Below are 544,448 nucleotides of genomic sequence, written 5' to 3' on the forward strand. Positions count from 1 at the left end.
GATAAGGCGTGTCCATTTTCTTTAAAGATGTCTGTTTGAACTACTCAAAAGGCACACCATACAGATGCTACATGTGGTTATTATAACCATATGCCCATTTTGTGATGGAATAGTAATATCACAAGCTACCTATATACAGTACATTTGTTGTCTGTTCTAAAATTGAGCGTTATATGTATGTAGAAAAACATACAGTAGCTGAAATAAGGTCTTTGTGCAGAATGAAACAGAAGTACTCCCATATCGGAGATTTGTTGAAAGGTTATTGCTTGATAAATCCTAGCAAGTATTCTGTTTCCATGACAATTTTTCCACTGGCGGTCACTGTTCAATAGAGGTCTATGGGTATCATTTCATTAAACATAAACGTACAGCCCATTTATATTAAATACAAAGTGAACTCATCACCCACTATAGCATAGATCAGTCACAGAAACCCAGTGCTTATTTACATCTTATTCCTGTCACAGTACCTTAAGGAAACTGATTCAGAGCTGTTTTTGTTCTTTAAAAATATTATAATCATAATTAATGTAGTATCAGTCTACTCGGGAACCCCCGGCAGGCGCTACTTCCTGTGGGCTCTGTCCCTTTCCTTTTGTAATAACTGCTCCTAGACGTCTGGGGAAAGATGCTGGGGTTGGACTAGTTAAGCCCAAACATGCCCTCCATCGCAAGGTTACCACTTACTTAGCCCTTTTTTCCCTTGATTTGCTCGTCATACCCCAGGCCAACACTGGACATAATACACAATCTAATTCTTACTTCAATCTTTTCAAATAACTGTTCGAAAAAACACACTGTATATGGTTTTATTCTGTATATATGTATTTCTCATTCTTTTATTCATCATTTTCTGTCACATCAATAAATGTAGCTGGATGTAGAAAACTTTTAGGTAAATTTACGTTTTCAACTGAAGTCTAGATAAGAGGTGGGCTCATGATTTGTGTTTAGGATCCATCATTTGGTAGGCATGCAAAATATTCCGATTTAAACTACTTTATTTGCATTGTCACTTGTAGTCCAAGAAACTATTTTGTCAACGGACTGTTCAATATGCTAAATTTATTTGGAGCCACCTAATTTGGGGTCCTAGAACAACAGCACATTGATACCTGGACAACAGTTAAAAAAAAGGTTTGGAAGCTATTTAATTTTTAAAACAGAATAAATAAAATTGTATCATCTCTCATCCAAGTGCATTCAAAATGAGGAGTGGGCTGCATACACTTCAGCTGCCAGCACTCGCTGCAGCTGAGCCCTCCATGGACAGGAACATTTATAAATGGGTTTCATTTGTTTATCTGGGTCCTGACCAGCATTGTTCTACAACATTACAGCTTGACAATGCCATGTATTTTTTATCACAATTATTTGGCTCTGTGAATAAATATCAGCCGTATGATTAATTATGAGATTTAGCTTCCAGTGAATGATACTTGTTCCAAATGTGGGGTATTATAACCCTGTGGAAGTGGGAGTTATGACAGCCCTTCCTCTGGGTCTATCGCTATGAATAGGGTGACATTTCATTCATATTAAAACAGAGTTTGCATCAGATAAATTGTAGTAGCCCGGATGTGTGTAACCTTTTAACTAGAAGCTGGAGATCCTAAGAAGGTCTTTAAACTACCAAGCTCAGAGACATCCTATGCCAGCATGGGGATGTAAGAGTTAATCCAGTTTAGCATAGACAAAGTGTGAATCTGTATGATCCGCTGTGGCTGAGTATTAAAAGATATGGATCCATGAGTCAATGATGTTATGCACCTCGCAAGACACCAGCAGGATGTTGGTCCAAGGGAAAAAAATAAAAAATCGAATTTTAGAGCCTGGAAGGAATTACCATTTCATCTCTGTACTTGCATTACAAATAGATTTATTGAGATTATTGGGCTTTGCTTCCTGTAATTCAACAGTTTTTTTGTTTGTTTGTTTGTTTGAGTTAACAAAATAAACTGTCAGTCACCGCTAACATGTCACATATACTCAGTCTGTTCATAAAAAGATATTTTTTCACCAAGACAATAATAAAAAACAAACAAATAACTCTAAATTACAAACCGTTCTAAAATTTGTCATAAGCACATACATTGTTCACATCTTTTAGTTGCTGATGGGATTTCCACTACATTCTAATTATTTCTGGTATAAAAGACTTATGACGATGACTCTTTATAAATTCACCAGCCTTGTAGCTCTCTGTTTAGTAAGAATAGCAGTTTACATAAGAATAGAGTTTGGTTTACTTTACAACAGTCTAAAGCTGGCCACACATCTAAAGATTATCTGTCCAACCAGCCAACTAGTTGATTGGATTGAAAATCTGGTAAGGAATACAATCAGCAATTTGCTCCCAAACGCCGGAAAATGGACAAAAACTGTTGTTTGAACAAATAGTTTAGATCAAACATTTAACAAACTTGTCTGACGATCATTTTCATCTTTTTTCTGGCATTTAGGAGCAAATCGCTGATCAGCAGTTACTCCCATACGTTACCAGATTTTCATTCCAACCAATCAACTAGTTGGCTGGTTGGATGTAAGTTGGTCTAGTGTGTGGCCAGCTTTAGGCCGGTATCCTATTAGCCACAGTAAATTACCGCTGGTAATTACTGTACCTCGCCCCGGGCTATCCAATTAGCACCGATGCTGGCACTTATCAGGGATTTTGAAGAAATCTTTTCCCCGTGAACGAGGCAGTGAAAATACATGGGATCCGCGAATAGTCACAGACCTATGTGTTTTCGTGAGAAAAACAAAGTTTTCAGATGTAAAAAAATCACAGTTTTTTGCTTTTGAAAATGTATCTGCTAATGCGATACCGGGCCTATGTGATACAGATTACTCTAAATGTTTACCGTCAAACCTAATCAATGTAGAGTTTTGCTTGCAAGCATTGGTATTTCAGTTCACTCCAGAATGATTCTCTGGAGGTATATCCCCGTTCGTCAATTCTCAACAGGGGAAATAAAATGTGGATAACAAAGCCTACCAAGCCTAGTCAAGACGACTGGCACAGTTTCTGAAGTATAGGGCATCTGGGTTGAAAACTCACTTACATCAAAGCGGGCAGACCACTGGTAATGGTTACCCATCACTTTCCATTATCATATTGCTGTGCTACTTTAGTGTTAGAATGTAGTTAGGGTATTTTGTAGTACTTGTTTGCTTATGGTCATGTGACCTAAGGTTCTCAACGCCAGGGTTCAAGTACCCCAACAGGTCAAGTGTCCTGGATTTCTTTAATCGTGCACAGGTGAGTTAATCTATTTTGCTGTGTCAGTAATTGTCCCACCTGTTTCAACAGACAGAATGCCTCAAAACATGACCTATTGGGGATACTTGAAAGTTGAGATTGAGAACCACTGGTCTACATCATAATTGTACTCAAATTTAAAAATCAAATAAATGTGTTCTTTACATAAAATAATTAAAAAAAAGACATAAAATTATGTGGCTGTAAGGGGTTGCACTAAATCTAGTATGTTGAATACAGTTATCAAAGTTATTGTATTCTATATGCTAAAAAATTCATGTGTAACAGTCAAGAACTAATTAAAATATGCAATATTTTAAAGAACTAAAAACAGAAAAATAAAAAAGTACACCCTATAGGTTAAGCTACTGTATGTGGATGCAAAATTACAAGCTAGCATTTAAATCATTGAAGGTTATTGATTCTGTGTCATGAATGTGATACCTTTAATACTTTTAAATAAAGAATTTATAAAAAATAAATAAATAAATATCTGAAATTATAAAAAAACATAGACAAGTTCTGAATGTACAGAAAATTTATTTATTTCACAGATCGGGGCAGTCTGCACAAACACTACACCCACCACATGAAATACAGGGGACCTCGGCAGTTGGGGAATAAACAGGGTAGATGATAAACTGCTTAATCCACCAGCAGAGTGCTGTTCACAGCTGGATACTGCTCAAAGAACGCCTGCAAAAGAACAAGCAATGGAGTAAGGAGCAGAGTACTTCAATCTGTTAAAGCAGAAAACATTATAACCTAGAACACAGGCCAAACGGATACAATGGTATCACACACAGTTTTCCTGACTGTCTATGGAGAAATATTAGAGCCACTGAGCAGATCAGTGACCTACGTAAGAAGTGTGCTCATAATGAATGTTACAGTAATGACACATTGCTGTTTATATAAGGATATCGTTTTCATGAGCTTGAACAATGATGAATGGCTTGCATAGCTTTAATCTGCGAGAAGGACACTGGGATGCTAGAAAGCGTGGAGCAGAAAGTCGGGCTGCAGCAGTACAAACCATCACTGCCACTAGTAAGATGCACTTTACATTGGAAAATCAGAAAGGCATATACTGTAAACTGAATCAGCAGAGGTATACAACCTGTTGCTCTCCAGCTGTTCTGGAACTACAAGTCCCAGCATACCCAGCTAGCCTGAAGCTACCTTAGCCTGGTGTATACTAATGGGCATATTTTCTACATTTATATCACTCTGGGAACTTGTTTGCTTGGAAAGAGCTGAGAAAGCTGCGCTTGGATGTTGGAGAAAGCACAGAGAGTGGCAAACACCAGAGAAGCTTATACCCAAGAGACAGAGGAGTGGGGGTGGGCTCAGGTATCCATGGTTACCATTATATCATCTCATAGGCTAATACATGCTATTGCTCATTAGAGATGTCCTGGTTTTGCCATAGCAACCACTAGACTAACCTACTGATGTCTGCTGCTGCCATGGCAACTACCCATTGACTTCAAGGCCAGTGTAGGTTGCCATGGCAGCAGCCAATGAGAGAAGAGCACACACACAATTAGAAGCCCATACACATGACCCAATTGAATCACACATGTGACATGATGCTTCAATACACAATGATATGAATGTACACAAACAAGCCGATATATAGGATATAAAACACTATACATAGGACACTAAACCCCCAAACATGCACTAACCATTGGACATGATCAGAGTGCAATTCTATTACACTCTACACAGGCATAGGACACTACACACCTCAACATGCCCCGATAAGTGGATATGATCAGAATACAATTCTATTTTTATGCTCAGATTTTATATTTCAACAAACACGAACATACACATCATGCAGAATAGAATAAATACAGAACAGAAGTGGTATTATGCAGATATCCACATACAGTATAGTAAAATAGAATGGATACTGCACATTCAAGACACATTACCATACCTCCCAACTATCCCGCATTTAGCGGGACAGTCCCGTTTTTCTGGGACTGTCTCGCCCGCGGGCCGCAGTGTCCCGCGGTGGGGGGGAAGCATACACACTGCTCTGCTATGCAGAGCAGCGTGTATACTGAGGTAGAATAGACGCTGTGCGCATGCGCACAGCATCTATTGAGAGTACGGGGGGAAGCCCGGGGGCTGCCCAGCATCTCGGAGATGCTGGGCACGCCCCACCATTAGTGATGTAAACAGGGGGCGTGTCATCTGACTACGCCCCACTTTCCGATTAGGCCACGCCCCCTTTTCGGGCGCGCGCAGGTCCCAACTCACCCCCCAGCAAATGTCGGGAGGTATGCATTACACATATATTGTGATTCTAATCAAAGATTGAGGTGAAAATATTTTATTCCCAGCCCTATGGGTTTGGATTGCTGAGTTTTGGGAGGGAATTCAATTAGGTGCGAATTTTGGTCCTCACATTTCTTTTAAAGAGTAGTTCCGCCTGTTTTTGTTTGCACCACCCTGAGCAGGTGAAAAGGTAGGGAAAATCTTTAATTAAGGGTAAAAATGTCGGTACTTGCTTCAGCACACCCTCCTAATATGACTAATGTCATTTTTGGGGAGAAGATAAAATGGCGTCAAATTACCCCAAAATAAGCTTTTTATCTAAATAATGAACCCTAAATTTAATGAAAGTATTTTTTTCAATGAAAATGTATTGCTTTTTATCATTTATTTTTACATTCGCCTCAATTTAACCCAAAAGCATTTTTTTTTTCTTCTTTTGTTTGTATTTTCCGTTTAATTCCTTTGTAGTTAACTGAAACTCTATATTTTTGTATATTCTATTTTTTTTTTTTTCTATTAAAAATGCAGAAATCAGTCATTTGACACCTTTTAAAAGCGTACAGTACTTTCTTTGCGTCCACTTACAGTCTTCTATATGATTCTGCTAAGGAAGTTGTCACTTTTTGGGGTACAGGAAGGTCTACCCACAGTTTATGCTATTTTCCCTGTTCGCTCTTTGGACAAAATTCCCACACTCTCGCTGCTGGTAGTGCGAGTTGGCATTTCTAATTGAATTGGGTGTATCTTGGGTGCGCGCATGAAGGCGAAGTGTGCTAGTATCGCCTTTTGAAAACTCGCACCTAATTGAATTCCCCATTATGGTTTAAAAAAAACAGGATATCAAGCTGTATATCCTTTTTTTTGTACCAGTTCCGCTCAGCATCCTATGATAAACATATGGGTTTCGCATTATTTCCTATAGTATGAATGCTTAAATAAAAAACTGTAGTGACTCAAACACAGGTTCTAGAGTGCCCTCTAGTGGCTACGTTGCCTACATACAAACTACACAAGTAGAGCATTACCTGGAAGAGATTGCATGCCTGTAGGACACCGGATGTGCAGCACATCTCTCTCACCGAGTGCATTGCCAGCTGCGGGGAACCCAAGTCCAGTACCCGCAGGCCTAGGTTACTGGAGAGGATTGGCCCAATGGTTGTGCCACATGGCACATCATTACGCACCATGAATTCCTGATGTTTAAGAGATATTTTTCAGTAGTAGCAGAATGTGGTTCAAAGATTTTGGATACAGTATATACAGTAGACTCAAACAAATAATCAAATCAGACTTTGCAGTGTAGTGACACTTTAAAGTTAATGGGATACCAGTAAATTATAGCTAAAACACGGTACACGATGTGCCAAAAAATCTGAAAGTATTTTCACAGACTGAAAGAAGTTCCTAACACACACCAAACCTGATAGTACCTGCAATGGGATCCCCACACGACCGGCTATCTCCCTCACCACAGCCTCAGTCACCGCGGTGGTGGCATAGCGCTGGTTGCTGTTTACTTTGATGACAGGTCCCTGATGAAGACAAATTCAAGTGAGTGTAATTAGTACACAGTGCCCAGTCAGTTTGCAGGGTGCACAAAGCTAAGGCATTAAAGGAGCCATAAAACTGATGGGAGGAGCCACAAAACTAAAGCTTCTTACTGGTAGAGAAAAAAGCAGCTAAATATAGGCTCACCTTGTGGAAGAGAGGCCTGTGGTTCTCCTCATGTTTATCCCTGTAACACAAATACCGAAACTGAACACCATATACACACTTAACATTGTAATGTCCTACATATAATTCACTATTCACTATAGTTGTAAGAATAAGGGGGCACCATGAAAACATCCTCTGCTCTGGATGGAGAACTAAGGATGTTCTGGATGGGGTACAGTTAGTAAAGTCACCATTTCACATCGTATATTAAAGACTATTACTAAGCTGAATATTATACATGAAGTTAATGCCATGCTCTCCTTCATTCATCTGTTACATAGTGCCAAGCTGTCTGGTAGTTGGCGTCCGTAACCAGCAGAGAGTGACTAAGCAAAGCTACTAAATGCACTGTGTGGACTGGTGGAGTCATACACAGGGGCAGAGCCGGTAAGGTCACAGCAACTACACTGACTGCAGTCTCAGCTTTGTACCTTCAATACTGTGGTAATACTTTAACACAGTGGAATTTCAGGTTATTTTACCTTTATGGCTCATTTGAAATTTTACATTTCAGGGTTTAGTGGTCTACATGGCATTCTCACCCCATACACTTTCATTGGTGTTACAAATCAGTCACCCTAATACTGCATAAATTACGCAAGCGATGTTTGTGTAGATACATGTGTTTTGTTTGCACCTATCAGCGATTTTACATTTTTATTTTAATGTAGGGGGGGGCAACATAAAATCGTTCCAGTGCCCGTCCCCCTCTTTCTTTCCCCTCCTCCTTCCCTCTCCCCTGCCTCCCTCCCTCCCTAGGGATAGCCATCGGTGTGGTTACCATCAATGACAAAATAGCAAGTGGCCATCAATGGTAACCAACTATGCAATGGATGACCATCGATGGTTTCACCAACCGATGGTCATCCCTGTTCTTTGACTGACTGGCCCGTGGGCCAATCAGAACCGGCGGTTGGGGCTTCGCAGGTGTCAGGGGGCGAAGCTATGCTCTGTGTCTCGACACCTTGTAAAAAGACACACACACAAAAAAAAAAAACATTTGGTTATGCTGTTCCATAACAATCTAGTTCTTCCCCATCGATGGTAAAAACATTTGACATCGGCCATACACCATCGATGATTTTGAATAGTCGATGATCAATGGCCATCCTCATCCCTCCCACTTACCTGACTGAGTGTCGCGGACGGTCAGTGGCTGTGCTTTATAGCAATAGGCTGTACAGCCCCTGCACCGCACAGAGGGCCTGATTCAGAGCCGCTCGTAAGCGGCCGCTCGTTCGCTCTGAGCGATGTTCGCACAACTGCGCATGCGTATGGGTCGTAATGCGCATGCGCAAACCAGTCATTGCGGTCGGAAATCGTGCGCTCGTAAAACAGCGAGGGGCTGCTAATTTGATTGACAGAATGTACCATTTGTGGGTGGTAACAGCAAGGTGCTTGAAAACGGGGGAGTGGAGATCCGAATGCAGGCGTGCCAAACGGTCAAAAGGGCGTTTAATGGGAGTGCATAATTAGTAAAGGAGCGTCATCGACCACGTCACTTGGTTGTCTTTTAGCCTGAACTGCTCACAGTGATAGCGGTAAGAAAATCCTAACACAACCACTGCGAGCAGTTCAGATGCCTTTCGATGTTCCCGATTAATCTAATAAATACAGAAGATGACGTGTGATGCGAACGGCAAAGGGGCGTCTTTACAAAATAGCGAGCGCATTTTTCGAGCGCTCGCTCAGACATAGAGGCGTCAACACACCGCAAAGAGTGAGCGCTCAATTTTAATATCAGGCCCCTTTTTTAGAACGACTGTCCGCAAATAGCATCCGGCTCTGAATCAGGCCCAGAGGAGGAGATGTAACGTGTTTTAACATAAAGACTGCACATTACACCTCCTCCTCCATGTGGTGCAGGGGCTGTGCAGCTTATTGTTATAAAGCACAGCCCCTGACCATCCGCCCCCCCCCCTCCCCCAAAGTTATGAATCATTTCTGCTGGTGATAAATCACTGGTGTAACACATACCTAGCCATTACTACTAACTACATCCATTATGGCACAACTGTCCATTTAATCACACATTGTTATTAATCAGACATATTGGGGGCATTCAATTGTTTTGTTGCAATTCAATTGTTCTGGGCACCCATTAATTATCGCGGTCATCTTGTCCTATTAGACCGGGTTTAGCCGTGTAAAATGGCTAAACCAGACTTGCACTGGCGGCTATTGCGCCCAAACGGAGCAACAATTGAATTGCTCCGTCGGGCGCCCAAAACAAATAGCTGCCCAAAAAAATAATGAATCAGGAGCTTTGATTTTAAATATTGCTCAGTAGGTCTATGGTTTATATTTAGTCTTATATAGTATGAGAACTACACATATATGAGGCTTCTGCATTTCCTACTGTTCCCCTGAATGCATACAAATATACAGTATATAGTGGTCCTAGTTCTATCTGAACACTGACTTGCCATATCTAAACATGCCACATCCTACAATGGCGTACAGTTATCAGATGAAAGTTTGCTATGGTGTTCGTGTCTTAAGAGAAATGAATTGCTGTAACACCCCCTCCCTCTTTCTCCCATAGGCAGATTTGCTGCTGTCAGTTTCATATATAAACTTTTCTTCTGCTTCTGTTTGTCAGCACACAGGGAACCAAACCAATATTCATTCATTCACAAGGAAACGGTGACATCACTGACGTCAGAGAATGTCGTTTAGCAGCTCACTTATGCCTCAGAGGCATCACTCTTTCCTAGCAAACGGATCGGCTGCTTTCTCATAAATATGATGGCCTACAAGTGTAGGTGACAGACACACATCATACACCAAGCGAATCTAGTCACGCTGCAGCTCTTACATGTAGTTAGGGTGCACAGCGTGAGCCATATCCGCACTGATCATAAAAGATTTTGGCACAGATTCCTCGAAGGAGGTCAGGTTCTGGGGATTGCTAGAAATACGACGCAGGATCAGCTCCGTAAGTAGTGACCCTGCTCCATGAGCGCTATCCGATCCCACCTAATAAAAGAAACACAATACATTTCAATAAAATGTTCTTTGAATATTGCTGTGCAGACCACTAGCAATCCTCATATGATCAGATGGGATATGCTGCAGTAGACACACATGACAATGATGTGGTCAGCCAGTCTGGCTCTGATCAGATGCAGACACTTATTAGGCGATGACCACATCTGTGTGTACATAGTCACTGAGTGATCTGGTGTTTTGCACTAATATCTTAATGACCAGAAGGGAATTATGACTTTCCAGAAGCGCTCAATGCCAATATGATTTATAGGCTTTTCCAGAGCAGTGTAACCTTTTCTAAAAGGTTTTTTGTCACAAGTGCTCAGTGTTAAGCATTGTATTACTGTACACGCAGATCATTTATAGAGGGTGACTGTAATTGGAGGTCACATACTTTCTTTAGAGTCACTTCAGCTGTTCCTGTATGTATGCTCTCCCCCTCTGCACCTGTTCCTGAACATCCCCGTGTGGTGTATATAGCAGCTATGTGTGTCTAGTGTCACTTTGGATCGGTTGTCGCTGCCTCATCCCCATAGGCAGACGTAAATCACCCTCCCCCCCCTGCCAAAGTATTTCTCACCTCCTCGTTGTCATACAGAGTGATCATCCTGACATTGGGGTCATTGGTGAGAGAGTTTGGTGACTCACAGGAGCCAAGGAGAGCCTGAGATGGGAGGCACAAGAAAGAGATTGTGTAGGTGACATAGGCAGAAAGGCCAGCTAAAGAAAGGCAGTGATATGAAGTGACATACTCCCCGCAAAGCAATTAGGAGCAATTGCTCCAGAAAAGCCACATTTACAACATAGCTGAAGGGTGATATTATCAAAATATGTTTTTCCAATATGGTGCATAAGAATTAATTTGTATAGTACAGTCATAGTTAATAACTAGTTTAATATATTGTTAATGAAGGGCAATACCTTTGGTGGTAACAGTGACAACACGTGCCAACAGTGGCGTAACTATGGTATTTGGAGCCCAGGGCAAGGTGAAAACCGGAGCCCCCCTCATGTGCGCGCGCCACAAAGTGGGCGTAGTCAACTGCCACAAGAGGCGTGACCACTGAAAAAAAAGAAGGCGTGTCAACATGACACCACGTTTTCTCATCACCCTGGGAACCTTCATATCCATTCCATATGCACCTTAATGACCACCGTAGTAGTGCCCCTCTTGCAATGCTCACTGTAGTAGTGCTCCTTATGCAATGTCTCCAGAAGCAGTGCTCCATGTAGCAGTGCCCTGTATACAGTGCACCCTTATACAGTGCCCCCAGTAGTGGTCCCCCCTATGCAGTGCCCCCGGTGGTGCCCTTTATACAGTGCCCCTTATACAGTTCCCTCCTATGCAGTGCCCCCAGTAGTGGTCCCCCCTATGCAGTGCCCCCAGTAGTGATACAGTGCCGCTATACAGTGTCCCCGGCCAGTAGTGCCCTTTACATATATATAGCACAACAAACATACACACACAAAACACTTACCTGAATCCCACATCCTGCCGCTGTCCTCCTGCTCGGTACAATGAGAGAGACATCATGACGTCTCTCCCATCGCTCACTGCAGGAGCCAGAAGGCCGAGCTCATGAGTGAGCTCCAGCCCGGCTTCGGCAGTGGACGCAGCAGCCAATGAGTCCGTCTAACTCTCATTGGCTACTGAAACATACACAACGCCACCGGGTAGTACGAGTGTACTACCCAGCGCTGACGGCGGTGTGTGTGTTATTGTGTACTGTTGCTGCAAGTGTACGAGCAGTTGGCTGATCACCCATACACACAGCACGATGGACAGATATATCTGCAATCGGCTGTGCAGCACAGTCGACGCGATATGTCTGAATAACGTCGTTCACAGACATATCGCTGGCACACACTGGCTGACTGCACACAATATATTGGTCAATCAATTAGTGTGTACCCAGCAGAGCCACTGGCGTGTTCTTTGCAATAAATAGGCTCATGGTCTACTTAAAAGTATACTATTTGCATTACAGATGAGTACCATGTGCTAAAGGGTGGTGGTACACTGGAAAATAAAATATCAAATTCTACAGGGATGTATTTGGCATCCCGACTGTCAGAAGCCCGACAGACTGCGGAGGTACAAGTAAGTTTTAGGGTCAGGGGGGAGACTTAGGGTTGGGGTTAGGCACTAGGGGGAGGGTTAGGGTGTGGGAGGAGAGGGCCAGGGTAAGGATCACAATAGTTACACAAATCGGTCGGGATTCTGTAGGGTGCCGCTGTCTGCATCCCGACTGTCAGGATCCCGTACCCAACCCATTCTACACAGTGCAACCGGAAACGGCAGCTCTACCACCTTCATGCAACATAATTACAGTATGATGACTAAAGGCCTGATTCAGAGATGGACGCAATGCTGATGGTTACGCAGTTGAGCGATTATCGGGGGTCTGCGCATCCGTCTGAGTTGCACTGCACATATGTCTAGTTTCATTACCGTTGTCGCTCGCAGGGAGAATTTATTCACAAAGGGATTGACAGTCAGGGTCCATTAGTGGGCGGCGACTGAAATGCAGGCGTGTCATGACCATCTTGGGGGTGTGTCACCACCAGCATCTGCGATCCCGTACGTAGTGATAATGACTCCAGTTCAGGTGGCCATTCTAAATTAAATTATCGAGTTCTTCAGAACTCCGATAATCATTGACCAATGCTGCGCCTTTGCGCACAGTTGCCTGGATTTGCAAAGCTGCCGGCTGTGGCATTTGCATATTTTCGCACAGACGCTGCATACAAATACACAGCAACGGCATTAGGGTCCATCTCTAATTCACCCCGTAAGTCAACACATGAATAAATAGTTAATTTTGTGCATCACACAGAAGTGTTCGTCATGGTTTTGTCATAGGAACAGATTTTACATTTATACGTATAAGATGTAGATCTCTGTCCCTCTTAAACAGCCTCTACTTTACCCCGTACTAAATTGGTACGGATAGCTAGTTTATAAAGCTCATTAGAGATTGACAGCACTGAGCCGGTCAATGACACCATGACACAAGTAGATACACAATGCAGAGAATCCCATGAGTATTTAGTATAGTATGTACATAGCATATGATTTTCAATATTAATTCAGATATTCTCCATTGAAGCAGAGAGACCTACAGTTCTGTAAAATAATTACACATATAGAGAACAATGATAAAGATACAAATAATCATTATCTCATACATTTCCAGGGACAACTCTGATTGAGATTTTACAATTGCACAACTATCAGAACAGTTGAATCATCATTTTCATTTCTACTTCCACATTGCTATAGACTGCATTTGTCATATACACTTTTGTAGGTCCTCGATATATATATTTTTTATGCTGGTTTGACTATTTTTGTCATCAATCTATTAATTCCTTCATGTCATTTGCGTCATTAAATGTGAATTATTTGTATCTTTATCATTGTTCACTATATGTGTCATTTTTTTTTACAAATCATTAGCATTTGTATTTCTCTTTGTTCTTTTAAGTTTTTGGGGTCTGCCTACTCCCCAAGTGGTGAGCTGCATACTGATTTCTATCTTTTAGTTCTCTCTGGAGCGCCCGATTCTGTGTTTGTCTTTATTCAGACCTACAGTTCTGCCCAGTAATACAATGGAGTATAAATGCGTAGATGTATCCAGTCACTATTAAAAAACAAACAAAAATTGTGCTATTTTTAGAATGATTCCTTTCCCAGTGCACTAAGATCATTACACGTCGGATAACTGAAAGCAGATAAACTGTGCGTCATCCCTTGGGAAATGTTGCTCTATGATAGATGATACAAATATCTGTTTTATTCATCTATCTGCCATCATCAATCCCATCTCTTCACCTTCCAGCAATCCCAAGAGAGATCATGTGTTCCAGTTCTACGGTCACACAACCCCGCTCCTAGCGCCTGGATCTAAGTTATATCATTACCAAGGCAATAAGTAAAGGACATGTAACAGATACCCACCTGGAGGGCACAATAACAGCTGTGCAAATTATCCAGACGTGGTCCAAAGATGAACTCCTCATAGGCGCCTCCTAAAGTCTGATAGAGAAAGGTGGCATTTAGCACAGATGTTTCCTGATTAAGTCAGTGTCTCAGGTGAAGTCACATGTAGCACAGTATGGGGTCTATTTACTAAGCCTTGGATGGAGATAAAGTACCAGCCAATCAGCTCCTGTCATTTTTCAAACAGCCTGTGACATGTCAGTTAGGAGCCGATTGGGTGGTACTTAGGAGCTCATTCAGACCTGATCGCAAGTTGTGGCGGCTCGCTGGCAAAAAGGGGCCGGATATTTAAATGAAGTGCTCGCACTGCGTCGCATAAGGACGCCCACTATGTTTTAGCAAGCTACGGCAAAGTGCGCTCGCAAGTGTATAAAGACGCTCCCTTGCCACTCGCAACACACGTCATCTCCGGGAAATGTAGGATTAACCGGGATCATCGTGTGCCATCGGAGCTGCTTGCAGCCCTTGAGGTTGCCTTTCTCTGCCGCAAGCACAGCGGGCTGAAATACAATGACGCTACTTTGCTAATTATGCATGCCCTTTAAACTGCATTTTGGTGGCCTGACACACCTGCGTTCGCACATCCACTCCCCTGTTCACAAGCACCTTCCCCTGTTACCACCCACAAATGGCACTGTCACTCAAAGTAGCGACCTGATAGTGGCTTACGAGTAACCAAAAACAGATTGCAAAGACTGGCTTGCGCACGCACACTGCGAATTATACGCATGCGCAGACGGGCGAAAATCACTCAGAGCGAGCGCAATTTAGCGACCGGGTCTGAATCAGGTCCTTAATCTCTGTTCACTTTATCTCCATCCAAGGCTTAGTAAATAGTCCCCTACATGACTCAGGTTCAGTGTCTGTAGAACAATGTCCAAGTGATTCATGTATCATTAAGTGTGTAAACGCAAAATGTACATCCGTGTAGTATGACTTGACATCGATTTAACAAAGAGTGTCATTGTTAGACATTGTGACTTAGCACTGGTTGCACGTCTATAAAGCACAGACTTATCATGTCATGCATTAGCATCTACTGTAGGTGTAGCCTTATATATCTCCTCCCATTATCTCTGTATATCCTTCATAGATCATGATATTCATACTAGCATTTTGTACCCGTCATTCACCAGCTCGCAAGCAGGTACAATGCATTTACAGAAATGTTCATTGTTATTGAATAATAAGTTATGGGAGCTTTCGCCTTGTCTGTATAGAATTGTTTTAAACAAACTTTCAGTGTATGATATATTTTTATGGAAAAGTAACCTTGTGCGAATGTACCACAAAGAATGCAGTGCGTGTTCCTGGTAACACTGGTGGTGGGGAGAAGGCAATGGCAGCACCAGAGGTAGGTGGGCGGGTGTGCTAGATATGGGGAGCTTCAGTGAGAAGCACAGGGGAAGTGTGCATCAATTCAGCTCTCATTGTGCACATTGAGAGGCTGTGAGAGGGGGGGGGGGGGTAAGGGGTCGGGCCGCCCTCTATGTCACCCATTCTGGGGGTTGGCCTCCCTCATCTCTAGTTTGTAACTGCTAAACTGACATTAGGCTGCTTAGAAACTTCTCAAATTACATATGAGAGTGTGGAATTGATATTACAACATAAATCTGCAGATTGGTCAAAAGGTTAAAATAAGATTGTTGTGCAATTATGATAGTGTCAGTGCTGCGCCAAGGTGTAGCTGTTATCAGTTACTTGCTGAATCAAACAAAGACATCATGTTAAAAAGTATTTTCTTTGCTGTTAATGTGTCTTCCAGCGTTCAATGTGGATTTTCCCTGCAGAAAACAATTTACTCTGACATGATGTCTATGATGCAGTTAGTAAGTAACTAAATGTAGCAAAACTTGTACTACGGAGCGTCACACACATCTCAAGATGCTTACTTCTCCCATCAGTAGCATGACACCATGATAAACATGGCTGGTGTTAGCAAAGTTGTGAGTCTATCATTCTCAGCATGACCTATAACCCTTCAGCTGACAGGGCATGCTGGGATTTTTAGTTCCATAGGAGAAAGACTGCCACTGTTATCTCTATGGCTGTTTCAGAGGGTATGAGGGAGAGAAAAAAATCTCTGCTAACATCTGGAACATATGAAATCTGGGATTTTAGAATCAAGTCTAAATATGAAAGTTAGATTTACTAAGCACAGGTCTTACATGTCCATCATTTCTGTGTATTCCACACCTATGTGTCCTCTCAACGGTGAAATACAATGATAAATGTACTAAGGCATGAACGCCAATTGTATTCAGAGTATTTAGGAAGTATAGTGCTACTGCCTTGGGTAACAGTGGAAGGGCTCCATTATATATGTAGCCACTGGTTATAGTAATGTGTAGGCGACCAAATCACAATGTTTCTGACATTATAAATTATTCTAAGCTCCTTTGTTTTTTCAAGTAATTCCTATTTTGTGTAACTTTTACAGAAAACCTTTTAAAAATACACTGAATTGGCAAAGTTGCAGATATTTACAATAGACTGCAAAACATAGAAATAAGAAAAAGTAGGTCTGGCTGTAGTACAATGTTATCCTATCATGGTATGTACAAGCATGTAGGCGTGATCACACCTTACATCGGCTTGTGTGTATCATGGTATGTACAAGTGTGTAGGCGTGATCACACCTTACATCGGCTTGTGTGTATCATGGTATGTACAAGTGTGTAGGCCTGATCACACCTTACATCGGCTTGTGTGTATCATGGTATGTACAAGCGTGTAGGCTTGATCACACCTTACATCGGCTTGTGTGTATCATGGTATGTACAAGTGTGTAGGCCTGATCACACCTTACATCGGCTTGTGTGTATCATGGTATGTACAAGCGTGTAGGCTTGATCACACCTTACATCGGCTTGTGTGTATCATGGTATGTACAAGCGTGTAGGCCTGATCACACCTTACATCGGCTTGTGTGTATCATGGTATGTACAAGTGTGTAGGCCTGATCACACCTTACATCGGCTTGTGTGTATCATGGTATGTACAAGCGTGTAGGCGTGATCACACCTTACATCGGCTTGTGTGTATCATGGTATGTACAAGTGTGTAGGCGTGATCACACCTTACATGGGTTTGTGTGTATCATGGTATGTACAAGCGTGTAGGCGTGATCAAACCTTACATGTGCTTGTGTGTATCATGGTATGTACAAGCGTGTAGGCGTGATCAAACCTTACATGGGCTTGTGTGTATCATGGTATGTACAAGCGTGTAGGCGTGATCAAACCTTACATGGGCTTGTGTGTATCATGGTATGTACAAGCGTGTAGGCGTGATCACACCTTACATTGGCTTGTGTGTATCATGGTATGTACAAGTGTGTAGGCGTGATCAAACCTTACATGGGCTTGTGTGTATCATGGTATGTACAAGCGTGTAGGCGTGATCACACCTTACATCGGCTTGTGTGTAAGTCTGACCCAGCGATTGACAGGAGTGTGGTACATGGTAATATTGTAACTTTAGGTTGTACGGTAGTGTAGTACATGGTTTGACGCATGTGTACATATAACATTGTAACGCAAGGTTGTGTCTCAGTGCAGTACATGGTAACAGTGTCACTTTAGGTTGTAAGGTAGTGTAGTACATGTACGTTGAACACTGTAACGGGTCAGGTTGTGTAGTACAGTGCTGGACACAGTGTGAAGTATTATTGTGAGGTGACATACCGCTGGCTGGGTGTCGGTCAGGCAGAGCTCCATCTCCAGTATTTGATCAGGTTTGATGCCAAGCCTGTCACAGAGTAAGCTGACCAGCAGAGGGTGATGTCTCTCAGTCTGGTGGGAGAAAGTACGGTGTAACTCATATATGGTGGATATAATATACAAACTCACAGTCCCCTATGCCTACCCAGTATTATAACAGAAACAAAAAATACTCTATACCAACTTCTCTTTTACTGTGCCCCAAACATTTAAATGCCAGACAGCCTCACCTGGTTCTGGCTCCCTGCAGAAGAATGACAAGATGATCCCGAATCCATGGACTCTTTTTCTAAACCTTCTTGTATTGAAGAAGCAAGTATAGGAACACTGTAGTCATAAATAGAGTGAGGTGAGAGAATCTTAGACCTATATTACAGGAGATAAACAAAACCAGTGGCGTCTGCACATTTTCCACACACACTCACAGGTGCTGCTCCGAATTGGGCCCAAAGCTCTCGTTCACATTTCTCTGCAGGTGGATTGCCAGGTGGGGAATTCGTAGTATTGGGCGTTCCACGTACACCAGGCGATGCTGCAAACGGTGCCCCTCCTAACAGGGAGAACCAGCAGGCAATGGATTATTAGTTATACACTATTAACCATTATCTCTTATTTATACAGTGCTAACGTATTGCGCAGAGCTGTACATTGAGGGAACATGAGTTATATAAATAACATACAATGGCCTGAAACAGAAGATACAGATGACCCTGCCCAAATCTTACAAGTATGTGGAAAAAATGACACATAAGGTTGAGGATAACAATTGTACTTTCTGGTGGGACAAGTGTATGTCCGCTGTATTACAAAAGTATTATAAGTCAACAGTATTATAATATCATGAACAATAAATATAGAAATGTTTTGTATCCGGTCACCTACTCACAGTGGATTCAACCAGTGAAAATCAGTGGTGTCACAGAGTCTCCATGTTGATAGCCATGAATGGGCTACACCTATATCCATGTGAATGCAGGCTAACAATCACTAATGTCATCACTAAACTACAAATAAAATAGCAACATTATAGCAAAGTGCCAGGTACTTAATTTCTCAGACAGGTCACGAGTATCTAGTGCATTTATAGGCTGATTTATAATTACAGGTCACACTTATTTTTCTTCAGAGTGGTACATCCCATTCATATTGCTTATCTCTTGTTACCTACAGATTATCATTGTTGCACTGCGCTGTGTGGTGTATATCAGGCTCGACTACAGCTGGGAGAACTAGAAGGAACAGTTATGAGGCAGAGAGGATGTATTTAAGATGTGTGTTGGATCTGAATGGTATACGTTACAGGTCTCAAGACTAATATACTTATGTATCAAAGTTTCATCACCTTAACAATCACTCTGCCAGCCACAGTCAGGTCTCGGTCAAACCAGGTGCTCCAGATTCCTCCACCATAGCACTCAACCCCAACCTGCAAGTAGCCGGCCTGACCACGGCGAGACCTGCGTTTTACCTACAGTAACAAGACACACAAACAAAAAATAACACATGCTGAAAAGGACACAGACGGGCAATCATAATGGTAACTAAATAAGAGGACAATCTCTTACCCTCAAACAAGGGCTGTCTGTATGGGCTCCAATAATTGTAAATCCATTCCCTTGATGGTAATGGCCTCCCACAGCGAACGCCACCAAGGTAGAGTAATTCCGGGTCACAAAGTACTGCACAGAGATCAGAATAAATAAATACGTCTCACTAAATGATGCTGCTTGTATCAAGCAGTGAGTGGGTTCAGTACCTTGTGGTTAGGTTTGATGTCCCAGTGGTCGGATTCCTTCAGCTCCTGGAATCCCGCTTGTAGGAGACGACTCTTACACTCCTCAACCACTTGGGGAGACACAAAAAACAAAGGGGGTGATTCAGCATCGGGCGGAATTGCAAAGCAGCTCGCAGGCAGCTTTAAAACTCCGTCCTTGCAAATACAGGAGATGTATGACACCCCCTGCTCCATTTGCGATCCCAGCACTGCAACCAAGGATCACCATCGTATCGGTGGCCGATGGTCGCGATGTGAACTGCGCCGGACCGCCGGCCAGCTGAGTAAGCCTCAGCTTACTAAGGCTGGCCGGCTTGCGAGGCCAAGAAACAGCGCCCATCGACGCTAACCCTGACTTGCCACTCCCGGAACACAGGGTGGACACGCCCCCGTTTCCGGGGACGCCGGCCACCCCCGCCCCCTTCCTTAAATGCCTCTGCCTGTCAATCATGCAGAGGCATCGAAGAGGCTGCAAGCGATTATTCACAGAATGGGTCTAGCACACGCGCAGATTCACGGTAATCGGAAATCTGCGTTCTAATGCTGGATTAGTCCCAAAAAACGCTACACATTTTACTGTCTGAACTCATACAACTCACTAGTTATAAACTGAAATATCAGTTTTCACCACGACTGCAGCAACAACACATATTAAGAAGGGGGTGCTGATCCTTAACTAAATGTACACCAGATACAAGGTGCTTAAAACAAATCCTATATGTACTAAACCTTGGAGATAAAATACCAATCAATCAGCCCCTTTCACTTACCAGGCTGTGTTTGAAAAATTACAGTTAGGAGCCGATTGATTGGCAATTTATCGCTCTCCACTTTCTCTCTCTCCAAGGGGTATATTTACTAAAGTGCGGGTATTTAGAAGTGGACATGTTACCAATAGCAACCAATCAGATTCTACTTATTTATCTGGTACCTTCTAGAAGATAATAGCTATAATCTGATTGGTTGCTATGGGCAACAACTCTAAAAGCCCGCACTTCACTAAATATACCCCTAGGCTTAGTACATCTACCCTCCAGAATTTAAATCAGAGAACATGTTTTGCAAAGTGATTTGGAAAGACAAATTTACATTTGGCGCACAAGGTCTATTCTTTAGATGCGAGTTTCCTTTCATTGACTTTATTCGTAATATTCATATATCTATTCCTTATCACATAAGCAGTTAAAATGATGCCAATCCAAATATTTTGTAAATTCTGACACTGAAAGACTAGAAAATAATGCATACTGTAAGTTCAAGTAACCAAGTTCCTCCTTATCACTCAGTTGTGCAATTAATATGGTACAGAGTTCATTACACATATGAATGAGGCCAAAGAACAGTCTGAATCTCATCTGTAAGATGCAGAGAACATCTGATAGGAGAGGAGGTAGGTGTAAACAATATACAAAGACATCCTATGAACCTGGATGGTAATTAAAAACAGCTTAGAAATTACCTTATTCTCAGTTTGCTGTATAATACATAGCCATGCATAAGTCAGGGGAAACTTTGTACCAGAAGCCTGGCAGCTATGGACATTGGGCCTTTCAGAGCCGAACGCTCTGACCAGAGCGCTCGCTCTGAATCAGGGCCCTCCTCCATGAAAATGGAGCGGCCTCCTGACCGCTCGCATAGCTGTGGGTGACCACCCACAGCATATGCGAGCGTCCATGATGATGGTCGCGATGGTCTTGTCCATCGCGACCATCGGGATTGCGACGGGAGACCCTGCGGTAGGGTCTCGCTGACGCAAGCCCTGGAGTGATTTTGGCTCTATCAGAGCCAAAATCACTCCCACTGACATCACTAGTGATGTCAGTGGGGCCGGCTTCAGACGGTAGGCGTTCACATGGGAACGCCTCCGCCTGGCAGGCACGCCCCCGGCACGCCCACCAAAGGGGGCATGCTGTCAATCAACATCGACAGCACGCCCCCTTTGGTGCGAGACCCGGAGCGATGGAGAGCCCATCGCTCGCCGGGTCTCGCGCATGCGCATGACGGAGCTCCCTCCGTCGTGCGCATGTGCAGTGGGGGAACATCGACCCGCTTGCGAGCGCCCTGCGCTCGCGAGTGGGTCTGAATGACCCCCATAGACACCCCCCAGAATCCAATGTCACCAAGTGACCATCAGGTGATGGGGTCTATTTACTAAGCCTTGTATGGAGATAAAGTCGACTGAGATAAGGTACCAACCAACCAGCTCCTGGCATTTTTCAAACACAGCCTGTGACATGGCAGTTAGGAGCTGATTGGCTGGTACTTTATCTCCATCCAAGGCTTAGTAAATAGACCCCATAATATGCAAAATCACTGGGAATGGCAATCAGTGTGCTTATAGCATCTGTATCCAGCAATAGATTTATTACATACCTCTCAACATGACCCATGTATGTTATTAGTCACTTACACAATAATTACAGCAGATGTTATGAACAGAGGTGAACAAGGATTTTTTTTATTTTTATATAAAAGTGATGCACATATTACCATGGTATGGAGAGACGCCACGATTCAGGAACTTCAAAAACTCCCTGGCGGCTGCCTGAGCAGCTTCTCGTGTTCCCTTCATGGCTGCAACCTGCAAGAGAAGTAACTGTATACTGTATTATACTGTACATACACCACACCCCTCAGCTTCTGTTCTAGCAGCTGGCACAAGTTCTGCATAATGACTCATAACAAGGAATCTATATCACAGCAGGGTGGAGTTTACATTAAATATTAGTGCAGGGTTGACTTTACATGATATAACAACTTTTGATGCTAGTTATTTTAACAGATTTGTATCATCAGATGTGAAAATTCTAAAACAATCAGATTGCCCCAACACCTAAAATTATCCAGAGAATGTCACAATTACCCAATATGAGACTTCGCCCATAATACAAATCATTCAAACATGAAAATTAACATAAATAATAGACATACTGGGGGAGAGGGAATCTAGATAATCTTTTACTAGACATTTCAGTTTGTGCCCACTCCTTAGTACAGCACCCAGTGAACAGTTCATAATGCAATGCATGAATTATTCTTGTGTTCTTAGAGCATGCACATGGGAGTATAATTAATGTCTTATTCTATATTTGGGAAATCTGCATACATGCATAGTAAAACGAGCAATTGCAGTAGCAACTATTAGCTATACAAGCGTGCAGCATGTGTATTTCATATAAGAGCTATGTGGCTTCTCTGCTGATTGCTGCTGTGCAGCACTGTACAGAAAGTATGCTAGCGATACATTGTCAGGCTATATACTGTATACGATATAAGCACTGTCACTGATACTCTAACACGCCTCCCTAGTCACAGGTAAGCAGCACTCACCTGCATAGTGTAAGCAAGGGATCTGTGCTGCTGACACTGACTGTATCTGTCTGCCTAGTATTATGTGACCGGCAGGAGGGTCTGCATAGTGCACAGGACACGCTTCCTTCCTATACGGATATCGGAACAATATTCCTCCAGAGTCTAAAATTCTACACAAACTGATGATATCTCTCTTGTGAGAGACATCTGGAGGACTGGAGGATACATTACATTACAAAATAAAACTGAAAGGAAAAGTAGTCTCAGCCACTGACAGCCAGAAATCAGGTGGTGCTCAGGTACTGTAAGAATTGTTATACTCCTACTTGGCTTGAAACAAATGAAATATTGATAGCATTTATTACACCCAAGTGATGCTACTATATGTATATAACTCCTCTACTGCAACTAATATGTTGTTCAGAGTTTCCCATCTCCAGTGCTCAGGGACCCATAACAGTGCATGTTTTCCAGATCTCCTAGTTGGAAGGGATGGGATGGCTATCGGAAGCCCGGCATCGAATGGTTGCAACGCTCCCGACATCAATTCATACGATGCGAGCTAGCCATCGCACCGCAACATTGTGATAGCGATGGTTATACTTTTCAAGCGAAAAGGGGACGTAGGCTGCATGAAAGGGGGCAGCTCCCATGTCCACGTCAAAGTGGGGGGCTTCCCCACCACTCTCCAAGATGCTGTGCTTCGCCCAGGCTCCCTTACACAAAGTATTATTCTCCTGTGCTCCTCTACCCACAGCCATCCATCGGATGGGCACCGGAAAACTGCATCCGATGGCTGGCAACCATCTGGTATTCGATGGAAAATGTATTTCAATCGAATCAGAATCATCGATGGTTGCTAACTATCGGCTTCCGATGTCCATTACTAGTTGGTGCACAGGTGTTGTTGTTACTGGCAGACACATTTTAAAATATCTACAGGTGGTAATAAATCCAAACACCTGCACTGTTAGGGGTCACTGAGGACTGGAGTTGGTTAAAGGGGCACATCCACTAGCAGACTGTGAAACGACAGCACGATTACGACATTGTAATCGTGCAGTCGTTTCACAGTCTGTGCTGTGCCTACGATCCTTCGTTCAGTGTAGGCGAATCAATCATCTGGGAACATGGGCAATCTGTCGTTATCGGCAGATTGACTAGCATATTCGGGCGATGATTGATGTCAGAAACGACCACCGGGAGCGCGCATCGCTGGTCGTTTCCGACATTAATGTGCACGATTAGTGCCTGATTACTGAGCGATTGCACGATTACGATGTCATAATTGTGCAATCGCTCAGTAATGTCGCGTACTGGATACGCGGCATAACACTGAGGGGCCAATTCATAATACGATAAATGGCCCGATAAACATGCGGAACTGCTATTTAGGTTACCAGGGTATCCGATAGGACCCCCTGTTATTAAGCGAACTACGAAAACTGGAGTTTGTTCCCGAAAACAAGAGCCATCTTCAGATGTGGCTTGTTCTTGGATCCCCGCTCCTATGGTAAGGCTGCGAAAAGGGATCCAAGCGGGTCTCTCCACTGCCTCCTCACTACCTCTCCGGCGGCTGTGTGCCTACGCAACCCATACAGGTACTTTCCTTGGCATTCAACCATTACTCAGGAGGACATTTAGACATTTCTAATATGGCTCAATATAATGAGAACTGATTATCGGTGTGCACGGTCATAAATATATATATATATATATATATATTATATTTTACATGCATATGATTGCTTGTTCTTTTAATATGAGAATATGATTAATATGTTCTTAATAAAAACTATTAATAGTGTACCAAATGTCAGTGAACCTGATTATATTCCCCTTTTCTATTTGAGCTGCCTTTGTACATACATATTTATTTTGAGTCATTGGGATTCACCAGAGCCGTAACTAGACTTTTTGTGCCCTGTGCCAGAAAGAGCATTGGCGCCCCTCTCATTTTTCAAAGGGACATAATGCACCCAAAAAAGGGCCATGGCTTCATGGGGAAGGGCCAGGGTAGAGATAGGAGAGGCCAGGAGATGCTGGGGATGAAATAAGAGGAAGCTACAAGCAAGAATAATAGTAAACAGAATTTGACAGGCTCAAACAGCGCCCCCTGATCTGTGGTGCCCTGTGCGATGGCACCGGCCGCACTACCCTAGCTACGGCCCTGGGACTCACTATCCCAATCAGCTCCTTTGAATTGGGGATTATTACCTCTCTTAAGCGGCTGGGTTATTGTTATAATTATTTGGTATGCAGGCTGATGCGTTTTTAAGCTCAAAGGTTATGGTACTACTCGTTGACTTTGAATGTCCTTATAATTAACAGTGTGTATGCATAGGCTTAACATACTATCCTTTTAAACCAGGACACTCATGAATTACACAGGTTCTGTGGCTGGCTAACTTCAAGCTTGGATTTCACCTGGTTTTAGTGTGCCACAGAACCTGTGTAATCCATGAGTGTCCCGGTTTAAAGGGATGATATGGTAAGCCTATGTTTTATGCATGCATACCTCCCCAACATGACCCATTCCAGCAGGGACAAAAATGCTCTGTTCCTGGACTTCCTTCTTAATTTATGATTGCCGTCACTTGTTTTGAACTATTAATTGATAAGAAAGGTGTTTTACCACAGGTGATGGCAATCATTCAATATGAGGGAAGTCCTGGAGCAGAGCATTATGTCCTCCTGAAATGGGTCATGTTGGGAGGTATGTGTATGTGTTGACTAGAAATGAAATAAAATATAAAGTTCTTGCTTTCAATAATATTGCATGAGCAAGAGAGTAAGGCTGGGTACATATGTAAATATTTTCTGTCCAACCATCCAACTAGTTGATTGATTGGAATGAAAATCTAATAACATATGGGAATAAATGATGATCAGCAATTTGCTCCTAAATGCCAGAAAACAGATGAAAATGGGCGTCGCAAAAGTTTGTTAAATGTTTGATCTAAACAATTTGTTCAAACAACAGTTTTTGTCCATTTTCCGGCGTTTGGGAGCAAATTGCTGATTGTCATTTGCTTGCATACCTTACCAGATTTTCACTCCAACCAATCAACTAGTTGGATGGTTGGACAGAAAATCTTTACGTGTGTATGCACCTTCAGGGGCATTTAGCATTATATCATACCTACCAACATGACCCATTCCAGGAGGGACAAAATGCTCTGTCCCTGGACTTCCCACCTAATTTAATATTGCTGTCACCTGTGTTGAAACACCTTTCTGATCAATTAACTAGTTCAACATCAGTGACGGCATTTTGTACCTCCTGGAATGGGTCATGTTGGGAGCTAAGTTGTATCATTGTAAATCGACATATAACATTTACACCAACATTAAATATAAATATTTGGCTTATTACAGCATATACTTGAATATGATCAATATTTTATTATACAAACAAGATATAAATTAAACCTTGTTGTTAATGGCATATGCACACCTGTGAGTTTTCCCATTGTCTGTCTTACATTGCTGTTATTAAATGCATTTACACACGTGACACATTGATTATTAACATTTTTTCTTTTATTTTTCTTTGCAGGTTTTATGTGTTTACCAGGCAGAAAGAATACATGTAAATGGTTTATAATTGGCCAGTGTTTCTTAAGATAGATAATCATGTTACATTGTATGTCTGTCACTGTGTCAACCAGATTTATACTAATTATTTCCTTAGTTATTGTTAAAACATCATTGGTGAATTTCTGCAGTGATCAGTAAAAGGAACGGTGACAGCGGCGTCCTAGTGCCCACTTACTCGTCCAGCTCCATGCCAATCAAACATACCCCACCCCTGATTCTGCCGAAATAAGCTCTAGAATCTTCTGCCTTTCCTCGGTTGACCCATCATATGTCACTGCTACAGCTCCCGCCCAGCGTTGGTAAATGGTTGATGTACATAATTTAATATCTGCATCCTCCAGCCCAGTGCGCCATAACTTACATAACACATCGCGCCTGCCACAGTGATTCCTTATTCTGCTTCATACTGACCTAGATATGCCGGAGAGTGACGTGCAGCTTGGACACTGAGTCTCAGTCTAGCTAGCTATACTTCCATCCACATATTCCTGTGCCATGCCTCAAATACTACCGCTAGCGGGCATCTTGGGTTATAAACTGTCTCACCTAAAAAATCATGTAATTGCAATTAAAATGTTTACATTCCGTGATCCCTATGACATTTCGTACTTAATCAAAAAAAATTGCATTATGTCTGCTGCGGTTACAATTCAACAGTACAACTACAATCAATGGTAGATCTATCCACGCTGTGATGAAAGTCTACAGGCTTTATTGCTGAATGACTTAAATGAGACAGTTAGATGCAACCGTCCTTTATCTACTACTGTTGGATGTGATGTTGTCTCTAGCAATTAAATATAGCACAGGTTAATGACTACGCTGATCGACAGAGTATTTCCAATTCAAACTTCATATATAAGTTCCACCTTACAATATATAATACAAGAACAGATCTACCGACGGTGGTTTATAAGTTATTAGAGGGGATGACTGCACACAATAGTGTAGCTAAAGGTGAAGGTCAATAGAGAGGTACCTTTACCTGTAAATCCGTATAGCCGCCCTCCTCCCATGCTCTCTTGCCCAGGCGAAGCATTTTAAGGTTCCCCGCAGCCGACATCTCCACTCTGTGCTGACTTTCTCACAGGCTGCGCAGTGTGTGTGCTTGGGTATGTGCGTGTCACTGTGTGTGTGTGCATGCATGCATGTGTAAATGTGTGCTCCACACAGAGGCGGGGGATGTACACAGAGAGAAAGGGGGGCTCGCAAGGATTAGTGAGGTGCGGCCAGAGACAAACGAGAACAAGCTGAGGCAAGCAATACCGGACAAACTGTTAACCTAATCATATGTATACAGAGAGGCACCCAATGTAAGTATGTGTAGGGTAACAGGAGCCACTAAACCCACTTGTCACAGCTCAGCAGCTTCATGAATTGGATAAATCCTGTGCAGTATAGGGAAAGTGAGATGGATACCCTATACAATCGAAGACAGATCTAATGTATGTACACAAGCCTTCCCATCATACATTATATCATTTAAGAATTTGCACGCTTCATGGGTTCGCTGGATAATTACATGTAGGTAACATGTGACATGATATTTTTTCTGAACATATGAACACAAACTATAATGTGGAATGTACACAATGTTGTGCTGGGTCAGTCAAGAGATATGTGTTCAAATGAGACACGTGTGGTTAAAAAAAAAACACTACCAAAGTATTATATAAGTAATCCCTATATACAATGCTCAGGGCCATAGATGTGAAACTTTGTAAGTGGCTTGAAGAGGGGATGTCCGTTCCAAACCGATAGCTGTGTACAGTATTCTGATTTTTTTCTGTGACGATAAAGCCGTTTTGGACTGTTAAAAAAAAGTGAATAAAAAGTGATTTAATCTATAGCTGTCTGTATGACAAATTATTTCAAGATTTCAAGGCACCAAGGCCCACTACTCTGGAAGCTTGCAAATTAGGGATCAATAAGGCGTGTAATATTTGCCAGGTCTTGGAAAGCATTGGCAAGCCTATTTAACCAGGATCATAGGGTAAATGTAATTTAAAAAAGTGCTGTAGCCTTAGAATGAAGGATTTTTCAAAGTTCATGCATGCCCATGTATGAAAATGGTAGACCCGATGTCCATCTTCTTGTAATCCTTTTCCGATCTTTTGGAAGAAAGTCTCCAGTATACAGATATGTCCTCTTGCATGTTTGCTGCGTGCGTGGCAAATCGCAGCACGTATGGCGCGAGGTGTGCACCTGCGAGCAGATTTGAGGACTGCTCTCGCACCCGCGACTCCATAGGACTGCATGGTGCAATCGCAGTGCGCACCATAGCGTACCGTAGCATATACTGCTGCGGGTAATCGCATGGCCTGATGCATGCCCACGCTTGGATGTAAGAGGACACATCTGTAGTACAGAAGCACTTTCACACGTGGCTGCCATATGTAACCATCCCCAGATAGCGGTGCGAGAATACCCTATACTTGATTTCATGTACAAATTGGTGAGCAGACAGCAATCCAATTTGGTCCTTATACTTAGTCTACACTATATTATATCTAGCTTTTCTCCTGACGCCATCATGAACTTTTGAGTCCTATGTAAACTACTAATGTCTACGAGGTTGGTGAAGTGCTGGAACTATCCATTTCTATATCACAATTTCATTGGAACTTATTTGGTCTAGTTCCTGAGTTCCTAGCTGCAGGCTCCACTTGTCTGGCAGACCTAATTCCGTAGTGCTGGCCATTTTCTATTGTTTACAGACCAGGACCGGCCAATGACTTCAAGATTCTTAACAGTCACTGATCTGATGTGTCCCTTTACTATCCTTGTGTGGTGGTGCAGCAGAGCTAAAGACATCATCAATCTTGAGATACCTTCGTAGGGTGGGAACTCCAGCGTGGAGGGGCTACCTGCCATTATGGACTAAGGTATGTCTTACTGTCTAAAGAAGAGTGTGGGCGGAGGGGGGCTAGCACCACTTGCTAGTTCCGTCACTGCTATTTCTTCTTCCCCCATAGGGAACACAGGCTTTACGCTGGGTATAGGTTGGTGGAAAGGAGTCTGGGCACCACAAAGTTAACTTTCTTAGACACAGCCCAGGCTCCCCCTTCCCCCTTTATCCCGCCCCCAGCCATAGGTCACTTCAGTTTTTTCGATGGTGCCTAAGTCAGGCACACAGTGTACAGTAAGCTGTGCTTACAACTTTCCCTATTTTTTTTTTTTTTTTAGTATGCAGCGCTAGGCATCCGCAAGGATGCCCACGTTGCTGCTCCATCTCCCCAGCCTGGCGACTGGTCTAGTGTCCTCGGCCGGAAGCTCCAGTCCCGGTGGGAGCTCCAAGGTGAAGCAGGGGGCAAGGTTGAATGCGGGTCCCTGTTTACAGGAAGCCGCATGATCACTTATCATCGCCGGTGCGGGCAAGGGGGACCTAGGTTGTGTTAGAGACTGTGGGCCTGATTCAGAGAGATTTATTTTTTTTTCTCCTACCCGCTCGCTAAGCTGTGGGTGCCCACCCACAGCTTGTGCGAGCGAGCGGGCTGGAGCTGGTCGCAATTATCACGACCATCGGGCTTGCGAGGAGACCCTGTGGTAGGGTCTCAGCTCTCGCAAGCCCGAGTGGACTCCCTGCTCTAATAGAGCAGGAAGTCCACTACTGACATCACGAGTGATTTCATTAGGGCCGCCCACAAACACCAGGCATTCCTAAGGGAATGCCTGCGTTTGCCTAACCAACCCCCTCCCCGCCTACAAAACGGGGCAAGCTGTCAATCAACATCGTCAGCCACCCCGTCTTGTAGCGAGCCCCGGAGCGACTGAAATTCAGTTGCTCGCTGGGGCTCGTGCATGCGCACACCGGAGGCGGCGCATGCGCAGGGGGCAAACATCGACCTGCTTGCGAGTGCTGTGCGCTTGCGAACGGGTCTGAATCAGCCCCTGTGTTTGTTGTGGACCCGGGGTGGTAACAGGAGTAGACACCGGAACAGGTTTAAACTGAAAGTGGGTTGTTTAATGTGAATGTTGGTAAACATGAACAATAAAATAAACTAAAGTCCAGTAATAAACAAACTAATATATGTGGCAGGAGGGAACAGTAGTGAGTGGGAATAAACAAAAGTCCAGATCAGTGACAGAGATGAATGAGATGAATCCAAGACTGTAAAGTGAAGTGGATATCCTGGTATGCTGAATAGTGGCTGAGAGAAATATCCGGAAATGCTGTGATGATGGCTGAAAGGGAAATCCGGTAATGCTGTGATGATGGCTGCGCAGGAATGGGTTAACTGAGGAGCCAAGTTCAGGCAGGAGTGGGCCTAGTGGAAGGTACAGGGCTGATCCCAGCGGAGTGTGAGGCAAGGCAGAGCGGTGCAGGCTATGCAGGGAGCTGGAGGCTGACAAGGAGATAGGGCAAGCACCGGAGGACAAGTCTAAGGTTCAGGAGCGCAGAGAACTCTCTCTCACAGCTGACACTGTGAACACGTTGCACTGGCAACTACAGGGCGCTTCAAACACCCTTAAGTACCCAGTAATGGAACGTGATAGGCCAGAGAGAGCTGGTGACCCACAGACGATTGGCCTGCTATGTCATGGCTAAAGACAACATGGTGGCACCCAGACAGCCGTGACGCGCCTAGACCCACTAGACTTACCCTTGCCAGGATTGCCCAACGCTGGCAGACCTCTGTGTATACGCAATGCCAGTCTCCACACACCAGCTCCCCCGCCAGAAGGACCGCGCTGGTAAGGAGCGCAAACCTCCATACCGCGAAACCCTGGTCGTGACAGGTTATTTCCACATCCCCTCTAGACCACCAGGACAGCGGGGCACTAAGGCATCCATTGCCCTGGGGTCCATGAATGTAGGGGGAAGTAGGCTCTCCCCGCTGGCTCCTCCTCCGCCCTTGACGGTTTTCCTCTTAAGAGGAAGTCTGGTCTAGGGTTACTCCTCTTCCTCTCTCCCCTCCTCACAGATGCTGGGAAGCCATTTTTTCAGTGTCTGCAGTTCAGCTGGTCTTTGTAGAGTGCAGGCTCCAGGTCTCTCTACATTCCTCACCCTCAGTGGTCAGATTATACATATTGCTCCTGTCTCCCCTGTTGGGGCTGGTTTGCTGAGTGTTTATTGCCTTATTTTGCATTTAATGTTCTGTATGTTTGACTGTTAATGTATTTTGCAAAGTCAGTGTCTGTATAGCCCCACTTATTTGTATATTTCTGGTTCATTTACATTCTCTGCTCTAACGTATTTTGCACATCTCAGTTGTTGCTCTGGTGTGTGGGTCTGTACTATGCCTTCCAGGGGTAAAGCTTCCAGGGAGGGGGTTGCTTCTAAGCTGAGTATTTGTAAGGCTTGTGTTGCTGTGGTCTCTCTACAGGTTCCGGACCATGATGGTCTCTGTGTTTGCTGTTTTACTACTTCACAGCAGGGGGCCCTCTCAGCTGCAACTGCCAGCCAGGAACTTGCTTGGATTTCCTCACTATCCCCAGTTAATGCTACAAGTAGTAGATAGACTCTCAGCTCCTGTGGTTGCGCCCTCTGTGGCTGGCCCTTCAGGTTTGGCCCAAGGTTCTAATGTGATGCCATCCCCATTGCTGCCTGTCGCTATGGAACCTCCTTGGATGCAGTACTTTATGCAGTCAGTTCAGTCCTTTAAACAGATGCTGGACAGGGAGCGTGCTACTAGGCATTGGCCTGCTAAGAGGGACAGCTTTACACCATTGTCCGATTCTTAATCTGACTCTTATGTTCCCTCCGATCAGGAGGAAGATCTATCGGTGGTTTCTCATGGGGAATCTTCGTCTATTCCAGAGAATTCCCAGCCTCAGGCAGATGTAGTTTCCTTGATTAAGGCAGTTAAATCTGTTTTACTAATCAAGGATGTGGAGCCGGCCTCTGTATCCAATGCTCCAGTGTTTAAACGGCAAAAGAAGGCAGTGTCAGAATTTCCTACTTCAGAGCAGCTTGCGGATCTTTTGGTGGAAGCTTGGTCTCACCCTAATAAGCGTTTCCCAGTTTAGAAGCGCATTACTACCTTTTATCCTCTGCTGGCTGCTGATCGGGCTAGATGGGACTCTCCTCCCCGGTTGATGCACATGTTGCCCATTTGGTTCAGAGTACCACTCTTCCTCTTCCGAATACGGTATCACTTAAGGATCCGATGGATAAGAAGTTAGAGAATTATCTGTTTACTACAGTGCGGGTGCTGTAGCTTGCCCAGCCCTTGCTTCTGCCTGGGTTGCTAAGGCTATTGGTCGCTGGGTTGAGACCCTGGCGGATGGTCTTACTTCAGGTGCTCACAGGAATGATCTTTTGTCTCTCGTGGAGCATGTCCGGGAGGCGACATATTTTAGGGAGGCTGCCATAGACACTGGTATACTAACTTCCAAGGTGTCGGTCTCTTCAGTGTCCACTAGGAGAGCTCTTTGGCAGGCGGATTCTGAGTCTAAGAAGGCCCTTGAGGCTCTCCCATTTTCTGGGGATGTTCTCTTTGGTCTGGAATTGGACAAAATAGCGGCTACAGTGGCAGCATTTAAGACACCCTTTCTGCCTTCTGGGGCAGCTCCTAGGTTGCAATCTTCTAATTTTCTGTCCTTTCATCCGCAGGGTAAGGCCAAGGGGTGGTAGGTTTCTAAGTCCCAGGGTTCCTCTGTCAGGGGTTCTAAACCAGCAGGTAAACAGCCCTGGGCCTCCAGACGCTCCGCTGCTAAGCAAGCCAACAAGCCATGATGGTGCAGGCCTCCACCTGGGGGACCCCAGGGTAGGAGGCCGGCTCCTTTTTTTTTCCAACATTTGGAGGGCTACCATGGAGTAGTCTTCCAGGGGTACGCATTGACCCTTTGGGAGCATTCTCATGCCTGGTTTTTCTCCATGGATCTTCCTTGGGATTGGGAGAAGGCAGGAGCTTTCAGGGAGTCCAATAGCTCTCTTCTGGCCTCCAGGGTCATTGTTTCAGTTCCCACGTTTCAGCGGGGCTCGAGCTTCTATTCCAATCTGTTTTGGTCTGGAAGCCAAACATGTCATTCCGACCAATTCTCAACCTGAAGTCTCTCAACAGGTACTTGAGGATTCCCAAGTTCCGAATGGAATCGCTCCGCTCCGTTATTCTAGCCTTGCAGCTTGAGAACTTCATGGCTTCCCTGGACATCCAGGATGCCTATTTGCATGTTTCCATCCATCCCGGTCATCATTGATTCCTCAGGTTTGCGATCCAGGAGAATCATTTCCAGTTTCGGGCTTTGCCATTTGGACTTTCCACGGCTCCTTGTGTGTTCACGAAGGTCATGATGGTCATCTTCGGAGCAGGGGAATCCAAATATTTCCATATCTGGACGACTTGCTTCTCCTGGCCCAGTCCCTGGAGATTTTCAGGGAGCATGTCTTGGTCACAGTGGCTCTTCTCCAGGATCACAGATGGGTAATCAACTGGAAGAAATCCTCTCTGACTTCCTCTCAAGAGATGGTGCATTTGGGGGCGTTGCTGAACTCCAGGATTCAGCAGGTGATCCTCCTGGCGAACAAGGTTCTGGACTTGCAATCCAGGATTTATTTGTTTCTACAGCACCAATGGGTGTCAATTCATTCTTGCAATTCATTCATTCTAGTCTCCACCTTCGACATAGTGGAGTATGTCCAAATTCATTCCCAGCCTCTACTGTTGGAGATTCTAGCCCGGTGGAACAAATTCCATCTTCAGCTCAAGTCCCAGATGATTATTCTTTCTCAGGAAGTTCATCATTCCCTGTTGTGGTGGCTCCAGGAGTCCCTTCTGCCCAGGGGACGTCCCTTTTGGGTTCAGGACTGGGTCCTCCTCAACACCAACGTAAGTCTTCAGGGGCTAGGGGTAGTTTCCTGTCAGCAGACCTTTCAGGGTCTGTGGCCGGATTTGGAGAGTCAGTTGCTGATACACAGTCTGCTACTCCAAGTCGTGTACTGAGCTGTTTGTCGGGCCTTGCCTTTCTTCGGGGTCGCCCAGTGCAAGTACAGTCCGACAATGTGACGGCTGTGGTCTACATAAATCATCAGGGAGGCACTCGCAGTGTGACGACATGAGGGAAGTCACTGGTATTCTCTAGTGGGCAGAGAGGCATCTTCCATCCCTGTTGGCAGTTTACATTCCGGGAGTGCAAAATTAGGAAGCAGACTTCCTAAATCATCAGGACATTCATTCGGGCGAGTGGGCTCTTCATCCAGATATCTTTCAACTCCTGGTTCTTCGCTGGGGTTTGCCAGACATCAACATGATGGCGGCCTGGCACAATCACCAAGTGCCGAGGTACTGCTCTCGCACGTGAGATCCGGAGGACTTTCTGGTGGACACTTTGGTGGTCCAGTGCAAATTGAAGTTGGAGGGCAGCAAGGTGATCCTAGTGGCTCCCAATTGGCCACAAATGGCATGGTACGCAGGCCTTCAAGGCCTCTCTGTCGACGTCTTCCACTGTGGCCAGATCTTCTGTCTCAGGGCCCATGCTTTCATCCACATCTGGCTTGTCTGGCTTTGACTGGGTAGCTCTTGAGACCTCCATATTAAGAGCTAAAGGATTCTCCAGGTCAGTCATTAACACAATGCTTAATGCCCGTAAGCCCTCTTCGGCTAAAGTTTACCATCGAGTTTGGAGGACTTACTTTGACTGGTGTTCAACTAGAAATCTTAACCCCAGGTCATATCGACTATCTCGAATTCTTTCTTTTTTGCAGACAGGGCTGGATTTGGGCCTTCGCCTTGCTTCACTGAAAGTGCAGGTTTCAGCTCTTTCAGACACAGATTGCGTTGTTGCCTGATGTTCGGACCTTTCTTCAGGGGGTCCTCCATGTACAACCCTCGTTTGTACCGCCAGTTGCTCCTTGGAATTTGTCTCTGGTTCTTAGGGCCCTGCAGGCTTCGCCTTTCGAGCCCTTGGATACTGTGGACATTTCTTGGCTTCCCTGGAAGACTGTCTTCCTCCTGGCCATAGCTTCTGCCTGACGGGTGTCGGACTTGAGCACTTTATCCTTTCGCTCTCCGTTTCCAATCTTTCACCAGGATAGAGCTGTCCTTTGAACATGATTAGGTTACTTTCCTAAGGTTGTTTCCAGGTTTCACATCAATCAAGAGATTGTGGTTCCTGCATTCCAGGTTCCGGATTCTTCTCCGGAGGAGGCCTCTCTGGATGTCGTGCAGGCCCTCTGGATTTATGTAGATAGAACAAAGGATCTGCGTAGGACAAATACTTTTTGTCCTGTATGACTTTCACAAACGGGGTTGGCCAGCGACTAAGCAGACGCTGGCCAGATGGATCAGTTTGACTATTCACCACGCTTATGCTGTGGCGGATCTTCCTGCACCGTCCGTGGTGAGTGCTCATTCAACCCGGTCGGTGGGAACTTCGTGGGCAATATGACGTGGTGGTTCTGCGGAGCAGCTGTGTAGGGTGGCCAAATGGTCTTCTGCCAATATGTTCCTGTTCTATTCCTTTGATACCTTCGCCAAACCTGATGCGGCTTTTGGGCGAAGGGTTCTCAGCGCAGCCCAGGAGCACCCCCTCCCTTAGGGAATTAGCTTTAGGATGTCCCAGCATAAAGCCTGTGTCCCCTATGAAGGAAGAAAAGGAGAATTATGATTCCATAGGGGACAAAGCACCCTGACACACCTGGCTTGTGGAGCTTGCTCTACTTTCGGTTCTCCTGTTCACATGTCTTGTGTGCTTGGACCCGAGTGCGTGCCAGTCTTTCTTCTTCTCATTCTTGCTCCTTGTCTAAGGCTTGTTAGCTTAGCTGAAGTGGTCTATGGCTGGGGATGGTATATAGGGGGATTGTGGAGTTTGGGCTGTGTCTAACAAAGCTGTTAACTTAACTGAGGTAGCCTATGGCTGGGGGCGGGATTTAGGGGGAAGGGGGAACCTGGGCTGTGTTTAACAAAGTTAACTGTGTGGTGCCCAGACTACTTTCCACCAACCTATACCCACCGTAAAGCCTGTGTCGCCTATGGAATCGAAGAAAAGGATTTAACAGGTAAGCACATAAATCTCCTTTTTCCCATCACTGAGGCTGTGTTTTGGGTTACAAAACCATTGACCTATTGGAGTGTCACATTTTTTGTGGTCCACAATGCAGTGACGGAAATTTTTTCTTTTTTTTCTTAGTTTCACCAATGCAGTCTTCCATGTGGGCATTTAATTATATATGCTACAAGGATGATGCAGTTAGACCTGGTAGAAAAGTTTTACACTTGCATGGAATTATCTATTGGTTTGTTGTCATCACATGGGATGTGTGGCCAGGTCTTATATTGTTTGAGTCCACGAAAATGAGTTCTAGTTGAACTAGGATAGGAAAACAACTACCAGAAGTCGGAGGGGGGTTTGGCTTGGAGCGGCTATGTGTAGGAGCTAATTTACCTGCTCCCGCTGATAATCCTGCTAACCATGCTGAAGTGTGGTTCCCCAGGCTTCATTCTTCCTAGCCTGATGGATGAAGGTCCTCTGCTCCTCTTGGACCTAGAAATAGATGGCGACCTGGCCAGACTAATATTTTGTAGCCTCTTATTGTGTCTAGTTGCTCTGAATTTGTATGTCCGCCTTTTTTTTTGTATGCTATATTACATATTTACTCTTTGCTATATGGTTAAATGCAGGCCTGTAATATATTAATAATTTTCTTACGGATTGTACTCCATTTTCAAATGCTGGGGTTAATGTAGCCTAGCTTTTGGTCATTTAGTTTATTGCCCTGTCATTTATGTTATTATCCTTTATTTGGGTATGGGAGGTTTAGGGTTTTAGGTAGTTTAGAGTATTAGTGGTGGGTTGGGGATTAAGGGATCCAAGTATACCTAGGTTGGGGTTAGGTTTTACAGGGTGGGGAGGTTTGCTTTAGGATATGAGGGGTGGATTGTACTTTAAACAAAAAATATGGTGGTTGCTCATATCAGCTTAATGACATAGCACAGGTGCTTGTAAAGGGCAGGGTTTACACTGAACACAGAAAAAAGGGATTTGCCCTCCAGCACACTGTAGCAAAATCAACAAAAAATACTTAAATCCTACATGATAATAGAGATTCAGAGGTATTAGTTACATACATTTGCAAATATATGAATAAGCGCCAGGCCAATCGTCAGGGCTCCTCTATACTGGCGTCCCTAACATTAAAGGATTCACGTCCGAGAAGCAAGGTGCCCCAAAAAAACTCCAACCAAGGACCATCCCCAGGGCATCACACGAAAAGGGGAGAAAAGGTGATAGTGAAGTGTAAAGGATAGATGTGTAAGAATAAATCAGTAAGTGTTAATGAAATGTGAAGGAATTAAAACAACATAAGTAATAAACAAACTATTAGAAGAGTGATAAAAATATTCTATGTGAATTAAGTGGTGATGCCTTGAAAAAGGTCCAGCCAGAACAACTCCGGGGGCCCTACTCCCAAACACTCTGGGTCATATAATTACAAATTGATGTACTGCATTATTCTGGCGGATAAAATTTTTATTGATTTATTTCATTTACTATTTCCTGCTATGTGATCATTTATGAGGGTTATTTAGTGTTGAGATATTTTGTTGTCCATTCTTGATATGTTTTATCTACAATCCGCTTTCAATTAGCTTTATGCAGTGTGGGCCCAAACGGCACCTTTGGGTACGCATTAGAATATCTGTATTGGTCGTGAGTATATCTTTGTGACATACGTATGATATATGCTTTACTTTGTTGATGTTACTGTCAGTATGGTCATTATATTTTTTAAGTCATACTTTATATCTGCCAACACTACTGTATTGTACTTTAGAAAGAAAACTACTGCCCAGAAGTTTCTTTAGATTTGTTGGTTGTCTGTAAGTCAGGAGGGGAGGGTCTGGGAATATTGGAGCTCATTCAGACCCGCTCACAAATTACGGTCGCTCGCTGGCAAAAAGGGGCCAGTTATTTAAATGAAGTGTTCGCACTGCGTTGCGTAAGGATGCCCACTATGTTTTAGCGAGCTACGGCAAAGTGCGCTCGCAAGTGTATGAAGACGCCCCCTTGTCACTCGCAACACACATCATCTCCGGGAAATGAAGGATTAATCGGGACCATCGTGAGCCATCAGAGCAGCTCGCAGCCCTTGGAGTTGCCTTAACCTGCCGCAAGCACAGCGATCAGTGCTGGCTGAAATACATGCAGATGACGTGTACAATGACGCTACTTTGCTAATTATGCACGCCCTTCAAACAGCATTTTGGAGGCCTGACACGCCTGCGTTCGCACATCCACTCCCCCAGTCACAAGCACCTTCTCCTGTTACCACCCACAAACGGCACTATCTGTCACTCAAAGCAGCGACCTGATAATGGCTTACGTGCAACCAAAATCAGATCACAGCAAATGGCTTGCGCATGCGTGCTGCAAATTATACGCATGCGCAGATGGCCAAAAATCGCTCAGAGCAAGCGATCGGGCCTTAGCGAGCGGGTCTGAATCAGGTCCATTGTCCTAACAAAGTGTAGTCAGAAGCTCCCTTTTATCTTTCTCAGAATTGATTATTATTACTATTATTATTGTCCTTTATTTATATGGTGCCACAAGGAGTGTGCAGCACCTTATAATGTACAAAAACACAAACAGTATGAACAGCTAACACAGGAACAAACGTGACCTATTACATAGAGCATTGCAGAACATGGACATTTGTTTAAAAACATTGCTGCACCAGCAGTCATAAAACTCAAATGAGCAGCAGGACGGCAGAACCCAAAGGTTGGGTGCTGTTGTATGCAGTGTGGAGGATATGGTGGTAGAAGCAAGTGATGGAAAAGCAAATAAGGAAAGAGGGCCCTGTTCGTGAGAGCTTACAGTCTAAATGAGGGGGCAGACAGACATGGGTGACACCGAGTGTAGAGAAAGTGAGCGAGGAGTATAGAGCAGTGGGTTAGAATGCTAGCTGGCAGGCTTTGAGGAAGAAATGGGTCTTGAGAGCCCGTTTGAAATTTTGTAGAGAGATGGAGAGTCTGATAGGGAGAGGGAGAGAGTTCCAGAGGATCTCCAGTTGTGGATAATATGTGACAAGTAGCTTGGTTAGTTTCTTATTTGGACACAAATGAAGCTCAAATCCCATCTAACTAAAATAGTTAATCTTTTAAGAACATATTTTTTTCAAATGAATAATGGCTTTAAAGCACTGAGAAGCACTGCAATGACACAATACATATTACCACAAAATGTAAAGGAAAGCAATAGAGTAGTGCATACTGGCAGTCTAAAGGGACGTAAGAGTTAAAAGCTATCACTAGAAATACAGCAGTTTGCACTAATAGGACAATCACATCATACAGTAGCTGTAAAAGGTGCACTGTATTAGGCAATCTTCCGCACAAGTCGTGAGTATCTTATACTGTAGTTGCCATGTTATTTATGGGTTGGGTATGAAATCGCAGCAGTTGGGAAGCCTGCTGTCAAAATGCCGACAGCGGCATCCCGATGCTGGGAATCCCTAACCCTCCCCCTATGGTGCTTAAACCTAACCCTCCAACTAAGGATACTGCCTTTGAACCTCTATATACCACTGCCTATACCTTCTAATATCCTTCCTATAAACCTCTAAGGATGAGGCTAATTTGCGTACGCAGTCATACAGTAAATAAAGACTCCAGACCTAGAACATGTGGTTCCAAAGCACAAAGTATTATTCAAGTAAAAGTACAGCAGTTACACGCTATGATCCTCATATAATCTTAGCGCAAAGAGATTATACAGACCCAGGGCCATCTCTTCCATTGGGCTTGTTGGGCAGTTGCCCAAGGGCCCGAAAGCATGCAGGGGCCCGCCAACCCACCCCACTGCAGCTGCGGACAGTTGGTAAATTTGTGATATTTTTATAAGCCAGCCGCCGGTGCACTGTATTCTTATCTAACCTTCCCCACCCCTTCCCCCCACCCTTCCCCTTGGTGACGAGTACTCACCTCAGTCCCAGTTTCACTTCATCCGCCGGCTTCAGACCAGTCTCTCTGCATGTGTGGGAAGTCTGAAGGGCATGCAGGAGGGTTTAATTTTTTTTACCATTTACATTTGTTTCCCGTATATTGGTGGGTAGGGGCCCCAGTGCATTGCTTTGCCCAGGGCCCACACTGCTGTTAAGACAACCCTGTACAGACCCAAGTACAATTATACATACGCAGCGCTCTCTGGTCCAGATGTTAGGCATCAGCAAGAAACCCTTTGTCAATCAGCATTCAGCACAAAGACTAGGAACCCATGGTCAGAGCACACATATTTATACCCCCCAGAAATAAACAACACAATAGAGAAGTTTGTTGCTAATACCATTACAGGTTGATTCAAATAGACACAACCCAGCCTCTAACAACTGGGGGTCTCTGGTTTCCTGCCTCATGCAACATCCAGACAGTTGTTCATATAATGTACATTTTGTTGCTTGAAGTCTCTGCGGTCCATAAGTTGAGAATGCATGATGCGATCTCCACACCAATGGTACCGGAATACTGTTGAAAGAGTACGCATCAGTACAATACCAATCACAGCTTACTTATCATGTATAAAACCTTAGTTACCAAATAATCTTTATTTCACAGAATCACATATAAGATCGTGATGCGCTCAGAGATCTTCCTAATAACTTATATGCGTATTAGTATTATAGTTATAAATTTGTATGTATAAGTCCAGAAAATCAATCTGTAGGTAGGGCGTTCTTAATAAGGAATAACTGCACAGTCCAAGATAATCCTATTCCTGTCCGGGCGTGATCCACTGCTTATGTCCCAAAGTCCAAATACTCATAAGAGGAAAAACAAATACAGTTTTGTATACAGTCCCAAAATTAGTAACTAATGATGTCTGTAGGAAGGGTGTTCTGATAACAGTGCTATGCCTCTTCTTCCTCCTCTCCACCTCAAATATAATACATATGCACGGTATCAGGAACTTGGGAACACAATAATGCAGTATAGGTAAGCAAAGTATGTACTCACCAAATCCGTGATTAATTCCTGCTGGTTCCCATGGTTCCAATGCTGATGCTGGTGATGGCCGCTCTCCCCCTGTATTGTGTACTGCTCTGTGCTCTCAGCCTCCCATACACGTGACACAGGGAGCAGCCAGGCCCGGGAAGCGCACACTGCACAGCTCAGGGAGGCAGCGCTTCTCAGGCCCAGCCTCTGAGCACAGTGCTGCTACTGCCGGGAGCCTATCACAGGAAGCGGAGGAGTTATGGGAAGGAGAGAACAGACCACCAGTAACTGCCTGCGCTGGTGAGTGAAAGCCTGGGCGGGCGCGGCGGGGAGGCCTGGCAGTGCCAGTGAGCCTGAGGTGATGTGCGCGTGAGGTGACTGAATGACAATGGCGGCAAAATGTGAAGGAAAGTATTTTTAATTTGAACTGACTCAAATAATACGGCCATCACCAGCATCAGCATTGGAACCATGGGAACCAGCAGGAATTAATCACGGATTTGGTGAGTACATACTTTGCTTACCTATACTGCATTATTGTGTTCCCAAGTTCCTGATACCGTGCATATGTATTATATTTGAGGTGGAGAGGAGGAAGAAGAGGCATAGCACTGTTATCAGAACACCCTTCCTAAAGACATCATTAGTTACTAATTTTGGGACTGTATACAAAACTGTATTTGTTTTTCCTCTTATGAGTATTTGGACTTTGGGACATAAGCAGTGGATCACTCCCGGTCAGGGATAGGATTATCTTGGACTGTGCAGTTATTCCTTATTAAGAACGCCCTACCTACAGATTGATTTTCTGGACTTATACATACAAATTTATAACTATAATACTAATACGCATATAAGTTATTAGGAAGATCTCTGAGTGCATCACGAACGTATATGTGATTTATGTTCTTTAGGAGATTGGGGTATCTCTTTGAAGTGATAGCAGCTGGAGAGATTCTAGTCCCAAGATCTAGAGCGCTGTAATCTCTATTTGTGATATATTATTTCACAGAATGAACAAACTTAAATCTTATACTTTAAAGCTTATTAAACCTTTTATGTGAATATGTAATGTGTAAGTATGCGGGGTGTGATGTAAAGACGCTAGTTAACTTGGGGCAGATGCGTGCGCATGAAGCTAATAAACAGCGTTTTCATACAGGATCTTATGCATTCGCTAATATACGATTAGTTAACAGCGCAATTGTGCGTATTAATGTGTATGAAAAATGGTGCACTTAAATCTCACTTAAACGAAGTGAACACCTAGCAGTGTGGAATGCTGAGCCTTATAGTTCTACACGCCCCCCTCTCTCAGCAGCCCCCACCCTTCCCAGGCTCAAAAGTAGAGTCCTTTGTTCTCCCACGTTCTTGTGTAAATGCAAATTAGCACAGCTACAAGACCCAAATCTCAGATAACACTTTTGACTTTGAAGGTATTTTATTGTAGGAAGCTTGCTAATGTAAGGTGCTACAAATGACCCTCTTGCTGTATTCGAGCAGGGCCACCTGGAGTGAGAGCAGACGTTATGTCCAGGAAGCTTGTCTACACAGGCTAGTTGTCACGTGGCCATTTGCTCTGTTTAGCTAATGCAATCCAATTTTGACATACTGTACAGCCATTTCTGAAATATATCCTTTAGGGGAATTATAATAATATACACTTTATCCAGAGCACCCAAACTACGTAAAGTCATGAAATGGGCTTTTGATGAATCGCCATAACTTATGGCGATGGTCACAGATGCAATCGCATGATGCTAATAGTAATATTGCCACATGTACTAAAGTGTGAGCTTATCTAAAATGGCGCTTAGGCGGCCATTCGCAAACTGGCGTCTTGCGCTCTCATTTCCAAGATGGCGTCTTGCGGCCAGTCGCAAGATGGTGTTGCTGCGATTCAATTTTAAACTGATCTTGCCTCAGCCAATAATCCAGCTTCGACAGTCCACCCTTTGATAGTGAACAACATGCTATCACAATCTGATTTTAAAATATAATTCAGGCTTATTTTTATATACTATTTAGTGTTATTATGGGATGGCACAAGGTGGTTCTTAATCCATCAATAATGTGTCTCTGAGTGGGGTCATAAAACTACTATTATACGCACACCGTGGATCTTGGAAGATCATGTGAAAGGTGTGGGGATATACCAGTCCTATAAAGGCAGTCTTGAAGGGGAATTGAGACTTTACATTATCTGAGGTGTTTTTAAAAATAACATTTCAATAATACATTCTATGCATGTCTAAATATAATACATTAAATTATGGTATTTCCTAGTTCAGGGTTGTAATGCAGTTCTGTATTTACCTCGTTATTCATACTGACCACCATCATAATTTTGTTCTTTCGTTTTACTCTATTTTTACATTTTCCACACTTCAACACAATAGGAACACACTGGACACATATGCCAATTATTATGATGACAATCAGTATAAGGATTAAGAATTTGCCTATACTGGCGATCATTTCCTGGACCCATTCCCCTAGACCTGAGAACCATTTCACTGGGTTCAGCCATGAAACCCATCCTTCTATCTTCTCCCTTACTTCAGCCACTGAAGTGTTATGGTTCTTACAAAACTCCCATTTTAGCTGCAGAATTTCATCCATCTTCCGGTCTATCACCTCCTTGGGGTCGCTGGTATCATTGGTGACATAGGTGCAACATTTTACTCCAAATTGGGTGGCCAATGTTACGCCATACCCTCCAGTAACAGCAGTTAAATAATTTAACACTAGCCTGTGTTGCACCAGTTCTTTCTTGTACGCTTGCAATTCTCTCCCTGTATACCTGAATGTGTCATCGTACATCTCGGTGATATTATCTATCAATTTAGCAAGTTCCTGAATATATCTAAAGTTTAATGTACCCCGAGTGATCCTGGTGGGATACAATGCGACTAAAACTTGAAAGTCAATTGTCTCACTAATTAACTGAGTGGCTTTGTTCACGTCACCAGGTATCATATTTCGTTTGCCTCTGTGTTCATATTGTGTGTGAAGATATGGTGACGGTGTGTTTTTATGTATACCAAGCATTTCAACATGTGTGAGGGTCATAACTTTTGGGACTACTCTTCCCAGGTAACACAAACCTTCGGAACTCGGGGAGAGCCACTTATACGCTTTTCTTCCACATATAAAATATACATTATCAGGGAGAACATAAGGAATGGTATGCATCATTATCATTAAGCACATTTCCCTTGCAAACAATCCTATTTCTGGGTCTTCCATCTGGTACATGCAAGTTTCTGGCTGTATTATTTTAGCACAATAACCATCTGGCACCTTACCAATAATTTCTTTGGTGAAACTCAATGTATACCGATACCTAAAATGTTTCCCACTAGATTTAATTGAGCGTAACAGATCATGGTTTATGCACTCATTATCAGCTCTTTGAGAGAAGGTCATCGTCTGATTATTCCCCGTCACTTCCCAACTCCCAGGTTAATTGGAGTTGGTTACGTTTAAACACAAAAGTGATCTATCTACTTGGAATTGATATAGTTTGAAATGAGGTGGTTTGGATGTGAGAAATTTTCAATCCAATATCATCCCTTTTTATAATTCCAAAATTTCAGTGATATTCAGTGGAAATGGCACCAACCCTACATTATGCTGTCCCTGTGGCACATGTGAACACACCCAGCAATCAGTTTGATTTAACACTTTGCCTACCATGCTATGATAATCCTCTAAAGGATACCCACCCCAGTACGGGTTATATTTAGGTTGGCACCGTTGGATACAGTTCTCATCAACTAGGGACCCACAAAGCTCACAAATACAGGAATCTTCAGACGATAAACCTCCACACCATCCCCGAGTATCCGGAATGACAGCTCTCTTAACAATAACAGTACTAAGATTGGTCAGACATTCCCCTGATTGGCATTGCACTCCTCCTGACTCCACTCCATCAGCACTGCCATCAGCTCCCATTTCCTCAATCGGTCTCCCATCACAGAAACTGGATATTCCCGAACCGACCAGGATAGTGATCACTCTAAAAGAGAATATGAAAATGAACACAGCAGGCCTGTCCATTGTCACAACAAGACCTGCAAATTTCTCTTAGTTCAGGTATCTCACTACGACCTTTTCAATCCTCCCGGAACAAGCTCGCGAGCGACAGGTCCACGCTATCAGCCTTGTCTCCGACTTGTTTCTCCACCGGTTGATTGACCTTTTTGCAGTGAGTGGAATGGACCCAGGTATCTCTCTCAGCCACCTTCAAAGATGTAGTACTTGTCAGCAGCACCTGGTACGGACCTTCCCACCGATCAGTCAAACAACCTGAACGCAAGAAATTTCTGATCATAACATATTCTCCTGGTTCAACATCATGACAGTTAGTGTCAGGCATATCATGGGACAACAATTTCAGTTTCTGCTGCTGTTGCTTTAACTGCTTACTCATTGATATAAGATACTTTACAGTTACCTCGTTGTTACCCTTCAAGTCTTCCTGTGGACTTATAATCAAATGAGGTTGTCTACCGAACAATATTTCAAATGGGGACAGATTTAGAGGGTGTCTCGGAGTGGTCCTTATGCTATGTAGGACCAAAGGTAACGCTTCAGGCCATCCTAGTCCAGTTTCTGCCATGATTTTACTTAACTTATTTTTAATAGTCCCGTTCATCCTCTCTAACTTGGCACTGGCTTGCGGTCGGTAGGGGGTGTGAAGTCGGCTATTAATACCCATCAGCTTACACATATTTTGAAAAACATCACCTGTGAAATGAGTACCCCTGTGACTCTCAATGATTTTAGGGATACCGTACCTGCATACAAATTCCTGAACTATTTTCTTGGCAGTAAACGCAGCAGTATTAGTGGCCGCTGGGTAGGCCTCAACCCAATTAGAAAATACATCAGTGCACACTAATACATACTTAAGATTCCTGCAGGGTGGTAATTGGATTAAATCAATTTGTATCACCTGGAAAGGTCCATCAGTCGGTGGAATGTGGGACGGTTCGGTAGAGATCGCTTTCCCTATGTTCTTCCTCAAGCAGGTCAGAGAGGACATTGCTATCTTTTCTGCTTGTGAAGAAAAACCTGGTGCGCACCAGTATGCTCTCACCAACTTGCACATACCTTGTTTTCCCAGATGAGTCAGACCGTGTGCTGCCTCAGCCAGGCTGGGGTAATATGCCTTGGGGGCTACTGGTTTACCTTGTCCGTCCCTCCAGAACCCAGAGGACTCCTGCCCACATCCCTTGGACTTCCAAATGGACTTTTCCTGAATTGAACACAAATTTTGCATCTCAATTAATTTCAGCATATCAGTTGTTTGGAAAGACATAATTTTTTCAGTGGGAGAAAACATTTTTAACCCTGCTGCCCATTTTGCAGCTTCATCGGCTGTTGTTGCCCAGTGACACCGGATCATCCTCACATGTATGGGCTTTACATTTAATTACTGCCACCGCTTTGGGCAGTTGGATTGCTTCTAAAAGATGTTTTATGAGTCGGGAATGTGCAACTGGTGTGCCTGCTGCTGTCATAAAATTTCTCAGACGCCATAGAGCCCCAAAATAGTGCACGACCCCGAACGCATACCTCGAGTCAGCGTAAATGTTAGCAGATTTGCTTGCTGCCAGTTCACACGCTCTAGTTAGTGCTACTAACTCTGCCACCTGGGCTGAGTGAAGAGGACCAAGAGGTTTAGCTTCTATGATGTCTGTGTCATTTACAACAGCATAACCTGTACATAATTCACCTGTGTCTGTTTGCCTATGACAACTCCCATCCGTATAAAAAGTCACATCCACATTCTCTAAAGGTGTGTCGTGTAAGTCAGGTCTAGCAGTAAAGGTCTGATTCATACATTCCATACAATCGTGCGTATCATTATGTCCACTGAACTCACCTCCCGCCAGCAACTCGCCTCCTTCCACCCTTTGTACATCATGTTGTACATATGGTAAATACATTGCTGGATTCAGCGTGCTGCAACATTTAACAGTGATGTTTGCGGGAGCGATTAGAGCTAGTTCCCATTTGGTAAACCTAGCCAAAGAGACGTGTCTGGTTTGAGCTGAGCTCAACAGAGCAGATACAGCATGGGGAGTGTAGACAATCATATCATGACCCATTACTACGTTCTCACTTTTACTCACCAATAAAGCGGTAGCTGCTACACTTCTCAAACAAGTGGGGAGTGATCTTGCCACAGTGTCCAAGTGGGCACGGTAGTATGCTACGGGCCTACTGGCATCACCATGTTTTTGTGTAAGGACACCTGCAGCACAACCATTGGCTTCCATACAATACAAATCAAAAGGTTTTTCATAATCAGGTATTCCCAATGCAGGATCTTTTGTCAGACTATCCTTAAGATTAAGAAAAGCCTGCTCTGTTTCCTCTGTGTGTATGACACGATCAGGCTTTGAGGAAGAGACTAATTCCTATAAAGGCAAGGCCAAAATAGAAAAACCTGGGATCCACATTCTACAGTACCCACACATTCCCAAGAAGGTACGAATTTGCTGTTGATTCTGCGGCAGTGTCATGTTCTGTATGGCCTGGATTCTATCATTTGTAAGATGTCGTAACCCCTGGGTTAGGCAGTGTCCCAAATATTTTACTCTGGATTGGCACGGCTGTAGTTTGTCCTTATGCGAGAGATGAAGCAACAAAAGTTTAGTATCATTCAAATATGACATAAATGAGTCAGAACATAGCAATAAATCATCCACATATTGAATTAGAACAGATCCATTGGCAGGTTGAAAAGATTGTAAACAGTCATGCAATGCCTGGGAGAAGATACTGGGGCTGTCTATGAAACCTTGGGGTAACCGTGTCCATGTGTATTGTACACCTCTGTATGTAAATGCGAATAGATACTGACAGGGTGGAGAGGCACAGAGAAGAAAGCAGAACAGAGGTCAATGACAGTGAAATGGGTTGCATTTGGTGGGATCTGCATCAGGATGACAGCTGGATTTGGCACTACAGGGAATTGGCTCTCTACTACCTTATTAACACCTCTAAGGTCTTGGACCAGCTTATAACCCCTCTCACCACTCTTCTTCACCGGGAAGATGGGACTGTTGGCTACACTAGCTGTACGAACTAAAATTCCCTGTTGCAATAATCGCTCAATTATTGGAAAAACCCTTAATTCTACCTCCTGTTTTAGTGGGTACTGGGGAATTTTTGGAGCTTGCCTACCGCTTTTTAAATTTACCATTACAGGGCTTACGTTTGCATTAATCCATTGTCCTGTCCATCCTTAGTCCAAAGGGAATCTGGAATTTGGGACAACATTTCATCTACCTGAGATGGATTTTCATTTAAACTTGTAGAGTGATACATTATCCTTTGGGGAGTGTCCAACATATCCCGCACCTCGTGTGCAACTCTCTCTGGGATATCTAAAAATACACCATCAGGGGTGCAATATATAACACATCCCATCTTACATAACAAGTCTCTACCCAGCAGGTTAGTAGGAGTCACAGCAGCCAAAAGGAAAGAATGCCTGGTATGCAACGGCCCAATAGTAACCTCTGTGGACTTTGTTATAGGATAATGTTCCACTTTACCTGTTACACCCATTGTTGGTACTGTCTCGTTGGTCACCTGTAAATTAATGGGAGATTTTATCACTGACCTGGTCGCCCCTGTGTCTACAAGAAAAGGATATTCAGTACCAGCTACATCAACCATCATGACCGGTTCTTCCCTAGTACTTCCCATTAATCTGACTATCTGTAGACTACAGGTATGACCTGACCCCTAGCGTTGGCTACCATTCTCCAATAAAGCATTTACGGACACAATTGGAGCTGGTGCCTGCTGAACATTTGCTGGTCTCTGTGATATCCCTTATGGGGATGTCCAGGTCTTCCCTGATTTGGGGTTCCTACTCTTTTTACTGTACAGTTTCTACTTAAGTGTCCTGCTTGTTTACAATTAAAACATGTTCGTGGATCGGGTGAAGACACGTGTTGTTGTGAGGTTTGAGCAGAGGGTAAAGGTGGTGGATATGGGTAAGGATAGGGAGGGTAAGGGTATTGTGGGGGATATAAGGTTTGTGAGTAGTATGGGACCTGTGGTTGTATAGGGTTTGTGGAATAGAGCTGTGTTTGTTGTTGCGTGGGGTTAGTGAGGGCATATAACTGTTCAGGTGTAAGTGTGTGTGCAGATGCGAGTGTGTCTGTTGGCTGTGATGTTACCGTCATTCCCTCCAGAGCTTGTATACTGACAGCCATTAGTTTTTCGCTCTGGGTCTCTCTTCTTTGAGATGTTTTTATCATGTTCTATGGCACATTCTATGAGGGTATCTATTGTGACTCCCCTCCAGGCAGGTTGTGAGGTCTGAACCCGAGTCTTTAAATTCTCTTTCAGACCGTCCATGAGTACCGTGACTATCATTCCCCTGTGGTGAGTGCTATCTTTAACATCTTCTAACCCAGTGTACTGGGTGATAGCCTGCAGAGCCCGGTCGCAATAATCTTCTGCAGATTCACTCTCCTTTCGCTTAATGGTGAAAATTTTGTTCCAGTTAACTACTACCGGAAAATATATACCCAATTGAGTTACAATGCGGGAAATGTTACCTTGGTTTACTTGGTCTGTTAAGGGAACGTCACCATCCAATACACAATCCGTGATAAATTTTGTCACGTCGGTATTGCGTGGTAGACAGGCCCTTAACACCACACGCCAATCTTTATTAGTTGGCTCATGAGAACTACCCAAATTTCTCAAAAATCTTTGACATTTGGCTAGTTCCTTTTTGGGATCGGGGAAATCATTTATGATGGAATTTAGTTCTGCTCTTGTCCAGGGACAATACATTACTACTTCCCTCGTGGGCACTACACCGTTCACATCTGCATTTCCATTCGGAATGGTTATTGTCCGAATGGGATGCAGACCGGCAGCGCTGCTACCTTTGACCTTGTTACCTGGCTGTGGGTTTAATCTGTTGCTGCTACGTATGGTATTAACAATTTCCTCTATGGGTGCAGAGGGTGTTAGCACTTCCCTGATGGAGATGACGGCACCACTTGTGATTGTTGTGATGCAGCATCTATCATCTGTACAGCATGAGAAATGGCAGACATTACAATAGGCTCATCATCCACATCATGAACATTTTCTTTATAGTTGCTTAAGAGAGGGTACAAATTGCTTGTTACATTTTTATTGGTATTTTTGGTAACTGTACTTGCACCTCCAACCACATAAGGTGGGGGTGGTGAGCGTGAACTGCTGGCAATACTCTCCACAACGCTACCTTGCTGCACGTGCGTGCCATTTTGCAGCTTGCCCGTATTGCAATTCAGCGTCGCGGATGTATTCTCTGGCAATGCGCTCGCAACGCTAGTTTGCATTGCTTGAAAATTTTTTAAGCCACGCATCCCCTTCATGCTGCCACAACTTTAAACATTCATAATATTTGAAATTTTTCTCTCTGAAGCGCATCAGACTGATGTGATCCCGGACATTATCTAGTACATTTTTATCAAAACTACCAATTCTGGGAAATGGTCTAACACTCTTCATCGTCATTTTAAACCATACATCACAATACCTTATAGCATAAGTACCGTACTTAGTATGCATAATACGACGGGCCGATCCAAACGGCGCTTCCATTAGCAGCACATCATTGTCTAACATCTCTATTGTTTGCATGGCCCCCATTCTGAGACAACTCCTATGCTTTTCAATAAAGATTTAAACTGGTGAAAGACAATCAAGATACTTTCACTTACCTGTGGACGATTTAAATGGCAGCGCCCACACACCTGGATAAGATTTGAAAAAGGCAACTTCCACACCCGGATAAGATTCAGTAAGGCAACTTCCACACCTATGGAAGTTTAAGTCGGCTACTTCCACGCACCTCTCTACAACAAAGACAACATGTACACCTGCTACTGTGTATAGAACGGTAAGCTGCTTACAGAGCGACTAGCACTTAGCCCTTAAAGGTCATACGGTACCTCTAACTGTAGGGAACAAGTTACCCCTACCAACAGATACTCACTGTTACACACTTTTTCCTGCACAGAAAAATACACGTTAACCCAGTGCTCAAAGTGGTAATTTAGAGGTATGGAGATTGAATCCCCCCCTTATGGGCCCCTGCTTCCATATCACCCCATTGTACTTCTATCCCCCCACACACCCCCTCACCCTTCTCCCTGCCTGCTCCCCTCTCTCACACCTTGCTTTTACTGATTCCCTTTCTTTTTCACCCCCTACAATAGTTAGCCTGCCTCCCTCTGTCCGCCCCTCTCTCTAGTCCCTCTCTCACACCCTCCCCTCTCTCTAATTCCCTCTTACCTGCACTGCTGGAGTGGAGCCACCAGGATCCTCTGGTCTTCTTCACTGCAGTTTACCTGGCGCCGCTATGAGCCAATGAGAAGCTGCCATTTGGCAGCTTCTCATTGGCTGGCGGCTGCGAGCCTTGCGATTGGCTGGCGGCCACGAGTCCCGCAATTGGCTGGCGGCTGCGAGCCTCGGGATTGGCTGACAGCCGCACAGTGCGTGGTGCTTACAGTGCAGCCGGGACCAGGTACTTTGTCCCGGCTACATGTCAGCGCCTCCGCTGCCGCGATTGAGATGTGTCCCCTGCGGGACACATCTCTACACATTGCTGCCACTGTTTCAGCGCTGGGATCCCATACTGGAGGCCAGCGCTGGTGCATTCTCTAAAATGAAGTGGGGCCGGGAAGTGGCGGTATGTCATACCGCCGTATACCGCCCCACTTCAACCACTGCGTTAACCCAGATATTGATAACAACTGAGAAATGTAAACCTCAACGGCTTTATTTAAACACGTGGCAGCACAACCGGAAGTACGTATACACTATTGTGCGACCAGTCACATACACAATAATGCGACTACCACACAACCGTATGACAACTTTTTAGCTGCGTACACAAAAGTGCGTCTTTACTGTGCGCAAAACTGCGACTCAGCCGCGTGCTCAATACTGCGGCACCCCTTTAAACGTTAGGTTCTATCAACAAAGGAAAACAAACTTTTTCCTCTCTTGTCCCTGGATTCTAGTCAACTTCCTTGGCTCACACGAAAACGGATAGCGATCTTTCAGCACAAATCGGTTGCAGGTAAACCCTGCATGTGGCCACTCCACCCTTTGCTGAGATATCGATAACCGTATGTGCCGTGTGAGTAGGTAAGTGACTTCACTATGAGCCCCCAACTAAGGATACTGCCTTTGAACCTCTATATACCCCTGCCTATACCTTCTAATATCCTTCCTATAAACCTCTAAGGATGATGCTAATTTGCGTACGCAGTCATATAGTAAATAAAGACTCCAGACCTAGAACATGTGGTTCCAAAGCACAAAGTATTATTCAAGTAAAAGTACAGCAGTTACATGCTATGATCCTCATATAATCTTAGCGCAAAGAGATTATACAGACCCAAGTACAATTATACCTACGCAGCGCTCTCTGGTCCAGATGTTAGGCATCAGCAAGAAACCCCTCGTCAATCAGCATTCAGCACAAAGACTAGGAACCCATGGTCAGAGCACACATATTTATACCCCCCAGAAATAAACAACACAATAGAGAAATTTGTTGCTAATACCATTGGTCCTAAAGAAGAGGGCATATGTTACAAGGCATTTAACAGGTTGATTCAAATAGACACAACCCAGCCTCTAACAACTGGGGGTCTCTGGTTTCCTGCCTCATGCAACATCCTGACAGTTGTTCATATAATGTACATGTTGTTGCTTGAAGTCTCTGCGGTCCATAAGTTGAGAATGCATGATGCGATCTCCACTCTGATGGTACCGGAATACTGTTGAAAGAGTACGCATCAGTACAATACCAATCACGGCTTACTTATCATGTATAAAACCTTAGTTACCAAATAATCTTTATTTCACAGAATGAACAAACTTAAATCTTATACTTTAAAGCTTATTAAACCTTTTATGTGAATATGTAATGTGTAAGTATGCGGGGTGTGATGTAAAGACGCTAGTTAACTTGGGGCAGATGCATGCGCATGAAGCTAATAAACAGCGTTTTCATACAGGATCTTATGCATTCGCTAATATGCGATTAGTTAACAGCGCAATTGTACGTATTAATGTGTATGAGAAATGGTGCACTTACATCTCACTTAAACTAAGTGAACACCTAGCAGTGTGGAATGCTGAGCCTTATAGTTCCACACGCCCCCCTCTCTCAGCAGCCCCCACCCTTCCCAGGCTCAAAAGTAGAGTCCTTTGTTCTCAGAGGTTCTTGTGTAAATGCAAATTAGCACAGCTACAAGACTCAAACCTCAGATAACACTCTTGACTTTGAAGGTATTTTATTGTAGGAATCCTGCTAATGTAAGGTGCTACAAACGACCCTCTTGCTGTATTCGAGCAGGGCCACCTGGAGTGAGAGCAGACGTTATGTCCAGGAAGCTTGTCTACACAGGCTAGTTGTCACATGGCCATTTTCTCTGTTTAGCTAATGCAATCCAATTTTGACATACTGTACAGCCATTTCTGAAATATATCTTTTAGGGTAATTATAATAATATACACTTTATCCAGAGCACCCAAACTACGTAAAGTCATGAAATGGGCTTTTGATGAATCGCCGTAACTTATGGCGATGGTCACAGATGCAATCGCATGATGCTAATAGTAATATCGCCAAATGTACTAAAGTGTGATTCAATTTTAAACTGATCTTGCCTCAGCCAATAATCCAGCTTCGACACCCCTTAGTGCCTAACCCCCCCAGTGGTGCCTAACCCTAACACCCCCCCCCGAAGCCTAACTATGACCCCCCCTCCCTCCTCCGTGGTGCCTAAAGCTAACCCTAAGCTGCTAACAGTTGAGGGCACCCTGGCTTACCTTTGATCGAAATGCCGTCTTATGGGTTTCCAGCGTCGGTCTGTGAACTGACACCGGGATTTAGCTGCCTATGTTAAATCCCGGGTCAGGATTCCAGGTAGTGAGCTCTAGGAGCGGGCTAACAGGGCTGTCGCCCGGAGCGCCGACTCCTAGAGGGCACCGCTAAGCCCCCACCCCATCTAGCCGCCGCAGGGAAGCTCGATTTGCAGCCGGCTCCTTCTCCCCTCCTGAGCCCCGGCTTCCGGCTACTACAGAGAGCACTATGGGAGAAAAGTCATGACTCTCATAGATCCAAGGAGCTGTCAGACTGGACAGCAGTAGACGCAGGAGCGGGGCTTAAGGTAAGTATTGTGTTTGTATTTTTAATTGTATTTTTTTTTTTTAGAAACACCAGCACTGGTGATATCACTATTGGGGGTATTAAACGTGGATGGTAGGGAATGACGTAACTGATGACGTCGGGGTCAATCTACGGAAGGGGATCTAGCTGTAACCGTGTATGTGGTCATACACATACACCGCTAATGTAAGTATCTGGTTGGGTCACTCGGTTTGTTATTTTGCCAAGTACGGAGATGCTACGGAGAGCGGCGCCAAGATGTAGGTGTGTATGGGATCTTTATTCCAGGTACTTCCACTGGATTCTACGGGAGAAGCGGACTTGAACATCTTGCAGCAGGTAAGTATGTGTGAGTGAAGTAGATGAATGTAATAAAGTTGTACGGTGTGTGTGTACTGTGATTTTTAACTATTTATTTTAAGTAGGGGTGTGGGTGCCTGCCACCTGCTGGCACTTGTAGTTCCACAAGTGCCAAAGGGCAGGCATGCTGGCATGCTGGCACCTGTAGTTCCACTATATAATTCAATAGTTTTTAACTATTTCCACCATTATTACCCCCCGTACCCACCGCTCCATGGGTGCGGGGAAGAGCCGCAGGCTTCAGCCTAACCCTGGGGTTTCGGGAGAGGGGTGACCCCTTCTTCGGGAGTCCCCACCTTCCCAGAGATCCCCGGCTTGGGTTGATCGGCTTGGGGTGTGAATGCTTTGGCTGGGGAGATCCGGTAATAGGGTCTCCTGGCGGTGGTTTTAAATATAGGGGGATCCCAATGCATTTTTTGTCCACCCAATATTTAAAACCAAGGCTGGCCCTGCAGCCAGGTGCTGGTTCCTAAATTATGGGGGAATCCTACACATTTTGTTCCCCGTAATTTTAGGAACTAAGCCTGATTCAGAGCCGGACGCAATTAGCGTTCGCTCGTCCAGAAAATAGGGGTGGCTATTCAAATCAACCGTTCGCTCTTTGCGGTCTGTTCACGCCTCTAGGTCTGAACAAGCGAACCAAACTTGCGGTCGTTTTTTGAAAAAATACGCCCCCTGGCCGCTCGCAACCTACGTCATGTCCGCTATTTATTAGATTAATCGAGTACATCGACCAGGGTATGAACTGTTCGCTATTCTTGGGGTTGGTTTTTCCTACCACAATTTTGCGAGCAGTTCGGACTATAAAATAACCCAGTGATGTGGTCAATGACGCTGCTGTTTTAATTATACACACCCATAAAACACCCGTTTTGACCTTTAAGCACGCCTGCGTTCGGATCTCCACTCCCCGTTTTCAAGCACCTTCCCCCGTTACCACCCACATACGCCTACTCCTGTCACTCAAATTATCAGACATTCGCTATTTTGCGAGCACATGAATTTCGACCGCACTGACTGGTTCGCGCATGCGTATAACGATCCGTTTGCATGCGCAGTTGGGCAAACATCGCTCGGAGCGAACGAGCGGCCGCTTACGAGCGGCTCTGAATCAGGCCCTGAGCAGTCCAGGGCTGGTTATGTCTACTGGGAGAAAGGGGGGAACCTATGTAATTTGTTTTATACATTTAACCCGCTTTTTACAGGTACAACACACAAGCAGCCTTCACATATATCACTGTTATGTGCAGGCTGCTTGTTCGGGAGAGTTTGGCAGAGAGAAAACACTGCAATCTCGGGTGAGTAATCTCATCTAAACTTGCTACTAGGGGGAAAAATCTCGATCTGCTTCACCATCGGCCAACTCACTCTCAGCTAAACTCACTTCTTAGTAAATTTGAAGCTTTAAAAACTGGAAAATCACCCCAGTTTCGGCAATGCAAAGAGAGTTTAAATAAAAACAAAGTCGATCAGACTTGAATCTTAGTAAATTTACTCTCTGGTATAAGAAATGTCTTGCAAATGTTTTGGGTGTTCCTGGGCGGTGACTGGGATGTGACAGAGATGGGCCATATTCATATTGGAGGCAATACTGCACCTACCATAGGGCTAGTGCAAGTTTTGATGGTGCGACCGGTGATTGCATCCAAAAACGCTAAAATTGGGTATCTCAGTCCTAGCACATGCCGACGCGACTATGGCAAAAGACACTGAAACAGCGTGTGAATCAGGTCCTTCGTGTTATCTTATCACAAGGGGGCATCGGTCAAAGTTGCCATCCTGGGCCGGCTCCAGGGGTCAGAGCACCCTGTGCCGGCCCATCTTACGGCACCCTATCACCGAATTTGGGGGCGTGGCCTAATTACCATAGGCCACACACCCCTATGTGATGTTATTTGGATGCGTGCCACTTCGGCCCACGGATGGAGCAAATCGGGATGCTGGGGAAGGGTGCTGCCCTCTAGGGGTGGCGCCCTTGTGCGACCGCACTGGTCGAACACCCCTAGAGCCGGCCCTGTTGCCATCTATAGTGCAGATTGTAATATCAGTGATTTGCCAATGCACTGCATGTGGTTCAAAGCTTTAGTAGTGGTGCGCTCATGGCAAAGGCTGATATTGAATCTGCTTTATTGTCTGCTCCCACTTCACCGTGATTCTTTTCGCTACAAACTGGACGGTAGTTTTTACATTGACTGCTGCCTGTGAGTGAGCTGTGACATCTCTTGTGCATTCTTTCCTTTTTACAGTGGTGTGTGCAGGGTGACATGCGGCACCCCGATATCGCCCGTTACTTGGACGATTTCTTGATTGTTGGATCGATGTAGGAGTGTTTGCAGTTATGTGCTTCCCTCCCTTCTGGTGCTGTTCCCCACACTGTGAGTGCCCATAGCTGCTAACAAGACTGGGGGACCTACGTCCTGTCTGTTGTATTTGGGCATAGAGATCAATGTGGTGGATGGCTGTTGTTTACTGAGGGACAAGGTCTTGTGATTAGTGGACCTGATTTCTCAATGTCACAGAAAGCGACAGTTGCTGTTACGGCGGCTTAATATTGCACTTCATATCATCACTTTGGGCGGTGTTTTGTGCCTGGAAACTGGTGGGGGGCCACTGTTGGTCTTTCAGTTCCATGTCATAGGGTTCTATTGTCTAGAAAGCTGTTTATCAACCTAGCTGTATGGCTGGCCTTACTGAAGGATTTCTGGCTTCCCACTTCCTGGCTCTCTTTGTGAGATGCCGCAGTTTACGGTTGAGTCAGGGGTGCTGGGTTTCGAGGCTTTCTTTGACTAGGCATGTTGTGTCGAGCTCTGGCCACTAGAGTGTTGAAAAAGGGGTGTCTTATGTCCATCTTGTTCCTGTTGAGTTGTAGAACTGTGCTCCTCTCAGTTTCATGACAAAATAATTTGAAAGACTTTAACAATCAATAGTCAATGGGCCTGATTCAGTAAGGTTCACTATTGCGTGCGCAGCTGGGAATTCACACGGAACGCAGCTGCGAAAGTATGCTGTCGCCTGCCATAGCTCAGCCGGCATAGAGAAGCCCACTGCTGCTTTCTCACATCCGTACTACCTCGCACTCCTGCATATACATCAGTAGCATTGACCACATCAGCCCATCACGCAACATTTACACCAGGTCTAACCAGCCACAGAAACTGCAAATATTGTCGCTCGCACTGAGTACTCAAGCTGTGTATGCAATCGCAGTGGCTAATTTATGCACGCCTATGAAACTGCGTTCAAACGGACAGGCACTCCTGCGTTTTTCAAACCACACCCCCATCACCACCCTCAAACACTCACCATGTCACTCACTCTGCAATAGATTCCTCAGTGCATCATTGATCGCAGCGCACACACATTTTGTTGCATGTGCAGTGGATAACAATCGCTCGATTTGTGTACGTAATTGCAATTACGTACGTTGCTAAAACAGGCCCAATGTCCTTTATGACATTGCTGCTGCTGGTCCAGCTAGTCCTTTGTTGTCGGGAGGAAAATATTGGTTTCTGGGTTTGATATGTTCACAAGGGTGGACAGTGGCATTGCTCTCTTAATTTTAATGGTCTCACTTTTATGCACGGACACCTGTAGCTAGTTCAAGTGGCTAACTTTGCTATTCTCATGACTGACAGATAGCCATGCTGGTATAGAAGGATTGGTGCTGAAGTTATTGACTCCTTTGAACTTATGGTCTTACTGGACCATGTGGCTTGATTGGGAAAAATTCCTTCCAAGTCCAGGCTGCGCAGGTATCTCCTCACAGTAATGTCTGATAAATTTCAGCGTTTTATTGCTCTTTCATCAAGAACAGCACTACATAAAGAAATACAAAAGAAACCACCATTAAATAGTCCCTTCACTATACTTGCTGAACGCCTCTTCCCAGCTGCCATTCCAGTGGGACGTCGCGAGGGGAGTAACGCCGGCAATGTGCACCCTGTTGTAATGTATTGCTATTCCTGATGAAGGCACAATTAAGCATTGAAACTGTACATGCTGTTGTGAGCTCTATTTCATTATCCGAAGTGCCACCATTCTCGTGTGTCTGTGTTGTGTGTATAAATATATATATATATATATATATGTATACACTAGCTGAAGTACCCGGCGTTGCCTGGGTTTAAATCTTGAAGTTATTAAGTTTTATTATGTGATGTAGTCCAAATCCATCCAGTGGAAAGCCCAGAACAGGCTCCCTGGGTCAAAGTTCTGCCCCGCACACTCTGCCATTATGTCCGACTGGGTTACCTACCACTTCATTAGGCATCACAGACCAATTGCCAACCCTGTGAAGTTTTATCCAAACCATCCAGTGGAAGGCCCTTTACAGGCTCCCCAAGTAAAAGTTCTGCCCAGCGTTCACCAGCGGGAGGTCCGACCGGGACCCCAACCCCGTAGTATGTCTTCTCGGAACTAATATTACAGCTCTGTGAAGGTTTTGTCCAAATCCATTTACTGGAAGGCTCAGAACAGACTCCCCGAATCCAAAAAGGCTCCTTGGGTCAAAGTTCTGCCCGGTGTACTCCGACGTGAGGTTTGACCAGGACCCCGACCAATTCATTTGGCATCCAGACCAATTACCACCCCTCTGTGAAGATTTCATCCAAATTAATCTAGTGGAAGGCCAGAACAGCCACCCTTGGTCAAAGTTTTGCCCAGTGTCCCCGGGTCAAAGTTCTGCCCAGCGTACACATACGGGAGGTCCAACCAGGACCCTAACCCCTGTCCAACTGGACCTCCTCACGTTGGTTTCATCCAAATCGGTGCAGAGGTGTCCGAATGCATAACCGGACAGACAAACAAATAAACAGACCAATGAATTTTATATATAAGATTTGTCGCTTTGTTGCATTGTCATGATGTCGCTATGTGGTCTACTAGCTTACTTTTTTATACTAAATAACTATGTAAGATTTTCACCTGCAGCATTTATTTCTTTAATTGACTTTGCTTATAACCCCATTCCATTGATCCTGAAGAGGACCCCACTGTTTGTTAACATGCATGCAAACAGTGCCATAAATACCGTGGGTGTAAGGGATGCGGCAAGTATGCAGCCCGAGTTGGCTCTGTGGCCTGCCACTTTTCCTGCACCCAGTCACACACACAAGGTGGGCCGGTCCAGTCAGGGCAAGGCAATCAGAGCTTGCGGACCCGCAGCCAATCTGCAGTGGCAGTTCCTGATTGCCTGCCGATCTGCTAGCTCCGACTGGCTCGCGACCAGCACCAGATTCAAATTGCGCTGGTGCTGTCTGTCCTTGTCTGCTGCTGCCTGTCAGTGCACCATCTGTAATTAGGTGGTGGCCTGGCACCAAATCCACTCCTGCTGGCTGCTGATGGCACACAGGGGGAGACGAGAGTCTGCTGGAGGGACATGGGGAGGTGAATTGCTGGGGGAGGCATAATGTGTAAGGTGCACTACAAATGTGTGGAATAATGTGTTAGGGCACTGCTACTATGTGGCATAATCTGTAAAGGGCATTATTGTGTGGTATAATGTGTAAGGGGCATTACTGTGTAGTGTAAGGAGCATTTCTGTATGGCATAATGTATATCGGGCACTAATACTGTGTGACATATTGTGTATAAGGGGTACTACTGTGTGGCATAACATGAATATTCACTGTGGAGGCAAATGTATGTGTGTGTTTTTACCTCTAGGGGGGACCTTTTTAAGATCTTGCTATGTGGCCCACAAAGTTTTAGTTACAGTCTTGCATGCAAACACAGAGGCTCTGCATTTAATATGAACTTGCATGAGTCATCAAGTTTGCTCAGACTGTGAGTTTAAAAGGATACTTTTGCAGCTTTTTCACAGGTTTTTGGCAGACTGACAATTTCCATTGGAGCCAGCCCTGAAAACTGCATCATTTAAGAGTGCCCCCATTTTTAGGAATTGTGTGACAGTGTGTGGCCCTGATGATGTTCAAATCTAGGCAAAAACCTAATCCTGGTCAAACTCTACCACCCTGCCAAATTTGGTGGAATTAGGTCCAAAACTCTGGCCGTCCATAAAGGACAAGCAGACGGACAGACAGACACGCTTTCTTGCTTATTTTTATTTTTATATATATATATATATAATTATATATATAAAAAAAATATTATTAATATATATATAAATATATATATATATATATATATATATATATATACACAGAAATTCCAGGTGGCACTCAGGCGATCAAAGTGAGTAATGACATGGAACCTCCGCAAGTCTGAGTCCATTTCAATTCTCAAATAAGAATTTTTAAATAGGACAATAATAATAAACAAAGTAACTTGCCTATATACCCTTCACCAACACCCGTAATGTGCAGTCCAGCCTCCATGTATATATGTGATGACGTGAATTATGCCATCACAGCCCTGTCTCGCCTACTGCACAGAGGAAGTGGACTGGATTCGAGAAAGTGGTCTTCTCACCCTGGAGTCTGGGAGAACTCATTCTCAACATTCCAAGAGATTAGACTAGTATGTTCTTAGTGCACAAACACCCCTCTGTGAAGATTTCATCCAAATTAATCTAGTGGAATGTACATCTTAATGTACATTAAGATGACAAAGTGACCTTATTTAGATGTGTACATGCACTAACAATTTGATTCTGTAACTTTAATTACCTCTCTCTGAGGCATTTGCCTACATAGTAGAAACGTTAGTAGAGGCCTAGCTACACACTGCTCTAATTGGTCACAACATTTGGCTGGAGCTTGACAGGGTGAGGAGTAGGGTGGGAACATTGACACCATTGGATTTCCTAGCATTGGACTCTGGACAGGAGAGAAGCTACAAGAGCTTTTTAAACCTCCTGTTATCATTGAAGTCCCCTTTTTTACACAGAAGAATCAGCACAGATGGTGTAATGGTTAGCATTACTGCCTCACAGCACTGAGGTCATGGGTTCAATACCCACTACGGCCCTGACAGTGGAGATTGTATATTCTCCCCATGCTTGTGTGGATTTTCCCCCACATCCAAAAATATACTGCTAGATTAATTAGCTACTGATAAAAAGGGAATATAGATTGTAAGCTCCACTGGGGCAGGTTCCGATGTGAATATATATGTGTGCAATATATAAATAACTGGTAATAATAATAGTCTTGTTTTTCGTGGTCTACCTCCAAATTCTAACTTTCTCATAACTTCAAAGCCTTCTGCTGCTCCGCTCTGTCTAACCATATTAGCCAAATCTAAAGCCTAGCTGGCCATGCATGTCCTCTGCCCTGACCAAGATTCTCTAACACATCCTGTGCCTAGGAGCTTGGGATCACCATGAACAAGGTGATCCCAAGACTTTCTGCTTCAAATTGTCAACATATAGAAGTTTTAAATAGCCCCAAAATTTGTTAGAGAGATCTTCACCTAGAACATCCGCCTTTCTATAAAGAAGCAGACTCGCTAGTCGTCACTTCCATCACATTTTAAGCAGGAAGCCCATATAGGGAACAAAAAAACTAAGTGGAAACAGAGAACTTGTAGTTAAGCACAACAGTCAAACAGCATGGTATAAAAACATAACCGATGGGAGAGGGCTATCAATCAAGGTCGGAAAAACAACAGGAAAAGGTAGTCAAGAAACACAAGCAGAAAATATACCCAGGTCATGGCATGTAATAGCTTATCACAGGTTCTGAGGCATCAGGTGAGGATTGCCAAAATGTGCTGGGGAAAATCCCCAAAACATAGGGCTATTCCCGGAAGTCCGAAACAACTACGGCAGCCACAAAAGTTTCCACGTAAACCAGCTACATCAAATCCCTCATGTTAATCAGTTCTTGAATCATACATATCTGACAGCTCAAACCCCAGCACCTTGTTCTTAATTCAGCTGTGTCTGATGGAGATACACATGGAGAGAGAAAATATCTTTCTGTTTTGTTCCTATACTTAATATATTGTATTTGTATGTGTCTAGATCTGAGTGGCTCTAGATGGCTGACACAGAAGGCTGCATTCATATAATCTAATTTCTATAGCTCCTATTCTGTGAACACATAAACCTTGTGCTCTTAGAATAGGTAGAATAATGGACTCTAGAGATCTGACACATCTGCTTCAGGCCACACAGCAGATTGCTGAGCCTTCAGATGAACTTAAGTCCGCTTGGATGCAGATCGGCAGAGAATTATCCCGTTGTGCCCAGGGCACCCGCCTCATCTGCCCTCCCAGGTGCAATGCATTGTGATTATTGAGCTTACGCCTTGTTAGCTGCTTGGAACGGGGAACGCAGATCCTCCCTCCCCACTAACCATCACACACCCTAATCCCCCAACATTCTTCTGTTTTTTTTTCCTTTTCCCACAATGTACAGCCCTGACATTTTCAGTTACAATAATAGCAAAATGAAAAAATAAAAAATAAATCAAAATATGGGAACACAGAGTATTATGTAAATGTAATTTAAACTGAACATAATAAGCTTGTTGTATTATATCTGGAGAAAGGGTCTTAGGCCCTGATTCAGAGCCGGACGCAAGTGGCTGCTCGTTCGCTCCGAGCGATTTTTGCCCAACTGCGCATGCATACGGATCGTTATACGCATGCGCGAACCACTCAGTGCGGCCGAAATTCATGTGCTCGCAAAATAGCGAATGCCTGATAATTTGAGTGACAGAAAGAGGCGTATGTGGGTGGTAACAGGGGAAGGTGCTTCAAAACGGGGAGTGGAGATCCGATCGCAGGCGTGCTTAAAGGTCAAAACGGGCGTTTTATGGGTGTACATATTTAAAACAGCAGCGTCACTGCCCACGTAACTGGGTTCTTTTATAGCCAGAACTGCTCGCAAAATTGTGGTAGCAAAAACCGACCACAAGAATAGCGAGCAGTTCATACCCTGGTCGATGTACTCGATTAATCTAATAAATAGCGGACATGACGTAGGATGCGAGCGGCCAGGGGGCGTATTTTTCCAAAAAACGAACGCAAGTTTTGTTCGCTCGTTCAGACCTAGAGGCGTGAACAGACCGCAAACAGCGAACGGTTCATTTGAATAGCCACCCCTTGTTTTAGAACGAACGACCGCAAATAGCGAGTGGCTCTGAATGAGGGCCTTAGTAAGCAACCCACTGAGATCCCACTGTCCTCTAATTTCCAAACATGGGAGCGGAAGTCGTGGCTATGAAAAATATGGTCAGTGATTAGTCACACGCTAAAGGCCCCCATACATAGTGCGAGGTTTTTTTCACGATTTGCCTGTTTTCAATCGATTGGAACGACCTATCGTGTAAAAAATGCCGTTTGTGGGGATGATCATGATGTCGATGTGCGCCCCCACCGTCGTACATTGTCATCGCTGATCAATTGAACCTGCAGGAAGATTTCAACCTATTGAACACGATTGGAGACACATTGTACCATGTGTGTGCATGATGAAGGATGCGATGTACGATGGTAGATTTGTTGACAATCTCCCTGGCCACTCCACTCCTCCATTTTGAGCCAGACGACGTGGAGAGAGCAGCAGCAGCAGTGTGGATCGTATGGGGAGATTTGCCTATTATTTTGTAGTGAGTATATAAATATGCCTGTCAGTGGCGTAACTAGGGTCTGCGGAGCCCAGGGCAAGTTTCAGATCGGCGCCCCCTCCCCCTCACATAGCAGAAATATATCTTGCGCGCCAAAGGTGCGCGTCAAAAATATGGGCGTGGTCACCTACCAGAAGGGGCGTGCCAACATGACACAACACCCATATTTTGGCACATTCCTTTACATTCCATATGCACCTTACCTCTGCGGTGGTTTCTCACAACGTGGAACCTCTGAAGAAATGTATCCTCCCTGGGATGATGGCGTCTTCAGTCGGTATTCACTATTCATGTAGGTCACATCGTCCGGAAGATGCCTGTTCGTGTGGGAATAATAACAAAGTCATCATCATACAACAGCGGTTCAACCAGCCTCGTGCCTCCTGTGTAACTTTCTTTCCCCTGCGTCTCTCAGCCACACCATCATCCCACTGCATCATCCGTCAGCCACACCATAGCCTCCCCCCTGTGTCGTCTCACAGCACACCATCACCGCCACCCTGTGTCAACTCTCAGCACACCATCATCTCCCCCCTGCCTCATCTCTCAACATACCGTCACCTCCCCCCCTGCGTCGTCTCTCAATCAGGCGATCAGCTCCCTCCCTGCGTCGTCTCTCAGTCAGGCGATCAGCTCCCCCCTGCGTCGTCTCTCAATCAGGCGATCAGCTCCCTCCATGCGACGTCTCTCAGTCAGGCAATCAGCTCCCTCCCTGCGTCGTCTCTCAATCAGGCGATCTGCTCCCTCCCTGCGTCGTCTCTCAGTCAGGCGATCAGCTCCCTCCCTGCGTCGTCTCTCAGTCACACCACCATCTTCCCCCCGCGTTCTCTCTCAGCACAGACACACTGACACAGATATATATACACACACACAGACACATGTATACACACACACATATATATATATATATATATATACATATACACACACACTGACATATATTCACAATGACACATATACACACACACACTGACATATACACATACAGTACATACTGACACATAAACACACACTCAGGGCCGTAAGGAGGGTGGTGCGGCTGGTGCCTCCGCACAGGGCGGAATCCTCTAGCGGCATCGGCCACGAACTGCCCGACTCCGGAGAGGTCTGCAGAAAGTGACCTGCAGTGCTGCGCGGCGCACACCAGCGAAGATCCCCGCCCTCCACCCACCTCCGAGAGGAAAAGGTAAGCGCTCAGGGGGAGGAGGGGGGTGGGGGTGAGCGAGAGGGGCGGAAGTGCAGCACAGGGCACACTGCCGTCCTGCTACGGCGCTGCACACACTGACATATACACATACACACACTGACATATATTCACACTGCCACATATACACACACACTGACACATATACACACACACACTGACATATACACATACAGTACATACTGACACATATACACACACTGACACATATATACACACACACTGACATATACACATACATACACACTGACATATACACATACAGTACATACTGACACATATACACACACTGACATATACACATACACACACAGACACAGATACGCACACAGACGCATACAGACTAGGGGTGAGCGGGTTCGGATTTCTGAAATCCGAACCCCCCCGAGCCCCCCCGATCAGAGTCCGATCCGAGTCAGGCTCGACTTTTCCCGCCTGACTCGGATTCTGAAATCGAGGCAAAACGTCATCTTCCCGCCTTCCGAGTCTCGCGGGTTTTGGATCCTATATAAGGTACCCACGTCGGCGCCATTTTCTCACTCGGCTGTGGACAGTGAAGAGGGAGGGTGGGAGTTAGGGCTGTGTAGTGTAGTGTAGTGTAGTGCTGCTGTTGTCCACTACTTCAAAGTCCATAGGGGCTGGCTGTGTTGTGCTGTGCTGCTGTTGTTAATAGGGGCTGTGTCCACTACTTCAAAGTCCATAGGGGCTGGCTGGACTGTGTTGTGCAGTCAGTTCTCCATAGGGGCTGTGTCCACTCCAAAGTCCTGTGCAGTGTCCCAGTCCTAAAGAGGTGCTGTAGTGTTGTCCAGGGGGTGCTCTGTCCATCAGGGGTGCTCCCCCCAAGTGCTAAAAATATAATATATTTTCTGTGTTTGTGAATTGTGTGCGCAGTAGCCGCACGTGCATCAACAAAGTAGTGCCAAGCGTGCGCCTGTGTCATAAGTAAAGGGCCGGCTGGCTTGACCGTTAAAGGGTGCTGTAACCCCCGAAAGTACACTCCAGTCCAAACCAAAAAAAAATTATTTTCTGTGTTTGTGAATTGTGTGCGCAGTAGCCGCACGTGCATCAACAAAGTAGTGCCAAGCGTGCGCCTGTGTCATAAGTAAAGGGCCGGCTGGCTTGACCGTTAAGGGTGCTGTAACCCCCGAAAGTACACTCCAGTCCAAACCAAAAAAAAAAATATTTTCTGTGTTTGTGAATTGTGTGCGCAGTAGCCGCACGTGCATCAACAAAGTAGTGCCAAGCGTGCGCCTGTGTCATAAGTAAAGGGCCGGCTGGCTTGACCGTTAAGGGTGCTGTAACCCCCGAAAGTACACTCCAGTCCAAACCAAAAAAAAAATTATTTTCTGTGTTTGTGAATTGTGTGCGCAGTAGCCGCACGTGCATCAACAAAGTAGTGCCAAGCGTGCGCCTGTGTCATAAGTAAAGGGCCGGCTGGCTTGACCGTTAAGGGTGCTGTAACCCCCGAAAGTACACTCCAGTCCAAACCAAAAAAAAATATATTTTCTGTGTTTGTGAATTGTGTGCGCAGTAGCCGCACGTGCATCAACAAAGTAGTGCCAAGCGTGCGCCTGTGTCATAAGTAAAGGGCCGGCTGGCTTGACCGTTAAGGGTGCTGTAACCCCCGAAAGTACACTCCAGTCCAAACCAAAAAAAAAATTATTTTCTGTGTTTGTGAATTGTGTGCGCAGTAGCCGCACGTGCATCAACAAAGTAGTGCCAAGCGTGCGCCTGTGTCATAAGTAAAGGGCCGGCTGGCTTGACCGTTAAGGGTGCTGTAACCCCCGAAAGTACACTCCAGTCCAAACCAAAAAAAAAATTATTTTCTGTGTTTGTGAATTGTGTGCGCAGTAGCCGCACGTGCATCAACAAAGTAGTGCCAAGTGTGCGCCTGTGTCATAAGTAAAGGGCCGGCTGGCTTGACCGTTAAAGGGTGCTGTAACCCCCGAAAGTACACTCCAGTCCAAACCAAAAAAAAAATTATTTTCTGTGTTTGTGAATTGTGTGCGCAGTAGCCGCACGTGCATCAACAAAGTAGTGCCAAGCGTGCGCCTGTGTCATAAGTAAAGGGCCGGCTGGCTTGACTGTTAAAGGGTTCTGTAACCCCCAAAGTACACTCCAAACCAAAAAAATATATATTTTCTGTGTTTGTGACTTGTGTGCACTGTGGCTGCACGTGCATCAACAAAGGAGCAGCGCCAAGCGTGCGCCTGTGTCCCATAAGTAAAGAGCCGGCTGGCTCATTTCTTAAAGGGTGGTGTAACCCACAAAGTGCACTACTCTCCAGCAAAAATAAAAAAATATTTTCTGTGTTTGTGTGCGCTTTAGCCGCACGTATATATATCAATATAACATAAATGGAGGACCAAACTTTCTCTGATAAAAATAAAATAGGGAAAGATCAAGAACCACTTCCTACTAGTGCTGTTGCTGCTGCTGGGAGTTGTTCATCATCCCAGAGAGGAAGTAGGAACATCACTACTTTTACTAAACAATTGACCCTCCAACAGTCCCTAGCGATGAGGATGAAGTACGACAGCAGTCATCCTGAAGCAAAACGTATAACTGAGGCCTTGACTGCTATGTTGGTGTTAGACGTGCGTCCGGTATCCGACATTAGTGCAGTGGGATTTAGACAATTGATGGAGGTAGTGTGTCCTCGGTTCCAAATCCCGTCTAGATTCCACCTGCATCCTCAAAGCAGCAGCGACAAGCGTGCGTCTGTCTGTTAAAGGGTGGTGACACCCTCAAAGTGTGCTACACAAACAATTAAAATATTGTTCTTTTTTTTTCTGTCTTTGTGAAATGTGTGGGCTGTAGCCGCACCTGCATCCTTAAAGCAGCAGCGACAAGCGTGCGTCTGTCTGTTAAAGGGTGGTGACACCCTCAAAGTGTGCTACACAAACAATTAAAATATTGTTCTTTTTTTTCTGTCTTTGTGAATTGTGTGGGCTGTAGCCGCACTTGCATCCTCAAAGCAGCAGCGACAAGCGTGCGTCTGTCTGTTAAAGGGTGGTGTAACTCTCAAAGTGCTCCAAAAAAATCAAAAAATTTTTTTTAATGTGTTTGTGACTTGTGTGCGATGTAGCCACACTTGCATCCTCAAAGCAGCAGCGACAAGCGTGCGTCTGTCTGTTAAAGGGTGGTGACACCCTCAAAGTGTGCTACACAAACAATAAAAATATTCTTCTTCTTTTTTCTGTCTTTGTGAATTGTGTGGGCTGTAGCCGCACCTGCATCCTTAAAGCAGCAGCGACAAGCGTGCGTCTGTCTGTTAAAGGGTGGTGTAACTCACGAAGTGCTCCAAAAAATAAAAAACTATTTTTTTAATGTGTTTGTGACTTGTGTGCGATGTAGCCGCACTTGCATCCTCAAAGCAGCAGCGACAAGCGTGCGTCTGTCTGTTAAAGGGTGGTGACACCCTCAAAGTGTGCTACACAAACAATAAAAATATTCTTCTTTTTTCTGTCTTTGTGAATTGTGTGGGCTGTAGCCGCACCTGCATCCTTAAAGCAGCAGCGACAAGCGTGCGTCTGTCTGTTAAAGGGTGGTGACACCCTCAAAGTGTGCTACACAAACAATTAAAATATTGTTCTTTTTTTTTCGGTCTTTGTGAAATGTGTGGGCTGTAGCCGCACCTGCATCCTTAAAGCAGCAGCGACAAGCGTGCGTCTGTCTGTTAAAGGGTGGTGACACCCTCAAAGTGTGCTACACAAAGAATAAAAATATTCTTCTTTTTTCTGTCTTTGTGAATTGTGTGGGCTGTAGCCGCACTTGCATCCTCAAAGCAGCAGCGACAAGCGTGCGTCTGTCTGTTAGAGGGTGGTGTAACCCTCAAAGTGTGCTCCACAAACAATAAAAATATTCTTTTTTTTTTTTCTGTCTTTGTGAATTGTGTGGGCTGTAGCCGCACTTGAATCCTCAAAGCAGCAGCGACAAGCGTGCGTCTGTCTGTTAAAGGATTACATCGGTGACAGCATCCAAGTAGGCATGTCAGACAGTCCGTACCTGTACTGGCAGGAAAAAGAAGCAATTTGGAGGTCCCTGTACAAACTGGCTCTATTTTACCTGAGTTGCCCCCCCTCCAGTGTGTACTCCGAAAGAGTGTTTAGTGCAGCCGGGAACCTTGTTAGCGAAAGGCGTAGGAGGTTGCTTCCACAAAATGTGGAGAAGATGATGTTCATAAAATGAATGATCAACTCTTCCAGGGAGACCAGCCTCCAGAACGTACAGAGGGACCTGTGGTTCCAGCAGGGACGAATTAATACTCTGTGAGGATGAGGATGTACATAACACTGAAGAGGGTGAGGAATCTGTGGATGAGGAGGATGAGGACGACTTCTTGCCTCCGTAGAGCCAGTTTGTGCAGGGACAGATTAATTGCCAGCTTGTTTTGTGGGGGCCCAAACGAACCAATCATTTCAGCCACAGTTGTGTGGCAGACCCTGGCGCTGAAATGATTGGTTTGTTAAAGTGTGCATGTCCTGTTTATACAACATAAGGGTGGGTGGGAGGGCCCAAGGACAATTCCATCTTGCACCTCTTTTTTTTCTTTGCATTATGTACAGTTTGGGGCCTAGTTTTTCAATGCCATCCTGTCTGCCACTGCAGTTTCACGCCTAGATGGGTCACGTGTTTGTGCCGCCCACTCGTGTCGCTTAGCATAGTCATCCAGCTACCTCGGTGCAACCTTTTGGACATAAAAACACTATTGTGAGGTGTGAGGTATTCAGAATAGACTGGAAATGAGTGGAAATTAAGGTTATTGAGGTTAATAATAGCATAGGAGCAGAAAAACCTACAAATTCTGTGATTTTAGCTGTTTTTATGCTTTTTTTCAAAAAAATACAGATCCAAAACACAAAACCCAGAACCCAAAACACGGAAGGGTGGTTTTGGCAAAACCAATCCAGATCCAAAACACGAAGAAAGATCCAGATCCAAAACCAAAACACAAAACACGAAAAGTGGCCGGTGCACACCCCTAATACAGACACACACAGACACAAACACACACTGACACAGATACACACTAACACAGATATACACACGCTGACACAGATACACACACACTGACACAGATACACACACACGGTGACACAATTACACCCACGCTGACACAGATACACACACACTGACACAGATACATACATGCTGACACAGATACACACATGCTGACACCGATACACACGCTGACACGTATATACACACATGCTGACACAGATACACACATGCTGACACAGATGCACACATGCTGACACCGATACACACGTATATACACACATGCTGACACAGATACACACATGCTGACACAGATACACACATGCTGACACATATATACACACATGCTGACACATATACATACATGCTGACACAGATACACACATGCTGACACAGATACATACATGCTGACACCGATACACACGCTGACACGTATATACACACATGCTGACACAGATACACACATGCTGACACAGATACATGCTGACACCTATATACACACATGCTGACACATACATGCTGACACATGCTGATGCATGCACACACATGCTGACACAGATACATACATGCTGATAGTAACACAGATACACACATGCTGACACAGATACATACATGCTGACACATGCACACACATGCTGACAGATACACACATGCTGACACAGATACATACATGCTGACAGTAACACAGATACACACATGCTGACACATGCCCACGCATGCTGACACAGATACACACATGCTGACAGTAACACAGATACACACATGCTGACACAGATACACACATGCTGACACAGATACACACATGCTGACACATGCACACACATGCTGACACAGATACATACATGCTGACAGTAACACAGATACACACATGCTGACACAGATACACACATGCTGACACATGCACACACATACTGACACAGATACATACATGCTGACAGTAACACAGATACACATATGCTGACACAGATACACACATGCTGACACAGATACATACATGCTGACACAGATACATACATGCTGACACAGATACACACATGCTGACACACATACACACATACACATGCTGAAACAGATACACACGCTGACACATATATACACACGCTGATGCATATACACACATGCTGCTCCCCCATCCCCCCCCCCAATACTTACCAGTGGTGAAGCTGCAGAGCGCTGGGGAAGGAGAACTTTCACTATCCGTGTCCCCCGGCGCCGGCAGCAGCTCTCAGCCTCTCAGGATCAGCAGCATGCTGCAGAATGCCAGAAGGACTGCCTTGGAGGCGCTGCGCGTCTATGCTCCCCCTACAGTCAGCACCAGCAGCTTTCTGCTGTAGTCACTCACTATACACTGTACTGTGTACAGTAGTAAATTTCGTCGGGTGAAGCGGGGGGGGAGTGGAGAGCGGGCGGTGCGGGTAACAATGCCCTGGATGGCGCCCCCCTCTGCTGGGCCTGCCACGTCGCCCAGGGCACAAGCCCCGCTCGACCCCCCCTAGATACGCCACTGATGCCTGTATTCCATGTATTCCACTGCACCACCAATGTTTATTAACCCCAGCTTTGACAATGTACCCACTGCCCCATTAATGTTTATTAACCCTTGTCCCCGCAAATGTACCCACTGGCCCACCAATGTTTATTAACCCCAGCTCCGCCAATGTGCCCACTGCACTACCAATGTAGTCACTGCCCCACCAATGCTTATTAACACTTGTCCCGCAAAAAGTACCCACTGCCCCACCAATGTTTATTTACCCGTGTACCACCAAGCTAGTTTTTCCAAATATTATTTTATTAAAAAGACCAGTCAATGGTAATGATCATTTTTCTATGAAAAAATCAATGACAAATTTAAAACACAAAATAGTAAATGTTATTGTAACTAAAAAACATAATAAACATAAACAATTTAAAAAATTCTAACTGGTAAAACATTCAAACAGGAAAAACAGTATAAACAGTATAAAATAAAACATTCAAATAATTTGAGTATTAAAGCAGTTGCTTTTCTGTTTTCCTATCCTACAGAGATGACTAGTGCGAGAGAGAGGCAATTCGTTACTGGCTTTCTGGAGCTGTACAGAAGCCATGAATGTCTTTGGAAAATAAAAACAAAAGATTACAGCAACAAACAGAAAAAAGCTGCATCCATGACGACCTAGTGAGGTACAGCTTGCCCTATCACAATGAGGCGTGTCCAAAATGGGTAAAGGCCTGAATCCAAAACCTGAGGACTGTCTACCTAAAAGAGCACAAGAAACAATTGGACTTGCGGACTTCAGGAGCAGGGGCAGAAGATGTCTACACAAGTAGATTATGGTACTTTGACCTGCTTTGATTCATTCATGAACAGGAACCACAGAGAGCTTCACAAACTCTAATGGTGGAGAATGTGTCAGGAGAGCAGGAAGAGACACACAGGAAGCAGATCAACCGTCCTCTTTGGATGTGGTAAGTACAGACACAGTGCATACACACCATGCCAAATGTTTCCAAAATTGTTCAAATCTGTTCAATGGGGACAGTAATCCTGCCATGGCACTGCCCCCACTCCATTAAAATAGATCAGGTATTGCTCCCTGACCTCTTTTTCCCATGCAGTCCCCGTTGACTCCACATTACAGGTGTTGACACAGAGGGCATTTGGACTGTCTCCTCTGGCTGGTCTGGGTCGTCTGGCATTGCTGTGCCTGATGTCCTTTGTTGGGTGGTTGTTTTGCACCATAAAAAGTTGTGCAGGACACAGAATGCCAAGACGACCCAGTCATTTTTTTCCAGGCACAAGTTGATGGCTGTGTGGAATATGCGGAAGTGGTTGCTTAAAATATCAAAGGCGTTCAACACGATCCGCCGTGCCCTGGATAGCCGGTAATTATAGATCATCTTCTCTTTGGTCAGGCCCCTTTGCGCATACAGATTCAAGTGTTCGTGTAGTGCAAATGCCTCATCAGCCACAAATACAAAGTTAAGGCCGTGCTTTGTTTCCGCTGTTGTTGGCAATATCAGGCTATTGGAGGAAAGCTTTTTATAGAAGCGGGTGTTTTTAAAGGACCCACCATCTGAAGCATGCCCATTTTTCCCAATATCCACAAAGATAAACTCATAGTCGGCGTTGTCACGGCTGCCGACACTTGAGACTCCTGGAAGGAGTCAGGCCTACTGGGCACTATAAACTGAGGTGGCTTTAGGAATGACCTTTTCATGAAATCTCAGTAACACGGAATAAAGTAAAAATAATTTATTCACAGGCAAAATATATAGCAAAGTTTCACATAAAGTCTTAACAACACAGAAGTTCAGATATGCAGTAATCAATATAGGAGTAAACCCCTATATGTAAATAAAGTCTCTAATACTAATGTGGTATGGAACCCCGAGTCCAATATGAGGCTTAGACCTCAGGATGGTATAATGGACCTTACTAGGGTTGAGCCCTGTAGTGTGATGAAAATCCAGAACAGGGTTGAGCCCTGCAATGTAGTGAAGATCCGGAACAGGGTTGAGCCCTGAGACATGGTGAAAATACAGGACAAGGTTGAGCCCTGAGACGTGGTGAAAATCCGTGACAGGGTTGAGCCCTGTGATGTACTAAAAGTCGAAGCAGGGTTGAGCCTTGTGATGCAATGAAGATCTGTGACAGAGTTGAGCCCTGCAATGCAGTGAAGATCCGGAGCAGGGTTGAGCCCTGTGATATAGTGAAGATCCAGAGCAGGGTTGAGCCCTGTGGTGTAGAGAAGATCCGGGACAGGGTTGAGCCCTGCGATGCGGTGAAGGTCCGGAGCAGAGTTGAGCCCTGCAGCGTGTCGAGGATCCGGAGCGGGGTTGAGCCCCGCGATGTAGTGAGGATCCGGAGCAGGGTTGAGCCCTGCTGCGTGACGGGGATCCGGAGCGGGGTTGAGCCCCGCGATGCACGAAGGGTCCGGCGACGATAACTGTAACGGTGCAGTTGACAACTGAAGTAAAGGTAAGTTCATTGTCCACGGAAGTAGAAGACAACAGGCAAAGTAAATAATTCAGCAGGGGATGCAACCACAACAATGGAGCAGAATAACAATACTTAGGCAATGGCAATGCTGAGCTCTGTAGTGCGGCTGGTAACCAGTATCAGAAGTTTAACCGGAACACAGGTAGGAATATAGCAAAGTCCACAGCAAAACACAGGCACAGCTGAGATCTGGTAGGAGTCCAAGAAAGACCTGAAAGTAACGTTGCAAGACACTGAGACACAGTTAGTAACAGGCTTTATACTAGAGGTCTGAGATCCATAAGAAGTTCAGAACATGTGACCCATATGGAATCAGGTTTGAAATAATAAGCAATCAGAAATCCCACAACCTGACAACACCTTTGAGACAGATGATCATTTTAACTCTCTATCCCCTGTATGTGGAGAACGCCAGCAACCAGGATAGCTCCTCCAACGACCACAATGGAACTTTGGCAAATGTAGTTTATCTTTACGTACTGAAATAGTCACAGTCCTGACAGGCGTTCACCACTGCCATGAGTACAACTTTAAAAAACCCCTTGTACTGAGATAATATCTATATTCCAAAAATATTATGAACAGCTATATACTGCTATTCCTGAATTCCCTGAACTACATGATGACTTACTAGAGGAAGCAAGGCTACCTGTGCTCTCTTCTTCCCAAAGAGAAGAACTAACCCAAGAAATAACTGAGGAAGAGGTTTCAACAGTTATCACTAATCTTAAAAATAACAAAACACCTGGCCCGGATGGGTTCTCAGGAGAATATTATAAAATGTTACGCCCACAACTAACTCCATTTCTGACACAACTTTTCCAAAAGATACTATCTGGCCATATCCAATACCCGAATTTCAATAAGGCACATACTATTGCTTTACCTAAACCCTCCCGTGATCCAGAATTGGTCACCTCCTATAGACCAATAACACTTCTCAATCAAGATTTTAAAATTTTGACGAAAATAATGGCAAATCGCCTTCAGCTTCTTTTACCCCAAATTCTCACTAATCACCAACTCGGATTTACTCGAGGTAGATTTTCTGTTAAAGGAATTAGAAGAGCTTTGGCAGCTATAATATCGCATTCTGAGGTAGGAGATTCCCCCCCGGCCATGCTTTTAAGTTTGGACGCGGAGAAAGCGTTCGACTCTGTCTCCTGGACTCATCTGTTCAAAATATTTGAGAAGAGAGATTTTGGACTCCCATTCTCCAATTTTGTTGGATTTTTATATAAATCTCCACCAACTACTCTTAATGTTAATGGAGTGAGTGGTTCCCCGATAATTATGACTAGAGGTACCAGACAAGGCTGCCCAATGTCGCCGTTACTCTTTAATATAGCCTTAGACCCACTATTGCGATTATTACAATCTTGGACTGAGTTTCAAGGAATTAAGATAGGTACCCAAGAACTGAAGCTCCAGGCATTTGCAGATGATCTACTTTTATATATATCAAATCCAGAGTTCACCTTACCTAAAATTTTAGACAAAATGGCACTTTATGCTAAAATATCAGGTTTTAAAATTAACCCTGATAAATCAGAGGCATTATATTTAGGCCGCAAAGTGAAACCGGTTTGGGGAGACTCTTACCCTATTATTTGGGTTAAAAGATCCCTAAAATACATAGGAATTGAATTACCTAGATATATTGAAGATTTATATGACCTTAATATGAGACCCCTAATTGATAAAGTGATTGGAGAATTATCTAGATGGAAACATCTCTTATTATCTTACCTTGGTAGAATTCATCTGCTGAAGATGATTTCTTTCCCTAAATTATTATTTCCTTTACAAATGTTACCTATTTTATTGACTGTGACAGATGAGAAGTTAATATATAAAAGTTTCAGAACATTTATATGGAAGTCCAGTCGCCCCCGCATAGGACTATTGAAGCTTCAACAATCCAGAAATAATGGGGGAGTAAACTTACCCAACCTTAAACTCTATAGCCATGCTGGGATTTGGAGATATATCAGAGATTGGCTACATAAAACGGATCATTATACGGATTCGGCTTTAGACCAATCCTTTATTCCTCAATGCCATTTAATAGCGCTCTTACATCTTCATAAAGAGGAATTACCAGATGAAGTTAATCGTAATCCCCTTTTAATTTCAGCTTGGCGAGTATGGCAGTTTACACGAAAACAGAGAAATCTCAATAGTCATTATTCTTTGTTTCTCCCGTTATTACTTAATCCCGAATTTCAAGATGGTGCTGCTGCGGTGCCTTTTGTATCTTGGGAACGGGGGGGGATCCAATTCGGTAATCAGAGTGTTATCACCTTTAGATTGGTCTAATTCGCTAGACCTTCTATTAACCCGTCCTATGGGGGGAGGAGGGACGATATCCCTACATTATAAAATTCTTCATCCTCCAATGGACCATGAAAAAATAACCACAGGTCTCTCTTCTTGGTCAAAAATATTTCCTCATTTATCTATGGCTAAAATATTGAATTCACTCTCCTATTCTCAATCTATACTCTCAGCAAGTATTTACAGGGAGATGTTTTATAATATTTACCACAATGGATATATTTCCCCTCATCGTAGGTTTGTGATGGGAGCATCTGACACTAGCAATTGCCCTAAATGTGGGGCTGAGGAGGCAAATTTTGTTCACTGTATGTGGGAATGTCCATTAATACGACAATTTTGGGCATCAATTAATAGATATGCCTCTTCTTGCCTAGTTAATTATTTACCCCTATCGGCGGAATGGGCAATACTAGGCATTTTACCATCTAATGTTCAAGCTCCATCTGAAAGTAAGAAATTGTTGATGATAATCTCTGCAGTGGCCTGTAAAAGTATTCTCCAGATGTGGATTAATCCATTACCTCCATCGATTTCACTATTTAAAGATAAACTATTTCATGTTTTTCGGATGGATTGGTTAGAATCCACCCTACAAAAAGAGGTCAAAACAACTTCCTTTTTCCAATTATGGGAGGGATTTATTGACTCGTTATCTACATCTATTAAACAGCAAGTCTTTCATTGTTTTAGATATACCTCATGGTATGAGACTCGTATATTGCTTAATGACCCTTCAATTGTTTTTAACACTCCGGGTTGATATCAGATATTTGATTCTATTTGGATGGGGAGGGGGGGGCCCAACGGGTCACGCCCAGTGAAGTGAAGTGAAGAAAAATCTATGTATACAAATTATATTATTGTATGCTTGAATGTATGTTATATATACTTTCGGTTTAAAATATGTTATGTTGTTTTTCTATGCTCTGATGAATAAAGAAAATTAAAAAAAAAAAACCCTTGTAGTAATAATAAAAGGATCCGCTATTGGCAGGTGGGGTTATGCGGATATGCTTCCCATCGATTGCTCCCCCGCAGTTTGGTAAATTCCACCTCCGATCAAATTCCTCACCAATGGTTTACCACTCCTCTACCATTGACGGGAACTAAAATTAAAAAAAGAAAAAGATATATATTAAAACATGATATTTACACTTTTTTATTCTCTACATCAACAGTCTGTAACACCTGACCAGGACCTGAGCTATAGCCGCCAAATGTTGGCTAGAAGTGAAAGCGAGGCCTAATGTAGTCAGCCTCCTTCCCAAAGAAGATGCTATTGACGCAAGACCCAGTCACAGCCATCGAGACTATTGCATCAAGTCGAGCAGGCCCTCCAAAAATCCCCGGACTTGTTCGATAATCTGGGCACACATATTGCCAGTAGTTTACAGGCTATGGATCCGAATCAGCAGATACACGCTGAGTGGATCATATATGACACTGTCATAAGGGGAAAATATAAAAACTTGCCTGCACCACACGGATTACCGACGAGCCTCTTCCCCAGCCAACAGTGCAGTCAGTTCTGAGGATTGTGTCCTCCACATCACAATCCAACCTGCCACCCAGCTACTAGCCCACAACACTGATGGGACCAACCCCATCCACCCTATACCCCCTCCCACTTACCCTACTCCCCAAACCACTTACCCCTCCACATCCTCAGAGGCTCTCTACAGAGCCTTGCTGGAGGTGGACGAGGAGCCACCTCAATTTTTAAATTTTAAATTTTTTTTTATTGGTTATATTTGCTCCTAAAAATATCAGCAAGTTTTATGTCTCCCAATAGCTACTCTATGGTAAACGGTGGTGAGGATGCAGATTGGACACGGTCACTAAACACATGGCGTAAGGACAGATTGTTGGATGCCGGGGCCACAATCTGTACTTGCGCCATGTGTTTCTTGGCCTATTCAATCCGCCGTCTGAACCCCCGTATACCATAGAGCAGCATAGCTATTGGGATAGATAAAACTTGTTGATAATGCACTTTTTATATTACCATTATAAGCCATTTTGGCTAATAACACATTAAAATGCAGCCATGTTGGTAGCTTTTCATTTCAAATATGCAGCCATAAAGGTTGCCGCATTACTTATATACAGCCATGTTGGCTGTTTTGTTTCTACATTTTGGTAAAAAAAAACAAAAAACAATTTATTTCACCAGAAAAACATATGTAGTGTTTCTACTCACCTTAAAGTAGTGGTACTTCAGGACATTTACAATGGCTTTGCAGGTGTCCGGGATGATGTGCCCCAAAGCCTGAGGGGAAATGAGGGTCCCAAACTTCAGGTCTTCAAAGGACCTTCCTGTTGCCAGGTACCTCGGGGTAGCAATGAGCCCTCCTGAGAGGGATGGCCCTCCTCATATTCGTATCCTGCATCAAGTTATAGGGGTCACCAGATGCAGCAACTCCTGGAAGGTTGCATCATCCATGCACAGGTAGTTGCGGTAATCGTCCGGATTGTTCTCCCTAATCTCCATCAGCAGCGGCATGTGGGAGTGAGTCTCCCTCCTCATCAGCCATTCCTTCATCCAGCAGGACCTCATCCTCTTTCTTTCCGCAGCTCCATCACCTTACAGCTTCAGATAGCCATAGTCTAGCAAAAGCTTATAGCGATAGGAATCCACCACCACAGAATTGTCACAAGCCGCCGCGCTGCCAATGCTGTGCGGGGTGAACGCTGGACAAGCGTTCGCTGAAGTCTTCCTCCTGTTTGGATCTGTGGTTAGCAGCATATTGTTGCAGCTCAAGTCTTGGTTGCTGCTGAGCCTCTGCACTAATTACTGCCTGTCTGTGTGCACTATCAGGTGCACACTGATTGATTCTCCTGTCTGAACACAGCCCAGGTGCTCAATAATCTGTCATTAGGGAAACTTGCTCTGGTTGGACCCTGTTTCTGTTAAATTCCAGCCAGCCCTTCACTCCTTGCCGGTGATAGAGTTACTCATGTTTCCGGTTGTGTCAGTCTCCTGTTCTACAGTCGAGTTCCAGAGTCCAGTCTGTTGTGTTATTTCTCTGTAATTATCTCCATCCAGGTGGCACGCTTTGCATTTCATCTGCTGTGTGCTGCTTGTGTCATTGAGGCAGCATGGTGTGCACCCCAGCCATAGCCGCGTCTGTCATCTCAGAGGTCACGAGTGCACTTCCATCCCAGGTGCAGGTCAGCGTCAGGCAGCTTGAGTCAACCGGGTGACACTGATCACATCCCTGCATCCCTACTGCGCAATTCAGCGCATCTACGCCAATGTCAACCCAGCGGCACTGGTAGCAACTCGGTGTTCAAAGTGTGGAATCCGGCGCACCGATGCCAGTGTCAATCCAGCGGCGCTGGAAGCAACTCAGCGTCCAAAGTGCATCACCCTGCGCAACACTGCCAGTGTCAACCTGGTGACACTGGTAAATCTTGTCAAGTCAGTGTGCACACTCCGTTGGAAACTAACCAGTCCTCAAGGCTGCTTCACCAGCCCAAAGGCTGCATCTCACCTTTGGCCCCCAGGCCACAACTAGCCAAGGCCAATCAGCCCTCAAGGCTGCTTCACCAGCCCAAAGGCTGCATCTCATCTTTGGCCCCCAGACCATGAGTAGCCAAGGCATTGCAGTCCTCAAAGCTGCTACACAGCCCAAAAGGCTGCATCTCATCCTCGGCCCTAAGGCCTAGCAAGCCAAGGCATTCCAGCCCTCCGGGCTGCTACACAGCTCAAAGGCTGCATCTAAAACTTACCCCACAGGCCACCACTAGTCCAGGTGAATCAGCCCTCAACGCCATCACCAGACTCTATCCTGATTTATTACCCTCACTTTCCTAACAAGAATAGAATGTACAGCCATGGTCAAAAGTTTTGAGAATGACCAGTATTGGATTTCACAAAGTTTGCTGCTTCAGTGTTTTTAGACCTTTTTGCCAGATGTTACTATGGTATACTGAAGTAAACTTACAAGCATTTCATTAGTGTCAAAGGCTTTTATTGACCATTACATTAAGTTTATGCAAAGAGTCAATATTTGCAGTGTTGACCCTTCTTTTTCAAGACCTCTGCAATTTGCCCTGGCATGCTGTCAATCAACTTCTGGGCCACATACTGACTGATGGCCGCCCATTCTTGCCTAATTAATGCTTGGCATTTGTCAGAATTTGTGGGTTTTTGTTGTCGAAGCCGGAAGGTTGGCTAAGACAGAATCTGTTAAAATCAAAATCTGCACAACGCCATTTTGCGAATGGCTACTCAGCACCATTTTGCAAATCCTACACAGTATACGGCGCTATGTTATTATTTAGCGTTGTGCGTATCCTACGCAATAGAACACTGTCCTTACAAAAACAATACGTACATTTATTTATACACATATATCAGTGATTACAGACAAAGTCTTGTGGACATGTTTGTGACAAATAATTAAGAATAGACAAAGATACTGTGAGTGTTTACTTCGCATATAGAAACAGTATGTCTGTGGCAATTGAAGTATAACACAGACACTGATATGCTCAGAGAGAGTGGATTTAGAAACAATTGTCAGACATTTAGCTATCGTTAGAAATTGTAGGCCTTGTGTCCCATGCTGATGTAGTTAAGAGGGACTGACAACTGTATTCTGAACAAACATAGGAAAGCCTTTTGTTAAAATTATCAGACTGTTTTCCAAAGCTTGCTCCATCTATGAACAGGACAAACTCCATTGTCTGTCATTATTTTAGTTCAGACAGAAGTAATATTACTGTTTGAAGTTATGTATATATATATATACACCTGCATATATATATACACTTATAAGATCACATGGGTATCCACAGTGCATGCACGCATATATATATATTATATATACAGTTCCAATTATAAATAGAAACACACACAGCGCATGTTTTGCGCTGTAACACAAACCCTGCACACAGCGCACCTTTTACGCTGCATGTAGACACACAACGCATACTTACATATAATCATAAATATACAGGCACTCATAAAAGGTTCCTGCACATAATGGTTTATATTATAGTTATTAATTATGATGTAAAATGTATGTATTTGATATTAATGGTATACAACATGATAGACATGGCATGTTTGGTACTAAACTGACACACTATTTATTTACAGATATCTGAATCTATCAGCGAGGGAGTCGCATCTTTGGTTCGATGGTTATGGAATATAGGAAATTATTGGTTAGAATGTATACACTGTAACATAGTGTCTCTATCTAGTTTAAATCATTTAAATAAAGACAATGTAATCTGGAGAATTGGGACATACCCCTAGACAATTGTCCTATGAAATACAGCGTACTACAAAGACCAAGAGCAAGAACCAATGGAATTATGTTTGTCTGTCTACATTGTTGTTATCATGATCTATTAGGGTATATAGCCTGTGTCCCGGTCCCAGTTAGTAGGCATTCTTCTTGGATGACCGCAGGCTTCTGGATTGATGACTGTAACTGGGACCAGTGTGCATGCGTATGTATCGACTGTACCTTATGTATTTAATAATCCTTTGCGCTCATTGTTTAGATCAAAGCGCGTATTACTCTTTTATTGTAATAATAACTTTTTGTGCTTTGGAACCACACCCAAAGTCTGGAAAGCAATTATTTCTTGTGCAACTTGCAACGCTAAATAGCGATATTTGGGTATAAAGGTTATTAGGTATTCATATTGTTTATCCACCCGCTGTCAGGTTACGGTCTAGGATAGTCCGTTACTAACCTTTGCACCGGCTTCCCCTGATCTCCCGTGGGGTCAGACGTCGGGTGCAGCAGAGGATACGCGCTGAGTATTCTACCTAGTGCCATGTGAACTGCCTTGGACTGTGCCGTACCTGGTTTCTGCGGTTGCCGTCATGGTTGCGGCCATGACAGTTTGCATCACCTGACTCCATACCCAATGGTAGCATGACGGTGGTCAGCTGATGCTGTCCACCAATGATCTACTACTGCAGGGGATAAAGCCTGACTGCAGACCACAGGAAGTTGCCTGAGCAATGTTGTCGTTTTCCAGTGTCTACTGAATATCTCGTTCCAGGTCCTACCTCGTGTTTTCCTGTGCTTACCAGTGCCAACTATTGTGCAGAAGTGCATCCACACATCTCGCCTGTCTGCGGATCATTTGCCACCTCGTTGCGCAAAAGTGCTTCCTCAACATCTCGCCTGTCTGTGGATCATTTGCCACTTCGTTGTGCAGAAGTGCGTCCACTATATCTCGCCTGTCTGCGGATCACTTGCCACTTCGTTGTACAGTAGTGCATCCACTATACCTCGCCTGTCTGCGGATCATTTGCCCCCTTGTTGAGCAGAAGTGTGTCCTAGACATCTCACCTGTGTTCAGAGCAATCCTCAGTTCTGCTGTCACTACAGCGTCCAACCTCAGTACTGCTGTCACCACAGCATCCACTCTCAGTACTTCTGTCACTACAGCATCCAGCCACGGTACCACTGTCACTACAGTGTCCAACCATAGTACCACTGTCACTACAGTGTCCAGCCTCAGTTCTGCTGTCACTACAGCATCCAACCTCAGTACCACTGTCACCACAGCATCCACTCTCAGTACTGCTGTCACTACAGATCCAGCCACAGTACCGCTGTCACTACAGCGTCCAGTCTCAGTACCGCTGTCACTACAGCATCCAGCCTCAGTATCACTGTCACTACAGCATCCAATCCTCAGTGCCATTGTACTTCTTAGAAGCTCTGGTGCATATATTGGAAGCTATACAAGGGTATAGCATAATCCTTGTAGAAGTACCCTCGAGGGCCATGGTAGCAAAGCTCTCTATTCCCGTGAGTACCAGTTACCTGACCAAAGGACCGCAACCTTGCAGCTGGGTGCAGCTAAACCCATATCCCGCTTGGAGGGGTCACTGAAGAACACCCCGGCTGGTTAGACTCCGCACCTTTGGTCAGGTCTTGCCAACGACTGGTACTCATGGATGAGGAGACCTTGTGTACCGGCCCCACGTCTCTGACTTCCTCTTTTAGCCCCATACCTCAGATTGCACCCCTCAGCAGGGGTTTCAATACAGCCAGTCGTGACACCCGCCTCTTGAGGATTGACCACAAGTTCTCACTGGGATTAAGGTCTGGGGAGTTTCCTGGCCATGGACCCAAAATTTCAATATTTTGTTCCCTGAGCCACTTCATTATCACTTTTACCTTATGGCAAGGTGATCCATCATGCTGGAAAAGGCATTGTTCTTCACCAAACTGTTCTTGGATGGTTGGGAGAAGTTGCTCTTGGAGAATGTTTTGGTACCATTCTTTATTCATGGCTGTGTTCTTAGATAAAATTGTGAGTGAGCCCACTCCCTTGGCTGAGAAGCAATCCCACACATCAATGATCTCAGCATGCTTTACTGTTGGCATGACACAGGACAAAGACATTTGGAGGATGGCCTGGTATCAAGAAGGGCAGCAAATAAGCCACTTCTCTCCAGGAAAAACATCAGGGATAGACTGATATTTTGCAAAAGGTACAGGGATTGGACTGCTGAGGACTGGGGTAAAGTTATTTTCTCTGATGAATCCCCTTTCAGATTGTTTGGGGCATCTGGAAAAATGCTTGTCTGGAGAAGGAAAGGTGAGCGCTACCATCAGTTCTGTGTCATGCCAACAGTAAGGCATCCTGAGACCATTCATATGTCGGGTCTCTTCTCAGCCAAGGGAGTGGGCTCACTCACAATTTTGCCTAAGAATACAGCCATGAATAATGAATGATACCAATACATACTCCAAGAGCAACCATCTTCCAACCATCCAAGAATAGTTTGGTGACGAACAATGCCTTTCCCAGCATGATGGAGCACCTTGCCATAAGGCAAAAGTTATAACTAAGTTGCTCGGGAACAGGGGCATTTTAAGAGAGGAGGGGGCCCGTGTGCACTCCTCATGCAGGGCCCCCTCCTTTCTCTCTGGTGGCTGGCAGTCGACTGATGCGGCTGGCCAGCTACCGGAGCATTAGTAGACTCCGGGCACTAGAGTGTGCCCAGAATCTACTGTGCATGCGCAGAACACCGGAAAATGGCCGTGGCGGCCATTTTTCCAGTGTTCTGAGCAGCAGTGACACCCGACGCGGGACCTCGGACAGGTAAGTTTAAAAAAAATATGGGTGCCCATGTGCCCCGCACACACTGCACCCATTATAGATACGCCACTGCTCGGGAAACAAAACATCGAAATTTTGGTGCCAGGAAACTCCCCATTGAGAACTTGTGGTCAATCCTCAAGAGGCGGGTGGACAAACAAAAACCCACAAATTCTGACAAACTCCAAGCATTGATTAGGTAAGAAAGGACAGCCATCAGTCAGTATGTGGCCCAGAAGTTGATTGACAGCATGCCAGGGCGAATTGCAGAGGTCTTGAAAAAGAAGGGTCAACACTGCAAATATTGACTCTTTGCATACGCTTAATGTAATTGTCAATAAAAGCCTTTTACACTTATGAAATGCTTGTAATTTTACTTCAGTATACCATAGTAATGTCATGATCCGAATTTCGCGGCATGGAGGTTTGTGGTCCTTACCGGTGAGGGCGCTGTGGCACAGTCCTTCTGGCGGGGGAGCTGGCGTGTGGAGACTGGCATTGCATGAAGCAGAGGTCTGCCAGCGTTGGGCCATCCTGGCAGGGGTAAGTCTAGTGGCGTCTCCGCGTCACGGCTGTCTGGGCACCACCATGTTGTCTTTGGCCATGTGACATAGCAGGTCAATCGTCTGTGGGACACCTGCTCTCTCTCTGGCCTATCATGCTCTGTTACTGGGTACATAAGGGTGTTTGGAGCTCCGTGTAGTTGCCAGTGCAACGTGTTCACAGCGTCAGCTGTGAGAGAGAGTTCTCTGTGCTCCTGAACCTTACAGCTGTGCTCCAGTGCTTGCCCTAGCTCCTTGTTAGCCTCCGGCTCCCTGCATAGCCTACACGGCTCTGCCTTGCACTCCACTGGGATCAGCCTGCACCTTCCACCAGGCCCACTCCTGCCTGAACCTGTCTCCTCAGTTAACCCATTCCTGCGCAGCCCCCATCACAGCATTACCGGATTCCCCTTTCAGCCATCATCACAGCATTACCGGATTCCCCTTTCAGCCATCATCACAGCATTACCGGATTCTCCTTTCAGCCATCATCACAGCATTGCCGGATTTCCCTTTCAGCCACTATTCAGCATACCAGGATATCCACTTCACTTTTACAGTCTATCTGGATTCACCTCATTCATCTCTGTCATTGATCTGGACATTTGTTTATTCTCACTCACTACAGTTCCCTCCTGCCCATAGTTGCCTACCTTTTATAATCTCTTCCCGGGAGAAGCCCGGGTAAGAGAAGCAGCAGGGGGCCGATGGGGGCAGGGCCTAATGAGTCGCGTCATTAAGCACCGCCCCTCGCGGCAAAACTGCCACGATTGGGTAAAATTTACATAGGGGGCGGAGACCCGCGATTGCAGTGGGTATTCTCCTCATTCTGCCCACTTCACTAGGAAGTGGGCAGAATGCGGGAGAAATGCCTACCCTTCCGGGGGTGCGGGGGGGTTACCCGAAAAATCGGGAGCCTCCCGCGAAAACCGGGAGGGTAGGCATGTATGCTCCTGCCACATATGTTAGTTTGTTTATTACTGGACTTTAGTTTATCTTATTGTTCATGTCTACCAACATTCATATTAAACAACCCACCTTTCAGTTTAAACCTGTTCCGGTGTTTACTCCTGTTACCACCTGGGTCCACAACAAACACAGGGCCTGATTCAGACCCGCTCGCTAGCGCTGTGCGCTCGCAAGTGGCCCGATGGTTTGCGAACGCGCATGCGCACACTTCGTTCTGCGCGTGCACAAACTACTCTGTGCGATCACAGGCCGCTCGCCCAGCAAAGACAGCCCAGTGAATTGAGTGACAGGAAAGGCCGTTTGTGGGTTGTAACAGGGGCAGCACACTAATGGGGTGTGAAGGTGCAAACGCAGGCGTGCCTGGGTGTTTCAACGCCATTTTTAAGGTGTGCATAATTAACAGGCAGCGTCATAGTACACTTCACATGCCTGTTTTTTACACTGAAGTCCTCGCAGTGCTTGCGGAAGGGTAAGGCAGCCACAAGCGCTGCGTTAGCTTCCGATGGTGCTCGATGTAATAATGTTTTAATACACTTCCTGGAGATGGCGTGCGCTAGTGGGCGTCTTTACATACGCTAATGGGTGTCTGCATACACAGAGCGATCGCTCGCACAGCCAAAGTGGGTGTGCTTATGCCTTGGCGAGCGACCGCTTCCCATGTTGTCACTTTGAAAAATTTGCATATGCTGGATGCGAGCGGGTCTGAATCAGGTCCACAGTCTCTAACAAGTAACATCTGACTAAAAGGTCTAAAAACACTGAGACAGCAACCTTTGTGAAAACCAATACTTGTGTCTTATCAAAACTTTTGGCCATGGCTGTAGTATAGAATACACTGTTAAAGGCAAGCCAAAAAGAAAGCAGAGCACAATGGCAATGTACAGCGCTCAGCAGGTATAAACCAAGCCTCACTAATCACAGAGCAAATGGCGGCTGCCTTTTATACCCCCTAGTTAAGCCCTCCCATTATTAAAATTCCAGCAGATGAGGTTGTTTGCTGCAAACGATATGTCATTTTCGATCTGCAATCGTTTACGACCCACCTATATCATTTGGTCGTTTGTACAATCGTTCCGTGTATGGGCACAATATCGTATGACCGGGAGGGTTCAGGAATTCGAGAGAAATTGCAAACGAGATTGGGTCGTAAGCAAATCGCAACGTGCATGGGCGCCTTAAGGCTTTTTTTAGTTAGCATACAGTAGGTATGCAAAAGAGTAGGTGTGTCTGGTTTTAGTTTTTCAAACATATCCTTTCAAGGGATACATTCATACATATATTCATGGGACAGCATAATGTACTAGGTCATCATACCTAGCAATGATCACATTCTCGACAGTTACACCTCACGCCACACACACATACACACACACACACACACCAACTTTTATACTTTCCGGAGTAGAGACGCTGCAGATCACTGTGGAGGGCATGACAGAGATTCATCTAATCACCCCCCCATATCCTGTCCATTTCACTAGGAGTTGGGCAAGCTGCCGAACAGTGACTTACTCTTCCGTAGTGGGACTAGCCAAAATTACCCAACATTTCTGGAGTTCCCTGTGTTGAAAGAGGAGTGCGCTAGCCTGCGCAGACTCCAGTACTACTGTTCTCTAGGGAGACTTCATGCTCTACCTAAGATGGCCGTTGTGATCTCTCATGAGCCATGAGCATGTGCAGGAGCCATCTTGTCTGTACCTTGTAGAGTGACATGGTGGGAAACCGAAGTCTCCTAGATCCGGTTAATACCTGCATATAAAGCTGTTCCAGATTCCTACACTACAACCCAGTTGCAGCATTCACTCACCGACTGGTGAGCTGTACAGAACCCTACTCTGCTCAAGCTCTGTTCCGTTACCTGTGTACATGTAACAGTGAGTAGACTGTACTTGCTATTCTTCAATAATCCAACACCACTGGTTAAGTAACAGGGCTGTTCATAGTTTGAGCCATCCGCTGCTGTGTGCGTATATAACTCAGCAATATTAACACCTGCACACACATCATTTGCAACACCCAGGAGAGTAGGCAAGTATGACACACACACTTGTAAGCTTTCTGTCATACGTGCCGACTATCTGGCTGCCCCTTCCGGGAGGGAGCAGCCAGATCGGCATTACTGGGGGGCGTGGTCAGCAAACGGGGCGGGGCCGGCCAGATGACACATTTTGTGGGCGGAGCCACGCGAGCACGTCATTTTGGCCCCACCCCCGCTATACACTGTCGATATTACAGTCAGTGTGATGCAGGGGGCGGTGCCAAAATGACGCAAATCACGTCACCACCCCCCTTTGCTGCCAGGTTTTTACAAACAATTGGGGTGGGACAGGAGGGGTCGGCGGCAGCCGGGAGACTTGCCTGCCTTCTCAGGAGGTCGGGAGCGGCACCCGATTTTCGGGAGGCTCCCGACCAAATCGGGAGGGTAGGTAAGTATGCTTTCTGTTGTGCATATACTGGACCACCAACAACTGCAAGCTGCCCCTCTAACCCCAAACACCTACCTGTCTATGTGGATTTTCATTTGATTCACCATCGTCATCCACTTCCTCATCCCAATCACCTATTGCATAGTGATTGGGATGCTGGTTTATACCACTACAGCAGTCACATGACTACATTGCCAATTGCTTGGTTGAAAATGTTCTTATTGGTTCCTGTGAGTTTAAAAGACGGGTAGTCTTCTTGTTGCCAGTGATAGTTTCTGCTACAGTTGTGAATACCTGAGCCCTGGGATCCAGCTCTGAATACTGTATTACTTGATATGACCTTGGCTTTCCTTAATTGACTACAATTTTGCCTGCCTTGACCTATGTAAATGTTTATGGATTACTCACTCTAAAACTGGATTTAGGACTATAGGACTTTTGCGGTTTTGTCAGGTCCGTTACTTCCACTAATTGATATACTCTGCAATAATTATATCATTTGATTTCCAACTACAGAACCTCTCGAGGACATTTTGAGGTCATAATATGATATGATTACATGCAAGGTGCATACACCTTCTGGTTAGTTTATATACTGTATGTTTGGTGGCAGAACCACTTGACGATGGTTCTGATGATTAAGAGAATCTGCAATACTGTAGGATCTTACCTTTGCCATAACTAGGGGTGTGTGAGCGGTGCCGCCGCAGAGGACCCTGTGGGCGGCACTGTCACAGCCCCATGACAGTCTGCAGCCAGTAGCGCTACTGCAGAGCCACCCAGGGCATCCATGGGACGCTCCGGACAGGCACCCTGCAGTGTGTGGAGCTGTCCTGAGGCTCTTGGCAGTGCTCTACTTATCAGACCCGGTGGTTCCGCCCCGTTAGGAGTCACATCATGATGTCACAGATGTAGGGGGCAGGGCTGGCACAGGGTGGCATAGAGCCCTGTTATGGCACTGCATATTACTGGCCTGAATTGCACTATTGGAGGTACATCATTTGGTTCTGTTCTTGTGCTATCTATTTATATTAATATTACATTATGTATTATATTGCTTAGTACAGTGGTTCCCAAACTGTGTGCCGTGCCACCCTGGAGTACCTCGGGACACTTGCAGGGGTGCCTCAGGTTATTGGACCAGCACCAAATAAATTTATTTATAGTCAATGTAATGTAAATATGTGGACAAAGAGAAGTGCAAACCTGTCCCCCACCATATAACTGAACCTAAGGATGACAGGTAAGCACAACATACGGGAAGCAGTCGGGAAGCCGGCGGTCGCAATGCTTATTCCCGGCAAGGTACAACTGACAGGCATCGAAATCTCGACGCCTGTCATTAAACCTACGTCGGGAGCCCGACACCCGGCTTACCGATCGAAGGGTGCCGAGCACGGACAGCCGTGGGGGGGCGGGTTAGGTTAGGGGCTCCCAGGGGGGACCTAGGGTTAGGCACCCCCGGGAGGTTAGGGTTAGGCTAGGGGAAGGGTGGGTTAGGGTTAAGCACCCCCTGGGAGGATTAGGTTTAGGCAGCGAGGAAGGGGGGGTTAGGTTTAGGCACTTAGAGGGGGGGTAAGGGTTAGGCACTTGGGGGGGAAGTTAGGGTTAGGCACCCCTAAAGGAGGGTTAGGGGGTAGAATTAGGTTGGTTTATACTTACCTTAAGGACGATCAGGATTTCCTCCTCTGTCGGGCTGCCGCTGTCGGGATTATACTGATTCCCAATATACATTTCTTTACTACTATACTAATAAAAAAATTCTGAATTGCTCAATAAAAATGTATGGATTAGGGGTGCCATGAAAACAATGCTGATACTCTAGGGTGCCGTGGTTCAAAAAACTTTGGGAACCACTGGCTTAGTATATATTATTAGATGTTGTTAATGCCCTGTTTATCAATAATACCCATCTGTGATAAAACCATTATTAGCCAAACTGCATCTGAGTACTGGTAAGTATTAACAGCTTTAAAGAAAGCATCCGCTTTAGGTGAAACACTGGGTTCGCTAATGGTTTAACACAAGCATATAGTATTATTCATAGCAGTATGTTTATTAATGTCACGTAGGATCTCTATTAAATGTGGCAGTTATGTTAATGTTGAGGCTGGTTTGTCAGAAAATTAATTTTAAAAATATAATTTCGGGTCTGTTTGGATGGAAGTAAGGAAACACAATTAATAAATGTGGATGGCATAGATTTAATGTTCGGGTGGTTAGGGCCCGGGGTAAAGAAGCTTAGGGCTTCCCGGAGGGTTGCATGTGAAAATTTAAAACGGCATCTGTAGTCAGTGTACAGCACGCAGGGCATTACATTGACTGCGGGTGTATTTTTAAATCATCACCTGCAACCTGCCGGGAAGTAGTGGCTTACAAAAGAAACGGCTTTGTAAATAAAGCCCCTAGAGTGTACACTCCTTATTCAGCTTTCCCGGAGGTGATTAGTATTTATCTATTTTCCAAACAGGACTCCAAAATGCAAACAAGCAGCAACAGAGCGCAACAGCATCAGGGAATGAAAGCTGCAAGAATAGGTAATAGAGAGCAGTACAGTCTGACAACTGTCCTCATTCTGGCGGAACAATTTTGAGAGAATCTGCCAATCCATTAATAACCAGCTTTGTTAGACATAAATACAGTCACCAAACTATTTTTTATTTGATAAACACTAAGGGCCCTATTTACTACAATCCGCATTAAAATGCAGATTGTAATGTGATATTACCAACTGAATTCAGCCAATATCACAGGGATTTATTAAAAATCCCTTGCAGGAACAGAGCTTGCGATAAAGCTATGTCCCTGCGATTCCCCTCCGCAGCCTTATCACTGTATATTTCTGAAAAAATACAGTGACGAGGTGTCGTGCCTGCGCCGACCCGGCCGCCGCTACAACCCCCGCGATCACGCCCCCCTTGCAAATAGATACCCCCCCTTAACCTTAATTTCACTTACCTCCGGTGATCGGTGCTCCGGTGATGTCCTCAGTGGCCTTGGTCAGCTGGTCTCTGGGTCACAGTGCAGGATGGGAGACCAGCTGACCGGAACCACGGAGGACATCACTGGAGCACTGATCTCCGGCTCTGGATTCAGGTAAAAAATTTTTCTTACTATTTTTTTTTTAGCAGTGATCAGCTTGTGGTTTAGACCACACAGCTGATCACAGGGGCTGGCTCCGGGCTCTGCTCTGCCTGTTAGAGCAGAGCAGGAGTCCGTTAACCAGGGGGAGACCCTGGATAACGCCACCTCCTGGTGGCGTTATTATCACAGGGCTTCCCCCAGTATTTTTTCACAATTTATTTTTAGTGAATCTCAGGCAGATCGCATTTCCCATTACAGTTATGGGAAATGCGATCTGCTTACTAAAAATATGTGATAATTAGGGCTTGGAGTACAATTTTACAACACGATCTGTACTGATCGTGTTGTATCGTGTGCGAGTTCAATTGTATTTTCTCCTTCTAAATACACTCAGCTAAGCACTGCACAGATGCATGTGATTGTGCAATGCTTTTGTGTGTATTGAAAAAACAGGAGTTAAAAATCTGACTAAAAAAATAGCGTGGGGTTCCCCCTCAAAAGCATAACCAGCCCTAGACCTCTGAGCCTGTTCTGGTGCTGGAAATTCGGGGGGAAAAGTACCAGCTTAAAAACTTTAGGATAAATCTGAAAGAAAGTCCTGTCATCATCGAAAACGTATTTTGCTATCTAATTAGACTTGTCAATCTGGCTCTGGTCCTAAAGTCAGACAGAAAGTGATCCTTTGAATTCATGTGTGACGGGACAAACATTGTTTGGTTAATTAGAAGAATTAACGTGAGGTGCACATTATATGCAACAAAGCTTAGTGCATGAAAGAATAGATAATCAGAATGTTATCCATCTCTCAGCAATTGACTAGGCGTCATAATAGATGACAAGGATGTTGCAATGGTGATGCTGCAAAATCTTACGCAATAGTATGACTTCTTGGTAGTAGCATTAGAGGATAGTGGCAGTGTTTACGGCTAAGGCATATTATGTTGACATTCATTAGGTCGACATGAGAATGTTCATAGGGGCATATACAATTGGGAGCAAGGTTTTCGCTGCAACAAAATAAGGTGGACCTCGTGCCCAATTCTGGAATACCGCGGGTGTGCGCTCTCCCTATACCCGCGGTATTCAATTTAAAAAAAATGCACGCAGGGCTTTCAGCACTCAAAACCCCCCCCAAAAAAAACTTATCGGTAGTAGGTTTCTCTGCACTGGGGAGGGGGCTGCTGGGAAGCCAGGGAGCTGCTGGGAGATGTAGTTCTCCCTGCAGCTGCCTTCGGGGGTGCTCAAACACACACTGGGGTCACACAGACACTCACATACACACACACAATCACTTACACACACTCACATATACTCACACATTACTACACACACTCAAAAAACATACTTACATACACTGACACAACATACCCACACCGCTGCTGCAGGAGACCATGTCCAGAAGAAGACACCACTTCGGAAGGTATTTACTGACTAACTAAGCTAATTGGAAACATTCAATTGCTTAGTCAGTAGGAGGGGTGCCGCCGGGGTCCCAGAGCATTTCCTGACAATTTTTCCTAAAAATATGGATTCTAGAAAAAATAGATTGTGTTCTGGAGGTGCTCAAAGAAAACCTCTCGGCGCATAAGAAATCAAAAACCTGCACCTAATTGAATAGCAAAACTCCCGCACCTGCAGGAAAAACCCCGCAGGTGCAGGATTATTGCTGTTCTCGCACCTAAATGAATATGCCCCATAATGTTCATGTTGACATTAAACACGTCGACATTCAGCATGTCGACACTTATGTAATGTCAACATTGTTGAAATGTCGACAATGTATTTTTGTGTAATTCTCTCCTTTAACCTGGGTAGACACTGACCTATATTGCATGTTCCATTAAGCGGCCGATATATCTTTAGTGCAACAGTGGGTGTGTACACACGGCTTATGTGATTGGCCCATGTCTAGCTCAGGCCAAAAGTTGCCTTTGGCGCCCCCCCCCCCCCCCCACGCCGACTCCAATACTAATTTATTTGATGTGCTGTAATAAGTATTGGCCAGTGGGTGGTGATATTGTACACAATTAAAAGGTTTTTGCTGTAGTAGAAGCATATTCTGGCAATTTAGCTTAATATGCTGTACAAGAGTAGCAGGAGGCACATCCAGAATGTAAAGATTTTTTTCAGATGTTTTATTTCAGAATAAAAAAAAAAAACGTTTAACATAATAAGCTTGCACGAACACTTAGGAGGAAAAAAAGTGGCAGCATATTATTATCCTTTATTTATAGGACACCGCAAAAAGAGTCCACAGTACCTTTCAGAGCACATTTACAGATTAAGGGGTCTATTTACTAAACCTTGGATGGAGATAAAGTGAACGAAGATAAAGTTCCAGCCAATCAGCTCCTAACTGACATTTTTCAAATACAGCCTGTGACATGGCAGTTAGGAGCTGATTGGCTGGTACTTTATCTCTATTCACTTTATCTCTATCCAAGGCTTAGTAAATCGACCCCATAGTGCAAAAATAGGATATAAAGTGCATATGATCCACAGAAGCTAGATAAGTAACAAACAATTGTGCTTATGCAGACATAACAATAAAGTCAAGGCTGAAACCTGTACCCTAGTTGGTGGGTTTAGCAGACAGGTCTGACCCATGGCAATCATTGGGGGGAGATGGTGACAAAAGGGGTGGAAGCAGGACTATAACTAGGGTAGTGCAACCAGGGCCATGGCACAGGGCACCGCTGCGCAGGGGGCGCTGTTCGGGCCTGTCAGTTTTCTGTTTATTATCATTCTCACTTGTAGCTTCAACTAATTTTATCCCTAGTATCTTCTGGCCTCTCCTATCTCTTCCCTGGCCCTTCCCCATGAGGCCAATGGCCCTTTTTCGGGTGTGTTATATTCCTATTTAAAAAATAGGGGGGGCGCCAATGCTCTTTCTTACACAGGGCACCAAAAAGTCTAGTTACAGCTCAGGGTGGATGAATACACAAGAGAAGAGAGACAGTGCATTTAATATGCACAGAGGTGATTGAACACCGGGACCTGGGAGTGATCTGATACAACCAGGAAAGGGTTACATGTAATTGATCTGAATTTGTGGGTGGGGTTAGGGGTTTAGCTTTAGTGTATTGGGGGTGAAGTTGAGGAGCCATTTCAGTACTGCTCCTTGGCAGACATTTTAGGCAGCCTTCCTGAATTCGTTCCCGCCCTTCCTCCCTCCCTTTATTGTGGTGTCAGCTCTCTAGTGGCAGGAAAGAATGGTTACAGTCGCCATCTGCCTTTGCAGCTTGAGGTGCTCTCCCTTTCAATACATGACTAAGGCTGCGGTGACCATTCCGCCAGTCACTGCACCTTTACTAATCGTGTATGTACTAACATAGACAATTAGTATCGCAAAGGACAGCTCTTGCGGTAAGAGCTGCCCTTTACGAAGCAGCCGACGCCGGGTGAGGGGGTCTCCGTGGGACCCCGCCCCTTCCGAGCCCCGGGAGCTTCCTGCTGGTGACCTGTGCAGGAAGCCATGGGATCCTCCTACCTGCACCCGGAAGATTAGGAGGAGGAGGTGGAGGACCCAGCAGGAGCAGGCGACGGCAACCATGAAGAGCAGGTGAGTGGGGTCCAGTGCTGGGCGTCTGCGGGGCGGCGAGGCGTCAGGTGCGGTAAGAAGCCCATAGGCTTTTATAGGGTGATAAATCTGTTATTAAGCTATCCACATAAGACTCCATCTTGTCACAAGATGGTGTGTGTCTTTAAATATTCATAGCTTTAAATGTGTAACATTACAAAGAATGATTTCTGCAGAGCTTTCAGCTGAAGAACCTTGACTTCAGCAGATGTGTTCTACTTCTAAGATAAGCATGATTAGAATGTGTATTCTATATTCCTATGTGTGCTTACCTCCTTTATCCCCCCTAACAGTTCTCTCCCTCATGTATAAGATAATAATGTAATGTGAATATTCTGATATGTTGCAATTGTATGAACGCTGTGCTTTATATTATTGTCTACACGCAAATATAGTAAGAGCAATCTTTGAACACACGACTGATGGATGTGTCTTGATTTGCCTCTCCTGATATCTCAGTAATGCAGGGGTCTGACATATACTAATGAACTTAGGCTGGTGAGTAATGACAATAGATTGGTTCTGATCTATCAAGGGTAACGCCAGGTTTTTCTGGCGTTACCCTCTGCACTGATAAAAGGGTCGGCCGGGGCTTAGTACATATGGAAATGCGGTAAAAACCCCGAAAATTGGGTTTTTACTGCATTTTTCCTTTAGTACATCCCGTCCTTAGGATGATTTTATCCTACTGGGGTCAGCGGCACCATCGATCTCGGTGGGCCTCACGTTGTGTTATTGGGCGGAAGGTGGATAAATTAGGCAGAATAATGGGCTGGCGGATCGCCTCCCATTTGGAAGAGTGGTGTGAGTATGCAGTTGGTGATATTGCATTGTGCGGCCATTCTTTCTGTGCCACCATACTGTATCTGTCTCTTTGTCTTTCTCTTGTTAGTTCAATTAAAAGTTAAAGTAGTTTATTAGCTTACATTTAAATAAATTTAAATAAAGCTGACCTTCCCTTACCCTTATGCAAGTCTCCGTGTAGTTATTTCAAGGTATTATATTGCTGGTTTACCCTGTACTTTCAGGAAAGAAAAGGGCACACATAAGGTGATGGGAAGTTTAAAGGGCTCTGCCTGTGAAAGCTTACAATCTATATAGGGGGAATGCCCTTATCCTGGGCCAGTAATTGAGAGGGTTCTCTCAGCAGCAGTTGGCAGACACCTTACGTAGGAGGTGCATAAAAACAGGGTAATGCAGGAAAGGACACAGCACTATAGTAACATACTACCGACACTTGTGAATGAGTGATCTAGATCAGGGGTTCTCACCTCCAGTCCTCAAGTACCATCAACAGGTCATGTTTTGTTGATTTCTTTAATAATGCCCAGATGAGTCAATCTATTTTTCTGTGTCAGTAATTACCACACCTGCTTCCACATCTGTAATCCTCAAAACTTGAGGGTTGAGAAATGTATCTACCTATCTACCTATCTATCTATCTATCTATCTATCTATCTATCTATCTATCTATCTATCATTATTTTGGACCCGTCATTCGTCGGGATGGTAGTTATTGTGTAGAGATTTTTTTTCCCTTCCCCTTCTCTCTCCCCGTTCCTCCTGTCTCTCTCTTTCCTTCTCCCACATGTTCTTTTCCCTATTCTCCCCTCTGATGTTCTTCCCCTTATGCTGACAGCTCTGCTCACAGGGTTATCTGTCCCTCCCGTGCAGTAAGGGTGCAAGGGTTGACTGGTTTCTGACCTTCTTCCACCAGAAACATAATTTCATCCAGGTCTTTTCCAGGAAACGTCTTATCTCCGGACTGGGCAGGATCATAGCTGTGAACCTGAATATCTTCCCTAAATTACTTTTCCAGACTTATCCTGTGGCAGTCCCTCTTTCCCTATTAAATAACATTCAAAAGCCCTCACCTGCTTTATTAGGAATAACAGTCTGTCTGTCAATATACTAAAGAAGCCTATTTAGATGAGCAGTAGTCTTCCTAATAAGAAATCATATATTTCTAGAAGAGGGAGTGCTCTTCCTAATATGAAATCATACTATTTAGTCTTTGGACATCATCTTGGTTAGATAGTGAATCTCATTTTTTTATAATGCCCTGATCTGAGTCCTCTATGGGGCCTACCTAAAAACTAAAGGCCTTCCATGACTCCACTACTCTCAAATTTGCAACAACAACTTTATGACCTATATTCACTTAAATGTAAGCTCGCCACTTTGGTCTTTTTCCCCAGACTCCCATCTGGGGCAATCCTGTATATCATCCGGCAGCTATGGCCTTGGTTCCTAAATCGGATCCAGGCTGGTCTCAAATTCACAGTAGATTTCTGTAGTCGCAATTGGTGGATACCCTGGGCCTAGCCAGAACTTCAGTAAAAGTTCCTCAACCAGGTAGTCAGTCTATTTGAGGTCTTTCATTAGTCCACCTCCTGCACTCCTTACCCTCGACCCAGACTCACCGTAGTTTTACCACATTTGAGAGTCTCTGTAGAAATCTCTGTAGAATTCACCCCACAGATAGAGGTATTATCTATCAAATTTATGGTATTTTACTTGAAAAGATTTTACCACTGCAAAGCCACCATGGTCAATATCTGGTGGCCTTGCCCTATGATAACTCCCTTTTGGGATATTGTGCACAGGCTCTTGAACAGCCTCTGATACCCCAGTGGTGAGAGACTCTTGGGTATTCTGCCTATGCTAAACCCCCCACCACCATCATCACCACATCCCAGACCTCAATAAATTCTCTAGCAAAGAAGCTTTACATTTTCTCGCAACAGCAAAATGCCTGGAAGAGCGTGTCCCCACGCTCCTTCTCTGCACTTAACAGCCAAATTTGGCTCTTATCACCTCCATGATAGAGGACATGCAGTTAATCAAGTTTGGAATTCCTGGCTCTTCAGAGAGGACAGATCTTTATCCTACTCCTTCTCTGTTAATTCGTTAATTCTTGATTCTGCTCTATGACCCATGCATGGCGAGAAGAATACCTATAATGGGGCTGCACCATACCTCTTTAAGATATTCAACACTTAGGTATACCTAGCTGTTTTCATCCCTATAGATCAGAGGTGGCCAAAGCGCCGAGACACTCGACCAGTCGATCGCGTTGGCCCGTCCAGCAGAAGTTAGCTGAAACCAATAAGAATCAGTGTGATTCTTATTGGCTGCGTGCCAAAATCACAGGTGGGCAGCTGAAGCCGCGGCTGCCATGTTTACATGTGGTCCATCAGAAGCCAATAAGAATCAAGACGATTCATATTGGCTAGCTCAGCTGCACCAAGCTGAAGCCGCGGCTGCCATGTTTACATGTGGTCCATCAGAAGCCAATAAGAATCAGGATGATTCATATTGGCTAGCTCAGCTGCACCAAGCTGAAGCCGCGGCTGTTTCTGATGGCTGTCACTGAAACAGCAATAGCCAATAAGAATCGGGCTGATTCTATTTGGCTGAAGCTGTCACATGTAACAGCCTCCATTGCGCCGGTGCCAGAGGTGGGTAAAGGGGGACACTGGGGCAGGACCAGCTCGAAGGCGCCAAACACATAAGGGGAATCAGTGTGGCACACTGGACCGATCAAGACTGGCGGTTCTGCACTGAGGCTGCTGCTGGACTGCTGGTGTCATCCATAGCTGAGGGCAGAACGAGACTTGGAGCCGCTCTCTCTCAGACAGGTCAGTCTTCTATGGGGGGCTGGGGCAATTTAATGTTTGTTTTATTTTTTTTATGTCAGGGGAAATGTTTTGCTTTGGGTTTTTTTCCCGTGGGGGGGCATTGTGTTTGGGTTTTTTGCTGTGAGGGCCAATGTGTGTGTGTTTTTATTTTTCTTCCTGTGGGGGCCAATATGTTTAATTTTTTATTGTGGGGACCAATGTGTGATTTGGGTGGGACAGTCTCCACGCCCTTGCTGCGGGGTGACGGACCATTTTGGGTCGCACGTGCAAATGTAGATACTTGGAAGATTTTTAGATTTGAAGGTAGATGACAGAGTGGAAAACTCTGGCCACCCATGATGCTATAGATGATCCCTACACTATTCCCTTATCATTCTACTTCTGTACACACTATACACACACACAAAAATAAAGAATGAAAAAGATAAAAGTAGCTGGGTCTTCATTAGGAGGCCTGGCGGTTGGGAGCATATTTAAGGTAGACTTGGGCACAGTTCCTATCAGTCCTGGATTACAGGCAAATGAAAGAACTTCTTATTGGTTTGCAGTGACACACTCCTCCATGGCTGCTTGTGCAGCACTGCATTTCATGGCTCTGTGCATGCAGCTTAGGGTGGAGGGGGTCCATATGATCACACCCAGTGGGCTGTGCATATCCTGATTTGCCCACACCATAAGGGATGTGGCCTGATCAAAAGTGGGCATTGCCATTCCAGGAATATGAGTGTAGTTTGGAAAGAATCTGGATGGTTTGGGCGAAGAATGTTTTGTGACTTCATCAAACAGACTTGTCTATTAATTGGCTGTGAGTGATCACATGATCTCAATGTCACAGGAACTTCAACTTACACCAACAGCTAATTTAATAATACATTTTAATATATGTCATTCCCAGTTCATATTAACTCTCAATAATGATATTAATACTGTACATTTACATTCAATTTAGCTTCTACTCAAGCTGTACTATTGAAGTTACATTTTTCAAAACTCAACAGGTCAACTTTAAGAATAAAATTTATTTTCTCTTAAAGATATGATATTTCCACTGGAAACCATAGGCAGTGACAAGTGACCGTGGACCCCCCTCCCCCCGCATCAAAGTCACATAAGGCATGTGTCATGTATACATGTACATAAATAATCATGCCAGATATCACTGCATTTCCTCAAATCCTTTCCAGAACTACTCAGTGACTGTTCATCATTATATCACTACATTTGCCAAGCAATATGCTTAGTCAGGTAAGTCATGTAACACTATTTTGTGTTATTATGGGGTCTTCTCAACTAATAAAATAAAATATATGAAATTCAATAGTGGTATCTGACTCTCTGAACTTGGATATCCCACATCCTATCTGAAAAGCAGACACATAACCTGTTGGTTTCAGCCAGCTAGAATGTTCCTGACACTCTTCCCCTGTTTGTTTGTTAGACGTTGCTGGGTTTGGGATGATGACTTCTGGGAACAGAGCCAGCCTGGTACATGGAGCAGAGAGGTATCTGGAATAAATGTCTGTATATGGAGAGAGAAGAAAGGAAAATGCAAGCGTGGACGATAGAAACACTGCTTATAGTGAGGAAAGGCAGATAAAAGTGAGGAGGATAAAAAAGATCAAACACGAGTTTAAGTACCAGGAGCTCTGACAAAGAATAAAAGGAAGACACAAGTGTTTTGTCACTTCAACAAAAAGTTTTACATTTATGGTGAAATTCATAGTGATCATGTTCTATGTTATTTGTGTAGAAGCAGTATAAATAATCTCTATCCATTCTAAAACACCTCATTACTGAATCAGAAAATGGCCAGACAACAGTGTTTTTATTTTATTTCTTTCATTACTAGGTATGGGATAGGCACTAGTGTAGATGTCAAAATACATAAAAATAAAAATAATAAAATAATGAATACATACTTTTTATTGATTTTTGTGCAAATAGAGGGTTGGGGCCATGGAGTAAAAATGAGAGAGAGGGGAAGGGTCAGGGTGCAGCATTATACATGCAGTCAGAACTATACAGTCAATTCCAAGTAATCTCAAACCTCCATCCACCATCCCCTAGTGCAGTTTCCCTAACTCCGCCATTACAGTCCAGGTTTTAAGGATATCCATGCTTGACTCCAGATGGTTAAATCAAAGTGGCTGAGGCACTAATTAAGTCACCTGTGCTCAAGCATGGATATCATTAAAACCTGTACTGCAATGGCGGAGTTTGGGAACCTGTGTCCTTGTGTTTGCGAAACAACTGCAGTTAGGTCCAAACAGGAGCAGGACACCCTTTACTTCTTTATGAGTGGAACTATGATGGGGATAGTGGTGGTGCTCTCCATAGCTATTATAATTTGTTCTGCCTACTCTCCACCCTTGACAATCACCACTTTATTCTAGAAGTGTGCAGAGGTGACCAATTCTTCAGCTGCGCACTGTGCAAAAGTGTAAACCTCCCCCAGCTTTGACACACTCCTTCTATTCATTAAACTTCTCAGAACTTCTTCTAAAGTACTGCTGGTTTTATACCACTTTATAGAATGAGTGCGCAACCTCGCCACTGTCTTTATTTCTCTGCTGCTAGAAGGAACACCTCTACAAATATGTCAAGCTTTTATCTCATTACCATAATTTTGCTCTGCAAATTGATAACATGTATTACTATGAAAACTAGGCCTAAGGTGCGCCCACTCCATACTTTGCAGGGAGCGCAGAAGCTCTGTGGGGCACTTAAAATGTAATTTTGTGTTTCAGAAATTAAGGACCTGTGTTCAGGATATAGTTTAGGCTGCAGGGGAGGGTGGTTAAGTTTAGGCACTAAAGGGGAGGGTTAGGTTTAGGCACTAAGGGGGAGGGTTAAGTTCATACTTACTGACAAACTGGCTGCCTCTTCCGGGAGGAGGCAGCCAGCTCGGCACTGCAGTGGGGGGGAAAGGGGGCGTGATCCGTCTTGGGGGCGGAACAGGGGGGCGTGGCCATGTCTTCGTGTCCCCGCCCCACAGCGCATATATTATCGGCGTTGTGTAGCTGGGGGAGGGGCCACGATGACGCGATTCAGCGCGAATCGCGTCATCAGCTCCTCCGACGCCGCAGGGGAGGAGCGGACGCAAGTGGGGGGGTGCAGGCGGGCTGCGCCGGCCAGGAGACTTGCCCCCTCTTCCGGGGGGTCGGGACCGACACCCGATTTTCGGGAGGCTCCCGACCATTTCGGGAGGGTAGGCAGGTATGGTTAAGTTTAGGCACTAAGGGGGAGGGTTAAGTTTAGGCACTAAATGGGGATGGTTAAGTTTAGGCGCTAAGGGGGAGGGTTAGGTTTAGGCACTAAGGGGGAGGGTTAAGTTTAGGCACTAAGGGGGAGGGTTAGGTTTAGGCACTAAGGGGGAGGGTTAAGTTTAGGCAATAAGGGGGAGGGTTAGGTTTAGGCAATAAGGGGGAGGGTTAGGTTTAGGCACTAAGGGGGAGGGTTAAGTTTAGGCACTAAATGGGAATGGTTAAGTTTAGGCGCTAAGGGGGAGGGTTAGGTTTAGGCACTAAGGGGGAGGGTTAAGTTTAGGCACTAAGGGGGAGGTTTAGGTTTAGGCACTAAGGGGGAGGGTTAAGTTTAGGCACTAAGGGGGAGGGTTAGGTTTAGGCACTAAGGGTGAGGGTTAGGTTAGCCACTAAGGGGGAGGGTTAGGTTTAGGCACTAAGGGGGAGGGTTAGGTTTAGGCACTAAGGGGAGGGTTAGGTTTAGGCACTAGTGGAGGGAGGGCTAGGGGTAGGAGAGTATACTTACCTCCGTCTGTCGGGATTGTGACCCTGTTGGGATGCCGGCATCGGGATTCTGACCGCCAGGATCCTGAGCGCCGGCATACCGTACCCAACCCCTGTGTTCTACTATTGTCAAGGTGTGCTACTATAAATGTTGTTATTCCTTCAAGGACCAAAGAAGCTGCCTACAGAAGTTCACTGAAATTTGGGGCCTTAGCAGAAAAAAAACACATATCACCTTCAAATCTGAAGTGCATAAATCACAGTGCAAATTCTCCTTTGCGACATCACACATCTGTATTTGCATAATTGCTCCTCATTTTACATCAGGCATATTTATGTGTGAGCCCAAACGGTGTCTACGGAAATGCAAGGGTTTGAGCAGACTTAGGGCGGGATGTACTAAGGTTGCGGTGTACATTCCGCCATTTACTGCAACCTTACTAATCACATATGTGATTAGTATCGCAAAGGACAGCTCTTGCGATAAGAGCTGCCCTTTGCGAAGCAGCCGACTCCAGGTGAGGGGGTCTCCGTGGGTCTCTGCCCCCTCCGAGCCCTGGGAACTTCCTGCTAGTGACCTGTGCAGGAAGTCCCGGGCTCCTCCTCCTCCTCCTCCCTGCACCCAGAAGATTAGGAGGAGAAGGAGGCAGAGAACCCAAGAGGAGCACGGGCCGGCGACCAGGAGACTAAGGGGGCCAGTGCTGGGTGTCTGCGGGGCGGCGAGGCAGCGGCGAAGCGTCGTGTGGGGGATGTGGTAAGAAGCCCATAGGCTTTTATAGGGTAACGCCAGGTTTTTCTGTACCTCTGCACCAATAATAGGGCGGCCGGGGCTTAGTACATCCGAAAATGCTGTAAAAACCCCGAAAACAGGGTTTTAACCGCATATTTCCTGTAGTACATCCCGGCCTCAGGGCCTGGCTTAGAGATGCACATAATGTGGATGCTGCACGCAAACAGCCCATGTTTTCAGTCTGCGCTTGAGTCGCACTGCTCATGCATCCTGACGGAAGAAGCAGATCGAAATTGCACACAGAGTGATGCAATTTCAGGGAGGTAACGGGGGTGGCTAGCCAGATGGGCCACCAGCAAAAGAAGCTGCTGCCTGCACTTTTGCACCCATAGGCCCTGAGTCTAAGGACCTCATTCAGAGCCGCGCGCAAAATGCGATCGCTCGCTCTGAATGAGAGCGCCGCTTCACTGTAAAGAGCCGGCCTCCTGGCCGTTCGCTAAGTTGTGGGTGACCACCCACAGCTTTAGTGAGCGGCCAGGTTGATGGTCATGATGGTCAATACCATCGCGACCATCGGTGCTTACGATGAGACCCTTGTGGTAGGGTCTCGTCTGCAGCAAGCCCCAGTGAGCTTTCGGCTCTAATAGAGCCGGAAGCTCACCACTGACATGATGAGTGATGTCAGTGGGGCCGCCTCCAAACGGCAGGCGTTCCTTCGGGAATGCCTCCGTTTAGCCAGCCACCCCCACCCCCACCGCGCCTACAAAGCGGGGCGAGCTGTCGATCACCATCGACAGCCTCCCCTTTTGTAGTGAGCCCCGGAGTTAGAGAATTTTTTTCTCGCTCCGGGGCTTGCGCAGTGTGGCCGCTGCGCATGCGCAGGGCCTCAACATCGACCTGCTTGCAAGCGGGTCTGAATGAGACCCTATGTCGCACGCAAAAGCGTTTACAGCAGAGTCTATTGGCAGTCTCCTGTCTGCGTGTTTATGCAAAGGGCCTATTCACTCCTTGTGTACATCCGTGCTGCCGACTGTGCAAGGAGTGAGACGCCCACCTTTAGCACCCGTGCACGCTGTAATACCGATCGGTGCGTCTAGTGGCGGAACTCCCGGAGACAATGGAGTCATTTGCCGCCGGGCGTCAGCCCTGAAAGGGGCACCTGGCTCCACTGTCCCCGGGAGCTGCATGGAGGAGCGCCGCTGATCCACCTCCATTAGCGTAACTACGGAGGGTGCACCCTCCATTTGCCGGGCGCCCGCTGAGTGTGTTACCAGCAGGCGCTCGGCTCCTATCCTCCTGGCGGTAGTCCGAGGACAGAGCTCCCTCCGTCTTCCGGGTCCCGCAGTGTCCGAGGAGCGGACGCCGGGGACGGAGCTCAGGAGTGAGCTCCGTCTTCCAGGTCCCGCAGTGCACTATGGGAGTGACGTAATGACGTCACTCCCATAGTGCCGAGGAGCAGACACCAGGGATGGACGGCAGCAGCAATGGACCGGGGATAAAGGTAAGTGTTAGTTTGTTTTTTGTGTGTGTGTGTGCGCGCGGTGGGGGTCATCACTACTGGGGGCAACTACAGGGGCCTACTACTGGGGGCAACTACAGGGGCTCACTACTGGGGGCAACTACAGGGGCCTGCTACTGGGGGCAACTACAGGGGCTCACTACAGGGGCCTGCTACTGGGGGCTACTACAGGGGCCTACTACTGGGGGCAACTACAGGGGCTCACTACTGGGGGCAACTACAGGGGCCTGCTACTTGGGGCAACTACAGGGGCTCACTACTGGGGGTAACTACAGGGGCCTCACTACTGGGGGTAACTACAGGGGACTCACTACTGGGGGCAACTACAGGGGAAACTACAGGGTGCTCACTACTGGGGCAACTACAGGGGCCTCACTACTGGGGGTAACTACAGGGGCCTCACTACTGGGGGTAACTACAGGGGCCTCACTACTGGGGGTAACTACAGGGGCCTCACTACTGGGGGCAACTACAGGGTGCTCACTACTGGGGCAACTACAGGGGCCTCATTACTGGGGGCAACTACAGGGGCCTCACTACTGGGGGCAACTACAGGGGGCTCACTACTGGGGGCAACTACAAGGAGCCTCACTACTGGGGGCAACTACCGGGGGCTCACTACTGGATGTACTGCATAGGCGGACCATTACTGGGGAACACTACATAGGCGGACCACTACTGGGGGCATTATATAAAAGGAACTGCATAAGGGGGGCGGCGGCAGCTGGGACTGGCATAGGGGCTGGGGGGTGGTACATTTTAGTTTGGGGGGGGCACCAACATTTATCTTGCCTCCGGGCACCTGGGATGAAGTTACGCCACTGGGTGCGTCCTTATATGCCATCATCGGTCGCACCATCAAAGCTTACCCCTGCCCTATGGCAGATAAAGTTTGTCCGTCTGACCATGGTGTCCTGTGTGAGCGGTCAAGCATCTGGGAACGCAGCCGCTTGCATTGGCACTTCTGCGTCACTCCCAAAACACACTCACTGAATGCCCCATTTCTGCGTGCACTACTAGCCACCTCCCAGTCTCCGCCCATCAATGTTCCACCACATTTCTGATACCATTTGAATCGATGGCGACAGCACCTTTGTGCGCACACTCTGGGGGTCATTCAGACCCGCTCGCGAGCGCAGGACGCTCGCAAGCTGGTCAATGTTGCCCCACTGCGCATGCGCACGACGGAGGGAGCTCCGTCGTGCGTATGCACGAGACCCGGATAGCGACGGGCTCTCCGTCGCTCCGGGTCTCGCGCCAAAGGGGGCGTGCTGTCGATGTTGATTGACAGCACGCCCCCTTTGGTGGGCGTGCTGGGGCGTGGCTGCCAGACGGAGGCGTTCCCATGGGAACGCCTACCGTCTGAAGCCGGCCCCACTGACATCAGTAGTGATGTCAGTGGGAGTGATTTTGGCTCTGATAGAGCCAAAATCACTCCAGGGCTTGCGGCAGCGAGACCCTACCGCAGGGTCTCCGTCGCAAGCCTGATGGTCGCGATGGTCTTGACCATCGTGACCATCATCAAGGACGCTCGCATAAGCTGTGGGTGGTCACCCACAGCTATGCGAGCGTCCATAAGGACGCTCCATTTTCATGGAGGAGGGCCCTGATTCAGAGCGAGCGCTCTGGTCAGAGCGTTCGGCTCTGAATCAGGCCCTCTGTGTAACGTATGCACCGTATGAGTGTTCTGAAATGTTAGTGCATGCGCAGTTGCAAAAATTAGCTCTAACGACATGAACACCGGCATTACCTGCAGATTGTGGGCCTGATTAAGCAAGGATCACAACTGCGAATGCAATAGCGATTACGCACGCAGTCTCACTGCGATGATATGCTAACCCACTGTGATCGCTATGCCATCGCAGCACAACATAAGGATGCCCACTTTACCTTACACACTTCTGTAATACTTTGCAAAACTGCAAAACCATCAGTAACATCGAGTACCATCGCAGCCTCACTCACTTGCACAAGCTCTGACCTTACTAAGGAATTGCTAACCTCATCGCACGCAGTAAGTACACAAGCTGCGTAGGGCATCGCAGTGGATAATTTATGCACGCCACTGCAATGGCATTCAAATGCACTGGTACGCCTGCGTTTTGCCAACCACCCCCCCCCATCGCCACCCCCTAATGGTACTTCCTGTCAATCACTCTGCGATGGGTCTGAGTAGTCACTGCGATCGCAGTGGAGTGTTCACGCATGCGCATTGCGATGCATACGCAGATCGCGACAATCGGCCAATTGCGTGCGGAGTCACAGTTGCAATCTTTGCTGATTCAGGCCCAGTGTATGGCTCAGAATCAGGCCCATAGTGTGTAGCTGGGAGGAGCACATATTGGGGAGGCAGGAGGACTGAAGCACATTATCTAACTACCCTGGTATGCTCAGGCCTTGTAAATAAATGTAAAATATATTGTCTGTTCTGTATATCTATATCCTCACGTCTGGAAACCAAGCAGACGATTACCGTTGGTAAATTCCTTCCCATTTAAAGACATATTGCCATCTGTGTCTATCATGATAGCCTATGAAATGCCGAGTGAGAGTGTATATAGATTTCATACCACAGGGATGTGCATAATGCTCAGGTAGAGTATCTGTATGTGATGCAATTAGGGATAGATGGTAGATGGTGACAGACTGGGATATTAGCTTAGATATGTAATACTTCACAAGCATACATAAATACTGTATATCATGCACAATATGGGTAGCCCTTCCATTGTTTCAAATTACATAATTACTGCACTTCTCAGGACTGCTACACCTCGCATGCATGTGGTCTTATATAAAACAGATGTAACACTTGTATATACATATATGTGAAGGCTTCCTCAGCTGTGGCTATCATAGAGAGAAGACTCTGGGGGTCAATCAGACCCAGGCGCAAGCACCGCTGTGCTCGCAACTGGGTCGATTGGGTAGCCCTGCGCACGCGCAGCGGCCGCACTGCGCGTGCGCAAGCCCCAGAGCGAGAAACTCTCTTGCTCTGAAGCTCGCTACAAAAGGTGCGGCTGTCGATGTTGATCGACAGCTCGCCCCTTTTTGTAGGCGGGCCGGGGGGTGGTTTCCAAAACAGTGATGTCAGTGGGGAGCTTCCTGCATCAGAGCAGAAAGCTCCCTAGGGCTTGCGAGTGCCCAGACCCAACCTTAGGGTCTGGTCGCAAGCTCCGATGGTCGCGATGGTGATCACCATCGCGAGCATCACCCTGGTCGCTAGCTAAGCAGTGGGTGGTAACCCACAACTATGCTTGCGACCAGGAGACCGCACCAAAAAAACAAGAAGCGCCCGCCCTCATTCAGAGAGAGCGATCGCTTCTTGCGACCGCCTCTGAATGAGGTCCTCTGATCACGGGAAAGTCATCTCTTAATGCAACAGTCTTCCAGCCTGCAAACCTATCATAAGGACTCGGCAGGGAGACTTTTATGTGCAAAAGCTGATAATAGCAGAGGCCAGTTGCTGGCAGCAAGGTAGCTAAAAAGGGACATATGATTTCCTATCAAGTATAGAATATTTTTAGATTTGTTTTAAATAGCTCTTTAACTTGCTTAGTATATTATTAAAGTTGGAGACTACGTATCAAGCCTTTTTTTTTTTTTTTACAGAAAATGATGCAGTAACTGCAGTTTCTGCATATTTTTTTATGTATCGATCCTATGCACTAATAGTACAATGCAGGAGATTTCACAGAATTAGCACTTCAGATCGCAGTGCCCATTATTATCAATGGGGACTACGATCTGACCTCTATGTACTAAACTCCAAAAAGATAAGCTTTTCGGAGTTTAGCAGCAGTAGTGTACACGCCCCTTAGAAAGTGTACCTCTGCTCCAGCCCTCACCAAGTGTGCCTCTGCCCTAGCCCCAGACCAATTGTCCTCCCCAAGTGTGCCTCTGCCCCAGCCCTCATCAAGTGTGCCTCTGCCCCAGCCCTCCCAAAGTATACATCTGCTCCAGCCCTCAAGTGTGCCTCTGCCCCAGCCCTCCCCAAGTGTGCCTCTGCCCCAGCCCTCCCCAAGTGTGCCTCTGCTCCAGCCCTCTCCAAGTGTGCCTCTGCCCCAGCCCTCCCCAAATGTGCCTCTGCCCCAGCCCTCCCCAAGTGTGCCTCTGCCCCAGCCCTCCCCAAGTGTGCCTCTGCTCCAGCCCTCCCCAAGTATACATCTGCTCCAGCCCTCATCAAGTGTGCCTCTGACCCAGCCCTCCCAAAGTATACATCTGCTCCAACCCTCACCAAGTGTGCCTCTGCCCCAGCCCTCCCCAAGTGTGCCTCTGCCCCAGCCCTCCCCAAGTGTGCCTCTGCCCCAGCCCTCCCCAAGTGTGCCTCTGCTCCAGCCCTCTCCAAGTGTACCTCTGCCCCAGCCCTCCCCAAGTGTGCCTCTGCCCCAGCCCTCCCCAAGTGTGCCTCTGCTCCAGCCCTCCCCAAGTGTGCCTCTGCCCCAGCCCTCCCCAAGTGTGCCTCTTCCCCAGCCCTCCCCAAGTGTGCCTCTGCTCCAGCCCTCCCCAAGTGTGCCTCTGATCCAGCCCTCCCCAAGTATACATCTGCTCCAGCCCTCATCAAGTATGCCTCTGCCCCAGCCCTCCCAAAGTATACATCTGCCCCAGCCCTCCCCAAGTGTGCCTCTGCTCCAGCCCTCTCCAAGTGTACCTCTGCCCCAGCCCTCACCAAGTGTGCCTCTGCTCCAGCCCTCCCCAAGTATACATCTGCCCCAGCCCTCCCCAAGTGTACTTATGCCCCAGCCCTCCCCAAGTGTGCCTCTGCTCCAGCCCTCTCCAAGTGCGCCTCTGCTCCAGCCCTCCCCAAGTGTGCCTCTGCTCCAGCCCTCATCAAGTGTGCCTCTGCCCCAGCCCTCAACAAGTGTGCCTCTGCTCCAGCCCTCCCTAAGTGTGCCTCTGCTCCAGCCCTCCCCAAGTATACATCTGCTCCAGGCCTCATCAAGTGTGCCTCTGCCCCAGCCCTCCCCAAGTATACATCTGCTCCAGCCCTCATCAAGTGCGCCTCTGCCCTAGCCCTCCCCAAGTGTGCCTCTGCTCCAGCCCTCATCAAGTGTGCCTCTGCTCCAGCCCTCCCCAAGTGTGCCTCTGCTCCAGCCCTCCCCAAGTATACATCTGCTCCAGCCCTCATCAAGTGTGCCTCTGCCCCAGCCCTCCCAAAGTATACATCTGCCCCAGCCCTCATCAAGTGTGCCTCTGCCCCAGCCCTCCCCAAGTATACATCTGCTCCAGCCCTCATCAAGTGTGCCTCTGCCCCAGCCCTCCCCAAGTATATATCTGCTCCAGCCCTCCCCAAGTGTGCCTCTGCCCCAGCCCTCCCCAAGTGTGCCTCTGCCCCAGCCCTCCCAAAGTGTACCTCTGCCCCAGCCCTCCACAAGTGTGCCTCTGCTCCAGCCCTCTCCAAGTGTGCCTCTGCTCCAGCCCTCTCCAAGTGTGCCTCTGCTCCAGCCCTCCCCAAGTGTGCCTCTGCCCCAGCCCTCCCCAAGTGTACCTCTGCCCCAGCCCTCACCAAGTGTGCCTCTACTCCAGCCCTCCCCAAGTGTGCCTCTGCTACAGCCCTCATCAAGTGTGCCTCTGCCCCAGCCCTCATCACGTGTGCCTCTGCCCCAGCCCTCCCCAAGTATACATCTGTTCCAGCCCTCCCCAAGTGTGCCTCTGCTCCAGCCCTCCCCAAGTATACATCTGCTCCAGCCCTCAAGTGTGCCTCTGCCCCAGCCCTCCCCAAGTTTACATCTGCTCCAGCCCTCCCCAAGTATACATCTGCTCCAGCCCTCATCAAGTGTGCCTCTGCTCCAGCCCTCCCCAAGTGTGCCTCTGCTCCAGCCCTCCCCAAGTATACATCTGCCCCAGCCCTCCCAAAGTATACATCTGCTCCAGCCCTCATCAAGTGTGCCTTTGCCCCAGCCCTCCCCAAGTGTGCCTCTGTTCCAGCCCTCCCAAAGTATACATCTGCTCCAGCCCTCATCAAGTGTGCCTATGCCCGAGCCCTTTAAAGATTTGTCTATAACCCTGCTATGAGGGGCATGTCATTACGTGTTCTTGATCTAGGTGCCAGGGCTTTGATACACTTCTGCCCATTTCATCTGTACTGGGCCCCTCATCCGTTTCCTCTGTACTTAGACCCACAATTTCTGATGGCAGCCCTGCATTGGGGTCTTTAAAACTTTGACTGTAAGGGGGCTTTGAGGCCAGAGATTCGGAAAAACTGACCTACAGACACAGGCTTCCTTTCTCCATACAGAATCACATGGAGCACTTGATACTTGGCCACGACACTCCCATAACGTGGGATCACTTTGCCACCTCCAAGTTCCTGCCCTGAAATGCCCTAATTTACAGAAAGACAGATCTTATCAAGTTCTGTCTGCACACATGCGCTGTATGCAAGAACTCACCCTTTGCTGTGCGACTAAGATTCAGCCTCACTATTCACTATTGCAGTGATTCCTATCTGTGAACAAAAAATAAACTATATACCAAATAATGTCTAAATAAATACAGTAAGAGTCGCCAATCTCATGTTTTACTACCAGTTTCTGTCTCTGTATACATTTTACTGGTACATTTGATATGAGGATGGGAAAATTGCTTCAGCAACAAAACCAGTAAGGAACAGGCAGTCTGCCACTTTAATAGTAGACAAGAGGACCTGTCATAAAAAAATGACACTGTAATCCTGTGACAAGCATAGTATCATATTTTAAAAGATGCAGTTTGGATGGGAGGCACAATGTATTAAATATTTTTGCTGAATACTTTCAAATAACCTTCAACTTTAATGGGAGAGATGGTGATTGCATTGGTAATGTAGCTTTTTAGGGCAGCCTGTAACATGCAGTGCATGGACATTTCTTGGTAAAAGAATTAATGACTGATGGATTTTAGGGTAATTATTTTAAAACCAGAAAAAAACCTCTTCTGCCAACCAGGGCACTAGAATGTTCACAGGGCTAGACCAACCTTTAGCCAATCAGAGCAGATCAACTTTTAGCCAGTAAAAGAAATAGAACATTCACAACATACTGCATTAACGATGAAGGTTGTTCATAAAACTTGTTTTAAAAGTCTTTAGATGAGTGAAAATGATCAGATCTTGTAGTTCATTCCTCTGTCTCTTTCTTGATGTCATCACTGGCTGGGAGCTGCTTGTAGATAACAGCTCTGTACATTTAGGGCCTGATTCAGACCCGGTCGCAAGCGCTGAGCGCTCGCAACCGGGTCGATGATGTTCCACAGTGCATAAGCACGACGGAGCCGGCTCGTTGTGAGCATGCGCGAGACCCGGCTAGCAACGGGCAATCCGTCGCTCCGGGTCTCTCACTAAAGAGGGGAAGCTGTCGATGTTGAGTGACAGCTCGCCTCCTTTGCTGGGCGGGCCGTGGGGGTGGCTGCCCAAACTGAGGCGTTCCCGAGGGAACGCTTGCCGTTTGGGGGCGGCCCCACTGACATCACGAGTGATGTCAACGGAGAGATTCCGGCTCTGTTAGAGCGAAATCTCTCTGGGGCTTGCGATGAACGAGACCCTACCACAAGGGTCTCGTCGCAAGCCCGATGGTCGCGATAGTCTTGACCATCGCGACCATCATCATGGCCGCTCGCTATAGCTGTGGGTGGTCACCCACAGCTATGCGAGCGGCCAAGAGGCCGCTCCAAAAAGAAAAAAGCCTGGCCCTGATTCAGAGCGAGCGGCTCTGAATCAGGCGCTTAATTTGGTCAGATTTACCCCAGTGAGTCTCTGGTACATTGGGCCAAGTATGTGGACTAAGGGCCTGATTCAGATACGCTCGCAAGCGCACAGCGCTCCAAAGCGGGTCGATGGTCCTCGGCTGCGCATGCACCGCCTCAGGCGTGCGCGAGACCCGTACTGTGACGGATGCTCTGTCGCAACGGGTCTTGCTACAAGATGGGGTGACTGTCGATGTTGATTGACAGCTCACCCCGTTTTGTAGGCGGGGAGGGGATTGCACAAACGCAGGTGTTCCCTTAGGAACGCCTGACGCTTGTGGGCGGCCCTACTGACATCACTCGTGATGTCAGTAGTGGACTTCCTGCTCTATAAGAGCAGGAAGTCCACTCGGGCTTGCGAGTGCTGAGACCCTACCACAAAGTCTCCACGCAAGCCCGATGGTTGCGATAATCACAACCATCACCAGGCCACCCGCAAAAGCTGTGGGTGGTCATTAACAGCTTAGCGAGTGGCCTGGTGGCCGGAAAAAATAAATAAAAAACCCGCCCTGATTCAGAGCGAACGCCTCTGAATCAGGCCCTAAAAGTACTGCAGCTCGTGGATGCAATGATTGGCTATTCAGAAAATTCCATATCCTGACTGATCCTGTTACAGAGCAGAGGGCATTGATCCAACTCCCACTTGTTCCTCAGATACAACTCTGCATTTTGTTTACATTTCGCCACTTCTGTTAAACACATATCAGTTGATATATGTTAGGCATACTTACCTACTTTTTCCATCTCCTCTCTGGAAGAAGTCTAGAGGAGATGCAGCTTGCTACTTAGGGGGGGGTCTAGGCTCTAATGTCATTATGCCCCCGATGTGGCAAAATGGCGCAATTTGCGGTTCCTAGGAGAGGGGCAGGGCTAAATTAGTTTTTTTGCATCATTTCAGATTTTTATCTCACCAATTCACTAGGAAGTGGGCAGGATGCAGGAGATCTGCCCACTCTTCTGGGGGTGCAGGGAGCTACCCGAAAAATCGGGAGCCTCCTGCAACTTCTGGGAGAGTAGGCAAGTATGATGTTACGTGATAAAGAAAATAACTCGATTTAAATGTATTCTGCAAAGTAATAAGCACATTTCAGCCTCTCTAGCTCCTAAATCTGGATTTTATGGGGCGATTCAATTGTTTTGTGGGCAGCAATAATTAATGGTCGCCCAGTGTTGCAATTCAATTGTTCTGGGCACCCATTAATTATCGTAGTCATCGCACCCTATGAGACTGGGTTTAGCTGTGTAAAATGGTTTAAATCTTGTCTACAGTCCTAGTTAGGGTGCTCAAACTACTGTTTGGGCTCCCTAACCATGGGTTTGTCCCACATTTATGCTTGTATCCTCCTGAGGGAGCAACCAGAAATTCTGGCGTTAGGCAGCAATCATGCCCAAACAAAGCAACGATTGAATTGCTCTGTCGGGCGCCCAAAACAAATAGCTGCCTTGTAAACAATTTAATCGCCCCCCCTAAGTAAGCACCATTATCAGTACATAACTGTGATTTTCAAAGACTAAACTGATATTCGGGCCTGATTCAGCTTTGGGAATAGAGTAAGAAATAGCAACTACAGAATCCTCATCAAACTCTTCACCTTCACATACAAAGCCCTTTTTAACTCCACTGCTCCCTACATCTCCAACCTCATCTCCTCACATACTCTCTCCCGCCCACTCCGGTCTGCCAATGACTCTTACCTCTCCTCCACTCTGGTTACTTCATCTCATGCTCGTATCCAAGACTTTGCTCGTGCAGCCCCCCTTCACTGGAATGAGCTCTCTCGCTTGATCAGGCTCTCCCCGACCTTGCAGAGCTTCAAAAGTGCACTGAAAACCCACCTGTTCATCAAAGCATACCCTTCCACCACATAACCGTGTCTGTCACACCAGGTTGCTCTCCCTCCTGCCTCAGCCATCTCCAACTTGCCTACTTCCCGCACTCAGGTCCCCCTCTACACACTCATACCTCATGTCATCTGTCTCCCCTCTCCCCTAGATTGTAAGCTTCTAGGAGCAGGGTCCTCCTCCCTACTGTCTCATAGCCCTTTTCTCAAGCACTTCATTGACAGCCTTCACCTTCCCAGCTGTATTGTGTATGGAGAATTGTGTTGCTATTTGTTACTTGTTGTTCTGTTTATATTTTGGTTACTGTATTGTAAAGTAATGTTCAGTGTACCCTGTACTGTATGTACAGCGCTGCGGACCACTTGTGGCGCCCTGTATATAAATTGTAATAATAATAATACTGTGCATCTTTGTAAAACCATGTTGCACAGATGTAAATTGTGTCCAGCCTGTAATCTCAATTGCAGTGTAAAAATAAAGCTGTTCAGCATTTGTGGGCTACATGCAAACAAAGTACGTATTTCCACCCCTTGTATTGCAACATGGTTTGTCCAGGTGCAGTTACCTGCCAACTCTTCCTGATTATCAGGGAGACTCCCTGAAATAGTAGCAATCTCCCTGAAGTGCCTTGGAGAGAGGGAACCCTTTATTGGGGGGGGTCCCCACTTCCCCAGGGATCCCCGGCATTGGCTGACTAGCATTCAGGCGTAATGCTTTGGCCGGGGGACCCGGTGAAAAGGTTACCCTGGCTGTGGCATTATGCCCCTGCTAGAAAGAGTCCGATACTGGTTATGGTATATTCAGGGTACCCCTACTGAGCCCGGTGTTGGTTGTGCTAGGGGACCCCTACATCTTTTGTCCCTTGTATTTTGACAACCAGGACTGGCTCTGAAAAGTCCTAGGCTGGTTGTGCTTTAGGAGGAGGGGGGAGGGAGACATCATCTTTTTTATTTACACTTGACATGCATTATTTTTTTTTAACACAGATGCATGCACGGATCTCAATGATCTGTGCATGCATCTGTGTCTCATAGTACAGCCCTTTGTTTAAATTTGAGCACACATCTTTAAGATGGTTGTGAGGTGTTTTGGTTAGCAAACGATATAATATGCACGATCTAATGATTTGGAAATCGTTAACGATGCACAATATATCCTTAGTTAGATTGTAGTTTTATGCACCATATCGTATGTCCAGGAGTGCCGGGAAGTTCAAGGGAAATCACTGACGACATTGCATTGTTTGTGAGTCGTCTAGCGTGTAGGAACCTTAACTGCTTTGGGGCTTGTTTACATTTGGATGTAAAACAAGTTTATGACACGCCTCTCAGATGGAGCAGTACACGCCCACTTTACCGCTGCGCTCATAGATGCTGCTCTCACAATCTCCCTGAAATGCTTTTTTAAAAGTACGCAGTTACTTGCTCTATCTTACAAATCTCAATCAGGCCCTTAGCAGTGGAGGTTGCCATCCTGAGTCCATCAGGCACCACGGGTGGCCAGCGGACCACACACACTGCTTTCACTGAAAAGTCGCATAACTCGAGCTGAGGTGATCCCAAGGTCGCAACCGATAATCATCACTAGTCGCTATAGATCATTTGCAATTTTTTTCTTTATTACTAAGTAGCCTTACATGCTGGGGATGCCAACTCTAGTAAAAATTCTGTATGGGGAGAGGAGGGGGGGGGGGGGAATAGTGCTGTGGAGTAAGCATGCTCCAGATGCCATGCTACAATTCTGTGTATTGTATAACCCTGCATGTATTCTTAAATGTTGCCAGACATGAAGGAGACAGGTCGTACCTGGTGACCACAGCTGGGTAAAGGCTGGTGGAGGTTCCAGGTACAGCTCAGGTGACGTGAATCACCATAAGGCCAGGATGGTTTAAAAGGATGTCATTTGGTCAGTGCCAAGCCGACTGCAGGGAAGGTGTAGAGCGGCATGCTTTGGTCGCAAGTGGACCAGTAAGCCTCTATGGACTTTGCTACTTTGTGCTACTGCCAAACGGAGGAAGACAATGGGCTTAGTGGCTACGAAGTGGGTAAAGGAGTGAAGAGTGTTCCTCAGCAGTGGGGATTGTGTATCGGTAATGTAGAGGAGTAAATGTAATTTTCAATGTGCTGACCCCACTGGTATTGACAGATTTATTTTCTGCTGTTTCATGTTGTGATTTATCCAAAAAAGGGGGAGCGTTTCACACCTGCCTGCCTGGGCAATTTAATTTGCCCCTGTCATAATATCAGGAAGGGAATGGATGCACCTACAGGCATACCAGCTCGCTGGCAGAGTAAAGAGTGCTACACATTACCCTTTTAACATCACAGTCTTTTACTGCACTAGCATTGGTTTAAAATATTCCCCAATATCTTAGGCTCTTCTGGTTTACAAAAATTCAGAGTGAAAAAAATCCTACAAATGAAATTTCATCCTGAAAACTTGTATCTGATGCAGTTTGTCGCTTGGTCAGTAAAGATTCACTTAGAAAAATAACAAAACAAAATACAAAGTGGCTGTGTATGTGACTTTTTTATCCTTGGGCATACTGTAAACATTTCTATACGTTCCCTCTGATAGACAGGACCAGTGTGACAGCCACTTAGTGCAGTTATTTTTTGCCTCAATGACATTTAATGACTGAAAGGTAATAGTGAAAGGTTGTGACCACTGTTACTCTTTCTTCCCAGCTCGGTGGTCCCCAGCCTACCAGTGATGTAGCCAGATATAGCCGATTTCAGCACTTCTACCATATTGGGAAATCTGATCCTCTTCCTCCATCTCCTCTGTGTCTCCAGCTGACTCTTGTCAGAAGAATGAGGTTAAGGAACCTTACAGCCCTGACTGGAAGATAAACATACTGTAATTTATTAAAACGGCAAGGTCCAGCCGTCTCCTGTTCTACTTAAACAAAGGGAATCAGAGATGTTTAACCAGTTCATCGCTGGAAGACTTTAAAGCAAGAATAAACTGTAGTAAACCTAATTTTCAGTCCAGCAGTAGGAACTAGATGAAAGCTGTACCCTTTACTCTACTCCCACACAGCTCACGTACTGTACTGTTGCCTGGAAGAGCAACTGATAGGGTCCTATTCTGGTAACAAACTATAAATATAGAGACAAGAAGGGGATATTTGGATTCTTTACTACTGTGGGAATGCCTGAGTGTAGGGTGGTCAGGTGACATTGAGGAAGCTCTATGAAAATGTGCATTGAGTCAGACAGTCTGGATATACTTAGGTATAATCCATGGTAACAGGGGTAAATATATATTTTCCTCAATGATTCAGCACCACTGGTCTCTTAAATGAAGAATATTACACACAGATAAAAAATCATTGGTGCATTAATTTATTACAAGTGTTAGGGCCTGATTCAGAGCTGTACACTATTAACACCACAGCTACGATCCCGTGATCACGTACACAGCTGCTCTGCGAAAATATGCAGATTCAGACGCCTGAGCACTGCCATTCAGACGCCTGCGCACTGCCAGACGCCAGCACAGTGCCATTCAGACGCCTGAGCACTGCCATTCACACGCCTGCGCACTGCCAGACGCCAGCACAGTGTCATTCAGACGCCTGAGCACAGTGCCATTCAGACGCCAGCACAGTGCCATTCAGACGCATGAGCAGTGCCATTCAGACGCATGAGCAGTGCCATTCAGGTGTGTGAGCAGTGCCATTCAGATGCATGAGCAGTGCCATTCAGATGTGTGAGCAGTGCCATTCAGATGGGTGAGCAGTGGGATTCAGACACCTGAGCAGTGCCATTCAGACGGGTGCACAGTGCCATTCAGAGGGGTGTGCAGTACTATTCAGACGCGTGCGCAGTGCTATTCAGACGCCTGCGCAATGCCATTTAGATGTGTGCAGTGTGATTCAGAAACCTGCGCAGTGCGATTCAGACACATGTGCAGTGCCAAAATTTTTTATTTGATTTGCATAAACATTGGCATAGCCTATAACTCTGAATCAGGCCCTTAGTTTGAATCATTAAACTAGTAATGCCTTTATCCAGAGATTGGCCTATAATATATTACTGCGTACAAACTGGCAATGACTTCCACTGTGGCTATAGGGCCCGATTCAGAGATATACACAATGGCGATATTTGAGTTCAGCATTGTGTACATCAGTTGAGAGATTATCAGTAAACTGTGCATGCGTCAAGGTACATTACTGTAGTCACTCACAGCAACTTTTTATTTGCAGCGTGATTGGCAGTCAGGGAATGTTTGGGGGAGGTAACAGGGAGTGGCAGCAAAGATGGTAGTAGTGTTGTGACCGTTTCAGAGTGTGTCACAGCCTATGTCTGCGATCCCTTATGCAATGAAAATGGCTCTGGTGTCTCAATACAAATCCCGGCAGTTGCGACATTCGCATATTTTTTCGCACACACAGACGCAGCAGCAGTAATATTTTTTTTTATATGGCACCTACATACCCCACCAGGCTTTGTAATTGGAACAAACACAGTAATAAAACGCAACAGAAAGAAAAGAGGGTTCCGCTCACCAAATAGCAATCTATTGTACATTGCGTATGTCTTATCATTTTCATATTCACTTTTAGAATCGTATTCAGTTATGGGCATGTTTGCATTACTTGGAATCTCAATAAGACCGTGCGATTAGTGTAGTTTAAAGTACAAATTATTTGTAAAACTCTATTTTTCTTTATTATTATGCTATGAAATACTTATGCTGAAAGTTGTTTTTTTTTTCTCTCAAGCTCCTTCAACTTTAAATGCATGGCCTCTTGTTCTCTTACACCAATGTTCGCTCCTCTTCCAAACCTTGGGCCTGATTCACAGCCCGGCCGCTGCATCTTTGTCCTCAGCCGCTGTGCTTCAATATGCAAAAGCTGCAAATGGTGTCTTATGGAATAATAAGCCCACTGCCGGCCTCTCTGATCCGATGCTGCATCCGGAGAGGCAGCCATCAGATCAACTGCGTGAACATCGGTGATCTGATCAGCCCTCTGGTTACTCAGGATGGCTGTGTATTTGACGCTGCGGGAGCTAGTGATGCTGCGTCCAAGGACACAGCCACTGACCTCAGCCGACATGCCCCCGTTTTCTGGGGCTGGCTGTCTCCGCCCACAAACGACCAAAGCATGTCAATCATGCTGCGGGGGGCACTGCGACCATCGTCAAGATGTACACACGCGCAATACAGATCTTGCGCATATGCAGATGGACAAACATCAGAGTTATACTTAAACCTGCAGGCATATGTACAGCAATGATTTAGGCCCTTTGTGCTGCTCCTCATTGCATTTAAAAAGTGTGATATTACTTACCATGATGTTCCCACTGAAAGCACAACTCCGCAATAAGCTAAAATGTGATTTAACTAAAGACTAATTAAGAAGGGAGAGAAGCTTAAAAATGTTACAATAACCACAGAAAAATGCATTTAAATTAACAATATTAGTAATTTTATTTGTATTATTCAAAAATAAAATAGGTGATACTGTAATAGTGGCCCAACCCTTACAATCCAAAATAAAATATACAGCTAAGTGTTACATGACTTCTAAATAAAGGCTTCAGGTTTTATTTGGGAACAGAACCTCAGGGCAGACCCCTAACATGCTTATGTGCCCTTTGTGAAATTCCAAAAGTCATCGCATTCTTAGATCCTTCTCTGACAAATGAAGGTTAACAGTTGTAATAAATGATTGCATATATTAACTCAATCTCGATCTAACTAGTGTATGAATATCTGAAAAATATGCATACAGTAGCAAGAACATAGTTTTCAGGAGTTTACATTTGATTATGCAGCATGTCCTACAGGGTTAAGTAAAACTGAAAGTAGTTTTTGACTTGACAAACTTTCTTCCATTTGCCTGTCAACAATTTCCATCCCTCTGATTCTCTTCCCGTCCTGTTGAGACATTGCAGCTGTTCATCCGACAACTGCACATGATCCATACTAAAGTGTGAGTGGGGTGTGTGGGATGGAGGGGGCTGGAGGGGGTGTCATAAGAGGTGGATGATTCAGAAAGAGGTGGGACCTGATCAGGGACATAAAATAGACAAGTACGAGCACTGGGTCTTGTCAATTCATACCAAGTTCAGGATCTTCATCCATTCAGAGCCAAAAGTCCAGGCTCTCTGCATCAAACCCAGCAGCAATCATGAGCCAGTCATACTCATCCAGCCAACGCGTGTCTTCTTACCGCCGTACCTTTGGCGGTGCATCTCCATCATATACTAGACCTTCTTTTGGGTCTAAAGCAGGTTCTGCAAGCTCACTGAGCTCCAGAGTATACCAGGTTTCCCGTGCCTCAGCAGCCCCAAGTCTATCCAGTTTCAGAGCATCACGGATCGCCCCAGTAAGAGGGAGCTACTCTACAGATGTTCTTGACTTTAGCCTAGCAGATGCAATGAACCAGGAGTTCCTTCAGACTAGAACCAATGAGAAAGTTGAGCTACAGGAGCTGAACGACAGATTTGCCAATTACATTGAGAAAGTACGCTACTTGGAGCAGCAAAATGGTATCCTGGTCGCTGAAGTCAACAGACTGAAAGGCAAGGAGCCAACAAGAATCAGTGAGCTGTACGAGGAAGAGATGAGGGAGCTGAGGCACCAAGTGGACGTCATTACTAATCAAAGGTCCCGGGTGGAAGTGGAAAGAGATAACCTGGCAGATGACCTGCAGAAATTGAAACAAAGGTGAGTAAAGTACTGCATGAAATCAAAGTACATGTAGGCATTTTAAAAACGATGTAAGTTGAGAGGTGAGGGGAACATAAGGAGCAAGACAAAAGATTCAGGAAAATAGGTTAGAGGTAGGAGCGATGACAGAAGGAAAGTTAAAATGAAAGTGTGAGAATAAAGTGGAAAATAAGTCACAAATATCTCAGCAAGTGTTCAACTTCTGCTTTGTGTTAGGAAAATGAGGAGTTAATCCTAGCTCATCATTGTTCTTACATGTGTTATTTCATCTGTTATAGTCCAGCCTGGTACTGTATCTGTACCAGTACGTCTCTGTACTCCCCCCCTCCACTATACGTGTGTGTGTGTGTGTGTGTGTATATATATATATATATATATATATATATATATAATACATTTGTGAAAATCCCATTTTGTGGAGTTTACAGTATATGATAAGGGCTGGGATAAACACGGTCATCTTGCTCGGTAACGTGGCTGTGTACATGCACAGCCTCAGGTTGTGTATATGCACTGTGAGTGCCGGATGAGGTGGAGAGTCGCAGTATGGACCCTCTTGCCAAAGGAAGAAGCTGAAGATGGCGGTCCCACAGTCAAGCTCTGAAAAACTTACATTTTTCAGAAATTGATTAATAACTGCATTGTCCTCATACATTGTATGGGGACTGTGGTGTTCTCCGTTACTAGGGACATATATGAAATATCTCTTGAATTAGAGACTTAATAAATAGCCTGAATTTATTGTTTGTGCATCTGGAAAACCTCACTAGTGAATACATCTTTGTGACTGACCTGTGACTTTGAGTGAAGAGATATTGGGCCTGATTTGGATGTGGACGCAATGCCAATGTTTGCGCAGTTGAGCATTTTTTTATTTACTGCACATGCATTTGAGTCGCACTGCGCATGCGCCAAGTTACGTTACCCGTGGCTGTCGTAGTGTGGACTTGGTACATGGACGCAGTGTGACTGGCAGACAGGGAGTGCTTGTGGAAGGTAACGGGGGGACTGATGGGGGTGGGCGACTCAAAAGCCGGCGTGTCACCATCATTTTGGGGAGGTGTCTGTGCCTGCTAACTCCTACGCAGTGGTTTTGGTTCCAGCGGCTTATTTTCGTCAGACATTCTGAGCGGCCATAAGAAATCCTGTCAGCAACGACAGTTGCATATTTACGCTTAACTGCTGCGCACGGGATGGTAGCTGCCCATGCATTAATGTCCACCTCTGTAATCAGGCAGATTGGCACCAAGATCACATACTGTTCTTCTGTATAACTGTATATTGTTTCTGCATTAACAGTTTTTTTCAGTCAAATCCTGAGGCTAATGAATCAGTAACACGAGGAATATTGTTATCCCTTTGCATCCTTGTGGTCCCTACAATCCCTAACCATCACAATAACTTTATATTTATTCCATAGATATTTACATTATTTTCTGGCAATACTCCCTTACAAACATTAGCTTGCAGTTCTGTGGTAGCACGTTGGGAATGTGATTAGCCGAGATCTATGGGATAAAACAGTTTCACTAAGTCTCCAATCTGCCCATCATCTGACTGGGCCATGGAGGGGCACAGATGCATTATTTTCTCTTCTGAAATTACATCTCAACAGCAAATTAACACAAAAAATGTTTTACTAACCCAGACACAAATGTCACAGGCTCAGGCCAATGAAATCACAAACATAAGATTGATTTAGACAATTAATTGGCAGCAAATAGAGGTGTTTGCCTATAGATCAGCCTCGTAAGACAGTGAGAAAATAAAAAGGAGAACTCTTATGTGAGAAAATAAGGGCAGCAGGATTCTTGCATTGCTCTGTACACTTCAGTGAGTGACACAGGATTTATCTGTGTTGGTAACTCCAATCTTTTCCTGTGTTCACAGATAAGAATCACCTATTTCTGTACTGCGGTAACTGACGGCCACCTGTGTGTGCAGTAAGTGATGGTCAGGCATTTCTGCATATACAGTGGTGAGTGATGGTCACCCATTCCTGTATGTGTTGTGGTGAGTGACTGTCACTTATTCCTATATATTCTAAATCGGGGTGAGTGACTGTAACCCCTTTCTTGTTTATAATGTAGTGAGTGACTGCCACCCATATATGTTGTGGTGGGTGACTATCACTTAGTTCTATATCCAGTATACTGTGGTGAGTGACTGTAACCCATTCCTGTAAATACTGTTGTGATTGGCTTTCACTCATTTCTGTATATACTGCGGTGAGTGGCTGTCATTCATAAATGTGTATACCATGATGGGTGACTGTCATCCATTCCTGTACATACTATGGTGAGTGACTGTATAATTCATTCCTATACATCAAAGTAAACAATTTATATATAAATAGTGAGCACTAAAAAAAGATGAATAAAAATCTATTCTTACAGTGAGTTGTAACTTTACACAATCAGGTCTAGCTGCCCTCACAAAACAATGTGGATCTGGATTCTCCACTAAACATATACAACTACATAGAAAGAAAAAATGGGAGCGTTCCTGACACAGGGCCTGATTCAGAGTTGGGAATAGAGAGAGATATCTCTCTCAACTGTGAACCTGAACAAACCATATTGCAATACAAGGGGTGTATATACATACATGTTTTTACATGTGGGGTAAATACTGGCTGATTTTGCATGTAGCCCACAAATACTGCACAGCTTTATTATTACACTGCACTTTAGATGTCAGTTTGGAAACACTCCTCCCAAATCGAAATCTCTCTGCACATTTTAAATCTGCCCCCCTGCAGTGCAGTATGGTTTCACCAAGATGATCAGTTGAGAGAGATCTCTCACTCTATTCCCAACTCTTTCAATCGAATCAGTACAAATGAAAATAATTTTTTAGTCAGCAAGCTGCCCGTTGATTAGCAGCAAAGCACAGGTTAATAGTCAGCAGGGTATTGGCTAGTGTGATTATAAAGCATAGGCAAGCAGGCGGTTATTAGTATGCAGCTGGTATTTGTTAATGATGGTAATGAGTCTTTGCTCCCGATAGTATATTGCTGTCCACAATAAATTGACAGGGTATATGTAAAACAATCTCTACCTCTACCCTGTCCCCAGGGGAGGTTAATAGTACCTGAATTTGCTCTCAGTTCCCGCTACACATTGTGCGCTGGCCCGTGGCAGTTGATGGTTCTTACCCGGTGGTGAATCCGGCCGAGTCCCAGTGCAAAAGGACCTCTGCTCCTGAGCCACGGCTCCCGAATCCCCGATGTCAGCGGGATAGCCAGGGCACGCTGCTGATCTTGGGTTGACTGCTTCCGGTGTCGGAACTTCTGGCTTCCGGAATGTGCGTTCCAACTGCTGTCAAAGCGAATGAGTTCTGACACGTTTCTCCGCCCTAATGGGAGGCGGTTTCATCCGAGGGATGCCTCTGATGAATCCGCCTCTCATTAGGGCGGAGAAACGCGTCAGTACAATTCGCCACCGGATGAGGACCATCAACTGCCACGGGCCAGTGCACAATGTGTAGCGGGAACTAAGAGCAAATTCAGGTACTATATAAATGAGTTAGCTCTAAAGCATGAGCTTCCGTGTGACAGTACAATGTTATTATAAAGTGCAAATGCTGTTTCAAATGTAGGCCCTCATTCAGAGGCGCTCGCAAGAAGCGAGTGCTCGTTCTGAATGAGGGCGGCCGCTTGTAATTTTAAGTGCAGCCTCCTGGTCGCTAGCTAAGCTGTGGGTTACCACCCAGTTTTAGCGACCGACCAGGTTGATGGTCGCGATGGTCAAGACCATCGCGACCATCGGGGCTTGCGACGAGACCCTAAGGTTGGGTCTCGGCAACCGCAAACCCCCAGCAGGAAGCTCCCCACTGACATCATTGCTGATGTCAGTGTGGCCGCCCACAAAACGGCAGGCGTTCCTTAAGGAACGCCTACATTTGTGAAACCACCCCTCCGCCACGCCTACAAAACGGGCCAAGCTGTCGATCAACATCGACAGCCGGCCCTTTTGTAGTGAGCTCCGGAGCGAGAGAATTTCACTCTCGCTCCAGGGCTTGCGCACACGCAGTGTGGCTGCTGCGCGTGCGCAGGGCCTAAACAGCGACCCGGTTGCGAGCGCCCAGCGCTTGCGACCGGGTCTGAATGAGGGCCGTAATCCCTGCAGGGTTCTGCAAACATATAACAACAGCAAGTAAAAGAAGGGGAAAGTGCCTGTGCTAATAGTGTTGAATGTTCACACATATCTACTGAGAGTAGATAGTCAATTCGCGTTTACACAGTGTAGCAGTATGCTGTCAACACAGAGCTACACCTAAACGGGTATGCTTAAAGGTATGCACGCATAAATACAAACTTGGTGTCGGGGTGACCCGTGCTGCGCAGCCACCCGTCCTACCGATGCGCATTTCGCCGGGGCAAGTAATCAAATTGTTTCATGTGCAATATTGAATATAAAAACTGGGTACATCGCATGTGATGCTATTGAAGCTTGAGATATGGGATTGATGTCACATAATATTTTGCCTTATGACCATTGCTTAGGAGGTACTTATGCCGCATACCGCTAAGCATTTCTTTTTTTTTCGAATTTACGTTATCAAAAAACCTTTGATGTTTTGGTATGTTTAGTGGATGTCATAAGGAAGCTATTTTAAGTTAATGATATTTAAGGTTATGTTAAATGATTTTCATTTTTCAATTACAAGAGTGCTCACAACAGAGTTCTTTCTTCTCTTTGCTTATTCTCAGCAGTGATTCACACTCTAGTGAGCACCACCACTACCTAAGTATATTCTTTTCTAGGTAAAAATAATGTCATAGGAATAGTGGTTATTGACTAACTGATACTGTACTAGATTTATATGCCTTGTCTATGTGACGATTTTCCCATTCCCCTTCCACTGTTATTATCCATTAATTGTCACATCTGTCTGTACATACTTTGGTGAGTACATGTCACCAATTCCTGTACATTCTTGGATGAGTGACTGTCACCCATTGCCGTATATACTGTGGTACGAGACTATGGGCTCTGATCCTGAGTCGGATGCAAATCACCAGGATTGTAACAGCGTGCAGAGAAGCTGAAAGTGGGCGTATCAGGTCTTATACATTCAGCTGCAAGCTAGTTCACAAGAAGAAAGCTGAAACGATATTATTGCTCCTGCGATTCCACCAACAGACGCAATAGTGTATGCAGCAGTGTTCATCTCTGATCAGGCCCATAACCCATACCTGTACATACAGTGGTGAATGACTGTAGGCCATACCTGTACATACAGTGGCGAGTGACTGTTGGCCATACCTGTACATACAGTGGCGAGTGACTGTTGGCCATACCTGTACATACAGTGGTGAGTGACTGTTGGCCATACCTGTACATGCAGTAGTGAGTGACTGTTGGCCATATCTGTACATGCAGTAGTGAGTGACTGTTGGCCATACCTGTACATGCAGTGGTGAGTGAATGTTGGCCATACCTGTACATGCAGTGGTGAGAGACTGTTGGCCATACCTGTACATGCAGTGGTGAGTGACTGTTGGCGATGTCCAAAAAAATTGACAGTTCAGTGAAGAACAGTATTAATTTTTATTACTACTAGTATTGTGACATCTTCATTACACATTATATATAGGAGTCTATAGATGGAGATAAAGTGAATGGAGATAGAATCCCAACCAATCAGCTCTTAACTGCCATGTCACAGGGTGTGTTTGAAAAATGACAGTTAGGAGCCGATTGGTTGGGACTTTATCTCAGTTCACTTTATCTCCATCCAATGCTTAGTAAATAGACCCCATAGTCACAGTACCCCCCTGAGACATATCAGTGTGACTAGAATGCTCTTTTCATGCAGTACGCTAGCGACCTCCTATATGGGCATATTTATTAATTATTGGGTTTTAGACTCGATAATCATAATTTTTTTATAATGTTTATAGTGGCAATAAGAAACAAAGGTTCGCTGGAATGTATTAAAAATCACATGCAGGGACCGGGGCTCTAAAAGGAGCCAGTCCCTCCACTGTGTAAAAGTGAAGTGATTACTTGGCTTGCTGCTTTTGGGGTAAGCAGCGCTAATGCACATGCGTGGTCATCAGAACATTGCAAGGGATGAAACTTCTCCCAGTAACTATTGCGTAATGTAGCCCCAGGAGTGGGAGAGGAGGGGGCCTGTGTGCAAACTACTTCCTGCAGGCCCCCTCCTCTCTGTGGTGCAGTAGGCTTTGTGCCAAAGGCTAATGCACATGCACAAGTCTCTAGTAACATGGTGCTCCATGGTCCTGAAGACACTTCTACTGCACATGCGCTATGCCATTTTCCCGGCGATTTGTGCTGCTACTGCAGTGCCCATGTGGGACTCCGGAGAGGTAAGTATTAAACATGGGTACAGGGTGTGCGGTGTGGGCCCCTCAGGGGCCCATGGGCACCACACACCCTGCACTTATTATAGATACGCCAATGTGTAGATCATAGACTGTAATGGCTAACGCCTTTGCATTCTGGAGCTTGGTAATTCTCACAAATAGCAGCCCTCATACAGACCTGTGGGGGCTGTTTGTGTGATGGAAAACTTTGGACCACAGCAGTTATCTCAGATGTATGCTGTGGTTCCCCAATAGATACATCCAGGGGATACTTGAAATTTGCAGATATCACCTGAAAACTCGTATCCCGATGGTTACTGCCGAAAGCCACAGAACAACTTTAGACAATATTAGTGGGTGTGTCTGGGTGGTAACAGGGTAGTGGCTAGTCAGACGCGGGCGCGTCATGGGTGTTCAGCGGTCAGTTGCACTATTTTGGTGGCCATGTTCAGACAGAGATTCTGCACCTCCATAGGGCTGGTGCAATGTTAGATGGTGCGTCTTAATCAGCACAGCAGCGTCTCTGTACGAATCTCATCGGCTGCAGCATTAATAGCTGCAGTGGCGGCTGTATTAGCATGCACCCCTAAATCATGCCCAGAACCTCATTTAGAGTAAGGAGCAAATGCAGAAAGAGGGCACAAATTTGTACCTGGACAAGCCATGTTATACAGATGCACTTTTTTATTTTGCATACCAGTGAAAATGCTGCCTGCTTTTGTATGAACATGGCCATGCCAACTGTAATACATCAATAAATATTAAACTTGCCCCCCCTGCAGCAGTACATGGATCTTCCAAGGTAAAAATTTGCACCCGCTTGCAAGATTTAATACAAACTCTAAATGAGACCTTTGTTGTTGAACTACACATACCATAATGCCAACACATGCAGATAACTAGGCATAATGGGAGATGTAGTTCAACAGCCAGATGGCCATTATTATCCATATGATTCTGAACATACTCTGTGTGACGTGATCACAATAATGAACCATATATGTATAATGTACATTTACTGTAAAATACTGTATGTACACTGTAGCACAAATGTCACTATTACAATTACTATGTAACATAATGCAATCTCATGTCAGAGGCAGCGACAGCTGCACATTTCTAGGTAACTGGTAACTATTTATATTTCATCTCTCACGAGGAATCTGAATGTCACATATACCATACACAGTGACTGTCTTAGAGAAAGGGCAGAAACACACACATAGAGATATATATATATATATATATATATATATATATATATCTCTGTCTTGTGACATTTAGTAACGTATTATGTATTGCCGTCTTTAAAAAATAGAAGACTGTCACTCTCATGTTCTAACAATGAAATGAGAAAAGTATCTCATTTGTGGGCATATTTATTACACCCACATTTTTAATGCAGGGGTGATAACTAGTTTTTGCCCAAATTCGCAATGTGAAAATACTTTCATGCGGATTTACTGTTTCTCTTGCCAGGAGACTAGCTTTTGATAAGTGTCACCGGCGAAGAGCTGGAAGCAGTGTGATAGCATAATGCTATCAAACTGCTACCTGGTTTAGGTCCCTGGCAGCCAATACACATAAGTGTCTGTCAGCTGGCGCATGCACCACCAGGGGGCGACGTTGAGGCCTTCTCACAAAATAGGCTACTATAGGGTAATGCCATCTGGGGGCTGCATTTGCAGATGAAAATGGAGGGACCACAAAATATATAGGATATGTCTGCTGTGATCCCTCCGTAGTACATATGGGGGACACTTAATATTTGCGGGTCCCCCAAAATACAGCTGTTTCTGGGAAATATCCTGCAAATATTTACTGATAAACATGCCCCTTAGAATTTCAGACCCAATAAAAAAAAAGTAAACTGCACATTACAGTAACAACAAATAACACAACTAGCAACACCGCTATGGAAGCAAGTGGTAAAGGGGAAAGTACACCTGTACCCATTAGTGTGGGCACAAATAACAGGTTTAGAGCTGCTAAAGGTGGGAAGAGAGCGAGGCAATGGTGCATGGGGACAGTGAGCCCAAGGAGGTGATGTGTGTAGCTGGTGTGCAAGAGCAGTAGGTAGTGAGAACAGGAGGGAGGAGGACCCTGCTCATAGGAGCTTACAATCTAAAGAGCGGGGTGGAGACAAACGGAAGACACAGGGAGCGGGCCAGTGTAAGTGGAGCTGAGGGCAGGAGTGAGATTGGGAGAGATGGAGGAGTCAGGAGGGTGAGGTAGGCTATGTGTTGACAAGTTTAAGTGGTGGACGGATATGCTTGTATGAGCAGCTGGGCTTTCAGCGGAAATAATAAATTAAATACCGCCCAAATGTATCAATATATACCCTCAGGTACAGAGGCTCCAAAAAGGAGCCAGTCCCTGCGATGTGTTTGCGGTGATTTAATCAACGGTCTCTTCATTCATTTCTCTGTATGCGTAGTCTACTGACCACACACGGAGAAACCCTCTCCTGGTAATTTTTGTAACATGTAGCCCATAGACTATTATAGGATAACACTATCTGGAGATGGTGTTACTTATTGGGGCCAAACTCTGGAATGCTTGGTAAATCTGACAGCTTCCTTCACAGCCCGAATATACATCTATGGGGGTTTCAGTTGTTGTTGGAGATGCGAGTTTTCTATGGGGGCTAGGCAGTGACAGCTCCAGAGGTGGGGCTGCAGCGCAGTTCAAAATTCAAATAGGGAAGCCACACTAACTGCCACCCCAAACGCTGCCAAACATCATCGTCTGGGACTCACTGGCAGTTAGTGTGGCTCCCCTATTTGAATTTTGGACTGTGCTGCAGCTCCACTTTTGAAGCCGCCACTGGGGCTAGGGCTGCGTTTGGAAATGGAGGGACTGCAGCAGGTATTGGAGATCGTTTCTGGGGTCCCTCCATGGTATATTCAGGGGAGACTTAAAGTTTGTGAGTATCCCCGTTTTTCAGGGAATATCCAACAATTATGATTTGATAAATAGGCCCTTTAATATTTAAGTAGTTTTAGCAAGAAATTAGAAGGGTCCAGGTATGCAGTTTGTTAATATGCAGTTATGTAACACTCTGCTATGCTAGGACAAATCCTATTCCAGTACATGACAGCTTTAATAAACATAGAACAGACCATGAATGCAGATCATTGCATTTTTGAGCCATACTAAATCAGTTAAAGCTGCCTGAGTATTGTTACTGTCATCGTGATAAATTGGTTGACCATATTTTAGACAAGCTAGGTGTTAGTATGTACCTGCAGCGAATGAACAGAACGTGACCTTACATATTGATAAGCTACTAGAACAGAACACCAACATTTTTTATCTAAAAAAGCAGCTTTTAATCTTTTCAATTCCTGCCCTATATAGATTCTGTGTTCCTATATCATACATGTCAGAGGAACTTGGAATCTCCATCAATTATAATTCAGAGTGGTACGCTATGCCGATGTTCACGCAATTCAGCAATCTTTTTGCTACTGTGCGAAAGGCAGAGGAAAGGCTCACTGTGCACCCGTGAGCTGTAGTTTTTCACGCCATGTCTGTGCAATGCCTCCATGATTGCAGACCACTGCTATCCATGGGCATGGAGCAGACCACTGAATAGACCACTGGTATCCATGGGCATTACTGGGTGGAGTCGGGGAGGTGGCCGAAAGTGGTCGCAAAAGAAGACCGTACCTTGGGCGTGCTATGGGAGTTCCAGGGGTGTGTCTGTGCTTGCTGCTGCTTTCCCAATCGCGGAACCACAGTCTCAGAGGCCATTTTTGGAGAGGAAGTTTACCCGGAATTTGCACATCCCTGAGGACACTCCAGGATCGATGTGCGGTCGATGCTGCGTCAATGGTGGTGTGTCCCCTCCTGGAGGATCTGCACACAACACAGATAGGAGGAGAAGTGGGTGTAGCAACATTTGCTCAGTCTGTGGCACACTACATCAGACGGGGAGTCTGTTAGCAGGAATTAGCATATTTTCGCACATAAACTGCGAGCACGAGTGCATCTGCGAAAGCTGTAGCGTACTGTTCATCTCTGAATCAGGCCCATAGATGGCCATATTTTAAACTCTACACTTTACTTATAAAATGTTGCCTATTTGAAGCTCTGACATTATTAGAAGAAGGGTAAACGGTGACTCCTGTCTTATGTCACTAAATGAGCACATTTTAAGTAAAGCCATGAAACACAGTCCATTTACCAAGAGACGTTTGCTGACATCCCTTCCTTGGAGGAATATTACAAATTGCTGGGGCGGCAAATATATATATATTTTTTTCACATATACATTCTTAATATAGGAGAGAGACAAGGACAATCAAATAGCCCTGAAATTAGCACCAAGTGTACGAAGTAACTATAAGTACGCCCCCTCCTCCACAGCGTGACTAAGAGTAAGTCAGTCACTGGCTTCTTCTTTATTGAGGCAGCTGGGATGAGCTGACACAGGACAGTCTGTTGAAAGACCATGTGGGTTGGGCCAATTTGTACCCATCATATAGGCAATCTCAGCACTAAATAGCACAGGTCTCTCTGTGTAGTGTAACGACATTGAGGAAGAACAGAGTCCACAGACAGTGGAAATATCCCTGCGTGTGCTCCCTATATGGCGAGCTGGGGGATATTTTCTCATAAGGAGTAATAAGTATTCTCTGGGATGAGCTCATGCCCATTCCTAAAATAAGGGGGAGATGCTGCAATTACCATAATAGGACAGCAGCAGCGGATATCTCTCGGAGGATTGTCCCTGTCTGCTTTCATCATAGAAATAGCCATCTCCTTGTGTCTCTGACCCATCTTGCATATTAATAGCTGCAGCATTCTCTCATTTAAAGGCACACGTCCTTCATAATGTACAAAGCACATGAGCAGATAATGGCATTTGTGCACAAGGTCAGTATTGTAAAAATAACTTGTGTATAGTACAGGAAGAACCCAATTATCATCCAGCTGTACATGTGACCCGGAGCCCAGTAAAATCCGAGGAGTTGTACCGCACAGCACTGGGAACAGTTTTGCTCTGTCTCTTGGTAGATATTTATTTGCACAATTTATCGGCCATTACAATACATTTATTAGGAAATGAAATATGATTGATGAATTAATAACATTTAAGGGGAAGACTTTGGGAGTTTTAATGACATTTAGGATTCTAGTATAATTCGATGGAGGGGAGGAACTGCGCTTCGTTGGTGCTTTGTCACTATTTTGGGACAGCTGGTGGTGACAAAGTGCTGTGCTTTACTTTCCTGTGCGGTGCTAGCGTTCACTCTCACCTGTTTATTTAGTTGGTAGTCCCGGTCACATGTGTGGTGACCCCATTTATCAAGGATCGCTTTTGCAATACGATCAGGGCATGCCAGTAACGCCCCTGATCACATTGCAAAATGCGATCCTATCTGCTGGATGTATTATCCGGGACATGCAGGGAGACGGGCTCCGAAAGGAGCCCATCCCTGTGATGTCTCCGGAGGGCAGTCGGGGCTGCTGCGCATGCGCAGTCCCGCGGACTGCACATGAGCGGCTCTCATTGCCGACGGAGGGTTCCGTGAGTTCCCTCCGCTGTCTAATTATGCGGTAAGTTGCCATAGACTACAGCGGCTAACACTATCTTCAGATGGCGTTAGCTGCTGGGGCCAATATCGGGAATGCTTCACATTCCGGATATTGGTACATTTGGAAGCATCGCATCCCCCATAGAAACCTATGGGGGAGGCGTCTGCTAGCGGCAATGGAGGGACCGATACCTGCTGCGGTCCCTCCTTCATACATCCGGGGGATAATTAGTATTTGAGGTAAACCCCCGAAAAGTTTTTTTCGGAGAATTGGTGAGGTAGTGTCCTCACTGGTCGGCAGTTGCTTTCGTGGTATCAGAGTCTGGTTATGCTGGGATCCCCAGTGTGCCTCTCTCTGTACTCATGCTCCAGTCAGTGTTTCCAGTAACCTGGCTCCGACTCCAGTCACATGTGTGATTAACGGGCGAACGGTGAATGGTTCAGTGTCTGGTCACCGTATAGATTTTCTTTCTCGGCATATGGTGCGTCTTCCAATGCTTTTCATTGTGCCCGTCTGTATTTCTGTCATTAATTTTATTATTAGAATTGAAAGCCCATATCTGGGCTTTCAGTTCCACTGCCAATGTGCAAGCTGGCTCTTGCATGCGCAAATCTACAGAGACTGTCCTGGCAATGTGGTAAGTTAATTTAATACATAGGACCAGTATAACTGAGCATCTCTGCCACTGTGCTATTTACTTGATACATTGCATTGATAACAAAGAAAACCCCTTTTTGTTGCTTATTAATAAACAGGAGCCTTTGTCCTGATGCTCTTCCTCTTCGATTTCTGCAGATATTTTTTTGTTGTATATTAAAGCTTCCTGGACATCATCAGCAGCATTACTATATCCTTTCTCATTTATCATATATGTTCTGTCAACTGATTTGTGTGTCTCTCAGGTTGCAGGAGGAGATCCAGCTTAAAGAGGATGCTGAGAATAATCTGTCAGCCTTCAGAGCGGTAAGATTTCTGGTGTTTAAAACCCCTCTATGTGTGAACCTGCTATGTACAACATGTCTTAAACCATGATCTTCTCCCAACATTGTCATGATTACTTCCAGTTTAACCAAGCCTCCATAAACCCCTATAAAGCCCATCAGTTATATGATCTCATACAGCATCTCCTCACCTTTCTACCCATTTAGGATGTTGATTCCGCAACTCTGGCCCGTATTGATCTGGAGAGGCGTATTGAGTCCCTGCATGAGGAGATTGCATTCCTAAAAAAGATTCACGAGGAGGTAAGTGTGGGCACCAAATCATGCAATGACCTGCAAAACACACGGGTTGAGCTAAATCATCGTGGTTTGCTTAGATCACCTCTAGATGAATGACAGAAAATGTAACCAATTATCAATGAAGGCCCAGGGGTCACCAGTTATTGAGATGATACTTCTTGTGTATCCATAGGAAATTCGGGAACTTCAGTCACAGCTTCAAGAGCAGCAGGTCCAGGTAGAACTGGATGTTTCCAAACCAGACTTAACTGCAGCCCTCAGAGACATCCGTGCTCAATATGAGAACATTGCTGCCAAGAATGTATCAGAAGCTGAGGAATGGTACAAGTCCAAGGTATGGTTGAACATGACTTCTTTTACCCATTAGAAGCACTGTCTACATATACCATGTTACATTTCCTGAGATCTCCATTACTCCTTTATAAATGTTTTATCCTTTCAAATAATGTGTCTTCCCCAGCATCTGTGTGATACATTCTGGTCACTGTAATGCTGGGTACACACTTCTAGATATATCGTTCAATGGAACGACAAAACGATATATCGGTAGTGGATATTGGTAGCGCTCTGGCGGATGTGTACACCCGATATGTCTGTGAACAACGTCCTTCGCAGACATATCAGATCGGCCCTGCATCACATCCGATGCCGATATATCATGCAGATATATCGGCCCATCTGCATGGGTGTATGGGTGACCCGCCAACCACCCATAAACTGTCCGCAGGCCAATTTAAATGCCTGCCCAGTTGTGATGTCTAGCACGACATATTGAGCGGTTGATTGATAAGTGTGTATAACTTACCTAATCGGGTGCTGGATTGGCCGCAATGCCTTAAAATGGTATGCACACATTAACTCTCGCTGTATCTCACAATGAAAATGTTAAATATTTGTTCAGGTGTCTGACCTCAACCAAGCTGCACAGAAGAACACTGATTCTCTGCGCCAGACCAAGCAGGAGTTGATGGAATACCGCCACCAAATTCAATCCTACACCTGCGAGATTGACGCTCTCAAGGGAACAGTAAGTATTAGACCAGATGCCAGTGCTGAACATGTTCTAAAATGGAAAGACCATAGCAGAAAGTTATTATAACAATGAGGTTTCACTCAGCGCATGTCATGTGATTTGGGGTCATATAACCCATACAAAGCAAATCGCGCCAACTCACCCATGACTGTTATAACCATGGAGTTGCAGTATTATTTTGTTCATGTACAGAAATCTGTTTTTCTTATGCTCCAGTTCTCTAATGGCAATAGAAGCAAAGAAAATATGTATAGAGTACAGGCACATCTTTATTATCACATGTGCTTGTTTAGTCAGTTACCCAACTCTCACTAAGGGTCTCATTTATCAACGAGTGTTATCATTTACAATGAGTGTGATAAAACTTGTTGCGTATGATAAATGGCGCTCCAGCCAACCAGCGCCTGTCATTTTTTAAACAGATGACAGTTAGGAGCGAAGTTTTATCACACTCGTTGACTCATTTATAACACTTGTTGATAAATAAGGCCCTAAATATATAAAGCTGCCTGTAACATGAAGGTTGATATGAATATAGCAGCTTACTCCTAATGTCATTTTGTAAAATAATTCTTTAATACCAACATACGGAAAAAGGTGGGTGATAGTTAGTTTCTCACAATCCCCATATTGTGCAACTCATCTACACAAAAGATTTTTCTTGTTGGAACAGTTCAGCTATAGCGCTCCTGTAATTATTACTGGAACATAGGGGGAGATATATCAAAGCTTGGAGAGGGATAAAGTACCAACCAATCAGCTCCGAACTCCTAATCAGCCTGTAAAATGACAGTTAAAAGCTGATTGGTTGATACTTTCTCTCTCTCCAAGCTTCAATAAATTTCGTCCATAGTTTGTTCAGGAGCTGCAAGTATTCTTAACAAAAAAAACAAACAAACAAACAAACAAACAAACAAAAAACACTCCAATGTAATTGTGTCTGCGATATTTGGAAATGGTTGGGAACATTTCCTGTTGTTCTAGAACACTGGCTGACAGTCTCTTACCTGTTTAGAATGATTCCCTGATGCGCCAGATGCGGGACCTGGAGGAAAGGTACAATGGAGAGGCGGCTGGCTACCAGGACTCCATTGGCCGGCTAGAGGAAGAAATCCGTAACCTGAAGGATGAGATGGCGAGACACCTTCGCGAGTATCAGGACCTGCTGAATGTCAAGATGGCATTGGATGTTGAGATTGCCACTTACCGTAAACTGCTGGAAGGAGAGGAGAGTAGGTGAGGGAGTCAGATTTAGTTAAATTCAAAACCACAGCAGTATAATGTGTCCTTATAAATACCAGATATTGAAGAATAGAACTCAATATATGAATCAAAGATTCAAAACAGATTTTTAATATGGCTTGGACCTCAGAAGCCAAAGTATATAATGTATGGAGAAAGACCTACATATATACATACATACTATGGCTCGCTAATGAATTGGACAATAGTTTCATGATTTACTGTACATTCAACATTGCTGTTAACTTATACACTTTAAATTGCTATTATTTTATAGTACCGTGTTTCCCCGATAATAAGACCTACCCTTACTTTTGGAAAACTGTCCAAAATAAGCCCTACCCCGAAAATAAGACCTAACAAAATCCCCATTTTGTCCGGTTACTGCCTGTGCTACACTAAAATGCCCCCAGCTCCGCCCCACGCATGAAATGGATGCCGCTGCTAAAGATTTAACAGTGGCATCCAATCACAGCTTGCAGCGTCTCACTCTCTCACAGTGAGCGCGCGGCAGCTGGCATGCATGGCAGCGTCATTTACATCAGCGCCGCGGAGGAGAGGAGAGAAAAAAAAATAAAGGTAAGTAAAGAATTGTATAGATTTATTATTGAAATTGCTGTCAATGTTCATTAAAATAAGCCCTACCCCGAAAATAAGCCCTATGGAGTTTTTTGGACCAAAAAAAAAAGACAGTGTCTTATTATCGGGGAAACACGGTATACATAAAACACATTAATGGATGGCAGTTAGACTGGTCTCACTCTACTGGATCATAGATTTAATATAATATCTCACACATTTTGCACTGTATATGATTTGATATTTGCATAATAAATGTAGGGACAGTACCGTTAATATAATCATGTGTTGCTGCGGTCCATTAAAAGGGGACATTTTCTATAGCTAAGATAGACAGTTAATCTTTTACAGGATAGCTCTATACAATTAGTAATGTAATTAAACTATGGGAAACAATTTTGTGTTCTAGGATCACCCTTCCCATCCAGTCATATTCTTCAGTGAGCTTTAGAGGTAAGTCTGCAAAATGATTGAAATAAATATAATAAACAAACTGATATAGCCTAGAGGCATCAATAGTCGTAATGAGAAAACACAGACCCATTTTTGTGCTTTATATTGAACCTAAAGGGATGATCAAGAAGCTGTCCTACTGTATATTATATATTTATAGTTAATGGCAGGAGGAATGCCAGCAGTGGCAAGGTAAGGGATTTTGTGTAACACGAATGGAGAAAAAGGATGTAGGGAGAGGGGAAGAGAATATTTGATTGCAGCATATTAATAGCCCACTTCAATAGTGATTTACATGGAATGAGATACACAGATGAGTAGCAAGACCCTGCTGGTCTGTACCAGTAAGAATAGCCACAGTATAGTAGCATCACAGTGGTGTTACTGGGGGTCACAGTATGTGTTTATGGTCACTACATGTGTTTACGGTCTATGTATGTTGCCCACAGAGACCAGCCCAGAACAGAGATCTGAAGTTCATACCAAGAAAACAGTTATGATCAAAACTATTGAGACCCGAGATGGAGAGGTGAGACCTGTTGTCAACAGACAGTAATTCAGTTACATACCTGTTATCGCCAGACTCATCACATCACTACAATACTGTACCTCTTCATATACTGTAGTATGTGGCTGTAAAACTGCCCCCATCATACATTGTCATTACAAAACCAGCCTCCTCATACACTGTTGGCCTACAAATCTGCCCCTATGTGTTTTCATAATGGCACCTCATCATATGGTGGCCTAATTTTCAAAGTGCACTGGATGCGCACCGCTTAATGCCTTGGCTTTATACTGATGCACCTTGACGATCCTCTCAGCACAGTTGAAAGAAAGTGTCTACTGCCCGCACTCAGGAGACATCACAGTAACCCAGAAGTAACCTAGGTTTGCAGGGATCACCCTCGACCCTCCTATCACTTTATAACCGAACCCTTCCCATTTTTCTCCTAAAATTATCACTTTAGCCCCATTTATGGCCTAAAGTAATCATACATCTAATGGGAGGCATCTGCTGCTGTCAGTTACACTTTGGCACAGAAGGGCCTTTATAGGTGATCTTTGCCCAATATGAAAGAAAGCTCATTGTGCGCTTAGTAAATGAGGTTTCTTAAATTAGAGTGACAGGCAGTTGTAGAGCAATAGAGGTTGCACCAGAGCCCAGGCTCTCTGTGGGCCTGTGTGACCTCCCTCCAATATGATAAACCGGCACAGGACTTTTTAGCCAATTCCCTCTATTTGCAAATGCGGAAGAACCAGAACAAGTATAGGAGGTTATCTAGCAGGATCTTACAAATATCTATTGCCCTGGCTGTGCTGGTACTTCTGGTACCTAGGAGACTTTCGCTGTATCACTAGCTTTAGGGAAACTATACAAATCTGGCTGGTGCCATAACTGTTTAGCTGAAAGATAAAGATATAATATTAAGGGGCATATTGGTAAAACCAATTTTGCCAGAAAACCATGCAAGGTGTAAGTATAACCTGGATGTATTACAGGGTTTCTGCAGCAGATATTGGAGATATCTGCTGAAGTTCGGCTGCTTACGATTGCAATAGCAGCCGCTATAAGTATCTATGGGGGCTGCTATATTTTGAGATTTACTGGAGCTTGGCATAGGATCTAAAAACTGACAATAAATGGGTCCCTAACTGCTCCTTCAGTCGTAGGCTTCTGACCATCTCATGTCCAGCCATGAGACATATGCTTCATTTGAACCTTCTGTTGAGTCATTCACGGCGGCTGTTACATGTTGTCATAATGCTTTTTATAGGGATTGCTGAACACACACTGACACACAAGCAGAGAACGCAATCAAACACAACACCCTCTCGGAGGGAGGGGATCCAGCAGCTGTTGCAGGGGGGGTTTCTAAAAGTAAAGACACAACAGCTGCTCTCTAGTAATAGATGGACAGTTACAGGAGATCAATAAATTACTGTATGTGAGTCATGCCATCACCTCAATCAGAATAGTTACTGGGGACAGAGGAAGGGGGACTGGCAGAGGTGACCAAGGCTTAGCCAAGTACATTAAAGGTGTTTTCACATAACTGCAACATAATTAGATGTAAATGCATCACCAAATACATCTATTAGGGGGCATATCTCCATATTTTTTGCAGGTACTGGTGTAAAGATTTGCGGTGATGATGACTATCAAAAGCCCTAGCTAGCCGCTTCTGATTGGCTGATTGTGTATTGACCCCTCCAGCTCGTATGCGTGCAAACATATGTGCACAGGTAGTTCATATACACCCACCTGTAAATGAGCCCCTGTACAGTATCTGGAATATTGAAATCGATTTTGAGTCAGACACAGCTCCAGTGGTGGAAAATACTGGCGCTTATCAGCAGACTGTGCATGCGCTGGCAAAAGCAACTGTAGGCTACGCATGTGCCGCACCATGCATAAGCACCTTGTGGGAGAACACAAGACTGGCCAGTACATTCTGGTCCTGGCCAGATCTGTCCGTCCGGGAAATGGACATTTTTGGGCGGCGGCAAATGGGCAGCTACCTTGCAAATGCACAGAAAAAAAACCAGCCTGGAGGGCTTTCTGTGCTATTGTGAGGCGTGCGTACGGAGGAGGGACTCCTGTTTCCGATGGATCACTTGCACCCAGCTTGTGATAGGTGTAAGTGAGGAAAGTAATGATGACTGTAGCAGCTGCATACGGGAAACCAGTGGATGATGTGACTATATGCATGTAGATGGGCGGATACACACATTAGCATGTAGCTGAGTAGTTCTGGCTTCCGTGGCTCTGTGTACTTGGGGACATTTTGCGTCCGACTCAGAATGAGGCCGCTAATTTGTACAACTGTTTTTATAGTAGTTTCGCATATATTTTTCATCACTTTTCACGTTCACTTCAATGCCCTTCACCTATTGATATATGTTAGGGTGGTAAATGGGGGACAAGTGAGAGAATTACTTCCAATCTCACATTCTCATTGGTCATCTATTTCCATGCCTGATTATTCATGTCACCTCTGTATCACACACACATAAATTCTCATTGCCTCAGCAGAACTGAGCACCCTCCCGTTCCTCTGGGACCCTGGTAAGTTACACTTTCTATACTGGTGCTCTGGTCCATTTAATGGCCACACTACTCTATGATTCTCACAGACTTCACCTTATCATCGCAGACCTTCCACCCTACTCCCAATGTCATGTGCTCATTGTCTCCTTCATGCTATTTTCCTGATTTCACAGTAATCCCACAGAACTCTCCTCCACACCTCCATCCCTAACCCTCTGCCTGTTTCCTGCATCCTGTGGTCTAATCTGTTCACATTTCCATTTATCGCTTGATATATGCACAGACTCTAACACCACCACTGCCTCTCACTGCCATCTCTTTCCCTTATAAGAAGAGCGGGCAGTTCAAGGTAAGGACCTATAAACAATTCCTCTGTCACTCCCCTATTAACTCATCTGTTGCTCCTACATCACTTATTGCTTAGTCATCTCCTAGTCCCTGTTTAAAATGAATACCCGTTAGAATACAATAGAAAATAACTTTCTTTCAATAAACTCTTTTACGTCCGTGGTACACAAAAAAAGGGATAATCAAACATAGCTGACCCATTCCTTTCTGTAGCCAAATGCAGAAACAATTATATAAAAAGAACAAAATATAGTAATCCTGGAAAATGGAACTAGGAAAATAAAGATACAGATTTCTTGTGGTAAAAGATATGGCTACTGGGAAATAAATGGGGTTACAAGCTATAGTAGCTAGAATTTTATGAAGGAGATAGATGCACACCCTTAATGGAAACTAGGATCATACTTGGAAATAACCTAATTAAACTCATTGGTAGCAGACTTTAAATGAGTGTTTAAAACATGCAAAACTGCCCCTGCAATCACTTTACTTCTTCCTAGGAACACCCATGCGCCCGTTGCAGAGAACCCTACAATACACTATGGGATGTCCTGCAGCCCTATGGAAAAGGATTGCAAGATTCCTCTCTGGCATGGCTGCCCTATTGGGCTGCAGGATGCCATCTGAAGATAGCATCCGCAAAAATTATTAGGATGGCTGCTGTGGAAGCCGGCGGACGGAAGGCTCTCCTGCTTTCCTAATTGATAAAGTCTTGGAATACTTAGTTCTGCGCTTAAACATGCAATAACCATAGTTTCTCCATATTTTAAGGGCAGGATTGATTGATTAATAAATAGGTCCCTTAATCTCATGCAAAACAATCAACCCATGAACAAAACACCAAACCCTAAATGCTTTAATTATAAGGGTGACTGCCCATCTCTTTATAGGAGTATGAGGAGCGCTGGGTATAGGAGCATGTGCCCAGAAGTCTCTTTTGTAACAGTGATACTAAATATGAAGAACCTGCAATCCCTGACCTAAGCCCACATATCTCCTAACAGTGTCCCTTTTCATTACTTGCCCATCGCACATCCACAAATAAATACATGTTTACATGTATACTGACAAGACAGTGGTAGCTAAAGCGGGGTTTAGACATAAGTGGGCAATATAGTGTAGTGGAGCCAGTCAGTCAAACCTACCGTAGGTGTCACCTGGAGCTGTTAAGGTACCAGAGAAAATAGATATAATAGATAGAAATTGATATAGGTGCATCAGGGTTTTGTCACGGGCAGGTTTTCGATGATGATGGGACAGTTATCAGACCTTTGATAGCACCATAATAAAAAGTGTGACAACCAGTTCCACCGGGACGTGACAAAGCATGTGGGGTGTGACCATGCTCAGTTGCAAATACTGGAGCTTTCATTACCTGCTGCAGGTGGCATGGTCACATTGTTTTGAGAGTGTGGTTACCCCTCATGCAAGGCCCAGGATCATTGGCAGGTGGATTACCCGCTGGTCAGATAAGGTCCCCATGCTTCAGTATCCCACATACCAAAAATCCTCAACCTGAACTTGGTGGAGTCGCTGTTTATGGTTTTTGCTGTAGTGAGGCAAATCCATTCCAAACTTAAAATATCAGCACCAGTAAAGCTATGTTCAAATGCCAGAGGGAGAGTTGGGACTTGTAATTCCACAACAGCTGGAGAGCCACATGTTGCCTAAAGCTAGGTGTGAACAGATTACATTTTCCTGTCCTTTACTATCTTCCTTGCTTGGTCGCAGACCTCTCAATTATCCAGTAACCCTCTTGCAACCTTTACATGTCCATTTTTGTTCACAGGTCGTCAGTGAGGCATCCCAGCAACACCAAGAGGTCCTGTGAGTGGGCACATGAAGATACACATCCCAGAAATGTATAATGACCACAGTGCACAGCCTGAGCGCAACTCTGCTGGACAAATGGCATCTCATGCTGTACCCTGACCACACAACTCTCTCACCCCTGTCACTGCTACTCCCCAAAATATGGACTGTTAGGGTGCCCCCTGCTGGGGGGGAAATAATGTCTTGAAGAATCCTCCTGGAGGTTTCTCATCAGTATAAGGCAGAATGCAATGAAACAAGAAATAAAGTATCCAACACTTTCACAAACTATTGCATTCCCATTCGTGTTATAGTGAACACACACAGCATTCAACACATGCTTCTCTACACACGTGTGCTAATTCCATTACAAACCACTCTAGTTACTATGTAACTCACCATTCCCTATTTTTATAGGAGTATGACCTTGCATCAAACTAATTTCTTAACAATTGTCTAATCAACTTCCCAGCACTCCTAATGAGTTGTTACCTGGTCCATAGCAAGTTAGACTAATGAAAGCAAATGACAGATTGGTTTTTATTCATCTGTGCCATGTAATTTCATTCATCTTGCAGGTTAAAAAGTCCTAGCAGTGAGTAATAACATGATCATTTAAACAAATTTAAATTTTATATAAGGAAATCTTAGATTGCAAGTTATTTTCCTTCTATGTTCAAGTACTTCTTGTGTATCAAAGCTATAGCATAAAGAAACCTGTACAGAATAATGTACTGTATATTATACAAAGGATTATGGCTCCGCCTTGTGGCAGATAATATTTCCTGCACACTGCTGTAGTCTAATGGTGCGTACACACTGGGCGATTAAAGTGGACGACTGAACGATAACGATATCGTTATCGTTCAGTCGTCCACTTTATCGTCCATTTTTAACACAAAAAAGATGACCGATGACGACGACGCGCGTTCCCGCGGGTCGTTCGTCATCCTCGTTCATCGGGCTGACATGCAGGCCAACCTGACGACCTCGTCAGGTTGCTGCATGTCAGGGAATGGGTGAGAGAGCCCGGCGCTGAACGATATCGCTAATGATATCGTTCAGCGGCTGTGCTCAATGTCATGAACGACATTGAGCACAGCCTGCCGGGGACACACTAGACGATATCGCTCAGGGAGCATATCGTCTAGTGTGTATGCACCTTAAGAATAAGGAAGCAAATGACTTCACATTTTCTACCAGCTTCATGGAAAAGTGGAAATGGTGGCCCCCATTTATCATCGAGTGATATTCTTGTCATCACTCGTTATTAATCTTAAATGGTGTTCAAACCAATCGTCTCCTGTCATTTTTCAAACACATGACAGGAATTGATTGGTTTGAGCACAATTTAAGAATAGTAAGGAGTGATAACAAGAATATCACTCGATGATAAATCTGACCTGGTGTATATGGAGTTTCATGATGTAAATGCTAATTAATTCAACCACCAGAAAGGTCCACAGAGCTATAGTGATTCATTCTCACTCTGAGACATATCTGTGGAAATTTTTAAATGTGGAAATAATTAATGTTTGCAAGACTTCTGAAATTAACATTTCTGAAAACACATTACAACATAGGTACTGTATAATACTCAATGTACTGTAATCCGCTGATTTCTAGAGTACCCACTCAATAAGATGGACTGGAAAATGAATGTTGACTAGTACTTTTAGTATAATATATAATTATGAATGAAACAGATAATGAACGTTCATAGGTATGGATAAAGTGGCTGTAAGTAGCACAGGCATGACGGTCATGCTCAGAATAGTGATTTTGTATAGAAATGGCTGCTGAACGTGGTCTGAGCGTAAGCAGGGTATATTTCCAGGACTTATTTGCTGCTGGAAGTAGCGAGTAATCAGGACCAGCTCTTTGAACAGACATGAGCAATCTTTGGCTCACCAGCAGTCATGGGACTACAAGTCCCAGCATACCCTGCCAGAGAGCGGGACGTAGTTCTTCAACAGCTGGCGATACATAAGTTTGCCTATCTCTGTAACCCGCAATATTAACAGAAGGTTTTTGTTAAGTGATTTCCTCCCCTTGTTGGAATTACAACGTATCATATCAAATACATATTAAATTTAATAATATATTTAAAGCAGAGACATAAACAAATCTTACTATTTATCGCATACACATCACGTCAATACAAGTGAGGATACATAGCCAAAATGTACATCAATAAATGTATCAAGGTACATATGTTTGAATCTGCTTGTTTTATTTCAAATGAAATAATAACATTACACATTACAGAAACAGAGCTATATTTATTAAGCGGTTTTGCCTGCAGGATTTAAAACATCAACAACAATAATAATTGCAATAGTTTTGCATTCAATATTACCATTGTTTTAAATGAAAAATGTGAAACTCCTTGCCAGTAAATATTGCCCACAGTGTTTATTTAATGGGCAGCATCAATTTTCCATCTATACAAGTTAATGGTATCATTATATTTTTCATGGGGTCTGTGACGTACAACATATTTTAAGAGCATCAGATTGTGTGTAGCCCAAAGCGTAATGTGACCTATGTGGCTGACTAGCTGGAGAAAAGACATCTAAACACAGACTAACCTGCTGCATAGGCCGTTACTGTCATTGATGGGATAGATTTGCAGTCATAAAGGTTACATGCGGCCACTGGGCCAACTGTTGCCGGCACCATGTATCACATAGACTAAAATCAAGGATCATACCAAGAAAGGGTAGGGGTGTCCCTAATATAAACAGGTATACTAATGTAGAAATATCACATGGTCAAATACAGGATTATCATGCCCATCACTGCACACTCCATTTTTTTAAGTTCCATAATATTTTGGTACTGCCTGTAACCAATCATGGTCCCTTCCTTTACCACAAGGTCACCAGTATTACTTTTCTCTGGTACTAACTGGTGGTGATGCCAGATATCATTAGCTGCACACAGAAGTGAGGTGTTTGCTATTCCAATATACTACTCAGTAAGTTGACAAATATTAATAATATTAATACATTACATTACAATAGTATAAGAAAAAATAGCATAATTAAAGTAAACGTATTTTATTATTAACTTTATAATCAATCATTGAATATTTTTGAAATATATTGCTAAGTATATACATTCTATCATCATATAAAAAAATAAATTATATATATATATATATATGTATATATATATAAAGGGCTGCACGCCGGACCATTTTTGCTAGATTTGGTTCTGATTCGTCGTCCAGCTTTGGATTTGCCAAACCTGCCATGACTGGTTTTGGATTTAGATATTTTTACAAAAGTTGACAAAAAAAGCTAAAATCACATAATTTTGGCTTTTTTTTTTTTTAGCTCCTAGAGTATTATTAACCCCAATAACATTCATTTCCAGTCACTTACATTCAATTTAGACCACCTCACAGCTCACAATATTGTTTTCCCCATTATTGGCCAAAGGCTGCAGAGAGCAATTTCCCTTGAACACTCCCCGGCAGCTCCCTGGCACAATGTGCAGCAAAGCTGCACGATGTGTCACAAGATCCATCGTGCACGATCTAAAGATATGCCGATCTTGCAGGATAGCAGACAGATGCTTGCACTGATGGGATCAGTGAGTCTAGTCTGTGCTGCTGTGTTTAAAAAATGAAAACCTGTGTAAGAAAAAAACCCAAAATGGTGTGACCCCCTCCCCCAAAAGAGCAACCAGCCCTGGGCTTTAGTGACCCAGTACTGATTGTGCAAAATACGGGGGACAAACGACGTAGGGGTCCCCCGTACTTAAGCACAACTAGCACCGGGCTAGTCAGAACCAGCCCTGGTTGCCAAAATACGGGGGACAAACGACATAGGGGTCCCCTGTACTTTGCACAAGTAGGTCATATCAAATACATATTAAATTCAATAATTTAAGGCAGAAACATAAACAAATCTTACTATTTATCGCACACACATCACGTCAATACAAGTGAGGATACATAGCCAAAATGTACATCAATAAATGTATCAAGGTACATATGTTTGAATCTGCTTGTTTTATTTCAAATGAAATAATAACATTACACATTACAGAAACAGAGCTATATTTATTAAGCGGTTTTGCCTGCAGGATTTAAAACATCAACAACAATAATAAATGCAATAGTTTTGCATTCAATATTATCATTGTTTTAAATAAAAAATTTGAAAACTACCTGCTAGTACTGGTTGTGCAAAATACGGGGGACAAACGACGTAGGGGGTCCTCCGTACTTAAGCACAACTAGCACCGGGCTAGTCAGAACCAGCCCTGGTTGCCAAAATACGGGGGGCAAACGACGTAAGGGGTCCCCCGTGGTTTGAGCAACCAGTACTGGGCTCTGATCTGGTCCTGGAAATACAGGGGGAGAAAATGCGTAGGGTCCCCCTGTGTTATCCAGAACCAGCACCAGACTTTTTCTAGCGGGGGACTAATGCCACAGCCAGGGGAGCCCTTTCACCGGGCCCCCCAGCCGAAGCATTAACCCTGACTGCTAGTCAGCCCAGGCCAGGGATCCCTGGGGAGCTGGGGACCACCCCAATAAAGAGGTCCCCCACTCCAGGGCACCCCTGGCCTATGCCGATAGCTCGGGGCTATCCCGGCCACCAGTGGGCGGTGGGTGGCGGGTTGATAGTGTAAGTGCAGTATAAAAAAAGAAGAGTATAAACATTATCTTTGCAGTAGAACTGCAGGTCCTAGCAAGCCTCCCCTGCATGCTGGTACTTGGAAAACCACAAGTACCAGCATGCGGGGCATTAAGGGCCCACTGGCACCTGTAGTTCATATGTAAAGAAATGTTTGAACAAACACAATACACCTTCACCGTGATAGTAAAGTTTTAAGGGGGAGGGGCCATTCAACGGCTCGGGTGGACTCGGATTCTACAGAATCCGAACTGCTCACCCCTAGTATGTGTATATGTATATATATAAATAATCCTCACTCACCAGGTAAAGAGGCATAGAAAGGTTTAATTACCATTAAAACGACAAGGTGCATAAGTACAGTTGATGTTTCGATCCCATTTAGGGATCTTTATCAAGACATAGCAGCAGTTCCCAAGTGCACTTGGCTGTCTTGCAATTGTGAACTGCTGATATGTCTTGATAAAGATCCTTAAATGGGATTGAAACGTCGACTGAACTTATACACCTTGTTGTTTTAATGGTAATTAAACCTTTCTATGCCTCTTTACCTGGTGAGTGACGATTATTTTTTCTATGCATTGTGGACAATTTTTGGTCTATAAAATGAGCACCCCGCCTTCATCCCCTTGTGCATTGGAGTGTGGACACTTTGGAATATTATATATTATATATATATATATAGCAACAAAATTTGGAACTCCCAAATAATAGAAATATCCACCTGTGTGCCTCTGCTATATTATACACAGATTCACCTTACTAGTACTATGACTAGAAAGTAGCACGGCACTACCAGGATTTTGTCAATAAACTTGTTTATATAAATGTTATACTTATGTTTCTTCAGGGTCCATAGACCTCTACAGGGAGACAATGAGATGTAAGTGGTACATGGAGGACCGGACACCAACAGCAAAGTTTATTCCTGTCCCAGGATGTTCCGGACATTCCACCTATACCCCGTCCACAGCCTGAGGGCAACTCAGTTTCGTTGGTGTCCGGCAGGAGCTGGACCACCGTTAGAACAGTGGGGCTGCTATTAAGCAGCCCAAGCTTTATTTTTATGATTTTATTTTTATATTAATTTTTACTTAGGCTAGCAGCACTAGACAGTCCTCTGGACGTCTGCACTGCTGCTCCATCACCCCTCTGCGGCGCCGCAACACCAGCCCTTGGCTAGGTACTCAGGCCTGGGCTACTAGATGTCCACCTACAGTACCAAATCTGAAGACAAGCCCTCAGCCTGATGGGGCGGGCCTCTCCCTTGGGGCTCCCAGGATGGTAGGCTGACTTCTTCAGTTCTGTCATCAGACCACCTCAGATGCCTGGGTAAGAGAAGTGGTCTCTCATGGATACAGCAGTTCTTTTGCACAGGACCTCCATCGGACCCAAGCAAAGCCCCGCTCCTCCAGAAGGCCATTCAGTCCTTACTATTCTCGGGGGTAATAATTCCGGTCCCCTCATCACAGAGAGGGAAGGGCTATCATTCTACCCCTTTCTTAGTTCAAAAGCCCAACGGGTCTCATCGGCCTATCCTCAACCTCAAGTCTCTGAACAAATTTATCAGGGTGCCCAGGTTTTGTATGGAGACCCTATTGTCCTGGCTATGGAGCCTGGGGACTTTATGGCATCTCTGGACATTCAGGACGCTTACCTACATGTACCTATAGCGCCTTCTCATCAGCAGTATCTCCAGTTTGCTGTATTACAGCAACATTACCAAATTCAAGCACTGCCTTGTGAGTTTCTACAGCTCCTCGGGACTTTACCAAGATCATGGCAGTTATGGCGGCCTATCTATGTCGTTAGGGGGATCAGACTACTCCCATACTTGGGAAATCTCTTGCTCTTAGCAAGCTCCCCAGAAATTCTTCACCACCATCTACAAGTAACCATTGCCTTTCTACAAATGCACGGTTGGCTGATAAACTGATAAAAGTCTTCCCTTACCCCTTCTCGAAGAATAGTACATCTGGGAGCCTTCATGGACTCTCAGGCACAGAGAATCTTCCTGACAGCAGACAAAATCTCTGCATTACAGCACCGAATGCACAGATTACTCCACAGTCGCCGAGTGTCAATTCACTCTGCAATGCAGACCTTGGGATCCATGGTGTCCACCTTCGACATGGTGTAGTTCGCTCAATTTCACTCTAGGCCCCTACAACACCTGATCCTCTCCAGGTAGAATGTGCTGCCTCATCAGATCCCAGACAATGGGCCCATCTCTGGAGGTTTGTCTGTCCCTATCCTGGTGGCTACAGATGTCCCACCTAACCAAGGGTCATCCCTTTTGGATCCTCCTCTGGCCACTCCTCACAATGGACGCAAGCCTCCGCGGGTGGGGTGCAGTGACCGGCCAGCACTCCTTCTAGGGGAGCTGGACTCCAGCCGAGATGGCCTTACCAATAAATGTACTGGAACTCCGAGCCACTTACAAAGCCCTCACTCTGGCTCAGGATATTCTTCAGGGCAAGCCTGTACAAGTACAGTCCAACAACGCCACGGCAGTGGCCTACCTCAGTCACCAAGGAGGCACTCAAAAGTCGGTGAACAATGGCCTAGGTGTTCCGCATTCTCACATGGGCCGAATGCCATCTCCCAGCCATCTCTGCAGTGTTCATCCAGAGGATTCTCAATTGGGAGGCGGATTTCCACAGCCATCACAACAAGCATGCAGGGGAGTGGTCCCTCATTCCAGAAGTTATTCAGGAATGAGGGACAAATGGGGTCTACTGGACGTGGACCGCATGGCCTCACGACACAACCACAAGCTTCCAGTGTACGGGGCCAGGACAAGGGACCCCAACGCAGCCTTCATGGACGCATTATCTGTGAAGTGGACCTTCCATTTGGCATGCCTCTTTCCTCCGGTCTCCCTTCTGCCTCGAGTTCATCGGAAGTTCAAGCAGGAAGCTACTAGAAACTATGACCATCAGGATTTTAGGATTTCTAGAATCCTAGCTTTTCTGCAAGTTGGATTGGATCTTGGACTCTGCCTAGCCATTCTGAAGGTGCACGTCTCTGCTCTGTCCATCTGATTCCAGCACAGAATTGCTCCTCTAACGGATGTTCACACCTTCCTGCAAGGTGTTTTATGTAGAAAACCTCCCTTTGTCCCTCCTGTGGCTCCGTGGGATTTGTCAGTGGTTTTCCAAGCACTTCAGGAACCTCCATTCGAACCCCTGGATTCAGTAGATGTCAAATGGCTCACTGCGAAGACACGGTTTATTCTGGCTATAGCATCTGCCCGTAGGGTATCGGATTTAGGGGCGCTTTCCTGTCGCTCCCCATTTCCAATCTTTTATCCGGACAGGGCTTGCTTCCTTCCCAAGGTGGTCTCTCATTTCCACCTCAATGAGGAAATTGTGGTTCCGGCCTTTCAATCACCAGACCTCTCGGCAGGTGAGGCCTCTTTGGATGTGGTCCATGCTCTGAAGATCTACGTGGACCGTACTAGTTCCATCAGGAAATCTTATTCCCTCTTCATCCTATATGGATTCCATAAGAAGGGATGGCCAGCTAACAAACAGAATCTGGCCAGATGGCTTTGCATGACTATCTCACAGGCTTACACACAGACTGGACTTCCTGTGTTGGCTACATTCTCTGCTAATTCTACTCACTCTGTGGGTCCCTCATGGGCAGCCCTCTGTGGTGCTGGAAAAAAAACTACAAAGATATAGTAGGAAAGGGCGCTGTGAAGAGTGATTTCCCTAGCAGCTGCAATAAGGAGGTAGTCAGCCGCCGGATAGATAATAAAAAAAGGAAAATGATGCAGCGCTAATAAATAAATGAAAATATTTAATACTAACCAATGTAACAGTAAAAGCAATTATGACAAATATAAAAAACTTAAAAAAGAAAGGATTCACAAAAGAATAACATATCTAATGACATAAAGGTTTTAGGCTTTAAAAAAATCATGCATGATAAATGAACCCTGTAGGCACTTGATTGCTGCAGCAATAGTTCGAAAAATGGACATAGATAAAAATATCCTAAAAAGCACTGGAGTGAAGATTGTAGATCCAATATTAGGAAAATGTGTTACCAGCTTGAGTTCACATACGTAAGGATCCTGTAATTAGCGATGGCATCACGCCGGCGAACTTTCCAACGCAAGGATGTACCTCTGAACTGTAAATGCTGAAGCTGGAGAAAAAGTCCCAAGTCCAAATAGGTGCTCCAATGCAGATTCTGGTAAAAGTCCAAAAGATTAGTGCCATAAACCAGGGATAACCACCAATGCGTTTCGCTACCAACAGGTAGCTTTTTTAAGGTGAAAAAGCTACCTGTTGGTAGCGAAACGCATTGGTGGTTATCCCTGGTTTATGGCACTAATCTTTTGGACTTTTACAAGAATCTGCATTGAGGCACCTATTTGGACTTGGGACTTTTTCTCCAGCTTCAGCATTTACAGTTCAGAGGTACATCCTTGCGTTGGAAAGTTCGCCGGCGTGATGCCATCGCTAATTACAGGATCCTTACGTATGTGAACTCAAGCTGGTAACACATTTTCCTAATATTGGATCTACAATCTTCACTCCAGTGCTTTTTAGGATATTTTTATCTATGTCCATTTTTCGAACTATTGCTGCAGCAATCAAGTGCCTACAGGGTTCATTTATCATGCATGATTTTTTTAAAGCCTAAAACCTTTATGTCATTAGATATATGTTATTCTTTTGTGAATCCTTTCTTTTTTAAGTTTTTTATATTTATGTCATAATTGCTTTTACTGTTACATTGGTTAGTATTAAATATTTTCATTTATTTATTAGCCCTCTGTGGTGCGTCTACCAAACAACTATGCAAGGCAGCCATGTGGTCTTCTGCCCACACCTTTCTTAGGTTATATGCCTTTGATACATTTGCCTCTCAGGATGCTTACTTCAGGCGCCAGGTTCTCCTCTCATTTCAGGAGCGTCCCCGCCCTTGAACAACTGCTTTGGAATATCCCCATTGTCTTCCTGTGGAGCCCTATGGACCCTGGAGAATAGGAGAGTTATGGTAAAACTTACCCTTGTTAACTCTTTGTTCGTCCATAGCATCCACAGGGCACCTGCCCTGATGCACCTGACTATGGGTTTAGTCTCTTGGTCTCTGTGTGAGAGTGTTATTATTCTCTGTACCAGTCTTCCTTCTCTCCTATCCTGCTCCTGCCTTGGGCTTGTTAACAGAACTGAGTTCCCCTCAGGCTGTGGGCAGAGTATAGGGGGGAAGGACTGGAACATCCTGGGACAGGAAAAAGCTTTGATGTTGGTGTCCAGTCCTCCAAGTACCACCTACACCCCATTGTCTCCCTGTGAACTCTATGGACTTCGAAGAAAGATAACTCTCCTTATATACATAACTACACACATACACTCTACCTATTTGTCAATGTCAGCTATTGGATAAAGGGGACACACCTTATAGATTTTGGGGTTTATTTACAACAGTGGATTTGCCATGGGATTCCCATGCAGGTCACTGGTCTCGGGGGCTATGTCTGACAACCACCCTCACACCTCGTCTTCACCCTGCAGAATTGGGACCATGGTCACACAGGGACAACCTTTAGAGGACGTGTTTCAGAAATAATGAAAATCATTAAAATTTTACCATATTATCCCATTACTTCTGTCAACTCTAAATGCTGGTTATATGTGCTGGACTCGGCTTCCAAGAATAATGTAATTACTGAAGCAACATGTGATTTCCTAATCAACCATAAACTCAAATACATGTATTTAATTTTTTTTAACAAAATTCATAAAATTGCTAATAACATAGCAAGAAGACCTATAGTTTCTGGAATCTATTGTTTACTATATCAATCTGGGCAATTTATAGACAAGTTTTAGCAACCAATGGTATTAAACATTACCTATAGCCTAGTGATCACCAGGCAATAGGGTAGATTTACTAAAGTGTGGGTTTTTAGAAGTGGAAATGTTGCCCATAGCAACCAGAAGATAAAAGTTAGAATCTGATTGGTTGCTATGGGCAACATCTCCACTTCTAAAAACCCACACTTTAGTAAATATACCCCTATGTTTGAATCACATTAAAACCAGTAATAGTTCCAGGAAGTTTATAATTTACCATTCATATCCCCTTCTATGAAAAGCTACATACAGATTTGTCCTCATACATTCTTGCTGCAGTCATGCCAAACAGCCCCTCTTGGCGTGGCAGGTCCCATCCAACTCTGCTAGTGTCATGTGTGGCCTTTTTGCCTGAAAATGCATCTTAGTCACAATGCGATGCTACTAGGACGCACCAGGAGATTGCACTGATTCATTTAATATGCAATTAGCTTTTAAAAGTCAATATTTAAAAATATAGTTTGAGTGGAGCGGTCGGACGGCGGCAAGTGCCGAATGCATGGAGTGATTGGCGGTGGTGGGTGCAGGAGCGGGGCTTCAGGTAAGTAGTGTTTGTGTGTCTGTCTGTCTTTATGTGTAAGAGGCACATCTACTGTGGGCATTGTATAGGGGGCACTTCCGGCCTCACAAACAGTATCGAAGGGAGAAAGAAGGAATGTTACCGCTGCCAGAAGACCAAAGGTGAGCATAGGGACTGTTAGCTAGTCACCTCCAGTGTCTTCATAACATCGTACAAACGGCACCGCAACATAGTTATCACCCAGAACCCCGCTGCCCGGCTCCCGCACCTACTCCTCAAAAGACCTTTAACATATTTGTGCAATATATTTATACTCAAACCTTGCACTTATTGTCACCTTTCCTTAGTGTCTCAGCATTGTCTTTATTCATTAATTTTTATTTGTTTTATCTTTTATTATTTCTCTTACCAGTTACTTATTTAATTATTCATTTATTCTATTATTTTTACTCTCACTTATTTATCACTATTTTCTTAAATTTTTTACTACACATTTCATAAGTGCTCCTTTATGGTTCACATTATAGGGGGCACTACTGCAAGGGGCACTATTACTGTAAGAAATGCATAGGGGGCACTACTACTGCAGGGAATGTATAGGGGGCACTACTAGTGTAGGCAATGTATAGGGGGCACTGCTACTGCAGGGAATGTATAGGGGCACTACTGCAAGGGGCACTATTACTGTAAGAAATGTATAGGGGGCGCTACTACTGCGGGGAATGTATAGGGGCATGCCTCCAAATAACGTCACATAGGGGGCGTGGCTTATGGTAATTTAGCTGCCCCAAATTTTGGGCGCATAATAAGGGCCGGCACAGGGTGCTCCAACCCCTGGAGCCGGCCCTGAGTGTTTGCTATACTGGTGAAGAGATATGTGGCAACACTGGTATTTCTGTAAATGCTAATCCTGAAGTTAGTTACTATTGGAAACAAATGCACTTGAATAGCAGTATTTCAAGAGGAAGTTTAAAAGACTCAATAATAATATACATTTTTGTACACATACTTTAGTACATTTACTACTAATATATATAAAATAATTACATTAGACAATGAAAATGCACATGTTCCTTTCCATCATAATGGATGTCCCACTCAGTCACCAAACCAATCGTTGTTTTTTTTTGGACAAAGAACAAGTGGACAAAAATGTAGATAAATATATCATTAAACCATCAGGAGGGGTATTCAATATGAAACATTAACCTTCGCCAGCGAGGTTTTCGCCGCACATCGGAGGCTTTGCCAGCGAAAGTATCGCGCGCGCTCCCGCTTATCCCCGTATTCAATTTGAAATCGTCGAAAACGGGACCCGGCGATACTTGGATCAGCAAAAAAATGAACTGTATAAGGTGGCGCTATTGAGACACACAATGATATAGAGATTAAATATCCCTTTTTAATTACCATATAACAATCATAATAAAATACATTTCCTAAAAAATTATACATGTACATAAAAAGTAACAATACAAATAGGAAGATAAAAAAAACTCAATGAACGTGAGAATTATCAGCTTAATTTTGAAGAAATTATTTCACAGAAATCTAGATAATGATATTGGGTTAGAGTCTGCTGCAGTTAAGTGAATTTAGAGCATTAACTCTAACAATACCACAATGTGCTGTATATATAGTAGCAAATATCTTTGATGGTGTTTAAGGCTCTTCCAAATGCATAATAATAGTTCCAATAAGTAAATTGTATAGATGATAAGATAAGATTATCTATCCAATTTACTTATTAGAACTAATGGCTAGATCATAATACAATGGAATCGGGTAATAAAAGATGAGCATGAAACATTTTATTGTAACATTTTGCCAATTTGTAAGTGCAATGATATATTTGGCCATGGACTCTGAAGCATAATGGACCGTTTCCAGGGGGTATTGCAAGCTGAGCCCCTATAGATGCAAATGATAATGCACTGTTACTCCGCCTCACCGTCTCCCAGCCTCCCTCCAACAAGCGACTGCCGGCAGCTCTCATGGAAAGCAGAGAAAAACAAGAGATATGGTAAGAACTTACCTTTGTTATCTCTGTTTCTACGAAGTCCATAGGGTCCGCAGGGTGACCTTGGGGTATAGCTGGATCCTCGGGCACCACGGAGTTAAAGCTTTCAGCTGCTCCCAGGATGCACTTGAGGTGCCTGTGGCTCGGGGTCGGGGTATAGGGGAGCTATACCCCGACCCCGAGCCACAGGCACCTCAGTTGGTAAGCAGCCCAGGCCGGAGGAGGAGACGATACAGAGAGAAGGAAGACTGGAACACACAAGAACCATACTCACAGAAATGGGAGACGGAAATGGGAGACGGAAAACCGGTGACCAGTCACAGAGTCCATATGAAGCCAGGTGCGTCAGGGCGGGTGCCCTGTGGACCCTATGGACTTCGTAGAAACAGAGATAACAAAGGTAAGTTCTTACCATATCTCTTGTTTTCTACTTCAGGGTCCATATGGGTCCACAGGGTGACCTTGGGGATGTCCCAAAGCAGTCCAACTAAGGGCGGGGACGCTCCTGTGCTGATAGGAGAACCCGGCACCCAAAGGATGCATCCTGAGAGGCAAAGGTGTCAAACACATAGAACCTCAAAAAGGTCTGAATGGAAGACCAGGTGGCCGCCTTACAGAGCTGAACAGCAGAGGCGCCACGGCTAGCAGCCCAAGAAGGGCCCACAGACCGAGTGGAATGAGCCTTAACAGAGGCTGGAACAGGTAAACCCTCCTACATATAAGCCTCAATAATAACAGAACGAAGCCAACGGGCTAGAGTCTGTTTGTTGGCAGGCCAACCCCTCTTGTGAAAACCAAAGAGGATAAACAAAGAATCCGACTTCCTCACAGAACTAGTCCGGTCCACATAAACCTGGAGTGCACGGACAACGTCTAAGGAAGCCTCCCCAGCCGAAAGATCAGGCGACTGAAAGGCTGGTACAACAATTTCCTGATTAATGTGAAACCTGGAAACCACCTTAGGCAGGAACTCAGGACGAGTGCGAAGCACCGCTCTGTCCTGATGAAAAATCAGAAAAGGGGGACGACAAGAAAGCGCGCCCAAATCTGAAACCCTCCTGGCAGAAGCAATTGCCAAGAGGAAAACAGTTTTAAAAGTTAGCCACTTGAGCTCCACTGACTCCAAGGGCTCAAAAGGCGGACCCTGTAAGGCCCGAAGAACCACCGCCAAATCCCACGGGGCCACAGGTGGCACAAAGGGAGGCTGGATTCTCAAAACTCCCTGGAAAAAGGTGTGTACGTCCGGCATAGCAGCGATCCTGCACTGGAACCACACCGACAGAGCAGACACGTGCACCTTCAGCGAAGAAAGACCTAATCCTAAGTCCAAACCCGACTGAAGGAAAGCCAGAATACGCGAAACCCCGAACACCTGGGGATCATAGTTTCTGGCCTCGCACCACTGAAAGTGTGCCACACTCTGTGATAGATCCTCGCGGAAGCAGGCTTGCGCGCCCACAGCATGGTGGTAATAACGGAGCTAGAAAAGCCCCGAGACCTCAGGACGGCTGTCTCAAGAGCCACGCCGTCAAAGATAGTCGACCCAGATCCGGGTGAAGACAGGGCCCCTGAGACAACAGGTCCCGCCGTTGAGGTAGGAGGTACGGAGCGTCGATGGACAGGCTCCGCAGATCGGAGTACCACGGCCTTCTGGGCCACGCTGGGGCCACCAGGATCAGTGTGCCTCCGTCCTGTTTGAACTTGCGCAGGACCCGAGGTAGCAGAGACATCGGAGGGAACAAGTAAGCCAGTTGAAACAGTCATTTCACCGACAGCGCGTCTATCAGACTTGCGCCTGCGTCCCTTGTCCTTGACCCGTACACAGGCAGCTTGTGATTGTGACGGGACGCCATCAGGTCCAGCTCTGGCAGCCCCCACTTGTCCACGAGTAGTTGGAATACCTCTGGATGAAGCGACCATTCCCCGGGATGCACGTCGTAACGGCTGAGGAAGTCTGCCTCCCAATTGAGGACTCCTGGGATGAAAACTGCCGAGAGAGCTGGAAGATAGCGCTCCGCCCAAGCCAGGACGCGGGACACCTCCGACATCGCAGCTCGACTGCGAGTCCCTCCCTGGTGATTGATGTACGCCACCGTGGTGGCGTTGTCTGACTGCACCTGAAAGGCCCTTCCGTGAAGAGCGGTGCCGGACAACTGCAGGGCTCTGTATACTGCCCGCAGTTCCAGGATGTTGATGGGAAGAAGCGCTTCCTCCGTTGACCAACGACCCTGAAGTGACAAGGAGCCTGTCACCGCCCCCCAACCCCGGAGACTGGCATCTGTCGTGAGCAGAACCCATTCCGGGATCCAAAAGGGGCGCCCCTCTAGGAGATGAGCCGTCTGCAGCCACCAGGTTAGGGACAGACGCACCTCCGAGGACAACACCAGCATCTGAGAGCGGATCCTGTGTGGCAATCCGTTCCATTCCGAAAGAATCAGCCCCTGCAGGGGCCTGGAATGGAACTGGGCAAACTCCACCATGTCGAATGCCGACACCATGGACCCCAAAACTCTCATCGCTGAGTGCACCGACACTCTGCCACTGCTCAGACAACTGTGAATCCACAGCTGTAAGGAGGAGACCTTCTCTGGAGTCAGAAAAATCCGTTGCTGACGAGAGTCCAGCAGGGCCCCCAAATGAACCATCCGCTGTGATGGGATGAGGGAGGACTTCTTCCAGTTGATCAACCAGCCGTGCGCCTGTAGACAAGCGACCGTCAGGTGGAGATGCTGGATCAGTACCTCCGGGGAGCTTGCCAGCAAGAGGAGGTCGTCTAGATACGGTAGCAACCGTATTCCCTGGCTCCAAAGATGAGCCGCCATGACCGCCATCACCTTGGTAAATACCCTCGGTGCCGTGGAGAGACCAAAGGGTAGAGCCCTGAATTGGTAGTGGTTGTGGAGAATAGCAAACCGCAGAAACCGTTGGTGCGATGTTGCTATAGGCACATGGAGGTAGGTGTCCTGGATATCCAGGGAGACCATATAGTCCCCCAGTTCCATCGCCAGAATGATGGAACGCAAAGTTTCCATCCTGAATTTGGGAACCCTGAGAAACCTGTTCAGGGACTTCAAATTGAGGATGGGGCGATGAGAGCCATTGGGTTTCTGCACCAGAAACAGCGTAGAGTAATACCCCATCCCACGTTGAGACTGTTGCACGGGTATAATGACCCCCGCCGTCAGCAAGGCCTCTATGGCTTCCTGAACCTGCAAGGCCTTGGTTTTGTCCTGAGAAGGACTTGTGCAAAAAAACTGGCCAGGCGGCCTGTGCCGAAAAGACAGGGCGTACCCCTGGGAGACCACTTCTCGCACCCAGGCATCCGTGGTGGTATTGTGCCAGCACTGGGCGAATTGAAGAAGTCGGCCTCCCACTCTGGGGTCCCCCAGAGGGAGGCCCGTCCCATCACACAGAAGGCTTATCTTCTTGCTTGGAAGAAGGGCGCCTAGCACTCCAGGCTTGCTTCTTTGACTTTGAGGCGGTCTTGGGTGCAGACTGCCTCGGGAAGGACTGACCCTTTGCCTTGCCCTGAACCCGAAAGGAACGAAAGGCCGAGCTCCGGACCTTAGCAGGTGTAGTAGCTGAAGGGAGGAAGGCTGACTTGGATTTTGCCAGGGTATCTACTATTTTGTCCAGGTCCAGATCAAATAGTAATTCTCCATTAAAATGTAAGGCCTCCAAGCCTTTCTTTGAATCCGCGTCTGCTCTCCAAGACCGCAACCACAAGGATCTACGAGCAGACACTGCTGCCGCCGAAACCCTAGAGGTCAACAGGCTAGCATCCAACGATGCTTCTCCAATGTAGGAGGCGGCATCTCTCATCTGTCCTAACAACGCCCTCTGGACGTCCGGAGCTTCATCCGTAAACGTGTCCTCCAAGGCGTTTGCCCACCCCTCAATGGCCTTGGCCACCCAGGAGATGGCCATGGACGGCCGGGCTACAGCCCCTGAGAGAGAATAAATAGACTTTAGACAAGTCTCCACCTTCCTGTCCGTAGGATCCTTCAGCGAGGATATAGACGGCAATGGCAAAGTAGCACTCCTGATGAGGCGTGTTACATGGGAATCGACTGCAGGCGGAGTTTCCCATTTCTTACAATGCGCTTCCGGGAATGGATAATTGGACGCCAAGCGTTTCTGTGGCAGGAAACGCTTACTGGGTGTCTGCCAGGCCACCGCCATGTGATCAGTCAACTGATCAGACAAGGGGAACGCTGCAGAAGTAACCTTAGCTTTTTTAAAACTAGGATACCTCGACTTGGGAGCGGGTGCCTCATCCTCAATCAGAAGAATGTCCCGCACCGCCTTAACCAGAGCCCGCACATTGATGGAAGACTTAGTGTCTACCTCCTGGACTGAGGCATCTGAGGCTGAGTCATCCTGCACCTCACCATCATCCGAGGACCCCTCAGAATCCGAAAGATGCGCAGCCTGCGCCATGACTTAGCGTTTAGACGCCCTGGAGGGCACGTCACTGCGCAACATCGACTGAAAAGCCGAAGATGCTGCCGCCAAATCTTGGACAGTGTGGGAAAGCGCATCCACCCAGGGTGGAGGAGCTGCCACAGGACCCTGAAACGGCACCACAGCCTGCTGTGCCACAGGGGTGGACTGAATATACATTGGCAACCCCGTATAGGGACCAACAGGCTGAGACCCCGGGGGAGTCTGCAATAATTGTGGGACACCCGGGGAATGGGGGATGGCAGGCAGAGGCAACGCCCTAGTAGGGGCGGCGGTCGGGACCGACAGACGGTCCGCGATGGACACCAGCACCTGGGAAAACATCGCCCATGGTGGCTCCTGCGACATGGGAGGTTTAGACATACCAGGGAGCGCCTGGCACCGTCCGCACAGGCCGTCCTGTGACAAATCTTCCCTATCCACTCCTGCAGAACGCCTGCAGAGAACAATACCGGAGCCCCGAAGTGCTCAATCTCCTCCTCAGACATGACTTAGGAAGAAAACGTGCGCACTCACCAGTGTGCTGAACAACAGCCCACAATATGGTACTGTGTAGCACACAACTGTATGTGACGGACCTCACAAATACGTGATCTATATAGGTGAGGTCAGTAGAAACACCCTTCCCCCGCACACCTGTAGGGCTTGTAGGAGAAGGAAAGGGATAGGTATAAGCTGACAGTAAGTAGAAAAAAGACACAGACAGGCAGCACTAGCTAAAGTCACATACCATGCAGAGAAGATATACTCACTGCACCTTTCCACTACAATCAACCTCCCAGATTCAGTGTCTGGGAGGGCTATAGTGCTGTGTACACTGTCCTTTTGCAGGGGAGAGGTACACAGGGGGACCGGTCCGCGTGCTCCCTGAGTGTATCTGCGCTGCCAGTAAGAAAATGGCCGCTGGAGACCTCAGAGGAGGAGTGGCCCGAGTAACTGCAGCTCAGCAACGCCAGACTCCGTGCTGAAAGGCGCGCTGAGCTGAGGGGAGGAGCCGCTAGACAGGGAAGGCTTCCTCCCCTGGCTAGCAAATTTAACCCCCGGGTTGCCGGCATCCCGCTTGCCGCATAATTTACCCTGGTGGTCTAGTGGTCTGGCGGGGTATGCCTCCGCTGGAGGGGGGGCCCGCCGCCACCGCTAGCACCCCCGGTCTGTCCCCTAGACCGGGGGCATGGGACTGCATTTACAAGGAATCCGCGCACCGCCGCTAATCAGCGGTGCGCGGCTTACCTTAATCTCCCCGGCGTCTTCCGGCAGCAGTCCCGGGGGAAGCCAGAGTCCGGCTAGTACAGACTCTGGCTTCCCCCGCCGCGATCCCCAGTTCAGTGCTGGCGTCGCGGCGCCAGCAGGGAGAAGGAGCGGCAGCGTGGGCGTCTGTACAGACAGCCCAGCGCTGCCGCTCTGGAGAAAAAACTCTAGTCAAAAAAATAAATAAATTTAACTAAGTTAAAAAAGCTTTAGGGGGCTGCTCCTGCAGCCCCCCCCCGCAGGGTGACCCGACTCCGGCCGGGCACCATCTTAAACTGAGGTGCCTGTGGCTCGGGGGCGGGGTATAGGGGAGGTTGGACCCAAGTGCATCCTGGGAGCAGCTGAAAGCTTTAACTCCGTGGTGCCCGAGGATCCAGCTATACCCCAAGGTCACCCTGTGGACCCCTATGGACCCTGAAGTAGAAAGAGGTGTTGCTTTCGAGGCGCAAACCCGATGCTGATTGGCTGGGAGTTGCGAGCCTGCAATTGACGTGTTGGAGAAAGTAGGTGAGGGATGAGCACCCCCTACAGCAGCAGCATCACGTGTTGTGCCACCCGCACACCCTCCCTCATTATGTAATAGCTACGTCACACAGCCGGACGGCCAATCAGGAGCCGAACTGGGCAGATCGTAAACAGTGACGTGTGATGTCACACACCATGCGTGCTTTGATAGAGGACACACGCCTAATGGCAGCATCTAGATGCACTTCATAGCAGGGGTCAGGGAGTGGTCAGGGCACATGCTGCACTGCTGACTCTGATGGCCGGGACATGCGGGGGTGAGGATGAACAGGCAGACAGGAGAAGTGTACAGCAGCGTGAGGTCTTGGGCCGGGAAGGTTGGGATCTGTCTGTGATGGGGGCTGGCTGAGGGCGGTGATGAGGGCTGGCTGAGGAAGGTGAAGTTGGCTGTGGACTGAGGTAGGTGATGTGGGCTGAGGAAGGTGATGCGGGCTGAGGTAGGTGATAGGGCCAAGGTAGGTGATGAGGGCTGAGGAAGGTGTTGAGGGCTGAGGAAGGTCATGGGGGCTGGCTGAGGAAGGTCATGGGGGATGGCTGAGGAAGGTCATGGGGGCTGGCTGAGGAAAGGTCATGGGGGCTGGCTGAGGAAGGTGATAGGGGCTGGCTGAAGGTGATGGGGCTGTGGGATGACTGAGGTAGGTGATGTGGTCTGAGGAAGGTGATGAGAGGCTGATGGGGATGATGAGTTGGTGAGGGAGGTTTAGTAATGAGGATGGTGATGAGGGGCTGATGGTGGGAGTGGAACCAAGTTCCAACCCACTGGTCTGGACTCTCTGGGGGGAGATACTCACTGGTCTGGACTTTTAGAAGTGACTGGAGGCTGGTCTCCTGCAATTAGCTCTGCAGCTATCTGTGACGGCCCAGCAGGTGAGGCCACTCAGTCTTCTGTAGGGGGCTGGGGGGAATTAATGTTTGTTTTTATTTATTTTCTGGCTGTAGGGGCAATGAATCAGTGGGTGTGATTTTATTTCCTGTGGGAGCAATCATTAAATCATTGGAGGTGGGCGTCACTCCCTTAGTTTGCCAGGGGCGCTCGGACCCATAGATATACACCCCTGCATAGAACTGACATGGTCATAGTTGTATCACATTTTCTTGATGACAGTACCGTTAAGGAGTCAATCTTGCATTAGATTTACAAATGACAGCACAAACAAAACAGATTAGGTGGTTGAGTTTCTTTGAAGCAGTTAGTGCTGTTTAAATATTTTATCGAGCACTGATTGGAGCTTTAGAACACATTGCTGAGAAAAACAGGGATGTAAATGGTAAATGGTGATATCCAATAATTGGCTATCACAAATTGATTGTATTTGTTAAGACATGATGTCATATAGTTTGATTATATGCCTGTAAATTGGTTTTTGTCAACAATATAGATCACTCTGTAATAATCTCAATTTATATGCTGGATGGGACATTAGATATAAGTCCTGAAAGTTCCTATTTCTTTCAGTAATTGGGTAGCTACGAAATTAGCACATCAATCCTCAAATTCTTGGTGTAAAGTACTAACTATCCTGAATAAATACAATCACATCCAGACAAGACTGCTCAATGGGGACAAACAAACACAATTCCCAGCTAAATTAACTCTAATGCAATAAGATGTAGGGAAATAATGAAACATACCTCTTTGTCTTTATAACAGGCAGGTGCTCTGATGTGAAATCAAACTGAGCAAAAAACATATAACTGGATCAATAGGAATGGTGACTACCCAGCAGAGAGATTATTCAATGGGTCTGAACTGTAACTGGTGAACAAGCTCTCTGCTTCACGGGTGAAACGTGCGTCCACAGCACTCCCTTCACTGTCTGGAGAGTCATTCTGGATTGTCTATGCCACAGGTTCTCAAACTTGGTCCTCAGGATCCAAACAGTGCATATTTTGCAGGTCTCCTCACAGACTCACAAGTGAAATAATTAGCTCCACCAGTGGAACTTTTAAAATGTGTTGCTGAGTAATGACTACACCTGTGCACCTGCTGGGTGACCTGGAAAACGTGAACTGTGTGGGGTCCAGAGGATCGAGTTTTAGAACCTCTGGTCTATGACATAGACAAGTATCCTCATTAAATAATCTCTCTGAGTCGCTTTACCAAATGAGTATTAACTATCATGTTTAATTGTATTACATGTCTTTGTGAAATCACTTGTTAAAATGCAGTCTCATTTTTACAACAGCTATCACCCAGATTGTTTTTGACATCTGTCTCACTAATACTGAGATTTCACTGTGTTTTATTATTCACCCAGCCAAATGTTATCCAGAGAATTTACTCTGCTTATTACATGTATGATGAAATGTGAGTATACAAGTGTAGTACTGTTGCTAATCCAGGGGAGCCACACCAACATGAGTGATAGTTAACACCTAGAAGGCTCATATTTTTCACATATAAGTTGAGCCTATCCTATCCATTTATCTCATCATTCATTATTTCTACTGTCCTGTGCAAGGTAAATTAGTTTCACTTTTGCATGTAAATGGTAAAACCAAAGGGTTATTTGTAAAAATTAAAGTACCTAGTTTTCCTGCTCTTCTTTCCATTAATTTCTTAAGTTGTAGACAAGAAACTTAAGGGGGCGTGGCCTGGAAAGCAGCCGGAGCGGACATCTTTAGTATAGGCTCTGGCATCTTCACCCCTAAGAGGTCTACTTTCTGACCCCAGATACCACAGCATACCAAGCCGCCCTTGCTGTGACCCTATGCCGACGAGGAGACGCGATCCCGGAGCTGGGAGGTGCGTGCTAGCTGGCCCCGCGAACTGTGGCCTAGTCCCTGCTCACAAGTCGGGGACTCAATTTATTGTAGCTCCTACCCGCCTTGCCCCATTTAGCGGAGCCGGATATTCCACTCCACCTCCACACTAATCTTACCTGTGGCTGCCGCTTGACCCCTCACCACGCCGCTCACTGCCTGCTGTGGCCGGCTTTCACTTGCGGGGGCGGACGCCGCCGCTCCCTTCTGGCGGTGCATCGCTACCCTGACCTCCCGCCCTCCACACTTCTCTGGACAAGAGAGTCAGCGGGTGACACCCAGGCAGTGCTGACTCCTTGGACACCTGTGTGTGGACCTGTACGCAATCTGGTGACCTGTATTTCCTCTGCAGACAAACTGACTGGACACACAGTGAGTGACCCTGCCTCCAGCACCACATATTTAACCCTGTACTGGCCAGGACACAGCAACCTTTACTGGGTTCCACTCCTCACTGTATATACACACTTTTACCTAGTCTGCTGGTCTCTCTATTACTCTCCCAAGTGCCTATATTCATATGTATAGCAATTATTACTAACTAGCCTTCTGTATCTAGCCTAGGCTATTGAGTTACAAGGCTTCTACTTCCATCTCTGTGGATCTGACTCCCTCTGGTGGTGGAGAGGAATAACCTCACTATGTAAACTACTAATTCATAACGTCTGCTCCATGCTTGCTATGTGACCACATGCTCAGGGGAATGTAACCCTTTCCGTCCACTCATTCATGATGATATATTAAAAAGTGTAACATCCGTTTCTGTCTCTTCCTAATGGGAAAACTAAAAAAAAGATAAAAAGAAAAAGGACCCCAGAACGCCAGGCCCTAATCCATCCCAAACAAATCTCCGTTCATATCTTTCTATTTCTCAGTCGGCTGATTCTTCTACACTGACTTTGGATTCGATCCCATCAACTCCGATTAACATGGCTCAATCACCCTTGCTCAGTGACTTTCAAGTTCAGATGTCACAACTATGGAGCGAAATAACAGAAGTCTTGACTCATGTCCACTCACTCCCCTCTAAACAGGACATCCAGGATCTAGAGTCCAGAATCCAAGACTCGATTCAATCCCAGATTTCTATAGTGCAGGAAGATGTCAAACAGCTGGGATCCCGAGTAGTAGTGGTCCTCGAGGATGAAAAGGATGCAGTAAACGACCAATTGTCCCACCTACACACCTTGGTCTCTCAGCAGTCCTCTAGCATGCAGATCCTCCAGTCTAAACTCGACGACCTTGATAACAGAGGGCGTAGAAACAATATACGAGTCAGAGGTCTTCCTCAGGATGTCCCACCTTCTGGCCTGCTCGACACCTTGAACAAAATCTTTGGAGTTACTCGAACTTGACCCCAGTGAACCCATCCAGTTTGACCGGGCACATAGGGCACTGCGACCTAGGGGCCTGGCGTCTGAATACCCGAGAAATGTTATATGTAGACTTCGTTATTTTTCGCAAAAAGAGGATATTCTTTGCAAAGTCCGTACCCTAGAGGGAGTTGAGTTTAACGGAACGAATCTGCAAATATTTCCAGACCTCTCCTGGCGTACCCTTCAACAACGACTGGTGAAGCCCTTGACAGAATCTCTTTGCAAACATGATCTCAAATACAGATGGGGTTTTCCTTTTTCTCTCCAAGTATCTCATGCTGGCAAGCTTACATCTCTGCAAACACCATTAGATCTACCGGATGTTTGTTCATTTTTGGGCCTAGATCCTGTTGCTCTCCCGGATTGGCAGGCCTTTCTGTCACCATCTCCGACCACTCAAGGTAGGCCCAAAAGAGATCAATGGCATACGATACAGAAACAGAATAAACCAAAACGGAATGAATCTACCACTGACACTGATCCCACCTGAAGCTAGATTATCATATTACTCAGCTCTACTTATTTACTACTGTATTTCTAATGTTGAAATTACTTTTATACGTATATACGAATATCATAGTTGAGGTTTGTTTATATCCAAGACGGTCTATTTGTGTATTCGAGCTTCGCTGTTTCTTTTCTCTTCCCCTGGAAGAAGTTTGGAATTAGTTATTCCTTATATTTTCCCTTTTATTGGAAAATATTGTTAGATGTGTTAAATTTGTAAATAAACCTTTTAATACATTCCTGCCTATAAACCTCTAAGATTCACCTGCCTAGAACCTGTAAGACAAAACCTGCCTATAAACCTCTAAGATTCACCTGCCTAGAACCTCTAAGACAAAACCTGCCTATAAACCTCTAAACACAACGCTAATTGCGTACGCAGTATGACCGCAAATAAAGACAGGAGTGGAATCTGTGGTTCCAACGCACAAGTATTATTCAGGTAAAAGTACAGTCAGTTACACGCAATCTATACATACATAATTTAGGCGTAAAAGGAAATAATACAGACCAAGTACGGTTATACATACGCTGCGCCTCTGGACCAAGAGATAGACTTCTCACTAGATATCCTCAGTTCACCCAAAATTCAGCATGAACTGGCAAACCAGTGTTTGGACACATGTATTTATTCCCCCCAGACTGAAACAGGACAAAGGGAGAACTTCCTGCTGATCTCATTGGTTCCCAGAGGAGGAGCATATGTAACGACACATTTAACAGGTTGTTTCAAATAGACTTTCCCTGCCTCTAACAGCCGGGGTCTTTCTGGTAACGCCTCCTGTAACATTCCATCAACTAAAACATTTTGTTGCTTGTAAGTTCTGCGATCCGTAACTTGAGTTTGCATGATGCGATCTCTCCACCGATAACACCGGGATTCTGTAAAAAGCGTACGCATCAGAACGAGACCAAACATACCTTGCTCATCATGTATAATACCTTAGATATCAAAAACCTCTATTTCTTAGCATTTAAACTAACTTAACCAACTTGAATCATACAACTTGATGCTAATGGAACTTTATGTGCGAATATGTAGTGTGTGGGTATTCGGGGTTTGGTAAGGACGCTAGTTATTAATGGGTGAGATTTAAGTGCATAATCTCTCATACACGAAGTGAACATCCAGCAGTGTGGATGGCTGAGAGTTGTAATTCTACATGCCCTCTGTCAGCAGGCCCCCACCTGCTGTGTTCAAAGGAAAACAAAACCTCTTTTGTTCTCACAGACTCTTGTGTGAAGTGCAAATGTATTATCACCCCAAACTTTTTGGGATTTGGAGCCATCTTGTCTAGGATTCAGGCAAATCCAATTGTGTAGATATTATATTACAATTGCCACAACTATACTTTATCTGCATCCAGGGATTCCCAATTTGTATGTAAAAATACCCATTGTCTCTTCTTATTTACTTCTACTCAGACAGCTGGTTTTTCCCGTTGCCCTTGGTAGGTAAACAAAAACATTGCCATCTGTTCTTAGCTCCTGGGTTATAACTTGAATTAAATGGTGTCTTGCGATCTCATTTCCAACATGGAGTCTTGCGGCCATTCGCAAGATGGCATCGCTGCGATTAAATTTTAAACTGAACTTGTCTCATTCAATTATTCAGCTTCGACAGTTGTTTCTATCTTCATATAATGTCGGAGTGTTATATATTTTTTTTAGTATTTCTATTTTAATGTATACTTTTTTCCCCCCCTCTTTTTCAAATAGGATGTTAGGGTTACTACCCCCCTGTGTGCCCCTTGCCTCTAATTTTTTCCAGAGACATGGGAGCCCTGGTGGCACTCTCTTTGTCCGGTAGCGGTTTTCTTGTGCTCTATATTACCACATTATTGTTTATGTATTTGATTGATTTATACTACTGCTATTATATGTCCCCCTTCTCTCCTCTTGTTCTATTTCCTCTTTTTTTCATTTCTTTTTTTTATTTTCTCTTTTTTTCTGCTATTAATGTTTCTGCTGCTTCAATCTAAGTGCCTTCTGATACACAATTTATGTTCTAGTCCTCATTCCCCATGGCTGCTCCGTTTCGTATAGTATCTATTAACGCGAGAGGATTGAACGTCCCCGAGAAACGAGCCCAAGCCCTTCGATCCTTCCACTCTGAAGGTGCAGACGTGGTGCTTGTACAGGAGACCCACTTTCATCACTCTTCTACTCCTATAAAGCGAAGTAATCACTGGTACCCTACTCCATTTTATTCAAATTTTTCCTAGTCTAAATCTAAAGGTGTTGCCATTTTGTTTGCTAGACATTTGCCAATTATGAACCCGGAAGTACACTACCTGGAGGAGGGGAGGGGTTTATTGGTTTAATGTACCATTTTCAACCACCTTTTTACTTTTGTCAATATTTACACCCCTAATCATGGTCAACCTTCCTTCCTCGAGAGGCTTCTGGACAGGGTGGATGATCTTCAGCAGGGAACTTTGATAGTTTTCGCCAATTTTTACTGGGCCCTTGATCCCTCTCAAGATACTTCATCCGGTTCCTCCTCCGTCCCATATTGATCGCTGAGAAAGGTAAGACGCTTATTACACGCTCACCAGCTGTCTGATATCTGGAGGCTGCATCACCCCTCTGACTGGGACTACTCCCATTACTCTAGCTGCCACCAATCCTACTCTAGCATTGACTATATAGTTATTAGCCACCGCCATCTCCATCTGGTCCAGGCTACTTCGATTGGTGTTACTACATGGTCAGATCACGCCCCTATTAGTGTTGACCTTTCTCTCGTTTCCTCTAGTCCTACTTTTAGGTCGTGGCGTTTTAATGTATCACTGCTGACTATTGTAGAGCACAGCTTTTAGAGGCATTAGACGTCTATATTGAGTGTAATGATAATTCTGATACCTCTAATCTTACCATATGGGAGGCGCATAAATGTGTCTTGAGGGGAAAATGATTGGGCTCTTTTCTAAAGAAACAACGTCACGGCCAAATAGACTCCCTTTTGCAAAAAATTTATCAGTTGGAATCTGCTCATAAATCTTCCCTATTGACTGATGTTTTTATAGAACTAACTCAAACTCGCTCTGCTTTAAATAAACTTTTATTGGAGAAAGTTAGATACTCTTTCTGGAAGTGTAGGAGCCGCTATTTCCACTGGTGTAATAAAACTGGGAATATGTTGGCGCATGCTCTTAGGACCCAAAGAATGCGTTCGTTTGTCTCTTCTGTCAAAGACGTCGGAGGCCAGACCCTTCATGATACCGAATCAATAGCGGGAGCCTTTTGTTCATACTACTCCTCACTTTATAATTTACCAGCCTCTGTGGCATTCCCCAATACCGACGAGAAGCGCCGAGCTATCGAAACTTATCTTTCCAAAGTAGGTTTTCCTAAACTTGATGTTCTGGTCAGAGATGAGTTAGAGACACCCTTTACCCTACTTGAACTGGAGGAAGTTATCAAGACCACCCCTTCTGGTAAGATCCCTGGCCGTGATGGCTTTACTATAAATTACTACAAAGCCTTCCGAGACAAACTAGCCCCCCTGCTCCTAAAAGCTTTTAACAATATTTCAGATGATTCACCCTTTTCTAAGCAATCTATGGAGGCCCACTGTCACAATCCTGGCTAGTTTTTACCTTTTGTGACTTACCTCTGCCAGCTGCTCCATGGATCTGTGTTTGTAATTCTCCTGGGACATCTGCTCTGGCTGAATCATGCTGGCTATTACATCTCTGTGTGTGCAGAGCTCTCACCTCCCCACACTGATTAATCACCTGGACCCTGCTCTGTCTGTGAGCATTGCTAGTCTTAATTGGAATCACAGGTGTGGTCCTGATTCTCAAGGGCTGCAGAGATGATTACTCCCTCTGCATGTTGTGCCTTGCTCCACTCAGAATGCCACTGCCAGACCACCTGTCTGTATCCACCAATCGCTGCCAGACTCTAGGTAGATAGATCCTCCTCTAATAGCACTCAGTGCTTGAACATCTTGTTATGTTCCGTGGTGTACTGCTTGTGCTATAGCTGTACCTCTGTGTGCCAGTATGTCCCAGGCTGCTGCTGGTTCCTAGACCAGTGCTATCCGTAAGCCTGCTGCGTTCAACTATCCACGCTACCAGCCTCTCACCTACGGCTCCCAGGCCGCTCCAAGTAGCTTCCACGCTACCAGCTTCTCCACACGGCTCCCAGACCGCATCAAGCAACTTCCACGCTACCATCTCTCACCCACGGCTCCCAGGCCGCACCAAGTAGATATCCACGCTACCAGCCTCTCACCTACGACTCCCAGGCCGCTCAAAGTAGCTTCCACGCTACCAGCTTCTCCACACGGCTCCCAGGCCGCACCAAGTAGCTTCCACGCTACCAGCGTCTACCCACGGCTATCCAGCCGCTCCACGTAGCCACCCAGCTACCAGCGTCTACCCACGGCTATCAGCCGCTCCACGTAGCCACCCAGCTACCAGCGTCTACCCATGGCTATCCAGCCGCTCCACGTAGCCACCCAGCTACCAGCGTCTACCCACGGCTATCCAGCCGCTCCACGTAGCCACCCAGCTACCAGCATCTACCCACGGCTACCCAGCCGCTCCACGAAGCCACCCAGCTACCAGCGTCTACCCACGGCTATCCAGCCGCTCCACGAAGCCACCCAGCAACCAGCGTCTACCCACGGCTATCCAGCCGCTCCACGTAGCTACCCAGCTACCAGCGTCTACCCACGGCTATCCAGCCGCTCCACGTAGCCACCCAGCTACCAGCGTCTACCCACGGCTAACCGGCCGCTCCACGTAGCCACCGAGATACCAGCGTCCACCCACGGCTATCCTGCCGCTCCACGTAGCTACCCAGATACCAGCATCTACCCACGGCTACCCAGCTGCTCCACGTAGCCACCCAGCTACCAACGTCTACCCATGGCTTCCCAAGCCACAACAAGTAGCTTCCACGCTACCATCTGTCTGCAAGCCCATCTACTAGTAACCCAACCAGCTCAGTCAGCCTTCCTGCTGGTCCCAGTCCGGTTCCTTCAAGTCCACTCACCTCACAGCTCATTAGCTGCACCAAGTAGCTTCCGTGCTACCATCCATCTGCAAGCTCATCTACTGGTACCGCGACCAGCTCAGTCAGCCTACCTGCCGGTCCCAGTCCGGTCCCTCCAAGTTCCTTCTGGTCTCATTCCAACGTCTCCAGTTCCAGTCACTCATCACCAAAGGCAGTTCTCACTGCTACCCACTTCTTATAATAAAAGAGCTATTCATGTTAACCATGGTTCCAGTCCAGCCGGCCTCCAGTGATTCCAGTTCATCACCTGATACAGGTAACTCACTAGCACCAACTGTGACACCCATATCACAGTAATTCCTAAAGATGGTAAGGACCCCTCTCTTTGCCCCAGCTACCGACCACTTTCCCTTCTTAATGTTGATGTCAAACTATTCGCAAAGCTTCTCGCAAATAGACTAAAACATTCCCTACCTTCTCTCATTCATAGTGATCAGGTGGGGTTTGTACCGGGACGTGAAGCCAGAGATAATACCTCCAAACTTATAGCTCTTATCCACCATATATCCTCGACGGACACCCCGGCATTTCTGCCAAATACCGACGCTGAAAAGGCATTCGATCGCGTTGATTGGGATTTTATGACAGGGGTTCTGAGGCAATTGGGATTAGGTCCTGTTTGTCTACAACATATCCTTGCATTATATAGGTCTCCATCTGCAAGAATCAGAATTAACGGCTCCCTTTCAAATTCTTTTCCCATTGTCTCCCCTGATTTTTGTGCTTTCTATGGAAGCTCTGACATGATCTATATGCTCAAATTTAGATATATCAGGTTTCAGAGTAGGCAGAGAGGAATATAAGTTGGCTCTATTTGCCGACGATTTATTGGCCACAATTACGAACCCTATAGTTTCACTCCCAAATTTATTAGAAGAGTTTAAGATCTTTGGAGACCTTTCTAATTTTAAAATTAACTATTCGAAATCTGTTGCTTTAAATATCACTGCCCCTTCCCAGATGGTAGCTGGTCTCAAATCTTCATTCCTCTTTGCCTGGCATACAACCTAAGTGCTCTTCTGCAACACTTCTTCAATGTCGGGAAAAAAAACACCTGCTGTGGCTATTTAAATCCCCGACTTTCATTTGCAGGCTAAAACGGGGGTACCCATAGTGATCCCCCATGTTTTTACAACTTTAGGGGGGTCCTACAATTTTTTCCTGGAAAATTTCGTTTTTTTACGCAAATCCAACTTCGCACTTTCCCGTTTTCGTAGATTTGATATTGAATACGGGGATAAAGCGGGCTTGCGCCCGATACTTTATCCCAGAAAAATCTGAAAACTTAAACAGCGAAGTTTACGTTTCATATTAAATACCCCTCTAGGTGTGTTAAAGATGAATTTTTTACCTAGGATCCTATACCTCCTGCAAACTCTCCCGATCAATTTATCACCTAAGTGGATACTAGATGTCCAAACTTTAATTAGAGATTTCATTTGGAAGGGATGTATACCCCGTTTGAAATCAGACCTGATGTCCCGTCACAAGGATAGAGGCGGCATTTGCCTTCCAAATATTAAAAGATACCATCAAGCATGCCTCCTACACTGCGTTTTAGACTGGACTAGATCTGACTCCCCTAAACAATGGATACGTATAGAACAAGCACTTGAGATCCCCCTGTCGATAGCTCCGTGGCTTCCTGCTCTCCCCAATATCACGCACCCCACTATTGGTCCTACGTTCTCCTGTTGGAAGACCATGAGGAGCTCCCCTTCGATATCTGCACCTAACTCCCCTCTAACACCGTTCCTCTATAATGATAGTTTCCCTACGGGGATGGACCATATTGCCTTCCATTCTTGGATGAGGGTAGGCCTCTTTAGGGTCGGACAATTGTTTAGAGATGGTAATGTACTATCTTTTGCAGAGATATGTGAGCGATGAAAGCTGCAGGCAAATGAATATTGGCACTATTTTCAGGTCTGCCACTTTTTACAGTCCTTGGGAACACCTCAGACTCTGAATAGGGTTTATACTCCCTTTGAGCGACTATGCGCAGGTCCCACGCCACCCACCCATACTATTTCATTACTTTATAGCTCTCTTTCCTCAGATTCTGGCATCTCCCTCCCCAGCTTCACTGACAAATGGAATCGTGACCTTGGTTCCAGTCTAGACGAAACTCAATGGAGAAAAATATTTGCACTAGCACATGCTTGCTCCAAGAGTACCTCCGTTGGGGAGACTCAGTACAAACTCATTTTGAGATTGTACAGATGCCCAGATACCCTTTCTAAAATGGGGATTGGTGTACCCAATATAAGTTGGTGCTGCTCGAACACCCCGGGTAACCTTTTCCATATCTGGTGGCAATGCCCACTTCTTCGGCCCTTTTGGTCAGAAGTGATTCGCCTTTCAGGTTTAATCCTTGGTGAACCGGTTCCTACAGATCCCGTTTTGGTTATTCCATCTGTCGTCCGGGACCCTCTCGAGGTACAAGAGGTCTTTATGTCACTCGAATAACGCAGCGAAGGCTATTATTCCGGTGAGCTGGCGTTCCTCCTCTCCTCCCACGGTTGCTGATTGGTTCACGAGATTGGACTTATATATGGAAATGGATGATTTGATAACCTCCGCTGATGGCGATTGCATATCCTTTAGGGATACTTGGTCCTGCTGGATGGACTTTAAGGACTCTGTGTCCTATAGAACCATTCTCTCTAGCCGACCTACACCTGTGTAAGTTTTATCTACCTCCTGCCTAGGCCTTCTGTGACCTAGCGGAGCAAATATACACTTTTAAAAATTGTAGCAGCCTCGTTTTTTGATTTATACTCAAATCATGCAGCAACTCTCTCTCTTTTCTCTCTTTCTTATATTCCTCCCTTTTTTCTCTCTTTGGATGCTTTTGTATCTTCCCCTCCCCCCTTTTACCTATTTGTTTTGTCTTTCCCCTAAATATTATAGTCTCTAATCAATGTTTTAATATTTAATATCTATATTTTCGATTACAGAGGTTCTTTTTCTTTTATTATGATCAGGAATCTTGTTTTTTCTAGGATTTGATCAAAATTTTATTTTGCAAGTTCATTCCAGATTATTAATTTGGAAATTGTCTTTTCCTTTGTTTGTACTGACTTATGTCTGTATTGACTTGTTGTTATTTAATAAAACAATTTGCTATAAAGAAACTTACTCATATTTTTCAGTATAGAAATGTTTTGTTTTCAAAAACAAACCAATGGTTTCCCTTTGTATATATGCCATAGAGAGTACAAAAACTGTCAGGGGCTATATGAATTAAATATCATGAAGACATAATTTCTGGACATGTGGCAAAATAACCAAGTTTTGGAATAAATATCAATAAGGTATTTTCTTTATATTTGACAAAATACCCTGTAGCTTGTCTCTGTCATAAGCTGGGTACACACCTAACAGATATATCTGCAGATGATGGTTGTTCATACATACTGAACAACCATCATCTGTCTTCTGGTCGCGGGTCCCACTGGCTGGGGCACCTGTCTACCCAGCATTAGTTTCTCAGATTGGACCCAGCATTAGTGTGTACCCAGCATTAGTTTCTCAGATTGGAATCTGGGCCCTCGAAGAAGAGAAATTGTTCCAATTCTGACATTTATTCTCACTGTAGCATAGAAGGTGATTTAAAAAACTGGACAAAAAGGTCCTCTCCCACCTTGGCATAAGTGAAAAATATGCTTCTTCGCACTCTGGGCCTGATTCAGAGCCGGACGCTCTTTCAGAGCGCTCGCTCTGAATCAGTGCCCGCCTATTGTATTTTTAAATGCTGTGGGTGACCACCCACAGCTAGTGCGAGCGGCCAGGATGATGGTCGCCATGGTCAAGACCACAGCTATGCGAGTGGTCACCCACAGCTATGCGAGCGGCCAGGAGGCCGCACAAAACAAAAAAAACCGCCCTGATTCAGAGCGTCCGTCTCTGAATCAGACCCAGAGGTCCCAAGTGGAGGCACAGAACATATACAGTCAAAGAGCCATAAAAATGTACATTTAAGACAAAATACCCAAAGATGTGTACACATTATGCGATATGTCGATCAAACAGCAGACGAACAACATATTGCATAGTGCATCTGTGTGTGTACAGAAGATATGTATGTGAACAATGTTGTTCACAGATATATCGCATCGGCCCTGCAGCACAGCCGATGCTGATATATCTTGCAGATATATCAGTACATATAGCTGTCTGTACGGCTCACAGCTGGCCATATGCTGGCCCAGGAACCACCGACAATGCTGTCACTACCGTTTCCTCTGGTCAGACATGTCAGGTGGCGTATTGGTAATGCAAATATCGTTTGTGCATACCACTTACCAAACTGTTGGATCGGTCAGTCCTTCGGGCAGTTGGCCAATCTATCGCTCAGGTGTGTAACCAGCATTAGAATTGGTGATAAACAATCCAAACAGCAAAGAAACTGTAATTAACTCATGCCAACTAAACCATTGGATTATAGGTGAAATATAGAACCAAAAAACAACCTGGCGCCTAGTCTGACAAACACCTGTATTTAATTAATCCAATTATTGCTGCAACTAAAGGCCCCCATACATCAGCAATTGATTGCAGCGATTCTGCAATCGATTGTGTATCAAAATCTTTCCCTTTTTCAAACGATTGTGGCAATTCTGCAATCGATTGAAAAAGGTAAAGTCCTCTAGTGACCTCTGAGTCATTGTGATTATACTCACTGGGAGCCTCGTGAAGGAGATATTAATCCTTTCTGTTCTCAGCATGCAGCGTGGAGCCATACACTTGTGGGAGTTTGTAACGCGTTTCCCCGCCTCTCTTTGAGTCTCAGCGGCTTCCTCAGACAGACTCAAAGAGAGGCGGGGAAACACTTAAACTCCCACAAGGCTCCACGCTGAATGCAGCAAAGGAATACTCAGCTGAAAGTGCGCTGCTGCTGAGAACAGAAAGGATTAATAATATCTCCTTCACAAGGCTCCCAGTGAGTATAATCACAAAGATTGAGTGACTCAAAGGTCACTAGAGGACTGAGCTAGATATTACATTAAAAGTGTATGCTGACGAATTGGACTATTGGCAATATACCACTGGTGTAATACTATCAGCACACCAAATAGAAGGAGCTGACTGCTATCTAAGTTATTTAAACATAAATTGCCAGTGAAAACACTGATGATACAATCCTATGTGTGGCTCTCCGCTTAATAAGTGGGTTACAGGGGAGTTTTAAAATCCTGAAAACATCTAGCAGCTTAAAAATATGAGATATGGTAAGAACTTACCCTTGTTATCTCTATTTCTACGAAGTCCATAGGGTTCCACAGGATACCTTGGGGTATAGGTGTGACGTCAGTCGCAGGGCACCAAAGAGTTAAGCTTTCAGCCTCCCAGGATGCACTAGGTCCCCCTCCTATACCCCGCCCCCGGGCCAAGGCACCTCAGTTAGTTACCAAGCCATAGGCCGGAGGAGGAGAAGGAAGAGAGAGAACAAAGATCTGGACACATACAAGAATCACATTCTCACCAGAGGGAGACGGAAAACCGGTGACCAGAGCAAAGCCCATCTGCAGCACAGGTGCGACAGGGCGGGAGTCCTGTGGAACCCTATGGACTTCGTAGAAATAGAGATAACAAGGGTAAGTTCTTACCATATCTCATATTTTCTACTTCAGGGTCCATAGGGTATCCACAGGATACCTTGGGGATGTCCCAAAGCAGTATCCTTTAAGGGTGGGGACGCTCCTGTGCAGAAAGGAGAATCCGCCGCCCGAAGGAAGCATCTTGAGAGGCGAAGGTGTCAAACCTGTAATACCTCACGAAGGTATGGACAGAAGACCACGTAGCAGCCTTGCAGATCTGAACTGCCGAGGCACCACGTCGAGCTGCCCACGAAGGACCCACAGACCTAGAGGAATGAGCCTTCAGAGAAGGAGGGACCGGTAGGCCTTCATGAAGATAAGCTTCAGAAATAGCCATACGGATCCAGGCTGCCAAAGTTTGCTTTGAAGCAGGCCAACCCTTTTTACGGAAGCCAAAGAGGACAAACAAAGCGTCCGACTTCCTAAACGAAGAAGTGCGGTCAACATAAGTCCTTAAGGCCCGCACAACATCCAAAGAGGCCTCACCCACGGAAAGACCCGGTGAGTTAAAAGCCGGAACAACTATTTCCTCGTTAATATGAAACTGGGAAACAACTTTGGGAAGAAACTCGGGCCGAGTGCGGAGCACTGCCCTGTTCCCATAAAAAACCAAGAAAGGGGGTCTACAAGAAAGAGCCCCTAACTCAGAAACACGTCTGGCCGAAGCAATGGCCAGAAGGAAAACAGTCTTAGCTGTTAGCCATTTAAGATCCACTGAGCCCAGTGGTTCAAACGGCGGTCCTTGGAGAGCTCTCAGGACCACAGCCAAATCCCAAGGCGCCACAGGTGGAACAAAGGGCGGCTGAATGCGGAGAACACCCTGCATAAAGGTGCGCACATCCGGGATTGTAGCAATCCTACGGTGAAACCAGACAGATAGGGCCGAAACCTGTACCTTCAAAGAAGCAAGGCGAAGCCCATGATCTAGTCCCACTTGCAGGAAGGCGAGAATCCGAGACAGACGAAACTCCCGCGGTGCATAACCTCTCGGTCGACACCACTGGAAGAACGTATGCCACACGCGATGGTATATCCTCGCGGAAGACGGTTTCCGAGCTCGCAACATGGTACGCACCACAGAGCTGGAAAACCCCCGGGACCTCAGCATGGCCGTCTCAACAGCCACGCCGTCAAAGACAGCCGAGTCAGGTCCGGGTGAAGGCAAGGACCCTGAGACAGAAGGTCCGGTCGTAGCGGCAACCGCAGAGGAATGTCCACGGACAGACCCTGAAGGTCTGAGAACCAGTGCCGTCTGGGCCACGCGGGAGCTATCAACAGGAGCGTCCCTCCTTCCTGTTTGAATTTCCGGATTACCCGTGGAAGAAGGGAGACCGGAGGGAACAGGTATGCGAACCGGAACGTCCACCGGACGGACAGAGCATCCACCAGAGACGCCCCTTCGTCTCTTGTGCGAGACCCGTACACCGGCAACTTGTTGTTGTGCCGGGACGCCATGAGGTCGATTTCTGGAAGACCCCACCTGTCCACCAGTAGTTGAAAAACGTCCGGGTGCAGGGACCATTCCCCCGGATGAACGTCCTGGCGACTTAGAAAGTCCGCCTCCCAATTGAGCACTCCCGGGATGAAGACCGCTGATATGGCCGGAAGATTGCGCTCCGCCCAAACCAGGATCCGAGAGACCTCTACGAGAGCCGCCCGACTGCGAGTTCCTCCTTGCCTGTTTATGTAGGCCACGGTGGTAGCGTTGTCCGACTGGACCTGCACCGGGCGACCCTGGAGAAACCGCTGTGCCTGCTGGAGAGCATTGAAGACCGCACGGAGTTCCAAGATATTTATTGGAAGCTCCGCTTCTGTCGGCGTCCACCTGCCCTGGAACAAGTGTGGACCCGAAACTGCTCCCCAGCCCCGAAGACTGGCGTCCGTTGTCAACAGGACCCAATTTGGAACCCAGAACGGACGTCCCTTGTTGAGGTGGGTCGTCTGTAACCACCACGTAAGGGACAGGCGAACCTCCTGGGTGAGCACAATCGTCTGGGACTTCAGAGACTGAGTCAGCCCGTTCCACTTGGACAGGATCAGGTGCTGCAGAGGTCTGGAGTGAAACTGGGCGTATTCCACCATGTCGAACACCGACACCATGGAGCCCAGTAACCTCATCGCCGAGTGTAAGGACACCCGGCGGCTGTGCAGACAACTGCGCACCCTTGACTGTAAAGCAGAGATCTTGTCCTCCGTCACGAAGATCCTTTGCTGTCCAGAGTCCAATAAGGCTCCAAGATGCAGAATCCTCCGAGACGGGATTAGAGTGGACTTCTGCCAGTTGATTAGCCAGCCGTGCCGTTGCAGCAGTGCAATGGTCAGGTCCAAGTGGCGTAACAGGAGCTCTGGAGATCCTGCCACCAATAACAGGTCGTCCAAATACGGCAACATGCGGACTCCCTGCAGCCGCAGAGAAGCCGCCATGACCGCCATCACCTTGGTGAAAACACGTGGTGCTGTTGCCAGGCCAAAAGGTAACGCCCGAAACTGGAAGTGGTCGCTGCTGATTGCGAACCTGAGGAACTGTTGATGGCGCCAAAGAATAGGGACATGCAGGTAAGCGTCCTGTATGTCCAATGACACCAAGTAGTCCCCAGGTTCCAGCGCCAGAATGATGGACCGTAGGGTCTCCATCCGAAACTTCGGGACCCGCAAAGACTTGTTGAGTGCTTTGAGGTTGAGAATCGGACGATATGACCCATTGGGTTTCTGTACCAAAAATAGATTTGAATAGAAACCCTGGCCCCACTGGGAGAATGGAACCGCCACTATAACTCCAGCCTGGAGCATAGTGTGCAATACCTTCCGCAGCTCCGTAGCCTTGTTCCAGTCTGATGGGAGACCCGTGGTGAAGAAGCGAGCCGGGGGTCTGTGCCGGAAGGAGAGGGCGTATCCGTGAGAAACCACCTCCAGAACCCAAGTGTCTGTCGTAGTGGTCGACCAACACTGGGCGAACTGTAGCAGGCGGCCTCCCACCCTGGGATCCCCCAAAGGGAGGCCCGGACCGTCAGGCCGCAGGCTTGTCATCTGGCTTGGGGGCCGGACGTCTGGTACTCCATGCCTGCTTCCGGGGCTTGACCGATTTCTTAGGGCCAGCCTGTCGAGGAAACGACTGTGGTTTGGGCCTGCCCTGGGCCCTAGATGACCGAAAGGACGATGGTCCCGAACCAGAAGGAGCAGCGGCCGACGGGAGACAGGCAGATTTGGCTGCCGCCAGCGTGGCCACAATCTTATCCAGATCCGGACCGAAGAGAACTTCTCCGGTAAACGACAACGCTTCCAGACCTTTCTTGGAATCTGCGTCCGCCTTCCAGGATCGCAGCCACAAGGTGCGACGAGCAGCTACCGCTGCTGAAGAAATTCTAGACACCAGAGTACTAATGTCTAGAGCCGCCTCGTTGATGTAGGTGGCCGAATCACGGAGATTGCCAATCAACTCCGCCTGATCGGCCGGACAGTCGGATTCAAAAGAAGCCTCTAATGAATCCGCCCAGCGCTCCATCGCTCTGGCAACCCAGTAAATGGCCATAGCCGGCCGTGCTGCCCCCCCTGCAAGGGAATAAGCGGACTTCAGGCAGATTTCTACCTTGCGGTCCGTAGCATCCTTAAGGGAGGACATGGATGGCATCGGCAATGTGGCACTACGGACAAGACTGGTCACGTGAGAATCCACCTGTGGAGGGGATTCCCACTTCGCAAAATAATTATCCGCGAACGGATAAGCCACCGCCAGGCGTCTCTGCGGCTGGTATCTTTTGCCAGGTTGTTTCCACGCCTCCTCTAAATGGTCCACCAACTGACCCGAAAGAGGAAAGACTGTGGCATCGCCCTTCACATCTTTGAAAAAGGCATACTTAGATTTAGCCGCTGGGGGAACTTCGTCCTCAATCACCAAGGCTGTGCGGACCGCCCGAATAAGTCCAGGAATATATACTTTGGACTTAGCATCAGCGTCCTTAGTATGGAGAGGTTCCTGATCGTAAGGATCTAGAATCTCCCCATCATCAGACGTCCCTTCGTCATCTTCATAAGGAGCGGACAGAGACGCCACCGGCCTTTTATGAGACCGCATCACAGACTCCCCTTGCAACACATCCGACAAGTGCTGTACAGAACTCGTCAGGGAGTTAACCCACGCTGGCTCCTGAGAACCCGGGAGCGGGGAAATAGGGAGACTGTGGGGTACCACCAATTGTCGTGGGAACCCCTGCATGGGTGACGACACCACAGACTGCTGGGACAAACCCATCGGAGTAAACGCGGGCTGCGGAGCTAACTGGCCCACTAAAGCTGTTAATGCCTGAGCGAAACAAGCCCAGGGCGGCTCCTGTACCGGTGCTGTAACCGTAATAGGCCGCGCCATGGACAAACACTGCCGGCAAAGGCCCTCCGCGCTACCCTCCCCCTCCGCTAACGGTACTTTGCACGTGGTACACTGTAGCCGGAGGGGAAAATCACTTTCAGACATGATGGCACCACGTATGTGACCTCTCTCACCAATTAAGTATTAAATAGGCGAGAGACCACCCTGCAGCACCGCACCGCAAGGGCTTTAGCAGAAAGAACAGGGACAGTAATAAAGCTGACAGTTTAGAGAAGAAAAGTTACAGGCAGCAGCGCTAGCACAGTCACATACAATGCAGAGAAATAACAATTCCTGCACTAACAGCGCTGATCACTCAACTACACAGACACAGGGCCTGGTAGGACACAGCGCTGCATACACAGACCTGACCACAGCGGAGGAGAGGTATGCGGGGGGACCCAGACCACGATGCTTCCGTCCAGCGCTTCCAGCAGCGTTCACCATGCGTTCTGGAGAAGATGGCCGCCGAGGAGCAGAGGAGGCTGGCCTGGGGGAGGAGCGCTGCCACAGGACCAGTCGGCAGCATGCAGAGAGGGCTGTGTGCAGCGGGGGAGGCGCCGGCTGTGAGACAGGGAAGGCGCGCTCCCCTGGCATGCATTTAACCCCTGGGACGCCGCAGCGCTACCGCTCTGCTGCGGTCCGCTGTCCCAGGGGGTAGTGGAAGCGCAGGTTGGTCGCCTGGCTCCACGCTGCAGCCAGTCCCCAGGGAGCCCCCTGCCTGGGGACTTAGGACCATGTGATCAGCGGGGACCCACCGCGGGACCCCGCTGCTTACCTCTGTCCCCCTTGAATCCGGCCATGGTCCGGAGCATCTGGGGTCACCGCTAGCTGTGACCCCAGACGCCCACCAGCATCCCCGGATCAGTACCGGCGTTCTGGTACCGGCGGGGTGTAGGGAAGACAGCATGGACGTCAGGACTGACTGTCCATGCTGTACATCCAGTTGTGCAGCCACAGCTGCATGAAGAATAAGCTTCAGGGGCTCTTCTAGCCCCCACTCCAACAGGTGCATCCGACTCCGGCCGGGCACCAAACTAAACTGAGGTGCCTTGGCCCGGGGGCGGGGTATAGGAGGGGGACCTAGTGCATCCTGGGAGGCTGAAAGCTTAACTCTTTGGTGCCCTGCGACTGACGTCACACCTATACCCCAAGGTATCCTGTGGATACCCTATGGACCCTGAAGTAGAAAGATACTGTTTATATGTTTTTTTATACTGAAGTAATAAATAAGTTACATCCATTCGAAGGAAAAACTATCCACAACAACTAGTCACCAGACTAATGGAGAAGTGACTGTGGTTCTCTTCAGTCAAATAAGGAAACATATTAATTGGCAATTTAAACCTGTATGTAGGTAGGCTGTTTCAGCGGGGCGCCGCTTCCTGCCCTATTTCTGAGAGGGCAGAAAGCACCCAGCCCTCCAGCGCGGCGCCACGCTGAGACAGCCTGCGGGTTCTGTCTCCATCCGTGGGTCGCAGTGTCCCGCGGGTGGTCAAAACGGCGGCGTTCACCGCCGGTGAATGGATGCCAGGTGCATGCGCCCGGCATCCATTCACAGTGACGGCAGCGCTTGGGGGCTGCCCGGCATGTCCATAAGTGCCGGGCACGCCCCCAGGATTGACGAAAAGGCAGAAAGACATGCCCCTTTTCTTTGGCCACGCCCTTTTTGGCACGCGCAGAAGTGCCCTATCTCTAGGTCCAGCGCCCTGCTTGCTTTTCATTGTTTTGCATAAGAAGTGTGGAGCGGTTATATAACAATTTTGCAGTTATTATATTGATGGTGTGGTTATAAGAACTAGTAGCAGTTCAAATATATTACCAACTAGATTGAGCCATCACTGTATGTATGTGAGCTGTATTTGAAATTTTTAGGGGTATATCCCAATATATTGTCTATTTTGGAGAATCTATGACCATTTTTATTTTGTAATCTTATTAAACATCTTAGAATTATCTGAACCAAATGTGAGATTATAGGTGAAGTTGCAGTGGAATAGGGACAATTTAGTTATAAAGAAGATTCACACTATATAAAGGGTAGGGATTGAGTCACCTATCCACAAATGGGCAATTGCTGCATTAGCTGCAATAAGGCTATGGCCAAGGCCATATCTATAATATGATGGAACACTGGGCAGATAGTGATTTAGAAATGCAATTTTCAGGGTAAGGTCAAGAGAAAGATGCAAAACCTTAAATATAATCTCTGTCATGGCTTTCCAAAAGGGGATGAAGGCAGGGCAGTTCCAGAATACGTCACAAACATCACCCACCTGACCAGTGCCAGACTGGCCGTCTGGAAAATGCCAGAAGGACCAATGGGCTGGCTCAAAGCAAGTGGCTGCCGCAACACAGGGTGGAAGTCAGCTGCCCAACTCAGAAGGTGTAAGCGTCCTCCACTCCTCTGCTGGAGTTCATGGTATGAGCTATGGGGGAGGGAAGGGGTGGCGGCAGTGATGGGCCGGTGCACATGATGGGCCGGTCCAGTCTTAAATCCTTGCCAAGCAGCACCAGCTCCCGGACGAGCAGACTCTGCTCAGCCGATATACTAAGAGATGGGGGCTTGCCGCGAGGCCAAGCCCCTGTGACTTGCAGCATGACCTGTGAAACTTAACCATGCCCTTTCCCCAGTCCATCCCTGCACCTGACCACAAGCTCTCCAACACAGCCATGACTGTGCTGCTCTTTGGAGAGCAGAATGGGGGCATCTGAAGTGCAGAGGGCCTCAAATGGGGGTGACTTGGCCCCTTACTTCCATGACTTGAAGTGACTTGTAATGACCACACCTTCTGGACCCTTTGTAGTTCTGCACTTTCTTACTGTACTTACAATGGGAAGCATTCAGGTGTAAGGGGCAGAAAGTCTAAGATACACTGAAATCTAGATAAGGTATTTGGATATACGCCACTGTCTTGGTAGTAATGGCACAAAGTGGCTAGCGTTAACATACAGCTGGACATCGGGCTTCCCATAACAAATTTAAACATACGATGGCTACAAGCCATCGCAGCGAAACCATCAAATGGTATAACCATCGATGGTTATACTGTGATCATGTGCACATTAGGATCTGTCACCCATTGGATGGGCATCAGATGGTTGGAGAATATCGGTAAATTGTTAAGAGGCACATAGCCAGCAAAAAAAACAAAACAGTTATTCTCTGGAAGTAGAGCTTTCATCCTGTAATAAATATGGTTCTAAGGGGGTCATTCAGACCCGCTCGCGAGCAAAGTTCGCTCGCAAGCGGGTCGATGTGAGAATGCGCACGACGGAGGGAGCTCCGTCGTGCACATGCGCGAGACCCGGCGAGCGACGAGAAATACGTCGCTCGGGGTCTCACACCAAAAGGGGCGTGCTGTCGACGGTGACTGACAGCACGACCCCTTTGGTGGGCGTGCCGGCCAGACGGAGGCGTACCCATGGGAACGCCTACTGTCTGAGTCCGGCCCCACTGACATCAGTAATGATAGAGCCAAAATCACTCCAGGGCTTGCGGCAGCGAGACCCTGCCGCAAGGGTCTCGTCGCAAGCCCGATGGTCTTGACCATCATCATGGACGCTCGCATAAGCTGTGGGTGGTAACCCACAGCTATGCGAGCGTCCATAAGGCCGCTCCACATTTAAATAGGACGGCCCTGATTCAGAGCGAGCGTTCTGCTCTGAATCAGGGCCTAAGTCTAGAGGAGAGGCTATTTCTTCATTCTGCTGCATTTGTAATGCAATGAGCATATGCTATGAATAAGATGTTTCATGATCTTGGTATACACAAGAGGGTGCTGTGTATCTATTCAAGGCCTGAATTGACAGAGCTGAAATCTGAGAGGAAAATATTCTATAAGCTCATACTGCAGAGTAAGAGGTATCATCATCACATAACCTGCCAAATTTATTACCATGGAAAAAGGGGCTGTACATGATAGTCTGAGGAGGGAGATATCTTGTCAGTTACTACAAAGCAAAACTCAGCTCTTGACTGGTTTCCAACTTCACATACTGGATATTGATTAAATAATCTGCTGGAAAGGTCATGAGTTTTGCAGATTCAATTGCTCTTTTTGGAGAGCCTTAATATCTTTAAAGCAGATTGAGAACGGTAGACATGAAATCCTGCACCACATGGAGGAGGAGGTGTAATGTGCGGTGTTTTAACTTAAAGACCGTACATTATACCTCCTCCTCCATGCAGTGCAGGGGTTGTGCAGCCTACTACTATAAAGCTGCACAGCCCTGATAGTCTACTGCACCTTTGAAATGTTTTGGGGGGGGAAGCCGCCCTCGTTTCCCTCGTTCCGACGCCCATGGAGATCACAGAATTCTGGGAGGGTTGGCAAGGAAGAATTTTACATACATTAATGAACAGTATGTAGTATCAGGAAGGAAACCGAAGTGGTAAAAAGACACTAATCCACATAAACCTTGTGTGCAACCAATAATAAATGCATGCATTGCAGGATTAATACCTTGGATGGGAAGCTATTAACAATTAACAATTGAAAGGCACAAAATATGTCCTATTTATCTATTTATGAGTATAATACGAGAACCCACCAAGGCTGGATCAGAGCTGGTACAAAGCAAATGGTTTGCAGAAGAAAATGGATGTGCGCTCTTCTGCAAAACCTACAACAATGTGAGCTGTCCGCTTTCAATATCTCATTTCAATGCACAAAATAAGATCTTTTTTGTACTGTTCTGCAAAACTAGACGTGCCTAATCCACACTTAGGGAGATGGACAGAGAGAGGGCTTTCCTCCCTATCAGATGGTGCAAACTTTTGCTCCTTCACAAACCTTAGCTAAAAAAGACTGGGTAATAAAACACTGAAAGGTAATCTCAATCTTGTAATCGATTGGGAAATAGAAGTTTCAAACATGAGATTAAATGCTAAATATTGCATATTGGTCCAGCCAGATTGCAAGGACAATAAGTCCTTCGGATGTGTTTCAGAGATGTACATTAATGCATCCATAGTTGCAAATTTGTATGCAACTCCTGTGCGAAAATATGCAAATGTATCTTGTCTTTTTTTTTTTTTTTTCCTTTACAGTAGAGATGCCCCGAACTTCTGGGGTCACAGACACAGCTCGGATCTCCCCGCCTGCCCCGGGTCCCTATACAAGGCAAAACAAGACCCCGCTGTCGGATCTCATTGAAATTGATGGACTGACTGCTGATTAGCTGAGAGAGCCATCAGTCAGGGCTCTCAGCCAATCAGCACTTCCCCATAGACGTACGCAAGATGGCGACCCCCACCGCACTGAGGACACCGTCGTCCGCACTTGCTGACAGAGCCGGCACCCCACCCCTGCCGACTCTGCTGGCACTCCCACACTGTGGACAACGCTGGCACCCCTGCACTGAGGGCACAGCTGGCAGCCCTGCACTGAGGATACCCGTCAGCACCCCCGCACTGACAGCACAGTAAGTGCACTATTTATGTATCCAACCCACACTATCTGTCACTCGCACTGTATCTGACCTGCACTGTATGCAATTCACACTGTATCTGACCTGCACTGTATGCAACTCACACTGTATCTGACCTGCACTGTATCCTGCACTGTATCCAACCTACACTGTATCTGACCTGCACTGTATTCAACCCACTGTATCCTGCACTGTATCCAACCTGCAATGTAAACTACGCTGTATCCGACCAGCGCTGTAACCGACTCGCACTGTATACAACCAACACTGTATGCCGCACTGTATCCGACTCACACTATATCCCGCACTGTAACAGACCTGCACTGTAACAAATATCTGAGGAGTTAACACACTCAGAGGCAATTTTAGCAAAGCTTGGAGAGAGATAAAGTACCAACCAATCAGCTCCTTTTGTAACTGTCATTTTTCAAACACAGCCTGTAAAGTGACAGAAGCTGACTGGCTAGTACCTTAACTCTCTAAAAACTTTGATAAATCTCCCCCATACTCTGCTCTGTAAGAAACTATTTGAAAGGAAAAATACATCTAAGTTTTTCCTATAAATATCCAGTAAAACTGAACAATCTTTGCTCAAAATTTTTTTATTTATCGAATGTGTATATTAATAAGAGTGTGAGCTGACATTTCAACCACTGTGATAACACTGTTTGTAGAAAATCATTTTGAGCAAAGAATCTTTTGGGAACAGCGAACTGGTGTTTATAAAATAAGTTTGGTGTATGACGTATATAATGTCATAATATTGTAAAGTATATTTGAAAGTCAGCAAATTAGGCCTCTTTTTAAATAATAAAAGCTAAGTTTAATCAAACAACTGTTAGAATAAAATTAATACTTTACTATCCCACATTTTAGCTGTAAACTACTAAACCAATTTTAAAACAAAATTATAGGGATTTGAAAGTAACTTTCCCAATGTGAGATATACATTTTTTAATGAAGATTTGCATTTTAACTATAAAATGCAGAGGAAAAAAAGCATATCATGGTATATGGGTGTAGTAAGTGTTTACAACTTAGAAAGCCTTAATAAATGAAACTTCTGTAGCCACTGACAGGTTCTTTGTGCCAATAAATAGTTTGCTATGCGGGGCTACCAGCTGAACAGCTGCAACAGCTAAGAACACAGAGGAGAGGACGTACGCACTATTTTTAAATAATTATACATATGGCAAAATATATATATATATATATATATATACACACATGCATACATACTGTATATACACACATGCATACATATACATACTCACAAAACATGAAACAAGTTAATAAAAAAAAGTGAAATATATATTAAAATTTTGGGGTATCATTCAGCCCTTTTGTCTTTGTTCACATATTTCAAAACCTTCAAGTGCCTCTCTTATGTTTCCCATGTAGTTGGCTGCTCTCTGCGTGGACTGCACCCAGGCAGCTGTCCTTGTCTGAGTGCCACTATTCAGCCAAATATATACTTCTAAATTTGTACATTTTTGAACTGAACATATAGATAAAACTTAAATTAGGGCTTATGATAGAATCCGTTGTTGACATGAAGTGTTGTTCAAGAGCTTGAAGGCCTATCAATTATGAATGGCCCATAACCAACCTTAGAAGGACACACATTAGCTGGCTTATAGAGGGGCGGGAATGGGATAGATTTAGGGATAATTTGGCTAAGGCTTCCGATTTGTCCAGAAGCAAAGAAATTCTTTTACACTTTCTATAGGTGTCACTGGGTACCATCTCTCCTTCCTCGCTCTACCCCAACTCCTCTAATTTGTGATGAAGGGTGGGGGGGAGGCTTAGGGCTCCCGGGGGGGACTTAGGGTTAGGCACCCCCCCAGGAGGTTAGGGTTAGGCTAGGGGGAGGGAGGGTTAGGGCTAGGCACCCCCCCAGTGGACTTAGGTTTAGGCGGCGGGGAAGGAGGGGTTAGGTTTAGGCACTTAGAGGGGGGATTAGGGTTGGGCAATGGGGGGAAGGTTAGGGTTAGGCACCCCTAAGGAGGGTTAGGTGGGGGAGGTTAGTAAATACTTACCTAGGGACGATCAGGATTTTCACCCATGTCGGGCAGCCGCTGTCGGGGTTCCAACCGCCGGACGTAAATCATACAGATTCAGTTAGAAGGGTGTTCTGTTGCACATTTGGCAAACATTCTCTAAACTGGGCCCATATTGGGCCAAAATATAGTACATGCTTTCAGTATTCCAATAAGAAATATTCAAATTCCCATCTCACCACTTTACTCCCTCCTCCCCAGGACCCTCCCAGAGTCATGCCTAGACATTTGCAAAAAATAGTCAAGCATATCCTTAAAGCAGGCAAACAGCACCCTCTTGGGATCCTACAGACCTGCTCACATGCACTGACATCATTAATAGTGTTTGCACTTCATATCGAAAGCAAAGATCACAGCTTTATTACATAACTCCCCCAACTCTTTTTGGAAAACGTGATCTTCTTGATCTGAACATTTTAGGCCAAACCCTCCTTGAATTTGATATTGCGCTCTGCCTGCTCCATATTATTAGCGATTCTCCTTCCCCCTATCCCCCTTCCTCACACTCAATTTGTCTCTATAGATGATTCATTTCCTTCATTTTCTCTTTTACTTGACTTCTATTATAACTGGCACTGAACTTTTCTCCAATATTATTGAGCTAGATTTGGTTACTGTAGTTTATGCTGACTGTGCCCCCTCTCATTCATCTCCCCATTCCTTACCCTCCCTCCTTCGTATTGTCACACCCCTTATTTACCTTATCATGCCCTGAAGTTACCTCTAAATCTGCATTGTGTTTTGTTGCACTAAAACCATAAACTTGGGTTATGGCTCATACTCGCAGGTATTGATAAACAGCTTTTGTTCAAAGCACAGACTAAATTTTGTACTTGTCCTCACATTAACAGAGAGCATTTGAAGAGGCTCCCTGCTCTGTCATGTACTACTGTATGTATATATTTTTATCCACATGGAATACTGTTGTATTTTACAAAGTGGTGAATGTTACAGGGCCATTTGCTCAATATTTTCGCATTAGTGCCTCATTCATTTGCTTTTTTTGCAGTGACTGTCTATGAAATATAGTATGTATGTAATGTATCCAAACTAATGCTCAAACCAGTGGAAATAGAACAAACAATGGTAATAATCAATGAGGAGAAAATTATATTCCAGCTAGAGGCCAGTGACTGCTGTACCTGCTAGTATCTCTATTTGGTGTATAACAATGACCTAATTACTAACAGTGGCCAGGAACACAAAGTGGCTTAGCAGGGAGCGCAGTCACGCCCCAAGATGACATGGCGCAAATCAGTCGGGAAGCCGGCGGTCGGCATTTCGACCGTCGGCTTCCTGACAGCATCCACCAGTATGAATGACCGCCGGCCCTATGGCCAGTGGTTCAAATCCCGACGCTGGCAGACCGACAGCAGTGAAAATCCCAACAGGGGATTTTGCTAAGTATAACTAACCCTACCCTCCCCCCTAACCCTCCCTTAGGGGTGCCTAACCCTAACCTCCCCCCCTAGTCCCTAACCCCCCTTGTCCCCCCAACCTCCTCCCCGGGGGTGCCTAACCCCTCTCCCCCTAGCCTAACCCTAACCCTCTCGGGGTGGGGGGGGGGGTGCCTAACCCTGAACCCTCCCCCCGGGAGCCCCTAACCTAACCTCCCCCCCTGCGGCTGTCCGTGCCCGCTGCGCGGCTTACTTTCGTTCGGTATGCCGGGCATCGGGCTCCCGGCGTACGTATAATGACAGGCGTCAGGATATCACCGCCTGACTTTGGCCCCCTGCCAGGATTTGACAGCCGGGAAGTCGTCGGTCGGCATTTCGGCCGTCTGCTTCCTGACTGCATCCCGAATGGGGGGCTCCTGACCACACCCTCAGTTGTTTGATCACATACATACCTGAAAGCTCAGTGGTGTCAGATGACGTTACAAGTGTGAGCCTGTGTCAAGCCCAACAAACATGGATGAAAATATTGGGTAAAATGCTTAAGTGTTGTCACACAAACCCACGCAATAAAACTTGCTTAAATGGTCGTATGGTTGCATATTAATGGTAAGTCTACCAAAGTAGGCAAAATAATGTTGAGCTTAGAGGGTAGTCGGTCATTTAAGAAACAAGGACAGATGAGCATTCACTGACATAGATAGAACAGAGGAATGATGCATCAAGAGTACTTGTTAGGCTCATAGACTTCCTGCCTCCCTGTATTTGTCCAACCTTAGAGCCTGATTCATAGATGGACAGAATTGCAGAGCTGCACACAAGCGGCTGTGCCATTCCGCCCATCTCAATTGCAAATGCAGCAGGAGGTGCCTTTAGGAAACATACACCTCCTTGCTGCATCTGCATGATCCCAGCACTGCGACCAAGGTCGCAGCCTGGGATCGTCATCGGAACAATCAGTCGCGACTATTGTTCCTTTGGCTAGGCTGTGGTAGCTGAAGCTTAACGCAGCCCGACAGGGGCCTGGCGCTTTGCGAGGCCGGGAAGTCTGTGTCCATTGATGCAGACCCTGGCCTCAGCACTCCCATAAAATGACACGCCCGTTTCCTGGAACACAGGCCTTCCCTGCCCCTCCCCAAAAAGCTTCTACCTGTCAATCAGGCAGAGGATTGGGGAAACTCTGTGTGGTATCGCAGGACCCATTCTGCACATGCGCAGAACGGGTCCTGCACAAGCGCAAACTACTTACCATCGGAGATGTGCGCTAACCATCAGGTTAGCGTAATCTCGGAGTCAGGCCCTTAGTAAGTGCAATAGGTAACTTAAATGGTGCATGAATCGGACCATCTGTGCATATTAGTTATACTCTTGCATCTGATATCCCTAATATGTAAGTGTTGTACCTTACACAAATACCATCTTTGTAGGTTTTATCATTTGTAACAGGACAGTACAATTTCAGATGTGTTCACATATACTTATCCTCAAATCGCACCAAAATGCCTAGTTTAATGCACTGTGGACTTTGTGACTAAGCCGCATCAAACCACTAATCCTAAGAACCAAATACACTTTAACGTACTAAGATTAAGAATTGAGGAAAAAGTACACAGTCTAGGGCAGGGGTCTTCAAACTTGGCCCTCCAGATGCTGTGGAACTACACATCCCAGCATGCACTGCACATAGTTTAAGCATGCAGTGCATGCTGGGATGTGTAGTTCCACAGCAGCTGGAGGGCCAAGTTTGAAGACCCCTGGTCTAGGGTAAAAAGGTTAAAGACAGGTCTGATATGAGTGGCCTGCGCTATGCTTATACTTAATCTGCGACTTTATACAAATTCCTGAACTACAAAAATACTAATCCTAACTACTTTAGTACACTACTAGGTAGGAAAGATGCAAAACTGAGGAGAAAGCATGCAGTCTGTGTAAAAATGCAGAAGTCAGGTCCGATAGTATCATTATGCTTTATCTGAGACTTTATACCAATTTCTTTGCAACAATTAAAAATACAAAATCCTAAGTACCCAGTACACTATAAGCCCACTAGGGGCTGTATTAAATTAGCGGGGAAATCAACAGGCGAAAACGGGAGGGGCGAAAAGAAATTGGTGAAAAGTTTTCACCATCTCAGACCAGGTGAAAAAAAAAGCAAAATCCCTATTTTTGACTAAAAATGTGGGGATTTCTTTCAGAACCCTTTGGACATCCCCTCCCCCCACCACCCCCTAATGATAAATGAACTTAAACATTTTTAAAAGTTGTGCAATTTGTCGAAAAACAGCAGGTCAAATTTTTGGTGAAAAAAACAAAACATTGCAAATGGGTTTAAGGTACTGGGTCCTGGTATTTCGGGGGACAATATTAAAAACCGTAAAAAAAGCACCTGCTGGAACCACGTGCAAGGTTTAAAAACTTGACGCATCCATATTATGGATGCGTCAAGTGTTTTAAACATTGCACGTGGTTTCAGCAGGCACTTCACTTACGGTTTTTAAAAGTGCGCTCTTACGACACGAAAATATACTTGCACCCATTTTAGCGTACCCTGAATTTACGTAGAACAGTAATTTCCTGGAAAAAAAATAGTTCTCTATAATTTTTTCATATAAGCAAACTACCGCAAAACAACGCAATTCAAATAGCCTAAATACTTTTATTACGGCCTATAATACACCTCTAAATACACTACTAAATTATTTTCTGATGTACCTCAGCCATTTTTTTGAGGTGCAGACGCAATTTCCTGCTTGTCCTGACTTTTTCGCCTGTTTCTTTTTATCGAAAACCGTCCGTTTTCGCCGCTAATTGAATACGGCCCTAAGATGCAAAATTTAGGAAAAAAGTAGCAAAATTGAAGTAAAAGTGCACAGCACAGTAATCGCGCAAGGAGCATTCTGTCATATGGTGCAAAAAGGATAGGTGTGTATGAGGACACCTCTGTACTCCGATAGAGAGGGGCAATTGCACTAAGGGGTTTATATAAACTATATATATATATATATATATATATATATATATATTATATATAATGCAAATGCAGCATTTTATATTATATTATATATGTGTGTATCTATTTATATATATATATATATATATATATATAAATAAACACACATATATATATATATATATATATATATATATACACATATATATATATATATATATATATATATACATATACACACACACTTATCTTTGGTTAGCAGTTCATTTAATTCAAGACGAGTTTAATAATATCAAATGTCATTATTTCAGTGTAATGTTGCCTTCTTTCAGACACCTGCCCTCTGTGTGTGTGAACCCCAGTCCCACTTATCTGAATATGGCAAGTTCCTGGCTAGTTTCTATTCTTTGCACAAGGAGATGAGAGGGCTGGGGGTGGACAGCGGACAGAGGAGGGAGGAAGATGAAGAGTGGGGGATGAAAAGCTGCAGCCAATTTATGTCACATATCATGAGAGGAGGCAGCTGTCAGTGCCACTTTTGGAATGGTTGAGAGGAGGGGGGTGGCAGAAGAGGTGGGGGCTAATTTCAGTATTCAGCAGGTCTGCAGGGTCTCTTTTGCAGAACACAGGCTGTAGAGAAGAGGGAGAAGAAGAGGGGGCTCAGACCTAGGGATATAGGCAAGGTCCTCTACCATCACAGGACCGGCCTAGAAGTACTGTAGTACACAGAGCCAGGAAAGCTGCTGTCTTCAAGAGTTTCAAGCCAATGAATTGGGCTATCCAACTGCAAGAGATTTACTGTATTTCTTAGGTAAAAGCTGCATTGTTACCTCTACCACCCTGGGGCTGGTGCCCCCTCCTCATATTCTCTCTCTCTCTTATGTTGCAGCCCCATCTATTTTGCCCAACTTTTTTGTCCCTCCTTATAAAGTTAAAGCCCATTGGAAGATGGCCAACTACAGTTGAGGGCACATTAGATTCCAGCAACAATTCTGAACTTAAGGCTTTGGAATTTGTTACGTGCTTATTTTCCCTACACTGTACAGCCATTGCCTGGAGTAAAATCTTGTATCCATATTTGCCATGCACCGTGCCCAAGTCAGGATGAACCTAAACAAGAGTGATCAGGAGACTTCTGTCACACATGCTCCTTCTGCTCGGACGTTTGGCAAGACATTGGCTTCTCCACCAAGTCCCAGTGTGACCCCCAAACACCAAAAATTGATGCCTGAGCAAGAACCATCCCAGCATTGTCCTCCTCAGTTTGTCCACAAGCTTAAAAATGCTGCCATAGGCACAGGTTGTGACATCCGTCTAAAGGTGGCAGTATTAGGAAACCCTGTGCCAAGTCTAAGATGGTACAAAAATCAGGAGCCTCTTCACCCTGGTACAGAAGAAAACGGGACCCTGTGCATAAGGGACAGCAAGATGGAGGATGCCGGAATCTACTCCTGTGTCGCGCAGAATGCTTTGGGAGAGGCCACCACAAGTGCGGTACTTGCCATCATTGATTTAGAAGGTAATGATGATTGCTATGCACCTAATACTTCTTTATTGTATCATTCACTTTTACAAATGCAGCAATGACTAACTGAATATATTTAGTATTTCTCTTATGTCTAAAATATGGTAATAAAATAAAGGTAAGTTGTGTGAGGATGGGATGACACAACAAACACTTGATGCTGTGCACACTGCTTTGTGGCACTTAAGATTTATAACTTCTATTCTATATACTTCATATGCACATAGCAGAAGTTGCACGTACCAAGGGAACTGCTCAAAATTAATCTTAGAATCTTTAAAGTCTCTTAGACTGCTCGGAATCCCTTTTAAGCGCCTTCCTTTTTAATTAACGTAACAATATTATTTGATGACCTTTAAAAATAAACAACCTTGCTTCCTATCTTTGAATACAGTTTCATACTTGAAGGGGCACAGGGCAGGTTTGCAGTGATAGAAGTTGGGATCCTAAAATTAACTCAAGTAACACTGGGCCTGTTTCTGGGCAATACAATGTTGTTTAATAGGCTACTGAAACCAGATCCTAAACTTTTGAAATTGCACTAATGATCCAATAATACTATATCACTATACGATTTTGGTGTTTCGTTTAATTATAGCTGAAACATTTTGTTGTGCAAAACTATTATTTTAAGGTGAAAATTACAAACTGAACTTATCTCCTGTAAAATACAGCACAAGACAGTGATGGGCAACAGTCAGAACTACTGTACAATGTACATGCTGTGTTGTCAGGTTTGTTTGTTAGAGCTTGCAACAGTTGTTAAAATTCATGCTGATATGTTATTACAGATAGGTGTCTAATGCTTTGAATACATGTAGAGTATAGTTTTAATTTATACCTGAAATTAAGAGTAATGAATGGCCCATATGAAGGTCAAAGGCCGCAGGGGCGGCCCATGAAGTGATTGGTTTGCCTATCGCTGGAATAAGTAGAGAGATACTTACTGGAATAGCTGTCATTTTATAAATAACAACAAGCAGCATGGTTGCAGCAAACCAACCAGTGGATGCAGCCATATTGTGTGCTAAGCATATATTCCGGAAATAGCACCCTATGAATCTACTAGGATGAATGACATACCTTAGACACTAAGGGCCTGATTCAGACAGCCGCTCGCAAGTGGGTCGGTTATGGACTGAGCATGCGCACGACGGAGGGAGCTCCGTCGTGCGCATGCGCCAGACGGGTCGAGCGAAGGAAAGTCCTTCGCTCGTTGTGTCCGATCAAAAGGGGGCGTGCTGTCAATGTTGATTGACAGCACGCCCCCTTTGGTGGGCGTGCCTCCCTGACGGGGGCGTTCCCACGGGAACGCCTCCCGTCAGAAGCCGGCCCACTGACATCACTAGTGATGTCAGTGGGAGTGATTTTGGCTCTGATAGAGCCAAAATCACTCCGGAGCTTGCGGTTGAAAACCTCAACCGCAGGCTCCGGCTCGCAAATTCGATGGTCGCGATGGTCTCGACCATCACAATGCACGCTCGTATAGCCTGTGGGTGGTGACCCACAGCTATACGAGCGTCCAGGAGGACGCTCCATGAAAATGGAGCCCGGCCCTCATTCAGAGCGTGCGCTCTGCTCAGAGCGTACGGCTCTGAATGAGGGCCTAAATTCCAAATACTCCTGATTCTGTGACATTACTTGTTCATAGACAACTGATAGGCTGATGTGCAAGTATTCAAAATGGCTGCCTCCTCTGTGTAGGAGACGGGTGCACTTTAATGTAATTGAGCCTAATTGATTTTTCTATCCAGTTTCACTGTGTTTGCAAATTGTTACATGACATTATAGTAAAGGACTGCAACTTGTGGAATTCACTGCTAAGGGGAGTGCTGACGAGTAGAACAGATACCACGAGTAACTTAGGGCTGGATTCAATTAAATATGAGGAGATAACTAAGCTTAATTATTTATTGATTGTTTGTCTCTAACAAATAATAGTATCATTTTTAGTTACCACTGAGGGTCTGATGTAGAATTGGTCGTGTGTATTTTTTGTGTGTAAAATATGCATTAGTGTTCTAGGCATGCGCACAAAAAGTCTCACACTTCCGTTGATAGTCTTATAATAATTAGAGAGACAGAACGGGAAAGGAAGGTGGTGTGTAAGCACAGGCCGAGTACAGTAATGGTTTGTTCACATAAAAGTGACAGGTATATCTGGATATATGCATATGCGCCTGTCAGGAGCAGTATCTCTAGCACGTGCTGGACTCTTGGTGCAAAATACATACTGATGACAAATGGCAGCCGCTTCTGATTGTGTCTGGACTCCTCCCACTGTGTATAAATCACTGGTGTGGCTGCTATATTATATGACTTGTATTTCTTATGTAATATTTGCATTAGCACTGTGGCAGCTAAGAATATTCCTATTTGATATGTAAAAGGAAAGACTACGGATATTTGTATTTAATCAGTACTTTTATTTTGTATTTGATTATGTCTGACATTTATTAAAAACAGGGTCTAGACACTGTACTATGTTGTGTATTTAATTTCAGTATTATATTGTGTACAAACTGAGTAAAGGAACTATTACCACTGTCAAGTGACGCTTCTGTTACTCCTGGCGTGAACAAAGAGCATATGCTACTATTTTTTCCAGGCGTAAACCTGGTGCATAGTCTAGTAGTTGAGTTCGATGCATTTTAAGATTTGTCCATGTCCGCATACACACATAGGGACTGATACAGAGATGTACACTAATCACACAGATGCTGCGTCTTTGTATGCAGCGGCTGTGTGATAATGTGGTAGGAGGCGTCTTGTGTTAATAGACGCCTCCTGCTGGCTTCTCTGATACGTTGCTACACCTAAGCCTGCCAGTCAGGTTAGTGCAAGCGATCTCGCAAAACGAGATCTGCACAGTGTTGCCTACCCTCCAAATTCGTCCGGGAGCCTCCCGATAAATGGGTGCAGCTCCCGGCCCCCAGAAAGGCAGGCAAGCCTCCCGACTGCCGCCGATCCCCCCACCCTCTCCCCCCCACACAAATACCTGTTAAACCCCCGCAGCTTGGTGGGTTAGCGACATGATTCACGCTGGATGGCATCATTTTGGTCCCGCTCCCTGCTTCACAATACCTGTTTTATCGGCACTGTGTAGCAGGGGCGGGTCCAAAATTATGCGATCGCGTGGCCCCGCCCCCGTCATGCCCGCAAATTACATCTGCCTGCCCGCCCATGCCCCCTTTTGCCAGCCACGCCCCTTGCCATGCCTATCTGGCTGCTCCCTCCCGGAAGGAGCAGCCAGGTAGTTGGCAAGTATGGATCTGCACATGTGTAGTGCGACATCTGCACATGCACAGATCTCACACCATCTGAGATGTATGTAAAACATAGGGTTTGCATACATCTATGAATTATGACCATAATTGGGTCATTTTACACCTGCACTTTTGACTTAAAATACAATTTTTCTTATAAATCTAGTGGAAAGCCCTGAAGAACTCAGTTTTGCTTATGAAAGGAGAAGGAGAGCTAATTGTTTATTTGTGTGAATGTGTCTATACATGTTTCTCCTGCAAAATCTTTTGTCCAAAATTATAAAAGTATGTGCGAATATAAGTAACCTCAAGGGCCCCATACATGGTGCGATATAGCAGCCAATCCTAAGGATTGGTACGATATCGCTGCTATAGTGTACAGTGGGCCTGATTCAGACCCGCTCGCGAGCGCTGAGCGCTCGCAAGCGGGTCGATGTTGGCCCAGTGCGCATGCGCACGACAGAGCTGGCTCCGTCGTGCGTATACGCGAGACCCGGATAGCGACGGGTAAACCGTCGCTCCGGGTCTCGTACCAAAGGGGGCGTGCTGTCGATGTTGAGTGACAGCACGCCCTTTGGTGGGCGTGCCGGGGGCATGGCTGCCCAGATGGAGGCGTTCCCATGGGAACGCCTACCGTCTGGGGCCGGCCTCACTGACATCACAAGTGATGTCAGTGGGAGTGCTTTCGGCTCTGTTTGAGCCAAAAGCACTCTAGGGCTTGCAGCTACGAGACCCTACCACAAGGGTCTCGTCGCAAGCCATCTTCCTGGCCGCTCGCTATAGCGGTCACCCACAGCTATACGAGCGGCCAGGAGGCCGCTGTAAAAATCAAGAAGGTCGGCCCTGTCAGAGCGTCTGGCTCTGAATCAGGGCCAGTGTGTGGGATGATATCGGCCAGTGCGCGCTCCTGTGGGGTCGTACATCGCACCTCCAGATCTTACTGCAGGTTCACTTGATCTGGGGATGCGATGTACGATCCCATGGAGCAGTATGCGGGTGGGGGAGAGGGGTGCCAGCATATCGGGTGGTCGGCCACCCAATCGCTCCGTGTGTGGGGACCGCCCGATATGCAAGTCGCATCGCAAGGTGTATATCACACAGTGTATGGGGGTCTTCAGGGCCTATTTATCAAGTAAGTGGTAAATAGCCCCCAAAAACACAGTTTACTGCTGCAACATGCAGTGCTAAGCAACTACATTTTTTGGGGTTCAAATGCAAAGGGGCTTAAATAGACTTCCCTACCCCATATTCTAAGATGTAACCAAGAAGAAAGGTTATTTGGAGAACAGTCATTATATATTTTTTGTTTCTTTTATACTGAATGCTATTGATTTAATATTAGTAGCACCCACTGTTCAATACAGCAAAAGAGTATACATTACAAGTTTACAATGAAAGATTTACAAACGCTTACATTTTACACATGAAAGTTTTGTTTTTTGTACATAAATGTATGTCTGTGTGCAAAAATGTATAAATATTCATAATATGGGATTACTGCAGGTGTTGTGTTGTAAACCAAGAATGAAATGATAAATGAGTGACTGACGGTCTCATTGTCATATAATGAATACAATAATCCCGGCATTTGTCTCAGGTAATAATGTAAAGTTTGGATATTTTGATGTCAGATGAACCCTAGATCTGTGACATCACTGTAGAGTAATTCCTTGTGTTCCCAGCCTGCGTGCGCCATTGTAATGTGTGTTTACCCTTGCAGTGTAATTCCTGTGTCACAGGAACAGCTCCCCGTCCAGCAGTGTTCGCTCAGTTAATTAATTTAAACCCAGCAGAGACATACTCATGTAGAACTTGGTTTGCCTGTGGTTTGAACTAGAAAATTTCAGTCATTGTATACTCACAACTGTATTTTAAATTTTTAGTTGTCACATATATTGCAGATTATTTGCATACCTCGTAATACTGTACAGAAAAATATGGCATATATACTGTAGTTATAGAAATATACACTATATAGTACCCACGACTGTAAGCACAGCGTACTCAGAAATGTGTTTATTTGACCACACTGCTACGCTTGATGCTACCACTAACCTATTTCTGAAAAGAGATGATTGCAAAGCATTTTCTTGACCTGGCTTGAACATGTGTGGCTAAAATTGATAACAGAGGGCCTCAAACGCTAAAGCTGGGAATACACAGGGCCTGATTCAGATCTGTGCACAAAATGCCATTGCAGCTGCGATCTCTCATGGATCGCAATAATGAAAATATTGTTCCCACTAGGCAGTTTCAGCAGGGCATCACGCCCAGCCTGATTTGAAGTAGCTAAAATGTACCCTACATATATGGCGGCACTCCGCTGAAACAGCCATCCCCACCCGCGGGGGAGGGGGGACGTTCCAGTGAAACAGTGACCGGCGAGTGAATAGATGCTGTGCGCGTCTATTCACACTGCAGGGAGAGTTTGGGGGCAGCCCAGCATCTCTGAGTGCTGGGCACACCCCCTAGAGTGATGAAGGGGGGTGCATCTTAAGGACACAGACCCTTTTCTGGTGACCATGCCCCTTTTACAGTGCACACTCTACCCCCCCTTGAATTAACACTAGAAAATTTGTTAATGTCTCCAAAGCTTACCATAGGGACGCCCACTGCTGCCTTCACATATCCGTCCAATGGCGTGCAACAATGTGACCATTGGGAGCATCGACGTAGATCTGGCAGCCACGCAGCTTCTGAGTTAGTCAGACCTGCCTCAAACACTGCGGCTCTCCTGACATGCACAGTGCAGTCATGCTGTGAGGGAGATTGCAATGGGTAATTTATGCTCGCCCATGAAACTGTCCTGACACACCTGTTATCACAGCCAAGCGCTAACTACCTGTCGCTCACTTTGCAAGTGAATTCTCTGTGCAAGTGTAATCGCAAATAAATCGCCGCACATGCGCACTGGCTAACAATTGCTCAATCTGTTTAGACATCAGCATTTGCGTACGGATCTGAATCAGGTCCAGTATACAATGTATCGTACGATATATCATTCCGTCACGGATTGGAATGATATATCGCACACATTATATAGTACAGTATGTACGCCCAATCTGTCATCCACAACGGTTGTTCATCGCATTGTCCTATCTGCTGTTCTGCACATGAGATGGAACGATGCAATGAATGACGCTGTGTTGCTACATGCAGTGTACACATTACATCACATTACAACGCATTGTCGTACACTGGTTCGTGCAGTGTGTAAAGCGCGCTGAGTCGCACCATCGTATGGTGTGTACCCAGCTTAATGGTTGAATCCGAACTTCAAACTCATTAGATAAAAAAAAATTATAGAAATACGTATGATTAAAAAATGAAAATATTTAAAAGATACAAATTTTAATGGTGATCTCGAGCACAAACTTGGACTACAAATTTCAAACCACAAAACCAAATTGTTGTCTACTGAGGGTATTTCATGACCAGCAAGTCTGTGAAATTCAATCAATTTAACCTCGACTGAAACTTTCGCTCATCTTTATCTTCACGAATATCACTTATATACATCAAAATGCGCTGCTAACAGTATGGTGTACAAATTCATGGAAAGATGGATTTAAAATCATTGATATAAAAAAAGAATCTATTTTAAACAGCAATTATAAGAGCATAAAAGTAAACTCTAAATTTGCTGTCATGTTATGAAGACGCAGTCAATTTTAGGTACACTGCAAATTTGTTAAGCATCGTTGACAAAGGGAACCAAATTGTTTTTTAACACTAAAATATATTCGGTTAACCAGTAAAGGGAATAATTTTAATGAATATTTTGTAATGTATAATAAGTAGGTTCTTATGCTTGGTTGCCTTAAGTGTAACACTCATCAGATCACCCCAGTAGTTTGGCAGCTGCCAGATGGTACTTACTATTAATTGACCACCCTGACGCAGTGGGACAACACTCCTAGAACAGAACGTTTAGTACATAGAACGTTGCTCCCCTACTCTTACCCTCTAACTTAACAGCAGTCTAGTATGGAGCTGGTTTGCTGTAGTTAGAGGTCAAAAAGGCCAGGCACATAGCCAATGCATGACTTCTCTGGCAGATTTCGTGTCTGGTGGCTTGGACAACAGGCTGAGATCTTTATTTAGATATAGTGTGTTTGCTCTCCGAGGAGGTACACTTGCATTCCTCTGCTTAAACATGAAGTATGTAACCATTAGCTGCTCATTTACAACCTCTTACTACCTCCCTGACTCATAGTTTAATTTGCTCATAATTTGTAGACCTGTTTCATGGTTTTGTCATCATTTATTTGTAAGATGTCACAAAACTCTGCAGCAACAGTCTAGTTACGCATTCGCGTCTCCATAGGATTGAATGGGAGACGCGCTCCCACGATCGGGGATCGGCCATAGCATACCGTGGTGTGTAGTACGATACGTGAGCACGTTTGTGGCACGATCAGCCACAATGAACTTGGGCGCATCTGTAGAAAAAGCACAAACAAGGTTAATTAAAGAGGTGCAGACGTGAGACAGAGCTAACTGGAAGGCTATGATTGTAAGAGCTTACAATCTAGTGGGAAAGGGCAATGCTGGCATAATAGGAGTAGTGGGACTATTTCAAGATGTAGTTGTCTTATTGTCTTTTCAAAGTCAGATGCCTTGACGGGGAGTAATTACATCACTGTTGTGACTATCTCCAGGTTATGTTGTCGTCTGTACTGCATTAAGTATACATACAGTAGTTTAGTAGATACTGCCCATGTGCAGCATGTCCCTGGACTCTGCAATATAAATACTGTGTCCATCTTTATGAAAATTATTGTGTAAATCAAGTGAGCAGCAAATCTGAAATGTTATGAAAGAGAGAGACTAAAAATAAACCTGACTCATACGTGTGACACGACTGAAGACTGTGGAGATCGGGTGAACCAGAGGGCAGGAAGAATGATGGTCACAGAGATGAAATACAGTAGAACAAGTAGAATCCACAGTAATGATACTGCAGGCTGAGCTTAATCCCATTAGCTATTGCAGGATTTAACCATCTTAATCGATTATTGGTTCCATAAACAATGTTACAAGGCTTATCAATATATGATAATACATTCAGATGAATGACTGGCTGTTTTGTTTGTCAAGTGAAATGATCCCTTTCAGATTAATGACCTAAACGCATGTATGCAGAATACAAATTTATTGTTAATAAGCCAGCAACTGTCAATTCGGGCCAGCATAGTGGCACGGTGGTTAATATTGGTTCCTCATGTCTCTGGGAACATGGACTCAATTCCAATCAGGGCACTAAATAGGATTAAATATTCTCTGTAAAGGGCTGTGTAGTATTTAGGGACTATGTGGTATCTCTAGTAAATAATATTAGATTACCATTAACGAAGGATGTATTGAGGACACTGGGGGTGATTCAGCTTCGGACGGAATTGTGAAGTAGAACATAGGCAGCTTTGCAATTCCGTCCTTGTTGATATGCAATTGCAGCAGTAAGTGTATGATACCCACTGCTGCATTTGTGATCCCAGCACTACAACCGAGGTGACCGGGGCAGCCGCCCCCGCACCGCTCCTTAAATGCCTCTGCCTGTCAGTCAGGCGGAGGCATCAAAGGGGCTGCGTGCGATTACGCGGGACCCATTTTGTACACTTGCAAAATGGGTCCTGCGCACATGCTTATTCCCAATAATCGGGCATCTGCATTCTGTATTGCACTTGCATGCAATGCTGAATCAGCCCAACTGTTAGGTATATTACTCTGTTACCATGCTGAGCCTGGCAGCAGAGGGGGCCCATCACAAGAAAAGGCCCCATCAGTGTCCATTATCTAGCACAGTGGTTCTTAACCTGGGTTCATCGAACCCCAGGGGTTCGGAGAGACAGTTTCAGAGGTTCAGAGGAGGTATGTGTCCATTCCGTTCGCCAGGGTTGCCAGGTGCATGAATATACTTTTGGCATTCACACAATACTTTTATGGCCTTTTTGTTTTGTTGGTTTTGTTCTTTGAACACAGTGATTTTATGTGCAACTGATGCATGGTTCACTTTGTGCACTAATAAAATATATATCTCTATGTTTTGAATTTGAAAACATTTTTATTTTTTAATTTTTTTCAACTATGAAGGATTTGGTGAATGCACGTATGAAACGTGCGGGGTTCAGTACTTCCAACAAGGTTAAGAACCACTGACCTAGCAGGTCTTGTGTAGCTGCCTTTCATGCTCCATGAGGGCACTGTACCCTCTCTGAGGCATCCACCGGGAGCAGGAGGCTTAATAAACTTGTTACAGTTTGATGACAAATAGAGCAGGAGTTTTAATTACCTAGAACACCATGCGTGCAAGCCGGCATTCCAGGTCTTTTCTCACTGAGGTGGCAGTGCAGAGGGGCACATTAAGTCGCAGAGCACACCCAGCAAGCAAAGGGAGGGGGAGAGGAGTGTAAAATTTAAACCTTGTAGAACTCTTCAAAATGTTGCTATAGGGCCACCAAAGTTCAAGTTAAACTCCTGGTTGGCAACTACCAAATACTATATAAGGGACAGTGCATTTATGTATTTTTATGCCTCAAACATATTGTGATGCAGGAATATTGTGCAGGATGTAACCTTTACACATCATAAAGGAAGTTTATCTATATAATAAGCGAGAAATCGTGTCTGACGCTCCTCCAAATTTGACCAGGATAAGGTTGTCAAGCCTGGGAGCTTGTTGGTTTCAACTGCAAGAACGAAGACCGGAGGGCTAAGGGCAGTGGGTGACAAGAAACGGGAGGTCAATATATATACGTCCTCTATATATATATATATATCTCTCCCAGGTGTTGGCAAGATCTACCCAAGGCGCGGAGTCTAGTCCACCTGATGGTATTCACCAGTGAACCCTCCAAGCGGGATATGGGTTTTGCTGCACCAAGTGAACAGGTCGCGGCCCCTGTGGCAGGTACCTGGAGAAAACACAGAGATAGATATGGGAGGACTATATAAGCACTTGATATGAGATGCTGAATAGCGATGGTTATCAGCACTTGATATGAGACGCTGCATAGCAAAGTAACTGGGAATCCAGACACTGACTGATGGAAGAACAGCTGTGGTGGTCCAATCACGGAACAGCGAAGCAACTAGGAATCCAGACGCTAAGCAGAGAAAGAACACAAGGGTTAGCAACTTCATGGAGAACAATGGAGGATAGTGTTGAGCCTAGGACGCAGTCTCAGCAAATGAACACTGGAGAAGCACAGGAAACTTCCTGTTCCAAAGACTAAGCTTAAATACCCTTAGGTAGCTGGTCATTGGCCGAATGAAGCAGCTGACCGACTGCAGGCTACCAGTGGAGGATACTAGTCAGATGACTTGAACCAACATGGCGGCGCCCATGTCCACGATGATGGAACCAAGACGCACACATGAGGATTCTAGCAAACCCCGGGGAGAATACTCAGCCGCAACCGCTCCTAGGCCTAGTATCCACATGCCTCGGAGCATGAAGACGTCGGTGTAGTGGTGAGTAGCGGCTGATCCCAGGCCGCTTCTTAACAAAGGTTTTTGCCTAGGTTTGAAATTTGTCATGGCCACACACTGTCACACAATCCCTAAAAGTAGAGACACTCTTAAATTACACAGGTTCTCGGGCTGGCTCAAGTGTAAATTGGCAGTCACCCAAAAAACCTGTGTGAAAGCTATAAAAGTACCCTTTTAACCTCAGTCTGAGCAAGCGTCAAACTTTATGACTCATGCAAGTTCATATTAAATCCAGAGTTAGTCCTTTTTAAAGTGACCATATATATTAGTCAGCCCTCTGTGTTTGCATGCAAGGGCGTAACTACAACATTGGGGGCCACATAGCAAGATCTTCAAAGCCCCTCCCAGAGGTAAAAACACATACATTTGCCCCCACACAGAGCCCATTCAGGTTAAGTCACACAGTAGTATCCCTTATACCACCCAGTAGTAGTGCCCCTTACACTACACAGTAATGCCCCTTACACATTATACCACAGTAATGCCCTTTACAGAATATGCCAAATAGTAGTAGAGCCCCATATAACACATTATTCCACACAACAGTAGCGCCCCTTACACATTATGACACACAGTTCTGCCCCTTACACATTATGCCCCCCCAGCAACTTACCTCCCCATCTCCCTGCAGCAGCTTCTCGTCTCCCCTTGTGTGTCATCAGCAGCCAGCAAGTGTGGATTTGAGGACGGGCCTTCAGCTAATTACAGCTGGCGCACCGACAGGCCGCAGCAGACATGGACAGATAGCACCGGCACTATATGGCGCCGGTCGCAAGCCATTTGGAGCTCGCGGACCGGCAGCCAATCAGAAGCCGTCACTGCTGATTGGCTGCCGGTCTGCGAGCTCTGATTTCCTTGTGACCGACGGCACTGTCTCTCCATGTGTGCCTGCCAGTGCGCCCACTGTAATCAGCTGGTGAGCCAGCACCAAATCAACACCGCTGCCACCCGGGCCCCCCTCGGCAGCCCTGACTGGACCGGTCCACCTTGTGTGCGTGGATGGGTGCAGGGGGAGTGGTGGGCCATAGAGGCAGCTTGGGCACCATAGCAGCAGCACCCCTTGCACCCATGGTAGTTACGCCTCTGTTTGCATGCATGTTAGCAAACAGTGAGACCCTTTTCAGGATCAATGGAATGGGGTTATAGGCAAGGACAATGTAAGCAAATATAGGCTGCAGGTGTACTTCAGGGTCCAGTCTTCAACCCAGGCAAGCTAGTATTAAAAAAGTGGAACAGTAGAGATACTATAAGGACATGGTCTGGATCCTATTTTCCTATGAAAGGCTCATAGTAATAACTATTATTTTTGTGCTGCTGCTAAATATTTTCAAGCAATTTTAGCAACTGTTTTCCCAGCTTTGTAAAGCATATTTTGAACAGAAGGATAAACCCTCACAGCATGCCAGAGTATGAGGCTGCCTCATATGTTTCTCACCGGGGAGGTTGAGGATTGGCCCGGGAGTGATGAAAGTAAATTGAAATCAATAACATTGTATAAACAGTATACATTACTGCAAAGCTGGAATTTCTCAGCTGTCAGAACCTCAAACAGCTTAAATTAGGATAAAATTATAGATATGTCCAAGAAAAAAACAGTGTCATCTCGTTTTGCTCTTATCCTCTCAAATTACCTACAGATTAGACAGAAATGAGAATGTCCAGGCATGAAAGTAATATTTGATGTTCTATGTCTGTGTATTTTGTGAAGGCTGGCAGCCTGTTTATGCTTGTTGCAGGGATTCTCCCAGCTTTAGACTTTAAGCCCAGATATCCACATCTCCTAGTAAACATCCTTCTGCCCCTTCTAGGAGAAGACTTGTTTGGCTGGGATGCAATGTAGGAGGACATAAATACAGGAAACCTTAGATGTTGTGTACTCCAACCCATTGCATATTTTCCATTTTGTTCACTAGTACAGTTCTAGTACTGTTGGATGCCTTAGAGGTGTACCTAACATGCAGTATGTATTTTATTTTTATTCCACCTTATATCCATTTTTATCTCCTTATTTTATTTAGCAATCACTGTTTAATTCCATCCTGCACAATCCTTCTACCATGCAACTAAAATCATTTACTTCTATTTGCGGGATTTCCTCAGTTCTTTATAAAAGGGGAATAAGACGTGTATGGGAGAGCTATATCACCACGTTATCTAGTGCTGTTAGAGCTCAACTTCATGATTCATTATCCAATACTGTTTGGTATATGAAACTCATAGTAGAGGGTGATCCACCCATTGTCCTCTAATCTTTCAGCTATTGCTATGGGGTCGGGGGAGAGAGGGCGAGCACAATTTTTTTTCTCTTTATTTGTTTTGATCAGTTCATCTGATTATATATTGGGACGATGGTGTTATTTGATTGTTATGCTCACTCCATGCTATAAGATTACCCTTATCTATTGGACTAATTTGTTTCTCAATATTCATATTATAATGTAAAGTGGTATAGTTGACGACCCTATGCTAATATTTTTTTTTTTGTTTTTCTTGCTTTGTTTTTTTTATTTGTTTTTTGGATTACATGTTACACTTCTATTCTTAATGTTATATGCAATTTGATATTATGATTGTTATATCTTGCTGTGTCATTCATTGCTTCAAAAATAAAGATATTACAAAAAAAAAAAAAAAGGGGAATAAGACCATGAAGTATTGTCTATCACTAACCTGCCATATAGGATGGGGATGTGTCACCACGTGGCGCAGCAGCCATTTTCCCGGTGATTTCCCTAATGCGCATACACAAAATGCCGGGAAAAAGGCTGCAGTGAGAAAGAGAGGGTGGAATAGGCATAGATAAATAAATATATGCCAATGTCAAGCATTACAGCTAATAGGTAATTAGAGACTAAACTATATATTTTTGTGATCAACAGAAAAAAACAAAGGTATATACCTATTATAGTTTTCAATTCAGACATCTGATTAGGTTACAGGTCCAACATAATACAGTTTATTATCACTATTACTTCCTGCACCTTCTAACAATTGAAACACATTGTTAGAACTCTACTATATTTATCTTGTTTCCATTGTTAGCCAAACCAGTAATATGTGTCCTATGTACAATAGATAAGGTAGGAAAAGATTTGCAATCTCTTCCTACTCTGCAATACAGATGTGTACACATATACCTATCCTCAAATCGCGCCAAATAGCTCCATTTAGCGCGCCATGGACTTTGGTACTTAGCAATGCCAAAACCTTAATCCCAAGTATCTAGTACACTATAAGCAACAGACGCAAAATTAAGGAAAAGATGCGCAGTACAGAAATTGCACCAGAAAATTTGTGCCATATGCAAAAGGGCACATCTGCGTGCGGAGGAATGCGAATCTTCTGTGCCATAATGCATTATTTAATAAATAGGCCCCTTAGAGGTCTGAATGGGAACATAACAATTGTCTCCATATACAAAACACTTGTGACATCCTTGGCCTGCTTCTGAGTTGGACACAAGTGGAAATGTGGATCTTGAGGATATCTGTATACTGCACAAATGCAATAGGAAGAAATTGCAGAATGAGCATGTGCCGGACCAAGCTGTCGAAGCTGGATTATTGGCTGAGACAAGATCAGTTTAAATTTGAATTGCAGCGACGACAACTTGCGACTGGCCGCAAGACACCATCTTGGAAATGAGATCGCAAGACGCCATTTTGCGAATGGCCGCCCAAGCGCCATTTTAGATAAACTCACATTTAAGTACATATGGCGATATTACTATTAGCACCATGCGATTGCATCTTTCACCATTTCTCATATACACATTAATACGCACAATTGCGCTGCTAACTAGTCGCATATTAGCGAATGCATAAGATCCTATATGAAAACGCTGTTTAGTAGCTAAATGCGCACACACCTGTCCCAAGTTAACTAGCGTCCTTATTTCAAACCCCGCATACTCACACATTACATATCCACATACAAGGTTCAATAAGCTTTAAAGTACAAGATTTAAGTTTGTTCATTTAGTATAAATACTGTAAAATAAAGATTATTTGGTAACTAAGGTTTTATACATGCTAAGTAAGCCGTGTTTGGTTTTGTACTGATGCGTACTCTTTCAACAGAATTCCGGTATTACCGGTGTGGAGATCGCAACATGCATTCTCAACTTATGGACCGCAGAGACTTCAAGCAACAAAATGTATATTATATGAACAACTGTTAGGATGTTGCATGAGGCGGGAAACAAGAGACCCCCAGTTGTCGGAGGCTGGGTGGGGTCTATTTGAATCAGCCTGTTAAATGCTCTGTAACAGATGCATCCCCCTTGGGAACCAATGGCATCAGCAACAAACTTCTCTATTGTGTTGTTTATTTCTGAGGGGTATAAATATGTGTGCTCCTACACTGGGTTTTTAGTCTTCGTGCTGAATGCTGATTGACTAGGGGTTTCTTGCTGATGCCTAACATCTGGTCCGGAAGCGCTGCGTATGTATACTGTACTTGGGTCTGTATATTTACTTTGCGCCTAATTGTGTCTGGATCAATAGCGTGTAACTGACTGTACTTTTACTTGAATAATACTTGTGCTTTGGAACCACAGATTCCAGGTCTGAAGTCTTTATTTACTGTATGACTGCGTACGCAAATTAGCGTCATCCTTAGAAGGTATAGGCAGGATATTAGAAGGTATAGGCAGGTTTGTATAGAGGTTCTAAGGCAGTATCCTTAAAGCACAGACAGAGACTGAAATGGGCATTTCTGGTCGGCGACCAAGCGATTGCACAGAACTGTTCTGTCTTATGGGCATGTCATAAGATAAAGCTGGGAGTTGCCCAGAAAAACGCGTTAGAGTGGAGCACCTTTTTTCTGTTGGAACACTTTGTGACCTGAACCAGACTCCTTGCTTCATCTCGAAAGTGGGTATCGGTCGGACTGTACGTACTCCATTCTCTAAGAAATTCCTCTCTTTCACCACTCCAAGGGACCCACTAGAGCGAGGTGTTGTGTTCCGCTCATCCACTAGGACCCTCATCATCGTGAGTTGGCATGAGAATGTACTATTAAATTGGACCTACCACCAAGCCTATACAAACCTGTTGTCCATTAATAAGGAGTCACATAGGAACAGGACATTTATAATATCATCGAGTCTATTGAACAGTATTATTCAGAATTGAGGTGCACAATGTCGAGTGTTTGTTAAATTACCATATATGTGTCAAGATTCCATATAGCTGATTTTGCATTTTACTTATTAATAAATTGCTTCAGATTTTTTACCATACACTTCATCTGCTTGTGTTTTGAAAATCGAATACCCTCATATTTAGTGCTGTCATTCTTTTGCCAATCGTATCATAAGAGTGTTGGCCAACTTCCATGCTCATTTGCAGCGTGTAGACGGAGATGGGATGCCTTTTTCGGACAGATCTTTTGCAACCAGCATGGGAGACAGGAATACAGTGCCTGGACAGCCTTCCACATGCAGACACATGGATACTCAATATACACAGGCAGATCCTCACATTAGTACAAAGTAGCAAGTAGGCTGCTGCGGCTGTCCGGAAAAGCGCCAATGGGTGCATCCGACATTGGGGTATATTTACTAGAAGTGGAGATGTTGCCCAAAACAACCAATCAGGTTCTAGCTATTATCTTCCAGAAGGTGCTAGATCAGAGGCTCCCAAACTTGGTTCTCAAGGCACCCTAGCAGCCAATGTTTTAAGGATATTCATAATTGACCATAGGTGACTTAATTAGCACCAAAGTCAATTTGATTTAACCACCTGTGCTCAACCATGGATATCCTTAAAACCTGGACTGTTGGGATGCCTTGAGCACTGAGCTTGGGAACCTCTGTGCTTGATAAATTATAAGTAGAATCTGATTGGTTGTTAAGGGTAATACTGTAGCTCCACTTCTATAAAAACCCGCACTTTAGTAAATATACCCTTTAGAATCAGGGCTATGTTGTTAAATGAAGGCACCAGCTACATGCTCACTGTGCTGTATGTATGGTATGTAGAGTGTGGCCTTTTTCCTGAACTAGTGGCAGACGTGCTTCTCTCTTTCTGTGTAGCACACACATGTACCTAGATTTAGTTCAATGTACAGCTGCCTCCATAATTAGCAAAGAGGGTCACAGAAAACCTTACCAATGAGCTACCCGATACACTACAGATATTAGGAAGAGATGCATCTAGTAATGTCAATATATATTTACAGGGAAAATAATATACTGGAAGACCACCCAATAGACCTGCAGCTCCAGATGATTGAGTCCTAATTTATTGCCTTTATATTTATAGGACGGCATAGAAGCCTATCCCCCTCCCCCTATTGTTTTCTCAGTGATAGCACATAACTATCTATGCCAGCCTGTGTAGGGGTTTTGCGGGTGTGATGAATGTGACTGCACATAAGGCATTTGCTTGTGGTACAGTATGTTGATGAGCATATGATTAGGTAATAGTGGACCATGAGACCTGACCCTAAAGGTAAGGATGCTTTCTGGAAGAATTTGACATGTTAGCTATATTGATATGATCTGCTTAGGTCACTTATAATCAGTGACGGCTCCAGGGGTGGGCCTGCAGCACAATCCAAAATTCAAATAGGGGAATCGCACCAACTGCCAGTGAGTACCAGCCATCTGTGTTTGGCAGTGTATGAAATGGCAGTTGGTGTGGCTCCCCTATTTGAAATTTGGACTGTACTGCAGCCCCACCTCTGGAGCCGCCACTGCTTATAATAGGGGAAAAATGTCTATCAGGATTGTAACCTAACTCACCCTCCAAATCCTAATCACGTGTGTGTGTGTGTAGTGCATGAATGGCTGTGTGTTTATGTAGAGACTTAAGGGATGGTGTGTGATTGTCACTGCATGTACATTATGGTGCTGAAGATGAGATGGCCGCATGTGCTCACCTCTCAACAGCTACAGTGGGACAGGTTGCATGTCGGTTGCATGTCCGTGGCTTAATGAGGGCTATTTTGTATGCTGCACTATACACTATAAAAGCTCCCAACTCCAATCTTCCAAAATATACAGTAGACTGTGATGAAAAAGTGGGATGGGCATATGCATTAAAAAATAAGACACTAAGGGGTAAATTTACTTAGATTCGAGTTTGGTCGAGTTTTTTAGTTTTTAAACTCAATTTGCTTCACCAAAACTTGGGTGAGTTTTCCTTTATCAAACTCGCAAATTTACTAAGAAGTGAGTTTAGCTGAAAGTGAGTTTTTCGATGGTGAAGCAGATCGAGTTTTGGCTTCCAAATTGCGAGTTTAGAAGAGAGTTTAGAGGTGAGTTTAAGGAGAATTTAGGTGAGAGATTACTCATCCGAGATTGCAGTGTTTCTTCCCTCTTCCAAGCTCACCCGAGCATATATCAGTGAGATATGTGTAAGCTGCTTGTGTGTTGAGACCTGTAAAAAACAGGTTAGATAATTAAAAAAAAAAAAAAATGACATAAGGTCCCCCCCCTAAAGCTTAACCAGCCCTGGACTTGCGAGTCTGTCCTGGTACCTAAAATGACGGGGAACAAAACGAGTAGGTTTCCACCGTAAATTAGGTACCGGCACTAGGCTGCAGGGCCAGTCCTGGTATTAATTATAGGGGTCAAAAATTTGCGTAGGGGTACCCCTAAAATTGAAACCAGCACTGGACCCTTTCTAGCGGGGGGAGTTGGGGACCCCTCCAATAAAGGGGACCCCTCTCCAGGGCACCCCTGGCCTAGGCTAATAGCACGGGGCTATCCCCGCCACCCCTGGGCGGTGGGTGGCGGGTTGATAGTGTAGGTGTAGTGTGTAAAAATTTAATTAACAACATTGTCTTTACAGTAGAACTGCAGGTCCCAGCAAGCCTCGCCGCAAGTACCAGCATGCTGGGCATTAAGGGGCCACTGGTACCTGTAGTTCACCTGTAACAAAATGTGTAAAAAAAAAAAAACAAGACACACACACCGTGAAAATAAAGTTTTATTACATATATACACACACACACACACACACACCTGCTCCCAGATGTTCACGTCCCCTTCTCAACGTAAAGTAGCCAATGGTTGTACCTGAAAAAAAGATCCAATACTCACCATTTGTCCCACGATGTTCTCCGCAGTATTCCAAAGAAGGCCTCGGACACACTGTAAGACGCTACAGCATATTGTTACAGTATCGCTAATGACAGCTCCGGCCTTGAGATATCATTAGTGCTGGAGCGCCAGCCAATCAGCGGCGCTCCAACAGCTTAGCGAGCGGCCTGGAGGCCGGGGTAAAAAAAAAAAACGGCCCGCCCTGATTCAGAGCGAGTGCTCGCAAATAGCGAGCGCCTCTGAATCAGGGCCTTTATCCCCTTGATCTACTGTAGATTACCCAGAACTGAATGCCTGCATTTCCCTACCTTCCTATCAACCCCTTATATACCAGAAGACAACAAATTTCCTTCTTATTCCAGTATAAATTAGCCAAATTATATAGAAATTAAAAACTCTCTCTCTGCTGCTTATACGATTACACATCCTACCATATCCCCATTGGTACTGTGGCTCTCAAATCAATCCTCAAGGCGACTGAAACAGATCAGGACATCAGAGCACACTTTCTAAGAGACAAAGAAACCTTTGGATGCAGTTATTTTTATTGATTGGTAGACGTTTCATCAGACATCCCAGCCTATTCCCGGACAATAAACCATTGTAAATATATATAATGTGTCAGTATGAGTTTAATCATGCAGAGACACAGGATCAATGAAACAAACACTGTGCGTGTCAACCCAGACTGGATGATGTTACTGAGAGAGAGGTCTAACCTTAATTATCACCATAGAGGTTGCCAATGTTCTAATTACAACACATGCAGGAGTTGAAATAGTTAGGTGCATATTTTGCAATGGAGCAAACAGTTTTGGACAGCAAGGGAGCAAAATTGGCCTACTCTAGTATATATAGGAAGGGACCTGATGCTGAGTTGGACGCATGATGGTTGTCATTTACAATCCAAAAGCCCATCCAAAAAATGTGTATTTACGCTCTTATGCCAAGTCGCATACATTGCAAGATGCATTGTTTTGCGGCAGTGCGAAGTACAAATGTGCGGATTTTATGCTACTTAAACTGATGTATGTCCAACTCACTTAATGTTCAGATCCATTGTTATACTACATGTTTGAGTTGGCCTAGGTCACCCCTGCTAACATCTCTAAATCAATCCTATAATGACCTAACTGACTGACCTGTGCGCATCACAACAAAATACCAAACAACACAGAAGGGTCTATTTATAAATGGCATAAAGCCCTAAATCCTGCAATAACTGGACGTTTCACTAGATTTAGGGCTTTTGCCTATTAATCAAATAGCGATAGCGTTCATCAGGGCGGCATTCTGAGATGAAGAGCATAGGGAAGCTTATTTATCATGGACAGCTTCAATACAAATATTGCTGCTGTCCTCCAATTCTATTATATGTTAAAAAAAAAAAAAAATTCTATCTGGAACTGGGAGCCCAATTGCACTATGTGATTAGCCATCTCTGACATACGCTCCCTGAAACCTAACTGGCCTGGCAAGCGTTAAGGTTACCACTGCTGGCAGGTGTCTTCAGTGTCTCTGGACACTGAATAAATAGACCTCTGAGACATGCAAAGTATTGAGATAATAAGCCTATCCATTTTTTATGGTCTGCAAATTGGGACTGTACCACCATCCTTGTGACATGTTCCAGATAATGTTTAACGTCAATGTATTATAATTGATATTTTATGTTTTGTGACCAATTGCTGAATATGTGAGGAAGGACGATATTACAGAAAGCTTATTTGCAACATATATTTGTCACATTCGTTTGGTAATATATATTGCTGCTCTTTATTTTTTAGCAGATGTTTTACAATTGTTCAGTACTGTATGTTTAAACAGCTTCACTTGATTTAGTGTTTAGCCGATAATTGCAGATGGATACAAGGAAATATCTCCCTGTAGAGATGGAAAAGTGAATAAGCCCCAGTTAGACTAGTTTCACACACAACAGGTTTGTCCGGACTGAAAAAAAAAAAAACGTAAAGTTTTTTTCTTGTGAATCAGTCACCTTCACAAGCAACAGTTTTGTGCCGTGTGTAATGTTACTGCTGTGTGTGTGAATCTCTATTCAATCTGTAAAACCGAAGACTGTGGACGGTAGCTGTCCTAGTCATTGGTTATCATGGCTGTAACCCGGCAACCGTGCTGTGTTCGTGCAGTCTCAAAGCCCTAATGTATTTGTAACTTCCACTGAAATGAAACAACGGAATAAAAAGTCAGTTTTGTTGCCGGACAGACAAATGCATCATGGGTGAAATTGCCCTAAGACACAGTATGCGTCCCCTCCGTTCTTGCTCTCTTTATTTTCTTCTCTGGAATGTGTCAGTCCCTCAGATTTTACAGGGCAACAAGGTTTTATATTACCGATAACCAACACTCCTGTATCTAAATATAGTCCATGTCCACAGAACTGACTTTTCTGGGGAAGTGTCTTCAAGAGCCTCAGCAGAAGTTTTACATCCCATCCCTACTTATGTGCCCTGCACTTTATCCTCAACCAGACGTCCACCTAATACAGATATACTGAAGTCCCCTCTTATGCGACCTGCATTTTATACTCACCCAGACCTCCACCTAATAGAGATACTGAACCCCCCCTCTTATGCACCCTGCACTTAATACTCACCGAGATCTCACCCTAATACAGATATAAGAAAGCCCCCTCTAATGCGCCCTGCACTTTACCCTCACCCAGACCTCTACCTAATACAGATATACTGAAGCCCCCTCTAATGCATCGTGCACTTTACCCTCACCCAGACCTCTACCTAATACAGATATACTGAAGCCCCCTCTTATGCACCCTGCACTTCATCCTCACCCAGACCTCCACTTATTACAGATATACTGAAACCCCCTCTTATTTGTCCTGCATTTTATCCTCATCCAAACCTCCACCTAATACAGATATACTGACACCCCCTCTTATGCGCCCTGCACTTCATCCTCACCCAGAGCTCTACCTAATACAGATATACTGAAGCCCCCTCTTATGTGCCCTGCATTTTATCCTCACCCATACGTCCACCTGATAAAGATATACTGAAATCCCCTCTTATGCGTCCTGCACTTTATCCTCACCTAGACCTTCACCTATTACAGATATACTGAAACCCCCTCTTATGCGCCCTGCACTTTATCCTCACCCAGACGTCCACCTAATACAGATATACTGAAGCCCCCTCTTATGTGCCCTGCATTTTAACCTCCACCAGACCTCCACCTAATACAGATATACTGAAATCCCCTCTTATGCGCCCTGCACTTTATCCTCACCCAGACCTTCACCTAATACATATATGCTGAAATACCCTTATGATCCCTGCACTTTATCCTCACCCATACCTCCACCTAATACAGATATACTGACACCCCCTCTTATGCGCCCTGCACTTTATCCTCACCCATACTTCCACCTAATACAGATATACTGAAATCCCCTCTTATGCGCCCTGCACTTTATCCTCACCCAGACCTCCACCTAATACAAATATGCTGAAATACCCTTATGCACCCTGCACTTTATCCTCACCAAGATGTACACCTAATACAGATATACTGAAGCTCCCTCTTATGTGCCCTGCACTTTATCCTCACCCAGACGTCCACTTAATACTGATATACTGACACCCCCTCTTATTTGTCCTGCACTTTATCCTCACCCAGACGTCCACCTAATACAGATATACTGAAACCCCCTCTAATGCACCCTGCACTTTATCCTCACCCAGACCTCCACCTTATACATATATGCTGAAATCCCCGTATGCACCCTGCACTTTATCCTCACCAAGATGTACACCTAATACAGATATACTGAAACCACCTCTAATGCACCCTGCACTTTATCCTCACCCAGACCTCCACCTTATACATATATGCTGAAATCCCCGTATGCACCCTGCACTTTATCCTCACCAAGATGTACACCTAATACAGATATACTGAAACCACCTCTAATGCACCCTGCACTTTATCCTCACCCAGACCTCCACCTTATACATATATGCTGAAATACCCTTATGCACCCGCACTTTATCCTCACCAAGATGTACACCTAATACAGATATACTGAAATACCATTATGCACCCTGCACTTTATCCTCACCAAGATGTACACCTAATACAGATATACTGAAGCTCCCTCTTATGTGCCCTGCACTTTATCCTCACCCATACCTCCACCTAATACATATATACTGAAATACCCTTATGATCCCTGCACTTTATCCTCAACCAGATGTCCACCTAATACAGATATACTGACACCCCCTCTTATGCGTCCTGCACTTTATCCTCACCCATGCCTCCACCTAATACAGATATACTGACACCCCCTCTTATGCGCCCTGCACTTTATCCTCACCCATACCTCCACCTAATACAGATATACTGAAGGCACCTCTTATGCGCCCTGCACTTTATCCACATTGAGTGTTTATCACTTGGTGCGTCTTTAGACAAAACCTCGGAAACTTGCACCAGTCCCGCGCAGATTCTCCATCAGAGTATGACATCCAATGTTAGCGATAGAGCGTCTGAGTTTGCAACCACCTCAACGACACGTCCGCGACACTACCATAACATGGTACATCTCCGTGCGCCTGAATAGCCACCTCCCAGGAACACCCAATACATTTCTGTGACCGTGCATCTAAGTTGAGAATTTGTATGATAACACTATGCAACACATGCATGCAACACATGCATAAATGCCCGAGCATGCAGGCCAACCTGGTCAATATCGAACAGGTAACTATACTATGTAGTATATTTCCATGAACTAGGTGGTTTTCCCAACAGGTCATGTTTTGAGGATTTCTGTCTGTGAAAGCCGGTAGAATCATTACTGACCCAGCAAACTAGATTAACTCATGATTAAAGAAAGTCTCAAAACTGATGGTGGTACATGAGGACTGGAATTGAGAACCCCTGAAATAACAGTATCACAGAAGAAGGGGCTACAGTTGCTATGGATCCCACAGCTGGGGGCCTGCCTCCCCTGTCAAAACCCCATGTGCATGCAATGTCTACTAACAGCCCTGATTTGCAAAAACAGTTTGTTTGTATACAAGCCTCTATTCTGGTTTAACAGCAGTATTTTATTACTTTGTGACATTGCAGATAGCTTGCAATGCACTGGCTTTCTCTACCTCCTGCTGTGCACAAGATTATACAATGTATCTTACTGAACCTAAGCAGTTCCACTGTTGATTTTTTTTAAAAAACAGAGTTGAAATTTTATACCTGATACATTTCTGCTCATTAAAATAGACATTAAGGACCTGATTGTGAGTTGAATGTAATGAATACGCTGCATACACATTACGATCAGTATGTGAATGCGATTCTATGATAGTATTCACAGCCGCATGCGTCTTTGGGTATGCAACGCCCGCAGCTTTACCTGCAAGCGCAGCAGTCATCTCCATCATTGGCATTTAAAGCCCCTTCCTATGCTGGGTACAGGAGATACGGCATACGTCTCTGGCAACATGGACGTGACACGCCCAGGTGACTGCTCTCTTCCGTGCGTATGCCTAGTTGCCACCGAGAAACACCCTTTCCAGTAATGTCCAACTCACTCGCCCGATAGATGCGTATGCAAGCTGCATCAGAGTTACGTGCAACTCTGAATCAGGACTTATGTATCTAGAAAGTATAAGAAATTATATTAAAAATGCAAAAACAGTAAGTTTATTTCTACTATACTGTCCGGATATGACAGTTTATAGTCTTATAAATGCACGACAACATGCACATGAGCTGTGTGCAAATAGATCACATCCATGTAAGGCAAAAACAAAGCAAACAAAGAACTACATACACACAGACCATCTATGCAGGATATATTCACGTGCCAGTATGTCCTCAACCAATCAAAATAAAGCCCCTGTGGTTTCAACCAATGAAACCACTGTAATTTTGCTCAATTATTACTATTGTTTATTTGTATAACACAGCACAATACAGAGACTATGGAATCATTCACAGCAATCCCTGACTCCTACAATCTACTGGACGTGAATAAGCTCAAAGACTTTGTTGGTCATTTACAAACTAGAAAGTTGTGGAGGCATTGTGCATTATATTACCAAGTAATTGGAATTTGTAAAGCTGGACACAGGGCCTGGTTCAGATATGTACAGTTTTGCACAACAGCAGGGAAGTGACTGTGTTTAATACCATACAGCTAATATGCTAATGCCTGCAGGAGGGAAAAAGATGCCTCCAGCTGGCATCGCAGATCTGAGTGCTGCATTAGAAGATGCAGCATCGGATCAACATCGCAACCATCGGCAATGTTTGTAGCATCAGCCATCTGAGTAAGCCAAAGCTTACTCAGATTGGCCGCCTCCTGCCGTTTGTGAAGCCAGGAAATCTGCATCCTTTGATGCAGACCTTGGCATTCCCAGGAAACGAGGGCGACATGGCCCCATTTTCTGGGATGCAGGCCAGCACCACCCCCTTCCCCACCCCCAAGTGTCCGCAGCTTGTCAGTCATGCACAGTCATGTGTGCTCTTAAAGGGAGACCTGACCATGTCACTCAAGTGTCTTCTACATATCACAGTGGATTAATGATGGCCATCAAAGGCTTAACAATATGGTCTCCATTGACAGTGCCATCGGTGCTTAGCATCATTGACATGAAACCATCGACTGGATACCATCTTTGGTTACACCCATCAATGGGCATCCCTGTTCTGTGACAAGCTGGGCAGCAGGCCATTCAGGGGAGGAGCCTAGCAGGGCACTGGGGTGGGGCCGATCTCGCATCCCCTGCATCAGAGCAAGAGAAAAAAAAAAAAGGAAAACAAAATTAAAAATATCGCTGCCCCTGTGCCATCGGTGGTGAAGAGCCATCAGATCTCTGCCATCGATGGCAAAACCATTGATTGTCGGTGACAAACCATCAGTGGTTGCTAACATGGATGGTATATGGCCATCCCTACAGTGCATATTGTTGCAGGCTGTGTCTAGAGCTTCTGAAGCACTAGGCCAATCCCAACCACCAGAAAAGAACCCATTGTGAGTGGAAACATACCTCCCACCTTGAATTCAGATAATCACGTAGAACGCTTAACAGTGGGACAGTCTCCTCCAATCGGTACTATCATGCCGAAATAGGGACATTAACTGTTTATTGTAAGTATAGTCTGCACTTTTTCAAATTCATTAAAATGTCTCAAACCATAAAAACGAAAATACAACAGGAGGCCTAAAGCAGGAGGTGCCGATTCGCAGGACCTCCATCTGGATAGGGTCTGTGGGATATGTAAATTTGCTGGACCTTGGGGATGGGAGGTGCCAAGTTCCTGTACCTCCGGTTGGAAGGGTAGGTTAGCTGGGAGAGAAGAGGCTGTGCTGTCCAGCCAGTCACTGAGAGCTCTCCCTCCTAGACTGCGATAGACACCCAACTGTAGCTCATTATATAATAGATATTAGCTCACTGATCCAATGTCATAACTCTTCAAAATTAAGGAGGGCCTGGTATGCAGTCTGTCCACGTGGGTGTGGATTAAAAGATAGACAGTAAAAAGGTTGACCATTGTCTAGATAGACACCAGATAGGCACAAAAAGGTAGACACACTAAAGGTCGACTGGTACAAATGGTTGATAGGGTCAAAAGGTTTACACAAAAATTGTCAACATGTTTTTATTTCCTAACCGTAACCCTCCCTCCTGGTGCCTAACCCTAACAGCTGGGGTAGGTGCCTGACGCTAACCGTCCCTTCTAGTGCCTAACCCTAACCCTCTGGTAAGTGCCTAACTGACCTTTTTACTGTCTATCTATATCCCCGGATCCCCGTCCTCATGCCTTTTGGCTTCCCTGCTCTTGCTTTGTGATTACAGGTAGTGGCGGAACTACCACTGTTGCAGGGTATGTGGCCACTTTGCACCCCTGCAATGGCAGTAATTCTATCACTGCACTGATCTTCTGTTAGTATTCAGGAAGGAGTATAATAGGACTAGACTAGATACACAGCTGGTGTACCACCCAAACTAGCTGACATTGTGAGCATACTCATAGCCAAGTTATTATCACAGTACCGTACTTGTGTATAGTATTGTTAAAAATGAGGATGCCTGCCACAGTACCCTATTGTGACTGAAGCAGGAGACTTTTTCTCAAACATAGAATTATGTAGCGAAGTGGGAGCCTTGTGCCTTAATTGTATTTATAAGAAATCAAACCACATAAGTAACTGCCGCCGATGTGCCCAGGCATGGAAACTGAAAGTCTAAATTTAGATGACTGCATAAAAAAATTTAGTGACCATTTTATTAAAGCAAACTTTCCTGATAATCTGCCTTTTTCTCTGTATCATATTAGTGCCCTCAAAAATTCATGAATGCCAACAGAGGAGATACAATAGATGAACACTAATGCAAGATACCACAGTCTCCATTATCACAATGAGGTTAGCTAGCACCATCTCCCCGGTGGCTTGGGCCTCTTTGTGTCTCTGGAGGCATTATTGCTGGTTCACTCCCCAGCAGCCTCCACTCTTCCCCTCTCCTATACATCGTATGTCCTGTATGCACATGCATGGCTGCACATCAGAGAAGGCAGTGTTTTACTAGCAACTACTATAACTTTACTGCCATTGTCACTGGGGCAGCAGCTCAGAGTTGTTAAATTGGAGCAAAAAAATAAATAAAAATCATTCCTTATATGATATGATAGAGTACAGGCCATATTTCCATGGAATAATAAATAGGCCCCTTAATGTTAAATCCAGTAATTGGTAGGCCATATAGAGTAAGCACTACCTCCACTAACTCCTCAGCACTATTATTGTATATGCATAGTGCATAAATATTGGGACATTGACAGAATTTTCATATTTTGGCATCTATTCACCACCACAATGGCACCACAATGGCTTTGAAATGAAACAAACAAGATGTGCTTTAACTGCAGACTTTCAGATTTAATTTGAGGGTAATTACGTCCAAATCAGGTGAACGGTGTAGGAATTACAACGGTTTCTATATGTGCCTCCCACTTTTTAAGGGGCCAAAAGTAATGGGACAAACTAAACAATCCTAAATCTAACTTTCACTTTTTAATACTTTGTTGCAAATCCTTTGCACCATATTTATGCACCTGACCTTTTTCTGCCTCCTAGTGGCTGGTTGTGGTGTGGTCAAGAAAGTTGTCATGTCTTTTGTGTCTCAGACTGCCCAATTAGTTTTTATAATTCTGTTCTTTCCTTCCTACAGATGTTTTGTTACCATAAACTGAGATGAAAGCCAATTATTTAGCGCTGCTGGTCACATGGGCCACACCTGCGACCGGGCCCATATGCAAAGCATTAACCTAGAACAACTCAAATAGAAAAAAAAAAAAAAGTTGGCAGAAGAGATTGCATCATGGTGGAAGCCGCAGGCAACAGCTAGTACCATATATATTTGGATACCCTTTAATTGTAAAACATTCTTGTTCAGAAAAATATTTATGCAATATAATTTTACAGAGTGACATTTTCTTGTCATTTATAAATTAAAAGGAAAAATAAATCCAAATTGCAAATACTGTATGGCTTACAGCAGGGTATTCAACATGCCGCCCTCGATCTACTGTGGAATTACACATCCCAACATTCCCTGCCACACTTTTGCTATTAGGGCATACTAAAACTCTGGCAGGGCATGCTGGGATGTGTAGTTTTGAAGCAGCTGGAGGGCCGCATGTTAAATACCCCTGGCTTACAGCAATGAAAACATTACCTCACCTGCAATAATTTATTAAGACATGCTAAATGTATATTTATTTTAAAGTCCTCATTTAGAGGTTTATTCTGGAGTCTGAGTCGCAGGCAAAGTGGCTGTATTTGCAGGCAGCCAAGGAAGCCAGATTCATTACCTTACGCTAATGCGAGATTCCATTCGGAGGGGGTCCGTGCATCTGCAAGCAGAAACCAGTGCCATTAATTTTACACCAGCAGCTGCAACCTTTGTCAATAATATTGGAACTTGCACCATCCCCATGCCAGATGCAAGAGATCCATCTGAAATAGGCTTCCCCTCCCCGTACACCCATAACACTCCCACAAGTTACAGTGGTTCAGTCTGATTCCATTGTCTCTACCAAGTTCCCTCCTCAAAACGTCCAATTTCACATAAAGACAGATCCAGCCAAGCCCAAATCGGATGGATATACACAAAAATACATAAATTCACATCTGCGCATGCGCTATATGCAAACATCCGTCTTTTGTCCGTGCACAAAGACCCATCCAGCTAAGAATCAGCACCGTAGTCTGTTTAATTGACCAAACCCCAAAATATAGCTTTCTTGAAAGAATATTTAAGCAACATTGAAACAGATAACTGTTGTTCTGGAGTGTGCAGAACCAGCAACAGGCCAGACACAGCTGTAACCCAAAATATACAACATTCCAATGGTGATTATTTATATATATCCCAGACATAGGGCTTGATTTAGTGGTACACACAAACGGACAAGGTTTTCAGTCTGCACATGTATCTGATGGTTTCCTCCAAAAGACGCAGAACGAATTTGGACGCAGAGAGAGGCAAATTTAGTAGGCGTTTGGTGGCTAGCCAGACACGGGAGTCAGGGGTCAGTGACTGAGTCTTTCATTAACACTGATTTAAATAGTACCAGTTTATATATGCAGGGTTTTACATAGAAAGTTTAGTCATTCACATCCTAGTGGAGCTTGCTCTCTAAATTCTCAAGACAAACATGCTGGGAAACTGTGAGAGGAAGCCAATGTACCCAAAGGGAGAACAAATAGGTTAGGGCGGGATATAACCGGTTTGGTATATTACCCATTGCCTCATTGCATTTAATTGAGGCAGTAATGTTAACTATAATGCCAACATATATATTTTTGGTATCTGCTCTGTAAAAGTAATTGAATATGACCACAATAACCAAAATCCCATCAATGCTTTCTATATCTACAGTATTTGTATTAAATTACGTCTTTTTATAGTACCTAAACCACGGGAGATTTCAGCAAACTACTGCCCTCTATTGGTCATTATGAAAGCCTGTGTATTATTATTGAGATATAATATTTCAGTGCATACACTTTTTTTTATCTGGTACCACTTTGGAATGGGGAGGAACAACAGGGGACAATCATAGGTGCCTAGATCTTCATATTTTGCTATTAGTATAAGTGGTAGAGCTCGTAATTCTTCCTTAAATAAAAAAAAAATCACAAGCACAAAAGTATACTTTCAAACATACAACATGGTTTTCTGTGCAAGGGAGCAAAGTTAAATGACAGGTAATTGCTCCTGCTATTTCTCCCAACAACTCCATACTGGCTCTGTAGTTTTGTCTGCTGACTGAAGCTGGCCATACATCAAACCAACTATCCTCCAACCATCCAACTGACCAACTTGTTTGTCCAACTAAAACGATGCCCCACACACATAACCAACTTTTTCATAAGACCAGCCAACTTTTTCAGCACACCAGCCAACTTCTCTCCAACTTGTGATGTCACAGAAGTAGGCGGCCAGGTTCTGCCTACTTCTGCATGATTTGAATATATTTGTTTCTTTTTTCAACCAAAATGGCCAGCATTACTGGAGTGAGAGATGATGAGCACCCAAAACTATTTATTCAGAGTGCCCTGCCCATAGTCAGCCATGTATCTCCCGTCCCAGCCCATGGTCAGTATTGTATCCCCCCTGTCTCAGTGCCCAGCCAATGGTCAGTATTGTGTACCCCCTGTCCCAGTGCCCAGGCCGCCCATAGTCAGCACTGTGCCCACCCTATCCCAGCCCAGTCAGTATTGTGTCCCCCCTCTCTCCCAGTGCCCAGCCCATGGTCAGCATTGTGTCCCCCCCTGATCCAGTCCCCAGCCAATGGTCAGCATTGTGTCCCTCTTTCCCACTGCCCAGCCTATGGTGAGCATTGTGTTCCCCCTTATATCACTGCCCAAACCATGGTCAGCATTGTGTACCCCCCTCTCTCCCTCCCAGCATTGGAAATGCTCTCATGTATCACGCATTGATACATACAATGTAACAGACTGTTTTATTGCTAGGGGGTGGTCGATGTCCTGCGACCCCCCCAGCAGGAACACCCAGGGGAAAATACTACCCATGACACCCCTTAGGGGGCTGCCTCGACTTGCAGACCCTATTATTGATGGCCTGCGTTCTTCCCGGGAACTGAGCTGTATTCCTCCGGTTGTGTTATATTTCATCTGTAGCTCGGGGCTGACGCGTTCTGTGCATCGACTTAAGGGGGGGGGGGGGGGACGCGATGAAACAAATGAGGCAGACACTTTAATGATGTGCAACAGCAGCACTGCAGGATTAATCAAGCACTGATCCTCTGGCTCTGCCACTGCCAGGGATACCAGGCTGGCAGGAGCAGCCCTGGCAGTGATGGACATGATGACGGTGAAGAAGTAGGTGGCCACTGCCAGCCCGTGCCCACAATTATTGTTCAGTTGGGGGGAAAGTTCCCCCTACACTAGGAGGATTAGTTGGACAGACTGTTTCTGGCTGTTTTTCAGTGTATGGGAGCAAACGAATGACTATGGATTGCTCCCACACACTGCCAGATTATCCGTCAAACCAGCCAACTAGTTGGCTGGGTTGAATGACATTGTTCTGGTGTATAGCCAGCTTGAGGCTCAAGTTACATTACCAATTTGCCAATCTCACTTGTATCTAATGCAAATACAAAATACTGCCTGTGCCTGCTATAGCTGTTAAGTTTTATATTATTTAGCAATATACTAGATAGAGCATGTGATGTTTCTGTTTGTGATAGTAGGAAATGGGTATAGTACAAATGCTTACTCTATTCCAACTGTCCCCCAGACCCCAAACATTTCCAGAATGATACTCAAACTGTTCTATAGGGCAACACTTAAGGTGAAACACATTTAAAAACTATATTTGTATCACTTTGTGTAAATAGCAGGTTTTGCATTTTCTCTCTTCTGAGTTTCTAAATAAAAAACCAGGACATTAACCTAAAGATTACAGGTTGCTTTACTGGGCAACATAATCATTTGAAGATAAGAGTTTCCTTTGAATCTTGTGATAGCATATGCTGCAGCACGCAGATCAATGCTGACTGGAAAAGATCATTGACTCTCTATTAAACCAGGGGAAGAAAAGAACAAATAATAGATCAGTATCTCAGTATCAGTGATATGTATCTCTGTATAAATCTCTATGGGCTGCAGACACGTACAGAGGGCGACATACAAAATCCTTTCAGTTAAGCAATTGCACATCTTCCCACACATTCCCGCAGGAAGCTGATATATATGCGCTGTACACGCACACTCCAGCAGTCTCATTTGCCTATCTGACTGTGCACTTAAAGCATGCTGGGAATTTCCTTAGGTGAAAGGCATAAGCAACAGAAGATAATTTATTAACACAAGCCTGATAACACTGTATCCACTTGTGTGGATTTGTAATATGAAAGTGTTTCAAGATATTGTCAACTGAACTGCAAAATCAGCATTATTTCTTTAATCATGTTTAGCCATAGAAAACTATGCAGTTATTGCAGATCTGTAAGATCTACCGGTAAAACTAAAACACTGGATTTCTTTTAACCTGCAGAGCAAACCAAGGGCCTGATTCAGCATGGATCGTAATTGCCACTGCGTACGCATTTTGGCTGACAGTGCGCACTGCGCAGACGTATGCACCACAGTGCGCAGGGTAGTATTGCTATCGCACTGCAGTCACGCACGCAGAGAGAAAGCCACCGCATAGTCAGTGACGGGATATCAGCAATTGGGGGTGGTGACAGGGGAGTGGTTACAGAAACACAGGCGCGCCAGTCCATTTGGACAAAGTTTCCTGGTAGTGCATAAACTAGCCAATGCGATGGCATACGAAGCTGCGTGTGATGAGACTTGCAATTTCTGAGACAGGTCAGAGCTGCTGTAGTTGTGCATGAGGGGCCAATGTCACACAAATTACACACACACACATACATTACACATACACTTACCTTGGCAGTAGCTGCGGGTTGTGGAGATGGGGACGGGGGACCTGGCACTGTCATTAGGCTCTTCCCCCTAGAGAAAAAATGCTGCAATTCGCGGAATAATCGGCAGGGGCTGGGCCAAATGACAGGATTCTAATGAAATTGCATCATATTGGCTCCGCTTCCTCACGATTGACCTGCAAGAGGGTGGGGCTTAATAGTATGGCGGTCGCTTGTCTCGTCTGTCACGGGGGGTTTCTAGGTACTCAAACCCCCCTGCGTGCGCTACTGGCGAGGTATTAAGGATGTGAGAAAGCAGCAGTGGGCGTCTCTGTGCTGGCTGAGCGGTGGCAGACATTAGCATATTTTCGTAGCTTCACTGCGTGCGTAATCGCAGCTGCTGAATCAGGCCCTAAGTACGCCAAGTTATTTTAATAAATCATTTAAACTTTAGTTGGAACATAAACACATAAAAGGGTTGAGTAGCAAAATAGGCAAAAATGAAACAGGTATATTTTGAAAGTAAAGGTTCTTAAACATATCAAGTAAAACAAAGCAAACTTTTATGACCTGCAGATGGACTACATCATATATAGATATTAGGAATTTATAATTCAGTGTAAAGAAATGCTGGACATATACCGTAGCATAATTTCTATTATTATTTTTTTACTATGTTATATTCTCTAATGAAACTGAACAAACAGTAGGTTGCAGTCTGTATGTGATACACAGAAATATTTCACCCCAGGGCATTTGACAGCAGAAGGGAATAAGTAAGTTCTGTACTATGAAAAGGCATATTTGTAGTATATAAAACCGCGTACTCAGGGGAAAGCTGGCAGATTTTCTGTTGCTCTAGGCCATGTGAATAAAAGGGTCCCAAGTTAATATCTGTGCACTTTTGCTCATGCTTTCTGGCCCCCATTTTTGACTGGCGCACTATGCAGCTGAGCAACCCCCTTGCATAGCCAAATAATAACTGGTTTTATTTTAGTGTGTTTTGCCTTCACAACTTCTTAAAATCAGGAACACCATCACATATGCACAATCCTCAACTCTGCTAATGTTACCTCTCTTCCATTTCTAGTTGTTTCTATGCATAGTCGCAAAGACGGCCCTAGCTCAGCTTAACAGCGGCGGGACGAGGATGGGCGGACAGCGCTGGCAGCTCTGCTCTGGCTGTCCTACCACAATTGGAGCTCTCAGCACAGCTCCGCTCGGGTAGCAGCTAATACAGCCGGCAGCAGCATGGAACATAGACAGTGTGGGCAAAAGACAGTAATAACAGCCGCAGCAGCTCCTCCCCCCATGGGCCTTTGCAGAGTCCAGCAGGCTGAGCCTGTTTGCAGGGGGACACACAGTGCTGAGCTGTCCTATTTAAAATATGGGGGGTGGGGGCACCAACCTGTCTAGTTACAGCTCTGTGGATAAGGATTTCTATAAGTGAGGGGTGATGGGTGTTCCTGGCTGCTGCTGTGATCTGTGCTGCTGGGTGCTGTGCAGGAACAGGGGTGATGGGTCAGATGCGGATCTAGCAGCGGTGCTAGGGGGCACCAGCTAAAATCTTGCCTAGGGAAGCAAATTAGTTAGGGCCGGCTCTGAATAGTCATAATGAGACACATTGTTGTATCTGGCCCGACTGGCCAGCAGTACTTCGTGCTGCCCATTATCCACCCATTTTACTGTGTACGGAAGAGCATTCACAAATAAACTTTTGTGACATCACAACTGCACTTTCAGAGTCTTTCCTATGTGAAATTTAGGGGCATATTTGTCATAGAGACGGGTGGTTCGGTTTTGGCTCGGTTATGTTCGGATCTGAAAAACAAATTTTATTGTCTATCCGGCTCTCACATGTTTTGGATAGCCTTTAAGATAAATCTGAACTTGCACTAATTTGGCGAAAAGAACCAAGTAGAACCGAACATCTCTAATTTATTAATATGTTGCTTTCTCTGGTGATAAGGAGGATTTTAACCACAGTTTACTAAACAAAGAACAACAACTCAGCTACCTTGGCAATACAGGCCCAGTGTGGTAAGGGTTAACCAAATTTGGGCTTTCAATTCCAGTACCGTGGGGAAAGAAATAAAATAAAAAAGGTTAATAGAGTAAAAAAAATATATAAAACTTTAAATCATCAAAAAATTGTATATTTTATAATGGTTTGTAACCTTTATCACTATACTGGCATGGCTATAACAAAACAGGTATTGTGATGGTACAAGTAATGCCCTGATACTTAATGCAAATCATAGCATTAGTGGTATTAACCCTTTCTTCTGTGGGATTAGGAGATTAAAAGCCCTTTTGCCAGCAACAATACTTTTTTTCCCATTGATTAATCAGTGAGTTGGATTAGATGAGCAAATCATTTCTAAAGACATTTATTACAAATCCCTGCACACATTGATCCTTATGGCAAACACTGATGGTTGTAATTACACATTCAGGGCCTGGTTCAGCTGTGGACGCAGTGTAGATGTTGGACGCAAGCAGCCAATGTTTTAAACTGCGCATGCATCCAAGTCACACTGCGTACTGAGAGGCAGAACCAAGTTGGACACAGTGATTTTTAGTGGGTGTTTCTGGGTGGAAACTGGGGGATGGCTAACCAGACGTGGGCATGTCGCAGTCAGCAAGTGTGTCTAAAGGCCAAGGTCAGACGGAAAATCTGCACCTCCATAGGGCTGGTGCAATCTTTGAGACTAATGGTGCGTCTTATTACACAGTGATGGATTAGCACTGCAGCCAGGGGGCATCTCAATAGGAAGACTATATGCCGCGGCATTAGCATAAAGACGCAGCCACGGCAAAAGACGTAACTTCGTCCACCTCTGAAACAGGCCCTCTGTCCTGTAACATAATGAGGAATTGGAGGCGGAATATTTTTGGTGTCTGTCTGAAATCTGCGCTTCCCTGGATGTTCTGCCCATAATCCCTGGACGTTCTCCGCACCAAATCCACACCTGCTGATGCAGATGAGAGCTCAGTGGCCGCTTGAGAGACAAAGCGGGAGCAAGGTATGAAGCTGTGGGTCAGCCCAAGCCTGTTTTAATATCTTGTTTAAATAGTGTAAACTATCAATTTTTTTCTAAAAGCCATTTTATTTGTAGATATATTTTTTAAACTGTGCCATACAAAAAAAAAAAAAGGAAATGTCTTTCTCCATTGCCCATATTACAATATTGCTGCTTCCAGCCATGGCATACACCATATAATGTTCCAGGAGATGGCAGTATAGGATGCCTGTGCAGATTTTAGTTACAAGTCTACATTGCTAAGCAACTAATCTGTGGTGATGACTGGAAAAGATCTTCGCTGTGTCTTAAGGCTGGTTACAAGGAAATGTGAACTCATTTTGGGGGTATCAAGCCTTGGAGAGAAGTGGAGAGAGATAAAGCACCAACAAATCAGCTTCTAACTATAATTTTCTAGCACAGCTTGTAAAATGAGTTAGAAGCTTATTGGTTGGTACTTAGTGGCACTGATTCAGACCCGCTCGCTGCCGCAGGCAGCTCGTTTTCTTTTTTGTCTCCAGGCCGCTCGCAAAGCTGTGGGTGTCCCCGTCTTGTAGCGAGCCCCGGAGCGACTGAAGTTTAGTCACTCGGCGGGATTCGCGCATGCGCCAGCCGGGGCACATACGCAGCGGCCAAACATCGAGCCGCTTGTGAGCGGCTCTAAATCAGGCCATTTATCTCTCTCCAAGGCCTGAAACAGTTCCCTGTTTGTGTGTTGTATGAAAAGGACATTATTATAGTCTGTGGCATCTGCTCAATTTCTCTATAGTGGCAACATTATTTATGGGCACCTTCTGTGAAGGATCACTAGTGCCTGCCAAAAGGAAAGCAGGACACTGACAGGGATCAAAACACTTTAACATCTAGATCAGAGGTTCCCAAACTACTCCATTACAGTCCATGTTTTAAGGATATCCATGCTTGAGCACAGGTGACTTAAATAGTACCTCAGTCAATATGATTTAACCATCTGGATTCAAGCATGGATATCCTTAAAACCTGGACTGTAATGGCCAGTGATTGCAAATACTCACTATAGCGCATATTTTTATCTGGTATTGAGGACCAGGGACTCTTAAAAAAAAATGGCTGGGTCCCAGGGGACACGTTCTGCTGCAGCCAATCCCTAACAGCCACACTGCAGCACTTTAGGGGCAGCGCTGTCATTCAAATCTGGTGCCAGTCGCAAGCCAATCAGCAACGGCTACCAGTCTGCAAGCTCAGATTGGCTCGCGACTTGCGCCAGATTCAAATGATGGCAGCGCTATCTTTCAAGGGCTGCAGTGCAGCTGCGCACCAAATCCACACCTGCTGATGCAGATGAGAGCTCAGTGGCTGCTTGAGAGACAAAGCGGGAGCAAGGTAAGAGGCTGCTGGGGGGAACAGGAGAGGGAGGGTAGAGCATAATGTGTAAGGGGTATTACTGCGTTGCATAATGTGAAAAGGGCATTACTGTGTGGCATAATGTGTAAAGGGCATTACTATGTGGCATACTGTGTTATAGGGGGCATTACTGTGTGGCATAATGTATAAGGGGCACTACTACTGCGTGGCATAGGGGTCTATTTACTAAACCTTGGATGGAGATAAACTGAACGGAGATAAAGTACCAGCCAATCAGCTCCTAACTGCCATGTAACAGGCTGTGATTGAAAAATGACAGTTAGCAGCTCGTTGGTTGGTACCTTATCTCCGTCCACTTTAGCTCCATCCAAGGTTTAGTAAATTGACCCCATAATGTGTTAAAAGGGGCACTACTGTGGGGTGTAACGTGAATAAGGGGCACTACTGTGTGACGTAAAGTGAATGAGGGACACTACTGTGCGGTGTAATGTGACAAAGGGGCACTACTGTGTGACGTAATTTCAATTGGGGGTACTTTTGTGTGATCATGCCCCTTCCCAACGAGACCACACCTGTTTTCTTCAGCCCGAGTCTTCTCCTGCTTTAATTGTGGTTGGGGGCACCAATGCTCTTGTACTCAGGACACCAAAATATGTAGTTACAGTTCTGTTTTAATGTGCACAGATGTGTCCTCTGTTTTCAGCACCCCTGCCCTAAACAATTTGTAAAGTGATCTTATCCTCTACAAATGCTAAGCTAGGGCTTGGTCAATTGGCAAATTGCCTTCCCTTTTCTCTATGTGTGACCTACAGCAATGAAGTGCCACCTTAACCTAACAGAACCAACCAAATACCAAATGTCTGACTATGGCACATGTATAAATCCCCTGCAGAATAAGCACTGTTGTGTATATTTTAATACAGAGCAGCCAGTATAGAGGAGGGTTCTGCAGATGTGTGCTGCTTTTGAGATTGAAAATGTTTTATAGCAGCAAATATTTGGAATATCTGCAGTGGTACCCTGTACATACATCCTGGTAGTTATTATTATTTATGTACAACCTCCGAAAACGGTTAATTTCTGGGATATACTGCGCATATTCTTTGATAAATATGCGTCTTATTACCTAATGCCTTATTCACTATGGGTTTTGTGCACAGACAAGTCATATCACATGTAGGATCATGGAGGCATTAAACATGCAATGGTAATGTGCCACAAGGTACACGGATGCATTGGCATTGTTTGTACAGCATGTAGAGAGCAATAGGGTATATGGAGGTGTTGGCACTGTCGGGACAGCACGTAGCGTGTAACAAGATACACTTATGTGCTGGCACTGTGGGAACAGCTCGTGGCGTGCAATGAGAGGCACGGAGCTGTTGGCACTGTTCGATAGCACGTAGCGTTTAACGAGATACACGTACCTTAGAGGGTTAACAAGCACAGCCCGTGCCATTCCACTATTTCTGGTAATACTTCTTGTAATTACCTAATTACTGGTTTTATACATGCATGTTGACAAATCAGTCTTTCATGTTTTACAGACATATGACAAGTTAATTGCTGTAAAGTTGTAGTAAATAGAATAAAATACACAAGAACCTGAAGTTTCGGGCAACATGGTGACAGATGCTAGTCAAATCAATTTTAGTCATAGTTCCAGGAGAAATACATTGCATTGTACAAGAACAGTGTGCTAACTTTATTATAACTCACCATGGGATCAATGCAGTGCTGAGTGCACCATTGCTCCCACAAACACATTTGGAATAATTTGGGGATTCCCAGCACTGGTCGGAAGCCACCGTAGTCTTCCTCTCTTCTTTTTTTATCTGACTTTTCAAGGGCACCGATGACGGGAGCAGTTTGGGTTGCCATGGAAACTGACAGATGTGCTCTCCCTCCGTCTCGGAGAGAGGATAATACACTGATGCACATGATGAGAGAGAGAACGTGGTTACTGAGTCACTGCCAGCCTCAGGGCCACTGGACATGAGGTTGTCTATGAGAATCTCTATTAAATTGCACCTCTCCAGTCCCAATTTAAGAACAAAGAAGCTATTTAACCCTCCATGTCCCAAACCCATCCTCCTCTTTGGAAGAAATACAGACCTCCCTAAGAAAGGACACCTGGCAGGCAATAGTGTTTTTCAATATCCCTACATATATTATACAGTAAAATAACAGAATCATCATACGCAAGAGGAAGTGACGCCAGTATAGTATTAAAGTGAGCATGTGCAACTGCAACTTAAAGAGGAATAGGTGGTTATTACTAGGTTTTAAAAGAGGTATAGGACCTATTATGTGGGAAGTTTGGCAATTATGAATTTCCAGGTCAGGTGTTGTTCTAGAATGTGGTGCTGCATGTTAAAAACTGCAAATTAACCCTTTCTCATACCTCCCAACTGTCCCAATCTAGGCAGGACAGTTCCAATCTGAGGATGTGTCCTGCCTTCCTAATCAGAAAACTATTGGTCAGCGTTGGGAAGGTTAAGTTTCACTGCTGCCCTGCATAGGTACTGGGCCCGCCAGAAGAGAAATTGGCATGTGCCATCTTAACGTCAGCATCTCCATTGTGTCCCACCTATCTTTCTACAGACTGTGCCAAACAATTCTCTCATCATTAAATTATTTAGCAGAGCTCCTCACACTAACTGTAGTACAAAACATTTGGAGATCATGCATGTGACATGTCTGGTGACATGACTGTGTGACAAAATAACCGAACAACAGCAATTGCTTCATGTTTATCAGAGTTTTCTCGATAACAAGAGCTAGAATAATAATGGGGGAGATGGAACTCCAGCACCAGGCAACCACAAAAATAGGTCCATGATCATGTCACCGGCTGGCTGGATGACCATGCAGTAGTCCAGAAATCATAAGTAATAAAATTATATTTGTAGTTTTCTCACAAAATTATGCAATTTTTCTATTTCTATGTATTTAGGCAGACAGTGGGGCTGATAGTGTAGGGGTGTACAAGCCCACGTGGCTCTGGTCACACCCACACAGCAAGGGTCACAGCTCCTCCCCTTCTCAGTATGAGCCCTCAAACGTTTTCAGCCCCAGGTTTATGTGGCCCTTAATCTGGGGTAAGACAACCCCTACCTTGATTTGTATCAAATTGTATCTGTGGATATTGGATCCTATTCCACAGTACTGTCTGAATATTCTAAGGTGTGAAGAACAATTTTTAGGTATACCGGTAACCATAGTTTTTTCCTAATATGAGTTCTAGGGAGCACCCCAGTGTCAATTTGAAGACTAATAATACTGCATATAGAGAAAGTAGTAAATGTGGAGGAATGATGGAAATTCTAGCAAACCATTGCAGAGTAACCAGCCTTCCCCAAAACAGAAGTGTCCTTCCAGCAATGACACGAAAATCACACGGGAGAGCTGGCACAATGTCTGCATGTTGTGGGTAGGTAGGAGACAAGCAGATAGTGACTCATAGATTAGCAGAGAAGGAAAGGGATTAGAGGAGCAAGTGGGCAACCAAGCAGATGATCTGTGGTGAGGAGGAACTGAGAAAGCAACAACAAGAAGTCAGAGAAGAGGGAGATAATGTAGAGTGACAGAGCAGCAATATTAGGGGGATGTGAGAGGGAAAGGACAGAGACAGCTGGCAATGACGTTAGACGGATGCTCTTTCTTAGAGTCAGCAGGTTGAGTCTCGTCTTACATTTAAAGACACAGAGCTATGATGCTTGTGCAGCTGGAAGAGCAGCAATCACAGTAAGACCCAGCAAGGGATCACCATCGCGACCGACGGTGGCGTCATCAGCCAAACGAGTGAGCCTGCGGCTACTCAGAATGGTAATCACAGATCCGTAGTCGCGGACAGTAAATCTGTGTCGGAAGGCGCAGACACTGGTTTCGACACTCACTCTCATACAATGGGGTCAACGCACAGGGCCGTAACTAGGGTGGTGCGACTTGTGCCATGGCACCACAGGGCAGGGGGCGCTTTTTGGGCCTGTCAATTTTCCTACACCATGTAAAAGCCGCAAAGGCATCTTGAAGTAATAAGGGGCACACTGCCAGCTTCTCTGATCCGATGCTGCATCCAGAGATGCAACCATCGGATCAACTGCGTGAACATCAGTCATCCGAGTAGCCCTATGGTCACTCCGGGTGGCTGTGTATTTCATGTTGCAGGGGCCAGTAAAGCTGTATCCAAGGATGCAGCCACTGGTCTCTGCATGCCCAGAAAACAGGGCCAACACGCTCTCCGTTTTCTGAAATGCTGGCCGGCCGTCACCACCCCTTCCCCATCCCCAAACGGCCGCACCATGTCAATCATGATGCGGCTTAGGGTACACTGCAACCGTTGTCGCAGACACAGATCTGCACAGTGGAGTAACTACCGTAGGTGCAGGGGGTGCGGCTGCTATGGGAACCGGACCAACCCGGGGCCCGGCCCTCCCCCTGCACCTATGGTGCCAGGCCTCTGTCCGCGGCCCTCCCCTTCGCACCCTCCTCACTCCCCCAGCACTCTCTTCAGTCCCCTCTACTCCACTTACCTGCTCGGTGGTCGCTGCCCCCCTGCTCTGTGGTCGAGTCTTCCCAGCCAGCTCCGCCTCTCCCCATTGACTGATACTGGGAGAAGGCGTGGTCGCCTCCTCCCAGCATCAGTCAGTGAGATGGAGTCGACTGGGAGAGGTGCACCTGCCAATGCGCAGCGCAACCATGGATCAGGTAAGTCGGGGAGTGAGGAGGTTGCGGGGGGGCCTCAGGCCAAAGGGAGTTCACGGGACGAGAGAGGGGGCAGTAGGCTGATAGGGGTGGCCTGTACATTTTTCTGCTATGGGGCCCCCGTAGGTATAGTTACGCCCTGGATATGCGCATACGCAGTACAGATCCCGCACATTCCTCGGATCGTCAAACATTGGAGTTGAACATAAACAGTTGGGTTTGTGTACATCTGTGAATCAGGCCCTGTGTGTGCATGCACTGTCTTAGAAGAGTCTGCAGTGCAGGAATTTTAAAGGGAACGTTAGCAGTGCCAGGCCCTGTATCAACCGCACCTCCTGTAATTCTGCCAATAGCCACAGCTGTCTGAGCGGCGAACGTGAGATGCCAAAGATGGGCGTCATCAGCTAAAAAATAGCATATTTTTCAAAACCCCTGCGCTCAGAATAGCAGTCACGACGGGAAAACGTTGCATGTGCCTCTGATTCAAGTCCAATATTATTATTTTATTTTTAATTTTGCTTACAAATAATAGAGGAAATCTTATTATATAAAATATTCCGCACTATCCAGATGGGCAAGCAATTAATCACATAAAAAAGGCAGCAGCCCAAAAAAACTTTATCTCTTGCGCGTGCGTGTGTGTATCTGTCACAGACTTTGCAGACAGGAAGTTACTCCATTGCAGAGTTGGTGCTGTCTGGCAGGAGAACCTGTGAAGTCATTCACCTGTGGTAACGTAATACTATTGAATCATTCCCCGCCCAACTTCAGTATCTTCGACTTAGATATCACTTACGAATTCTTCTCCCATTTACAGGACTGTACTGAGGACAGTAGACATTACCATGCTGACATTCCATTGAACCACTTATGAATATAGGTCTGTGGGCCTGATTCAGCAAGGAACGCAGTTGCTAATACACAATCGTCCAATTGTTGAATACTGCCCATTGCGATCGGGACTGTGATTGCAGTGACCACGCAGACCCATCGCAGAGTGACTGACAGGAAGTGCCGTTTGTGGGGGGGGGGTGGTCGGCCAAATGCAGACGTGCCAGTGCGTTTGAACGCCGTTGCAGTGGTGTGCATAAATTAGCCAATGTTATGCCATAAGCAGCCTGAGGCCTGATAGCGTGCGTTGACGTTAGCAATTTCTGAGTAAGGTCAGGGCTTGTGCAAGTGTGAGTGAGGCTGCGATGGTACTCGGTTGTACTGATGGTTTCACAGTCTTGCTAAACATTACAGATGTGTGTAAAGGCCCCATACATCAGCAATTGATTGCAGCAATTGTGCAATTTGCAATCAATTGTGTATAAAAATCAGTAATTCTGCAATCTGCAATCGATTGAAAAAGGGAAAGATTTTTATACACCATCGATTGCAAATTGCACAATTGCTGCAATCAATTGCTGATGCATGGGGGCCTTAAGGTAAAGAGGGCGTCCTTATGTACTGCAGCGGCAGCATTGTGATCGCAATGAATTAGCATAATATCGCAGTTGAACTGCGTGCGTAATCGCTATTGCATTCGCAGTTGCGTTCCATAGTGAATTAGGCCCTGTGTCTAAACTGTTAGTTATTTCATTGTCACACAGTACCATCCCCATATTGAAATTGTTATTGTTGCTCCTTTCTTTAGCGCCACCAATTATGCAGCACAAAAAAGGGGAGAACATACAAGCTCCACGCAAATAGGGCCCTGGTCGGGAATCAAACATGTGACCACAGAGCTGTGAAGGAGCAGTGCTAACTACTATGCCACCATGCCAAATTCAGATTTTTCCCGCCCAGAATCGGGTCTCAGAAAGAGGCAAAACGTCATCTTTCAAGGTCAAACATCATCTTTCATGGACTTTTGTCCAGGAACGATGATGTTTGTCCATGAAAAAGATGAAGTTTTGCCTCTTTCTGAGACCCGATTTTGGGCAGGAAAAAATCTGAATTTGGCGGGAAAATCCGAACTAATCCGAGCCTGCACAGCCCTATCATAAACCAAACTTTCACCATTGATAACAACAGCTAAAGTCTACAGCCGGGTTCTGTCCGGGCAGAGTTACTGCAAATATGTGACCTACAGTCAGGACTGGTGGAAACAGACAGCTCTATCATTATCTGACTTGGTGCGATCGATGGTGCTTCTTAATTTGCAAAATGGTGGACGAGCGCCACAGCAGGTGTGTGTCTCTGTACGAATCCCATCGGCATTAGTATAAAGACGCAGTTGCGCTGTGGAAAAAGACGAAGTCACAGCTGCATTAAAGTGAACCTCTGAATCAGGCCCCAGACATTGTATACATGAGAAGGGATTTCGAATACGGAGCAAATGCACAAGCGGTGATATACTTTATTTACACACAAGATTCCATGGAATGTAATAAAAAGGTACATTAAAATGTAATTATTTGGACCATGCATAACAAATATGGTTTCTTTTCTTTTAAACAAATTCTTTAACAAGAAATTTCTCCTTGTGGCAAAATTATGGAGGAAATATTTGCACAGTTATAACATACAGTCAAAAACGAAGAAAACGCTACACAGAATAAGGCAACTGTTGTTTAAATAATAGTTATTATACTGACTGGCAACACTGTATGAGCACAGATACTTTACAAATATTTATACATTTGTTTTGGTACAAAGGAATTTTTGTGATACTTTTTGTCAATATAATATACACATCTGAGGCAGTAATGGAGACTTTCCGAACCCATATTGCTGCACAACGTCTTGAAAGGCATGTAGTTAAGAGACCACCGGGCGCGAGCCCGCTGGTCTCCATCCAGATGCTGGAATCCCGACAAGGTTGTTGAGTTATGGTGCGTACACACTGGGCGATTAAAGTGGACGACTGAACGATAACGATATCGTTATCGTTCAGTCGTCCACTTTATCGTCCATTTTTAACACAAAAAAGATGAACGATGACGACGACGCGCGTTCCCGCGGGTCGTTCGTCATCCTCGTTCATCGGGCTGACATGCAGGCCAACCTGACGACCTCGTCAGGTTGCTGCATGTCAGGGAATGGGTGAGAGAGCCCGTCGCTGAACGATATCGCTAATGATATCGTTCAGCGGCTGTGCTCAATGTCATGAACGACATTGAGCACAGCCTGCCGGGGACACACTAGACGATATCGCTCAGGGAGCATATCGTCTAGTGTGTATGCACCTTTAGGCATCAAAATACTGACACCCATCTTAATCCCGGCGTCGGGTTAGGTTTAGGCACGAAGGGGGGAGAAACTTAGGTTTAAGAACGAATGGGAAGGGTTAGGTTGCGGGGTGGGGAAGGTTAAGGTTAGGCTACAAGAAGGGAGGGTTAGGGGGAGAAAGGTCTAGTTGAGGTACCAAACATCGGGATGCCGCTGTCGGTATTGTGACAGGAGGCATCCCGACAGCCGGCATTACATACCCATTGTCCAGTGTAACGGGCAGGACTATCCCAGGGTGCTCATATTAATGAAAGAGGAGGAAGACCAGTATCTGCTACAGCTGTATTCTGTACTAGTGTAGAGCTGGTCAGGGGATTGCGAGTGGGGGATGTGTATAGATGGTCCATGTATAAATAGATGGATTGGCAGAACAGTGTGTGTGTGTTTGTGCTGTATGTCCCTGCTGCTCTCTCCTGAAAGGAGGGATCAGTATACTAATTACAAATAAATTAGTGAATGACTACATCCCAATGTTAATGAATGAATTATGCTGATAAGATTACATATATTGATCTAGATCTGTCAATACTTTCAGTATCCTTACGATGCAGCACATAGAAATATAGTTATAAAACCAGAGCCTGGTGCACTGAAAGTTCAAACTGCCTGCAGGTCTGGTGACCAAATGAACACATTTGCTGTATATTTACATTATAAATATCATACTTGCCGACTTTTAGTTGCTCCTCTCCGGGAGAAGCCTGGAGAAGGAGGCAGCTGACCCAGCGTGGCTGAGCTCTTCTCGTCTTTAGGCCACCAACATGTGTGGCCAAACGGAAAATGTATCCCTGCAGTCTGGACCTGATTGCTATTGTGTACCCAGTAAGTCCATTATACTGTAGTACAAGAATCCATCATCAGTGTGATTTTCACTTAAACGTGCAAATGGGAGCAAAGGTGCGGTGAATACAGGACGGCGGGAGATTTAGTCAAGATGGACATTTGCGATGAGCACTTCATAAAAGCTGAAGAAAACCTCCGACATATGAGATGGGTCAAAGCTGATATAGGTGCTAATTAATGTCCAGACAGCAAAAGACTTGCTCGTTACTTTCACTTAACACCCAGGAGACACAAACTCTCTTAGCGGCAGACGGGAAATCAATTTCTGTATTGACAGCTGTGTGTGCTAGATAAGAATGAAGAAATTCCAGTGTCAGCAGGGTGTAAGGTGGTGTCACTAGGAGATTGCACAGTTTCACAAATGAGACTATAGTTTTATGTATAGAAATAGGGTGAAGCACTGTGCCCCATAGTGGATGCAAGTGATTACAATGAAATATTTAGAACAGTAAATGACCCTGGGTGTAACTGTGGCCCAGACCTCTGTGCCCGTCCCAGGATGTCAAAATTACATTCATGGCATTAAGCAAAACAAGTTTACTGTACATTTTTATATGAATGTGATCCTTTCATTTCATTATGTGGGATAGTGTAACTCTTCCAGCTTCTGACAATGCTTTCATTCACATGTCAGAGAATAAATGTTGCATAGTTACCGTACAGGTACAAGCCTAGGGAGGCACAATATAGAGAACATAAAGTGGATTAATGTCATATTTCAGTGGGTGCCACAGGTTGCTGGTCCAGGAACACATTAAGTTATTTACAGTCGATGTGACAGGCAAAATCAGAGCTGGTGGCTGCCAATCAGAATACATGTGGACAAACAGAAGCACAACCCTGTCCACCACCACGTAGCTGAACCCAAGGATGACCACAAAGCACAATTTACTTCATTTAATATTGTTGCTAAAATTTGTTTTATAAGTAACTTTTGGCCTAGGGGTGCTGTGAAAAAAATGCCCTAGGGCGCCATGATTGAAGAAAGTTTGGGAACCACTGTCAAATTTATATATTTTGCTATTTGTTCTTATCAATATCTATTTTTCAATGACAAAATAATACTGAGTAGTGGGTCATAAGTACAGTAGGTCTCTGTGTACACACAACTCTACATAGCCCACTAGTCCACCTAAGCCTACATGCGAATTCCCTCTTACCACCCAGTTACGCTAATCTGGGCGCAAGTGGACATGTGACTTGTGAGCTGCGTGTGACTCTGAATCACGTGGATGCGTGTGCTAGGCTCTGAAGCATGCGCCATGCGAATACACAAAAGATCTATGTGCAAAACAGACTTGTGCGTAACGCTGCATCATCCCTTTGATGTGTACTAACTTACAGTGCCTAGGACAGCAATAAGTTTAAGGTTTAGGATACCGACATCTGTTGGTAAGTATCCTAACCCTACCCCTAAACCTAACCCTCCCTCCCCACAGCATAAACCTAACCCTCCCCTCCACTGCAGCCTAAATCTATCCCTCCCCCCAGGGCCTAACCCTAACCCTCCCCCTAGTGCCTTACCCTAACCCTCCCCCTAACCCCACTACTTACAGTCGGGATGCTGGCGCCGGGATTTTGATTTAAACTACATCCTATTGTAAGTACGTCGTAATGGTAGCATGGTAGTTTGATATTTGCCACATTACAAAACCCCTTCTACATGTACACGGCTTTATCTGTGTATTTCTCCCTATAGATTATATATTATCTAGTCAGACATATCTAAATGAGACTCAGAACTGATCAGTGGAGAAAATTGTATCCCATGTAGAGAGCGTTTATAGGCGGTGTCATACCCAAGTGCAACAACTCTACTAGCAGAGAATGAGATCAGACTCCAACAGTTACTAGAAGGTACCAGTCCTGGATCTGTCATTCATTTGGCATAATTTCTTATAAACAGAAAAATGGTCATTTGTATTTCAAATGACAATTTACTGACCAAGTTTACCAGGAATTGTCCCTTTACTGGTGCTAGTTATGTAATACAAACAGTTCAGGTCACAGTGCCATCATACTCTTACAGCTGTAACACTACAGTGTAGCACTCAGGGAACACTTCTTTGCATGTATATTATACTAGGCAATCTGGGGGAAAATTACCATTCTCTTTACTTGTGTGCACTCAACAGGCAGGTCCTGTCCCTTTTAAGTCACGTTACTCAATTTGCATTTTATATACTGTATATCACACGCAACAGTAAAGTGCCATCTATTGGCACCTTTATTGTGAAACTGAAGCTTCTCTCAATATTGTTGGAATATTTTATTATTCATTATTATTTATTGATTGTTATTAATGTAGGGCACAAATGTCCCGATTCCCAGATTTACGCAATGCCGATAATTATGCAGATTGAACGGTTGTTAGCCATTGCGTATGCGCACATGCAGCGATATACTGCGATCACACTCGCACAGAGGACTAACACGCAAAGTGAGTGGCATGTAGTCAGCGTTTGGAGGAGCTAACGGGGGGGCGCTAAGCAAATGGAGGTGTGTCAGGGCGGTTTAAATGATTCATGGGCATGCATAAATTAGCCATTGCGATCTCCTCTGCAGCATGAGAGATTGCTGCCTGACAGAAGAGACGCAGTGTTTGAGGCAGGTCAGATGTGACTTACAAGCTACATGGCTGCCCACTCTGCATCAATGTTACCGATGTTTACCCCGTTGTACATCTGACGGATATAAGAAGACATCAGTGGGCTTCCCTATGCTAGGCTATGCTTTGGAAGACATTAGCATATTTTACCAACTGCGATCAGTTAGAGATCACAGTTGCGATTGCATAAATCTCGGAATATTTAGTTATTCACATCAGTCTCTGCCCCACTGAAACTTTTTTTGTCTGAAGCCAGCATGTTTTTGGCATGTTGGGTACGGGATGCCAATGCTCAGGATCCCAGCGTTAAGAATCCCGACGCTGGCATTCCAACAGGGTTAGAATACCGACACCTGCCGGTAAGTAACCCTAAATCTAACTGCCCCCCCCCGCAGCCTAAATCCAACCTCCCCCGGCTGTCTAGCTCTAACCTCCCCTCCCGCTGCCTAACATTAACTCTCCCCCTAGTGCCTAACTCTAACTCCTAACCTTAATCCTCCCCTTAACCCCAAAACTTACCTTCGGGATGCCAGAGGTCAGGATGCTGGCGCCAGGAGTCTGACTGGTGTCGGGATTCCGGTGCCGGCATTCTGAGCGCCGGCATCCCAAATACATCCCGTTTTTGGCTTATGAGAGAAAAAACCCACACAAACACAGGAGGAATATTTATACTCCACGCAGATTGGGCCCTGGCCGGAATTAAAAACCAGTGCTGTGAGGCAAAATGCACAATTCGCCACAAATCATGCCATCAAACCCCTAGATCTCCCACTTCAACAGTAAATTGGGTGGAATCTATGAGGTTGGTATAATCTCATGAAAAAGCAGAGATCGGCAATAAGCGCGATGTTTCACCTCATTCGCCTGTTTTGAGGCGAAGTTATCGTGTACTTTCACAATGCGCGCTCCAGCATTTCGTCCTATTCATTTGAAAAATAGGTGAAAACGCGGATGTGCGAATGCCACGAATGGCAAAACTAGCGAAAATTATTTATTATTTTGGGGGAAATCAGTCTGTACCCCCCAAAAAAAGCGTAAGTGACCCAGGTAATCAATTTAGAAGTGTATTAATAGCTGTAATAAAAGTATTTTGGGTTCCTAACTTAAGTCAAATGGCTGTTATATGCATTTTTGCATTAGTTAAAAAAAAAATTATATATATAAAGCAATTTCTTTGGTGAAAATAATTGCTGTAGTTAAATTGGGGGTACATTTAAATGGGTACTAGTATATTTTGGAGTTTATAAAAACAGCTGCTGCGGCCCCCTGCAATCCTAAAAACACTTGTCCCATCCATACAGCACCCCAAAATACCCGACCCAATACTTAAAACCCATTTTCAAACACTTTTTAAATTTTCACCCCAAAAATTCCATGCCTTTTTAAGGGGGTATTTTTTTTGCTTAATTAGTCATTAGGTGGGGGGGTGTCCAAAGAGTTCTGAACCAAGGCCCTGATTCAGAGCCGGACTCTCTGAAAGAGCGCTCGCTCTGAATCTAGGCGTATTTTTTTTTTTTTTTGTGCGGCCTCCTGGCCGCTCGCATAGCTGTGGGTGACCACCCACAGCTATAGCGAGCAGCCATGATGATGGTCGCGATGGTCAAGACCATCGCGACCAACGGGCTTGCGACGAGACCCTTGTGGCAGGGTCTCGTGGCCGCAAGCCCCAGAGAGCCGAAAGCTCTCCACTGTCATCACTTATGATGTCAGTGGGGCCGCCCCAAATCGACAGGCGTTCTCATGGGAACGCCTCCGTTTGGGCAGCCACCCCCCCACGGCCCGCCCACCAAAGGGGGTGAGCTGTCACTCAACATCGACAGCTTGCCCCCTTTGTTACGAGACCCGGAGCGACAGAGTGCCCACCGCTATCCGGGTCTCACGCATGCGCACGACGGAGCCGGCTCCGTCGTGCACATGCGCTCTGGCCCACCATTGACCCGGTTGCGAGCGCTCAGCGCTCGCGACCGGGTCTGAATCAGGCCCCAAGTCCCCACATTTTTACTCAAAAACAAGAGATATGGTAAGAACTTACCTTTGTTATCTCTGTTTCTACGAAGTCCATAGGGTCCACAGGGTGACCTTAGGGTATAGCTGGATCCTGGATCCTCGGGCACCACGGAGTTAAAGCTTTCAGCTGCTCCCAGGATGCACTTGGGACCATCCTCCTCTATACCCCGCCCCCGAGCCACAGGCACCTCAGTTGGTAAGCAGCCCAGGCCGGAGGAGGAGACGAAACAGAGAGAAGGAAGACTGGAACACACAAGAACCATACTCACAGAAATGGGAGACGGAAAACCGGTGACCAGTCACAGAGCCCATATGAAGCCAGGTGCGTCAGGGCGGGTGCCCTGTGGACCCTATGGACTTCGTAGAAACAGAGATAACAAAGGTAAGTTCTTACCATAGCTCTTGTTTTCTACTTCAGAGTCCATAGGGGACCACAGGGTGACCTTGGGGATGTCCCATAGCAGTCCAACTAAGGGCGGGGACGCTCCTGTGCCGATAGGAGAACCCGGCGCCCAAAGGATGCATCCTGTGAGGCAAAGGTGTCAAACGCATAGAACCTCAAAAAGGTCTGAATGGAAGACCAGGTGGCCGCCTTACACAGCTGAACAGCAAAGGCGCCACGGCTAGCAGCCCAAGAAGGGCCCACAGACCGAGTGGAATGAGCCTTTACAGAGGCTGGAACAGGTAAACCCTCCTGCATATAAGCCTCAATAATAACAGAACGAAGCCAACGGGCTAGAGTCTGTTTGTTGGCAGGCCAACCCCTCTTGTGAAAACCGAAGAGGACAAACAATGAATCCGACTTCCTCACAGAACTAGTCCTGTCCACATAAACCTGGAGTGCACGGACAACGTCTAAGGAAGCCTCCCCAGCCGAAAGATCAGGCGACTGAAAGGCTGGTACAACAATTTCCTGATTAATGTGGAACCTGGAAACCACCTTAGGCAGGAAATCAGGACTAGTGCGAAGCACCGCTCTGTCCTGATGAAAAACCAGAAAAGGGGAACGACAGGAAAGCGCTCCCAAATCCGAAACCCTCCTGGCAGAAGCAATTGCCAAGAGGAAAACCGTCTTAAAAGTTAGCCACTTGAGCTCCACTGACTCCAAGGGCTCAAAAGGAGGACCCTGTAAGGCCCGAAGAACCACCGCCAAATCCCACGGGCCACAGGTGGCACAAAGGGAGGCTGGATTCTTAAAACACCCTGGAAAAAGGTGTGTACGTCCGGCATAGCAGCAATCCTGCGCTGGAACCACACCAACAGAGTAGACACGCGCACCTTCAGTGAGGAAAGACATAATCCTAAATCCAAACCCGACTGAAGGAAAGCCAGAATACGCGAAACCCGGAACACCTGGGGATCATATCTTCTGGCCTCGCACCACTGAAAGTGTGCCACACTCTGTGGTAGATCCTCGCGGAAGCAGGCTTGCGCGCCCTCAGCATGGTGGTAATAACGGAGCTAGAAAAACCCTGAGACCTCAGGACGGCTGTCTCAAGAGCCACGCCGTCAAAGATAGTCGACCCAGATCCGGGTGAAGACGGCCCCTGAGACAACATGTCCCGTCGTTGAGGTAGGAGGTACGGAGCGTCGACGGACAGGCTCTGCAGATCGGAGTACCACGGCCTTCTGGGCCACCAGGATCAGTGTGCCTCCGTCCTGCTTGAACTTGCTCAGGACCCGAGGCAGCAGAGATAACGGAGGAAACAAGTAAGCCAGGCGAAACAGCCATTTCACCGACAGCGCGTCCATCAGACTTGCGTCTGTGTCCCTTGTCCTTGACCCGTACACGGGCAGTTTGTGATTGTGACGGGACGCCATCAGGTCCAGCTCTGGCAGCCCCCACTTGTCCACGAGTAGTTGGAATACCTCTGGATGAAGCGACCATTCCCCGGGATGCACATCTTAACGGCTGAGGAAGTCTGCCTCCCAATTGAGGACTCCCGATATGAAGACTGCCGAGAGAGCTGTAAGATAGCGCTCCGCCCAAGCCAGGACGCGGGACACCTCCGACATCGCAGCTAGACTGCGAGTCCCTCCCTGGTGATTGATGTGGTGGCGTTGTCTGACTGCACCTGAACGGCCCTTCCGTGAAGAGAGGTGCCGGACGACTGCAGGGCTCTGTACACTGCCCGCAGTTCCAGAATGTTGATGGGAAGAATCGCTTCCTCCGCCGACCAACGACCCTGAAGTGACAAGGAGCCTGTCACCGCCCCCCAACCCCGGAGACTGGCATCTGTCGTGAGCAGAACCCACTCCGGGATCCAAAAGGGGCGCCCCTCGAGGAGATGAGCCGTCTGTAGCCACCAGGCCAGGGACAGACGCACCTCCGAGGACAACACCAGCATCTGAGAGCGGATCCTGTGTGGCAATCCGTTCCATTCCGAAAGAATCAGCCTCTGCAGGGGCCTGGAATGGAACTGGCCAAACTCCACCATGTCGAATGCCGACACCATGGACCCCAAAACTCTCATCGCTGAGTGCACCGACACTCTGCCCCTGCTCAGACAACTGTGAATCCGCAGCTGTAAGGAGGAGACCTTCTCTGGAGTCAGAAAAATCCGTTGCTGACGAGAGTCCAGAAGGACCCCCAAATGAACCATCCGCTGTGATGGGATGAGGGAGGACTTCTTCAAGTTGATCAACCACCCGTGCGCCTGTAGACAAGCGACCGTCAGGTGGAGATGCTGGATCAGTACCTCCGGGGAGCTTGCCAGCAAGAGGAGGTCGTCTAGATACGGTAGCAACCGTATCCCCTGGCTCCGAAGGTGAGCCGCCATGACTGCCATCACCTTGGTAAATACTCTTGGTGCCGTGGAGAGGCCAAAGGGTAGAGCCCTGAATTGGTAGTGGTTGTGGAGAATAGCAAACCGCAGAAACCGTTGGTGCGATGTTGCTATAGGCACATGGAGGTAGGCGTCCTGGATATCCAGGGAGACCATATAATCCCCCGGTTCCATCGCCAGAATGATGGAACGCAAAGTTTCCATCCTGAATTTGGGAACCCTGAGAAATCTGTTCAGGGACTTCAAATTGAGGATGGGGCGATGAGAGCCATTGGATTTCTGCACCAGAAACAGCGTAGAGTAATACCCCATGCCATGTTGAGATTGTGGCACGGGTATAATGATCCCCGCCGTCAGCAAGGCCTCTATGGCTTCCTGAACCTTCAAGGCCTTGGTTTTGTCCTGAGAAGGACTCGTGCAAAAAAAGTGGCGAGGCGGCCTGTGCCGAAAAGACAGGGCGTACCCCTGGGAGACCACTTCTCACACCCAGGCATCCGTGGTGGTATTGTGCCAGCACTGGGCGAATTGAAGAAGTCGGCCTCCCACTCTGAGGTCCCCAAGAGGGAGGCCCACCCCATCATGCCGAAGGCTTATCTTCTTGCTTGGAAGAAGGGCGCCTAGCACTCCAGGCTTGCTTCTTTGGCTTTGAGGCGGTCTTGGTTGCGGACTGCCTCGGAAAGGACTGACCTTTTGCCTTGCCCTGAACCCGAAAGGAGCGAAAGGCCGAGCTCCGGACCTTAGCAGGTGTCGTAGCTGAAGGGAGGAAGGCTGACTTTGCCAGGGTATCTACTATTTTGTCCAGGTCCGGACCAAATAGTAACTCTCCATTAAAAGGTAAGGCCTCCAAGCCTTTCTTTGAATCAGCGTCTGCTCTCCAAGACCTCAACCACAAGGATCTGCGAGCAGACACTGCTGCCGCTGAAACCCTAGAGGTCAGCAAGCTAGCATCCAAAGATGCTTCTCCAATGTAGGAAGCGGCATCTCTCATCTGTCCTAACAACGCCCTCTGGACATCCGGAGCTTCATCCGTAAACATATCCTCCAAGGCGTTGGCCCAACCCTCAATGGCCTTGGCCACCCAGGAGATGGCCATGGACGGCCGGGCTACAGCCCCTGAGAGAGAATAAATAGACTTTAGACAAGTCTCCACCTTCCTGTCCGTAGGATCCTTCAGCGAGGATATAGACGGCAATGGCAAAGTAGCACTCCTGATGAGGCGTGTTATATGGGAATCAACCGCAGGCTGAGTTTCCCATTTCTTACAATGCGCCTCCGGAAACGGATAATTGGACGCCAACCGCTTCTGTGGCAGGAATCGCTTACTGGGCGTCTGCCAGGCCACCGCCATGTGATCCGTCAACTGATCAGACAAAGGGAACACTGCAGAAGTAACCTTAGCTTTTTTTAAAACTAGGATACCTCGACTTGGGAGCGGGAGCCTCATCCTCAATCAGAAGAATGGCCCGCACCGCCCTAACCAGAGCCCGCACATTGATGGAAGACTTAGTGTCTACCTCCTGGACTGAGGCATCTGAGGCTGAGTCATCCTGCACCTCGCCATCATCCGAGGACCCCTCAGAGTCCGAAAAATGCGCAGCCTGTGCCATAACTGTGCTTTTAGACGCCCTGGAGGGCACGTCACTGCGCAACATCGACTGAAAAGCCGAAGATGCTGCCGCCAAATCTTGGACAGTGTGGGAAAGTGCATCCACCCAGGGTGGAGGAGCTGCCACAGGAGCCTGAAACGGCACCACAGCCTGCTGCGCCACCGGGGTGGACTGTATATACATTGGCAACCCCGCATAGGGACCAACAGGCTGAGACCCCGGGGGAGTCTGCAATAATTGTGGGACACCCGGGGAAAGGGGGGATGGTAGGCTGGGGCAACGCCCTAGTAGGGACGGCAGTCGGGACCAGACGGTCCGCGAATGACATCAGCACCTGGGAAAACATCGCCCATGGTGGCTCCTGCAACATAGGAGGTTTAGACGTACCAGGGATCACCTGGCACCGTCCGCACAGGCCGTCCTGTGACAAATCCTCCCTATCCACTCCTGCAGAACAGCGCCTGCAGGAGAACAATACCGGAGCCACGGAGTGCTCAATCTCCTCCTCAGACATGACCCACTATATAATTAAATATACAGTTATGACATAGGAAGAAAACGTGCGCACTCACCAGTGTGCTGGACAACAGCCCACAATATGGTACTGTGTAGCACACAACCGTATGTGACGGACCTCACAAATACGTGATCTATATAAGTGAGGTCAGTAGAAACACCCTTCCCCCGCACACCTGTAGGGCTTGTAGAAGGAAAGGGATAGGTATAAGCTGACAGTAAGTAGAAATTAGCACAGACAGGCAGCACTAGCAAAAGTCACATACCATGCAGGAAGATATACTCACTGCACCTTTCCACTACAATCAACCTGCCCAGATTCAGTGTCTGGGAGGGCTATAGTGCTGTGTACACTGTCCTTGTCGGGGGAGAGGTACACAGGGGGACCGGTCCGCGTGCTCCCTGAGAGTATCTGCGCTGCCACTGGAGAAAATGGCTGCTGGAGACCTCAGAGGAGGAGTGGCCGTGTAACTGCAGCTCAGCGACGCCAGACTACGAGCTGAAAGGCATGCTGAGCTGAGGGGAGGAGCCGCCTGACAGGGAAGGCTTCCTCCCCTGGCTAGCATATTAACCCCCAAGGTTGCCGGCATCCCGCTTGCCTTATTCACCCTGGTGGTCTAGTGGTCTGGCGGGGTATGCCTCCACTGGAGGGGGAGCCCGCCGCCACCGCTAGCACCCCCGGTCTGTCCCCTAGACCGGGGGCATGGGACTGCATTTTTAAAAGGAACCCGCGCACCGCCGCTAATCAGCGGTGCGCGGCTTACCTGGATCTCCCCGGCGTCTCCGGCAGCAGTCCCGGGGGAAACCAGAGTCTGGCTAGTACAGACTCTGGCTTCCCCTGCCGCGATCCCCAGTTCAGTGCTGGCGGCGCGGCGCCAGCAGGGAGAAGGAGCGGCAGCGTGGGCGTCTGTACAGAAATTTAACTAAGTTAAATAAAGATTAAAAGCTTTAGGGGGCTGCTCCTGCAGCCCCCCCCCCCCCGCCAGGGGACCCGACTCCGGCCGGGCACCATCTTAAACTGAGGTGCCTGTGGCTCGGGGGCGGGGTATAGAGGAGGATGGACCCAAGTGCATCCCGGGAGCAGCTGAAAGCTTTAACTCCGTGGTGCCCGAGGATCCAGGATCCAGCTATACCCCAAGGTCACCCTGTGGACCCCTATGGACCCTGAAGTAGAATATAGGGATTTTGCACACCTTTTTTCCTTCCTTTGGGTGGAGAGGCTTTTTCGCCTGCTTTTGCCAAGGCGAAAACATCCTAGAACTGAATAGGGCGATACTTCGGAAACTGGCGAAAACTTTTCGCCGATTGCGGCTTTTCACCTCTAGTAAATTTATCCCTAAGGTTCGTATTCAATTAAAGGTCAATTTTAATTAAATATAAATCGATCGAAATCAATGTTGTGTTTCAGGGGCAAAATCGCAGATTTACGAAAACTTGAAAATCAATATGAAAAAAAAAAAAAGCCTGTTAGTAAATGTGTGATTTAGCCCCTGAAATACAATATCGATGTTGATTGATTTGGATCGACTTTTTCGATCACGGCGCCTTAGAGTATCAGCATTTTTTCCACGGCACTCCTGGTCCAAAAGTTTCTTCTTGAGAAATTCAGCAACAATTATTAAATTAAGTAAATTGTGCTTACCTGTCACCCTTGAGCTGGGTACACACTAGATCAGGGGTCTTCAAACTTGGCCCTCCAGATGCTGTGGAACTACACATCCCAGCATGCACTGCACATAGTTTTAGCATGCTGTTATATCAAAAAGGTGGCAGTGCATGCTGGGATGTGTAGTTCCACAGCAGCTGGAGGGCCAAGTTTGAAGACCCCTGCACTAGATGATATGTTGTCTGATATTGGGTACATCGTTTAGACTGTACCAATGATATGCGCGCTCCAAGTTTGGTGGAAACCACTGCTGTCTGGTTTAAAAGCAGCAAACACATGGAAATGGAACAAGTAACATTCCAAAAAATGCTAATGCAATGTTAGCAAAACACCAACGCATACAGAAAGACTGAGTACAGTGATTTTTATTGTAATCTCACGTTTTAAACACACTTATAAAGAAATACTCCAGGAGGATACGCAGCCTTATGCTGGGCATACACTGTACAATTATCTGTCAGATATCTGTCCAATCTGGCTGGTTGGAATGAAAACCTGGTAATGTATGTGAGCAAATGACAATCGATTATATGGTTTTAAACACTGGAAAACAGACAAAAACGATTGTTCAAATTGGTTACATTTGTTTTACTTAACCAATTTGTCTGAACGTCCATTTTTGTCTGTTATGCAGTGTTTGTGAACAAATGTTCGATTGTCATTTGCTCCCATACATTACCAGATTTTCATTCCAACCAGCCAGATTGGACAGATATCTGACAGATAATTGTATAGTGTATGCCCAGCATTAGTCAGAGTTTTCCTCACTTTTCAATTTGTCACCACATACAGAAGTACAGAGTAATACATACTGTTCATTATTACAGTAACTGTCCTATTGGGATCATTGACACATCTATAATTCTATACTGATGCTACCCCACCTTTCTGCATCCTACTTGACTTGGCCAGTATTGCAATACAAAGTGTACAAGTGACAACTGTTACATTAATCATACATTAAGACTAAAACATGTCCATAACTCTTAGCACTGTTACCATAGGAATCATGACATATTGGGTCTCACTGACAGTCTTATCTCTCAGATCCTGATGTTTGCACTGCATTCTTGGGGATGGACATCACATAAAGACCTGTAGACTAGTTCAGGTTTTTTCATAGCCTCTTTGGAAACGCTTGTCAGTGCTCCAGTGAAAGGCAGCATTTGCTCACAAACCTAAGCCATGCACTTCTTTCAATCTCTCCTCCCTTGCACGCTCCCATCTGCGTACCCTCCCCTTCTCTCTCCATCCCTCCATCCCCCATTCCTCCCCCTGGCTCTCAATGCATTGTATTCCTGACTTGGCTCCTGCTTTGGGAGCGGCAGGAACACAATTAGTGGCTACTGAGATTTGACATCCATCTACCCAGATGACTGGATCCTCACATCCACCTCGTGTGGCTTCATCCTCAGGATTCTGAGAGCACGGAACATTCTCTTAAAGGGCTGCGTCGGGAGCCAACGAAGTGTAGCCAAGCCTTGCCCGGCAATCCTCACTTCTTCTCACCCCCATTCTTAGACATGAAGAAGAGTTGGATCAAAAGACGCTCTCAGGTAAGAGAGGAGGAGAGAGGGGAGGGAGGATGAATGGATAGAGGAGGCGTCTGACAATGATGGAGTAAACGTGGCTTTAGAAAGGTAGAGTATACAGGGGATTGTCAGGCCAACTAAATCCACACTGAGCAGAAATGGGTAACAAAGCTCAAACACAATTACAATAATGTACAGTTACCCCTGCAGACACCAAGCTAATATCACTTCAAAGCAGTTAAACCTCAGCCACACATCATCTCACAATCACATCCATATAAAGAACAAAACCTCTTAATGAAACTATGTTGGCTGTTAAACCTGAGACCTGCCCAGTACTTTTCTTACCTGACATAGTGACACTAGATCCTTAAACACACAGATTGTGCACTCTCTCTGGCATTACTTCGATGACAGACAATTGTTATGCTATATTATTATCCCCGGCAATCTGTTTAATCTGGCACTTCTAATTACATATCACTCATGTAGTGTCATTACACCTAAAAACACTCAAAGCCTAAATAAAAAAACACAAATATGTCAATAATATGTATAGTTGAGAAGTAGTAAAAAATTAATCAAATGCACAACTTCTCCTGGTGACCCCTCATAACTCTTCAAACTTCACAAGTCCCCTGGTACCTATGTGCCAGCAAGCAGGCTGGAGATCACACACAATCAGCAACATGCACAAAACGTTCAAACGTCTTCACTTCTAGCTAATGTTTAATGTTTGTAATGTGAAATCAACTCATCACTGATCACCCAAATTGAACTCACCACTGTGACGTGCACCTCTTCACCTTGGTAGAATAAAACAGAAAAGTGGATAGAATACATGACTACAAGGAACTGCTTATAATTTACTTTGTTAATTGTTCCTGTATGATTGTATTATAATACTACTACTGATAATAGCAAAAACAATTATTTACTTACTCTTTTTATAAAGACTAAGGGGCCTATCATCATTGGAGGCCGAATTAGTTACCTCCCCCGTTCCCGGCTTCTGCACGTGACCAGAGGTCACGCATGCGCAAAGCCGCGGAGGAGGCAGTAAGGAGGTTCCGCAGGGATCCGGAAGGATGCCTCTTCATAACCCAAGACCTCTTTTCCATAGGAAGGAGTGTGACTTCGAATACCAGCGCCATCTGAAGATGACGTTGTTCTTGCAAGCAAACTCAGAAAACTTCAATTTTTCGTAGTTTGCTGGATATTAGGCAGTCCTATCGGAACCCTAATAATGAAAAGCTCATTACATAAAATATATGCATGTGTAACGGGCCATTAAGTGATGAATAGGCCCCTTAATGTTTATTCATGTTGTAGGTATCTAAATCAATTGGGGAGTCAGGGGGATAATTATAGTGAATATTGTTAAAGCTTGTTTCAAGACATAACCTTTGATTAGGGACGCCAATCCCGGGATCAGGATTGGTGGGATCAGGGATTTAGGGCAAAAAATGCAGGATTTCAATCCCGGAATTGGTGGATTTCAATCCCGGGATTTTCTGGATTAAAATGCGCTGCTTGGCTTCAGCCTGGGGGCAGATCTGAGCACTAGTTCCGTCGGCTCAGACGCCTCCCTCCAGGCCTACTATGGCTGTGCGGTTGCGTGTCACATCATAAAGGTCATGCTGCGTAGCTGCACACCAGCCCCACTCCTTGTACGGCCGCACTCGCCCGCACCGGAGTGCTGTGGGTGGCTGGCATTGATTAACTGAATCCCTGGTATCCTGGGAATCCAGAGTTTGAGATTTTTTTCAATCCCGGGATTGAAAAAATGAGCCAGGGTTGGCTGCCCTACATTTGACAAAATGTTCAGAATGGGATGGGTGATGTTTCAGTTGACAGATAACCCAAAGCTTTTATATGAGATATTAAACTATCAATCAAGATGATCCATAATTATGATAAAGTCATGGAACTGAGGCGACATCTAGCACACACATCAGTGTTCTCCCCAGAAATTATTTCCAGCCGGGTGGCATTCAAAAGTAGACAGGTGGGGGCCTTCGCAATTATGTGCACGCCGGGAAAAGGGGTATCTCACTTGCCAATCCAGTCCAACATGTCTCATGCTGCTTCCCCACTGGCTCTCAGTCAAAAGTGCCCATTATACAGTGCCCCCTGTAGTTTTCCCCTTTATGCATTGCCCCCTGGCTGAAGTAGTGCCCCTATGTAGTGCCCCCAGACTGGTCCCTTATGTAGTGCCCCCAGGCTTAAATAGTTCCCCCAGGCTGGCCCCTTATGCAGTGTCCCCAGGTTTAATAGTGTCCCTTATGCAGTGCCCCCAGGCTGGCCCCTTATGCAGTGCCCCAAGGTTTAATAGTGCCCTTATGCAGTGCCCCCAGGCTGGCCCCTTATGCAGTGCCCCAATTTTTAATAGTGTCCCTTATGCAGTGCCCCCAGCCTTGCCCCTTCTGCAGTGCCCCAAGGTTTAATAGTGCCCTTATGCAGTGCCCCCAGGCTGGCCCCTTATGCAGTGCCCCAATTTTTAATAGTGTCCCTTATGCAGTGCCCCCAGGCTTGCCCCTTCTGCAGTGCCCCAAGGTTTAATAGTGCCCCTTATGCAGTGCCCCCAGGCTGGCCCCTTATGCAGTGCCCCAAGGTTTAATAGTGTCCCTTATGCAGTGCCCCCAGGATGGCCCCTTATGCAGTGCCCGCAGGTTTAATAGTGTCCCTTATGCAGTGCCCCCAGACTGGTCCCTTATGCAGTGCCCCAAGGTTTAATAGTGTCCCTTATGCAGTGCCCCCAGGCTGGCCCCTTATGCAGTGCCCGCAGGTTTAATAGTGTCCCTTATGCAGTGCCCCCAGACTGGTCCTGGCCCCAGCCCAGCACTTACCTTTACTTGCTGGCTGCTCCTGCTGCCTCGCGCTGACTGGGTCTAACTAGATCCAGCAGGCGCGCAGGGCAGGCTCCTCACGTCGCGGGTGACGTCAGGACGTCACCCGCGCAGTGCATCACTGGGAACGCTGGCCTCTGAAGCGATCGGAGGCTTCTTTAGCCTCCGGTCACTTCAGAGGCCAGCGTTCCACAGCGGGGGGTCAGCGGGGAAAAGTGCCAGGCAGCAGGCTGTTTCTGCCGGGTGATGCAATCGCAGAAAACAGCCTGGGGAGAACACTGCATATAATATGCAAGTTTAACTCTACAAAAAACACATTTAAATAATAAAGCAGCACAATGACACGCAAACATACAGAAGAGACATACACAAACAAAACACACAGTGACATATACACATATACTCTTTAACTTCAACCGTTAACTGCTGGCTCTGTCAGCATGTCACATATCCTAGAGCTGCAGGGAGTACTATGACAACTCAGGACACGGAAAAAGCTCACACACTGTGGTACCAGTGTAAACTTTGTAGAATATGGACTGATACATCCAGTGACAGCGATGCACTCAAGATATATCGCTCGTCGATAGAACAAGCTATATATTAGCAAGTGTGTACCCAGCATAAAATACTAGATACCTACAGTATTTTCAGATAGTCTGCTTAAGGTGAGTACACACCTGAAAGATATATCTGCAGATCGAGTGTTCTCCAGATATATCTGTAGATGATGGTCGTTCATACACACTGAACGGCCACCATTTATCCGGCAGCTGCGGGTCCCGCTGGCAGGGAAGCGGGTCAGGGGCAGGACCTCCCCCTCCCCTCGGCTGCATGTGTTCGGGCGGTCTGCAGACTGCCCGTACACACTTGCCGATGGACAGATATATCTGCAGACATATCTGACCATCGGCTGTGCAGCACAGCCAATGCGATATGTCTGAACGACGCGGTTCACAGACATATCGTGTGTACACAATGGCCGACAGCCAGCAGATGTACTGGCCGATCAATTGATCGGCCAATATATCGGCCGGTGTGTACCCAGCATTATAGAAACTTCTAGATTGCCATTACCAGCTAGGACAATGCTCTAAAAACGGAGATAAGTGCTGTATTGTTCTAAACCAAGACACCACTTATCTCACTTCAGATATCCGGATTATAAACTCCCAGGAGTAATTTAATAGGCTGCGGCTTTGAGACATCGGCGAGTCCCATGCGAGACTACCTAATGTTTTAAAGTAGCAGTCTTTTAGTAGGCAAAAGCATTTTAAAAAACTGCTACTTTAAAATATTAGGTAGATAAATGGCATCTTAGCTTAAAACAGATATTTAGAAGAGTTTAACCAGAATATCTATAGAGGCATAAGTACTGTCTCAGGTGAGAACAGTTTTTTAGAAGTTTATAATCAGGATATGTGGAGAGCAGATTTTGATTTTTAGCTGAGAACAGTTATCTAATAGATTATAAGTACATCAACTTGAATGAGTTGAGTGTCAGGTATTTAGAAGTTCATAAGTGGCATATGTGGAGCAGGATAAGTGCTGTCTCATGAGAACAGCTGCAGTATCTAGAAGTTTATAGTCAGGATATGTGGAGCATCATAAGTGATGTCTCAGGTTCAAATAGTTATCCCGATTTTTATAAGCAGGAAATGTGGAGAGGGATAAATTGTGTCAATTGAGAAAAGATATCCAGAAGGTTATAAGCAGAAGATCTGGAATGGAGTGAGTCCCGTCTCAGATGAGAACATGTATCCTGATGTTTATAAGATGGATATCTGGATAGGGATAAGAGCTGTCTCAGCTGAGAAAAATTATCTAGAAGGCTGTAATCAGAATAAATGGAGTATTATGACCGCTGCCTCAGGTGAGAACAGTTATCTAGAAGAATACAAGAAAACGTGTAGAAGGATGAGTGCTTTCTCACCTGGGAACAGGTATTCAGAAGGCTATAAGCAAGATATGTGAGGCAAGGTGAACACTACCTCAGGTGAGAAGAGTTATCTAGCAGGTTATAAGCAGGATATGTGGAGTAAGATGAGCATGGTCTCAGATGAGAACAATTATTCAGGAGATTATAAATAGTATATGTCAAGTATGATAAGCTCTGCCTCAGGTGAGAAGAGTTACAGAGAAGGTTATAGGCAGGATATAAGGAACAGGATGAGTGCTGCCTCAGGTGAGAAGAGTTATATAGAAGAAGGATATATGGAGCAGGATTTGTGCTGCCTAGTGTGAGTAGAGTTATCTAGAAGGTTATAAGCATGGTATGTGGAGCAGGATGAACGCTGCCTCAGGTGAGAAGAGTTACATAGAAGGCTATAAGTAGGATATGTGTCGGACTGGTGCATGAAGGGCCCACCCGGAGAATGCAGTGATAGGGGTCCATACTTAGGGGTGTGGCCAGCCTCCAGAGGGGGTCTAGGCCCCTTGAAATATATACATACATACATATAGTAAATACTGCTAGTGAATGCATGATAATGTACCAGATTAATAACAGCAATGCATTGTAGAAAATACACAATAGTCCTGTGCAGTATAATTCAAGTGCACAGTCTAGAACCTGGTCCCTAAAGAAGGGGGTGGGCCCTCAGGCAGTGGGGCCCACCGGGGGTTTCCCCTGTACCCCTGTGGGCCAGTCCGACCCTGTATGTGGAGCAGGATGAGTTCTGTCTTATATGAGAAAAGACATCTAGAATGTTATAATCAGGATATATGGAGCAGGATTTGCACTGCCTCATGGACATAGGCGAAACTAGACATTTGGTAATGGGTGGTCCACTTCCAACTTCTCATCAGTACTTGTGTTACCTTAGAAGATTTCCACTCTGTTTCGTTATGGTTAAGGCCCCAATCCATCAGCGATGGATTGCCGCGATCCCGCGATGCTACAACCCGACATCGCAGGATCACAGAAATCCAACATGTTGGATTTTTCCGATTTGACTATCGCGATAAAAAAAAATTATCGCGACCGTCAAATCGCTGACATTGAACATGACAAATGTCTGCAATCCGGCGACGGATCGCAGAACATTGATGGTGGGCGATCGGAAGTTTCCGATGGCCGATCGGAAATTGCCGATCGTATCCCTGCATCGCGACGATCCGTTGCAGATGTATTGGCACCTTTAGTTATAGTGTTCCTGATAGACCCGCCAACCGGGAAGGGGGCGTGTCCTTGTGGCACGCCCTCAATTCGCCACACTTGGGGGCATGTCCAGCACTTACGGAGGTGCTGGCGTTCCGCCTAGCATTCCCCTCACTGTGAATAGATGCTGTGCACATGCGCACGGCATCTATTGACTGCGGCCCGCGGGTGGGGAAGGCACAGGCAGGCTGTCTTAGTGGGGCACCGATAAAAGGGTAAGGCAAATTTTGCAGCTTTAAAATCGGGTAGGACGCAACGTCCCACTAAAACAGCCCAGCGAGAACACTAAGTTAGGCAGCAAAGATTTGTAGCCTTATCCCTATTATCAGGAAACTTTTTCTGAGGTGAATAGGAGAGGGGCGCCTAGAAATTTAAGGGATTATGATAGAGCGAAAATAAATGTAGATGCTTTTTGAACACTCCTGCAGGTGCAGGAGTATATATACACACACATACATACACACACTCAGTAAATGATAATAATAACAACAATAATAATAATTGGAGTTGTAGGAGAGGCTTTTCATTTAAACAAACAAACCTACATTTTAATTTACATTGGGAAAATTATCTTTAATAAAAATAAGTTTCTCTGGCTCACATTTATTAACAAAGCATTACCCCTTTAGCGCTTGCTAAATGGGTTATATCACCCATTCTGGATTTAACAAAAAGCGGTAATCTAAGATTACCAGTTTGTCCCAGCATAGTTCTCACCATCTTTAGATGCGGCCCCCATTGATGGCAATGGGGACCCGGCGCTGCCTTTCCGGCTTCAGCGAAGAATTCCAGACACTGCCGGACCGTCATGCTACACAAGACCCCTGTCACTGCCAGCGTTAGGCTGCCAGCAGTCCAGCGGAGGACCTCGCAGACGCGGAGGACTTCGCTGGACCTCGCCGGAGGGGTAAGTATTGGTAAATACCAGTGTATTTTTCATTTGTATCACAGTGATACTAAACGAAAAATGCTGCTGGTGTTAACCTTCATTGATAGATGGGGCCCTCTGTGTGTCTCTTTTTGAATATATTTTGAAATGTACCTTTCAATCAGACATGCACACCCCTACTAAATGCAACGCCCCCCACCCCCCCAAACACACCCCTATTAGATGCAATGCAGAGCCCACTCACTAAATGCAATGTACAGCAGCTACACTTAACAGTCACTGTAACTTACCTTATAGCTTATTCAGGGCACCCTCTCCTCCCCTTCAGGGTCCAGCACAGGCAACTGTCAGACTGGGTCTCTATCCTGGTCTTCAAGAGTAACTGAGGCTACACCCAAGTGTGTATCTCAGCTGGTGATTTGGCCGCGGTGTCCTGCTCCTGAGCTAGCATGCGGCAGCTGCTGCAGTGTCCCTCACTGCTGTTCCTCGGTGCTGCTTCATCACACTTCACAAGTAGGCACGTCACGTAAGTACACAGTGAAAGGCCCATTGATGGAGGCAGCAAGGAAGGCGGAGCAGGGGAGGTACTCCTAGTAGTTTCCTCGGCTCCCAGTACTTACCGGGGACCCGAAAGTTTATTGAATACAATTTCTGTCAGTCTGGCTAATGGGTGGTCCAGTGCACACCCGGACCACCCCTTAGTTTTGCCTATGCTTGTGGAAAAAGAGTTAAGATGGTTATTGGCAGGATATATGGTGCATGCTGTTAAAAATGATCTAGTACAGGCCTGTGGCTCTCCAGATGTTGTACTGCCTCAGGTGAGAAGAGATATACTGAAGGTTATCAGGAGGATATGTAGAGCAGGATGAGTGCTGCCTCAGGTGAGAAGAGATATACTGAAGGTTATAAGGAGGATATGTAGAGCAGGATGAGTGCTTCCTCAGGTGAGAAGAGTTACACAGAAATCAAGATATGTGAAGCAGAGTGAGTGCTGCCTTAGGTGTGAATAGTCATCTAGAAGGCTATAAACATGCTATGGGAAGCAGAATGAGCGCTCTCTCTTTCATCAGAAGAGTTATACATAAGATTATAGACAGGAAATATACGAGCAGGATGAGCGCTATAAGAAAAAGTGTAGCTGGATGAGAGCTTTCTCACCTAAGAACGGTTATCCAGAATGCTATAAGCAAGATATGTGAGGCAGGACGAGCGCTGCCTCCAGTGAGAAGAGTTATACAGGAGGTAATAGGCAGAATAAGAGGAGCCGGATGAGAGCTGCCTTGTTTGATTAATCTAGAAGGCTATAAACAAGATATGGGATGCAGGATGAGTGCTGTCTCATGTGGGAAGAGTTATACAGAAGGTTATATGGATGATATGTGGAGCAGGATGATCATTGCTTCATGTTACAGGAGTGATCTAGAAGGCTGTAAGAAGGATATGCAGAGCAGGATGAGTTTCGACTCAGATGAGGCCAGACATTCTGTTTATGACCATGATATTTGGAGTGGAAGAATTTATCATATATTGGGGGATATTTGTTAGATCTTGGAGAGAGATAAAGTACCTACCAATCAGCTTCTGACAATTTACAGGCTGTGCTATAAAAATATCAGGAGCTGATTGGTTGCTATGATGAACTTCTACACTATCTCTCCAAGATTTGATACATTTCCCCCATTGTCTTTGCAGAAAAATTATAATTTAACTTGGAGCTAGCAACACTTTCAGACCCAAAACCTGGATGGTGAATGAGAGATTCCGGCAGGCTATTAACAGGAACAGAATCTGTAAGAGGGACAACCCATGTAATATTCTTCACATCCCTCTGCTGCTAGGGAAATGATATAAAGCAGTACACAGCAAAACACTGCGGTAGCAGAGTATCAGATAATGGAATGATGCTTGTGGGCTTTATGCATTAGAGAAGCACAAATGGCGGGGGAAGGGTGAAGTTGTGAGAACCACCTCTGGAGTCAGTGATACATATTCTAAACATTAATGAGACGCAATAGAACGGCTAATGTATGTTAAATCTATATCAGAGAAATGTGACTAAGTCTATAGTGTCCATTCTGTAAGGCTAATATTATATTCATACAATATTCTATTGATCTATTTTTTTTGTTTAGCCTGAACATAATTACTGGCTTACTATGTTTGTTTATATTGCATAGTATATAAGATTTGCATGAATATATGATGTCACTGCCTCCAAGGGTGGTCTATTGTATGTATTCTGCACAAGGAGTTAAACCAGCACATAAATAAATGTCCCAAAGTTCAGTTCTCTTCTGCAACTAAGAGGAAAAGTTTTCCGCCCTGCTCTAGTTACCTTTTAATTAACTAATTAACCTACTTCACTGTGCAAGTGGAAGATTGTTGCCAGGTACTGAATGTGCGAGACTGAAACTTATACCCACCGGGGCAGTGAATGTGAAATTAGCAGAACCGTCTTGTATTCCCCACACAATAATTAATAAGACTGGCACTTACAGTAATATTGATATTCAGGGGGTATGGGTGGCATCAAAGAGTACACTGTACCTGCACCCTAAGGCCAGGTACACAACCTTAGGCCGGGTAAACGTCAGGCAATCTTGCCGATGGTCGGGACAAATCCATCCAAGATTGCCCGTACACACTATGCAATTTAATGAACGACGGAACCTTTATTAAACTGCACAGCCTGCATACGATATTGTCTGATAGGCCGTGCAACATTGGCCAATGAGAAGAGGTCATATGTGACCTGCAGGATCGCACAATTGTGGGTACACGCTAAATGATCTTCACGATTCGTTGTTTTAATATGACAAATCGTGAAGCCATCGTTCTAGTGCGTCTCTAACTAGGGAGGGCACATATGCATGTATCTGGGAGGAGCCACAAGGATGTGACAGATTAATAAAGTACAACTGCTAACCTCAGAATAAATAACCAGATGTTTATAACATGGGAATAACACAAACAGGTGTAAAAAATAAAAAAAATATTTATTTATAAATGGTATTTTTATAATGTGTTACTGTACTGTCCTGGACAAACATGTTAACATAATAAAAACAGTTTTCACTATAACAGTCCATATGCAGCTAAAACCTATTAAAAGAAATCGTACAGCATCAAAAATAGCATATAAGCATAAAATTATATATACAAAAATATTTTATCTTATTCTTATTTTTTATTATTGTAATTTTTCAGGTCTATATGTATTGTAGATTTACTTGTAAGATCTAAATCTTACGAGCAGGGCCCTCTTGTGCTTCTCCCTACTTTAGTTTCATCTACGTCTTACTCACCACTAGGGCACCTAACACTTTGCTGCTTATGCTCTGTTGCTTATCTGGGTGTTATGGTCGCTAATGTAGCAATATATATTATCCATGTCCTGGTCCTGTATTGTATTGTATTGTTCTGTAAGTCGCTTGTCTACAATTTGTTTATGTACTTTGTAAGGCGCTGCGATACATTTGTGGCGCCATAAAAATAAATGATAATAATAAGCTACAGTGGCTCCTAATCCTTATGTCTACATCCAAAAGCCACTGGGAATAAGGGACTCTGATATTGTGCACAGTACATAATGATATCTTTCCCTTCACAGAGACAACACCAAACATTTAGGATACTAACGTACAAAGCTAATTGTTTTAATTATAATGGAAGTGAGCTTACTTGGTCAGTTCATTAATTACTAATTAAATCACTATTGAAAATCTATGCTGTTTATCTTGGACAGGATTTTAAACCTAGCACAAGAAGCATTCTGTGGTACATGCAGAAATGCAGCCACATAAGCATCACGTCCCCTGTACATAGAGGTGAAGGAAGAGAGAATGGATGTCACAGACAGTACGTCACATCCCAGCGTCACAGACAAAATCCCATGGGATCTGTTCAAATGCAATACTCGTAGACAGTGTGACTCAGCAGCTAGCACGGCCTAAGGATGTACACCCCCTTCCCTACGCTCTCTGCTCTGCATCCCCTAATCCAAATTGTTCCTGTGTTATACACTAGAGGTGCAGAAAGGCACAGCGAAGCCTTGATTACAATGATTTCTGCCTCAGAGCCTCTCTCCATCAAGTACAAATTGACTACAAATACCACAATAAATGACTGTAAAGCTATAGTTACAAAGAGCTTTTTTTGTGCCAGATAAAAAATATGTGTTCAATCTTAGTATGGGGATTCCTTTTTTTTTTATTTGAATAGCAGAAAAGCTGGTACTCCGTTGCTTAGCACAAATGCTTATTGATTAAACAATTAGCTCCCATGAGCAATCAGGAATAATAATGCATTTGAAAGATTCCTATATAAAACCACACTGATGTGTCTTTATGCAATAAGGATTTATCCAGATAGTTATGTGTCCACGTGATTGACCTGATATTCTTGAGGAAATTATTATTTCTTGAATATTGGTCCAGCTCACAAAATTGTCATTAACGTAGAGATGTGCCCTCACACATCTTGCCTCAATACGTCGTGCCTCGCGAGATGCCTGGCACGAGTGAGCCGTTGACTCGGATTGCAACAAGCGTCTTTTTCGCCCAGAAATAAGTCAGTTGCAAATGGATGCGACACAAGCCTGCACTGTTTAATTTGATATGCAACACTTGTATATATATATATATTTGTGTGCAACGGAATCTATTTATGAAGCACAACAGACCTTGGTGTGGAAAAAAGCAGCTGCCGTAGCACTTTGTGTGCAAACACAGATATACACAGATATACAACAGTGTTATCCCCAGAAAATGTTTCCAGCCGGGTGGCATGAAGAAGTAGCCGGGTGGGGGCCTTCGCAATAATAACCCTGACCTTATAATGATTTAAACTTGATATAACAATTTATATATTAATTCTCTTCTTCTTAGAGGCCCAGATACTGTGCCCACTTGCAGGTTACACAGAATATATTTTTTATACAGCTCTACTGATACTGGTCCCACTTGCAGGTTCTCTTTAATCAGTTCAGGTGACTGTTCCCGCCTGAACTTTTATACAGGAGGGGGGATCTTTGTCCTCCAGCCAGACATCGCCCCTGCACTGTGATGGACAACTACCCCCCCGCCCCTACCCTTGCTCGGCACTCTCCCCGGACCCAATGCCGTGTCCCCTGCCCGGCACCTCCCCCGCACCAATGCACCGTGTCCCGTCACCTGGAACCTTCACTAACATGTCCTTATTGCCGGCGGACACGGAGCCTCCAATGTAAAGAACGTGACGTTGGCGATGCTCGGCGTCGCATCCGGCATCCGTGTCAACAAGGACACATTGAGGGTGACCGGGATAGCGGTGCATTGGGGCGGGGGTAAGTTCCGGGTGTTAGGCTGTTTCTGCTGGGCGATGCGCCCTCAGAAAAGAGCCTGGGCAGAACTCTGTACAAGTGTCTCATATCCAATTAATCAGTGCAGTCTCATGAAGCGGTTTGTCACATCCATATGATCATATCCATCCACTTATAGAAATAGCCATCATCATTAGCGCACAGTACTTACACCAGCCCTATACCTGGCACAAGTGATCAGATGTTTCTGTACATAGCCCGCAATTCTGCCTATATGCCCTCTACATGCAGCACTGTCACACTCACCACCCAGTTGTGCTCTTTCAGCTGCAAGTGAATATGACTCTGAACTGGCCAGAGTTGCTCATGGCTGTATATGTTTGGCTGCGGAGTATGCATAGTGCTAGTAATTGCAAGATCCGTCTGGAAAATGGATTTGCGTGCAGCTTTGAATCAGCCCCATTGTGCGTAAGTAATATGTACAGTTTATAGGGGGTCACAGACTTTCCTATTGTTACGTCTGCACTGACATTTTTTACTCTGATTTTCAGAGAATAAGCGTTCAGCCCAGCACAGATAAGCTGTAAGCCATTACCACACATCCCGTGCTGCATCTTTCAGCTCACAATTACCCACCACAGCACTGCCATCCCCAGCTTAACCCCTCGCAGTAAGCATATTAGCATTTAACAAAAGTGGAGTAGAAAATGTATATAATGACATAAAAACATTCTTGTAAATAATGCAGCGACATGTGCCATCTTTCTACATATTACCAGGGTGCCTGCTGATATTGTTATTCTTCACTTACATAAAAAGACCTTAAAGTGGCAGCTGCTAGCATGTAAGGGAGACAAATATAGGTCAATATATATGTATTATTAATACGTTTCAAACAGAAAATGCAATATTCTGGACCAAGTGACTATATGCTGAACTTTATGCCAGGGCTAATGGGATTTACTGGACCTTATGGCTACAGGTTTGCTCAAGCATAAACAGATCTAATACTTTTCTGTTCGGGGCAGTGTACCCTCTAGACCACCAAAACCTTGCATTGGTTTTAGCACATGGCATCCGTGACTTATAGTCAGGGACTTGTGAGGCTGACAGATCTGCAGCAGCGGGGAGACCCACCTCATTGCTTATTTTCATAAGCTCCTGCTACCTGATCAATTAGAATGTGTTAACTGCGAGTTCTCCCAACTGTGCAGGAACAATCTACGCTCTTCATGTGCTCAATGTTCAGTTTTCCTTCCTGGCCTGCAATACACAGCAGAGTGTGTACACAGATTGCAGGCAAGATGGAGAATGGAGAGAAACTATGAATGTGAAACATGCAAAAATCCTTGGGGGAATCAGTGGAGGCAACATTCCTGCATGAACATTAATAAACCAATATTGCTTATTCATTATATTAAGTTGCCAATATTAAATGATTGGCAATAAAAATATATTTATGATGAGGGAAACAATTAATATTTCATATCACTATAAATGTTACACATCATAAAATAAAGCTGGGTACATACTAGAGCGATGTCAGGCCGATATGCTGTTTCGTAATGACATATCGCTTAGTGTGTCCCGGCAATTGCGCACTCCCCCGCTCGCTTGCACCGGTCGCCAGGTTTGATGTGCTGCACAACAAACCAAGCGATATCATTATCAGTGCATTGCTAATGAATGACGTAACGCTGATCGTTCATTAAAGTCATCTAGTGTGGATGCACAATCACTGTTCACGGGCATTCGTTCTAATGTCAACACTAATTATCGTTGCTAAAGTGTGTACCCAGCCTTACTCAAACTGAGGTATAGCAAACATTGCTGTCACCTAGAAAATACTGGAAAGGATTGCAGAGTAAAGGCCCACATACACGGTGACATATAGCAGTAGATCCGACGGATTGGTACGATATCGCTGCTATAGCGTACAGTGTGGGCATGATATCGGCCAGTGCGCGCTCGTGTGGGGTCATACATCCAGATCTTACTGCATGTTCACTTGATCTGGGGATGTGATGTATGATCCCATGCAGCGCTAGACTAGAGGGGGAGGGGGGCGGCATATCGGGCGGTCAGACAGCAGATCGCTCCGTTTGTGGGGACCACCCGATATGTCGGCCATCGGATCGGCAGTCGCAAGGTGCATATCGCACCATGTATGGGGGCCTTTAATGTGAAGCAGCCTCCAACACTCTAGTAGAATTACGTTGTTGTTTTTCTTGTGTATTCCTTTTAAGTTCATTGAACGGGATGCAGTTAGGAAGCCGACGGTCGCAATGCCTCCCGCCAGCTTCCCGACTGTCTAATCCCGGCAAGGTACAAATGACAGATGTCGAAATCCCTGTCATTATACCTACGCCGGGACCCCGACACCCGGCTTACCAGTCGAAGGTAAGCCGGTCGCGGACCACCGTGCAGGGGTGGGTGCGATTAGAGGCCCCTGGGGGGGACTTGGGGTAAGGCACCCCCCCGGAGGTTAGGCTAGGGGAAGGGGGGGTTATGGTTAGGCACCCCCAGGGGGAGGTTAGAGTTAGGCACCCCCTCCCCGGGAACTTAGGTTTAAGCTGTGGGGAAGGGGGGGTTAGGGTTAGGCACCCTTAAGGGAGGGTTGGGGTGTAAAAAAAAAAAGGTTAGTTAATACTTACCTTTTGTAGCTACGGGGTCTTCACCCCTGCCAGGCTTCCGCTGTGGGGATTTGAACAGCCGGCGGTAAATCATACTGATTCCCATTGAACATGCATTGCATTGCATTTGTTCCTGTAATAGAGACACATGGTCTTTGCAGTAAGCACAGTATCACGGTTCACAAATACAACGTAATTTAATGAATGGGGTTTATGTTGCAAGATAATTATTTCCATGTTCTTAGTGGGGGCTGTCATCAGTTCAGTGCAGACAACAAATCACAATGTCTGCCTGAAAATGAGTAACTATCAGGTGTGGTTAAAAGCCGGATCAATATTAAATATACAGTACTTAAAAAGCCAGATCCATACTAAATACACAGAAAAAAGTTGGATTCACACTGAGGGCCTGATTCAAATCCACACGCAATGCCGATATTTACACAGCCTGAGAGATTGTTAGCCATTGCGCATGTCTGAAAGCTGCACTGCGCATGCGCAGCAACTGTTTTCTGATCACGCACACACAGAGGATTCACTCGCAAAGTGAGTGACAGGTAGTCCGTTTTGGGGAAGGTAACAGAGGGTGGTTAAAAAAAAAACACAGATGTGTTGGACTGTTTAAACACTGTTTTCAGGGTGTGCATAAATTAGCCACTGCATCCTTGCTCGCAGCAGGAGAGCCCTCTGCGAGTCTGGAGACCCGCTGTGTCTGCGGCATCTTAGATTTACACAGAAGGCTGATGGCCGCCTGATCTGTTTTCGATATTTCTGTTTCCAGTTTTATGTGCGAGCGGCGGATGTGAGATGCTTTTAGTGGGAATCTCTAAGCACTGAACAACAGATGAGTCATTAGCATATTTTGGAAATCGCGATCTGGGAGACATTTGCATGCGGATCTGAATCAAGCCCTAAATATATGGAAAAAACTGGATCCATAACGCACAATGGCCAAGTATGCCATGCCTGTCCAATTTGTCACTTGATACTCTAACCCACCTCTCCTATCAAATTCCCATGTGCGAATGTGCCTTTGTTGCCCTCTTGCATTATAAAATCTGGCAAAGAAGCACTACTGCCTGTCTGTATTATTCTGCTGTAAAACCATTCTAATACTGGCCCCACACATAGCGATATTTTACCCGATCTGGCCGATTCCGACACATTGGAACAACAGATCGTGTAAAATATGGCCAAATCCCGTCCCCCGCTGGTCGCTCATCACATCTTCAGATCTGCCGTGCAGTAGGGCAGATCTGACAATCTAGGACACGATGCACTGTGAAAGTCTGGATGCAGGAGAGATCGTTTGAAGATTGGACACCAAATGGTGTGCAGAGCTGCCGGGGAGAGTTTCAAGGGAAATCGTACACATCGGCTGATCGTGTGCAGATCGCCATGTGTGTGGCCAGCTTAAGTGTTCTGGCCAGTTCCCGGTAGTCTTAGCGACTAGCAACACACGATGGTCAGTAGTTCTCTGGGAAGCACATATTTCAGCTGTAAAGTGCAATGAAGGATGCCAACACTCAGAAGAGGTATCCGTGCGCCCTCCCTCTCGTGCCGGTGTGTGCGCAGAGTAGGGATGTGCAGGCTCGGATAGGTTCGAGTTTGCACGTGGAGTTCGGATTTTTCCCTCCAAAAAAACGGAACTCAGAACGAGGCAAAACGTCATCTTACATGGACGAACATCATCATTCCTGGTCTTTTGTCCAGGAATGATGATGTTCGTCCATGTAAGATGACGTTTTGCCTCGTTCTGAGTTCCGTTTTTTTGGAGGGAAAAATCCGAACTCCACGTGCAAACTCGAACCTATCCGAGCCTGCACATCCCTAGCGCAGAGTAGACTCTGCCATTGTGCCCGAGTCTACTGCACATGCACAAATCTCCAGGTAAATGGTGCAGGCTCCATTTTCCCGATGATTTCTGTGCCTGCTGGTGGAGAGAGTCCCATGCACCACACGCCCTGCACCCATTATAGATATAGCAATGCCAGCGCTATATAAATATTTATACAGGGGCCCATTTATCAAAGTGCATTTGAGGTATAATCCCCGAAAACAACCAGATGTATCACAGAGGGACTGCAGCAGATATCTCCAATACCTGCTGTGATCCCTCCATTACCGCAGTCAACCGCATCCCCCCATAGGTTTCTATGGGGAATTCGATGCTGCCAGATTTACCAATATCCGGAATGCGATGCACTCCAGATATTGGCACACGCAGGTAACGCCATCTGAAGATGGCGTTAGCCGCTGTAGCCTATGGGCTACACTGTGCATAATTAGCCGGCGGAGGAATCTGCCGGAACCCTCCCCGGCTATGGCAGCTGTGCATGTGCAGTCCGTGGGACTGTGCATGCACACCACCCCCCGCACTGGCCGGCAGCTCTCCGGAGACATATCTCTTCGGAGCCCGTGTCGCTGCATGTCCCGGATGATACATCCGGCCATTATGATTGCATTTTGCAATGCGATCATGGGCGTTACTGGCATGCCCTGATTGCGTTGCAAAAGCGATCATTGATAAATGGGGGCCTGAGTGCCTTATAGCCAGCAAGTTTTTCCCAGGACAGTACTGCTGGCAGACATACCACCTTAATACAATGGCTTGAGCTGGAAGTGTTAGAATACTAGTGCATGATTGTGTATACATCTGTATAGTAATTGCCTGGCCTCTCACCTATTTTATTTATAGGCACCACAATGCGGATACTTGTGTAATATGTGCTGTGCGAGTAGAGAATCTCCCAGCTATTGGTTGTGATGCTATGTTCTCCTGTGAACAGCTGCACTGCGGGCTACTCATAAAATATTCAATGCTCTAACATGGCCAAAGCCTTTGTTAGACCTGCACGCTGTGTAAGTGCACAGAGGCTATACTCCGCTGCTCTGGCGGGACAGAGAGGCGTGTCAGCTCTAGCTTCATTTTGTCATATACCGCATATTTAATGTGGTCAGTTGTGAGATTCACGACTAATCATTAACCTAAAATCAGATTACACTCCATAGACGTTATATCAGGGATGCTGTCATTTGTGTAGCAGGTGGAAACCCGGCAAGATCTGGTGATTGCAGTCTATAGATCCTAGTCACTTTGATATAACTTATGGATGAGTATGGGGGTAACTTACCTTAAAGAACAGAGTTTGTTATTGCATAAAGCATAGCATCATGCAAAGTGCCAGCATATGCATAGGTCTAGCCCAGGCCCACCACCGCTCCGCGGACCGCACCCTGGCCTGTAGCTATAATATGCTATTTCCCATGATGCATTGCAATCCGATCAGCACAGGTTGCCGAGTAGCCCCGCCCTTTCCCAGACTCCGCCCCCTTCTTTTCTACAGGTTAGTGAGAGTTTGGCTTTCAGTCTCAGCAGCACACGCACAGTGACAGCAGCAGTTGCAGTTGCGAACAATGCTGGTCATGGTCAGTCTCAGAGCTGTAATTCCGTAAGTAGTGATATTCAGGGTAATTTACTAAAGACAGAATGAAGCTCTTATGTGCCTGTCAGCTGCACATATTTGTGAGTATGGCGCCTCCATACAGTCCAAATATAGCATGTTTCAAGTGCAGTTAAGGTGTCTGTCATAGGCTGCATAGCAATAGGCTCCTGCTTAAGGTTTTCACTGAGCACTGCACGGGTCGTATTATTATAACCCATTTGTTCTTTTAATAAACAGAGGGGGTCCAAAATCCGTACCTAACCCTGTTTCAGAAGAGAACTCCAGCCTTCGGCTAACGCGGCGCTGCAGGGAAGGAGCTGGGTGCCCGCTGGTAATAACATCTCAGCGGGCGTCAGGCTTAGAGCCTCCCTGCGGCGCCGGGCTGGAGGTCACTGACGCCGGGTGCAGCGGGTGCACCTCTGCACCCGACACCAGTGACCTCCATTCCTGGGGGTAATGGACAGACGGCAGGGAATGCAATGATTCATATGCATGCCCGGCTGTCCGTCCATTACCCCCAGGAATTCAGTTTTACCCCAAATGGGGTAATTTACCCCTGTTCCCCGACCACTGATAAAGTGCATATGCTCTGTGCAATCTTCCAAAAGCCCAAATGATATATCTTGCATCTTCTGGTGATCAGATCGTTAACTATATAATGTAACCATATAGCCTGGTTGTTCGGTAGAGCGTACACACTGGATGATCTGAGGGGAATCAGTAATGAGATTGCCAGCTCTTCCTGCGTGTACAAAAGATCTGAAGATGCGACGAACAACGACGCCGGAGCGGCATAGTGCATACACACTTGACAATTCTAACGATTTGTTGTATTCAAAATATCATCTAGTGTGTAGGGACCTTAAAAGGCGTATCTGTGTTTGATGCATAGTATTAAATATGTGCATAATAGCACAATATTGCAGCTGCTGCTAATGCTATATGCATATTTATAGGACTAGCAGGTCCCATAAAGACAGTCATTTTTGGTGATTTACGGGGATTTGCTGGTATACACATATAGCAAAACTATTGCACATTTTGCAGTCAGTGCATGCTACACACATGTAGGAAACATCAGAGTGGAAGGGGCTAATATATAATCCATGATCAGCAACTTCCATCAAGTTAGCTGCGCTCCCTGTATCTGTGCAATGTTGCCTGGCATATACATATAATGTTGGGTACACATTAGGACAACAGATCTATCAGGAGACCGATTCGCCATTCTAGCGGACGTTTGGTAAACTACAAATTTATCAATTGGCCGCTCTATATGTCTAGGCTGACATCACAACTGGGCAGGCATTTAAATTGCCCACGCAGTTGAGATGCCAGTGTTGATGGGCCCCTGCAGCAAGTATACGAGCAATCGACAGGTTGCCCATAAATACACACAGCCAGATGCACCTATATATCGTTCAGTCATATCGGCTATGCTGCTGGGCCGACCTGATATGTGTGTGAACGACGTTGTTCACAGACATATTGGGTATACACACCCGCCGGTGCACTGGCGATATATTGCTTGTCACTAAAAGAGCGATATATCGCCAAGTGTGTACCCAGCTTAAGATCCTGTAATGTGAATTTTGTGGTGCCTGTAAGCATAGTGGAGATGAGATATACAGCGTGATTCAGAGGAATGTCGCAATTCTATATATCACACAATGAGATATTACAGGCTATTGGAGGTGTGTGATATTGTGGTGAATCACAAGTGTAAAAGTGCTTTTTATCTGATAGTTTAGCTATCAGGGTGCTGGGTAAAATCTAGTTAAGCTCATTGTGTCAGTTCTACATACATATCTATCTATCTATCTATCTATCTATATCTATCTATCTATCTATATCGGGTGGGGAACCTTTTTTCCGCCGAGGGCCATTTTGATATATATATATAACATTATTATTTGCGGGCCTGGTGCAAGCCACGCCCCTCCATGAGTCGTCATGTGGGGCGGGGCCACAGTTATCGGTGATTACCGCAATGCACGGAGCATCCTGAGGATGCTCCGGGGGGCTGTAAGGGCAGCGGTGTGACTGTCTGAAGCGTCCTAAAGACGCTTCAGGAGGTACTGCTGCATAGATTCTGACTGCAGGGTACTATTCTAGGCACCCTGCTAGCCAGGCGAGTTGGCGTTAAGCCCGGGCCGTGTTAAGTTAACACGGCTCGGCTCAAATTGAATACGGGCCCAAATCTCTTATCCATGTTATCTCCTACCTGGACTACTGCAACCACTTACTCTCTGGTACTCTTGCTGCTTGCCTCATTTTCATCTCTTGTTGCCCTAATTCTCTCTCCCCTCTTTCAACGGCTCCCCTTCCCCCACAGAATCCACTTTAAGCTCCTCATCCACACATTACAGCACTCAATCACTCCTTCCCACCTCATCTCAGTCCACACCTCCTCTTGCCCTCTCCGCTTTTCTGATGATTTCCACCTTTCTTCCGCATTGATTCCTCTCATTTCCACATCCAAGGCTTCCACCATGCTGTTCTCCTGCTCTGGAACACACTGTCCCACAGTATCAGATTGTCTACCAGGCTGTATTGTTTTTTAACATGCCAACAAAACACACCTGTTTCTTAGGGGGCAATTCAATTGTTTGAGAGAGCTAGCTCCTGTCTAAAATGGGCGGGAACTAATTCAGTTGTTTTGGTTGACCAGCCCCGAGGCTGCAATTACCACGGTTTTCTGCTTGCACCATGTCTGGGAGGGGGCAGCTAGGTCGGCACAGAGGGGGGCCAGAAAAGTGTGCTGTGCAGGTAGGCAAGTATGCACTTAGCATGGGAGAAGCTGGTTAATGCGGCTAAACCCGTGGATTAGGTCACAAAAATGCGGCTGTTACAACCAGTGCTGTGTTGATCATGCAAACAATTGAATTAGCTCCCAGCCACTTTACACGGGAGCGAATTCTCTCAAATAATTGAATCGCCCCCTTAAAGTCTACCATCTTTCCTTTAATCCCAGAATTTCAGGGACACTGGAGGATTAGACAACCTAGTGAAATGGGCAGGATAGGAGGGTGATTCACAAAGAGTCATGTCATTTTGCCCCCGGCCCCTCTTCATAGACCTGATATTTGAGGCCTAATGACGAGAAGTGCACAGTGATTAGCTGCATCTCCCCTCCGGGCACTCTCCCGGAGGAAAACATTCGAAAGTCCGTAAGTATGAAGTATGTGTAATTGCCAAATATTGGAAGTGTGTCATATTGAGGTATATTTTAGGTATGAGATTGCATTATATTGGAAGCGAGTGATATTGATGTATTTTGGAAGTGCGCCGTGATGTAATATTTTTACCTTCTGTTTTATAATTATATGGTATTTACTTATGTCATGCTCCACTCAAATGTCAGTTTGTTAGAAATAAAAAAATTATAAGTAGCTGAATATTGAGGTATATGGCAGGTATAGTATATTGTTGCTTATTGGAGGTATAGGAATATAGTATATTAGAAGTACAGTATGTGATGTGATATTAAGATATATGACAAGTTTAACATACACCTCAGCCGTCCCCTGCTCCATCCAATACTGCCCTATTCCATCCCCTCCCAGAAACCTTCCAGCATAAGCCCATTCCAGGCCCTCTTCCGACCCAATTGGACCTGGCATCTGAGAGGCTCACTTCAGCAGCCTCGCCCCTCCCGTAATACGCCCTGCGCCGGATCTAGAATGATCACTAGTAATATTAAGGCAAATGGCAGGTATGAGATATTGCCGTATGTGATACTGAGGTAAATGGCATATATACAGTATGTGTGTGTGTGTGTATATATATGTATATATGTGTGTGTGTGTGTGTATATATATATATATATATATATATATATATACACACACACACAGTGTAGGCAATATCAACAATTTAATTTTACAACATAATGTTCTTGCATATTGTGGTTTTCCCACGCTGTACATTATTATGTCCTGCTAAAGATCATTATAACAACATTCTATTAACGCCCAGGTCTGGTAACCACCAGCGTCGTGGACACCTATAACTAACTGGCTAGTAATAGGAATACTGGAGAATATTGCTACCCCCACCCGCTTATAGGTGATCATTACTTCTCCTTGTTTCTACACATTATTGTATAGAGCTCGAAAGACCTTAAGTGATGGTGACAGGGTCAGCAGCCATTTCCATGACGATGGGACAAGAATTCCTGCTGGAGTTATTATTAATTTATGCAATATAAATCTCCTACCACTGGATCTTCTACAGTAGATTAGATTGTGAAGCATAGCCAGGGTCAGTGAAGGGTTGTCCATACATTCAATGCACCCTAGTCATTTGGCAGATAACTCAATTGCTTCTCTTTCTCCTCTGTAGAAATCAGGACACTCACGGAGGGTCTTCGGACGTTTTACTCATGGTGCGTTGCTTTACCATCATGTACTCCAATATCCATCATTTGTATGCTTGTTTAATATAGTTTCATTTATAAATAAAAAAGTAAACATTTTAGCAATAAAAAAAACACTAAGCACTAAGGCACTGATTTATTCCAAAGTGCTACTTATAACGTTCACAAATGTACTGTATATGTGATGTACTAAAAGTTCCAAGAGCTAATAAGTCAGTCAATACTGGATATAAAAGATTGTTAGGCACACACAGTGAAACCACTAGCACATTGTTAGCAGCATTCTATGGGCTATATTTACGAAGCGTCAGCTTTTATAAGTGGCACCCACATTAAGCACGCCGGGTTTTACACTTAATGTCAATGCTGCTTTAAATTTTCATCTGAAACTTGCTGCTTCGTAAATATATATCCCTATATCATTTTTTCAGATTGTCCAGAAATACCGGATCTTAATTTATGTTACAATTGTACCATGGATACACATGCCTCAGTGATGTCACTGGTTCTGCAAATATATGCAAAACAAGAAGAGGATTGGCTGCGCAAAAAAAAACAAAAACCCTGACATTGCTGATTCACAATTCATTAACAATATAAAATAACACAATATCATTAATCAAGTCTGAGCTCTCATTTCATTTGTGTACATCGTGTAATTACTGTGTTTTTAGTATTCTATAAAATGTGTGCATATGCATACTTTTTTAAAATTAGGTAGTCTTTATTGATTTTATAACATAAAAGAGGAAAGACATAAACAAAAACACACAAAGTACTACATGTGCTGACAAGGTACATAATAATAACATAAGCTACAGTGAACATAGGAATTTAGAAGAAATGTGCAGGCCCAAGCAACACAATAACAAAAAGAACTGAGAACACAAATACAAACACAGCTTGTGGAGGAATCAAAACAAAAAAAAATATATATAAAACTATGGAAGAGTTTTATGAGCAGACAATGGGGACAGAGACCACCTATCGCAAAGTTTATGAAATGTCTTTAAACTATTCCTACTGATAACGCTCATGATTTATGGTGTCATTAACAAGTGCCCGCCATTTATAAATATCCGAAGAATCTATGGCGCACCAGGATTGGGCAATAATAACCTTAGCAAGGGTGGACAGGCCCATGACATATCTATAAATAGCGGCATTAAAAAACTCTTCAATATTTAACCAACAGGCATAGCCTGGCATCAGCAGGCAACAGTGCTGGGACAATAGATCTGATATCGGACCACACCTATATCGCCAAAAAGTTGAACCCCAAGGCAGGCCCAAAGCACATGCCAAAAGTCTCATCCCAGAGCCTGGCATTTAGGACATTTAGTCGACGCACAGACACCTCTCTTGACAAGAGTACCAGGGGTGCTGTAAAATCTATAAAGAATAAAATAATGAATATGTAGAAATCAGACACACGGAGATGTGTGTACTGGAGAGATCCCAGGATCTGAACCCAGTGGTCATCCTGGAGAGGACCTAAATCAGCCTTCCATTTACACTTAAGGGAAATAAGAGCATCCGGCAAACAGCGGGAATTAAGATCACAATAGAGATAAGAAATCAACTTTCTTAGCCATGTGGTCTTAAGAAGGAAAGACCAGGAGAGGGCCACTACCGAACTGGGTTGCACAGCGCGACGTAGCTAGAGATATCTATAGAAGGCGGAGCTAGGAGCTAAGACCGTAATTGCTCAAAATTATTTAAAACACCATTGTGAAACAAGTAGCCTATTTTAAAGATACCATAAGACAGCCAAAAGATCTCAGAACCGAGCATGCCAAGCTCTGAAAAATTGGTATTGAAACTCCCACAAATAAATCATGAGCAAATAGCCAAACCAGTGACGTAATAATGGAGCCTGACCCCCTGTCAGGTGTTTAGAGAGCAAGACCTGTAAAGGAGATAAGGGAAACCCTGTCTGCTCAACAAAGAACCCCGCCAAGGACGCATCAGAATGATCACCCAGCCAATGAACCAAATGCACTAGTTGAGAAGCCATATAGTAAATTCCCAAATTGGGTTGGGTGAAGCTGGCAGAGGATTTAGGTCTACACAGTACATAATGGAATGCTCAGTTCCATCCCACCCCGCCCCCATATAAAGGAAGAAAGGATAGAATCAATAACATACATTTTTCCTAGGGATAAAAATAGGAGAGCACTGAAAAATATACAAATATTTAGGCTGGATAATCAATGTAAACAGGTTAATACAACCAGTAACAGTGAGCAGAAGTTTTTTTTGCCAAATATGTATCTTTTGTTTCAAATAAGAAGTATTAGGCATAACATTATGGCCTGCGAAATCTGCAGGGTTGGGGGAGATGGAGACACCCAAGTACTGAATGAAGAGAGTTAATTTGCAATGGACAAGGAAGGGTAGGGTAATCAGGCAGAGAACCAATAAGAGAGAACATTTTAGATTTAGACGAATTGATCATATATGCATATTTTTATCGTAACTCTGTCATTTTATATTGTTAATAAATTGTGAATCAGCAGTTTGAGAGATTGTAGGTTCTTTTTGTGCAATCAATACGATTCAGCAAAAGTCCTGATATGGCAGGATGATGGGACAGTGCTCCCAGGATAGTTGGGAACATTAGTGATCTCACTGGTTCCTAGAGAACTGATATACTCCACTTCATGAAAATTGATAGCACCCACAATATGTATGTAACTATGTGTAGGCGAGTGGTGCTCTCTTAGGCATGTTGTTATTTTATCTTATGCTGGTTATGTCATTGCAGCTCTGTCTTGACACATCTCATGCCCACTTAGTTCTTCACACTTCATATTAATTAATGACTAATCTTTAATTTTATTACTTCCTTCTGATGTCACTTACTGCACAATCCCAGAGTTTATTTGAATTCATATTCTACATTTCTGAGATCCAAAAGCAACAAAAAAAAAAAATCAAGATTAATGGTGGAAGAGCTGACACAAAATCACAGCCCAACAAATGCTTTTTAATAGAAAAAAAAACTTTAATTCTGGAAGAGTAACGAATATTTTTATTATTAAAATCTCAGTACAATGCATTGCTGCAATTGTTTAACAAATTTAGTTTCTGACTTGAAACTATTCAGATCTACAGTCCTGGTACTCGTGAATAATAAGGGCCAAATGGGATACGTTCAGTATCCTGACACAGGGGATGTAGGTGGTTAGAATACCTGCGCCGGAATTCCAACACATGTCAGAATCCCGGCCGCCAGCATCCCGAACGTAAGTATGGGGGTTGGGGGGAGGGTTAGGCACTAGGGGGGAGGGATAGCTTTAGAATGTGGGAGGGGGATGTTAGGTTTAGGCACCAAGGGGGGAGGTTAGGTTCAGATGTCAGGGAGGGAGGGTTAGGGTAGGAAGAGGGGGAGGGTAAACTTTCACGATTTAAACTCTCATCCAGATGTTTTCCCATTTTGAAAATACATCTCGGCCAATGTAATAGTGTGAGAGTTTGCTGCTAAACTCTCACATTTTCTAAACTCTTACCCTATTACATTTGGCCCTATAACTGGCCCTTAGAATACATTCTGAGGATATCTTTAAGGTGACTTTCACAATATAAGGCTATTTTCTTTACCATAAATTTCTTCATAGTGCCCTAGAGTATCAGCATTGTTTTCACAGCACCCCTAGGCCAAAAGTTTGTTATTGATAAATTCAGCAAAAATTATTAAATTAAGCAAATTATATTTACTTGTCACCTTCAGGTTCAGTTGTGTGGTGTTGGACAGGGTTGTGCTTCTGTTTGTCCACCAACAACTCTGATTTTTCCTATTACATGAGCCGTAATTAATTTGATTTGATCCTGGACTAGGCAATCAGTGCAAGTGCCCCAGCACCCAGTTTGGGAACCACTGCCATGAAGGATTAAAATATTAACTCTGCACTTTCCCTAGCTCTCGACCTTAATACCTATACCTGCTGGTTAAAATCATTCTATTAAAAGTACATTATTTTCCAAGTATACATGAAGTGTTTACATTAAACTAGAGCTTTCTCAATAGGCTTACCTTAGCATAATATATGTTAAGAAGACTTAAATAACAACACCAAATGTATCTTAAGATATAAATGCATATAATGTATAAATGTTTTATTAGCACTGTGGTGCCTTACAAATTGACATTAATAATAATATTGGACCGAAAAGCAGAAATTCGTAAAAGTCTGAAGGCAAATTTCATGGAGAATTTAGCAGCTGCTAGTAATTGAAATACATAGAAAAGTTGTAAATACTGGCAAATGTATTTTGTTTATATTATTCAGATGTTATGAACAGTGTCCAGATTTCTTATTTAATAACATTTTTTACACACATATTACAGAGCACTTTGCTGAGAATACAGTATTATTCAGTCTGTATTAGAGCTTATAGATCCTATTACATTATCATTAGACAGTTACATGGTAATCATAACTTTGTATGTGGAATTTTGAATAACAGCGGTTTCATTTGCAGATAATATAATATTACAAATTAAATATTTAAATGTATATATTATAACACAGGGTAAAGAAATGAGGACTCCAGACAGGCAGTTACTCAGTGAAGCAGTGTCTTTTTAATGGCAGCAAACACTGCACCTTAGCATATGTGAGCATAATCCTGGATACACACAGGCACATAACAGAAAATGAGCAAATAAACATTAAAGTCCCAGCACTCCTTGTGCTTAACAGTCAACAGTTACAATATCTATGGACCTTCCATGGTAACCACCACCCCATGCCTATCGCCTGGCCAGCTTGTCCAGCATCAGGAGCAAGGAGCATCAGGTGATTAATGCAGCTGGGCTTATGTTTCCTATAAACATTCTCATAAAAAATGTCTGAGTGCCGCAGTCACATTTCTATATCTAACTCTAAATTAGTGTAATAATATTTTCAATTTCCTAGTTTAGTTTCAGGGAAGAAAAACGCTACTTTATACAATAAATTATTGCTATGTATTTTGTTTACTTTTTTATCATATCTGCTGTACATTTGCCCAAAAAAAACTTTTATTAGTCTACATAAAATAACAGTGTCTAACACTACTCCTGAAGGAACTTGTCTTTGACATATGCAACTTATTAGCTGCAGATAGTCATGGGAGTAAACAGTACAATGAAATTATCCTCTGAAAGCTCTGTATTGGAACTAAAATCATTGCCAGTGTATTTGTGAATGTTACAAGGTGTGATTTGGATAATTTTCCAGTTTATCACCTAGGACATACAGTATATTTCTTACCCGCACTTTAAACCATGACATGAAATTTATATGAATCAGCTTTGTGTCTACGCTCACTGTCACTCGTAGAGGGTGGGTTTGGGGACTGCTTCTACCAAAATCAAAACGCAAATAATTGGCATCCAAAATAAGGCCAGAAATCACCATGGAAACCTCTGCCTGACTGAGTACGAGTCGATCTTATCTACAAACTCGGATCAGAAGTAGCATTTTTGGGGGATATGTCTTGTCCCAGTAAAATAACATTATTTAGAATTTGGCTGGACTTTGCCTATGAAACTGAGAAGTCGATCTTAAAACTCTGGTGTCAAACAGAACAGATGAGAGTAATTACAGTTTTAATTTTTTAACTGTTAATGACCCAGAATAAAATCAGCGTTGACTCACTGAAGCTCTGTGAAAGGTAAAATGCAACTTTCATGCAGTATATTATGATTTGTTTTCTGAATATAAACATTGCATTAAGTATTATCACAAGGGGATCCATTGGTTTTAATGGCAGGGTCACAAGGGTGTTTTCACTCCACATTAGCCTTAAATTAAAAACATTACTTTGGGTAATACAAAGATAATGTCACATGTGTGCTTATAATGCACTAAGGGAGGTAGCGTCTAAAGTGCACGACTAAACGTCTTGTAATATATGAGCAGACCATAAGACATAGGGAATTTTTTAAGCACTCATTAAAATGCATGAGATTAAACGAAAAAAAATTAAATATATATCAGAAAAAACAAGCCCGGCACTCCTGTCGCACTGAAGGAAATAACTGGCTGCTGTGCCCACCTAGGATGACGGCCCATCCAAATATACGGAGGAAAGACAAGGCGGCACTCAGCAGACTTTTCAAGAAGAACAAAAATCCTTGGATTAAAGGATTTGTATTCTTCTTGAAAAGTCTGCTGAGTGCCGCCTTGTCTTTTCTCCATATATATATATATATATATATATATATATACATGCATGCGCTATAAAGCACTAAAAAGATAGTTGTCAATTAATGTAAAATAATTTTTTGTTTGTTGCTGCCGTAATCGAAATCTAGTAATTATTACATTAATGTTAAATATAAAAACAAATGAGATAGCGAAAATGTTTTGGTTTGACAGAATGGTACAATTTGGAGGTCCTGGGTTCTGGTATAACTTTCTAGTTGATGCGGTTGGCCTTATGACCAGATTTTCTATGTGGGAGTTATATTATGTTTACACCCCCTTTTTTTTGCAATATACCTTGTGTCCATCTGCCTGAATACTATTGGATATTTTTTGTATCAATATGTATACCTGACAATGTTTTTTGTTTTCTTTGTCAATCTGTCAATAAAAAAATTGTTTAAAAAAAAACCTAATGAAATAGCAATGTCTACTATTGTAACATACAGTACAATGCAACAATGCAAATGTTGATGTTAGTTTGTACAGTACAAAGACAAGCCCCATTTTAGCATCAGCCTCAGGCAGCAGGAGGGTTAGGCACACCCTTGGTTTTGATCTAAGCAGATCCATCCAGGTCTCTCTAAACTGTAATAGGTCTTCGAAAAATACTGTTCCAAGAGTAGCAGCATTTTCCTGTTACTGCATACAAATAATTGTCCTCCCAACTGAAAAGGCAAGCTAATACAGACTATTAGCCAGTGAAAATACCAATTGAATGCTTATTCTACCCACTTTAATTTAGGGCAGTTCTAATTGAGCCATATTGCAATTGCAAGACCATCTGGAAAAAAAACAACAACACAGAAATAAGGACACCGCTCTGTACCCTGTAACAAAAACATACATAAAAATTCACCATTGTATAAAATGGTAAAAATATATTGATTCTTGTGATTTCGGTGTCAAATGCAATTGCTGGTGACCTCTAGAGGTCAAAGCTCAGAATAGCAGTCTTACTGCATCAAAGAGAAATGAGTATCAATTACAGCTCAGTCATCTCTAAAATGCATGAAGCTTCTGGCTTATAGCGGCATCTAGTGTTTGCATGCAGCAGTACAGTTTGCATGAGTGTGACTGCTTATTGTTGTATAATTTTAATCCTTGTGACATTACTAACAGTTTGTGATATATCTCTTTCTCTCGCTGCCCCTATGGAAGCGAAGTATTCCGCTCCTGCAGGAAACACAGCTATGGTAAGAAAACTGGACTCAAGTATTGTTTTATTTCTCCCAGCTCTGCAAGAAAACCACTATGTTCTTCAGAGCTGTGGAGTCTGTACATCAAACCTTCGCCTCCAACACCTCTATTTTACTACCGTCCAACTCCACAGCTCTGACTGTCCTATCTTATCCAACTACTAAATATACTTAAGTTATGTTATTATTATTATGATTATTATTATTATCATCTGACAGCCTAGTGGTGGCTAAATTAAGAGAAAAGTTATAATTCATGGCATTTCATTTGACACATGTAAAGAAAAAGCTCTTGTTTAATACACAAAAAAATCATGTAGAGAAATAATATATCAGACATTATTTTATACTAGTGTAGTACAGATTTACCATATTCAGGTATTTTTTTTACAGACCGACAATGAAAAATAATTTTTAATTTGCTTTACAGCTGTTTATGAATACCCAGGCAATACCTTGTTATCTCATCTGGTATATTTTTTTTTAATAGCACACTGATTGGTGGAAAACAAAAATCTTTTTCTTTTTGCACTATTCAGTATTACTAGTCAGTCTGTCCAACCCCTCTAATTGACGTTCTTATTTTATTGTGAATCTCCAATATCAAGTTTATAGAGAATCATATCACAAATGAAATTATGATTGTCTAGCCCATTTTGGAAGTACACATTTTAATGAAAATGGTGAATCTCTATTTTCACTTTCATCAAATAGTGAAGCAGAGTTTACTTTATTTAGTCACACCTTTAAGTACAATATGTCAGGTACTATCAGTGGTTAAAACCAAGGACATCTGATATTACAATTATGTGCCAGTGATTATTTCCAGCAGTAAGAAGATCCGAATAATGAGCTATATGATGTGATAGCTATCCTATAATGGATGCTCACTCTGGTTCATGTTAAGTAGTGGTTTTAAATGGTTGAAGAAGTACAACTAGGTGATAACTCTATTTCTGGCAGTGGCAAAAATATGCAAATGTATCCAGGGCCTGATTTAGTAGTGTACGCAATTGCGATTGCAACTGCAATCGCCTACGGATCACAGTTGCTAAAATATGCTAATGCCTGCCAAAGCACAGCTGACATAAAGACACCCAATGCTGCATTCTCATATCCGTCCAATTTCGCTCTTCTGTGTAAACATCGGTACCATCGACGGACATCACAGGTGTGCAGCATTTACAACAAGTCTGACCTGCCGCAGACACTGCATGTCTCCTCACACGCAGTTCGCTCTCATGCTGCGTATGCAATCGCAGTGGCCAATTTATGCACACCCTTGAAATGGCATTCAAACGCACAGGCATGCCTGCATTTTTCTGCCCCCCCCCTGTAACCACCCCCAAACACTGACAGCCTGTCAGTCATTTTGCAATGGATCCCTCTATGCATCCATAATCGCAATGCGATCACTGCTCACAGGCAGTACAGCTTATACTTATGCGCTATGGTAAACAATCGCTCGTCCTGTGTGCGTACTCGCATTTGCGTACATTACTGAATCGGGCCCTCAGTTTGTTGCTAAGTAAAATGTATAGTAAATGAGGCAATGCTTATGCTAGTAGTAATGAAGCAAAAGGCAGTCTGTGCTGATGCTTCCTCATTCTAATTATTTAGAATAAAGAAAAATATAATCGGTAAAAACATTAGTGAGTTGTTCACAAGGCAATATATATGTTTACAGATTCTTATGACATATCCTCACAATATGAAAGAATATTAGAAAACCTATATTAACAAACTGTTGGGCAAAGTTGTATGAATGGGTAATGATAAAGATTAGAGGATTATTTAGGAAAGAGAATAATATTGCTTTTATACCTAAGGTTGGAACAGGGTTCCACTCCGGATCAGACCTGGAATTTCCCCGCCACCGACCCAGGATATTCCTGAGTTGGCGCCGTTCACACCGGAGCTGGGTCTGCAGAGACCCGACTTTACCAGCGTTGAAGTGGATGCTTGGAGATGACGTCCTCTCCAAGTGTCACTGAAGCTGGCCAATCGGCAGACAATGCGGCATGATCCAGGTCACCGTGACCTGGATCGCTCCGTTTACATTGCAGGGTTTCACAGGTTATTCCTGTATTAAACCCTGCAAGTTACCTGGGTTGGATTGCCAGGTCACTCCACCTGGGAATCCAACCCTGTCCCTTTTTACACCAAGGAGCTACCTGGGTTAACCCTGCAATAACCTGGGTTTTAGCTCTGGGGTAAAAGGGGTATAAGGGAGGAATTTAATTGGGAGCAAGATTTTCTCTGCAAAAAGCATGCGGACCTCACACCCAATTGGGGAATACTGTGGGTATGTCCACTCCCGATACCCACGATGTTCAATTTTAAAAAAATATATGGGGTCTTCAGCACTAAAAACCCTGCGGTGCGCAAAGAAAATAAAGTAAAACCACAGACCTGTCCTGTGGTCTCCGGTCGTCTCCACGGCTCCCAGTCTTCTCCCCTCCATGTTGACACTGGGGAGGGGCTGCTGGATGTCAAGGCCAGGGAGCTGCTGGTAGGGGAGATGGCTTCTGGGAGATGTAATTCTCCATGCTCCTTCCTTTGGGGGGGCTCACACACACATGGGTGTCACACAGACACACACATAACTCACACATACTTACATAACTCACACATACTTACACACACATATGCTACACACAGTCGCACAACATACTTACACATACCGCTGCTGGGTCCCGACGCTGGAGGAAGAAGACACTGCTTTGGAAGGTGAGTAAATACTTGGAATCTTCCATTTGCTCAATTAGTCATTAGGAGGGGTGCTGCTTGGGTCCCAGAGCCTTTCCCAACCATTTTTCTTAAAATATGGATTTTAGGAAACCTTGGTTCTGCTCTGGATGTGCGCAAAAAAAAAACCTCCCGGCACTCAAAAAATTTAAAATCCTGTACCTAATTGAATAGCAAACATTCCACACCTTTACGAAAAACCCCGCAGGTGCCGGATGTGTTTCAACACAGCTTTTGAAACCGCTTTTTTCCTTAAAGCGCATTTAAAAATTTACCAATTTTTGGGCAAATCGAGTTTTGGTTTTTACCTAAATGTGACTTTTTTTTAGATATACTCTGCCTGTTTCAACTTTTTATAACACATCAATGTGAGTTTTTATATCTGCTTAGACCAGCTATTACCCATTACTTTCTGTGTGTGGAAAATCCTTTTTTTAAATAATTAGGGAAAAGATGTATAAGTAAAGACATTTTAAAGATAGTGTAATAAAGTTATATTGTAAAGGAGTCGGCATTCAGATGGTTCTATAGTGCTTAGTGCAATTTTATGTATTTTGCATTTTGTCATTTTTTTTTTTCCTTTAAACAAAATTTTTTATTCAATTTTTTGTTTTTTGCAAATAAAAAGGAAGGGGTACAGAAAAAAGAAAAAGAAAAAAGAACGGGAAGAAAAAACATAGGGGGCTACAGGCAAAATCCGTAAAAACAATAAGAGATTGCATTATAACAAAAAATAAAAACAAATCAAAATCAGTGTACAATATACACAAGTAGTAGAGGACACTCCACAACTGCAATAGATAAACCAGAATACAGAACACATCAAAACCTTGAAGTATCAGTTTATATTTATTGGAAGGCATGGACCCACCGTGATAAATGCCAGCTGAACCACTTTATCATTGGTGAGTTAGCAGAAATTTTTTCATTTTTTATTGCGAATATTTGTACAGTGTTTTGTGGGGTTTTATTTTATTATTTTATGGGTGCATTGCCAGGTTTTTTTTTTACAGCAATGGGAGACATTCAAATGTCAGTTTATTTACAGATTGTTACATTTTTGCTGAAGTCACTTTCAATCTTTCTTAAATAGGTGATAAGATGTAGTTAGTGTATGGTGTACAAAATGGCAAAATAAAGAAAAAAAATGGTTCTTATTCACATTGATATGCATTCATTAGAAGCAGGAGAAAGCAATATGTCTCACCTCATGAAATTAAAGCCAGGGAATATTTAGTTTTTGTAATGAAGGATTATCTGTACTGACTTTCATTTCCACGAGCGTTCTTTACTTGGAAATCTTTAGCTGCTGCCTGAATGCTGCCATTATTTGACTTATTTCTGACTTGGATCAATAAATAATCTGCCATGCTGTGGCACTGGATGGGTCAGCAGACCTTTTATACTACCTTTAAATGCTGTCAACTCAAAAATAAAAAGACAGTCAGCGCAGAGTATTTCCATTACACGATAGAATACACAGTGCGTACTGCCCATTTTTACAGACATCATCATAGCAGCTACTAGTCAGCAAAGACACTGGTCAGCAGGGCAGAACAGTGCATCTCCAGGTTCCAGAGCAAAAATTGGATATGGGCCTGGTGATGTCATTGTAGCCCCCTGGGCACCCTGTTCTGCTCTCAAAAGAACAGAGCTGGGGTCTCTAGTGACCATGCATGATCTGGAGCTTGCAGCAACTGTGCATGCGCTGGTCAGATGGGGCCATCAGCTAAGGAGCAGGGGTTTAGGGCCAGGAGAGTGACCCTGGATTGCTGTTTCCCCCTCACCTCTGTGCCCCGTAGCAGCTGCATACCCTGCACAAACAATAGTTCTGCACTGCTGGTCAGCAAAGATATTGGTGTCTACAGCTGCCACTGTGCGTACAGCAAACTAATGACATATCGCATAGTGCATCTGTCCGTGTATACCAATGGTATGTATGTGAACGACTTTGTTTACAGACATATCAGGTCAGCCCTGCAGCACAGCCGATGCCGATATATCTTGCAGATATATTGGTACATTGGTGGTGTTTACGGGCGACCCACTGACCACCCAAACACTGGCTGCTGTAACTGCTGACCCTGACATCACCATTCCTCCCAACATTTGCTGAAGGCTAATCGGGATAGCCACGCGCCGAAGGCACACGCTCCCGAAAAGGGGGTGTGGCCAATAAGTAAAGGAGCGAAGCCTTGTGGCACACCAAGTGGCGTGGCCTTGTGGCACGCCATTTTTGCATCACTAAGAGGCGTGCCCAGCATCTCCGAGATGCTGGGCTGTCCCCGGGCTTCCCACCGTACCGTGAATAGATGCTGTGTGCATGCGCACAGCATCTATTCTCGCTCTGCATGCTTGTTGCTCTGCTATGCAGAGAAGCGGTGTGGGAAGCCCCCAACTGACCCCCACCGCAGGACACTGCGGCCCGCGGGTGGGACAGCGAGACAGTTCCAAAAAAACGGGACTGTCCCGCTGAATGCTGGACAGTTGGGAGGTATGCATCACTACTGGGCGGGGAATTTTAAATGCCCAAGAAAAAAGACACTAAGCTCCAAAAAAAACACTGGTGAAATGAAAAAGGTTGAGCCTGCAGCAGTATACTTAATCAGGTATTGCAATCCTTATATACACGTATTAACAAGAAAGGGAATCTGCGCTGGCTCAGCCAAATGTCAATCCACATAAACCAATGTAAATAAATGTACTATTATTTATTGCAATAAAATGTATTAACATAATACTTATATTCAACCATTATGGATCATAGCAGCCTAATAACATATTATCCAAGATAAATATTTTCTAAAACTAGTGCTAGATACAATAACAGCAATATGTGGGCAGAAAAGTATCTTTAATGGTGCGTAAAGACAGGACGATAGACAACGATATCGTTGTACGATCTCCCAGGTGTGCTGGACGATCGATCATCCAGCACACCACCAACTCAACAACGACTATAGCAATCCGCGGGTCCCTGTAGTAACCTGGTCGATATCGACCAGGTTGACCTGCTTGCACGGATGATGGACGATATCGATATTGTCCATATGTGCCCCCGCATTGCAGGTCGTTGGGCACTGAAAGATGAACGATAACGATATGATCGATATCGTTATCGTTCATATCCATTTTAATCGTACCGCGTGTACGCACCTTTAGATGAAGCACTTTTGATATTTGTTAATATGTAGCAGGTATAGAAAGGAATCCATTACTTAGAGGCAATGTTTAAAATCCATATGAAATATTATAGGATTCTAATCATCCAGCAACAATATTAGAACCCAGGATATAATTGACAAGTACCCGAAGTGCTTCATCTTAAGGATACTTTCTGGCCACATATTGATATTGTTTATATCCTTAGGAATGCTTCTGCTGCTAATGTATATAGTACTATATATTTAGAAAATATTTATATATTATTTGGATAATATGTTGTTTAGGGGTCTATTCAGCAAGAGTGACAATGTTGCCCAGAATATTATCGGGCAACATCGTCACAAGATTTTATCAATTCTGATAAAATATGGAAGCTATGCAGCAATATTTTGAGCAGGGACAGCGGTTGCGGTAACACGCTGTTCCTGCGATGTCACAGAAGGTATTGTGTTCGGGATTCCAAAAACAATCCCTTCTGTTTGTTCCTCTGCGCATGCTCAGTCATGCACTCGGGAACAGTCTCCGTCCCTGCTTGCGGTGACCGCCGACAGGGTAAGTACAGCTCCAGCCTCCCGAAATTGATTGACATGTGTATACAGGCTTTATACTAGCTTGTATACATGTATATTTATGTGCTTTTATATTTAACATTTATATATAAATATTAAATATAAACGCACATAAATATACATGTATACAGGCTATTATAAAGCCTGTATACACATATCAATCAATTTCGGCAGGTTTAAAAGGCTCTAGGCGGACTTACCTGCCGCCGATCACCAGGAAGCAGGGACGGAGACTGGGTGGAATTACAAGATGCTGCAGGGACTTATGGGAAAATTTCCTTCTGTCCCTGCAGTTTTCGGGATATTTAAGTATTTTCTTCATATAACGCCATTCTGAAATAGCGTTATATAAAGTAAATATCCAGTGATTTAACGCTTTTTGCTTTGCTGAATAGCAAAAAGTGTTAAAGCATTGTAGAGATCAATGGCTAATCTCTACAGTGCGGTACTCAGTGAGATGGGAATTAGTGGAGAAGATAATTGCGTTCTCTTCTCCATTAACCCATTGCTGAATAGGGGATTTACATAAAAATACGGAAATCATAGTTTCCGTATTTTTTATGTAAAAAAAAATCAATGCTGAATAGACCTCTTAGGCTGCTATGATCCATACGTTTGAATATAAGGATTATTTAAATATATATAGTATAGCTCACCAATCGGTTTTCGGGATAGCCAAGTCAGTTAAGTGTGTACCCAGCATACCATTTATATTACCCTGATAGATACATTTTGTTTCAAAGTAAATCTTTTAACTTTTCCACTTACATTTGTATACCTGGTCAGCAAGAAAAATAAAGGTCACTAAATTACTGGATGCTGGATCCTAAATATCTTATTCCGAAATAATTCCATTCTCTTTTATACCCTTTCATATTTTTCTTGAAAAAAAAAAAAAAAAAATACTGTACAGAAAGTAATGGAAAACTGACATATATAAAATGCTTTACATACAGTCTGGCAATTTATATTTCATGTCAGCTCTCTGGTCTTCCCATCATTATAAAATACTAGCGACCCCCCCGGCTTCGCTCTGGAGCAATTTCATCTCGCCACAGCCCCCTGCATCTCATAGCCTACGCCATGTCGTCACAGTCCCCTGCATCTCATAACCTACGCCATGTCGTCACATGCCCCTGCATCTCACCACAGTCCCCTGCATCTCACCACAGTCCCCTTGCATCTCACCACAGCCCCATGCATCTCACTCCTGCCTCCTGCACCTCACAATAGCCTCCTGCATCTCACTCCTGCCCCCTGCATCTCACAATAGCCTCCTGTTAATCACTCCTGCCCCCTGCATCTCATAACCTACGCCATGTCGCCACAGTCCCCTGCATCTCACCACAGCCCCCTGCATCTCACCACAGCCCCATGCATCTCACTCCTGCCCCCTGCATCTCACAATAGCCTCCTGTTACTCACTCCTGCCCCCTGCATCTCACAATAGCCTCCTGTTACTCACTCCTGCCCCCTGCATCTCACCACAGCATCCTATGTTTCACCACAGCCTCCAGCATCTCACTCCTGCCCCCTGCATCTCACAACAGCCACCTGCTTCTTACTCTTACCCCCTGCATCTCACCACAGCATCTTATATTTCACCACAGTCCCCTGCATCTCACAATGGAATCGGTTCGATTACTGGCAGCGGCAGCCCGACACTGGAACAGATCCCGGCAGTGGCAGCCCGACAGACCTGGAAATCCCGATCGTCCCTAGGTAAGTATTAACTAACCTAACCCTCAATTAGGGGTGCCTAACCTCCCCCCAAGTGCCTAACCCTAATCCCCCCTCTAAGTGCCTAAACCTAACCCCCCCCCTTCCCCACTGCCTAAACCTAAGTCCCACGGGGGGGGGGGTGCCTAACCCTAACCTCCCCCCGGGGGTGCCTAACCCTCCCTCCCTCTAGCCTATCCATAACCTCCTGGGAGAGTCCCTAACCCTAAGTCCCCCCTGGTAGTAAAAAACCTAACCCTCCCTCCCCGCGGCTGTCTGCTCGCGGCGCCCAGCATCCCTTCGATCGGGATGCCGGGCGCCGTTCTCCCGGCGTCGGTGAAATGAGCGGCGTCTACATCTAGACGCGGTGCATTTCACCCTCGCCGGGATATGACAGTTGGGAAGCCGGCTGTCGGTGTAATGTCAGCCGGCTTCCCAATTGCATCCCCTCACAACAGCCACCTGCTTCTTACTCCCACCCCCTGCTTCTCACAACAGTCTCCTGTTTCTCACCACAGCATACTATATTTCACCACAGCCCCTTGCATCTCACCACATGCCCCTGCTTCTCACTCCTGCTTCTTACCACAGCCCTCTTCATCACACCACAGGGCTCTGCATCTTACTTCTGCCCCCTGCATCTCACCAGTGTCACCACAACCCCCTCTGCTGCTGCCCTACAGCTGGCTGGAGCCCATCCACTGGGATGTGCTGGGAAGGGCAGGAGAATCATGGATTAGAGATTTGTATTGCAGCTACCGTGTTTGCCACCATCAAATGAAAATCATTTGATGTGTTCCGATAGTTGTTTGTGTTTATTAAATTCCTGATAACTGTGCCTTTCCTGGCTACTGTGTCTGCATCAGTGCATCTTCATGGCTTCGTTGAAGGCTGTTTCTCACTTTCTGTATGCCTCAGACATGACCCTGCTCCGTCGCTGACCCCCTCCCCTCTCTAGGCATCTGCTAGGCAGATATGCTCTCTTGCTGTTTCAGCACCTTGGTCAGCTACTATACAGCAGCAGTGCAAGATTTTTTTTCTGTTACTTGCATCACTAAAATCATGACTTCTCGGCTCCCTTTTGTCACAGATGAATGGTTCATACACCCAAACCTTATTCGGACCAATGATGTATAGAATAATGAAAACCAATTAAAAATCCCAAACTAATCTCTTGAACGACTGGGGACTTTATTTTAGATATAGAAAGAGAAGAGATGCTATGGGAAGTGTGTACCTATTACAGTTTGTAGTTCAGGTCATCAAAGTGGTTATAGCTGTGAGGGGCTAAATGTTTGCTAGTCTGGATGGAAGAAACAGGACATATCTGGGAGTTACTTCTTGGATGCATGCAAATCACAGGAATATATCTTAGATGACAAATGGAAGACATGATTTGGTAAAGCATGAAAACAACACACAATCCAGTGTATTAGAATTAACACTTTCAAATGTGACACATGAATTGAAGATGGTCCTGATATCCACTTTGTCTAATGATTTCATTTAGACATTACTGAGATAAGTAATATTTTAGGAAAAAATATATAAAATTGTAATTAAGATAGGATAAGGTCCAAAAGCAATAGAGAGTTTAATTAATTTTAAAAGCATAATCCATTTTAAAACATGGAATGCGGGATGTACTTGTGTAAACATATGTGTAAGTGAGCTGTGGGCCTGATTCACTACTGTGAAATAGCGATTACGCACACGTAGTTCAACTGCGATAGTATGCTAATTCATTGCGATCGCTATTCCCTCGCAGCACTACACAAGGACGCCTACTTTACTTATCACACATCCGTAATGTTTAGCAAGACTGCGAAACCATCAGTACAATTAAGTACCATCGCTGCCTCACGCACACTTGCACAAGCCCTGACCTTACTAACAACCGTGCACGCTATCAGGCCAAAGGCTGCATAGGGAAATTGCAGTGGATAATTTATGCACGCCCCTGCAATGGCGTTGAAACGTACAGGCACGCCAGCGTTCACCCGACCACTCCCCCCCTCCCCCGTCACCACCCCCAAATGGCACTTCCTGTCAATCGATCACAGACTGCGATGGGTCTGCATAGTTACTGTGATCACAGTCCTGATTGCAATAGCTAGTCCGTGCACGCCCCCTGCTATTCATACGCAACAATCGACCAAATGCGTGTGTCATCGCAGTTGCGCACGGTAGTGAATCAGGCCCTGGGGCACTGAAATAACTAAATGGTTATATCTTGAAAATAATTAATTGTGAAAACCCTGATATAGTTGTATTTGTGAGGAACTTCACTGAAATAATGAATACATCTATTGAAAGTTATGCAAAATATCTTGAGTACTGGGCATGCCATGTAGGGTAAAGGATTGTATCGGGATGAAGAGTCGACAGACAAAGGGTTGACAATGTATAGGTCTACATCAGATGGTCGACAGTCAATATGTTGACAGGTACAATATGTCCACAGGTTGAAATCGTTGATACGACAAAATTTTTTTTTTTTTCAAAACAGTCGCTGTGTGGATTTTTATTTATTTTTTCCCCCAAAATGTGTAGGGTTAGTGTTAGGGTTAGGCACTTGGGGATGGGTTAGGGTTAGGGTGCCGGAGGGGATGGTTATGTTTAGGCACTAGGGGGGAGGGTTAGGTTTAAGCTATGGATAGGTTTAGGAACTTGGGGGAGGGTTAGGGTTATGCACTTGGGAGAGGGTTAGGTTTAGGCACTAGGGGGAGGGATATGAACAGGTTTATAATAAAAAATATGTGTCGAACATTTATCCCAGTTAACCTTTTGTTCCTGTTGACCGATCTGCTGTCAGTCGACCTTTTGTACCTGTCGACCTATACATTTGGTGTCGACCTATACATTGTTAACCTTTTGTCTGTCAACAAAGCATTTGGGCATGTCATGTACGATAGAAAATTTGTTCATAACATGTAGAATAAAGGATTTAGGCATGCAATGTAGGATACAGGATTTGGTTGTACCATGTAGGATAAAGATTAGATGTACCATGTAGTGTAGAGGCTTTAGATATACCATGTAGGATACACTTCCCATGTAGGGCACAGGATTTTGTTATGCCATGTTGCCCATAGGATTTGGTTATGCCATGTAGGAAACAGTATTATTCCATGTACTTTAGGATAGAGGATATTAAATTGCACAATAATTCCTTTTCACACAGACTCTGAGCCAGGGGAGGAGGACACTGGAGGACCTCAACTACAGCGCACAATACGGGCCCCTAACAACACACCTCTGGGAACACCCTCAGGTAAGACTTTATTGGGGAGATGTGTCAAGCCTTGTAAAGAGATAAAGTACCCAAAATAACAAATCTTCTAAGGGCGGTATTCAATTGTTATAGCGCACCCGATCTCCCGTCTAAAGTGATGGGAGATCGCGGGACGCTATTCAATTGTTGCTGTTTTTCGCGCTGATCGCACCCAAAGTGGTCGGGTTTGGCCACGTTAAATGGCTACCCCCGACCAAAGTGCTAGGTGCAATCGCGAAAAGTGCTGTTTGGGCGCTGGGGCTGTGAGCTGAAATGGTGCGCTGGCAGCTGATCGCGCCCAACAGGAGTAACAATCGAATAGCTCCTGTCGGGCGCGTAAAGGGGCAAAACAATTGAATAACGCCCTAACTGTCATTTATCTAGCACGGTCTATGAAATTACAGATGCTGATTGGTTGCTTTGGGCAACTTTTAAATTTATATTTCTCCAAGGAGTGATACATCTTCCCTTACATCCGTTAACACCACAAATCTCAATTCAGAGACATTTCTATCTATTTTACACTGATTACTCAGCCATTGCTGTGAGTGTGCTTTCAAGATGAAATTTTAAGGGTATAATTTAAAAGTAATCCATATTGTGCTGACCAAAAGTGCAATTTAAAATGTGCAGACTGTTATAGTTGGGATAAAGGACCTGATTCAGCACGGAACGCAAGCCTGCGTTCGCATGTACCCAACCAATGCGCAGCACAAGATGCAGATGCCCAGTACTACATAAAGCCACCCCCTTACCTTTACCTACAGTACGCCCGTATTAATTAGCAAGACTGTGAAAACTTCGGTAACATAGAGAATCTTCTGACCCATATGCACAGTTGTGTATGACCTGACCTTCACTCACAAACTGCTAAACTTCCTGCACGCAGTGAGCACTCAGGCTGCGTATGCCGACGCAGGGGCTTAATTATGCATGCACCTGTAACGGCGTTCAAACGCACAGGCACGCCTGCGTTTCACTGACCACCCCCCACCACAACTCCCAAATGGACAATTTGGGCCAAATGTAATAGGGTGAGAGTTTAGAAATCGTGAGAGAAAACTCTCGCATTTTTAAACTAAGCCAAAGTAATAAAGTCACAGAACAGGCAAACTTGCATGTTTTCAGACTCAAATAACTCTCAAGATTTAAACTCATCCAGGTATTTCCTGTTTTGAAAATACAACTCGATCATTGTATTAGTGTGAGAGTTTTACTATTAAACTCTCACATTTTCTAAACTCTCATCCTATTACATTTGGCCCTTCCTGTCAATCACTGTGATATTGCGTGCTCACTGCGATCGCTTCCCGATCACACCATCCAGTTCGCGCACGTGTACTGCTATATGCATGCGCAGAATGCAAACATTGGCAGAGTGCGTGCGAACGCAGGCTTGCGATCCGTGCTGAATCAGGCCCAAAATACATAAAACTGCCCAGTATTTATGTACTGCAGGCAAAAGCAGCCAGTATTATCCCTGCAGGCAGTCAAAAATATTTCCTTGTTGCACAACATGGATTGTCCAGGTACATTTTTGAACTCTTTAGATGGACTTACTCTTAACACTAAGGAGTACATTTATTAAACAGTGATTCTGGGCTGAATTTAAAATGGCAATAGTAATAAATATGCTAAATCAGGCTTGTTTTGCATGTATTGGTATTGCAGTTTTAAATTCAATAATCGTGGCTTTGAAAATGGGTTGGGTACGAAATACCGGCAGATCACAAGCTGCCGGTTCAAATGCCATCAGAGGCAGCCCGAACAGTCAGAATCCCGATGGCGGCTGTAAGTATTCTGTCCTCCCCCTAACCCTACCCTCCCTGAGAGGTGCCTAACCCTAACCCACCCTCCGATGGTGCCTAACCCTAACCCCCCCCTTCCCTCACCCTATACCTAACCCTCCCGGGGGGGTGCCTAACCCTAACCTCCCGCCGATGATGCCTAACCCTAACCCCCCCTTCCCGCAGCCTGACCCTAACCCCCCAGGGGTGTCTAAACCTAACCCTCCCCCACCCACGGCTAAGATTTACTTGACTCCGCCGTCTTACGATCAGGATGCCAGCTTTCGGGATTCCGACGCCGGTATCCTGATCCCTAAGGGGGTTGCGGTCCCTGCATTTTGCCGGGCGTTGGTATAACGATGCCCAGAATCCCGTCCGCCGGCAATATAACTATATCCCTTGAAAACTCACTGTTCAGTAGATATACCCCTAAATGAGGCGCTAAATCCATAATTGATAATGTCCAAGATAGAGGTGCAGAGGCAAGATTCCTCAGATTGCGTAATCTCTGCCTCTTCCTTACTGTACAATGCCGCAATCCGGGTCACTGTGCAGTGGGGAGACTGGACCACAGTGAAGCCATTTAGTGGGAGTTGTGTCATCAAGTTTTCGGTATGCCCACTTCATTGGAGAATTGGGAGGAATCCACAGGGCTGCTCAACTCTCCTGGGAGTGCAGGAAAACACCATGATATATGTTAGTTTCCCGGAAATTCCAGGAGAGTAGGCAAGTCTACCTAAATCTCCACTTCTACCATTTGGTCTTCTGTATTTTAATGCTGTGATATTAAAGCTGCTTTCTGGGAGGGGGCAACAAGGTTAGAGGTGTAGGGGACTGGGGCATCTAATTGTGCAATGCAGGGGGTGTATCTCCACATTTACAGGCCTTGTAAAGCGTTGGGAGGGACACACTGACAAAGTCGAGGGCGAATCACATCATCAAGCTGTCTGGATGGGCCCACCCCACTCGGGAAGTGGGTGGCAGAACTGGCCTCTGGGAGACTTGCCCTCTTTTCTGGGCATCCGGGAGAGCCACCCGCGATTCAGGAGTCTCACGAACGTTATAAGACAATAGGCAAGTAAGCATTATAAAGTACATGATCCTGCATCTCTGTGAGGGCTGATCAGGACAGCCGTTTTCCCCGAGGCTCCATGGGTCATTCACAGCTCCAGCTGAGCAGGAGCACCTATCAGAAGCTGCAATCACTCCCCCGCCCTCCTGCACAGTATTCTAAAGTGGCAAACTTAAATATGTGGCCACTTAGGTAGTATTGCAGCTTTAAGTACTGTCCTACAAACGTTGAAACAAGCAATGAAATTCACTGCTTTTTATTAAATTATTATTTCCAAAATGAAAAGTATTGAAATTACTGTATCTTTTTATTCTAATAAAGAACTCATCACCAACTATATAGTATTTTAATGTTAGTTAGATGATAGAAAAAGAGATAATGTAGGACAGATTTAGAACCTGCATACTGCAGAGGCAAATGGAAGGAATTTGCAGTATTTTCCACTAATGTGCCTGCTCAGACTACCATGTATAACGTACACCCTTCTGACGGCCGCTATCATTTTGATGCCAGAAAACTGATATACGCATTTCGCATTAATTGCATTAATTGTTGTTGATAATTGCCCAAGTCCAAAGACATTAAGCCGCATTGTGCTTGGCATTTACCTCAGATTCTACTAGATTTTTAACAACATTGGCAAATTAACAAAATATAACCAAATGTTTAGACCAAAACAAGCTTGATATTGACAGTGGTCCAATGTAAATAACTGTGGGTGTGATGGGATATGGCTGCTGTCTGTCTTAGTGAGGACAGATCTGATTCAGTTGATTGGTCCAGTGCCAAATGTCCTATCCTGTCCCATTACGCTGACATTGCGTTACAGAGGTGCAAAATCTTCTTTCAACACAGTATTTTGTAGTTTGCACCCCTATCTGTCAGGGGAACGCAATGCACAAACTTACATGTACTTAAAAATTTAATACACAGACAGTTGACAAACAATATTATGTACACACTGGGCCTGAATCAGCAAGGATCGCAGTAGCAAAACGCATGCAATCGGTCGATTAATTTGCATTGCGCATACGTATGCATCGCAATGCGCGAACTAGCAATTGCGATGGGAAATGCGTTTGCAGAGGCTACGCAGACCCCGAGCAAAGTGATTGACAGGAAGTGCCGTTTGTGGGTGGTGATGGGGGGTGGTCGGGCGAACGCAGGCGCGCCAGTGCGTTGGGACGGCGTTGCAGGGGCGTGCATAAATTATCCACTGCAATACCATACGCAGCATGAGGCCTCATAGCGTGTACTGAAGTTGGCAATTCCTGAGTGAGGTCTGACCTGCCTTAACTGTGCGTATGGGTCCGATGTTACTCGATGTTACCGATTATTTTGCTATGTTGCCCAAGTATACGGATGTGTGTAAGGGAAGTGGGCGTCCTTATGGTAAGCTGTGAACACAATGTGATTGCAAACATTTGCATTTCACCGCTATTATTAGCCACTGCGGTGCATGCGTTCTCGCAGAATAGCGAACCTTGCTGAATCAGGCCCGCAGTCTAGACAGAGGGCCTGATTCCGAGTAAGAAAGAGCAAATAACTGTGCATCTTGGTAAAAACCATGATGCACTGAGAGATTTAAAAAATAGCCAGAATTTACCCTGCATGCAAAAACATGTATGTATTTGCACCCCTTGCATTGCAACATGGTTTATCCAGGTACACAGGGGGTCATTCAGACCTGCTCGTGAGCGCAGGACGCTCGCAAGAGGGTCGATGTTCCCCCACTGCGCATGCGCACGACGGAGGGAGCTCCGTCGTGCGCATGCGCGAGACCCGGCGAGCGACGGGCTCTCCATCGCTCCGGGTCTCGCACCAAAGGGGGCGTGCTGTCGATGTTGATTGACAGCACATCCCCTTTGGTGGGCGTGTTGGGGGCGTGCCTGCCAGATGGAGGCGTTCCCATGGGAACGCCTACCGTCTGAAGCCGGCCCCACTGACATCACTAGTGATGTCAGTGGGAGTGATTTTGGCTCTGATAGAGCCAAAATCACTCCAGGGCTTGCGGAAACGAGACCCTACCGCAGGGTTTCCGTCGCAAGCCCGATGGTCGCGATGGTCAAGACCATCGCGACCATCATCATGGACGCTCGCATATGCTGTGGGTGGTCACCCACAGCTATGCGAGCGGCCAGAAGGCCGCTCCATTTTCATGGAGGAGGGCCCTGATTCAGAGCGAGCGCTCTGGTCAGAGCATTCGGCTCTGAATCAGGCCCACAGTTACTTACTATTTCTTACTCTATTCCCAACTCTGAATAAGGTGTGCATAGAGGAAATAGGCAGACACCGTAGCGCGTACAGAGACAACAGGCAGACAGTATTATGTATACACAGATAGCAGAGAGAGTTCTAGCACACACACACAGGCAGCAGGCAGACACTGTAGAACGTGCATCGACAATAGGCATTTAGTAAGATTTACATGCAGACAATAGACAGACTCTAGCACGCACCCAAGCATTAGACTGACTGACATTGTAGCACGTGCACAGACAATAGGCAGACAGCATTATGTAGCTAGTTACACACAGACAGCACATTCTAGTATGCACAGAGATAGTAGTGGAACAGTCTAGCATGCACACAAACAGTAGACAGACAGTCTAGTGCATACACAGACAGTCTAACATAATTATACAATATTTTTAAGCAGCTTTAGTAGAAATTTGAAAGTAGGGAGCTTGATGTCTCAGATGATTGGTTAGCAGTGGCACCATCCAAGTGTATGTCTTTGTCATGCGAGACATCATGCAACCACATGTCAAAGTTCTCCCAGTAACTCTATAAAGAGTATGGGGCCCATTTATCATTCAGTATTTGCAATGTGTTCCCCAAACACACCCATTTTTAGGGGATAGTCGCAAATATTAAGTATCCCCCTAATGCATTATGAAGGGATATGTCCGATATCTGCTGCTGTTTCTCTAATTCCGCCAGCAACGCAACCCCCATAAGTCTCTATGGGTGGTGCGATGCTGTCAGATTTATCAAGTTCTGGAAAGCAAAGCATTCTGGGCCTTGATCCCCGCAGCTTACACCATCTGAAGCTTACGCCATCCTTTCGCAGCCCCTGTCCCTGCGGGTATAAATTGATACATCCGGGCGGTATGATCGTATCCTGCAATGCGATCGCTAATATGGCACCCATATCGCATTGCAAATGCGATCATTGACAAATGGGCCCCTATAGGGAGATATTAGCACAGACTATGGGGCTGAGTCAGAGTTATACACCATAAGTGCGGGCACATTGCGTACATGGCAATAAATTCTCATAGTCGCCCGCATGCCACCCAGTTACACCCATACAGCTGCAAGTGGAGATGTGACTGAGTTGTGTATGACTCTGAAAAACAGTTTCTCATAGTTGCGAACGCTCGGCCATGGAGCATGTGCAGTAATAAAAATTGCAAGCTCCGTCCACAAAATTAAGCTGCGTGAAATTTTCAATCAGTCAGTATACTGTATATTTAATCCCATAGAAAAATAAATAAAATTATCTTAATTCCAAGCACTGTGCACTAAGCTTTGCTGGGGAGTTGCTCCATGTACATAATAGATGCCGTTAGCGTATGGTACACCTTTGCATGTTAAAGTTGGCTGGAACAACTTTTCTTCTCTCCTAGGGGACTCCGACACTCTGCTGGCCAGTTCCCTGCACACCACTCCCAGCACTCTGACTGGACTCTCGCAGACGGATGAATTCTCAGACTGGTCAGGCAGTCAACAGACGGTAGTAGAGAGGGACACCAGGAATGCAAGGCAAGGCATCACTCAGGGGGGAGTTGCACGCCACTTGGGTGTGGAGCCCCTCATCCCAGCATCCGGCAACAATCTTCCGGGCAGTGTCTGGGGGTCAGAGGTCAGCCTGTCTGGGTTCAGCGACCTGTATAGCAGCGCCTTCAGCCTCTACCGGGGCAGATCTTGTACCATTCGGGTGTAAGTAACCCAAAGACCTCTCTGGGAGCATCATCACCCACTACAGTGCCATGATGATCATCTGTAGAGCCTCTTTTTTTTTGGAGTATCCATTTTCCATCCTGATTATTTTTGTTATACATTTTGGTTTATTATATTTTACTGAAGGGACAATAAGCCAACAAGCTTGGTACATACAATTCATATCTATGTTTTCTATACTGCTCAAGCCACGGCCATCAATCTCCTTATTGCATATTCATCTTTTCCTGTACTGTATATATAATAAATATATATTAAAGCAGCCATCATAGGACACAATCCATCATAAGGTTATAACCCATCACCTTTTAATTTTCTGTATGTTTGCTATCATAAAATAGCATTTACTGGAATAGGACATAACTGAGATCACTGTATGATATCACAAAGTACAAGGAGACAACACCTTTTTGAGACTGCCCATTACATTTTTTACTAAATCAGAGAGTCTTTCCTACTGTAGGTTACTGTGCAAGTTATATAAGAATTTTCTGCATTGCATACTAGGAAATATAGTTATTGCTGAGCAGACTAGAATACCCGAGGCCGCCACCACACTGCCATTGCATTCATTACAACAGAGTGTCCCGAGCAGTGCGCGTCGAATAGCAATGGAGCAATGGAGTTAGTTTCCACCGATTCCTTGCCACTGCGAAAGCGTGCAAACCAATCGTACACACATTTTCTACTCACAGCATCCTGCCCGTACACTTTCACCAACATTTTGTGTCGTCTCCGTAGCCGATTTACCCAATTTGAAGCAGAACTTAATGTTGTGTCGTTGCCCCATTGCTGTTCGACGCACACTGCACGGGACACTCTGTTGAAATGAATGCAGTGGCAGTGCGGTGGCGGCCTCGGGCTAACCCCGACTGGGGGCAGGTCCAGATATGTCCATGCATGTCAGCGCGCATGAGCGACCTTGTTGCAAGCGTTGCATACAAATATATTAAACCATTCACCAAACTTTTTAAACAGACCTCGCATGTACCATTGACACAAAAAAAACAATGTATGCTGTTAGCTTGACATTCCAGTGCAGCTATGTGCAAAAGCAAAGTATAACCTCCCCCTACTCCACTACAGACAGCTGAAGCGCCTCCCACATACAATTTTTAGGACAGTGACCTCATGGGACCTAATTCTTGTCAAAAAGCTGAATCAGCAGCCTGTCCAGTTATTGTAACACCCATATAGTACATTTCTGCAGATTTAGTCTACAAAACACAGCCTGTTTACTTAAAGTAGTACATCCTTCCTAATATGGCAGCTTGCTATAGTGGAATGAAATAGAGCAAGATTGATATATTTAGTAAAGTATAAACAATCCGGTTATGTAATGTATATAGTACTGTACACCTTCTATCATACATGCTAACATTAGATAGTGTCTTTGTTTTGTAAAGGTAATTTCCATCTTTAGTGTTAGAGATTTCTACAACTAACCCTCCTTACCTTACACTCACTGTCTGCTCAATGATGCAAGACATCCTATAGCTGACAGCTGGACTGCAAAGCTCCTACATACGTGCACATATATATCATGTATGTAAAACACAACAAAACCATCTACACAACAACTTACCCTTTATGTAGAACTAGGTGATTTGAATAGAAGATATGTGTACATCTGATGAGAATAACCATGACAGAACGGCTCTCACAGTCAAAGAAAGACTATGGGCCTAATTCAGTGCCGCACGCAATGTCCGTGGGTGGTGACTGGGAGGTGGCTACTAGTGCACGCAGAAATGGGCCGGTCAGTGGGCGTTTTATGGGAGTGTAACGGGCGTGTCATTGCAAGTGGCTGTGTTCACAGGCGCACACCTGCAGGCGTAGGAGGCCATGGCCAGCTGGAAAAACTGCACCTGCAATAGGACTGGCGCAATTTTCGATAATTGAACGCACCAATCGGTATTACGTGCTATAACTAGGTTGCACGGATGTACACAAAAGTAAGGAGTCTGTAGTGTCATTTGCATAAACTCAGACGAGCGACCACTAATGGAAGCTGCTGCGTGCACTTTTGCGTGTGACTCAGAATCAGGTCTGAGGTGCTCTTCAGTTCCCCATAACTTCTATATTTCACTGCAATTACAATACCCTTTTTTGTAATGACGCCTATGCTTTCTCTTTACCTAAGTCAATGCTGTAGTAATATAAGAAGATTGCTGGATTTGAAGTGGCTGCAGACTAAGCTTGATGTGCTATCCCCATTTCCATTTTTTTTTTTCATTTTTACCATATTGCGTTTTATTACATTTATTTTTGAATCCCAGACTGACCATCTCTCACTCCCATCTGCTGTTTTGTTTAAATTGTCCATCTCCCTATTACTTTCTGCATAAAATCCATCTGTTTGTAATTCTTCACCTACACCATTTATTTTCTTCACACTCAATAAGTGGTATGGGGGAATGAATGTCAGTTTTATCCATTATAAAGTGTATTCCACCTATGTATAATAGATGAATGCTCAAGTGTTGTACAGTATATGTTAATGTATCTTTTATCTCAGGCACACGACACAAGGAGAAGGACGGGTTAATTACTCTACTCTATGTTTTACAGGTTATTGTACACTGGTGTATAGCTTACTACATATATTACAGTGAGTGACACACCATGGCACCGAATGATTTTTGCTTTTACATTAAATACCCTGAAACATTCATTGCAATCTGTCACAAGATAGCATAGAATTTCACCTTAATCTCTAGCCATGGTGAACAATTCACTACAACAAACTGTACTCCATATTTTGAACCCTTTATTTATTAATGTTTATATTGTGCCTACATATTGCACAGTGCTTTACAGAGAATATTTACAGAGAACAACTAATATAATATGCCTTTTCAGTGTACAAGGAAAACACGCCAGTTGGAGGAAATGCGCAAAGAACCCATGGTCTGGGCACTGTGCCACCATGCCACCCAAGTTATGTTGCTTAAGGGAGACTGATAGTAAACTCATAAGAAAATATATTCATACCATGATTATCCAACAGTAGGACATAGCTGCAAGCTCATTGCTACTATCACAGATGATTGCTAATTCCAATGCTGTTATTGTAAACGTGCCGTCCTCTGGTTTCATTCTCCTTGTCAGAAGTTGCCAGCACTTCACAACATACGTCAGACTGGAGGAACTTGTTGCTTTTAAACTGTCATTGATCTGGAACTTTTACCTGCAACTATGTATACTTGTAAATGTACTGTAATTCAAGACCAAGGTTCCAATCCTTCTGAATTGAGAGGACCTTCTGTCCTCTGAATATGCTGTACACATATTAGTCTAATTTAAAGGGGGCTTGCACCTTTTAAGAGAAATTATACAGCCACCCCACATTATGCCACACTAATACACACCTCCCCTGGGAGTCCACCATTTGCTTTATGAAGTAAGGACCACTCCTTAGTTACAACAACAGAAGAGCTCTGCTGCCTATCAGTACCACAGTAATCCAATAGAGATTCCCAGTCACAGTGAACATGGGACTCTGCTGAGCAAAAGGTGTGGATTCTAGAGTGGAGGTGGACCCTAATGTGAGAAAAGTCAAATAGGTATTAGCTTAGATAATTTACATAATTTTATAACTCCATGTTTAGTACAAAGAGATTAACAGCATAGGAAGTAACATAAATTCAGTGTGTTAAAAATATTCAGTACATTTTAAAAAAGCATCCTCACATTTTGCTTTCCTTTTCAGCTTTTTACCAGAGGGGGGGTTGCGGAGAGGCAGCATCAATGGTTCCATTCCAGATTCCCCTCGACCACTTCAGAATCCCAGACCAGTTCTACCTCCTCCTTCTCCACGTCCTGGGCAACGTCAAACTGCCAATCCTATACCTAGTGGCCGTAGCCCATCCACAATACTTACACCCCGAAAGAAAACTCTAATGCCTTCTCAGTATCAGGACACAGTGACTGAAGAGTTTGAGGAGAAGGTTAAAAGGCCGAAGTCTTCAGCTGGCTCTCAGGTCAGTGGTCAAGATTCACGTCCTGTAACTCCTGTAAGTGAAACATCAGGACGAGTGTCCATCCTACGTGCATCTCCAAAGTTGGTCCGCTCAGGCTCCAAGATATTTGAAAAACTACGTTGTCTTGAAGAAAGAAGAAAGAGCCTGGATCAAACAGATAGCCCTTTTCCTGTGCAATCCTGGTTACCACTCCGGAAGGCAAGGTCATTTGATCAGCCAGGAGCAGATGGGCTGGCTGGTGGCTTAGAGTCCTCCAGTGAGGAGCTAAGGGATGACCTAAGAGATGGTGTAAGATCAGAGGTGGGAGGGTATACCTTGAGGTGTCCCTCATGGAGATACAAGACAGGTTCATTAGATGATAGAGGGGCCTTCTCTGGGCGTGTAAGTGACATTGAAGCACGTTTTTCCCAAGAGCTTTCTCGCATCAAAAGAACTGTATCCCAGCAACAATTAATCCGTTCATCACAGGACTTATCTCGCAGATCAACATCTCCAAATAGTTCTCTAACTAATCAATCTGCTCCATTGGCTAATGCTTCAACCCAAGTGCTTACAGACTCTAAGCCACCTGAATTTCAGGAACAAAAGCCAGCAAATGTGATCACTGCCCGGAAGCCTCTTATTAGAAGCTGCGCCACTGTCAACCAAATATCACAAGATAAGGAACCTCATGGAGTTACTGGACCGATGACACTAATGCAAGAAAAATCAGCAAATGGTTCAGTTGTCAACCATGAAGTAGTTAAGCAATCAGACACACGCCTAACATCACACCCACCTTCAAAAGCAAATATAATTACTCCAAAGTCTGTGATCCCCCAAGTACTAACTACGAAACAGGAGGTCAAAGATTCTTCGCTGAGGAAAGATCCTGATTATGGACGAGAGCCTCCACCAACCAGCACACATGCCCCACCAGCACTGGAGATAGCACAGAGAGGGATTGGGCGGGAGAAGGGGTCTTTGGGTGGAGACATAAGAGGGGAAACACGATACCTCCCGTGGGCTACACCAGCAAAAGCCACCCAGAGAAGCCAAGCTCCACAAGGGAAGGGTGGGGGGCAGAACAAAAAGCACAGTGAAACACATACCAGTGGCAAAAGCAACAAAACAACCAAAAGCAAAGGAAAGAGTCGGCGGCACAGGGCATTGTCACCAGAAATAGGTATGTTCTGATGAGAGTGGACATGAATAATATAAGGTCAAATGTTCAATTCAATTGTTTATTGTCACTATAAACACATCACATGCAAATGAATTGAAATTACAAAACAGTCGATCAAAAAATCCAATAGTAACACTTATTAAAAACATTTCACTTTAAATTTAATCTAAAAATCACAGATGGACAAATCTTTTTTTTAAAACTTGTTCGTATGTGTCCTGATACTCCCTAAACACGTATTTGACAGTAAAAGCTCCTATTTGATGGTAAAAACTCAAAAAGATTCTGATAAGGATGACTATTGTCACTCATAATTTTATTTGCCTTTACCACACTCCTTTTTTGATACATATCCGCCAAAACGAGGCAGTGATTTTCCAATCACCCATTTTGGTAGCGCTTTGACTACCCTATCAATAGACCTATGTTCTAATTAAGAGCTATTTCTATACCACACCAAGATAGAATATGTTAGTGTACTCTCTATAACACATTGAAAATTTGTTTAAATATTTCTGGGAAAGCTTTTACGCATGCAGCCTACATAGAAAGAATAGGCGTGCTGCACCTTTCCTACTACCAAAGAGATGTTTGAAGTCCAAGTAAGATCTTCTGAAATATTTATGTCCAAAAACTCCCTCACCCTATTTCTACATCATTTATGCACAGTGGGCCTGATTCAGCTTTCAGCTTTGCAATTCCATCTGTGCTGATATGGTAATGCAGCAGGAGGCATCACGCCTCCTGCTGCATTACATATCCAAGCTGTATTGTCCAACGCAGCATCGGATACTTTGCGGGACAACGGCCTGCTAAGGTGACCCATGAGGTCACGCAGCCGACCGCCGCAGTTGTGATGAAGAAGCCAGGAAATCTCCGTCAGCTGACGGAGATCCGGCTTCTTCCTTCCACCGCAACGGCGACACGCCTCCGTTTCGGGGAACGGAGGGCATCGCCGCTCCGTCCCTGCCCACAATCGGCAGCAGACTGTCAATCACTGATAGTCTGCAAGTGGGATCGCAGACCTGTTTTGCACATGCGCAGAACGGGTCATGCACCTGCACAGATTCCTGAACATCGTGCACTAGCGTGCACTGCTGAATCAAGCCCAGTGTGTGCATGCCTGTTCTCCTTAACCTCCTAAAATCTAAAATCACTTCCTTCATTTTCTTAGTATTTAGCAACAAATGCTTAACCACTCCCCATTTTACAAGACGATAAACTTCGGCCTATACATGTCTTCATCGCCATCACTAAGTTATCCCACCACAGTGGTGTCATTTGCGAACTTTACAATAATGTTTGACTTTGAATATGAAAACACAATTGTGAGCATACTGTACAGAGAATATAGTAATGGGCTTAGAACCCTGAAGGACACCAGTACTGATGCTAATTTCAGAGACTTAATGGGGATTGATAGAGTGATAGGTGGTGCTGAGAAATAGATGTACTTCAGCGACAGCTGCACTCAAAGTTTAAATGGTAAGTCCATTCAAAAATAATTTTGTGTACCTTAAGTTATTATGCTGCATACTATTACTGGAATATCTTATAATACTTTAAGTAGGACTTTTACATGAAAATGTCCCATAAAACCTCAGAAACGCTCTGCAATTTTACAAAATGGTTGTAAATAACTATCCTTCCTAATCATCATAAAAAAGTGAAACAATCTGTGTAATCCGCCGTTTATTTCAATAAAATAAATAAAAGATAATAATAATGATAGTCATTTTTTAAAAACAAATATATAGATATATATATATATATATATATTTATACTGTATATATTAATATATATATATGTATATATATATTGCTAATAAATAAGAAACATGGGGGCGCCTCATAGTGCATTAAAATACATTTTTAATAAGCAAACAGACAGTACAGCTAAACAGCTTGCGTACCACAGGTGGCGGTCAAATACAGCAAGTTCATCAGGATGAATGTCATGAATACCATGTATCACAAAGACGCAGCAAGGATCTCCGTCACAATGGAGCAGGAATGTGCCAGGCCACACCCCTACCAGGCCCTTATGGGTTGAAAAGAACGAAAAAGTTTAAAGGTGGACAAGACCTGAAAAAAGAATATAAGATTAAGGGTTTAATCAATTGCAACACAACTTATGTTGTGTATATGCTAGAATGTGGCTGTGGGAAAAATATATTGTAAAAACTAAGAGAGTATTAATAATCAGAATATTAGACATATTGTAAATTTAGTGGAGAATCACAGCATGCCCATTTTAAAGAATGTCATGCAAGTAATCCAAATACATTTAAGTTTATAGGTTTGAAACATGTTGTGTTGAATCAGGTGGGGAGGTGATAGATTCACTCTTTTATCTAAATGGTACACATTCTGGATCCTTACCTTATATCCACAGGGACTAAATTAGGGGGTTGAGATCACCCCATTTTTAGAGTGATCACGTTATTTTTAGTCTATAAATTATTTATATTTTTTAGCCTGTATATACTTCTTCCTCAATCTCTCTCTTCAATATGTGTGTATCCCCTTAAATAACTTAAATATAGGTTTAATATGTGGGGATGCATGCAGGTGCTTTAGAAGTTGTTTTTTCTGATATGTTGTGTTTTATATAACTGTGTAACTGATACATGTCAACCTCACATAAACATATTCATTGTTTTCTCTCTTTTTATGATAAAACTCTGGATTATTACCTTGAACATTTATATCCACAGGGACTAAATGAGGGGATGAGATCACCCCATTTTTAGAGTGATCATTTGTTATTTTTAGTCTATATATTTTTTTTATATTTTTTTAGTCTATATATATATATATATATATATATATATATATACATACACATATGTTTATATATACATATATATATACACACATATATTTATATATATATATATATATATAACCTTGAAAAAAGGGGGTGCACTCACCAGTCTTCTTAAAAAGTCTTTTATTCCAACAATTAAAAATAAATACAGAATTTGATATTGTTGGAATAAAAGACTTTTTAAGAAGACTGTTGAGTGCACCCCCTTTTTTCAAGGTTACACACAGGACCTGAAGGTCTATTTTGGGCAGCTACCCCAGCGATTTATTACTACAAAACGTGAGTGTGGACATATTTTGATTATATATATATATATATATGTATATATATATATATATATATATATATATATATTTTTTTTTTCCCCTCAATCTCTCTCTTGAATAGGTGTGTATCCCTTTAAGTAATTTATATATAGGTGGGAATACATGCAGGGGCTTTAGAAGTTATTTTATTTCTGATATGTTGTGTTTTATATAACTATGTCAACCTCACGTGAAGATAGTAATTGTTTTCCTTTTTAAGCAATATGTATGCAATATGTTTGAAATTAATTTAACTAATTAATTCTAATAATTTTTTTAATTGTAATAAGTATGGTATATTGCACAATTTGTTACTATGTATCTATGTCTCTTATAAAACGATGCAGCTATTGTTAACTATTAAGTAAAATTTGTTACTATGTATCTGTGTCATGTATAAGAGTAATGTGGTAATAGTTAAGCACTGTGCACTAATGAAGTCTCAGTGTGGCAAATACATCGGATTGGTTGATTGTTGGTATATTAATGTGGACTTTGTGGTGCTTGGCCAGCTCTCTGATGAAGTCCTTGTGACAAATCCGGTAAGGGCGTGGCCTGGCACATTCTGCTCCATTGCTGTGTCTGTGTGATACATGGTATTCATGACATTCATGCTGATGAACTTGTGGTATTTGACCGCCACCTGTGGTACGCAAGCTGTTTACCTGTACTGTCTGTTTTCTTATTAAAATGTAATTTAATGCTCTATGAGCCCCCCCCCATGTTTCTTCTATTTATTAGCAATATCTTTACCTGATACGTGAATTCGAGTGTAAAGGGGAAGGCGCCAACTTGATTTAATAAGTTACTTGTGCATAAGACCGGCTGTGATATCATATGAGACCGACAATTGTTCCTGGATTTCATTTTAAAAAGCAAAAGACACAAAACTAGGCGCTAAACCTACTATTATACAGATCCAATATGTAGTAATGATTGATAATTATTACCAATACCTAATTGACAGCTCGCCTATTACAGATGGGGGGATACTGGATAACCCCCCAAAAAATAGAAAAATCAAACAGAAAAAGTGTAAGGCGCTATTCAATAAAAGGTAACTTTACAACAGTTCTTTTGGAGATTTTTTTAGAGATTTTTTTTTTTTTTAAGCTGTGGATGTTAGTTAAATGTGGTTTGCAGGGAGAGTATAAGCAGCATGCATGCATAACATTTTTGGATCCCAAAACTCAATCCCTGATGATATGGGGATTGAGTTTTGGGATCCAAAAATGTTATGCATGCATGCTGCTTATACTCTCCCTGCAACCCTTGTTTAACTAACATCCACTTATCCTCGCTGGAAATTGTCTTTTTTTCCTAAAGCAATATAGTTGGATTAACTATAGGGAGCTACAGTTGGATTAACTAACAATAATAATTTTTTCTGTGGACACACTTTTTCATTCATTTTTATTCATATTTCTGTTCATCTATACATACACATGTATTTATTTTGTCTTTTCATATACATATTTACTTTACGGTATAGGATACTCATGTGATATTGCTGGTTATATTACTTACTATAACATTCATCATCAATTCATTTATCATTTATGTTATATTTATATATATATATATATTATATATTTTTTATTTATTATTTGTTCTTTTTTATATATGCCAATATTGATATTTGTTTATGCTACACTTTTTTAATTTATGTAATAATGAGTAAGGTTACCTTTTATTGAATAGCGCCTCAAAAAAAAAAAAAGACAGACGGTGTAATGGTTAGCATTACTGCCGCACAGTGAGGTTGTGGGTTAATTTCCCACTTCGGCCCTAACTGTGTGGAGTTTGTATATTCTCCCTGTGCTTGCGTGGGTTTCCTCCAGGTCCTCCGGTTTCCTCCCACACTCCAAAAATATACTGGTAGGTTAATTGGCTCCTAACAAAAATTAACCCTAGTGTGTATGTGTGTGAGCATGTGGTAGGGAATATAGTCCCTCATTCAGAGCCGTACGCTCTGAGCAGAGCGCACGCTCTGAATGAGGGCCGGGCTCCATTTTCATGGAGCGTCCTCCTGGACGCTCGTATAGCTGTGGGTCACCACCCACAGGCTATACGAGCGTGCATTGTGATGGCCGCGATGGTCAAGACCATCGCGACCATCGAAATTGCGAGCCGGAGCCTGCGGTTTAAGGTTTTCAACCGCAAGCTCCGGAGTGATTTTGGCTCTATCAGAGCCAAAATCACTCCCACTGACATCACTAGTGATGTCAGTGGGCCGGCTTCTGACGGGAGGCGTTCCCGTGGGAACGCCCCCGTCAGGGAGGCACGCCCCCGGCACGCCCACCAAAGGGGGCGTGCTGTCAATCAACATTGACAGCACGCCCCCTTTGATCGGACACAACGAGCGAAGGACTTTCCTTCGCTCGTCGCGTCTGGCGCATGCGCACGACGGAGCTCCCTCCGTCGTGCGCATGCTCAGTCCATAACATCGACCCACTTGCGAGCGGACAGCCGCTCGCGAGTGGGTCTGAATAAGGCCCATAGATTGTAAGCTTCGCTCGGGCAGGGACTGATTTGAGTGGCCAAATATTCTGTAAAGCGCTGCGGAATATGTGTGCGCTAAATAAATAACTGGTAATAATATATATATATGAGCCGGGTGCCCTCCACAGTCTGTCACAATCCGAGACACGCTGCAATATAACAATCCACAGGCGGCACTCCGGACGAATAATGAATGCACAATCACATAGCTATATAGTGCAACGTTTCACCGCCTTTATTGGCATTTTTGTGGAGCCAGAATAAATTCTGGTTTGACAAAAGCGCCAATAAAGGCGCTGAAATGTTGCACTATATACATATGTACATATGTGATTGTTCATTCATTATTCGTGCCGCTTGCTCGCAAGACTGTAGACCAAAGGTCCAGCAGGTAAGACGTTCTGGTCAAGAACTGACGGCAAGGAGCCCCCTGAAGGGGTCCACCTACCTTCCCACCCAGAGCCAGTCTGCTGACACTTTCCCTCTCCCCTCCCCCCCAATTACTTCCCCCCTCAAGACCTCACCAAAGTAGCACTGTGCCTGCTTAATAAACAATTTGGCCTCCCACCGTTGTCTGTCTTCATTTTTTTCTCCAACGTAGGAAGACCACCCCCATATTATATCTATCATCTCCAGGATCTGCTACTCCTGTAATAGGTGCAGCACTCCCGATTACCCCTTTCTTCCTCCCTCCCCTATATTCACCACTAATCCCCCTCTTGCCTCCCACTTTAAAGACCTTTCGCTACTCACAAACTTCCTTCCACTCTCCATACACTGTCCCTCCTGCCACTCTGGATGAGCGTGGTTCACCACAAATAACTCCATATCGCCTGTACACACTGGCCATCAATTGATCGGCCAATATATCTGCCAGTGTGCACCCATTATTAGGCTTATTTTGGAAACAATGAGTGACATTATCAGATCTGATTACATGCATTGTTCTTGGGTTAAAACCAGGGCTGTGGAGTCTGTACACCAATCCTTCCACGCTGCCTCCTCTTTTTTACTACAATCCAACGCTGACCCCTTCATACTTGGCAAATGTATATTAATGTATTTTATTTAGCAAAAACAAATTTAGGGTGAGATGTATCAAGCCGTGTAAAAGTGGAGAATTTGCCTATATAAAATCAGCTTCTAACCTCTATCTACCTATTGTAGAGTGTACTTGATAAATACTACTTCAAAACTGATTGGTTGCTATGGGAATTTCTCTACGCAACTCTTTAGACAGCTTAATACATCTCCCCCATAATGTAGTAAAATAATACAAATAGAAATTAATGTACATATATTAACTAGTAATAAAGTACTTGCAGTAAAATAATACAAATAGAAATAAAATCCATAACGGTGGCGTAACTAGGCCTAGGGGGGCTCCATAGCAAAATTTTCCAGGTCCCTCCTCCTGCACCCTCCTCACTCCCCTCTCCTCGACTTACCTGCTGGCTGCTCTGTGGTCGCGCTGCACTGAGCAGGCACACCTCCTCTCCCGGTGAGCTCCATCTCTCCTCAATGACTGATGCTGGGAGGATGCAGGTACCGCTTCCCTGCATGTAGTAATGCATGTAGCTATGCACCCCGTCATTATAGGCGCCTCTATCCCTAGATAGGGCCTAGGTCGCCAAAGAGGTGAGGCAATGTATGACACTTCCGTGGTACTGACCGATTTCGACAGCTCTGGGCAGCTGTCATTACTGCACCACAGCACTGTCCCTGGCTGCCGGAATATGCGTGATTACAAAAAAAAAAAAAAAAAAGATTTTTTTTGTCTTTTCAATAATGACGCAGGTGCCGTTGGGGATTTCTGACCTGCGTATGAGCAGATTTGTGACCGGTCCTGAAAGAGGGAGAGTGCAATTCACCAAACAGGTAATTTAGCACTCTCCTTCTTCGGCAAACCAAGTAATAATACATGCGGGCGGTGTGTGGACCTGCTTCACCGCGATAATAGGCAAAGTAGTTCTAGGCTTTTACCGCCTGTTAGCCTCCCAATCATATATCTCCCCCTCAGTGTGCTGATAGCCCTTCCAGTTTCTACTCCTGCTGTTTGAAGCTGGATTTGGAGTCTGCACGTTTTTACTGACTCCAACTCCACCCGAATTTGTCTCCAACGCCATGACTCTAATAAACACGTCATTTAATGGCAGTGCTTATGTGGCCTTGTGTTATTATTATTATTATTTTCACTTATACCGACATTTACTTTATCTGACTTCTTAGAATCATCAGATGATTCCTATGTATCAGCGGAAGAGGATCCTCGAGAAGCGCCTGTGTTTGAAATTCCCCTACAGAGTGCCCTGGTGAATGCTGGCTCTGAAGTTCTGCTAAAATGTATTATATCTGCAAATCCGAGTCCTGAAGGTGAGCACATAGCAACGCTCTATAGCTCGTGTTCTAGGTATTGTATATCTGCATTAATGCACACTTTTCTATTTACTATGTATATGACTAAACATCACTGGGACATCTACCCAGCCCATGAAATTAGTCAGTGGAGAAATTACCATGTGACTTAGATAGATAAAGTATTTCCATCGGATCAGCAACATCGATGGCTGCTAACCATCAGTTTCCAGGGTCCATCCCTACTACAGGCTCCAGCTGACCCTGGTGTTCTCTTAAGTGCCATATTTAGTAACTGGACCATGCTGGGACTTGTAGTTCACCAAATACAAAGTGTTACAAATCAATATATTAATTTCTATTTTTTTTTTCACTACTACCCAGCACCCTTTGGGCATTGGGTGCTGGAAGAAGAGCCAGCTGGCACCTGGACTAATTATACCCATAAGAGGAACCTGCATACATTTTTGCAGGACTGTCCCTCCTGACGAAACCAGTTCTGATCCCAATTTGCCTGGAGCTGGCTGGAATCTTGGTGGGGGACACCTTCCCAGCCTAGGCTGGCTTAGCTCAGTTCTTGTTACCCTACCAGGTTTTTCGATTTTGGCATAACCTCACTAGACTGACAGAGCCAGTGCTGGTTAAAAAGTCGGGTGACATCCATCCACTTTTTTTTTATCCTACAGACATAGGGCCTAATTCAGCAAGGGAAGCACAGGAGAGAACACACGCGCTTGGTCGATGTTTTTGCACTGCGCATACGTATGCACCGCACTGCGCATGCGTGAACTAGCCAGTGCGATCGGGCTAGGGTATGCAGACTACACGCAGTGCGTACGCAGACCCCTCTGATATTGATTGACAGGTAGTGAAATTTGTGGGTTGTGACGGGGTGGTCAGGCTAACGCAGGTGTTATAATGCCGTTATAGATGCGTGCATAACTAAGGCAGTGCGGCGGCATACGCAGCCATACCGTAACCTGTACACAGGAAGCTGCCAAAATCTTACGGCAGGTCAGGTCAACCACTATTATGCTAATGTGTCCGATGGTTCTCGATATTACCGATGTTTACGCTATCTTGCATACTCATCATGTGAGTTAAAGGAGATGGACGGCATAGTATGGGGCTGGGTGTCTGCATCTTGTGCTGCACTCCGTGCGTATGCATTGATTAGCATATTCTCGCAGCGGACGGGTGCGTGCGTCTGCATCCGTGCGTTCCTTGCTGAATCAGGCCCACAAACGGACATTGTCTGCCTTCTTCTGTGCTGAAAATCGTTCAGTTTATGGGAAATTTCCAACGTTTCCCCCCACATTGGAATTATAATCTGTTGTTTGGATGGGTTGGGTATGAAATACCTGCAGTCCGGGATGCCAGCTGTCAAAATCCTGATATCAGCATCCCGATGCTCTGTATCCCGGTAAGGGTTAGGTAAGTATCCTAACCCTCTCCCTTTATCCTTTTAGCTCTAACCCTCCTTTTCTGCACCCTAACCATCCCTACCCCGCGCCCTAACCATCCCTACCCCGCACCCTAACCCACCCCGTTAGTGCATAAACCTAACCCTCCCTCCTTGATGCCTGAACCTAACACTCCCCCCCTTAGTGCCTAACCCTAACTCCCCCCCAGTGGTGCCTAAACCTAACTGCCCCTGTCTGTAGCCTAACTTTAACCCCCTACGCGGCTAACACCTAACCGGCCCCGCTATACTTACGATCAGGATGCCGGTTGTCGGGATTCCGGCAACGGCATCTTCACTACTGTCGGGATTCCGGTGCCAGTCTTCTGCCTGGAATTGGGGATTGTAGGTATCCCAACTACATCTCGTTTCACTATTTTCAGATGAGTGTTGTCTTGTGTTTTCACGTAAACAGCTAATTATCGTTTAGTAACATGATTTTAGGTATAAGGTTAGGCTACACTCTCCTTCCCATGTGTATATTCGTGTGGCTGAATCTGCATGGACTGAGATGCCCACTTTTAGCGTCCGTGCACGGTTTTACCGATCAGTGCATATTTATACACCACCATCTGTCGCATCATCGAAAATTACAGCAGCCCTATGGCAGGTGCAGTTTCTCCGTCTGACCATGACATCCTATGCCTGCCATTGTGCTTCTGTGAACTCAGCCGCTTACATTGACACTCCCGAGAAATTCACATAATACGCCCACCGAACGGCCCATTTGTGCGAGCACTAGTAACCACCTCCCAGTCACTGCCCAGGAACACCCATCACTTTTCGGCCACGTGTCTGAAACCGTCTGAATCGTTCGCAGCAGCACCTTTGTGCACACACTTTGTGTAACACATGCGTCATAGGGGTTTTCAGAAATGTTTGCGTATGTGCAGTTGCAAATAAACGCTCATCTACGTGAACATCGGCATTGCGCGCATATTGGGAGCATCGCTGAATCAGGCCCAATGTGAGAGGAAATATCATTCCTCCCACATTATAGCCCTTCATCAGCCCCGTAGCTAGACGGCAGTGCGCCCAGTGCAGCACTGCCGCCCCTCTCACTCCCTTTCCGCCCCCCCTCCCCCTCCCCCCAAGCGCTAACCCTACCTTCCGGCAGTAGGAGGGCGGGCGGGATCTCCCGGGGATTTTTCACTGTCCAGCGCGCACCAGCCGGAGGTCTCTCTCTGCAGACCTCCGGCACAGAAAAGTGTGTGGCCGGTGCCGCTGCAGGATGGCGCCCGGTGCACATGACCCCTCAGCCCCCCCCTAGTTGCGGCCATGCCTTCATGCTTATATCGTTCCTCACCCATTATTGGTCCTCATGCTGATAACTTTCCTCTCACATTATAGCCCTTCATGCTTATATCGTTCCTCATCCATTATTGGTCCTCATGCTGATAACTTTCCTCTCACATTATAGCCCTTCATGCTTATATCGTTCCTCACCCATTATTGGTCCACATGCTGATAATTTTCCTCTCACATTATGGTCGTTCATACTCACATCTTTACTTTCATATAATGGTCGTGGCCCTCATTTAGTAACGAGTTTTATCACCAAAACGAGTGATAAATGTCACTGTGTATGATAATGATGCTCCAGCCAATCAGCTCCCAACTGTCAATTGTTAGAAAAATGACAGTTGGGAGCTGATTGGCTGGAGCACCATTTATCATACACCATGACATTTATCACTCGTTTTGGTGATAAAACTCGTTACTAAATGAGGCCCATTGTTCCCTAAGATTGCTATAGCCATTCATGCTGATATCTTTCCTCTCCCATTATAGTTTCTTATACTGATATCCTCTCTGTCACCTTGGGCCTGACTCTGAGTAGGATGCAGCCACGGCTGTGTCTTTTGGTTTTATGCACTTTAAGCAAACACCATTACAAAGTACTTCCCCTGTGTACATCTGTGCGTATGAATGTGCAAGGCTAAGACGCCCACTTTGAGTGTCTATAGATGCTGCAATACAGTCTACTGTATGCATGTTTAGACACCGTCATTGGCCACACCATCAAAATGCGCACCAGCCCTATGACAGGTGCAGTTTCTCCATCTCAATATGGCCTCCTACGTCAGCAGCTGTGCATCTGTGTACGCAGCTGCTTTCACTGACACACCCGCGACACGCCCATAAGACGGACCATTTCTGCGTGCATTGATAGACTCCTCTCAGTCAACGTCCAGGAATGCCTTGCACATTTCTAAAGCATTTCTGATATTGTGCGTATGAATTACAACTGCTACTTTGTGCGTACACACTGTGTAATGCATGTGCCGTACCGCTATTTAGTGTTTTCATGCACGCACAGTAGAAAAAAAATCACTCAACCTCCCATGAAGCAGAAGGACATTATGACCCCTCGTGCTAATAGCTCTCACATTATGTTCCCTCAGGTTGAAAACTTCCTTCTCACATTATGGCCCCTCGTGCTTAGCTCTCACATTATGGCCCTCGTGCCAATATTTTTTTTCCTCTGACATCATGGCCCTTCATGTTGATATTTTTTCTCTCATGTAATGGTCCCTTTTGCCAACATGTTTTCACTTAACTTTTGGTCCTTCGTGCCATTATCTTTCCTCTCGCATTACGGTACCTCATATGTATGTCTCTTCTCTGAGATTTTAACATTGTGATCAATAACTTTTAGAGAGTTTAATAACTCTTTCTATTACTTATTTCCAATATCTTACCTATTGCATAGTCTTTTGTTATGGTGATCGCTTTTGTCTCACATAATGGTGATGTTGTGTCACATTATGGTCCCTCACACTAATATGCTAATATATTTCCTCTCACATTTTTGTCCAACACCCATATTTGTTTCCTCTCACAGCCTCTCACATACTGTAATAGCTCCATTCAAATTTCCCTTCTCGTTGGTTGTTTTCAACTGGTCTGACTGTGCCCTTGCATTATATTGTAGTACAGAGAAGCTAAATGGTGACATTTTAATCCGTAAACTGTGACAACCTTGTAACCAGGTTGGCTTTTCCTATAAAAGAAATTGCTGCTTTAAACCATGCGGCTGAATTGATGAAATCATGTCACTCAGCGCAAGTCGCAGGCTATTACATTTCGCCCCAAGTGTTAGGGTTTTTGCTATTTTTTATATGAATCCCGTCCACAAAAGTTTTTAATAGCTTTGCCAAAATCTAATTTCACTAGGCGGAACTGTATGAAATTTCTTTAGATATCTAAGCAATCCCATAAAAATATAATTTATGGTCTGTTTATTTTCCTTGTCTTATTGATTACAAAATGAAATGTAGCCGAGATTTGACGGACAACATCAATTTATTGGATTGAATTTATCACCTTTACATGTAAAGCGGCAACAAATTCTGCAGCTTTGCATAGTAAGAGGTTGTAAAAATCTACACACAATAAGCAGACACTGAAATGTATTAAGATTCCTGCTCATATAAGGTCACAAACTAAATGTTGATTTAGACCTGTGTGCACATTACGCTGCAGAGGCTTAAATGTACAACTGTTAATATGTTACTGTGCTTCCTGGCAGTTATATGGAGAAAAGATCGCACTATACTCAAGAACAACCCCACCCATCAGATTCGTGCTGAGGGTGAGAGGCACACGCTTCTGCTACGCTGGGCACTGCCATCTGATTCTGGTGTTTATTCAGTGACGGCACGCAATGAAGTGGGTGAAGCAAGCAGTTGTGGAGCCCTAACCGTCAAACCAGGTAATTGCAAACTAAATCAGGATTAATACTCCAGATTTAGTCTGTTAATAAATAATATGTAGAGCATGTAGCAGCAAACAATCCATTGAGATCATTTTAAAATATTTACTTCCTGTGATATGTAAAGAAGTTGTAATTTAACTTTTTTATTTCATTGTATGCTATAGTTCATTCACAATAGTCATCACATGTAGGCACATATCACATTTCCCTAGAACAGGCATAGACTAACTGTGGACCTCCAGCTGTTCTGCAACTACAGTTCCCATCATGCATTGCTTTGAAAATGTGTCATGTGACACAACACATGTCAGTCTTGCTACTGCAACATAACTAGTGCCTGCAAGTTTTTTTTTTCACAGCTTATTTAAATGACTGATATTGTCACAATAACACAATACTGGTCAGAATTTTAAGAACACCCCCATTATTTCCAGTTTTTCTTATCATTTAGGTAAATGTAAGCAGTAAGCTGCGTACCTTGTTTTTAATATATTTGTAATTCTTGTCACATAAATAAAAAAATTCTTGTCTATCACTCTGTACTTTTGTGTAATAGCATAATATTTTATTCATATTTCGCTTCGAAAGGCCCTATTTTAGGACATACGGAGAAATGGTGTATAAAAGGTCAGTGTTGAGCAATAGCTAGCATTTCATGTAATATATTGACTTATAATTGTTAGAGGCAATATATAGCCTCTTTTCTTGTATACTTATCAGCCAGAGCTTTTAAAAATATAAAAAATTAAAAAACAAATTATTTTTAAAGTATACCTAATAAAATGTATATATTTTATGTGTTAAAAGGGGTTTTTGAGTGCACCCTCAATTAAATTGATTCCTTTTCTTTCTTTTTTTGATATAAGTATTCCTAATTTTGAACCAATGGGTAGCACCTAATGACAATAAGCACCTATGGTTTAATTATATATTGAAATCCATATCGGTAGCTGAAAGATTGCCCCTACTTATATAACAGACACATTATAGATAGCCTGGTGCTGGATCTCTGACATTCTGTAATAACTATCAGAGTAAACCATGTCACAGATTATAATAGATGTAAAAGTAATCACATGGGTGGATAAGGAAGAGAGAGTAACAAGTACTGAATAGAGAGGCCGGAGTACTACATGGGGTTCAAATAACCATACTTTATTGAGAGACACAATTCTCCATACAGTGGTGTTAAAAAAAGGTATGGGTGGAAGTGGGGGGATAATCACACTGGTCTATGGAATGTATAGCTATGTGGTAATGTAAGGGGGAAAAAATGGAGGACACACTATGAATTCTTATTAATCTTTATACCCTAAAGTCGCTATTTAGAGTTGCATGCGCATAAGAAATAATTGCTTTCCAGACAAAATCTTATTATTATATAAAAAGCATTCAGTTACACGCCTTGATCTAAACACAAGTTAGCGCAAAAGATTATACATATACAAGGTACAGTCGATACATACACATGCGCTCTGGATCCAGATTTCCCGGCATCAAATGTGAAACCTCCGCCAACAGAACAGAAAGATAACTAACTACCAGATATAGAGTGCTTGCATATATACCCTTACAGAGTTAGGCAATACAATAGAACGAGTTGGCATAATCCCATTGGTTCTTCCTCCTGGTTCTTCTGTTACGATACAGTTCATAGGTCAGTTTGTATTGTAATAGTTCAGCCCTCCAACGGCTCTTTGTGTGTGTTTTCCCGCCGAAGAACAAGTCTAAACTGGCTAATAAACATTATATTGCAGAGTACATTTCAATGCCTATCTCTCTATAATCCATTACTTGCAAACGCATGTTGCGATTTCCTTGCCGATGGAACCGGAAATCTGCAAATAAACAGTGATTTAGAATGGCACCAAACATGGTCTGCTTATCATGTACTAAACCTTAGATCCCAAATATATGTATTTCACAATAGACTTGATAACGTATAAAACCTTTAATATTAACCTTAATACTAGGGACCCTTTTGTGTAAGTATACAATGTGTCAGTGTGGGGATATTGCGTATAGTAGCTACTATACGTGGTGCGTTTTATGTGTAGAGTGCTTTGATAAACAGCACAACTGTGTGCTGTGCGTCTTGTATATTATATGAATGATTTAATGTGCATAATGGGTATGGTAGGACTTTTAACAATATGCGGTAGCAATTAGCATCGCACACAATGGTTTCATGCTGACGACGCAAGGTGGCATAGTCAGGGGCAACATAAAATGGCATTGCCCGATATTAACTTGAGATCCGGTCTCAGCCAATCATCCGGCTTCGACAACACAAAAAACAAGAGTCAGTAATCACAATCAGGAGGAAGGCGTCGCTCAACCTCCCGCTATGTAAGTATTGTTTAAGGATGTCAGATGGATAAAAGTCCTGGTGAGCCCTCACCTGACGTTCCACAATGTCTTCCTGGGCATCCAACTTGGTCCAAGTGGTGGTGTTACCCATAGCAGCCAATCAGATTCTGTCTACCATTATTTAGGATGCAATCGAGATATGATAGCTAGAATCTGATTGGTTACTATGGTTAACACCACTTCTTATCATTTATACGAAGCTTTAGTAAATATACCCCTGACTGTTTAGCAAAACCCAAGATTTTTGGTGGTTTTCAAGAATGTTTAAAAAAAAAAAAAAGATTTACTAAAGGTAGAACTGCCGTAATACTACCAGTTTAGAAAATGCCGCTAAACACATCACCGTGAAGTATTAAAATTAGTTTATTAAATGGCAGAAAAAATTAAATGGCTATGACATCTGAGATAGCTCAGAAAGCTTGCTGTTTGGCCAATCATTAAGTGAGGAATCACTAACAGTTATAATGAGGACAATCATTATTTATCGAATAAAGAGGCAAATAACTTTAATAATTGATGTTTAATTTTAATTAGAGAGCAATATTATTTATTAATTATATTGAAGGGGCAATATAAATTTATTGTTAATTGAAGTAAGAAAATAAAAAGTTATATCAACAGGAGCAACATTTATTATATTCAACCTTTAAGACAGTGTGGGCCACATTAAACAATTCAACGAAGCCCGAGAGCCACAAAGCTATACTGCGGTATTTAGACTTTTTATTGAGTCTTTTTTGTAGACTCATAAGGCCATAATGAAGACTTCAAAATATAACTTTATTATATTAATGAACAAAACATTGTCTAAACATTATATTTGTATAAACATTACCTTTTTTAGAATATTATGTCCATGTCAGTGCTGCGCTCTGCACTGATGCATGTGCCGCTGACACGGAGAACACATTAGAGCCCCTCCCCGTCTCCTTCCTGGCAGCGCATCCTGTCACTTCCTGGCAGCAGAGACCTTAGGTTCGTTAACCCCTTCAGCGCCAGCGTCCCCGCCACCAATCTCTCCCCCCGAACCCCTTCAGTGAAACCCACACCGCGCCCCCCACCCTTCCCCGCCGACCAGAACAGCGCGTAGCTGACCGGAACAGCTCCATGGTTTTACAACAGTTTTTTGTGTAATTTGTTTCACGACAATACTGACCAACCGCCGGCAGTTTGGCCATGTGTAAACCGCTAGACATCGTTGGTGGTTTGAGAATGACTACCCAATAGTAAATCTAGTGTCAAAAGTGCAGCTGTTTCTGTTCCCCGGCAAAACCACCATTTAGTAAATTTACCCCTATGTAATTTATTACTCTTGAGACTTGAAAATGTCAACACATAGCAACATATTAAACTGGAGGATAATCAGATTATGTCAAAACGTTTCCGACCAAAGAACAAAGTGTCTGTGTGTACATTATATGTCTGCATATGTATTTGTATGTTGGTATTATCATGTCGCAGGGTCGTAACTAGGGTATTGCGACCAGTGCCATGGCACAGGGCACCGCAGGGCAGGGGGCGCTGTGTGGACCTGTCAATTTTCCTGTTTATTAGCATTGTCACTTGTAGCTTTCTTTCTTTTATCCCCAGCATCTCCTGGCTGCCCCAGGAGTACCACTATCTTTTCCCTGGCCCTTCCCCATGAGGTCATGGCCCTTTTTCAGGTGTACTATCTTATGTCCCTATTTAAAAAATGGAGGGGGGGGGTGTCGCCAATACTCTCTCTGGCACAGAGCACCAAAAAGTCTAGTTCCGGCTCTGTCATGTCATCCCTTCTTCTTGGGGGGACCTCCCAACACCCATTGCTGCGTAACTTATGCTTGAACTGATTAGCACCTGTAATTATGCCCACGTCCTTACATTATTCTACCATAATGATGTATGCCCTCTTGCATGATGTTAAACAAATCATCAGTCTCTTTTTTTCTTTTTACAGTAAATCATCCCTCAATGTCAAAATATATTGAATTGTATGCAATATAAAAATAATTAGTTGTATAATATTTTGCTGATCATTTTCTTATACATTAACATTTTGCAAATACTACCATTACCTGTGGACTATATAAACCATAGTTACCCATGGAACATGGATGTGAAACCTATCAATCATTCCTGCTCTGCAAACTTGATGAATGAGAAAGAGAGTTATTTTTGGCGAGTATGATAAGTATATTCTTATTAGCGCAGCATATGCTCTATGTTGGAATTTAACTCCCAGAGGAGTCATTGCACAAGTTGCCCGTCATTGTCAGACAGTAATATATCACTGGCTCCTTTGGTGGCACAGCAGCTCAGAAACATGAGCACCTTGTGTCTCCTTGAATAGTATTTATTGTGACCAGCTGTATGTTCCTAAAGGGCAGTGTTGGCTTATGTAGGCAGCAGCGTAGAGGACGCTGAGTGCTCCTGACTACTTTCTGGACTTTGTTTTCTCTCTCTGCCCCGTCTTCTGTACCACTCTGTCCTGCTCTCTGTCTTTTCTTCTCCCTGTGTGCTGGTGAGTTTGTATGTGGGAGGGAGCGAGGAGGGTGAGAGTCTAAATACAGCAACAGATTGTACTGGAGGTGACCTCGTCATGTTCAGTATCTCCACCCTTCTCCCTTCCCTCTCTCCCCTCTCTGCTTTTCCCTTTTTATGTGCATCTTATTTCTTTCTCTGCGCTCTTCTCCTTTCACTCTTTTTCTTTCAACCTCCTGTTTCTATCACTAACTTACTTACCCTCTTCACCCCACACCCTTGCTGTGTTATCCCCCATTCTCTTGTGCACCCCTGCTACACCCCACTGGAAGTTTCAGTCCCTTGCTCCTTTCTGTACCTGATGTTCTAGGATAGTAAGGGTGCTTTCTGGGGTCTGTAGCTCTAAACTGGTGAGTCCTTATGTGTCTGTCTGTGTCATTGCATGTCTCACCCTCTGTGTATGAAGCAGGGGCTCTGCTTAGTCTTTTTTTGGCATTTAGGAAAGATGCCAGTCCTTTGCGTGTAGAGAGGGTGGGAGGTGGGGGCTTATTGCAGGGGGCCATTTTAGGCATTAATGAGTCTTGACTGTAACTTGTTCTACTCTTACAAAAGAAGATGTTAAAGGTATAGAAGGTTTATTAATAAACTGACGAGAGACCGTGCTATGTTAATAAGTATTACAAAGTGTTCAATCCATACACATGATGTCTTGCCCTCATGAATAAAGCAGCAACATCTACATTGTTATAGGTAGCTAGATATTTCTAACCAGTCTCTAATTCCTCAGCATTCGAAGTCTACACACTAATGTGTATATAAATGGCATAGGACACATCCCAGGCACACCTGTGCTTCGCTTACATTACAGCCTGAGTCATGTGACATGTGCATAATTCTGTGCATTTAGGTTTGTAGTGTTCTCTAGAGGGGATGTAGTTTCAATCCCAGCTGTCGGGATGCAGACACTCAGAATGCTGGCACCGGAATCCCGACACCAGTCAGAATCCCTACCGCCGGCATCCCGACGGTAAGTATGTTAGGGGGAGGGATAGGGATGGGTTTAGGCACTAGGGGAGGGTTAGGGCTAGCCATTGGGGGGGGAAGGTTAGGTTTAGGCTGCGGGGGGAGGGGGGTTACGTTTGGGCACTAGGGAGGAAGGGTTAGGTTTAGGCTGCGGGGAGGGAGGGGTAGGGTTAGGATAGTTAGCTCCAGGGGTCAGTATCCTAACCCTGTCAGGATTCCGGTGCAGAGATTTTGATTCCTGGGATCCTGAGCACTGGCATCTCATACCCAACCCTTCTAGAGACAGCAAATGGTTAAAAAGAATAAAAAAAGTTTATTTTCAAATTGAGATTATTAATTTATATATTTTAAATGGAGATGACCTAAAAAATAATAACTTATTTTCACATTCCAAAAGAAATCTCTGAGACTTCTGCTCACCTCTATCTCTCCAGCACCTGTCACAGAATCTCCTGCCCATCGTGGCACCCCTCGAGATCTTCTCAGCCCTATTACATCCGATGATGAGTATCTGAGCCCTCAGGAAGATTTAAGTGAGCCTACCACACCTCAGCACGGGATGTTTAGCAAAGCAACCATCCAACACAGCGTGACCTTCAAAGCCCCTCCCTCATTCAAGGTGAGATCCAAAAGGGATTTTATGAATTTGACATGGCGGATAATAGTCCTAGTAATATGAGCGTGTGCGTTCAGTAATCTCTGTAAAAGTGTGAGTGCTCTTTTTATTTGATTGCTTTCTGCATTTTGCATTTTCTTAGGTGGCTTTGTCGGACCAGATGGTGTATGAGGGCCAGGAAATTATTCTCAATGTACATGTGCAAGGAGAACCCAAGCCTATGATAAATTGGTGAGTTTCAGACAGACGGTAGCAGAAATTCAATCTATTTAATGCTTTTTGTGAGTCATCTGTCATCCATAAGGAGGCTTCAAAACCTAGATGGCATTTCCAGCAAAGGGAGAATGTAAACCATCACAAACAGAAGTCCACCAGTTACTAATGTTATATCAGTTGAACTACAGCTACACATAGTGGAGGCAGCCAATCATTTCATTACTAATGAAATAATTGTCTGCCTCCACTTAGTGTTGTTGACTGGTACATCTTGCTTTCATTCACTGCTCCATATGGCTTTTCATTGTTGTCTTTCATTTGGGAAATACTCTGCTTCCTCACACTGTCTACTCTGCACAGGCTGAAGAACAAACAACAGTTGAAGCCCAGTGGAAAATGTCGCATGACAGAGGAGGAAGAGGGCGTTTTTTCACTTCACATTGTGGGAGTTGAGAAACGAGATTCCGGATTCTACACCTGCAAAGCAATAAATGAGTATGGAACTAAACAGTGTGAAGCAAAGGTAGACGTCCGAGGTGAGTGCCGATCCACTGATATATATAAGTGTCTTGTATCCCTAATTGACTAATGGAGACTTTTGACTAGAACAAGGACAGCAGTGTATCGTATGGTTGCTGGAAGACGAGTTACAGGGCAGCCAGTGTCTTGTTAAACAGCATGATATATGTAAAGTATCATCCTGTAGAATGATAACACTTCTGCTAGGATATCAACCATTTACAAAAAGAAGTGTCCATCAGTCGGCTAACTGGGTGGAACACAATGCAGGGACTGTAAGATGTCTTTTTTAAGTACATCTTACATATCATCATTCATTATATGGAAGATCCTTGCTTGTGAACTTTGAGAGTTACCTTACCCACTTTCTAACTAAGGATTGGAATTTTGATACTGGCCAAACTTTTAACAATTTTGCTATGTTACAGCACTAGATAAGTATCTTGTTATTTTATGGTGAAAACTAAAATGTCTGGGTGTTGGGTATATTGATATCCGTATTAGTAGGCTTAGTTCACTGTGTAGTGGTATATGGACCACAGAAAAGAATACATCAGTATATAATAGCCTAGGATAACTACCCTTTACACGCACACAACACACAGATGCACCTTTACACGCACACAACACACAGATGCACAGTTTATATATATATATATATATGTTAAATTAAGTGCTGTGTTTGATCATATTTATTGCACACCATGTTTACCAAGTAGCAACAATATTGTATTAACTTATTTTAATTTTTTTTGTCTTTTGCGGTTTTCAATAATATGTCTGTAATGAGTATGTATAATAATCATACTTACATTAAATGTGTCTCTACTTAACTACCTGTGAACTGGGCATCCCAGTTGGCATTTGAAAATAGTCTGTTCTACACAACCACCTGGCTTCCCTAGTCCTTAGAGTCGATCTTGGCAGCTGGCCAGGTCTACTGTTACTTTATATAACAACACTGCAACAATGTTGAAGCAAACAGTTAACCCTTAAGCTGGGCACACACCTGGCTGAATGGACGACCCATCGACTTATCTACACACTTGCCAAGTATTCGGGCATTGTGTCTGTGCTGACATCACAACTGGGCGGGTTTTCAATTTCTCGCCCCGTTGAGACGTCAGTCACCGGCGGGTACCTGCAGCAAGTGTACAGGTGGTCAGCGGGTCACCCATATAAACAGCCAGATGTGCTGATATATACTGTATATCTAGGCACAAAAACAGACAGATCTTAGGTGCACAACTCCAAATTATTAATAATATATAAATGCAATAACATTTTGCAATCAATAGAGGTTTTTAGCATAATCTTAGCCAAGGTTATGGGCCTACCCACCATATCCAGGTAACCTCTGTAGGGTAGGTCCCTAACATACTACGATTCAAATCCAGAGTACAGGACACCCCCAAACTAGCCCAGCTAAGTCACCCCAGGGCACCGCCATAGTAAGAAAAGTGCAATGTGAAAGATAAAGTGAGGTACATATATAATAAGCAAACAGTGAAGGGTTAAAATGTGTTATAATGCGGTGCCCTGAAACAGATCAACACAGGGAATCCAGGGGGACCCACGCCCCAAAAATGAACACTACAGTATATAAAACTTGTAAGACTTACCTAGAATTGTGCCTAATACTAGTGTGTGCATAAGTGTGAAAGAGATAGTTAGGAACAGCTATTGCAGTAGCTGCTCCTAACTATCTCTTTCACACTACCTCACTTTTTATTTTCTTTCTTTATATGCAGCAGTAGCTGCTCCTAACTATCTCTTTCACACTGCACTTTTCTTACTATGGCGGTGCCCTGGGGCAGCTTAGCTGGGCTAGTTTGGGGGTGTCCTGCGCTCTGGATTTGAATCGTAGTATGTTAGGGACCTACCTTACAGAGGTTACCTGGATATGGTGGGTAGGCCCATAACCTTGGCCAAGATTATGCTAAAAACCTCTATTGATTGCAACATTTTATTGCATTTATACATTAACAATAATTTGGAGTTGTGCACCTGAGATCTGTCTGTTTTTGTGCCTGCAATTAGACTCATCAGGTAGCACCCACCATTATATATATATATATATATATATATATATATATATATGTATATATATATATATATATATTCAGGGTGTGCAGTCCAGAAATCTTTCCCATATACTGAATATCTGCAAGATGTATCGGCATCAGCTGTGCTGCAAGGCATGCGTCTGTGAATGACTTGGTTCACATTCTTATCATCTGTGCACACCTGCTGATGCACTACACAAGTGACAAACACACAGCCGCTGGCTCCGGCAGCTGTGTGTTTGTTGTAAGCAGCAGCCAATGAGAGTCTGTCAGACTCTCATTAGCTGCTGCTGCGCCCACTGCAGGAGCCGCTCCATCTTCCGGCTCCCGCAGTGGGCAATGGGAGAGGCGTCATGACATCATAAGACGTCTCTCCCATAATGCCCGGGAAGGACAGACAGAGGAGCGGATGGCGACAGCGAGAGCGGGGATTCAGGTAAGTGGTTTTTTTTTACTACGTGTGTCTACTGGGGGGAGGCTGGCACTACAAGGGGGAGACCACTACTGGGGGCACCACAAGGGGGGGACTACTACTAATGGGGGCAATACAAGGGGGGGACTACTACTACTGGGGGCACTACAAGGGGGGGACTACTGTTGGCACTACAAAGGGGGAACCACTACTGGACTGGGGGCACTACAAGAGGGAGGGACTACTACTGGGGGCACTACAAGAGGGAGACCACTACTGGGGGTACTACAAGGGGGAGATCACTACTGGGGGCACTACGGGGCGGGGGGGCACTACAAGGGGGAACCACTACTGGGGATTATAACTGGGGGCACTTCAAGGGGGGGACTACAACTGGGGGGACTACTACTGAGGGCACTACAAGGGGGGGACTACTATTACAAGGGGGGACTACTACTACTAGGGGCACTACAAGGGGAGGGGACAACTACTAGGGGCACTGCATAGGGGGGGGACTACTACTAGGGGCACTACATAGGGGGGAGGGGACTACCACTGGGGGCACTGCATCGAGGGACCACTGCTGGGGGCTCTATAAAAAGGGCAATACTGGGGGTACTGCATAGGGGGGAGACTACAACTGGGGCCACTATTTAAGGGGCATTGCATAAGGGTTACCACTATTGGGGGCACTGCATGGGGTGTGGACTGCTAATGGGGGCACTATATAAGGAGCACTGCATAGGGGGTACCACTAATGGGGGCACTATATAAGGGGCTTACTACTGGGGGCACAAGGGACACTGCACAGGGGGGACCACTACTGGGGGCACTGTATAAGGGGCACTGCATTGGGGGATCACTACTGGGGGCACTACTGGAGGCCTGCATAAGGGGATCCTCTCCTGGGGCACAGGGGGGCACTGCATATGGGCACCAGGACGGGGCTGTTCCTAATCTTTATTTTTACTTTACATTAATCCCATATGGACCCGCCTCCTCCCTGGAACACTTGAGGGGGGGGGCGCCGTAGCACGCATGTTCTTCGGGCACTCTGGCTACACGACGCTACCCCTCTGTCAGGGCCGCCTGCATGCATTTGCCCCCCAAGCTAAAAGTTGCCAGCCAGCCCCTGATTGACATCCTAGGCCATTCCGTACCGTATCTGATAGTTATTTGAAAAGCAAATGTTTTGATTTAAAGCTGTAATCAAAGAAATCATTTTGATTGTACATTAGTGGCGAAAACCTCATCTGAGACCTTTATTAAATGTATGGAACATGTGGCGTCATCATTGTATCTCAGTATAAGAGTAAAAGTATGTTTCAGTGAATGCGCTTACAGAAAATAAAATTACTATGATATTTCTGTGAATAAAGGCTCTAGTTAAGTAAATATTTATATAATATATATACTCGCATACTAAATTGTCTCATATGCTGGGGTGCTTCATGGTTCCTGTCCAAAGACAGACATGGGAACCATGATGCTGCTGTTATGAATTATATTGAGTCTTTTGCAAAGGTCCTGTTTAGACCGAAACGTTGACCTTGCATTTGATAATACTAATTGGCTGACCATTTTATATGAATAAATATTGATTGAGTCTGGTGAGTGCCTCGCTCTCTTCCTGTTTGAAGATATATCATTTGCATGTGAACTATCGGTTGCTGGTCTTGGAGGAAGCACCCCGGCATATGAGACTATTCGGGATGCAAGTGCAGGATACATGTATAGTTAAAACATGCAGCTCTCCCAATGCCTCTCCTATATATACAAGTGCAAACATGGATTGCACTCTAGGCCCGTTAATGCAAAGTGTAAAGAATCTCCCGGTCCCAGGGAGTAGGTAAATGTTTCAGGGTGCAAACCCTTTTATCAAGACTATATATGTATATATATATATAGAGAGAGAGAGCGAGCAAATGGCACTATATACATATATATATATATATGTATATAGTGCCATTTGCTCGCTCTCTCTCTCTCTCTATATATATATATATATATATATATATAGATAGATAGATATATATATATATATATATATATATATATATATATATATATATATATATATATATATATATATACCATTCGCTCTGAACAACCCTCTGGTTTCATGTTTTGTACACTACGAGGCTCTTGAGTTCTAGTGACAGCCGCATTCTGTTACACTCTCCTCTGCATATGAAATTACCGCATGTCGCACTAAGCTGATCCCCGAACTGATCTCTGCATGGCACTACCCATTAAAAGGCAACTTGCTGCATGAGTAGTTTCCAACACTAAGTTTGCCATACTTTAGGGAAGATGGAGGCTGAGTTCATTGCAATTTGGGCTGAAACCTGACTAACAGTGCAACTTATCTCTATGCATGTTAACTGCTGTAAAATGAGAGGCATGGCCGTCTGTTAATATCACAGACGTATTAAATAAGCCACAGTCAGAATGATCTGCAAAATATGTTATGGACTTGTACCAGGCTTAAAGAACTGATTGCTCTTCCACTTTGAACTTTGAAAGCTGGGAAAAAGTCAAATGAAAAAATGACTACAAATGAAAATCAAACTTAAAGGACCATTACACTACACTACATCTGAAACAGAAGTTGAATTATAAACATATATGTTGACATTATTCTAGTTTTATGTTATCAGCCATTATCAGGTAAAAAGGAGACCGTCCACAGAGTCTTTTAAAGCTGCAGTCCCTAGAAAAAAAAAATATTTGCATAAATCTTTCTGGTTCACTGTAACATATAAGGGGAGTTGTATCAAGCCTTGGAGATAGTTAAAGTGGAGAAGTTACCCAAATCAACTAAACCCCTGGCATTGGAATGCTTCTCTTCTTAACATGCTTATTATCAATACAATCCCTGTCCCCTTGTGTAATTGCTTTGGGCCTGATTCAGACCCGCTTGCAAGCATACAGCGCTCGCAAGCAGGTCGATGGTCCACCACTGCGCATGGGCTGCCTCTGGCGTGCGCATGCGCTAGACCCCTCCTGCGACTGAACTTAAGTCACTACGGGTCTCGCTACAAGACTGGGCGGCTGTCGGTGAGTGACAGCTCGCCCCGTTTTGTAGGCGGGGAGCGGGGGTGGTTGGGCAAACGCAGCTGTTCCCTTAGGAATGCCTGCCGTTTGTGGGCGGCCCTATTAGAGCAGGAAGTCCACTCAGGCTTGCGGGAGCTGATACCCTACCACAGGGTCTCGTCGCAAGCTCGATGGTCGCGATAATCGCGACGGACTCCAGGCCACTCGTACAAGCTGGTCACCCACAGCTTTGCGAGCGGGCTGGAGAAAAAAAAAAAACACTCCCTGATTCAGAGCGAGCGCTCGCCAGCAGCGAGTGGCTCTGAATCAGGCCCTATATGTACATGGAAGGGCTCTGACACAGAGATCAGGTGACCCGCTCCTTGAGTACTGAAATGCAAACATTTTCCAACTAGAGATGACCATCGGTGGGTAATTGGTGGTTGACCTCGATTGTATGAAACCATTGTCTGGGAACCATCGATGGTTTCATCCACTGATGGTCATCCCTGCATAAATACTTGCCTGGCAGTGGGCCAATCAGAGAGTGGGGTGGGGCTTCACAGGTCATGTCGGGGGCAGAGTTAGGCCTGTGTTCTGTCACATGGGTAAAAAAAAAACATTGTGTGGCTACGTGCCATCGATAAAGAGGAAGCATTGGATCTCCGCCATAGATGGCAACACCATTGGTGGTTAACCATTGATGCTTGTTGACCAACCTTGGTTCCATCTGACGCACTGTGCAGCCATACCATTTTCCTGTACTAAACAGTTTTGCAAAGAGAATACAGACATCCTTGTAAACAGGGTATTAACCTCATGTTCACAAGATACAAAATATGCTGTTAAAAAGAAAATGAAATAGAGTATGTGTGATTGCAGCTTTAGTAGGATTGCTGCCAGGACGTTCTGCTGTGCAGAGGAAAAATATCTTTCACAAGCTCCTATAACTTATTTTGTATTTATTAATGGCTGTTGCTAGATAGTCTTTTATATAATTCTTCTTGTGTTTAAGGCTAATGGTCTTTTATCACCAGAAAATGAAGTGGGTTTGTATATGTTTATATTAAGTATTCTAGTGAGTTTTATTTTTTTGGTCAGCATTACTGATGTCTGTTGCAGATATGCTGTTCCCCTGATTGTCTGTGTCATTATTTCTCTCCCAAGGGGCAAAGCCACTTCAATCAAAAGGCAATAAAGTCAATTACAAGGGCTACACCAGTACAAGGGGCCAACTATTACAATCCTTAGTAATGCAGTCGGCAATTGATAGGGCTCCACCAGTACAAGGGGCCCACCATTACAATCCTTAGTAATGCAGTCGGCAATTGCTAGGACTCCACCACTACAAGGCGCCCACCCATTGCAATCCTTAATAATGCTGTCGGCAATTGCTAGTGCTCCACCAGTACAAGGGTCCCACCATTACAATCCTTAGTAATGCAGGGCTCAACGAGTACAAGGGGCCCACCACTACAATCCTTAGTAATTTAATCGGCAATGGCTAGGGCTCCACCAGTACAAGGGGCCCACTACTACAATCCTTAGTAATTTAATCGGCAATGGCTAGGGCTCCACCAGTACAAGGGACCCACCATTACAATCCTTAGTAATGCAGTCGGCAATTGCTAGTGCTCTACCAGTACAAGGTTCCCACCATTACAACCTTTAGTAATGCAGGACTCCACCAGTACAAGGGGCCCACCTTGACAATTCTTAGTAATGCAGTCGGCAATTGAAAAGGCTCTATGAGCTTCTGTGTCACCCTCTTGTGCCCTGGGAATATAGGAGGAGAAGTAACAAACCTTCTAAAGAGGACAGGTGGAGATGTAGCCCTTGGCAACCAATCAGCTTATATCTATCATTTTATAGAATGTAAGGCCCCCATACATCAGCCAACGGATTGGGCCAATTCCCCCATCCCCAGACGCCGGGGTCTGGGCATCATTGAAAACCAATATGCTGGATTTCTCTGATTTGCCAATCACAATCAAAATATGATCATGATCAGCAAATCGGGATTTTTAACATAAAAAATTTCACTGATTCCCCGTCGGATCGGCAATTATCGATGACCGCCAGTCGGCAACTTCTGTACTTGTCCGCATTAGAAGGTTTGAAACATCTACTCTTTATCCTTTGTTTCAAAATATCTACTCTTACAAGTAAAGTACAAGTTAACAACCGCATGCTTTTTCACTGGTGTTTTAACTTGTGTTTTTAAATTATCAAATACAAGTACGTGTAAGGTCCCATGACTTTATTTTATCATAATGGCCGTATTCAATTTCAGCAAAAAAAGGAATTATCACGACTGGGAGTTGCTGTAGGATTGCTAGGTCAGCTACTAAAAACTGAACACATAAAATAGACACTCTGCAGGGCAATTAGTTCTGCTTTCTGACGTATGTATGCATGGTACGGCAAAACTTGAATTATGCATTATGCTACTCAGCTAATTCCAGGACAGGAATGCAGCATGTGTTCTTTCATTCAAGTGCAGTTTTGATCATTGACTGGACTGTGTTACTCATTGTATATATAGTGTATTCTTTTTTTATCTATAATTTATAATGCCCCACAATGTGTCTGCAGCGCGGTACAAAGGGGAAGACATAAAACATTACAAATTAACAGCATAAATACAATACAAAAAAGTTAACTATGGTCTAAGTACATAACATAAGTACAAAACATTACTGTAACAACACAGGCTGGGTAGTACAAGCAACAGGGGAAAGGTAAAGACAATGCACTGTTGCTAGAAAGAGCAAGGAGCGGTGAGTTGCATGGGGGCAGAGCCGTAATTAGACTTTTGGTGCTCTGTGCCAGAGAGAGCATTGGCGCCCCCCCCAATTTCTATATAGGGACATAAGATGGGGCACCTGAAACAGAGCCATGGCCTCATGGGGAAGGGCCAGGGAAGAGATAGGGGAGGTCAGGATATGCTGGGGATAAAAGAAGAGGAAGTTACAAGTGAGAATGATAATAAACAGGAAAATTGGCAACCCAAACAGCGCCCCCTGCCCTGCAGTGCCCTGTACTATGGCACAGGTCGCACCACCCTAGTTACGTTACGGCCCTGCATGGGGGTCAATGGTACAATATTATTATATTTTTTATTGGTTTATTATAGTAGGCATTACTCAGGCTTTACTAAATAATCTGCTTGTTATGTTATGTGGCAATCAATCAATCAATCATTCAACAACCACTAGTAGGATGAAGATAAATTCCATTCCTGTTCTTTGTTTCTTTTTTTAATTATTATTATTATTATTTATTTAAAAAAAAATGTATTAATTATCCTCATATATTTTGTGATGGTCATATATCCAGGATCCCTTTCCTGTACACATTTCCCTTCCTGTTGAAATGGGATAGAAAGCCCAAATTCTAAGTAGGTCACAGCACAGCTTCCTGCCATGTTATCACAAAGCTTGCTGCCGCTGATGTTTAAAGTCCCAGTAGTGATTGCATTGTGACTTTGAAAGGTAATTCTTGCATTGGTGACCTGCAATATCAGCATCTGGGACACTTACCATTCACATAAGAAGGGGTAACGGGGGGATGGGGTGAATATTAAGTTTTCTTTTTTTTTTTTTTAAACTAAATTAATCAAAGCAAATTGTAAATAGATCACTGAATCATCTAGGGGCCTATTCATTAAGGTTATTCTTGCAGAAAGAATAGTTTCCTCACGTTTTATGTAACGGGTCTTTTCATCATTGGACTCCCAATGTGACTGTCTGCCATTCATCAAACTCTGAAATATGAAAACCTTTGGAGCTTGATTGTGGGAACTTCCTATAGGAAGGAGTAAAAGAGTGTGAGAAGGGATTCATTAGCCCACTTCTCTATTGCACAGGCTCAGCTATTCTGCCTCTAAGTGTAAACTTTTACTGATACTATTCAGCGGTGCAAGAAGCAGGTTAGGAGTAACGGGGCAGTTACAATGATGAATTGCTCCAGTGAATCACTATTAACTACTGAAAACTGCGGCGAGTTTGAACAACATAATTTCCGCAGGCCAACGGCACTTCATAACGAATAGGCCCCTTAGTTACTTAAAAGTTACTACCACATTAGCAGGTCAGTCCAGAAATAAGACACCTGCTTATTTCAGGATATACCATAATGTAGTGCCTCCTCTTTATACCACTAGCTCAAAACTCAAAGCTGGCGTTATAGTGAATGTTGCATTATTAAGAAGGTGACAGACATGTGATGGAATTGTTATAGTTTAATTCACTTTAGTGCAGAATAGATAATATGGTTCTAGTCAATGGAAGATGCTGTTAAAAAGTAGCAGCAGTTTTGACACTGGAAGAATTTTTTTAGTATTAAAATACTTATGTGGTATTTCATAGACTCTGTCAGCATAAATGTAATAATAATACACCTCAAACTGCATATATAACTTTTTATATAGCATGCTGACACAATGTTTAACACAGACAATGTTTAACACATCTATAACATTGTGCACAATTCGTTCTTTAACGTTTGATGCTGCTGTAATATTTTTAAGGAATTACAATGTAATTATCTGTGATTTCTTGTTGACCTACACTTCAGTTATAATGTTTGGGCTGTGTGAACTAATATGTGCCGTATTTATGATTGTTTGCCTATATTTGTATGACTCAATTCTTTTTGATCATCACCTATCATCTCCTTGCTATGCAATGTTTACCTCCTGCTGATGAATTGTGCATGTCCTGCTTTTGGCATTGCTGTGTAGTATTGTATGCCTAACATTGTGAGTGTGCAGAATATTTATTGTGTTTAAACACTTCTGTTTTTTTAATATTGGCTTGTGTTATATGTACAAAAAATGTGTCAACTTTTAAAATAAATTCACTCTGTTCCCTGTGACAATATTCAATTAAGTTTAAAATAAAAAAGAATTCTATTAATAATGGAAAATTTGTAATTTTACCTTACTAAGCCATATTTCAATCCACACTGAAATTCTACTGTCATGTCCTATTTTTATTTTTATTTTTTTTTTAATCTTTATTTTTTCTTTACAATTAGTTTTTGTTTTGCTTTTTTTTTCTTTACAATTTTTCTTTATATCATACTTTTCTGATATTTCAGGAATATAAAAATATTACAACATTGTCATTTTTATTCCAATTTATTGAACATGGCTTAATGTGCATTACATACTTGAAATATCTTCTTTTTGGGAACTGCCATGTAGGCAGGTAAAACTCCACTCGTGGTAAGTGGAAAATATTTGAAATTATATAGCTCAATTTGAATATGAATATGTTCATCTATATTACAAAGTATTGTCACATTGTGGAGCAGTGTGTCTCTTATCTATATTTTACCCTTTTAAAAGTTGGTATGTCTTTTGCTGCTCCTGTGCTCCCCCTTCCCCCAGCATTGCAAGCTGTTTTCCCTGTGCTGTGAATGGCTCGCTTGCCCGCACGCTGACTGCAGTTTCTGTCTGTATACAGGGCGAGTCAGATAATCTCCTGTCACTAACAAACTAACACAGGAGCCAAGCTGCTGGCCCAGAAAATCGGACTGTACTGAGAGGAGAGGCCCATCAGCACCAGGGGGAGACAGAGGAGCAGGATAGATCTCCTCTGACAGATATGACGGAACAGGAAAAGAATGGAGGAGGTCTCCATGTATCACTGACACTCACCCTGGGAGGACACTGACTAACAGACTGCACTATATGCCATATCTCCAGCCACTAATGACACATGTCTTTCTCTGGCTTTCGGTACTCAGATAATGTACCATTACAGCTACTGGTAACTTAAAGTTGTTGTTAAACTACAATTCCCAGCTTACAAGGGATGATTGGGACCGTAGTTCAAAGACAGATGAACAGCATTAGGCTGAAGACTCACTCCCTAGCAGGAAGCAGCAAATAGTCAGGGATTGGGGACTTTGGTTTGATTTGTATCACATTAAAGCATAGGTATGAAATCTGCAGCTCGCCACCTGTTGTTGAACTACTAGTCCCAGTACTCTGACAGGGTATACTTGACTTTCTGTAACAACCCCATATTGCCCAAGTCCTGCTTGAGGGCCTGATTCACACTAAAGCAAACGCATTTGCAAATTTTGCCGCTTAGCAATTGCTAAAATATGCTAATGCATCAGCCAGCAGAATTTGTATTGAGACGGTCACCGGAGCCCCTGTAGCTGCCCGCAACTGCAGCATCGGACGCAACATTAGATGCAGATCCTTAAAATATCGACACTTGACTGAGTCTATGGTCACTCAGAATGGACATGGTAATTGAGACACTGGAGCGTTGTTCTCTTAGTGAGTGATGGCAGACACTGGCTAGTACACGCCCAGGAAATGGCCCCAACACGCCTGTGTTTTTACTGGAACTACCTGTTACCACCCGCAAAACGGTCTATTCCTGTCAATCAAGTGCGAGTGAATCCGTGTTCACAATTCATTCGCACCGCGTGCACAATGTGGCTGTAACGGATGCGCAAACCACCGATAATCGCTCAACTGTGTGAACATCAAATTAGTGTTCAACTGTGAATCAGACCCTGAGAGTTAATGTCCCAACATCTGAACTATTTATTTGGTAGAATACACTTGCTATGCCTGGGTAAAAATAGGCACTGAGATTCCTGGCAGCAATGACTACCTTACCACATGAAAATAATAATTATTAATAATAATAGTAATAATATTATTATTATTATTATAGCTATATCGATTTAAAAAAAATAAGGTGAAAACAGTATTTCTTCAAATGAGTTGCATTATTAGACATTGATTTCTGATATTGATATTAATGTTTGATAATGGTGGAGTTCGGTACCAAAGTGGGCAGCATCTGACGTGTTGATAACCAGGGATGAAGAGGTGAGCGACTACTGGCTGTATGTCAGAACCCTTCAAATGCCAGCCACTCCATCACTGAAGGCTCCTTAGGCTACTCCTTCCAAAAACAGAGGTTGTGGTTTAACATAAAGGGTCACCTAAATCATTTGTAACTGCAATATGAAAAAACCCTCTTCATAGGATTTCACTGAACAGAAGATTCTTTGGGCAACCCTTCAGAACAGAGCACTCATGAGTAGACTTTTAACTCTTTCATTCCTAGATCAGTTTAGGCACATCGTACCGACATAATGCATTCCCATATGAAATATTCTTTTTCTACACGCATTCAGGGATTTTGTGACTAGAAGATAGACAATAGAACCCTTAATGCTATATTTGCACTTTTTGCACCTCTGTTGATGAGGTAGAATATACATATATCTTTTTTTCTATTGTTATTCAGTTAAGTATGAAAATCTTTTTTTCTGCATATTTGCATTTTCCAGTATGAGTGGCAGATCTCATTTATCTTGCTTTTTCCTAGACCAAATGCAGTAGTATCCAGACACTTGTTATAGTGCCACCCAGTGTCCAGATTACTACGACATGCTCATAATGTTTGTATAGCACTGCCACACATTCTTGTCATACTTTATAATAGGAGATTGAGATGAGATCTAATAGATGTAGGTTGCAAGATATCAGGCTATATATGTGTGTGTATATATATATATATATATATATATATATATATATATATGGAAAAATTACAGGTTAAACCAGAGGTTCCCAAGCGCAGTCCTCAAGGCTCCCCAACAGATCAGATTGTTTAAAAAATCATTGTATTTTTTAGCCTAGACGATGAACGATTATCGTTCATGCGCGTCCCCGTTTGTAGTTTGTAGTTCATCGTCCATTCTGACTGAACAACTTAACGATTTTCATTAAGGGAAAGTACAAAAATCGTTTGTGGTTCAAAAAAAATCGCTCATTACATTTAGTAAATGAACGATTTTAGTAAACAATTTTCGTTCATTTTCCCATTGAAAATATAAACGAAAATCGTTTACTAAAATCGTTCATTTTCAAAATCGTTGTCTGTGTATGCACCTTTACAGATATCCATGGCTGAGCACAGGTGGTTAAATCAAATTGACTGAGGTACTAATTAAATCACCTGTGTTCAACCATGAATGTCTCTAAAATTTGAACTGTTGGGGAACCCTGAGGACCGCGTTTGGGAACCTCTGGGTTAAACCATAAACAATATTGACAGCAAAGAATTGCAAAAGTGTGGAACGGAAGTGTGAATTGTCTTAAGTGATGTTCTTTGTCTGCTTCTGTACGAGGGTAATTAGCTTTACAAAGAGGTACGTACATACATTAGCTGGCCAAGATGGAGGCATATGCAGGCGTACAAAACCTTACTCCTGTGGATGGGCGGAAGTGGGCAAAGTAAAGGACTCTCCTTGCTGAGTGTGGATTGCATTTAGTTTTGCACTGAAATGTGATTGTGGGATGGAATATTTAAATAAAGCAAAGGGGTAGAGACTTTCATTTAAAGAAGTGTCCCCTTCACTACAGCACACAGGCTTTCCTTTATTGATATATGACTTTCTCCTGACATTTGCACTTTTATGGTAAACCGGATTCCTAGGCACACATAGGAGGGAATTCAACGCAAATTGAATAGCGTCGGGAGGGAGCTTTTATAACTATACCCCTTTGTCTCATAAAGAAGCATTGCAGGTTCCCATCACTTACAGACCTCATATACACAGTCAAGACGCATTATTATACGAACCATCTAATAGCCAGAGTACCCGCCATGTGCAGCACGGACAGCAGCTAGACGGACTGGGAGTGACTCAATATGGTGCTGGTAAGTTGGCACAGGTATCTGGAGCCATGCTGACTGCAGTGCATGCCACAGCTGCTGGAGGTGCGTGGTGGAGTATCCATAGAGCGAACACAACGATCAAGGTGGTCCCACAGATGCTCAATTGAGTTCAAGTACAGGGAATTAGGGGGCCAGAGTAGTACTTGGAAGTCTTGGTCGTGCTCGTCCAACCACTGTCGGACATTTCTAGCGGTGTGACATGTTGCAGTGTCTTGCTGGAAGATCCCATCTGCTTCAGGGAAGACAATCAGCATGAATTGGTGTATGGATTCATAACCAATTTGTTTGAGGGTGTGCCTTCCACATGGATGAGTGGGCCTAGAGAATGCCATTAAAACATTCCCCAGGCCATAACGCTGCCACCACCAGTTTGTGTTCTCCCAGCAATAGTTGCAGGGTGTTTGTATCCAATGTTTCTCGTCTGACACACCAATATCCATTCGGTCGATGAAGCAGAAAATGTGACTCATCGGAGAAGGCAACCCTTCGCCAATCAGCGGAGGTCCAGTTCCGATACAGGCGTGAAAATTGAAGCCTTTTTCGCCGATGTACCTTCATTAGCATAGGTGCAGTAACCATCTGTTTGCTTCGGAGCCCCATACGCAGCAGGGTTCTCTGAATTGTCATTTTAGACACACATCTTGTGGCCCCCAGGTTCACTTTGACGGGGAGCTGATCCACTGAAGCCCTCGCGCACCTTCGTAGCCGACGTTCACCTCTCACATCAATGGCACGTGGTGCTCCGCAGTTTCCACGTTGGTTATTCGCAATGGTGCCATTTTTCCAGTCATGATACACCTTCACCACAGCAGCACGCGAACCGTTCACAAGCTACGCTGTTTCAGAAATACTTCCATCCTTGGCCCGAAAGCCAATAATCATCCCTTTCTGCAACTGGGATAAGTCGCCCTAGTTACCCATGACAGCAACGAGTGATATGTGTGCAGACGGCCTATCGCACGCCTTATATACCCACCAAGCCACTGCATGGCACATGACGTACTACATGAGCTACATGCTGCTGATGCCAAATGTAGGAGGTGGTCATAATAATGTGATTTGACTGTGGATTTATGTCTGTCTACTAACCTGGATGGTGGAAACCCCATTACCTCAGTAGGTAGTTGGCCACATAACTTGAGAAGGCAATATATGCGTCTGCTGGGTCAGTTGTGCCTTATGGTTTACAATATGGAGCTTAATAATGAAATGTTTGCATGGTCTTTTATGTTGACGGGCAGGGTCCAGAAAGGAAGAGTGGGCTGAAATCAGATATGATTGTGTGCATTACACATGCAATCACCTATCTGTAGGTTTTTTGCCACTTTCTCTTTCTGTCTTTTTGCCTGAAGTAGAGGCAAAAATAACATGGACATGACAACATTATCCATTGCACCAGCTCTGGCCTGATATCTTAACTTGTTATGCTGGGTCAGGGAAACTTATTTACCTTGTGTGTTCCATTGCAGATGCCAGTACATGTAACACTGAACCCTGTGTATTGTACTCCCGTGTTAGAATAACATGAAAAGGTCCATGAAGCTTACATGCAGCAAAATCATGTATGCAATTTCCTCCATGAGAAATGTAAAGGAACACACATGCTGTAATTACACATATTTCCATGACCACTAAATGCCAAAAAGACATTAATAGATTTCTTTCAATTGTAGTGTAATTAGGAAACATTTGCTCTAACTCAGCTAGTCAGATATTAGTTTAGTGCAAGTGATAGTAATGGAAGGTAATATTAGACTAATCGATGCATATTCGTGCCATTCTCAACACGTTGTTGTTGTTGTTATTATTATTATTAATAATAATAATAATAATGTGCACAAACAAGTTTTATTTTACAGATATAACACTGCTTCCCCCATCTAGCAGAACCATAGCAGTCATCCAATCGTCTTTGTTGACATATTGCTCTGAGCTGTATATACATTCTAATTTGATGTGTTTAGCTCAGTCCGCCCTAGGTTTGTTTATAGCTGACTGGGTTGCAGACCTGGGACCCCACAATTCTGCACAATGGGGAAGGAAGGGTGGTTCACCTGTGAAATTTTGGAGGATGGACATCTTTAAACCTAGGTGGATAAGTCTAACTGCAGTGCAGGACATTGCAGGAGTCCAATCATATTTATACAGGATAATAGGAGTCTTCTCTGCCTTTATTTGATAATCTAGACAATCTGCTTAGTTATGAGTTGGTCTCGGTACCTGACTAACTTTGATAGTGATTATTGTGCAGTTCATCAGGCTTCATCAGGACTGAAAGAATCATAAGGGTAGGAGGTAATTGTATAGGAGCCCTCTATGAGGTTAGCTTTAGTGTCACCATCTCATAGTCTTTTGCAGACCTGTACATTGGCAGTCTATAAATTAATAGTTTAGATTCCATAGCGTGTTTTCACATCATTAAAAGTGAATACAGGGTGTTATACAAAATAAAAAGGATTTTTTACCTGTTTCCGATCTTTAAATAGTTTATGTCACTGACAAGTATCCATCATAAAGGCAGGAACCCAATTTGAATAATTCACTAGGCAGGAAGTAGCTTATTTTAGTGGCTGTATTCTGTACCTCACAAACTACCACTTATTTTCAGATGAGAAGAAAACAGACTTTGTTTAAACTCTTTACTTTATTTTTATTTGTAGTCCCAATAAAATGTTGTTTTGGAAAAGCTATGTGTTTGCAGTCATTACTCGTCTGTAAACTACAACGCATTTGTTTCTGGTCCTCGTTATGAGATCGTTCACATTTCCCTTGTGATTTTGTGACTTGTCCCCTTTTTGTCTCTTGTCACATATCCATTGTGATACCATTATGGGTTTCTGGACTTCACTGACAGACATCATTTGTTATGATGGCATGAGGTGTTATTCATATACGAAAAGGCTACCCTAGAGCCCAATGTAATGCGGTCATAAATCGTTCTAGCAATATACCAGTTTGTACGTAAAGATTATATTTTTAAAGTCATCATTAGCAGAGGCCACTGGACCTATTATTCATTGCATTTTGGGCTTCATGTCTCGTTGCAAACAGTTCTTAAAATTGACATGTTACCTGCACAGGATGGAAACAGCACATTACTCTTAGCTTTTATTTAAAATTATAAGGTACCACAAAGGGTCCCACCAATATAGTTGCATGGTCCCGATTTCAAGGTTCTGTCCTTCCATCTTGTTCTAGAGGGTCCAGCATGTTACCCAGCGACTAGAGTAGTGTCAGCAGTTCATGCTGCATTGCTGGAACTGCTTTAGATCCCCTGAATGTTAGTCTCTCACACTGTTTGTGCCTAAGGGGGAGATTTATCAGATCTTTTAAAGAGAACACATCTATCAGTGCAATCGCTCTTCCCCACACACCAGGCAGAGAGACTGCTGCAGCCTCCCTTGACCCTCCGCAGCCCAGTACACAGCAGCTTGTACCGGGCCGGGGAGAGAGGCTGCTGGCACTGACAGGTAAGAAGTGTTATGGGGGAGGGGTGATTAGTACCTGCTCCTCCCTCCTCCTCTTGGCACCCCTGGGTGGAGGTCCTGGTCAATGAGAACCTCCCCGACTGCTGTATAGTTGGGGCATGTTTATTTGCAAAGAGAATATAAAAAAAATGGATCACACCTTTAATTACTATGGGAAAGCCTCTCCTCTCATGAGAAAGCTGCATAAACCTTTATATTATCCAAGTTTCTCTTTCTTAAAAATTTACAATTTACAATATTTATTTTAAGTAAAGACTAAAAATCTAAGATTATCCTTATAAGGTCATGTAAGGGTTTCTTCATATATTTATTCTACTTATTCAGTAGTTTCTATTTCTGCAGCACATTTGTTAAGCTGGATGATTATTAAATATTTAACTATCAAAGATTTATGTATAGTGCAAAATATTGTTGTAATGATGCATCATCAAGCATTGCTTTTGAAGGAAGAAATGGGTTTCTAGCGCTTATAATCATGGACATATTTATAGACGGGTTGGGTACGGGATCCTGGCGCACACAATACCGGCACTTAGAACCTGTAGCCAGAATCCTGACTGGTTTGAAATACTGACCCCCTGTAAGTAAGTACTCTAACCCCACTCCTAACCCTACCCCTAAACCTAACCCTTCTTCCCGTATCCGAAACCTAACCCTCCCCTCCTGCAGTCTAAACCCAACCCTTCTCCACCACAACCTAAACCTAACTCTCCCCTCTCGCAGCCTAAACCTAACCCTCCCTTCTCGCAGCCTAAACCTAACCCCCCCGCTGCAGCCTAAACCTAACCCTCCCCCCATAGCCTAACCCTAACCCCCACCTGCAGCCTAAACCTAACCCTCCCCTCTCGCAGCCTAAACCTAACCCTCCCCCCCACAGCCTAACCCTAACCCCCCCATAAAGTGGAGAGAGATTAAGTACCAACCAATCAGCTCCTTGATGTCATTTTTCAAAAAACGCTTGTAACATGACAGTTAGGAGCTGATTGGTTGGTACTTTATCTCCATCCAATTTATCTCTCTCCAAGTCTTACATAGACCTCTTACTGAGAATGCTTAGGGTATATTGATATTTTTATTTTATTATTTATTTTGGTGGACTATTATAACGAACATACACTAAGACAGAGTGAAGTCATTAATTAGTCATGCCATTTAGTCTTACAGAAATATGATATAAGCTAAATTAAACAACATGCCATAACTCTTCTGCTTGGGGAAGTTATTTTCATATGTACCCATTGTGTCACGCTGGTGTTAGATTGTATCCATTTACTGTACACCCAGTTCACTGAAAGCTATTGGTGTCTGTATTTGTCAACTCTGCTCCTCAGAGACAGAGCAGGAAACATTTTAAAATATCTCTAAACCTTAAATACAAATTGTGTTATAAAAAATAGCTATTGTTAACATTTACAAATATATGCAGCTTCTAGCAGTTTTCATACCTTGACAGAACTTGAGATATATTACATTATACATTATGTACAGCATACTGCAAGCTGTTTTTCTCTCTTATCACCTTTGGGATGACCACTTGCTTTATCCATCAATAGACTTGAAGACCGGAAATCTACTGAGCATAGGAAAAATGTTTTCCATGCTGACCAATCCCTTTTGTTAAATACCTATTATAACAATAAGCTCTTGGAACTACATAAATATGTGTGAAAGTTACAGTATTAGTACTCACGTTGGGAATTTACATGTAATATCTATGCAATATTCTGCAGAACCTTTCTTTGTCCTTTGAGATAAGATTTTGACAAGTTCTGCTTCTATATTTGTGAATGTTTAATATTTTCTTCTTATATTGGATCACCTTGTATGTTAGGCTTCGGGTCCTTTTATACCTGCATAAAAGCACATACAGTATTTAGTAAATTTGCATTTGTAAAACATTTGCATACGTTAAGGCAAATATTCAGCCATAAGTTTTATACACGCATATAAATGAAAAGTCACATAAACTATGGCCCTCATTCAGAGCCGCTCGCTAGCGGCAGTACGCTCGTTCCGAGCGATGTTCACACATCTGCGCATGTGTACGGTTTTTAGTACGCATGCGCGAACCAGTCAGTGCGGCCGAAAATCGTTTGCACGCTATATAGCGGGTGCCTGCTATTTTGAGTGACAGAATGAGGCGTCTGTGGGTGGTAACGGGAAGGTGCTTGAAAACGGGGGAGTGGAATTCGAATGCAGGCGTGCTTAAAGGTCAAAACGGGCGTTTTAAGGGAGTGCATAATTAATACAGCAGCGTCATTGACCACGTCACTTGGTTTTTTTTAACTCAGAACTGCTCGCAAAATAGCGGTTGAAAAAACCAACCACAAGAATAGCGAGCAGTTCATAAGCTGTACGATGTACTCGATTAATCTAATAAATAGCGGACATGACGTATGGTGCGAACGGCCAAGGGCCGTTTTTATCAAATAAACGAGCGTATGTTTTGCTCGCTCATTCAGACTTAGGGGTGTGAACAGACTGCAATGTGCGAACGGATCATTTGAATAGCCACCCCTTGTTTTTGAACGAACGACCACAAATAGCGAATGGCTCTGAATGAGGGCCTATGTTTCTTTCTAGTCACATCCTTTCATGGCTATTTTTCAGCAGGAACTCAGGGCTCGATTCAGTCCCGCTCGCAAGATGCGTTCGTACGCACCCAGCATATGCAAATGTGGCAAAGGCAGGCGATCGCACGGCAAGGCATTAGCACACCCACTATGTCTTAGCGTGTGATCACTATGTGTAGGCAGACGCCCACCAGCCTGTCTTAAGACGCCCACTTGCGCACGTCATCTCCAGGAAGTGTATGCAACCATCGGTAACATCGAGTACCATCAGAAGTGATCGCAGCGCTTGTGACTGACCATACTCTACCACAAGCACTGCGAGTGATTCAGTGTGATTTTCAACCATGTGACGTGTACTATGACGCTGCCTCTTAATTATGCACGCCTCTGACATGGCATTAAGATGATCAGGCACACCTGCGTTCGCACCTCCACTCCCCCGTTTCTAGCGGCCAGCCCCTGTCACCACCCACAAATATGGCTTCTCCTGTCACTCAATCAGCCGGGCTGTCTATGCGTAGCGAGCGAACGCATCCTGATCGCTCGCACTGGTTCGCGCTCTGTGATGCGTACACATGCGCAGAATGCAAACATCGGCTGGCTGCGTGCGAACGCACCCTAGCGAGCGGGTCTGAATGGGGCCCTCAGCTCCTGAACTTCTCATTAACTATGACATAATATCCTGGGCTAAGATGTATTTTCCATAAGATAAGTTTTATTTTAAAAGCCCTTTTGAGAGCCTTCTTTTCTAAATATATATATATATATATATATAATATATAACCCGATCTGTCCGGCACTCGCAACACAAAATTTTACTTGCCCAGGTGCCCTCCACACACAGATGAAGGTGTCCCATAAACGTCCAAAAACACGGCGGCACTCTCGGGACTTCTTAATGCATTAAATCATCCACTGCTCATCACTGGGATAAACTCCAACGTTTCAGATTACTTTAATCTTTTTTCATGCAGTACTGTATCCTTGAAAAAATATTAAAGTAATCTGAAACATTGGAGTTTATCCCAGTGATGAGCAGTGGATGATTTAATGCATTAAGAAATCCCGAGAGTGCCGCCGTGTTTTTGGACGTTAATATATATAAGTATATACAATATATATAATTATTTTCCTATAGCTTCTGAACCTATTTTGACAGACAAATAGCCCTGTATCCTTATAAAGCTAGGTTTTAAGCAACTAAAATTCTTGACTTAAAAATAAGGATAAAAGTTTTGCGTATGCATATCAACTCATTCCTACATGCTGTACCTAGTAGCTGATGCGGAGTTGTTAACAAAATTGGCAGTAATTACTCAAAAGAAAAATGCACATAAAATAGCGTATTTCCAGGGCATCGCAGAATATGCGCCTAATTTACAATATCCCAAACGGCAATCTGCATGCCAAGAGCATTTCTGATTAACATGCGGTCTCACTGGTGTTTGTATATGCGTTGTTGAAACCCCATTGGTTACCCAGCCTGATTGGGCCCTTAGCATCACTTTAAGAATATACTATTTTGAAACATCTGGTCTGACCCTAACGTAACCACTGTTTAAACCTGCCCAAAAATATTTGCATAATTTGTAATATATATTTGCAGTGTCTGACTGGGGCATGAAGGATCCACCAGGAAATACAGTAGTAGGGGCCCAAGCTTGAGGGGTGTGGCTAGCCACCAGAGGGGGTGTGGCCATCCACCACAGAGGGACTTGACCAACCACTAAAGAGGACATGCAACAAACAGGGCTCCTTTATAAAAGATGGGACACCCACTTTGAATGGCAGCCGGGCTAATCTTGGTGTAGTCTCCATAGAAACAAACCAAACACCTAATTATTTCATCCATGATCCACAAAGTTACTAAACCCTAGAGGAAGAGGAGGAGTCTCAGGCAGTGGGGCCCACTGGGGATTTCCCCTGTGCACATGTGGGTCAGTCCGATCTTGTATATTTGTTACTGAGGATCAGAGTTGACAAATAAACTCCCCGTCATTCATTAAAATGTAGAATTATAAAGCAATCACATGAAAATACAGGCAGTGGCAGTGAGAATCTGCTGTATCTGATCACTTTCTATAAAGTCCATTGTTTCAATGACTGGAAATGAAGTATTGAGATGTCCTGTTGCCCATGATCCTCATTTGTTTAATGTCTGTATTTTCTGCTTTATTAATTTATTTTTACCCCAACTGTGTGTGTTTAATTGATTCTTGGAGCATTGAGAATTGTAATGTTCTTGAAGTTGTTTTACTTGTTAAAGTAAAAACCTCAATGTTTTCTTTCTGCTCCTTCTTCACCCCCTTTCATCTGTCCATCTTCTCCTCTTCCAATCATTTCCGGGTGTAACATTTATCTTCCCTCTCTTTGTGTTGTCCTTTTGTCGGTCATTGTGTCATGTCATGTTGTGGTGTCTTGGTGTTGTGTCTCTGTGTGTGCAAACAAAGCTTCTTCTGGCAGTGCCAGCTTGGAGGTGGTGACCCCCTTGCAGGATGTGAGTGTGTGCGCTGGAGAGGCAGCTGTGTTTGAGTGTGTGGTGTCGGGACCCCCGGATCTGGACGTGGACTGGATGTTCCAGGGGAAGTTGCTTCAGCCAGCCCTGCTGGATTGTAAGATGCGTTTCAACGGCAAGCAGTGCCTGCTTCTCCTCAACTCTGTGCATGAAGACGACAGTGGGGTTTACACCTGTAAACTGAGCACGGCAAGAGGTAATTTTCATCTCATATGGCTATTCTCTCACCCCTTTCTGTTCTGTTCCTCTATGTGTTCTTACTCTCAACAGTTACCTTGAATTCCTACAGTCTAGGGGTGGGCAATAACCGTCCCCCCCCAGCTGTTGTAGAACTACACATCCCAGGATGCTCTGCCACAGTTTTGCTATTTGGCCATGCTAAAACTATTGCAAGGCATGATGGGATTTGTAGTTTAACAACAGCTGGAGGGCTGCTTATTGCCCACCCCACCACACGTTTACCTTGTATGTCTTTGCTTTGGCCTTGTGACAACCCAAGCCTGAATACGTCTTTATGCATATGTATAGAGCAAATTGTCAAAAATGCTGTTCAGAGACATATTGGGCCTGATTCAGAGTCGCACACAATTCAGCTGCATCTGTGGTTGCATTGCATGCTGGGAAACAAATCCAAATATTTACATCTATTCAGAGTTGGAGATATCTATGAGGCTGCATCGCCCACATCAAGGTATCCATCTTGACTATCAGTGCAGACTTGCACTGTCCCTATCCTTGGTGCAAGAGATACGGCTAACATCACATGTCTCTCTGCATATGCTCACCTCTGTACAGCCGCAATTTTATCTACATGATGACACGACACCCCCATGTCACACTTATCCTTTGTGCAAATGCCCAGTTGCCATCCAGTCACACCACTAAGCCACAAGTGCAGTTGCAACTGATTGTCCGCAGTTACAGGCTCCAATGCTTGCTTACTTGCTAAGGGTCTATTTACTAATGCCACGTATCCACTAGAGGATATGCTCCATGAGTGGTATTGTCTAGTGTTTGCCCTGTGGTGATGGGCTCATTGTTGTTAACGATATCGTTCAGTGATGTCACCCTCCCTCATATCGTCAGGTTGCCCCGCAAGTACGGACGATGAAAGATATTGTCAATGACCAGCGGGAGCACGCATCTTTGGTCATTGACAGCATACCCACTACACGATATTGCGGATGATGAATGATAACGATATCATTAAAATCGTCCAATTTATCGTGTAGTAGATACGCGGCTTAAGCCGTGGATGGAAATAAAGTGCACTGAGATAAAGTACCAGCCAATCATCTACTAACTGCCATGTCACAGGCTGTGTTTAAAAAATGATAGGAGCTGATTGGCTGGTACTTTATCTCCGTTCACTATATCTCCATCCAATTCTTAGTATATAGACCCCTAATAGTGTCAGTGTACAAAGCAAACTGTATCCAGTCTCAGGGATTGTTGTTTCCGCTGTTAAGAATATTTCTATTTCACTATTTTCAACATAATTGTTATAGTTTAATCCATTCTAATTGATTTTAATTGTCTGGACACAGAGAGTCAAGGTGATTGTCAAAGGTAGTAAGAAACTGACACAGAAATTTAAATCAGGATCTCTAGCATGTCTCTCAATTAATTGTTATATAATATTTACGTAGTGCCCTCAATATTTATATTTATTACCTATGAATGCATGTTAGAGGCCATATATAACAGTTTAACTATATGAAACACATGGTCTACCCTGACGGCCATTTGTGGAATGGACCACTGAGAAGGAGTCACCAGATCTTCATGCAGTGTTTTTGGTTCATTCTCTGTTTTCCCGAGGCTTATATGAATGGACTACACGTATTATCAATGATCAACAATCCCTACACTTCATGTCAGTTTATTGTGTTCAGTACAGACCATCATTCATTATTTCCACTGACATGTCAGTAGTATATTACAAGATACAGGCCTCTTTTGGGCTGTCTAGTTCCCGGTCTGCCATCATGATTGTCAAGGTTGCACATTAGCTTTTCTGCTTTCTTTATTGCATTCTCACTTTCCTCTCTTTTTTTCCCTCTATCCCCCAAATTCTCTTGCCAGATGAGCTGACATGCAGTGCCGTACTGACAGTGCACCCCTCACTGGCTCCTCTCTTCACCAGGAAGATGTCGGATCGGGATGTGATAGAAGGCCGCACAGCCCGGATGGATTGTAAAATCAGTGGCACGCCACCTCCTGTTGTAACATGGACTCATTTTGGTCAGTGGTGTAATCCACAACTTGGCAATCCTTGATCATAGTGTAACTTGGTAACTTTTGCAGAATAACAGTGGTGTAAGATTAGCTCCTAAACTAAAGCAGTACAGATATCGTTTGAGCTATTTACCAATCATATCTCCGTCTTCCCTTTTGTTTATAGTCCTTTTTTATAATGAAGCCAGTAATGAGCTGCAGATCATGTATTTCACATGGAAATTTCTAGAATAAATTCTATTATTAGTATTGTATCCTATAGTTTAGATGTGTACTGTATATTTCATTGTATTTTCTTACGTACCTATAAGATACACCTGTTTTACTTGTATCATTTGACTCAATTTGAAACTTTCCAACAATTGAGATAAATGGTCCATGTAGAGTTTGACTAGTTTTTTTTTTAACACAAGCCCAATAAAGAAATGCACATTTTACATAAATAAAACATAAGCACGTCTAACTCTAAATGAGTCCCTATATGTATCATCTTATACAATGTTTGTTGTGTTTTCCTATTACAGATCATTAGACGATCATAATTGGCTTATTCCATGTTTGTGTTTTGTCATACTATCAGGCCACCCAGTGGAAGAGAATGAGACCATTCATATTGAGAGGGAGCGGGGGCACTATACTCTGCTGATCACCCACGTGTCAAGTGAAGATGAGGGCCAGTACACTGTCACTGCACACAACCAACACGGAGAAGCCGAGTGTTGTGCAGAGCTCTATGTAGAGGAGCCGAGGCTCGCTGCCTCATCACACATGTAAGGACACATGTAACCTCTTTGGAAATGCCACATAGCCTCCAGCAATACTTCCACTATAATAGCTTTCAAAATATAAATCAAACTTTATTTGTTTGAATACACATGGTAAGAAAACACATATAAAGGGGCCTATCCATTAGCAGATCTTTTCAAAAGATGAAAGACAAAAGATTTATCTTTTGAAAATTCCTTGGGCTGCTGTGACAGATACCTGTCATGTACATGACAGTTTTTTTCGAACGACAAACGATTTTGCATGACATCATTCTGGGAGTGGATTTTTTTTTGTTTCTATTCATTTTCATTAAAAAATCGTTCGTCGTTTACCGCGACAGATATTTCTAATATCTGTCAGCGATAAATGATAATTGACCAACATGTTGGAGAGACAAAAGACCAAATTTGTCGGCCCGCAGGAGTGCGCATTTTGATCGTTCAGAGCCTATCCATTAGCAGATAAATTGAACAACTGAGCGATAAATCGTTCATCGTTCAAATTTATCTGCTAATGGATAGGCCCCTTAACTCTTAACTAAATTTAATGGCACAAAAGGGGAGTTCTGTCTATTGTTAAACATACAGCAGTAATAGCAACTTTACAGGTTTAAAGATAAAACAAGTATGAATAGTAAAGTGAATCACTACACAATATAAAATTATATATTCACTCTAAACAGTGAAAATAAAATATCCAAGATTGAGAATAAGAAATTATTCATATATATATATATATATATATATATATATATATATATATATAATAAAATAATTAAAAAAGATCATGATCAAGTGTTTATTCAAATATACTACCGAAAGCCTTAGCTCTCCTGGGGAAAACAATCCAAAATTTACATTGGTAGACAGAATAAAAATAAAATTATTTCGAAAGATACAGACACAACCCAAACTTTAAAAGTATGGTTTGGTCATGAAGAGACAAGTAACCCCCATTTTATGAAGGGGTAACAAATTAAACAGATAAGCTAATATTTAAAAATATGTGAAGAATGTGATTAGATATCAAAGGGTCAATCCAATTACCCAGTAGTCCCCTTGTGAAGCGAGTAAGTGATGCTAAATGCCATACTTATGGTGCCGCCGGACTGGTGGATTTTTGTTTGCAGTCCCATAGGACTGCGTTGAAAAATCTGTGAGTCCAGCATGAGAAGGGGCCGCGAAGGGTGCACGTTCAGGTGCCACTGCCAGCCTTTGTACGCCGTTGCAATGGCAACTCGCCCCCTTCGCATGTAACTGGATTGACCCCTTACATTACAAGTAGTACAGTCATTATGAACTCTATGTATAATTGAAATACAATAACATATTTCATCATGATCTTAGCTAAATATTGCCATCAATTACCCATTGTAATGAGTTTACTAAGGGTAACGATGATAAATGACAGTCACACGATGGAAATCATTTTAATAAAGTTTCATAGGCTTTAAGTTTTTTGTTAAAGGTGTTAAATTGCTTTTTTCAATGTACAAATGCACACATTAAACATGTAAATGTAGTCTGTAATTAAATAAAAAAGCAATAAAATGATTGATTAACCCTTTACATCTTTTGGTATTTGTTCCCCTAACGTAATGTTGCAGAGATGAAAAGCCTATGGGTTAGATTTACTAAGCCCTGGCTTTTGATCCCAAAAATTAAATTGGCAATTATATTAAATACTATTGCAATTAATATTATTGCCAGTTTAACTTTCAGGGTCAAAACTGCAGTTTGCAAAAGCTGCCACTTAGTAAATCTAGCCCATTGTTTCAGTAATAACAGTAATATCTCACAAAATGTACTTCTTTTAGTTCCAAGCTGGAAAAGATGCCTTCCATACCGGAAGAGCCGGAAGTACAGGATAGCGAGGTAGAGGGGGTGCTCATGCCTGATTTCCTGCGCCCGCTACAGGACCAAGATGTAGTGGATTCTCGCGAGGTGCAACTCGAGTGTCAAGTAACTGGTTTACCATATCCCACTATCACCTGGTACCACAATGGGCAGAAGATCCAGAGCACGGAGAACCGCAGGATGACCCAATGTGAGCAATTGTCTTGTAAAAATGTTTCAAGAAGGACCAGAATGGAAGAATGAGGTGTAATAAATGACCAGCTTTTCTTGATTGAAGACACCAAACATATGGAGTCGTGTAGATTTTTGTATCAAATACCATTACATATCATTTCCCTGTCTGTTTATTCTGTGATCATATTAGGTTATTTATATGTAGGAAATAGCAGTCATGTTCATGAGCCCTTAAGCTGCCTTGACATCACACACATACTGTTATACTGAAGGCAATTGGCTTGATACTGCAGAATGAGTGGTCCAAAATGACCCTGGTCCCTGATAGTCGAAATTGGAACCAATCATTATAGGTCTTGTTGGTAATTGACAGTGTCCATAGTTGCTCATTTTCTGACAGCATTGACAGGCCCTGGTCAAATCAAAAGAGAGCGGCTTCTCATCCAGTTTGGCCATTAACATGTGTAACAAGCTTTGGTCCTGGTTTGTATGTGGCCAACATTACTCTTCACATTTGTTCTAATGACAATTATGTACTTTCTTCTAGTAATACAGTACATTCTAACTCATTGCTCTATTATTTCTTGTATTTTAAATAATCACCTATAAAACTAATTTTTAATGGGTTTTTGTGACTTTATTCCGAGTTGTGAAACCCACACTACTCCCTACTGACTTACTCTGTCACTCTTATTTATCATTGTGTCTCTGCGCAGACAAAGACATCCATCGTCTAGTGTTCCCATCAGTAAGCCATTCCCATGCTGGAGTTTACAAGAGCGTGATTTCCAACAAGGTGGGAAAAGCCGCTTGCTATGCTCACCTCTATGTCACAGGTAAGGAATTCATGCTTTAGTTAGAGCACCTGCCTCCCCCTATATCTTCTTTCCCATTATGTAAGTGAGATCTTCCATTTTCCATGGTTTTATTCCAGCAATAATATCTATGAAAGTTGTGTTAGATAATGTGTACGTGTGAGAAATGATCGGTCTGTTATTTGGTGTGTGGTGCTGAGAGCAGAGAAGTCTGAACTCTGAAACTGATACACTCCTACCTGTCTGGGATAATTATGGATTCTCTTTTTTTGTCTACTAATATTAACCCTGTCACATTTGGTCACTTCTGCTTTGTGGGTTCTTTCATTTGTTCATCTCTTTAAATCTACATTTTACATGTGTATTATTTTTCCAGATATGGTACCTACCCCTCCAGATGGTCCCCCCATCGTTACTTCTGTAACCGGAAAAATAATCAAGCTCAGATGGAATCCCCCCAAATGGCTGGATCCGGCTATAGGTATAAATGTTTGTCTGTTAGTTAGTCCCTATAAGCACAGTACAACCACACAAGTTCCTGATGGTCACAGTTACGCTCCAAATCGCAAGAAAAATACATAATATATAAGTAGCAAATAAGTCGAGATGTGTGCCAGTCAGCATATTCACCTGGTTTAAGCCAGACACACGTCTTTGACATTTACACCCATTAACATTCATGTTATTCACCATTTATTTTATGTGTAGCAAAAGTAATCAATAATAAGCATCAATAACACTGTTAAACCATTGGTAATACAGTAGACACAACTCCCCATCTAGTGTACACATTACAAAAAGGTTTATTTAATCATAGACAAGTCCCACCTATCCAGACAGGTTTAAGTGGCATAGTCACAGAAATCTGTTTGGGTACATACAGTATGTGTGCAACCACTGCTCTGGGCATGCACAGAGAGAATTCAATCAATCACTGGTATTGCGTTTTACATTGTGTCAGTGACCATGCAGTTACACATTTTGCACCACATTGCACATAGATGGCTGTAATCCAGATGTTCCCATACGTGGTCCTCAAGGCACCCCAACAACTCAGGTTTTAGAGATATCCATGGTTGAGCACAGTTGGTTACATCAAATTGACTGAGGTACTAATTAAGTCACCTATGGTCAAGCATGGATAGCCTTAAAACCTGGACTGTTTTCTGGCATTTAGGAGCAAATTGCTGATCATCATTTACTCCAATACGTTACCAGATTTTCATTCCAACCAATCAACTAGTTGGCTGGTTGGACAGATAATCTTTAGATGTGTGGCCAGCTTTAGGGTACCTTGAGGTCCGAGTTTGGGAACGTTTGCTGTAATCTGTATGTTTCGGGGCAGTCACAGTAGTTGCTTGATAGCACAGCGTTTGCGATGTGTATGGATTTCTGCAAAATGACAGAAATAAAGTTTGATATAACTCTAAAATATTGTGCCATTAATTTTCAATTTGATCCTGAGCTTAACACCCTCCTCCATCTTGACAGTATTGTGATTCCACTTTGTACTGTCGTGGTAGATGGGTTGGCTTCATATGAGAAGACTTTGGGTCACACATTTGGGTACTTGCATTATTTATTTTTCTATTCACATTCAATAAGGTATCCATCTGAAATTGACCCAATAATGTTGCAATGCCAGTTCATGATCATCATTATATTAATATACAGTAATTATTAACAACATAGTATAAGATGATGCTATCAGCCTGTATGTACAGTCAACTACAAAAGATACAATGAACCAGAATGGATATCTTGGGTTTTGTGCCAGGACTGGTACATTTGTGGCATCCTTTAGAAAACAGTAAAGGTCTTCATTAGTGATGCCAAAGTTAAACTAGTCGTGAATATTTAGCATTCAGGTCTTATATAGTTCTTTGTGCTTTGTCATTCCACAGACCCGGCTGAGCTCACATACTCAGTGCAGCAGCAGGCGGTAGGCTCTCCTCAGTGGACAGTCATTGCTAGCAATCTGAAGGACACCCACTTCTGTGTCAGAGCTTTGACCAAGGAGCACCAATACCTGTTCCGCGTGGTCACATTCACTGCGACCTCACACAGTAAACCATCCCCGCCCAGTGAGAGCATCAGACTTCTAGACCGAGGTGAGTGGTAGTGTGATGGAGGAAGAGGCTACACGTATGCAAAATATAACAGCGTGTACGCACAAATGTGCAGTTGCAGGTGAGGCACACTGTATCAGAAATGTCTTGGAAAAGTGCTGGGAGGTGGCTAAACAGACACACGGAGATGGTTTTTCTTATGGGGGTGTCGCAGTTTGTTAGCATACACTTTCACTTTTGAGGCCATATTCGGACAGAAAATCTGTACCTGGCATGGGGCTACTGCAATTTTCGATGGTGCAACCGATAGTGGCATCTAAAGAGGCACCAGGCAGATTTACAGTGTCTGCAGATGTTCATAGTGGGCATCTCAGTTCTTGCTCATTCATACGCACTGATGTGCACCAGGGAAGGGCTTGGTAGCATCATTTGCATAAAGATGCAGAAGGTCGGTCTTCATTACGCATCTGCAGCCGCATCTGCGTCCACCTTTGAATCAGGACCAAACTGTGCGATGTGTGAATAACGTTTATATTTAAGTGTAGCTAGCTACAGTAACAGAAAACACCACTATAAAATACCTTACCAGGGCATCTATTCATACTTTGTACAGGAAATTGATTAGTGGATATTTTATACTGAATTAAATGAGTGGAGCCAAATCCACTACCCCTTCCTAAAAACTCCACTGATTTAAAGTTTTCTTGATTTATGGGAGACACTAACAGCAGTGGCGTTACTAGGATTGGTGAGACACAAGGATTGGTGAGACACAATGGATTGGTAGGATTGACACAATGTAGACACAATGGGTAGACACAATGGTTACTAGGATTGGCGTTGCTAGGATTGGTGAGACACAATGCTCTGTACTCACCCTGTCACCATGCCTATGGTCCTCTCTGCGTGCACTTGCTAAAAGGGAAGTGGCCTTGTGCCAACGAAGCCACGCCCCTTGATGTATGACTTAATGGGAGAGTGACCATGTGTCACGCCCCCATTTCCGTCATGTTGGGGTCTTTCCCAGCGCTCCAGGAGCCGCTGGGCAGCCCCCTGCCTCTTTCCCATCACTTCTGCTTATCGATGACACCATCCGAGGGGATGAGACCAAAATAACAGAGGAACTCTGCTATTTTTAGTGTCACTCCCTTGGATGGTGTCACCCGCTGCGGCCCTCACCCCCTAGTGACACCACTGACTAACAGATAAGGAGTGGCAATGTCAGCTATACCGTCAGTTTATTTATTGCTCCAAATCAGTGACACAGTGGCACAGAAATTCCAATGTGCAGCTTACTATACATACTGTATGTTTTTTCAATAAACAAAACTGGTCTTATGCGAGGATAATGAAATGATTGAATCTTTATTACAACATGTCCATATGGAATACTGTTACGTTGTGTTTATTTTATCAAGATAAGAGAATTAACCTCCATTATAAGACGAAGAGACTGAAAGTAGACTTAACAATTTATTTACCAGGCCTAGAAGAGAATAAAAAGATAGATGCGTGTAAAGGCCCCCACACACAGAGCGATATAGCAGCCGATCCGATGGATTGAAACAATATCGCAGCGATATCGTTCCGTGTGTGTGTGCGCTCCTGTGAGGCCTTTCTGTCTGCACAAGAGATCGGGAGAATCGACGGACGATCTCGTGCTAGACTATGCGGGGGGAAAGGGGGGGGCAGATTATCAGGCAGTCGGGCAGCGGATCGCTCCGTTTGTGGGGACCGTCCAATATGTCTGCCATCGGATTGTACATTGCATCGTGTGGGGGTCATCGTTCTGATCGCACCCTCCCCTGCACATAGAAGTTTCTTGCAGTTTTTTTATTTGCGGGGGGGGGGGGCGTGGCAATGTAAAAAGTTAAATCCAATGCAAGGCGTGTGCTGAAAATAATTATGTCTATAGCAACATGCCAGTGGTGGTTCATAAAATGATAGATTTGCAATGCTGTTACAGGTCCTTACCAGAAGGAGGCGCCAGTCATCCAAGATCGCCCTGAGCTCCTCTATATGGTAGAGAATCAACTCTTGTGTGTCACCGTGATGCTGAATCATGTTGAGGCCAGAGTCACCTGGCAGAGGTAACAACCTAAAATCCCACTAGCCCAGTTGCCAGCCACATGACACCAGCCCTGTAGATTTACAGACCTATACACTTCACAATGGCATAGACCTGAAAATTCTTGAAATATTCCTCACATAAATACATTATATTCTGTCCTTGAATGTAATTTAAATATTTCATCCTACTACACAAAAGTTTGTTTAAACATGGGCATAGAGTAAGGCATGTCCTGCCCTGAACCCACATGTAGCAGGATCACTTCATTTGGCTGAGTAATACCGACAGAAGGAACCACATTTGTGACATCTGCAGTCACTGCTATCTTGATATGTGCACCCCTTATGTGCAAATTATAATTATTATTATTATTATTTATTTATATGGCGCCACAAGTGTTCCACAGCGCCTTACATAGTACATAAACAAATAAGTGACTGGTAACTTTCAGTACAATACAATACAATACAGGACAAGGACATGGATAATATACATTGTTACATTAGTGACCATAACACCCATATAAGTAACAGAGTATAAGCTACCAAGTGTTAGGTGCCCTAGTGGGGAGTAAGGAGTAGATAAAAGTAAAGAGAAGCACCAGAGGGTGGCAGGAAGCATGCATTCGTATGATAGATAAAAAGAGCATGGATGACAGAAACTATGAATATAAAGTCAGGATCTAATTCTTTGGTTTTGCAAATAAACATTCCCTAAACAAAGCCTGTGCATAATTATAAACACAAGTCCTTCTCCCTAGAGCAGGCACGATTCTGCGCCACGTGGTAGGTGTGTGTGAGATGAGTATGCCTGACGATTACCAGCACTCACTCACAATCTTCAGTCCCAACAAGTCTTATCTCGGGCAGCTGATATTTGAAGCCAGAAACCAGTATGGAGCCGACCGCTGCACCATATGCATAGAGATGGCAGGTACCAATGATGTCTACACTATTCTAACTTATAGCTTTCTCTGGCAGGAAAATGTGTGATAGAACAGCCTTTGTACACTGCTATTGTGTCCAATAAATTGCTAGATGGCAATAGGTCGCCTTTTTTCTATCCATTGTCAGTTACAGTTTGTTACATTTGTCTCCTTTCTGCAGAGATTCCGCGTTTTGATTCAATCATGGAAGACATAGAGATTGGGGCTGGAGAAACTGCTCGCTTTGTAGTGGTGGTGGAAGGAAAACCTGTTCCAGACATCATGTGGTACAAGGTTTGTTATCATGTCTGCCAGTCCTACCGTTATCTTCATCATTCTCCATGTTCTCTGATTCCTGGTAAGTCTTTATTCATTCATTTCTCTAGGATGGGGAACTGTTGGTGGAAAGTGGCCACTTTAACTTTGTGTACGATGATGCTGAATGCTCTCTGGTAATTCTGAACACCTCACCTGAAGACTCAGGGGTGTATACCTGCACTGCCCGTAATGTGGCAGGCGAGCTTTCTTGCAAGGCAGAACTACAGGTGTGCATAGGTAAGAAACACTTCATTTTACCATTCTCATGTACAGTACGTTAAGAATGAGGGAGAAAAGTTTTAAAAAGTGCTCATAAAACACGGGGTGGTACGGGATGCCGATCTGAAAGACAATAAAGCAAGGTCATACCAAACTTCTAACATGCTCATATCATCAAATGAGCCACAGTAATTAGCATTAAAAATAACATGCTGCAAACACACATTCTACCACAGAGCTGGGAAAATGCCAGTTTAATAAGATTATACAGGAATTTATATTTACCTGTATTCTCAGCTTTTATTGTCCCCTTTTCACTTTTTGCCAATATATACAGAAGCCCCTCACTCACACCCACCGTACTTTGCTAAGTGTTACCCAGTGACAACAGTGCAGAGTGAAATTGATGCAATCCACTGAACCATTAGCATTTATATTTATGTAATTGGAGAACTCATGTGGTACAATGACAAAGGGCTACATTATCTAGCAACAGATGTGGGCCAGCCAGGTGCTGTCCAGGTCTTGTTTAACTGCAAATCTCAAAATGCCCTGCCAACCTGAGGCTGCTACATGACTCCCAAAGGCTGGTAGGATGTGCAGTTACTGTAACAGGAGTGGATTAAGTGTATTTATATGCTACAGCTGACATAGAAGATAACACTCAGACAGACAAAGTGCTCCAGTATTTAAGAAGTGAAGGAGTTTATCAGACAGAATAATTTTAGCAACTGACGTGAGAAAATCTTGAAACATTTTCCCTGCACTATGTGTATTTTGCTGCTGACCCTCATTGCAATATGTGACATTCTGTATTTCAGATGCATAAGTGAATATTACTGAGTACCCTACAATTGCTAATATTTATTTATTACCAGTTGTTACCAGTTATTTATATAGCACACACATATTCTGCAGTGCTTTACACAGAATATTTGACCATTCCCTTACCCAGTGGAGCTTACAATCCATTTTCCCTACTACATGTATACACGCACACCACTGGCGTCACTAGGGGGGTGCGGGCCGCACTGGGTGACACCATCCAAGGGGGTGACACCAAAATAGCAGAGCTGCTCTGCTATTTTGGTGTCACCCCGTCGGATGATGTCACCGTGACATGGAGAGAGGAAGGGGAGAGGTTGTGGGCTGCCCCAGCAGCTGCAGGAGCGCTGGGGTAGCCCACTGTGTGCTGAGAACGGGAGGCATTAACGCCTGACGGATCGGCACACATAGGGGGCGTGGCTTCACAGGCAAAGCCACACCCCCTTTCATGAAGCCTATGGCGCGCAAAGCATTTCAGTCCTGCCGCATCGGGTGTCACAGAGGTAAGTGACGCCTCTGACGCACACACATGCACACTAGGGTTAATTTTTGTCAGTAGCCAAATAACCTACTAGTATATATAACAGTGTGGGAGTACCCAGAGGAAACCCACGCAAAGACAGAGAGAATGTACAAACTCCACACAGTTAGGGCTGTGGTGGGAATTGAACCTAAAAACTCAGTGCTGTGAGGCAGTAATCAGGAACAGTTACACCATCCGTGCTGTCAATGTACCCAAAGCTTCCAACATTTCTGATTGGAAAATTGAGACAATTTAGGTCAAGTCTGATCCAGGAAAGCCACAACATTTAGGGAGATGGGTCACCCTTTCTATAGAAGGTACGGTATGTTACTTTTGGATGTTGAAAATTGTGATTGCCCCGCAAAAATCAGGCCTTCTGTGTCCTCCTAAGCATATAGCAGCACTTCTACACAATAAGGGTCTGACTGAGGGCCTTATTCAGAGCCGGACGCTGAATCTGAATCAGGGCCGTCAAGACCATCGCGACCATCAGGCTTGCGACGAGACCCTGCGGTATGGTCTCGCTGCCGCAAGCCCATTAGTGCTTTTGGCTCTATCAGAGCCAAAAGCACTCCCACTGACATCACTAGTGATATCAGTGGGGCCGGCCCCAGATGGTAGGTGTTCCCATGGGAACGCCTCCGTCTGGGCAGCAACGCCCCCGGCACGCCCACCAAAGGGGGCGTGCTGTCACTCACCATCGACAGCACGCCCCCTTTGGTGCAAGACCCATAGCGACAGCTTGGCCGCCGCTATTCGGGTCTCGCGCATGCGCACGATGAGCTCCCTCCGTCGTGCGCATGCGCACTAGGGCACAATCGACCCGCTTGCGAGCGCTCTGCGCTCGCGAACGGGTCTGAATCAGGCCCTGAGTCAGATGCAATGTGGTTGTACAGTATATGCAGGTAGTCAGGGAAGTTTGATTTACTACCTTAGGATCCATGCAGCTTTGCCCAGCCCACTGTTCTTTGCCCAAAGCCGCAAAAGTCATCATTAGTATCAGCACTTGCACCAGCCATATACAAGGTGCAAGGGATCCATCAGAAACAGGCTTCCCGTCTCCATACACACGACTCAGAATAGCAGAGACCTCTAAATACACTCCCACAGACTCTCCCACAGTCAGGGCAGTTCTGTGCGATTGCATGTTGCCAGCCAGTTCCCGCTCCGAAATGCCCATTTCATGAAAAGACAGATCTGGCAAAGATCCGTCCGACGCAGAATAGGACAGAGATACGCGCAAATTCTAAAACTCGCCATTTGCACATAGATCCAACCTGCGCAGAATCAGCCCCTATGTGACTGGTGCAGAGGTAGGAGCAATATGCGTAGAAATTACTCTAAAAAAAGAGCACCGAAACAGTGTGTGTGAGGTTATCCACATCTCAGAATGGGTCCAGCTCGGCTCCAGCAGCACATGTGTCTGGTATACTATCGACATCTCAGAATGGGTCCAGCTCGGGATCCAGCAGCACATGTGTCTGGTATACTATCCACATCTCAGAATGGGTCCAGCTCGGCCCCAGCAGCACATGTGTCTGGTATACTATCCACATCTCAGAATGGGTCCAGCTCGGGATCCAGCAGCACATGTGTCTGGTATACTATCCACATCTCAGAATGGGTCCAGCTCAGCCCCAGCAGCACATGTGTCTAGTATACTATCCACATCTCAGAATGGGTCCAGCTCGGCCCCAGCAGCACATGTGTCTGGTATACTATCCACATCTCAGAATGGGTCCAGCTCAGCCCCAGCAGCACATGTGTCTGGTATACTATCCACATCTCAGAATGGGTCCAGCTCGGCCCCAGCAGCACATGTGTCTGGTATACTATCCACATCTCTGAATGGGTCCAGCTCAGCCCCAGCAGCACATGTGTCTGGTATACTATCGACATCTCAGAATGGGTCCAGCTCGGCCCCAGCAGCACATGTGTCTGGTATACTATCCACATCTCAGAATGGGTCCAGCTCGGGATCCAGCAGCACATGTGTCTGGTATACTATCCACATCTCAGAATGGGTCCAGCTCGGCCCCAGCATCACATGTGTCTGGTATACTATCCACATCTCAGAATGGGTCCAGCTCGGGATCCAGCAGCACATGTGTCTGGTATACTATCCACATCTCAGAATGGGTCCAGCTCAGCCCCAGCAGCACATGTGTCTAGTATACTATCCACATCTCAGAATGGGTCCAGCTCGGCCCCAGCAGCACATGTGTCTGGTATACTATCCACATCTCAGAATGGGTCCAGCTCGGGATCCAGCAGCACATGTGTCTGGTATAATATCCACATCTCAGAATGGGTCCAGCTCGGCCCCAGCAGCACATGTGTCTGGTATACTATCCACATCTCAGAATGGGTCCAGCTCGGCCCCAGCAGCACATGTGTCTGGTATACTATCGACATCTCAGAATGGGTCCAGCTCGGGATCCAGCAGCACATGTGTCTGGTATACTATCCACATCTCAGAATGGGTCCAGCTCGGCCCCAGCAGCACATGTGTCTGGTATACTATCCACATCTCAGAATGGGTCCAGCTCGGGATCCAGCAGCACATGTGTCTGGTATACTATCCACATCTCAGAATGGGTCCAGCTCAGCCCCAGCAGCACATGTGTCTAGTATACTATCCACATCTCAGAATGGGTCCAGCTCGGCCCCAGCAGCACATGTGTCTGGTATACTATCCACATCTCAGAATGGGTCCAGCTCAGCCCCAGCAGCACATGTGTCTGGTATACTATCCACATCTCAGAATGGGTCCAGCTCAGCCCCAGCAGCACATGTGTCTGGTATACTATCCACATCTCAGAATGGGTCCAGCTCGGCCCCAGCAGCACATGTGTCTGGTATACTGTCGACATCTCAGAATGGGTCCAGCTCGGGATCCAGCAGCACATGTGTCTGGTATACTATCCACATCTCAGAATGGGTCCAGCTCAGCCCCAGCAGCACATGTGTCTGGTATACTATCCACATCTCAGAATGGGTCCAGCTCGGGATCCAGCAGCACATGTGTCTGGTATACTATCCACATCTCAGAATGGGTCCAGCTCAGCCCCAGCAGCACATGTGTCTAGTATACTATCCACATCTCAGAATGGGTCCAGCTCGGCCCCAGCAGCACATGTGTCTGGTATACTATCCACATCTCAGAATGGTTCCAGCTCGGGATCCAGCAGCACATGTGTCTGGTATAATATCCACATCTCAGAATGGGTCCAGCTCGGCCCCAGCAGCACATGTGTCTGGTATAATATCCACATCTCAGAATGGGTCCAGCTCGGCCCCAGCAGCACATGTGTCTGGTATACTATCCACATCTCAGAATGGGTCCAGCTCAGCACCAGCAGCACATGTGTCTGGTATACTATCCACATCTCAGAATGGGTCCAGCTCGGCCCCAGCAGCACATGTGTCTGGTATACTATCCACATCTCAGAATGGGTCCAGCTCGGCCCCAGCAGCACATGTGTCTGGTATACTATCCACATCTCAAAATGGGTCCAGCTCGGCACCAGCAGCACATGTGTCTGGTATACTATCCACATTTCAGAATGGGTCCAGCTCGGCCCCAGCAGCACATGTGTCTGGTATACTATCCACATCTCAGAATGGGTCCAGCTCGGCACCAGCAGCACATGTGTCTGGTATACTATCCACATCTCAGAATGGGTCCAGCTCGGCCCCAGCAGCACATGTGTCTGGTATACTATCCACATCTCAGAATGGGTCCAGCTCGGGATCCAGCAGCACATGTGTCTGGTATACTATCCACATCTCAGAATGGGTCCAGCTCGGCACCAGCAGCACATGTGTCTGGTATACTATCCACATCTCAGAATGGGTCCAGCTCGGCACCAGCAGCACATGTGTCTGGTATACTATCTACATCTCAGAATGGGTTCAGCTCGGCCCCAGCAGCACATGTGTCTGGTATACTATCCACATCTCAGAATGGGTCCAGCTCGGCACCAGCAGCACACGTGTCTGGTATACTATCCACATCTCAGAATGGGTTCAGCTCGGCACCAGCAGCACATGTGTCTAGTATACTATCCACATCTCAGAATGGGTCCAGCTCAGCCCCAGCAGCACATGTGTCTGGTATACTACAAGTCATTATCATGATCTTAAGCAATAAGATAGGCCTCATTTCTGCAGGTCTGCATGAGCCACAATTCTATAAACGGGATGGGTATGGGATGCCGGCACTCAGGAACCCGGCGGTCAGAATCCCGGTGCGGGCATCCCGTCCAGATTACAATTCCGACGGCTCTAGGTAAGTAACCCTAACCTAACCAGCCCTCCCCAGTGCCTGACCCTAAACTCCCCCGCTCATGCCCAAACCTAACCTCCCCGCATTCTAAACCTAACCCTCCTTAGTGCCTAACCCTAACCCTCCCCTAGTGTCTAACCCTTCCCCTAACCCCGCTACCTACCTTAGGGATCCCAGAAGTCGGGATGACGGCGCCGGTATTCTGATAAGTGTTGGGATTCCGGCGCCTGCCTTCTGAACACCGGAATCCCTGCTGTTGGGATTCTGAACGTATCCAGTATAAATATAAATATAAGTGTATATGCATTTACCATCGTCAGATTGGTAAGATTTGGCCAACCCATCGTCCTAGTGTGTACCCAACATTACATAAAGCAGTCTGAGAGAAGACAAGTATTCTAATAATGGGGCACACATTAACTGTCGTGAACATTTAAAATATAACCCTTTTGGTAATAACTAAACTGCAAAATATAAAAACATAGGTGATGAAATATAAGAAAATGATAATATGGAAAATGTGTAACTGGTAAAAGATGATGAGTCTTACTGGCATCTAGGAGCAAGTTATAATCTCACATTCCTCCTAAACTAGGAGAATAATTATTACCCTAACGAGTATTAGGAATATAAAAAGCAGACTATATTGGTGACCAGTGTCTAGATTAGAACATAATCAATACAGAGACAATTCTCATATTTAGACTTTCACTGGTATTATGCACTGAGGAATAACTTGGAAGGTCAGGCACAATGTATTGTAGTAAGCAGGTAATAACAATTAGTAATAAATAATATGGCAATAATATTGCTTAGAAACTGAAATTGGCAGTATAAATTAATGGAAGACAGCTATAAAAATAAGTTTTATGTAATTAGCTAGCCATAATACACTTACACTTACAAAAGTACTGTAATTAAAACTGTTAATTAATTTCTCTTTAATGGGAGAATGCGGGATGCCGGCACTCGGAATCCCGATGGTCAGAATCCTGACGCCGGCATTCCCACGGAGTTAGGATAATGACACCTGTCGGTAAGTATCCTAACTTTGACCCTAACTCTCCCTCCCACACCCTAAACCTAACCTCCCCCTAGTGCCTAACCTTAACCCTCCCCCCTTAGTTCTAACCCTCCCCCTAGTGCCTAACCGTTACCCTCCCTCCCAGAGCCAAACCCTCCCCCTAGTGCCTAACCCTAACCCTCCCACTAACCCCACTACTTACTGTCAGGATGCCAGCTCCGGGATTCTGACAGGTGTTGGGATTGCGGCACCGGCATTTTGAGCACCGGCATCCCAACAGCCGGGATTATAATTACATCCCTTTGAAATTTACCAAATAGAGCCCAATTTATGAGAGTCTTTAATGTTTATTAGGTTTCTTATTTGTGTATCAAAAACAAGATAAATTTAATGACAAATGCTGAATAATTAGCAAGACTCTTGCCCAGATTTAAATCCAGCTAATTTGTCAATTCATAACAAAGTAACAACACCTGTGTAAGTTAAGTATGGTTACACACATAAACATTGTCACACATATAAACACTGGTTACAGTTTTCTCGGACAATACAGCACATGTAGGTGTAATCTGTAAAAATACATCACCTGTCTGTATACAAAGCACAAAGGAACTTGGTGTGGGAAAAGCTGTGGCTGCCGTGTTGTAGTGCTTCATATACAGATACATGCTCAGGTGCACACAGATGTACAAGTGTCACATATCGAATGAATCAGCACAGTCTACTGGTGCATCCCAGTCACATCACATTGCAACTAAGATGCATTTTGTGGCAAATACTGTAACATGCAAAAAAGATGTCCGGAGCTAGCAGAGTGGCACAGGTCCTGGCGCACCGAGAGGGACTGTTTGGCGCAACTGCAGCAATAATGTATGAGGAAAGATCTATATAAGAGTGTTATTTTAGCTGAATATAATATCCACCAGGATTTCTTATGGTTACTGGGCTAAATGGCAATCACATAATGCCCTTTGATTTAAAATAATATGAAAAAAAACCAAAAAGAAAATAAATTTAGATATAATTCTTGTTATTATTGACAACAATAACAAGGTCCTGAGGTACTGTAGCATCATGCAGGGACAGAGGAGGATCCACACTGGGATTAACCTGGACTGCTAATATTGGATTCTGTTTTTTACAGAGGAGCCAGGGGCCAGGTCAGCATTGGAGGAATCGGATGGGCTGAAATCTCGTAGACTTACTGATCACTACACCATTCACAAAGAGATTGGAAGGTAAGTTTGTTTCTGTATAAATGTTCATGTGTTTCTTAATGGTGTTAAGAAGGGGAATTTAGGACTTACTGTATTTAGAGTTGCATGTAAGTGCATCACAGAGAGGAGATGTAGCTGGCTACTTGGTGGGGGCGGGCTTCTCGTCATTAGGTGCTTATTTCCCGGTCCGTATGAAAGAGATGGGGCTTATTGATGCAATTGCATAATTTTAGCCTCACCCCTCCCTACAGACTGCGATTTCTGGTGGTATTATCTCCCCATCCTGCACACTGGGTGGGATGTGGGAGATTCGGCCACTCTGCTAGGGGGGCGAGGGACTGCCCGAAAAATCGGGAGCCTCCCGCACCGTCCGGGAGAGTAAGCAAGTATGGGTAATGCATTGTAATTTTCTGTTTTGCATAAAAGTTATCTTACTGTGCATGGACATATATTGCCTTCGTAATTTAGACTTGTATGTATCTTACACCTGCAGCACCATAACGCTACTGGAGAATCGGATTGTAGACTTTCAAGCAGGGACATAACTAGTCATGTGTGTGCCCCATAGTAATATTTGTAAGGGCCCTATGTACTGCCCATAGGCAAAAATAATTGACAGCCTCCTCAGCTATGGACCCCAAAGCAGCTGCATCCACTGCACCTATGGCAGATACGCCCTTGCTTCATACTTGCCGGCTTTTACTCTGCCCTCCCGGGAGAAGCCTGGGGAGAGGCAACAGCCAGGCAGTGATGGGGACGGGGCCTGACCTATTGCATCATTATGCCCCGCCTCCTCGAGGCAAAATGCCCACGAATCACGCATATTTTAATAGGGGCGGGGCCATATGACCCACTTATACTAGAATCGTGTCATTAAGCCCCGCCCCCTAACGACAGACCGTGGATCTCAGGTAAGTTTCTCCCCATTCTTGCTTTCAAGTGTAATTGTGGTACAGTGCAGTTAGGCAAATACAATCTGAGCCCACCTCTCAGGGTCCTACTTGGGGTTGCAAGCCTTTAGAGGTTAATCGTCTGCATATCTATAAGCCTTGTGCAAGTTAACATGTTTATAATGATGATTAATATATGTTTGCTCCAAAAACATCTATATACCAAATATGTTTATAAGGGTGACTTTCACCTCTTTCCTCTTGTGCTTATCCTTTCTTTACTTATATTATCTGCTCTATACTCAAAAGCACCTAACCCGTGACTTTTGCCATCCTGCTTCTGTTGCAGCAGTGTTTATATACCATGTACTTGTCTTGTAGTGTCTTAAACTGTATGACACTGTTTTCTTGTTCTGCTCAACTGTTTATGTACTATGTCTATGTACTATGTTTGTGCACTTTGTTTATGTACTATGTAAGGCGCTGCGGAACCCTTGTGGCGCCATATAAATAAAGGATAATAATAATAATAATAATAATAATAATAATAATAATATCTTAGGCATAGACACATCTACAGTATGTACTCTGTTTTACACTGCATGTAACTTAACTACAAAGAATAACAATGCAAGTGTGCAGGCACATTTATATGGGTACGCAAAGAATGCATTATAATGTTCAGCTCTAGATGAGGCAATATATGCACATTTGCATTTCTGTATGTAATTACTTTTTGTGCTTATATTGTGTTCTGTTTAATAACATGGTGCTATATGGACAGATTTGCTGTAATCAATAGCAAACAATTCAATTTTCACTGCCACGTTCATCTAATACAGGTTAGAAAATTAAAGCAAATGACTGGTCAATTTATATAGCATTTTCCTTTACATTACACTGTGTTATTGAAAAAGTACATTTGTGGTGTTAGTGTGTTGTGGTATGTTTCCATGTTTTTAGTTTTGATTATACATATGTTATAGTATTAAACTGCACAGGGATTTATGCTGTTGTTTGTATTCTCAGAGGCGCTCTCTCCTATGTCCGACACGTGGTGGAGAAAAACAGCGGGCAGGACTTTGCAGCAAAATTTATTTCTTCTCGAGGGGCTTCGAGGGAGACTGCACGGAGGGAGCTGAGTATCCTGTCCCGGCTCAGTCATGAGAGGATCGTATACTTCCAGGAGGCGTTTGAGAAGCGGAGTGCACTAATAATCATCATGGAGCTGTATCCACTATTATTATTATTATTATTATTATCCTTTGTTTTAATGGCGCCACAAGGGTTACGCAGTGTCTAACAACATACATAATCAGAAACAGAATGGGCAAAACAAGAAAACATTGTAGTATAAGGACATGGTTATAAAAATTGCTGCATTAATGGTCAAATTACTAAAATAAGCAGCAGGGAAGCAGAAACCAAGGGTTAGGTGACATTGTAGGCAGTATGGAGTATTTAATAGTATAAGGGAAAGAAAAGCACATGAGAGAAGAGGGTCCTGGTTGTGAGCGCTTACATTCTAAAGGAATGCTCTATTCATTCAGGTCGCAAATATACAGTATACAGTTATAGGGCTGACGGTACAACAGAATGTGTTTTTTCCTTTCTCTTGACCTAAAAAGGGGTACCTAGTGATACACATGAAGGACGTGGTGTGGGGGGCTCTATATGCAGAAAGAAATGATAGGAGACGTCACATTGCATGGGGTATCACAGTGTACAGTAGCAAGGTACCATGTCACTGAGTATGTCTGGGGTCATACTAAAGTCTCTTGTTATCCTTAAATGACTACAGCTGTTCCAAAGAAGAACTGTTAGACAGAGTGGTCCGTAAACCCACAGTCTGTGAATCAGAGGTGAGTATATGCAGGGTACTGATGTATGAGAGAATACACCAAGCAATGACATACATATGGGTCCACATACATCTAGCCTCCTGGCTCGTTAAGCAGCCCTTCTAGTCGCGTCATCCAGTGGCATAACTCAGCAGCACCGAGCGTCCATTCGTGCATATTTTTACCCTTAAATGTGTCTTATTCGCACAACAATGTGAATAGATAGCACAAGCACCCGCACTCGCTCAGAGAACATAGGCATGATGCATATAATTTTAATCAGCAGAAGCCGCTTGTGCTATCTGTTCGCATCGTTGTGTATTTGAAGGTAAAAAGATGTACGAAAAGACGCTCAGTGCTACCGAGTCACACTGAGCTCCCGCGTTGCGTGGCGCGACCTGTAGCGCATGGAGGATAGATGTATGTGGGCACATCTGTATGATTGCAGGGCAACCTGTTCTATGTGTATCCTGCATATATAGTGTAAGCGTGTAGCTGTGAGAAGATGCTTTGGGTGACATAGTTACCGTGAAGCTGTGAGAAGATGCTTTGGGTTTTCTCAGTCTGGATGTCCAGAGTGGTGAAAACTTTGAGTGTCTATCGGTACAGGAACAGGATGCTAGAAGTCATAATGAATATTATAATAAATATGAAATTAAATTAAAGTAATAATAAGTGTGTTTATGTATATATACTGTATATACACAGTATATTCCTATAGCGTGGCATTGCAGCCCCACAACATTAGGAAAGAGGCGGCACTCGATGTATTCAGTGAAAAAGCATTTATTCAAATCATTATCAGCATAATAACAGTCAGTCGACGTTTCAAGGACCTAAGACGGCCGCTCAACGTGCGTTCACAAGCACTAGATTTCTTTATAAGGTTCTTTATTTGTTCTGTTTATAGTCCTGTTGAAAAGGTCTTAGGTCCTTGAAACGCTGAGTGACTGCTATTATGCTTATGATGACTTGAATACACGCTTTTTCACAGAATACAGTGGTGCCGCCTCGTTCTTAATGTTGTGGGGCTGCAATGCCATATCTTTTTTTAGGAAGGCTCCCTGTTTTGATACCTCATCCAGAGTGCTGAGCAACAAAGTTGAAGACCGGCGCTCATCTTAAATTAATACAATGTACTCTGGTGCTCTCTGGATAATTTGTGATATAAAGATGATAGCAGCGGTACACAGAGATTTGAAGACCTTTAATGAAAATACGTCACATAGACTACCAATGTTTCGGGGCACACATGCCACTTTGTCCTTGATGAAATCACTGAATACTGTATAAGGAATGTAATTAGGTTAGGTGGGATAAATTATTGATAGCAGCATATGAGTCTTTTCAGGGAACATGAGCTGCTTAAGAAAATAATGTGACTGAGTTCAAAGAAGAAAATTCAAATAATATTATTACATTTGTTAAATACAATGTTCTAGTTTTCCCACTATTTAGTTAATGAATAAACTACATATGTGTATAATTATAAAAATGAAAAAAAATTAATGAGATACAGTAACTGACAAAAACACTACAGATGTGTTCACATAAATCATACTTCCTTGCACGCTAAATAGCCCTACTAGTCGCGCAATCCCGTGGCTTGGTAGCGCCAATCGCCTTTTTGTGCGACTTGTGCATCCTATTCGCATCGCTTTGTGAATAAGACCCTTTTGAAGGCAAAAATTCCAACGAAAAGACACAGCGCTACGGAGTAGCACGGTTCTCACACAGTATGTTTAACACGACTTGTAGCGCACAAAGGTAACATGTATGTGGACACATCTGTAATCACCACCAGTAAGTGGCTACCTCAGTGGGCTCTTCCAGAAATGATTCTGGTAACATGTATTTGCCACAACACTTACACAGCCTACTAATGCTTTTTATTTATTATTTCTTACCTATTTATTTACTTTCATACTGTATCCTCATTTGTTTTCCACTGTTTTATGTATTTTTTCACTCCTATTATTTCAGTTTATTTTAGTTAAACTTTAAATTATTGACATACAGTCAGGTGCATAAATATTGGACATTGACAGAATTTTCATATTTTGGCCTCTATTCACCACCACAATGGCTTTGAAATGAAACTAACAAGATGTGCTTTAACTGCAGACTTTCAGATTTAATTTGAGGGTAATTACATCCAAATCAGGTGAACGTTGTAGGAATTACAACGGTTTCTATATGTTCCTCCCACTTTGTAAGGGGCCAAATGTAATGGGACTATCAACTCAAAAGCTATTTCATGGGCAGGTGTGGGCTATTCCCTCGTTATTTCATTATCAATTAAGCAAGTAAAAGGTCTGGAGTTGATTCTAGGTGTGACATTTGCATTTGGAATCAGTTGCTGTCGACTCTCAATATGACATCCAAAGAGCTGTCACTATCAGTGAAGAAAGCCATCATTAGGCTGAAAAATCAAAACAAACCCATCAGAGAGATAGCAAAAACATCAGGTGTGGCCAAATCAACTGTTTGGAATATTCTTAAAAAGAAAGAACGCACCAGAGAGCTCAGCAGCTCCAAAAGACTTGGAAGACCACGGAAAACAACTGTGGTGGATGCCAGAAGAATTATTTCCCTGGTGAAGAAAAACTCCTTCACAACAGTTGGCCAAATCAAGAACACTCTCCAGGAGGTAGGTGTATATGTGTCAAAGTCAATAATCAAGAGTAGACTTCACAAGAGTGAATATAGAGGGTTCACCACAAGATGTAAACCATTGGTGAGCCTCAAAAACAGGAAGACCAGATTACAGTTTGCCAAACAACATCTAAAAAACCATTACAGTTCTGGAACAACATCCTATGGACAGATGAGACATATATCAACTTGTACCAGAGTGATGGGAAGAGAAGAGTATGGAGAAGGAAAGGAACTGCTCATGATCCAAAACATACCACCTCATTAGTGAAGCATGGTGGTGGTAGTGTCATGGCATGGGCATGTATGGCTGCCAATGGAACTGGTTCCCTTGTATTTATTGATGGTGTGACTGCTGACAAAAGCAGCAGAATGAATTCTGAAGTGTTTCGGGCAATATTATATGCTCATATACAGTCAAATGCTTCAGAACTCATTGGACGGCGCTTCACAGTGCAGATGGACAATGACCCGAAGCATACTGCAAAAGCAACCAAAGAGTTTTTTAAGGCTAAAAAGTGGAATGTTATGCAATGGCCAAGTCAATCCCCTGACCTGAATCCGATTGAGCATGCATTTCACTTGATGAAGACAAAACTGAAGGGAAAATGCCCCAAGAACAAGCAGGAACTGAAGACATTTGCAGTAGAGGCCTGGCAGAGCATCACCAGGGATGAAACCCAGCGTCTGGTGATGTCTATGCGTTCCAGACTTCAGGCTGTAATTGCCTGCAAAGGATTTGCAACAAAGTATTAAAAAGTGAAAGTTAGATTTAGGATTGTTTAGTTTGTCCCATTTCTTTTGGCCCCTTAAAAAGTGGGAGGCACATATAGAAACCGTTGTAATTCCTACACCGTTCACCTGATTTGGATATAATTACCCTCAAATTAAATTTGAAAGTCTGCGGTTAAAGCACATCTTGTTTGTTTAATTTCAAAGCCATTGTGGTGGTGAATAGAGGCCAAAATATGACAATTCTGTCAATGTCCCAATATTTATGCACCTGACTGTATGTCCCAATTTTCTTATTATTTTTCTCTCTCTTATAGAATCATTTATTACATCTCATTAATCCATTTGAAATTAATGTTCATTATTATAGTAATATACATTTTTGTTAATTATCTCCATTGTGGAAAAACTACATGTAACATATGTCAGTATTACATTTTCATTATTCTCATTGATCTCATTCTCTTTCATTGCTTCATTTTCTACCATGGCAGCTCCCAAATAATTATATGTGGCCTGAAAAACTTGCAAACCTTTTATCAATAGTTTATACCACCTAACCCATGCAGTATGTCACTATGCATTTTATTTCATACACTATTATTCATCTTTTCTACTTCCAGCCATTTCTTTTTCTTTATTAAATCACGCACCTGACACACATACACACAACACACACACTATGCTCCCCGCCGCTAGTGCGCATGGATTTTGGCGGTGCGAGGACCCGGCCAGTAGGCAACGACCCTCTCGGCGGCGGCGGCAGCCCTCTCCTCTAAGAGGGTAGGAGCCGCTGCTGTTAATGTCTGTACATTGCAATGCACATTGGAGTTTACATTTTTATTAAATGGCTATCCCTTTGCAAGGTTTATTGTCTCTCTGTCTTCCAGATCCGATCCTTCATGCGCCAGATCCTGGAAGGTTTAGATTATTTGCACCATAAGAACATTCTGCATCTGGACATTAAGGTGAATTGGTCATGTTCTTCTGCTTATTATTACTGAACCTGTGATTATATTTCTGGCAACAGTTTGCCCAGTTATTAAAATCTGAAGATCTTAGAAGGAGTGCAATGCATATAAATAGCAATATGTTTGGAGGCTGCAATCTATATAGCAGGTGTACATACCCGCCGATACACTCACAATATATCGCTCCTCGATAGAACAAGCGTTATATGCCTAAGTGTGTACCCAGCCTATGGGGCAGTTGGCACATAGAGGAGCAGGAAAGTACAGAAAGGTTCAGCAGGGAAAGAGAGGGTCAGTATATTATACAGAGTAGTGTGAGAAAAAGAAAAACAGGAATAAAAACCAGTTGAGCAAAAGGGTTAAAATATGGAAGTACAGATATATGGAGGATAACAAGAAAAATAACAAAGGTCCTGATTCTGAGTTGGCGGCTTCTTTGGCCAGACGTAGTTTATGCTAATGCGTGTATCTTCCTGTCTAGATGTAGAAGACCATCTCGCCCACTGCTTTTGTGTCAGCAGCTGCAGCCATCATCATCAGTATCTGGACTTGCTGGGTGCAAAAGATCTGCCTGACACAAGTGTCCAATCTCCGTCCGCGTTGCGCGCTGCAAATGGGCATGGAAGTTAGCTTACATGCCCACGATACTCCCATGTTGTACCGACGGAACAGATGCGTGCGATTGCATGGTCGCCACCCAGAAATGCCCATTTCACAGATAACGTGGTCCTTGTACAGACGGATCATTCCGACTTCTCTTTCAGTCTCCGTCCATGTGCGTATGTAATGTGTGCATGTAATGTACGCAGCATACGCAGTGCTCTCAGGCACATTTACTGATGTCCACATGATTTGTCCACATTTGGACTTGCGTCTGACTCAGAATCACGCTCAATAAGTGGAGAGAGAGTGCTAAAATCAGATAAAAGGAAATAGAACACGGGAAATAATATATAGGTGAGAAAGCCCAAGCAATGACTGGGACAAAAGCTATTTTTAATAATGTTCATTAACACATACTGCAAAATTGATATGTTATGTTGCTTTTCCATCGCCGACCCTCGTAACCCACAATTGTACATGCTGCAGTCTCAAACAATGAAATAGGTATAGTGAAAATGGGTTAAATAGTATACTGTAGTTAAAAAAAATATATATATTATTTTTAATATGCCAGGCAATGCAATGCATTACAGTTAGTACAGTGTAAAGGGGAGAAATATAAATCTGTGAAGATTTTCACTGTTTTAATACAAGTGGCACTTTTATGTGTTAGCTTTTCTTCACATTGGGCGAAACGTGCATCTCCTCCAAGGATCCCCTGGAAGGTGGTACAGTAAATGAATCTCATTATGGGTTGAGATCCAATCTCTGCCAGTGCCAGCTGGGATGTTTTCTGCAGAGTGCAAATGGCTGTGTAGCACTACCGAGAAAATGTGTACTCTTCACTCTTTTGTCAAGTTCAATAACCTTGCTGGGAAAAAAATTCAATCACATTTTTGCACTGCTCTGTAAAGCCAAGCATAGTGCTGTGCATAGATTTCCATTGAATGTTACCATTGAAAGCCTTCCTAAATACCATTCCTCCCTTTTCTATTTGGTCACTGCCTAATGTGAGTGACGATGTGGTCCAGTAGGAAATCGTATGCTCTCTGCGTGTGGCTTCCTAGGTATCCATGTAGTCACCGACGCCTTCCTTCGCGACTTGTGAACCATGGACGTACCTGCAAGGCTTGCAAGTGTAAAATCAGTGCATTTTGCAGTGTGCCTCTGCCAAGCTCTTAAACGACCTCCACTGTAAGTAAAGCTTTAAATAAAAATTTGCATAAAGACAAGATGACATAGGTAAAGGTATCTCATTTCTGCATCAAAGTGAAATTATTACACCATGGTGTATTATGAAGAAATTGTAATATATGGTGTGATCACAGTATTTTCCCAATACTATTATCAGTCATCTGTCTGTTTACAGCCGGAGAATATCCTCATGGCGGACACGATCAGCGATCAGATACGGATATGCGACTTTGGGAATGCCCAGGAGATCACTTCCGGGGAACCACAATACTGCAAATATGGAACCCCAGAATTTGTGGCCCCTGAAATTGTGAACCAGATGCCAGTTTCTGCTGTCACAGATATATGGTACTTGGGGGTCAAAAAACAAAATGGGACACATATATAACATGTTTGGCCATGGAAGGAAATAGAGCTTACTCTTACCTGTCCTTCTTACCTATCCTGACTTTTATCCAATATTTTTTTGTCCTTTTTTTACAGGCCGGTTGGTGTTCTGGCATATCTATGGTGAGAAGTTTATGCTTTCTCTATCTTAAATCATTAAAGTGTGATTCTGATTTATCAAAGTGTTACTGAAACTCAGCGCCGTAACAGGGCATTACAGCGCCCTGTACCGACCTCACACCCGACCGCAAGACGTCATGCTGAGAGGGCAGGGCCGCAGTGACGGGAAGAACAGCAGCACTGCGGGAGAATCCTCGGGATGGTCCGGGGTGCTGTAAAGGCTGCAGGGTGCACGTCTGGAACGTCCAAAGGCTGCCTGCTAGCAGGGACCATGGGGCAGCAATGGTGCCACCCACAGAGCCCTCTGCTCTGTGCCACGTCACCACCTGCACACCCTTAGTTATGGCCCGTGCTGAAACTGATAGAGTGGTGGTGAATTTATGATTAAGGCTATGTCTCATTGCTAAGCATTATTACCTTGTAGTGCTGGAGCCTTATGATGGATTCTGACACAAGTCCTGCCTATGTGTAGTGTGTATGTGTTCCCTGTGTTACTGTGGGGTTGTCTGGTTTTCTCCCAATGAAGGCAAATTCATTGTTTTCTTATTATATTTTTATGGGTGGGTATGTATTTGTGGTTAGGGAAATTAGATTGTAAGCTCCTCTAAGACCGACACTGATGTACCTGTACACAGCTTTCAGCACTAGGAAATATGCCAGAACTATATAAATAAAGGGTATGCTGTCACATTGTCGACATTCAATATGTCAATACTCATAATGATGACACCAGAATATCAACAGTTATGATGTCGACATCTGCAAAATGTTGACATGAACAACATGTAAAAATAGTGAAAATGTCAACATTAGGGTTAACGTTTTTGTTAGTGAGAGGGATACATTAAAAATGAATTGTCGACATTTTGATTATGTTGACGTTTCATCAGTGACAACTTGCATGTCAACATGCTGAATATGTTGACATGTCATGCAACATTATTACCTTTTCCGCATTCACATGTCGACATTATTAATGATCGCTGTTGACATAATATACTGAACCTTAAATATAGACAGGGACAGTTGAATCGCCCCCTGCACCCTAAGCGCCCCCACTACCACCTCAGATGCCATGGCCCTAGTTATTGCTGAGCTGCAGCGGCATCAGTCTAAGTGTCTGGTGCTGCACTGTAACATCATATTGCAGCACCACACGCTAAAGTAACTGCTGGCGGCTGCTTGGGACATGGTGGGGACATGGTAAAAATTAAAACAATGTTGTGCAGTTTTAAGTCCATTACAGTAGGCATATTCTACTCACACATCCATAGGTTAATGTGCAGAACCTGCCCAGACCATTCCAGCAGCATTCTAGGCTGTTTGCATATACCGCAGGGTCACTCAGTGGGGGAGATTCAGTTTGCAGCAATGTGCTGCTGAACATCCCGCAATATTCAACTGTGTGCATTTCATCCTATTATGGTAGCTCAACATTACTAAGTTACTTCCGCACCTGTATGTAATATGACAAAAAACTAGTAATGACATTCCAGAATGGCACATTGCAGCCGTGTTGCTAATTGAATTGTACCTATTGAGTATTTCAGACACCTTCCTAAACTTTGGCAACCTAGGTGACAGCTTAAGATGCTTAATGATGTGCCAGCCTTGAATAAATAATTTCCATTTCAGTTTTGCATCTTGGGCCCGTATTCAGTTAGCTGCGAAAAGCCGAGATCCACGACAAAAGTATCGCCAATTGAGACTATTCGCCTGTTGGAAACTTATCTCCGTATTCAATTCCATCCACGTTTCCATGTACAAAGAAAGTCAATGCAATGTAATACGCAAAAAAGATTTGCCTCTGAATAGGTGGAGAAAAGTACTGCAACATTTTTATTTTGAGGTGCAAAGGTGGGGAAACCACTCAGAACCCTTAGGACAGCCCCCAAAGGACAACTGCATCACAAAATTCCTAAAAACAACTTAAGAACACCCCAAAAAAAGTGCTTTGAATTTGGGGGCGAAAAAGCACAAAGTGGTGGGACAACTTCGCAAACTAGCGAAATAAGGTTCTGGGGGTGGTCTAAGAAGGGGTCAAGTGTTTTGGGGGATTGCAAGTGCTTGTATGGGGGAGGAATTTCACTTTTATTAAAACTTCACTTTAGAGACATTAAAAGATGCTAGCACCCATTTTCAGGTACCCCAAATTTGCCAGGATTACTTATTATCACCACAAAATACTGGTTTATGCCATTCTTCACCACTTGTGCAAAGACGCTAATTAGAGGCAATTGTACCAACGAAAGTACCCCAAACACTTTTATTAGGACTAATCGGGCACTACTACATTGATCCCCAATGTTTCTGCACCTTTTTGGGGGGTTCAGTCTGATTTCCCCGATTCTGATACCACTTTCCGCCTGTTCTGACTTCACATGTCGCTGTTTTTTGCGATTTTTTGAATTGAATACGGCGAATAGCAGGGGCGCGCACGATAAGTTTCCGTGGCTAAAATACGCGATATAGGCGAAAAGTGCGGCATGCAAACTTTTTCGTGGGTGCGAACTAATTGAATAGTTGGAGTACTATAATCCTGCAATAACCTTGGCCTGTCACAAGATGGCACCGCATGCGTGTTCTTTTATTTTTAATATCAAACAAAACAAAGTAAAATTAATTTGCAGGGGATTCACAATATGATTCATTTCTTATCACAAACATTATTATTATTATTACCAGTTATTTATATAGCGCACACATATTCCGCAGCGCTTTACAGAGAATATTTGGCCATTCACATCAGTCACTGCCCCAGTGGAGCTTACAGTCTATGGCCCTCATTCAGAGCCGGACGCTCTGAGCAGAGCGCTCGCTCTGAATGAGGGCCGTCCTCCATAAAAATGGAGCGTCCTCCTGGACGCTCGTATAGCTGTGGGTCACCACCCACAGCACATACGAGCGTGCAGGATGATGGTCGCGATGGTCTTGACCATCGCCAGTGCGACCAGAAGCCTGTGGTCGGGTTTTTCGACCACAAGCCCTGGAGTGATTTTGGCTCTATCAGAGCCAAAATCACTCCCACTGACATCACTAGTGATGTCAGTGGGGCCGGCTTCTGACGGTAGGCGTTCCCTTGGGAACGCCTCCGTCTGGCAGGCACGCCCCCGGCACGCCCACCAAAGGGGGCGTGCTGTCAATCAACATCGACAGCACGCCCCCTTTGATCAGACACAATGAGCGAGGGAAAGTCCTTCGCTCGTCGCGTCTGGCGCATGCGCACGACGGAGCTCCCTCCGTCGTGCGCATGCGCAGTGCACACCATCGACCATTAGCCTACCAGTATATTTTTGGAGTGTGGGAGGAAACCGGAGTACCCGGAGGAAACCCACGCAAACACAGGGAGAATATACAAACTCCACACAGTTAGGGCCGTGGTGGGAATCGAACCCACGACCTCAGTGCTGTGAGGAAGTAATGCTAACCATTACACCGTCTGTGCTGCCCAAACATCATTTTGATATCTGATTAATGTGTGTATATGAACCTAAAAGAGAGAAGTTCATATAGTATGCACTATTAATAGTGTAATATGGTTTGCACCTTTGCAGCCTCACTGGCGTGTCCCCTTTTGTGGGAGAAAATGATTATACCACCCTGATGAGTATCCGAGGTTACACAGTGGCATTTGAAGAGAAGATGTTTGCAGATCTAACACGGGAGGCCAGAGGATTCCTAATTAAGGTCTTGGGTAATGAGACACTGTGAGTAAGACCAGTGTAAATACCAAACATAGGAGTGATCACATAGATTCCAGTAGACAAAGTGTAAAAGAATATCCAATACTCAGAAATGTACATTATACATTATTTAGTGAATGTCATTCTACCTTATCTACCTTTATCTTGAAGAACAAAAGGCCTCACCTTGGTTTTAGGTGAATGCACTCTTCAAATATATATTACCCTAAAGTTAGTAATTCATTTGCACAGTGTTGTATTATAATGGGCTATAATCTCCTTTAGATTTACACTGATGAAATCACCAGATTATTCTGCTGGTGCACCCCTGAAATTTCTGGGTTATGATAGCATGAATGATACAAAGCAAGTTGGCTAGAGCAACCTTTTTGTCTTCTGATATCTCCAAATGATTAATGACATTATTATTGAATATTTAGGGTATAAAATGTATTATTTTTAGCTCTGCGGTGGGCCCTGCTCACCATACTGCTGTCTAACGCTGATCTCCTTTGTCTATCATGATTTTAATTAAGAAAGCCCCACCTCTGGAGCCGCACTTCTGTCACACACTTATCACACAGTCACTATGGAGGGACTTTCCGAACTCCCAGTATATGGAAACATTGGAATACAGTTTTTATGAAACGTTGCCTGCTCCAGTCAGTTTAGGTACCACACGTTGAATGCATTGAGGTCAATGAAGTGACAAGCACACATAAAACTGCATGTCAAACACTAGACCTTACGGTCCAAAGAGAACCTTTCAGAGTATAGATAGAGGACATTGACAGTGTAATATGTCGTTAATTTTGATGTTTCTCTTGGGATAGACGGCCCAATGCTGAAGAGAGTCTGGAACACCCATGGTTCAAGGTGAGTCCAACTTTCCTCAAAATCTGCCATTATTTTACTTCTGTACTGTTCCATTACATGAATATTATAAAAGAGGAGCACTTACTTAAAACATTTTTTTTTTACATAATAAGTGTATTCTCAAGCCTTAAAAGTTTTCTCACCAATTTCTCAGAGTATGTGAATGAATGAAGGCTTGTAATATTTTTTTATTTTTGTAAATAAATTTAATCTGCATCAGTTCAGTGGCTGAAATCAGGAGGGCGCGATTGTAGTGCAGGAAGGGGGTTCTGGGCATCTGGAAGCTCCTTCTAGTGTGTGTCTGTAATACAGATGGGCTCAGAGGAGAAAATGAGAGAGATATTCACACAATGGGGAGTAAGTAAGGAACATAAATACATAATACATAAGCTCAAGCACGAACAGACATGGGGAAACAGAGAGACAAGTGGGGGGTTGGCAGGACCACACATGGGGAGACAGAGGCACAGACACACAAAGGTGAGATAGATATGGACGTACATGCACACATACAAAGTGGGGAGTGGGCAGCCACAGAACCACACATGGGGAGACAGAGGGAGAGAACATTTTACCAAATTGGTTACTGGGACACCTTTAACATGTAGTCTCAGTGTTTCAGTTCTAGGGTACACTAATTCATGTGAGGAAATGCACACAGACAGATAAAGTAGTAAGGAACAGAAATACATAAGCTTAAGAGGGGAACAGACATTGGGAGACAGAGAGACAAAGGGGAGGGGATGTAGTCAGGAAACCGACAGTCTAAATTCCGACCGCCGGCTCCCCGACTGTCTAACCCCGGCAAGGTACTATGACAGGCGTCAAAATCCCAACGCTTGTCATTAGACCTACACCGGGAGCCCGACGCCCGGCATACCGAACGAAGGTAAGCCGGGCGCGGACAGCCTCGGGGGGGAAGGAAGTTAGGTTTTAGGGCTCCCGGGGGGACTTAGGGTTAGGCACCCCTCACCCGGGAGGGTTAGGTTTAGGCTAGGGGAAGGGGGGGTTAGGGTTAGGCACCCCCAGGGGGAGGTTAGGATTAGGCAACCCCAGGGAGACTTAGGCTGCGGGGAAGGGGGGTTAGGTTTAGGCTATTAGAGGGGCCTTATGGTTAGGCACTAGGGGGGGAGAGGTTAGGCACCCCTAAGGGAGGGTTAGGGTAGGAAATTAGGTTAGCGGTACTTACCTTAATTAGCAATCAGGATTTGAACCGCCGGCCTCATGGTAGTAATACCTACTACACCCAAGGGGAGATAGATATGGACATACATACAAAGTGGGGGGTGGGCAGGACAGAGGTACAAATACACAAAGCGGAGATAGATATAGACGTACATGCACACATACAAAGTGGGGGGTGGGTAGGACCACACATGGGGAGACTTGGCACAGACACACAAAGGGAAGATACATATGGATGTACATGGACACATACAAAGTGGGGGGTTGGCAGGACCACACATGGGGAGACAGAGGCACAGACACACAAAGGGGAGATAGATATGAACGTACATGCACACATACAAAGTGGGGGGTGGGCAGAACTACGCATGGGGAGACAGTGGGAGAGACAACATTTTACCAATTTTTGAAAGAAATTGGCTATTGGGGCACCTTTACCATGTAGTCTCAGTGTTTAATTTCTAGGGTACACTAGTTCAAATGAGGAAATACACACAGACAGATAAAGTAGGATATATTTACATATTAAGTAAAAATATAATTGTCCCTTAAACGAGACGACAGTAGTAAATGTATCTGTTCACAAGATTAATCTATTTGTATCCATTTATCTATTTTCAGACATTAGCAAAAGGAAAATATATCAGCACAGATCACATTAAACTGTTTCAGTCTCGACGCAAATGGCAGGTAAGTTATCAAGACTATTGTACAGTAATACAAAAGCAATACTGGGGGATTACTATCAACCTGTAATCATCAACTGATAGGTACAAAGCAAGGTTAAACTGATAAATTAAGGACCATATTCAATTAGGAGCCGAAAATTCTCGTTTGGCGAAAAACGTTCGCATGGCGATGTTAACGCCTCATTCGTCAGTTTTGATGCACTCTTTTTGCGTACTTTCTCAATGCGCGCTACCACTTTTCACCCTATCCAATTGCAAAACACACGAAAACGCATATGTGCGATAATTGCGCATGGCGAAACTAGCGAAAAGTTTACCACATTTTTTGGAAATCAGTCTGTACCCCATAAAAAGCCTAACTGACACTGGAAATCAATATAGAAGTGTATTAATAACCCTAATAAAAGTATTTAGGGTTCTTAAATTGAGTCAAATGGCTGTTATATGCATATTTGCATAAGTGTGGAAAAATTATATAAAACTATTTTTATTTGGAAAAAATAATTGCTGAAGTTAAATTGGGGGGATGTTAAAATGGGTGCTAGTATATTTTGTGTCTATAAAGTGCAGTTTTAAATTAAAAAAAAAAAAAAAAACACCTGCTACAGCCACCTGCAATCCTAAAACACCTGTCTCACCCACACAGTCCCCCCAAAATACCTAACCCAGTACTTTAAACCCATTTTCCAACACTTTTTACATTTTCACACCAAAAATTACATCATTATTATGAGGAATGAAGCTAATTTTTTTTCCTAATTAATCATTACGGGGGTGTCCAAAGGGTTCTGAACCAAGTCCCCACACATTTTTAGTCAAAAATAGTAATTTTGCAAATTTTATCACCTGCTCTGAGATGAGAAAAACCTTTCCCCAGTTTCTGCCTATGGAGTTTTCGCACATTCGAACACTCCAACAATTGGATAACGTGATATGCACGTATGTATGAAAAGTTCCCACCCGTGAACGTTTTATGCCAAAAGCCACTTTTCGCACCTTATTGAATACGCCCCTTAGTAATTTTTGGTCATTCAGTAAAATACTTTTTACAGGCAACTATTTATCATATCATTATGGCCACTAATTGTTGTCCATTAAAAATATCTTGTTTACTTCTGCTGATAGATACTAGAAATATATATATTTATATATAAAAGACTATACATATATCACCCACACTCAACCTACCAGTAATGCCCTACTTCACTGTGCTGGGTCTCGGCATCTGGCCGCTTCCATTGTGGCAGGTGACATACACATGTGGCTTACAGGTGTCTTGTGGTTTGTACTCCTATTAAATTCCCAATAGTTAGAGACAGAAGTCAACGCCTTATTGACACAGGTCAGTAAGAATTTTAGACCTTTTTATTCTCATTCTTAATGTAATTTTGAAATCATTTTAATTATAACTATAAAACAAATGTTCTATTGTTTACGCTCTATTTTCAATTTCATTATTTATCTTGAAAGAGGTATTGATTTAATTTTTTTTAGGTTCAATAAAACATATAGGTATATAATAATATGCACACAGAAATGTATTCGTCAATACATTAGTAGTATAATTGCGAACTGCATTAATACTTGCTCGGAAGCAATATTAGTGATGTTGATCTTGAAATACTGTATAGGGATTACTTTCCATTTAAATGATCAATTTCTATTTTTTATGTTAGAATTTTAGTACAAAAGAGTAAATAAAGAAATGTAAATAATTTCTTAGCACTGTGTTGCATTCACATAATAGTGTTTTGAATTGCTCACACAGCGCTCCTTAATCAGCTTTAAATCGAATATGGTGATGAGATCTATTCCGAAGCTCCTGCAGGAAACAAGCAGTCACTTGTCCATTGCAGTCCCCAGACATCCCAAAGAGTCATCCAGCTTGTCGTCCTCTTCGGATTCCGATGACCTTGAAGAGCTTCCATATGTTCCCATGCCTCTTCAAGTACAGTTCTCGGGTTCTCGAATGTCCCTTAATGAGATCCCAACTGAAGAGGATCAGCCCTCTCATTACCCTGAAGATACCAGCACTCCAGGAGATCAGGATAACGAAAAAGATATAACAGACACTGCCAACAAAATTTTAGAACCAGAATTGCAAAATAGAGAGTCAGCAGAGTCAGTGTCCAAGCGCCCCAAGGGATCACTTACAAGGAAGAAATCAAATGAATCTGAAGGTGCCTATTCCTCTGATGATGAAATCTCAGAAGCCCAGAGAAAGTCGGATCAACCAAAGAAGACTCTTAAAAAAGGATCCAGCCTTGAATCTTCAGAGATACCTGATGAACTAATAATAGCACGCAGAGGTGAACTGAGGAGGGGAAGCTCTGCAGATAGCGCTCTTCTGCTCAATGTGTCAACTGCAGATGGTGAAGGAAGGGATCAATTTGACAAAGGAATGACTAAAGCTGCCTCAATGGAACTACCAACTCGAAACTATAGCCCAATGAGACGTCGAAAATTGGGGTCAGCTGATGAAGAGTATGCTCAACGTTTAGAGTTAATGCGACAAAGGCTTCTGAGGGGGGGCTCTGCAGATAATAAGCTCAGTGGTCTTAGAGGTCCCCTAATGGAAACTCTTTCTATTGATAAAAAACGAGCTGAACAGTTATCTATTCACTCCCAGAGATCGGAGAACATGCCTCCTTCGCCCATCCCTACAATTAAACTTACGCGTGCTGCTTCCAGTGAGGCTGCTCCAGGACGTGAAGCAACAGAAGAAAGAGTCTTAAGGAAAACTAGCTCATTCTCACATGGGGACACAGAACCAATGGTCTTACATCGTAGATCAGGAGCACCACTTGAAATTCCTCTTGCTCAAGTAGAAGCACAACGTCTAAAAGAGTCTCCATCTCTATCTGCTCTGACAGATCAGTCACGATTTGAATCCCGTCCTCAAACTCCTCGTGATATTTCCCCTAAATCTCTTACTCCGGAACTAAGCCAGCCGCAAACAGTGGAAAACTTAAAAATCATACTTCCAAAGGTGACTTCATTTGTGGAGGATGTAACACTCAAAAAGTTAATACCAAGTATACAGTCAGGGAGGCCACCTACAAAGCCATCTGAAATTGATATAACGGAAACTTATAAAAATGATGTTTCTTCAGAACAAATAGCACCAAAACATTTGTCTGCTGAAGATCCCAACTCAAAGCCTAAAGAAGATTCTACATCTCCAGCTAATTTACCAAGGGAGTCTGCAACATCAGAAGCAAAGCTACCACTGAGACAAATGCAAAGCAAAAGTTCCACACTAGAGAAGGGTTTGTCTGCTGTTGTTGTCCAGAAAAGTGTGCATTCACCAACTTTAACTACTGTCCAAGCACCTTTACCAAGCCCTGTTGTGGTTTTATCTCCTTCTCAAGGTACAGCCATTATTCCATCAACATTGGCAAGCCCAGACATTGTTAATGCTCCTTTATCAAGTCCCACAGTTGTTGCATCTGCTTTACGAAGTCCAGCTTCTGCTCAATCTGATTTGATAAATCCAGCTGTTTCCCCATCAGCTTTGCCAAAGCCAGCTATTGTCCCACTTCCTTTACCAACATATGTAAGGCAGCAACCAAGTATACCTGTCACTGTGTCTTCATCTCTATCTGTGCATGGGAAAGAACCCTCTCAAATGCCCAGAACATTTCCAGTTTCTCAAATGACAGCAATTAAAGAACCACCATCTGTTCCAAAAGTCCAGTCAGGAAATATTGCAACGCCTAAACATTCACCCTATGCAGATATGATGCAAACTCTTAAGAAGACAGATTCTCATGAGGAGTCCCAAATATCAGATGAACCAACTGAACGCTCAAGGAACACTTTACTCAGGCAATCCAATTTTCAGGAAAGACCTCAAGAGGAAAAACCTAGATCATCCATATCTTTTAAAGTGGATACAAAATTGACTAAGGCAGAGGAAACAGCAGAGCCACCAGAATGCTCAAAGATGAAAAAGTCATCCAGAGCTGCAAGTACAGAAAATGTTCACCTCATTAGCAACTTAGATTCAGAAGAAGTGTTTGAAGCTAAATTCAAGAGAAACCGAGAGTCTTCTCTGACTCGGGGACTGAAAATGCTAACCAGGTCTTGGTCAGAAGAGAAGAATTTAGCAGCTGCTCATGCATCACATGAAGAGGAAATGTATCGACCTAGTCCTGTAGGTGTCCCACTAGAGTTCTTAGTTCCTGCAGCTCTAGGACTGGATGATAGGTCTAGATCTGTACAGGACCTCCCAGATGCAGAAAGGGATCCAAGCTTCATGAGGAGGCTATCCCAACGCTTCAAGAAAATGCCAACAATTGAATCAAAACAGAGGCCAACAGAGGATGGTGAGGGTTCCAGTTCACTGACAAGACGTCTTTCCTGGACCTTAGGAAGGTCCAAAGAAAAGAAAGATACTGAAAGTTTGAAATCAGAGACAGGGTCAATTGAAACAATCTCAGAGAGTGTAGCCAAGGACCAGAAGAAGTCCAGTGAATCACCAGTGCTGGCAATGAGAAAAAAGATCGGAAACACCATGGACCGCATTTCCCTGAAACTGAGAAGTCAGTCAGAGGAAAGGAGGGAGATAGAGAGCACTGAGAGGAAAGAAGACAGACCAGAGAGTAGAACACCATTGATGTCGCTTCTTAGGAGGTCTAACTCTGAAGGGGAGAATTTACGCAAACTAGGAATACCCCAGAACCAACTTGCCTCTCAGTCTGGATCAACACCTTCTAAGGAGTCTATAAACTCTGGATTAAGCATCAAATCAGAAATGGTGGAAAAAGGTGAGTCTGTTTAAGGTGCTATGTACATTGTGGGCTCATATACACATATAGGACAGTCCAAACTTTGTCACCCTAACAGTACTTCAAATTTCTACACATGATTGTGAATGTTCAATTGCATTTATTTATAATATTAAAATTCTTTCTTACCATGCAACATATCTATTTTATGTCAAGATATATATAACTGAATTTTATGCTATTACATATATCTTGAAACAATAAAGACACATTTTAAGTGTATTTTATTACTTTAAATCCTATCTCCCCAACTAGCATAAAAGCGATGTCCCCACATCCGCTATTTATACATTAAACAATGTATCCACCCTTACCGCTGATGGAAAGCCATTTCTGCAGGGCTCATTAATCTGGAGAATTTTGAGTTAATACAGTCATCTGGGCAAGTGTGTCCAATCTTCTGATTGGACGTTACAGGTGAACTGATTGGCACACCATTCAATATTACCCATGTGCCCATTGGATCCTGGATTAGGGAGATTTTCTTTAAATAAAAGAAAAACAATTCCTGCTCTTACCTCATTTACAAAGCTCTTTTCAAAGAGTCACAACCTTGAATTTTATTTGCACAGATGACAGGCGATCCAGGTGGGACCGCTGGGGTCTATCACGCAGTAAGAAGGACAAAATGGTCTCCCAGCCAAGTATTCCAGCCAGCTTGATGAACGAAGATGGAATCATAGTGGGCAGGCAATACATCCGCAATGAGTCAGGTAGGAGAGACATATTTATGAATTTGCTGTAAATGTTTTCAGTCAGGTCAATATTGTGGTTGCAGTATAGCAAGATAATAACTACAGGCTTTTGTGATCCGATGCTGCATCCGAAGATGCAGCATCGGATCAACTGAATGAACTTCGGACATATGAGTAAACCCCAGGTAACGTAGGATATCTGGTGAATTCACGCTGCCGGAGGCCATGAAGCTGCGTCCAAGGACACAGCCACTGGCTTCGGCACACCCACAAAATGGTGCTACACACCTCCGTTTTTTGCGACATTGCCAGTTGCCGCCCCCAAACGCCAGCAGCATGTAAATCATTTGGAGAACACAAATCCTGTCTCAGGTAAAAGCCATTGTTACATAAATTGTGACATTTGCGAAGCTCATTGCTAATTCAGGCTTACCTGCAGCTCGACTGAGTCAAGATGCGGATATCAAATTGTTTAAATGTACTCATTTATCTGTTATGTATATATCTTTTAAGTTTATTTTTTTGCTTTTTTTATTTTCATTTTTCAAAAATACACATACACAACTCCACCAGGTAATTTTACACACATTCACATATACGGATCAAGGAAAATACTGGAGCAGTTTGTTTAGCTATGTCAAGGACTAGCTACAGATGTGTACTCATACACTGTAGCTGCAGTTGTGCCACACAGCCCCTATGGGCACGCCAGGTTCCAGATGACTCAGCTGCACTGAACGTCTTATTCGCTGAAAATGTGTGTCTTATGCTGCCCATACAGCAGCGCCGCGATTCAACAATTCCCCGACACCGATCTGAGCGGCGGTCAAGAAACATGGTTCTGCAGACATCATTGATTGGCGACTTGTTCTTGAATAAACATGTTAAAGATTCTGACATTCCGAATCTGACCATTTTCCAGACAGAATCGGGGAATTAAGATTGTCCAACATGTTGGATTTCCCCGATTCCCCCGACCCTGGCATCGGCAGAACGGGGAATTGGGGCAGTCCATTTTAGATGTATGGGCTCCATAAACAAGTAAAACAACTGTAAGCAACAAAACTACTTAGCTAATCTGTGCTGATAAATTTGATGTGTGATATTTGTACATCTGTGTGTGAATGAGTCTGAATCTGTATACAAAGTGCTACGATGCAATAAAAGTCTCATCCCAGTGCCTGTAGTACACTTTGTGCAGGAGGCAGCAAAGGCAGAAATGCGGTCAAACCCTGAAAATGCATGTTTGACCGCTTTCTGATATGCACCAAGCCCCGGAATGCGATGCAGTCCAGGGCTTGGTTGCGGTGGGTAACGCCACCTTCCTGATTGCCTTACCCAATAGAAGCCTATAGACTTCTATCAGGAGAGTGCTGTGAGACCATCACCCCCTGTGGCGCTTGCACAGAAGGACACTAGAGGGGCTTCTGGATCATAAACCCGGAAGACCCCCCATTGCAATGGGCCACTCTTACCGAGAGACCGGTCCTTTGCGGGTTCGTCATGTATAGCGGTGTTGCTAATGCTGGCACGCATGCGAATGGGTGGCGGGTTGCATTGCATCCCACCTGCGATGCGTCATACATCCCGCCCTATGAGTGGTGTTTCGTTGCATCTGCTATATGAATAAGGCACAAAATGTAAAGAAAAAATCGCTATGCTGCACTGCTTGTTGCGGCTCAGGCGTGTCAGGTGTCTCGTGTTGTATGGCGTACTGAAGCTTTGTGCATGACGACACAGTACTTCACAGCTAACAGGTGTATGGACTTTTGACACAAGTATTCTGCATCTGCTAAAACGTTATAGCAGCTCCCCACACTCTAAAACTGGTCCTACATTGGCAGCTACAAGTCTGTCAGACCGACAGCCTGTCCACACAATATCTGCTTTCCTTTCCTGGGGAGGAGACATTTTTCTGTTCTTCCCCTGTGAAGGAATAGAAGAAATGTCAGTCACTCGGCCTGGGGCATCACATACATTGCCAGATGTGCCGATTAGTAGCTCACAAATTATCGGCTCTTTCAGATGGGATGTAGTTATAATACCGGTGGCCGGGATGCTGTCTGTTTAAATCCCGGTGTCAGAATCCTGTCCCGGGACTAAACATAGGCGGCAATCCTGATGCTGGCCTATATACTGATGCTGGAATCCCGACAGACGGCATCCCGATCGAAGGTAAGCTGGGGCATTTTAGCTGTTTGCCGCAAGGGGGGGAGGGTTAGGTTTAGGCACCATGGGGGGATTAGGGTTAGGCTTTGGGGGGGGGGTTAGGCACCACTGGGGGGGAGTTAGGGTTTGGCACCACTGTGAGGGTTAGGGTTAGGCACTGAAGAGGGATGGTTAGGTTTAGGCACAAAGGGGGGGGGTTAGATTTAGGCACCATGGGGGGTTTAGGGTTAGGCTTTGGGGGGGAGTTAGGCACCACTGGGGGGGGTTAGGATTTGGCACCACTGTGAGGGTTAGGGTTAGGCACTGAAGAGGGATGGTTAGGTTTAGGCACAAAGGGGGAAGGGTTAGGTTTAGGCACCAAGAAGGGAGGGTTAGGGGGACAAGGGGGAGGGTTAGTATACTTAACCAACCCCTGTCGGGATACCAAGCATCAGGATGCCACTGTCTGCATTTTTACAGAAGGCATCCCGACAGCCGGTATTTCAATATACTTCAAAATGGTCTGAATGAACACTGGCGCACTGACATGTAGCTGCCAAAATGCTCAGTGAGTGGCGTCCACTGTAAATAACAAAGGGCCTGATTCAGACCCACTCGCAAGCGGCTGTCCGCTCGCAAGTGGGTCGATGGTGTGCACTGCGCATGCGCACGACGGAGGGAGCTCCGTCGTGCGCATGCGCCAGACACGACGAGCGAAGGACTTTCCTTCGCTCGTTGTGTCTGATCAAAGGGGGCGTGCTGTCGATGTTGATTGACAGCACGCCCCCTTTGGTGGGCGTGCCTCCCAGACGGGGGCGTTCCCAAGGGAACGCCTACCGTCAGAAGCCGGCCCACTGACATCACTAGTGATGTCAGTGGGAGTGATTTTGGCTCTGATAGAGCCAAAATCACTCCGGGCCTTGCGGTTGAGAAACTCAACCGCAGGCTCCGGCGCGCAGTGGCGATGGTCGCGATGGTCAAGACCATCGCGGCCATCAACCTGCACGCTCGTATAGGCTGTGGGTGGTGACCCACAGCTATACGAGCGTCCAGGAGGACGCTCCATAATTATGGAGGACGGCCCTCATTCAGAGCGTGCGCTCTGCTCAGAGCGTCCGGCTCTGAATGAGGGCCAAAGTCTTATAAACAATAAGTAAAAATTACTAAACACTTGCGGCGCTGTCAGGATAAGTCCCAAGATAGTTCCTCTTTCACCATATACTAGTTTTTCTTACTGTTGTGGTGCCAAGACATACATAAACAATCTTCTTCTTGTTTCCTGAGTGATTTTCTTAGAAAGACAGATGATTTCTCCAAACAGATCCTTCCACGTTCTATCACACTCAAAACAGGAAAGAGAGCAATACATAGAGAAGTAGGTCCAGTACTCCAAATATTTAATTCACATCAGCTAAAATTTATACACTAGACTATAAGCAGCGCCATAGGATCAAATGTGCATAAAAATCCAAACTCAACAAAAAATACTAAAACAATATATACATTGTCAGGCAAATAATCCTGTATAAATCAGGCAAATAATCCTTATTAGGACAAAAATAGACCCGTACCATGACCACGTGATCAGCACCAAACCTTGGTGCTAGGAAGTGAGCATTTGATGGTAGGTTCCGGAAGCCTTCCCTTCAAGCAGAGCTGCCTGGCCGTTCACGGGGGTACCAACTCAGGTTTAGAAATGTATTGATGAGTCCATATAACGCTTCAAACGCGTTTTGAGTGATCACACTCTTCCTCAGGGTTGTATGGACTCACTGGGCTTAGGTGGTTGCTATTTAAAGTTCCTTTAGTCTCTTCCAATGCAGCCTGGAGTCCCCGGGTCCTGCAGGCTGCATTGGAAGAGACTAAGGGAACTTTAAATAGCCACCACCTTGGGTAGTGGTGGGAATCAAAGCCACGACCTCAGTGCTGTGAGGCAGTAATGCTAACCATTACATGGTCTGTGCGGCCCCACACCGTCTGTGCGGCAAGTGTTTAGTAACTTTTACTTATTGCCGGTATTTCATACCCAACCCCTTTCGGTCATGTCGGACGATTTGGCATGTCCAACTGACCGATAATTTGTGGTCGGTTGTGCAAATACACTGTACAATTATCTGGCGGATCAGCCAAATAAATGTATAATATATGCCCAGCATTACTCATTGTAAAGTCTGGCTCATCATTAATCATTGATCATTTCTTTCAGCTGAGAAAGAGACTGAGCATTAGCTTCCATTGCAGTACTGTAAATTGTTTTTTTTCTTTAGAAGTGTTTACAAGCTTTTGACATTTAGAATTCATCAACTAAGCCCAGCAGGTATAACTTAGGAGGAAATAGGAGGAAACGACAAGTATCTACTTAAGAAGGGCAGTGTAACATAAGATGTGCTAAAATGTGTACTGTGAATCTAATCAACTCACATATGTGGCTTGCAGTGATGAACCCACACCAGTAGATAATAAAAATGTTATATATATTAATTATTACTATATAAAGTATATAAACATTTATTTAATTGATGCCATTTTGTGGACAGAGTTTAAAGCTGCATACAAGGTTTTTCTGGCATCCCATCTGGGGGGCACCGGAATACCATGTAGCGTAGGAGCTTCACTACAAAATGTCACTTGCACAGTTACTGCGTATAAGGAGAGAGGACGCCGCCGCTAACGGTGTACTGGTCACTGAGTGTCAAAAGCTGCATCTAGGAGATGTGAGCAGCCTCCTCACCAATGGGACTGGTGTGTGCGTGCATGTCATAGCTCCAGAGCCGTAACTAGACTTTTTGGTGCCCTGTGCCAGAAAGAGCATTGGCGCCCCCTCATTTTTCAAAGGGACATGATGCACCCAAAAAAGGGGAATTGCCTCATGGGGAAGGGCCAGGGAAGAGATAGGGGAGGCCAGGAGATGCTGGGGATGAAATAAGAGGAAGCTATAAGTGAGAATGATAATAAACAGAAATGTGACAGGCCCAAACAGCACCCCCTGACCTGTGGTGCCCTGTGCGATGGCACCGGCCGCACTACCCTAGCTACGGCCCTGCATGGCTCTATAACAAAGGATCATTATGCTATACCAATTACTACTGTATGATCATTCATTGTAATGGATGCAATATCAGAGTGAAGTGACAAATATCTACCATTAAATTCATACTATTAGACATTTTAAGATTGGATTGTCTCTCAACCTATACATGTTTTATTAATGAACGTTGTTCAATTATTTTTTATTTAAGGAAATATTAATACAAAAACTAGCAGCTACTTTTGATTTGAGTTGGTAAAATATACTGTAACTCGTAGATGACAGCACATCCCCAGGGCTCTAACTTAAAGTATTACCACTGGGCTATGTGTGGAAGGAGGATGAGCTGGGGAAGTTTCGCATTGGGCTGTAATGAGAGACATAGACAAGATGGCTGTAGATGGCAATGTAAAGGCTGATTCTTTATACCAACCAGACACCAATTTAATGGAGCTGGTAAAAGTTACCCCTAGGGACTACTTTTACCAGCAACTGCTGCCTACAAGACACACGCCAGCCTGGGGTCATAGCATGTTTTTTTTATTATCACATCGCTGACCATAAAATATTTTTCAGAATTTGTTGTACAGATGTGTCCACATACATCTATCTCCACGGTGCGCTACAAGTCGCGCTACACATAACGTGGGCGCTCCGTGTGACTCGGTAGTGCAGAGCGTCATTTCATTCGATTTTTTACTTTCAAATGCGTCTTATTCACACAGGGATACGAATATTTAGCACAAGCAATAATATGCAGCATGCCTACAGTCAGGTGCATAAATATTGGGACATTGACAGAATTTTCATATTTTGGCCTCTATTCACCACCACAATGGCTTTGAAATGAAACAAACAAGATGTGCTTTAACTGCAGACTTTCAGATTTAATATGAGGGTAATTACATCCAAATCAGGTGAACGGTGTAGGAATTACAACGGTTTCTATATGTGCCTCCCACTTTTTAAGGGGCCAAAAGTAATGGGACAAACTAAACAATCCTAAATCTAACTTTCACTTTTTAATACTTTGTTGCAAATCCTTTGCAGGCAATTATAGCCTGAAGTCTGGAACGCATAGACATCACCAGACGCTGGGTTTCATCCCTGGTGATGCTCTGCCATGCCTCTACTGCAAATGTCTTCAGTTCCTGCTTGTTCTTGGGGCATTTCGCATACAGATACATCCATAGTCGCTCACAGAATATAGGCATGCTGCATATCATTTTAATCAGCAGAAGCTGTAGCCCTTTGCATCACTGTGTGAATAAGACACATTTGAAGGTAAAAAGTCACACGAACAGACGCTTGGCGCTACCGAGTCATGTCACGGCATGGCGCGACTAGAAGGGCTGTTTAGCGCGCAAGGAGGCTAGATGTATGAGGACACATCAGTATCTATGCTTATATGTCACGTAATTCAAAAATTGTTTGTTTCTGTTTTGTCTATATTGCCGATGTGTGGTTTGTCATTCTGTGACTGTATAACTTTCCTGTTTTCTACTTTTAAAAATAAAGAGATTTAAAATATATATATATATATATATATATATATATATATATATATATATATATATATATATATTATTCAGAGTTTGAAAGGGTGAAGTCACCGCCCCTGGTTGTTGCCTGAAACAGCGTGCTCTAATTCCATTATTCGTCGTCGTTTCCTAATTTATTTAATACATCATGGTAATACAACTTATGCTGGGCATACACTACAATTATCTGTCAGATATTTGTCCAATCTGGGTGGGTTGGAATGAACACATGGTAATGTATGGGAGCAAATGACAGTTGATCATATGGTCTTAAACACTGGAACACGGACAAAAAACAATTGTTCAAATTGGTTAAATTTGTGTGTTTTAACCAATTTGTCTGAACGACCATTTTTGTCTGTTTTACAGTGTTTACGATCATATGGTTGATTGTCATTTCTTCCCATACATTACCAGATTTTCATTCCAACCAGCCAGATTGGACAGATATCTGACAGATAATTGTATAGTGTATTCCCAGTATAATAGTATCTTAGGCACAAATTAATAATATTGGAAGGTACATATACTATTTATCACTTACATAGACAAACAAAGAATGAAAGATCATGTGTAGCTGCCTGATAAGAAGTGGATACCAGTTATTATATACTTATTTGATGATGACAGGGAGTACGTATAGTAAAGTCTTTGGTATACTGATAATTGTCCCTCTGCTTGGCTAGTTACACTGAAAGAAGAATGAACCGACAATATGGTTGGCATTGTAATTTTAATTTGCAGACTGGTAGTTATCTCATATTAGCATAATATCTTGTTTAGAAAAGAAGCAGGATAATATTCACATTTTGGTTTTGTAAAACAAAATAGATGAATTTTTAACCATACATATATTTTAGGAATAACATTTTAATTTGGATGCCTATGAACTAGTATCTGAGTTCTTTAATACTCTTCTCCCTCTTCTTCTCCCTCCCCTTCCACGCTGTCAGTGCCAACCTCTTCATAATCCTTCTCCAGGGCCGCCATGTCCTCCCGGGCCTCAGAGAACTCTCCCTCCTCCATACCCTCCCCCACATACCAGTGCACAAAGGCACGCTTGGCGTACATCAGGTCAAACTTGTGGTCCAGGCGAGCCCAGGCCTCGGCAATGGCAGTGGTGTTACTTAACATGCACACAGCTCGCTGCACTTTGGCGAGGTCTCCACCAGGAACCACTGTTGGTGGTTGGTAATTGATACCAACCTTGAACCCGGTTGGGCACCAGTCCACAAACTGGATGGTACGCTTGGTCTTAATGGTGGCAATAGCAGCATTAACATCCTTGGGCACCACATCACCTCGGTACAGCAGACAGCAAGCCATGTATTTACCATGCCTGGGGTCACATTTCACCATCTGGTTAGCTGGCTCAAAGCAAGCATTTGTGATCTCAGACACAGAGAGCTGCTCATGGTAAGCTTTCTCTGCAGAGATAACAGGAGCATAGGTGGCCAGGGGGAAGTGAATACGGGGGTAGGGCACCAGATTGGTCTGGAACTCTGTCAAGTCCACATTCAGAGCTCCATCAAACCTGAGGGAAGCTGTGATTGAAGACACGATCTGACCAATCAGACGGTTTAGATTAGTGTAGGTTGGGCGTTCAATGTCCAGATTTCTACGGCAGATGTCATAAATGGCTTCATTGTCTACCATGAAAGCGCAGTCTGAGTGCTCCAGTGTTGTGTGGGTGGTGAGGATGGCGTTGTACGGTTCAACAACAGCTGTGGAAATCTGAGGAGCTGGATAGATGGAGAATTCCAGCTTGGACTTCTTGCCGTAGTCAACGGAGAGTCGTTCCATCAAGAGGGAAGTGAAACCTGAACCAGTGCCACCACCAAAACTGTGGAAGATGAGGAAGCCCTGGAGACCTGTGCACTGATCAGCCTGAGAAAATATAAGGAGGGTCACATATCTACGTCATAGCATGCCTAATAACAATGTCCTTTAGATTTTTGGCTGAATATAAATTGTAATTATAAATATCAAAATGCATGTGTTGTCTTATTGCTAATTTGTCCTTAGACTGGGTACTAGTTCATATACTGTTTGTTACCTGGGATGATGTTAGCAATCTATGATAGCGTCACGACAGTCTATTCTACCACCAGAAAGCACTATAAAATCATTTATAAATCTTGCTTGTGTAGTAATGTAATGCAGGCATTCCATTTGTACGTTTGGATGCTGTCACATATCTATAATGGAGCATACATTGTTGTACTAGCTCCTGCAACAAAAAATGTCCTAATAGGAGCTGAAATTTATACAGTCCGTATACATTTAGGAAGAACTGAATTTACTATCTGCAGAGGACATGGGATCTGATTTAGAGATGTATGCTATACCGATATTTGCGCAGTTGAGCGATTATTGTTGACTGCGCATGCATCACGGTTGCCCCCGGCAACCTTTGCGATGCCTCTTGCAGTGAGGATGACCTCGCAAAGCGATTGATAGTCAGGGACCCTTTGGGGGAGGTAACAGGGAGTGACGGCAAAAAACGCAGACGTGTCCTTGCCGTTTTCTTGCCATTTCATAGTCTGCATCTGCGATCCCGTACACAGATAAAGTGGTTCCGGCATGTTAGTTCAGGCAGCCATTCTGTGTGACCATAAGTTTACTCAGATGGCCAGTTATCGAATGATCTGCAAAGGTGGCCACGTATTTGTACCCACTTGCTTGGAACTGTGAAGCCACCGGTGGGAGTTTCAATACTTTTCCAGCTGGCTACGCATTAGCGTATTTTCGCACAGCGGCTGAGTACGGGATCACAGCTGCGCTGCATTAACGTACATCTCTGAATCAGGCCCTAAGCACTAACAGTGTTTTTATTAAAGACTATTCTGATTTTCCTAGCACATCTATTCTATTTTCCTCTTTTATTTTGCTGGTGTTATACTTAGCCAGTGATAATAGATGTTAGAATGAAGTGAATACATTATTTTTTAATGTTCTATGAATTGATTCTTCCCTTTCAATACATATTTAAAATGACCATAGCTTTTGTGTACTAGCTCTTGTAATGAAAAATCTACAAGTCAATTAGGTTGTGGCATACGTCGACATGCTCAGCATAATGTTGACATGTTCTTGATGTTGACATTCATAATGCCGAAATGCATAGAATGTTGACATAGCAATAATGTCACTGGCATAATGTCAACATTGTGAATGTCGACAGTCAACATGTCGACAATAGGATTTCTAATTCACTTTTACTGAGCCTTACCCTAACCCCAATCTCACCCTATTCCTACCCTAAAATCAGGTGTCGACATAATGAATGTCAATAAATGAACTACATGCCGTTAATTATACTGTAGTATCTTTTTAATTATTCCTATTATAATCATTGAAAAAGCAGACTATGGTCAGCACTGTGGAATAGTGGTTAACATTACTACATTACAGCTCTGAGGTTATGAGTTAAATTCCTGACCAAGCCTATATCTGTATAGAGTATGTATGTTCTCCCCTTGTATGCTTGGGTTTCTTCTCACATTCCAAACACAAATTAATTGGCTTTTGACAAAAAAATACCCTTTTGTGTACATGTGGTACGTAATATAGAAGCTCCACTAGGGCAGAGACTGATGTGCATGACTTAATCTTCTCTGTAAAGTGCTGCATAATATGTTTTCTATATAAATAACTATTCTGACTTAATTAGACTATGATCCCCCTATCTCTTAGAAAGTTGTCATTTTAGACTGCACAGAACCTTCCTAATTCCTAATTCTTGATTTGTACTTTTTAAGTTTTGTAGTTTGTTTTAATTCTTAATTCTCAATTTTTGTTTTCTAATTTATATGTCTCAATTTCAGATTATGCTCACTTTACTACTAACTATACCTTTTTCACTGTTTTTGTATTGTTAATTTTTACCAAATATTTCAAAATATTTATTTGTTTTCAATGTTTGATGTATTATTGGATGTGCTTCAGAATCAAAAAATAAATATTTAAAAAATTAACTATTCTGAACATCATGGTGGTTTAGAAAGTGAAGTTAGCACTGGCCGCCACTATCACATAGTTTCTACACCCAGTAAGAACGTCATGTTCCTATATGTCTTCCTCTGGTACTGTACATTCGTATTGGGAATAATGTGCAAAAGTAAGACCGCTAACTCACCAGCTTGCGGATCCTGTCCAGCACCAGATCTATGACCTCCTTGCCAATGGTGTAATGACCACGGGCATAGTTATTGGCAGCGTCTTCCTTGCCAGTGATTAGTTGCTCAGGGTGGAAAAGCTGTCTGTAGGTTCCTGTCCTCACCTCATCTGTAGTAATGAATAATGATGATTTTTATCTGAGATTCAGAACTGTACCCTCATTTATACAGCTATGAGCAGTGGGCATAAGAGACTGAGGGCTTGATTCAGAGACGGACGGTCTGAACAAGCGCCCGCTCTGAATCAGGGCGTTTTTTTTTTTTTGTTCGGCCTCCTGGATGCTCGCATAGCTGTGAGTGACCACCCATAGCTATTGCGAGCGGCCAGGTTGATGGTCGTGATGGTCAAGACCATCGCGACCATCGGGCTTGCGACGAGACCCTTGTGGTAGGGTCTCGTGGCCGCATGCCCCAGAGAGCTTCTGGCTCTAACAGAGCCGGAAGCTCTCTCACTGACATCACTGGTGATGTCAGTGGGGCCGCCCCCAAATGGCAGGCGTTCCTCCGTTTGGCCAGCCATCCCCCCTGCCTGCCTACCAAACGGGGCGAGCTGTCAATCACCATCGACAGCTCACCCCCTTTGGAGCGAGACCCGGAGCGACGGTGCACCTGTCGCTAGCTGGGTCTCGCGCATGCGCACGACGGAGCCGCCTTCGTCGTGCGCATGCCCAGTGGGCAAACATCGACCCGGTTGTGAACGCTCAGCGCTTGCAACCGGGTCTGAGGGCCTGATTCAGAGACGGACGCTCTGAACGAGTGCTCGCTCTGAAACAGGGCGTTTTTTTTTTTTTTTTTTTTGTCCGGCCTCCTGGCTGCTCGCATAGCTGTGGGTGACCACCCACAGCTATTGCGAGTGGTCAGGTTGATGGTCGCGATGGTCAAGACCATCGCGTCCATCGGGCTTGCGACGAGACCCTTGTGGTAGATTCTCGTGTGCTGCAAGCCATTAGAGCCGGAAGCTCTCCCACTGACATCACTGGTGATGGTGATGTCAGTGGGGCTGCCCCCAAACGGCAGGCGTTCCTTCGGGAACGCCTCCATTTGGCCAGCCACCTCCCCTGCCCGCCTACCAAACGGGGCGAGCTGTCAATCACCATCGACAGCTCGCCCCCTTTGGTGCGAGACCCGAAGCGACGGAGCAACCGTCGCTAGCTGGGTCTCGCGCATGCGCACGACGGAGCTGGCTCCATCGTGCGCATGCCCAGTCGGCAAACATCGACCCGGTTGCGAATGCTCACCACTCTGAATCAGGCCCTGAATCAGGCCCTGACATCTCTTACAGCCACTGCTCAAATTCAGTATCAGCTGATCTACTCACCGATCACAGTGGGCTCCAGGTCCACAAACACAGCACGGGGGACATGTTTGCCAGCCCCAGTCTCACTGAAGAAGGTGTTGAAGGAATCGTCTCCTCCACCAATGGTTTTGTCACTGGGCATCTGTCCATCTGGCTGAATCCCATGTTCCAGGCAGTACAGCTCCCAGCATGCATTGCCAATCTGCACTCCGGCCTGGCCAACGTGGACTGAGATGCACTCCCTCTGTGTGGGGTAAATAATGAATAAATTTAGTCATAATAGATGTAAGGAACATTTTCACATACAAAGTTGATCATAGGGCATTACAAACTGCACACAGAAAACTAGTACAAAACAGACTTACACAGTCAGAGACAGACTACATGAACTGTGCAAAAAGTCGCACTGCGCAAGCTACTCGCAGTGTGATTGACAGGCATGGAGTGTTTGTGGGAAGTAATGGGGAGCGGAGGCAGAAAACGCAGGAGCGTTTTCAGCAGGAGAGGCCCGGGGAGGAGAAGCAGCTGGGCGGAGTTGGGGGTGGGGCTGACAGAGCATCATTAAGCCCCGCCCCTCCTGGGAATTCACCGCGACAATGCATATTTTAATTTGGGGTGGGGCTAAAGGACGCGATTCTCATATAATCGCGTCATTAGGCCACACCCCCAACACACGTACCCGCCGATCGCCGCTAATAGTCTCCCCATTCTGCCTACTTCACTAGGAATGGGCAGAATGCGGGAGTAGTGCCTACCCTTCCGGGGGTGCGGGGGGGGGGTTACCCGTAAAATCGGGAGCCTCCCGCAAATTCCAGAAGGGTAGGCATGTATGTGTCAATCACTCTGCGATGGGTCTGCGTAGTCACTGTGATCGCAGTCCCATTCGCAGTGGAGTGTTCGCTCACTGCGATGCATACGCATGCGCAGAACGCAACAATCGGCCGATTGCGTGCGTAATCACAGTAGCGATTCTTGCTGAATCAGGCCCCCAGTCCTTTGCAGGATCACTCGGTATCCAGCAATTAGCAGGCATTAATACCCTGGATAGCCTATTGCTGTAGGACGACAAGTTTAAGCAGACGCTGGCCGGTCACCCTTAAACTTATAGTTCCACAGCAGTTGGATTAAATGTAGTGAATGTGCTGTGCTGGGATGACCAGGTAAGCAGTGCATATGTAAGATCCCCAGGCAAGAGGCCCTTAGCACCTGGGTGTGAAAGCACCCATGATAAAAGTGTTAATGGTGGATATCGGGGGTGTGGGGGGGTGGAGACTCCAGCATTTCACGCACAGGGTGCTCGTAGACCTGGTTTTCAGGGCATGTCACAGCCTGCATCTGCGATCCCATACATAACAAAAATGACTCTGGCGTCTCAGTTTCCACAACCACTCTGAGCAGCTATAGGGTTACTCAGTACTGCGATAATCGAATGATCTGCGACTGATGCTGGGTCTTTATATGCTGACACTTGGATTTGCAAAGCCACAGGTGGGCGTGTCAATACGATCCTAGGCATCTGTGATCCCATACATAATAAAAATGACTGGCGTCTCAGTTTCCACAACCACTCTGAGCAGCTATAGGGTTACTCAGTACTGCGATAATCGAATGATCTGCGACTGATGCTGGGTCTTTATATGCTGACACTTGGATTTGCAAAGCCACAGGTGGGCGTGTCAATACGATCCTAGGCATCTGTGACATTTCCTTCTTTTCGGAAAGCAGATGTGACGGCATTAGCGGCATACATAACGGCACACAACTCTGAATCAGACCCACAGTTACCCATAAAACAGAAGAGACAGGACATACAGAAACACAATGACACAAAGTAAATTGAATGCACACAATGCAAAACAGTTATTACACACCAAATAGTTAGCACAAGGCAGGCTAAGACATGGGGTATATTTACTAAAGTGTGGGTTTTTAGAAGTGGAGATGTTGCCCATAGTAACCGATCAGATTTTTTGGGGTATATTTACTAAAGTGAGTGGCTATGTTGCCCATAGCAACCTATCAGATTCTAGCTAGTATTTTCTAAAAGGTGCTAGATAAGTGTTATGTTGAATCTGATTTGTTGCTATGGGCAACATCTCCACTTCTAAAATCCTGCACTCTAGCAAATATATGCCATAGTGTAGATAGGACAGCTGACTTACACTCAGTCACATACATACTAAGGGGTATATTTACTACATTTTGATCAATTTAAAAGTGATAAAAATTGATTAACATTGATCAACTTCAGTGTTGTGTTTCTGGGGCTAAATCACACAGAATAAACAGTACTGTCATGTGCAGTGTAAATAGAACATTACATTACAGTCACACACTGAGTGTGTAGAACATTACAGTACAGACACACACACACATACTGTACATAGTATAGTGTACAGTACATTACACAGAGAGTATATTGTACAATACAGTACAGTCACACAGAGTATATAGTGCACAACATTACAGTCACACACAGAGTATATAGTGCACAACATTACAATCACACACTCACCATTTTCTTGGATGTAGAACTCCTGGGTCCGTGGAGTAAAGTGTGCGGATGTGGAGTTGTTACTGCCTCCTATCTGTTTCCTCCACAATATATAGGAGACAGTTTCAAAGAGTCCTTAGTAACAGGAGGGAGGTAGGAGGGAGCCCAAGGCAGGTGACATCCCCCTGTCTCCAGGACACAACAGCTCCAGTCCTGCGTGTTATGTAACCAGGAGTTAGCCTGTGAATAGCTGCACAAAACACAACACGGGTGTTGCTGGGACAATGGATTCAATGTGACTCCTAGGCTGGAGGCTGGGAGTCAAAACAAACAGAGTGGAGGGAGATGGAGAGGGAAATAATGAGGAGAAATGTGAGGCAAATTTGAAAAATAGAGGGAAATGTGTAAAGACCTAATATACATATTATATAAGATCAATTAAAAACTCTTAACGTTAGTCATTTGTCTTTGTTTTGTAAACTAAAAATGGGTCTGGTGCAAGGTGAACATTACGCCAGTTGGTAGACAGTAAGATGAAATCACTCTGCGCATACTCAGCGCAGTGAATTAAAGGGCCTGATTCAGACCCGGACACTAAGCCGGGATCGCTCGCTGCCAAAAGGGGCCGGGTATGCAAATTCCGCGATCGCACTGTATGGCGTAAGGGCGCCCTCTATGTCTTAGAGAGTGACAGCAGCGAGCGAACGCAGGTGTATAAAGACGCCCACTTTCCTTTCTTAACCCACGTCATCTCCAGGAAGTGTATGATTAATCGGTAATATCGAGAGCCATCGGAGCCGCACACAGCTCTTTAGGTAGACCCTACCCCACCGCAAGCACTGCGATCAGTGCTGACTGAAATACAACCAGGTGACGTGTACAATGTCGCCTCCATGCTAATTATGCACGCCCTTTAAACGTTTTTTTGACGCCCAGACACGCCTGCGTTCGCAGCACCACTCCCCCGTTCACAAGCACCTTCCCCTGTTACCACCCACAAACGGCATTGTCTGTCACTCAAGTTAGCGCTCAGTCTTTGTGCTATGAGCGCACAATTCCCGATCGCAATGACTGGCTCGTGCACGTCCACTGCGATGCATACGCATGCGCACAATGCGAACCATCGGCAGCTACGAGCGAATGCTTCTTAGCGTCCGGGTCTGAATCAGGCCCAGAGTTATACGCTCTGCCAATGTTTTTGCAGTTGAGCGATTATGGGCCATCTGCACATGCATCTAAGGCACACGGCACATGCATCAGGGTACATTACTGTAGTCGCTCGCAGCGAGTATTTGTTCGCAGTGTTATTGACAATCTGAGCATTCGAGGGAGGTTACAGGGAATGTCGGCTAAAAATGCAAGGGTGACGCAAACTGTTTCAGGGGCGTGTCACATTCTGCGCCTGTGATCCCTTAAGCAGTAAACATGGCTCCTGCGTTTCCGTTCCCGTGGCCATTCTGTGCGACCACAGAGTTACTCAGGACTGCTAACATTGAATCATCTGTGACTGAAGCAGCTTTTTTGTATGCAGATGCTTGGATTTGTAAACATGCCAGTGGACGTCTCAAAAATATCTCGGCGGCTGCAACATTGGCTAACGCATGTGCGTCCATACTGATTTATCTGATATTTTGCCACTTACACCTGTCTACAGTGGCTTCAGCCTGGATCGATGAAACGGAGCAGGATGGGGGCGTTATGGTGGAGACACCATGTACCCTAAGGCCGTGTTTACAGAAGTGCAAATGCATACAGACTTGGGAAGAGACCAAAATATGCCAGGAACAACAGAATCATTTAAGGGTAGTTAGGGCTAAGTGCAAAATGATGATAATGGTTGCCAGATCTAGCAAACCACATTTGATTTTTTGCAAACACTGCACTGATGCTGATTGGTGCTCCCTTCATCACCTAGGCACAGAATAGGGATTTACCCTATTATCTATAGTTACAAAAGATTTACAGCAGGGGTGGGAAACCTTTCTTCTGCAGAGGGCCATTTTGATATATATAACATTATTTGCGGGCCCAGTGCAGACCACACCCCCTCTGTGTGATGTCACACTTTGCGGGGCCACAATCATCGGTGATTACAGCAATGCCTGGAGCATCCTGAGGATGTTCCGGGGGGCTGTAAGGGCAGCGGTGTGACTGCCTGAAGCGTTCTAAGTATGCTCCAGACGGCACTGCTGCATAGATTCTGGCTGCAGGGTGCCATTCTAGGCACCCTACTAGCCAGATGAGGCTAGCAGAAAAGATCTCCGAGGGCCAGACCAAATGATTCCATGGGCCTTATGCATGAGGTTCCCCATCCCTGATTTACAGGAAGCGGGGAAAAAAATTTACAGAACAGTCAGAAATTATGAGAGACAAATTCACATAGAATTTGGAACTAACAAAAGCATTTATAATAATTCTTGTGAAGACATTTAGGAGCTGATGCAGATTATGCTGCAAAATGGATGTAAGTTACAACTAAAACAACACACACACAGAGGGCGGAATTCAATTGATTACGCGGTCTGGATCTCCCGTCTAAAGTGACAGGAGATCGCGGGCCGCTATTCAATTGCTGCCATTCTTCACGCTGATCGCGCCCATAGAGGTCAGGTTTAGCCGCGTAAAGCAGCTAAACCTGACCAAAGTGCTGGGCGCGATCGCGAAAAGTGATGTTTGGGCGCCCAAACATGTCACTTTTCACACATTTCAGCTCTCATCCCCCTGGGGCTGCGAGCTGAAATGTAGCGCTTGGCAGCTGATCGCGCCCGACGGGAGCAAGAATAGAATAGCTCCGTCGGGCGCGATAGGGGCTGGAATTAATTGAATTCCGCCCAGTATGTATTTTTGCCAATACAACATATTTCAGCTGCAACCAAGGTGCATCTATATTTTAAACCACTTTCCTTACATGCAACTAGCGCATTTGCTGTTTGTTATTATATAAACTGCTAAAGCTTCTCTATTAAAGCAGAAATTACTCCCCATGTTGTGTACACAAAAATAAATAAATGGCTTATACAGGCACACACAAGCATATTCTGTCACCGGGCGACAAAGCTAGCACCACTCAGTGTCAGCAGGGTGTATTCCCACCTGAACGTGCCCTTATTGGTGTCTGTCAGAACTCTCCCATCCCTCCATCCAGACACAAGCATCTGAGACGGGCAGAAATGGGAAAAGTCCTAAACCTGCTTGGGCGCAAATGCGATCATACACATGAGCATGGCGACATTTATCATTTTTATTAAAATGTCACCGTGTGGTTCAATGAGATTCTATGATATTATCATTTGTAGCTCATAACTGGGGTCAGATGCAGGACATGAATCCCTCCATAATATAGTTTTTGACAGTGCAAATTCAAAAAAGGGAAAAGTGATAGAAGATAGAAGGAAGTTATCGCCTTCCTGTTGTGTTGCCCCACAGCCTCTAATGGGATAAGCATAGTATATATGTTGAGAGCTGTAGTTTAGGACCCCATTACCTCCTTGTGTAACAAATGTGATTGCACTAGAGGTTTTTTTCATGTTAGTAAAAGAATATAAACATGGAACCACTGATTGCCTACATAATGATATTACCTATATAATGATTTCTTATATTGGGAAATGGACATTTCCTTTAAGTTAAAAAGGCAAAATTCAGGCATATCAGGAAGCGGAAGACTAGTAATCTTCTCCGAGATCTCATGGGCTGCCCGCCAGAATCCAGCCAACACCAGCCACCAAATATGAAGTGGTTGCACAGTCCTGCCAAACTAGTCACAAAATTATTTTACTGGGGCAGTTTTCAAAAGTGGAATGTGTGTATGTATGTGTGCTGAGTAGTCACATGATGAAATGCAATGGAATTTCTAAATTACCTTTGGGGGTCTATTTATCAAGCAGTGAAAAGCGTGGAGAAGTGAACCAGTGGAGAAGTTGCACATAGCAACCAATCAGCTTTGAAGTAGCATTTATCAAGTACAGTCTATCAAATAATAGGTAGGAGCTGATTGGTTGCTATGGGCAACTTCTCCACTGGGCCACTTCTCCACGCTTTTCACTGCTTGATAAAAAGACCCCTTAGTTTCTTACTGTAGTTGTGGGTAAATAAATTGTGACATAATTATTAGTACAATCTATACACCCAAGAATCATTGGATGCTAAAAGAATAAGGAGCCTATTTATCATTAAATATTCAACACATTCCCAAAAACACACGTTTTTTGGGCATACCCGCAAATATTATCCCCCAGATAAGTCTCTGATATATGCTGCGGTCCCTCCATTTCTGACAGCAGCCGCAAGACCCATAGGTTTCAGATTTACCAAGAGTTTGGCCCCCACAGCTTACACCATCTGCAAATGGCGTAAGCCGCTGTAGCCTACAGGCTACACTGTGCAAAATGATCACATGTGCAGGAGTCCCATAGAGTGAAGACACCTGTCATGCGATCACTTCACTCCGAGCACATCGCAGGTAAGGGCTCTTTTCTGAGCTCCTGTCCCTGCATGTGCTATTTGATACATTCTGGCGGTAATATCATATACTGAAATTCGATTTTGGGCGCTATTATCGCGCCCAGATCATACTGAGTATGTGATTATTGATAAATGGGCCTCTATGTGATTGATACTTGTAACATGAGAAATATCAACTGAAACTTTTGCTCTTTTTATTTTTTTTTAACTGCCACATTGTGCGGTTTGCCTTATTGTTGGGATTTTTTTATGTTTTGTATCTAAAAATTAAAAAATGTTAAAATAAACATGCTTATAGGCAATGATATTATTTTTCACAAAAATTACAGTTTTCAGATCACGGCCAACAGTCTGATTGCATGTGAATGTATGTTCACAAAACTGCGGCCCTGATTTAGAGCTGCTCGCAAAAAGCGAGCACTCGCTCTGAATCAGGGCGGCCGCTTTTTTTTGAAAACCGGCCTACTGGCCGCTCGCTAAGCTGTGGGTGGAGCTTTTGCGAGCGGCCAGGTGATGGTCGCGACCATCGGGCTTGCGGCGAGACCCTTCTGGTAGATTCTCGTGTGCTGCAAGCCATTAGAGCCGGAAGCTCACTATTGACTGATGTCAGTAGGGCCGCCCTCAAACGGCAGGCATTCCTTCGGGAACGCCTCCGTTTGGCCAGCCACCCCCCCTCCCTGCCTACAAAACGGGGCGAGCTGTCAATCAACATCGACAGCCGCCCCGTTTTGTTGCGAGCCCTGGAGCGAGTGATTTCTCGCTCGCTCCGGGGCTTGCGCAGTGACTGTCCGGCCATCGACCCGCTTGCGAGCGCATAGTGCTTGCCAGCGGGTCTGAATCAGGCCCTGGTTCAGTAGCAGAAATGAAGATGTCAAATTACAAAGAATATAGGCCCTCATTTAGAGGCGCTTGAATTTTCTAGTGCGGCCTCCTGGTTGCTAGCTAAGCTGTGGGTTACCACCCACAGCTTTAGCAACCGACCAGGTTGATGGTCGCGATGGTCAAGATGGCTTGCGGTTGCCGAGACCCAACCTTAGGGTCTCGTCGCAAGCCCCGATGGTCATGCTGGTCTTGACCATCGCGACCATCGACCTGGTCGGTCGCTAAAGCTGTGGGTGGTAACCCACAGCTTAGCTAGCGAACAGGAGGACGCACTAGAAAAGTCAAGCGGCCCGCCCTCATTCAGAGCGAGCGGTCGCTTCTTGCGACCACCTCTGAATGAGGGCCAGTGTCTGAAAAGGCGTGACTGTCCTGCTGAAATTGGGACATTTGGGAGGTACGTCTCTGCATGCCCACAATTCTGCCTACACTCCTGCGACACACACTCAAAACTAGAGACGAGCGGTTCAGTTTTGCTGAAAATCAAACACACTCGAATTTTGGGATTCCCAAGTAGAGCCAAGGAGTTCATTCAGACCCCGCTCGCTAGATGCTTTCGCTCGTTCCCAGCGTATGCAAATCTAACGCACGCCCAGCAAGGCAGGCGATCGTACGGCAAGGCATTAGCACGCCCACTATCTTGGCGTGTAATCACTTTGCGTACGCAGATGCCCGGACGCCCACCAGCCATTCATAAGACGCCCACTTGCGCACGTCATCTCCTGGAAGTGCATGAAAACATTGGTACATCAATCGGATGTGCTCGCAGCACTTGAAGTTGACTATACCTTGACGCAAGCTCTATCAGAGCCGAGAGCACTCCCACTGACATCACTTGTGATGTCAGTAGGGCTGGCCACAGACGGTAGGCGTTCCCTCCGTCTGGGCAGCCACGCCCCGGCACGCCCACCATCGACAGCACGCCCCCTTTGTAGCGAGACCCATAGCGACAGCTTACCCGTCGCTTTCCGGGTCTCGTGCATGCACAAAACGGAGCCGCCTCCGTCGTGCGCATGTGCACTGGGCTAACATCGACCCGCTTGCGAGCGCTTAGTGCTCGTGAGCGGGTCTGAATTAAGCCCTATATACGGTTCTTCTTTAGATTAATTAAACAAAAATTATTCTATTGGATACATTGAAGTTTATTTTAAACATGTTAAGTGATAATGTAATGTAAGGTGTTTAATTGGCAATAGAGGATTCAGATAACTTTTTATTTCTCTTCCTGCTGTTTTACGAGTACTAGGTGCTATTTATATAAGTAAAATTGTGGAATGGTACTTTATGGATAATAACCTACATATGCAAATGTAGATGCAGCAGTTATAATGGCACAAACTGTAAATAAGGCTCTGACTGTGTCCTAAGCTGAAGGGACATCAATTCATTTGAATAACTTAGCAAATAAAATGTGTAACATAATGTACAAATGTGCTAAAATACAGTATTATTGTTCTTTTTGCTCAGATTTTCCTCCAGTTTTCCACATCAAATTGAAGGATATTGTGATATTAGAGGGGGAGTCAGTGTCTCTTTCCTGTCTTCCCGCTGGCAGCCCGGCCCCCCGAATCTTATGGAAGAAAGGTAACTTTAATGCAGAGTCGATCTGATGTTGAAGAAGCAAAATGTAGAGCGTCCGATTTTAAAACTAATTTTCCTGCTGCCATATACTAAGTGACTGAGGGCCTGATTCAGTATCGATAAGCTGCACTGCGCGTGCGCTGCAATCACATTGTGATTACGAACGCACAGAGGTATCCATCGCAAGGTATCCATCGCTGTCAGCGTTTGGGGGTGGAGAAGTGGGAGTGGTCAGGAAAATGCAGACGTTCCTAACCGTCAGGAACGCCTTTTCATGGCAAGCATAAATTAGCCTCTGCAATTGCATAAGTACTCACTGCGTGCAATGAGTCTTGCAGTTTCTGCGGCTGGTCGAACCTGCTGTAAATGCTGATGGGCCAATGTGCATTGATGGTACCAATGTATACGCAGAAAAGTGAGGTTGGACGGATATGAGAAAGCAGCAGTGGGCGTCCCTCTGCCGGCTGTGCTTTGGCAAGCATTAGCATATTTTCACAGCTGTAATCCGTAGGCGATTGCAGTTGCAATCGCTAAGGCGATTGGTACTGACTCAGGCCCTGAGTTTTAACTTCAAAGTAGATCTAAAGCTGGATACACCCTAGACGATATGTCGTACGATCCGGCGGATTGGAGCGACATATCGGGCACATCGTCTAGTGTGTACCTGCTGTGTTGCTGTCGATGTGCGCTCCCGCACATAGTCAGCGACATCCTCCGTTGGCCCTGCATGCAGGTCCGATGAGTGATATCGTTAGCGGGGGCCTTGCTGCTAAATGCAGCATGGCCCACGCCGTCATACACTCTTGCCTATACCATCACCCCCACCGGGTCCCAACGCTAAAGCCTTAATAATGAACAGCGCTATATAAATTAAATTATTATTTATTATTAATAATAATAATGGTGAAAGTGGCCATATTTGCCTTTTTTAGAGTACCCGATTATAATATAAATTGGGTGAGAGACCAGAAAAGTATCATTTCCATTGCTCACTCATAGTTTCTCATTCTAAAGGTGGAAGCTGCTCTGCATTATTAATATCCTGAATCTTGTGAAGCGCAGTTATGTGGAATAAAATAAACAGCATTAGTACAATTATAATATAGCTGGATGCTGTACACCATGCTGGAGTTTGTAGTTCCAGTCAGCGATAGCAACTGTCCAAGATCAGCTGCAATACTGTGTGGTCAGCATTACTCCCATTCAGCTTTATAGAATAGATATCTCCCATTAATATGTAAATTGAGTTTGTTTTAGCAGTTAAGAAATCTAGCTGCTCTATTGTTTGTGACCATACCTTGGAAGTCTAAGCAATACCATGTGTCCAATGGACAGATTAAGTCATACACAGCAATCCTAGTTTTCCACTAAGAAATGATACAAACAACTCATGTCATTTATTCACAAACAGTGAAATACACAGCATGGGATATTTATAATAAGGATGTAATAAAAACATTTTATATAATAGTCATAAGAAATGTTGAACTGAATATGCAAAATGTTTACATATGGGGATCAAAAACTTTTCTCTATTTCAGAATTATTTGTTGTTAAACTGAATTGAAGTATTTCATAAACATTCATAGGGGGAATCCAATTAGCTGCGAGGGGTGCGAATCAGGTGAGTTTTGCCGTAGCCATGGCGTGCAACACCGGCAATGGCACCGCATCTCGCACCCCTCCCGGCCCTCTTTCAGACTGAACTTGCTCAATTATGTACGCAGCCCTACGGGACTGCGCACAGTTTTGACCGAATTCAGCCTGCCGTCAACGGCGGCCATTGTCACGATGACTCGCACCCGCAAGTGCATCACTTTCAATTGGGTTGACCCCTTTGTGCGTGGTTGTAAGAAATTACATTAGTGTTTCTGGAGTAAGTGACTCCTTTACTATGATAAAACGGGATGCGGTCAAAATACTGACCGCTGGGATTTCGGCAATCAGAATGCCGTTGCTGGAATCCTGACACCTGTATGAGGACATAGCTGTAGTTACTGACCCAGCTAGCTGAGGAACCCTGATCTATACTAATTTCAGTGTCACAGGGGAGTGCTGGTTCTATGAACACCTATACAAATATGTAAGGCTGTAGAGGGTTGTATTCATATAATTCTCCAATATAGTTGTTTATGACTTTTCAGATAAGATAATCATAGGGTCAGGAGGACAGGTGAATATAAAATCCAGCCCGGATGGGAGACAGCTTCTGACGATCACAAATGCCGGACAGAGGGAGGCCGGACTGTATGAATGTGTAGCAGCAAATGCCCTGGGCAATGCGACCAGTTCCTCTTCATTGTCTGTTGCACGTAAGTATCCTATAGACTTCAGTTCAGCTTACCGCATGTTATTATTAGTTTTGTCCTTCAATTATGTGAAGCAGTGAGTACTATGTCAGCAACTTTAATGTATGTATTATAAAATACATAGGGGTGGGCAACCCCTGGCCCTAGTGCCACAAGGTGGCACTCAAGGATGTTTTTAGTGGCACCCACAGTGTCAGTCCCTCTTCTACTAGGAGCGCTCCTCCGATCCTGCTCCACCTCTTTCTCTCACAGAGGAGTCCTTTCTCCAAATCGAGGAACCCAAGCACGGACTGCATTCTCAGCGAAGCCTGGACGTCTGGTGACTGACCCCTGACACAGTTAGCCTTTATGACTACAAAATTCTGACTTCATCTCCAGACTACACATTATCAACCTAAACTAAAGGCCCCCATACACGGGGCGATAAAGCAGTTGATCCGACTGATTGGTGCAATTTGCCTGCTACATTGCACTGTGTATGCCCCTGATGTCGGGCCGAGCGCTCCCGTGGGGTCGTACATTGCACCCCCTGATCTTTCTGCAGGACCGAAAGATCAGGGGATGCGATGTGTGATCCCATGCATGGCTATGCGGGTGAGGGAGGAGGGAGCCAACATAACGGGCGGTCGGCCACCCGATCACACGATATGTCGAACGACGGATCCCCTATCGCCTCGCATGGTGCAATTTACTCTGTGTATGGGGTACCTTTACACAGTCACTTACAAACAGGAAGGACAGGGAAGCCGCTAACACTAACATTTCTAGTACCCATCTATTCCTTTCTTGTATAAATACTGTAATGGTGGTGGCACTCTAAAAACTTTTTTGGCTTGTCATGATGAGCGCCTGGCACTCAGAGATAAAAATGTCGCCTAGACCTGTAATAGATGACACTGTACTGCAGGCCGTGCCAAATGGCTTCATTACTGTAAAAAGAGTGTATATGTTACATACATACTTGTTAGTAAATACCTTTTTATATTAGAAAAGCTTCTTTACAATGTTTTGTGCCCCTTTAACTGCAGATGACTTAGTTACAAGCTCAATGATTTCAATTGCACCATTTTTGTTGAGATTCAAATGGACTAATTAAAAAAAGAGTTGTTAATAATGGTCATAATAATGTATTCCTGATATGTTCTTAACATCTTAACATAATTTGTGTATCTGCCAGTATGAATCTTCTAATGGGGAGTTTAATGTTATTTTTCTATCATGATGAAGAGTTTCTAAGGTTTGAATGAATTAACTGAACATCTATTGAGGCTGATTCAGATTTGGGTGCAAAGAAAGTAATGTAGCACATTGGCAATACCATGTTGCACTGCAGGTGGGGCAGATGTAAAGGTCCTGATTCTGAGTCGGACACAGCACTGTATACAGTTGTGACTGTGGACAGAAAAACATTGGCTCTGCTTCCCACTTGAAGCCGTGCGGATCTCCCACATTAGCCCTATGAATACTCACATTAGCCATACAGTTACTGGCATTAGCAGTACAGATACTTGCATTAGCCATACGAATACTGGCATTAGCTGTACGTATACTGGCATTAGCCATATGGATACTCGCATTACGCGTATGATACTGGCATTAGCCATATGGATACTCACATTAGACTTACGGATACTCACATTAGACTTACGGATACTGGTATTAGCCATATGGATACTCGCATTTGCTGTACAGATACTTGCATTAGATGTTTGGATACTCGCATTAGCTGTACGGATACTGGTATTAGCCATACGGATACTGGTATTAGCTGTACGGATACTGGTATTAGCCATATGGATACTGACATTAGCTCTATGGATACTGGCATTAGCCATACGGATACTGGCATTAGCTGTACAGATACTCGCATTAGCCGTACGGATACTGGTATTAGCCATATGAATACTGACATTAGCTCTATGTATACTGGCATTAGCCATACGGATACTGGCATTAGCTGTACAGATACTCGCATTAGCTGTACGGATACTGGTATTAGCCATATGGATACTGACATTAGCTCTATGGATACTGGCATTAGCCATACGGATACTGGCATTAGCTGTACGGATACTGGTATTAGCCATATGGATACTCACATTAGCTGTACAGATACTCGCATTAGCTGTACGGATACTGGTATTAGCCATATGGATACGGACATTAGCTCAATGGATACTGGCATTAGCCATACGGATACTGGTATTAGCCATATGGATACTCGCATTAGCTGTACAGATACTCGCATTAGACGTATGGATACTGGCATTAGCTGTACGGATACTGGTATTAGCCATATGGATACTGACATTAGCTCTATGGATACTGGCATTAGCCATATGGATACTCGCATTAGCTGTACAGATACTCGCATTAGACGTATGGATACTGGCATTAGCTGTACGGATACTGGTATTAGCCATATGGATACTGACATTAGCTCTATGGATACTGGCATTAGCCATACGGATACTGGTATTAGCCATATGGATACTCGCATTAGCTGTACATATACTTGCATTAGACGTATGGATACTGGCATTAGCTGTACGGATACTGGTATTAGCCATATGAATACTGACATTAGCTCTATGGATACTGGCATTAGCCATACGGATACTGATATTAGCCATATGGATACTCGCATTAGCCACACAGATGCTGGCATTAGTAAATCTGGTTTCTGCACCTTTCTGCAGTTACAGCCACTTTGCGTCCAATTTGGAATCAGGCCCAAAGTGTGCAGAGGGATCTACAGTATATTTGGGAGGGTCGTGTCCCAACTGAAATGTAAAATACAGAGTAAAATAAAGCTGTCCAGCATTTGTGGGCTACATGCAAAGCAGCCTGTATTTACCCCACATGCAAAAATAAAAATAAATGTATTTGCCCCCCCTGGAAGTGCAACATGGTTTGTCCAGGTGCAAAATTACTTTTATTTGCTTTGCTCCCAAATCAGAATCAGCCCCTGTATGTTATACTGTGTAATAAATGTGAACTAAACATAGAAAAAACCACGGTGTAAAATTACATACACTCCTGACTAAACTAAGCCTTTATTACACATCTATACTTCACGCATTATTGATAAAATTAGATGTGTAAAAGGTTCTTTAACAAAACAAATTCAGAACACTGGCTGCTTATTCTCTTATTAACATAGCCACACCCATTTCATTAATACTAATTTATTCAGTGTCATTTCTGCATATTTTTTTAAAATTACTTTTGTGAACTAGTCTATTAAAAGCCCATGGCTCATATGTAATAGCCTGCTTCTTACAGGCACCGTTGCAGTCCCAGTGATTGTCATGGTCTTACTTTGTAAATTATTACCACTTTACTTCTGCTGGCTAAATCACTGGAATCACGCTGGTTCTTACCACTCACCACCTAGATTACACATGGATTCATGTGTTTCTGATTATCACTGGATTAGAGAGTGATACATTAGTTGCCCTTATTCTGTATATATAAAAAAATATTTTTTTTTTGTTTATATTTTGAAGATGTATGTAATATGTTCTGATTATCCCCTTCTATCTGGACAGGAATTCCCCAAGCTCCTGGCACACCGGAGATACCACAGAAGTATAAAGACACAGTGCTGGTTCTGTGGAAATCGTTAGAGCACAGTTCCCCCTGCATGTACATCCTGGAGTGTCAAATGAATGGTGAGATGGGGTCTAAAACTAGTGCTACATTGTTTAACTGGTCCTGTAGTGTTTAACGTCTCCCTGGAGTCACAGTTACCAACGCAGACAATTTATAGAACATTTGTAGACAATGATGAAAGCTGTTATACAGGTAAGTGTGCAGGAAAGGAGGTGTGGCCCTTAGCAACCAATCAGATATTGATATCTTTTTGCTAAACTTCACTAGAAAAATGACAGTTAGAATGTGTTTGGTTACTTTGGGCCACACAGCCTTGTCTGCACAGTTACTGTTATCACGTAACAACGTAACAACGCATGAGATTCTAATACAAAGCTACTATCCTGCAACTGACTCAGTAAGGTGGTTACCTGGTTAAAAACGAATTTACCACTAATCATTAATGGTGGATCCTACTGACATAGGGTCTGATTTAGAGACGGATGCATTACAAATGTTTACGCAGTTGAGTGATTATCGGTGGTCTGCGCATGCGTCTGAGTCACGCAGCAAATGTCGTTACCGTTGTTGCTCCAGTGAGGATTTATTTGCAAAATGATTGACAGTCAGGGGCTGTTTGTAAGCAGTTACAGGAAGGTAGTGACTCAAGCGCAGGTGTGTCTCAATCGGTTTCGGAGCATGTTACTGCCTGCAACTGCTGTCCCGTACACAGTGAAAATGGCTCCGGCGTCTCAGTCATGACAGTCTTTCTGTACGACCATAGGGTTACTCAGAAGTCCGATAATCAACTGATCTTTGACTGAGCTGCGTCTTTGTGTGCAGGTGCTTGGATTTGTGAAGCCACCAGTGGGCGCCTCAATACAAATTTCATCGACTGCAATATTTGTATATTTTCACACAGCCACTGCGTACAATTTCGCAGCTGCAGTGGCATTAGTGTACAATTTCGCAGGTGCAGTGGTATTAGTGTACAATTTCGCAGCTGCTGTGGCATTAGTGTACAACTCTTAATCAGGTCCATAATTATTACATCCACTGTAAATTGGGAGCACTGTTTAAACATTTAGGGGCTGATACATTGCTGAACATACGTCCTGTTTCGACTGTATGTTGCATGTTTTCGCGTGTGCGTGCTCCAGAACCAAGCACATGCAAGTTACCTGCAAGTTCAAATGACTGTGTTCAGACATATATCTTTGGCACCTGGGATAGGGCTGGTGCAAATGTGCACTGATGACCAAGTCAACAGATAGCGGCAATCTGCTCGCACGGATGCGTTCAACTCTGCACATAGGCAAAATAATCACTAAGTTCTGTGCATGCAATGCTGGAGCAATTACAGCTGACGCATTCAACTATGCATCAGCCCCTTAATGTACTGAAAGGATACCAAAATAGCTGGCCACATATACAGTCAGGTGCATAAATATTGGGACATTGACAGAATTTTCATATTTTGGCCTCTATTCACCACCACAATAGCTTTGAAATGAACAAACAAGATGTGCTTTAACTGCAGACTTTCAGATTTAATTTGAGGATAATTACATCCAAATTAGGTGAACGGTGTAGGAATTACAACGGTTTCTATATGTGCCTCCCACTTTTTAAGGGGCCAAAAGTAATGGGACTATCAACTCAAAAGCTATTTCATGGACAGGTGTGGGATATTCCCTCGTTATTTCATTATCAATTAAGCAGGTAAAAGGTCTGGAGTTGATTCTAGGTGTGACATTTGCATTTGGAATCAGTTGCTGTCGACTCTCAATATGAGATCCAAAGAGCTGTCACTATCAGTGAAACAAGCCATCATTAGGCTTTAAAATCAAAACAAACCCATCAGAGAGATAGCAAAAACATTAGGTGTGGCCAAATCAACTGTTTGGAACATTCTTAAAAAGAAAGAAGGCACCGGAGAGCTCAGCAACACCAAAAGACCCGGAAAACCACGAAAAACAACTGTGGTGGATGACAAGAATTTTTTCCCTGGTGAAGAAAAACCCCTTCACAACAGTTGGCCAAATCAAGAACACTCTCCAGGAGGTAGGTGTATATGTGTCAAAGTCAACAATCAAGAGAAGACTTCACAAGGATGAATATAGAGGGTTCACCACAAGATGTAAACCATTGGTGAGCCACAAAAACAGGAAGACCAGATTAGAGTTTGCCAAACAACATCTAAAAAAGCCATTACAGTTCTGGAACAACATCCTATGGACAGATGAGACAAAGATCAACTTGTACCAGAGTGATGGGAAGAGAAGAGTATGGAGAAGGAAAGGAACTGCTCATGATCCAAAACATACCACCTCATCAGTGAAGCATGGTGGTGGTAGTGTCATGGCGTGGGCAAGTATGGCTGCCAATGGAACTGGTTCCCTTGTATTTATTGATGATGTGACTGCTGACAACAGCAGCAGAATGATTTCTGAAGTGTTTCGGGCAATATTATATGCTCATATTCAGTCAAATTCTTCAGAACTCATTGGACGGCGCTTCACAGTGCAGACGGACAATGACCCGAAGCATACTGCAAAAGCAACCAAAGAGTTTTTTAAGGCTAAAAAGTGGAATGTTATGCAATGGCCAAGTCAGTCCCCTGACCTGAATCCGATTGAGCATGCATTTCACTTAATGAAGACAATACCGCGGTGGCTTGGAGGCACCGGGTAGCTTGGGGGTGACAGGGGCAGTGGTTACGCCACTGCAACTGTGAGCGCTGGCCTCTGAAATGATCGGAGGCTAAGGAAGCCTCTGATCACTTCAGAGGCCAGAATTCCCAGTAATGCAGTGCGCGGGTGACGTCATGACGTCACCCGCAACCTGGGGAACCTGCGCGGCCACTTCTGCTGGATCTATTTAGATCCAGTCAGCATGGCAGCGGGAGAGACAACGCGGATGACAGCGTGCAAAGTCAGGTAAGTGAGGGAGGAGGGGGGAGGGGAGGGAGAGAGGTTTGGGGAGGCCACAACTACAGGAGATTGAGGTGACAGACTGGCAGGAGCAGAGAGGAGGGTTGGTGAAGTAGATCTGTCAGGGTGGGATGTAATGGGCATTACTGTTTGGCATAATGTGTATTTGGCATTACTGTGTGCACAATGTGCTATTAGGGGCATTACTGTGTGGCATAATGTGTTGTATGTGGCATTACAGTGTGGCATAATGTGAAATAGGGGCATTACAGTGTGGCATAAATTTGTTATAAGGGCATTACTGTATGTCATTATGTGTTATACGTGGCATTATTGTGTGGCATGTGTAAAGGGCATTGCTGTGTGGCATAATGTGTGGTAAGGGGCATTCCGGTGTGGCATACTGTGTTATAAGTGGCATAATGTGTAAGGCACAATACTGTATCATGTAACCACACACCTTAAATGTCGTCTTTGGGTGTGTTTGATCTTTGGGCGGGGAAGGGGGGGGGGAGGGGGCGCCTGAAACTTTTTTTGGCATGGGGGAGCAAAAAACAGTTGATTTGGCCACACCTAATGTTTTTGCTATCTCTCTGATGGGTTTGTTTTGATTTTAAAGCCTAATAATGGCTTGCTTCACTGATAGTGACAGCTCTTTGGATCTCATATTGAGAGTCGACAGCAACTGATTCCAAATACAAATGTTACACCTAGAATCAACTCCAGACCTTTTACCTGCTTAATTGATAATGAAATAACGAGGGAATATCCCACACCTGTCCATGAAATAGCTTTTGAGTTGATAGTCCCATTACTTTTGGCCCCTTAAAAAGTGGGAGGCACATATAGAAACCGTTGTAATTCCTACACCGTTCACCTGATTTGGATGTAATTACCCTCAAATTAAATCTGAAAGTCTGCAGTTAAAGCACATATTGTTTGTTTCATTTCAAAGCCATTGTGGTGGTGAATAGAGGCCAAAATATGAAAATTCTGTCAATGTCCCAATATTTATGCACCTGACTGTATATGCATTTCAGTTGGCTCATGTGGTCAATTTGAAAAGATACAGCAACCATTGCAACATGTGTGGGGTAAAAGGAAATCACTATATCTGATAAAATGGGATTGGATTGGATTTGATCTGGTTTGGTTATGAACCAGGTTGTACAATGATCATCAATGCCTCATTGCTACCTTGGAAAAGCAGAAATAAATTGAATGTACTGACATCTGGTTGTCCACCCAGAACAGTGTTATTGGAACAATTTGTCAATGCCCGTGCTTACCATATTGTAATTCAATTAGATTTGGATCGGTAAGAAATAACGACAGTAGGGATCCTGGCGGTCAGAATTCCGACAGGGTTAACATACCAACATTTGTTGGTCGGTAAGCTAAACCTCTCTCTCTCTACCCTAATCCTCCCTCTTTGGTGCCTAACCCTAACCTCCACCCCTAGTGCCTGAAGCTAACCTCCCCCTTCCCTGTGCCTAACCTTCCCCCCCTAGTGTCTGAACCTAACATCCTCCTTCCCGCACCCTAAACCTAACCCTCCCCCCTTAGTGCCTAACCCTAACCCTCCCCCTAGTGCCTAAACCCCATACTTAACCCGCCCCCCAACCCCGCTACTTAGCATCCCAAACACCGGGATGCTGGCGCCAGGATTCTAACCGGCATCGGTATTAACAGAGGTTAACTTCTGAGCTTATTAGGCCAAAAATGTATCTCTACACCACTGATGCTCTTTTATCACGCATCTATTTTTGTGGCAGATTTTACAGATGTTCGTTTGCAAATGGGGGCAAAAATGGGGCATGTACAGATGGCGCAAAAGTTTGTACTTCCCTGTGATTCTGCAGAAGGGGCGGATGAGGGTGTGTCTAGCTAAGTACAGTTTTGGCACAAGTGAGCCAAGGTTTGAAAATAAATGGAAAAAAAAGAAGAATTAAAATTGCTTGATTATTTAAATGAGGTGTGGGTAGTTTATGCGATTTAGGCTGGCATTCCCAGTTTCACGAGTTGGCACAGAGCAATTTCCTTGCCGAAAGCACCTAATTTTCTCTACTGACTCAGAGGTGGTGACACACAGTCTGTAAATAACCCTTACTTTTTTCCAGCTTGGTTTCTTCCTACATCCTATGTTGCTAATCTTTCTTATTGTATTGTACTTCTGTAGGGAAACAGGAGTGGAAGGTGATCAGCTCCAGTATCACAGATTGCTATTTTAATGTCACCGAGTTGCCAGCCAGTTCTGTGAGGTTCCGTGTTGCCTGTGTAAACAAAGCTGGTCAAGGTCTATACAGCAATTTGTCCAAGACTGTGGTCATAAATGGAGATGGTAAGCAGAACCAGGAAGGAGGGTGAGAGGTGGCATGACCATTCCCTGGTTACAGAGTTACTCTTATTACAGACAGATGAATTCCTCTATCAGTAGATGAAATAGATTCATATAGAATCTTTTCAGCCTTGTGTATTACCTCATATGTATAAGGATACATTCTCTCTCTTCGGGTACATTTAATAAAGCTTCTAAAACAGACAAGTGGTGGTGTTACCCATAGCAACCAATCAGATTCTGATTATCATGTTCTAAAATGCAATAGAGAATCTGCACATGAATTGGCAGCCAGGATGGCATTTATCGAGCACTCTGCACAAGATTCCTAAGAGGAGATATTACAATGGACTTGAAGGGGTGGAGAGCTTTCATACTTGGGGCCGGATTCAATTAGCCGTGAAATTGCCCGATTTATCAGCGGCAATAAAATCATTCAATTTCGTTGGCGAAATCGATCGATTTTCACATGCGCGCTCCCGTTTTCGCCAAAAAAACTGGCGAAAATGGGTAAGTGCAATAAAAGAACAGCCGAAAATAGGCGAAAAAGTCAGGATATGCAGGAAATTGCGTCTGTACCCAGAAAAATGGCTGACGTATATCGGAAATTAATTGAGAAGTGTATTACTGCCCGTAATAAAAGTATTTAGGGTACTTATATTGCGTTGGTTGGCGGTAATTTGCGTATTTGAAAAAAAGTTAAAACATTATAGAAAGCAACTTTTTTCCAGGAAATTACTGTTCCACGTAAATTGTGGGTATTTTAAAATGTGTAAGTATATTTTCATGTTGTAAAAGCGCACTTTTAAAAACTGTTAAAAACGCCTGCTGCAACCATGTGCAACGTTCAAAACACTTGACGCATCCATATAGCCCCCCCAAAATACCAGATATAATAGGTTAAACCCATTATCATTGTTTGTTTTTTTTATTCACCCAAAATTTGACTGGTAATTTTTCACCAAATTACGAAAAACTTTTGGGGCAATTTATCATTAGGGGTGGTGTCCAAAAGGTTCTGAAAGAAATCCCCACATTTTTAGGCAAAAATAGGGATTTTGCATTTTTTTCCACCTGGTCTGTAATGGTGAAAATGTTTCACCTGTTTTACACTATACGATTATCGCGAGTGCGATTATTTACTGCAAAATCGTCCAATTTCGCTGGTGAAATCGCCCGATTTTATCGCCGGCGATAAAATCGCACGATTTCACACCTAATTGAATCTGGCCCTTAGAGGCTTACTCCATTTTGCTTGTCCAAAGAACATCTTTAGTTGCATAACCTCAATAGGGATCATAATCTGACACTCTTTATTTTGTTTTAAAAGGATACATTTTGTGTCATCTGAGAATATATCACAGTAGAAGGACTGTCATTTGCCAGCATAAACCAGTATAAATAAAAAACAACAATGTAAATTTGTGACATTTAAATAAATACAGTCCCATAACACTCACATTTTACCATCATGAGTTATGTAAGGGAGACTTCAAAGAGCATTATTTAAGTAGACAAATAGTAATGTAGCAAGACGAGGTAGTTTATCTTTCTCTGACATACAAATCCACAAAATGTAGCACAAAGTAGTTGCACTCTTGTATGCCAGAAAAAATAATCAAAACTTAATTAACGCATGCTCTGATGTATGATCAAGGTAACAACAGTCGAAAAATAAGCTGTACATCTGCATTTTTCAAACTTGTAAATGTGTGTAAAACAGTAGTGGAGTTTTACTCTGTCTCATGGTCTTTGTGCGTGTGTGATTTCATTGGAACACCATTTTTCTTATAGTCTCTTTAGTGTGATCTGGCATACAGTGTGTGTCCTACTGTAGGTTAGACACAATTTCAGTTCAGTTCCATGTACTAAGATTGTAGATACAGTGGCTCTCTCTCATGGTCTTTTCTTTTATTTGTAGACCACAAACCATCACCTTATTTGGCTCATGCTGCCCAGAAAGCACGATCAGTAGTGCCAACAGTATCTGCTTTTGGACCACTGTCTCCTCGTGTCACTTCTGCACCAACAGTGCCTCCTGCAGTTGTCACCACTTCCAAGTTGCCTCCATCAGCCGGTTCTCCTCCTGGTATTACCCCTGCTTCTACAAATGCCCCTCCTTCTGCTTCTCCTATACAGTCAGTATGGAAAGGACCGCCTCCTCCAACTCCTCCAAGACGGCAAAGAGGACTTACTCCACCCACAGTACACAGGCCCTTACCACAAAGCACTGCTGAGGTTGAGCCCCCAAGTCAAGGTCCTTTAATTAATAGGCTGCAGTCTTCTGAACCTCCACTAGTTGGAGGTGTGAGTTCCCATGTTACTACAGTAACACTGGCTGCGACTACTGGAAAATCTGTATCCCATTTAAGAGTTCCCCCGGCCGCCCCAGTACAACTGGTGAAACCTGCCCCTGAACCTACAGCAAAAATGATATCGGTCACACATGTGCAACAAGCAAAATCTCCTACTGAGTTACAGAAAATTCCCTCAGTACCTTACGTGTCCCCAGTGAAAATGTTCCCCGCTCAACATGTTGCCAAATATCCTGTATCTGAAGGACCATTTAGCCCACCCCATCCAGTATCTACAGAGTCACGGGTTCCACCACCAGTGGCTCCTAAACCAACTTCTCCTGTTCCTTCAGTTCCAATAATGCTTCACATTCCCCCCTTTAAAGCTTCGTCTGTTACTACACCTGTAAGCCCAACTTCCAATTCTAAACCTTCTTTTCCCTCCCCTCCTACCAGCCCAGTGTATAAACCATCAACCCCTACATCCCCAACTTTCATGGTTACCTCCTTTATATCAATGCCACCATCCTCACCAACCAAAGAGGCTCCCCAGCCGCCTCCTCCAGCACCAGTCGCACAGACAGTACCTACACGAGTTCTGGTGAGGAGTATCACCCCGAGCAAAGATTCCCGGTATGCACCAGGGGGTAGAGTAACCCCCTCAGGAAGAGAAAGCACCACTCTGCGACAAGGGGTACCCCAGAAACCTTACACGTTTCTGGATGAGAAAGCAAGGTGAGTGTTCGGAAATGTTCACAATCTGTTATTTAGTTATATCAAATAAATTCAGGTTACCTTTAACATAAATGAAATCATCATTTACTAAAGGCCATACAGTTTAAATCAAGTGACAGCTGGAATCTTGCCAGCAAAATGTGGTCACATTGGAAAAGCAGGAACAGGTTAAGTACTTCAGATTAAGAAATATTATGATGTGCAAAAGTGTGGACGTCACTGTCTCACCTTTCCTTGGCTGACAACTTTGTTTCCACAGTTATTAATTGTTAGTACTTTATTAGCTTTACCATCTAGATTAATGGAACCTGCCTTTTTTTGAGTTGGTTATTTCTACTACAATCAACCACTTTGTAACCTGTAAGACTCTGTTTTGTGACTCATATTATTAACTTGTTCACATTTGTCATGAAAAGCCCTCCAAAAATTTAGGCAATTCCAGTCATGTACGTATATGTGTGTGACTTTATGCCCCTTTATTTGTGCAAATGTTTCTGTTTTTCTACAAAGCGCATAAATTTGTGCATCTGCGGGGGTTGCAAACTAAGTATCCATCTTGTGAATGGGTTATGCTGGACAGATCAGGGTGTTCCTCACTAAGGGGTCTATTTACTAAGCAGTGTTAGGAGACAGAGTGAAAAGTGATAAGGTGCCAGCCAATCAGCTCGCAACTGTCATCTCACAGGCTGTGTTTGAAAAATGACAGTTGGGAGCTGATTGGCTGACACCTTATCACTTTTCACTCTGTCTCCGAACACTGCTTAGAGCTCCGTTGCTGAGGTCAGGAATTCTGCACCTGAAGACGCAGACCCTGGTCTCACCACTCCCAGATAACAGGGGCGACACACTCCGGTTTTTGGAACAAATGGTGGCTTGGGGAACTGCAAGAGATCTCACAGTAGTGCGCTAACCATCAGGTTTGTATACTACTCCATAGTTCCTTAATCTAATGATTAATCATTAGAAATTAAATCTAAATGTAATCAGAGATAAAACTGATCCTCGAGCATAGAGATTAATGAAGACTTGGATTTACTGTAGACGTGGGCAGGACCTTTTACATTTCCATGTGCACCCGTAAGCCTACAAAAATAAATGATCCCCATTTTACATTGGAAGTTCCCAAAGCAATTGGTCAGTTAACTACTAATCAGTATATACAACATATTACCACCCAATAGGAGTTCATCTTGACAGTCAGCAGACATTTCAGAATTGTTGTAAGATTATACAAATACCCATTTAACACTTTCCAAGCTGTTTATATATTTTCTTAATGTGTTTTACTTTGCATATCAATTAAAATATTGCATATAAAATTGGAAATGAGTTTCCATTTTGCATCAACTGAACACATCGCAACAACATCAAACAAAACTATGCATAGTATGTAGTCAGATTAAATTTGGCTTGTTTTGTTTTCAGTAAGTGACAGTTGTTTAAACAGGTTTACAAAGCTCCACTCCCTCCCCAGGCCAAGTAATGCTCATCTACATATGTGTTGAAGAGACAAATAATGCACACCCGGTTAACAGATGATGTCTATAGCCCAAAATAAAAAGCATAAGCGCATATAAAAGTTTTATACTTTTCTTCTATATTTTACAAAACACTGAAGATGAGATCATTTTCATACTGGTGTTATGTTCAGTCAAGCGGAACGATATGGGCTGCTTGCCTTTTTTTGTTACCATGTCTGTGATTCTTTTTCATTGCTGTCTGTGTAAGCGCACAGCGCAAAGAAGTTGTTTTTAAAAACATTATTTAAAAATATATCGTTTGTGTTAATTCTTATGTAAGAAAAAAAAGATTAATACTAATTAAAATAATACTCCATGCTAAACGTAGAACAAGTAGTGGCCTATACAATATTGATGCGTGAATATTGACATATTTATGGCATTGGGACTGATTCAGATTTGTATGTCTTTGGACACAGCAGCAATGCTAACATATGCTAATGCAGCAGGAGTCGTCTGAAGAAAAAAGACGCCTCCTGCCAGCATCGCAGATATGTGTGCTGCTTCTGAAGACGCAGCATTGGATGACGAGCAGTCTCGATTGGGCGCAGCCATCAGCTATCTAAGTAAGCGTCAGCTTACACAGAATGACTGCCGGAACTGCACAGCCGGGGACAGGAAATCTGGGTAGGAAGACGCAGACCCTGGCCATGGTACACCTACACCTACAAAACGTTGGCGATACACCCCAGTTTTGTAAAATGGTCAGCGTTCCCTCCCCCCAAACAGCAGGAGCATGACAATAATGCCGTGGCTTAGAGGGCACTGCAAGCGATCTGGCAAGATACGGAGTCCCCCTGCCATCAGGTTTGCATACAAGTGTGAATCAGGCCCATTGTTGTATATATACAAGTAGTGTTTAATTACAATTTCCCTTCAGGCGAAATATTAATATATATTTTAAAATTCAGAAAATGTGACAGATGCTTATAACCCTAATACTCCTGGGGGTATATTTACTAAAGAGAGAGTTTTTAGAAATGGAGATGTTGCCCATAGCAACCAATTAGATTTTACTAAACATTTAACTAGCACCTTCTAGAAGATAATAGCTAGAATCTGATTGGTTGCTATGGGAAACATCTCCACTTCTAAAAACTCTAAAATTTACCCCCTTGTCTTATATGGAAATTGGGAATTTATTTTATTAAAAGTCAGAACGTATAGTGCCAAATTCATGCTACTTTTTTTTTTAAGTGTGTATTTATGATTGTGCTGTTTGTGTGTTGTTTATATAAGTATTGTATATAATATAGTGTAACACTCTGTAGGGGTCGCTTTGGGGTGATCCGGGAGTGTAAGGAGAATGCAACAGGAAAGCACTTCATGGCAAAAATTGTCCCCTATGAGCAAGAAAATAAGCCGAGCATCCTGCAAGAGTACGAGGTGCTGAAGTGCCTCCACCATCAGCGGATCCTGAGCCTTCACGAGGCATACATCACACCTCGCTATCTCGTTCTGATCTCTGAGCAGTGCACTGGGAGGGAAATCCTCTACTGCCTGGTAGAAAGGTAGGGGTACATATATGAAGTGCAGGGCACGTTTTCATGTGCAAACTGGCCTTACAATCAATAAATGTGAACTTGATGATTCTGTATTACTGTTTGCTGGGTAGGGTGAGGGGCGGCCTTACGAAAAATGTATCCTAAGTGGCAGTGCCGCGTTAATACATGGGCTGTTCTCATAATTTCTACTGAATATTCACAGAGTAAAGGGGAATATACAAACAAACATTCAACTATAGCACACAGTAACTGTAACGGGATGTAGTTTGGAAGCCGACGGTCTAAATCCCGACCGCCGGCTTCCAGACATTCTAATCCCGGCGTGGTACTAATGACACGTGTCTAAATCTAGACGCCTGTCATTAACCAGACGCCAGAAGACTGACGCCCGGCATCCCGATCGAAGTGATGTCGGGCGCGTACAGCCGCGCGGGGGGGAGGGTTAGGTTTAGGGCTCCCGGGGAGGATTTAGGGTTAGGCACCCCCCCCGGGGACTTAGGATTAGGCGGCGGGGAAGGGGGGCTTAGGTTTAGGCACTTAGAGGGGAGATTAGGGTTAGGCACTTGGGGTGGAGGTTAGGGTTAGGCACCCCTAAGGGAGGGTTAGGGGGGCGGAATTAGATTAGCGATACTTACCTTAGGGACGATCGGGATTTTCACCCTTGCTGGGCTGCCGCTGTCGGGATTTGCGTCCGGCGGTAATACCTACTACACCCACTGTAACATATGCTTATTTGCTTAGATATCTGATTATAACTGACAAGTCCGCTGTAAGCAAGACTTTAAATAGAAATGACAGTTTCTCACCATCAGAGTGAATGATGTGTTTGCTTTATTCCTAAACTTGCTCATCTTTTGATATATTTCTACATTAGATTTATCCCCTTATTTTCACAGGTATATTGAACACTTTATACTAAGGTTCCAGTTTTGAGCCATGTTCTCTGTATCTGCAGGTTCCGTTACTCTGAAGATGATGTGGTTACTTACATCCTACAGATCCTGCAGGGTTTGGAATACCTCCATGAACAGAAGATCCTGCATCTCGACATTAAACCAGAGAACATTATGGTGTCCTACATGAACACTGTTAAAATCATTGACCTTGGGAGCGCTCAGACCTTCAACCCCCTCATCCTGCGTCAGCTGGGGAAGCGCATGGGGACCCTGGAATACATGTGTATGTAGGACTCTAACCACTTACTCTGCATTATTTATATTCCCTGTTACACATCAGTGCTTATATTATGCGACTGACCTACAATTTCCTTGCAGCTCCGGAGATGATAAAAGGAGAACCTGTGGGACCTGCTGCTGATGTTTGGGGTTTAGGAGTATTGACTTATATCATGTAAGTAGTGTATTATGTGATTTAGCTGATGAGTGGGAGGTATGCATTCAACTGCAGCATTCTATTTCCTAGGCAAATGCAGGAGGATAACAATTATCTACACACACATCCTCCAATTTGTGCATTCACTGATGCAGTCCCTAAAAACAGACAAAGTCCTCTTCTCTTGGAGTCTTTCGGCAGATTAATATATTATCCAATTGCTTTATAATAACTGTGTGACCTACAGATAGTAACACGTATGCTTGGTAGCTAACTTTAAGTTTTATAGCTATATAATAAAACCAAGTGGTAATAAAAATGGGGATGTAGTTATCAGACCGGCGGACGGCATGCCGCCCGTCTGAATCCTGACACTGAAAGTCTGACACAGGACTTAAGATAGGCATTGAAATACCGACACCTATCTTAATCCCAACGTCGGAATCCAGAAGGACGCCAGCCCGAACGAGGTAAGTCCGGGGCACCCTTAGCTGTTAGCCACGGGGGGAGGGAGTGTTGGGTTTAGGCAGCTTAGCGGGGTTAGGGTGAGGTTTTGGGGGTGGGGGGAGGTTAGGGTTAGGCACCCCTAGGGGGGAGGGTTAGGCACCACTGGGGGTTGTTAGGGTTAGGCACTAAGGGGGGAGGGTTAGGGTGTGGGGTGGGGAGGATTAGGGTTAGGCCACTCGAAGAAAGGGTTAGGGGGAGAAGGTGGAAGGGTAAGTATGAATGGTAAGAAGGGTAAGTATGGTCAGGATACCAACCATCGGGATGCCGCTTTCGGTATTTAGACAGGAGGCATCCCGACAGCTGGCATTATATACCGATTCCATAAAAATTATGTCACCATAATGTTGGCACGTGTACTTGTATATCTAACGTAAATTGCACAGAGTCTGCATATTAGATTAATTAAAAAAAATCCCTTACACACTCTCTACCCCAACATATACCGCTAAAGCAAGTATAGTGTCCCCATATATATTGCTCACCTAGCTGACCTATGTTGCTTATCAGTCACCATTACTGAGATCCCTGCTGGTACGAGCATGCAGGACAGTACACATGTGCGCCACTGGTCACCAACCGTGCACGCTCACATGTACAGTAGTGAAGGACAGGTCTGCCGTGCACCCGTACCATGAAAGTGTGGATGGCAGCAATTGTATGAAGAAAAGTGGCCTGCAGGAGGACTGGAGGTACTTTTGAGAGTAACTATAAGAGAGACAGAGGAAAGAGAAGAGAGAGAGAGAGAGGGGAATGTGAGACAAAGAGCAGTAGGATAGTGACAAGGGGTACACAGAGGAGGAGAGGAGGTATAAAGAGTAGCAAGAGAAAAAGAAAGATTCGAATAGAAATAAAAGAAGAAAAGGGATAAGAGTATTTAGGGAAAATAGAGACAGGAGAAAGAGGGAGATTGGAAAGAATGCATAGGAGGAAGAGGGGGAGAAAGGAGAAAAAGGGGGGGGGAGGGCTGAATTTGGGAGGAAAGAGATACACAGGAGGATATAGAGAAAGAGAGAGACCCAAACAATGCCAGGGACAACAGCTATCATGTGTGTATGTGCTTGTGCATCTATATTTAGGTAGATAGATAGTGTGATATAATCAGGGTAGGAGGTCCCTCTCCTGGGGTAGATGGACACCTCCTTACAGCAGCCAGTAAACAGCACACCAGTCCATTTTCGTGCAAGCTGGTCGGAACCAGTTTTATTCTGCAATATAAATAGCAAAATAAACAAAACATGAAAATAAATCCTAGCCCGTCTGGGCACTAACTAGACAGGTTATTCCCTCTCTACAAGTGGCAGGGCCTACTGCCTTACCACAAACACAGCACTTCCAAATAACACAGCGTCTCTGAACAAACCTCAGTGTCTGTTCTCCCCCAGGGTATGTGAGACACTGAACCAAAACCTAACACAGCTTATCTAAGCCACTTCCAGGTGCAACTACTAATCAGCCTGCTCTCAGACTGAAAGGCCCAACACCTGGAATGGCCTGTGGATGGAGTCCTCCCATCTCTTCTCACATCCACACCCCTAGGACCCATTATCTGGCTTTTACCAAAAGCACACACTTCTGGTTGGTTTGGCATAACAGACTTTTCCTGGGGTTTTTAAAACACATATGATAGGAATCTGGGACACACATACTGTATATGCCATCCCAGACTTCTCCAATGCTTCTACCACATATCCCCCCCCCTTTGTTTCGACCTGTGGGGCGGAACAACTGCAGCCCCCAAACAATGAACACGCGACATAGCACCTGCATTGGCCAGCTGGCTTCCTGGCCTGTGTTCGACTGTAAACTTAAAGTTCTGCAGTGCCAAGAACCACCTTGTTGTTCTCCCATTGCTCACTTTATTCTCTGACATCCATTTCAAAGAGTTTCTAATGCCCACTTTATGGCCAATGCTTCTTTCTCGACCGTAGCATAGTTTCTCTCATGTACATTCAATTTCCTGCTTAAGCAACAAATAGGGTGTTCTTCACCTTCTTTGCTCTGGGACAGGATCGCTCTTAGTAATGCATTAGTTTGCACAACAAACTCCCTTTGAAAATCAGGAATCATCAGAACTAGTTGGGTACACACTGCAATTTTTAACCCCTGAAAAGCCTTCTCTGCTTCAGGACTCCATTTAACCATGACTTCCTGTTTGCCTTTGGTAAGGTCAGTTAGTGGGACCGCAATGGTGGCAAAATTGGGTATAAATCTCCTATAATATCCAGTAATCCCTAAGAAGGCTCTCACCTGCTTCTAATTCAGGGGTCGTGACCAGTTTTGTATTGCCTCAATTTTATTAAGCTGTGGCTTTATCAAACCCCCGCCAATGGTGTATCCGAGATACTTTACTTCTTCCATCCCTAGGCAACACCCTTTTGGGTTGGCTGTCAATCCTGCCCTATAGATGGAGTCCAACACTGCTTGCACTCTGGGCAAGTGAGACTTCCAATCAGGACTATGAATGACCACACCATCTAGATAAGCAGCAGCATACTGTCTATGGGGCCTTAGAATTCTATTCATCATCCTTTGAAAGGTAGCCGGTGCCCCATGTAACCCAAAGGGCAACATCTTGTATTGGAACAACCCTTCTGGTGCAGAAAAGGTTCTCTTTTCTTTGGCATTCTCAGTTAACGGCACTTGCCAATACCCTTTGATTAAGTCAAAAGTGGTTAAATATCTGGCTGTCCCTAGCCTTTCAATTAGTTCATCCACCCTAGGCATAGGGTAGGCATCAAAGTTTGACACACTGTTCAACTTTCAGATATCGTTACAGAAATCACACTCCCGTCAGGCTTTGGAATAAGCACAATGGGACTTGATCACTCACTATGCGATTCTTCAATTACACCCAATTCCAACATTTTTTAAATTTCTTTAGATACTGATTCTCTTTGGGCTTCTGGTAACTTATAGGGCTTTAGGTTAATCTTAACCCCTGTGTCAGTGATTATGTCATGTTTAATGACTGCGGTTTTGCCCGGTTTATCTGAAAACAAAGCCCTATTTCTGCTAAGAAATTCTTTAACTTCCTGCTGTTGAACTGTCGACAGGGTTTTAGCTACTGTCACTTCGGGAACCAAGGCCCCTGGGTTTACTGGAGGGGCTTGGACGGCTGACAGAGCTGCTCTATCCTTCCAGGGTTTTATAAGATTTACATGGTATATCGGTTCTGGCTTTTTTTTTTCCCAGGCTGGTAAACTTTATAATTAACCTCCCCCACTTTTTCCCTGGCTTTTATCAGAATATTGTTATTTAACTGCTCCACAGCAAAGACCTCTCTTCTGACTTCAAGATCCGGCAGACGACCAACTGGCTCAATAACGTTTCCCATCTCAGTAGGAGGCACATCACTTGGTGAGCCACCATCATTCTCAGACACTGAAGAAACTCCCTCTGCTACTGCATCAGTAACCTTCACAAATGGGTCGGGGTTATTTACTTCTATAACAAATCGGCTTTCCCACAACTTCCAGAAGTTAGCAAAGTCTCTCCCCGATATTGCATCATACATCAAGCCATGCACCAAACCCACAGAGACTATCGCGGAACCACATTGTGTTTCTATGTTCAACACTGCAGTAACGTAATAGCGAGTATCCCCATGTATGCTGGTCACACCAACAGTGTTTCCCTTACGCTTCAAGGGGTTCACCAGTTCAGCTTTCACAAGTCTAACCAGACTACCAGAATCTAACAGAGCCTCTACTCGGTTGCCTTCTACATCATCATTCTGGGTCATCTTTTGCAGAAAGTGACTTGCCCGTATGGTGTGAGTGTGAGTTTCTGTTCTACAGTATATTAGCTTTGTCGATATCAACTGACAGCTGCTGCCCTGTTGCTATACATGTGGTGTGTTGGTTTAGTGTCATGTCCATTATTAAACATAAGCGTCAGACTGGAACATGAAGGGCCCATGCTTAAGGGGAGTGGTCTTGGCTAACCATTAGGCAAATTTTGGTGTAGTTTCTATAGAAAGAAAGGGCCTGATTCAGAGCCGGACGCTATTTGCACTCGCTCGTCCAGAAAAAGGGGCTGGCTATTTAAATTGACCGTTCGCTCTTTGCGGTCTGTTGACGCCTCTATGTCTGAACGAGCGAAAAAAAACATGCAGACTTTTTTTGTAAAAAACGCCCCCTGGCGCTCGCATCATACGTCATCTCCGCTATTTATTTGATTAATCGAGTACATCGAAAGGCGTCTGAACTGCTCGCAGTGCTTGTGGTTGGATTTTCCTACTGCAATCATGCGAACAGTTCAGGCTAAGAGACAACCAAGTGACGTGGCCGATGACGCTGCTTTGTTAATTATGCACACCCTTAAAACGCCCGTTTTGACCGTTTGGCACGCCTGCGTTCGGATCTCCACTCCCCGTTTTCAAGCACCTTCCCGTTACCACCCACAAACTTCTCATCCTGTCACTCAAATTAGCAGGCATTCGCTATTTTGCGAGCACACGATTTTCGGCCGCAATGACTGGTTCGCTGGGAGCGAACGAGCGGCCGCTTCCGAGCGGCTCTGAATCAGGCCCCAAGCCCCCATGCTGATCAGTGGTTCTGCTCCCCCAGGTAACTGACTGTCTAATAGAGTAACAATCTATCATTTGAGGTCTAGAACCTGAAACCTAGAGGGGGGTGGGGCCCACCGTGGATTTCCCCTGTACCTCTGTGGGCCAGTCCAACCCTGAACATAAGCAATACCTTGGGCTGACAAACCTTTACTACCTGGAGTGGAAACAAGAATAGCTTTATGGGGAAGGTAGCTTGCTATATGTAAATACCTCATGAAGCTGTTGTAAAGGTCTTTTCACCTTTCTACTGGTATTACCATAACAAATATATTTGATTTACCATAAATACTATTTATCCAGGATTCTTCTCTTGTGTGTTCTTCTCTGATATTTTGTAAGTCAATGTAACCAGTGAAACGTAATTTCCCCCAATGCAACTCATACATTTATTTGTACCATTTGCACAGGCTCAGTGGGCGATCTCCTTTCTTTGAATTGGACTCTATGGAAACAGAAAATAAGATCCTAGCAGGACATTTTGACATCTTTAAGCTGTATTCCAATGCATCTCAAAGTGCTTCTCTCTTCATTCGAAAGCTGGTGTCCATTTATCCCTGGTGAGTGGCTGCACATGTAGAATAGAATCCGCACAAACGATTCTGCAAAATCATGCTGGATGATTGTCCACCTATACGTTGGGCCTGAATCAGACTTGTATGCAAACACGATGGTTTGAGTAAAAGTACGATGGTGGCTGGACTGTGCCTGCATTGCGAATGTGCTGAGATGCTGTTCACAGTGTCCTTGATGCCGCAGCCTGATTAACAAGCTGCGTCCATTTGATGGCGAGGAATGGGTGGCTATGGGGACCATTTCCCAAAACAAAGATGTGTCACCTCTGTTTTGTGAGAGCGCCGAGGCCAGGATCTGCGTCTTCCGATGCAGATTTCCCGGCCCAGGTAGAGGAGTTCCATAACCTATTCTGAGCAAGCTTAGACTTACACAAATTAGCGATGACTGCGGCCGGTGATCTGATGCTGTCTCTTCAGGCGCCTCCTGCGGCATTAGCTTCACTGCTGCATCCAAAAACGCAGCAGCATTGCTATTAGCATACAGTTTTGAATTCAACCCAAATGTTCTACAATACTTTAATGAAGCCACAATACATAATCACAAACGTCCCAACCAGCTTCTTGTTATAACATTAGGATCTATGTTATATAGCCACAATAGGCCCATGTAATAAAGCCCCAATTGGTCCAATGTTAGATAAGCCACAATAGGTCCAATGTTATGTAACCCCAATAGGTCCCATGTTATAAAGCCACAATTGGCCTCATGTAATGTAGCCATAATAGTCACATGTTATATAGGCAGAATAGGCCCAATATTATATAGATAAAATAGGTCTTAGCATCATAATAGTTTCTATATTATTATATAAATGGGTGATTCTACCTTTGCGCTCAAATAAGGTGATTTGAAAATGACATAATTAATGTGCTACACTATATCCCTATCAGTAGAAATATGACACTAACATGCCCATTAATAATAAAATAGCAGTGACACTGCTGCTAGTATGATTATCACTAATAGAATGCCACTAATATACCCATTGGGGACGAGCTGGTAGAGGCAGGATAGATGGTTGGCACTATGCATATGTAACACTCCCAGCCCCTGGCAAGGTGATTGGCTCCTATTTATATAAAGAGGACCTATAGAGCCTGATTCAGAGTAGTACACAAACCCAATGGTTTATTTACATCTCTGATGCACATGTGCAGATCAGTTTCTGTGACGTCGCTCGCAGTGCTACGTAAAACTGCAGCATGATTGACATGCTGTGGCCATTTGGGGGATGGGAAGAGGCGACAGACAGCGTTACATAAAACAGGAGACTGTCGGCACAGTTTTCTGGGCGTGCCGAGGATAGTGGCTGCGTCCGTGGATGCAACTTCACTGGCTGGCCCCGGAAGCGTGAACTACACGCCCATCCTGAGTTACTCAGATCACCGATGTTCACTCAGACACTATGATGCTGCATCTTTGGACGCAGCAACGGATCACAAAGGCCTGGAGTGATTGTATTTCTACTACAGATGCCTCCTGCTGCTGTTGCGTGAACTCCGTACAACTTTGAATAGGAAAGTATAAAAGCTCCACTCCTTACTTAGGCTCTGCTCTCTTTCCAGCCTTAATGAGACAAAACCTATGGGAATATGATACCTTTGATTAATAAAGATGAAAGAATTAGCATAATTGATTTATGTTTACAACTTATTCACAGGAGCCGTCCCTCCTTACCAGAATGTTTCTCAAACCCATGGCTTCAGGATGCCTATCTAATGAAGCTTCGGAGGCAGACCCTCACCTTCACCACCAACCGCCTCAAGGAGTTCCTGGTCGAGCAACAAAGAAGACGTTCAGACAGCGCTACCAAGCACAAAGTCCTTCTCCGCTCTTACCACGGTTCACAACCATCAGCTCCTGTCACACAGTGATCACGGTGAAAGGACTTTGACAACAAATAAGGTGGCCATGAAGCCAAAGGTGTTTTCCACTGGATGATGTGGGACACCAGCAGTCCCAGAGAAGATGAACTCACCGGAGACAAAAGTTAATACTCTGAGTGTAAATAGAGAGGACTCAACGTCCCTGCCCCATGGGACAAGGGAGTCTCAGGCACACTGGTGGGCAACATACTGCAATAACAGGAGTATAAGAGTCCAGTGAGACTGAGGAAGAGCGAACAGTAAAGAAGTGGGTGCATGATGCATGTAACAGATCCCCCATTTCCATCACCAGGAAAGATCCACAGCTGGTGAGAATCTTCCACTCTTGACCTCAGTTCAGTGAGACATTTGGCAAAAATCGTTATGCTGGAAAATGCTTCAGGGCTAAAAACCTGGATCGTGTTGTAATGCCCTTGGTTTACATGTCTATTTCCAGGAACTGGTTAGCATTGCTTCCTGACGAGTGGTCTTAACAATTCAAAGTGGGTTGAATTTAAGTGGTGTTTTATTTCTTTTTATTATTTTAGAGTAATTCATTTTCCCTAGATTGCTAACAAGAAGAACAGTATGATATGGGCTGCCACCAATTTCTATTAATGGGGGAATGTAGGCAATTATTTATTACATGGCCGTAGCTGTGTCCTTAATGGAGATAATGAATTCTATGGTATTTGTTTACAAAAATGTAATATGTTCTGAGAACACGTAAAAAAGTCTCTATACATCAGTGGACAGGAAGTTCTCATGTCCTGATGGAAGAGAGGCTGAAATCCAACGTCGTGTGAGACCTGGACAAACAGTAAAGATCACCATGAAGGGCACACAGTGATGTGGGAGTAGAAAGGTTGCGGAGGTCTAATGTGAGAGGGGTGGAGAATCCAGAGTTTATATGCCCTGGAATACTAGTACAAAAGAGCAGGCAACAAACAGAACCAACAGCTCTTCTAGTCTTGGATGTCTGACCTTAGACATTAATTAATTTGTGGAAAAGTACTCCCAACATCCTATTTGAACTAGGCAATGAGTAGTCAAAGAAAGTGTATGATTTGCAGGATCTTTGGACATGTCTTTTTGTGAGGACGCTGGACGCTTATCCGTTTTGTAGTACTGATGAATTGATGTTAACCATCCCTATGCACTCTTCTGCTTTATGTTATAGTGGAATATTTTGTTATTGGAACCCAGGAATATTATTCCACTTTTGTTCTCAAGTGATGCTGTTTTTTCATTCTACAGTATCTACACGTTGGTTGGTTCATTCCTGCTGTTATTATTAGGTTTCGTTTCCACCCTCACTCTGTGCCCTCTCTGTGATTCTCTCTGTTCTGTGCGTGCTGCCTTTTGTGGCTCCTGCAAGCCGTGTGTATTCCGTTGTTTGCCTTTATCGTCTGTTTGTTCAGCTCTCTTTGTAGGTACTTAACAAATAACATTCAGCTCCTGAAGAGCCATGTCGTTCACTCAAGTAGAATTAATGCTTTCCGGATATACGGGTGGGATTACAGGCAGTACTGGGCAAAAAAGGAAGAAATGTCTAAATTGTGAAGGAAAACCTGTATGTTGGTCGCTAAGTTTGTCTCAGCTGGAGAGAGAACGTTAAACTATGATATTCTTAGTCATGAGAGTCCTGGTAGCTGATCATCCCATGCTCTGGGCAATACAACCATTGGCTGCTAAAGAGTGACAGACAAAGAGGTGAAAAAAAGAGGAGGGGCTACGCCCAAAGGAGGAATATTCTGCAGATCCAGGAGTATGGGGCTAATGGGTCTCCAGTTATCTTAATGATGCCACTCACTTCAGTTTGTACATTTGTTGATGGGACATTAGATGTCCCCTAAGCTGCTCTTGAGCTTCTTATTTATTCACTAAACCTGAATATATTTACCTTTAATTTAATAGAATTTGTGTTGCTTTCCTGAGTTTGTAAAGTTCCCTCTTTTTTTGTGTGGAGAAGTTAAGAAAATAAAATGTATGGACTGCACGGACCCTCACGTGTGATCTGTACTGATAAAGTCACTGTCTTATCTGCTGCCTACTTCTTTTCCCTCTTATATTACACTATATTTTTGTCACATTTATAGAACCTACGGGGTGATTTGCACATACTGCCGATGTCGGACGCAGTGGAGCAATGTTTTTCTACAGCACATGCATCTAAGTCACACCATGCACGTATCCTGATTGTTAGTGCACACAGTGCTGATGCAGACACATGGACTCTGAAATGTATTCAGTATTGGGGAGTGACAGGTGGGTCTAATCAGAGGCATGGAGATGCTTCGCCTTATGGGAGTGTTATGAGAGTGTTCTAGGCCTGTCACTGAAAGTGGTTACACACAAAGACGCTTCATTGTTCACATTAGAGGCCATAGTCAGGTGAAGAATCTGCACCTAACATAGGGCTGGTGCAAGTTTCAATGTTGTGACCGATGGTGGCATCTAAAGACGTTCAAAGCGGTATATTTTTATCTAAAGTGCTCAAAGTGGGTGTCTCAATACTTGCACAGTCAGACACATGACTGTACTCCAGGGACGCATTAGTGTAAAGTCGCAGATGCTAACACAGACTCAAAATCAACCCCCTAGTTTCCATATTACAGTGTATAGGAGCCATGCATGTTCTAGTCTCTGCTAATGTACACCTACCATGTAAAATACCTGCAACATTTACTGCATTCCAAACTGCTCATGGTTGTAGAATAGTTGCTATATGACCTATAGATTTAAGTTTTATGGTACCTTTTTTGCCGCTGCAACATGTCTTCACCTATGGAGCTTACAGGAAGACATTTTTGTATTATTTCATAAACATACTGCAATGCCATCTTGTGGCCACATTTTAGCAGTGCAATAGAAAATATCAAATATCAAGACAAGTAGAACATACTTATCCATTCTACCGGAACATCCAGGAGGCTCCCGAATCTCTGGTGTCTCTCCCAGACTCATGGAGTAGTAGGCAAATCTCCCACCTTCCAGTAACTGGGCATGCCAGGAGGACTTGATGATGCAATTCATTCTTAAATATGTCATGGTGGCCCCACTCCACACTTTACAATGCAGGGTGTCACAACTTTGTATAGACTTGATTGTGGTGCATCGCCCCAACACCTCCAATCTGGTTGCATCACACCCCCAGCATCTCCCACATTCCAGTACCTCTCACCTGACTGCGCCCTCCTGGAGAGAGCAGCCTGTATGTCGGCAGCTATGAAGCAGAAGGATGCTGTATGACACATACGTGCCTACACTGGAAAAAGCATTTCAGGGGGCTTGTAAAAGCAACACCTATTTGTACTGCTCCATCTGAGAGACAGAACCTCACCTTCACCACCAACCACCTCAAGGAGTTCCTGGTCATACACACACACACACACACACACTAGAAAATAATGAGAAACAAGCGCCTTCTAGTGTAATACTGTAACTCCAGAAATGACAATATAAATGATAATAAATATGACCTTACCGCACCCCAGAGCATCCTGAGGATGCTCTGGGTATTGCTGTAATCACCAGCACCGGGTGCAGGCAATGCCCCTCCACGTGATATCATACGGAGTGGGGTGTGGCCTGCTCTAAGAACGCTAGATACAGCACTGGTCCCAGTATGACTATGGGCCTGATTCAGCAGCGTTCGCAACTGTTAATACTCACGCAATCGGCCGATTGTTGTGTACTGCACATACGTATGCAGTGCGCAAACCGACCACTGCGATCATGACTGCGATAGCAGTGACTACGCAGACCCATCGCAGAGTGATTGACAGGAAGTACCGTTTGGGGAGGGTGATGGGGGGATGTTCGGCAAAATGCAGGCCTGCCAGTGCGTTCGAAAGCCATTGCAGGGGCGTGCATAAATTATCCACAGCGATGCCATACGCAGCTTGAGGACTCTTAGCGTGCGCTGAAGTTAGCAATGTCTGAGTAAGATCTGACCTTGTGCAAGTGTGCGTGAGGCTGCGATGGTACTCGATTGTACCGATGGTTTTGCAGTCCTGCTAAACATTACGGATGTGTGTAAGGTAAAGTGGGCGTCCTTGTGTAGTGTGATGCGGCGGCATAACAATCACAATGGATTAGTATACTATTGCATTTGAACTGCGTGCATAATCGCTATTACATTTGCAGTTGCAATCGGTAGTGAATCAGGCCCTATATCGCATGGGCTGTCCCAGCATATACTTCATTTAAATATGGAAGTAATTAAAATGCGATAAAAACATTATCTCCAACTACAATTAAAGTATATTAAATATACCCCTTAATGTTATTTACCTGTTTTAATCTTCCTCTAAAATACAGTATTTTGTTCTACAGTATCTAGGAGCCAATTTATTTTAATTTGTTTTGTTGTTGTTCTTTCATACACCGTACAAACAGACAAATGACATGGACAAAATGTAAAAGTACAATATAGCAGATTAGATACAGAATATTGAAAAAGCTATTACTTATTACATAGAATATCAGTAAACATAAAACAATTGAAGTCAAATATCATAATCTCAAAAAGAAATTGGCGGGTCTAGAAAATACATGCATGATTCATACCATTTACAATTAGTTTTAAAATGTATTTATTTATTTCAAATTGTATTTATTGAAGCAAAACATTACAAATTAAAAAACATGTACAGTAAGTACATTGTCAATATTAATAATAATAATAATAATAATAATTTTATTTATATAGCGCTTTTCTCCTAAAGGACTCAGAGTGCTTTACATTTGCCTTTACAGTACAAAATAAGCTTAAAGAAGGGACATTCGTGAAATGCTTGGGTGAAGAGGTAAGTCTTGAGTCTATTTTTGAAGGATTCTAGAGTGGAGGCCTCTCGAACTGTGCGGGGAAGTTAGTTCCATAAGGTTGGAGCCCCAAAACTGAAAACTCGACCCCCAGATGAATCCCGTGAGATTCTAGGTACTGTAAATAGTCCTTCGTCAACGGATCGCAGTAATCGAGAGGGACGGTAAGGAATCAGAAGCTGCTTTAGGTACCTTGGGCCATGGTCATGTAGGGCTTTGTAAGTTAGTAATCCAATCTTGAAAACAATTCGCTATCTGACAGGCAGCCAGTGAAGGGAGTAGAGAGTGGGTGTTATGTGGCTGGAACGGGGCTGGTTAATTAATAGCCTGGCAGCTGCGTTTTGTACCATCTGCAAACGGTGCAATTCTTTTGCTGGGAGTCCAAGGTAGAGGGCGTTGCAGTAGTCTAGGCGTGATGATATAAATGCATGTATGACTTTAGGCAGATCTTCTGAGGGAATTAAGTGCTTGATTCTGGCAATGTTCCTCAGATGAAAGAATGAGGATTTGATTGTGGCTGATACCTGATGTTTAAGTGTCAAGCCACTATCCCGGACAACACCAAGATTCCGCACATGTTCAGTGTTTGTAATTCTGATCCCCCAAGTGTAAGTCCTGTTGGTTGGCTATGCTGTAGCCCTGACTTGTGACCTATCATAAGGACCTCTGTTTTATCAGGGTTCAGTCGCAGACAACTGGCACTCATCCACTCCTGAAGCTCAGCTAGGCAGCCATTTAGGGTTGTTATGGGGATCTTTGTACCTGGAGCAAAGGACAGGTACGGCAGTGGTATACCAGGCCATGACGTCTGATTATTTCACCCAATGGTAGCATGTATACTGCAAAAAGCATGGGAGACAGTATAGAACCCTGTGTGACACCACATGGAAGTGGCACTGGTGATGAAGAGTTTACTCCAGAAGAAACTCTCTGTGACCTGCCGGTCAGAAATGATTTGAACCAGCTAAGAACTGTGCCATTCAGTCCACAGAAATTTTTCAGGCGCTCAATTAGAATCCTGTGGTCCACAGTATCAAATGCTGCTGAGAGATCCAGAAGGATTAAGATTGAACAATTACCTCTGTCTCTTGCCATCAGAAGATCATTAAGCACACATACCAGAGCTATGTCTTCTCCTGAATCCTGACTGGAATGGATCATAAATATCATGGGTAGACAGGCGGGTTTCCAGTTGTATTGTCACCACTTTCTCAATGACCTTTCCTAGAAAAGGAAGGTTTGATACTGGTCTATAGTTGGTCATGCAGTCGGGGTCTAAATTAGGTTTTTTAAGAAGTGGCCTAACAATTGCTTCCTTTAGTGGTTCTGGAAAAATGCCTGTTTGCAAAAAGCATTGAGCTATTTTTGCAATTACAGGGCTAATCATGTCCATACACCCTATGAGAAACTTGGTTGAGGCAGGGTCCAGATCACAGGTGGTGGGTCGCAACATTCTGATCATTTTGGCAATGTCTTTTACATCCATTATGTCCAGGGAGACAGGTGGCTTACCTTGGCAGGCTGGGTAGTTTGGCAATCCTTTGATGGCACTGTGAGGATTCCAGCCCGGATGGAGGATACTTTATCTGCAAAGAATCTTGCAAACTCATTGCATCTTGACTGGGAGAGGGTTTCATCAAGCTGCAGGCCTGCTGGTTTGCAAAGCCTATTAATAATAGAAGACGATTGTCGGTGTCCAGTGAGGTAACATGACATAAAAAGATACAATAAATTATTACATTATGTAACTTATAAAAGAACACATACAATACCAATTAAACAATTGACAAATTAAATGTGTGACACTCTTATTTTAAATATAATGTATAGTACCAATTGGGCTATAAGACAATCGGGGGGTCGCCATCATCAGTTCTTAACTCATACCAGGTGGTTAAATGTAAGCTATCATGTATCTTCTCTGCATTGACGGAAAGATAAGGTTCCAATATAACTCTTCCCTGGGCTATTTTTCAGCAGGAACTCAGGAGCTCATTCAGACCCTCTCGCTCGATGCGTGCGTACGCTCGCTCGATGCGTATGAAAATCCAGTGCACGCCCAGCAAGGCAGGCGATTGCACGGCAAAGCATTAGCACGCCCACTATGTCTTGGCGTGCGATCATTATGTGTATGCAGACGCCCACCAGCCTGTCTTAACAAGCCCACTTGCGCACATCATCTCCAGGAAGTGTATGAAAACATTGGTACATCGAGCACCATCGGATGCGATCGCAGCTCTTGAGGTTGACTATACCCTGCCGCAAGCACTGCGATCACTTCAGAGTGAAATCCCACCAGGTGACGTGTACTGTGACGCTGCCTGTTAATTATGCACGCTTCTGAAACGGTGTTGCAACACTCAGGCACGCCTGTGTTCACACCTCCACTCCCCCGTTACTAGTGGCCTGCCCCTGTTACCACCCGCAAACGGCCTCTCCTGTCACTCATTCATCTGGGCTGTATGTGCTGGGTGAGCGAACGCTTCCCGATCTTTTACAGTGGTTTGCGCATGCGCATTGCGATGCATACGCATGTGCAGAATGCGAACCATCGGCAGCTACGAGCGAACGCATCCTAGCGAGAGGGTCTGAATGAGCTCCTGAACCTCTCATTAACTATGACTTAATGCCCTGGGCCAAAATGTATTTTACATAAGATACGTTTTATTTTAAAGTCCCTTTCGAGTGCCTTATTTTCTAAATACTATATATATGTATATATAATATGTCTATATAATATGTATATAATTGTTTTTCTATAGCTCCACTCCCAGTAGCTCCACCCACAGTTCCTGAACATATTTTTCCAGAAAAATAGCCCTAACTTTCAAAAGTTTCATAAAATGAGCCCACTCGCTTCTCTTTCTTAGACATGGGGCCTGATTCAGCAGTTGGCCAATGTTGCGTCTCTGCGCATGCGTGTGCGTCTCAATGCACGTGCGCGAACCAGTCATTGCAATCAAGTAATGGATCGCACAGCATACGCAGGTAGCCTGTGCGTCTGAACGGCACTACAGGGGCGTGCATAATTAAGCTTGTGTGACGGCATATGCAGTTGTACGTCTCGATGTACACAGGAAGCTGCCACAGTCCCGTGACTGGTTAGGGCTCTCACAGTTGTGCATATGGGTTCGATAGTTCCCGATGTTTTTTTCTAGCCTGCGTACTGATCAAGCATAGAGTAAAGGGAGGTGGGCTGGCTTTATGTAGTGCTGGGTGTCTGCATCTTGTGTTGCGATTGCCATGAGTATGCATTCATTAGCATATTCTCGCAGGGGCCAGGTACGTGCAATCTCTTCTTTGCAATCCTTGGCCATGGTCTCCACCAAGTCCATCCTGACAATATGATGAAGTTTCTTTTTATATATGGAAAACGCAGGAGAACGCGGGTGTATACAGTTTTGAAGGATGGCTTTTTTGGCTTTAGAACTCAGAGCTAATAAAAGTTTCCTAACACCTTTGGTGACACCTTGGGATTTAGGCGGGAACCCATATAGAGCCCATTCTGGTGTAAAGGGAACATGGTTAATCCATAATGTCTCCGCAGCCTGCTTCACTATCAACCAAAACCCCCTGATTATTGGGCAATCCCAAAGGGAACGGTACAAAGATGACATTTATTTATTTTAATTTAGGGCCCCATTTATCAATAAGACATAAGGCCTTATTCAGGTTGGATCGCAAGGCTCAATTCGCACGCAGCCAGGCGATGTTTGTGCTCTGCGTATGCATGCAGTGCGTGTGCACAAACCGGACGCTGCGATCGCAGTGAGCATGCAGTCCCATCGCATAGTGATTGACATAAAGTGACCGTTTGGGGGTGGAGAGTGGGGTGGTCGGTAGAACATAGGCATGCATGTGCGTTTGAATGCCGTTACAGGGGCATGCATAATTAAGCCCCCGCCATTACATACGCTGGCAGAGGTCTAGATGGCAACAGGAAGTTTAGCAGTTTGTAAGGTAGGGTAAGGTCAACCACAACTGTGCGAATGGTTCCGATGTTACCGATGTTTTTGCTGACTTGCGGATGCATGTCATGGGAAGTGGGCAGCTTTATACAGTGACGGGCATCTTGGTATAGTGCTGCGGTTGCATTCACTAGCATATTTTTACTGCGAGTGGGTGCGTGCGAACGCAGCCTTGTGATTCGTGCTGAATCAGGCCCATAACCCCTTTAGCACTTGCTAAAGATTACCGCTGTTTGTCACTGTATCACTTACTCCATCTATAGATGGTGAGAGCAATATGGTCTCCATTTCGCCATCTTTAGATGGTGAGAGTAATATGGTCTCCATTTCACCATCTTTAGATGGTGAGCGCGATACAGTCCCCATTTATGACTTCAGCGAAGCCTTACAGGTGCTGCTGAGTCCCCATCGGGTGAAACTGTTATGCACAGACTGGTCATCGCGCATGACACAGAAGCCTGTCGCTCAGGGGCAAACACAGGATTTCTAGAGGGGGGGTTTCCAAATGCTGGATTTTAAAGCAAGTGTGGCCAGTCCATAAAGAGGGCATAATTAGTACTTATCCAAATAATATACATCATACGAAGTATAGTGTAAGTAATAATACTGACATATACAGGGCCATTAAATGTGGTAGTAGGGTCACCCTACCTGAGCTGAATGTTTTTATTTCAGATGTGGGCACCATTCCAGATCATTTGGCAAGTTTGGGAGTCTGGGGGAACAGCAAAAGATTGGAATAATTTTGGAATAGTTACCAACTTTGCTCTTGTTGATCTTAGTGTGCTATTACATATCAGTCCTGTGCGATTTCCACCCCCTTGTTTCTATACTGGAGCAGCAAGAGGACCTTGCACTGCCCTGGACACACAGTATATGTACATATTGGTCTCCATATACACTCGATAGTGTATTATTATACAGTATTAATAATGAACCCTATAGATCACAGGTTCTCAAACTCGGTCCTCAGGACCCCAAACAGTGCATGTTTTACATGTCTCCACACTGAATCAAGTGAAATAATTAGCTCCACCTGTGGACCTTTTAAAATGTGTCAGTGAGTAATGATTACACCTGTGCACCTGCTGGGTGACCTGCAAAACGTGACCTGTGTGGGGTCCTGAGGACTGAGTTTGAGAACCACTGCTATAGATGATCTATATCAGTGCACCACTAGCAGTGCATGTTTTCCAGATCTCCTAGTTGTTACATAAGTGTATTCATTAGTGGCTCACACATTTGAAAAGATCAACAGGTAGTGCTAATAATTTGTGAGGGGATCTTATAAACATGAAACTTTAGTATTACATGCTATTTACATTGTGGTCATCATGGTGTGGGCTGGGGAGGGGGATTTCCAGACAATCGGAAACCCCCCTCTGCATTTGCCTATGTTGCTTTGGCTGCCAGCTGCTGAGTGGAAGGCTGGTCCTTGCCTGCAAGGTAAGTACTGTGGTGAACCTGTGGCATATTTGTATTACTGTGATACTATGCTGCTGGTATTAACAATTGTTGATAAATGGGGCCCTTATTGGTATATTTACTAAAAATCATGTCTGAGTTTTAAACACGCAGGCATCACAGGGACACAAGCGAGTTTTTCCAATCAAACACACAAATTTACTAAGAATCGTGTTTGACTGAATTGTGTTTGCAAGTGTATATGTTCAGTCATATTTGGATTGAAAAGAATATACCTGTCTGCAAGCTGTGTGATCAGCAGAAGCACTGCACATATCCAGTATAATCCGATCTTCAGAAAATAAACCTGGAGCTCACAGATATTACAGTACAGCGCTAGCAGTATGACAGGACCCACGAGGTTCCTGCAACTTAGCTGCTAGCGCAGCCAGTTACTATGATAACAGCCGCTGATTGGCTAGGAATCCTGTCAGCGGCAGCCCAACATGAGCAGAGTTCGAAGCAGCGGAAGCCCGACAGCGCTGGAAATCCCGATCGTGGATAGGTGAGTATCTACTAACCTAACCTAACCCTCCTTAGGGGTGCCTAACCCTAACTTCCCCCCCAAGTGCCTAACCCTAATCCCCCCTCTAAGTGCCTAACCCTAACTACCCCCTTCCCCGCTGCCTAACCCTAAGTCCCCCCCGGGGTGCCTAACCCTAACCCTCCCTCCCCCTAGCCTAACCCTAACCCTCCTGGGGGGGTGCCTAACCCTGTCCCCCCCGGGAGCCCTAAACCTAACCCTCCCCCCCCAGCGGCTGTCCGCGCGCGGCGCCCGGCATCACTACGATCGGGATGCCGGGCGCCGGTCTCCCGGCGTCGCGGAAATGCGGGCGTCTACATCTAGACGCCCGGCATTTCACCCTTGCCGGGAAATGACAGTCGGGAAGCCGGCTGCCGGTATTTAGGCAGTCGGCTTCCCGATTGCATACCATTGGCTAAGAGCAGCCAGGCTCGGACTGGGCTGCCGGGGAATCGGGTAATTCCCCGGTGGGCCCTACTGCTTTATGGCTCCACCCCTTTCAGCGGGCCGCGATTGGGGAGGGGTCGATGACTGTGCACTGGCAGTTTCTGGGCAACTGCTGAGGGGCCTGCCTGCCGCTGCTTCCAACAGTCAGTAGCTGGGGGCAGCGGCTCTAGAACCACTGACGCTGCACTGTGGAGGGAGAGCATAGGGGACGCGTTTCCCGGGAACTCCTCTCACAAGGACCCTGTCATAACTGTGACGTCACATGCTGCTGCCTGCTTCGTTCAGTGTGCTGTGTGAGAGAATGCCCATACAGTATGTGAATCACACTCACCTTCCTCCCCGAGCCTTTGTCCAATTGTTTATTACCCTAATCTCTATAATCCTGCTCAGTGTTATAAATGGTTATGGTCACTTTAAGGAATACTTCCGGGACATTACCATGGTACTAATGATAGAAAATGAAAACTACTATACATTATGGCCCTCATTCAGAGCCGTACGCTCTGAGCAGAGCGCACGCTCTGAATGAGGGCCGGGCTCCATTTTCATGGAGCGTCCTCCTGGACGCTCGTATAGCTGTGGATCACCACCCACAGGCTATACGAGCGTGCATTGCGATGGTCGAGACCATCGCGACCATCGAATTTGCGAGCCGGAGCCTGCGGTTGAGGTTTTCAACCGCAAGCTCCGGAGTGATTTTGGCTCTATCAGAGCCAAAATCACTCCCACTGACATCACTAGTGATGTCAGTGGGCCGGCTTCTGACGGGAGGCGTTCCCGTGGGAACGCCCCCGTCAGGGAGGCACGCCCACCAAAGGGGGCGTGCTGTCAATCAACATTGACAGCACGCCCCCTTTGATCGGACACAACGAGCGAAGGACTTTCCTTCGCTCGTCGCGTCTGGCGCATGCGCACGACGGAGCTCCCTCCGTCGTGCGCATGCTCAGTCCATAACATCGACCCACTTGCGAGCGGACAGCCGCTCGCGAGTGGGTCTGAATCAGGCCCTATGACCCTTATTTTTTCTTTATTATTTAGTTTGTTTTGTAATAATTTATTTTTTAATTCGGTAGTTAATAGGGGGTGATTATTAAACTTCCATTTAAAGCAGGCTTGCCTACCCTCCCGATTTGGCTGGGAGCCTCCCGATTTTCGGGTGCCGCTCCCGGCCCCCCGGGAAGGCAGGTAAGCCTCCCGCAAGCCGCTATCCCTCCCTACCCCCAAGCAGAGTTACTAGGGAAACCCCCGCAGCGGGGAGGCCCGGTGACGCGATTCGCGCCATCGTGGCCCCGCCCCCCGCTTTACAATGCCGTTTACTCCGGCATTGTGATGAGGGGGCGGAACCGCGATCTCGCGGCCACACCCCCAGCCCACACTGGCCACGCCCCCGCAACGGCGTTATCTGCGGCCACGCCCCCCGCTGTAAGCTGACATTCAGCCCCCTCCCGGAAGGAGGGAGCTGAATGTCGGCAAGTATGATTTAAAGTCTAGTTTGTCTAGAAAAGGAATACTTTGTTTGAACGGATCTAAGGTGGGACCCCAAGCCAGTATCTTGCCTAGGGCCCCCGTGAGATCTTAGGGCCTGATTCAGCTTAGGACAGAATTGCAAAGCTGTACGCAAGGAACTTTGCAATTCTGTCCTTACAATTATGGTAATGCAGCAGGAGGAATCATGCCTACTGCATACATTACTTATCCGAGCTGTGTTGTACAACGCAGCATCAGATAATCTGCAAGAACCTCGGCAGGCTAAGTGACCCATGGGGTCACGCAAGCCGACAGCTGCAGATGAGAGAAAGAGGCCAGGAAATCTCCGGGAAAATGGAGGCCGTCGCAGCCCCCTCCTCGACCACGAATGGCAGCAGACTGTCAATCACTGATAGTCTGCTGCCGCAATGCGTACAATCATGCAAGACCTGTACTGCACATGCGCAGTACGTGACGGACGCCTGCACAGATACCCGACCATTGGGAATCTGCGTTCAGCAGAGCACGCTGAATAAGGCCCTTAATCCGGCTTTGGGAGAACATAGTAGTGTTATTCTTTTGTTGTTTTTATTGCTGCCTGGCAAAGACAGCCTGGCCAAAAAGGGGGAGGCTCCGGCAGTCACCATTCAGTGCCGGGCTGCCTGTCCTTCCACATGCAGAGTGCAGGATCTGTGTCTGGTCTTGTGAGATGTGCTAATCCTAATCTGGCAAGGATAGTAGTGAGAGCCTCATTTTAAGGGGGTTTGAAGTCCTGGGTCCCCGCAGTCGGGTCACCAGTTATGCGACTGATGTTTGGGTCTCCTAGTGTGTGATCCCCATCAGCCACACACAGCCTTATCAGCTCCTCACATTGCACCCACTCTCCCACCTCAGCTGCTGCCACTGGCAATGCACAGAAGCAGGACTGCATGAGAGGACCCTTCAAGACTGACAGAGCCTTTCTGAGGCTACGGGCCTGGCTCAGATAGCAACACTTATGACATTATGGGGTGGTAAGCAATTAATAATTTGTGTGAAAACGTGAAAGGAGGGCATATGCTGGACTTGAGCTCGGCCCTCCTTCGCTGCTTTGGGCTGGTTCTAGTGGTGGATAAATTAAGTAATGCAGCTATGCTGGGCTATTTGCGTGGTTGAGACATTTTCGCTCCCATAACCTGCGTCAGTCCTGCCTTTGGATCCATCTGGCCGATTAACTGACTAACACTTTATTAATGTCAGAGCCTCACCAGGAGAACGGTCCTGTTAGTGAGAAGAGAAGTTAGGTAAACACATACGATAGTGTTCTATCTTCCTGATCGTCAAGGGCGCCGAGCAAGAATCAGGGCACATCTGCACATGCTCTGTGTGCGTGCCAGAAAACAGCCTAGCGGGAACACCTTACTATTCTACTAAAGAGGGTACATATTATTAGTTGACTAAATAGGGCACAGATTATTATAAAACGATGTCATGTCCTTTGTGAGATGGCCACGCCCTCTAGTTGATAACCTCACCTACCCCACGCTGGACATGCCCCTGCGGGCTCTTTCCATTGTATTCCCCTGGTGGGCCCTTCATGGCCCAGTCCGACACTGCTCAGCCAATTATTGCTGAGGTACCAGAAACCCATTCGGTGTGTGTATTGTGTTTTTTTTATATTTTTTCACAGTAGGGGTACGGATACCAGCAACCTGTTCTACAATGCCGCAGGGCAGGCTGACTGGGACCTGTAGTCCCACTGTAAAGAACAGTAATAGTACTTGATTTAAACCATTACCCCTAAACCCACTGCCATCAAGAGTGCATGGGTCCTGGGGTTGATCCTCGGAAAGGGGGACACCATTTGTTTTTTTGGGAGGGGATACCCACTTTCTGAGGACTGCCATCCCTGGGCTGACCAGTTTGGGGTAAGAGAATTGTTTGGCAGGGAGACACCAAGCTGTGTGTCTCCCTGCTGTGCCATTATCACCATGGCTGGTTCAGCTGGTTACATAAAAATAGGAGGAACCCCACGTCCGTTTTACCCCTCGATTTTCCTGTACCAGAACAGCCTCAGAGGTCCAGTGCTGGTTATGCTTTTTAACATTTTATTTACCCTATAACACACAGAAGCATAGGTCACACTGATCAGTGCAGTGCTTCTGCTGGATACGCTGCTGAGGACGGGATCTATTTTAAAGCTCTATTTTGGCCGAGTTTGCTCCATATTAGGGTGTGTTTGCGAACACGATTCTATAAAAAGTACTTGCGAGTTTGGTCAATGGCGTTGTGACTTCTATTTGTATGTTTGGCCGTGTTTTGAAATATGATTCATGATTTTACGTATTTGCCTGTAGTAAATCTCAGTGTTTGAAAATCAGGGGAAACTCTCATGGGAATGCTGACTAGGACAGGCATGATTCTTCGAAAATGTACCCCTAAGTGTTTCGTTTTTCGGATCCTTTATCGGGCTTGTACAAAGCTGAAAACAGCAAAGGCGCAGCATCTAATCCTTTTTGGTGGGGCCATGTACATGGATTTGCCCATATGCATGTAGATTGGAATGGCTGGAAGGGTTTGTGGAACAAGATGGAGGCATCTTACAAGAGTGGAGAGTAAGGACATATTTTTATAAGCTCCTGGTCTTGATAGACCATCTAGTATTACTGTACAAAACCAAGGTGTTTTGACCTGTGAGCTTCGTAAATGAGGTTCTTACTGTCCGTGCCGATCGCAATTGTCTGATGTTTAATTCTATGCATGCATCCGAGTTGCTCTGCGTGAGCGTCCTGATGGTTACCGCTGGGAGACACAGAACGAATTTGGACACAGAGAGGCAATTTCAGTGTATATTTCTGGGAGGTAACGAGGGTGGCTAGCCAGACGCGGACGTGTCGCCATCAGCGATTGCGCCTCAAGACTCAGTTGCACTGACACAGGCAATGTGTTTATATGGAGACTCAAGGCCTAATTCAGACCCGCTCGCGAGCGTAGGACGCTCGCAAGCGGGTCGATGGTGCCCTAATGCGAATGCGCACGACGGAGGGAGCTCCGTCGTGCGCATGCGCGAGACCCACATAGCGACAGCCAAGCTGTCGCTCCGGGTCTCGGACCAAAGGGGGCGTGCTGTCGATGGTGTCTGACAGCACGCCCCCTTTGATGGGCATGCCGGGGGCGTGGCTGCCAGACGGAGGCGTTCCCATGGGAACGCCTACCGTATGGGTCCGGCCCCACTGAAATCACTAGTGTCAGTGGGAGTGCTAATGATGTCAGTGGGAGTGCTTTTGGCTCTGATAGAGCCAAAAGCACTCCTGGGCTTGCGGCAGCGAGACCCTACCGCAGGGTCTCGTCGCAAGCCCGATGGTCTTGACCACCCACAGCTATGCGAGCGGCCAGGAGGCCGCTCCATTTTTAGGTAGGAGGGCCCTGATTCAGAGCGAGCGCTCTGGTCAGAGTGTCCGGCTCTGAATCAGGCCCTCTGTACCACCATAGAGATGGTGCAGTCTCGATGGTGCATCTTAATATGCTCAGTGGTGAAGCAGAGCTGCGGCCAGTAGGCATCTCTGTATGAAAACTATCGGCTGCGGCATTAGAATAAAGAAACAAGGAATAATTGCATATATATAAATTAATACAACTGCTATCAACCCACGTATATCTTATAATTGCTAAAAAAAAATTTCTCACATAAATTAAGGTGAGGGACTTAGGGCCTGATTCAGAGCCGGACGCTATTTGCGCTCGCTCGGTCAGAAAAAGGGGCCGGCTATTTAAATTGAGCGCTCGCTCTTTGCGGTCTGTTGACGCCTCTATGTCTGAGCGAGCGAACGAAACATGCGCTCGCTATTTTGTAAAGACGCCCCCTGGCTGCTCGTCATCTCCGCTATTTGTTTGATTAATCGAGTACATCGAAAGGCATCTGAACTGCTCGTAGTGCTTGTGGTTGGATTTTCCTACCACAATCATGCGAACAGTTCAGGCTAAGAAACAACCAAGTGACGTGGTCGATGACGCTGCTTTGTTAATTATGCACACCCATTAAACGCCCGTTTTGACCGTTTGGCACGCCTGCGTTTGGATCTCCACTCCCCGTTTTCAAGCACCTTCCCCTGTTACCACCCACAAACGCCTCATCCTGTCACTCAAATTAGCAGGCACTCGCTATTTTGCAAACACACGATTTCCGACCGCAATGACTGGTTGGCGCATGCGCAGATGTGCGAACATCGCTCGGAGCGAACGAGCGGCCACTTACGAGCGGCTCTGAATCAGGCCCTTAGATCTATATTTAGAATAAGAAGACCGAATACAGGCATACAGTGTATTTTAGTATACACGTTTGCACTTATTTGCACTTCCTCACTTATTATGTCACATATATTTCGCTATTTTAATTTGATTCTATTTTAGATATGATTTAATGTAAACATTTTAATTCCAATATAATAAAAGTTATATTTTATAATACAGTTGTGCACCATATACAGATCCTTTCGGTCTTGTTTCTACTTGCATTATAATATCTGTGGTAGCACCCCCTGATACATAAAAGTATTTACATACAGTAGATTTAAGTTGATAATTAGGGGTTTTCTTTGCAATATTTACTTATAGTTCCTGTGCAATAGATTGCTTAATTTGATTGTTATATGTGCATTAGAATTAAGATGCTGTTGCAGCTGCGGCAAAAGACGCAGTCGCAGCTGCAATAAGGTGCATCTTTGAATCAGGCCTCTGTGTGTATAAAATAAAAGGCTAGACTGATTTTAGTGTAAAGAAATGATGATGTGAATGAAACCAAATAGGATTTATAGCTATAACATTTCTTCCTAATCCCATCCTGTCTGACACATCCCCCTCTCCCCATTCAGAGTCACACTCTATATATAACAGGCATGCCCATATGAGGAAGTGCTACTGCCTGAAGTCTGCTATGAAGGGGGTGAGAGGCCAGGGGATGCCAGTTGTTTATTACTAAAAGTAATTGGTGCCAATATTTCACACTAGTTGGCAGCATCTGTCCTGGCAACACTGCTCTAAGGCTCATTATGCCCATATTAAAGAGCAAATATAACTTGTGCTTTTCTGTGTTTTTAAAAGCTTTACGCTTGGCCAGACAAGTTATGCTGGGCATCCACTATACAGTTTTATCCCTCTCGGCTGCATCAAAAGATAGAAATTCATTCATTTATTGAATGAACTTAGCCAATCCAGGAACCTGTTCTGAACTTTTCATTTGCAGCCTCCCAGGGGCTCAATGACGTGATTCGCTGTGAATCACCTAATTTTCACCCTACCCCCTAAGGCACAACATTGCGATTCATTGCATTGCACAGCGGGGGCAAGTCCACAATGATGCGAGTCACAGCACTGCACACCTGCACCTCCAACACCTCCAACATGGGCCTCCCCATTCAGCATCTCCCGGGCAGGGGCCTGGGTAAGATGTCAGCAAGTATGAAGTTCCAAGTCACTTCCTGACTGTGCTAAGGACAGTGCAATGAGAAACTGGTCCCCACTGGGCTGTAAATGAGAACGGAATACTTACTTTAGCCCTATATTAATCTATTTACTCACTATACCAATGCATCTATTCATATCATATCTATCTTTAAATCTATCTCTTGATCTGTCTTATAAATACATCTTATCATAATAAGTGAGGTCATGGGATCAGGGATGATAGAATTGCTGTATTACTTAGATTTATGTTCACTCTACATTGCTCTGCTGCAAAGGGGGTCCTGATCTCACCACACCAAAGGGCGGGGTAGGGTCGCAGTCACAAGCATGGTAACATTGACTGTAGGGATTATACACGCCTATTGTAGCAGTATACCCATTTTATTTACTGACAATTAGCAAGACAGGATGCCATTTACCAAGAACAGCATGGAGTGACAACAGTCGGACAGCAGTCAGACAGCAACCACAGCAATCCTGCCCGATTGTTATTATTATTATTATTACCAGTTATTTATATAGCACACACATATTCTGCAGCCATGGGCGTAACTAAAACTTTGTGGACCCCATAACAAAATTCTTAATGGGCCCCCCAATTCAGGTCTCAACCAGATTCTATACATACATTATATATATATATATATATATATATATACTTCCCTCCCCCTGTAGCACCTCACACTCCCCCTGCAGCACCTCACACTCCCCCTGCAGTACCTCTCTGACTCCCCTCCAGTCACCCGAGGGAAGGGAGTTCAGTGTATTTTTTGGGACAGTCTGACCGGCACTGGGGTGGAGTGAGCTCCAGGTTTACTCAGGGCCCAGGTTTACTCAGCGGTCAGCGCCGCGGGCATCAGCAGTGCTCATGGCCGGTGCAAGGTTTCTTGACACTCTAGGCATTCTTCAGCCTTACGCCTCCCCCCCTCGATAGCTACACAAGCCCTTATACAGTGCCCCCAGTAGTGCCGGCAGTAGTGGTCCCCCTTATGCAGTGATCCCAGTAGTGGCCCCCCTATGCAGTGCCCCCAATAGTCCCCCACCTATGCAGTGCCCCATATATAGTGCCCCCAGTAGTAACCCTCCCTTTGCAGTGCCCCCAGTAGTGGTCCCCTCGATGCAGTGCTCCTAGTAGTAGTCTCCCCTCCAGCTGTACCCCATTAGTAATCCTCCCAGCAGTGCCTATAGTAGTAATCTCCCCCAGCCGTGCCCCTGGCAGTAATCCTTCCCTATGCAGTGGTCCCACCAGTGCAGTGTCCCCATTAGTAGTAGTCCCCCCCAGCAGTAATCCCCCCTATGTAGTGCCCCCAGTAGAAGAACCCCCAGCAGTGCCCCCAGTAGCAGTCCCCCCCCAGGCCCCAGCAGTACCCCTAGTAGTAATCCCCCTCTATGCAGTGTCCCCCAGTAGTGGTCCCACCAGTGTGCAGTGCCCCCAGTAGTACCCCCAGCAGTGCCCTTAGTAGTTGTAGTCCATCCCCCCCAGCAGCCAGTGCCCTTAGTAGTAGTAGTCCCCCCCAGCAGTGCCCTTAGTAGTCCCCCCCAGCAGTGCCCTTAGTAGTAGTAGTCCCCCCAGCAGTGCCCTTAGTAGTAGTAGTCCCCCCTCCCCAGCAGTGCCCTTAGTAGTAGTAGTCCCCCCTCCAGCAGTGCCCTTAGTAGTAGTAGTCCCCCCTCCAGCAGTGCCCTTAGTAGTAGTAGTCCCCCCCAGCAGTGCCCTTAGTAGTAGTAGTCCCCCCTCCAGCAGTGCCCTTAGTAGTAGTAGTCCCCCCTCCAGCAGTGCCCTTAGTAGTAGTAGTAGTCCCCCAGCAGTGCCCTTAGTAGTAGTAATCCCCCCCAGCAGTGCCCTTAGTAGTAGTAGTAGTCCCCCCCCCCCAGACACACACACACACACAAAAGAAAAAAAAACTCCACTTACCTTAAACCATGCTCCGGCATCTGCTCCCCCTGCAACCTCTGTAGTTATGCCACTGTCTGCAGCGCTTTACAGAGAATATTTGTCCATTCACATCAGTCCCTGCCCAGTGGATCTTAGAATATATGGACCTGATTCAGAGCCGCTCGCGAGCGCACAGCACTCGCAAGCGACTCGATGTTTGCCTACTGCGCATGCGCCGCATCCGGCGTGGGCATGCGCGAGCTCCGCCGAGCGTCTGAACTTCGCTATGGGGCTCGCTACAAGACGGGGCGGCTGTCGGTGGTGTAGATGGGTAGGGGGGGTGGCTGCACAAACGCAGGCGTTCCCTTATGATGTCAGTAGTGGACTTCCTGCTCTATTAGAGCAGGGAGTCTACTCGGGCTTGTGGCAGCCGAGACCCTACCCCAGCGTCTCGTCGGAATCCCAATGGTCGAGATAATCACGACGGTCTCCAGCCCCCTTGCACAAGCTGTGGGTGGACATGTCCCTAGCACATGCTCACATACACACACTAGGGTTCATTTTTGTTGGGAGCCAATTAACCTATCAGTATTTTTTTGGAGTGTGGGAGGAAACCGGAGCACCCGGAGGAAACCCACGCATGCACAGGGAGAATATACAAACTCCACACAGTTAGGGCCGTAGTGGGAACTGAACCCACAACCTCAGTGCTGTGTGGCAGTAATTGCTAACCATTCAATTACTGCCACACAGCACTGAGGTTGTGGGTTCAATTCCCACACAGTTAGGACCATAGTGGGAATTGAACCCACAACCTCAGTGCTGTGTGGCAGTAATTGCTAACCATTAGACCGCCTGTGCTGCCCATGCCACTCCTGTAGATGTTGCCATGCTGTTCTTGCCTTGAGTAAGGTTTTGTGTAAACCCGAAACGTTGACATAACATGATACATATGGGGGTAGGAGCTTTTCAAATAAATCTTTTGAAATTGCATTAAGACTGGTGAGTGCAGTTACCTCTGTTTGAGCGGATTAGTTTTGATATGTATGGATTGATTCCCAATAATTGGGAATCTCTGGTCAGCAATCAGCAGTGCACTTGTGTGCACAAAATAACACACTTTTGAAGTCATTTTAACCTCAAAAAAAGAAAGCGCTCAGTTAGTAGGAATAATAATCCATTTATTTAAGCACCTACTGCGTTATCCAACATCTAAAATTCATCACCATTGTAAATAAATCACATATAGTAACATACGTAAATTATTTGTTAATAGTACAACTATGGGGCCTATTCATTAAACGTAAAAAATCTCTGGAGATAATTAGCTTTAGAACTCTCATGGAGTTCCAGCTAATTATAGGTGGAATTCATCATTCCACCTCTCCATAAGTATCTATTCCGAAAAGCTCTCCTTTTTGCGATGACAGCTTTTCGGGAAATAGATACTTTTCCCTGCCTACACTACCTTATCGCGTCTGGAAACAGTGCTGCGCATGCGCTGTTACATCTATAAAACCAGCGCATGCGCAGCACTGCCTACAGATGCGTTAAGTTTCGTACCCCCCCCGACTTACCTGTCCGCGCAGCAGCCTCCGGCTCCGTTCTGCTGGTCTGTCATGTGGTCTCCCAGCAGACCACATGACAGATTAGAAAACCCCCCCCCTTTTTTTTTTTGACTAAACTTTCTTGTGCTCTGCTGGGGAGCACACGTGTCCGACCAGCCTTCGGAGCCTGAGGACGGAGCAGAGCGCCGGAGGGACTCGTCGGGGGACCTGCACACGCGGATACAGGTAAGTTTCACCTGCTATTCGCCACCTCACAGTGGCGAATAGTAACTGCATCAAATTCCGAAAATTGATAATTTTCGGAATTTGATGAATACCATAATTTCCACATCCCCATACTAATGTATGGAGAGTGTGGAAATTAACGCAGGGGAACTTAGCAAGGAGATATCTGTGATATCTCCTGTGCTAAGTGGCTACATGAATACCAAAATGACGTTATTTAAGGAAAATGTCCTTAAAAACGTTATTTTAGTGTTGATGAATAGGCCCCTATATATTCTAGAAGCAATTTTATTACATAAAATTATTTATTAATACCACAGCATACATTAAGTTATAAATCGATTATTGGTTATCCGATTTTTTATGATGTATAGTAGAAAGTTAGAATTCCATAATCTCCAGCCACCTAAAAATGCACATTTCACTTGTATCCTTTGAATTTTCTTTAAAAGTTATAAGCTTGTTAGTAGAAGCAATTATTGATAGATGATATATATTTGCTCATTTTATCCAGTTAGGCTCTTTACATGAGTGTTATTAGTAAAAAGAGTGTTTCTGTCCAGTCAACTTTGGGCCTGATTCAGACCCACTCGCGAGCGGCTGTCCGCTCGCAAGTGGGTCGATGTTATGCACTGAGCATGCGCACGACGGAGGGAGCTCCGTCGTGCGCATGCGCCAGACGCGACGAGCGAAGGAAAGTCCTTCGCTCGTTGTGTCCGATCAAAGGGGGCGTGCTGTCAATGTTGATTGACAGCACGCCCCCTTTGGTGGGCGTGCCTCCCTGACGGGGGCGTTCCCACGGGAACGCCTCCCGTCAGAAGCCGGCCCACTGACATCACTAGTGATGTCAGTGGGAGTGATTTTGGCTCTGATAGAGCCAAAATCACTCCGGAGCTTGCGGTTGAAAACCTCAACCGCAGGCTCCGGCTCGCAATTTAGATGGTCGCGATGGTCTCGACCATCGCGGCCATCACAAAGCACGCTCGTATAGCCTGTGGGTGGTGACCCACAGCTATACGAGCGTCCAGGAGGACGCTCCATGAAAATGGAGCCCGGCCCTCATTCAGAGCGTGCGCTCTGCTCAGAGCGTACGGCTCTGAATGAGGGCCTTTGTCTTTTGATGTTGATATAAACAATCCATCCATTTGCATCAAGTCCAGCATACAGACAGAGGGCCTGATTCAGAGCCGCTCGTAAGCGGCCGCTCGCTCGCTCCGAGCGATGTTCGCACAACTGCGCATGCGTATGGGTCATAATGCGCATGCACCAACCAGTCATTGCGGTCGGAAATCGAGCGCTCACAAAATAGCGAGTGCCTGCTAATTTGAGTGACAGGATGAGGCGTGTGTGGGTGGTAACAGGGGAAGGTGCTTGAAAACGGGGAGTGGAGATCCGAACGCAGGCGTGCCAAACGGTCAAAACGGGCGTTTTAAGGGTGTGCATAATTAACAAAGCAACGTCATCGACCACGTCACTTGGTTGTTTCTTAGCCTGAACTGTTCGCATGATTGCGGTAGGAAAATCCAACCACAAGCACTGCGAGCAGTTCAGACGCCTTTCGATGTACTCGATTAATCAAATAAATAGCGGAGATGACGTAGGATGCGAGCGGCCAGGGGGCGTCTTTACAAAATAGCGAGCGCATGTTTCGTTCGATCGCTCAGACATAGAGGCGTCAACAGACCGCAAAGAGCGAGCGCTCAATTTAAATAGCCAGACCCTTTTTCTGAACGAGCGAGCCCAAATAGCGTCCGGCTCTGAATCAGGCCCTCTGTCCGCTTATTCAATAGCCCCGGGTGTGTTTGAATCCAGCGTTTAACAAATGAAGAGGATCAAAACTACGTCAGGCTGTTATACCGGAACGAAGCCCCTGGTCTCAGACATGGTGAAAGGGGTGAGTGCTGCATAAGGGCACTAGTCCTCGACTCCCTACGTTTACATTTGGCATAATTGGCAGGATGTCGGACGAAGAAGACAACAAGGGGGCAGCTTGATGGGTCAACATAGGTCCCGCCCTTGCCCATGAGCCTCGATATGATGACCGCAATATGCAGTTGGAAGACTGGAAATCGCGACTCGAAGGAATTGTACTCCTATTCAAGGTGCCTTCAGAGTTGAAGTTCTCTTGGCTCTGAACTCTCTCGAAGGGGAAGCCAGGCGTACCATCCTTTTAAGACTGGAGAAAAACCGTGATACCCTGGAAGAGGTCCTGAAGATTTTTGAGGATCTCTATGGGAATACATCATCGGCTGGTACCCTTCAACAACGTTTGTTTGCCCATTTCCAGAGAGAGGATGAGTCCATTCCTCAGTTTGCTAATGCACTTCAGGAATTGAAGGGTGAGATTCATAGATGCGATCCTGATGGGCTGGGAGCACTCCCCAATACTAGCCAGTTGCTACGGGATCAGTTTGCAATGGGGTTGAGGAATGTTCCGTTGTGGAAAATTCTGCTGGATAAGATCACCCAAGATGATAAACTGACTTTCCACCAGATACAGATAGACGCTGTGTTCAGAGACCGAGATGCAAATTTTGTCCCATATACCGTCAATCCACAGTGGGTACACCCCACATCTGCCCCCATGATAGGCCGGGAGACCAACCCTTTGGAAACATGCGTTCAAGACCTTAAAGCAGCATTTTCCAAGGCAACCCAGGAGATGAAAGAAGAGCCTTCTCAGCTGAGAGGAAGTATATAGTCAAAGAGACCGCAGAGATGCAGAAGAGGAGTACCGAACCAGAGAATTGGAAGGACTCTAAGGAAGAGGCGCTGGGGCTCGGCAGAGAGGGACTAGGGGCCCTCAGTGCTACCATTGTAATTGGCTTGGACACATTGCCCGGAACTGTACTGAGGCAATTTTTGAGCCTCAGTTAAACTAGAGTCCATCGCGGTAAAGGGACCACCTGCGGGGGAGTTTCATGAAGGAAAGATAGCCAATGTGAACTCGGCTGAATTGGTAGGGGAGTGTCCCATAGTTGTTGGATGTCTGGGGGGAAAAAGTCAACAATGTTTATTGGATACCGGTTCTCAGATGACCACCATGTCCAAGGACTGTTTCTTGAAACATTATTCTCACCTAACAGAATCTGTTTCTCAGAGTTGGGTCACTTTCACCACGGCCAACAATCTCCCCATTCCAGTAGTGAGGGCTGTTTGGATGGAAGTGGACGTTTGTGGACGAAAGTTGGGGAAGAAGTCTATTCTCGTGATTGGCAGCGCAGGTCTAAGTCATGGGCCGGTGATCATTGGCATGAAGATCTGGATCAAATCTTGTTTCAGGAGAATGGTCCTCGGTACTGGAAATATTTGGGAGTCCAACAACCGGTTCAACAAGCCTTCCAACAAGTGGGATGGCGATGTGGGACCCGGGGAAATGGGGAGGAATCTTGGGCCTCATTAAGACCAGTCATTGCCAACAGATAGATCTACCCCCTCGTCAGGAGATAGTACTCCCCCTGGAGGTGCACTCCCATCAGCGTTTGGACGGGTTCGAAGTGATGATAGAACCCACGGGCTTCCTGGGAATAGATCTGGAATAGGTCTGGCTAGAACTTTGTCGGTGGTCACGTAAGGGAAGGTGCTGGTTCGGATATGTAATGTAGGAGAAAAGCCTCAACGTCTCCCAGCTGGAGCTATCATTGCCCGAGTGGTAGCTATTGATGAAGATGGTGTCCGCGGGGGCCAAAGAATTTTGCTGCATTCAGAGGCCACCAAGCCATGGACCCTGTCAGTACAGGTTGAAGAAGAAGTAGAACCAAGTACTGGGAGGGATCATAAGGGAACAGATGGATGTCTCATTAGCCGACTGTGACCCAGACACAGGGCCTGATTCAGAGCCGGACGCTATTTGCGCTCGCTCGATCAGAAAAAGGGGCCGGATATTTAAATAGAGCACTCGCTCTTTGCGGTCTGTTGACGCCTCTATGTCTGAACGAGCGAACGAAACATGTGCTCACTATTTTTTTAAAAACGCCCCCTGGCCGCTCGCATCCTACGTCATCTCCGCTATTTATTAGATTAATCAAGTACATCGAAAGGCGTATGAGTTCAGGCTAAGAAACAACCAAGTGACGTGGTCGATGACGCTGCTTTGTTAATTATGCACACCCTTAAAACGCCTGTTTTTACCGTTTGGCACGCCTGCATTCAGATCTCCACTCCCCGTTTTCAAGCACCTTCCCCTGTTACCACTCACAAACGCCTCATTCTGTCACTCAAATTAGCAGGCATTCGCTATTTTGCGAGCACACAATTTCCGACCGCAATGACTGGTTCGCGCATGCGTATTACAACCCATACGCATGCGCAGTTGTGCGAACATCGCTCGGAGCGAACAGGCGGCTGCTTACGAGCGGCTCTGAATCAGGCCCACAGTACATAAGTTGGATCAGAAGTTGTGGAGACATCAGAAAGCTTTCTCAAGACATGAGGAAGACTTTGGATACACGAAAGATTTGCGATATGAGATTTGCACTGGAGACACTTTACCCATTCGTGAAAGGTACAGGCCTATTCCTCCGAAGATTTATCAGGAGGTGAAGATAATGCTGCGACAAATGCTGGATAATCAAGTGATACAAGAAAGCAAGAATCCATGGGTCGATCTGATAGTGCTAGTAAGAAAGAAGGATGGGACTATCCAATTTTGCGTGGATTACTGGAGGCTGAACAGTTGTACGGTACGGGATGCCTATCATCTATCTCAGATTGAGGAGTCCCTGGCGGTTTTAGGTAATGACAAGTTCTTTTCCACCTTAGACTTGGCCAGCGGATAATGGCAGGTAGAGGTTGCCACGCAAGATCAAGAAAAGACTGCTTTTATTACACCCATGGGGCTGTTCGAGTTTTGTCGTATGCGATTCGGGCTCACTAACGCCCCGGCCACCTATCAGAGAATGATGGAGCGGTGCCTGGGAGACTTGAATTTTGAATCCCTCCTGATTTATCTAGATCAGTGGTGTCAAACTCATGCCATCCAACTGCAGTGGAACTACACATCCCAAAATGCACTGCCACAGTTTCAGCATGCCATAAGAGCAAAACTATGACAGTGCATGCTGGGATATGTAGTTCCACTGCACTGGATGGCCCGATTTCGACATCACTGATCTAGATGATGTTGTGTGCTCCTCAACTGTGGATGAACACTTGGCTCGTTTGGAGGTGGTCTTGCAACGCTTGGAGGGATACAATTTGAACATCAAGCCCCGAGAATGTCACCTATTAAAAACCAGTTTGGAGTATTTAGGGCATGTGGTGTCGCGTGATGGGGTGCATCCCACACCAAGTAAAATTGCAGCAGTGCAAGAATGGAAGACACCCAGTACAGTGACAGAACTTACGAGCTTCTTGGGGCTGGTCGGTTAATATCAACGTTTTATCAAGAACTTTGCCAAGATTGCTGATCCACTCCATGCCCTACTACGAGGGGTGGCCACGACGAAGAAACTCAAGCTGTGGGGTGAACCACAGGAGGCTGCTTTTATGCATATAAAGCAAGCCTTTACAGAAACCCCTATACTGGCCAATGCAGATTTTGAGAAGCCTTTGATTTTGTACACCGATGGGAGCCTCCAAGGCCTAGGGGCCGTGCTTGTCCAGGTCCAGGATGTCCAGGAGCGAGTGATTGCATATGGTAGTTGCAGTTTGAGGGAGTCGGAGAGGAACCCAGATAATTACAGCTCCTTCAAGTTAGAACTATTGGCTGCGGTCTGGGCTGTAACTGAAAAGTTTGCAGAATATTTCGCAGCCACTCATGTTGATGTTTTGCCTGACAACAACCCTTTGGCCTACTTGGGGACTGCCAAGCTTGGGGCCCTGGAACAGCGATGGGTGGCTAGACTGGCTAAATTTTCATATACCATTCACTATTGACCCGGAAAAAGTAATGGGAATGCTGATGCCTTATCTCGATTCCCTGTAGAAGTTCCTGTGACACCAACAGATGAAGAATGGGAGGAGGTGGAAGTCCCTGATTTGACTCATGTGCGGCAACCGGGAATAGAGGGCGATGGAACTGCAGGAGTGTGTGTCATGTTACTCCGGAATACTGAACATTGGGCACATGAGCAGCAGAAGGACTCGGGTCTTAAAGCTATTGTGCAGTGGCAAAAGGATGGTCATTGGCCCAGCAAATGGGAGAGGAGTAGGCTTACTCCTTTCTTTCGAAAGATGATTCATAGTTGGGACCGACTAAGAGATTGTGCAGGTACCCTCCGGCGTCGCATCTACCTTGACTCAGAGTTCCGGTTTGTGGAGCAGATAGTGTTGCCGGAGGCTCTGGTCCGACCACTGATTGAAGAAGCCCACAAAAAGGGAGCACATTTGGGAAGTGAGAAGACCTATCAATGGTTGCAACGTCAGTATTTTGCACATCAAATGCAGGCTATGGTCATTCGGGTCTGTCTGGAGTGTAGGCACTGTGGAGTGGTAAAACCCTCGGAATAACACATTCAGACCAGTTGTACAAGTCGGTCATTAGAGTTGCTGATGATCGACTATGTGCTGATTGGAGAGTCTGTTAATGGTCATCAGTATGCTCTGGTGATGACGGACCACTTCACTAAAGTTACTGTGGTAGTACCAACCTGTCATCAGATGGCTGAGCCGGCTACCAAGGCGATCGTGGAAAATTTTATCCGACAATATGGATGCCCGGAAAGGATACATTCGGATGAGGGAGCCTGCTTTCAAGGGCGACTAATGGAACGTCTATGTCAGCTGTACGGGGTACAGAAGTCTCGCACAACTCCATATCACCATCAGGGCAATGGGGCCTGTGAAAGGTTCAATCGTACTCTGTTACAGATGCTCCGAACCTTGGAAGAGAGAAAAAGAAGGAGATGGCCGTATCATGTGCAAGAATTGCCTTGAGCCTACAATAATAGCGTGCATAGTACCACCGGGTTTTCTCCTTCTTGCTGTTCGGTTGGCCGGGCCGAGAGGCTCAGGATTTACAATGTACTGAATTCAACAAAGCAGATGAGTTGCTCTTTACAGGTTGGGTAGAGGAGCATTGTTGGCGTCTGAAGATTGTCCACAATTTGATGGAAAGGATGATAGCTGATCAAAGATATGCCCCGGCAGGGATGCGGGAGGTTGAACCATTTTCAGTAGGACAACGAGTCCTGGTCCATATAACTCATCTGGGAGGCAAATTATCTGAGCGGTGGGAAGTTTTACCCTATGGTATCCGATGTCGTCTGTCAGCAGAAGGACCGGTTTACCAGGTAGAATCCACTGATGGTACGGGACGTGTGCGGACTCTGCATCGTGACATGTTGCATCCCTGCCTTTTCCCGGCGTCATCAGAAGGGGGCGATGTACCTGACACTATTCAGAATGACTTACCTGATGAGGAAACCACGTTGTCATCTCCCGCCGAAGCAGGCAAGCTCGAAGAAGAATGGAGGACACCGGCAGAAGCTCCTAATGTGGACGATGCTTGTTTCTCCAGAATTAGCTGATGCAGGTTTAACACCCTTACCTAGATCTTACCTCAGCGGTTTAATCGTGGCGTGCCCGGACCTCGTTATGCTAATCCCAACTTTGTCTGGTTTCAAACTTCCTTTGTAGGGACTACAAAGGACAAAGGGGGTGGAAATGTGAGCAGGGTTACCGCTGCAGGGCCGGACCCATGCCGCAATACAGTGTCCGCTGGACCGGCGGGTGATGGTGCTCCAGGCGGCACAGTGTAGTGGTGGGAAACGGCGCTGGATGAACTTGCATCTGAAGAGATTCAAGCTCGTCCAGTAATGGCTCGCGGGCAGACAGCCAATCAAGTTCTGTCACGGCGAGCCAATCGCAGCGAGCCGCATCATGGCTCCGCCCCCTCGCAGCTCCTTATATTAGGCGCTGCTGAGCGGGGCCACTCAGTCCGACGGTGGGATCGAGAGAAGAGGATCGCCTGCAGGAAAGAAGAGCTCCAGGGACGCTAGAAGACGCAGCGATCAACAGCAGAAGGCGGAAATACCGCGGCTGAGCATTGAGGATGGCAGCTGTTGGCGGTGGACGGAGCTGAAGCTGAGGACCGGAGAGGGCTGCAGTGGTGGGAAGTAAAAGAGCTCAACGAAGCTCCCCACTGCAGGTTCTCCCAGCGTTACAGGTAGGCGGCCTTGGGCCACCTTCACTTATATTTAACCCTTCCTAGACCACCATGGTTCGTGCACCAGACCAGTGGCTACAGTCACGCATTAGGCCTGTGGGCAGATAGCGGGCACTAGGCCAGGACTCTGCAGGGGGCATTAGACCCTATAGCTGCTTACTCCTGTTAGGAGTAGATCCATCTACTTATATCCCAAAGTAGGTGGGCCTGAATGAATAAAATGCTCTGGGCATTAGGCCCAGATCACTAAGGGTAGCCCCTCTTGTAGGCGGAGCACCAGGCAGTGCCAGGCTATACTAATCACTAGTGTCGATACGGGGCATGAAGGGCAGTGGTAGATAACATAATTGTGGCCCCATTTGCCCCGCTGTACAGAGCTGATAATACAGGCACTGTAAAGGGGGAGGCTATGATGATGCAATCCAGCGCAAATCGCTTAATCGGCCACCCAGACTGCACACTTTTGCGCAGTAAGTGGGCAGTCACGGGGGGAGTGCATGTGACAATTGGGGGGGGGGGCGAGCCGGTGGCGGCCGGTTCTGGGAGACTTGCCTACTCCTGCCGGGTGGTCGGAGCACCACCTGATTTTCGGGAGGCTCCCGACCATTTTGGGAGAGTAGGTATAATATGGGCATGTTTTCCCCTTTATATGGGCATGTTTTCCCCTTTATATGGGCATGCTTTTCCCTTTATATGGGCATGTTTTCCCCTTTATATGGGCATGTTTTTCCTTTTATATGAGCATGTTTTTTTCCTTTATATGAGCATGTTTACACTGTGTATTTTTTGTTTTTACTTCTGAAAGTTTTGCATGTATGTAATAAAATGTACATGTTATCGATTCCTACCTATCTATACACTCTACAATTGTTGTTATTTAGCATTATGAGTCGCAGAAATAATTGTTTTCAGACTTTCATTGTGGTTCCAAAGCACAAACGTTATTATTCAATATAAAAGCAGATGGTTACACCCTTTGATCTAAATACAATTAGCGCATATAAATGATACAGTCACAAGGTACAGTCGTTACATACGCACGCACTCTGGATCCAGATCCCGGCATCAAAGATGAAACCTGCGTCAACAGCAAAGCAAGAATACTAACATCTAGTTTCAGAGAGCCTGCATATATACTCTAGCAGAGATAGGCAATACAATAGAACAGGTTGGCATGATTCTATTGGTTCTTCTTTCTGGTTCTTCTGTTATAGTACAGTTCATAGGTCAATTTGTATGGTCACATTCCAGCCTCAAACAGATCTTTGTGTCCATTTTCCTGCTGCATAACAAATTAGACTGGCTGCATTACAGGAAACATTTCAATCCCTAACTCTCTATGATCCATAACTTGCAGACACATGTTGCGATTTCTTCCCCGATGGAACCGGAAATCTGCAAAGACACAGTGATTTAGAATTACACCAAACACGGTCTGCTTATCATGCACTCAACCAGAGATATCAAATAACATGTATTTCACAACATTACTGATAATGAATTAAACCTTAAATATTAACCTTAATGCTAGGGAACCTTTTTATGTAAGTGTGTAGAGTGTAAGTATTGGGGTATTGGGAAAAGACGCTATTTAGCGTTGTGCGGCTACGTGTTTTGTGGAGTACACCGTGGTACGTGTTTTGCAGGATTGATCATATTATATATTTTAGTAAATTTTTGTCTTTATATAATGAATACTGTTAACATCTTTCTATTGCGTGGGAATCACACAACGCTAAATAATAGCATCGCCGTATGTACTTATGTGTGAGATTCGCTAAAATGGTGCTGGATGGCCAGTCGCAAAATGGCGTCTTGTAGCCATTCGCAAAATGGCGTTGTGCAGATTTAATTTTAAACAGATTCTGTCTCAGCCAATTATCCAGCTTCGACAATGTCTATATTGTGTCATTGTCATTCTATTCACAGACCTGAGAATGGGAGGACACATTCTTTAAAGCTTGAGTTGGATAAATTATGGACAGCTAGCAAATATGATTTGTAATGGTTTCATTTTATAGATCTTTTTCCCTGCAAAATGTCACTGTTAATAATAATAATAATAATATAACAATACATAAAAATGTATAATGACAATATTGATCAAATTTACAGTATAATTCATGTCCTTTTGCATACTGAATGCAATTTTTGCTATTCTTTTTCTCTAGGCTTTGTAAGTACACTTTAATTGCAACCAGGCCTGCCAACGGGGGGGGGGGGGGGACTAAGGGGACACCCATACCGGGCCCCGTTGATCAGAAGGGCCCCGACGATTAGGGACAAAAAAAATGGGCAGCAGCGCCTATTGAAACTTTTAAACGGCTGCTGTGCTGTGTTGTTACAGCAGCTGTCCAGCCGAAGCCCCGCCCACCAGACACAGTCACATGATAAACACAGAGACACGCAGGGGCTGGTGATCGTTCTCCTGGGGCCGCACCCCCCGGCACCCAGCTCCTGCTGCCTTCCTGATCCTCTCCTATAGGCTTCCTCCCCACCTTCCCCAATGCATCACCCCGTCCTCCCCTCGTGCCCCCCCACTCCCTCCTAAGGATACTGGATTTCAACCTCTATACGCACCTACTTATACCTTCTAAACCCTGCCTATAAACCTCTAAAATTTACGCTATTTGCGTACGCAGTCATACAGTAAAATAAAGACTTTAGACCTTGAACATGTGTTCCAAAGCACAAAGTATTATTCAAGTAAAGTACAGTCAGTTACATGCTTTGATCTAAGTACAATTTAGCGCAAAGAATTATACAGACCCAAGATACAGTCATACATACGCACGCGCTCTGGACCAGATACCGGCATCAGCAAGAAACCTCCGTCAATCAGCAAGAAGACTAGAAACCCAGGGTCAGAGCACACATATTTATACCCCCCCTGAAATAGACAACACAATAGAGGAGTTTGTTGCTGATCCCATTGGTTCCCAGTGCGGGTGCATTTGTTACAGGGCATTTAACAGGTTGGTTCAAATGGGCACAGAACAGCCTCTAACAGCTTGTTGCCTCCTCTATTTCCCCTGCATGCAAATCTAGGCTGTTGGTTTCACAAAATACATTTTGGTGCTTTATATCTCTACGGTCCATAAATTGAGAATGCATGTTGCGATCTCCACACCGATGATACCGGGAAGCTGTTGAGAAAGTGCGGATAAGTATAATATCAAACACGGCTTACTTATCACGTATTAAACCTTAGATACCAAAATAGTCTTTATTTCACAGCATTTGTAATAAATGAATAAAACTTGGATCTTTTACTTTATAGCTATGGAACCTTTTGTGTAAGCGTGCATTATGTAAGTATTAGGGATATGGGAAAAGACGCTAGTTAGGTTTATCTGATTTGGGGCAGATGTGCACGCATGCAGCTAATAAACAGCGTTCGCATGCAGGATATTGTGCATTCTCTACTGTGCGTCATGTTAGCAGCGCAACTGTGCGTAATGTGTGGTGTTTATGCATGAGATTCTATTTATGATAGATTTAACATATATATACATATATATATATATATATACACATATCTCATTCCTTACTAACAGTTTCAACTGCAATGCAAATGTGTTATGGGCAGTGAGCTTCACTTCTCAAACAAGGTGGAGACCCCAAGCTGTGTTGGTGCCAGCCTGTCTGAAAAAGAGCAGATTTCTTACCATTGTTCATTTAGTCAAATTCAAGTGTCTGGGCAATATTACAATTGCCACAGCTACACCTGTCCACATGTGAGGTCTCTCCCTTTACATGCAAAACACACAGTTCCTGGTGTATTGTCTATTCTATTTACTTTTCTCAGGAGGCTGTTTTTCTAGTTGTTTTGGTATTTCTCTATGCAAGGTTGCCCCAGAATGGGCCTGTCATGGCTTCTAAAAAGATTATCAAAAACATTGCCATCTGTACTTAGCTCGTGAATTGTAACTTAAAATGGCGCTGGTCGCAAAATGGCGTCTTGCAGATTCTTATTTTTAAGATGGAGTCTGGTTGCCATTCGCAAGATGGTGTCGCTCCAAGCTAATTTTTACGCTGATTCAGTCTCAGCCACTAATCCAGCTTTGACAGTCCACCCTTTGATAGCGAACAACATGCTATCACATCCTGCTGTTAAAATTAATTTTAGGCATACATTTATATATTACTTAATGTTATTAGGGGATGGCACAAGGTGGTTCTTAATCCATCAATAATGTGTCTCTAGGAGGGGACATAAAACTATCATTATACGCACACCGCGGACCTTGAGAGATCATGTGAAAGATGTGGGGATGCACCAGTCCTATAAAGGAAGCCTTGAGGGGGATCAGGGACTTACATTATTTGAGATGTTTGAAAATAACATTTTAATAACAATACATTTCATGCACGTCTAAACATAATACATTATATGATGTTATTCCCAAGTTCAGGGTTGTAATACAGTTCTATATTTACCTCAGTATTCATATTGTCATTACTGACCACCATCATAATTTCGTTCCTTTGTTTTACCTTATTCTTACATTTTCCACACTTCAACACAATAGGAGCACACCGGACACATGCCAATTACTATGATGATGACCAGTATAAGGATCAGGAGTTTACCTATGCTTGCGATCATTTCCTGGGCCCATTTCCCTAGATTGAGAATCATTTTACAGGGTTCAACTATGACACCCATTCCTCTACCTTTTCCTCTACTTCAGCCACTGAAGTATTATGGTTCTTCCGAAATTCCCATTTCAGCTGCAGAATTTCATCCATCTTTCGATCTATTACCTCCTTGGGATCGCTGGTATCATTGGTGACATAGGTGCAACACTTCACTCCAAATTGGGTGGCCAAGGTTACGCAATATCCTCAAGTGACAGCGGTTAAATAATTTAACACTAGTCTGTGTTGCACCAGTTCTTTCTTGTATGTTTTCAATTCTCTAGCTGTATACCTGAAAGTGTCATCATACATCTCGGTGATATTATCTATCAATTTAGCAAGATCTTGGATATATCTAAAATTTAGCGTACCCCGAGCGATCCTGGTGGGATCCAATGCGACTAAAACTTGAAAGCCAGTTGTCTCACTAATTAACTGAGTGGCTTTATGCACGTCACCAGGTATCATATTTCTTTGGTCTCTGTGTTCATACTATGTGTGAAGATATGGTGATAGTGTGTTTTTATGAATACCAAGCATTTCACCATGTGTAAGGGTCATAATTTCTGGAAGCAGTCTTCCCAAATAACATAACAATTACGGTACTAAGATTGGTCAGACACTCCCCTGATGTGGCATAGCACTCCTCCTCCTGACTCCACTCCATCAGCACTGTCATCAGCTCCCATCTCCACTATAGGTCCTCCATCACAGAAACTGGGTATCCCGAAACAGATCATCACGACAGAAACTCTGGAAGAAAGAACTAGATGACCACAGCAGACCACTGCATTGCTGGAAGCACTGATCTACACATTTCTTTAGTTCAGGTATCTCACCGTACCTTTTAACCTTCCAGGAACAGGCTCGCAATCGACAGGTTCACGTTATCTGCCTCGACTCCGCCCCGTATCTCCACTGGTTGGTTAACCTTTCTACAGTGAGTGGAATGGACCCAGGTATCTCTCTCGGCCACCTTCAGCAACACCTGATTCGGACCTTCCAAACAACCTGAGCTAAAAAAAATTTGGATCATAACAAATTCCCCAGGTTTGACATCATGACAGTTTGCATCAGACATGTTGGAAAATAATATTTTCAATTTCAGTTGTTCTTACTCATCTTCGTGAGACACTGCACAGTAACCTCATTATCATATTTTCACATGAGGCTGCCTGTTAAACAGTATCTCAAAGGGGGACAGGTAGACAGATGGTCTGGGATGATCTTGATATTAATACCCATCACCTTACACAGGTTATAAAAGACATTACTTGTGAAATGAGTATCCCTCCTATATTCAATTATTCTAGGGATACTGTATTTGTACACAAATTCCTGCAATTTAAATTCTGTTATCAATATCTACTGCTCTAAATATTGCCTGGGCCCCTGGGTTGGACAGTATTCCGAGTATTTGACCTTAGCCTGGCATGGCTGCCATTTGTCCTTAGCGACCTTGTGTCCTGTGTGTGAGACATAAAGCACAACAGTTTAATATAATTTAAACATGACCTAAATACTGACAGTCAGGGTGTTAGGGCACAGGGAAGAAAGCAGAACAGAGATTGGGTATTGTCACGCTGGGAGGTGGTTTTCTGGAAGCTGAGGCCTGAGGTTGCGGGAGGAAACGGAGGCAAGGGGCCTGAATGTACGACCTCCACATCCACAGGTCTTGGTTGTTGGCGAGACCTAGTCAAAGGTGCGGAATCTAACCCACGAGATGGTGTTCGCCAGTGACCCCACCAATCGGGATATGGGCTTGAGCTGCAGCTCGTAAGCAGGTCGCGGTCCTTTGACTAGGTGACCAGAGCTTGCGGGAAAAAGGAGAGACGAACACTCGTGGCCCAAAGGGTCTGTGCCAGTAAGGGGCACGTAGGGACACTGTACTTGAGGTACAAGGAAGTGTGTACTGCGGACCCACTCTACCGGGTTGCCGGTTAGAAAGAGTGCACCATGGTGCAATACTGAAACACGTAGGTAGGGACCACAGAGTCCAGTAACGAGGTGGGTACGTATAACTACACTCAGGCTGTGATGGTAAAGCACTGGTGAAATGGATAGTATACTGCACACAGGCGGCGGTGGTAACACACTGGTGGAATGGAGGTATACTGCACACAGGCGAGGTGGTAACGCACTGGTGAGATGAATGAAATATCTGTACACAGGCTGAGATGGTAAAGCACTGATGAGATGAATAACCCTGAAATATCGCTGGGGCGTTGCAGAGTCCAAAGGGCATTACAAGATATTCGAAGTGGCCGTCTCTGGTGTTAAAAGCGGTCTTCCTCTCATCTCCAGCTTTAATACGTATTAAATTATACGCACCCCGCAGATCAAGTTTGGTGAACAAAGAGGCCCCACGCACTTTATCAAAAAGCTCCAGAATCAGAGGCAGAGGATATCAATTCTTTACAGTAATCTGGTTGAGACCCCGGTAGTCAATACAAGGCCGAAGCCCGCCGTCGTTCTTGCTAACAAAAAAAAACCCCGCCCCTGCTGGAGAAGTGGAGGGCCGGATAAACCCCTTAGCTAGATTCTCCTTTATATATGCCGCCATAGCGGCTGTTTCAGGAACTGATAATGGGTAGGTTCGACCCCGAGGAGGGTTCTTCCCTGGCAGGAGCTCAATACCACAGTCCCAGGAACGATGAGGTGGAAGTTTATCTGCAGCCTGTTTGCAAAATACATCGGCAAAATCTTGATAAGCTGCTGGTAGACCGGGAACAGAGGAACACTTGGGCTTGTCAGACGGGGGGAAGCTTATATTTCCACTGGAGGACACTGCGTTAGTGCGGACAGGGAGTACTTGGATGAGACATCCATGGAAACAACTTAGACCCCACGATAAAATCTGCATACTGGACCACTCAAACGTAGGATTGTGCTTTTGTAGCCAGGGGAGGCCTAAAACTAGTTCACAGGGTCGGGAAGAACAAAAAATTCAATAGTCTCCTGGTGCAGACATCCAATCCGGAGGAACACTGGCAGGGTTTTTGAGGAAATGGATCTCCCTAGCAAGGTCTTGCCATCTACACCAGAGAGCAGTAATCTGTTTGGCAATGGAACCACCGGAATGCCTAGGGTCTGAAAGAGTGACTTAGAAATGAAACTGCCGGCAGCCCCAGAATCCACAAGGGCTTTAACCATCCTTGTCCTGGACTGGTAGGAGAGCGACACAGGCAATAAACTGTCATTTGTTTGGGAGGAGTCAGAAATAACCCCCAATTGCATGCTCACAACATCAATTAGGGTTTCGCGTTTCCCGTCAATACAGGACAATTCCTTAATGTGTGCTCCAGGCAGCACAATACAAGCACAATTTATTTTGAAAACTCTGGTTCCGTTCGGCGGTACTTAACCGGGATCTGTTAATTTGCATCTGCTCCTCACTGCTAGAGAAGGAAGGAGAGGAATGACCTCCCAAGGATGGGCGATCTCGAGGACGATCTCCACGCCCCCTATTTCCCCACCGCTCTCTATGGCGAAGGTCAATTTTTATACAGAGGGATATAACATCCGAGAAGGTGGGAGGTAAATCCCTAGATGCCAGTTCATCCTTCATCCTCTCAGATAAGCCATGTAGGAAGGCTGCCTTAAGTGCTTCCTCGTTCCATTTTAGTTCGGACGCCAGGGTTTGAAATTGTACTACATATTGCCCGACAGACCGGGTACCCCGACGGACACGAAGCAAATCTGAAGAAGCAGAGACAGATCTCCCGGGTTCATCGAAGATCCTTTTGAAAGCTGCCACAAACTCTTCATATCTAGATACGAGCGGATCTGCTCGTTCCCACAAGGGGGAGACCCAATCCAGTGCTGCCCCGGTTAGTAATGAAATTACATAGGCCACCTTAGACCGAGAGGTAGGGAAATTCTGGGGTAGGCATTCGAACTGGATCTCACACTGGTTTATGAAACCACGACATCGTTGAGGAATACCATCGAACCTCTTGGGAGTAGCCAAGTGCAAACGGCATTTTTGAGGAACGACTCCCGAAGGTAATACAGGAGAAACTGTAGGAGCGACAGAAGGTGGAGCATGAGACATAGCTGCCAGAGTGTTCTGAATAGACAGGAGCTGACCAGATAATTCCTGTAGGTACTGGGCCACATGCTGCTGTGCCGCCTCTTGGTTATCCATGCGAGCCGTTAGCTCCTGGAGGTTCCCAGTACCTGGGGAGCCTGTAGCTTCCATTGGGCCTGAACAAACTGTCACTCTGGGAGTCGGTTTTCTGGAAGCTGAGGCCTGAGGTTGCGGGAGGAAACGGAGGCGAGGGGCCTGAATGTACGACCTCCGCATTCCACGGGTCTTGGTCGTTGGCGAAACATAGTCAAAGGTGCGGAATCTAACCCACGAGATGGTGTTCGCCAGTGACCCCACCAATCGGGATATGGGCTTGAGCTGCAGCTCGTAAGCAGGTCGCGGTCCTTTGACTAGGTGACCAGAGCCTGCGGGAAAAAGGAGAGACGAACACTCGTGGCCCAAAGGGTCTGTGCCAGTAGGGGGCACGTAGGGACACTGTACTTGAGGTACAAGGAATTGTGTACTGCGGACCCACTCTACCGGGTTGCCGGTTAGAAAGAGTGCACCATGGTGCAATACTGAAACATGTAGGTAGGGACCACAGAGTCCAGTAACGAGGTGGGTACGTATAACTACACTCAGGCTGTGATGCTAAAGCACTGGTGAAATGGATAGTATACTACACACAGGCAGCGGTGGTAACACACTGGTGGAATGGAGGTATACTGCACACAGGCGAGGTGGTAACGCACTGGTGAGATGAATGATATAGCTGTACACAGGCTGAGATGGTAAAGCACTGATGAGATGAATGATATAGCTGCTCACAGGCTGAGATGGTAAAGCACTGATGAGATGAATGGTATAGCTGCACACAGGCTGAGATGGTAAAGCACTGATGAGATGAATGAAATAGCTGCACACAGGCTGAGATGGTAAAGCACTGATGAGATGAATGAAATAGCTGCACACAGGCTGAGATGGTAAAGCACTGGTAAGATGGATGATATAGCTGCACACAGGAATAGATCACTGGAAGCAAGGGAACCTGGAACGAGAGACTACTAGTAACACTAGCAGCGACAATGGTTGTTCAGGCAACTACCTGATACACAGGAGCCGGATATATACCCCTGGAAGCCCATTGATTGGTCCACAGCGTCAGCTGACCGGCCAGACTGTTAGGGAAGGAAGGATAGTCAGAGAAGGAAGTGTCATGGCGGCGCCCATGACAGGAACTCCGATCCCCACGCACCAGGCCGCCCGAGACACCAGCATCAGGGAGAATGCTCAGCACCTCCCACGTCGCCGTACCAGCCGCCCAACTACCCGGGAAGTCACAGGAAGCCGGCGGGACGGTAAGGGACGGCCGATCCCCGGCTGAACTCTGACAGGTATCAGTAACATCAATTACCATTACCAGTTTTTTCTCTAGTACTTCCCGTCAACCTGTCTATCTGCAGACCACAAGTATGACCCGACTCCTAGCATTGACTCCCACTCTCCAATAAAGCATTAACGGCCACAATTGGAGCTGGTGCCTGTTGGGCATTTGCTGGTCTCTGTGCATATCCCTTATGGGGATATCCAGGTACTCCCTGGTTTGGGGGTCCTACCCTCTTTGCCGTGCAGCTCTTACTTATGTGTCCTGGCTGGTTGCAATTAAAACACTTTCGTGGGAAGGATTGCTGTGTGGGTTGAGCAGGAGAGAAAGGTGGTGGGTATGGGTAAGGATATTGAGGAAAAGGATATTGTGGGAGGTATGGAGCTTGTGGGTAGTATGGGACTTGTGGTTGTGTAGGATAAGTGGGATAAGGCTGTGTTTGCTGTGGTGTAAGATTAGTGAGGGCGTATAACTGTTCAGGTGCAGGTGTGTCTGCTGGCTGTGATGTTACCGTCATTCCTTCCAGAGCTTGAATACTGACAGACATTAGTTTCTCGCTCTGTGTCTCTCTCTTCTTTGAGATGTTTTATCATGTTCTATGGCGGATTCTATGAGGGTATCTAGTGTGACTCCCCTCCAGCCAGGCTGTGAGGTCTGAACCCGGGATTTTAGGTTCTCTTTTAAGGCCATCCATGAGTATGGTGACAATTATTCCCCTGTGGTGAATGCTATCTTTAATATCTTCTAACCCAGTGTACTGGGTGATAGCCTGCAGAGCCCGGTCGCAATAATCTTCTGCAGATTCACTCTCCTTATGCTTTATGGTGAAAATTTTGTTCCAGTTAACTACTACTGGAAAATATACACCCAATTGAGTTATAATACGGGAAATGTTACCTTGGTTCACTTTATCTGTTAAGGGAACGTCACCATCCAATACACAATCCGTGATAAATTTTGTCACGTCGATATTGCGTGATAGACAGGCCCTTAACACCACCCGCCAATCTTTATTGGTGGGCTCATGAGAAGTACCAAAATTTCTCAAAAATCTTTGACATTTGGCTAATTCCTTTTTGTGATCGGGGAAATCATTTATGATGGAATTTAGCTCTGCTCTTGTCCAAGGACAATGCATTACCACATCCCTTGTAAGTACATCTCCGTTCGCATCCGCATTCACATTCGGAACAGTGGGCCTGATTCAGAGCCGGACGCTATTTGCGCTCACTCGTTCAGAAAAAAGGGCCGGCTATTTAAATTGAGCGCTCGCTCTTTGCGGTCTGTTGACGCCTCTATGTCTGAGCGAGCGAACGAAACATGCGCTCGCTATTTTGTAAAGACGCCCCCTGGCCGCTCGCATCCTACGTCATCTCCGCTATTTATTTGATTAATCGAGTACATCGAAAGGCGTCTGAACTGCTCGCAGTGCTTGTGGTTGGATTTTCCTACCGCAATCATGCGAACAGTTCAGGCTAAGAAACAACCAAGTGACGTGGTCGATGACGCTGCTTTGTTAATTATGCACACCCTTAAATCGCCCATTTTGACCGTTTGGCACGCCTGCGTTCGGATCTCCACTCCCCGTTTTCAAGCACCTTCCCCTGTTACCACCCACAAACGCCTCATCCTGTCACTCAAATTAGCAGGCACTCGCAATTTTGCAAACACACGTTTTCCTACCGCACTGACTGGTTGGCGCATGCGAATTACGACCCATACGCATGCGCAGATGTGCGAACTTCGCTCGGAGCAAACGAGCGGCCGCTTACGAGCGGCTCTGAATCAGGCCCAGTGATTGTCCGAATGGGATGCAGACCGGCCGCATTGCTACCTTTGACCTTATTACCTGGCTGGGGGTTTAGGGGGTCATTCAGACCCGCTCGCGAGCGCAGGACGCTTGCAAGCGGGTCGATGTTCCCCCACTACGCATGCGCACGACGGAGGGAGCTCCGTCATGCGCATGCGCAAGACCCGGCGAGCGACAAGGAATACGTCGCTCGGGGTCTCGCTCCAAAGAGGGCGTGCTGTCGATGTTGATTGACAGCACGCCCCCTTTGGTGGGCGTGCCTGCCAGACGGAGGCGTTCCCGTGGGAACGCCTACCGTCTGAAGCCGGCCCCACTGACATCACTAGTGATGTCAGTGGGAGTGATTTTGGCTCTGATAGAGCCAAAATCACTCATGGGCTTGCGGCAGCGAGACCCTACCGCAGGGTCTCCTTCACAAGCCCGATGGTCGCGATGGTCAAGACCATCGCGACCATCATCATGGACGCTCGCATATGCTGTGGGTGGTCACCCACAGCTATGCGAGCGTCCAGGAGGACGCTCCATTTTCATGGAGGGCCCTGATTCAGAGCGAGCACTCTGGTCAGAGCGTTCGGCTCTGAATCAGGCCCTTAGTCTGTTGCTGCAACGTATAGTATTAACAACTTCCTCCACGGGCGCAGAGGAGTTTAACACTTCCCGTGCTGTTACAGATGGAGATGGTGGCACCACTTGAGCTTGTCGTGGTGTCGCATCTAACATGTGCACAGCATGGGAAACGGCAGACATAACAATAGGCTCATCATCCACATCATAAACATTTTCTTTATGGTTACTTAAGAGAGGGTACAGGTTTCTTGTTACAGTTTTATGAGTTTTTTTTCATGACTGTATCTGCATCTCCATCCACATAAGGTGGCGGTGGTGTGCGTGAACTACTGGCAATACCTTCCACAACGCTACCTTGCCGCACGTGCGCGCCATTTTGCGGCTCGCACGCATTGCAATCCAGCGCCGCGGGTGTATTTGCTGGCAACGCGCTTGCAATGCTAGTTTGTGTCACTTGGACATTTTTGAGCCACGCATCCCCTTCATGCTGCCACAATTTTAAACATTCATAATATTTAACTTTTTTCTCTCGAGAACGCATCAGACTGATGTGATCCCGGACATTATCCAATACATCTTTATCAAAACTACCAATCCTGGGAAACGGTCTAACACTCTTCATCGTTATTTTAAACCATACGTCACAATACCCTATTGCATAAGTACCGTACTTAGGCCCTCATTCAGAGCCGTTCGCTATTTGCGTTCGTTCGTTCAAAAACAAGGGGTGGCTATGCAAATGATCCGTTCGCACATTGCAGTCTGTTCACACCTCTAAGTCTGAACGAGCGAGCAAAACATACGCTCGTTTATTTGATAAAAACGCCCCCTGGCCGCTCGCACCATACGTCATGTCCGCTATTTATTAGATTAATCGAGTACATCGAACAGGATATAACTGCTCGCTATTCTTGTGGTTGGTTTTTTCAACCGCTATTTTGCGAGCAGTTCAGAGTTAAAAAAAACCAAGTGACGTGGTCATTGACGCTGCTGTATTAATTATGCACACCCATAAAACGCCCGTTTTGACCTTTAGGCACGCCTGCGATCGGATCTCCACTCCCCGTTTTCAAGCACCTTCCCCTGTTACCACCCACATACGCTTCATTCTGTCACTCAAAATAGCAGGCACTCGCTATATTGCGTACAAATGATTTTCGGCCGCACTGACTGGTTCGCGCATGCGTACTAAAAACCGTACGCATGCGCAGATGTGCGAACATCGCTCGGAACGAGCGTACTGCCGCTAGCGAGTGGCTCTGAATGAGGGCCTTAGTATGCATAATATGACGGGCCGATCCAAGCGGCGCTTCCATTAGCAGCACATCATTGTCTAACATTTCTATTGTTTGTGTGGCTCCCATCTTGGGACAACTCCTACGTTTTTCAATAAAAATTTAAACTGGTGAAAGATAATTAAGATACTTTCGCTTACCTGCGGACGCCTTTGCTTTCGTCCACTCTCCCACCAGCTCACAATCACAATCTAGCCAAGATTATGTGGTTCAATTATAGTGTACAAATAAGCCTAAGAGATCACACACATTGATTACTGAACGCTATAATCACACTGGGGGCCGAACCCTAACAAAAATAACCCATACACCTGCTTTGTGTAAAGTAAACTGTAAGCTGCTACCGAGTCACTAGGCCAACTCCTGCGCCTAGCACTTAGGGGTCCTACGATACCCTTAACATTTAGGTCCCGTGTTACACCCTAAACAAATACTCACTGATACACACATTTTTCCTGCGCAGAAAAATACACGTTAACCCAGATATTAGCAACAATTGATAATGTAAACTTAATGGCTTTGTTTAAACACGTGGCAGCACTACCGGAAATACGTATACGCTATTTGTGCGACTAGTCGCATACACAATAATACGACTAGTACACAACCGTATGACTTAACATAAACTGCGTAAGCAAAAGTGCGACTCAGCCGCGTGCGCACTACGGTACCCTTTTTAGCGTAAAATACTATCAACAAAGGAAAACAAACTTTTTCCTTTCTTCTCCCTGGATTCTAGTCAGCGTACCTTGACTCACACGATAACGGATAGCGATCTCTCAGCATAGAGTGGTTGCAGGGAAAACTGCGTGTGGCCACTATCCACCCTTTGGTGAGATATCGATAACCGTATTTCGATAACCGTATTTTATCGTGTGAACAGTTAAGTGACCTCACACTATGAGCCCCCATCTAAGGATACTGGATTTCAACCTCTATACGCACCTACCTATACCTTCTAAACCCTGCCTATAAACCTCTAAAATTTATGCTATTTGCGTACGCAGTCATACAGTAAAATAAAGACTTTAGACCTTAAACATGTGTTCCAAAGCACAAAGTATTATTCAAGTAAAGTACAGCCAGTTACACGCTGTGATCTAAGTACAATTTAGCGCAAAGAGTTATACAGACCCACGATACAGTCATACAAACGCACGCGCTCTTTACCAGATACCGGCATCAGCAAGAAACATCCGTCAATCAGCAATCAGCAAGAAGACTAGAAACCCAGGGTCAGAGCACACATATTTATACCCCCCCTGAAATAGCAAACACAATAGAGGAGTTTGTTGCTGATCCCATTGGCTCCGAGTGCGGGTGCATTTGTTACAGGGCATTTAACAGGTTGGTTCAAATGGTCACAGAACAGCCTCTAACAGCTTGTTGCCTCCTCTATTTCCCCTGCATGCAAATCTAGGCTGTTGGTTTCACAAAATACATTTTGGTGCTTTATATCTCTACGGTCCATAAGTTGAGAATGCATGTTGCGATCTTCACACCGATGATAACGGGAAGCTGTTGAGAAAGTGCGGAACAGTATAATATCAAACACGGCTTACTTATCACGTATTAAACCTTAGATATCAAAATAGTCTTTATTTCACAGCATTTGTAATAAATGAATAAAACTTGGATCTTTTACTTTATAGCTATGGAACCTTTTGTGTAAGTGTACATTATGTAAGTTTTAGGGATATGGGAAAAGACGCTAGTTAGGTTTATCTGATTTGGGGCAGATGTGCACGCATGCAGCTAATAAACAGCGTTCGCATGCAGGATATTGTGCATTCACTACTGTGCGTCATGTTAGCAGCGCAACTGTGCGTAATGTGTGGTGTTTATGCATGAGATTCTATTTATGATGGATTTAACATATATATATATATATATATATATATATACACACACACATCTCATTCCTTACTAACAGTTTCGAACTGCAGTGCAAATGTGTTATGGGCAGTGAGCTTCACGTCTCAAACAAGGTGGAGACCCCCAGCTGTGTTGGTGCCAGCCTGTCTGAAAAAGAGCAGATTTCTTACCATTGTTCATTTAGTCAAATTGAAGTGTCTCGGCCATATTACAATTGCCACAGCTACACCTGTCCACATGTGAGGTCTCTCCCTTTACATGCAAAACACTCACAGTTCCTGGTGTATTGTCTATTCTAATTACTTTTCTCAGGAAGCTGTTTTTCTAGTTGTTTTGGTATTTCTCTATGCAAGGTTGTCCCCAGAATGGGCCTGTCATGGCTTCTAAAAAGATTATCAAAAACATTGCCATCTGTACTTAGCTCGTGAGTTGTAACTTAAAATGGCGCTAGTCGCAAAATGGCGTCTTGCAGATTCTTATTTTTAAGATGGAGTCTGGTTGCCGTTCGCAAGATGGCGTCGCTCCAAGCTAATTTTTACGTTGATTCCGTCTCAGCCACTAATCCAGCTTCGACACTCCTCCCCCCCCACAAACACACACACAACACATACTCCTCCTCCTTGTCGGTCAGTGGTCCAGCTGAAGAGTATGTTATTGTCACTTTTAACATATGTATGTGTATATGTTTACTTTGATTGTTGATGAAATTGCATATATTCTGTAATTCCATACTCTCAGTCACTGTAACGTGGGCTGTGTGAGCCAGATACACTCGTAGTGATAAATAAATATTTAAAATAATAATTAAAAAAAAATCAGTGTAAAAAAAAAAAATTACATTTAAATTTTCTGGTGTTCTGGGGCTGTTGTATCAGTTCACAAAGCTAGAAATTTTTTATCAATTTCCTCTATAATGGACTCTGCGGTAGATGTATCAAGCCTTTGGCACGTGTCTGAAAAAGGGGTGTGGCCTCATGGGAAACATCATAGCCGCGAGCCACACATATATGTGTGTATATGTATACACCTGATTTGGATGTAATTACCCTCAAATTAAATCTGAAAGTCTGCAGTTAAAGCACATCTTGTTTGTTTCATTTCAAAGCCATTGTGGTGGTGAATAGAGGCCAAAATATGAAAATTCTGTCAATGTCGTAATATTTATGCACCTGACTGTATATGCCATCAGTTTGTCTCCAATACTGTAACCATAGTGGCTGAGTTATTTATATAGGTTTCCGTCAACCTAGTGTGTACCCAGCATAAGACAGCGAGTTATACATAAATCCTATATAAAAGTATAAAGGATATGTAAAAAGTGAAGGGAAATAATTGAGTAGGCACATAAGGGGGGAGAAAAGGAAAGAGGGGAGGGAGGATATAAAGAGGAAGGGGGTGCACCTGATGATAAGGTCTGATAACATTCCCTTTTCAAAAATATTGATAGAATCAAGTAGGAAGCCAACAGAGGGTATTACTCCTAAAGTCAAATCTACAGTCCCAGACTCTCAGTTGTATCCAACGTTCCAACCAACACCACGGTCACAGCCACAGGATTTTAGATCAGTAATCGCAACCATATCCCGAGCTACGGCCAGAACTAAAGCCAGAGCCAAAATCAGGGGGGCGAAAACCTGGAAAAAATGAAGGAGTAGCATAAATACATAAGGCCTAGGTAGAGGACAAAGTAAGAGTATCCTTGACAGCCAAAGCGTTGTTAAAGTCCAGCCAACTAAACCAAGTCTGTAAAAACTTCATATTCGCCATCCGCAGATGTCAGTATACCATTCATGTACATGAAAACAAATCTATTTTAGCGAACTAGTCTGAGACAGTTGGAGGAAAGGAGGAACGCCAGAGAGCTGGAATAACTGCCTTGGCTGCATTATTCAAGTGGCATATTAGGGATACTGGGCCGTATACAATTAGCCGCGAAAAGTGACGTTTGGAGAAAAGTTTTCTACGATTCAAACTTTTTGCATGTTTTCAAAGTATCTCCATATTCAATTCTCCGGAATTTTCGCCTACGTGAAACCTCCATAGGCAAAAACAGGCGAAAAAGTTTCGCCAGCAAAAGCCAGGAGAAAAGAAGCTCAAAACCCATATTTTGGGCAATTTTTTTTTTTTTAAAACTTAACTTAATTCACCCCCCAAAAAAGTGTTAGAAAATGGAAGAAAAGTGGGGGGCCTGGTACTTTGGGGGGCTATATGGTTGGGACAGGTGTTTTTTGGATTCCACGAGGCTGCAGCAGGTGTATTTTTTAGATCTTCATTTTAGAGACATCAAAATATACTAGTACCCATTTTCAGGTACCCAAAATTTAACCTTGGTACTTATTTTTTCAGAAAAAAACTGGGCCTGATTCAGAGCCGGACGCTTTGAAAGAGCGCTCGCTCTGAATCAGGGCGTTTTTTTTTTTTTTTTTGGTGTGGCCTCCGGGCCGCTCGCATAGCTGTGAGTGACCACCCACAGGTATTGCGAGCGGCCAGGAGATGGTCGCGATGGTCTCGACCATCGGGGCTTGCGACGAGATCCTTGCGGTAGGGTCTCCTTCCAGCAAGCCCCAGTGAGCTTCTGGCTCTTAATAGAGCCGGAAGCTCACCACTGATATCACTTGTGATGTCAGTGGGGCCGCCCCCAAATGGCAGGCATTCCGTCGGGAACGCCTCCGTTTGGCCAGCTACCCCCTTGCCCGCCTCCAAAATGGTGCGAGCTGTCGATCAAAATAGTCAGCGGCCCCCTTTTGGTGCGAGACCCGGAGTGACGGAGCGCCCGTCGCTAGCCGGGTCTCGTGCATGCGCACTTCGGAGCCGGCTCCGGCGTGCGCATGCGCAGTGGCCAAACATCGACCTGCTCGCGAGCGCATAGCGCTCGCTCGCGAGTCTGAATCAGGCCCATTGTTCTTTATCATTTTTCCACACATATGCAAATATGCATATAACAGCCCATTGCAAAAAAATAAGTTCACTGTATACGGTACCTTTATTAGGGCTACTACTACTATTCTATATTGATTCCCAAGGTCACTGAAGCTTTTTATGGGGTACAGATTGATTTCCCCCCAAAAAAGGTTATTTTCGTTAGTGTAGCTTTGGAGAACATTCGCCTATCCGCGTGTTTTACAATTGAATATGGTGAAAAGCAGGGACGCGCATGGAGAAAACATTGTGGCAAAACAGGCGAATTAGGCAAATTCAATCTGCTTTTCGCCAGACGGCACTTTTCACGGCTAATTGAATTCGGCCATAGGGATTTTGTATATTTCGAAAGAGACATTGAAGATAAATGGAAGAGCCAAAACACAAGGTCAGAAGGAATCGCTTCCCCGATAATCTTATCAAAGAGTAGGATTACTTTGCGTCAGAAGGGTCTAAGGACTGGACACTGAGACCATATGTAAAAGGGGTACCAGGAGCACTGAAAACACCAATCCGCATCTTACAGAGAGTATTGGGGCATCTATACCATTCGGAATAATAGCTTATATCGGGTTTCATAGGGCCAGTGCAAGTTTTGATCGACCGATGGTGGCACCTAAGGATGCGCCAGTCCGTATCACTGCTTGTATAGATGCTGAAAGTGGGCGTCTCAGGGCCTGATTCAGCTGAGGATGCTAATGCGATCACAGCTGCGATTTAGCTTGGAACGCAGCTGCGAAAATATGCTAATAGTTGAAACGCTTACCCGGGCATAGGGACGCCATTTGCTGCCTCCTCATCCTTGTCCAACATTGCATACCTGCATAAACATTGGTAACATCGACGCAGATCAGACATCCATGCAGCCATTGCGGCAGTTCTGACCTGTTTCAAATACTGCAGCTCTTCTCGCACTCAGAGAGGTCTCATGCTGTGAAAGCAACCACAATGGCTAATTTATGCACGCCCACGGAATGGCATTTAAACGGTCAGATGCCTGCGTTCACGTTACCACCACAAAACGCTGACCACATGACATTCACCTTGAAAATTATTCCTATATGCGTACGTAATCGCAAAGCAATTGTGACGCGTGTGTAGTGCGACTTACACGCATGCACAATGGCAAATAATCGCCCGATCTGCGTAAATCGCAGAATTGAGTCCACTGCTGAATCAGGGCCTAGGTCCTTGCACATTCAGCCGCATGGATGCACAGCAGTGACGTGCGCTGAGATCAATGACTGGGGAGGCACACATGGAGATGGGTCTGAGTGCTGGGAGTCTGTCTCACCCCTTACTCATAAATCTCCCCTCACTACACTTAAGCTTCAATGTCCATTGATTTCCCCTACCTGCATCACTGTCTTCTCTTGCTGCTGCTGACTCAGCTCCAATCTCTAAACACTGTAGGGCACTACCAAGTCACATAGCACATCCAAGGTGTCCAACAGTGCTCAAGGCACTCCCCCCATATTCAGAGGCATGCCTCTATTAGCTCTCTTTCTGTGCAGATTACTGCCAGTGGTGTGGTTCCCCCCCCTCCAGCTCTGCAAGCAGTGTGATTATATAGAAGCGAGGCTGAGCTGTTGCTGCTTCATCTCTCATCTTCCTGCAGTCCCAGGGAGCTCCACAAAGCTGGTGAGTGTTAACTATAAAAATGATTACAATAAACAAAGAAGATGTTTACAAGTTATAAATATCTTCTTTGTATTAGTCTAATCATTTTTATATAAAATCTCAGGAGTTTGACAGGGGATGCAGCCTCCCCTGACTGCACGTCCCTGAGGAATTTCTAGCGGCATTTGAATAAAGTTGGGCTACCGCCATTAGACGCAGCTGCAGGCCCTTCAGAATCAGGCCCTACAGTATGTGTGCAGGAGCACCCACTCGACGTCCACCAAGCGTGTTTCAAAGTGCACATCTACCAGTCTTTGGGAACACTTATGCTAAAACAGTCTGCTCTGCTCCTAGTAAGCATTGGTAAATAAACCAGAAAACGTGCAAGGTGAAAACATTGATAAAATCATCAAATTAAGGGCTGTACTCAATTAAGACGCGAAAAGCCGAAATCGGCGAAAAAGGTTTGCCTAGTGCCGCTTTTCGCCTGTTTGCGTCTTATCTCCAAATTCAATTCCAGGACGTTTTCGCCTAAGCGGAAACTCAATGCAAAATCTATATTTGGGTGCAAATGTGGGGAATTGATTCAGAACCCTTTGGACAGACCCCCCCCCCCCCCAAAAGCACGAATGAGCAAAAAAAAAAACATTTTTAGGGCAAAAATTTAAAAAGTGGGGGGACAAGGATTAAAACTAGCGAAATAGGTTTCTTGGGGGGCTGTATGGATGGGGCAGGTGTTTTTAGGATCACAGGTGCATGCAGCAGGTGGATTTTTCCAATTTTTTTAAAAGTGCACTTTAGAGACATAAAAATATGCTAGCGCCCATTTTCAAGTACCCCAAATTTGACTGGACTATTTATTTTCACCCAAAAAATACTGTTTTCTATCACTCTTCACCACTTTTACAAATACACTTCTAGAAAGCATTTAACACAACGTAAGGACACAAAGTACGGTAATTAGGGCTAATAGTACACATCTGCAATGATTGCAGTGTCAGAGCATCTAATTTTGGGGTAGGCCGATTCCCCCAATCTATTCAGTACTTTCCACCTGTTATGCATTTGCCTATTTGCGTTTTCACCTGTTCTGTAATGGAATGGGGCGAAACGTGCTGTCTCCCATGCCGCGAATTGTGTCGCAAACAGGCGAATGTGGTGGAAAGTACAATAGGCAAAAACTCTCCAACTTTTCTCGGCTAATTGAATACGGGCCTAAGCTGTAACCATTTTAGCACAAATTAACCGAACAGAATGAATAAAAAGGACTTTTATTTAACACCAACTAATTCAATATATATTGTGAAGTCCTGGAGCACGATGTACCAGATATAAGGGGTCTGTTTGGACTGGAGAGTCTGCCTGGCAGGCTAGCAGGGTGCACTGTCAAATAACTCAATTGACGGGAGACTGCAGACTCTTCTTTACTCACGTCACCGGCCAAACAATCCGGTTCACGGTCTCCATGGAAACTCGACACGTCATCAGTCTCCATCTGTCCAATCCGGAAGCGCTTCACCCAGGAACTACGTTTCCCGGCATCCTTCATAAGGCTGACGAGAAACAGCCACTGACACGGAAGTGTAAAGGGAGAAGCAGGTAAATAAATGGTCCAGATATATCTATTAGTATTGTAATTATTTGTGAATACGTCTCTGTGAGGCCATAGTAACAATGTAGCCCGTTGTGTCTGCGATTTATTATACTGACTATCAAGCTGAGGCATTCTGTGTCTCTTTAGCATTTGTGGAACTAGAAGTCCCAGCACTGACAGACATGTATGTGCCTGCTGCTGCCATATTATGCCTTTGTATACTACGTGGTATGATGTAATAGGTTATGTGCATTTTCGTTGTGATATTTCTGTAAATGGGTTAATGTGTTCTGTAAATTATATGTGGATGGAGATTGAATAAAATATCACCTTATGACATATGTATAAGTATATAAATCACACATGCAGGATTATCTGCTTTCACTCAGTTCCATTATGCTGTTGTTTTACATGGGCATTTAATGGGGCTCATTTAGAATTAAGAAAATTTGCACCTGGGCAAACCACAAAATGATGCAAAAGATAAATAGGCAATTTGTGGGGATACCTGACACTGTAGCAATAATGAATTGCATCATGAGTTTAGGGTCTGCCGCCACAAATCTTGTATAATTTTCATGCAGACATCACAATTAGTAATGACTAGGCCCCTTACAGTAAAGCTAGAACACACCCCACTCCCCAATATAAAACATTCTGCACATATCAAATTTGCCTCCCCTGCAAAGACAAACTATTTTGCACCTTCTAGCTGGATTACTCCTAACTTTAGATCAAGCTGTTATGTTTATCTGGAGATCTAGAGAGAGTGGACAAAAAATGGAAACCGTTGTGAAAGATATCATTACTAACATGGAGCTGGGTGACTATTTGCCTTTAATACAGTAACCTTGGAATAGACTCATAAGCCCTCAATAGTATCTAGTGGATAATTGTACTCTCTTTATAATAACATCTTGCTTGAGAGACCGTGGAGGAAGGAATATGCTTCTTGATCTACTCTCTAAAACTTCCCACAATGGTTTTATAATAAGTACGAGGATTGTGCTGGTAGGAGAAGATGCCCAAGACTTCTAGCTGTGTGTTTGAGGTTATTATTATCTTGAAACAATGCATCATTATTGGGAAACCATTCCTTCACCATGGGATGCACCTGTTTGCCTAAAATATCCACGTAGTTGCTGGTAGTAATTTGGCCTTGAGAGTAATTATAGGACCTAGCTATTGCTCCCCAAACCATCACATATCCACATTCATGTTTTATAGTTGGAACCAGACATTCAGGATTATTGGCTTCTTTGACCTTTCTATGCAAGTAAGCCTGGCATAATGTAGGGAGCTACATGAAGGGAGACTCATTGGAACAGGAATCTGTATAATTTACTGGCAGATGGGATGCCGGTGGTCAGAAGACTGACAGCGACATCCCGATGTTGCAAATCCCGTCAGGGGCCGGTAAGTAGCTTAACTCTCCCCCTGGTGGTACCTAACCCTCCCTGGGCGGTGCCTAACCCTCCCCGGACGGTGACTAATCCTAACCCACTCCGGCAGGTCCCTAGACTTAACTCCCCCCATCCCCGGCCTAACGCTAACCGTAACCCGCATACTTACCTTTGGGATGCCGACGTCGGTATCTTGATCCCTTCATGATGCTGGCGTTGGCATTCGGATGGACGTCGGTCCGGTGTTGGTATACTGACGTCCGTCATCCCGTCCGCCGGCACCCTGACTGGATTGGAACATGTTGCCTGTTTCCAAGCATCAATTATACAGGTTTTATAATGATGACACCAAGGGTCTGATTCAGCAGCGATCGCAACTGCGATTACGCATTAAATCTGCTGATTGTTGCGTTTTGTGCATGCGTATGCATCGCAGTGTGCATGCGCGAACACTCTACTGCGTTCGTGACTGTGCATACCCAACGCAGAGTGATTGACAGGAAGTACCATTTGGGGGTGGTGACGGGGGGTGGTCAACAAAACGCAGGCGTGCCAGTGCATTTGAACGCCGTTGCAGGTGCGTGCATATATTAGCCATTGCGATGCCATATGCAGCTTGGGCTTGCACTGTCGGCAATGAGGTTAGCAATTTCTGAGTAAGGTCATATTTTGTGCAAGTGTGCGTGACTCTGTGATTGTACTCAATGTTACCAATGGTTTCGCAGTCTTGCTAAATATTATGGATGTGTGTAAGGTAAGGTGGGCGTCCTTATGTTAGGCTATCTATGCAGGGCCGGCCCTACCATTACGCTGGATATGCGGCTGGGTAGAGGGCGCCGACATGCCGCTGCCTGGCGATTCAGACAGTGACAGTGTGAGTCACTCACTTGGCCCCCCGGCTGTCCCGGACACTGACTCCTCTACTCAGAGGAGGTTTGGCACTGTTCGGACCCCTGAGGCATTTACTGGGAGGCGGAGCCACCTGGAGGGAGCCACAGCCCGGCACCACACAAGCGGAACAGGCCGGGGGTTGATTACTCAGGGCCATCTGTTAGGCAGACAATGCTGCCGCTGGCCCTGACACGCTGCTGTCTGCCAATTGCCACGCTGTGTCAGTCCTTTAAGCCAAGGGGATGGTGCTAAGGAAGTGATGGCCGTGCCTGGAGGAAAACATCAGGATCACCGACCAGGGCAGGAACAGCACATGCAGGGTCACAGTACCACACCACTGGGCCCAACAACTGTCACCCAGGGCGTACAGAGCAGCAGTGCCCAGGAGGAGCCAGCCTGGATGCCAGGATCTCTCCCTGTGTGAGTACTTCACTGCCTACACGCACCTCTGTCCCTGCAGCCGGCATTGCTCTCCTGCCCTCCCATCCTGTATGCCTGTTCACTTCTTACCCTGCCACTAGCTTTTTACTAGTCAGTATCCTTATTCACCCACCCTACATTAATAGTCACCCATCTCTCACCCGCCCTGCATTAATACCCTCCCTTCTCTCACCCACCCTGCATTAGCACACACCCCCTCTCACCCACCCTGCCGGCGTGTTCGTAAGTGCCGAGCACGCCCCCAAGGTTGACTAAAAGGGGATGCGTCTTATAGACACGCCCCCTTTTCATTGGCCATGCCCCCTCTTTGGGCGCGCGCCTTTTGCGTGCGCACAAAGGTGGCCTCTCTAGCTCCGGCACCCTGCCTGCTGCCGGAGCTAGAGTGAACACTATATAGCACATAAATGTATTCTGTGTATATATGGGGACCCATACCTAAGATATTGCAATATGGTATGCAAATATTCCAAAACACGGAATATTCCAATATCCAAAATACCCCTGGTCCCAAGCATTTTGGATATGGGAGACTCAACCTGTGTATATATGTGTGTGTGTGTGTGTATATATGTATGTGTGTGTATATATATATATATACACACACACACACACACACACACACACACACACACACACACACACACACACACACACACACACTGTTGCGGATTGGCATTCTTGATAAAGTGTAACACTCTGGTGTGGGTGCCTTCCCAGGTGAATTTACAATGGTGCTTCCTTAGTGCAGCTGATTAGGCATTCCATCAGGGACAATAGGGCAGCACTCCCAAGTTTCAATCATAAATAAAGTGTATTGGGATTACATATCGCCTTGTCAACGTTTCAAAGCCACACGTGGCTTTTTCCTCAGGACATGTAGTAAACAAAACACATATGCATGTGTAAATATGTGTGTACACACATACCGTATATACACGAGTATAAGTCGACCCGAATATAAGCCGAGGTACCTACTTTTACCACAAAAAACTGGGAAAACTTATTGACTCGAGTATAAGCCTAGGGTGGGAAATGCAGCAGCTGGTTGTGCCCCCAGTAGTAATTCCCCCCTGGTAGTGCCCCCAGTTGTAAACCCCCCCCTGGTAGTGCCCCCAGTGGTAATCCCCCCCCTTTTAGTGCCCCCAGTGGTAATCCCCCCCCCCTGGTAGTTCCCCCAGTGGTAATCCCCCCTTTTAGTGCCACCTGTAGTAATCCCTCCTGGTAGTGCCCCCTGTAGTAATCGCCCCCTGGTAGTGCCCCCAGTAGTCTTTCTCCCCCCCCCCCCCCAGTAGCGAGAGATGTTATAAGAATAAAAAAAAAAAATCACTTACCTGAAACCCCCGCTCCTGGTCCCGCCGCTAGCAGCTCTTCCGGCCGCTTTGCATGGGAGAGATGTCAGTACTCATGACGTCTCTCCCATTACCCGCTGCGGGAGCCGGAAGATGGCGTCCGGTCAGCGCTACACTTCACTCGAGTGTAAGCCGAGGGGGTGCTTTTTCAGCACAAAAAATGTGCTGAAAAACTCGGCTTATACTCGAGTATATACGGTATATATATATTATGTGGTTGTGGTCCACCAAGGGGCACCAAAATATATATTTGCTTACCAAATAAATTAGTCTTGGGACGGCCCTGCGAGTATGGCATAGCGATCGCAGACATTAGCATATCTTGGCGGTGAGACTGCGTGCGTAATCGCTATTGCGATCGCTGTTGCGATCCGTACTGAATCAGGTCCCAAGTTATGGCCTTTTAGCATTGTTGTCAGTAATGAGAGGTTTGGCAGTGGCAGCTCTGCTGTAGATGTTGGATAAGTGATGTTCTCATCGGACTGTTTTTGTGGAAACAGGGTCTTCAAGATGAATATTTAGTTTTGCTGTCACATTAGCTGCATTAGTCCTATGAAGTTTAGACACAATTGTCCTCAGTGTGTAGTGTTTACTTAGTCCTGGCTTGCTGCAACTGTTGCTCTTAGCTGATAATGCCTTCTAATGCTCTTGTATGTCCTTATATCCCTGGAAACTGTTTCCCTGGATGCAACACATGTTCCAGCTAAGTGATCACTAACAATCTGCCAGGTCTCCCATTTTTACAGTGCGTCCAAACAAACTTTGTATTGCATTGACACCAGAACTGCGCAGCATAAAAATCTAAAAGAATAACAACAGTTCAGCGCACAAATATTCCCAACATAAACCGTTTTAATCCCTATATTGTCTAGTGTTTACATTTTTTGTTCACTTTTGTTCATTTAAAGTTGTACTTGCAAATGATATCCCCCACTACTAGTGGAAGGGGTTGGGTGTGGGATCCTGGCTGTTGGTATGCCCTAACCCCCCCCCCCCCCCCCCGGCCGCAGCCTACCCTTAACCCTAATACTTACCATCAGGATGCTGGTGGTAGGGATTGTGGAGCAGGGATTCCGACTGCTGTCAGGATTCAAGTGCCGGTATTCTGAGTGCCGGCATCCCTACTGCCGGGATGGTGACTACATCCCGAATAAAGTTGTGTAGACATTAGGATTTATACAGGTTGAGTCTCCCATATCCAAATATTCCGAAATACGGAATATTCCGAAATACGGAATATTTTCTGCATGACTGAGATGGTGAAAACTTTGATTTTTGATGGTTCAATGCACACAAACTTTGTTTAAGGCACAGAATTATTAAAAATACAGTATAAAATGACCTATAGGCTGTGTGCATAAGGTGTATATGACACATAAATGAATTTCATGTATTTACACAAACTTTGTTTGAGCCACAAAATTATTGAAAATATTGTATAAAATTACCTTCAGGCTGTGTGTATAATGTGGATATAAATCATAAATGCATTCTGTGTTTAGATTTGGGCCATATACCTAAGACATTTCAATATGGTATGCAATTATTCCAAAATACGGAATATTCCGATATCCAAAATACCTCTGGTCCCAAGCATTTTGGATATGGGAGACTCAACCTGTAGTAGGGTGTGCCCCTCTCTATATAGATAAACTGATGAGCTGTTAAGTATATTTTAACAGTTCTTATACGACAGTTTGAGCAGCAGAGATCCTTTCCATGTCCCATCTGTGCAAGCAGTGGGATATGTCATAAGGACTTTTCCAATACAGCAAATGTGAAATGTGAGGTGTTTGCCAATTCCTGGTGCTGAATGCTGTGTTTTGTTTCTTTTATTTCTTTCTTAGACTCTGTGAAAATGTTAAAAGCAGTCATTTTAATTGGGGGCCTTCAAAAAGGTGAGTATTTCACTGTTTACCCATAATAAACTCATCACTATTCTGTTTATTAATATAATCTCTAGTTAATGGCAATGCCACTGTTGTTCTATTTTTACCGGTTTCCATCCCCCATCAGTATAAAGCACTGGGCTCTGCCACAAAGCCCATAAACAGCAGTGGGAATTGTGGGCCTGATTCAGTGATGAATGCTAAAGCACTGTCTTGTACACAGCGGCTGTGCTAAAATATGCTGCAGGAGGCGGCTCAGGTAAAAAGATGCCCACTGCCAGATTCTGTGTCTCCTGGTGCGTCTGGAGAGGCAGTCATCGGATCAATGAAATGACCATCAGGCGTCTGAGTAACCTTCAGGTTACTCAGGATGTCCGGCAAAATCATGCAGCTGGAGCCAGAGAAGCTGCATCCAAGGACACACCCGCTGGCTCCGGAACGTCCAGAAAATGGGTCTGTCAAGCCCCTGTTTTCTGGAACGCTGCCCCTAAATGCCAGCAGTATGTCAATCATGCTGCAGTTTTTGGGGCATTGCATCTTTTCTTCGGGCTCAGCAGCGGATCACAGAAGCCAGCATTGGGCGTCTTTTTACTTAGGACGCCTCCTGCAGTTTTTGCATAATTTCACATATCCGTTGCGTACAAAGATACAGTGGTAGCATAGATCTCTGAATCAGGCCCTTAATCAGCTTTGTTCCTCCATGTTTTTGTGCTGTTCATCCGGTCCCCAGCAGCCTGCTCTCACCTGTAGTTAAGCTACACAGCGACCTCTTCAGTTGAATAACACTTGGCAGAATGGCCAACATGAATGTGGGGCTAAATGTAATAGTCTGCGATTCCGGCAAGATAGTCATTAGCATTAATGCGGCAATTAGTTTAAGGGCAAAACCAAATCTATTTAGCTCTTCCTGTCTTTTATCTAATACACAGAGGGCAATGAGAAAAAGCCTGATTCTGCCTTATACTGTTGTGTAATAAAGGTTGATAGCTTTGTTCATTTGTTGTGTAAGCCATATAGTGTAAAGGGCATAGAGGCTAGACCCTGGCTGTTCTATATATTGTAACTGGGTGGAGGGCTGTTGGGACCCAACTTTAGTATCTCCAAATTTGAGTGTTTAACCCAGCCTTATATTCTATATCACTCTTCTTTAACTGAGCACATTTTAGGCTAGATCTATGCCATGGGTTTCATAAGTACTATTGAACTGCATGACCTGATGACTGTTACTAAGCTCCGGGTGTGTTTGGCCATTTTTTACATCTTGGAAAGGCAAACTCGGGTGAGAAATCATGAAACTCTCTGCAAACCACAAGTGAAAACACAAATAGAAATAAATACACCATCGGCCAAACTGGCAGGTACTTTTCATAGCCAGGAATACAACTCGGGAATTTACCATGAATCGTCATTATAATCATGGGTGTAATTTTAGCAAACTCGGTCCTAAATAGAAGTTTCAATTAGACTACCTTCTGAGCTGTGTGTTTGGCAGAAACATACACAGATCAGGGTGATCTGTGTATGTTTCTGCCGTTAAATAAAAAAATATATAAAAAACCCGACGTGGGGTCCCCCCCCAAAGCATAACCAGCCCTAGGCTCCCGAGCCAGTCCTGTTTCTAAAAATACGGGGGACAAAACATGTAGTTCCCCCATATTTTAGGAACCAGCACTGGGCTCTGTGAACCAGTCCTGGTTTTACAAATACTGGGAAAAAATGGCGTGGGGGTCCCCTTATTTTTAGCACCAGCACCAGACGCAAACTACCAGATTGCAAAGGTTCTTGATGGTCTATATGATCCAGTCACACAGCAGTGTTGGCCTGGGGTTAGTGGGATGTGTGAGTGTAGAAACAGAACATATGTAAAGTTATTTTTGGACTGTGCAGAGGGGATGTAATTGGGTAGGATAGCTTATTGTTAATAAGCTCTCTGAAATAGTAATTTTTTCCTGGAAAAACAAATTTACTGGTTTAACACTCTGTGTTGTTAGGGATCACAATGCTTCTCTCTTTACTTAGGTACCAGATTTCGCCCTTTATCATTTGAGGTTCCCAAACCCCTTTTCCCTGTAGCTGGAGTTCCTATGTTACAGCATCACATTGAAGCATGCAGTAAGGTAAATAAACGTTTACAGGAACAGCCAAAATCTGCCAGTAATAATTAAATAAAAACCCATGTGTATCTACAATGTTAATTATCCCTCTTACCCATAGCTTCCCAATCTGAAGGAGATCCTGGTGATCGGTTTTTATCAGCCTAACGAAGCTCTGAGCCGCTTCCTTCTCACGGCACAGCAGGAGTTTAAGGTGGCAATCAGGTACAAGCTCTTCAGATCTTTCTATTGATTTATAGTTTATGGTCTTAACAAGCATACCGGAATAAGGAGCAATAAGTACTGTAGCCTGCTCACTTCTGACAAATCACTAGCAATTTGTTTTTCTTTTTTATTTTACAAAGAGGGATGGAATGCATTTCACTATGTACCAATGGGGTTAATAGTTTCTATCCATATCCTCATTTATGAAGTTACTAGGTGCTGTATGATTTGTTTCCCCTTAATTACTGGTGACCGCAGCCAGTGTGACATATGAAATATTCTGGTTAATATGAGGATATTTAATTGAAAAAACATTGGCTTTTTAGTGGTGATTCTTATGTACCCCATTATACCTTTAGTAGAGCAAAAACTAATGATCATATATTATCCACAGAAGTACCCACACTAATGTTCCCTCACACCTACTCTATTCCTATCTGTACTATCCACTCTAATACCCGCATGCTCCTACCCTACACCTATCTGTACTACCCATGCTCTTGTTCCCTCACACCTACCCTAATCCTATCTGTACTACCCACACTAATGCCCCAATCCTATCTGTACTACCCTAATCCTATCTGTACTACCCTCACTAATACACCTTCACACCTACCATACTCCTATCTGTACTACCCACTAATGCCCCTATGCTCCTACACTACTCCTATCTGTACTACCCACACTAATGCCCCACGCTTCTACTCTAATCCTATCTGCACTACCCACGATCTTATTCCCTCACACCTACCCTACTCCTATCTGTACTACCCACTAATGCCCCTATGCTCCTACACTACTCCTATCTGTACTACCCACACTAATGCCCCACACTTCTACTCTAATCCTATCTGCACTACCCATGATTTTATTCCCTCACACCTACCCTACTCCTATCTGTACTACCCACTAATGCCACTATGCTCCTACACTACTCCTATCTGTACTACCCAAACTAATACACCCTCACACCTACCCATCTCCTATCTGTACTACCCTCACTAATGCCCCACGCTCGTATCCTACTCCTATCTATACTACCCACTAATGCTCCTACACTACTCCTATCTGTACTACCCAAACTAATGCCCCACCCTCCTACCCTATTCTCACCTTTACTACTCACACTAATAAACCCTCACCCCTACCCTACTCCCCGCGTACTACCCACACTTATACTCTCACACTACCCTACTCCCACCAATATTACCCACATTAATGTGCCCTCATACTTACCTTACTCCCACTTATAGTACTCACACTAATATACATCACCCCACTTCCACAAAACTACCCACACTTATGTATCCTGATCCTACTCACTCAAATGCACCCCTCAAATAATTACTGTGCTTTTGCAGCTAATCCTGTTGGATAAATGCCACATTTCCACAACTGAATGAAGGATATAGCATGAGCCTCATCTGTCTTTGTTACTTAACAGTAAAATAGCGTATTCTCAGTTGGCCGGGTACACTTCAGAACGACCTGTATCCCAGCTGACCAGATGCTCTATGGAGGGCTACAGTATACAGGGCGGCCGTACACACTGCATGATCCAATGTATGACCATGCAATAAACCTTCTATCCTGCATGCCGTCGTCCGCCTGCAGCACATCAGATGGAATGATGTCACTGGCGACGCACGTGAACATGTGATTGAGGGTACACACTGAGCGATATGGCCTTATACTGTTCCGATCCGTGTTTGAACAATACAGTATCCAATATATCACATGATGGTTACCCCGTCTAAGTGAAGGATTCTCTAATGCAGGACACTTTTGTAGTAGCTAGAACCGGGACCATAGTATTGGTCAAGCTAATGATATATTTATTGTGTCTTCTTAAATCTGATACACCAGAACATCAGTCTGTCTCTTTAATAACTCAGCGTGGTGACTTCTATTTTCCCAACAGATATCTACAGGAATATTCAGCTCTGGGCACCGGAGGAGGCATTTACCACTTCCGGGACCAGATTCTCTCAGGGGGGCCACAGGCTTTTTTTGTGATGAATGCAGATGTGTGTTGTGAGTTTCCTCTTCTGCAGATGTTGGAGTTTCAGAAACAACATGAAGAGACACACAGTTATATTATGTTGGGGACCACGGTAAGGTGAATCTACATCACTAGTGATTGTGAATAGATTGTTCAGATGTAGTTGTTGGTTATATATAATATCTATCTATCCTATCTATCCTATCTATCCTATCTATCCATCTATCTATCTATCACATTCTGCAAAGTAAAATTCAAATGATCCAGTGTCACCTAGTAGCCAAATTGTCATGGAAAATGTAAATAGCCTTTATTTGGAATGGGTATGAAATACCGCCGGCCGCATTCCCGTCAGCGGCAGCCCGACAGGAGCAGAGTGCGACGCAGCAGAAGCCCGACAGCACTGGAAATCCCGATCGTGGATAGGTAAGTATCCACTAACCTAACCCTCCTTAGGGGTGCCTAACCCTAACTTCCCCCCCAAGTGCCTAACCCTAACCACCCCCTTCCCCGCTACCTAAACCGAAGTCCCCCGGGGGGGTGCCTAACCCTAAGTCCCCCCCGGGGGTGCCTAACCCTAACCCTCCCTCTAGCCTAACCCTCCCGGGGGGGTGCCTAACCCTAAGTCCCCCCCGGGAGCCCTAAACCTAACCCTCCCCCACCGAGGCTGTCCGCTCGCGGCGCCCGGCATCACTACGATCGTGATGCCAGGCGCCGGTCCCCCGGCGTCGGGGAAATGCGGGCGTCTACATCTAGACGCCCGGCATTTCACCCTTGCCGGGATAAGACAGTCGGGAAGCCGGCTGCCGGTATATAGGCAGTCGGCTTCCCGATTGCTTCCCCTTTATTTGGTAGTTATTCATCATTAATTTTATTTCAAAATACTGTTAGTCATTTGTGCGCCTTGTCCATAGACGTATATTTAAGTGTAATGTTTGCATCACACATATTATACTGAACTGTATTTTGCTGTTGAAATAGTAGTCTCAGAGTCTGCCAATGAAATCTTCTCTTCTTGCAGGCCAATAGGACCCAGTCTCTGAATTACGGCTGTATCGTGGCTAATGCTGTCTCTCAGGAGGTAAGTGTTTAGTCTGATATGGGGTAAATAGTTAGTGTTAGTGTATTGCTATGGTAGTGAAAAGTAGGACAGCTGCTGGTCACTTTCCTGGGACAGATCTGTTCCCAAGATTTAAGTTTGTTTTGCCGTTGGTAGGAAGCAAATTTCACGTTATTAATAATTATTAATAAATAATAGTAATAATTATTAATAAAATTATAATTTCAGAGTGTTCCATGCTGCACAATAGTCAATGTTACACTTGAAGATTGAGATAACCTCATACAAGCAACTTGATAGATCAGTTTCGGTGTTAGTCATGTTGGAGCCAATGCTGGCCTGTGTTACATTTGTGTGTGTTGTCTGGTTTAGTCATTAGAGTTCTGTTTGCTTCCGCTGCAGGTTTTGCATTATGTGGAGAAGCCCAGTACATTTGTCAGTGACATCATCAACTGCGGGATCTACCTGTTCTCACCATCACTATTCCAGCACATCGCAGATGTCTTCAAACGCAATCAGCAGGATCTGCAGCTGTGAGTCCTCTGCTCTTGTCTGACCTCCCCTAGTAAATCCTCTGTATCTATTCTCCCATGTTCTCCATTCCATCCATCACTTCCTTATTTACATTCATTTATTTCTCTTTTTCTTCTCCACCTCTATGACCTTTGTACTTCCTGCATGCTGCACCAGTTGTTCCTGTGTCAGGTGAGTGCCGTGTGTGGCACAGGCACATGGCATGAGCATCGGAGAGACTGTTAGGAGGGCAATATAGGCCTACCCAATGTTTGGCTTTCAAACACACAAGCACTGATCTTTTCTCCATTCACGCTCACCTCATCTTCTCTGTCTTTTCTATTCCTTTTGTGATATCCAAATCTTACTAGAAATGGTGGTGTCAGACCTTCATAGCGCTCATTTATCTGTGCTTACAAACCCTCCCATGGCAGTGCTTACACTACAACAGTGCCTGCATAACTAATTCATTCCCGTGTAATAGGGTAAATGTTCCCCTTCTACGTCAGTGTGTCAGAATGGGAGCGCTCTATGAAAGTGTCCATCTGCCATCAACCCAAATGTTTCCACAGTATTTCACAAGTTCTATGCCTCCATTCTGTGTGGCTAGATGCAGGCCATGCAGCCGTTCGGCAAGGCATGTGAGGCCGTTCCTTAACTTAGACTATTCTTCTGTACAGCAGCTATGTGTATATGCCAGTCTTGGGTGTGTGTAACTATTTGGCTGCCTGAGACACCCATAAACATTTGTGTTACTATATAAGGCAAATATTGTCACTTTTCTCACCATAGTAGGATCCACTGATTTGATATATAGAAGCAATAAAATGTGTATTTTCTAAATTCGGATGAAAGGTCGACCATAAATAGTTCGACAATTGGTTTACAGGTTGACAGGTTCAAATGATCGACACAACATTTTTAAGATTAGGCACTTGGGGAGTGTTAGGGTTGGGCTGCCGGAGCGGACAGTTAGGGTTAGGCACTAGGGGGAGAGAGGTTTAGGCACTAGGGGGGCAGTTAGGGTTAGGCACTAGGGGGAGAGTTAGGGTTAGGCACTAGGGGGGAGAGTTAGGGTTAGGCACTAGGGGGGAGAGTTAGGTTTAGACACTGGGAGAGTTAGGGATAGGCACTAGGGGGAGAGTTAGGGTTAGGCACTAGGGGGAGAGTTAGGGTTAGGCACTAGGGGGAGAGTTAGGGTTAGGCACTAGGGGGAGAGTTAGGGTTAGGCACTAGGGGGAGAGTTAGGGTTAGGCACTAGGGGGAGAGTTAGGGTTAGGCACTAGGGGGAGAGTTAGGGTTAGGCACTATGGGGACAGTTAGGGTTAGGCACTAGGGGGACAGTTAGGGTTAGGCACTAGGGGGACAGTTAGGGTTAGGCACTAAGGGAAGAGTTAGGGTTAGGTACAGGGGGAGAGTTAGGGTTAGGCACTAGGGGGAGGGCTAGGTTTAGTCACAGGGAGAGTTAGGGTTAGGCACTAGGGGGACAGTTAGGGTTAGGCTTCGACACTGGGAGAATTAGGGTTAGGCAATAGGGGGAGGGTAGGGTTAGGAGCAAGGGGAGAGTTAGGGTTAGGCACTAGGGTTATGGTTTGGCACTAGGGGGAGAGTTAGGGTTAGGCACTAGGGTTAGGATTAGGCACTAGGGGGACTGTTAGGGTTAGGCACTAGGAGGAGAGTTAGGGTTAGGCACTAGGGTTAGGATTAGGCACTAGGGGGACTGATAGGGTTAAGGGGAGGGATAGGACTGCAAAAAAAGAAAAAGTGTTGACCATTTCAACCTGTCAGTCGACCAACTGGTGTTGACTTTCTTACTGTCGATCCTTTGTACCACACCCTTCCATCCTTACAGTAGTCCTGCTGTAGTATCAACCAATTAGAATATATGAAATACACATATTGCTTGCATCTTTGCTTATTGCACTGCAGCTAAGCATTTATCATTTAAGCAAGGCTCATAGTAAAGAGGATAGACATGAGCATGGTGTTTCTTTATTTGAGGTATAGATGCCCGGTGCTCCATTCCTTGAGATAATCTTCTATATCTATCATGTCTGATCTGCTGTCTTACTGCCTAGATCAGGGGTTCCCAACCACGGTCCTCAAGGCACACTAACAGTACAGGTTTTGGGGATAGCCATACTTGAGCACAAGTGACTTAATTAGTGCCTCAGTTATTTTGATTTAACCATCTGTGCACAATCATGGTTATAACTAAAACCAGGACTGTTAGTGTGCCTTGAGGACTGAGGTTGGAATCACTGGCCTAGAGCACTTCTGTTTTAGGTGGGTTAAGACAACCTCGTATACTTAGTGGTGACTTTATGCTTCTTGCTCTCGCAGTGAAGAGAACTCCAACTGGCAAAGGGCTGAGGTTATTCGGCTTGAGCAGGATGTATTCACTGCCCTGGCTGGACAAGGCCAGCTGTATGTCTATAAAATGGATGGGTTTTGGAGCCAGATAAAGTCTGCAGGGTGAGTAGGTAAAATATATTAGAAATTCTGTAATAAATAAGACCCTATATAAATGTGATAACGAAAGTCACACTAGTGCATTCTGTTGTCTTAATTTAGTTCCGCCATTTACGCCAGCCGCCTGTACCTGAACCAGTATCGCACAACACATCCTGAGCGACTCGCTCTCAACAGGGAAGGTGGACCGACTATCTTGGGTAAGGAATTTCATCGTATTAGTGCTGGTTCTTAGCAATGCTAAAGAAACGCTGTTTGCATAAGGTTATCATAGTCAAGGGATAATTTTTCGTCGGCTGGTGTTTAGTGAATAAGGGTTTTATTTATTAAAAAAGAGAAAAAGCTGCTTTAAATCCAGTAGCTAAACCACTTTTTATGGCAATACACGCCATACAGTATATTACCTTTTAAATAAATTGCCTCTTTAAATCCAGCAGATAAAACGCCCATTGATAAACCCCCCCATCTCCATAGACAGTAGCACTGCACAATCTGTTTCACTGGTGACAGAAAATCAGCATAAATCTATATCTGTATTATTGTTTGCAGTAACCACGGTATATAAGGTGTAACGCAGGCTTGTACAAGCAGCGGCTCTCTGACTCTTGTGACTAACAAGTCACAGCATGCCTTGCCATAAAGAGCTGGAACTGTAGTTCTAGAGCAGCTGAAGAACCTGCTTACCTATACCTTTGCTGTATATCATATCAGTCAGATATTTGCTTGTATTAATCTAACTTACATGTGACTAATGAAGGCTGATATCTGATTGGTTGTTTTGTGTTAAGCCGGGTACACACTTAACGATATGTTCCATGAGCGATATCGTTAGTGTTTTCCCTTAACTCCCGGCCCAACGACATTGTGCGTACACACTGAACGATATCGTTACCAATATCGTTCAGTGACGTCACCCTCCCTCATCCCTGAACATGCACTTCCTGACGATATCGTCAGGTTGACCTGCAAGTTCAGATGATGAAAGACATTGTTAACGATTTGCAGCAGCGCGCATAGTTAACGATGTCTTCCATACACATTGGACGATATGAACGATATCGATATACAAAACTGCATATAATGCTGAAATATAGATGTGTCCTCATACACCTAACCTCAGTACTCCATGTGTCGCGAGACACCTGGTGTGAGTGACCCGCCATGTCCCGTGCGATTCTGCTTGCATTTAGCATCGTTTTTTGCGTATTTTATGGCCAAAAATGCGTCTTAGTCGCAATGTGATGCAACTAGGACACACCAGGAGACATTACTAAATCCATATAGACATAAATATTTACGTCCCTAACTCTGTGGAGTTTGTATATTCTCCCTGTGCTTGCTCTGGTTTCCTCCCACACTCCAAAAATATACTGGTAGGTTAAATGACTCCCAACTAAAATTAACCCTAGTGTGTATGTGTGTATACATCTGGTAAGGAATATAGGGCCTATACAATAGTGCATGCAATTGCATTGCTGATCGCAGATTCCCAATTACCGGGAATCTGCGCGTGCGAATGGGCCATTCTGCGAGTGTGCAGAATGAGTCCGGCGTAGTCGCCTGCAGACCCTTCACTTATTATTATTATTATTATTATTATTATTATTATTACCAGTTACTTATATAGCGCACACATATTCCGCAGCGCTTTACAGAGAATATTTGGCCATTCACATCAGTCCCTGCCCCAGTGGAGCTTACAGTCTATATTCCCTACCACATGCTCACACACATACACACTAGGGTTAATTTTTGTTGGGGGCCAATTAACCTACCAGTATATTTTTGGAGTGTAGGAGGAAACCCGGAGTACCCGGAGGAAACCCACACAAGCACAGGGAGAATATACAAACTCCACACAGTTAGGGTCGTAGTGCTTCTGCCTAATTGACAAACCGAGGCATTTAAGGGGCGGTGCGGGGGCAGAGTTGGCCGGCGTTCCCGGAAACGGGGGGTGTCTGGGTGTGGCAAGCCCAGGATCTGCATCAATCGATGCAGTGTCCTGGGCTCGCAAGTCGGCCAGCCTGAGTAATCTGAGGCTTACTCAGCTGCCCGTAACCGTCCACATTTGGCGACCCTCGACCACCAATGGTCGTGATGGGGATCCCAGCCTGCGACCTCCGTTGCAGTGCTGGGATCGCAAATGCAGCAAGGGGGTGTCATACACCTCTTGCTGCATTTGCATATCAGCTTTGCATTTGCGATCCTTGCTGGATCAGGCCCATAGATTGTAAGCTTCGCTGGGGCAGGGACTGATGTGAATGGCCAGATATTCTCTGTAAATAACTGGTAATAAATAAATAATATATAAGTATATATAAATAACATTGTAATTAAATGAAGACGAAATCTTAGGGTCAGATTAATTTACCCGCGGGCTGTGTTGCGCTGTCTCCTCTTCCTGTAAAGTGCCTGGAACTATTCAGTTAGAGACCCACGAGCAGCCCCATAGGCAGCAGTTCCGGATTATTTCTGCTTGCACCTCTGTGGTTCTCTAATTGGGTCTCTGGGCACATTACCCAGGAGAAGAGACTGTGCAGTACAACCCGTGCGTAAATTAATCTGTCCCTTCGTTTATATTCTACAAATCCCAACTAAAACACAGTTTTATCAGTAAATGGCCAAATGGTTTGCAATTTTCCCACCATGAGTGACCGTTACAAATGTATGAGAAAAATAGAAGCAGTAGTGACAATGGGGGCCATTACATTTTTCTAAATCTAAACAGCTTCTCCTGTCCACACTTATTACGTCTGCCTTTGTTTAAGCTTATTTAAGTTGCTTTATTTTATAGAGCAATGTCAGGCAGACTTTTTAGGACACCACAAGAAGGAAAACGTGGCATTTGGAAGGCAATGATGTGCTCAGTCAGTGTAATAAAACTGGAAGTCTTATCCACTATCACATCATAGTCATTGTAAATGCATCATTTTGACAGCTGAATCCTTTTAGCGTGACAGGAAACAGCAGTTCCTATTCACAGTCATATTACATTGACTTAGTGTATCACTGCTCTAGAAGTCAGCTATTCCCAATCAGAAAAGTACTGCATTCTAGAATACACATCTGACATTGGGCCTGATTCAGAGAAGCTCGTAAGCGGCTGCTCGTTCGCTCCGAGCGATTTTCGCACAACTGCGCATGCGTATGGGTCGTAATACGCATGCGCCAACCAGTCAGTGTGATCGGAAATCGAGCACTCGCAAAATAGCGAGGCCTGCTAATTTGAGTGACAGGATGAGGCGTTTGTGGGTGGTAACAGGGGAAGGTGCTTGAAAACGGGGAGTGGAGATCCGAACGCAAGCGTACCAAACGGTCAAAATGGGCGTTTTAAGGGTGTGCATAATTAACAAATCCGCGTCATCGACCACATCACTTGGTTGTTTCTTAGCCTGAACTGTTCGCATGATTGCGGTAGGATAAACCTACCACAAGCACTGCAAGCAGTTCAGATGCCTTTCGATGTACTCGATTAATCAAATAAATAGCGGAGATGACGTAGGATGCGAGCGGCCAGGGGATGTCTTTACAAAATAGCGAGCGCATGTTTCGTTCGCTCGCTCAGACATAGAGGCATCAACAGATCGCAAAGAGCGAGCGCTCAATTTAAATAGCCGGCCCCTTTTTCTGACCGAGCGAGCGCAAATAGCGTCCGGCTCTGAATCGGGCCCTCTGTCCTTAATGTTTAATGGGAGCCTTAGATTTGCTTTCCATTTATAGGAGAGTTAAGCCTGCCTTTTTAGATTATCATTGTTTTTATTTTTATATATATATATATGTCTATACTAGTTGTTGCCCGTGGCTTCGCCCACAATGAAATCGCTGCTGACCATGTTTTTTTTGTTATTTGAGGTGTTCTAGTTATATTGCTTTGCATAGGGACCCTGTGAGTGGCGCACTTGACCAGCAGCGCTATACAGACTAGTGGCAGCAGCACCTTCACCCACTACTCACACCAATGTCACTGTATGCCCTGTGCACAGACTGCTATGTAGCCTATCCTATTCGAGTGAACGCGGGCCCAAAGCACCTCTCCCCCCCCACCCCTTATTGGCCACATGAATGGTGCCACACATATCTCTTGCATTGATGATGTCTCTTTTTTTTTTTCTTTTAGTTGTTATTGCTCAGCTTTAACTTGACGGATGGAGATGAAACACAGTGCAGGAAATTTCTAGGAGTTTCCACTACAAAATGATGCACTTTTAATGAAAATCAGTTCAATAGTTTTTGCGCCAACTCGGAACAGGCAGACAGACAGACAACGTTCTTATAATATTAGTTTAGATTAATAATATAACATAGATTTCACTACTGTCAAACAAGGACACATTTTCATTTCTCCAACCTGTTTTTAGCGTCTAACACTATGAAGGATTTCTCCGTACATTACTATCGCTGTTTTAAATTATGTAATTATATGAAAGCCTTTTTAAAAATAGATCAGGTTATGTCCAAAGTTTTAAATCAACTCGTATTTTATGTTTGTTTATCAACAATAAATGACAAGTCGCCAAGGCATTAACTATCACGTGTATTGTCTGAGATAGTAGTCTCATCCCTTACACACACTAAGAAACATTTACATTGTAAACTACGAATCTTGTTACTGGTGATGTTGCTGGGCTCTCAGAGGACCCTGGGCCACAGGGTGATTATTGTTCAGTTTGTTTGTGTGTCATGGTTATGTTGTATTTTTCTTGTCGTTGCTACAATACCAATAAAAAACATAATGTAAAGTATCAGCAGTAGGAGTACCTTCACCTTTCTCTGGGGAACAGTGTTATTCATATATCATATATACTTGTACTTTCTCTCCTCAGGGAATGTGTACATTCATCCAACAGCAAAAGTGGATCCATCTGCTGTGGTGAGTGTGTCTATATTTCTCTACTGACGTTAATAAGATTAGAATTTCCCAGCAGCAATAATGACTATACTGGGTACTGCCAGAGGGTATGTTCATGGACTGAAGCTGCAGCCTGCATGGAACATAGAAACTTTTTGAATGGAGGCATGATATCACTGTGAGAGTTTCTGGGGCCTGGGAATAGAACACCAGGGAATTGAGAGCCCCCATTATTAAGATACAGGGTGGGGATGTACATCCTCATTTTCTACATCGGGGTCCATAGGGTATTCACAGGATACCTTGGGGTATAGGTGATGACGTCAGGCATCGGGCACCATAGAGTTAAGTTTTCAGCCTCCCAGGATGCACCAGGGTCCCCCTCCTATACCCCGCCCCCAAGCCAAGGCATCTCAGTTACTTTGGTGCCCGGCTCTGAGTTGGAGCACATGTTTAGAGGGGGGCTAAGAATAGCCCCTGAAGTTTCTTCAAAGCAGCTGTGGCTGCACATCTGGGAGTACAGCATGGACAGTCATGCCGTCTCCCCTACACCCCGCTGGCACCAGAACGCCGGTACTGATCCGGGGATGCTGGTAAGTATCTGGGGTCACGGCTAGCGGTGACCCCAGATGCTTTGGGCCATGGCCGGATTCAAGGGGAGCAGGTAAGCAGCGGGGTACCTGCTGAGCACATGGTCCACAGTCCTCAGACAGGGGGCTCCCTGGGGACTGGCTGCAGCGTGGAGCCAGGTACTAACCTGCGCTTCCACTACCCCCCTGGGACAGTGGGCCTCAGCTGAGCGGCAAGCGCTGCGGCGTCCCAGGGGTTAATTGTATGCCAGGGAAGCTCGCCTTCCCTGTATACAGCCGGCGCCTTCCCCGCTGCACACAGCCCTCTCTGCGTTGACGATTGGTCCTGTGGCAGCGCTCCTCCCCCAGGCCGGCCTCCTCTCTGCTCCTCGGTGGCCATCTTTGTATGGTGAACGCTGCTGGAGCTGCTGATCGGTGGCATCGCGGTCTGGGTCCCCCGGCATACCTCTCCTCCGTTGACTACAGGTCTGTGTATGCAGCGCTGTGTCCTACCAGACTCTGTGTCTGTGTAGTTGAAAAACAGCGCTGATAGTGCAGGGATTGATTTCTTCTGCATAGTATGTGACTTCTGCTAGCGTCTGCTGCCTGTACTTTCACTTTCTACTGTCAGCCATTTTACTGTCCTTGCTCTTACTCTGCTAAAGCCCTTGCGGTGCGGTGATTGCAGGGTGGTTCTCCCACTATACTAACGAGCATTAGTGAGGGGGGTCACATACTTACCATCATGTCTGAGAGTGAATTTCCTCTCCAGCTTATGTGTACTAAGTGCAATGTATGATGGGGAGATTCTGGATCTATCTGACCAAGAACCTCTCCGTACTAAAGAGTCGGACGCTCAGTCAAAGGTTTATATTCCTGGCCTTATTCGGGCAGTCCGCACGGCTTTATTTATTGAGGATGACGATCCTCCGGTGTCAAAGTCCAAATATGCCTTTTTCAAGGATATTAAGGGTGACGCCACAGTGTTTCCTCTTTCGGGTCAGTTAGTAGACCATTTAGAGGAGGCGTGGAAACACCCTGGTAAACGGTATCAGCCTCAGAGGCGCTTAGCCGTGGCTTATCCGTTTGCGGACAATTATTTTTCTAAGTGGGAATCCCCTCCACAGGTGGATTCTCATGTGACACGCCTAGTCCGAAGTGCCACCTTGCCCATGCCCTCCATGTCCTCCTTGAAGGATGCTACGGACCGCAAGGTGGAAATCTGTCTAAAGTCCATTTATTCCCTTGCGGGGGGGGGGGGGGGGCATCCAGACCGGCTATGGCCGTATGTTGGGTAGCCAGAGCTATGGAGCGCTGGGCTGATAGTTTGGAGGCGTCTTTGGATTCCGACTGTTCGGCTGAACAGGCAGAGTTGGTGGCAATCTCCGGGATTCGGCCACTTACATCAATGAAGCGGCCTTGGGTATCAGTATCCTCACCTCTAGGATTTCTTCGGCAGCTGTTGCTGCTCGTCGCACCTTATGGTTGCGATCTTGGAAAGCGGACACTGATTCCAAAAAGGGCTTAGAAGCTTTGCCTTTTAATGGAGAAGTCCTATTTGGTCCGGATCTGGACAAAATTGTAGCTACGCTGGCAGCAGCCAAATCTGCATGTCTCCCGTCTGCTGCGGTCCCTTCAAGTTCTGGCATGTCGTCCTTTCGGCCTTACAGAGCCCAGGGTAGGCCTAAAGCACAGTCTTTTCCCCGTCAGGCTGGGCCCAAGAAATCGGCCAAGCCCAGGAAACAGGCCTGGAGTACAAGACGTCCGGCCCCTAAGTCAGATGACAAACCTGCGGCCTGGCGGTCCGGGCCTCCCTTTGGGGGATCCCAAAGTGGGAGGCCGCCTGCTTCAGTTCGTCCAGTGTTGGTCGATAACCACGACTGAAAATGGGGTCCACAAGGTGGTTTCTCACGGGTATGCCCTTTCGGCACAGGCCCCCATCCCGGTTCTTCCCCACAGGCCTTCCATTAGACCAGAACAAAGCCTTGGAACTGTGGAAGGTTTTGCACACTATGCTCCAGGCTGGAGTTATAGTGCCTGTTCCATTGTCCCAGAGGGGCCAGGGTTTCTATTCCAATCTATTTTTTGTGCAGAAACCCAATGGGTCGTACCGTCCTATACTCAACCTCAAGGCCCTCAACAAGTCCTTGAGGGTGCCTCGGTTTCGGATGGAGACCCTACGGTCCATCATTCTGGCGCTGGAACCTGGGGATTACATGGTGTCACTGGACATCCAGGACGCTTACGTGCATGTCCCTATTCTTTTGCGCCATCAGCTGTTCCTCAGGTTTGCAATCCGCAACGATCACTTCCAGTTCCTGGAGCTACCTTTTGGCCTGGCGACAGCACCACGAGTGTTCACCAAGGTCATGGCGGCACACCTGCGGATGCATGGAGTCCGCATGTTACCTTATCTGGACGACCTTCTGTTGGTGGCAGGGTCTCCAGAGCTCCTTCTACGCCATTTGGACCTGACGATTGCAGTGCTGCAACGTCACGGCTGGTTGATAAACTGGCAAAAGTCCACCCTGATCCCGTCGCAGAGGATTCTGCACCTCGGGGCCTTGTTGGACTCCAGGCAGCAGCGGATCTTTGTGACGGTGGAAAAGATCTCTGCTTTGCAGTTGAGGGTGCGCAGTTGTCTACAGTGTCGCAGAGTGTCTCTGCACTCGGCGATGAGGTTGCTGGGCTCTATGGTGTAAGTATTCGACATGGTGGAATATGCCCAGTTTCACTCCAGACCTCTGCAGCAATTGATCCTGTCCAAATGGAATGGATGGCCTCAGAGTCTAAAGTTCTAGATTATGGTGCTCACTCCGAAGGTTCGCCTGTCTCTAGCCTAGTGGTTGCAGACGACCCACCTCAACAGGGGTCGCCCATTTTGGGTGGCGAACTGGGTCCTGTTAACAACGGACGCCAGTCTTCGGGGCTGGGGAGCTGTCACGGGTCCACACTTGTTCCAGGGCAGGTGGCAGAAAAGGAGCTTCCAATAAACATCTTGGAAATCCGCGCGGTGTTCAATGCTCTCCAGCAGGCACATCGGGTTCTCCAAGGTCACCCCGTGCAGGTCCAGTCGGACAACGCCACCACCATGGCCTACATAAATCGACAGGGAGGAACCCGAAGTCGGGCGGCACTCGCAGAGGTGTCCCGCATCCTGGTCTGGACAGAGCGCAATCTCCCGGCTATATCAGCAGTATTCATCCACGGGAGTCCTCAACTGGGAAGCGGATTTTCTCAGTCGGCAGGACGTACATCTGGGAGAATGGTCTTTGCACCAGGACGTCTTTCAACTTCTGGTGGACAGGTGGGGTCTTCCAGAGATAGACCTCATGGCGTCACGGCACAACAACAAGTTGCCGGTGTACGGGTCTCGAACAAGAGACGAAAAGGCGTCTCTGGTGGATGCTCTGTCCGTCCAGTGGACGTTCCAGTTTGCCTATATCTTTCCTCCGTTTTCCCTTCTTCCGCGGGTAATCCGGAAATTCAAACAGGAAGGGGGTACACTCCTGTTGATAGCTCCCGAGTGACCCAGACGGCACTGGTTCTCGGACCTCCAGAGTCTGTCTGTGGACATTCCTCTGCAGTTGCCACTGCGACCGGACCTGCTATCCCAGGGTCCTTGTCTTCACCCGGGCCTGGCTCGGCTGTCTTTGACGGCGTGGCTGTTGAGACGGCCATGTTAAGGTCCAGGGGGTTTTCCAGCTCTGTAGTGCAAACCATGCTAAGAGTTCAGAAGCCATCCTCTGCAAGGATATACCATCGTGTGTGGCATACGTTCTTCCAGTGGTGTCGGCCGAGAGGTTATGCCCCTCAGGAGTTCCGTCTGTCTAGAGTGTTGGCTTTCCTACAGGCGGGGCTAGACCATGGGCTTCGCCTTGCTTCCCTGAAAGTGCAGGTGTCTGCCCTGTCAGTCTGGTTCCATCGTAGGATTGCTGCGCTCCCTGATGTGCGCACCTTTATGCAAGGTGTTCTTCGCATTCAGCCACCTTTTGTTCCACCGGTGGCTCCTTGGGATTTGGCTGTGGTCCTGAGAGCTCTCCAAGGACCGCCATTTGAACCACTGGGCTCAGTGGACCTTAAATGGCTTACAGCTAAAACAATATTCCTTCTGGCCATTGTTTCGGCCAGACGTGTTTCTGACTTAGGGGCTCTCCTGTAGACCCCCTTTTCTGATTTTTCATAGGAACAGGCACTCGTCCTGGTTTCCTTCCCAAAGTTGTTTCAAGTTTCCACATCAAAGAGGAAATCGTTGTGCTGGCTTTTAACTCACCTGATCTTTCAGTGGGTGAGGCCACTTTGGACGTTGTGCGGGCCTAAAGGATTTATGTTGACCGCACTTCTTCTTTTAGGAAGTCGGACGCCTTGTTTGTCCTCTATGGCTTCCGTAAAAAGGGTTGGCCTGCTTCAAAGCAAACTTTGGCAGGTTGGATTCGTATGGCTATTTCAGAAGCTTATCTTCATGAAGGCCTTCCGGTTCCTTCCTCTGTGAGGGCACATTCCACTAGGTCTGTGGGTCCTTCGTGGGCAGCTCGACGTAGTGCATCTGCAGTCCAGATCTGCAAGGCTGCCACGTGGTCCTCTGTCCATAACTTTGTGAGGTATTACGCTTTTGACACCTTTGCCTCTCAGGATGCTTCCTTCGGGCGACGGATTCTCCTTTCAGCACAGGAGCATCCCCACCCTTAAAGGATACTGCTTTGGGACATCCCCAAGGTATCCTGTGGATACCCTATGGACCCTGATGTAGAAAATATGAGATATGGTAAGAACTTACCTTTGTTATCTCTATTTCTATGAAGTCCATAGGGTTCCACAGAACTCCCGCCCTGTCGCACCTGTGCTGCAGATGGGCTTTACTCTGGTCACTGTTTTTTTTTTTCTCCGTCTCCCTCTGGTGAGAATGTGATTCTTGTGCGTGTCCAGATCTTTCTTCTCTCTCTTCCTTCTCCTCCTCCGGCCTATGGCTTGGTACGTAACTGAGATGTCTTGGCTCGGGGGCGGGGTATAGGAGGGGGACCCTAGTGCATCCTGGGAGGCTGAAAACTTAACTCTATGGTGCCCGATGTCTGACTTCATCACCTATACCCCAAGGTATCCTGTGGAACCCTATGGACTTCGTAGAAATAGAGATAACAAAGGTAAGTTCTTACCATATCTCATATCATAATGACTTTATAGGAGCCTACATTTCCACATCATAACCTCATTTCCCTTTATATTGGAGACCCCCCCCCCCCCCCCTTTCACAGGTGTGTGGTATTGGGGTTGGCAAGTTCTACTATATGATTCTGGGGGAAAAGTTCTCCTGTTTATTTTACATAAGAGGCATGATTTATTCCTAGTGGATAGTTCATTTATACTTGTCATGATAAAGCAATTTTTATATTACGAGATTCTCTTTTTATAAAGCCTCAAGTATCTTGATCCAAACTTCACGTTAGTGTACAGTAACCCAATGATCTGCTGTTCAACTGCATACTCTATAATAGCTGTATGAATCCTGCATTTCTGTCAATGGTTTCCAGGTGGGCCCTAATGTCTCTATCGGAATGGGAGTGACGATTGGAGCTGGAGTACGAGTGCGAGAGTCCATTATTCTACATGGTGCAGTGCTACAGGTAAGAATATGACCTGCGTGAAAGTCTGACTCTAATGTAAAAGTGATATGAAATGACTGAAATAATAACTGTAATATAGAAGTGATATTAATGTTTGAATAAACTCCCTGAAGTGATATCTCCATAAACAGTGTGATGGTTATTAAAGTCATCTTGCATATGTTTACTGACCTCCTCTGTGACTTATATCTTTATAATTTACAGCTGTGGGTATTTTACCCAAATATAATCTACATTTCTGCTCAATGTCCAGGATCACAGCTGTGTCCTAAACACCATTGTTGGCTGGGACAGCAGCATTGGACGGTGGGCTCGAGTGGAAGGGACACCCAGCGATCCCAATCCTAATGACCCTTATGCCAAAATGGACAGTGAAACCCTGTTCCGTGAAGGGAAACTGACTCCATCCATAACAATTTTGGGTAAGTAACTGAGACTTTTTTGCATGAAGATGGACAGCTGAATATTTAAAATATATAGTTAGAAAATTGCTGGGTCCTTTAAATGAACGCAACAGCATTTAGAGTACAATGAAACACAATCGTCTATACTACGCTCCTAAGCTTTGGAGCTTTTGCTTGAATTCCACTGTTTGGGTTCCATCGTGGAAGTTATTTTCTATTATAACTGTTACCCAGCTTTCAGAGAACTAAATCTCCTTCGATACTCCATCCCTTACAGTGGGTAAAGCTCCATTCCAGATAGGTATAGACAGACAATTCAAAATCACACCACTTGTTGGTATATAATGTATCTCCTCCTCTTCCTCAGCATCTTTTCCTGTCTAGTTAAAGCAGGAAGAAAGCATTTTATTTTTTTGTATTGGGTGAAGGTGCAGGGCATTACTTCTCTCTAAAGGTCTCGAGAATGCATCATTTAATCCTGCTGAACCATGGAGGACCTGGCTACCCCAACGCTCCAGGCTGCTATCTTCAGAAGCAGAGCTGGTAGTAAAAAGAATTAAAAATCTTCCACATTCAGGAGTGTATTCTGTGCATGCTCAGCCTCTCAGCACCAAGACTGAACTGCTCTCATAGTTATGCTTCCTGAATATAGGATTTGCAGCACTGATAGGAATGTAAAAATATATACATTTATCTATTTTGCAAGGAATATCCAAAAATAAACTCAGTCAGACAATGTCATGGCAGTGGTATGCTACCAACAGGGAGGCATCAAGAACCCCTTTGCATTAAGGTGAAACAGCAAAATAATAACAATCTCTGCAGTGTTCATACCAGGTATGGTGCATTGGAAAGAGTATTTGCACAGCAGGCACACCTTACAACCAGATGTCAACATTATGGCATCTCTGTTGAACCACAAGATGAAATGCTTCTGCTCATGGGTAAAGGATTTGAAGGATTTTTAGTAATGCTATCGGGGACACTACCCCGAATCTGGGGATGCCTGCAGCCCTTCTGCCGACAGTCAGCCATCCCCTGCCATAAGACACCTCCAGTGGTGGGTATCCAGCCACTGAAGGAGAAGGTCCTTTGGACAGCTGCCATCCATTTGTGCTTAGCCCTGGGGGGGGGGGGGTTCCCTCCTTGGACTTGGCACACCCACCAGAACAGACACGGGTGATTTTGAGGAAGCAGCAGCAACTTCTCCTCCAAGTCAGCTGGGAAGTAGGGAAGAGCCCACACCAAATAAAACATCTCAAACCACCTTTCACTACGTATTTTGCACCCCGCATCCACCTGGGATTTTGTTTTCTGTGCCCAGTAAGGACCGTTCAACCAGGGTTCAGCCTGGAAGAGGGATAGTGGCAAAGTGTCTTGTGCCCAGTCCAGGATGACAGGATGATTGACCTGTGCATGTGTGGGAGGCAGATGAGCAGTGCCCCCCTCCCCCCCCCCCCCCCCCCCCTCTCTCTCCTGCAAAAGCTCTTTCCCTGAGGTGGCAGAGTCAGCATGGGCCACTTCTATTACCAAGGCTTTTATGGAGCTCGGATAGGTTGCTAAACGCTGTTACTCCCTCCTCAGTTCCCTATACTGACATTATGGTAACACAAGACTCCCTTCAGCCTACACTTTGTCTGCAACTGACATCTTTATGGGGTCCCTGTGCATGATTCTTTGGGGACTCCTGTAACTGTTCTCTTACTTGGAGGGGGTTTTGCCTTCCACCAATGATTTAAATTTGAAGCCGTTACTTCCTGCATGTCCATAGCAGTGGAGGGAGTCAGATTTTGACTTGTCCCACAAGAGGAGATGACAAAAGTCTCTATCAGAACATAGGAGTAGTGGGTCCAGTGATTGCTGTCATGAACATTTTGGATATCGGGGACAGCAAGGAATCGGAGATTCCAGATAATTTGCTATTTAAGTGGAGTAACAGTTCCCCATCCTATGCTCAGTTGAAGGACCTGCTAGCTGAAGCTAAATGCAGTATCTCTAGCCATTCCCTAGTGAAGTGAAGACAAAATGAGATTAGTTGCCTAAGATGGATGCTTCCATAGCTCTACTCTAGAAAACCACCACCATTCCAATTCCGAACACTGCTATGGGACAGCAAGGATATAAATATTGAGGCCTCCCTGAATTTGGTTTACACAGCAGCAAGAGCTATTCTTAGACCCAGCTTAGCTTTGAGTCAATGAGGCTGTGGAGGGGCGGTCAGAACTATTAGCTAAGACCCTAGTTTCTGTTAGACCAGATTTGTATGATAGTATCTGTGGAAAGCTGCCATTGATATGAGACTACTTGGAGCCATGGCTTCAGGGCTATCTTTGTACTTGGGATCTGGAAGCTGACTCTATGAAGGCTCTAGAATCCCTTCCATGTTTTGGAGAAGTAATTTTTGATCCTGAGCTAAAATTATAAGTGTACATTAAAAGTGTACAGATTTATTTCAGTGCTAAATTCATGATTTTCTTTTATGCCCGTTTTTGAATCTTTGAAGGCCTCTGATCAGTTTCCACCAAATTGGTGGGTGCATAGTGGGTGGCTTGACACGGCCCTCAACTGAGTACTTGTCAGGTTGCAACCTGGTCTTCAGTGCACCAAATTTTACAGATTTAATAGATTTGCATCCAGTGTTGCACACTGTGACTTCTAATCATACCCTCACCTTAGGGACAGCTCTGGTACATCCCCATGGTATTATTCTCCAATGGTGCTCAATGTTAAATCCTTTTCTCACTTTCCATTTCTGTTTGGGGGACACTGGATGCCCTCCCCTTATTCTGTTTGTGTCCTGTTCTTTTTCTGTTATCCTCATTAGGATTGTTCTCTTTGGAGAATGTGGTTTTCTTTCTCTACCTCTTGTTCTGTACTCATTGCCTGTCCTTTGTTAGACAAAACTGAGGTCTCCCAGCTTTGAAAGTCCTTTTGTTAGTACAAAATTGTTTTTGTCTAGGTAAAAAAAGAGGGCATGTGTTTCTCTGTAATACATTTAAGCAGAATATTGCTTATTTAGATTGTTCAATAATTCTGCAGGTTTATATAGGGGAAGGTAAACCTGCTTCTGAAAATATGAGAGCACATTGTAGCAGATTGGCGAGTGCCTATTTGGTAAACTGGCATGGAGCTTCAGTAGCATCATCCTGTTCCTCTGTCCAAATATTTATTACGTTTTACAGATTCAAAGATGCTAGTTTTAGACATAAGTGCACTGCAACTTCTGAGCGTACCCATCAGTTGGGACAGCCTTGGGAGGTTAGGGCTCCAAGGCTCTTGAAGAGGATGAAAGAAAAATCAGGATTGGTTTAACCATCTACAATGCATGGACATCTAAGTTTTATCTACATATTTTTTTATTTTTGTGTGTAATTGGGATTATTAGTTTAACTGCCGAAGTCTTTGTTTTGTGCTGAAATTATACCAACTACTGCACGCCACTGTGTTTTTCTGCAGCGCGTGGCACTTTTAAGCATTGAAGCCCCAATCACTGCAGTCTGCGCTTCCCAATGTGTGTGTGTGTGTGTGTGTGTGTGTGTATATATATATATATATATATAGATATATATAAAACAGAAAGCAATTGCTTGCATAATATTAAAGTGTGTTTGTGAATTGCAATTACAGAAATGAATAAATGCCTTCCATAAATTTTAAGAAAAATCTAAACTAAATCTTATGAACTATTTTACCAGGATGTAACGTCTCAATCCCAGCAGAGGTGGTAATATTAAACTCCATCGTCCTCCCACACAAAGAGCTGAGTCGCAGCTTCAAGAATCAGATTATCTTGTAGTTTGGGGAGATCCAGTATCGTGCTTGAGGCTGGAAATCAGTCTGTGTTCCGGGTCTGAACAAGAAATGTCCCAGCAATGCGACCTTTGAAGCAACCATACTGAAAACTGGGATTTGTGCTGCATGACATGGAGTAGTCAAGAGATCGGAGAGGTTTTCTGCTTCCAGACATAGGGCCTTGGAACCTGGTACGAACATGACTGCTGAAGGCGACTGCAGCTGAGACACTACGGAACACTAGAAGCTATTCACTGTATACATTTTAACCCCAGGGTGTTACTTCAATTGTAATTAAATCACATACAGTATACAGAACATTCTTAAAGCTGCAGGCCAGGTCATTCAGCTCACATTCAGGAGTTTATTAAAGATTATGTTTGAAGATGTCTTGTACTCTTTCCTGACCTTTGCTTCTTTAACGATAAGACTTTTTCACCGCACTATACCCAATAGATGGTAACATAGCCAGTTTTGAAAGAGCATTCATGCTGATCCAGTAAAAGGAAATAGTGTAGCACAATCTCTAAAACGTGAAGTGATTCGGTTACAGTTGGCCACAAGTCCAGGGCTATTCTTCAACTATCAGAACTACCAGGGGTAAAAAACTGCGGCTATACGCTTTCCAGAGGGAGAAAGAGGAAGCCAGCTTTCAAAGTGTTAGAAGAGGTCATCAGCCTGAATCTGCAGGCAGTGCAGCAGAATTCAATTAGAGCTAAACTTGTAGAAGAAACAAGTAGTATCCTGTACAGCTGAAAGATGTGTTTTTATTTTAACTTTTAGGTCAATATAAAAATTGAACTTACCATTTTTAAATGTTATCAACAATACCTAATTGCAAGCAATCCTCAGATTCCCTCAGTAGGGTGAATTAGTGAAAGTTGTGCCTGTTTGTTGCATCACAGGAAGAAACCAGATCTAATAGTAACTTCTTTTATTTGCTCAATGTATCCTTATGAAAGTTGTTTCAAACTCATATACCCCAGGAATGTATAATTTCATTTGGACTGTTATCTGTTCTTTTATCCAGTATTACAGGTCTAGCAGTGGGTGGATTAGCTCAGTTAACCAATTGAGACATCCCCCCTTATCTGTCCACAAGAGTCAGCATGGATGTTACCTAGGTTGTGTTTGTGGCCCCCCTCTCGGCAGGAGCACATTTGTCTAGCACCAATACCAAGTCAAATTTGGTTATAGGAGCTTAGCCAGATCACAATAGGCAACGCTTCATCTATGTTAAATAGGACGCTTCCAGTGCTCACACATGGACTCAGAGGAATAGCAGCCCAACACAAAGAGATCCTCCCTGAGACACCGACAGAGGGCCTGATTCAGACCCAGTCGCAAGCGCTGAGTGCTCGCAACCGGGTCGACGGTGGCCCAGAGCGCATGCGCAAGTCGGAATCGGCTTCTTCGTGCTCATGCGCGAGACCCTGATAGCGACGGGCAATCCGTCGCTCCGGGTTTCGTACCAAAGGGGGCGTGCTGTCGATGTTGAGTGACAGCACGCCCCCTTTGGTGGGCTGGCCGGGTGAGTGGCTGACCAAACGGAGGCGTTCCCATGAGAACGCCTCCATTTAGGGGCGGCCCCACTGACATCACGAGTGATATCAGTGGGAGAGATTTCGGCTCTGTTAGAGCCGAAATCTCTCTGGGGCTTGCGGCAACGAGACCCTACCACAAGGGTCTCGTCACAAGCCCGATGGTTGCGATGGTCTTGACCATCGCAACCATCTTCCTGGCTCGCTATAGCTGTGGGTGGTCACCCACAGCTATGCGAGCGGCCAGGAGGCCGTTCTAAAAAAAAAAAAATAGCCCGGCCCTGATTCAGAGCGAGCGCTCTGTCAGAGCATCCTGCTCTGAATCAGGGCCAGGGGCCCCTACGAGAGCACTGTGTAAATGCAGTCATGATGCTATACTACAATAATTAATGACACACATGACCATGGCTTATAGTGGCTCCTCCAGGATTTTGGCACTTTAAAATATTCAATATTTTGCTCCTCTTCACTGCAGGGAACTATTTTTTCTTTTGAATGCCCATAGTGGCATTAAATTTACCTAAAGCTTAGGTTTTGGTCCATTCGCCAGTAAAGAGCCAAATGTATGAAGGGAAATAGACTTAGGGGCAGACTTACTAAATATCAAAGCCGCAGATGATCAGCATCATTTTCCGATGTGTTTCAAATGGCAATAGTAATTCATGCTAAATCAAATTTGCTTAGCATTAATTACTATTGCCATTTGAAAAACATTGATCAAAGCCGCCAATTAGTAAATCTGCCCCTTGGTTGGCAAAGAAACCAATGATCAAACCCTCATAAATACAGTATTTGACAGGACAGGCAATCTGTCCTCTTGTTTCAGGGGGAGCTCATCTATTGTTCTACCAGGATTAGTCCAACTCTGCTTCCTGACTGAGCACAGTTATGGATAAGTGTTCTACAACTGATCTTCTCCAGAACTTCATCCAGACCAGATATTGCCGTGGATCAGATAAGGTGTTAGGCCCTTTGAGAACCATTCACTTGTTATTAATATAGCTTTTTGTTTTTATTTTACAATATCTTCATATATTGTATTCAATATCTATGGTTGACTTCAATGTAAATTTACAATTTATTTTATTAATATTCCATTTTTGATATCCAACTATTCACTGTCAGATTTAAAACTCATATGGATTATATATCCTAATGATACGTAACATGATCCTCTAGTCCCGTGGTTCTCAACCTCAATCTTCATTATTAACCGGTCATATTTTAGGGATTTCCATCTGTGGAGGCATGTGGCATAATTACCGACCCAGCAAAATAGATGAACTCACCTGTGCATGATTAAAGAAATCCACAAAACATGACCTGCTGGTGGTACTTGAGGACTGGAGTTGAGAATCCCTGCTCTAGTCTAAAGCAAGATCATTAAAGATCCAATTTTCACTGTACCACAACAAAGGACATTGGGGTCTTACTATAAATGAATGTCCAATAGCATATGGGTGAGTACCATCCACAAAGAATTAATTAATTTGGGTCTATCTGACAATACAGTAGAGACAATGTTTTTCTCATTTGTAATCCTTTCTGAGTATGTTAAAGAAGAACACAAACTACACAAGAAGCACCAGGACACTTCGTTGCCCATTGCAGCCACAGTCATGTAACTGTAAAATTACCCAAAGCCTGATTACATCTATACACTAAAGTGGCAAAAGTTATGAGAAGGCAGCATGTAAAGTTAATGGTAGGTGGTGTCACTGTACTGTGACGTCTTGACAGGGCTAGAGGGGGTCCTACTCAATATTAGGCATCTATCCCATGCCATCTATCTCGCCAAAGCCAGACTAGTGAGATTCCAGTATTGGAATGGATCTGGAATGGTAAGGGAAATGAGCAGGAAATGCCAGGGATGAGCCACTGACAGCCTGCGGAGAACCACCTACCATGCCCTGCGATAACCAACATGGCCAATCCACCAACCAGCCTTAGCTTGCGAAGTACTGTCGATATCTAGGACACTGATGGAAGGATGTACATGATGTGAAAAGTCCAGGAGACCAGGGGCCTGATTCAGAGACATATGCTAACCCGATGGTTAGCGCACATCTCCAATGTTTGGAGGACTGCGCATGATTGACAGGCTGGGAGGCGGAGCGGGTGAATTCCCAGGCAGTGTTCCCGGAAACGAGGGCATGTCGCCCCCGTTTTCTGGGAGGGACGAGGCCAGGGTCTGCGTGGGTGCATGCAGACTTCCTGGCCTCACAAGCTGCCGGGACCTGGCCAGGCTGCGGGAAACTTTAGCTCCCGCAGCCTGGCCAATGGAACATTGACAACAATCTTAACTTTTTCGATGGTGACCACAGGCTGCATCTGCATTTACATTTTAAATGGACGGAATTGCACAGCCGCTTGTGTGCGGTTTGCAATTCTGTCCATCTCTGAATCAGGCCCTATTAAGGCATTCACCAGAAGAACCTCAGGATCCCACCTCCTGGAGCAGTACCTGTCCACCCTGTAGGTCAGGTAGTAATCAACAACTTGGTTGTTTTCCCATATATTTATTATCTTTGGTAAAGGGCAGTAGGATGTCTGGAAATCTGTAGCTCTCCAGTAAAGCAAGCCCATTTTGTACTCTCAATGAGGAGAAGATGGAGTTCTGTAGAGCCGCACAGTACTCTCACACAATCTCTAACACCCCAACTACACTCTGTATAGATTGTGATAAACCCAGAACACAGGGAGGCCCCACAGCAAGAGTCTGAGGGATAGTCTGTGGCACAGAAACAAATGGTGAAGCCTGATCACCAGAGTTCATCCATGCCAGAAAATTACAAGATTGGCCTACAGACCTAGAGGACTGCAGAGGCTGCACTGTCTGACAAGTAGTAAGGTTCTAACCCAACTCAGCTCGGTATGATTTACCGCTGGACGCATGTTCAAAGACCGGCACCAGTGAAGATCCCGACTGTGCTAAAGGTAAGTACTAACTAAACTAACCCCCCTAACCCTCCTTTAGGGGTGCCTAACCCTAACCCCCCTCTAAGTGTCTTTAACCTAACCGTCCCGGAGGGGTGTCTAACCCTAACCTCCCCCAGGGGTGCCTTCCCCTAGCCTAACCTTAAGTCCCCCAGTCCCCCCCGGGAAACCCTAACCTAAACGTGCGCGGCAGTCCGTGCCCATCTTACCTTCGATCGGGAGGCCGGGCTTCGGGCTCCCAGAGTAGGTAAAATGACAGACATCAGGATTTCAATGCCTGTCATTAGACCCTTGCCGGGATTTGACCGCCGGGATACCAATGGTCGACATTTAGACTGTCAGCATCCCGACTGCATATCCTCGGCTCATCCCATTGCCTGGTCAAAGTACCTGAGTGCCTCCCACCCCTCTCCATCTGCTGGCCTGGGATGCAATTATATTTTGTAATATTTAAAAAAAAATATATATATATATATATATATATATATATATATACACACATATAGAGAGAGAGAATATAAATATAATATAATTAGGAGTCTACAGTAATTTAACATCCCTCTTCATTAAGGATGGAGCATATAAGGACAATTACAGTACACTGTGTTGCAAAAAAAATCAAGCCAAGAGATGTTATTCATTATATATAACAATAAAATGGCATATAAAATATATCACACACACACAGTGTACTGTCAATTAACAAAATGCAAAGTGAATGAACAGGAGGGAAATCTAACTCAAATCAATATTTGGTGTGACCACCTTTTGCCTTAAAAACAGTATCAATGCTTCAATTCTTCTAGGTACACTTGCACACAGTTTTTGAAGGAACTCGGCAGGGAGGTTATTCCAAACATCTTGGAGAACTAACCACAGATGTTCTGTGGATGTAGGCTTGCTCCAATCCTTCTCTCTCTTCATGTAATCCCAGACAGACTCGATGATGCTAAGATCAGGGCGCTGTGAGGGCCATATCATCACTTTCAGGGAGTTGCGTATGAAATCCTGGCTGTTGGGATGCCGCTTTTCAGAATACCGACAGTGGCATCCCTAACCTAACTCCTACCCTAATCCTAACCCTCCCCAGTGCCTAACCCTAATCTCCCCCCCTAGGGCATAAATCTAACCTCCCCCTCCCCGCACTCTAATCCTAACCCTCCCTCCCCGGTGCCTAACCCTAACCCTCCCCGTAGTGCCTGACCCTAACCATGCTCCCTAACCCTAACCTCCACCTAACACCCCGATACTTACCTTCGGGATGCCGGCGGTGGGATACTGGTGTCGGTATTTAGACCGTCGGCATCCCGCACGCCTGGATGCCGACTACATCCCCTTTCAGAACTCCTTGCTCTTCTTTATCCTGAAGATAGTTCTTAATGACATTGGCTGTATGTTTGGGGTCGTTGTTCTGCTGCAGAATAAATTTGGAGCCAGTCAAACGCTTCTCTGATGGTATTGCATGATGGATAAGTACCTGCCTGTATTTCTCAGCATTGAGGACACCATTAATCCTGACCAAATCCCCAACTCCATTTGATGAAATGCAGCCCCAAACTTGCAAGGAACCTCTACTATGCTTCACTGTTGCCTGTAGACACTCATTATTGTACCACTCTCCAGTCCTTTGACGAACAAACTGCCTTCTGTTACAGCCAAATATTTACAATTTTTACTCATCAGTCTAGATCACCTGCTGCCATTTTTCTGCACCCCAATTTTCGTGCATAGTTGAGTCGCTTGGCCTTGTTTCCACGTCGAAGGTATGGCTTTTTGCCACAATTCTTTCATGAAGATCACTTCTGGCCAGACTTCTCCAAACAGTAGATGGGTGTACCTGGGTCCCACTGGTTTCTGCCAGTTTTTAGCGTCTGCATGCCAGGTGAAAACACCCCACACTATTATAACTGTAGTGAAGTATTCTTATAACAGAAAAAAAACAGTACTTTAGAGACCCCAGTTTCACTTTGTATAACAATAGTTAAAAACCTACACCAGAATTAAATAAATTAACCATTAACTATACAACCTACTTAGGTGCAGTCTAACTGGTATCTACCCCTCATAAAATACAAGGATGGTTCAATAAGATAACAATACCTCTCACGCATGTAATGTTTTCTTTTTCATTTGAATTTCCTCCAGGCCACTGCAGGTAGACCACTGCTTCCCCTCATGGCCATTAGACTGTACCTCATATCAGTCATACTGTCCCATAATCAGTTGTAAGATGGTGGGGCTGGTGGAAACATGGTCAAACAGTGAGGTGCGTAGAGTGATCAGATTTCTGCATCTAAAGGGCACATAATTACCTGGAATTCATCGCCAATATGTCCAGGTGTATTGTGATAACGCCAGTCATGGAAACAGGTTTGGTGCACTGCCTTAATAATGGCAGGACAGACGTTCAAAATGAGCAGCGATCTGGCTGGCCAAGCACATCCACCGCAGATGACAATTTGTGCCGCATTGAAGATCTGATTCAGGAGGACAGACGCATTTAAGCTAGTGATATTGCTGACGAACTGAACATCTCAGTGGGTACTGTACACAGCATTGTATATAAGCAACTGGGGTATAGGTAAAAGTGTTCACACTGGGTACTGAAGCAACTCAAAGAAGTTCACAAAACCAGTAGGATGGGATTGTCTCTCGTGCATTTGACGCTGTACTGTGACAGGTGATGAAATGTGGGTGCATCATGTGACACCAGAGACAAAGCAAGCATCCATAACATGGATACATGCATCGTCCCCACCTTCAAAGAAATTTAAAACAACTTCATCAGCAAAGAAGGCATACTTGCCTACATTTTTTATCTCCTTGCAGGGACAACCCGGGGAGGAGAAAGTATGGGATGCGACGGGGGGCGGGGCCTGACACATTGCATCAGTAAGCCCCACCCCCTTCACAGGAAATGGCCGGGATTTACGCAAATTTACATAAGGGGTGGGGCTAAATGACAAGATTAATGCAGAATCGCATCATTAAGCCCCGCCCCCTACACAGGGACCCATGATCACCGCCGAAGTTCTCCCCATTCTGCCCACTTCACTAGGAAGTGGGCAGAAAGCGGGAGAAGTGCCTACCCTTCTGGGGGGTGCGGGTGGTTACCCGAAAAAAATAGTGAGCCTCCCGCGAAAACCGGGAGGGTAGGCATGTATGAAAGAAGGTCATGGCGAAAGTGTTTTGGGACCACTAGGGCGTGTTTCCTGTTGATTACCTTACTGTGATACTGGGAATGCTGTTCGCTATTGTGAACACATGGAACTGGTTGTGGAGGGTAATTCGTCAAAAACGACCTGGGTTGCTTTGAACAAGTGTTGTATTGCTGCACGATAACACCAGACCACATTCGACTAGCCGCACACCTGAGTTATTACGGCACTACCATTGGGAGATACTGGACCATCCTCTCTACAGCTATGACCTGGCACCGAGTGCTTTCCATCTCTTTGGACCATTGAAGAAGCACCTGGGTGGAAGGCGATTCGCAACAGACGGTGAAGTTTAGCAAGCGGTCATGTCCTGGCTTCAGGTGCTTGACACTGATTTCTTCTATGTCGGGATAGATGCCTTGGTGTACCGTTGGAACAAATGTTTAGACAAGAACCTGTTAGTAGCCAGCTCCCTGCAGTACAATGCTGCCTCAACTTGGACCGTCTTAACTAGCCGGCGTTCTCCCTGCCCTCCACCCTGGTGAAATGGAAGCGTTTACTTGACTAACGCATCTCTGTTCACCCCTGCAGTGAACTTCTGAAGCAGCTCAGGGACCCAGACAACTTGCCTGCAGCAACTGTGGTGGGTCCTATGTAGAGGAATCGTTTCTATATTTTATATATTTATACCATGGGTGCCAATCATTGAAGATGAGACTCCAAAAATATAATTTCTTTACTATATTATACTATAATATAAAGATATTATAAATATAAAGTTCAATTAACATACGTTTTATATATATATATATATATATATATATACATATACATACATATACAGGTTGAGTCTCCCATATCCAAAATGCTTGGGACCAGGGGTATTTTGGATATCGGAATATTCCGTATTTTGGAATAATTGTATACCATATTGAAATGTCTTAGGAATAGGGCCCAAATCTAAACACAGAATGCATTTATGATTCATATACACCTTATATACACAGCCTGAAGGTTATTTTATACAATATTTTCAATTATTTTGTGGCTCAAAAAAAGTTTGTGTAGATACATGAAATTCATTTATATGTCATGTACACCTTATATACACAGCCTATAGGTCATTTTATACTTTATTTTTAATAATTTTGTGCCTTAAACCAAGTTTGTGTACATTGAACCATCAAAAATCAAAGGTTTCACTATTTCAGTCATGCTAAAAATATTCCGTATTTCGGAATATTTGGATATGGGAGACTCAACCTGTATATATATATATGCAAAAACATGCATGCGTATGAATTAATGATATTATGATTCCAGTGAGTTCAGATGTGAATTCAAGCTCTGATTTCTGATATTTATTTACAGGCAATTCAAATTATACAGAATGAGATATACACAGTAGTGACATATATACTAGTATATTTATGCTTCCTAAGACATAAAAAACTTAATAAACAATTAACAAACTTAGACAATTAATAACAACATAGATTATATACTTGCAAATATTGTTAGTTACCGTACTTCCTCCTGCACAAACTTTATGTTCTTCTGGACTCTGTGTTACATTGTGCTGACCTCTCTCCTCCTTCAACGTCTCTTTCCCTGTTCTCTCCTCCAACTAACTAAGCTGTACTTCCAGTGCTGTCTTTTATCCCCAAAATCTTTAAATGCAATTTTGCCATGTCCCATTCTGTCCAATGTGGCAGATAATTACAGGTTAGCCAGTGAAACTCCAAGGGGTTGTAAATCATGGCCCAGGTTGGATATTTCTGCTCAAACAACCATGGTTCCATAAAATGTGGTGTTTGTTTATTCATCAAAAGATTTACCTTTGATTATTTGATGTGCTGTTTTGCCTAAGGTGATAGCATCAATAGATGTGACCTCTTGATATTAAGCCTGGACAATGGATGAACTGGTTTTATGATTACACACCTGTGCATACCAGTGCCCATTCCATTATTTATGACATAAACAGGAAAACTTGTTCAAACCGTCCTAACAACAGTGCTAGATTTGGTGTACAGTAATTCCCTATTTGACACATATATACATACAAACACACATGAACTCCTTGCTCCGAAATATATATACTATTCACTATGGTGTAAACCACATTCAATCATTAATGGTATTTAAATTTAAACACTTTCCCTTTCAATCCTAATGTATATTTTAATCCTAATGTTCAAGTATATTTTATTTTACTTATATAATTAATTTCCTACATCACATAAGGTAACAGTCGCCCCCTTGTGGCCATGAGAAATTAATTTTGATTGGCCACACATGAATCTAACGTAATTATTCCCAATACATTTTGAAATATTTCTTCAAACCATACTTTTCCTTCCCTAATCATTATTTTAAACCATAAAGATAATAGTAATAACTAGTATGATGGTTGCATATATTTTTTAAAGTCTTTAACATAGCTAAACTACTCTATTTACCCTATTGTAATTAAATATGACCATTACTGCGGTTTTATTCAGTATTCATGAGGAAAATATTTGATCAGTCATTTAAAATACCATAGCATACAGTAGCTTGATTGTAGATACAATATCCTGTTCTCTATCTGTGCTGATGTCTTTAAGATACATCTTCTGTCCTGTGCCAACAACAATTTTCTACTGTTTGGACTGTCATCTGTGTCTTGCGTGCCATTGGAGACGCGTTACCTTTGCAGTATGAGGCAGTAGAATTCTTTGTGGAAGCTGCCATTTTGCTTGCTGCGCAGAGGGCTGTGTACTTTGAGTGCTGTGGTCCTTATTCATTATTTCCTCTTCACCACAATACTGTAACACTCAGTACCTTCAGTGTCACCTCGGTAATAGTCTTTCGCAGATGTGCATTGTGCGTCCTTTAAGATTATCCAATGATGCAGTTATGACAAGTGTCCATATGATAGTCTTTTAAGGTTTTGGTGTTGAATAGAGAGCAGGTATATATATGAAACAAAGGCCCTCATTCAGAGCCGTACGCTCTGAGCAGAGCGCACGCTCTGAATGAGGGCCGCCCTCCCTAAAAATGGAGCGTCCTCCCGGACGCTGGTATAGCTGTGGGTCACCACCCACAGCCTATACGAGCGTGCATTTTGATGGCCGCGATGGTCGTGACCATCGCGACCATCGAAACTGCGAGCCGGAGCCTACGGTTGAGGTTTTCAACTGCAAGCTCCGGAGTGATTTTGGCTCTATCAGAGCCAAAATCACTCCCACTGACATCACTAGTGATGTCAGTGGGCCGGCCTCTGACGGGAGGCGTTCCCGTGGGAACGCCCCCGTAAGGGAGGCACGCCCCCAGCACGCCCACCAAAGGGGGCGTGCTGTCAATCAACATCGACAGCACGCCCCCTTTGATCAGACACAACGAGCGAAGGACTTTCCTTCGCTCGTCGCGTCTGGCGCATGCGCACGACGGAGCTCCCTCCGTCGCGCGCATGCTCAGTGCAGAACATCGACCCACTTGCGAGCGGACAGCCGCTCGCGAGTGGGTCTGAATCAGGCCCAAAGTCTCTTCTCCTTTCTTGGTTGTAAATAATCCATCTCAATTTTCTTTGGCCAATGGCATTCCAAATGACTGGGGTAGATAATGTCTACCATATTGTATTTATTCTATATAATTTTCCTCACTGAATAAACTTCCATACCGTAAGGTCACATTCTTACAATGTTCCTATGTAATATCTATTTTCTAACTTAAAACTAAAATAAGGTGTGACTACTTTTATTATTCTTTATTTTAAAACTAAAATAACCCTACACCAGAAAAACCCTATTCAATGGCTTTCTATATTTAACCTACAATAAGTATAGCAATACTATTTTTGGAATGCTTTGATGTGTTTATCATAACATCCTATCAATAAAATAAATGACTATATATATATGCTCCATACAGGCATTAAATATCTTGGCTTTTAGGTATGTGTAACCCCATTCACCATTGCCATATGCCGCAATGTGCATATGATTACAATTACCCTTTTTGTGCTAAAATTAAATTCTCTTAGACTCCATGCGGTCTGTATTAAGAAAATAATTTTTCCCAATTAATAAATTTGTCCCAACGGGGTATACCATCTTCTCTAGATACTTAATTTATGTTTGAAGCCTTTAAGACGGAAGCATAAATATACTACTGTGTAATACACAAAATAAAACAAAATAAACTATTTACAAGGTATGATCTGATATAAAATGTACATCGGACATGTATACTGGCATGTGATTTCAAAGGTATATGTAAAAATAAAACAATTTTGTATAATTGCAGTGATGAAATGTACACTGTGTGTATATGTATGCGTTGAAAACAATTTGACATAGACAATTTCAAACGATTGTAGTGATGAAAGGGTTAATGGAAACGTCCCTTTCCTGGAACTGAAAACTGCTTTTGGGATTTGTCCATGTGTCAGTATTTATGGCAGGTATCGACTGCTGTGCTAATGATCTTCTGTTGTGTCGCCAATCACCGACATCATGGGTTCTGCAGCGAAGCTGAATTTGTAAACTAAAATTCAAACAAACAAAGAAATACAATGAATATAATGGCTATTTACAAGGCAATTTAGCATTGCTTGCTATGAGTTCTGTCCTGTCTCCTGCATGTTATATGAGGTACAGAATTTACATATCTGGCTATTTAAAGATTTACTAACATCCAGTTTCTTTTATCTCTGTAATATTGTGTGTCATTGACAGAACAAACTTTGCTGCAGATAGTCTGCAGGTTGGATTCAATCATGAAATGAGAGATTATTTTACCATGTGGGATTTCTATCTCTAATTTCAATCCCCATGGTGGCTGCATTTGATCTAAAAGGTAAACCAAGTAAAGAGGTGATACTACCGTATTTCCTTGTGGACATACTCTCCCTTGTGGATTAGTCAGGATCCAGCCATTCTCCAATCGTGGATTTTTCTTGTCAGAGGGACTCCTTAGCCATGACAAATTTTGGATGTCCTGGAAAATATTCTCATGCGGGGAAAAACTTGTTAGACTGGGCTATATATCATTTGATGGTTCCAGGGTTTTGTCAAGAACCGCAATAAAATGATTGTGGCCCAAAGGCGCAAAAATATTTTTCCCCTGGTGATTCTTTTTGTCATTTGGTGTGGTGTTTTCAGAATGACACTCTGCATGTTGTCTCTCTGAGAGACTGCAAACATTTGCTCCACCACAAGATGACTAAGTGCAGTGTGGGTTTTACATAGATATTATTGGAGCTGTTTGTGTGACTAGATGTCTGCAGTCCTGAATTAATTTAATTGTTCAGCTTTTTAAACATTTTTGTAGCTGAACTCATTTCAGGTATCTGCACTTTAGAAAATGTATCTACCCCTGTGTGCACTTCTTAGCTCTTGTCTGTGTTTAAGAATGTCTGTTCCATTTTTCCTAATGGTGCAACTAATTCTTCCATCTTATTGGGGCCTGTGAGTGTGTATTCAGTAGAATCACTCTCCTTCTCATAATCTGAGCTCCATTGATCACTCACTTCAGCAAAAATTGTATAGGAGACATTTGACATTGCTCCTATCTTCTTTGCATCAATTTGCTCTTTTTGGATTAATACATCCTGCACCAGGATTCTCTCTTTCTCAATTACAGGAACCTGATTGACTCCAGTAGACTCCGTGTACAAAGTCTCAAATAAATCTACAATATTTTCTTTTGTAGTTTTGGGTGTTTCTATAATCTCCTCCTCCTCAGAGGTCCTGACAGTTTGAGTACAGACTGACAGGCTTCTCGCTTCCAAATGTTTCTGTTTATTTCTCTTCCCTTTGCCCTTGAGGCATTGTAATAATGAATGCATCTTTGCATTAACAGTCAGGCATACGTTATAAAGACTTGAGCCTGATTTCTCATTACGTTTCTGTTTAGCCTCTTTGGCTGAATTAGCACTTCGGTGCATTTTACTATATGCCACAATAATTTTGTGCATATTTGAATTAGCATTAATTTTACAATGCTATATTTATTTATTCCCTCTGTTTTACACATATATCCTCCCCATAAGATTGCCGGTGTCTTAATGGTTACTCTAATATATGGTAATTACATTCATTTATTTGGGAATATTCAATTTCAATATTTTTTATAATTTTTAAGCGTGATATCCTCCCTCATCTGTTCGCTAGCCTGATGAGTTAAACTCTAATATCCGCTAATCATTATTCATTTCTTTTTATCCTAGGCCTTTCTAAATTATTTTCTATTCATTACAACTTATTCCAAAGTGATTTTATAGTTTGCCAGCCAGCTTATAGCCTTACGCTGCTCAAAATAACTATTGTATTTAGTTAAAACAGAATATAGAATATTTCCATGTCTGGTGCCAAATATTGATAAGGTATCATATAGTTTTATAACCAGCTCTATTTCACTAATACATCAATTACAGGTATACAAAATACAAGATAAGATAAACACAATGATTATAAGTCTTCTATTATTATGCTTAAATATATCCCCACTGTGATTCTGCAAATTTGGTAGCTAGCTTACAGCATGTGCTACTGCTTAATATAAATATTACAATCAGATACCGGAAACTAACACGTCCCTTCGTGGTCGCCAATTATGTAGAGGAATCGTTTCTATATTTTATATATTTATACCATGGGTGCCAACCATTGAAGATGACACTCCAAAAATATTATTTCTTTACTATATTTATAAAGATATTATAAATATAGATAAAGTTCAATTAACATACGTTATATATATATATGCAAATACATGTATGCATATGAATTAATGATATTATGATTCCAGTGAGTTCAGACGTGAAGTTCAAGCTCTGATTTCTGATATTTATTTACAGGCAAATCAAATTATACAGAATGAGATATACACAGTAGTGACATATATACTAGTATATTTATGCTTCTTAAGACATAAAAAACTTAATAAACAATTAACAAACTTAGACAATTAATAACAACATAGATTATATACTTGCAAGTATTGTTAGTTACCGTACTTCCTCCTGCACAAACTTTATGTTCTTCTGGACTCTGTGATACATTGTGCTGACCTCTCTCCTCCTTCAACGTCTCTTTCCCTGTTCTCTCCTCCAACTAACTAAGCTGTACTTCCAGTGCTGTCTTTTATCCCAAAATCTTTAAATGCAATTTTGCCATGTCCCATTCTGTCCAATGTGGCAGATAATTACAGGTTAGCCAGTGAAACTCCAAGGGGTTGTAAATCATGGCCCAGGTTGGATATTTCTGCTCAAACAACCATGGTTCCATAAAATGTGGTGTTTGTTTATTCATCAAAAGATTTACCTTTGATTATTTGATGTGCTGTTTTGCCTAAGGTGATAGCATCAATAGATGTGACCTCTTGATATTAAGCCTGGACAATGGATGAACTGGTTTTATGATTACACACCTGTGCATACCAGTGCCCATTCCATTATTTATGACATAAACAGGAAAACTTGTTCAAACCGTCCTAACAACAGTGCTAGATTTGGTGTACAGTAATTCCCTATTTGACACATATATACATACAAACACACATGAACTCCTTGCTCCGAAATATATATACTATTCACTATGGTGTAAACCACATTCAATCATTAATGGTATTTAAATTTAAACACTTTCCCTTTCAATCCTAATGTATATTTTAATCCTAATGTTCAAGTATATTTTATTTTACTTATATAATTAATTTCCTACATCACATAAGGTAACACCTACAGAGACACCTCCCACAGGCTGCAGTAGTATGGAACTGGGTCCCCAGCCAGAAAAATAAAGAAAAACTGAGAGTCTCCAGGAGCCTGAACAACATGCCCAGCTCCTCCGGGCACTTGAAAAATAAACTGAAGGCTGGAGGCTTCAGTGGTAAATAAGGGAGGCCATAGATATAGCTTATCTAGACTTTAGTAAGGCTTTTGACACTGTTCCACATCACAGACTGTTAAATAAACTGGAAAGCATGGGATTGGATACAAAGATAGTTGAATGGATAAGATCATAGCTACAGGATAGGAACCAGAGTGTTGTAGTAAATGGAGTGCAGTCTCAAGAGGGAAATGTTACCAGTGGAGTACCTCAGGGATCTGTACTTCGGCCAGTGCTTTTTAATATCTTTATTTGTGACATTGCAAATGATATTGAAGGGAAACTATGCCTTTTTGCAGATGATACAAAGGTATGCAACAGGGTAGTCACACCAGGAGGGGTAAAACAAATTATTGATGATCTAGGTAGACTAGAGGAATGGTCAAGAACGTGGCAACTACAGTTTAATGGAAAAAAAATGCAAGATCATGCACTTGGGTCTCAAAAATCCAAAGGCTAAATACAGTATTAATGGCACTATACTGGAAACTACTGAAGAGGAAAGGGATCTAGGAGTCACTATTTCAGGTGACTTAAAGGCAAGCAAACATTGTAACAATGCAATGAGGAAGGCAAGTCAGATGCTTGGTTGCATAGGGAGAGGAATCAGTAGCAGAAAGAAAGAAGTGATAATACCACTGTATAGGTCATTGGTACGTCTTCATCTCGAATACTTTGTTCAGTCCTGGAGGCCATGGCCGGGATGTACTACGGTTGCGGTGACCATTCCGCCAGTCACCGTAACCTTGCTAGTCGCATATGTACTAACATATGCGATTAGTATCGCAAAGAGCAGCTCTTGCGATAAGAGCTGCCCTTTATGAAGCAGCAGACGCCGGGTCTCCGTGGGACCCCACCCTCTCCAAGCCCTGGGAGCTTCCTGCTGGTCACATGTGCAGGAAGCCCCGGGCTCCTCCTCCTCCTCCCTGCACCCAGAAGATTAGGAGGAGGAGGCGGAGAACCCAGGAGGAGCGCGGGCCGGCGACCATGGACAGCAGGTGAGTGGGGGCTAGCGCTGGGCGACGGTGGGGCAGCGGCGAACTGTCGGGAGCAGGGTGCGGTAAGACGCCCATAGGCTTCTATAGGGTAACGCCAGGTTTTTCTGGCATTACCCTCTGCACCGATAAAAGTGCGGCCGGGCCTTAGTACATATGGAAATGCGGTAAAAAAACCCCGAAAATGGGGGTTTTACCACATTTTTCCTTTAGTACATCCTGGCCCATATCTCCAGAAGGATATTAGTACATTAGCAACTGCACCATTTTAGTTGCCCTTCTTTGTACAAGGTCTACACCTTGTAAAAAGGCTGCCAGTGCTGGTCGAAACACGTTGGGAGACACGTATGCAGACATCCGGAAGCCTATTCATCCGTACTCTGTGGGACCAGCAACAGGAGAAGAGAAACATGACTGTTTCATCCCATACCTCTGCCGCCACTAGCTATCGGAAGCAGCCTGTTGGGACCCCAGCTTGCGGCATTCTGAACAAGCCCACCAGCGGGTAAGTACCCTTCCCTGTGTACATTTGTTACGTGTGCCGCGGCCCCTCTACATGCACTGCCGTTGCAGGAGAGTCCCTCTGGCCCCGACAGTGAGGTAGAAGTAAGCAGCAAGACCAACCACGTTTAGCACGGGGGAGTGGATCCTGGTGATAGCTACCGGAAGCAGTCAGCGGGCGATCACACTAGATTGCTAGTACCGGTGGACTGCATAAACCCAGGTATCTTAATCTGGCTGGTAAGGCTCTCTCAATCCACCTCAGAGGTATCCGCAGCGGCTATCTTGTAAGCAGTGAAGCTGGCTCTGTACGGGCCACGGCTACTGCAGAGCCGTGGTTCAACAACACTCCACAGGGTAAATACATTGGGCTTTAAACAAATGGATTTTATCTACCATAGACTACAATAACAGCATATGGATTTATAGAGACTGAATCAACATTGATTAACCCAGGAACATTGGAAGATTTTTTCATCCACAATTACACGTGGATTTGACTGTGCATAACCAATCTTTGGAACTTTTTTCATTTTATTTGTTCAACTTATTTTTTCAGTTTAGTTTTATACTTGATTGGTTTTTATATACTCTTTCCCTTTTCCTCTTGCCCTCACTTGTCCACCCTTTATCTCAGTCTTTCATTATTTTAGTAAAATTTTACCTAGCTACAATTGTCTCATATTGACCACCACGATATGTGGATTGAAGTATAGCATGAATAAAATGCATATATTTTCAATTATCCCAAGAATTCATGATTCATTGTCATATGTTTAGACTGACGATCACATCAGGTATATTGTTATCTCTTCCCTAACAGAGTTGATAAATCACAATAGGGGTTTAGCTGTAATACTTAAACACAGCGACTGATGATTACACCAACTAGAATTGAGCGCTCGCTGGTTTTAAACACATTTATGTGTTTTCTCTATGTATAAACGTCCTCATCTCGCATACTGTGTTCAGTTCTGGAGGCCATATCTCCAGAAATATATTAATACATTAGAGACTGCACCATTTTAGTTGCCCTTCTTTGTACAAGGTCTACACCACAAAACGTACCCGGAAAGACTAAAAGATCTTAATATGTATAGTTTGGAGCAGAGAAGGGATAAGGGGGACGTGATAGAAACGTTCAAATATATAAAGGGTTTTAACAAGGTAAAGGAAGGAGACATTCTTCAAAGAAAGAGAAGTATTAGAACAAGAGGACATGTTCTGAAACTGGACGGTGGTAGGTTCAGGGGAAATTTGAGGAAAAATTACTTCACAGAAAGGGTAGTGGACAAGTGGAATAGCCTCCCATCAGAGGTGGTAGAGGCTAAGACAGTAGAGCAATTTAAACATGCATGGGATAGACATAATGATATCCTTCAGAAGAAGTAAGGATCAATAAGGGTTGATGTAATAATATGTTTAAAAATGGGGCAGACTAGATGGGCCAAGTGGTTCTTATCTGCCGTCAAAAATCTATGTTTCTAAGGGAGAGGAGCCAATGTTCAAACATGTTAGGATTAAGTGTCAAGCTCCTCGGACCTACTATTATACCCCAGGGTTCCCCATCGGAAGAAGAATAAGCCTGATTTTTAAATTTATATAAGTTAAATCCTTATATTTGAAATCATTAGGCAGGCAGGGGGGGGGGGGCACTGAACTAGAGGCTTTCTTTCCTCTGTACCCTCATTTTGTATCAGTCAGTTATTTTTCTAGCCAAGCACCACAACATGCATCAGGGAGAAATAATGTCAGCGTGGTTGGCCATATAAACAGCCAGATGGACACACCTGCCGTTGCACCATCGATATATTGTTCGAACGAACAATATATTGTACAGGTGTTTACCCAGCATTACATGTCTGCTATAAGGAATTCTTCTGGAGCAGTCCCAGAGAAGGGTGCATTAGTGCATAGAACGCTCTTCTGCAAATGGCAGGTCATGTTTACAAGTACGGCTTAGGCTCATGGTGATACATGCTCTGCCGCAGTGCAGCAGTTTGTCTCCTCTGTAGCAGTGCAAACGACAGAACAGCTTCCACCCTGCCACAGGCCATTCTTATGCTTGCAAAACAATTGCCTTTGCCTAGACCAGGGGTCAGGGAACTTTTTTTTTACCTTTTACCCCAAAATATATTTAGATACGCCGACGTTACCCCCTTGATTTGAAAGGAAGGAAATCATATAGTGCCCCCATAGTGCCACTTGTACAAAAAAAACCTAAAAATACCCACTTAGCTTAATCCCTGCTCATGCATCCGCCGCCGTCCTGTATGCCCGGCTGCTCCTCGGAACTATGGGAGAGACGTCATGATGTCTATCCTATATTGCGCATGGAGAGAGGCAGAAGCTGGAGTTCAGAAGAGAACTCCAGGCTCCGGCTAACACAGCGCTGCAGGGAAGGAGCCGGGCGCCCATTGGTAATAACATCTCGGCGGACGTATATAGAATGATTCATATGCATGTCCGGCTGTCCGTCCATTACCCCCAGGAATTTAATTTTTTACCCGTTCCCTGACCACTGGCCTAGACAGTCTCCCTCAGATGCTAAATCTTGAGAGATGTTTTTGCTCAGCATTTCCCAGCCAACTTCGCTACTTCCCCTTTCTGACAAAGGTAACTGATGAGGTTCAGACTTCTTGGTGCACTCTCTCCTGTGGACTGCCCGCTAAAATGGATTTCATGTGAACTTTAGTAGGCCATCTTCACCAACAATCTGTGCTCCTGCAGATAAGTACGGCGTTTTCTAATATTCCTCCTCAAAACCTAACTATCCGTAGCTACAAGTATAACTGGGTAAATTCCACTATATGTTTGCTTTAGGGTTGTGCTACATATATGTATATAGGCATATTCTGTAGTCTGCTGGAACACTGCAGCTACTGAGCAGTTACCTTCCCAGCCAGTCTGTGTAAGGTACTTCATTCTAGGTTAAGACTGCAACCTTACGGTCAGTGTGCCTTATGCTATAACTTAAGCGCTATTAGAAAGATTACAATATGGTGGTTCATTGTATTGTTCAAAGTCACCATTTTAATGTGTGACCTTTGATTATTTTTTATTCCGAATCTCGGTCAGTTTGCAGTGTGTGTTTCTCTCAAGTATCCTGACTGCAGTTTTCAATCCACGGTATATAGGAGTTTCTGAATGTTCAGTGTCCTTTACTGCTCATACTCCTACTACAAGGCACATACTACTAGATATGGGTTTGTATTACCTGTTTAGGTACCATGCCCACAATGACAATAGAGCACAATTTACACTGCCCAAAGTCACATGCTCTTAGACGCATCTTTCTAGGGCCCCCTCCTCTCTTCCCAGCAGCCGGCCACCGAAGCATTAGTAGACTCTGGGCACTAGAGTGTGCCCGGAGTCTACTGCTCATGCGCAAAACGCCAGAAAATTGGCCACGGTGGCCATTTTTCTGGCTTTTTGTACAGCGCTGACACCAGACGCAGGACCTCGGAGAGGTAAGGTATAAATAATATGGGTGCAGGGTGCCTCCCTGGACCCGGGGGCCCGTGTGCACCGCTCACCCTGCACCCAGTATAGATATGCCCCTACTTCCCATCATTCTGGTGCAGGTTGATCTTAGTTCCAGCTGTACATTAAATGCTCTTCCAGAACTGGGCTGGCTTTTTAGATTTTTTTTTATTTTTTTCTTTATGGCAAAGTCTTTTCTGGCCTTTATATTCTTGAGGCTTATGAATGGTTTGCACCTTGTGGCGAGCCCCTGTATTTGCACTCGTGAAGTCTCTTCTTTGTGGTAGACTTGGATAATGATACGCCTACCTCCTGGAGAGTGTTCTTCACTTGGCTAGATGTTGTATAGGGCCTTTTCTTTACCATGGAAGGATCCTGCAATTATCCAGCAGTCTTCTGTGGATTCTCAGGCCTTTTTGTGTTGCCGAGCTCATCAGTGCGTCCTATTTTTTTTTTTTTTACCCAGAATGTACTAAACTCTTGATTTGGACACTTCTGAAGTTCCTGCCGTCTCTCTGTGTTTGCAGTCTAAGGATAGCCTGTTTCACTTGCATTGAGAGCTCCTTTGACCACATGTGTATTCACAGCAACAGCTTCCAGCTGCAAATGGCCAGATCCAGATTAAGGTCTGTGGGGGCCCCTTTTAAATATGGACGAAATTGGGGTATGCGTATTGGGGATCGTATCGCTCGTAAGCAGTACATTGACAAACAGTGATAAGCTAAGCGTAGCGCTGTTTGTTAAATACTGAAAGGAGGACATTTAGCGAGTGACATAACCCCTTCAGCACGGTCTCCGCAGAGAAATCAATCTTCAAGCACACACACAAGAAAAAACAAAAAAAACCACACACATAGGCACCCACATGAAATATTACTCACCAGTATCACAATCTTATCCACATATCCAGTCGTCCCCCCCCCCGTTAATCCGGCCCTGCAAATGCCACACTTTGAATAAAATCCAGACCTTTTTCCTGCTTAATTGATAAATAACAAAGGAATGGCCTACATCTGTCCATGTAACAGCTTCTGTGTCAATTTTCCAATAACTTTTGGTCCCTTGAAAAAGAGGGGGATCATTTTTTAACAGCTGGAATTCTTAAACCCTTCCTCCAAATTGGATGTGTATACTATCTAATTAAATGCATTTTAAAACCATATTCATTATATAACTTGAATGTTTTGGTAAACAACTGGTATTGTGTAGGACACCTTATGTGATGTGTGGGCACTCTGGTGGGTTTTCTGCTTCCACATCCCATTAAAGCTAAAGAACGCTGCGCTGACCTGCTTAATATGCGCCTGGCACCTCCTGTATTGAATGTGGATGTCATTTGTCTGTTATCACGGAAAATTCTGGTCAAACGTTGTTGGTCACAATCATTAAGCACCAATGGTCGGCCACTGCACTGTCCACGGGGGTGGTAATGCCTTCCATGTGTATTCCCAGTACACACAAGACTGTAGATCGAGTAATGTTGTCTGCACAACTTCAGAAATGGCATGTCCCATACGTTGAACACCCACTATCATGCCCCATTTGAACTCAGGGCCTGATTCAGAGCCGGACGGTCGTTCTGAAAAAGGGGCCGGATATTTAAATTAAGCGCTCGCTCTCGGTCTGTTGATGCCTCTATGTCTGAACGAGCGAACAAAACATGCGCTCACTATATTGAAAAGAATGCCCCCCTGGCCACTCGCATCATACATCATCTCCGCTATTAGATTAATCGAGTACATCGAACGGCGTATGAACTGCTCGCTATTCTTGTGGTAGCATTTTCCTACCGCAATCATGCGAGCAGTTCAGACTAAAAGACAACCAAGTGACGTGGTCAATGACGCTTCTTTGTTAATTATGCACACCCTTAAAACGCCCGTTTTGACCGTTTGGCACGCCTGCGTTCGGATCTCCACTCCCTGTTTTCAAGCACCTTCCCGTTACCACCCATAAACGCCTCATCCTGTCACTCAAATTAGCAGGCATTCGCTATTTTGCGAGCACACGATTTCCGACCGCACTGACTGGTTCGCGCATGCGTATTACAACCCATACGCATGCGCAGATATGCGAACATCGCTCGGAGCGAACGAGCGGCCGCTTACGAGCGGCTCTGAATCAGGCCCTCAGATAATTCACATCAGAATTGGTATAAAATACCGGCAGCTGTTTCAGATCCCGACATCGGCTGGTAAGTACCCTAACTCTCCCTTAAGTGTGCCTAACTCCCCCCCCTTCCTGCACCGTAATCCTAACCTACCCCCATGGGTGCCTAACCACCCCCCCCAAAACCTAACCCCGCTACACCCCCTAAACATAACAGTCTCCCCGCGGCTAATGCTAAAGACGCCCCGGACTTACTTCGTTCGGGCTGTCGTGATTAAGATAAGCGTCGGTATTTCGACGCCCATCTTAAGTCCCCCATCGGGCTTCTCCTGTCTGGATATAGACCAACGGCACTTAGTCCGCCGGTCTATACTGTAAACTGCATCCCTTCACATCGCCTTTCCATGAGCAGCCTAGCTGGTGTTCAAACTGAGTCACAAGATGTCAGATTACAATGATGCAGGTCTGGATGTTTCAAAGATGTCACGGTACCGTGACACCACCCACTTTTACATAATACTATCCCATGACTTTTTGGCACTTCAGTGCATTTGGACATAACTGTATGCCCATTAAAGGGTCTAAGGACCCTATTCAGCAGTGATCGCAGATTCCCAATGGTCTTGAATCTGCGCAGTCGCCGGACCCATACTGCGCATGTGCAGTACAGGTCCTGCATCACATGATCGCACGCAGGGTGGCAGCAGACAGTCAGTGATTGTCGCCGCCATTGGGGTGGAGGTTAGAAGCCAGACAGATATCCTGGCCTCTTTGTTGTATCTGCTGCGGCCGATGTTATCACAGATTATCTGATGCTGTGTCCTCAGAGGCAGCTTGGATAAGTAATGCATGCAGGAGGCATGACGCCCCCTGCTGCATTACCATAATTGTAAGGACGGAATTGCAGCGCTACTTGTGTGCAGCTTTACAATTCCATCCTGTGCCGAATCAGGCCCCAAGTCCAAGAACCTACCCCAGAAATGACGTGTTGAGACTAAAATATTTTGCCTGGTCAAAATGTCAGGCTGAATTCCCTCAGCCTAGAACAGTGCTGTTTCAGCAGTTTGTGAGGGTCTCCACTGAGCATCTGTGTAAGGCAGCAACATGGTTGTCCATTCATACCTTTGCAAGGGTTTATAAATTTGATACATTTGCGTCTAGGGATGCCACCATTGGACGCAGAGTTTTACATACTGCAGCGCCCTCCCCATAATGACAGCTTTGTGATGTCCCCAGAGGAAGAATGAGAAAACAGGATTTTTAGTACTCACCGTAAAATCCTTTTCACAAATTCCATG

At 44.6% G+C, this 544,448-nt stretch overlaps 5 protein-coding genes and 1 long non-coding RNA gene across 11 annotated transcripts; 3 read left to right on the forward strand and 3 right to left on the reverse strand.

Moving 5' to 3' along the window:
- Positions 1–3,789: 3,789 nt before the first annotated feature.
- On the reverse strand, positions 3,790–27,823 carry DNPEP (aspartyl aminopeptidase). 2 transcript variants are annotated; one of them, XM_088472404.1, is made up of 15 exons: positions 27,658–27,823; positions 22,251–22,341; positions 19,743–19,831; positions 19,552–19,665; positions 19,329–19,454; positions 18,412–18,536; positions 18,217–18,313; positions 17,951–18,058; positions 14,223–14,300; positions 10,842–10,925; positions 10,089–10,249; positions 7,250–7,289; positions 6,985–7,086; positions 6,580–6,747; positions 3,790–3,958 (listed from the first exon to the last, which is right to left on the reverse strand). In XM_088472404.1, exons 1-15 carry the CDS (start codon positions 27,733–27,735, stop codon positions 3,908–3,910), a joined length of 1,512 nt encoding a protein of 503 aa, XP_088328530.1. In that variant the 5' UTR covers positions 27,736–27,823; the 3' UTR covers positions 3,790–3,907. The 2 variants fall into 2 exon arrangements, with proteins under 2 accessions (XP_088328530.1, XP_088328531.1); XM_088472405.1 differs by lacking the exon at positions 27,658–27,823 and adding an exon at positions 23,091–23,226.
- A 93,304-nt stretch (positions 27,824–121,127) lies between these two features.
- On the forward strand, positions 121,128–143,695 carry DES (desmin). The gene is made up of 9 exons (XM_088472323.1): positions 121,128–121,766; positions 134,550–134,610; positions 134,796–134,891; positions 135,061–135,222; positions 135,790–135,915; positions 136,937–137,157; positions 138,152–138,195; positions 138,645–138,724; positions 143,385–143,695. The coding sequence occupies exons 1-9, from the start codon at positions 121,228–121,230 to the stop codon at positions 143,424–143,426; spliced, it is 1,371 nt and encodes a 456-aa protein (XP_088328449.1). The 5' UTR covers positions 121,128–121,227; the 3' UTR covers positions 143,427–143,695.
- Positions 143,696–194,819: 51,124 nt separating this feature from the next.
- On the forward strand, positions 194,820–441,364 carry SPEG (striated muscle enriched protein kinase). Of its 4 annotated transcripts, none has more exons than XM_088472324.1 (41): positions 194,820–195,705; positions 295,753–295,842; positions 302,334–302,469; positions 306,380–307,815; positions 315,682–315,825; positions 320,802–320,984; positions 327,275–327,459; positions 327,599–327,687; positions 328,033–328,208; positions 350,940–351,200; positions 353,090–353,248; positions 353,823–354,012; positions 355,827–356,056; positions 356,757–356,876; positions 357,232–357,336; positions 358,760–358,966; positions 360,891–361,014; positions 361,756–361,928; positions 362,102–362,214; positions 362,307–362,475; positions 370,262–370,355; positions 372,254–372,454; positions 373,026–373,086; positions 377,343–377,420; positions 379,396–379,568; positions 379,704–379,730; positions 383,282–383,434; positions 384,244–384,286; positions 386,093–386,161; positions 387,929–390,929; positions 391,523–391,663; positions 413,142–413,258; positions 415,400–415,567; positions 419,116–419,238; positions 424,271–424,432; positions 426,351–427,458; positions 430,250–430,489; positions 431,439–431,662; positions 431,758–431,833; positions 437,300–437,449; positions 439,126–441,364. In XM_088472324.1, exons 1-41 carry the CDS (start codon positions 195,270–195,272, stop codon positions 439,337–439,339), a joined length of 11,349 nt encoding a protein of 3,782 aa, XP_088328450.1. In that variant the 5' UTR covers positions 194,820–195,269; the 3' UTR covers positions 439,340–441,364. The 4 variants fall into 4 exon arrangements, with proteins under 4 accessions (XP_088328450.1, XP_088328452.1, XP_088328453.1 ...); XM_088472326.1 differs by lacking the exon at positions 194,820–195,705 and adding an exon at positions 284,347–284,364; XM_088472327.1 differs by lacking the exons at positions 194,820–195,705; positions 295,753–295,842; positions 302,334–302,469; ... (1 more) ...; positions 315,682–315,825; positions 320,802–320,984 and adding an exon at positions 325,808–326,227.
- Positions 202,394–272,382, reverse strand: LOC148524040 (uncharacterized). Its single transcript, XR_015878396.1, has 3 exons — positions 272,285–272,382; positions 269,172–269,283; positions 202,394–203,419 (listed from the first exon to the last, which is right to left on the reverse strand). It is a non-coding gene; the product is annotated as an uncharacterized LOC148524040 (long non-coding RNA).
- Positions 399,079–406,457, reverse strand: LOC148524041 (tubulin alpha-1A chain-like). The gene is made up of 4 exons (XM_088472329.1): positions 406,353–406,457; positions 403,859–404,081; positions 402,501–402,649; positions 399,079–400,249 (listed from the first exon to the last, which is right to left on the reverse strand). Exons 1-4 carry the CDS (start codon positions 406,353–406,355, stop codon positions 399,269–399,271), a joined length of 1,356 nt encoding a protein of 451 aa, XP_088328455.1. The 5' UTR covers positions 406,356–406,457; the 3' UTR covers positions 399,079–399,268.
- Positions 441,365–490,926: 49,562 nt separating the features above from the next.
- GMPPA (GDP-mannose pyrophosphorylase A) lies at positions 490,927–520,936 on the forward strand. Of its 2 annotated transcripts, none has more exons than XM_088472331.1 (13): positions 490,927–490,981; positions 496,908–496,958; positions 498,969–499,066; positions 499,164–499,267; positions 501,189–501,381; positions 502,291–502,350; positions 502,732–502,862; positions 505,186–505,317; positions 505,417–505,514; positions 510,138–510,184; positions 516,261–516,353; positions 516,607–516,775; positions 520,453–520,936. In XM_088472331.1, the coding sequence occupies exons 2-13, from the start codon at positions 496,919–496,921 to the stop codon at positions 520,551–520,553; spliced, it is 1,266 nt and encodes a 421-aa protein (XP_088328457.1). In that variant the 5' UTR covers positions 490,927–490,981; positions 496,908–496,918; the 3' UTR covers positions 520,554–520,936. The 2 variants fall into 2 exon arrangements, with proteins under 2 accessions (XP_088328457.1, XP_088328456.1); XM_088472330.1 differs by lacking the exon at positions 490,927–490,981 and adding an exon at positions 492,217–492,392.
- The last annotated feature ends 23,512 nt before the right edge of the window (positions 520,937–544,448 follow it).

The sequence above is a fragment of the Taudactylus pleione genome, unplaced genomic scaffold (genome assembly GCF_031769625.1).
Source record: "Taudactylus pleione unplaced genomic scaffold, aTauple2 ptg000122l, whole genome shotgun sequence".
NCBI lineage: Eukaryota > Metazoa > Chordata > Amphibia > Anura > Myobatrachidae > Taudactylus > Taudactylus pleione.

What these genes read in the sequence shown, in the direction of transcription:
- SPEG (XM_088472324.1), top strand. Translation starts at nt 195,270, where the DNA reads ATGCACCGTGCCCAAGTCAGGATGAACCTAAACAAGAGTGATCAGGAG. An exon ending in GGCATTGTCACCAGAAATAG is followed by an intron (nt 307,816 to 315,681) that starts GTATGTTCTGAT and finishes CTGACTTCTTAG; the next exon opens with AATCATCAGATGATTCCTAT. An exon ending in GGTGTTCTGGCATATCTATG is followed by an intron (nt 379,731 to 383,281) that starts GTGAGAAGTTTA and finishes GCACCTTTGCAG; the next exon opens with CCTCACTGGCGTGTCCCCTT.
- GMPPA (XM_088472330.1), top strand. Translation starts at nt 492,368, where the DNA reads ATGTTGCAAATCCCGTCAGGGGCCG. An exon ending in CTAATGCTGTCTCTCAGGAG is followed by an intron (nt 502,351 to 502,731) that starts GTAAGTGTTTAG and finishes CTTCCGCTGCAG; the next exon opens with GTTTTGCATTATGTGGAGAA. An exon ending in AGGTGGACCGACTATCTTGG is followed by an intron (nt 505,515 to 510,137) that starts GTAAGGAATTTC and finishes TTCTCTCCTCAG; the next exon opens with GGAATGTGTACATTCATCCA.
- DES (XM_088472323.1), top strand. Translation starts at nt 121,228, where the DNA reads ATGAGCCAGTCATACTCATCCAGCCAACGCGTGTCTTCTTACCGCCGT. An exon ending in AGGAATGGTACAAGTCCAAG is followed by an intron (nt 135,223 to 135,789) that starts GTATGGTTGAAC and finishes ATATTTGTTCAG; the next exon opens with GTGTCTGACCTCAACCAAGC. An exon ending in CTGGAAGGAGAGGAGAGTAG is followed by an intron (nt 137,158 to 138,151) that starts GTGAGGGAGTCA and finishes TTTGTGTTCTAG; the next exon opens with GATCACCCTTCCCATCCAGT.
- LOC148524041 (XM_088472329.1), bottom strand. An exon ending in CCTGGAGCCCACTGTGATCG is followed by an intron (nt 402,650 to 403,858) that starts GTGAGTAGATCA and finishes TCATTACTACAG; the next exon opens with ATGAGGTGAGGACAGGAACC. An exon ending in TGGACAGGATCCGCAAGCTG is followed by an intron (nt 400,250 to 402,500) that starts GTGAGTTAGCGG and finishes ATATTTTCTCAG; the next exon opens with GCTGATCAGTGCACAGGTCT.
- DNPEP (XM_088472404.1), bottom strand. Translation starts at nt 27,735, where the DNA reads ATGTCGGCTGCGGGGAACCTTAAAATGCTTCGCCTGGGCAAGAGAGCA. An exon ending in ACATCAAACCTAACCACAAG is followed by an intron (nt 19,666 to 19,742) that starts GTACTGAACCCA and finishes ATCTCTGTGCAG; the next exon opens with TACTTTGTGACCCGGAATTA. An exon ending in CCCAATTCGGAGCAGCACCT is followed by an intron (nt 18,314 to 18,411) that starts GTGAGTGTGTGT and finishes TTATGACTACAG; the next exon opens with TGTTCCTATACTTGCTTCTT.